The sequence below is a fragment of the Nyctereutes procyonoides genome, unplaced genomic scaffold (assembly GCF_905146905.1).
Source record: "Nyctereutes procyonoides isolate TBG_1078 unplaced genomic scaffold, NYPRO_anot_genome, whole genome shotgun sequence".
NCBI classification, from domain to species: domain Eukaryota; kingdom Metazoa; phylum Chordata; class Mammalia; order Carnivora; family Canidae; genus Nyctereutes; species Nyctereutes procyonoides.
Genome location: NW_026575122.1, coordinates 28,686,475 through 29,263,190, shown reverse-complemented (window position 1 = coordinate 29,263,190; position 576,716 = coordinate 28,686,475). Strand labels below are relative to the sequence as shown.

Sequence of the window (576,716 nt, the reverse complement as noted above, 5' to 3'; positions counted from 1 at the left end):
TCTATTGTAAGAATACACGACATAATACATATACAAAATAGCATTAATTATGTTATTGGCTAAGTTTTGGGGGAGTCAAAAGTTATTTGTAGATTTGCAAATGCATGGGGAGAGGGAATGTCAGCATCCCCTGCATTATTCAAGGGTTGGCTGTAAACAACTACTACAGCCATAAGTGTCTACTATGTGTCGGGCCCAAGGTTAGATTCCGGGAATACGAAAATAAGATGTGGTCCCTGTCCTCCAAGATGTGAGTCCACTGGGAAAGCCAGACTCACATTATTACAACAATGTGAGGAATTCTCAACGAAGCTGGGCACCATGAGAGCCCAGAAGAGGATCTGCTCGACTTAGAGCTAACACACCAACAAACACAAATATAGACACTAAAATCAATGGCAGAACTCGGTTACAAATCTGGATGACCCAAACATGTACATGTTAGTTTTGCTGGATTATCCTGAGCATGAACAGAAACCATAGGACACTCACATCCCCAAGAACATCTGCATGGAGCGCCTTCAGAATCCTTGGACTCTGGTTTGAGAAACAAGATCTAAACACAGGAGGGGCGGCAGTGGAAGGGAAAGACAAAGATTCACCTAACAATATTTAGGTTCTGATGAGAATTGAGGGAGAGAAAGTCAGAGATGATGTCAAAGGCGGAAGCCTCAACATCTGGAAGAATGGCAATGGGGCTCCCCAAAATAAGAAATTTAAGAGGAGGATCTGGTTTGAGTGAGAAAATAAGTTTCATTTTTGAGAGTTTGAGGAACTTTGGGGAGAAGAAAGGTAGAGGTATTCAAAATTTTGCTGGAAATTTATCTCTGGAGATTTGGAGCCAACAGGCAGAGACTCAGCAACCGAAGTCATCTTCTGGAGATCGCTGAAGATAGAAATGAACGTTGAACAACAGGTATGAACATATTCGACATTACTAAACGTAGAAGATATATCCCTTTTAGTCCCTCAAATATTTCATAAGCATTTACTTACTTTCAAAGTAGTATATCCATCAAATTAATAAAATTATGGAATAATAAGAGAAAAATAATTAATAAACTATGGAATTAAAGGGTCAGCTATACACACAGATTCAATACATCAACCTCGTATTTTTCCATGGAAAATATTCTCAGATGCGTGGGTGGCTCCCAGGGTCCTGGGATCAGGTCTCACATTGGGCTCCTTCCCCTCGGAACAGGGAGCTTTCTTCTCTTTCTTCCTCTGCCTGCCATTCCCCCTGCTTGTGCTTGCTATCTATCAAATAAATAAAAATCTTAAAAAAAATATTCTCCCTTTTTTTTAATTTTTTAAAGATTTTATTTATTTATTCATGAGAGACACAAAGAGAGAGAGGCAGAGACACAGACAGAGGGAGAAGCAGGCTCCATGCAGGGAGCCTGATGTGGGACTCGATCCCAGATCTCCAGGATCACGCCCTGGGCTGAAGGCAGATGCTTACCGCTAAGCCACCCAGGTATCCCTCTCTTTTATAATAAATGTAATTTTGAAACTCAGTGGGATTAATATAATTAACATGAAAGCTAACTTTTTCTGCAGTAATATATTCATGACCATCTTGCTACCAAGCCTGTGAACTTGAGATAAGAACTGTGAGGACTCTGTCTTATATAAATGTCTAATAAGGTATCTGGAAAAATAGCAAATATCTAATATTTGTAAAGGAATTTGGCAAATGGGGGAATACTTAAGCATTAGGAAATTGCAAAAGTACTCTATGAAAGCATTTGCATGTAAGTACATACTACCAAGTTCAACGGTTGGAAACGATCCAGGTTGCCAATGTGGAGGTAGATGCTTTCACTCATTTGAAACCTACAATTACTCATATGTAAATCAGTGGTAATGCAGAAAATGTGAGAAATTCAGAATCAATTTATCTTTTTACTACTACTGAGTTTCTTTTTGTGTTTGTGATCTGTATGTGCCAACATCACAATTGAGCTATTTCCATAAATAATTCAAAAAACATTTTCAATGATGAGTTTTGAGTAACAAAACTGGAAAGGATATTGTCAATCTGTCATACATTCATGGGGTGCCGAATCTCACGCTCTTCCTTTCGCAAACGTGCTTCAATGCACAGAAAAAAGTGAAAACTACACGTACATAAGAGGACTGCAAAGGGAGAGCTAAAAGGGGAGAAATACAATTTGGGTTCATACACTAGGTTGACATCAAAACACCTGTGTTCCTACTTCCACTTGCTGAAAAAGACATTCCCCAGGAGACAAAATGAAGATTAATTCTTGTTCTTTGTCATCTTCTCTCTTCTGATTTCCTTATTGTCTATGAAGACAAATCCCCTGGCATTTAAGGGAGAGAATTCAAGCTAGGATTAAGAGAGCAGTATGTAGGAGTACCTACTTCTGGGTGTGTACGGAAGGAGTACATACTTCTGGCCTGGGTGGCTCAGTCAATTAAACATCCAGCTCTTGGTTTCAGCTCAGGTCATGATCTCAGGGTCCTGAGATTGAGCCCAGGGTCAGGCTCCTCAGTGGGCAGTCTGCTTGAGATTCTCTCTCCATCTGCCCCCCCCACTTCTAAAATAAAAAAGAAATCATAAAAAAGAAAGGGAAGTATATGGTTTCCTTAAATCCATCAGCTAAACCTTATGAACAAAATAAAGCCACTCAAACACATAATTACCTAGGAGACCTATGAAAAATAAAGGTTTCTAGGTCCTCTCACAGAAATTCTGATTCAACAAGTCTGGGGTGAGACTGGAAATCTGTGTTTTCCCAAAGCTCCCCCACCCCCACCTACTCTCACCAACGATTCTAATAACCAGTCAGGTTTGTGAACCATCAACAAGAAACTACACTCAGACTTAGCACATGACTGTAATATGTCTTTCATAAGGACAGTATTTAGAGTTTACAAAAAGTGCCTTCACATCAACTGTTTTTTTTTAAAGATTTATTTATTTATTTGTTTTTGATAGAGAGAGAGAGAGAGAGAGAGAGAGAGAGAGAGAGGCAGAGACACACCAAGATCACGCCCTGGGCCAAAGGCAGGCGCTAAACCGCTGAGCCACCCACATCAACTGTTTTATCCCCATTTCACAAATGAGGAAAATGAGGTTTAAGGAGGTCCAAGGTTATACGCCTATATGTGTCAGACTTCACTTCAGATGCCACAGTGTAATGCTGTCCCAACCATACCATTATTCAAGCACCAAATTTCTGAGCACGAATCAACTCTTACCTGACCTCAGGTCTTACTTCACAGAGGAGCCATGCAACCAACCAACCAACCAACTGTGGTGCACCTGGACAATTTGTGCACCTGTCCACGGTTCAGAAAAACCATCTACATCCTCATTAACCACTTTTCATTATATAAGCACTAAAAAAAAAATCTATTCAAAGGGAGCTTCAACACATTTGCAGAATGCACAGCTTGTAATATTCTAAAGTAATTCCATTTTATCACTTGTAATGAGAAATTATTTGAAGATAAGGAAAATAAGTGTATCCACTTCTGCAAAGAGAAGCAATGTCCATACTCTACTAATTTCTGTAACATTCTGCTGAATGACAATTGCTTTTTTATTTCAATGCATAATTCTAAGTTTCTAGTTAATATAACTTACCAGGAACCTCAAAAGATAGGAACAAGGCTTCTTACAATTGGGAAAAGGACGCATGAACATAAAATTTTATTTTATTTTATTTTATTTTGTTTTTTAAAAATTGGTAAGGGTGTGTATGCGTCTATGAGGAGGCAGCAAGTGAGACAGGAAGGAGACTGAAATGCCTTGGTCTGGGATAGGTTTCTGGTTTTCTGTCCTCGTAGCTCTGTGTAACTTACTGAGCATGGGCTATAACAGAAAAGGCTGGTTCACATACTAGAAAACAAATTGCAGACACACCTGGAACACAGGGGAATCTCTATTTATAAATTATGGCTCACAGCCCAAATCCAGTGACTTCTTTTTTAATGGCCTACAAGTTAAGAATGGTTTTAACATTTTTAAATAATTGGAAAAATCAGAGAATATTTTATAACCTGTACAAGTTATATAATTCAGATTCGTGTCCTTAAATAAAGTTTCAATGGGACACAGCCAAACTTATTTTATGTATCATCTATGGCTGTCTTCACACGACAGTGGCAGTTAAGCAGTTGTGACAAGGGTCCATATGACCTATAAAACCTAAAATATTTACTATCAGCCCTTCAAAGAAAAAGTTTGCTAATCCCTGCTTTAAGGGGAGATGTTTGGTTGCTTCCTGAAAACTGATTTTGACCTAGCCTTTCTATGCTGAATATGAAAGAAAACACTGAACTTAGAATCATCTCAGATATATTTTCTTTGATACTGACCTAAAATGCATAGCACAGTCTAGATACTCTTCCTGGATGTCCCATCACTGAACTGACACCACTCCTGTGGTTTCCTAATCCAGAAGCAGGGGCAGGGTAGGGCTTCAGAACATACAGCTCCATTATTAGAATGACAGATGTCTAAAGAGAGGCAGCCAGGCATACTAATCCTGCACGGCCCTCTGCATGGGCCATGTCTGAGCCCTCCTTTCAGTACGGAATGGATAGCTTTACCCAGTCAACAAATACTGTGGCCATTTTCCCAGCACTCATATTCAAAAATAGGAAATGCAACATATAAAGTATAATTCAAATGAGAATGAATGACAGGAGCTGCTATTGCCCCCTTCCACTGATGGCAGGAGGGTAGCTTCTCAGTGTCCAGACAGTTCTGGTCCATTACCAGCAACCTAATTTCTGCCTAATTTCTGAAGCATGAATTAGGAAGCATTTGCTATTGTTGCACCAGTCAGCTAATTCAATTGTCAGAACATTTCAAACCTCGTAAATGAGACTGGAAAAAGTGGGAGTCTCACTCCTTTGAACTGCCTGTTAGACTATTCCATGTCACAGCTTGCTTGGCAGTAGGAATAAGAAAAATTCTCCATTAGGAAATTAATGTTTATAAATACCCTGGAATGCCAAAGAATAAGCATAATGATTTAGAATAAATGTAGCCAGAGTTGCTTATTATTAACTTTCCAAGTACATTTTTTAATTTGTGGCTTTATTACACACATTGATCATTGGTTCAACTTTTTTTTTTTTTTGAGCATTTGATATTAGGTTTTTGTCTTTCTTGTGTATACTGGCCCAAACCTTAAAGTACTTTGCTCACGTTTCAAGCATTTAATCCAGAAAAAAAAAAAAAAAAGATGGTTTTGAAGAGTCAATGAAGTATATGCAAAATACGTAGTATATGCAAAATACTTAGCACAGTGCCTTGCATGTAGCAAGCATTAAGCAAATGGTGGTTTTTATATTAACAAAACATGCCAACAACTATGCTAGAGAAAGAAGTCTATTTTGAAGTAACACTAGCCTACAAAATAAAGATGTTCAAATGCACACAGGACCTAATTTGAGGTGATACCCTGTCTTATTTCTAAAGGCTTAAGGGCCTAGTTATTGGCCAAATTTCAAAAGACCTCACATAACTATTTACATTTGTGATCAGAATCTTCCAAAGTTGGGGACACCTGGGTGGCTCTGTCAGTTAAGTGTCTGACTCTTGATCTCCACTCAAGTCTTGATCTCACAGTCGTAAGTTCAAGCCCAGCACTGGGCTCCATGCTGAACATGGAACCTACTTAAAAAAAAAAGAAAGGAAAGGAAAATAAACCTCCAAGGTCACAATTAGCAGCAATCTCACTCTCACTAAACCTTGTACTTGCAGACTGTGGCTATACTGGTTAGTTGTTGGGCTTGCTGAGGATCTGTTCTTTGAGGTTCTCTTCTGAATAAGAAGGGGCACAAGGCAACCAAGAGCAAAGGAGAACAGAGGCAAGAGATGGTGCTCCCAACAGTCTCCTCTTCTTCTCCCCAAGGGTAAAACACTGTCTAGTATGTCAGGGAACTGCAGGGTTACTTATTTAGCTAATACAAGATGAGATTCCTTTGATCATTCAGCAGGTACTGACTGAGCCCCCACCGAGGGCCTGCCATGGCTATACACACTAGATACATCGATGAATCAAAAAAACATACTCGAGCTCACCAAAGTGGAGTGACTGACTCCACCTATGTGACATTAGTACAAATAAGGAGTAACTAAGATCTTAAAAAAAAAAAAAGCGCACACACTTATACATATATGGAAACTTGACATTTGACAAAGGTGGCATCACACATGGGTGGGGAAAGGACAGATACTCGGTAAGCATTGATGGAGCAACTGGTTATCTATATGGGAAAAAACTGAGCCCCTATATCACTTAACATTAAATTTAATTCCAAGAGGATAAATGGTCTAAATAGTAAAGGCAAAATTTGAACTTTCAATAGAAAACACAGGTGGGGCGCCTTGCTGGTTCAGTCCAGTTGAGTGCCTGCCTTTGGCTCAGTTCATGATCCAGAGGTCATGGGATCGAGTCCTGCATCGGGCTCCCTGCTCAGTGGGGAGCCTATCTCTCCTTCTCCCTGCCGCTCTGCCTGCTTGTGCATGTTCTCGTTCTCTCTGCCCCCCACCCCCACCCCCCGTGTCAAATGGATGGGTAAAATCCAAGAAAGAGAAAGAGGGAAAGAAAGAAAGGAAGAAAAAGGAAGGAAGGAAGGAAGGAAGGAAGGAAGGAAGGAAGGAAGGAAGGAAGGAAGGAAGGAAGGAAGGAAGGAATGAATGAACACAGATCAATTTCCTTAGCAGGCATGGAAAGATTTCTTATGGAACAAAAAGCACAAACCATAAAAAAATGAACTGATTACTTCCAATATGTTAACATTCATCAAACTATTCCATTTAGAAAAAGACACAAACTGGAAAACTCTATTTGCAGCTCACCAAGAAAAAGTACAAAAGAAAAATGAGTAAAATATACTAACTAATAATTCACAGAAGTGAAAACTCAAATGGCCAATGGATACATAAAAATACATTGGACCACACTCGAATACATAAAAATATGTTCAGGGTGCCTAGGTGGCTTAGTTGATTAAGCACCCGACTCTCGATCTCAGCTCAGGTCTTGATCTCAGAGGTCATGAGTTCAAGCCGTACACTGGGCTCCAGTGCTGGGTATGGAGCCTACTTAAAAAAAAAAAAAAAAAAAAAAAAAAGTTCAATCATCAGAGAACCACAAATCAAAATCATGATGAGACATTTGACTTGTGTCAGATTGGCAAATAAATTTAATGTGTAACAGTACCACATGTTCGGTAAAAATATAGGCCATTCATAAACTGCTCATAAACCTCTTTGGAGGGAAGTATGGCAGTAGGTTACCTGACAGTATGCTTGCCCTACAGCCCCTCTACTCCACCCCTACGTGCCCTAGCACCCACAAACAAGTCCATACACAAGGGCCGAGCAGCACAGCTTTGAAATAACCTAAATATATGGCAAAAACAGAAAGGACAACTTAATTATGTAGTATTCCATTACATGAATATACTTAGTTCTAAAAATGCACAATGAGCTACTGATATCAGATGGATAAATCTCATATACGACGTTGAGCCAAAAATCATATGTGTGTGTATATATGTTGTGATATATATACATATAAAGTTTAAAGACATGCAAAATAATAGCACCGCTTAAGGATATATGCATATGTAATAAAAATATTAAAGTGCATAGATATGTTAAATTCAGGACAGAAGCTTCCTCTGCTTGGCAGGAAAGTACTGGGTGAGTGCCATCTCTACTGGGGTTTTTTTTTCCTTTGTATTAGGATCTTTCATTGAGGTATAATTTACATAGAGTGATATGGATCTTAAGTGTACAGTTCAAGGAGTCTGACACACACACCATGTAAACCACAAATCAAGAAGTGAAAATTTTCAGCACCCCAGGAAATTCCTTCATGCCCCTTTCTAATCAGTCCTCACCAGCAACCACTATTTTGATTCTTATCACCATGATTTGGTTTTTCCTGTTCTAGAACTTCACATATATGGAACCACAGAGTGTGTACTCTTTTGTGTCTAGTCTGAGATCCATCCATGTTCATGCATAAACAGAGTCTGTCCTTTTTTTTTAAGATTTTATTCATTCAGAGAGAGAGAAAACATGCAAGTGGGGAGAGAGGCAGAAGGAGCGAATCCCAAGCAAACTCCCTGCTGAACAGAGCTCCACGTGGGACTCAGTCCCACAACCCTGAGATCATGACCTGCGCAAAAACAAAGAGTCAGATGCTTAACTGACTGAGCCACCCAGGCACCCCTAGTCTGTTCCTTTTTATGGCTGAGTAGTATGTATTCTATTTTAAAAATGCACTACAGTTTATCTTCATAATTTTTTATTTTTAAATTGCGGTAGATACATAAATGTCGATGTATTATTCTTTATGCCTTTTTTGTATTAATTTAATATATTAAATATTTCCCCTTTAAAAAAGTATAAGCTGGGCAGCCCTGGTGGCTCAGCGGTTTAGCGCCACCTTCAGCCCAAGGCGTGATCCTGGAGACCGGGATCGAGTCCCATGTCAGGCTCTCTGCATGGAGCCTGCTTCTCCCTCTGCCTGTCTCTCTCTCCTCTCTCTCTCTCTCTCTCTCTCTCTCTCTAATAAATAAATAAAATCTAAAAAAAATTTTTCTTAAAAAGTATAAGTCACAGAGTGCTAGAGATTCTCTAGGACATAAACCTATGGGTAAAACAGCTGGGTTGTAGATTATGTATATTGTCAACTCTACTACACATTGCAGATTACAATTTATGACCACAGTCCTACTGAATCAGCAACTTAAAAGGTGTTGCCCAGAAAATTTTCATTTTTAACAAGCTCCCTAAGTGATTCTTTTGCACATGTTTTTGTTTTTTTTTTTTTTGGTATAACATGTTTTATAAACCACTGTTTATAAATACAATATGTATTCTCTGTGTTCTGTAACTCTAATGGCTTCAATCATTACTGCCTATATGCCAATAATTCACAAATTTTTATCTTTAAATAACACTTTATCCTGCACTGTAGACCTCAGGAATCGTCTCCTCTAACTCTCTCTACATGAGTGGCCCCCTGGTTGCTCCAACTCCAAGTGCACAAACAGAGGCAGTCTGCCCAGGGCCTACTCCTCAGCCTTCTCCAGAGGTTTAGGTCTCAGTTCGTAGCACCACCATGTTTTTACCAAACCAGAAACCTGAGAGTCTGTCATTCTGCAATCCTCTCCTCCTTTATCCTCCACATCCTATTTGTTACTAAGGGTTGTTCATCATTCTACTGCTAAAACAGCTCTTGAATAGAACAGGCGTCTCCGTTGCCTCTCCATCTCCCTAGTCCAGGTCATTCTGGGTCATTGCTGCAGCCTCCTAACTAGTCTCTCTACCTCTGATCTCACTCCTCCAGTCCGTTCCCTACCTTGTGGCCAAAGGAACCTTCTGAAACAAACACTCAAAAATGTGCTTAGGACCTCTCAATGGCTTTTCATTGTCTTTGGGACACTCAACATAACTTACAGAGCCTTTCATGGTCTGGCCTCCCCCTACCTTTCCAACCTCAGCTCTTGCCATAACTGCCTTGCTCTCCACCCTTTTAGCTACTCTGAATGTATCTCGCTCCCCTAAATGCACCATTCCTCCCTCTCCTTTTGCATATGTTGTTCATTCTACCTGGAATGCAATCCTGCTTCTCTTTCCCTGGCTGCCCCTGCTCATCCTTCAAGTCTCAGCTGAGCAGTCACTTCCTCTAGAAGGCTTTTATGAGCCCCCCAGACTAGGTAAGGAACTCCCGCTACAATACCCTAGCAACTTGTTTTCCCTTTGCAACAGATTATATCATAATTCACAAAACTGTTCATTTTCTCAGAAAGACTACAAATTCTGTGAGATCAGGGTCATGCTTACCCACAATGGATTCCTAGCACAAAGTACAAAGTCCATTTTAAATAAATAAAAAACAAATAAATAAAATCTTTTTTTAAAAAAAGAAAGCTGTATATTATATGCAACATTTATGTTTTACTCTTCCACTGCTGAGGCAATCCTCATTTGCCACCAGAGAAAAAGTCCATCAAAAGCAGCAAGAAGTACATGCAGAAGAATGAAACCAGACCACTTGCTTTCACCACACACTAAAATAAACTCAAAATCCAGTAAAGACCTAAATATGAGACCTGAAATCATAAAAATCCTTGAAGAAAAATAGGCAGTAATTTCTCTGACATCAGCTGTAGCAACACATTTCTAGATGTGTCTCCTGAGGCAAGGGAAACAAAAGCAAAAATAAACTACTGGGACTATACCAAAATAAAAAAGCTTCTGCACAGTGAAGGAAACAGTCAAAACTAAAAAGCAACCTACAGAATGGGAGAATATATTTGCAATCGACATATCCAACCGAGGGTTAACATCCAAAACATATAAAGAACTTATACAACAAAACACCAAGAAAACAAAAAATTGAATTAAAAAATGGGCAGAAGACATGAACAAGGATTCCTCCAAAGAAGACATCCAGATGGCCAGCAGACACATGAAAAGATGTTCAACATCTCTCATCAGGGAGGTGCGAATCAAAACTACAACCTCACACTGTCAGAATGGCTAAAATCAAAAACACAAGAAACAACAAGTGTTGGCGAGGATGTGGAGAAAAAGGACCATCTTGCGCTGTTGGTGGGAATGTAAACTGGTGCAGCCACTGTGGAAGACAGTGTGGAGGTTCCTCAAAAGATTAAAAGTAAAACTACCCTATGGTGCAGTAATCACACTACCAGGTATTTGCCCAAAGAATACAAAAATACTAATTCAAAGGGATAGATGCACCCCTATGTGTATAGCAGCATTATTTACAATAGCCAAATTATGGTAGCAATTCAAGTGTCCATTGATTGAGGAATGGATAAAGAAGATGTGGGGTGTGTGTATGTGTATGACAGAATATTATTCAGCTGTAAGAAAAATGAAATCTCACCATTTGCAACAACATGGACGGAACTACAGAGTTCTATGCTAAGTGAAATAAGTCAGTCAGTGAAAGACAAATGCCATATGATTTCATTCATACGTGGAATTTAAGAAACCAAACAAATGAGCAAAGGAAAGAAAAAGAAACATAAACCAAAAAAATGGACTCTACCGATGGAGAACAAACTGATACTCCAGAGGACAGTTGTGGGTGGGTGGGTGAACTAGGTGAAGGGGATTAGAAGCACACTTATGAGTACTGAGCAATGCACAGAATCGTTGAATCACTATATTATGCATCTGAAACTAATATAACACTGTATGTTAACTACACTGGAATTAAAATTAAAACCTTTAAGGGAGGGAGGACAAGAAATGGCGAGACTCAGAACTAGCCAGCGTGATTCTCAAACCTTAAAAAAAAAAAAAAAAGGAGCCCTATGTATTTTTCAACAGTGTCACACCTCAGTTACAAGAGAGGCACAACGCTTGAAATCTCGTTAGGATTACAATGATTGAATGGAAAGGCTTTTGGCAAAGGATCGAACGTTTATATTTTTTGTGGTGGGATTTTCAGTCTAAGGCACAGCTGGGTACACTCAGCTGCTGCCAAGGATGGAGGCTGTGTGTGAATTCACCAGCAGTTCACCTAGAGCAAAAGCTCTCAATTTTAAATCCCCAACCCTCCAACTCACTTTTTGGGGGACATAAATATTAAAAACACAAATTCTGATGCCAGAATGCCTGCTTTAAAATCCCTGCCACATGATTTATTAGCTGTGGTATGCTGAGCAAATTACTTAGCCATTCAGCGTCTAACTTCCTCATCTGAAAATGGGAATAACACAGCACTTATTTCACAGGTGTGTTGTGAGGATTAAATGAGTTAAATACACATAAGGCACTTAGAGTAAGGGCTCAGCGCGTGTTCAACATATCTGGGGGGATACAACTAGGTTTGGAGAGGGAAGGACGTGAGACAGAACAGAGAAAACAGAAGCAAAAGAAATGTGCTATGTAATGATAACTGAGCGACTTGAATTCACTATCTTTCAAACCCCGAAAAACCTTTAATGCAGGTTAACCAGTCCAAGTCGAGGGCCTTGTAAATAGCTGAGCTAGATTAGGATCCAAGTCTCCAGACACCAAGCCCTGAACCACTAAGAAATACGGTTTCCCATCTTGATATCTGGCCTTGGGGAATGGAATTCCATCCCCAAGGTTATAAAGGAGAAAGGGAAGCAAAAAGCTTTAACAAATGGAAAGGAAGAAAGAATAAATACGGCCAGGCTCATCTACTTTCCCCATGTAAAAAAAGGTTAAGTGATGTTTCCCTTCATCATTCCTTCAGAGACGAAACAGAGCCTGCCCACTACCTTTGTGGACACTTTGAACTCAGTAAGCCAGGTTGGTATCAAAATCACTATTAAACATGTAAACAGATTCACAGATCCTTCTCAACCTAAATCCAAGTGTGAAATGGGAATATGGGACATGAAATCCAAGAGTGGGCAGGAGAGCAGTGGATGGAAGCATTGGGGACACAGAAATCGTGCATCTGTCTAGAACGGCAAGACCACAAATTCTTGTTTGGCCTGGAACGTCAGAAAAACAACTTAACATCCCTGAGCATCACTTTTTTCATCCACATAAAGGGAAACAAGAACCGTCTCCATGGATAATAACTCTGATGCAGTGTTAGGAAGAAACAGACAGACACCCTCACGCATGGAGGTGTAAACTGAGGGTAATTTGGTAATCTCTCTCTTTCTTTTCAATTTAACAAACTTATAATGTGCCAGGCGCGATACAAGTCACTTTAAAAATATTAACTTATTCGGAGCACTTGGGTGGCTCAGTTGGTTAAGGGTCTGCCTTCAGCTCAGGTCATGATCCTGGGGTTCTGGGATCGAGTCCTGCCTCTCCGGCTCCCTACTAGGCAAGGAGTCTGCTTCTCCCTCTGACCCTCTCCCTTGTAAGTAAGTAAGTAAGTAAGTAAGTGAGTGAGTGAGTAAATAAATAAATAAATAAATAAAATCTTTTAAAAGATATACTAACTTAGGAGTACCTGGGTGGCTCAGAGGGTCATGATCCCAGGGTCTTGGGATTGAGCCCACGTTCGGCACCCTGCTCAATGGAGAGCCTGCTTCTCACTCTCTCTACCTCTCTCTATCAAATAAATAAATAAAATCTTAAAGGATGCCTGGGTGGCTCAGCAAATGAGCATCTGCCTTTGGCTCAGGTCGTGATCCCAGGGTCCTGGGATTGAGTCTCACATCCGGCTCCATGCAGGGAGCCTGCTTCTCCCTCTGCCTGTGTCTCTGCCTCTCTCTGTCTCTGCCTCTCATGAATAAAATTTTTTTTAAAAAATAAAATTAAAAATAAAAATAAATAAAATCTTTATTTTAAAGATATTTTAAAAAGATATAATAACTTATTCAATGTTTGTAGTAGACTGGTTTGCAAAAATGGTAGCAATAATCTCCTATACTATATCCCTGTCTTTGGAGAGTCCTCTCCCACACAGACTCTGAGCTTGGCCATGAGATTGACTTTGGTCAGTGGGACAATAGCAAATGTGACACAGTCAGATGTCTGAAAAATGTTTGTGCTCTGGGTTTGCCCTCACTAGCTGCTCTTTGGAACCCTCAGACTTGGGATCCCTGGGTGGCGCAGTGGTTTAGCGCCTGCCTTTGGCCCAGGGCACGATCCTGGAGACCCGGGATCGAATCCCACATCGGGCTGCCAGTGCATGGAGCCTGCTTCTCCCTCTGCCTGTGTCTCTGCCTCTCTCTCTCTCTCTGTGACTATCATAAATAAACTAAAAAAAATTAAAAAAAAAAAGGAACCCTCAGACTACCACATAAAGAAACCTGAGCTCACTGACTGCAGCATGAGATTCCATTTCATGAGGTCCCTGCCGGTCAACTCATCTGTCAACTACCAGACATGTGGGTGAGGCCAGCCTAGATCCTCCAGTTACCGGCTGACCTAGCAGGTGACCAGAGATGCATGAAAAAACCCAGCAGAGGGGATCCCTGGGTGGCGCAGCGGTTTGGCGCCTGCCTTTGGCCCGGGGCGCGATCCTGGAGATCCAGGATCGAATCCCACATCGGGCTGCCAGTGCATGGAGCCTGCTTCTCCCTCTGCCTGTGTCTCTGCCTCTCTCTCTCTCTCTCTCTGTGACTATCATAAATAAATAAAAATTAAAAAAAAAAAAAAACCAGCAGAGCTCAGCTGGGCTGGCCCAAACAAGAGGAGCCACCTAGGCAACCTACAGACTTACAAGCTAAGTAAAACAGATTTAAGCCAGTAAGTTTGGGGGTGATTTGTTATGCAACACAAACTAATACAATCCTCATAGCAATCCAATTAGGTAGATATTATTATTATTCCTATTTTATAAATCAGATGACTGAGGCAAACAGAAGTTGACTTGCACAGGTTGTAAACAGCAGATTTAAGATTCAACCCCAGGTAATCTGGCTCCAAGTCTATGCTATTACTTGGAGACATTACACATATTTAAATATATATTCTAAATATATATATTTCTCCTCTGTATATTCTCTATACTACTCTGCTTCACCTAACAAAAGTAGTTTTTTCTTATCTGTTGACTCAGAAATTTATCATACAGATACACTCACACACGTAAAATCACGTATGTATACGATTATTCCCTGTAGCACTGCTGATAATAGCAAAAGACTAGTACAAACAATCCTAGTGCATCCACACAAAGGTATCCCATATGCAGCCATAAAAGGAACCAAATAGATCTACAAATACTGATCTTAGGTACAAGGAAAAAAAGCAAAGGCACTTATATGCTACATTTACATTTGTGCGTAAAAGGGGGGGGAGTATGAATATGTAACTGCTTATACATGCACAGATTATTTCTGGAAGGAGACAAGAAATGGGTTTAACATCAATTACTTCTGGCTAAGCGGAACCAGCTGGCTGGGCAACAGAATATGAGGAACAATTTCCACTGTAAATATTTTCATGTATTTTGAATTTTTATACTGTATGGTTGTATCACCTATTAATTTTAACTTAAAAGGGTGTTCTGAACACGAAGGGAGATGATAAGTGCCTGGCATAGAAAAAGCAATCAATCGATAGTAGCTACCATTAAAATTACTTTTCTACAAATGATTTCTAATGCTAATACAAATAATTTTTTAAAGTAGCCGATCATCTGAAATTCCTGGCTCTGCACAGGAAAAGAGCTCATTTTGGATGCAAAAGTAAAGAAGGAAACATTAACCAGCTAAGAGAACAGGTGAAAGAAGAACCCAACATATGGCTTCCCCGATGGTCATGACATAAGGTTCAAAGCACTGGGCAGGGTGGGAAAGCCCCCCTTTCTGCCTCTCCCCAGAGAAACCCAATTATTGGGCATCCTCTGTGCTCCGACTCTGTGCATTCTCTATGCACCTTTTCTTTCATTCAGCAACATCAAATGGAAGTAATTACTTTCTATTCTAACAGTGTGTCTGCCCTCCCTCTGCAGTTACCGATCTACAACGGTTGAAACGCTGCCACACACATGTGCCAAACTGCTAAATTATCTGCTTCTCTGGAACCAGAAATGATCTGGGGCAGGAGCAGGCAATTTGCAGGCAGCAGAAAGTAATAGCAAAAGCCAGGGCTTTGGTACAAATCCCAACTCCAACACAGAGCTGAGCAGCTAGAGCAACAGACTCAACCTTCCAGAGTTTATCATCCCATCTGTAAAATGGTGACTGACAGTCACTATTTCACAGGAGTCTTGGGAACACATGTACCACGGTACCGAGTACAGAGTAAATGTTCACAAAATGTTACTTTCATTATCACTGGGGGTATTCCAACTGAGGTCCAACCACCTTTTCTCCATCTCCCTCCCCTTCCTCTCTCTCTCTCTCACACACCCCAACAATGAGCAACCTTTGGTGTACATTAAAGGACTCCCACCTCTCCCTTCCACATTAGCAAGTCCATGCTACCTCCAAAATCTATCCAGTCTCTCCACCTCTCTCTATCACACCTGCACACAAAGGTGGTCTCTCTACCATGACCATCTCCATTCTGTAATTCATTCTACACACAATAGCCAAGTAGATCTTCAAAACAAGTAAACCAGATCATATCACTGTTCCTCTGCTTAAAATTCTCTAAGTAACATTCCTCTGCATTTAGGCCAAAATCCACATTTCTTACCATGGCCATCAAGTTCCCATAGAAATTGGTCCCTATCTCTCCCTCCAACCTCACTTCATTCTACTCATTCCGTCTTGTGTACACTCCATCCCCCTTCAGCCCCAGGATCCTCTTTCTGTGTCTCACACAGGCCAAGTCTATTCCTGCCTCAGAGCCTTTGCACCTGATGTTCCTCAGTCTGGAGGACTCTTTCCCCAAACCTTCACACAGCTGACTTCTCATGTAATTCATAGTTCAAATATTAACTCCCTAGGAATGTCTTCCTTGACCACAGAAACTAAAATGGCTTCACTCCCTGATTTACTCCGTATTTCGTTATCCTGCTCTTATTTTCTTGATAGTACTAATCACTATCTAAAATTAATTGTGTATTTGTTTACTTCTTTACTGTCTAAGTTCTCAACTAGAATATAGCTTCCAAGAGTACAAGGCTCTTTGGCCATCATCTCCTCACTGCACTCCTAGAGCTTAGAAGGGTACCTACACACAGCAGGTGCTTAATCTATTTGCCTTATGGTGGTGGCAGTCGTGTTTAAAATGCAAACTGAGTGGGCAGCCTGGGTGGCTCAGTGGTTTAGTGCTGCCTTCTGCCCAGGGCCTGATCCTGGAGACCCAGGATCGAGTCCCCCATCAGGCTCCCTGCATGAAGCCTGCTTCTCCCTCTGCCTATGTCTCTGCCTCTCTCTCTACCTGTGTCTCTCATGAATAGATAAATAAAATGTTAAAAAATAAATAAAATAAAATGCAAACTGAGAGCTCCAGTCCCAATGACTCCATTTAATAGGTCTGAAGTACAGCTCAGGAATCCGCATTTCTAGCAAGCATCCATCTTTTTCATCTGTAAACGAACAAGATGCAAATCATATTTTAAAATACTCGGGTCAACACTCTCCATCACCAAATCTTGCTTCTCCCTCTAACACATCCCATCTAGCTTTCCTTAATTAACCTGGTGACGCTAAGGTAAAAGAAGGTTGCTGACCCCTGAATTTGGAGTTCAAAAAAGTAACCCCACCTGTTTCCATTTCTGCCACTCCACCAATGCCAGGAATGCCAAACCAGCTGGCCAGCCTGGCTGGAGTCCTGTCCTCCGCAGAAACACCTGAGCAGGTTTGGACTCACTCCAAAAGGTAAGGTGAATTTCCATGCCAGTTCACTAACAGACTTTCCAGAGGCAGCTGGGGCCAATTCACTCTTGCTCTACGCGCCCCCCAAACACCACTCCCACGCCCCCCATCAGCGTGCACAAGACTTGATTCTGGCACCGGCTGCAAAGCTGCAGGCCAGAGTTCCCTTTAAAGCAAGCTAGCAGCGGAGAGAGGTCTCTGGAAAAGCCGCTCGGTGACCAAACAGGCACGCACACGCCTTCCTGCAGGCAACCTCGCACTCCCACCCGAGAAATCCACAGGCTCTGGCGACAAAAAGTCTTACTCTGTTTTTCCCGTTTCTTCTCACCTTTGTCTCTTTAGAAAACACCGAGCGCCCTTGCCTCGCGCCCGAACTGTCCCTGGGCTCGGCCTGGAGGCCCGGGAAATGTCAAGGGTGCCCACTGGGACTCGCAGGCGTCCGCTAGGGCTAGAGCCGAGCGCACCCCGCGGCCGTCCCTGGGGAGCCCCCGCCGCCCCCGCCGCCCCCGCCGGCCCCCGCGCACCAGCTTCCCCCACAGGGGCTGCGCCCCGCGCTCCCCGCGGCCCGCACCCCCCAAGCGGGCGCCTCCCCGAAACTCACAGGCTCGCGCGCCCGTCGCCGCCCTCCCGGCTCGCAGGACGCACCCTCCGGGGGACGCGCCCCGGGAGCCCGACCGACTGCAGAGTTTACGCGGCTGCCCCGAAGGAGCGCGGCGCGGAGCAGCCCACGCGGCGGCGGGAGTGCCGGGCGGGAGAGCCCCGACGGCGCCGGGAGGGCGCCCCCCGGCTGCCAGCCCCACCCCCACCCCACCCCGCCCCCCGCCCCCGGCCCTCGCGCCTCCGGGCCACGCGCACTCACCCTCCGCATCCTGCCGGCCGGGCTGGTCGCCGCGAGGGCCGGAGCGCCGTCCCCTCCCCCCCCGCGCGCACACACACACACACACACACACACACACACACACGCGTGCGCCTCGGCCGGCGAGCGGGCGACGGCCTCCGCGGGGGCGGGGCGGGGGCGCGGGGTCCCCGGGCGCGCCCCGCGTGCCGAGCTCCAGGCCCTGCCGCCCGCCGGCCCCGCTCGTCCCCCCCCCCCCCCCGTCCCGCCCGGCCGGGGGGAGCCAGGTCCGCGGAGCCGGAGGGGACTGGCGGCCCGGGATGGGAGTTGTCAGCGCCTTAAAAGTACGTCCCTTCGCCCCGGCGGGTGGGAGGACGGCCCGCCCGTGTCCCGGCCTGCTCCCAACCCTGCCCTGGTTGTCCTGAGCATTCGGAGGAGGGATGGGTGGGAAACAGCACATCGGCCCCGGACAGGAGGAAAGACCTCAGGGAACAGAGACGGTCTAGGCTTCTCCAGGAGAATGGGTCTGCATCCCCATGACTGCCAGACTCAGGTCTTCCCGGCACAGCTCTGCGTGCAAAGCCTCCTCTTCACAAGGGGCCTCCGCACCCAGGCCCCAACCCCGCCAAACAACAGGGAAATCCTATCCCCAAATGCTAATGCCTCTTGAGAAAAAGAGGAGGGAAGCGGGATATCTTCCTCCTGATCATGAAAACACTGCACACTCCTGAGCCAGGGGAATGCAGGATTCAAATCTTCAAGAACGAGAGTAGGATGGAAGGATGTGAGTCTTCGGGGAAGAAACCTGGACTTTTCCCGATTTGCCTTCTGCTGAACAAAGTCAATCAAGTAGCACGAAATTCGAGGCAGCCTGAATTCAATGGGGGTGGTGGTGGTGGTGGTGGTGGAAATCCCTTGTTTACCAAGGGATCCTTTGAACAGCAGCATACAAAGACTCCTGCGTTTTCAAACCAGGCTGTAACAGGTAAGCAGCAGACAGCGGTGGGAATGCAAAGGCTTGTGCTGGATAAACACGACAAATGTTCTGGCTTTTACATCACGAGGATGCCAATTATTGTGGCAGATCACCACTTATCAGCGCTGTCAAAGGAATATGGTTATAATTTTCTAACATTGATAGAGTGTCAGCAGTACTATAGAGACCAAATGTTAAACAGACTAAGTAGCTTTATGATCTACTAATAAAACCATTTTCTCTTGATTTCTCTTTGTTGCCTACCTGCACAGATAAGAGATATCAGGGAGAAAAAAAATAAGGGAATTAATGAAGCCTGCTAACCGCCTTTTTACTTTAACTTACGCTTGACATACAGTAGAGTTTTTTTTTTCTCTTGATATGAATCTCTTCAGATTGGCCTTTGATGTTTTGCTTTCGGGGAAATAACAATTTCAGGAAGGCTCCGAGAGGGCAGGTGATTTGCCAAAGATCACACAGCTTGTTAATGGCACAGCTAGGATTGGAACTAAGGTCCACCCACTTAATCCCCACATTTGACTGCCCTCCTGTGCTCTGCCTCAGAGAAAAGCAGTGGGAAAATGTTAAAGTAAAAACACAAGCTCTTGAAATAAATCAGTCACTTCCTATCTCTGGGCTTTAGCTTTCTCATCTGTAAAATGAGAACTTAGATTAAATAGATCGAAGGACCGATCCAGAAGTAAAGCTCTAGAGGATGACTATGTGAATATTCTGTTCTTAGTATTGTAGGAAATCCTAACGTGCAGGTACCACGTTAGTCACTTTGGTTTGTGTGGTATCTTACCACAGCCGCTTCTCTTACACTGCTTGTGCTGCTTCCTGCAACACCACCTCTTCCTCCTGCTTCTAATGCATGTTCTTCCCTTTGTGGATGCACTAATCCAATTTACGTTAATTTTTTATTTAACTCCACTGAGACCCCTGGAGTGAGGGAGGTAGTGTCCGTTAAGGAATTGTTAGTTTGAACTTCCAGCATTAGTTAGCCTGCATAATTTTTAGACTCCCTTCAGAAACCAAAACTATTCAACTGTACAGAATAAATGACAACACATCAAACGCTAATGGAACACAGTTCTACTGCTCAGCTATGGAAATCCCCGGGTCTCCAATGCTATCATTAACTAACTTGAAGAACCAATGTCAAAGTGAAACCAGACTGAGTCAAGATTTTTCTTTTTTGAGGGTGAGGAGGAGGGTCTTATGTTTAAAGGATCTTCAGAATGCTTTAATGATCAGAGTTATGTCTCCAGTTGTTCCTGTCACAGCCTGATTGGGCTTCTAAAATGTGACATTATTGTTTCCTTGAAAACCACCTAATATTTGAGAATAGGATACATTTTTTTCCTTTTTATCCTTTTTCTTAATTGTGTTACAACATCTTTACCAGTCACAAATAGTGATACTCAGCCCTCTTGATCTCTAGGCTGAATTCATAAGTCTCTGTCTTAAATGCAGCAGGAAGTATACTAGGACAATCTAACTTATTTCATTCATTATTAACATAAATATAACAATTGAGGCATTGGATATAACAATCGAGCAAAAATGAACCAGTTTGCAATTTCACATAAAAAGTAAAAAAGCAGGGATCCCTGGGTGGCTCAGCGGTTTAGCGCCTGCTTTTGGCCCCGGGCACGATCCTGGAGTCCCGGGATCAAGTCCCACGTCAGGCTCCCTGCATGGAGCCTTTCTCCCCCCTCCTGTGTCTCTGCCTGTCTCTCTCTCTCTCTCTCTCTCTCTCTCTCTCTCATAAATAAATATTTTAAAAAAAGTAAAAAAGCAATGAAAAATTTGGTTGACTTTTTATAGATAAGAAATGTTACCAATTAGCATAACTTCTTTTTAGTCTGTCATCCTCCATTTGGAAATGTGTTAGTAATGAAATGTTGTTTTTCTTTGCCATATTCTAAGTTAGAACCCTTCAGAAGTCATTTATTAAATACTTACTACAGGGCACATATTAATGGTTGAATCAATTCATATTTCCCTAAAACAGATGAAGAATGATTTCAAGGGATCAAAATGATCACAACTACACGTATTGAGCACGTTCTATGTCCTAAGCACTGTGACAAGCCATTTCACATGGATCATTCTGTTTCATCTTCGCAGAACCCTACCAGATAAATATTATCTCCATGTGATAGATTAGGAAACCAAGATGTATTGAGATTAACGCTTTTCAAAGGTTGCATTGCTAATAAGTGCTGAAGATCTAACCCAAATCCGTCAGACTCCAGAGCCTATGAGATTAACCAGAGACAACTGCATGCTAATGGATCACCAACTCTTCTCTCTCTGGAATGTCTTCAACACAGTGAGCCAGGAATTTTATATCCAGTAAAACTGACTTTCAGGTATCTATACTAGAATAGAATGAAATTAAGTGAGAAAGGATTATTTTTTTAGCTATTTTTAAAAGATTTTTATTTATTTATTCGTTCATGAGAGACACAGGGAGAGAGAAAGAGAGAGAGGCAGAGAGAGAAGCAGGTTCCATGCAGGGAGCCTGACATGGGACTTGATCCCAGGTCTCCAGGATCAGGCCCTGGGCTGAAGGTGGTGCTAAACCACTGAGCCACCTGGGCTGCCTGAGAAAGGATTCTTAGAGAAAATGAGTCCTTTAAAAAAATGTATAAGATTTGAATTGGAAGAGTGAAGAATATTCTTGATAGAGGATAGCAGCATGACCAACAACCCGGAGGTCATGACAGTAAAAAAAGACTGGATCTCCTAGTGAATCCTAGGGCAGATGACTAGGGAGGCAAGTCTGGTGGCCAGTTAATGAGGGGCTGGGGATACTCAGCAAGGTATCATTATTCTATTCCAAAATTTTAAAAAAGATTTATGTATTTATTTGAGAGAGAGAGAGCACAAGCTGGAGGGTTAGAGGGAGAGAGATTCTCAAGCAGACTCCATGATGACTATGGAGTCTGACACAGGGCTCCATCCATTGACACTGACACCACCACCTGAGCCAAAACCAAGAGTCAGACACTCAACTGACTGTGTCACCCAGACACCCCTCCCTTCCAATTTTTTATTGCATATTCACAGTCACTCAAAACTATTCATTTATTTTACCATTGAAGGCCTGCATGGTTGCTATACCATTTCTTCTCCTATTGTCCTTGTCAAGGCCTTTTGGACTTCTCTGAGCACTCCACTGATCCGTGTGTGTGGCCTAAAGATGCAGGGGTGGGGTGGGAAGAGCTTCCCTGGAGCTATGTATAGTCTTTGTCAAAGGAATTTGATTCACCACTTCCCTCTGAGGTTTTGTGCCAGGATTCACTCCCTACCAGATACTTGGAAAGACAAAATTGACCCACACTCTCACCTCTAGTAGTATTTCCATATTCTTTTCTACTCTTTGTCCAAATGCGTGTGTTTACTTGGCTATCTCTCCTGCTAGACTCTGAGTTTCTTTAAAAAAGGGATGTAATAATTAATAATTCTTCTTAATAATTCTTACATAACTAGGGCCTATCACAAAATAGGTGCTCAATACATGTTTAATAAATGAATAAATGATGTTAAAAACATAATGTAGTCTGCTATTTCCCCTCAACAGTTTTCTATATTTTCTATATTGTTACAACAAATAGTTTTCTATATTTTCTTTAAAATTACCTTACTTTTACATGACTTTAATAATTACCCAATTGGCTGCTTAATTATGCACATCACTGATGTATTATCGTTTTAACCATGTTACCATTTGAGTTGTTTCTGCTGTTTCAAAATTCCTTGTGAGTTAGTAGGTAAAGTGTGACTTGGTATAAAGAAAATTTGGAAGAGGATAATGTGAACATAATCTGGATCAAATGGTCCAGAGGTAAGGAGACCCAGTTAGGAGGATGACCTCAGTCACAGAAGAAGAAGCTGATGAGGTGACCAGAGCCAGGATTAGGATGCTGGTTGTGGAAATGGGAAGGAAGAGACAGTTTCCACATACACAGCTAAAGCTGGAAAGATGTAGCCATGGATTTACTCCCAGTGGGACTAAATGTATGACAGATGGTAGAGACTGTCCTGTGATGAAGAGCATTATTTTAGCACCATGGACAGGTCCTGGATTGTCAGGGAGGGGCTCTGGGTGGTCTGGGACCATTATTGCTGTCAGAGCAATAGTAATAAAATAAGTAAATAATTTTTAAAAATTATTAAGCATGTGATAATGAAAACTTTACATGCATTAACTTATTTAATTCTCACAAGGAAACAGGCACAGAAAGGCTATATATACAATGTCCACCAAGGTCACACAGATAGCAAGTGGCAGAGGTATTTCTGAACCCAGATAGTTGGGCTTCAAAACCCACTATATCATACTCTAAAAGGCAATTATGATCAAGTATGATACATGTTATGAAACAGAAGTATCAAAAAAGGGATATTTGAAGTATTTGGAGGACAGGGAAGAGAAGAGTATTCTGGGAAAGTTTCTCAGAGAAGAGATCACTGGAACTATGGGATTCCACCAGAGCAGAGAGGACCAATAGACCACCTGGAGCCCTGTGTTGAAGGGTTCTGAAACCATACGCAGGCTCAAGAAAAGCCTCCTGGGTTATCAGTTAGCAAATGAGGTGGATGATGATGGGAGACCTAAGACTAGAAGGTAGGTGGGCCAAACAATGAAGGATCTTGTATGTAAATTAAGAAGTTTAGGCATTTCCCCTAAAAGCTATGAGAAACCACTAAAGAGATTTAAGCAAGATGTGGCAGATAACATCTGCACTTTAGAAAAATCATCCTAAGATTTTAGAGTAATGATAGCAGAGTAAAGCATGATCACAGACTCCCCTTTTCCTAATACCTAATGCAATGACCAGAGATGAGCATGGAGAGAGGGCAACAAACATTTCCTAGGTAAGTTGTTAAGACCAAGGAGACTTATCCATATAAGAGTGGAGCTACCCTTCTTAAACAAAAGTGAGGGGAAAGAAAATACACAGCGATCATGTAAATAGGGTTCAGTCAAAAAAGGGAGGGATAGGCAGGAAGGAAGATAATGAGTGAACTATGAAGAAACCAGTATGAAAGAAAACATAACCTCAAGATACAGGAGATTCCCAGGGAGTGCTTTGCACTATCAAGCTCTTAAAATATGAACCTGAGAAAATAAGATCTCAAAATTGAGCGGATGAAATGAGAGAGGCAGAGTAAAAAGGGGATTTCAGAACTAACAAAATGAATCAAGAACTGAAACAAAACCATTATATATCTAATATATAAATCAGATATGCCAAATACCAGGAAAGACGTGATTGAAAATTGAATTAATGGCATGGATAAAAGGCTTGAGATAATTATGGCAAATACAAAGGCAAAACACAGAGGGAATAAAGCAATTAGGAGGGAGATAATAAGAGAACCAGTAGATAATCAGACATAAAGATATGGGTGTCCCTAACTGATGTAAAGAATCCAATAAATGCAACAAAATATGCATTCAGAAACACAATAGAGGAACGTTTTTCTTAAAATGAAGGATGAACTAAATCTGCAGAGGAAAAGTTCTACTGTATGTCAGAAAAACACAACTTTGGACAAACATCAAGACATACCCTGGTTAAGTCCCTAATTTTTAAAGGAAAATAATTATTTAAACATCTGGGCAGAAAAGGTAAATCATCCATGAAGATGCATGTAAAATTTCCAAACAACGTCAGTGCCAGAAGACAATGAAGCAATGTCTACAGAGTTTGGAGAGAAAAAAGTATGGCCTAGGAATATGATGCCTAGCCAAAGGTAGATGTGTGTTTTTTTTTTAAAGATTTTGTTTATTTATTCATGAGAGACGCACGGAGAGAGAGAGGCAGAGACATAGGCAGAGGGAGAAGCAGGCTCCATGCAGGGAGCCCAACGTGGGATTCGATCCCGGTCCCCAGGATCAGGCACTGGGCTGAAGGTGGTGCTAAACCACTGAGGCACCCAGGCTGCCCGAAGGTAGATGTTTTAAGCATGAAAAAACTAAAGAGAGTAAAATGTCTACACGTCCTTCTTGAAAATATCTAGACAGGACCAGGAGATAAATTTTTTTAAAAAAATTCAGGAACAAAAGAAAATAAGAGGTAAAAGTGCTGTGGATAGGCAGGCAAGGTATTTAAATACAGAACTAAGACCCAACAGCTGGTGAAATTCTAGCTGTGACACAAAATGTCAATGTTATAAATCCTGACAAAGTAAAACTAATTAGAAAAATTTTTTAAATCAGGGGGTGGGAGATGGAGAAAGGGAGGAAGTAAGATGACCTTATTTTTTACCTGCAAGGAAACAATTGCAATCATCTAAAATTGAAACAGCCAACTATATACAAAAAGACAAAAGTTAAACAATATTTTTTTTTAATTTTAAGATTTTATGTATTTATTTGAGATGGAAAGCAAGTGAGAGAAAGAGATAAAGAACATGAGCGGGCAGGCGTGGTGGGAGAGGGAGAAGGAGAAGCAGGCTCTCCACTGAGCAGGGAGGCCAACATGGGGCTCCATCCCAGGACCTTGGGATCATGACCTGAGCCAAAGGAAGACACTTAACTGATGAAATGGAAATGAAATGGAAACACGAATCAGGAAAAATACAACTTCAATATCTTTTTTTAAAAAATATTTATTTATTTATTCATGAGAGACATAGGCAGAGAGAAAAGCAGGCTCCTCACAGAGATCACACCCTGACCCAAAGGCAGATGCTCAACTGCTGAACTACCCAGGCATCACTAACTTCAACATCTTAATGATTTCCTAATTATTTTTTTTTCTTAGCCTAGGGAATGTCTTGTAAAACACTTCTTCCATGGTGGAAAAAAAGTTACTTGAAACTGAATTACTTATATGATCATAAAATTCCTTCTGTCTCTCTCACATTTTACTTTTACATATGAGTAGAGACTCGGGCCCCTGAGATCAAGAGTCACAGGCTCTCCCAACCCAGCCAGCCAGGTGTCCCGAGAGATTTCTTGAATTATGTTAGCATTCATTATTTCTGGGTGGTGAGGTTCTTTCAGTTTTACTGAGATATGACATAACGCTATCTGGATTAAGGTGTATGACATACTGATTTGATATATGTAATGTATTGCAAAATGATTATCACAATAAGTTAACCTCCTTCACCTCACATAATTACAAAGGCAGGATTTCCTTCTTTGGGGATGATGAGATTTTGAGGAATATGCTACTCTTCTCTTTGTATTTTCCATATTGCTGAGATTTTTGTTAAGGAACAGATATTTTTATTTAAAAATAATTACTTTCTTATGTAAAGGAATTTGCTGCGCTATATGATTTGACATGGAAAGATTCTGTGATATATTGCTGAGTGAAAAGGCTGGTTTCAAAATTGCATCTGCAGTACAATCTCATTCCGCTAAAACCTACACTATCATACATGGGTTCTGTATGCATTAAAAAGTAAAATGCTAAAAAAAAAAAGTCAAATGGCAAAAATGTTAACAGTATTTATCTCTAAAGTTGGGGTAGAGAATTAAGGGGATGGTTAATCATTTCCCAGTATCATCTTCTAAAACTTTTTATTTGAAAATAAAACACAGATACACAAAAAAACAAGTGTGTTAGATCTATTAAGCTCTAAGGTGAACATCCTTGCCACCACACCCAAGTTAATAGATATAACCCTGTCAGAGAACCCAGAAACTATTCTTGTTCCCCATCTGCTTCTCTCCCCACAAAAGTAAACATTATCCTAACTTTTTAGGTACTCATTTCTTTATATTTCTTTATAGTTTTATCACTCAAGGATACGTGCATTTCTGGATGTTGTATTCATGTTTTACACTTTGATATGTTGTCTCTTTTTTTTAAGATTTTTTTAACTTTTTAAAGTAATGTCTATACCCAATGTGGGGCTTGAACTCACAACTCTCACACTTCACCAACTTTCATTCCTTTCTTTTCCTGTATCTGTTGAATAAACCCAAGGCATTTGTCTTGTCCAGTTCCCTACAGTCTGGATTTTGCTGCTTGTGTAGTTATAGTGCATTTCAATTTACTCCCTGGTCCTCTGTTATTTCCTACAAAATGGCAGCTGGATCCAGAGTCTCCTTGATAAGACCACAGGTGGTGCTGCTTTTTATCAAGAGGCATATCATGTATGGTTGTCTCTCTTTGGGTGATGTTAGCAGCTGTTGAATAATACCTCAATCCATTTTAAGGATTCCAAAATAAAGATTTCTAATTTTACATTTCTTTTTCATTCATTACTTGAATTGCTCTTATAAAGGGATAATCTTCCCCTATTGGTTACAGTTTATACAGAAAAGGCAGGATTCTATGCTTAATTCTGTTTCTTCCTTTGCGAGTTTTTAAGATAATAAATTGGTTCTCTATCCCTATTCCAATGAATTAGAACCCCATTGATTCCTCAGAAGGTAATCAGCTATTTTTTAAAACATTTGTATGAATTCAAGGATTTAAGCATATTTGATGCCTTCAATCAATAGTAATTATTATTCTTTCTGAAAGCTCAAATTGTTCCATCTTTGACCAGTGACAGCTTCTTCAATTTGGCTTCTGAGAGGTTTTTTTTTTTTTCTACGTCCCTAGAAGAGTTTGATACTTTCCTTGCCATCAGGTATGACAGAATGTTCTAGGCTGATCTTGCATACTCTCTCTCCCAGATAGAAATCAGCTACTTCTCTGAGAATGATCCATTTTTCCAAGATGACTCAATTTCATTTAGTGGTAAATGGTGTTTCAAGACCACAATATTGAACTAGGGATGCTCTATGCTGCTTAGTCACAAATTTTAGGTTTCTTCAGGGAACAGAGCTAAGACTACATACATACACACACACACACACACACATATATACAAATGCACACATATACGTACTATATATACTCTATATATATGTGAATACTATAGACTATATATGGATACATACTATACACTATCTGCATAGAGAGAGACAGAGTGTCCTATGCTACAGATAGCTGTAGTACAAATATGGATACAGATACAGATATTACACAAATACTTCCAGTTTACTTTTTGTGTTTACTTCTTTTGTATTATATTTATATCTCCTTTCTTCTAAATGAGCATCTGGTTCTTAGGATACAAGTGATGATAGAATATCTGTGTTCAAGGCACATGGGTGGCTCAGCAGTTGAGTGTCTGCCTTTGGCTCAGGTCATGGTCCCGGGGTCCTGGGCTTGAGTCTCACATCTGGCTCCCCACAGGGAGCCTGCTTCTCCTTCTGCCTATGTCTCTTCTCTTTCTGTGTGTCTCTCATGAATAAATAAAATCTTTTAAAAAAAAATCTGTGTTCATTTATATTATCCCACAACTATCTCAAAACAGCAATACTAATACTGTTCAATATTATTACTGAAAAAATTTGGGGACATTTTTGCATTTATTCTCTATTCTGCCCCTCATATTTAAACAATTGTGTTTTATCTACATTATTTGATCATCTAGGCACTAGAGACTACAGTCTTTTCCTTCCTCCCTCTTTTTTTTTAAGATTTTACTTATTTATTCATGGGGGGGGCAGAGACACAGGCAGAGGGAGAAGCAGGCTCCATGCAGGGAGCCCGACGTCGGACTAGATCCCCGGTCTCCAGGATCACACCCTGGGCTGAAGGCAGGCGCTAAACCACTGAGCCACCGGGGCTGCCCCCTCCCTCCTTTTTTATGTAAGCTTTACACCCACCACGGGGCTCCAACTCATGATCCAATATCAAGAATCACATGCCCTACTAACTGAGCCAGCCAGGCACACCTATATTCTCCCCCTTTTAACATCTGTTTCATCTTAATGAAAAACAACTACATTTTTAATTCTCACCACCAGTCTCTCTTATCTGAAGTTTGTTCTCAAGTAAAATCCTTAGGAAAGGAACAATATTCCCTGAGTTCTTAAATGTTGGGAACAGTTTGTCTATTTGTAACAGCTGTCAAGTAAAATATCTAAATACTTTTACTGTTTTTACTATATGTTAGTTTTATTGTATATAAAATTCTTGGTTCACATTTTCCTTCCTTCAATTAGGTTAATGTTATTCTATTTTCTTCTAGGGTAAATCATTGTTCTCAAAAAGTCTGATATTCTTTTTCCCTTGCTGTTTTACCTAAATGCTCAAAGGAATTTTATCTTTAAAAGGCAATCATTTTATCAGAATATGTCTAAGTGTTATTGCTTTAGTATTATATTCTCAATTATGCAGTATGTTCTTTTCACATGTAGTTTCAAATCTTTTTAACTTTGGGAAAATTTTCTTGAATTATCATTTTAGTAAGTATTCTATTCCCTTCCCCTAGTTTTTGTCTTCAGGAATTCATATTGTCTGTGTGTTGTATCTTCTTTTCCAATCTTCAGTATTTGTCATTTCCTCTTAAAATATTTTTATTTCTTTCTTAAAAAAAGATTTTATTTTTTAAAAGTAATCTCTACACCCGCCATGGGGCTCAAACTCAAAACCCCGAGATCAAGAGTCCCATGCTCTTACCCAGTGAGCCATCTAGGTGCCCCTCTTAATTTTTGTTTTTGTTTTTAAGATTTTATTTAATTAGTTGAGAGAGAAAGAGAGAGAGAGTATAAGCACAAGTGGGGAAAGGGGTGGAGGCAGAGGGATAAGCAGACTACCTGCTGAGCAGGGAGCCCCATGAAGGTCTCTATCTCAGGGCTCTGGGATTATGACCTGACCTGAAGGCAGACACTTAGCTGACCAAGTCACCCAGGCATGCTCCCCTCTTAATTTCTTTTTGACTTAAAAAAACAAAAATCCTTCTCTCACATTCTGTTTTTCTTAAGGGCATATCTATTGCATTCATTTGTTTTTAGTTTTTAATTTAATATTATTTTACTCCTAATTCTTTCCTAAGTTCTATCATCTCATTTAAAATTGTTCTAATGTATGTTATTCTTCCTTATCTTCTATCACTTTTGTATCTGTAAGCTGACTTTTATTTTAATTATTTATGTATTCATGAGAGACACAGAGACACAGGCAGAGGGAGAAGCAGGCTCCCTGTGGGAGCCCAGTGTGGGACTCGATCCCCGGACCCCAGGATCACGCCCCAGACCCTGGGATCACTGAGCGGAAGGCGGACACTCAGTCAATGAGCTGCCCAGGCGTCCCTTTGACTGACTTTTAAATGGAAAGTTATAGTCTTGTTCTGTTCTGTGGGCACATCCTTCTGATGTGATTTCATTGTCTAAATAGATATTCTGTTCCGCATACCTGTTTTCTTAAAACAACTTTGTATGGAATTCCATCTTGATACTTTTTACTGCTTATTTTTATGTAAAATTAGTTTTCCTAAAAATTTAGAAAGAAGTTTTTCTTTCTTCTTCTTTTTTTTTAAATCTTTGCAGAACTCCCTCTTCTGGGGTTTTCATGAGGATTTAATAAAGATGGCAGCTTGCTTTCTGACATTTACTGGCCCTCTTTCCTTCCTCCACTTATATCTGGGCTTTCCCCCCTTCACTACTGTTTACTTCCACAGTTTCTTCTCAAGGTAGAGTCCTATCCTGGAAAGGATCCCTGGCTGATTAGTTTTAAAAGTACATGGAGGCTAGACTATTCCAGCTCTTTCCACTTTTACTGTAAACCCGCTCCAATCTCCTGCTACTGGAGTTGGCAAAGCTCTTCCAGTTATGGCTGCTGTTCTCAAATTGGCCTGCCGTGCTTTGCAGTGAATGCCTATTGACTGTTTTAAGGTTCTTCTGTTTTCTGTCAGATGCCCCATTGCAACCTTCTGCTCTCTTGTGTATAGATATTGATATTATCCAGGTCATTGTAGATTTGGGGGCATGGATCTCTAGTTACCTGCTTTTGTTGTAAATATGTTTAGAGGTTTTTGTTTTACCCATCTAGTTGCTCTGTGTATATCTAGAGACTCAAAAATAATTCAGAAACTATGCTGCAGGGCAGCCCAGGTGGCTCAGTGGTTTAGCACCACCTTCGGCCCAGGGTCTGATCCTGTAGACCCAGGATCAAGTCCCACGTCAGGCTCCCTGCATGAAGCCTGTTTCTCCCTCTGCCTGTGTCTCTGCCTCTCTCTCTCTCTGTGTCTCTCATGAATAAATAAATAAAATCTTAAAAAAAAAGAAACTCTACTGCAGCTACCAACTTCCTAACTCACTTTATTTTATTTTTACAACAACCATGTTGATCTGGGGAGAAAAGCAATGATATTTCTGTTTGTGGGGTGGAAGGATGTCTGGCTGCATTGTATTGGATGGCTGTGGGAGAATTAAATAGGTATGATCAGCTAGTATGCACTAGTAAAGCTACACCATTGTTAAAATATTTAAATACAGGGGGCACATGGCTGGCCCAGTCCATAGAACACACCACTGGTTTTTTTTTTTTCTTTTTAAGATTTAATTATTTAGAGAGAGAAAGAGTGCACACAAGGAAAGGGGCAGACGGAGAAGGAGAGGGAGAGAAAGAGACTCCCTGCTGAGTGTGGAGCACAAGGCAAGGCTAAATCTCGTGACCCTGAGATCATGACCTGAACCAAAATCAAGTATTGGACCCTTACCCAACCGAGCCACCCAGGTGCCCCAGAACATGTGACTATTGATTTCAGGGTCATAAGTTTTAGCCCCATGTTGAGTGTGGAGCATACTTAAAAGGAAAAAAAAAGAAATATTCAAATGCTTCCATTTCAACTTACAAGTAGCCCTTGCCCTAACCCCTAGTGCCATTCCTTTGAGTGTCCCTTCTCTCTGGGCCCCTTGAGTGAAACAAGAACTAAAGAATTCATGTCTATAACAGGAGGGGTCCTTCAGGATCCTGTTCTAGCCCAAAGGCCGATTGGTCAGTGCCCATGCTGAACTGTGGGTTAAATTGATTAAATATTGTCTCTGACTAGACTCCACTGATTCAGAGGCTGATGGTACACAGGAAGTGAGAGAGATCACAGTAGTGTGTGCCCTCCAAATGGACCTTAGCCTAATAGTTCAACCGATGCTTCTTCAGCGCTCCCTGTGTGCTGGGCACTAGGCTAAGCTAAAGGGGAAGGAAGACAACAACGCTAAGTTCTTGCCACCGAGGAGCCTACAACGTAGTGCTCCGTCTCTGGGGCCACTTAGCCACTGGGAGGATGCCAATTTGCCAAATTAGGTTATAGAGCTCAGTCCCTGAGTGGAAATGAGAGGAGAGAGAAAAATGCCTACCTAATGACAAAGCTCTTACTTAAACCATCACCTTAACGAGCTCAAATCTCTCTACCTTTGGCACAGGGACTGCTGTACAAGGCCTGGCAGCTAATTAAAACATGTGGTAAATAAGCCAGGCAAGGAACACTCTGTCCTTGTACACAATGAACCAAGCAGTCTCCTTAGACACAAAAGGCTGTATCCTTATCTATAGAGTGAATCAATTATTTAACAATTCGAGTTCTGTGTCCTAATTGGACTGGCAGTAGTTTCTTGGAGTATGGAGGAAAAAGAGATCTGGAAGGAAAGCAGACTAGAAACATAGTGTTTGTCTAAATAATAACAACAGCATTTCTTAAAGACTTTTCTACACTCAGGAATGCAATGCAATTGAGGAGATGCTTGAATTTTTGTTTGCCCAGTTACTGGGAAGCACGAACCTCTTGGAGGAAAAAAAAAAAAATCAAATAGGACTAACTCTCAGGATCAGAGCCCAGAAAGCATCAGAAAGGAAAAGGAATCCTTTGACACCTTCATTCCCCACCCCCAAGTCAATAAATCCCAATTGATCACATGTACTATGCAAATAGGTATTAGCACCTACTACGTGTCCAGTGGAGTCGCTACTGTTACCAAATTCTACCTTACCCATCAGGGAAATCAATATGCAGAAATCTTTTGTGTGGCGCTCAGCTTTGCCTCTGTAGAAAAGTTAAAGAGATCCAACAGTTCCCAGAGCAGAGGTAATACTTAAACAGGAACCAAACATATATTGTAAGTAAGACATTATTGTTTATACTTTCAGATGGGACTTCTGAGAATGAACACAGTCATAGCGGCTTGATTATTTGTAGGACTTGATGATGCATTTGGGAACCCCCTACCTCAGAGCCTGTTTCTGAAGCAGAAGAATCAGTCCCTATAAATTATCACAGGACAAAATGAGAATGTTACATTGGCAGCTGCTACCATTAACTTCTAGTAGTATAGTGTTTTGCAACATGGTAAGCGGACACATAAAAAATCTTGGTGGGAAAAAAAAATCTTGGTGGGGAGGCGGGGGAAATAAAAGGAGGGAAATAAAATTTTCAAATTACATATCCCTTCTTCGTAAGAGATTTTTATTTGGAAGTGGTTTAAAGCATAGGCCTTGGAGTCAGACTGACTAAGTTCAAATTCCGGATAAATTATGTAGCTACTTTATGACTCACTTTGTGCATCTGTAAAATGGGAATGATGGCATTTGTGGTATCTATTCATTCATCTCTTTTGAAGATTAAATGAGTTAACATATTTAATCTTAGAAAGCACTCAGAAAAATGCCTCATTCCCAGGAACCATTCTATTGCTGCCTCTGTTGACCTAAGTCAACCATCCTAGAAAATGCCCCAAGCCTCAGATCATGATAGAATCAAGAGGGGAAAGGAATTTTGGAGGCTCTCTGGCCTTATCCACTTTGTAATCCTCTCTCTGAAATCTTGGTCAACTCATCTGGCCCCAACTTGAACATACCGTAATGACAGGGTTTCCACCCTACTGAAATACCTGTTCCATCTCTGGGCATTGTAATGGTCTCTCTTGCATTGAACAAGAAGGAGTCTATTACCCTGTTTCTTCTGGCTGTTGCTCTGTCTCCTGGAATCAGAGATAACAAGATTATTAGTATCTCTTTAAACAACAAAGGACAGCTAATGATATACAATTAAGCTTGTGGACTCTAGAGACAGACTACATGGGTTGAGCCTCAGTTTCCCTGTTTACTGGTTGTATGATCTTGGGTAACTCAATCTTTCCATGCTGCAGATTCCTTATTTGCAAAATGGGCATACCAGTGCTACCCGTCCCATAGGGTTGGTGTGAGGATTGAATGAGATGATCTCTTTAGCAAGCCCTGTACACAAGGCTCAATGAATGTCATCAAGAACTGATTCTGTTGATAACTGTCTTGGGAATTTACTTCTTCAGGCTAAACATCCCTATTTCCTTGGTTTGTTCCTGACACAATTCCCAGTATCCTTCAGCCCTGTCCCCTGGCTTAGCTCTGGTAGCTTCTATTCCTCTTTAACTACATCCCCAATATAGAATACAGGACTCTGGTGGGTTCTGGCTCAGAACCAGGCTAGACCATCCTCTCCCTTGATTGATCGTTTATTCATCCACTGATTCATTCACACATGATTTTAGGATCTTTATTTTTATAAATAGCTCTCAAGGGAGAACTGGCATTTTTTTTAGTGCACACATGACACTCTTACTCACTCTGAACTCAAACAGTAGACTAGACCAGGGGTCAGCAAACTTTCGTGTAAAAGAGCCAGATGGTAAATATTGTTGACTTTGTAATCTATACAATCTCTGTTGCAACTACTCAATTCTGCTGTTGTAGCATGAAAGCAGCCATAGACAATATGTAAAACTTTATTTACAGAAATAGGCAACTAGCTGAATTTGGATAATGAGCCATAGTTTGCCAACTTCTGAACTAAAACATGTAATATAAATAAGTCTTTTTCACCGTATGATCCAGCAGTTCCATTTTTGGTTATTCATCCAAAGAAAATAAAATCTCTATCTTGAACAGATATCTGCACCCCCATATTCATTGCAGCATTAGTTATAATACCCAAGACATAAAAACAACCTAAGTTCCATTAATGGATGAATATATAAAAGGAATGTGTTTTATTTGTATATAAAAAATGGAAAATTTTCAGCCATAAAAAAGAAAGACATCTTGCTATTTGTGACAACTTGGACAGACCTTGAGAGCATTACACTAAGTAAAATAAGCCAGAGAAAGACAAATACTGTGTGGTCTCATTTATATGTGGAATCAAAAACAAAACAAAACTTCACAGGTATAGATAACACACTGGTGGTTGCCAGAGGTGGGGGTAGGAAGTTGGAAAAATGGGTAAAAGAAGTCAAAAGGTACACATTCTAGTTATAGGCTAAATAAGTCCTGGGGAAAAAACATATAGTAAGATGACTATAGTTAACAATACTGTATTGTACATTTGAAAATTATTAAGGGTAGATCTTAAAAGTTCTCATCACAAGAAAAAAAATTTGTAACTGGTAACAGATGTTACCTAAACTTGCTATGTCTGTGTGTACATATATATACACACATAGCTCATTAAGTTGTACACCTAAAACCAATACAATGTTATATGTCAATAGCTCAATAAAAAAATAATTTAAAAAAATTTCCCCACCTCTCACCCTCTGCCCTGCTTGTTTTTGTTGTTTTGTTTTGTCTTTTAACACAAGTGTAAGGTTTTCCATTTACCTCTGTTCAGCTTTATTTTGCTGGACTTGGCCCATCCTGTACCCTGCCAAGATCTGTCTGAGCACTGATTTTGCCACTGTCCAAAGTAATCCCTATATTTTCTTAACTTTGTGCCATCTGCTGATAATAAATGAGCCCTTTATATATATCCATCCAAACAATTGATTAAAGGATTGAACTGGAAAGATCTGAGGACAGGGCTTTAAAGCATGCAATAAGCAATCTCCCTTCTTGTTAACTCTGCTATATTCTTCAGAATTTAGCCCAGTACCACCTTCAAGAAGCTATCCTGACAACTCCTCCATCTCTTCCCAAGCCTCCCTGCCCAGACTGGGGAGGATGCCTATATTAAATCTGGGTTCTCCAGAGAAAAAGAACTAATAGGATATCTATCTACCTACCTACCTACCTATCTATCTATCTACCTACCTACCTACCTAATTTATCTATCTACCTGTCTAAAGAGATTTACTATAGGAATTGGCTCACGTGATTATAGAGGCTCATAAGTCTAAGATCTGCAGCCAACAAGCTCCAGATGCAGGAAGTTAAACACACTCCAGTTTGAGTCCAAAGGCCTGACAATCAGGACAGCCGATGATGAAAGTTCCAGTCCAAGTCTAAGTCCAAAGGCAAGAGGGGACTGATGTTCCAGCTCAAAGACAATCAGGCACAGAGAGAATTCTCCTCAGCCTTTTCTTCTAGTCAGGCTTCAACAGATTGGATGAAGGCCTCATAGTGGGAGGGCCATCTGCTATACTCAGTCTACAGATTCAAATGGTAATCTTATCACTTGATACCCTCACAGACAACCTAGAATAATATTTAACCAAACATTTGGCACCCTGTGGCCCAGTCAAGTTGAGATATACAAGTAACCATCATGATGTCCTTTGAATCTGGCCTGTTAATACCCTACACATACCTCTACCACAGCACACTCACTGCTCTGTAATCATGTTTCCCCAACCAGACTACATGTTCCATCCCAGGGCCTGGCACGGATCAGAGCTCAATGAATGTTGGCAGGATGGATGGATGGATGTGTGGCTTTGAGCATAGATCTTCCTAGTTTTTTTCCCTTTATCAAAAAATCATTTCCCTCTTACGATCTTCTTTTGTAAACCAGCTAGATTACTAGAATTTGATAAATAAATGGAGAAAAATGATATAATTGAGAAATACAGCTCAATATACCATTACTTCTAGGAGTTCCTAGAAGGAGATATTTTAAGAAGGGGGTCTATGTCCTTATTGTAAAGGTCTGAGTAATATGGCAATTTCAGGCACAATGGAAAAGAGATTTTGGAAAAAGAATGCAAATATTTGTCATTCTCCTCAAACCATACCATGCTGTCTTCCTTATTATGCCTTTGTATATGTATAGGAAAAGTCTGAACACAGGTTCTTTGAAGAATATACCTTAATGTTTTAGCTTATAAATAATATTAATAAATACCATCTGTGGCCCACAGAGTTCTTTCAGGTTTGTCTCATGAGAGTCTCTAATTAAATGACTCACATCCTCACCTTTGAAACCATTATTACTTTGTTCAATTACCAGAAAAATGCTGTCTCAAAATCTAGTCTCATTCTGAATATAAATGACAATAAAGATAGAGTTGCTATTATGTTGTTGTCATCAATAATAAATTATTGAGAATTATTGACTATCTCATTCATACTAGTTTTAGGGTAAAGCAGTCCTTTACCCTGAAATATTCAGAGTGACGTGATTCCCCTTTGGTTAGAAATTTGATAGAGTTTCCTTTGTCACTAATAGTTGAGACCTGAGAAAATCCTAAGATAAATCCTAAAACCTGAAATCTATTTCCCCAACATAGCTCACTCAACTCCTTTAAATCAGAGAAGGGGGCACCTGGGTGACTCAGTGGTTGAGCATCTGCCTTTGGCTCAGGGCATGATCCCAAGGTCCTGGGACTGAGTCCCTCATGGGGCTCCCCACAGGGAGCCTGCTTCTCCCTCTGCTTGTGTCTCTGCCTCTCTCTGTCTCTCATGAATAAATAAAATCATTAAATCAATCAGTCAATCAGAGCAAGGGTTACAAATTGGTGGCTCCAGGGCCAAATCCAGCTAGCCGACATGTACTATGTTATCTTCTTTTCTCTCCCCCTTCCTCCTACCCTCCCTTCCTCCCCTTTCCTTTTCTTTTTGTTGTAAGATTTGACTTTCTTTTAGCAGATCACACACTTCTCCCATTTCACCATGGTTTCCTCCATTCCCATGGCCCCACACCAGTTAGCTTTATACATTTAAATTACCTTTCTAGCTTCTGCAGACATTTGAGTTTTACATCCTTGCATTTGGGACATTCAGCAATTTATAAAAGGGAGGTATAATTATAATGGTGATGAGACTTTAGAGCATTTACTCTGGACAGGCACTGTGCTATATGCACCTTCCATAAATCTACCACTCTATGAGGCTAAGAAAGATTAACCAGCTCAGAGCCCCAGGGCTGACAAACACCCTGGTACCCAGGCAGCCCTGGCCAGAGCAAGCCACCACGACACTCCATGAAAAGGGAAACCATTCTGAAGCAGTCATAGCCGGTCCGGTTTGTTCTTAAAATGTTAGGGAAATAATTACAGAGGCTTTATGGAAGCAGCAAATGGAAGTGCCTCACTTTGCCATATTGATTTGTAGACCTTAAAAAGTAAAATGGCTAGTTATTTTGCCAGCGAAATGGGTTTATTCAGGGTTAGCAAAGGAATTGCCCTTCAGGGCACGCAAGCTATAGCAAAAGCTGTAGGCAGGTGCAACAAGAAAAGGAGAGGAACATCCGCTTATAGACAAAAAGGAGGAAGCTGGGAGGGGTTCTTTTGAGTGAAAGTCCATTGGAGGTAGGCAAGGGTTTGGAGTGGTGGTAGTTTCTCACTGACTGAGTTGCTGGGCAAGGAAGGGATTCCGCACCCCCCTCAAACCCGCTGGGGTGTGAAAGTGTATCAGCTTGCAAGGTGAGTCACTTTCTGTTGAGCTCTGTATCAACAATGTTTCCTGCTGGGGTTTGGGATTGGTATCCAACTGGTAGTATGTAAAAGCTTTCCTTTTTTTAATCATCATATTATTTATTTTATTATTTTTTAAAAGATTTTATTTACTTATTCATAAGAGACACACAGAGAGAGGCAGAGACACAACACAGGCAGAGGGAGAAGCAGGCTTCATGCAGGGAGCCCGCTGTGGGACTCCATCCCCAGACCCAGGATTATGCCCTGAGCCAAAGGCAGACGCTCAACCACTGAGCCACCCAGGCGTACCAATTATCACATTATTTTGAATTAAAATTATTTGAGAGCCAGGGCGAGAAGAACATTCTGAACTTCCCGTGTCCCTATGAAAGCAGGAGATAGATCTCCCATGTGAAAGTTGTACCAGGAAGGTAAAAGGTAACCTTATCGCCAAAAATACGGAATTTAGGGCTGTAGAAGGCTATATAAGCAAAACTTGTTATTTCTTCACCAATTTACTATCCCAAGCCCAAGCCCCTTTGTCTTGCTAACTCTTTACAAATTTACTGTTTCTCTGTCTAAAAAGTATAAAAACTGCCTGCTTCGGTCACTTCTTCGAGTCTCATAATTTTATGGGGCTCTTTTATGTATAAAATTAAATTTGTTTTTCTCTTGTTAATTCATCTTATGTCAATTTAATTATTTGGCCAGCCAAAGAACCTAGAAGAGAAGGAAAAAAATTCCTGCACCTACAAAACTGTGACTGGATCTGAAATCCAAAACCCAGAAAAAAAGAATGAACAAGACAAGCCCCTGAACAAAACTATAAATTTCGCCCTAGATTTCAGGAAGAAAATCCTAAAACATGAAAATGCGAGTTATTCTGAAGCCACTTTTAAAGTAACTGATCGTGTGTGTGTGCTAGATTTTATTTTGTTAAATAATGCTTTTGTTACACCATATCCCGAGTGTAAAACTTAATTTCTTGGAGGACAGGGCGGACGGAACAGCAGATGATTATTAGCAGCAGTATCTTCAGAGGAAGGGCCAGCAGGAAACTGCCTCTTAAAAATTGAGGCTAATCAACCCTCTGTGCCACTCTCCCGTATGTTCCCAACAGGGATCAAAGGAAGCTCAGACAGGAATGGTCCTTCAAACCACTGGGCTTGCCGTGTCTCTAGGAGGGCCACCTTTCCTGGATTCTTGTGTTTCTCAGAGCCACGCAGAGATGCTGAAGCACTGTCCCTGCCCTCCTGGGGCTTAGAAGCTAGAGGCCATGTAACTTCTCTCCTTACCTAGCATTTCAAATATTTCTATCATTTGCAAGCAAGAAATGTTTTCCAGAACCCTGAAGTTTTCGTAAAACAGAGGTAAACTGTATCTTCTCAAATTATCTAGATCCCAGGATGCGATGGCCAGAATTGCGTGCCCTCCAAACGTATACGTTGAAGCCCAAACCCCCCACGTGACTGTATGAGGCCTATGAGGGGGATGCAATGAGGGCCTAAGGGTAGAGCCCTGATCCAATAGAAATGGTGCCCTTACAAGAAGAAGAGACTGCACGTGCTGAGGAAAGGCCCTGGGGTCACACAGCAAGAAGGCAGCCACCCCGGGGCCAGGAGGAGGGCTGTCACCAGAACTCAACCATGCTGCTCCCCGATCGCAGATGTCCAGCCTCCAGAACTCCCAGAGAGAAACTTCTGTTGTTTATAGGCTCCCTGGTCCATAGTGTTTTGTTATGGCAGTCCTAGCACATGTGGCCATATGTCATGTTGAGAGTAATTAGAGGCACGAAAGGATCAATACGAAGGTGGTATCCCTCAGATTCTCCCCGTCAGTTCAGGCCTGGTGGGCACCCGATATTTTGTGGGCTCTGCCTCCCTGACTTCCTTTGGGGAAGGAATTTTCTGTAGTTGAGCTGTATAGTTCATGCAGAATCATCAGTCACAATGTGCTGCCCTGCACTGACCACGGGCTTACCCACCATCATACGCTATCACCCCAACCAGGGTGACCATAACCGGTACCCCGGCAGGCACACTCCACCCACAGGACACATCAGAGCCCTTCTCTACAGGCATCTGCAGTGCATACCATGTATATTTAATATTCACTGAGAGAACTTGCTTTTTTCTGCTAGTCTTGCTGAGCTGGGATCGTAAAAGCCTGGCTGAGTGTAGGAAAGCCGCCTGTAAGAGAGAATGAAGCTCCTACACAGAGGAGAGCAAGGAAGAGAGCAAGTGAGTGTTATTTCAACGCCCGACTCCAGCCATGAGTCACGCCTATGCCAGCCTGCAGCTGGAGGAGCCAGTACATTTCTTCTCATTAAGCGTAAGCTAGCTTGAGTTTGATTTCTGTCACATGCACCCAAGAATCTTGACTTCTACAAGAGGCTCACAAGTCCCTCTGTGTCCTTTCTTGACTGGATTTGGCCGGAACGCAGCCTCAGGGCTGTTTTAATCCTCCAAAATGGACATGGCTAATCCTTTTCTCTTCAGACCACAGGAAGGGCAGGGCTTGTTACACCCAAACTTCCCATGACCCCTACATATGCTTTCCCTGCTCACTCCTCCAGATTTTCTCAGCTAACACACCCTCAGTTTTCTTATTTTCAAAATGGGAAGAATTGCTGTGAAATCATTTCATAAAGTACTAAGCGTGCCGTTTAGCAGTAGCAGGTGCTTGGCAATATTAGCTCCTATCATGGAAAATTCTCCACTTGGTGCCTGAAAAAGGCTTCCATGTAAAAATCTTTTCCTTTTTCTCAGGAAAAGCAGAAGCAATGAATAGATGGAGATCAACATCTATTGTTTTTGCAAGAAGCTCTTAGTCCCCTCCTAGAGAAAGGTCGCCTATCTGCAACAAGGGAGGAGAACATATGTTCATGAATCCTCTGCTTAAAACCACTCTGTTGAGAAATTATCCTTGCCTACCTTTCTTGTTTCAAGAACGGGAAGAAACAGTTTCTTCAGTGTCCAGTAAGGAGTGCTGAAATGGAGTGTCACCTTGGGAGCTCAGGTCCTGCTCCCAGGAAGCTAATAAAGACTGTTAGCAAGGCTTCCTTCCCTGGCACAGTCACTTGGCTGGGTCCTGAGCCACATCTCTGCTGTGTCCCCCCCCCCCCCCACACACACACCAAATAGGAGATCCTACCCCTGGAGTGAGGATGGCTCATAAAACTGAAGAAGCCAGCATTTGGGCTGAAGACAGGAGCAAGGGGGCTCTTACCTGGGCAGTGTGTCTGGTATGATAAGGGATAAGGGAGATGCAAACCCTTCCTGAAGGGTCTTTGCCTCCGGGGATCCTGCAATTTACATCATTTGGGATCAAAAAGAGTTGTGGTACTGCCGCAAAGAGGAGAAGCTTCTGTCATCCGCTTTGTCTTGCTGAGCAACCAACCCAAGCAAGGCAGTGCTCACCCCAGCTGGGCACACCACTCACTAAACCATTGCACAGACAGGTGAGTCTCAGACCTGGCTTTCTTTGGGGCCTTCCCTGCCATATGAGGGATCTAAGTCACACTGCGGCCCAGGGAAAACCTCTGTCACCCCTAAAGGTAACATCACCCCATGTCAGCCTGGCGTGGGGGACTTTCACTGCCCCTGCCTTCCAGCCCCACCAGCTATGGCAAACCAGCCCCGGATGTCTCACACCTTGTACACACATTTATCCCGTTCTGTCCCCACCCTGTGAAGTGGGTACCCATCCCCATTATAGAGTAGGAGAAACTGAGCCTCAGAGGTATGAAATAACCAGTTGACAAGTGGTAGAGCTTTTGCAGGTCTGTCTGACTATAACGCCCACATTCTTCTGCCCGCAGGACAAAGTTTCCACTTGTGCATGTATGTAGGTATTATTATATTTTTAAATTATTCTTTTTTTAAGTAGACTCCATGTCCAACATGGGGCCTGAACTCATCACCCCGAGATCCCGGGTCACATGTCCTGCCCACTGAACCAGCCAGGCGCCCTGAAAATTTCCACATATTTCAGATGCTTGTTCCTACGGACTGGGAAGAGGGGAAGGGGCCAACACTCTGACTCTCGGTATGGGCTTCATCTCTCTCACTCTTAGACAAAAAGGGGCCTATCAGTGTCATTCAGAATGTCTGCTCTCCCAGGAGAGGAGAGGCTGTCCGTTGCTCTGGTTTCCTCAGTTAATCTTATGAGTCCCTGGCACGTGATTCCTCAGGCACCGTAAGCTGCCGTCGTACTCGTCTGTGCACCCACTGAACGGCCGGACTTCCTTGTGCAAGACCCTGCTGTCTTCAGAAGGCCCTGCGGCCTTTACTATCCCCCTCGGATAGCCTGGCCAGGGCCCCAGCAAACGGTCCAGCTTCAGGGGTGGAGGCCTCCTCTGGTTTCCTTATGTGAAGACCAGTTAGAAACCTGCCATCCCCGGCTCTGCCTGCTGCTCCACGCAAAGGATACTCGAACACACATGTCCACGTCATGCTTCTCGAGCAACCCCTGGTTGACAAGTTTTAAAGTGTTTTCAAACAGTCATTACCTGACTTCCATCCTGCAACTGAAATATAAGCCTGGAAGGACAGAGAGTTGGGGTGAGGTGTGTTGTTCTGTGACAACTGTGCGGGTTTCGGTGATTTCAGGGATTGGTGGCAGGATGGGTATAAAGGCTTGAGTGTTTGCTTCTTATTGGTTGAAGGCCCCTGCTCACACCATGTCAAGTCTCATTAATCAGTAACTGGAGACAGCTGCCTATGAGGGATTTTTTTTTTTTTACAGTGTTTTAATGTCATTTTATTTTCCTAAAATGTCAGTAAACGGCCAAGGAAATTTCCCTCCAGAGTGCTTGGAGGTTGTTTTGAACTGAAATAACCATCACCATGGTCGGCTGAGCAGTAAATGAAAAATAGCGTTATATGTCAAATTAATATTTTAGGGAAGAAATTGTGCAGGTTCACTGGCAGGATCTCAAGCCTTGGCCACAAAGCCCCGCTGTGATGACCGAAAGGCCAGAGCCAGCTGTGGCCATCAGTTAGGGAGCTGAAGTCAGGTGGAGAGAAAGAATAATGGTGAAGGGGTTTCTATTTATCAACTGTGGCAGACTGGCAGGACAAGAGAAGGCAGGAGTGATGACATTTTTAAATGGATTCATTTTGAAAGGACTGCTGGGTGAAAAAGCAGCCCTTATTAGAAACCACAGCCAAAGCCTTAAGAAAAAAACCAAGATATTGTGGAAGAATGAAGAGAGATAAGGCAACTCGACAAAAGCAGTTTATAAAACCGAATGCACAATATTGTCCAATTTTTAAGAAGCTTATAAAGAAAAAGAGCACATGTATGAGTGAGAAGCAGGATTCTGTTGCCTGGTTTTGCAATAGAATGTTCTGGATTTTTTTTTTTTTAATACAGGGACCTTGCCCCTAATGGTTCTGATTAGATTTGGTTTGGGGCCCAGGTATCTGTATTTTTAAATCATCCCTGTTGGTTCTGATGCACTGTCAACATTGAGACCACTCATATATACAGAGAGAGAGAGAGAGAGAGAAGATCAGAGATAGCTTTATGAAGTATTTCTCATTTAATTCTTTCCCTGTGGTTTTTCTACACTTTTACATATTGTTCTATGACCATGCACTCCATCTACCACCAGAAAAGGTTATTAATAAAAACTATAACTGAACTGGTTAGGAAAAATTGTCCTAGGCAACAATAATACTAATGACTAACATTTATTAAGCTCTTCCTGGGAGCCAGACATGGTTTTATTAATGTCATTTAGTCCTGATAATAACTCCGTGACAGAGGCACTCATATTTCAGGCATTTTACAGGGGAAGAAGGCAGAGGTCCTAGAGGTTCTGTTTTTTTTTTTTTTTTAAGATGTTATTTATTTATTCATGAGAGACACAGAGAGATGGGGCAGACATAGGCAGACATAGGCAGAGGGAGAAGCAGGGTACCTGCAGCGAGCCCGATGTGGGACTCGATCCAGGACTCTGGGATCATGTCCTGAGTCACCCAAGCATCCCAGTCCTTAGAGGTTCTAACACAGACAACCAGAGGGTGACAGACACGGTACGAATCCAGAGACTGTTACTTGAGAGCCTGGGGCTTTCCCCCCACACGGGCTTCTTTGTTCCCGTGGGAAGAAGTCCTATGTGGTCCAGACGCTCACCTGCACCCAGGGCTCTCCTCCACCACGCCATTGCCAGCCGTCCAGATCCCAGGCCTCACCTGTGCCTGCCCAGGAGCCAGAGCTGCGGGGCATTTCCACTCTGCCTCCCTCCAGAGAGGCAGAGCTTGCTAGCGGTCTGAAAGGAAGAATTTTGTCACCATGCAAGCGAGAGAGATTGAACACCACGGGATACTGGCTAGCTATTAAGGCATGTTGCAAGAATCCCTTGAAACAATCCTTAATTGGTTTTTTACTGGAGAAGAGAATGGAGTTCTGTGAAGTGCTCCAGGCCATTACACATGAGGCAAAGGATATGAAATTCTCCGGCGTTTTCCCCTGAGGCGAGGATAGAATCAGATTACGTCCCCATTTCACAGATAGTGGTGGCAAGGGATTGCCTGAAAGAGAAAAGAATTAGGGATTTCCTGAAAGAGAAAATAATAAGTTGACCCCTCCAGCCAGAAACAAGTCTTTGCCCGTCCAAAAGTGGTCTGTGGATTTTTTTTTTTTTCAGATTTTTTAGTTATTTATTTGAGAGAGATCGGGAGAGCAAGAGAGAGAAGTAGTCTCCTCGCTGAGCAGGGAGCCTGGGGCTTGATCCCATGACCCCAAAGATCACAACCTGAGCTGAAGCAGACACTCAACCGACTGAGCCACCTAGGCACCCCTGGTTCATGAATTTCAAACCTCTTAAAAAATCGGCAGGTATATAAATTCATTGTCTTTATGGCAAGGCTGCCAGATAAAATACAGCATGCCCAGTTAGTTTTGAATTTCAGATAACAAATAATTTTTGGTGAAAGATGTCCCCGGTACTGCATAGAACATAATGATACTAAAAAATTATTCATTGTTTATCTGAAAGTCAAATTTAACTGGGAGGCCTGCATTTTCATTTGCTGAACATGGCAGCTCTATTTCATGGGAAACGATTTTATTTTCTCCTTGGAGATCACTTTCCCTTCTGAGTATCATCGGCTCAATGATTTGAAGAAGTATAAACCAGAAAATTAATCCCAGCCCCTCCTTTTGTGCCAAACACTCAGAGAGCCCCTCCTTTGGTAGCCAGTATTACATATTCCAAACACACACACACACACACACACACACACAAGCACACTGTATGCACCAGCATTGACATACACTCACACACCTTCAAATACCCCTGCGAACACACTCCTTCACGTATGTACGCAAATGCCTAACACTGGGTACAAGCGGACTTCTCCTACCACTCTAAAATGCAAATCCCTCACTCTCTGTTCAGATTTTCATAGCTTTCTGAAAACATAATCATCCTTTTTGGTCAGTTCTTGCCTATGCAAGAAGAAAGGTCTATCTCCAGCTTGTTTTGTATGCGTAGCCACACTGACCCGCTGCCCACAGGAAAGGTTGGCAGTAAGACCTTATTATCTCTTGTATTTCAGAAAATTCAAATTTCTCTTTTTCTGCCATTGCATTAAACTGCTTCTTTTAGTATGAAGGGGACGACAATCATCTTAGGGCCAGATAATGACTGCAATTTAATAACAAGGAAAAATACAAAACTGCAAATTGAAAACTTGAGCCATTTGATAAAAGAGAACACTTGCAAATAAGAGAAGAGAGAGGAAAGAAGAGAGAGGAAAATTTTAAAGTAGTCTCAAGAAGCAATATAGCATAATGGTCAAATGAATAAATTCCTAGAATCAGGCTGCTTGAGTTACTTAACCTTGTCTGTAAAGTGGGAATAAAAAGGGTATCCGCCTCATGGGGTTATTGTGATGATTAAGTAAATATATAAGAGATTTATGAAATAGTGCCTGGTACACAGTATTATTATAATTACCTCTTATTTGCTAGACACTGGGGTAACCTCTTTACACATAGAATTCCATTTGCATATCAAAACAAGCCTGTGAAATATGTGGACATGAGGAAACTGAGGCTCAGAGAGGTTAAGAGACTTGTATAAGGTCACACAGCTAACATGCAGCAAAACCAAGATTGAAGTACCAATCTCAGGATTAAGCCACTGTTCTCTCTCTCCCCCGTTCTCTTTTTTTAAGCCACTGTTCTCTTGATTGCCCGATGCTAAGATGACAACAGATGGAAAGTACACAGGCAGCAAGGCAGTAGCTCTTCAGGGAAGGGTCAGAATTCCCTGCAGGCCCATTGCTTGTGTAGTGTCAGGCTGGGAGGGTGTGAGGAGTCTGAACTGGTGTGTTCAGGAGAGAGGACAGTACCCTTTGTGTAGTTACAGACCTTACCAAACACTTGCCAACCAGACCAGGACCTCACTTGCTTGTGACCTCTGCAATCAGATTCCCAGGAGACGGAAAGCCCTGACCCTGCACCCCGGGGGCTCTCCATTATCAAGGCAATACAAGGCAGGGCTGATCCACTGGCCTTGGGTGTGTTCTAGCAGCAGCCCCAGGACTCTAGCCTCAACCTCCTGCTCTGTTTACACACTTGCCCTGGATAATTCAACTCAGTCCCATAATACCATCTATAGGCTGATGACCCCACCGACCTCTTCCTTGGACTCAGACTCACAGCTGCCCAATCAGCTTCTCCTTGGATACTTAATAAAGATCTCAGGGGTGCCTGGGTGACTCTTGATTTCAGCACAGGTCACCATCTAAGGGTCGTCGGATCGAGGCCCCAGTCCTCACCCCCTCAGCAAGGAGTCCACTTGAGGTCTTCCCCCTCTACCTTGCCCCACCTTAAATAGCTCAAATAACTCATTAAAATAAAAAAAATAATAAAATAAAATAAAATAAAAATGAAATCTCAGACAAGTCCCAAACAGAATTTTACCTAAAAAAAAGACTCCACCTCCAGTGCCCCGGGCTCAACATTGGAGAAGTCCATTCTTCTGGTTGCGCACACCTGAAGCTTTGGAGTGGTCCTCCTGCCCTACCCCCTTCCTCCTGCCTCTTTTTTTTTTTTAATAAATTAATTTTTTATTGGTGTTCAATTTACCAACATACAGAATAACACCCAGTGCTCATCCCGTCAAGTGTCCCCCTCAGTGCCCATCACCCATTCACCCCCACCCCCCGCCCTCCTCCCCTTCCACCACCCCTAGTTCATTTCCCAGAGTTAGGAGTCTTTATGTTCTGTCTTATATCCAAGCCATCAGCTCCTCCCTCCTCCAATCCCATTGGCTCCACCTTCAAAATCCACTTGAGATCTTCCCTCTCATCCTCACCCCACCTCGGATCAAAGCAGCTCCCACCATCCCATCTGTCCCAGCCCCAGCCTGCCAGCTGGCCTCCCTGCCCCCCTCTCACCAGCGGTGGTGTGTTCACACTGCAGTCGGAGCACCCTCCTTAACACACCATGCGATTGCCTCACTCCTTTCTCAGACTCCCCCACACCCTCCCATCTCTGGGAAAGTGAGGTCCTTCCACTGACCTGAGGAGCCCCTTCCCTCCCCCACTGGCCCTAGCTCCTTCTGCTCTGGCCGCGAGGCCACCAAGTCCATCTTTGCTACACCGGCTTCTGTGTTAGGGCCTTTGCACTTGCTCTGCCGTCTCCCCAACACCCCCACCACCGTGTCCCTGTGCCTCGCTCCCTAAAGTCCTTCGAGTCTCCCTACTGCTCAGTCTCACCCTATCAGAGGGGACTGCCCTGTCCACCTGCATCAAACAGCCAGGCGCCGCCCTTACCTGGGTACTTGCACCCCTTTAACCCCACTCGTATTTTTCCCTTCCGCAGTTTTGAGCACGGATCACTGTCAGGTGTGTTTATTCGTTGATTTGCTTATCATCTCCATCCTCCAGAAGGGAAGACCCATAGGGATAGAGATTTTTGTCTGTTTTATTGACCGCTATTTCCCTATCCTCGGGACCTAGAAGAATGCATCCACATAGTAGGTGCTCAATAAATATTTGGTGAACCAGTGAATGGAGTCTTCTGGACACTCTGGTGCCTGCTGAACAGAGGAGCACTCCTGCTGACTACTTCACCTCCCTACGCTAAAATCACGCTTTCAGAAGACTCCCCATTTTGCATTCCTTTCTACCTTGGGAATCGAAATTCCGGGATGATCCTGAACAAATCTTTTCTGGCTGGCTTACTTTTGTGCTTTGTATCTCTGTTTAGTTTGGTTTGGCAAAAGAGGCTTGTGGGCAAAGGCACGTGCAAGACTCCCCACGTGTCTCTGGCTCCCTGTGTGCTCTTGATGACAATGTGTCTGGGGACACTGTTCTAAAGGCTCAAGCAAAGAGGATAAAGGGATCCATCTACCCAGATGCCCACTTCCATGGTAACTCTGAATGAATTCGGAAGGCCATTGCTGGCAATACTTTCAGCTTTTATTATCCTCTCATAGTTCCAGAGATTGTGTTTGCAGGCCCACACGGGGAGGAGGGCTTCTGAGTTGAATGTACTGAAAAGGAAGCTTTCCAAAGCCCAAATTAATTATTTTCTGCAGCATCTAAACAATTATTATTATGTGATGAGTTTGCCAGTCAGACCCTTTGGCACATCCATTTGGAACCCTCAAACCACGACAAGTACTCAGCCTCTCAGCTGCAGAAATCCCTTCACCCTAAAATAAGCAAGGTTATTAGAAAAAGGCTTTGCTTATTCAGCTGGGAGACCTCATCCACTCCTCTGGCTTTGGCAGCATCTCCTAACAGCTAAAGCATGGCCTACAGAAGCCTAGGATGAACACTGAACATTCCAAGGGGTGAACTCACAACTAAACGTCCAAGGTATCTTCTCCTAAAAGGATCCAGGTATATTCAAGGGTGCCTGGGTGGCTCAGTTGGCTAAGTGTCTGCCTTTGGCTCACATCATGATCTCACGGTCCTGGGATCGAGTTCTGTATTGGGCTCCCTGCTCGGTGGGGAGCCTACTTCTCCCTCTCCTCCCCTCTCATGCTCTCTCACTCTCTCAAATAAATAAAATCTTTAAAAATAAAAAAAAGGATAGCCAATCACAGCTGATTAGTCATTTCTCCAGAATCATACTAGTAAGACTATCAGGCCAGACTGCCTATTAATGGGTCCCACTTCCAAGGATGTACATTCCATTCACATAAAGAGGATGGTGTCTCCGTTGAGTTGCTTGAACTCTGTGCATTTTCCTGACACTCAGATTGGCCATGACCTCTTTAATATTTCTGAACAACCAGCACAGATTCCTAGGTCATCTTTTAAATATATATATATATATATACTTTAGTTTGTCATCCATTTCAAGATGCACCATTATTTTATGTAAAGCTAAGAAAGAAAATGATACTGTCAATTAAATTAGAACAAGCCACTGATTATAAGATATATCCTGATCAGAGATGTTAAGTTGTAAAAAAAAAAAAAAAAAAATGTGAATTCCATGAGGGGGAGCGAGGAGAAAGATAGAAGAAAAAAAACCCTCATGTAAGTAGTTTGAAGCAATTTTAATAGAATTTTAGAATTATCACCTGTATGAAATTATTTCTATTTTAGACTCTAGTGAGCACACACTGGGTTCTCTGATGCAAAAATGAGTTATGCAATGGCTTTTCTGCTTACTCCTTTCGCGAAGGGCCACGCCAGTTACAGTGCCGCTGCACCGCTGCCTCAGCAGAGCACACACGGTTAAGTCATGTGGCAAAATGACTACCTTTCTGAGATCTGGAGTTCACTCATGTGCTCACTTGCTCTTTCATAACTTCCTTTGAACCACTGTTGTCAGTGGTAATTTCCTGGATTTACCACTGGTTTCTCACTTGCTGAATGAGAGGTTAGAACGAGATTGATGTGTAAGCCCTAACGTCTGGCTTTACACTAATTCCACTTTGACTTTAAAAATGTAAGAGTCAGGGACGCCTGGGTGGCTCAGGGGTTTAGCGCCTGCCTTTGGCCCAGGGCGCGATCCTGGAGACCCGGGATCGAATCCCACATCGGGCTCCCTGCAGGGAGCCTGCTTTTCCCTCTGCCTATGTCTCTGCCTTTCTCTCTGTGACTCTCGTGAATAAATAATTAAAAAAAAAAACGTAAGAGTCAGCTGGCCGACAATTCCTGGGTGCTGTCACAAGGGAGCCCAACTTTCCTGAGCACTCACTGTGTGCCAGGCGCCCTAGCAACTGTGTTCCCCTCTGTGTGTCATTCAACAGGCGGAGCAGCCCTGAGGTAGATGTTACTACGCCCATGTGACAGATGGAGAAGCTGCAAATACCTGCCAGGTGGGCTCTTTTTTCCGGTTTCAGATTTATTGAGATACCGCAGAGACCACACTTTAAACTTAATGTTTGATGGTTTTTTTCTTTCTGTTTTTTTGTTTTGTTTTGTTTTGTTATTCATGAGACACAGAGAAAGAGAGGGAGGCAGAGACACAGGCAGAGGGAGAAGCAGGCCCCATGCAGGGAGCCCCACGTGGGACTCGACCCCGGGTCTCCAGGATCATACCCCGGGGCAAAGGTGGCGCTAAACCGCTGAGCCCCCCCCCCCCCCCCCCCCCCGCTGCCCTCGATGGTTTTAATACATTCACAGACTGGTGAATATATTCTATGAATACAGAATTATAGTCCGTAATCCAATTCTAGAATGTCTTCACCACCCCAGAAGGAAGCCCCGGAGCCTTTCCAGCCGCCCCTCGCCCTGCCCCCTGCCCCAGGCCCTGGCGACCACTACCTTCTGTCTCTTGGGGACATTTCCTGTGAGGAGATCGTATGACATGTGGGGTCTCGGGCACCGGCCTGGTCCCGGGATTGGACCCCGCGCAGGTGCAGGACAGCTGCGGCGGGACCCTAATCCCCGCTCAGCTCTGGGGGAGCAGACACAGCTTCAAGCCGCCAGACCACACATGAGCCACGTGGTGCGGCTCAGGCCCCCGCCGCCCCTGCGCCCGCAAGCCCGAGACCAGAGCCCGGTCACTTTCCGCGCGGCCCGGCCCTCCCGCAGCCCGGCCGGAGGCTCGACGCTTCTCCACGGGCACGTGTCCACCCGCCGCAGAGTCTCCCACGCCCTTGCCCCGCTGTGTGGACAGACCGACGGCTCAGGGGCACCTGCACGGACGATCTCTGGGAGATTCCCCACTTGTCCCCCAGCGCCCCCTGCCCTCCTCTGCCGATCTCTAGGGCTGCAGTGCCCAGGCTCCCCTGTCCCCAGGGGGACCCAAAGGGCAAGGGGAGGGGGCAGAAGGAGACAGAGGCTGGGCTCCTCCATCTCTGGACCCTCTCTCTCCGTTTGGGGCGAGGGCTGGTGGCAGCTTCCTTCTGTTGCCAGCGTCTGGATGTCTCCTCGCCCCTTTATGGTTCCCTTTACAGTCCCCTTAATCTTTTCCAGACCTTTGAAAATAATCTCTCCATTAACTTTTCAGAGAAGTTCCTCTGAGAGTGCCATCTGTTTCTGCGAGGACTCCGGCAGCCTTCAAACATTGATGTAGAGCTTGCTCATCTGTCTGCCCCAAGATCTACTTTCCTTCTGCCTTAATAAAGTAACACTTTTATTCTTAGCTGGGCAGGTGGCTACCCCTAATGAAGATTTCTTGTCCAGCCTCCTCTGCAATTAGCTATGGCCATGTGACTTAGTTCTGGTAAGATATCAGCAGAGGTCAACTACAGCCGCCTCTGGGAGACCTTAAAAGAGACTAGATCGTGTTGTCTGGCCTTTTCTTCTGTGTTCCTTCCTCTGTCCTACTGCTTGGAACATGACTCTGATGGCTGGAGCACCAGCAGCTGTCTTAGACTGTGAGGATGAAGCTGCACGTTGGGGATGGTGGGATAGAAAGCCTGAAGGAGCTTGGGCCCCCACCTTTATAGAGCCCCCAAGCCAGCCTGGACTGCCTACTTCTGATCCTCTTTCTAAGACACTCTTGCTTAAGCCGCTATTGTTTTTGACTCACTGTAATATCCAGCTGAATTCAATCCTGACTACAACTGATGAGTTACACTGGAAGAAAAGTGTAGTTTTAGTTTTAAAAGTGTGCTTTAGGCCTCGGAGCAGAAGATGTTGGTTCAAGCTATGGCTCTTCCACTAAGAGCTGTGAAGCTTTGGCCTTCCTTAGACTCCATTCCCCATGTACTGTGCTGGAAAAATAGTATCCACCTCATATAATCATTGAGAAATAAAATAAAATAACATTTGTTTCAGTATCCAGCCCATAGCAAGGTTCTAAGGGCATGGCTCTGCAGTTAAAATGGGACTTGATATCCTGCCTCCACCACTTATTAGCTGTGTGTTTTTGGGAAAGTCATTTGACCTCTCTGAGCCTTAGCTCTTTGATCTTTTAAAGTGCATGATAAAGGGCACCTGGGTGGCTCAGTGGTTGAGCATCTGCCTTTGGCTCAGATGGTGATCCCGGGGTCCTGGGATTGAGTCCCACATCGGGTTCCCAGCAGGGAGCCTGCTTCTCCCTCTGCCTCTCTCCCTGTGTCTCTCATGAATAAATAAATAAATAATAAATAAAATCTTAAAAAAATAAATAAAATCTTAAAAAAAAAAAACAACAGAAATCATCTTGGATGATTCGGCTGAAGAGGCCCACTTCTGGAGCAGGGTGAGATTCCTGTTCTTAGACAAAGCTAGGTATACCAAAGACGAAGCATATGGGGGCGTGGTGGAAGAAGAGGTAGAGAAGCTGGTGAGAGATCAGAATTAGCAGGGTATTGTACATCTTAAAGTTCTCTGTTGTAGATAGCAGAATTCATTCCACCTGGTTTAACCAGAAATAAATACATGAAAGGAACGAGAAAGCTCACAGAATTTCTGGAATACCAGAGAACCAGGCTTGAATGCTACCCAGTAAGAAACAGTGCAGCCAGAAAAAAAGGTCCTACCTCAACACGGAACTATGTGAATCCACGCCCTGGAAGAACCAACCACTTCTGCTACAGAGCATAGCAGAGAATCTGCTCTCTCTTTCCTTCTGGGCTCAACTGGCACCTTGCATCTATGCCTCATAGGTGGACAGCAACTGTGTCCCAAACCTCAATCTAAATGGATGAGAGTCTAAGAATGTAGTTTTCTGCTTTCCTGACAGAAAAGAGAATATGTGTAGAGTGAGCCAATTTATAGTATCTGCTACATGGAGTTTAGAGCTTTCTGTTTGCCCTTGGCTTTATTAATATGACTTGCATCAGAAAGACTAGCCACCTGGGTGGATCAGTCAATTAAGCAACTGACTCTTGATCTCAACTCAGGTCTTGATCTCAGGGTCGTGAGTTTAAGCCCTGCATTGGGCTCCAAACTGGGCATGGAACCTACTTAAAAAAAAAAAAAATACCATGAGGTATAGTGAAAAGATCATGGGCTACAATGCCAGATAAAATGTAGGTTCTTTCTTTTCTTTGGACACACCAGATTTGTTCCTACCTCAGGTCACTGCATTTGTTCTCTGTTAATGGGGATACTCTCTGCCCCTCACGATTTATCCCTTCTGGTCATTCGTGTTCTGGCAATAAATGTCACCTCATCAGAAAAGCCTACTCTGACCATCCTACCTAGTATGTCCCATCTGACCCAGCCTCCCATCATGTCATCTTTTTAACACTTATCTGCTACTCTCTTGTCCTTTATTGTTGTCTTTGTTTATGGTATGTACTCCCCCTCACCTCTAAATAGAACAGAAATTTTGTAACAGCAGGGGCTGAGTCAATCTTGTTCACCGCTGTATCCCTTCAGTCTAGAAGAGCGACCAATATAGGATGATGATACCATTTATGTTATGATTACCATGGCCATATATTGTTTAGTCCTCATGAAGTGATTACTGTCATCACTGCCATTTTACAGATGAGAAAATAGAAGCCCAGAGAAGGTAATGAGCTCCCCAAGGTCAAACAGCAAGTAAATTGTGGGACTGTGATTCAAACCTCAGCAGCCTGGCTCCAGAGCCACATGTCTTTTTTTTTCTTTTTTGGAGCCACATGTCTTAATTGCTAAAGTATATGAAACATAGGGGTGCCCAGGTGGCTCAGTCAGCTAAGTGTCCAACTCTTGATTTTGGGTCGGGGCATGATGTCAGGGTTGTGGGATAGAGTGCTGCATCAGGCTCTGCTCTCAGCATGGAGTCTGCTTGGGATTCTCTCTCCCTCTCCCCTTCCCCCACTCCTATGTGCCAAATAAATAAGTAATCTTTAAAGCATGTTGAACATAGAAGCTGCTCCATAAATATGTTATGGAAAAATGAATGAATATACATCTTTTTAGTTATCTGACACTCTGTTATTCTTAACACTGCAAATTATCTCTCTGTCTCCTTCATGGATTTCTTCTCCAACTTTTCTTCTCCCTCCCTTTATTTTTAATGTGTCCTATTCTTTTAATATTTTATTTATTTGAGACAGTGAGCAAGAGAGAGAGAGAGAGCAGGGGAGGGGCAGTGGGAGAGGAAAAAACAGACTCCCTGCTGAGCAGGGAACTCCATCCCAGGACCCTAGGATCATAGGCAGACACTTAACCAATGAAGCCACCCTCCCTTTATTTTTAAAGATTTTATTTATTTATTCGTGAGAGACACAGAGAGGCAGAGACATAGGCAGAGGGAGAAGCAGGCTTCCTGTGGGGAGGCCGATGTGGGACTTGATCCCAGGACCCCAGGATCATGCCCTAAGCCAAAGGCAGATGCTCAACCACTGAGCCACCCAGGCTCCTTGGTTATATTACTCAGTATCATGATTGAATGACCATATTATGTGCTGACAAGTCCCAGATCTACCATAACTCTCTCAGGTTGACTCTCCCAGGGAGACAGAATTAAATGTTCATGGCTTCCTAGATGTTACCACTTGAGCATCCTTGAGGCATCCAAACCTCAACTCCCCCTCCTCCTAAGCCAATTTATGACCAAGTCCTGTGGATTTGACTTCTTAAACAGTTTTCCAATCCATCCCATCCTCTCTATTCCTGCTCCCAGCAGGATTTCTGAAAGAGGAGGCGCCTTTTGTGGAGACACCCAGGTGGCTCAGTGATTGAGCATCTGCCTTTGGCTCAGGGAGAGATCCCGGGGTCCTGGGATCAAGTCCCACATCGGGGTCCCTGCATGGAGCCTGCTTCTCCCTCTTCCTGTGACTCTGCCTCTCTCTCTCTCTCCCTCTCTCTCTCTCTCTGTCTCTCATGAATAAATAAATAAAATCTTAAAAAAAAAGTGACCAGCTCATTGCATTTCCCCAGCAAAGCCCCCACAGAGCCCCGTTTTTCTCCATGTGAAAGCCAGTCAAGCCAACAGGAGAAGAAGCATAACTTTTCAGTCTCCTATTTTATTTTGGAGACCCAGCTGCAGCCCCTGCCATTTCATTTCACCAGACACTCCGAGAGTTTTATAATTCAGTCCTTTCGGTTGGCTCCAGCCGCTGCCTGTTATTTGAAACCAAAAGAGTTACAACAAACGCATTGATGAACTGAAAGAAAAGACAGCTATTTCCATGAGATGATTTGCATGAGAGGAAGAAGAGTCCCCCTCACAGCTAGGGGGAGAGGATGGGGAGGACCCCTGGCCAGCCCCCGGGACTGGCATGTGAGCCGGACAGCAAGAGGGAGGGGCAAACAGATGAGGAGGCCTTTATTTTACAGTCTCCTTCCTGAAGCAGCACAGCTTTGGTGCCTCAGTGACAGAGTACCACACAGGGCAGGGCCCTGTCCCTCCTCTGCAAAGGATGCGGCCCAGCTTCAACACACTGATGGTTCATATGCAGGGCTCTCGGCACATGTGAGAAACAGGGGACACTCTGACAGCTCAAGGGCTGGCTGTCTGGGAGCTGCTAAAAGATGGCATTCATGGCACACCTCCAGCATTACCCCCATGGACATCAGGAGCATGGGGGGGTGCAGATGCACCATCCTCCAATGGCTCAGTGGGCAGCAGGTATCAGTGGGAAAGGTGGTCAGGGTGGGGGAAGAAGGCATCATGAACACCCCACGGTAACTAGTGGACAGACTTGTTTGCAGTACACCCCCAGAGGACCCTTGAAAAGAATGGAGTTAGACCCAAAAGAGGGCAGGGGACAAAGCTCTGAAACATAAAGGTGTAACACAAAGTCAGCAAAATTGGGGTTATCACCATTACCATGACACATTTCAACCCACCACCCAGGAAAATCTGAGAAAATTCAGGATTGTTGTATTAGATTTACTTTAAAAAGTTAAAAGGTGAAGGAATAAGATAACCTAGGAAAACTAAAACGGAATTCCCGATGGGACTTTCCTTCAAAGTCTTCCCTACAACAAGATATTTATGACATGTCATCTACTAAAAGAAATAGCTTAAAATTTAGCATGCTGAGATTTTCCTATTAACTCCACAAGTAGAACGGAGCAACAGAAAGCCTCCAGGGTTATAGGTCTGAAAGCTACCTTTATAAAATTGGTATCTTTGGGTAAATAGGCACAGAAATCTTGCCAATTTTCCTCAAGCTCATTTGGGAAAGAAGAGGACTGGCATTTTTAAAAGCTTACTTTTAGCTCTGCATTTCCCATGATGTGCTTGACCCAATTGTGAAATGACACACTTCCCCCACCTGGTTGGGATTAACACAACTGAACATAACAGCACATCAATATTCACCTATGGAATGTACATCAACCTAGTCAAGCTCTTTTACATTCTTATAAGTGATGAGATACTGAGGGTTTTTAAAAATTTCTTTAAAGATTTATTTATTTGAGAAAGAGAGAGCGCACACATGGGTGAGCAGGGGGAGGAGCAGAGGGAGAGGGAGAGAAATCTCCAGCAGACTCCCCACTGAGCACAGAGCCTGATGAGGGGCTCGATCTCACCACCCCGAGAGCACAACCTGAGCCAAAACCAAGAGTCAGATGCTTAACCAACTGAGCCACCCCAGGTTCCCCTCATAATGATACTTAATAGTGAAACAAGACAAAACAAACAATATAAAGCTAAGTATTTTATTTACCTGCACAAGAACTGGAATGTAATAGGTATTTGATAAGTGTCAAAGAATTTTAGAAAATACTGCCCCAGATATTTTCTTCATTGTTCTTTTTTTTTTTTTACATTTTATTTATTTATTCATGAGAGACAGAGAGAGAGAGATGGAGACAGAGACAGAGACACGGGCAGAGGGAGAAGCAGGCTCCATGCAGAGAGCCCGACGCGGGACTCGATCCCAGAACTCCAGGATCACATCCTGGGCCAAAGGAAGGCGCTGAACCACTGAGCCACCCAGGGATCCCCTCTTCATTGTTCTTTAAATTATAAATTCTCTTTTTCACAGATAGAAACAAAGACAAGACATTTCTCAAGATCCTTTGCTGCCAGGGTATATAGACATTTGACTACCTTCTAGCAAACCTCCAAACTAAGCAAGACTTGGGATATATGCAAAGGTTCCAAACACATTATTCTCCTAGTTGTATGGACATGGAGACACATGGTTTTCTGCAGGGATGGTAATGAGATCCTGGTCAGTGCTGGCTTTATAGATGTTGAGCACCATCAGGTAGCTGCAGCAGGATTTCTGCTAGGGAACCCTTATAATGTGTTTGGATATTTGTGGTGTATTTGGACAGTCTTCTGGCTGCTTTGCTTCTGGCTGCGTGATATCCAGGCTTTGTTTCTTGGCCTTCACAGAAATTCTAATTAATATCATGTAAGAAATTCCCACTGAAATTAGCTAGAGTAGATTCTGTCTCTGAAAGAGACCCCAAAGTACTGGGAATCTGGGACTGAGTAGGTGACCTGGTTGGATTTGAAAGCAGTAAGGATGAGAGACAGGAAAAAACACTGGTGGCAAAAAATTAAAAAAAAAAAAAAGTCACAAAAACTTTGTAATAGAAGGCAGGGTGGTACTATTCCTGCCTCACTGTGGATAGATGCAGCCACAGATATCTTGGAATGCCACAGTTACAGTGAGACCAGCCCCTGCTCCCTGGTCTTCTCGATGGTAACAGGATTTATGATGGAAATGAAGGAGAACCTGTTCCACATTTCTTGGAGTTCTGAGTGAAACCCAAGGATATAAGAGGGGTCAAAGAGAGGATTTGGAGAAGATAGTTGAGGAGATCTTTAAAAAAAAAAAAAAATTTAAGTAGGGTCCACACCCAGCATGGAGTCCCATACAGGGCCTGAACTCACAACCCTGAGCTGGAGACCTGAACTGAGCTCAAGAGCTGGGCATTTAACCAACGCCACCCAGGTGCCCCGAGATTTTTTTTTTAAGAGGCCTTTGCTCTGCTTTAACACCTTTCCTCTTTGCACCCCAGCCAAAAGAGGCTAAGCACACATGGCTGGATATCAGGGGCTGAGCAGAGTTGAAAGAGACCACCCAGCAAAGAGAGCCATCCACTAGCATCAAGGGAACTGCAGGAGAGGCGACTGCAGGGAACCTCCAAAATTCCTATGCAAGAGCCTTAACAAAAGATCCGCTCAAGCCATCTGAAAGGTCCCCTAGGACTCACCAGCTTGAATCATCGACAAGGTCTGGAGAACACGGAGCTGCCAGATCAAGCAAGAACTCACTTACCCCTCTCCCTAACACTGCTACCCTACCTTCAACCTTGGAGGAGAAAGAAGGGTTAGAGATGAAGGTAAGCAGAGAGAGAAAGAGGAGCCCTAGAAGCTGTCAGAAGTCCCATTCAGATGTAGAGGAGTATCCTCTTCTCCTCCTCCAGTCTCAGAATGAAGTTTAAAGAATTAACGGAAGGCAAATACAAAATTGCATTTTTTAAAGTAATCTCTACGCCCAACGTGGGGCTTGAACTCACAACCCAGAGATCAAGAATCACATGCTCTACTAGCTAAGCCAACCAGGTGCCCCCAGTATAAACTTGCATTCTGACTATATCATGAGTTGTGCTCAGAGCAGTCCATGGCGCCCGGTGGTGGAACGACAGAAATGCCCTCTGTAGTCACACAGAATGAAGAGCCTGGTAAAAGCAAGGCTCTGGCGGATTGCAGAAGGAAGAAGATAAAGGCTAGGAGGTGAAAAGTTTCATTCAACTGCACACTAACGTTTAAAGAAACAAAGAATCACAGGCTTAGGATTTAAATTCTCGGCTTCAAAGCATTATCAGTGAATGAAGAAGTTTCTGTGACTTCCCTAAAATAGTCTCCATTTCACTCAGGCAGAGGGCTAATGAAGCCGGAAATCAGAGGCAGAGATGGATCCTGAAGACTGACGAATCACAAAAACAGACTGAATTCAGTTTCACCAGGCCTTTCAGGATATTTGTTGGGAAAAAGTGGTTCTTCCCCTGTGTGCTGGGATGGAGATACTTTGTCTGAAACTCAACAGAGCTTCCTGCCTTTCCTCCCATTCCCATGAGGTTGGCCCCATCTTGTTCAAAAACAGTTAAGTTCATTGAGTGGTGGCCGTGCAAGGGGACGTCCTCTGTGGCCCACCCCACCTCTGCTCACTGACTCCAGACACACATGAGTGAGTCAGATTCCAGCACACCTGAGATCAAAATCAGACCTGGGAAGAGAAGGCTTACATAACCAAAAGCATCACAAAGTAATGGGAGAGAAGAATTCTGAGAGTGTTGGTAAGAAGGAAATAATTTTGCAGGATCCCTGAGTGGCGCAGCGGTTTAGCGCCTGCCTTTGGCCCAGGGTGCGATCCTGGAGACCCGTCGGGCTCCCGGTGCATGGAGCCTGCTTCTCCCTCTATGCCTATGCCTCTGCCTCTCTCTCTCTCTCTCTCTCTCTCTCTCTGTGTGTGTGTGTGTGTGACTATCATAAATAAATAAAAATTAAAAAAAGAAAATAATTTTGCATCAGATCAAAAATTTATATTATGTTTGTCTTCACCAGAACTCCGGGAATCAACGTGCTAGATGAAACAACTAGATCTGGTCTCAATGCCTTGCTTGCTTATCTGAAACTGCGCATCCATGGTGGCCCACGCACATGAAGTTCAGATGCCATGCATTCCTTAATGAGAAGGGAAACCAAAGACTTAAGGAGAAAGGAATAGTAGAGTGGATATATAATACCTGATCTATTCACCCAGCTTCAGAAAGAGGAAAACAACAAGACCAAAAAAAAAAAAAAAAAAAAAAAAAAAAGAAAAAGAAAGAAAGAAAGAAGAAAAAAAATCCCACATGGTGGGGAGAAGAGTATTAGCATTCTGAAAAAATAGTTGCCCTCTGTAGGCCAAGGATGATAGTGCGAGATGCTTCCAAGGACAATGGTTTGCTGAAGGGGTACATGAGAGCCTTAACCTTCCGAGGGAGTCAGGAAGGTTGTTGTTTGAAACAAACAAAAGGCTCAGCCATGACTGACGGTGCCGCATAGATCCTAGGGTCTTTAGGGCGAACATACACACACTAAAATGTTTGTACTTTTTTTTGGCATTAATTTGTATAAAAACAAAATCTAAGCCTGAGGAACAGAGGACTGACTTTAGTCACGATGATGGAGAATCACAGTCTTCAGCCAGTTCCCAGACCGGAGTCACCTTCCAGACCCAGAGCCCCTCAAGTAAAGGGAGGACCAGATGCTCTTGAGCATAACTCTGCAACAGCACAAGTGTACACCAATGACTTCCTCCTTTCCTTTAATAAAGGCACTTGGACGGGCACCTGGGCAACTCAGTGGTTGAGCATCTGCCTTTGGCTCAGGGTGTGATTCCGGGGTCCTCGGATTGAGTCCCACATTGGGCTCCCCGGAGGGAGCCTACTTTTCCCTCTGCCTGTGTCTCTGCCTCTCTCTCTGTGTCTCTCATGAATAAATAAATACATTTTAAAAAACAAAAAATAAAAAACAACAAACATTTATCATCTCACAGTTTTTGTGGGTCAGGAGTCCATGCAATGCTTTGTTGAGTTCTCTATGCCAGGGTCTCCCCTGAAAGCCGTAATCACACTCTTGGCCAGGGCTGCAGCCCTACCTCAAGGTTTGACTGAGAGACAATCCAATCCACACATAAGCTCACGTGACTGTTGGCAGAAATCTGCTCCTTGTGCTTTATAGCACTAAGGGCCCGTTTCTTGCTGGCTGCAGGTGGAGATTACCCTTGGTTCCTGCCAGGTGGCCCTCTCCCTAGGGCAGCTCACCATGTGGCAACTTCATCAAAGCTAGCAAGGAAGAGGGCCTGTCACTAAGAGGGACATTGCAATCTCATGTGACATACTAATGTATATGTCATCACATACATTCCATCACCTTGGTTAAAGGCAAGTCAGAGGACCCACCCATGCTCAAGGGCAGAGAATTATACAACAGCATGGATACTAAGAGGCAGGGATCATGGGCACCATCTTAGAGTCTGTCTGCTTCAATAATTCGCCAGTAAATACCCTCATCAAATGAGCAAAGCTGTGGCCATTCTCTAAAGAAGGCAGGATAGTTAATGCCTGAGAAAGGCCAGAGGGTCCTCATTAGCTCAGATTTCACTAAGTCCCTGCTGTTGTCAGGTTGCACAGGGAAGCAAAGGTCACTTTAAGATGAAAATATTCACTAATTTCAAATGAGTCCCCAGCCAAACAAACCTTTCTCCTCTTAATGCTAGTGTATGTCCTCATAGGTCTCATCTTGCCAGAGCTCCTCTTGCTGTGTGTGTCTTGCAATGCAAATAACAATCAAGTCAATTGCACAGGTGCCTCAAAACAAAATTATTTGAGTACCAGAGGCTTAGGAGAGGCTCTTGGGAAAACTGATGAAGCCCTCAAATAATTTTGCAAAATTGATTCTCGTTTTGATCACGCTGGGCAGTTTAAAGTATAAAAGACTATGTATCCTGCTATCATACCATTTCGGGATAAATATAATGAAAAAACATGAGCAAAAGATATCTTTTTTTCTTTCATTTTAAGAAAATTTCCTGGATGCAAAATTACCTAAATAACCTAACCTTAAATATAGGGAAAAATAACACTGTTCCATAATTTTATTTTTAGTATTTATTATAAATCTGGGTCTGTTGTGAGCAGTGCCTGGGCTCCAGTCCTAACCATGTCCATTACTAGCTATGCAATCTTAGACAAGTTATTTAACTTTTCTGTGCCTCCGTTTATACAAATGGAACACGGAGAGGCTAGTAATAATAGCACCCATATCACCTAGTAGGCCATTTGACCCTACTGACAACCCTGCGAGGCCAGTGTTGAGGCAGGTGTCTTTGATACAGTGAGTGACTTGCAGCTGGGGTGAGATGTCCAGATGTCCCATTTTCTTTTTTTGCCTCCAAAAGTCTGGGTCTTGGCCTCATAAACCAGAATGGCCAAGTAACTAAGGGCAGGGGTGTCTGCAAGTTTAGGATAACTTCCTTTCTAACTGGTTTTAGAAAAAGTCCATCGAGTGTGAATCCACCTACAACAAAGACCAAATAATATAGTACACCTCACAAGATACAAGAGCATATAAGTAACTTTCCAAAGGTCAGTAGATAGGAAGTGGTGGATTCAAAGCCAGGTCTAAGCAACTCTAAAGTCTAAAGCCCCCTCTGATGCTTTTTTCAAACATTTCTCTTTGCACAGCCCTGTGGATTGGAGGATGGGCAGGGAGGACAGGCCCAGCTGGGGGAAATGCAACAGCCCTTGGAAAATAAGTGGTCAGATCAATAGCCAACCCAAGAAAATCACTAGCCTTGCTTCTTCCTCTCCTCCTCAACTAACCCTTTGACCTCTTAGCTCTCCCTGCCTCTACCCCCCACCTGCTTAAGAAGATTTTTGAGGGGGATCCCTGGGTGGCTCAGCGGTTTAGCGCCTGCCTTTGGCCCAGGGCACGATCCTGGAGTCCCGGGATCGAGTCCCACGTCGGGCTCCCGGCATGGAGCCTGTTTCTCCCTCCTCCTGTGTCTCTGCCTCCCTCTCTCTCTCTCTCTCTATGTCTATAATAAATAAATAAATAAATAAATAAATAAATAAATAAATAAATAAATAAATCTTAAAAAAAAAGATTTTTGAACAGTACCCTTGAGATCTTAGGGGAAAAGAAACAATCTAAATCAAAGAATCAAATAAATCAATATTGAACCATCTTCCAGGTACTCTGAGTAGAGAGAGAGAAGCCCAAAACAAGCCCAGGAGTGTTAACATTCATTTTCTTTTTTTTTTTTTAAGATTTTATTTATTTATTCATGATAGACATAGAGAGAGAGAGAGACAGAGACAGAGACAGAGACAGAGACGCAGGCAGAGGGAGAAGCAGGCTCCATGCCGTGAGCCCGACGCAGGACTCGATCCCGGGACTCCAGGATTGCGCCCTGGGCCAAAGGCAGGCGCCAAAACACTGAGCCACCCAGGGGTCCCCATTAATGTTCATTTTCAAAACACAGCACATGCAGTGTTCATTCTTCATAAACCCATGGAGTGAGACAGAATCAAAAGGAACTGAGGGGAGGGTCACTGCTTGGCAGATCAAGGACACAGACACAAGTGGCTGAGTCCACACACAGGCAAACACAGCAGACTGAGGCGCACCTTTGGAATCTGGGACTCTGAACATGGAAATAGTCCTTCTTGTTTGCAAGTCACGGCATCTCTGCTTCTTCAGACGTGAACTAGAGAATACACAAAATCCTTGCAGGCCAAGCTTGGGATGGAAAAGAAAATGCGATGTTGGTATCCAAAGGGTATGGAAGGCCTTGGAAAAGAGCCACTGAGGGCAAAGGAAGTATTATTCTCTAGCCTGGGCAGTCTGGAGACTAAAATCAAGTTGTGCCACTGTAGACACAGTTTGACTCAGCTTTGACTGGAACTAACTGTAGGTAACCCACAGGCAGTATTTACTTTTGTCCCTTGGGCAAAAGCACACAGAGAATTCAAGATCCTGGATTTCTATTACTCTTCTCAGTAAAATGATGAAAGGGGATTAGAGAATATTTACACCCCAGAAACCTCAGAAAAACAAGGAACAATAAATACCATCTAGGTGGTCAAATATCTTAGGTTAAAAATCTAATCGCCCATAATCCTGATCATTACAGTTTCAATGTTTGAGGCTAAAAAATTCTCCAACATAGGGGCATCTGGGCAGCCCAGTCCATTAAATCTCAGACTGTGGATTTCAACTCAGGTCATGATCTCAGGGTCGTGGGATAGAGCCCCTTGTAGCAGTAGGTGGTGAAGCCTACTTGTCTGTCTCCCACTGCCCCTCCCCACACTCACACGCACACATTCTAAATAAACAAACAAACAAACGCCCGGGGGGCTCAGTGTTGAGTATCTGCGTCTGGCTCAGGTTGTGGTCCTGGGATTAAGTTCTGCATCAAGCTCTTTGCTGGGAGCCTGCTTCTCCCTCTGCCTTTCTCTGTGTCTGTCATGAATACATTTTTAAAAATCTTTTAAAAATAAATAAAATCTTAAAAAAAACCTCTCCAATACAGTTAACAATTTATCACACATGTTAAAACTTTCAAAAATATAACTTTTAGGGCCACCTGGCTGGCTCTTCGGGTTGTGAGTTCAAGCCTTACACTGGGTATAGAGATTACTTAAAAATCTTAAAAGTAAAATCTTAAAAAATATATACATATTACCTTTAACCTTGAGTCTATAACGTCTATGAAGTTTGTAAAACATGTTTGCTTGCTATATGTATTAGATTATAAATGATGTGTATCAGAATGTCAGAGAAAATTAGATTTTCTTACTGTCTCTGATCATATTCCCTAGAGGCAGAGCTTGAGACAAGGATTGGGATGTACACAGTTTACTAAAGGAGTAGCACTCAGGGGAAGGGAGCAAGGGAGGACAGGGCAGGAGAAGAAGCCTGGCAGAGGCAGTCTCAGCTGAAGAGGAGCTTCAGAAGGATCCCACATGCAGCTCTGCAGCATACACTGCATCTCAGCACAGGCCCAGGAGCATGGTAAGGGAGCCAGTCTCTTGTACCTCCGTGTCAGTTAGTCACCGGCTGCTGGTTACCCCAAGGAATGGGTGTAATTTCCTGGGTGCAGTGGCTGTCTTTGGGCTGAGGGCAATTCTTTGGAGAAGGGGGCAGCTGTGAAGGTTTAGCAGCCCCAACTCCCAGCACCTGGCGGGTGAGGGGCACAAGCCAGGAGAAGGCACGTGGCTAGTGCACCAGCAGCAGCTGGCGCACTCACTACAGCTGCAAAATAAACTCACTTGCCTTGGGATAAGTAACCCGCCCTCTAGAACCTCACTAGCTTTGTATGAAAGAATCTTACCACTGTCAGTGGGGGATCAATTTCCTGGAGGTCAGTCACTGGTATTAGCTTCCTCCATTTACGCCTGTTTGAAATAAATACTTTGGTGGATTCTGATCCAAATACTAAAGGAGTCTTCATTTTTTCCCCGCAGCTACAGACAAAAACAATTCAAAATGGATAAGAGTGATAGTAAAAAATCAAACAGTACAAGGCAATAAGAAAAGAACATTAAGTATTTATCATCATTCTCGAAGGGAGGTGATTTTTTAAGCCCAGAAGTGAGAGGGGGGAAAAATCATGAAGGAAGAGACCAGCAGTTTTTACTGCACAAAAATGTACAAACTTCAGGGGAAAAGAAACAATTCTGCATAGACAAAGTCAACTAGTAAACAACAATTAGGAAAGAATGTTTCTACAAATCTGAAAAAAATCTCTGACAAATAAAGATTGCTAATTTGCCAAGAGGAACATTTCACAGCACGCTCCTTGCCAGATTCTAGAATAAAATCCTCACGTAGGGAAAGGGATTGCAAAGGGATTAAAATATCCCTTTTCAAGCGCCCCCTGGGACTAATTTTGCACAAGTGACTTCATTGTTCTGTACCTCGGTTTCTTTATCTGTAATACGGGGATAATGACAACAATAATAATAACATGGGGATAACAACAATCATAATAATATCTACCTCTTTTTTTTAAAAAAGATTTTATTTTTTCATGAGAGACACACAGAGAAAGGCAGAGACAGGCAGAGGAAGAAGCAGGCCCCATGCAGGGAGCCGGATGTGGGACCCAACCCCATGACTCCGGGATCACACCCTGAGCTGAAGGCTCAACCACGAGCCAGGCAGGTGTCCACCTACCTCTTTTTTGTTATCACTTTTAGGGCTACAAGAACCAGGTGTTCTATGAAAAATTAATTGCCCACATTTATAAAAAGAGGCAATCAAGAGTTAGAGAAGAGGGAGCTATCTTGGGTGTTAGAGCACTAGCATCAGGTGGCATAATTGGAAGTGGGGTTATAGAGTGTGGGCGCATAACCTGCTAGGTGCTGCCAAGCCCTGGCAAGATGCTGTCTGTGGCAGAGCCAAAGCTCTAAACCTAAGGAGGGCGCGGCCAGAGGACCCTTGACACCCATAGAGAATTCCTCCTTACCTACTATGAGAGAGACAAAATCTATTTCTTCTCAGGTTCCCTTGCCAGGTGTGGTCATCCCACCCAAATCTAGCCCATAGAGTATGACAGGAAGTGACATGTACCATTTCTGGGAAGGCATATATATCATGTTCTTTCACATTCTCCTGTCCTTTTCAACAACTGGACATTGGATGTTGGAGACTCAACTTAGTTGAGTTGGGATAATGGGTCTTTTGATAGGGCAGAGCCACTAGGCGGGAAGAGCTCAAGTCCCAGAGCACTTTGCGGAACAGAGCCACCTACCAACTGGAAATACACACACCAGATGGTTTCACAAGCAAGAAACAAATGTCCATATTCATGCCACTAAATTATTGGGACTTATTACAATTTGGTCTGCTCTGAGACAGTGATGTGGAGCTAAACCTGTTCATAAATCATACTCAAAGCCTATAAGAGGGATCCCTGGGTGGCACAGTGGTTTAGCGCCTGCCTTTGGCCCAGGGCGCGATCCTGGAGACCCGGGATCGAATCCCACATCGGGCTCCCAGTGCATGGAGCCTGCTTCTCCCTCTGCCTGTGTCTCTGCCTCTCTCTCTCTCTGTGACTACATTAAAAAAAAAAAAAGCCTATAAGAAAATCCTAGGCACCACAGAGCAGTGACCCTACTGACATATAGTAAGAGACAACATATACATGTCAAAGGCTATGCAAACAATTCGAAGCCTGTTGCCAAAAGGGTTTGGGACCCAAATATATCCTCCCCATCTTGGCCTGCAAAAAAGATTGACAAACTTTTTCTGCAAATGGACAGGCAGTAGATATTGTAGAGGGTTTCGTGAACTACACAGTCTCCATTGAAACTGTTAATTTCTGCCACATTGTAGCACAAAGATTGCCCCAAGCAATACCTGAAAAATGGCCATGGCTGTATTCTCCAGTAAGTCCTTATTCACAAGCACAGGGTGCAGAGTGTATTTGCCTATAGGCCATAGTTCACTGACCTCTGGGCCTACAGGGATCCCTAGAAATCCCACTGTTAGAGAATCATTTGTTTGGCTTATACCTAGCAAAGTTATGATAATATACATAGGCAGTAAATTAAATTGTAAAAGGTTCCATTCTTTGCATTTTTTTTATTCTTTTATTTTTAATTTTTTAAAATTTATTTATTTATGATAGTCACAGAGAGAGAGAGAGAGAGAGAGAGGCAGAGACACAGGCAGAGGGAGAAGCAGGCTCCATGCACCGGGAGCCCGATATAGGATTCGATCCCGGGTCTCCAGGATCTCGCCATGGGCCAAAGGCAGGCGCCAAACCGCTGCGCCACTCAGGGATCCCCCATTCTTTGCATTTTTAAGGACAACCTTATGTTGCACCTGATTTTCTTGAGGGAGCTACATTATAACAGGTTGATATTCCTAAACAAGAGCCTAAAGCTAAACTTTTAAAAAATGACGGCATCATATTTAACCACTTTTTAACTCTTTAACTGCCTAAGTTAAAGCTTTCCAAAATATATAATCATCAATTTAACAGGAACACTGTTGGAAACACATCAAGTTTATTTAAGATATTTCTAGAGGAAGCCATGACTGATTGATTAATTGGCCACCATGGTCCAGATGCTGATCTAGGTACTTTAAATACATTATATCGAATCATCACAGAAATTCCCAAGGCACCTCACAGAGGTGGAAACTGAGACTTAGAGAGGTAAGCAATTTGTCTAAGACCACCTACCTGATAAATCATACAAGTAGATGTGTTTACATTCAAAGCCTCTATGGTCCTATCACAGCCTCCTGGTTCAAAAATTGAAGGGTGTGGGCAGAGATTTTGATGGAAAATAGAGGCTGGTCAGGAGAGGAGACTGCTTGGTTCTGGACCTTGAGGGATAGGTTTCTATGGTCGAGAAGCAGAAGTCTGGCCACTGCGTGTTATCAGAAAGTCGTACAATGAACCATGGGCTGAATGTTCCAAGCGTGAACTGTTTTAAATACCATGGGAGCCTATGAAGAACAGTTACGAAATGACTACATTTACTGAGCACCCACGACATGTCAGGCAACATTCCAAATACTTTACATGGATTTCCATGGATCCTACCCTGCAATCTGCATGAGACCCCTTGGAAGTAAGTACAATTATTATCTCCATTTGATAGTTCAGGAGTTGAGGCACAGAAAGACTAAGTAACTCATCTAAGGTTTAGAGGTGGCAGAGCTAATGTTAACTGTGTGAGGCCTCAAAGCTCACATCTTCACCCCTACACTATACTGCCCCCGAAACAGCAAATAATAAGATTCCATGTCACTGTAATTATCCTTTTAGGGAGGGGGCAGAGGGAGAAGGAGAGAGAATCTTAAGCAGACTCCACGTCCAGCATGGAGCCCGTCACAGGGCTCGATCCCATGACCCTGAAATCATGACCTAAGCTGAAATCCAGAGTCCAATACTTACCTGACTGAGCCACCCAAGCGCCCCATAATATAAGATAATTATTCTTATCACTGTCCTGCATAGCAGGTGCCCACTCCTACCTAGAGTTGACCAGGAATCATTGTCATGCTTGGGCAAATCTCTCTCTCATTTTTATGTCTCATTGATGCAGAGAACTAGCAAAATGTAGTGGTAAGAGGAAGGATGTTGGGACTTTGTAGCCAGTCTTAGAGATGAATGCTCCCTCATTAAATTACTCCTTAGGCATTACTTAACTTTCCTAAGAGTCCATTTTCTCTAGGAAGAAAGGTTCACATCAACCTAGGAAGACTAGGTTCATATCAACTTATCAAAGTAACACCACATTCTGTGTCACACTTACTTGGTTAGTATGCAGCTAATACCTAACAGATAATATCTATTTAGGTGATAGCCACTACTGTGCCTGGAACACAGCTACATGTTCCCCAGGTGTCCGTTTCCTTCCCTCATCCATGATTCTAGTCCTGCACTCTGACTACTCCCAAGTGAGCAGAAATTGCCGAGTTGCATTCATTCTGCTGTTTGGATTTGAGCTGTCTGAGGTCAGCACTCTCTTTGCCTTTGCTAGCACTGTTACAATTTGCATCCTTTATTTTTGTATGTCCCTCCTCTGAGAATCTCTGGGTTCTGGCAGCCTCCAGAGGGAAACATAAACCATTTTTTATTTTACTAAGAAGAAAGCTGCGACACAATGCAAGATCAAAGGTTTTTCCAGAAAAATTCAAGAGAAATTCCAAATTTTCTTCCTTTCCTACAGTTCTTCCAGTATCTGAACTGTTTCCCCTGGAAACCAGATGAAAGCAGCTGGCAATCAGGAACTGCTGCATGGTCCACAATTTTTAGCAGGAGCCAACTGGGGCAGATTTTCAGTTACCACATCTCCTGAAACCCTCTCAAACTGCCTCTCCTGAGGGATAGCAGTTTTAGAGCAAGAGTCCAGTTCATTCTGAAACAATACCCAGCCCGTGGTACTGGATAGGAGTGAGTGACATGCTGCCTCTGATTTATGTCCATCCATCCTTTTGAAAAAATGCTCATTGCTAGGTGATGTTAACCTCTGTATCATCCTCTATTTTTAGCCTCCAAGTGAATGATGAATCAGGCTGTGATCCGACAGTGTGCTTATGGACATATTAGAGGCAATTTAAATTATGGTGCCTCAGACATCACATACATTTCTAAAGGAGCCAGAAAGCATTATCCCTGCCCAGTTTCAATCTGCACCCATTATAACCTAAATTTTTTCTGAAGGATCCATTATACATCATAAGGTCAAATATGACTCTAAAGTTTCCTCCAATTTTATTTATTTTTATTTATTTATGTATTTATTTTTAGATTATTTATTTATGAGAGAGAGGTGGGGGAGGGGTAGAGGGAAAGAGAAAGAGAATCCCAAGCAGACTCTCCACCAAGCGAGGACCACAAGCAGGAGTTAATGGCAGGACCCGGAGATCATGACATGAGCTGAAATCAGGAGTTGGATGCTCAACTAACTGAGCCACCCAGGTGCCCCAAGTCTCCTCCAATTTGAATCAAATCTCACATGCCCATGCAACTTATTCCAAAAGCTGGAGATAGAAATGATTTCTCTTGGACATTATTATGCTGTGAGCTCAGACACTGCTGGTAGAAACAATATTCTCATTCAGACACATATGGACCACCTACTCTATGACAGGTACTGTCTTGGCACTGGTAAAGAGACAAGACAAACTGGGGAGACATTGGTAAACAAAAGCAGACATAATTCTTACTATTGCAGAGGTAGTTTAGTGAGGAGATAGATGTTAACCAAATAATCAAATAAATAAATATTAAGGGTTGAGTGCTGAAATTAGTTTTTAGGTCTCTGATTCAGTCTCTCTCTATCCATCTCTTAGCTCTGCTGTCTTCTATTTGGCTTCCTCTTCCAGCGTCATCTTCCTATGTAACTAAGATGGCCACTTGCAGCTCCTGACTACTGCGGTGCTAATAAATGATGGTTCCAGAGGAACGACTGTCCCTAAAACTCCAGCAAAGTCCCAAGAAGATGCTGATTGGCTTAGTAGAGGTCACATGCTCATTCCTATCAGAATAATCTGATTCAGGATCCCTGGTTGGCCAGCGGTTTGGTCCCTGCCTTTGGCCCAGGGCACGATCCTGGAGACCCGGGATCGAGTCCCACTTCGGGATCCCGGTGCCTGGAGCCTGCTTCTCCCTCTGCCTGTGTCTCTGCCTCTCTCTCTCTCTCTCTGTGACTATCATAAATAAAAAAAAATGTTTTTAAAAGAATAATCTGATTGGCCAGCCCAGATCATATGTGTACTCTCTAGGTGGGGAAGGAGGGGCAGTGTTAGTCTCCTTGGCATCATTTGGCTGAGCAGGACTCCTATGGTATGGAAGAAGATAGTTTCCCTGAGGAAAAGATGATGGGCTAATCGATGTTTATCCACCAAAATATCAGGGGAATGATGTTTAAAGTTAGTCAAGTAAAACAAGAAAAGAAGTAGCATTGTGAGGTATGCTTCTTCTGTGTTCCATCTGTCTCCCCTAAGGGCCAGAGACTGAGGCAAGCAGCAAGTTAGAGAGAAGCTTTCAGAACCACACAGACACAGACTCAAATCCTCCTCCCTTACATCTTAGTGACTTTGTGGCCTTGGACAAGTCATCTACATTCTCTAAGATAGTTTCTTCACCGGTACCATGGAAATAGTAATTCCACCTCCATGAGATTGTTGGGGAGATAAAATAATACCATGTAAACAAAGAAGTACAGTGCTGGGAGAATTGGAGAAGCTGGGTGGATATGAGCATTTAGAAATCTCCTTGAAGTATCACGTTGTATAACAAACATTGTAAATGGGCTCCTAACTTATGGGGTGGAAGGAGGGAGTGGTGTTTGGAGACAAAAGGAAGAAAAAATATATAAACAAATGAACAAGTATACATTTATATTCTGAAAAGTGCTCTGATGGAAGTAAGCAAGAAAACCAACAACAAAAAATCTGATAATGAGTGGGCGCCTCCTTTAAGATAGCATAAACCAAGAGGGCCTCCCTAAGAAGGTGACTTGTGAACTGAATCCTTCTGAAGGCAAAGAGAGATTACCAGAAAAAAGTTTGGGGAGGAGGTTCTAGGTAGAAGGAAGAGCAAGGGCAAAGGCCCTGAGGTAGGAAAGAGATGGGCATGTTCAAGGAACAGAGGGAAGACCAGTGGTTGGAATGGTGAAATTAAAGATGTAGGCAGGAAACAGATCTGAAAAGACCTTCTAAGCCTTAATAAGAATGTCAAGTTAAAAAAAAAAAAAAAGAATGTCAAGTTCCATGCTCAATGACATTCCTGGTTAAAATTCTAGTGAGATAATTAGAATTACTGGGTATAGAACAGAATGGATGTGAAGGGAGACCAACTAGGATATCATTACAATAGTCCATGATAGACAATGGGGATGTAGCCTGAGGCAGTGGTAGTAGAGATGGGGAGAGACGGATGGATCAGATATATGTTTTGGTGGTAGGACCAGGAAGCCCCTGGGATGAATTTAGATGTGGGAGAGGAGGGAAAGGGAAGAATTAAAAATAAATCTTGACTCTGGGGTTTGACCAACTATTTGGGCAAATGTGGGACCCTTTACTGAGATGGAGAAGCCTTGGAAAGAAATAGGTCTAAGACACTGAGTTGGAGGTGCCTATAGGGAACAGGTGGCAGTGGATTAAACTGTCAGATGAACAAGTGTGCGTCTCAAGGGAGAGGCCAGGGCTGGGATACAAATTGCAAATCATGGGACTAGATGAAATCATCAGGAAAGACAGGAAATAAGAGGAAAGAATGGGGAAAGCCCCAACCTTGAGGCTGTCCTGCATGAGCCTTGAAACTCACAAAGGAAGAGTCAGCCAAGAAGAGAAACCATGACCCTGGAGGGGAATGAGAAGAGTCAAGGTGAGAACAGCAAAGGAGAAAAATATTTCAAAAAGAAGAAAGCCATCAGCTCTGGTAAGAGCTGTGAGAGATTAGTAAAATGAGGACAAGGAAATGAGTTTACATTTAGAAGAAAAAAAAAATCTCTACCCTTTACAGCAGCAGGGTTCTCAGAATGATCTCTTTCTAAAACAGATCTGATAAGGTTGCTCCCTTGATTACAAAATCCAGTGGCTCACCACCAACTCCGTAGCAGGGCATATTGGCCTGCTTCTTCCCAGCGTGGTCTCCATCTGCTCTCATCCCCCACTTTTTTGCCTGAGCCACTTCTGAGCAGCAACCAGAGGCTGGGCCTGCCTCTCTTAGCAACGCTGCTCTTCAGATCTATGCAGTTTCTCAGACCTGGGCTGCCCTGCCCTTCTCCTGAGGGATGCTACACCCCTGACCCAGCCCTGATTCTCCCTCCAGACCATGTTGTTTGAGTCCTTGTCTAGGATCTCACAAATCCCCTGCTTGGATCTCTAATACAGCATTCCTCAGGTGGCATTAGAATTGTTTCCCCTGATTGCGGTACCTGGGTGGCTCAGTCTAGCCCCACCCCCCTGATTGGGCTCCTGCTCAGAGGGAAGTCTGCTTCTCCCTCTCCCTTTGCCCCTCCTCTCCCCTCCCCTCTCCCTGTGTGCATTCTCTCTCTCAAATAAATAAATATTTTTTTAAAATTTAAAAAAAGAATTGTTTCCCGATTGATCTCTCCCATTAGACTTATGAGTTTCTTTACAGTTGGGACTGTGTTTTGTGCATCCTTAATGCCTGGCCTAATACCTAATCTACAGTAGATGCCTACTAGGTACTTGTTGAACACATTTCCTAAAGACTTAGTATTTCAAATAGAAGTTCTAGCAATTCTTAAGGGAAAAACAAAGTTAAAATATATCTTTGGAACCCAAATACACATACAAGTCTCCTAGCTCAAAAATCGTCTTAAAAGGTAGAAACAATCCCAATTGTGGGCTGAATTGTGTCCCTCGCCCCTAAACCCCCCAATATGTTGAAGTCCTAACTCCCAATACCTCAGAACAGGACCTTATTTGGAAAGAGGGTCTTTATAGAGGTAATCAAGTTAAAATGAGGCCATTAGGGTGGCCAAGGACTCCAATATAACTGGAGTCCTTATAAATAGGAAAAATCTGGATGCAGAGACAGACATACACAAAGGAAAGCCATGTGAAGCCACAGGGAGAATGCCATGGGAAAATGGAATATTGAGCAAGTATCTATAAGCCTAGGACTGCCTGGGACTGCCAGAAGCTGGGGGAGGCCTGGAATGGTTTCTTCTCTAGCGCCTTCAGAGGGAGCGTGGCCCTGGTGACACCTTGATTTAGGACTGCTGGCCTCCAGAAGTGTGAGACAATGTTTCTATTGTTTTAAGCCACCCAGTTTTGGGTACTTTGTTATGCCATCCTGGAAATGAATACACCCCCTGATATGGAGAGAGCCCAAGTTTGCTTTGTCACTTTAGCACTCCATAAGCTTAACTCTTTATACTAAAAATGAGAAAATACAGGGTGGTGGTGGTGGGGGGAAACAAAGAGCACTTTCCTCAGTTTTGCCTAACAGGGAATTGAAAAGAATCTCCAAAGACTTCCTTTAATCAGGTTTAAATTAATCTACATTTTATATTTATAGTGATATTAAATTAACTGAGTGCATTTTTATAATAATGTATTCTGAAGGGTGGAAACTGATTATATTAATTTGAATGCTATATTTTTATTCAGTAAAAGAAACTTAAACATTTTCTTCTGCTCATTTTATAAACTTGGATGAGTCTCATTATTAAATAAAATAGTGTATTAATTAAAAAGTTATGGGGGTACCTGGCTGGTACAATTGGTACAGAATGCAATTCTTGATCTTGAGGTTATGAGCTCAAGCCCATGTTGGGTGTAGAGATTACTTAAAATTAAATCTTTAAATAAAAAATAAAAAGTTATTTATAAAAACTGTAAAGGTCTGGACTGAAACAGTGAGATGGTGTGATGGTTAAGTTTGTGTCAACTTGAGGCACTTGGGTGGCTCAGTCAGTTTAAGCAGATGACTCTTGATTTCTGCTCAGGTCATGATCTTAGGATTCTGGGATGGATCCCAACGTCAGGCTCCCCACTCAATGGAGAGTCCTTAAGATTCTCTCTTTTCCTTTACCTCTACCCTCCCCACTGCTTGCTCTCTCTCTTTCAAATAAATCTTAAAAAAAAAAAGAAAGAAAGAAAAGAAAAAGTTTGTGTCAACTTGACTGAGCTAGGGTATTCCCAGATAGCTGGCAAAACATTATTTCTGGATATGTCTTCTGGTGCTTCTGGAAGGGATTAGTACCTGAATCTGTAGAGTGAGTAAACCCATCACCAAAGCAGGCAGGCATCATCCAATCTGTTGAGGGCCTAAGTAAAACAAAAAGTCAGAGGAAGGGCAAATTTGCTCTTTACTTAAACTGGGACATCCATCTTCTCCGATCCTCAGACCTTGATGTTTCTGGCTCATGGGCCTTTGAACTCAGACCACTGGCTTTCTTGGTTCTCCAGTGCACAGACAGCAGATTGGGGGGGAATTCTCAGGCTCCATAATTGCATGAACCAATTCCAACAATAAATCTGTTATATATATCTTTACATATATATCCTATTTTTTCTGTTTCTCTGAAGAACTTTGACTAATACATATGGGGAGATGCAAATTTCCAGGCTCCATGGGAAGGTGGCAGAGAAATTATCATCGACTGATTTGAATAGGGAAGAAAAAAAGAAAAGAAGCTCATACTTTGGGGAGGCATTACTCAATTTAACCAAGAAAACAAGGCACTTTGGCTGTTTACATAGTGGGAATTCAATACAGGGAACTGATCACACATGACAGAATAGCTTAACACCAAATAGGACAACAACCAAAGGAGCCGCTACTATCTTAGGCAGGAGCAGGTTTCTCAGTCTGGGCACTAGTGACCTTTTGGGGTAGATAATCCTGTTGTGGAGAGCTGTCCTGTGCTTCATAGGATGTTTAGCCTTTCTCTCCAGCCGTTATATCCACTAGATGCTAGAAGCATCACCCACGCAAGTTGTAACCACCAAAAAGGTTTCCCAACATCGCTAAATGTCCCTTGAGTTGTGGGGAGGGAGGAACAGAGAGGAGGGATAGAGAGAAAGGTTCTTGGTGAGAAACACTGAGCTAAAGGGACAAAAGGAGGAGGTGGTATTACCAGAGCCCAGAGTCACCCAGGGTCACCCAGGAAAAGCTGGAACCATGAGGCACAGAGGTCTGCCAGTGAGAGTTAGAGGCAGAGAGAAGCCCCAGGCAGAAAGGAAAGGAAAGAATTATACTGGCTTTTCCCTCACCCCCTTGACCTCCTGCAGGCTGGTGCTGCCTTACGGACACAGAACAAATCAAAGGCATGGTTCTGAGAATGCATGCCCAGGATCACCATAGGGATTACCTTAAAACTTTGATTCCAAATGAGGACAAAAATTTAAATCTGTGGTTGAACTTTGAGATTGGTGCCCATTCAATGTGCCAGGTTGCCAGATGATTGCTGCACATTATCCGGAGGCAGCTTATTGTGACACTAAGGCAATCCCTCACTTGTACAGATACCTACCAAGGCCCTAGAAGAGTCCTAGGAATGTGTTTGATATACCCTTGTTTTTTAGTAAAATTTGTATCATGCTTCCTGTTTCAGGGTGGAACTGGAGAGGGTGTGGATATTTTGAAGATCTGGTTAAAGGAAAATTGAGGTGGGTATCAGCCCTACCCTTGGACCTGGGCAAAAGTGGCTCTTGTCCTGGGCCTCACACTTTAGAGGCTCTCCTCTTGCTGTACCCCTCCTCTAAAGAAGAGAAGTCTGCAAGGTCAAAAGGATATGCATACCCAGAATGTATGCCCTCCTGCTCTTGCCCATATTTTGAGTACCTAGGACCCTAGAATTCCCTCCCCAAATGACCCTGAGCCTGCTTCCAGGATCTACATGGGCCTCTCCCCTCAGTCCATCCTTCTGAGAGTGGACCATGCTGTAGGAATGCATACCTCTAGGCCCAAGAGATGGCCAGTCATGGCTGATTACTGGAGGTTATGGATAATCTTCAATATGTGGACCAGAACGTCCACAGATGTTTGTGAGAGGCTTCTCATGTTATAGAATGGGGTTAGGAATGGGAACGGAAGGGGCGTCACAAATAAGCAATAAAATCAAGAGAAACCATTCTGACATTGAGAAGCACATTGTAAATCAAAATAATACATTGTTTCAAATTATACCCAAAGTAAGAATTCATTAAGAGGAAGAAATACAGTTTGAATAGAAGTAAAGAGTAGGCTTTTATATTGTTTGGTAATCTATTGTTTATCTAATTTAAAATACTGACATCACATTCCACCAGCACAATAGGGTTTCCATTGACAAACTGGTTAATGAGAGTCATCAGTTCAAAAAGTATCTATGTTTAGTTCCTGTGCAAGAAAACTTTGAAATGTGCATGAAATCTTACAGCTCATATATGAAAGAAATTTGATATAGGGTTTCCCAAATTTGACAACTATTAAAAAAATCTACATAACTTACCAATAACCAGTTCTAAAGCTGAAAAACCTTTTCTGATATAACAATAATAAAAAATTATTCAATTATGCTAAGGAAAAACTGGTTTATTTTTCAATAGAAAATGCTATTACAAATTCATTATCAAATAAAGAAGTATAAACAGGGGCACCTGGATGGCTCAGTCAGTTGAGTGTCTGACTCTTGGTTTTGGCTTGGGTCATGATCTCATGAGTCATGGGGCTCCACGCTCAGTGGTAAGTCTGCTTGAAGATTCTCTCTCCCTTCCCCTCCCCACCCCTCAATCTCAAATAAATAAATAAATCTTAACAAAAAAAAGAAGTGCATACAGGTATGTCACCAAAAAATACAGAGATAAAGGTATTAAAGAGATCTATCAAGCTGTCAAATAATAAAGATATTATTTTTCTAGATTTTTAAAGCATTTGTGAGCTTTTCAAATTTTGTAATTTGCTATATATTTTTTTTTGCTATATAGTTTCTCTTCTCAGTTTAAATATTATTCTACTTCATATTTATTTATTTATTTATTTATTTATTTATTTATTTATTTATTTATTTATTTATATTTTTATTTTTTTAGAGAGAGAGTGATGCAGGGGTATGGTGAAAGGGAGATAATCTTAAGCAGGCTCCACTCCTAGTGTGGAGCCAGACATGGGGCTCAATCTCACAACCCGGAGATCATGACATGAACCAAAATCAAGGGTCAGATACTTGACTGACTGAGCCACAGAGGAGCCCCCAGACTTAATTTTATATTCATAATTTTCCCTTCTCTCTGCTAAGGAAGGAATCCACCTGTCTCCAAATTGTAAAAGCTTAGTTTCCACAGAATCCGGATCTTTCCTTGGCATCATAATTTATTATGAGGTATTTGGGTGGGGAGAGGTAAAGTGAGAGTGTGGTCAAGAAATGACCTCTGTGCTTCAGAGCCAAAGACAGAGTTTGGGATAAAGAGGTACCATAGCTTTATTGGTTTGCCGCACAAAGGAGGCTGCAGCAGGCTATGGCCTTTAAACATTGCAAGCCCGCCCAGAAGAAGGGGCTGGGGGGCAGAGTGGGATTTATTGATTTATTGATGCATTGATAAAAAATGTATTTATTTATTTGAGAGAGAGAGAGAGCACAGGGGAAGGGAGGAGGAGCAAAGGCTAAGAGAAGGGACAAGAATCCCAAGCAAACTCCCTGCTGAGCACCCAGCACCACCTCAATCTCACCACCCTGAGAACATGACCTGAGCCAAAAATCAAAAGTCAGATGCTCAAGGACTGAGCCACCCAAACCCCCAAGTGTGGGGGTGGGGGGAGGGGGTTAGTTTACAGGGAAATGCAGGATCTAGCTAGTGTATGTGCTGTCAGCCTCGGTTATTAGTTTTCAGGGTGGTACTGGTACCTGAAACAAAAGACTATGGGAGGAGGGGAGTTTTGCTTGTTCAATTTTATGCTTGTAAGTGATTTCCAGGGGGACTTGGTGTTATGTCTGGAGAAATGTACAAAAAATTATTTGAGTGGGCAGCTCATCCTGACCCCTACGATGTCAAGATGTACTACTGCAAGGTCTACCAGTCAGCAACTGGGACTTCCTGAATGGGCATTTTCAGATGACTGAATTTTGTCCTCCTGTCTCCTTGGTTTTGTTCTGTGGTCATGGTGGCAGTTGATACAGGAGGGAGAACTGGGCAAGAGGCAGATGACAGTTTAGCCTGACTCCACGGTTGATCACACAGGAGAGAGTGAAGAAAGACAATGGTTAAAAAACAAAGCCAAAAAATAAACCAAGACTCTATGGGAACAGGCCATCAATCCTGACAAAGAGCTGGCATCCATTTGGGAGCCTGAGGACAGTCCCTGCACCACACGGAGCAGGGAGGTAGAGGGTATAAAGCAAGGAGAGCCAAAGCAAACAGGTTTCGTTTGCAAGACTATAGGCTGCAGAGCCAAGATCCTTCTTGGGGAACAAAGCACAGGGATTAATTCTTACTCTGTGATTTATTATTTCTTTTTTTTTTTTTTATAAATTAATTTTTATTGGTGTTCAATTTACCAACATACAGAATAACACCCAGTGCTCATCCCGTCAAGTGTCCCCCTCCGTGCCCGTCACCCATTCACCCCCACCCCCCGCCCTCCTCCCCTTCCACCACCCCTAGTTCATTTCCCAGAGTTAGAAGTCTTTATGTTCTGTGTCCCTTTCTGATATCTCCCACACATTTCTTCTCCCTTCCCTTATATTCCCCTTCACTATTATTCATATTCCCCAAATGAGTGAGAACATACACTGTTTGTCCTTCTCCGATTGACTTACTTCACTCAGCATAATACCCTCCAGTTCCATCCACGTTGAAGCAAATGGTGGGTATTTGTTGTTTCTAATGGCTGAGTAATATTATTATTTCTTTTAAAGACAAGACATTTCACCCTGAAGTGTGAAGGTTTCTGAGCACTCACACTTCCTGAAAAAATAGTTATCGGGGATTTGTAGATGTAACTTCTACCTAAATTGGTGTAGTTCAGGGGCTTGTAAAAGATAGGCTGCCCTGGGTGAAGTTGCCTGTCCATTTTCCAGCAAAATTCTTTTAATTGCTCGCAAACTTTACAGTTAAGTAAAGGGGATCGAACGCTTCTCCCTTCTGAAACCCCAATAACATCACTGTGAAATAATAAAATTGGTAGACATCCACAAGGACAAAAAGAATGAGGGGGAAGATGACAGCAGGCTAAGGATTCAACATCTGGAAACTGTAGTGCTGAGGAGTGGAACTCATCAGGACAGACAGAGCTGGATCCGAAATGTCACTTTAGAGCAGAGCACACAGCTTTCACACATCAATCCTGAATTTATGTATTATGGAAGTGTTTTCTTTTATAAAGTGGATCAGTTAAATTATAAAATGAGCTTTGATTTACTTAGTAGGGGCAGTTAATCGGAAGCAAGTCAGTTGTTACCCCCGGAGAGATTGGGCTAGCCAATCCCGACTCAGGCAGGGCTCCGGTGCCAGACTGCAAGCAGAGGTCAAGGGGAAGCAGCTCTCTCTGAAACACAGAGGCTGAAGGCGGGGAAGAGAGGTTTCCAGAGGGGAAAACTGGGGGACTGATAATATCAGCTCATAAATAAACTCTGTGTCAAGCAGTGTTCCAAACACTTTATGCACATCATCTGATTATGTTAATTCCCATAACAATCATGTGCTGGAGGTACATGTATCACTTCACTTTACATATAAAAACGTGAGACACTGAGTTTAGGTACATTCCCCAAGGTCACTTCGTTAGTAAGTGGCAGAGTTAGAGATGTACCACAGTGAGAGGGAGGCATGGATCCCACGTGACAAAATCATAACCAGTGCACCACAGAGAGAGCCAGGATTTATGTTCCAAAATTTTCATTAAATTGTGTGGGCTGAAATAAATAAATAAATAAATAAATAAATAAATAAATAAATAAATAAATAAATAGTGTGGGCTGTATGCAGCATTGTTGTATTTCCAGCAGTTACAATATGGGACAAGAAAATGATGTAATACCAAACTTGTTCCTTTTGAGCAGCAGCGGGACCCCTATATTTTGTTTTTCCTTAAAGCTACTAGCATGTTTAATGATCTTATTCATTCCACAAATACTTATTGAAAACTGACCACATGGGTTCATCCCTGCAACTCCAGTTTAAAAGTCACTTCCTCCAGGAAGTCCCCTCCAACCTGCAAAGCTGGGATAGATCACTTACTTCTGTGTTCCAGCAACCCCTGACCTTACTCTTCCTTTAGCTCTTTTTTTTTTAATTTTAATTTTTAAAAAATTTTACTTAAATTCAATTAATTAACATATAATGTATTATTGGTTTCAGAGGTAGAGGTCAGTGATTCATCAGACTTATGTAACACCCAGTGCTCATGACATCACCTGCCCTCCTTAATGCCTATCACCCAGATACCCCATTCCCCCCACCCCTACCCCTCCAAAAACCCTCAGTTTGTTTCCTATGATTAAGAGTCTCTTATGATTTGTCTCCTCTGATTTTGTCTTGTTTTATTTTTTCCTCTCTTCCCCTATAATCCTCTGTTTTGTTTCTTAAATTCACATGAGTAAGATCATATGATAATTATCTTTCTCCAATTGACTCATTTCACTTTGTATAATATCCTCTATTAACAGGACCTCTATAGATACAGGTCTGTGATAGTCTGAATAATGGCCCCACCAGAAGATATTGTGTCTCAATTGCTGGAGCCTATTACCTTATATGGTAAAAGGGACTCTGCAGGTGAATCTTGAGATGGGGATTCTGTAATTCTCACAGAGGACTCGGCCCCTCATACTTTCACAGCACAGACCATAAGGTAAGGAGCCCACAGACTAGACACCCTTCTGCAAATGCTGCATCATTGTTCCAATCACTAGTAAGAACTTGGTGACAAGGGTGAGTGGGACCTCAGACAAATCCATCCCTAAGCTGTGATATGAACTGTAAGTTGGCACTGATTATACACTATACTGGATACTCATATAATAAATCGTTTATAATCACAAGACAGAAATCCCATTAAAAGCAGGATAAATAGGGGATCCCTGGGTGGCTCAGCAGTTTAGTGCCTGGCTTCAGCCCAGGGCATGATCCTGGAGTCCCGGGATCGAGTTCCACATCAGGCTCCCTACATGGAGCTTGCTTCTCCCTCTGCCTCTCTCTTTCTCTCTCTTTCTCTCTCTCTCTGTGTCTCTCATGAATAAATAAATAAAATCTTAAAAAAAGAAACAGGATAAATATGCTAAGGCATAGATAGGGCTCAAATGCCAATACAAATGGATTTTGTTCAGGGATCAGAATTTCTACAGCACCGAAGACTTTGCTGTGGTTTCAAGGAGAGAATCATGAATAAAGTTTGGCTTGGTGATGTCTATAAAAAGGATGAAATTTTATTTGTCATGGATGGGAGTTGCTGTGTGTTCAACAGTCCACATGTTCTCTTGGCAGAAATCATGTCTATTTGTGCTTAAGCTAGATTTATATTGTAAGTTTATAATTCTAGAATGGTCTTTATCATTGGGGAGGAGGGGAAGGAACCCCCACTGGGACACTTGAATGAGCCATCAGAGACTTGAGCAGATGGAAGGAGCAAATAATATAAACCAGGAAGAGTGCTGAGCGAATAGTTTGTCTTAGGGTAGGTCAACCACTTCAGGTCTGTAAGAGTACTGGGAACTTAATGTGTTCCTTAGACAAGGAGCAAAAGCATATTGGGTGTACCCGTAAGAGTTACAAACCAAAAAAGGACACATGTGTCACTGGAAGGTGGTGACTACCAGAGGAGCTAGGCTCAGACCCTGACTTAGAACAGGGATATCAGAAACATGAGGTACACAGTCACTCTCCACTCCATGCATATGGCAGACATTACTAAGTGATCATCATACACCTTCTTGCTTCTTGCTCTGGCTTCTTGCTGAAGCCAGAGGCAGCCTCAGAATCTTTCTCAGCACAGATCCCAGAGAATGAATACTTATGGATCAGAGCTGACCCACAAGATAAAAACCCTTTTACTATTCTTGGTTTAGAACGAGAGGTAAAGGAGCTAAACTTTCGTTAGAATAGAATCTGCTGGGGCAGCCCTGGTGGCTCAGCGGTTTAGCGCCGCCTTCAGTCCAGGGAGTGATCCTGGAGACCAGGGATCGAGTCCATGCATGGAGCCTGCTCCTCCCTCTGCCTGCGTCTCTGACTCTCTCTTTCTCTGTGTCTCTCATGAATAAATAAAATCTTAAAAAAAAAAAAGAATAGAATCTGCATTAATATCTAGCTTGAGAAAGCACTAGAGAGACCCACTAAGTAGGACAGAGATATCTGGACATGGAAACAAGGGAGGACTTCCAAGGGGCTGAAGCCAAGAAGGCATCCATGAAGTTGCAAGACATAGATAGAACTTTAGCAAATATTTCCTCATGTCTCTTTGGCAGGATGGGGTCGTGTGCCCATCCTGAACCAATCACCGTAGTCTGATGTGTGGGCTTTACTGATTCATTTAAGTTAATCAGAACCCACCTGTGGAGCTAAGGGCATTCCTGCCCAAACTACATGACTACATGAGGGAGAAGGTTCCTCCTGCAAGGTAACTGGGGTACTCTTACCATGAAGGAAGAGACTTCGTGTTAAGAAATAAACCATAGATAGGTGTCACTCATAGTAGGGTAGGATTTTCAAGGGCCAGAGTTGGAGAGCTCCCGTAGAAGGGCAGATGAGGTATCTATGAAGTAGGTGCAGAGTGGCCTGACAACCAAGGTAATTGTGTGTGTGGATGAAGTAGGAAGTGCTTTCTTCCTCTAAGGAGACCTAGAAATCCATACCTGCGGCAAAACCGAGGATACAAATTTAGGTTGCAACGTAAAATGTCCCCAGAACTAGCAAAGGCATAAACTTGAATTATCCTGAGCTGATCAGCTTAGGACAATGATCTAATGTCAAATGAGGGAGAAAGTCTGGAACCATCCAGGAACTAGGTCCTACAGCAAGTGCTTTCTGTACCCCATGCAAACACCCCGCACTTGCCATTTTGTTTCACGGAATGCTGTCCCCCAGTGGTTGGGCAATTACTCTTGGAAGTCAGAAATATCCCAAGTGACTGCCTTCTAAGAAAGGCAAGGAGAAGGAAACTGGGGAGGACTGCATCCCATTTCTTTGTTACTCCTAGACATGGGAGATCTCCCAGGGAGAAGAGGATGGTGGCTTTGAAACGAAGGGGAGACTGGCTGTTTGTTGGGACCTATGGAAAAGAGGAGAGTTGCACAAAAGGCAGCAATGAGAAGCAGCTGTGGATGCTTAGCAGGCAGGAACCCCATGGATGATAGAGGAGGAGGAATCTGTAAATAAGAAAGGTATCAAAGGGATGAAAGCTGGAAGAAAGTCTGCTATAGTTTCTTTACTAATGGCATCGGTTAGTTTAGGGATCTTTCAGCTTGTAAGCATCAGAAAACCTTTCCTCAACTGGCTTAGACAGGAAAAGAATTTATTGGATCACGTATTTGAAAGGAACAAATGTAAAATGGACTTGGGCAAGATTTGATCCAGCAACTCAAAGGATTCAGTTTCTTCTCATCTCTGCTCTCTTCATTTTTTTTGAAAAAGATTTTATTTATTTATTCATGAGAGACACAGAGAGAGGCAGACACAGGCAGAGAGAGGAGAAGCGGGCTCCATGAAGGGAGCCTGATGTGGGACTCTATCCCGGGACTCCAGGACCATGCCCTGAGCCGAAGGCAGACGCTCAACCACTGAGTCACCCAGGTGCCCCTACTCTCTTCGTCCTAAAGCTGGCTATCCTCATTGTTGCAAGATGTGTCCCAGTACCTCTGGGGGGCAGGGGGGACATGCTTCCTCATTACATAGTCCCCTCTTATCAGGAGAAGATATGTTTGGAGACCCTCAGTGGATGCCTAAAACTGCGGATAGTCCTACATGTTTTTCCCTCTAAATACACACCTGTGATAAAGTCTGACATAAATAGGCACCATAAGAGATTAACAACAATAACCAACAATAAAAATAGAACAATTACAACAACCTTCCATCCTAAGAGGTATGGGAATGTGGTCCCTCTCTCTTTCAAAATATCTTACTGTCCTGTACTCACCCTTCTTCTTGTGATGTTGTGAGATGACAAAATGCCTAGATAATGAGATGAAGTGAGGAGAATAATGCAGGCAATGTGACACAGCATGAGGCTACTACTGACTTTCTGACAATTTGTCAGAAGGAGGATCATCTACTCCTCTGGGGTAATGGAAGCCTCCGAATGTGTAAGGAGGACTAATGTACCATAAAATAGGAAAGAAAGAACTCTGTGTCCCAGAATCCCTGTCAAAGGACCTCTCTGATTGGACTAGCTTAGGTCTTGTGACTAACTTTGAGCCAATCACTGCCTCCGGGGGGAAGGGAAATCAGTGTCTAATCAGAAGTGGCTGAGAATGGTGGGAGTGATGGTTTCCACAGGTAAATAGAATATTATTACTATGAAGAAGGAGGAATAATGGCTGGGTGGCCAACAACAGATGACTGAGCATCAGATGTACAGGGGAAGGTGAAATGTATGTAATATACATTCTAAACTAAAGAGAAAGGCAACTAGTGAAAGTCTCTCTCCTGGAAGGACTTTTGCTTAAACAAAAAAGGAGGGGGCAGAGAGAGAGTGTGTATGGGAGAGGATGACTGGAAGAGAAGGCTCCTGTGGTATGATTGTGGCCATGCTCACCTGTCCAGCAGCTGTGCCAGCAAATGAAATGAGACACAGGAAAACAACTCACATGAATAATCTCTGAAGATGGATCTTGATACCCTCTTGGAAGGACTCATGGAGCACACCCCAAAGGATGAGTTAATGTTCTGTTAAGTTCTTGCTTTATTTATTATCAAGGATGGTTGCTTCCTGAAACCCTGCACTCTATTATAACATTCTGCATGTCACTTTGGTTCAAGTAAGCCATAGGGAAGATGGATCACTATTCATTCCCTGAAGAATTTCCCAAGTTAGAGACATAATTAATAATGTTAGAGCAGCCCAGTTCAAAACTCTAACAAGTTACATAACACAGAAGATAAAAAATAGTGAGAAGAGTCATTCTTTTGTGCTTAGAAGAGAATAGTAAATAGTTTTGGTACTATGATTGTTCAACAGATTTTTTTCTTACCTCCTGAGCTACTTCTCCTTGATTCATGCCAGGGGTCCAGCAGGCTGAGAGAGCCAAAATGTATTTATCTGAAATAAAAGTTTCCAACTGGTTGTTAGAATATAGCAATAGATTTCAAAGTCTTGCCTGGTAATGAGGTAATTGTTTAAGTAAATTATAATATATCTCTAGAATGTAATTCTATTCATTCATTGAAAATGATGCCATAGATGAAAATATATTTGTATAATGCTCACAATATATTGTTGATTACAATTTTAAAAAACAAGTTAAAAAACAACATGGAGGTTATAATCATATGTTTATAAAATACTAAAATATTTATATTTTTGCACAGAAAGAATGAGAAGCTATCCTATAAGGTGTTCCTGTGGTTTTCTCCAGGTGGTGGGATAATGAATATTTTTTTTCTTAATTTTTTAAATTAAAAATATTTAATGAATATTCTTTTTAATCTCTTTCTTCTTGTTTATATTGTCTAAATTTTCTACAATACCCTTTTATTACTTTTGTAATAAGAAAAATACAGCAGAGATATTTTTAATTAAAAAAATAGGGTATCCTGGGTGGCTCAGCAGTTTAGCGCCGCCTTCAGCCTGGGCCTTGATCCTGGGGACCTGGGGTCGAGTCCCACATCAGGCTCCCTGCATGGAGCTTGCTTCTCCCTCTGCCTCTCTCTGTGTCTCTCATGAATAAATAAATAAAATCTTTAAAAAATTAAAAAATTATACCCACTACATCTGTAAATCTCTAATTGTTCTTATATTTTATTCTTTAGAAATTTTGGTATTCTTCCTGTAAGCAGCCACAAATCCTCTGTGGAAAGAGGTCAGGGAAGAAATGCACACATGCATGTATAAATGAGTGAATGAATCAACACAGCACCAATTAGAGCAGTAAAGGAAACTCTGGGGAATCCCAAGGCTGACTGGCTATTCCCTTACTTGAATTTAGTTAACATCTAAATGAGATCCCATCGTAGGAGAATAGTCCCAGTCCAAGGCTTGTGGGGCATTTTAGTGTTTTTAGGTCTGGAGATGAAGTTTTCTTGCTCCCAGGAGTGACATCTCAAGAGTTTAAGATTCTCATACTCTAGTATGGAGTCAGTCATCTTTTCCTTCAGCCCCCTGTGGATTTTTTTTTTTTTTTTTGGTCTCATGATCCCTAGATCCTTCCAGTCTCCCATAAGTGGGGTTCATTTGGTATTGGAGGGAATGTTGTCAGTGCTGGACCTCAGGGGCTCCATGACCACTCATGCCAGGGTTTCAGGTGCTGTTCATTGCATCAACCACTTTCTCTAGCACTGCCACCCCTACGTAGCCCTCATTAGTGGTCACCATCACTGCCTTCACCATGCTCCAGGTAAGCTAGAGACCACTCCCCTCTTCTCGACTTCTGAGCCAAGAGACCAAGAAACTCCCTCTCATCAGACCCCTATACTCCAGAAATGCAAATGTCCCATCACAGGGTTTTTTCCTAAGTAGGAAAGGAGATGGGCACATTGACTTTCTATCTCAGTCCCCCCAATACCTCTCCTTTCTGCTCACCAAGCTGCTGGACTGGGGGACACACAGTGACGAAGCCTGTAAGTAACATAATTGAGTTATCCACTGGTTTTCGAGCTGTAGCGGGTTGTTGCCAAAGGTAATACAGTCTCAGTGTTGACAGGTTTACTTTTCAAGAGAGTGCAGGGGCAGCCCTGGTGGCCCAGTGGTTTAGCACTGTCTTTAGCCCAGGGCATGATCCTAGAGACCCTGGATCCAGTCCCATATCAGGCTCCCTGCATGGAGCCTGCTTCTTCCTCTCCTGTGTCTCTCTCTCTCTTTGTGTCTCTCATGAATAAATTAGTAAAATTAAAAAAAAAAAGAAGTGCAGAAATCTAGATTATGATGTATAATCACTCCATTTTTAAATATTGATTTTAAATATTGACAACTAGTTAAGTAGTTAACTTTTTAACCCCAGGATAGGTTAGGAATTCTGTTTGAGATTCCTGGTTAGGAATAGGTTACAAATTCTGTTCAGCTGCTGGTAAAAGAGATGAGAAATAATACAACTTAAGATAGATGGGATCCCTGGGTGGCTCAGTGGTTTAGCGCCTGCCTTCGGCCCAGGGCATGATCCTGGAGTCCCGGGATTGAGTCCTGCATCAGGCTCCCTGCGTGGAGCCTGCTTTTCGCTCTGCCTGTGTCTCTGCCTGCCTCTCTCTTTCTCTCTCTCTCTCTCTCTCTCTCTCATATGAATAAATAAAAATCCTAAAAAAGAAAAAGAAAAAAAAAAAGATAGAGACATGGTACTCTATTTTGGTGAGAACATGAAAGTAGTTCAAAGGTGGGCAGTCTACGGTTACATGCAGCTTCATGAGGCCATCATGTTCCAATCACCCGGCTTGGGTTTCTTTCTACTGGTTGCTAGACTAAGCTGGAACTTGAATTTAAAATCAGATAGCTTGAGTGTCCCTGGGCACAGCCATTTACCTTGCTATGCCTCTGCCTCTGCATTTGTGAGGTGAGCACTAACAGCACCTGCCTCCCAGGCGGGTTTTGAGAATTGAATGAGATATATACATGGAAAGCACTTAGCACAGTAAGCCCCCAAAATGTTGATGTGAAACAGAATGAACCCATGACACACTCTTTGATAACCTGGGCCCTCATACACTATCATGACAAAGCAAAATCCTTAGTTATGCAAAGACATTTGGGCATAGGATAGATGAAAACTGAATTGCTCTGTATTATGTAAATGAGAACTCATTTTCTTTCTTTCTTTTTTCTTTTTCTTTTTTACTTACAGTGCAGGAAATAATAGGAAAGAGAAGGGAAAAGAGGAGAAGCAAGCAACACAGCAGAGTGGAGGAGGACATTTAAAAATACTTGAGGGATCCCTGGGTGGCTGAGCGGTTTAGGGCTGCCTTCAGCCCAGGGCATGATCCTGGAGACCCAGGATCGAGTCCTACATCAGGCTCCCTGCATGGAGCCTGCTTCTCCCTCTGCCTGTGTCTCTGCCTCTCTATCTCTCTGTGTCTCCTATGAATAAATAAATAAAATGTTTAAAAAAATAAAAATAAAAATACTTGATAATGGGGCACCTGGGTGGCTCAGTGGTTGAGCATCTGCCTTTAGCTCAGGTCATGATCCCGGGGTCCTGGGATCAAGTCCCACATCGGCGGTCCCTGTAGGGAGCCTGCTTCTCCCTTTGCCTTGGACTCCAGGATCACGACCTGAGCTGGAGGCAGCGTAAACTGCTGAGCCACCTGGGCTGCCCCCAAATCCTCTTTTTAAAGTCTGGTAGGCCCAAAAATATCTATTGTGAGTAATTTTTGATGGTAAGTGTGAGAAGGGGCTGAGTTCCATATTTGTGTTGATGTAGAGTAGCGATGTATAGCACATATAGGGCTATATATTCTATCAAATGAACTATTTCTGAATATGTTAGTTCAACAGAAATGGGAATCTGGGGCCAGAGCTTAGTCTGCAAGAATGTAAACCATACCCTTCCCTGAACCTTTGGATAGACTGTTGGGCTTTCTTCAAATGTGAAAGGAGCAGAGAGAGTTTGAGTCCATTTTATCTAAATCTAAAGCAGCAGGAAGAACCTAAACAACATTTGAGTTACATAGAGAGCACCTACCCTCCCCGAGGCCTCAATAACATTCCTAGTGACCCTTCACAAAATGGAAAGGAAATCTTTCTGACATTGCCTCTGCTTTTGCAATACTGAGAAGTCAGGCAAAGCTCGGGTTGTCTGTAATTCTAAAGGATGAATGGATGCTGATGGCGTATCCTAGCAACGGCTGAAAAGAAATCAGCGTCACTTGATACAAGCTCCGTGAGTAGAACCAAAAGATCCACTGAAAGGCAGTCAGAAGTAACCTGGCCCAGGTGATAACTGCCGGACCCAAGCTGGCAGCTGTAAACTGACCTATTGTTAGGAAGCTGCACAGATAAAGCAAGAGCGAAAGACGGAGTTAGGCTAATGCGGGCCTCATAAAAATGACCCAACATAGCAATGTTCAATCAGAGTCCAGGTTCAGAGAGACAACCTTAGCCAGAGAAAGCCATTTCATCCGTAAAAAACGGAAGCTCAGTGAAGGCTGTCCAATGTTTATTTGGGGAGGTGGAGATTTCCCTTTAATCTAATTACAAACAACATTTCTTCCTTTAAAGAAAGCCACATAGTGTTATAAATGAGACACTAATAATCATATCTCACGAGAGTAAAAATGACTCTTCCATAACCCTCTTTATAAGTTTGGAAAGCACTGATTGTTAGCCAAGTAACATGGAAGACTACGAACATCCTATTGCATTTGTCAGGGCTGTTTTTACTGCCAATAAAAGAAATTCACCTTGAACTTCACTTGAGCAAAAAGAGGACTTGCAGGAAGGAGAAAGTCAGAATAAAGGAGGACATTCCAGGAATCGGGCAGCCCTCAGGCTCTCCAGAGCTAGGAACCACCTTAACACACCTAAGACTATTTTTTTTAATTTTTTATTTATTTATGATAGTCAGAGAGAGAGAGAGAGAGAGAGAGAGAGAGAGGCAGAGACACAGGCAGAGGGAGAAGCAGGCTCCATGCACCGGGAGCCCGACGCGGGACTCGATCCCGAGTCCCCAGGATCGCGCCCCGGGCCAAAGGCAGGCGCCAAACCGCTGCGCAACCCAGGGATCCCTAAGACTATTTTTTTTAAGTTAATTTTTAAAAATTGAAGTACTACAAAAATTGAGGTATAATTGACATGCAATATTCTGTTCAGGTGTATATCAGGGTTTCAGTATTTTTTTAAGATTTATTTATTTGTTAGAGAGAGAGAGAGAGAGAGAGAGAGAGAGAGAGAGTGAGTATGGGACAGAGGGAGAGGGAGAGAGAATCCCAAGCAGACTCTCCACTGGCCTGACTCGAGGCTCAATCCCACCAACTGTAAGATCATGACTTGAGTCAAAACCAAGAGTCAGACCCTCAATTGACTGAGCCACCCGGGTGCCCTGAGATTCAGTATTTTTATACATCATGAAGTGATGTATAAGTGATCCCTGGGTGGCTCAGTGGTTTAGCGCCTGCCTTTGGCCCAGGGCGTGAGTCATTACCACCTGTCACCACACAAAGTTATTACAAATTATTGACTATATTCCTTATGCTGCACATATCTCCAAGACTAATTTGTTTTATAAATGAGATTGTACCTCTTAACCCCCTTCACCTATTTCACCAGCCCCCTAGTCCATCCCCTTCTAGTAACCAACAGTTTATTTCCTGTATCTATGAGTCTCTTTCTGTTCTGTTTTTTAGATTCCACATATAAGTAAAATCGTATGATACTTGTCTCTTTCTGTCTGACTTATTTCACTTAGCAAAATACCCTCTCTGTCCATCCATGTTGTTGCAAATTGCAAGATTTTATCCATCTTTTTTTATAGCTGAGTAATATTCCATTATATATATAGTAAATATATTTTTCTCTGCTTTTCTAAGGGTGTTACATTTTCTATGGCTTTTTTCCTGTGTCTAAAGACATGGCCACCTACCGCCCTGTATATAGTTTTGTTGCCTTGATGATACAGAGCACTTTCTCTACTAATCTCACTTAGAAAAAAAATCGTAGGGAAGGATTTGGTTAGCCTGGTATGGGTCACATGCCTATCTGTGGGTCATAAATTGGGGCCAGGAAGATGGTGCTAGGCTTGGCCAGGACTCAGTCATGTGCTTACTTCTGGTATAAGGATAGGAGTGGGGTACTCTAGTTAGAAGGAGTGGGATGGGAAGGAAAAGTTCCTCAAAGGAAGAAGGGTGTGCTATTTTCAAAGAGAAAAAACTGGTGCTGAACAAAGAACAAATGCCCACTACATTTATTAAAATAGTGATGAAAGTCATTTTCATAATGTGCTACTATCCTTAGCTGGTCTAAGTTGTCTTGGCAAAGGCAAAACATTACAGAATCACAGCTGTTTGGAATGTACTATGGATTTGGTTTGATCTTTCCAAATCATTTAATAAGCCCCTATAGGAGGTGGGACATTAGCTCTACATTACTGAAAATACCAAATATAAATTTTCCATAAATTAAAGGAAGTTACTATAAAGATAAAAGCTAATATCATAGTTATATTTTAGCTTTGTTTCCAAATATGTTACATTTACTGAGGATTCTTTAATCAGTAAAATAATAATTCAAAGGGCCTGGTGGTTCATTTGGCAAAACGTGTGACTTCAACTCAGGTGATGATCTCACCATCCTGAAATTAAGCCCTGTATGGGACCCCAACCTCAGTGGGGAGTCTGCTTCTCTCTCTCCCTCTGCCCCTCCCCCCACTCATGCACTCTCTCAAATAAATAAAATCTTTTAAAAAATAATTCAAAATTAAGTTTTTATTAAAACTTAAAGGAATATTACAGAAAATTATTTTTTTTTATTTTTTTAAAGATTTATTTATTTAATCATGAGAAGAGAGAGAGAGAGACAGGCAGAGACACAGGCAGAGGGAGAAGCAGGCTCCATGCAGGGAGACCGACGTGGGACTCCATCTCAGATCTCCAGAATCACGTCCTGGGCCAAAGGTGGCGCTAAACTGCTGAGCCATCCGGGTTGCCCAATAACTTTATTTTTTAAAGATTTTATTTATTTTGAGACAGAGAGCTTGTGTGTGCATGTGTGCATACACCTGAGTAAGCAGAGGGGAGGAGGGGCAGAGGCTGAGGGAGAGAGAATCTCAAGCAGACTCCATCCTGAGAATAAAGCTCAATGCAGGGCTTGATCTCATAACCCTGAGATCATCACCTGAGCCAAAATCAAGAGCCAGATGCTAACCAACTGAGCCACCCAGGTGCCCCCCACAAAATAACTTTTAAAATAACTTTTAATAACTTTTAAAAATACCTCTAAATATTCTTGCATAGTGACCTATATTTTTTATTTTTTTAATTTTAATTCCAATATAGTTAACATAGTGTTACATTAATTTCATGTAGACAATAGAGTGATCCAATAATTCTATATATTACTTAGTGTTTATCATGGTAAACATACTATATAGTGACCTACATCGACATCTATTATAAGGTTTAGTTGAACTAGTATTTATATGATTTCTATTTATTTAAAATAAATAATAGTAAAAAGGCCTAAAATTAAGGACTGTAAATCAGTAAACTAAATGATCATTATTCTAAAATTTTTGTTAGGTTTTTGGATCTTTTGCCTATGAGACTATCAAAATAAATAAGGTATTTCCTCTGGAGATCCATTATATAGCATAGTGCCTGTAGCTAACAATGCTATATTGCATACTTAACATTTGTCATGAAAGTACATCTTATGTTAAGCATTGTTACCACAAAAAAATTATAATAATAATGAAGAGATGGGAGGCGATGGATATGTTTATGGCCTTGACGATAATGGTATCATGGGTTTATAATTATTGCCAAGTTCATCGAGTGGTATACTAAAAATATGTACAGCTTTTTTTCCTATATGTACAGCTTTTTAACATGCCATTCATACTTCAATAAAGTGGTTTAAAAACAAATAAAATTAAAACTACAAAAAAAATTGAAGTATGATAATAATAATGATGACTACCATATACCAGATGCTTTACCTGACAACTCTGTGAGGAGGGTTTTATTATCCATATGTTAGAGGTGAGGAAACTGAGTTCCTAGAAGTTGTCGATTGTTTGAAGCTACATGGCTAGTAACCTCTCTGGTAGTCTTAGGTCCACTTTAGAACCAATTACCTTTCTAATCTGTCATGCTGCTTCTCTGACTAAGCAATGCTAGAGAAAGAACAAAATTCTGCAGAGCATTTGTTAATAAGATAGGAGTCTAACAATCAAATGTTCTGAACTAATCACTGAATCGTAAATTACATAAATACACTATAAAGTTAGGCAAAGAAGTTAATTTCTTAGATTCCAAAATGTTCTCAAAACCAGAATAGACATGCTTGCAGCGTGCAAAACGAGTGGCTAATTCTAGGACCCTAAAAAAATTCTCGGCATCAAACTCAATGAGCAAACACACCAACAAGAAATGAAGGCAAGGCAGCCATTCCTTAGTCAAAAGTCAGGAAGAAACTATGCCCTAAGGGATGATGAGGGAAAGTATGAAGATCATAATTCTTCTTCAATAATGGAAAACTAGTTAAGGGTTTTAATTTACAGTGTGAGGACAAAAAGGGAGCTGGAGCAAACATAGTTATGTGACAAATATTAATGGCCATCTCAATTCTCAAACTGAAAAATCCAGGTCAGCCTGCAGGGCAGGCTATCTCCAATGGCTTTTTTGAGATTCTCTGGTAAAACCTACCTAAGTAAAGGAGGTCATCTGAGGTCACATAGAAGTATACAATTCAAAATAAAAAGGGGTTTGTCAAAAGAGCTTTACATTTTTGGCCAAAGCCTCGGATCTTATTTTTTCCAGTAGATAAGGCCACTTTTCTGCACTGGAGAATATTAATCATGACACCACTAAAGCCAGTTGGGCACCACCAAGCTCAGATTAGGATTCTGCATGACAGATATCATTAATGCTAATCAAGAGTTTTCCTCCAGCCTTTGCTAACAGAATCTTAATTTTGTTTGCCTTTCATGTCTTTCAACAAGAACTGAGTCCTCATCTGGCCTCTGGAGATGAATGTTGATTAATAAATCATTCTTGGTCATCTCATGATCCTTGTCAGGTGACTGGCTTTGGCACAGGCAAGAGATGCAATTCTGGCCAAGAGATTGCTGGAAGTTTCTGGGAAGATTTTTGTCTCTCAGAAAAGGGTTTAAGACAGGGGCATCCTCCCCCTTTTCCTGGCTCTGGATGTTGTCATCTGCATGTGATGACATGCATCTGGGCATGTGATGCCCAGCACTGTGGTAGCCATTTTAGGACTATGAAAGGAGCCAAACTAAGAAAATAAATCATCATATTGAGGATGTCTCAGAGAGTGGAGAGATGGGAAAAACCAGAGTCTTTGGTAATGGTATAGAAACTGAACTTAGAAACTACTGTTTAATAAAGTCTAACTACAGATTCTTTTTCTTTATTTAAGATTTTATTTATTTGTTCATGAGAGACACAGAAAGAGACACAGGCACAGGCGGAGGGATAAGCAGGCTCCATGCAGGGAGCCCAACATGGGACTCCATCCTAAGTCTCCAGGTTCACACCCTGGGCTGAAGGCAGCACTAAACTGCTGAGCCACCCAGGCTGTCCTGAAGACTCTTTAATGTGTATTATTATTATTTTTTAAAGATTTTATTTATTTATTCATGAGAGAGAGAGAGAGGCAGAGACAGAGGTAGAGGGAGAAGCAGGCTCCCCATTGGGAACCTGATGAGAGACTTGATCCCAGGACCCTGGGATCATGCCCTGAGCGGAAGGCAGATGCTAAACCATTGAGCCCTGGTACATGTATTATTAAATGTCTTATTACTGATGGCACTTTTGGATTGGTTTTCTCTTTAACCAAAGCTTCCTGAGATTCTCTCTGAGCCAGAGGTATCAACATCTAGTATCAGGACATCCTGAACAGATCAGCATCCAGTTCTCTCTAACAGCTTTCCAACTTTCGCGTGGTCTCCTAATGCTTAGGAATTTGGCATCCTCACCTACCTTCTCCTCCCTCCCTTCCTTTCCACTCCCCCTCCCAGACCTTTACTCCATACCTATCCACCCTCAAGCCACATTGCACTTGCCTTTCAGGTTATGGAATTTGCAGAAGACTCAATTCAAACTATGGTAAGCCCAATTGCCAAAAGATGGCATAATCATACAGTGCTTGCCCAGGAGGCAGAGTTGACTTTAAGAACTATAGGAGGGTAAATGCCACTTTTTTTGTGCGCTGAAGATACAGAATGCTTTCAATAATCTATTAGAACTAAGTTTCTTAAACTTTTTTTTTAAAAAGAATGAGATAAAAATCACACGGCAAAAATATACCATTTTAAAGTGTCTAACTCAGGAGTTCTTAGCATACTCAGTGTTTTGCAACCATAATCACTGTCTGATTCTAGAACATTTCCCATCACCTCAGAAAGAAACCCCGTACCTATTAGCAGTCGATCTCGATACTCAATCTTTTTTTTCTTCTTAAAGATTTTATTTATTTATTCATGAGAGACACAGAGAGGCTGAGACATAGGCAGAGGGAGAAGCAAGCTCCCTGTGGGGGCCTGACATGGTACTCGATCCTGGGACCCCAGGATGATGCCCTGAGCTGAAGCTCAACTGCTGAGCCACCCAGGTGCCCCTCTTTTTTTTTTTTAACTCACATATCTGAATAGCCAAGAATTTAACTGAGTTTTGTTTCTTATAGCTTGTGTCATGAAAATAATATGGTGGATTGTTTCATTCATTTTACCAATGCAAAATTGTATTTTAATGTTGTCTATTCTTTTTGAAAATATAGATGCCTCCCAGATTCTAATAACCAATACCCTTCCCAATGGGCATCCTCTCTTAGCCCTGGTTGAATATTGCTCTATTTGATTAGATGATACTTAGATATTTTGTGTGGATGGCCTTTCTATAGCCAACTGCTCCTTCTGGAAGTAATTTTTTAACATTAACATTATAAATTTATTAATCCTACCTGCAAACAGATAGCTTTTCCTAAATGAGAAAACAATTTTTCATGGAAACTTAATTTAAATTTCAAATTAGGATGCATATTTTCTGGCACATAATTTTTCATCCTCCTTCTAATGCTTTGAAAAGAGTATTATAAATCACCTAAAATTGTGGGGTTGATGCTTAGCCTTATTTAGTGACATAAAAATGATTGTCCATTTTTTAGCGATTTTATTGTGGCTCAAAGCTCCAACTCCAGGCTACATGCAGCTGAATCTGCAAATCCACAGATCTCTCCAACTGGAATCATCCATCACATACAGGAATTTTAAAGACCTGGACATATCCTCAAATGCATATGCAGAGGCCTCATGGAATATATGTATGCACCTCCGCACAAACTTAAGAATTTTTAAATGCAGCTATTTATTAATTGACAGCAATAAATCCTAACAAACACTACTGCTCCATCATCATATGCCCACATTTATGAATCAGAAAATTCGTAATCAGGGCTACATCTAATAAGAAAGATGGTGTGTACCAATAATAAATTTCATTACTATAGACAGAATAAAGTCATAAGGATGTTATATCAGTGAGGACATTCAGGTCCAAGTGAAAGAACTCTAAATCAATCTATATTTGGGAAAAAACATTGGGGAACTTTATTGACCCACATAACTGAAAAGTCTGAGAGCTAGCTTCAGGCACTTCCAGAGCCAGGTGCTGAACACTTGTCATCAGGAATCTGTCTTGTTCCTTCTCTCGGCTTCCCTGTCCTTTACACTGACTCTAGTTCAAGCTGCCTTCCTTAGTGGAGTGCCTCCCAGCGACACCAGGTACAGATCCTCCAAGCTTCAAATCTTACAGAATGAAGAATTCTATTTTGCATTATTTCCAACTCATGTCATGCTCTTGAGTTTCCTTGGCATGATTTGCGTCACTTAGTCTTTCCTGAATTAATCACTGAAGCCAGTGGGATACAATGTTCTGAGAATTAGAGAGTGATTAAAAATCCACTGATCCATATAGACTAAAAAAAGGGGAAGGATGGTCCCCAAGAGAAATCAGGATTCTATGAGAGAAGAAAGGAAAAGCAATGCTGGGAGAGACAAAAAAAACAGATGTCTAGAAATATGCTTTCCAGGAACTTAATTCTCTCTCTGACACTCCTGGTGAGTAACTCAGAACTAACGTATTGTGTGACGCAGGGGACACACTTTATACTGCATGCACGTAGATGAAATATGTAGCACGGTGATGCTTATGTATGCCCCTCCCTCCGGGGGATGGGGAGGCTGCATCTACACCAGACACTAGCCTGGGAAACAACTTTTCAGAGGCCAGTTCTATCCCCGTGGATTGGTTAAACCATCTATCACTACAAGCCCACTTCTATAATTCCATTATTTGCACCTTCCTAGAGCTAGAGCTGACAAATGTGGCTGGATTACTATGTACTCATGATACAGCTGCATTTCATACTCATGGACACCTGGCACCAGGGTATGAATTAACTTGCTTTGGAGAAGAATATTATAAATCAGGTTTCTCCATATGTAGGAGCATGATTTAAAGCAGTGAAGCAGGCCTGGAGGTCTTTGCAAGCTGATCACACAAGTGACTACATACCCTTAAAATAAAACCTGATCTTTTTGGACACACAGCACAATCATGGCAATTAGTGTACTCTTTTCTTTTTCTCATAAAAATTGGCCAATGAAACTTTTTCAGTTTCCTATTCATAACTATTTGCATTCTTTGATGTTATTCTCCACAGAGGCTTTTACCTCCTGAAATTTCAGAATTGGCTGTTTAAGGATGCTATTTAATTTCAGTTCCTATATCTCACCTGTTGCAAAATTCTGAACTCTGATCGGTACTGGTTTACTTCATTATGTTGACATGCATAGTGCCTTAGCAGGTGGACAGTAGGTGTTCAGGAAGTGCTGAACAATTATTTACTGGAATAATTTTATTCATGCTTTTTCTCAAGAAGGATAGTAAGTACTATGAAGAAAGTAAAGCAAGAGAGCTTATAGAAACAAAACTGTAAAATAATAGATGTTTCAAGGGAGCTACTTTAGATTAGGTGGAGACAGAACATCTTGTTGAGGTACATGGAGATATCAATGATACAAAGGGGGAAGCAGTACAAAGATGTTACTATCCCAGGCAGAAGGAATAGCAAGTGCAAAGGCCCTGAGACAAGAATGAATCTGGCTGTTTCAAGAATAGAAAGACTGGTGTGACTGACATACAGTGGGAGATAGAGGGAGAAATGAGAAAGAGGATGCCTAAGAAATAGATGAGGGCCCATCTCAAACATAAGCAGGGATTCCCACACACGCTGGTTCACTGCCTCTTCTGTTTTCTGTGAAGTGAGTTTCTCAGCCAGGGGCACTCTCCTGTGTATGACAAAACTGCTGGTCAAGGTATAACAGGCAAGGAAAGCAGATCCTCATTCAGAATAAGTGCCTCTTTCCTTGGAAACAAACGCCCTCCAAAATGGAAGAAGTCCAACAATATGAACTTGCCACCATGAGGCTGCTGGTCTTAGATGTATGTTTTGTGTTGGCTTTCCCCAGAAGCCGATGCTGAGATAAGGATTTGTGCTCAGGAGGTGATCCCTATAAGCACTAGCTGCTTTGCTCTAATCTTCTTGGATTCTAAGTCCAATTCTCAAGGTTCCATTGCAAAGCTTGTTCCCAAACCTTCCTATCAATTTTTTTTTAGATTTATTTATTTATTTGAAAGAGAGAGTAAGCACGAGGGAGGGGCAGGATGGAGAGGGAAAGAAAGAGACCAAATCTCAGGCAGACTCCCTGCTGAGTGGGGAGCCCAATGCTGGGCTTGATCTCATGGCCCTGAACCAAAACCAAGAGTCAGAGCTCAACTGACTTGAGCCACCCATGTGCCTCCCCTCTTTTTTTAGGATTCATTTATTTGAGACAGAGAGAGAGTGCCTGCACACGTGAGTGGGGGAAGGGGACAGAGCAGAGTGAGAGGGAGAGAATTCCAAGCACACTCCCTGCTGAGAGTGGAGCCTATCTGGGACTCCATCCCACAACCCCAAGATCATGACCTGAGCTGATACCAAGAGTCAGATGCTCAATCTACTGAGCTACCCACGTGCCCCTTCACTCCAGTTTTCAATGTTGCTTTTTTCAAGTCATTAGCCATATAACTAGTGATTGGTTACAGAGCCAGAGTCAGATCACGCTTCCTTCAAGTCAAAGTACATGATAAAAGGCATTGCTTGAAATCCTATCTACTGAGATTTGGCTTCTTCTGTCCTTCAAGATAGCTGCTGATAGGAGCTGTGGGATGCAAGAGTACACCTGCAGCCAGTCGTGAATATTGCTCAACAACTCCTATAAGTCAGGCTTGACTTTCTGCATTCTTAAGTAGCCAACAACTCTTCATAAGAGCAAAGAGACAGATTGGTAGCAGCAGGGTGTGGGAATAGGGTAGTTAAAGTCACAGAGTGGGGAAAAACCTGTACCCACAAACTAGAAGTGCCTTCATAACCTGCTCCCTTACCACCTATGAGGTGATACGGTGCTACTGGAAATGGTCAACTTTATGAGTAGGTGGATCAGATGGTGTCCCACTGTTTCCAACTTACAGAGCAAATGGAAGCTGTTTCTCAAAGGGAAAATAGTAATCCTCCTGAAGGGGGGTATGGGCTTGCTCTAAAATCCTGTGGGCTTCCCCCGTGACTCTGGTGGAGACACTTGTTTCTGACTTCAGTAGGTATCCCAATCATCTAGATGCCTTGAGAGCTAACAGAGCTGCCTGGACTAGAGCCTGGGCCACTGAGAGAGACCATTTTTGCACTGCTAGGTTTTCAGGTCATCTGGTACATAAGTACAAGACACCTGTGTGCTATATGTTGTCTCTAAAATCCAGGGCACCACAAAGTACTGTGCCTTTCTCAGTTGTAGCAATCTGTCCTTAATGGAGGAGCTATCTCAATATGTGCTAGACCACTGAATCCCTGAGAATTTCACTAAGGGGTCAAATCCCTATATTTCTGCAAGAATCAGATTCCTCTCTTGGCATATATGTCTTACCAAGGCATTAGGGTATCTGGTATTTCCTGCTCCGCATCAACACAGTAAAGTATTATAACATCCTATGGTTCAGTGACTCATTACATGTCCTTGTGTAACAAATGGCTGGAGCTGACATTCATGAGACAGATTTATAAAGATATTTCTGTCCCTGCCATGTTAAAGCAAACAGCTGCTGATGGACTCTACAAACCAAAATGGATAAAAATGCAGTGGTTAGAATAGTTACCTCTCAAATGCCAGAGGCTGTATTAAGCTGCTCCAATAAAAAGACCATTTTAGGAACAGCAGCTAGTTTGGATCACCTCAAGATTAGTTTTATTGTAGCATCCACTGTCATTCTCCAAGACCTATCAAACCTACTCACTGGTCAAATGGAGTACACTGTCCATTTGGGGATATGACAGAAATGATCTGTATCTTTCTACCTTTTGGTGGTTGTACTAACCTTGGTAATTACCCCAAAGAGATCCTGCTTTTTCATTTATTATTCTAGTAGGGAAGGAACACTACAATGGCTTCTCCTTGGACTTCTGCCACAGGAACACTTACTCCTCAGGGTAGAGACCTAATGTGGAGGTTCTGCAAAGGATGTCCATTCCATCTACACTTAGGAACTGAGGAAATAAACCATGAGATGGGCTGAAGGGAGAAAAGTTCATGGCCCAGTGAGTTGAGAGTCCCATCTGCCTATAATAGTCTCTATTCTGACCAGTGAGTGAGCCACAGTGTTCTCAGCTCTCCATAAAGTTGGTACTAATTTGGAGCAAGTGACCACTGATCCTGAAAACTGTAGATATTTCTGTATTCCAAGTATACATCACCTGAAGAAGTAGCTGGGTAGAAGGTTCATAGTACACCTATCTACTATTAGAGCACAGCCCTTAAGGCAAGCGCTCTGGTCCTGAGAATTGACTTACATCCAAGAGTTAAGAGAGAAACTGTGATGTTGGTAGCTTGATTCAAGTGCTTATTTCCTAGACCTGTACAGTTGTTTTTAAAAAAAAAAAAGGAGGGGGGCTACCTTGGTGGCTCAGTTGGTTAAACATCTGCCTTCAGCTCGGGTCATGATCTTGGGTCCTGGGATGGAGCTTGACATTAGACACCTCGCTTGGCAGGGAGTCTGCTTCTCCCTCTCCCTTTGCCCCTCTCCCATGCTCATGCTTTCTCTCTCTCTCTCAGATAAATACATTTAAAAAATCTTAAAAATCAGGCTAAGCTCTTAAGTAAACGCCTGGTGCTCTCACACCCAGAGACCCTAAGATTACTTAACCACAGCCAGAGATTGCTGCAGCTCGGATCATTTCCTAGTTATCACCTCTTTCTGCCTTCTCCCTCCCCATAAAGACAACATCCATTTTCACAGGTGAACCTCCAGCATATCTGACCCAAAAAGTCTAGCAGCCAGGATGGCAGAATTTCTAATTGCTCGCAAGTCTGATGTATTCCTAATGGCACTAGAAATTAATGTTTTGGGCTTCAAAGTTAGTGAAGTGGCGGGTGGACAGAGTATAGGAAATCCCAGTCTAGCACAGACCAGCTTTTAGTGCTTGGTTCTATTAATCAATCAGCAACTGCCCAACAGAGCACAATGTATAGTGTCTCCTGAGGGCACAACATTTAACCAGATCCAGCTAAGTAAGGAATACTTAGCAGTGAGACCATGAACAAACTTTAGCGTCTTATGAATCAAGAATGTTTCACAAGAAAAAAAAAAAAAAAGAATGTTTCACAAGAATGTTTGGTGTATTTCTTTAGCTCAGTAGTTCATAACCTTGGCTGCAAATGAATTCATCAGGTTGGGAACAAAGTGGGGAGCTTTGAAAAATACTGGTGCTGGGATCCTACCCTCAGAGATGATTTATTAACTTGGACCTCTTTATTAAAAACAAAGAAAGAAACAAAACACCCCAGGTAACCCTAATGTATAGTCAATGATATTCTAGCTTCTTCTCCATTCTCCATATCCCTTATACCAACAGTCAGTCAGCTCTATCCCTTAATACTCTTTTCTTTTTTTTTTTTAAGATTTTATTTATTTATTTATTCATGAGAGACACAGAGAGGCAGAGACAGAGGCAGAGAGAGAAGCAGGCTCCATGCAGGGAGCCCGATGTGGGACTCGATCCCAGGTCTCCAGCACCACACCCTGGGCTGAAGGCAACACTAAACCGCTGAGCCACAGAGGCTTCCTCTTTTTTTTTTTTTTTTCAAGATTTTATTTGTTTATTCATGAGAGGCACAGAGAGGCAGAGACATAGGCAGAGGGAGAAGGGACTTGATCCCAGGATCCTGACCTGAGCCAAAGGCAGATACTCAACCACTGAGCCACCCAGGTGCTCCACTATCCCTTAACTTTCATATAAGAAACCTGAGGAGGTTAGCAAAGTAGCAAAGTCCTGAGTTTTACTCAATGTCTTGAGTTGAGATTTGGGAATTGAGGTTCATTTTCTCCTGTAAATTATCCAGTGCTCTTAAAAGCAACCATGTGGTTCCATAATCCTGGCGTATTTACCCCAATACCATTAATTGTTCTAAGGTGGCTGCTAACCAGTACCCAAAGGCCGCCTGCTCAGGGGCTCATGGAAACTGGTTGACTAAAGGCAATAGAGCCTGAAAAGCTGATCACTGAAGCTGCTAGCTTTCCATCCAGAATACAGAGGGGCGTTGCACTGCCTTTCACCCCATCCAGATACAACCAATTCTGGAGAGCCCACCTCTCCCTGAAGGTCTTTTGCCTATAACCCATTCTCTGGAACCAATCTGGGTATTAAAATTCCTTTGTTTGTAAGCAACAACGACAACAAAATCAATGACCCTGGTTAGCTCAAGGAAGTAAGAATACATTGAGATGGATCCTGGAATAGTTCACAGGTCCAAATAAACTGTGAAAGAACCCAAATTCAGGAAATAGGAAATCTCTGCTGACCTCCTCCCTAGAGAGCTGCCATAAAAGCCATCCAGTTCTGGTGACTCTTAGCCTCTGTCGCCCTCCATTCACCTTTCAGATTCCCACAAGAAAATCTGTCAGCTCAGCTCAGCTTTAGGTCTTTCCCTGCGGATCAGCTATGTGAGGCGAGGTCATGAAGCACAGACATGGCACAGTGGCAAGGGGGTAAACCAGGCACCACCCAACAGAAGTGTACTTCAATCACTCACGTTTGGAAGCTTCTATTTTGCAGTTCATGAACGATAAAGGTATGGGCAAAAAAAGCACAAAAGACACTGCTTAATCAAACAATTTTAATCAAATTAATAGGAAGCAGTAAAAGTGCAATTGCCTGAAGATCCCATATTTCACATTTCAAACTGTTTTTCATTGTCTTTACTTGTAAGGTGTTGCAGGTGGGACCCACTCTTGAATCTTCTTTCTTGTGGTAGAATAAGGTACATATTGTTCTGGAGTGCCACTCACATTGAACTTATGGTTTGTCCAGATGAATTTACGAGCGACAGGTGGTTTTACTGTTGGAGGATCATCGGTCATACAGTGAAGCCAACGATGCCTTTAAGAGGAAGAAAAAGACAGTTACAAAGACGCAGGGTGGTGTGGTGGGAGGAGCACTGAGCAGGAAGCTCTGGGGCTATTCTGGTGGCTTGAGCTCAAATCTCAGCTCCCCTCACTTGCTAGCTGAACTGCTATATGCCTTAGCTTTTTCATTTGAGCATCCTGACTTCCCAAGGATGGTGTAAGGATTAAATGCCCCTAGAAAAATTCCTGTGTACAGTAGGTACACAAGAAAACATTAGCTATGCTTTTACTGTTACTGTATCTCATCATATGGAGGACACTAGCAATTTTAAGATACACATTAGTTTATGTATCTGTAAGGAAAAAATGCTACCAACTAACACTACTACTGATTATAATATGTACCCTAATTTTATTTTAATTTTTATTTATTTATGATAGTCACACAGAGAGAGAGAGAGAGAGAGAGAGAGAGAGAGAGAGAGAGGCAGAGACACAGGCAGAGGGAGAAGCAGGCTCCATGCACCGGGAGCCCGACGTGGGATTCGATCCGGGGTCTCCAGGATCGCGCCCTGGGCCAAAGGCAGGCGCCAAACCGCTGCGCCACCCAGGGATCCCTGTACCCTAATTTTAGATGTAAAAAAGTATTTCCAAACTGATGAATACACTATTGCTATTAGATGCTAGAGGCTGCTCTGGGATTTCAGTTTGCTCAGGCTGCTCTGGTGATGGAGCTTTAGCTTAAAATTCAACAAGGCTCCTCATGAAGAAAAGGTCTCTGCGTGCATCTTAAATTCAAGCTTAAGAGCGAGTGTTACAGGACATAAGATTTATTACGTTAAAAACATTAAATCACAGCCTAAAATTCACAAGTATTTCAGTTTTAAGTGTTTAACAATTTAATTTCAAAGGAAGCTGGATGCCTGGAGTAGAAAGGAAAGAGACCAGTGATGCTGCTACTAACGGCAGTGAAAGAAGGAATAAAGTCCAAGGGACAAAGAGTAGAACTGAGCAGGAAGCCACTCTGAGTTTATATGGCACAGGAAGTAGAGAACTCACACCAGATCTCCCAAGGCTGGGAGCTCAAAGACAGGATGATGTTAAGGGAAAAGGGAGTAATGGGTGGGAACAAGCAGAGAAATGTGGCTCCAAGGGAAAAAAAAGAGATTTTTCAGCTATACAGAAAAGGGCAAGTGGAGGAGGTTTCAGTAAAATAACTAAAACTAAAGCTAATGAGAAAAGGTTATGGGCAGCCCGGGTGGCTCAGCAGTTTAGCGCCGCCTTCAGCCCAGGCATGGTCCTGGAGACCTGGGATCGAGTTCCACATCAGGCTCCCTGCATGGAATGGAGCCTGCTTCTCCCTCTGCCTGTGTCTGTGCCTTTCTCTGTCTCCAATGAATAAATAAATAAAATCTTTAAAAAAAAAAAAAAGGTTGTGATGCTATTTAAGAATATTTGCTAGCAGTAACTGATAGGTATAGAGAGGTAATTGGCAAAACCAATTAGCCTCTCCTAAGAGAGGAGATAAATTACTATTACTGTTGCTCTATTTGTGTCTAAAGATATACCATGACCAGCTAACATAATAAAAAATGAAGATGTCTCTACACACTGGGCTGGTGTCTTTTTTTTTTTTTTTAATAGGTACTTCCTAAAGTAAACTCCTTTTTATTTATTTTTTTATTATTTTTTTAAGATTTTATTTATTTGAGAGTGAGAGAGAGAGTAAGCATGAGCAAGGGGGTGGGGGAGAGGGAGAGGGAGAAGCAGACTCCTCACTGAGTAGGGTGCCTCCTGCAGGGCTTGATCCCAGGACCCCAAGACCATGACCTGAGCAGAAGGCAGAAGCTTAATCGACTGAGCCACCCAGGCACCCCTGGGCTGGTGTTTTATATTCTCCAGCATTAATTGGGGACTAGTGAAAGTGATGTGGACCAATAAACTGTGACTATGAACACAAGCTCTGAACCTCTGAGATGCTGGCAGTGAGACAGGCTCCACTAGTCACTCAAAGGAGGGATTAGCTGTCAAAACGAAGGTTGTTACTTACGAAGGGGCTTTATGTAAGCAGAAATATTTAACTTTTACCTTGTCGAGGCAGCTTAAGTAATTAATTTATTCTATTAAAATAAGGAAAATGTATTAGAATAATCTGTCAAGACTCTTAAAATTTAAAATGATATTTAAGAAATCAAGAGTCCAAATCTTATATGTGCCTGTTCAGCTACTTAAGTGAGGGACTGAAGATCTTATGGAGAAGCAGAAAATGCTCAAGAAAACTAAAAATATTTTTTATCACAATACATAAAATCTGAAAATGTCTATCCAGCAAGACTACAGGCAAAAGTAAAGGAATGAGTAAGTGATAATTTATTCTCATGATGGCAGTATAAAGAGCTCTAAGAAACAAGAAAATGTTTATAATCTACTAGGGCTGATGTAACCCTCTCTTGTTATTAAATAAAGGCTAAATAAATCATACCTTATAGGTTTCCACACCAAAGAGTTTTGGCAAAAAAGATTTTCAGCTGGGTCATTAAAAAATACATATATTTAAAAAATTTTTAAAGTAATCTCTACACCCAAAGTGGGGCTTGAGCTAAAAACCCAGATCTGTTCCCCACAGGGAGCCTGCTTCTCCCTCTGCCTGTGTTTCTGCCTCTCTTTCTGTATCTCATGAATACATACATAAAATCTTTAAAAACAAATCAGTATTTGTAAAGAAAATATATTACATTTTAGGAAATAATGAAAACATATCACATTTTAGAAAAAACCTAGTACTCAAATATATTGAACTGTGTCTAAATAACTGGAAACAAAGACACTAAATCACAATTACAATATACATCAAATGGAAATAAATCTCAACAGTGGTTAATCCTATTTTCAGTTGTTTAAGAGGAAGAGTATGTCAACAAACAAGAAAGGAAGACATTCCCCTTCTTTGAAAATATATTTCACTTAAATAGTCCCTCAGTGGGAGATTGTCCACCATTCTAAGTGCAAAATGGAGGGATTTGTTTGTGAAGAATAGAATAACCTAATAGGAAATTTAGGAAGTTAAAATATATGCCATATAAAATAGATTTTTAAAAATCACTGCAAATGAAAACAGTTTTTTAAGATTGGTATTAATGTCCAAAATGTACAAAGATCTCATATAACTCAACACACAACAAACCAATTAAAAAAAAAAAACAACAGGAAGAAGGCCTGAATATAGACATATCTCCAAAGACAGATGGTCAACAGAAACATGCAAAGGTGCTCAACATCATTAATCATCAAAGAAATGCAAATCAAAACCACAATGAAATATCACTTCACATCTGTCAGAATGACTAGTATCAAAAAAGATAAGAAATAACAGGTGTTGGTGAGGATGTGGAGAAAAAAGAATCCTTGTACAACTGTTAATGGGAATGTAAATTGGTGAAGTCACTACGGAAAACAGTATGGAGGTCCCTCGAAAATTAAAAATAGAAATACCATATTATCCACCAATAACACTTCAGGGTATCTGTCCACTGAAAACAAAACCACTAACTGAAAAAGACATATACAACTCTATGTTCCTTGCCGCATTATTATTTATAATAGTCAAGATATGGAGGGAACTTAAGTGTCCATCAATAAATGAATGGATAAAAAAAAAATAAATAAATAAATAGATGGATAAAGATGTAGTGTATATAAACAATGGAATATTACTCAACCATAAAAAAAGGAATGACATCTTGCCATTTGTAACAAAATGGATGGAACCAGAATGTATTATGCTAAGGGAAGTAAGTCAGAGAAAGACAAATACCGTATAATTTCATTTATATGTGGGATCCAGAAACCAAAAAAACCCAGAAACAGACATATATGCAGAGAACAAACTTGTGTTTGGCAATGGGGAGGAATAGGGCAAATGGGTGAAACAGGTGAAGGGGATTAAGAGGTACAGACTTCCAGTTATAAAATAAGTAAATCACAGGGATGTAAAATACAGCTAGGAAATATATAATCAATAACACTGTAATAACCTTGTATGATCACAGATGGGTGTGCTGAGCATTTCATAATGTATATAAATCTCAAATCACTGTTACACACCTGAAACTAATATATTATATGTCAATTATACTCCAATCAAAAATAAACAAAAATAAAAATCTTTGGGGTACCTGGGTGGCTCAGTCAGGTAACCATCTGCCTTCAGCTCAGGTCATGACCTCAGGGCCCTGGCATTGGGCCCTGTGCCAGGCTCAATGCTCAGCGCATAGTATGCTTGAGATTCTTTCCCGTCCTCTTCCCTCCCCTTCTGTTTCTCCCTCTGCTTGTGCTCGTTCCTTAAGTAAATAAAATCTAAGGGAAAAAAAGACATCAGAGGATGAAGAACAGTATCAGAAGAAAATGGATGATTTGAATAAAAATACTCTTTTTCCAGAAAGCCAAGAACTGCTCCACCAAGAAACTGTGAGATGGAAGCAGAGTCCAGGAAAAGCAGCAGGAGAAAAAAAGGGCTGGAGCAGCTGAACTCATGAATAGAACAGGAACTGAGGGCATCCCCGGTGGCGCAGCGGTTTAGCGCCGCCTGCAGCCCAGGGCGTGATCCTGGAGACCCTGGATCGAGTCCCATGTCAGGCTCTCTGTATGATGCCTGCTTCTCCCTCTGCCTGTGTCTCTGCCTCTCTCTCTCTCTCTGTCTCTATGAAAAAATAAATAAAATCTTAAAAAAAAAAAAAGAACAGGAACTGAAAGATAAAGTTAGCCAATTAATATTAATGGCTGTAAACCAAGACCATGCCCTTCCCTTATCTCCTTAGAGGTCACACTTGTATCATGTGAACTGGGAAGCTGGGCAAAAGAGCGAAGCAGAAAATGGCAATGACCCTGTGTATCAGGCAGAAGTTGAAGTGTGTCACTGATGATGCAGACTTCAATGGATCCTTTCAAAGTCCTGAAGAGGAAAACCAATAAATAGCCAGAAAATCGTGGGAAGAAAAGCAAATGAATTAAGAGCTTACAGGACAAACAAATCTCCAAACTAAGGAAGCATCTTTGCAGCATGGAAATTCACAGCTTGAAAGTGAGATTAATAAGCAGCTGAAGCTTCAAATTACATTAAGAACATGTCATGCAACTTCAGGGAAAATTATCTTAGGAGGAAACATAATACTTAGAAATAAAGAAGAAACTTCCCAAAGTGTGCAAAAACATAAACTCCACATATCAGATTCACAACCTCTACAAGGTGGCAGAACACATGGCCAAAGAACTGGAGAGAAACACTTCCTACTATTGAAAGGAGATCCTCTTCCATGAGAAAAGAGCCCAAGAAAGCTATATAGCAGTTGTGTTGATTGGGAGAAAACTCAAGAAGCTAAGACAAGAAAAATGATCACAAGAGGCAAATGTTGGACAATATGAGGTCCAATTTCCAGACTTTCCCAAGTGGTCCTTTTACTCCTGTTGTCCATCTGCAGCCCAGAGACCCAGAAGTGTCAGGGGATCCATTAAAGCGCATCAGTTTTGTTTGTTTGTTTGTTTGTTTGTTTTTGGGCTCCAGGGGTAGGGACGGGGTCAGGGCGGAGGCAGGGGTCCTGCACTGAGGCTGTCAGGCTGCGGGGGGTCTCAAGCTGGGCTCCGGGGGTAGGGACGGGTCAGGGTGGCCTGGTGGGGCTGCAGCAAGGCTGTCAGGCTGCGGAGGCGGGTCTATTTTTGTTTTTTAAACATTAAATTTATCATTCCCGTCCTGGGGTTAGATGGATCTAGGGATTTTGGCAGATACTTAAATGCTATCATAATCCTAATCCAGTTTCATCTCTTGATTATAATTTAAGTTTCTTGGCTAAATGGTTCAACCATTGGGAAGTTTTGTTCACGCCTCAGCTTTGTGGCATATGTGCTGTGGGATCTTGGGAAAGTCATTTCAATTCTGTTTACTCAGTTTTAAAATTCAAAATACCTACATTAGTATTAAATAAGTGACTTGAATGGTATGTATGGGTATGTTTCATAAACTAAAGTGGGACAAATAATCATTTTAGTGTGATGTATATTTTTACCTCAAAAAGCAATCATGTTTTTCTTTAGTCTTTCATACGATTTTTAAAAATAATTTTTATTTATTTTTTTAAGTAAACTCTATACCCAACATGGGGCTTGAACTCAGAACTCTGAGATCAAGAGTTGTATACTCCACTGACTGAACCAGCCAGGCACCCCTCCTACCCATTTCTTGAAAAATTAAAAAAATTTTTTGGAATTTCTATGCCCAATGATGTTAACTAGAAACACTGCAACATGAACATTATGATCAGAAGCCAGCCTTGATTCCCAAAATCAATAATGTATATTATCCAAGAAGAAGAAAGATACAAAACTGCCTAGATTTTTGTTGTTAAATTTGCTGCTATCAGGATGCCTGGATGGCTCAGCAGTTGATTATCTGCCTTCAGCTCAGGGCATGATCCGAGGTCCAGGGATCGAGTCCCGCATTGGGCTCCCTGCGAGGAGTCTGCTTCTCCCTCTGTCTACGTCTCTGCCTCTCTCTCTCTCTCTCTCTCTCTCTCTGTGCCTCTCACGAATAAATAAGTAAAAAAAATTTTTTTTTTTAAGATTTTTACTTATTCGTGAGAAAGAGAGATCCAGGATCACACACACCTGGGCTGAAGGTGGTGCTAAACCGCTGAGCCACTTGGGCTGCCCTGAAGAATCCTTTCTAAGATTAATATTAAACCCAAAAAGCCATAAAGAAAAAAAGTGTAATTCTATTACATAAAAACAGAAATGTCTGTGTCTTAAAACTCTGCAAACAAGATTAAATGATGAGGTTTTGGCTCAGGTTATGAGCTCAGGGTTGTGAGACTGAGCTTGCTTAAGGTTCTCTTTCTCAGCAAAAAAATAAACAAAAAGTTAAAAACAACAACAACAACAACAACAAAACCCAGGATGCCTGGGTGGCTCATCCGTTGAGCGTCTGTGTTTGGCTCAGGGTGTGATCCTGGAGTCCTGGGATCAAGTCCCACACTGGGCTCCCTGCATGCAGCCTGCTTCTCCCTCTGCCTGTGTCTCTGCCTCTCTCTGTGTGTCTCTCATGAATAAATAAATAAAATCTTAAGAAAAAAAAAGTTTCATGAAAGAGAGAACTGTGACTTAGACAAGAATAATACTGACAAGAGGTCATGATCGATGTGGGACATATTTGGAAAGTAAGCACAAAAAAACCTGCTGATAGACTGGATATTAGAAAGACTTGTGAGGATGACTCTTCAGTTGCTGGCTTGGCTAAACATGAGTCATCTAAGGGCTTAGGAACATTCTGCTTGAGAGGTCTGTTTATCTGCATTGGACATTTGAAGACATCGAAAAAAAAATACACTACATTTATAAATGTGACCTAAAATGTTGAAAGGAATGTAATTACCTAAACTTGCAAATGGAGACAATTGTTTAGGAGATTTTAATCCTTTCCATTAGAGTTTATCAAACATTCATCAAACAAGAGAAAATAATTGTTCTTTATTTTAATGCAAAAATGTCCAATTTACTAATCTTGTTATCCTATTTATAAATTGGACCTCAAGGCTTAAGAACAACTAGGTCTTAAAAATTGCAGCTGTTAACTCTCAATAATAGAGAACAATCTGATGGTTACCAGAGAGGAGGTGTGGGGGATGGGTGAAATAGGCGATGAGGATTAAGGCGTGCACATGTGGTGAGGACTGGGTGATGTATGTAAGAGCTGAATCACTATATTGTATACCTGAAACTCATAACAAGGCATGTTAACTGGAATTAAAATGAAAACTAAAAAAATTTTGTGATAATAAAAATTGCAGCTGTAATAAACAGCCTATTAATTTTAAACCCAAACTCCCATTAATCCTTTATACATCAAATGCGTCTCAGACGCTAAAAATCTCAAACTGACAAGTAGAATATTTAGTGGACTAGGGAAAATGTCTGTGACTTATTGAGAAGAAGGAGATAGCAAACATAATATTATATATAATAATGATATATGTATATATATACACATACCTATATAGTTACTTATAATCATAAATCTTCTTCTAAAAAGGTTATGATTAATAAATTACAATCTATTCTCCATACTGTGACCCTTTCAAAATATTCCTTCTCTATTCAAAAGCAGATCCTCAAATATACATTCAATTAATGAATGAAATGTTAACAGTGCTTGTTTCTGGGCCAAGGAATTAGCGTTTTTGTTTTTACCTCACATATCTCTGGACTTTCCAGGTTCTCTGTAACACTTGTACATTTTTATAATCAGAAAAAAAATTAGGAGTGATTTTAATGATTCATTACATGGAAAACTGCATATAATACTAAGAGGGAAAAAAAACCCTGAATATGATTATGAACACAACTACTACCTAAAAAATTATTTAAAAGACTAAAGGAAATATGCCCAGTATTGACAGTGGTGGTCTCTTACAGGGCTATGCAGATTATCCTTCCCCATACCAGATTCTTTTTTTTTTAATTTATTTATTTATTATTTATGATAGTCACACACACACACACACAGAGAGAGAGAGAGAGAGAGGCAGAGACATAGGCAGAGGGAGAAGCAGGCTCCATGCACCAGGAGCCCGATGTGGGATTCGATCCCGGGTCTCCAGGATCGCGCCCTGGGCCAAAGGCAGGCGCTAAATCGCTGCGCCACCCAGGGATCCCCCCATACCAGATTCTTTAAACTTTTCTGATCTCTCACATTTTTTTTTTTTTAACTAGGCTGGGCACCCTGGATGGAGCCCTACATAAGGCTTGACCCATGACCCTGAGAACAAGACCAGATGAAGAGTCGGGCACTCAACCAAGCCACCCAGGTGCCCTTGATCTCTCACTGAGAAAAAAAAAAAAAGATTTATTTATTTGAGAGAAAGAGAGAGCAAATGAGCATCGAGCATGCAGGTGGTGGGATGGGCAGATGGACAAGGAGAGAATCCTCAAGCAGATATCTGCCCTGAAGAGCATGGAGTCACACCCTGAGATCATGACCTGAGCCAAAATCAAGAGTCAGAAGTTCAACCGATCCACCCAGGCGCCCCATGAACTCTCAAATTCTTAAGAACAGACTCCATTTAGATTCAATGAAGTTCATATTGCCAAATCACATGAACACTTTTCTGTCCTTATTCTATGAAATCTCTCAGCAATAATTAATACAGCTAGCCTTCTCATCTTGTTGAAATGCTTTTCTCTCTTCCTTTCCTTTTAACCTTGCTAGCTACTTTTCTTCTTTGCTAGCCTGATCTCTGTCCTAAGCTTCAGATTTACATACCAGCTGTTCACTTGACATATTTCTTCTCTGACAGTTATCTCAAACTGACTACTTCCAAAAAAGAGGCTTCTAACTGGAATTCTCCACTCCCTATCCTACCTTTCTCCCAGTCTTCCCATCTCAATGAATGGTAGAACCATCTATCTCCAACCTCTCAAGCCCCAAACCTATGAAGCATCCTTGATTCCTACTACCCCAAGCAATTCCCCCAACTTGCACCCTACTTTACTACAAGGCATTTAAAATATCATATACTAACTGAAAAAAAGCTGACCACAAGGAAAAGGAATTCTCACAAGAGCAAAACATTTAATTTCACCATGGCCCTGGAAAAATCTTTAAGAAAAAATTATTTTGTTAAAAAATGGAAATTTTCAACATATGCTATTATTTTTAAAAGAATGTTTTTACATATTATTTCAGTAACTTAATCATTAATCCTAATAAGAAAAATCATTATCAAGAAAATTAATAAGGAGATACGGACTCTACTACACTGAAGGAGAAAAGACATTACTTAGAAATGAAGATAAGGTGCCACCAAGTGGGAAAAAAGTATATACATGGTAGAGAAAAATCTAGGCAAGCCCTATTTGCTTGTTATAACTTGATTTAAAGGATTTTAGGGTCCCAACAATTCACAAAAAAGTATCTTTGTTTCGCCTGCTAAAAGCAGAAACAGTAATTTTATACTATTATGCATAGAAGAGCCCAAACTTTTCACCAATTTACTCTCAACATTTAATCTTGTCAAATTGCATGTAGATACTAATTACTCACCTGGTTTATCAGTCACTGATTCTATACAAAAGCTAACTAGCATAAATATGAAAAAAAAAGAAAGACTTTTATGCATTACTATCCAGACGGCAGCAATTAGTTTAAAAGAAAGATAAAATTAAAGACAATCAAAAGTGATATAAGACAGTATTTGTATATAGTTGCCCTGACACAGGTCTCCTAAAACCCTTATAAATTCCTAATAAGAGCAGTTAAGAGTAGCTCTTGTTCTAACAAGGTGACTGTGACTAGGCTCCTAGATGGTCCTGGATGAGGTTAGTCACCAGAAAGACCAAGCCATGATCAAAAGCTAGGAATTTTCTGCCTCACCCCTTCCGGATCAATCTATAGCTGGCTGATCAGAAGTGCAGGTGACAACCTGGGTTTATGAGGGGCATCTGGATAAGAGGTAGAGTAGCGCAGTGTTGTGGGGCTGAAACCTTACCTGTGGGATCTGATGCTATCTCCAGGAAGACAGTGTCAAGAATGAGTTAAACTGTAGGACATCCAGCTGGTGTTAGAGATTTACTTGTTGTGGGGGAAAATTTCTAAAGCTTGGTGACCAGAAGTGTCTGAGTGAAGAGTTTTGTATAAGTAGTAAAGGAGACTCACAAGAGAAACACATAGCAGGGAAGAACAGTTTTTCCCTAATGAGGAAGGAAAAGATTAAAGTTTTTATCCCCTTTCATCCTTTCTCCATGAGTGTGGGCTGTATTTACTGGCTCACTTCTAATAACTAAAATACAACATAAGTGTAGGATGTCACTTCTGAGATTAGGTTTTAGAAAGACTGGCCTAATATGTATTGTGCTAACTACACTTCAATTTAAAAAAAAAAAAAAAAGACAGGCACCTAGGCACCTTAGTTGGTTGAGGGTCTAGCTCTTGGTTTCACACAACCCATGGTGAATGTATGTTTCTGCACAGTGAAATAAAAATGGTAAATGCATTTAAAAAAAAAAAAGTGACATCTCAAGGTTCTGGGATCGCTCTGCATTGGGCTCCACACTCAGCACAGTCTGCTTGAGGATTCTCTCACTCTTACTCTGCTCCTCCTCTGTTGTCTCTCTTAAATGTTAAAACAAAACAAAACAAAAAAAAACAGAAAACTACTCACACACAAGGCTGTGTCTTCCATCTCAGGTGATCTCTTTACTTGCTCTCAGGAAGCCACATCCAGAGATGGCCTTGTGGAAAGGCCCACAGGAGAGAGTACAGAAGCAAATCTTGGAGGTCTGCCTACAGTTCATGTGAATGAATTTGGCCGTGGATCCTTCCCAGATTAGACCCTGAGATGACTGCACCACAAACAGTATATTGAGTGTAGCCTTGTGAAAGGTCCTAAACCAGAGGTATCTAGCTAAATTGCACCAATTCCTTATCCACAGAAATTGTGAGATACTGTTTATTGTCTTTTTTTTTCTGTTTATTGTCTTAAGCTAAATTTAGGATAATCTGTTATAGAATAATGGATAACTGAAACAGTCCTAAAACACAACCTGCATCACTAGCACCTTAGTCCAGCCTCCAACAGCTCAGACAACTACATACAATAGTTTTCTAAGTGATTAGCCTGTTTTCACACTGTCCCCTTCCTCATTCTTCACAGCAATGACAGAGATGCATGCATGCATGTATGTATTTATTTACTTATTTAAAGATTTTATTCATTTATTCATGAGAGACAGAGAGAGAGGCAGAGACACAGGCAGAGGGAGAAGCAGGCTCCATGCAGGGAGCCCGACATGGGACTTGATCCCGGGACTCCAGGACCAGGCCCTGGGCTGAAGGCGCTAAACCGCTGAGCCACCTTTGCTGCCTAACAGAGATGTTTTTAAAATGTAAATCACACGTGGTAATCTTTTGGACATTGCCCTTACCAACATATTTATGGATGTGTCCCTTCAGACAAGGGGAATAAAAGCAAAAAATAAACTATTGGGACTACACCAAAATGAAAAGCTTTTGCACAGCAAATGAAATCATCAAGAACACAAAAAGGCAACCTAGAGAATGGGAGAATATATTTGCAAATGATATATCCAATAAGGGATTAATATCCAAAATATATAAAGAATCTGTACAGCTCGACACCAAAAGACTGCAAACATTCTGATTAAAACATGGGCAGAGGACCTGAACTGATACTTTTCCAAAGACATAAGGATGATCAGCAAATACATGAGAAGATGCCCAGCATCACGAATCACCAGGGAATTGCAAATCATCACGAATCACCAGGGAATTGCAAATCAAAACCACAACGAGATATCACCTTATAGCTGTCAGAATGGCTAACAACAAAAAGATGAGAAATAACAAGTGCTGGTGAGGATGTAGAGAAAAAAGAATCCTTATGTTATTGGTGGGAATGAAATTGGTGCAACTGTGGTGGAAAACAGTATGGACGTTCCTCAAGAAATTAAAAATAGAGAGGCACCTGGGTGGTGGTGAAGTGGTGAAGCGTCTGCCTTCAGCTTAGGTCATGATCCCAGGACCTTGTAATGGAGCCCCACATCGGGCTTCTCCCGCTCCCTCTGCCTGCCAAGCCCCCTGCTTGTGTGCATGCATGCTGTCAAATAAATGAATAAGATCTTTAAAACAAAACAACAACAAAAGAAATTAAAAACAGAATTACTAAATGATGTAGCAATTCCACTACGGGGTATTTACCCAAAGAAAATGAAAACACTAATTCAAAAAGTACATGCACCCCTATGTTAACTGCAGCATTATTTGCAATAGCTAAGACATGAAAGCAATTCAAGTAACCCCCCCCACACACACACACAGATGAATGGATAAAGATGTGATATATATACAGTGGAGTATTAGTTATATAAGACTGGGATCTTACCATCTGTGACAATGACTGGACTAGAGGGTATTGTGCTAAGTGAACTAAGTCAGACTGAGAACAACAAATACCATAAGATTTCACAAACATACAAAACATAAAAAAAAAAAAAAGTAAAAAGCAGAAGCAGACTTATAAATACAGAGAATAAACTGATAGTTGCCAGTGAAGAGGGAGATAGGGTGATAAAGCAAAATAGGCAGACTGGGAAAATAAATAAACACACACACATTAACATACATACATGCATAAATGGAACAAGTGCAGTAATGAATTATAACCCATTATTAAAGCAGGAGTTCAGGGATCCCTGGGTGGCGCAGCGGTTTGGCGCCTGCCTTTGGCCCGGGGCATGATCCTGGAGACCCTGGATCGAATCCCACGTCGGGCTCCCGGTGCATGGAGCCTGCTTCTCCCTCTGCCTGTGTCTCTGCCTTTCTCTCTCTCTCTCTCTGTGTGTGACTATCATAAATAAAATAAAAATTAAAAAAAAATTAAAAAAAAATAAAGCAGGAGTTCATACTGACATAAAATGGGTAGACTGAAAGTCTGAGGAGTAATGGGATACTTACATAACCTCAAAGTACCTCCACACAAAATGCTAATTAACTGCAAAGGGAAACTTTAGAAAGGAAAAACCAGACAGAATCACCAAAACTTTAATTCAAAACTTGAATTATTCAAGTGAGAGAACTTATCATCAGTAATGGGACAAGTCAAAATAGGGTGCCACCTAACAGAATGCAACAAGAACATGACGTTGTTTCTGTGACATTCCTGCCAAAGATACATAGCCTGGATCTAGTCATAAGATGAGATCGATGGACTCCCACTGCAAGACTTTCTGTAACGGCCTGTAATTTTCAAAACTGTACAGGTCATGAAAATAAAGGAAAAGCTAAGGAACAAATCTAGAGGGAGACTAGACAGAATAAGATCCATCTGAAATGCACAATTAGATCTTCTGGCTATGAAAGATCTTGTTGGCACAACTGATGAAATGAAATGGGTCTGAAGATTAGACAGTAGTCGTATGCCATTGTGAATTTCCTGACTTTGATAGTTAAACTGTGGTTACACAGAATATCCTTGTTTGTAGGAATCACACACTTTTGAGTATTCAGGTCATCCCTTTGGCAACTTACTTTGAAATGACTCAAATACTTGTAACTTTTCAGAAAGTTTAGTAGGACTGTTCCCAATTTTTTTTAGATTTTTTTTAAAGATTTATTTATTTATTTATTCAGAGAGAGCGAAAGAGAGGCAGAGACACAGGCAGAGAGAGAAGCAGGCTCCATGCAGGGAGCCCGACGTGGGACTCGATCCCGGGTCTCCAGGATCACACCCCAGGCTGCAGGCGGCGCTAAACCACTGCGCCACCGGGGCCGCCCGACTGTTCCCAATTTTTGAAAAATTGTAAAACAGATCACATCCTGCTTTACCTTCCAGTGACTTTCGAAGAAATTTAGAAAAAAAGCCAAAAAAACATGGCTTACCACATCTGCATAATCTAGGCACTAGCTGTTTCTCCTACCTCATTACCTACAATCTTCCTTTCATTCGTTCCATTCCAGCCAAACTGGCCATGTTGCTGTTCTTTGAATGCAAGCAAATAAATCTCAACACACAGGGTTTTGCGCTGTGGTTCCTGCTGCCTGGAGCTCTTCCCACCACCTCCCCCTTCTCCGGCTTGCTCCCTCCCATTTCCAAACATCATTTCCTCAAGGAAGCATTTCCTCACCTCCAAATAAAACAGCCACCAGATCTTCCCATTACTCTTCATCCCTTTATGAATGCCAGCTTCGTGTTATCTCCCTTGCATTTATCACTGCCTAAAACATGGAATGCATTTGTTTTTCTGCCTTCCCCGCAAGCTGAGCAAGACCTTTGTTGTACAAGTGCCTACAACACTTCTTGGCACCTGGTAGGTATGCAATAAACAGTTATTTGAATGAGTAATGATGATAAATTGGGTTTGCTATTCACTACTTTATATGTAAGATATATAACTCTCTAATTAAAGATACATCAACCCAACTTCAAATTTATTCATGGATCAAAGGTAAGAATCCACAAAGTTAGAATTCCACAGTGCATTACACTCAACAAAGGGGGTTCTGAGAAACAAACAGCTGAACTTGTCCAACAGCACTTCTCCCTACATCATAAGCCTTTAAGCTTCCCTTACAAACAAGGGTCATGAAAAGTACGCAGCCCTTAGGAAGATTCTCTCCACAAAAAAATTCAGCTTTATATCCTCAACTGCCCTCAGGCTCCTGCTGGAGTGATGTTATTTTCTACAGCTTTCAACCTCTTTTCCAAGTGATCTCAGGTCATATAAAAGAACTTGCTTGGCTGAATAGTACTTTTATCTTTTCATAATGTTTACTACTTTATAATTTTAAATGTTTCATCACATAATTTAAATCAATTCCCTCCCGCCCCCATATCACAGTCACCCAAAATACAGACCATGAGCACCAATGTAAAGATGAGTCCTTTGAGACAGATCTCAATCCATCTGAGATCTGAACAAGACCGCCCACTGACCTTCTGTATCCTCCAAAGACCAATCTTGCCCCAAAACAATCAAATAAACAAATAACTAGGACACCTTGCCTCCTAAAGTCAAATCCCACACTAAGACCTGGGACTCAACAGTGCCCCTGACATATAAAATGCCCCTTCAGAGAAAATAGATAGCTCTTCATCTAAAATCAGTCTCTCAAACCTTAACAGAACCACAGACTGTTACTGCCCCTTGAAAAAAGCAGAGGCACGTGGATGGCTCAGTCAGTTAAGCATTTGACTCTTAATTTCGGCTGAGGTCATGATCTCAGAGTCATGGTATAGAGCCTCGAGTCAGGCTCCATGTTCAGCGTGAAGTCTGCTTCAATTTCTCTCTCTCCTTCTCCCTCTCCCCCTCCCCCCTGCTTGTGTGTGCACATTCTCTCAAATAAATAAATTTTAAAAAATAAAAAGAATACAAAATCCAGCCTCAAATGCAGAATCACTACTGCGTTCTCAGGTTAAGAGCCCATGAGTTTTATTACAAAGACATAATCCAAGGCAGGCATACCTCAGAGAAATCGTAGGTTTGGTTCCAGACCAATACAATAATGCAAATATTGCAATAAAGCAAGTCAAAGGAGTTTTTCAGTTTTCCAGTGTATGTAAAAGTTATGTTTATGCGGTAGTCTATTAAATGTGCAATAGCAGTATGTCTAAAAAAAATAAAACAAAACCAACATATGCCTTGATTTAAAAATACTTTATTGCTAAAAATACTAACCATCATCTGGGCTTTTAAGGAGGTTTGTTTTTTTTTTAGTTTTTAGGGAGTTTTAATTTTTTGCTGGTGGAGGGTCTTGCCTCAAAGTTGACGGCTGCTGATAGTGGGATGGCTGTGGCAATTTCTTAAAATAAGACAGCAATGAAGTCTGTCACACTGATTTGACTCTTCCTTTCACAAATGATTTCTCTATAGCATGTGATACTGTTTGACAGCATTTACCCAGAGTAAAACTACTTTCAAAATTAGAGTCAATCCTCTTAAACTTGCCACTGCTTTGTCAACCAAGTTTATGTAATATTCTAAATCCTTTGCTGTAATTTCAACATCTTCACAGCATCTCCACCAGAGTAGATTCCATATCAAGAAACTTCTTTGTTTGCTCATTCATAAGAAATAACTCCTCATCTGTTCAAGTTTAATCATGAGATTTCACTAATTCAGTCACATCTTCAGGCTCCACTTCTAATTCTAGTTCTGTTGCTATTTCTACATTTACTTCCATGGTTACTTTATCCACCGTCTTGAATCCTCAAAACCATCCATAATCAATAGGTTGGAATCAACTTCTTTCAAATTCCTGTCAATGTTGATATTTTGAACCTTTCCCATGAAATCACAAATGTTATTAATGGCATCCAGAAAGGTGAATCCTTTTGAGAAGGTTTTCAATCTACTCTGCCCAGATCCATCAGAGGAATCACTACCTATGGCAGCTACAGCCTTATGCAATGTATTTCTTTAAAAAGACCTGAAAATCAAAATCATGCCTGTCTGGAGAACAGATGCTGTGTTGGCAGGCATGAAACAACATGAATCTCATTGTCCATCTCCATCAGAGATCCTGGGTGACCAGGTGTATTCTAAGAAAGCAGTAATATTTTGAAAGGCATCTTTTTTTCTGAGGTGGGCTTTTTTTCTGAGGTGGGCTTAAATATTTAGTAACTATGTTGTAAACGGCTGTGCTATTACCCAGGCTTTGTTGTTCTACTAATAGAACACAGGTAGATTTATCATAATTCTTAAGGGCCATAGGATTTTCTGAACAGTGAATGAATACAGGCTTCAACTGAAAATCATCAGCTGCATTAGCCCCTAAGAGAGCCAGTCTATCCTTAGGAAACTTCAAAGCTAGGCACTGGGTTCTCTTTAGCTATGAAAGCCTATGGCATCTCTTCCAATAAAAGGCTATTTATTATACATTGAAAATCTGTTGTTTAGTGTAGCCATCTTTACTAATTATCTTAGTTAGGTCTTCCAGGTAACTTGCTGCAGCATCTAAATCAGCACTTGATGCTTCACCTTGCACTTTTATGTTATGGAGAGAGCTTCTTTACTTAAACTTCATGAGCCAAATTCTGCTAGCTTCACTTTTCTTCTGCAGCTTCCTCACCTCTCTCAGCCTTCATAGAATTGCAGAGAGTTAGGACCTTGGTCTGGGTTAAGGTTTGGCTTAGGGAATGTTGTGGTTGGTTTGATCTAGCCAGAACACTAAAACTTTCTCCATATCAGCAATAAAGCTGTTTCACTTTCTTATCATTCTTGTGTTCACTGAAGTAGCACTTTTAATTTCCTTCAAGAACTTTTCCTTTGCATTCACAACTTAGCTAATTGTTTGATACATGAGGCCTAGCTTTCAGCCTATCTTGGTTTCGATATGCCTACCTCACTAAGCTTTATCATTTTTAGCTTGTGATTTAAAGTGATAGATGCACAACTCTTCCTTTCACTTGAATACTTGGAGGCCTTTGGCGGGTTATTAATTGGCTTAATTTCAATATTGTGTCTCAGGGAATAGGGAGGCCTGAGGAGAGGAAGACAGGGGAGTGGCCAGTTGGTGGAGCAGTCAACACACCCAACATTTATTAAGTTTACTGTCTTATATGGGTACAGGTATGCCTGTATCATGGTCTTCAAACGACATCACTGACATGCATCAAAGTTAGTTACTCCAAATAGTACACGAGAGGTTCAAAACTGATTGTAGATGAAATCTGACAACTGTGTTTTTGCTTAGTTCACAATATATTTTTAAAAAACAATTCTGTCCAATCAAGTAGCCTATTTAAATTAAATTAAAAATTCACTTCCTTAGTCACAGTAGCCACATTTCACAGTGTCCTGGGCTACCTTTCTGGACAGCACAAACAATATTTCTATCATCAGAAAAAGTTCTACTGGATTGGGCTGTATTTAAATTGACAAATATTTTAAATTAACATTTAAAAAACAAGAAATCTCACAATGAAATATACATTTACACTTTCTCTTGAAAAATCCTATCTAGAGACTGTTGGCTGGGATTCTCAGCTGATGGAACTGGGGAGTGATAAATAGCACTGCTGCCCTCTTTGAGAGTGTGCTTTTCGGTCCTTTAGATCCCCACTACTCCCTACAGTCTCACACTGTACTTCACTCACTTATGTTACATGCCTGGACTTCCAAGGTATGTCTTGGAATGGAAGTGAATAGAGCCCGAAACTGTTTCTGATGATTAAGTTCAAGTAAAATAAAATGTCATAGTTAACCTAATACACTTATTTCTAGTTTTTGGTGAAATTTTCTAGACTGACTGTAACAGATTATCTAAAGTTTAATGGTGTATTAAACAAACGTCATTACCTTAGCAATCTATGATATAGATTATGAGTACTTGGCTTTGAAATATTTTATATAAAATTTGCTAATTCAAGTAAAAGCATTTAGAATTCTATGTCAAGATAGGTATATTATAAAATTATAGTTTTTGGAGACCTAAGGAATTTGAGGGCTCTCATTTTACAGATGAGAAAACTAAGATCCAGAAAGGTTAAAGAACTCACCCAAAGTCAAACTGCCAAATATTCAGAGTCACAATTCTTTTTGCTTTCCCTTCACCCACAGCCAGGTGATAATGTGGCATACTGTTTTTCCCCAAAGTCAGGCACACCATTACATATGCCACCATATAATGTGATGTTGACATGTCTCCATTAAGAGATAGGAATCAGGGCAGCCCAGGTGGCTCAGCGGTTTAGCGCTGCCTGCAGCCTAGGGTGTGATCGAGTCCCATGTCGGGCTCCCTGCAGGGAGCCTGCTTCTCCCTCTGCCTGTGTCTCTGCCTCTCTCTCTCTGGGTCTCTTATGAATAAATAAATAAAAAACTTAAAAAAAAAAAGAGGAATGTTCTCTTTCATTAAACTTGGGCAGAGTTTTCTAATTTCCTCCACCAACGGAATGCAGAAATGATACTGGATGATTTCCATGACTAAGTCAGTTAAGACAATAGGGCTCTGCCAAGTGCTTTCTCTTAGAGCACTTGCCTGAGGAAGCCCAGGTGACCTGAGGGTATTCCAACCCAATGCCTCAGCTATGTCCCCAGCTGACAGCCAGCACCAACTGCCAGATAATGAGTAAGTCTTCAGATGATTCTGGTATCCAGCCTTTGAGTCTTCTACCTGACATTGTGAAGCACAGATAAGCTATCCTGACTGTGTCTTGCCTGAACCCTTAAAAACTATGAGAGATAACTACTTATTGCTTTAAGACACAAAGTTTTAGGGTTGTTTATTACAGTCACCGTACCTGGGACAGATGCTTTCAGAACAACACTGACTTTTATAAATAGATATTCAATAAATATCTGTGTAATGAAATAAATACTGCCAAGACAAATAAAATAGAATGTTGACTTAGTTTACCATTCAGGGGGCACCATGCTTCCATCCACATCCCAAAATGTGTTTTTGCCATTCATTTCAGTAGTATATATAACCCATCGGTGACGACCTGGATGGAAAGATCAACATTTATAAAGATGTGAGGAAATAAAGACAACCTTAACAAAAACGAAAACAAAAAGCATAACTGCATATCAAAGAAGACAACTATTTTTTATTAATAAAAGACATTTTTGTGTTCTTACATAAGAGAAATGTTAGAATGAGAGACACCTAATTCTGGGAAATGAACAAGGGGTAGTGGAAGGGGAGGTGGGCTGGGGGTTGGGGTGCCTGGGTGATAAGCACTGAGGGGGGCACTTGGTGGGATGAGCACTGGGTGTTATGCTATATGTTGGCAAATTGAACTCCAATTTAAAAAATTAAAAAAAAGAGATAGAGAAATGTTAGAGGAATAGCACCCTGGATATATTAGTGGAGGCAAGTCTCAGGAAGTGTATGGTATACTTTTATCAATAGCCTGGCAGCTGCAAGAGCAAAATCCCTACACTAGGGCTGAGACTCACTCTGTGGGTGGAGAACTCTTGCTTCTCCCCTGTTCTTCTGTGAACGGAGTAGAGGAGAGTAGGGGAATGTGTTCCCAGCTGTTCAGGGTATGTAGGAGAGAAAAAGCTCTTCCTGAGACTGGGGCAGGAGAAATGTTTTCACAAGCAATCATACTCAAATTATATGCTTCCATATAAATATTTTAAAATGACCATCAGAGATCCTTTTGGAAATTGATGATCATATATAATAAACAAACATTATAAACAACGGTTATATAAGTAGGACAGCTCATGTCATCAAAATAGTATGGCAGTGTTCTTTACTTAACAAATTTCTGTGGAATAGTTAGGGGCCCAACTACAATTTACACGACTGTTTCTATTGGGTCCTTAAATTGAGGAGAGACCTGGATTCTAATCAAGACTGTTACTTATTATCAATGGACTTTAGGCAAATTTTATGAGCCTCAGTTTCTATGTCTATTAAAAGTGGGTGAATATAGGGATGCCTGGCTGGTTCAGCTGGTAGAGCATGAGACTTTTAATCTCAGGGTTGTAATCTCTACACCATGCTGTAGAGATTACTTAAAATCTTAAAAAAAAAAAAAGTGGAGGACTATACATACTACATATTCAGGTTGCCATGAAAATTTAATATCACACACATACATCTAGTTTAGCACCGGTCAAAAAAGTGCTTAATACATATTAATTCTTTCCACTCCTTCCTTACTGCCCCTACGACCCCCAATTAGAAAATACTGAATTCATCTCTATAATGGATTTTAAGCCAATAAACAAAAAGTAATCTGCATTTACTTTACAGAGTTGTTTTTTCTTTTTTTAAGATTTTATTTATTTATTCATGAGAGACACACAGAGAGAGGCAAAGACATAGGCAGAGGGAGAAGTAGGCTTCCTGTGGGGAGCCTGATACAGGGCTCTATCTCAGGATCCTGGGATCACAACTGGAGCCAAAGGCAGAAGCTTAACCACTGAGCCACCCAGGTGCCCTCAGAGGTTTCCTAAGTAAATATCAACTAATGCTAATTAAATATGGCCTTATCTAGTAAAGGAAATACAGATTTTCAAGCACAACTAGAATCTTCTGGAGCACAGGTGCCTTTGAGGACCCCCTCTGGGATCCCTCTGGTGTTAAGGCATTTGCCAGAGCCTCTCCCTGCAGCCCCTCAGCAGCTTCTAACCACCCTGAAGCCTTCTCCCAAGTCCTAGACCAAATGGAAACTATAAAGATTTTTGAAGGGAAAAAACAAAATCAAGATTTGGCTTCTTTTTTTTTTTTTTTTTTTTAATTTTTATGATAGTCACACACAGAGAGAGAGAGAGAGAGAGAGAGAGAGAGGCAGAGACACAGGCAGAGGGAGAAGCCGGCTCCATGCACCGGGAGCCCGACGTGGGATTCGATCCAGGGTCTCCAGGATCGCGCCCTGGGCCAAAGGCAGGCGCCAAACCGCTGCGCCACCCAGGGATCCCGATTTGGCTTCTTTTATTAGAGAAACCAATCTTAAGAATAAGCAACTACAAGTAAACTATAATCCAATTAGGCAGGGAAATGTGAAGGCAGAGGAGAAAACCTTGGAAAGAGTTTCACAGAATTAGGTCATGATGATAAAAATGGGCCTTAACAATCTCACAATAAACATTCATCAAAATTTTAAATGTACTTTTTGTTTTTTTAAGATTTAATTTATTTATTCATGAGAGACACACAGAGAGGCAGAGACACAAGCAGAGGGAGAAGCAGGCTCCCCAAAGGGAGCTCGATGTGGGACTCAATCCCAGGACCCCAGTATCACATCCTCAGCCAAAGGCAGACGCTCAACCACTGAGCCACCCAGGCACCCCTAAATGTACTTTTTACACTCAGGAATTCCACTTCCAGGAACTTATTCTTACAATACTTAAATGAATATAGATGTCGTTACAAGCAAGTCACTGCAGCATTGTTTTCTCTTTTTTTTCTTTTCTCTCTTTCTTTCTCTTTTTCTTTCTTCTTTCTTTCTTTTATTCTCTCTCTCTCTCTCTTCTTTCTTTCTTTCTCTCTTTCTTTCTTCTTGATTTTATTTATTTATTCGTGAGAAACACAAAGAGAGACACAGGCAGTGGAAGAAGCAGGCTTCCCGCGAGGAGCCAGGTGCGGGACTCAATCCCAGTTCCCGAGATCATGCCCTGAGCCAAAGGCAGACACTACACCTCCCAGCCACCCAGGCCTCCCTGCAACATTGTTTCTAATAGCATACGGCTGAAGGCAATCCAAATGTCTATAATAGTGAAGTACTTGAAAACGTAATGAGGGGATCCCTGGGTGGCGCAGCGGTTTAGCGCCTGCCTTTGGCCCAGGGCGCGATCCTGGAGACCCGGGATCGAATCCCACGTCGGGCTCCGGGTGCATGGAGCCTGCTTGTGTCTCTGCCTCTCTCTCTCTCTCTCTCTCTCTCTCTCTCTCTCTCTGTGTGACTATCATAAATAAATTAAAAAAAAAAAAAAAAAGAAAACGTAATGATTTCTTCCCTACAGTGGAATACTATGTTGTTATTAAAAAGAAACTAACTTTTTTTAAAAATAAAAAAAACACCAAAAAAAATCCAAAGAATGCTGTAGATACATCCAACTTACCATTACCATAAACTCATAATGGCCCATGAGTTTTAAGTAAAAATATTTCCATTTACAAATAATATACATAACATAATCCCATGAAATTAAAAAAAATGTATGTTGGTTATATAGTCACTGAAGAAGCTCCTTGTACATTATGGAACACAAGAGTTAAATCAAGGCTCAATCTCACTTTATTATTTACCAAAAAATACTGTACTCACCAAAAAACTGCTTGTTGTCTTCATAATATTTGTTTCCATATTTGTCTTCCCCCACTAAGGTACCAACCCTCACATCATTCGTCCTGTGAATATCCAAAGAGAGAGAGAGAGAGAATTTAGTATGATCCTTTGTCCAAAACACAAATTTATGAGCAGCCCGGGTGGCTCAGCGGTTTAGCGCCCCCTTCAGCCCGGGGCGTGACCATGGAGACCTCGGATTGAGTCCCGCGTCGGGCTCATAGCATGGAGCCTGCTTCTCCCTCTGCCTGTGTTTCTGCCTCTCTCTCTCTCTCTCTGTGTGTGTGTTTCTCATGAATAATTTTTTTTAAAAAACCCATAAATTTAATAGAGTTGAGTATAACAAAGGCTGCTGCATCGACTAGGAAAATGAGACCTGGGGCGAGTCAGCAGTTGTGCACGTCTAGCCTTCGTCTCCAGGATCAAGCCACCCACTGCTGAAGAGCCAGCTTTCAAGGAGGAGCTCTAGGATCCCCCGCTCAGGTCGCCCCCAGGACCACGCAGATACAGAGAAAGATAGAAAGGACAGATCGACTCAACTCACAGTCCTAAAATTACACTAAGTATAGAGATGCAATATCTTCAAATTACGAGACTACTTTTATCTATTACTCCAAGGCCAAGAGGCACTGCGGTTAGCAGAAACCCTCAAGGAATCAGGGGCCCGAAGTATTTCATCTTCAAAGGATCCGAACGTCTCCAGGCTTTCACTCGGCTCTGGGTCTCTGGAGGGGCGGCCGCTGCTGCTCCTCCACCTGAACCGATGTCAGGACTAGGCGGGACCCTGACCCTCATCTCGGCCAACTGTTTACCGGCCGGAGGAGGAGGAAGCTGGAGGCCACGAAGGCACACACTTTGCCAAGGTCAGAGGGTGGGGCCGCGCGCGCTGCGGTCCGGGAGGCCGGGCAGGGCTGCCGCACCCACACGCACTCGACTCTTCCAGTCTTCACAGCTGGCTCCGATCCTACCTCAGGGAGACTCCTGGACGGACGCCTCGGCCTGGGGAGGCAGCGCGGAGACTGACGGCCGACTGTCCTTGACAAGACCTGCGAGTTCTCCCAGGGGACCCGGCCCGGCCCTCCTTCCACGGACTCACGCACACTCCCGGGGGCAAGCGCGGGGCTCCGGCCGCCTACCTGAAGAAAACGCGTAGATAGCCGCGGAGGCCGCCGTGGCCGCTGACCTGCTGCAGCCCCCGTTTCAGGACCTGCAGGAACTCCATCTTGCCCCGTAGGCCCAGCCTCCCCCGCGCGACGCTCAAAACGCACCGGGGGGAAACCAACCCGCGGCAGCGCCGTGCCGGCCACAAAAGAAGTTCCCGCTCGCGCACGCGCGCCAGACACGCGGGGGATGGCTCTACGCATGCGCGGAGCTGGAGCGCCTCCGCGCCGCGGCTTTACGGTGGGCGGAGGGACGCTCGGCTGGTTTCCATGGGAAACGAAGGCGCGGGAAGCTAAACAGTTTTCAGGGGCTGGACTAAGGTGCCGGGCTGGTGCTGGAGAGCTCGCCTAGCCTAGGCTTTCGCCCGTGGAGGTTGCTCCTTTGGGAACCTCGGTTTCCTCGCCTAAAATGATCTGCTCAGACTACTTCAAAAATCCTTCCTAGCAAAGAAAAAAAAATCCTTCCTAGCGCCAAGAGTCTTTAGAAACGACTATTTCGACTTCCTTATAGAGCACGAATGACATTAAATACATTCGATACACTAGTGTAGGGATCGAGGAGCAGGTATCGACAGGCGTTAGGTTAATATCTGCTCTCAAGGATTTAGTTGCAAAATTAAAATTCAGAATTTGAAGACTTAAAATTTTCTTAGACAATTAAATCGTGCATATTTACTTAAAAATTTTAAATAATAGAGGATACTAAATAGTATTCTAATATTCCAGGAGGTATTTTATGATTATACATAATATGCGTTAAAACTTGGATTCCCCTTTTTTCCCTTCCTTACATTTTTTTTTTTGTCCTTCCAATTTATTTGATGAAAAAACAGGCAGTTTCTCCAGTAGAGTGTTCCATAGTCTGGGTTCTGTTGACTGTGTCCCTGTGTTCCTCTATCCCCCCATATCTGGCGTGTATCTGTGATTACACCTAGGTGCTGGACCAGATTTGTATTTATTTTTTATGTTGTTAGGTATATAGGTTATAGGTGATGGTATCTTTCCATCAGAAAGCATACACAGTGTCTGTTTCACTTTTTGTGATTTTTGGCAGACAGTGGTGAGCATTGCCTAATAATTTCATTTTTTCATTAGCCACAATTCTTTTGTAAAGAGATAGTTCCCCCCAACTATCTGGTTCCTGATACACAGTTCATATAGGAAAGGTGAGATAGGTGCTTGATTCTCTCTTTTAGGTGTTTAAAATTACAAATTGGTTTCCTGGCATCTTTTTTTTTTCTTTTGTGGCAAAAAACACAACATCCTAACCATTCAGGTGTATAGCACTGTTAACTATATGCACGTTGTTATACAGCAGATCTCCAGAGCCCTTTCATCTTGCAAAACTGAAACCCGATATACACTGAACAACTCCCCTTTCCCTCCATCTTACAACCTCCAGCAGCTACCATTCTGTTTTTTATTTCTAAAAGTTTGGTCACTTCAGATACCACCTGTAAGTGGAATTAAGCAGTACTTGTCTTTTTGCAACTAATTGTTCCTTATGTGGGTATAGTCCATACAGTCTTTTTTTTTTAAAGATTTTTATTTGTTTATTAATGAGAGACACACACACACAGAGAAAGGCTGAGACACAAGCAGAGGGAGAAGCAGGCTCCAGGCAGGGAGCCTGACATGGGACTTGATCCCAGGTCTCCAGGATCATGCCCTGGGCGGAAGGCAGCGCTAAACCACTGTGCCACCGGGGCTGCCCTATAGTCCATTCAGTCTTGGTAGATTTTATTTCCATATTTAAACATTATTATAGGGAAGCCCTGGTGGCTCAGCGCTTTAGTGCCTTCAGCACAGGGCCTGATCCTGGAGACCCTGGATCAAGACCCATGTCGGGCTCCCTGCCTGAAGCCTGCTTCTCCCTTTGCCTGTGCCTCTGCCTCTCTCTCTGTCTCTCATGAATAAATAAATAAAATCTTTAAAAAAACAAAACAAAACATTATTATATTTGGTTTCAAGGACTCTTTCTTGATCTCTTGTTGCTCTTTTGTCATAGTACCCTGTTCTGATGTTTGTCATTAACTTGATACTAGTATTATTATTATAGAGCCAAAGAAACCTAAAGGTATATGCAGAATCCATTCAGATAATATTGCGCTGCTCATGTGAACAAAAATATTGCACAAAACCTTAATTCTGCTCTAAGCAATCTAATTTGCTGTTTAGCTCACCCATTTTTTTTAAAAAAATTAATACATGGAACATATGTACCTGGTCAAAAGAATCATATTAGTTCTGCATCCTGATCTGATTTCCAACTCCCAAAATCAGGCAGGGAATTGTTTCAACCCTTTAGCTGCTTATCTTGGTATTCACTAACATATTGTTAAATTACATTATTTCTAGAATTTTAAAATTTTAGATATTATCTGACTTCCCAACATAGAAGATGAGGATTCAGCTCTTTGACAACACTGTACACACACACGCACACACACACATATATTCATGTTCCATTCTCTCAGTACAGTTTACTAAGTTTATTGGTACATATCTATTAAAGGGCCAGTTTGTCCTGACAACTTCTGAAGGACTTATTCTCCCTCTTCTAGATACAGGGAATTGTAGCAATCTGGCAGTCTAAGACCACCTAGCTTTTTTCCATTTAAGGATTATTTTCTATCAAATTTTGTGAAATACATATATAAAAGTGTCTATTTAATCTTAAGAGTCTACAACTGAGGGGATCCCTGGGTGGCGCAGCGGTTTGGCGCCTGCCTTTGGCCCAGGGCGCGATCCTGGAGACCCGGGATCGAATCCCACGTTGGGCTCCCGGTGCATGGAGCCTGCTTCTCCCTCTGCCTGTGTCTCTGCCTCTCTCTCTCTCCCTCTGTGACTATCATAAATAAAAAAAAAATTAAAAATAAAAAAAGTCTACAACTGAGTCACACAACAACCTGTGACAGATTGTTTTCCAGAAATGGTTGCAAAAAAAATTCTGGTTCTCTATACTGGTACAGAATTTTGCAACTCTCCTATCAAGAAGTATAGTTTAATAGCACCTGGGTGGTCAGTGGTTGAGCGTCTGCCTTCGGCTCAGGTCATGATACCGGGGTCCTGGGATCGAGTCCCTACATCGGGCTCAACTCAGGGAGCCTCCTTCTCCCTCTGCCTATGTCTCTGCCTGTTTCTCATGAATAAAACCTTAAAAAAAGTATAGTTTAGGGGTGCCTGGGTGGCTCAGTGGGTTAAACCTCTGACTCTTGGTTTCCGCTCATGGATCAAGGGATTGAGCCCCAGGTTGGGTTTTGTGCTCAGCATGGAATCTGCTTGAAGCTTCTCTCCCTCTGCCCTTCCCCCACTCTTGTGTGTACATACACACGGTGTACATACACACGTGCTTTCTCTCTCTCTCCAATATATCTTAAAAAATAAGTATATTTTCCTCTGAATTTGAGGCCTTAATAAAGTGACACAGAAGCAATGATTTTAAGATTTTAGACAGAGCGAGAGTGAGTGTGAGCAGGGGGAGGGGCAAAGGGAGAGGAAGAGAATCTCAAGCAGACTCCCCACTGAACATGGAGCTCAATGTGGGGCTCAGACAAGGACCCTGAGATCATGACTTGAGCCAAAATTGAGTTGGACGCTTAACCGACTGAGCCACCCGGATGTACCAATGATGCTTGGTTTCTGAGTGCTACAGTCTGTGTGTCCTCCCTCCCCAGATTCATGTAAATCTTAACCCTCAAAGGTGATAGTAGGTGAGGGCTTTAGGTGGTGTTTAAGTCATGAGGATGGTGCCCTCGTGAATGCAATTAGTGCCTCTAACAGGCTCTAGAGAAATCCTTAGCTCTTTCCATCATGTGAGGACCCTGCAGAAGTCAGCAGTCTGCAACCTTTGGTCAGGAAGTCAGTAGAACTTGACCACACTGGCACCCTGATCTCGGGCTTTTAGGCTCCAGAACTGTGAGAAACAAAAGTTTGTTGTTTATAAGCCACCTGTTTTCAAAAACCTGTCCTCCTGAGCCAAAACATAATACAAAGACAGACTTTGGAGACAAAGAGGAATGATAGTTTTATCATTTGCCCAAAAAGGACGGGCATATTTGTTGGGCAAAGGAGGTTGCAGCAGGCTAATACCTTCAAAATTGCAGACTCGCCCAAGGTAATAGGCTTAGAGATTTTATACGAAAATATAGGATCTAGTTGCTTTTTTTGATTTTTGTTCTAAAGATTTTATTTTTTATTTTATTTTTTGATTTTATTTATTTTTTATACAGGGAGCAAGGCAGCACAAGCAGGGACGAGAGGGAAGGGGCAGAGGGAGAGGGAGAAACAGGCCCCCTGCTGAGCAGGGAGCTGGTGGTTGGGCTCCATCCCAGGACCTGATCATGACCTGAGCCGAAGGCCGATGCTCAACCGACTGAGCTCCCCAGGCGCCCCCTGGGTGATTTTGAGAGGAATCTGGTACATGCTGCCAGCCAGGTTTGGTCATGTCTTCAGGGTGTGGTCTCATGACTAGCGCTTGTGCTGGCCATCGGAGTCTACATTGAGGTTGGCAAAGATGTCAAGATGGATACTGAATTCCTGGAACAGAGGGTTCTACAGAAAAACAGTGAAGGGGAGGAGGAGGCTTCAAGGAGGAAGAGAAAAATTTGTTCAGTTTAAAGTCAAGGCTTGCTGAAGCATTAGTGTGTTCATCTTAATTTCTATCCATCCTTATGTTTCTATAGTGGTTTCACATCCTGTATGTGGTATATTATTATAGTAGCCCAAACGGACAAGGACCCTGAGGCTAGGTTGGAAGACTATCTGGTTTCCACCTGTCTCTCTCTTAACACTTGCCCAATGGCCACATGGAAATTACCCTTTATTTTTCACAAAAAGGGGCCTATGTCTGTAGCTGAGTAGTTTTCTTTTTTTTTCTTTTTAAAGTTTGCCTTTGTTTTTAAAGATTTTATTTATTTATGAGAGAGAGAGACACAGGCAGAGGGAGAAACAGGCTCCATGCAGGGAGTCCGACATGGGACTCGATCCTGGGTCTCCAGGATCACACCCTGGACTGAAGGCGGCGCTAAACCGCTGAGCCACCCAGGCTGCCGCGCTGAGTAGTTTTCTTAGTCTTCCAGCCCATATAAGTTTGAAGGTCCAAAGGTCTATTTTGTACTGTCCTGTATCTTTTTAGTCCAAAATGCTACAATTATTTTAACTTCTCACAACTTCTTATGTGTCAATTTATAAGCAACTCCATTAGACAAAGACCCATCAGGAAACCTTGTTAAGATAACCTCTTCTCTACATTGGGATTCTCCTGAGGCTGCTGAGATACACACCCTTCCCAAGAGTGGCAGCAACATTTTTGGTTCTTCATGCTCTTCCAGATGATTGCCACTTCTGCAAAGCAAGCAGTCACTATCAGATAAATGTGTGTGAATGATTCCAAAAATCCCAATTCCTGCCCTTTGAGCTGTTGGGTACAGAAGAGCTGTCCATGCCAAACTCAAGTTTAGAATCATGAACTAACAAATGTTTTAAGCCACTAAGTTTGAGTGGTTTGTTACAAAGCAAGAGAATTTGTAATGAACAGAAGGCATTAATACTTTGAAAACCCTTGTATGTCCCTCCGTTTGTATCTTCTTCCTTCCTACTCTTCCAGAGGTAACTAGAATTCTAAATTACTTACTAATAATTCCCTTGTTTTTATTTTTTTAAAGTTTAATCTACTTAAGTAATCTCTACACTTGACATGAGGCTTGAACTCACGACCCCGATATCTAATCACATGCTATTCTGATGGAGCCAGCCAGGGACCTGTCCCTTGCTTTTTAACTTAATTTCACCACCTACCTAAGTACCTCTCAATGATGTATTTATGTTTTCAATAAACAGGTTAAATCATACTTTTGAATACTTTGGGGTCCGCTTTTTCACACATGACTTGAATCAACAAAACTAAAAGGCAACCAACAGAATGGGAGAAGATATTTGCGAATCTGATAATGGGCTAGTATCCGAAGTTATGAAGAACATATCAAACAACACCCCCAAAAAACCAAATAATCCAGTTAAGAAATGGGCAGAAGACATGCATAGACACTTTTCCAAAGAAAACATCCAGGCAGCTAATAGACCCATGAAAAGATGCTCAACATCACTCATCATCAGGGAAATACAAATCAAAACCATGATGAGACACCACCTCACACTTGTCAGAATGTCCAAAGCTAACAACACTGGGAACAACAGATGTTGGCAAGGATGTGGAGAAAGGGGAACCCTTTTGTACTGGTTGGTGGGAATGTGAATGGGTGCAGCCACTCTGGAAAACAGTATGGAGTTTTCTCAAAAAGTTTTGTAATGATGTGGATGGAACTACATGGTGTTATGCTAAAGTGAAAAAAGTCAGAGAAAGATAAATACCATGTGATTTCTTTCATATGTAGAACTTAAGAAACTAAACAGATGAACATATGGGAGGGGGAAAAGAGAGGGAAACATACCATAAAAGACTCTTAATGGGGAAAAAAAAAGGCTCTTAATGGTAGAGAAGAAACAGAGGTGATGGAGGGAGGTGGGTGGGGGATGTGCTAGATGGGAGATGGGGACTTTTCATGATGAGCACTGTTTTGTACATAAGTGATGAACCACTGAATTCTACTCCTGAAACCAATATTGTACTAGAATTTAAATAAAGCTTTGAAAACAACAACAACAAAAAAAAACAGACATCCCCAAAGCATCTTTTCTCATTTACTGGATACAACATCTACTTTCTTTCAAAATATTAATTACCTTTGGGGTGGATATTTTTCTGATCCCTGGATTGTATTTCTTTGCCTCCCCTCAGCCCTAACAGTGTCTGACCTCTTAATGTACTGGAGATTTTCTGCAATTATCTGTTGATTCTGGCTCTAAGTTCATATTTAATGGTAGGGAATAAAGTGTCTACTCCATGTATACATGTGACTCAAAATTAGTGGGCTTCACTGAAGAATGATGAAGTGGCAAGCAGGCTTTTCACCAAGATACAACCAAAAGTTGAGTATCTGCAATCTTTTCTCTAAGGCCAATTAATTTCTCTGAAGAAAACAACTCTGATAGAGGTTATACCCATGGCCAGCATTGTGGGAACATGATTAGGGAGCCCACATTCAGAATACGTATTTTCACTTAATCCATATTTTTAAGCCTATATATATTTAACCCAGGCTTTCTGTTATTCCTGGTACCCTGTTAAATCTGATCTTCCACTTGAGTGGCTCAAGAGAATTAACCTCTGGCCTCCTGCTCAAAAAGCTGGAAGGAAAAAAAGTGGTCATCTGATTTAAGTATTTAAGTAAGGGCAGAAAAAAGATAATTCAATGATTTTGAACACAGACTTGCAACCAATCTTTTTAATGTCCCAAGTATCATTTCTGAATATGAGCACCAATCTCTCTAGGTAAAGAGCATCTTTTCTGGATACCAGCCTATCTCATTGAACTGCCTTTTGCAGGCACTCAGATTAGAGCTTCCTTGGTTCTGGCTCTGCTAATAAGTCAGTCTTTCTCTACTTGCATTTTGCTTTCCAAGAATTTATTGAATTAAATAATAGTCTGCAGTTTTAGTGGAAAGTCTTCAAAGGGAATTGTAAATAATCCTGAAATATTTGATATGGAAATGTTTTCCATGCATTTCCCTTCCTAGAAGATTTTATTATTTTATTAGATTTTATTTATTTATTCATGAGAGACACAGAGGGGAGAGGCAGAGACATAGGCAGAGGGAGGAGCAGACTCCCTGTGGAGAGCCCCATGCAGGACTCGATCCCAGAACCCTGGGATCACATCCGGAGCCAAAGGCAGACACTCAACCACTGAGCCACCCAGGTGCCCCCCTAGAAGTATTAATAAATCCTGTTAGAGACTTCTTAACAAAACAAATGGATGACCAAACACTGAACAAATAGGACTCTGAAATCATATAAATGGACATTTTTAATGAAGGTCACATTTTAATATAGTTTTAAAACACTTCCAAATATAACTACAAATTTAATCAGGAAAAATACCTGAAAGGAACATGTATCTTAATTAACCACTGGTACATTATTTTAAAGAATTATTTTCCTGAATCCTTGGCTTACTTCATTGGGTTTATAAAGATATAAACCTCCTGATTTTTTTCATTTGAATTATTTTGTACTGAATGTAGTTTTTCCCATTTGATAATTATAAATAAACCTGTTGACAAAAAAATCACATTTTAAATAGGGAAAAAAGTTTCCCTTAATAAGTTGGTAAAGACTGTAAGTTGATACTTTTAAAATTCTGATTTACTATAAAGTAGCAATTAGTAAAATCCACACCCTCCCCCAAATTCAGCTTTCTATTGCAAAAATCTTTATTAAAAAATGTACTCTGAGTGCAATAAAATCTCCATTTTTTTTAAATCAACAAATAGACATACCAAAATAATTTATCATGACAGTCAGCAGATTTAACAGCATCAGGTTTGCTAAGGAAAACATTACTGTGGAAGGCATCTAAGGAGTCTAAAATGGTTTTGTCGTGGCAACAGGCTTCAAGCTGATGTTCATACTATTGTTAAAAAACAGCTTTCCCCCCTTTATGGTGAAACATCAGTGCATATTCCTTTACATATTAAAAAACTTAAATTTTTAAAATTATCAATTTGCTTTAAAATAGTTTAACTCACCTTGAAAACACAGATTGGCTATGATAAATCCATTATTTATTAAGTTGGGTATTTCTAATGACCTAAAAGAAAAGGACTAAAACTTATGGAAAAGTCAGGAAGTTCTAATGTAGGTCAGAAAAGAGGGAGAGGAGTCTGATGCTTTTTGTGGAATGGAAGAACAACAATTTTAATATTTTAAAATACTGAAACATTTTAGGGGTCAGTCTCTACCACTTTTAAAACACAGCAGTAAACCAAAAATATTAAAACATGAACCCTATCTCATTCTCAAAAACAATTTTCTGCTACATACATAAATAAAAAGTGCTTGTAACTAATAATATACAACACTAAAAAATAAGTCTTGAAATTTCACGTAGGCCTATGTCTCATTGCCAGCAATGAGTGTTATATGCTAATGGTGCCATAATATTCACAAAAGACAAAAAATATATATTCAATTATTATTTCCTATGGTTCTAATGTTACTATACCATTGAGCATAAAATAATCTTTTACATAGTAATTAAAACAAACAGATTATATTATGGAAAAGTAAAAATGCAAGGAAATCCTCCTTAGGGATTTCTGAAGATTAAGTGTTTATACTAGTTCATAATGAAAAACATGAATAGAACACAATTCTGGAAAAAAAAAACTAATTTATTTGTTTATAAGATAAAATGTAATGAGTGATCTTAGTTTAGATGCCAAGAAGTGATAGCTTAAGGTGTCATCTTAACCAAGAATAAATTCATAGTATTTCTTACTCACTTAAATAAGACAGGAAGTGAAATTCTAATTCCTACTACCTGCCCAGTCACTTAAAAAAATTCTTAAGAAGTTAAAATAAAAACACCTTGGGTTTTTGGTTACTCTTTAAAGTCAAAATTTCCTGATACCCTGGAAACAATGAGTTCAATTTGGTATCTTCTTGTGTTCTGGGGAACAACAGTAAGGTTTGTAGTGCTATTTCAGCCTTCAAATGCTGTGACCAATTATCTGTGAGTTATAATCTGCAGGCTCCATTTTTAAAATATGTGGGATGACACTGTCAATTCGTACGTTGCCAATGAGACCTTTGAAAAACAATTCTTCAGTGATGGTAGCATTCATCAGTCTCAATGCTGGCAATCTGAGTAGTAATCTGGATAACCTAAAAGTAAAAAAAGGGAAAGGAAAAAACAAGAGTGTAAATCAAAAAGAAACTTAGTAGAAAAATATGAATAATTTTTGTATGTATATTGGTTGTGGTCTAATTTAACAAAGATCTGTCAAGAGTTAAAATAAAAACTTAAGCATTTTCAAGCCTTAGAGGGTATGACAATCATCTGGATATAAATGCAGTTGACAGACTTTGTAGGAAAGCCTTGCTCTTAGCTGCTACACTGTTGCCTCTGCTTGGCCATATGGGCCATGGAACTAAGTTACTTATTTATTTTTAAAAATATTTATTTATTTGAGAGAGAGAGAGAAAATCTCAAGCAGACTCCCCAATGAGTGCAGAGCCTGACAGAGGGCTGATCTCATGACCCTGAGATCACGACCTGAGCTGAAATCAAGAGTTGGACACAATTGGCTGAGCCACCCAAGTGCCCCACCATGGAACTAAGTTATTAAAGCAGAGATCAAATTATATATTTAAGAATGGCTTAGAGACTCAGTTGAGGTTGTAAGAACAGCAATGTTTTGTGTTATCAAGACACATGGGGCCCAATGGTTATCAAAAAACAATGGAAATGGTATAAAATAGGCAGTAGTTATTACTGGGAAGAGCACAGAATACAAAATCAAGACCACTGGTTCAAATCTTGATTCAACGACCTCTCTACTTATGTGAATGAGTGTTAGCCACTTACTCCTGGTTTCTCTGTGTTGTGGTGGTAAAGATCAATGAAATGATTCCTACCAGTTTCTATGCTACTGAGGATTTTAAAGGCAAAACCATACATTACATAAGGTATAAGTTGAAAACTGCTATCCAAAGATAATTTATTACTTTTAAACAAATCAGAATATAAGAAACTGAGAGAATTCCAGAGATCAGTCGAAGTATGTGGATCCTAATGGAACTGAGGTCAGCAAACCAGCTGTATGTCAAGGAGGAAAAATTTAAATACTACATTTGTACATTGAGATATAAAACAACTTTCAAACTTTAAAAAACTGAGAACAATCATAACAAAACCAACAATAAAAAATCTAACTTTCCAAAAAGCTTGGGTATGTGTAACCCTCCTGTATTCTAAGGTCTTGCACTCTAACATCTGAGACCAACTGAAAAGAGGATTAAGTTACTTTCTTGTAGCCACTACTCTCCTCAAACTACCCAATTCTTGTCTGTTCTACCACCTGAGTTGCAGCAATAAGACTGGTAGGAAAACTGGTTAGGTAAACTAAGGATGGTTTTCATGATGGAACTGGCTTATAAACCTACTATGCAGTATCTGTAAAAAATTATTTTATGTAAAACATTCTTTTATTAATATGAAGCATGTTTTTTTTTATTTTTTTTATTTATTTATGATAGTTACAGAGAGAGAGAGAGAGAGAGAGAGAGGCGCAGAGACATAGGCAGAGGGAGAAGCAGGCTCCATTCACCGGGAGCCCGATGTGGGATTCGATCCTGGGTCTCCAGGATCACGCCCTGGGCCAAAGGCAGGCCCAAACCGCTGCGCCACCCAGGGATCCCTGAAGCATGTTAAATTAATAATAGTAAACACATTTATATAGCCCTTATTATATCATACATATATGTTACATGATATGCAATATAATACACTATACAATAGGCACTGTCCCAAGCTATTTACATACATTAACTGATTTAATCATTACACAAATTGTGGGTACTATTATCTACATTTTACAGATAAACTGAAACACAGAAGGTGAATAACTTGTCTAAGGTCATACATATAGTGAGTGAGTGGGTCAGGAGTCAAGCCCTGGTCTTCTGGCTGTGACAGCCATGTGCTTAACTACTCTCCAATACAATCCCTCTTCAAAAATTAAGTTTGATCTTATAAAAAAATTTCTTTTCAAGGGAATACCTTGGTATTCAAGAAATACCTTGGTAGAAATACCATAAACCAAATTCCTAAATTATTTATAAAATAGTCAAATGGTGTTTTTATTCTTTTAGTCATTCATTCCTGTTTTTTTCCCTTTCACTAACATCCTTTACTTCATCTGAAGAAAACAGAGTTTGGGCACTAGAGTCAGGCAACCTGAGTTCCCAGGCAGGCCTGCTATGGGTGTGCAACCTTGAGCAAGCTAGCCTTTCTCTGCTCAAGTCTCCTATAAATTGTAAGAAATGCCAAGAAATACTACCTGTAAATCACCTACAATAATGCACTTCTGCTTTTAGTAGCATTAACTATTTCAAAGATCTGCTGACTAAAAACACTGATTTACTCTTAGAATGGAAAATAATGAAGTAATAGATTCACAAAAAGTTTTAAGATGGATTTAATTAGATAGTATTTAACTTTTAGATACCTGTAGGTGTCATCAGGGTATGTTTTGGTTATATAATCTTGGAATTCCACATATGCCTTTTCTTGAAATTTCTCAATTTGTTCCATGTTCTCTAGACCTGGATGATCTGAAACATTAAAGAATGTATGTATGTTACCCTAGTTCTGAATCTCATTTAATTAGGAGAGGTGAGACAGAGGGGGTGGGAAGTACGGTTAAAAAAAAAAATAAAAGCAGCACTATCCTATGCATGGTTCTCTCACTCCACAAACATATTTAGTAATTCACCTACTAAATGCAAACACTGTATTTTAAACCCTTTTTTTTAAATTATTTATTTATTCATGAGAGACAGAGACAGAGAGAGAACGAGAGACAGAGAGAGAAAGAGGCAGAGGCAGAGACACAGGCAGAGGGAGAAGCAGGCTCCATGCAGGGAGCCTGACGCGGGACTCAATCCTGGGTCCCCAGGAAACCTGATCCTGGAGACCCGTGATCAGGCCCTGGGGTGAAGGTGGCACTAAATCGCTGAGCCACCCGCGCTGCCCTTTAAACCCTTTTTAAAAAAGTTATTTATTTTTAAAGATTTTATTTATTTGAGAGAGAGAGACAGAGAATAATCAAGGAGAGGGGCATAGGGAGAGGGTGAAGCAGACTCCCCACTGAGCAGGGAGCTCAGATATGGGGCTCTATCCCTGGAACTTGGGATCGTGACCTGAGCAGAAGGCAGAAGTTTGACTGAGCCACCCAGGTGCAGGGGCACCTTAAACCCTTAAAACTATTTTGTTTCATATACATATTCTAAAACATAAATAAATGATATCACTGGTTTCTACTAAAATAGTTTTCTCTATTCCAAAAGCCATGGAAGGGAGTTTGATCATTTTGCTTCAACAGGAACAAAAAAATAAAATGAACTTCATAGGATCTCTGGGTGGCGCAGCGGTTTGGTGCCTGTCTTTGGCCCAGGGCATGATCCTGGAGACCTGGGATCGAATCCCACATCGGGCTCCCGGTGCATGGAGCCTGCTTCTCCCTGGGCCTGTGTCTCTGCCTCTCTCTCTCTGTGACTATCATAAATAAATAAAAATTTAAAAAAATAATTAAAAAAAAATAAAATAAAATGAGCTTCGTTAAAGAAGCACTTTAATCCTATGAAATATTTGCAGATTATATTCTATGCTATTTTTTTTTCATAAGAACCCCCTCATCATTGTTAGGATCATTGCTAGGTAAAAAGATATGTCTGAAATTATCAAACAATGGACAGTATCTCTATCAGAAAAACTATAATGCAGAAAGAGGAAACTATAAACATTTCAATAGTCATAAAATTTCACAAAAATGGGAATAGTAAGAGAACTTAGGCAAAATTGAAAAACATGGGAAACTGCTCTAACAAGAATAAAAATTAAATAGAAAATATTGGTAATATCTAATAAAATAAAATTGCATTAAATCAAATTTATGTTCTTTCAATTTTAAAGAAAATGAAGATGGCAAATTGGCTGTGATTAAAATGGAAGTACATGGGATCCCTGGGTGGCGCAGCGGTTTGGCGCCTGCCTTTGGCCCAGGGCGCGGTCCTGGAGACCCGGGATCGAATCCCACATCGGGCTCCCGGTGCATGGAGCCTGCTTCTCCCTCTGCCTGTGTCTCTGCCTCTCTCTCTGTGTGTGTGTGTGTGACTATCATAAATAAATAAATAAATAATTAAAAAAAATAAAATGGAAGTACATGTTATTAATTTACATGAAATACTGTAAGAAACAGGAAAAAAAAAACTTTGTCATACTGGTGTCACTGAGTTTAAGATGCAAGTTTCCTTAGGTAATTTTATTATCATGTACAGAATAGAAACACATACCAAAATAAAAAATATAGGATCTGAAAGAATAAATTTTTCTTATTCATAAATTGATCATTGAACTGTCATTTTACTATGTGAATGCTAGAAACTGGCAGGAAAATAAGAGACATTTTTCTATCTGTTGGTAACTCTAATAAGAGGTTCTAAGTTTAACCCATTAACAAACCAATACTCACCTTTGCCTTCTAATGATGCCTACCAAAATATGCCTAAGAACTCAAATGTTGTTGTGGACATAATTATGTCATTTCAATGATTTCTTTCCTTTTCATACTTAAATGCCTACCATCCATAAAATCCACTGATTTAAAGTGTGTAATTCAATAGTTTTTAGTATATCCAGAGTTGTGCAGCAACTGTCATTATGACTGAATTTTATAAGATGTTTGTCACCCCAAGAGAAACTCTCTGTCCATTAGGAGTCACTTTCTATGCACCCCCACCCCTTAATCCCTGGTAGCTATGAATCTATTTTCTGTCTCTACAGATTTACCCATTCTAGACATTTCATATAAATGGAATCATATAAAATGTGTTTTTTTTGTGACTCACTTCTTCCACTTACTGCACTGTTTTCAACTATGGTGTAGCATGTATCAGAATTTCATTCCTTTTAATGGCTGACTGATTCTCCCTTGAATGTGGATATTATATCTGGTTTATTCATTTGTTGATGGACACTTGGGCTGTTTCCACTTTAACTGCATCATTTCACATCCCCACCAGCAATTTATGATATTTTGATTTCTCCACACCCTCAAATACTATGTGTTACAAGACTGTATTTATTTATTTAAGAGAGCAAGCGAGCATTAGAGGGCACAAGGAAGGGAAAGGGCAGAGGGAAAAGCAGATTCCCCACTAAGCAAGGAGCCCAATGTGGGGCTTGATCCCAGGACTTGAGATCATGACCTGAGCTGAGGGTAGACACTTAGCAACCTGAGCCACCCCGGTGCCCCACAAATACTGTATTTTAAAAAAGAAGTAAATACTTATGTACCTGGACTGAAGAGTACTATTGCCTTCAGGTAGGCATATTCATATCCATCAATGCAGAGTTTAACCATGCTGTTACAGAACTCCTGTAGCTTAAAGATGTGCTCCATCAATAATTTTCTTCTTTCTGTTGACATTTTATCTTTAAAAACAAATAAATGACAACTTCTAGTTTTTGGCTAAAATTTTTTTTTTTTGGCTAAAATTTTTTAACCAAGTTATTCCTTCTCATTAATTTCTAGCTTTGAATATAACCAATCTGTCAGTGTTTAAAATTAAATATCTCTGCAAGTAAAGATGAAACTAATTAGTGGTCTTCAGCCGTTGCTCATTCAAGCAAAAACAAACAAAAACAAACAAACAAAAAAAAAACCAAGCTGTTAGCAAAACAAAACAAAATCCCAACAAATTTAGTGTTTCAAGATACACCTTTGAGAAGATAAGCTGTAAAGATAACCTCCTGAAAAACTGGCCTACAAAAGACCCAAATTTCGGTTACAAGATTTTATTTAAATTTATAATTGGTTGAAAAAATGAGCAAAAGCACCTTGATGTTTTAAAGTTACTAATACTACTAAAATAAAAACAAATACTTAGTAAAAAACACTGCCAAGGCCAAAGAAAAGTTGATAAAGTTTCATAAAAATTTTATTGTGTTTATGTTTAAAATACATCTGATTAGCCAACTATAGCTTTAGTGAAGTAGGCTATTTATAATCCTTTACAAATTCATGATAAATGAATCACGACTAGGAGCCCATAAATAAGATGGAATAGTGTTACTTTTTAGCAGATCTACTGTTAATGATGTGGTTAATCAATCATCTTAATGACTTCTCTGCCCTCAAACAGGAAGTGGAAGCAGATGATTTAAAAATAATGTAAAACAATGAGAAATGCTAAGGAAATAAAACATAATTCCCAATTTGTAAATTATTCCTAAATTCAAAAAGCAGTTCTTCCCATTTGAGGATGGGGCATGCTCATGGTTAGTCACAAGCCAATTTAAAGTTAAACATTTATAAATCAATGATTCCCTGTTTCTTCAAATAAAGCTGTAATTACCATGGCATCAAGAAAAAAGAGTAGACTATTCTGTGACTCTTCAGTACTATTTACATGAAAGAATACTTCCCAATGAACTGATTTAAAAAAAAAAAATCAGCCTATGTTGGGATTCAAAGGACTATAGTAAAAAAAATTTTGAAAATTGGTGGGAAGTATGTATTTAAAAATATCTGATCACCTCTATGTAAGCTAACCCTGGATTCTTTGGTACCTATGTCCAAGTATGCAAAAAAAAAATCACAGGGCTTAGTCAGAAGCAGCCTGTCAGACTTAAAAATATAATTTTTTCAGTTTTGTTATGCTCTTTTGAAAATATTTTTAGGTGACTAATGGATGAATTCATCAAAATGTAAAAGTTACCTCTATTAAAAAGGCTGTTGGTATCTAAAACATTAATTAGCTATCTGATTTTAATGATAATATACTTTGTAGAACTGATGCCCCCCCCTCCTCTGATAGCCTGGAAAAAGAAAATATAAAATGTTCCTTACCCTGTTGAAGGCTACTGTGAAGACAATTGACAAATGTTGCTAATATAGTTGCCACATTCATCACTTGCCAGCACTGGGCAAGACCAAGAGTAAAAAGTTCATTCCAATAAGCTTTCACCAATGATATGCTATTTTCTTGCCTATTAGAACAAAACACAACAAACACGTATCAGATATTAACACGTATTTTATAAATTTTACAACTGACTCTTTTATTTAAAAATATTACTGAACTAAAATTATCCTAGAAAGATCAATGGACATGGACCTGATCGATTGTCTTTTGTATAACTGATAGCAATCGATGAAGAAGACTTAGAAATTTAATTGTTAGCTAGCTTATTATTTAATAAGCCAGTTTATAAGAACAGTTGCAGGTAGTTTTCAGGGGCACCTGATTGGCACAGTTTAGTGTCTGACTCTTGGTGTAAGCTCAGGTTGTGATCTCAGGGTTATAAGACTGAGCCCTTTGTTGGGCTCTGTGCTCAGCGTGGAGTCTGCTTGAGATTCTCTCCCTCTCCTCTGCCTCTCCCACTTGCGTGTACTCCCTAAAATAAATAAATAAACCTTCAAAAGCAAAACAAAAACAGTTGCAGGTAGAATTTGGAACTAAAAATTGGGGCTTTAATTCTACATTTCATGGAAACAGATGGAATAAAGATTTTAAACAATATTAAAAGCAAAAGCATACATTAAAAACTTTCCCAAGTTTTTTTCTGCTTTAAATGAAGGCTAATGTTTTTTAAAGAAAAGGTAATTAGAATGAATTGATGATAGGTAAGCAAATGATTTCCTGGGAGAAATGGTTTATTCTCTAAGTTATGTTTCAGATGCGATATTGGTATCCCTATACATGACATACTGAGGATTTTGCTAGGAGTAATGAAAATAAGAAAGGTCCCTCTCCTGAACTTCTGAATAAGAAATCTCAGGAGCACGAGAGAGTAGAAAAAATACTAGAATAGAAGTCAACCAGGGTTTTAAAGCCTAGATCATCCACTGATTATCCATTTGAAATCTGGCTAATAGGCTTCCCAGGTCTCAGCTGCTCAGCTGTATAAAATGAAGAGAAACTGTATGTCCTATACCTGCTCAGTTATTATGAGATGTAAATATAAGAATTATGTGAATAGAGGATGACATAAAGTATATGCCAGGCATTATTCAAAGCACTGGAGAAATAGCAATAAACAGGAAGGATTAAGTCTGCCTCCATGACACAGAAGGTAAACATAAAAAATACCATTTGAAATATTTTATATAAATATTATACACACATGCAAATGGTTATATATACATTAAGTTACTTTCAGGTACTAAAATTCTACATTACTATAAAGTAGGGCGATGTATTAAAAATGGGGGGGTAGTGTTCAGGTAAGGGGGCTAGAGAAAGCCTGTCTGAGGGGCTGACATCTGAGTAGAGAAAGATGGGAAAAACTTAAAAAGATCTAGGGTATTGCTAATTTCTTATGGCAATCAAAATCTATTTGAAAGTGAAGTTTTAAATGAAAAAAAAATCAGTATTTTCAAATCTCCAAATAAAAAAATGATGTAAAATTTAAATCTTAAAATCAAAGAGAACAAGATACTATTTTCATGTATCAGAAAAGACAGCTAAAATCAGAATTTTTTTTAAAAAAGATTTATTTATTTATGATAGACAGAGAGAGAGAGAGAGAGAGAGAGAGAGGGAGGCAGAGACACAGGAGGAGGGAGAAGCAGGCTCCATGCCGGGAGCCCGGCGTGGGACCCACGACTCCAGGATCACACCCTGGGCCAAAGGCAGGCGCCAAACTGCTGAGCCACCCAGGGATCCCCTAAAATCAGAATTGAGGAAATATGCATTCATTCTCATATAAGCATTGCTGATGTTAACTGACTCAACATCTTTTTGGAAGACAATAGTCCCTATCTATCAAAAAACTAGAACATACACTTTGTTAGACTCAGCAATTCCACTTATAAGAACCTATTTTATAGAGATACACAAAGTAGGTAAATTATATTTACAAATATATATTATATTTACAGTAAGCACTGTATCACTGGATAGAGTAACAAAGATAATTAACAAGAACCCAAATGTCTACTAATGAAGGATGAGTAAATTGATAGTAGATCCTGTAAAAGAGAATACTAGGTAACCGTTAAGAAGAATAAATTTACATGTGCTGACATAAGAAGAAATCCAACTGTAAAAAGAAAGACAAAGAATAGGATATGCAACTGTATACTGGATTGCTAAAATAGGGAACTGAAAAGGCCTGGTAGGAGGACACCAAATTGTTAATTAGTGGGGTTAGTTACCTCTGGAGGATGAAGTTTTACTTTATATTTTATACTACGACATTTATTTTTTAAAGTTTTTATTTATTTATTTATTTATTTATTTATTTATTTATTTGAGAGAGAGAGTAAGTGAGAGATTCTTAAGTTTTAAGGAGGAAACAGCTAACCAAGGTAATTAGTGGACACAGGACAAGAAAAGGAACAGAGCCAACTGATTAAAACAACAACAACAACAACAACAAAGCTCTTTCTGGTCTGTGCTTCTACTCCTCGTAGTAAAGAAAGTACTCTGACTTTGTTGTAGAAAGCTCAGAGAAAAGGTTAAGGAGTAACCGTGCAGAGGATGAGGAACACCAAAATTGTTGAGTACCCCAAAAGAAAAATGATGGAAAGTGGCAAATGAGGAATAAGCCATCATACTATTTTGTTTCCAAAGGAACACTGAAAGAAATATGGAGATTAATTAGAGAAAGATAACTATATTTACATCTTCATCCAAAACAAAACTTCAAATATCCTTGTAGTACAGCTAGCTATGCTGTTCAAATGTCTGAAAATTTGAAGAAAAGGAAAACAAGTCCTTTTTAAAAAGAAGATTCCTAAGAGAGTGAAGGAAAACAAGCACTAATAATCTAGTTTGTAGCAGCACTAGATAAGGGGATATACACTCATCATCTCAGCTATGTAGCCTCACCAGCAAGAAAGCATTTCTGCTCTTAATTCATAAACGTAGAAACAGAGCTTCTGTTGAATAAATGCTCACAGATGAATAAATCCGGAATTTGAATCCAGCTTTTCAAAATCTATGCTTTTGTATAAATCATTAAAATGTTAGCAAATAAAATGCTAAAGTCCAATTTCTTAGTAGAGAATCCCTATTTACAGCTAATATTCTGTGACAGTAAGAGCATGTTTGCTATCAACTTTTTTCTGTTAAAAACAAATAACTTGGACGCCTGGGTGGCTTAGTGGTTGAGCGGCTGCCTTTTGCTCCGGGCGTGATCCTGGGGTCCTGGGATCGAGTCCCACCCATATTGGGCTCCCTGTGAGGAGTCTGCTTCACCCTTTGCCTATGTCTCTGCCTCTCCCTGTGTCTTTCATGAATAAATAAATAAAATCTTTATAACAAAAACAAAACAAAATAACTATTGTAATCACATTATACTATCTAATTTCAAAACATCTTTCCTTTGAAAAGCAAAAGTTGCTAATAAATAGGGGTAATTCAAGTACCAGTTAGGTATGCTGAAAGGAATGCCAGTGTTATTTAATAAAGGCATTAGGTTGCATAACAGTAAATATGTCAACTTCTTTTACAAATAGCTATAGATATTCTTCTCTATTCTTCTATATTGTTAAGTTCTTTAAAATATGTACATAATACTCATAATTAGGGATCAGATAATTGTTTATACTATTTATCTTGATAAAGTAATGTGACTTTGGAAGTCACTTATACCTGGGGATACCCTAACCATTTGTCTTCTACGCAAATAAACCCAAGGCATTATACTTTACCTAGCAGCATCTGTTTGAAAAGAAGGCATTGGAAAAGTAGTCAGTGATAAAAAAAAAAAAAAAAAAAAAAAGTAGTGATAAGGCATTAGAGCTTGTTTTCAACCCATGTCTATAGTAAACATTATTTTGTCTCAGTGGGATTTTAAAAGATATATCCTTCAGGTTTAGTATTTATGGAAAGTTTCTTAAATTACTCAAGAAATAAAGTTTTCTGTAGCAAATAGTGCTGCTTTAGAACTTTTGGTTATATTACAAGAATCTAGGTAGAGAGGACTGCTGACAAATCATGCCAAATACCCATAACTGAACCTACTACTGTGCAGTCACATAAATTATGCAGGTAGAAGTGAAAAACAACTGAATTCCTGTAAGTATTGAAATGACAAATCTTAAAAAGTAATATACTTAAAAAGAAAAAGTAATATCCTTGTAGAACACAAAGGACTGTACAATACAAACAGTATTAACCATCCATTGTTTGAAAGGTTCTTAAAGGTACTGTTCCCCTCCATTCAAGTAAGTAATCAAACCAAACTTGACTTTTAGAAAATGGTTAATGTTGCTTATCTGTTTCTCTCTGTAACATTAGGGCTTTGTTCTCAAGTTTTGTGTCTAGGGACAAATATGCAACCAGTGTCAGTTTCTAGGAGATTCAGAATAGCTGTTATTACCACACAACAGAATTTCCCATCATCAATACTTAGTCCTCTTCCATCTGATTAATTCAAACTACAAATGATCTAGATGGGGACCATAAGAGTTTATGTATCGATTAATAGCCTCACATGCTACACCAATGGTTAATTCTAATTGCAAAGACTCCTGTAGCTGTTACATTAAAACCAATTTTCAGTACAGATCAGAGGGAAATGTGGCTGCCACTGTAAAACTGTATTATAACTATAAACCTCAGGCTTTATTTTTGGTTTCTTTAACATTTGGAGAATGTTTCCATATAATAATTACACTTAATTTAATAGAAGTACTTAAGATCAATAGTGTTATATAATAATTTAAAGAGTTCAAAGCACTCCCTTTTGGTTTTTTAAATAATAACTGATAGCCTGTTATAAAAAAACGGCACCTGGCTACATTTCAACACAAAAGTACTCCAGTTACAAGTATAGGGAACTAATTAAACCTAATCTTTTAGAATAAATTGTGAATATATAAATTTACATATTTTAATTTTTTTGTTAAAAAAAGCAGCCTGGAGAAATTCTGAAAACTAAATGTTATTTTGAGAGAAAAGGCTAACAATAGTTCTAAAGGTTAACCATTCTAAATCAGGCTTTCAATCTATGCAATTATATTAGTTAAGTATGTGATTTAATGCATAGTACACCCAACACCAAATTATAAACCAATGACAGTGGGGTTCTATGTGTGACTTTTTTTAAAAGTAGGCTAAAACCCAGCAAGAGCCCAACGTGGGGCTCGAACTCATGACCCTGAGGATCAAGACCTGTGCTGAGATCAAGTCAGATGCTTAACAGACTGAGCCACCCAGGTGCCCCTATGTAGGCTTTTTAAGGTCATGATTGAGATTTATTTCTTATTCCTATTATAAAATATTCTGTGAGAATAAAAGATGGGCAGTTATCACTCTTATCTGGCAAACGGGAGAACAGATGTACAGCATATGAAAGCATATTAAAATTTATGCTTATTTATGAAATCATATTGGTGAATAGGGCCCTCTGACTAGAAAAATACTTTTCTAACTATGGGCTTAACTTTTTCCATCATCTCTTTGCCTCTTCATACCAGTTACTTTAGCACAATCTAAATAAATTTGGCAACCTTCTGGTAATACAGATGTAATACAGATTACTCATGTACCCCTTAGTGGTAGATATTTCCAAATTATCACAGTGGTACTATGGGGTTGATAATTTTTCCCCCTTCTCCACTTTTTGTTACCATAGACTGGAAAACCATTGTTTCTGTTTTGAAACATTCACTGTATGCCAGTTTCAGCTCCTTTTATTAACCCCAGGACATACCTACAGCCTCCCTATCCTCAGATCAAAGATAGCCTACTACAAATGCTGGCCAGGACTTATCAGCTCCACTGCATATATTCCATTTGAATTATTAACTCAAATTATGTAACATGGATACTCTTCCTACATAAAGATAAGAAAATACTGCCATAATTTGTCAAATAAATAACAAAACTTAATAATGTCATACCATTTTTTCCTTTAATGCAAATCCATCCAAAATAAAAGTGCTTGCTTAGTGTACATTTGTGCTATAAAAAATCACATTTATACTCAAGGACTTCAAAACACTTACCCTAGAGCTTGGAAGGAAGGAATCGAAAGTGCCCAGTGCATTGATAAGAACAGCAGCCTGGAGGCAGACTCCCCAATGTAGTGCACATTCAGGTACTCAGGCATAGGAGAAGGCATGGTGAGCTAGTATGAACAGGGACTGAGGTAAATAATCTTATGACAGTTCTAAATTAGAATTTCTTTGAAAAAGTTAAATGTAAACATATCAAATATGAGTTTGATATATTCACCAAAAGGCAAGTCTTGAAATAATCCAAGTGACTGGATTTTACAGCTAAAAATAGGATTTAGAAAGAGTAGGTCATAATTGCTAACAAACCAATATTCAGACAAGCAGAATCCCATTTAATAAATACTAATCATGATACTCTCTGGTTGTGTTTTTATAAAGGTTATTTCTGTCTTGGTCTAACAAGTGCATTTTTTTTTCCCCTTTCTTCTCTTCCTTTATAAATAATGGTAAATAACAAATTGAGTTTAAGGAACAATCTTGTATGTTAAATGTTCCTTTCATGCAGGCTATGGGGAATAACAAATTCCAATTGTACAGAGTCAGAAGAACAACGAGTGAAGTGGGCCTGCTGGTGCCATCTAAGGAAGGACATATTCCCAGATAAAAAGCATAGCTATGGGGATCCCTGGGTGGCGCAGCGGTTTGGCGCCTGCCTTTGGCCCAGGGCGCAATCCTGGAGTCCGGGGATTGAGTCCCACATTGGGCTCCCGGCACGGAGCCTGGTTATCCCTCTGCCTGTGTTTCTGCCTCTCTCTCTCCCTATGTCTATCATTTAAAAAAAAAAAAAAAAGCATAGCTATGACTTGAATTCCATATATTGAAAACATGGTAATTTGGGCTCAGGACTGCCTACTCTATTTTTCAAAGAGCAGGTTCTGTGTGAAATCTACAGGTAAAACAAAATATGTCCATGGCTATTATACTCACAGGCTGTCAGTTTGTACTGCTGACTTTAGGCAGTTAAGTGTGTGTCAACTGTTGAAAATAAATATCCCACATCAAAACACTTCTAAAAGCATTTTTGAAAATCTTGTTAAATGAAATGTAATTTCAGCCATAAGAAACACTAACCTAAATTTCTATCACTAAGGAAAATAATGTATGCTATAAAGTACTTTGTAGGCATTAAAATTAGTGAGATATAATGGCTTAGAAAAAAAATACCTCACAGACATCTATGTGGAAAAACTATGAAACAATATATAGATGACCCAATTTATGTTAAAGAGAAAGGGACAGCGTGTGTGTGTGTGTGTGTGTGTGTGTGTGTATGTACACATAAATATATATAAAAAGACAGAAGATGTACCACAGAGTTAACAGTGGCTACCTCAGAGGTGGAGTAGGTGGATGTACCCATATGAATTTTTCTGGGGAATGGATAGCTTTAATCAGATTCTCAAAGGTGTCTATGATACCTAACAGATAAAAAGGTTTTCATCAAAATGATATAAAAGTTCTCCAGAAATGTTAGATAAAAATGTAAAAAATATTAACTGCCTTTGTTCATTATTAGCCAAAAATGGTTTATCTATTTATAAATGGTGCCAACTAATGAAACGACAGAGAAATTAACAGCTGAAATTCCACGTATGAGAAGAATATTTTTTATTAAAAGAAAAAAACTTTTTAAAAGACTTTATTTTTAAGTGACCTCTATACTCAATGTGGGGCTCGAACTCACAACCCTGAGATTAAAAGTCACCAACTGAGCCAGCCAGGCACCCAGAGAGTATTTTTTAAATGCCTGAGAAATGTTTTCTGGGGTAGTAAATTAAAATGCCATTATTTAAAGAGAATTCTTTTTTTTTAAAGAGAATTCTTAAGATAACTATAGGCAGGCAGATACTAAACATCTTAAATATAATTATCAGGATGCAACTGCTTCTATACATAAGTATATAAAAAAAACAAACTGGGAACTATTATACCTTTTCAGAACTGCCCAAGGTGAGGAGGGGAGACAAAGCCTGAAAAATCAGGGGAATTACCAGAGATGACTAATTTTGGGGGTAGACTAAGTAAGATGCAAAACAAGAGTTGTTTATACAAAACAAATAGTTTAAAATCACTTTTAAGAAAGTAAAATAGTGTTAAAAATTAGATATAAGGGCTAAAAGATAGATGTACCTTGACTGACACAACAGTGATGGTAATGTTGAAAACTTTGTGCTTCAATCAGAAAATTGAAATCATTTGCAATATATACTAGAGGAATTCATGATTTAAAAGACTGCCATGTTGTATTATAAAGAGAAGAAATATCTCATAATTTATGTTTTACATAATTTTCTTAAAGCAAGATACACTTCCCAGCATTATGAATTGGCCAGTACTGGCTGAAGAAAAAAGAATTTATTCAAGAACTCTTTTTGATTGCAAAACAAAGATTTCTTGCTCTATATAGAGAAGATAAGTTTCTAATAAAGGGGTTAAAAAGCTTCCCAAAAATGCCTGTAGACTTCCAGGTTTATGAATTGAATTACACACATTTTAAAAATTATACCCATTCAGTACATTGAGGTGATTTTTTTTTAAGTAGGCTTCAGAGCCAGCATGGAGCCCAATAGAGGGCCCAAACTCATGACTGTGTGTGATCAAGACCTGAGTGGAGATCAAGAGTTGAATATTCAACCCACTACCCACTGAGCCACCCTGGTGCCCCAATATATTGAGATGATTTTTAAGAGTGTTGACATGAACTAAAAGTGGCTACCCATTTTAGAAGTTACTTGTCTATCATTACCTTTCTAGTAGTTTCTATAATTCTGATAGTAAGCTAAATGATAGAACTTTAAAAAAATCATTTGACTTGAGTTAGATCTGAATTCTACTTCCAAAATGTCATTGTTATACATTATACATTATAATTCAGCAACGACTTACTGAAATTTCTTTCTTTTTTTTTAAAGTAAACTCAACCTTCAATGTGGTACTCAAACTCACAACCCAAAAATCAAGAGTCACATACTCTACCAACTAAGCCAGCCAGATGCCCTGAGATTTTACTGTCAGATACTATGCTAAGTGCTGAAGCCTCAATGGAAGAATAAAATGGAAATGGAAATGGAATGAGCTACAGAAAGGGCTAAGAAAGGGATGGCATGTCTGAGAAATGATGGGCAACTGAATCAGAATGTGGAAGGTGCTAAAAGGTCATGGACTTTATCTCACATGGGCAATGGAAGCTGATGAAGGCTTTTAGGTAGCAGAGTAACCTAAATGGACTGATTTTTAACAAACATCACTCTGTTACCAAGGCACAGGAGACACGATGAAGTGACTGGAAGCAAAGATAGTACTGTAAGTTTGAGTAAGAAATTTTAAAAGGCCTGGACATATGACAAAAATGAAGAAGAAGGGAGAAGTTCAAACAAAAGAATGAGAATGAGTAGGGTTTAATTAGGGAATGGAGGGGAGTGAGGCATGGAGAAATGATGACGACTCCCAAACATCCAACATGGTGACCAAAAGGATTGTGATTTGAATACTGAGATGATACATATGAAAGAACAGTTTTGGAAACCACCTACCTACCTTTGCAATATACACTTATTTCTAAATGGAAATTCTATCCACCTTGATTAACCATGTTATCAAATTATAAGAAACAAGAATAAAGTATATGAAATCACACCAGAAACTCTGAAATTTAAAAAAATGCTTAATATTTCTATTGTTCTACATCTCCAGAACCAAATTCCAAAATGCATTATTAGAATTACTTCTCCTGTTTGGTTGCTTTGAACAAGACACAGAAACCCTCCGAATCTTTTTCCATGTACAAAATGACAATAAAAATCCAAACTTTCACAACCAACTGTGATTAAAGCTCAAATATAAGAATGTACACATGAAGGCATGCTGTAAACTACACTGTATATAAATAGGGACAAAATGCTATTTATTAGCTCAGCTGCTAAGAGAGAAGTGAGTTTTTAATTACAAATGTCAGGTTTTGTAACTTATAACACATCAATGAGAAAGCCAACTACACGAAAGTACTGAGCTGGGAAATGAGGAAAACACACAACTCTTGATTTCACAAAGGCAGTAAGTAAGAATCAGAGGGAGAGAAGAAGCCGTCTTTGTCAGGAGACCAAGAAACTTCACAGTGTTGATTCTAAGGACACCCAGAGTACAGCAGGTCAAAGACTAAACAGAAAGGAAAAAACAAAAAACAAACAAACAAACAAAAAAAACCACAAAAAACAAAAAACCTCCAGAGAGAGGAAAAAAGTTCTCATCTGCCTAACTCATCTGTCCTTAACAAATATTTGAAAGAATCAAAATTTCAAGGACCAATATCAACAATAATAATACAAAAAAATTACTTCTACTTCCTGTAGAAGTACTCTATACTTTTTCCTTGCAATACATATCTTTTTCCTCTCCTTCCCATTTAAATCCAAAGGTAGAAAATAAAAGACAACAAAAGCAAGTCTTTTATTTAGAATAAGAAAGAGCAATGGGGAAAAATCAGTTTTGCTTTATTCCACCCTTGTCCATAGTTCCTACCATAATTTTTAAGAATGATATTATTCCCATTGTCTTTTCTTAGAGTCCCCATAAAAATTTTTCATGTACGGTACAAATAAAACATTTCTAATTTTTTCCATATAGGTTATCTGTGGTAAAATTTTACATGAAGACTGGTTTCACTTTTATGTTTTACTGACTATATCAAGTTACAGCAATTTATTATGTCACTGAGTTTTCTCTGTGGCTACATCTACCACGTCAAATTTTACAAATATAAATTTTATTGTATGCAGTTTTAGCCAGTGTTTGATTTGTGTTATTTGTACCAGTCACACAAATCTCTATTTGATAACTGTGTATATTTTCATTAGAAACCCATGGAAACTTATAATTTGCTGACAGTACTCAGTCAGCAGAGCAAAGATAAAGAATGGTTAAAATGGAGAGGTAAAAAAATCAGTCTTAATAATCAGTGTATCTGTAGCTATATAAAGCCTCAAAGATCAGTGTATCTGTAGCTATAGTCCAAACAGTATTTGAATGATAAAGTTATTTTCTAATATTCTACATGTATTCTTTCCATCATGTATTAATGCATTTAAGGGAGCAAAAAAGAAACTACAAATTATCTCCTCCAAAATGATTAAAGTGTAAAAAGTTAAAAGCCAAAAGTTAAAATGTATTAAGTAATTTTTACATTCTTAAAATAATACTGAGAGCTAGCTAATTAGGGCAATACATAATAAATGGAGTTCTTTAGAGTTACTACGCTAAGAGTATCTGGGTCTCACGTACTGGTATACACTAAAGTAGTAGAAGCTAGGCACTGAACAAAACTGATACAGCCAACACATCATGAATGTCAATACTCAGTTAACAACACCCAAAAGTGTAAATGTTCTAAAGGGTAGCTTTCATAGATTTAAAACCATTAATTGATATTATAACCATGATTGATAAGCAGGATGCTTTATTGAGCCATCACTTTATATAGCCAGGTATATGTTTCAGCTGCTATTTTGAATTTTATCAGGAATATTTCTGACTTTAAAAGCACAACAAATGTACTTTGATGTCTGAAGGGAAGACTGAAATCAAAATGAGTAACCCAATATAAAAAAATATTAAAATATATGGAAGTACCCTGAAAGCTACATGTGAATCGCTGAGAAGTGGCCCCTCTTTTTCGATGTAATTGATGCTTGAGTCTCCAGCAATTAGGTGTATGCTTCCTTCCATGCCCTCTACTGAGCTCTGACAGGCTGTGCTCTCTCCAGGATTCAGTGCTTTTGCAAGAGTGTCAAATGCCCTATAAGGAGACATCAGATGCTATGAGCTTGGGTCATTCTCCACAATAAAATAAAATTCTACATAAAATTCTGGAATTAAGATTTAGGCCTAAAAATATTACTTAGAAAACAGAACTTTGGTATATCACTGGTTATTCTATTTCAGTGATATCTGTTTCCCAAAGCAACAAATTTAACTTCAATATATATATAGTATGAAAAACTATTATATTAATGTATTATCAGAGAATAAAGTCTTTTTAAAAAAATCTATGTAATTACCAGAAAGAAAACCCCTTATACATTGGTCTAACAATATACTTTTACAATAAGTTATACATTTGATACTATAAGATTAATAACCCATTTACTTTACATACAGCAGCTATTTAGAAAGAACAAGGACAAGAACTTATGTCAACTCTACTGCATTCTACATAACAAAGTTAGATCCTATTTAAATATTCAGAAAATATTTTAAAACTTGTGTTAACACAGCTACCTCTAAAATATAAGAATTTGAGATTAGGATGGCAATTAATGAACTAATATAATCAAATTTTTATTTAAAATAGCTCCCCATATTTTTCAATGAGAGGTCTTTTAGAGTTCCTTAAAAGCCCATGTTCAACAAAGTACTTATTGAGACTCTTTAAATGCAGTTTCCTCAACATTTAAATGATGAACAGTGTGAAAAAAGCCTGAAGAAATTCAGTTTCTACACCTCATGTATTAATATTAAGAGAATGAAAAATAGAATTCTCATACAAGTTTCCTGAAGTGCAACTTAAAATTGTAGTTAATTCAATTACATTTTTAAAATCTATTTTCAAAAAAATAAAAAATAAAAAAAATAAATCTATTTTCATCACTAGAAATTAGTGGGGAAATGACATGGCTGCCTGGGATAAGACAAATGTTTAACTCCAAATACACAGAGATAAAATCTCTGAAATGTCAGACCTAAAGTATCACCTTTAGCAAGAAAAAAAAATTGCTAAATTTTATGACTACATTTCTAATCTTATAATATTCATTTATCATTATTTAGAATGTAACCTGCTGAATAACATTTTACATTGAATGTTAATAGTTCAGTTAAAACTTACTATGCTTTACATTTTCTAAGTCAAATACTTGTTTTCTGAAACTTCTATAAAGAGTATTCCACATAAAAATATTGTAAGAAATACTAATATTTGGGATGCCCGTGTGGCTCAGCAGTTGAGCGTCTGCCTTTGGCTCAGGTCATGATCCTGGGATCCGGGATCGAGTCCCACATCGGGCTCCTTGCAGGGAGCCTGCTTCTCTCTCTGCCTCTCTCTCTCTGTGCCTCTCATGGATAAATTAAAAAAAAAAAAAACAAAAACTAATACTTAAGATCAAAACAGACTTTACCTTGAAACATCACCACTGGTCTGCATTTCTTGATGAAATTCACACAAAGAGGTATCACCATTACTCAAGCTTTCAATCATTGACATTTCATTACTATTCTGAGAAAGAGCTTTAGTTTTTCCAAGATTTGCTAATGATGTAACCACACTGGCCAACGTACTTAAATCTCCCTGACATGATTCAGCCTTTAAAAAAAGAAAAAAAAAGTTAAAATCTGCAAATTGGTATCCAAGAACTTTTTGTCTGAGATATCCAATTCTAGATTGTGAAATGCCAAAAGTACTCTAATTAAGATAAATGAAACCTAGAAAATAAAATCAAAAGGCTCTGAGCTTTTAGAAACTTCTTGAGGGAAAAAAAAAAAAAAAGAAACTTCTTGAGGAAAATGTAATTTTAAAAACATCAGGTACTTTTCCAAGCAAATGTTTATACAATTAAACCAAAAATTGTACTTCATGATTAATCTATTCACATCAACAATCCCTTTCTCTGTAAACAGATATTAGATGATCTTAAGTTCTTTTTAGAATTAAAATTCTGACAATTTCCAAAACTTATTATATGAACTACTGTATAGTGTTAAAATTAATATTACTGAAAAGAGAAAAAAAGGTCAATGTATTTATTACTGAACAGTATTCCTAAAACGCCAACTTTTACCAGCCATTGTGTGAAATATGTTAAATGCCACAACTGTGTAGGTGAAAAATCTCTTTACATATTTAAAATAACAGGCTTTTGTTACACATTGCATATTTTCCCATTTGTCTTTAGCTTTTGTTAGTGATGTATATATTCTTTTATTCTTTATTCACTAATTAGCTATAATTATTTTGTGTAAAAGTACATTTTCCTTAACTCTTTGACTACCCAGAAATACAATTTCCATAGGAAAGGCAGATAGATACTTGATTTTTCTTTATCAGTTTTCAGAGCAATGAGTCAATGCCCTTAGCAACCTCTAATGGTGACAGGTGAGTTTTAAGTACCATTCTAAATTTACAGATTTTTATATATTTGATGTGTTTAAGTGAATCATTTTTTTTAAATACTCAAATTAGTCCATCCTAACCTAATTAATGAGAGACCCTTCACAATTGCTTCTATGGTCAACTGACAGTCCTTTAATGACATTCAATTCTTCCTTCATGGTTTTTATTTTTAGTGTTCTTAATCCTGAGAAAATGCACGTTTCCTTGCTATTTCATGTTATAGCAATTCTTTAGTTTATGTAAAACTGATTTTCATGAATAGAGTGAAACAATTTTTTTGTGCTCTCCAAATTAATGAGTGGTCCCAGAATCATTTACTAACCTACTCGTTGTGGAGTTCTTACATGGTTACTACTTATACCTATATTTTCTTTAATCCTCGTTAACAACTCTGTAAAATAGGAATCATTATCCCTTTATTACCGATAAGAAAAATTATCCATTAACACTCCAGCAGTAAGTACTGGAGGCAAGACGGGGCAGTCAGCTCTGATGGTAAAGCCCAGGCTCTAGCCACTGTTCCAGGCTTCCTATACATGAGTAAAAGGAGTCAACACTAAAGTGTTTTAATTTTCAATTAGAACTTTAACTTCTCTTCCATTTTGTAACATGCTCATCTAGCTATTTTCTTGTTTTTGTCAATGAAGACTCGTAGGCAATGTGAAAAGACCTCATCTTATTACTAGACAGTTTTGAAACTGTCAGGAACTTACCACACAAGATTGTTACTATAATTTACTACGAAGACACAGAGAAAAGTAGTGTCTGGGCAAATAGTAATTTCTCAACAAAACTTAGTTGTCCTCCTTTCCTAAAGGAGGTAATACGTCAGTGCAATTGTAACTACTGTCCTAACCTTGAATCATGTACACAAGGCTAAGTAAAATCTTCTAATTCCAAAATATATGGTAAAAGGTCAAATCCTCCCATGGAACAACAAAATGCTAATGCCCAACCTGTATGGTTTGCACTCTTATTTGCCCTATTTTACAGATGAGAAAGGAAACTAAGCATCAAGAGGTCAAAAAACTGGCTCAAGGTTATGCAGCTACTAAGTGGCAGATGAAATGTGATTCCAGACCTCATGTATTAAGAGTGTCTTAAGACTATTAAACAACAAATATATAATAAATCTGACTACAAATTGGATGAATAATCTTTATATGTCATATAAAACCAGATCATATCACAAGCTGAGGGAAAAACTAATCATAGGCTCCCTAAAATCTGTTTTCAGACATGAGTCTTTAGGAGAAATTTTTGTTCTCATAAGGGGTTTCTGAACACTGCAGAAACTCCACATGCTCTATCTAAATAAATAACTTTTCCCCTGAGACTCCTTGCTCTGTAAAGAAGCTCTCCAATCTTTAAGAGAACCCAGGTAACTTAGACACATAATGAGAGCTCTTGCAATCTTATTTCGACTCCTGACTCAAGTCAATGTTTTGAGTAAAAGGGGTGCTAGGATTTCTCTTCACCTGAAATATTTTAAGTATTTTGTTACTAAAAAATCTGTAGGGGAACATAAAAGAAATATTAAGAATTCTGCGCTTGGGCACCTGGGTGGCTCAGTCGGTTAAGCATCTGACTCTTGGTTTAGGCTCAGGTCGTGATCTCAGGGTCATGAGATCAAGCCCTGCTTCAGGTTCCATGCTCAGCACAAAGTCTGCTTGAGATTCTCTCTCCCTCTCTTTCTCCCTCTGCCCCTCCTGCTCATGCTCTTGCTCTCTAAAATAAATAAGTACATCTTAAAACATTTTTTTCCGCACTTACTGTAATCTCTATTTTTGAGTTGTATTTTGAGATGAAAGAAACCTAGAAGACTTTTGTCTGTCATTTTCATTTTGAAGCTATAATTGTCCTAATGGAATAATGAACATTTCTACTGATAGTTATTTATATATGAGGACATACAAAACAGAGGCTATCCTGGTCAAAATCTAAAACTCCAAGTCAGCATCCATTTACAAGAAACACCTGTCAATACACACCAATTATAATCCAGCAGTTTCACTTTAACTAGCTTACCTTATCCTAAAAAACAGGACCCACTAGCCTTACAAGGAAATCTTCAACCTCATAGCCATTGAGGCCATTTTCATATTACTTTCTCTAATATTCACTAAAACTTACTCCTGTCCCAAATTCTTCAGTAAGAGCACTCTCCTGATCTAGGGATTGTTTTCCCTTGCATAAAGGCATCAAATTTGTCACTAAGTTGTTTTAGCTGTCATTTAACACTTGAAATAATTGATCATTTATATTAAAAAAATGTAATTTATAATAGAGAATATTTAAAACCACATCAATTGACCAAAGTAATGGTGGAAATTAAAAAAATATCTTAAAAGCTGAAAAAATTTAAGCTTTAAATTAATTGCACCAAACACACCTTATCTGGTGTCATCAGCACAGTTGACTCAGTTTTTATTCCAGACTGGTGAATATTCACAAACATTCCTGAATCTAACAGTCCTGCTGACCTGTAATAAACAAGTACAAATTTTAGCCTTAGTTTCACTGGGAAGAAAAACAAATGACCTACTTAATGTATGTTTTGCTTGTTTTTACTATACCTTGCAGTTTCACTATCTGTTACAAAAGTTGGAGTTGCAGCTAATGGGCTTCGAAGGTCTTTTCGGATGTAGATTTTTTCTGTTGAAGCGGCACAGTTGGAAGATTTTTCCCGTGATACTTCAATTGGTTTTCTTTCACACTGAACAGCTACAGAAATGTGTTAAACTATTACATCACAATGAGGAACTTACAGGCAATTATAAATGTAACCTTTCTGTCAGCAATGCTGCTCTCCTGGGAGACAGTTACATAACTGAACTCTAAAGATAATCATTTATTTTTAGAAATTATTTTCAACTTCAACAAAGTTGCTTCAGAATAGTAATTTGCATCTCTCATTCTCTTTTCTCTCCGTGGCCTAGAAATGTAGAGAAATTCTTATTTTTTAAAAGCTCACTGTCAAGAAGGAAAAACTCAAGTTAGAAGTCTCTTACCTATCTATGAGTTAAAAAAATAATATTTGACCAACTGGAAACAATACTAATAGGGAGCTACAAAAAGACCAAAGTTAAAACTTTTTTCAGTTAAGGGCAGGGGGAGTTTTGAGAAATACTTCAATGGTATAATCTTCATTTATATAATATAGGTAGTATATTTTATAGGAATTTTATTCCATGATACTTAGGAGATAGTATAGTTTAGTTGTTAAATGTACATTTTCTGAGGGGAAAAAAAAACAACAACAAACGCCTGCCAAGATTCAGATCCAAGTTCTGCCACTTATTAGTTGTGTGACCTTGTGCAAGTTACTGTATCTGTTTACTCAAATGTAAAATGGGTAAGAGTACTACCTACTGCATGGGGTTTTGCTAGGAGAATAAATAAGTTAATTCATATGTTATATACAGAGTTAGGCATGGTGAGAGCTCAATCAATATTAGCTACCCTACTTATCACCTTACTAGTTTGACAGAAAACTAAACTGGTATCTAGTTAGTTATGTTTAAAAAAAAAAAGTTCAAACATACATACATGCAAAGTATATAGACACTCAATAAGTATTTTGTTGAATCAATAAAAAAAATACATGCATATGTATACATTTCTATAGTTGGAAAACTGTAAATTAAAATCATATATATTGACATATTGAGTAAATTTTGACATAATTCTAGACTTTGTCTGAATTCTTAAAATTATTTTCTCCTTTAAAGCTAATACATACAGTCTTGTCTCATTCCAAACGCAATACATCTCTGTAACCTGCAGTATTGACAGCGGTTTCGATGGTGTTTATTGATAATACAGTCCTTTGATCCTCGACACGAATAAACTAAATTTTTTCGTATGCTTCTTTTAAAAAATCCTTTGCAGCCTTCACAGGTTACTGCTCCATAATGACGACCTAGGGACAAGATGTTTAAGAAAACAGAAAAGTCACATATTTTGAAACAGAAATGGAAATAAGCCCATTTCTTCCCTTTAAATAACAATATATGTGATGAAATGGAGATTGTTGAGTTTGTGACATGAAAAAATCTTTTAGAAGTTACTAAACAGATAATGAAACAATACTCTTTGCTAAATATATTAAACAATATGAATTTTTAATTCGGTTAACAATATGGAAAATTTCAGAAAAAGAAAGAGCAAAACCATCCATAATACCATAATAAGTAAAAATTATTTTTACTTCTGAGATAACTTACAAATTGTAATTCTCTTAATAAAGGTATTTTATTCTGAAAGCTATGCTCCAAAATATATATCAATTAGTATTTGAGGGGATCCCTGGGTGGCGCAGCAGTTTGGCGCCTGCCTTTGGCCCAGGGCGCGATCCTGGAGACCCGGGATCGAATCCCACGTTGGGCTCCCGGTGCATGGAGCCTGCTTCTCCCTCTGCCTGTGTCTCTGCCTCTCTCTCTCTCTCTCTCTGTATGACTATCATAAAAAAAAAAAAAAAAATTAGTATTTGAACTATAATATTCTCTTTTTTGGTGGTGGGTGGATGAGTGCTGACAGACAGAGGGAAAGAATATCCACACTGGTTGTGGAGCCTCTATGGGGCTCGATCTCATGATCCTGAGAGATCATGACCTGAGCCGAAATCAAAGGTTGGATGCTTAACCAACTGAGGCACCCAGGTGCACCTATAGTAATCTCTCTTTTTTTCTTAAGAGATTTATTTATTCATGAGAGACAGAGAGAGAGAGAGAAAGAGAGAGAGAGAGGCAGAGACATAGGCAGAGGGAGAAGCAGGCTCCATGCAGGAAGCCCAATGTGGCGCTTGATCTCAGGACTCTGGGATCACGCCCTGAGCCAAAGGCAGGCGCTCAACTGCTGAGCCACCTAGGTGTCCCTATAGTAATCTCTTCTTATTGCGGGTGCCATTTTTTAAATTTCTGGAGCAATTCATCACATTTTGATTAACATAGCACTTGACAAGTCATTTCTCTGATACAACATCTATTAAATTGAACATACTCTTGGAAAAGTTGCAGTGGAGATTTTTGTAATGAAGCTATGGAAAAGATTTAAGATTTAAGATTATACTTTAGTGAACATGGGTGCTTTCCTGGCATAATGTAACAATGAATATAACTAACATGACATAACCCTGAGTACTAATAATAGTACTTGGAGAAATGCCTGCTCAGCTATACACAGCATTAAATAAAGAGTAACCAGAGCTTTTCCATCTCAATGATTCAAGTTACTCTATATTCCTGGACTAGTAACAGGGCTTAACAGGTAAGTTAACAACTTGATGTTATGTGTTAAGCACAATTCATTTTTAAGCAATTCCTTTGACAAAACTGAACTCACATTCAAGAAAAATTTCCACATATTCAGCTTACATTTGCAAAGAAAAACTCTTTGGGGCACCTGAGTGGTATAGTTGATTAAGCACCTGACTCTTGGTTTTGGCTCAGATTGTGATCTCAAGGTCTGAGATTGAGCACCATATGGAGCTCCAAGCTAGCGTGGAGTTTGTTTGAGTTCCTCTCCCTCTGCCTCCTCCCACAAAATAAATAAATCTCTCTTTTTTAAAGATTTTATTTATTTATTCATGAGAGAAAGAGAGAGAAGGCGAGACATAGGCAGAAGAAGAAGTAGGCTCCCTGTGGGGAGCCCGATGAGGGACTCCATCCCAGAACCCTGAGGATCATGCCCTGAGCCGAAGGCAAATACTAAACCACTGAGCCACTCAGGTGACCCTAAATAAAAAAAAATCTTTTTTTTTTTTAAAAAAAGCAAAATTTCATAATTCTTCAAAATATGCATTTTATGTCATTGCAAGATCAAATTAAATTGCATTCAAGTAAAAAAAAATCCTCAGGTGAATAAAAAGCTTTGGGGAAAACTCAGTTAAATTTTATAGGCTTCAAAATATGAACTATAATTAAATAAAATCTTTTTAAAAAAAAGGGACGCCTGGGTGGTTCAACAGTTAAGCATCTGCCTTTGGCTCAGGGCGTGATCCCATGGTCCCAGGATCAAGTCCCGCATCAGGCTCCCTGCATGGAGCCTGCTTCTCCCTCTGCCTCCATCTCTGCCTCTCTGTCTCTCTCATGAATAAATAAAATAAAAACAACTTGCTCTTTTCTTTTTTACTTTCAGAAGAAGAAACATGGTAGTATGGTAGTTATTCTAACAACACAATAACACAACATATAGAAAGTTATTTTTAAATGTTACCTGATGCTTTGTCTCCACATACTACGCAAAGATCAAAAACCTTATTTGGTCCTTGGTCTGGGGAAGAATTATCTGTTAAGAGCTGAAGAAAACCCCCCAAAACAAAAAACAAAAAACAAAAAAATAATTTGTTAATAATGCTCTTAAAATATAAAACAACAGTTAGTCTTAATTATTGCTTGCTTTCTCATAAGTTCTTCTGAAACTCTGAACTCTATTAAGAGTATATCAATTAAACTACTGTTAATTTTCTGTATATACAAGTAAAATCTTCAAAGTTATTAGAAGCAAAGGTAAGAAGAATATCTTTTAAATTTGTTCTATAAAATGTCAAACACTCAAATTCATGAATATTTAATGTATCTTACCTATTAAGCATTTATTATTCATTATTCATTCAACACATAAAATTACTGCAGCAGTCTATCAGCCCTATCATGACAGCTCAAAATTTTTCCACATGGAAAAACAAGCTATAACAGCATAAAAAGATAACTGAATTTTTTAAAACAGAAAAGTAGTTAAATTTTTTGAGGTATTTACTTGTAATTATGGAAATATGATTGATAAACCTTTCATCAATGAATATTCTAAGATTTGGATTAGGTGTAGTCATAGCATGGGATGTAGAGTCTGATAAATGGTAGCATGTTAGTCGGACTGGGTGGGGAGGCCTTGGACAAATTATAAACCCTCTTTATATAAAGGGTTAATCACTAGTTATAGCTAACATAATGCTGGCAAAAAAAATACTAGTTTCTTCTTTTAGGTTTAGTTTCTACCCTTTTTTATCATTTTCTTTCAATCTTTTGAAACATGAACAAATTAACTCAATCAAAAATCAAAATCATTTATCAAAAAATGTGATAGGGCATTCACCATATCACCTTCACCTGGCTTTAAGGCAACCTACAAAATAACCCTCTACTTTGACTCTTTCTTCTCTTAGGGGTGTGAATGCCTTCAGGAGTTAATTCTGATTTTAAAAACTTTATTATTTTATTTTTTTAAAGATTTTATTTATTCATGAGAGACAGAGACAGAGAGGGGGGGGTGCAGAGACACAGGCAGAGGGAGAAGTAGGGTCCATGCAGGGAGCCCGACATGGGATTCGATCCCAGGTCTCCAGGATCACGCCCTGAGCCAAAGGCAGTGCTAAACTGCTGAGACACCCAGGCTGCCCTGATTTTAAAATGTTTAAATACGGACACCTGGGTGGCTCAGTGGTTGAGTGTCTATCTGCCTTTGGCTCGGGTCGTGATCCTGTGGTCTTGGGATCGAGTCCCACATTAGGTTCCCCGCAGGAAGCCTGCTTCTTCCACTGCCTGTGTCTCTGCCTCTTTCTGTGTCTCTCATGAATAAATGAGTAAAATCTTAAAAAAAAAAATTCAAACTTTAAATAGTCCTTAAAATAGCTGTCCCTGCTATGTTACAATGGCATTATTTCTTTTTATGTTTATATCATAAAAATTAGTTTTTAACAGAACCTTAAAAAAAATAGTTGTCCTTTGAAAGCATCTATGAAAGGCATCACTCTTCCTTAATAGCACATCTATTGTGAATGATACTCATCTTTTATCTACTATTATTCTTAGGGGAAGAATAAATATTGAGAGATTAAGGGACTTGCTCACATTCTTTAGGTCACTAGATCAGATATCCAATTTTCTTGGTCCAGAAGAATTCTATCCTAAACCGGTTTCTCTTTCTTTGCCCTGAGAGGTGATCCATAAAGTAGGCAAAGTACCAATATTATCTTTTTCTCTTGAAACTGAGAAATTTTTTTTTAAAAAGTATAGCTTTACAGTGGAAAAATAATCTGATACACATTTCTTAAGCCAAGCGGTCAAGATCAATGTCACCAGTTATAAAACATGACAATAGTAAATTTGATTACTTGATTTAGATGTGATGAAAATGGCACTTTACCTCTGGGATCCTCCTTACCAAACCAACAACCCCAGTCTAATCATGAGAAAAACATTAGTCAAAGTCCCATAGTAGGGCCATCTATAATATACCTGACCAATATACCTCAAAACTGTCAAGGTCATCAAATACAAGGGAAGTCTGAGAAACTATCACTGCTAACAGGAATCTTTTTTTTTTTTTTTTTTTTGTTAACAGGAATCTAAAGAGAGATAATGACTAAATGTAATATGGTGTCCTGGAACCAAAAAGAACATTATGTAAAAATCAGGGAAAGCTAAAATCATCTATGGATTTTAGTTAATAATCTATCAAAATTAATTTGCTAATTATAATAAAAGTATATTAATATAAAATGTTAATAGGAAAAATTGTGTTTTGAGAGGTTATATGGAAACCCTATACTAACTGCTCAATATTCCTGTAACTATAAAACTTTTCTAAAAATATCAAATTTGTTGGTAAAAAGAAAACTTTTCTAAAAATATCAGATTTGTTGGTAAAAAGAAATTAAGGTATTCATGATGTTATAAATTTTTTTTAGTGACTTTCGTCTTGTTGATGAAGTAACTTCTTATAAATCCCACCCACTTTTTACTTCAGCTGTTTTTAAAAATAATACAAATGATGCAATTAGAAAGGTAATAGAATCTGTCAGGTTATACAGGCAAAATTTTGTATTTTATGCATTAGTTTTTCAATCCTAAAAGAAACTTTCTGTGATCAGGTTTTCATCACAAAAGAGAATTCAATTTTAAGTGGGCATTCTATGAAAGTTTCCAAAGGGTTTGTTGGATTTGTATTCAATCACAGCAACCAGCAGTGAAAATATCTACAAAAGCACAGGCATGCAGTGTATATAAGTCTTAACTGGCTCTTTGAAAAATATATAACTAGCAAAAATTAAAATGATGCAAAGTTAATCTGGACCACTGAGTAACTTCCAGTGTTAAAGCAGACTGGGGATAAAACTGCCAGCTACATCAAGGAATATGTAGATGACAACCAAGGAGCAAAGTGACAAAGACACAGCCATAATACTGACTTTTTGATTTGGCAGCTTCTTGCTTGAGGCCCAGGCAGGCAGTATGGTCTTAGGCAGTGCTGCTACCATAGGAGAGGCTCTTAATTTGGTACTTTCCTAATCGTGCAGAAGTGGCAGGTCTCTTAGAAGCCAGGTCTGCAGCATGTCTGAGTGGTTATTCTTGGAAACCTAACCTGGATCTGTAACTTCAACCTTTCCAACAATTCTGTGAATTCTCTACATCCTTTATTAAAAACCCCCTCCTGGACAAACTAGCCAGAGTGGATCTTACTATATGCAACTAAGAACCAACCCCTTCCTCCACCCCCCGCCAAATATATGGATGTGAGGGTGCACAAGGAAAAGTACAGTGGCATATGGTAGTCACCACAGATATTGTGCACAACACATAATTTTATGCAATTCTTTCCTTTCCTTCAGACCACGTAGGATGTAAAGTCTTAACATCAGGACTTATGACCTGCTTTTTAATTCTTTCAAGTATAAGATGAAAAGACACTCTAAAGTATTTACCTGGAGATGTTGTGCAGAGAGATCAGGAGTTGTAAAAAATAACTGATTAACACCTGCTGCATCTGGAGTAGTGAGGAAAACTTTCCCTGGAGTGGAATCTTGCCTGGACAAAATGACTTTGCTTGGGGTAGAGCCATCGTGATTTGTCAGAATGAACTGCTTGCCTTGTGTATTATGATCAAGTGCCGTCACAATCTGGATTTTCTGGCCAGTTTGCTGCTCGGTAACAATCTAACACAATCATGTCAAATTAGTAATCAATTCAACTTATCTTTTTTTTTCCCCTCTAAGGGCACAATTTTCTCCTACCTTCAGACAAAACTAGAAAAGGATACCTTTATATATATATTTGATATGATACACATACACAATACCTTTTAAACTAGCAATTCTACTCCCACAAAATCCCATCCTATAGAAAAACAAATGTGCAAGTAAAGATACAATAGAAAAAACACTTGGACCTATTTTGATTCCTTGCTTCCCATTCCCTCCCACCTTCCATTTAGACAAACGTTTATTGGGTGCATTCCATTTGTCAACCACTGTTTGTTCTGGGCTCTGGAATATGGCAATAAACAAAACCTTTGTTCTCATAACGCTTTTAGTGAGGAAAGGCAGATAAAAAACAAGAAAATAATATTGTCAGATGGTATTAAGTACTACAAAGAAAAAATAAAGCAAGGTAGAAATGGTGAGAGTCACTGTTGGAACAAAAGCCACGAGGAGATACTTTTGCATAGGCCTGAGAAACAGCCCAAAGCTTAGTGAGTCCCAGAAAGAGGAAATGAAACATTAAGGAAGGCCATGGGGCAGGAAGAGTGTGTTTCACACATATGAAGCAAGAGACACTGCAAGAGAGCTATGTGAGTGAAACAGCGTGGCAGAAGGGATGAAGGTAAAAGATGGGATCTGAGTGACAGCAGGAGCCAGATGGTATAGGGCTTTGTATGGACTAGTCTAGATTTCCACCTGTGTGAAAAGGAGATCCACTGGAAGGTCACAGAGCAGAGTAGCAAGATCTTTTTCAAAAAGAGTGATTTTAGATTTAGTGTGTAGACTGGCCTATGAATGTTCAATAGAAGAATTAAGGGAGACCAGAAAGGATGCTATTGCTCTGCTCCCACAACGGCAGTATCTGGGAATTCTATATGGGCAGAGATCCTGGCAGGGTACAGGGCAGTAGCAATGTTGGAGGAGAAAAATGATTGGATTTGGGATATTTTATGAAGGAAAATATGACAAGATATGCTGATAGACTACATGTGGAAAATAAAGAGAGAAGAGTCAAGGATGACTACCAAATTTTGCTCTGAGCAACTGGGAAGACAACTGCCATCTACTGAGTTGGAGGAGACTGGGGAAGAGCAGGTTCATGAATAAAGAGAATTAGCCGCGTTGAGGGCTTTTGTTGTTGTTGAGCAAATATTTTACAGAATAAACTCATTAAGCCAATTTAATACCTTCATTCAAATTTAAAATGCCAAAGTTGGTTTGTTTCCAACTTTTTTCCATTTCCCTGAAATTATTTTCAAGATTCTTTTCTATGCAAAATTTACAACAAAGTTCTGAATTACTAATCAGTTTTTATCTAGAACAGACTGTACTGATTATAGCTGCTGCCAATCTGAGTTTTCTTTATTGACCATTATTTCCAGCATGTCCTATTTTTCTGGGTGTACTTTTCATTGCTGTCAATTTTATTTTATTTTGTTTTTTTCAATTTTATTTTACATAGGTTATTTCCACAACCATCTTCCCTAACAACTTTCAATGATACCTGTAAGATGTGAATTTGAATCAGTTTATTCATAACAAATTTTACCATGTAAAGCCTAAGCTATTGTAGGCTTCACTGTATTATTTCTAGCAGTAACATTCATTGTGAAGTAAACAAAATTCTAATGGCTAACCAACTTATTTCTTAGAGAAGAGCTATGGGCGCAGGCAAGGTGTTGGTAGTTCTTCGACAACACATCCAAACTTGACAAGTGGTAGCCTTTTTAAGGCTAGTTGCAATGTTAAATCAGAAACTGTATTAAAATCCATTGGTTTATCCTGCAATTTGAATAGATCCTTTACTTGTCTGTGATTTTCTAACATCACACTGGCCCACTGAGTGATATACATCTTTTATATGTTGTTCTGTTTCATCATACCATATCATTACATGGCAGGTAGCTCCTGGGGGAAAAAAAAGGCAACTAACATTTCAGTATTATTATGAAAATAGTTCTGACCTTCCTGAGTCTCTCAAAAGAGTCCCTAGATGATACTTTGAAAACCTCTGGATTATGGTACTTCTTACTAAGGAATAGGGCATAATTATTCCAGGTCTCATCACCCCTCTGCTATTCTTCATTAGCTGTTTTTCTTTTGCACTCCCATAACTCTATATAGTCATCTGTTATAGCCCTTATCATTGTACTGTGACTGTTGGATGACTTGACTATCTGTCACTAGATTTAAAGCTACCTTAAAGTCAAGAGTATCTTTTATCTCTGTACTTCCAGAACCTAGCATATACAGTTGATGTAAGTAGGTTTGATGGATCTGAGAATGAACTGTAAATCAAACATACCTCTCCCATCTGTTGTTCAATAATTTGATGTGCAATTTCTTCTATAGTTGCCATGTTCTAATTGCCAAAATGTCCTGCCAAAATAAAAAGATGCCTTTTCACAATTATACTCATAAAACATATTTCCTGAAGAATTTATAAATAAAATGACATGTAGCTAAGATTTGTTTCAAAATAATCCAGTTGGAGTGGGTGGGGGAAGGAGGGAATAAACAAAACAAGATTGGCCATGCAATGACAATTATTGAAAACTAATGAAGTTTATACAGGAGTTAATAAAAACTATTCTCTCTGCTTTTATGTATTTTGAAAATATTAATTAAAAAAATGATTCAATAGCAAACAATTTTACTTTTCAAAGATACTGAAGCCTAACCAGGAGAACTTTGATGCAGATCAGGAGTAGTTTATTAATTTATTTTTTTTATTTTTTATTTTTTTAGTTTATTAATTTAAATAAGGGTAATCCTATCTGTTAACAAATATGTCACTATAGCCACTTGACACACTCTTTTACCAGTATACTGTAAAAATTAACAAAAGAATTGCATTCACTCTGAAGGAAAGATCTCTCCACAATTTTGTGACTGTTCTTTATTAGTGGCAGTTTCTTACATATTAAGGTTAATTAGAATTTAAGGTAAAACTTTCTCCAAATGGATTTGAGAGCCTGAAAGATTAATGTGCTGACTCTGACTTGCTTTTTCTCTGTATCAGCAAATAAGAATACAAAAATTATTTTTGACTTTGTCACATTATATAATGTCATAAAATTACTAATACCCTATAATTATAATTATTTGCCAAATTATAAGTTGTTTTCCTTTAGAGGACTTTAAAAATTTTAAATGCTTCAATTGTACTAAAGCAATGTTCAATATTTAGCTTTATTTAACTATTTCTCACTAGATAAAAAAGCAGTGTAACCTCTCTGGAACCAACCAAGGAAACAGAGCTGCTCCCCAGGCCTGTATCCTCTGACTCATCTTTGGATCTTTCTTCCTTTTTTTAAAGAATAACAAATGTTTGAAACTGAATAATTCAACTGGCCCACCTAGTAGTATCACACAAGTCCAACAGTTTTTCTTCAATTCATCCCATGAATGTCCCCTTCAGTCCAAGCTGGCAAGACTTCTGCTGATATAAAATAAATCTTACTGCCTTCCCTGCAATTCATGGCGGTGGAGGCCATCAGATATAAGAGCCCTCTACAGATCTCTCCTGGATAACCCCATCCAGGCCTCTATTGATGGCTGACTGGATCCACAAATCACACGTCCCTAATCTCTTTAGCAAATGCTTGTCCAGTCACACCCAAGATAGTCTCTTCAGTCCTGGTTCCTTCGTTCCTTCCTTCTATTTCCTTTCCCTTTCCCTTTTCCTTTCCTTTCCCTTCCTTCCTTTTCCTTCCTTCCTTCCTTCCTTCCTTCCTTCCTTCCTTCCTTCCTTCCTTCCTTTCTCTCTTTCTTTCTTAGATTTTATTTATTTGAGAGAGCACGAGCAGAGAGCCCAATGCAGGGCTTGATCCTAGGACCTCAGAATCATGACCTGGGCTGAAGGCAGATGCTTAACTGAGTCACCCAGGCACCCTTGGTTCCATTTTTCTTAATTCCTTTTTCAGTATCTCTCTCCTCTCACATTTTACTATAAGCAACGAGAAATGGCCAAGTCCCCAACAGTTTGCTTAGAAATCTCCACAAATAGCCAAGTTTATTGTTTAGAAGTTCTACTCTCCATGAAAGGCTAGAACACAAGGCCAAGTTCTTCGACACTATCCTAAGGTTCATTTTGCTCTAGTTACCAATACTGTAACATGTTTCTCATTTCTGAGACTTCACTAGAAGCACCTTTAATGTTTATTTTTTAAAAGATCGATTTGAGGGGGAGAGTGTGTGTGTGTATACACCTGTGAGCATATGTGCGTGGGGGTGGAAAGGTGGGGAATGGCATAGGGAGAGGGAGAATCCCAAGCAGACTCCCCACTGAGCTAGGAGCCCAAGGCAGGGTTTGAATTCATGACCCTGAGATCAGGACCTGAGCTGAAATCGAGAGTCAAATGCTTAGCCAACTAAGCCTCCCAGGTGCCCCTTTATTATTATTTTAAAGAGTTTTTTATTTATTATTTGAGAGACAGAGAGCACCCCCATCCCCATGTGTTAGGGGAGGGGCAGAGGGAGAGAATCTTCAGGCTGACTTCCTATTGAGCACAGAGCATGAAGCAGCGTGATCTCATGCAGGGCTGATCTTACAACCCATGAGATCATGGCCTGAGCTAAAACCGGTCTGACGCCCACCCACTGTGCCACCCAGGCACCCTTAATGTTTATTATTTCTATCAACATTCTGTTCATGAATCTATCTGTGTATCTCTAAGACAACAGCAACTTTTCTACAGTTCTCTTTTCTTTCTGAGATCTTACCAAAATTGCCTTTGATATTCTTTTTTTTTTAGATTTTATTTATTCATGAGAGTCACACAGAGAGGCCATATTATTTTTTAAAGATTTATTTATTCATGAGACACACAGAGAGAGAGGCAGAGACATAGGCAGAGGGAGAAGCAGGCTCCCTGTGAGGAGCCTGATGTCTTTTGACATCCATATTTCTACCAACAATCTCTTCAAGACAATCTAGGCTTTTGCTAGCATGCATCACAAAACTCTTTCCACCTCTATCCATCTCCCAGTTCCAATTTTTAGGCATTTGTTAAAGCAGCACCCCACTTCCCAGTACCAAAATCTGTACTGGTTTGCTAGGGCTGACATTAACAAAGGCTTAACAGGACTACTTTTGACTGTATGGATTCAAATAGCAAAAATTAATTTTCTCTTGGGGCATCTGGGTGGCTAAGATGGTTGAGCATCAGACTCTAGTTTCTGCTCAGGTCTTGATCTCAGGGTCATGAGATTGAGGGCTCGTGCTCAGCATGGAGCCTCCTTGAGATTCTCTCCCTCTGCTCAAGCTCACACACTCTCTAAAATAAATAAATAAATCTTAAAAAAATTAATTTTCTCACAATTCTGGAAACTAGAAGTCTGAGACAAGCTGTCAGTAGGGTTGGTTTCTAAGACCTTTCTCCTTGGCTTGTAGATGGCAGTCTTGTCTCTTTACTTGTCTTCCCTCTGTTGTGCCTGTGTTGTAATCTCTTTTAATAGGGACAACAGTCATACTGGATTAGGGCCCACCCTACTGACCTCATTTTAACTCAGTTACCTCTTTAAAGGCCTCATGGCAAAATATAGTCACATTCTGAGGTAATGATGGCCAGGACTTTAATTTGATCAGGGAGCGGATGACAATTCAGTTCATAACAGGCACAAATCTAGTAAGAAATGTGCACAATACATGTAAGGAAATCTTTACAATGCTACCTAGAAAGAAGAAAGACTGAAAGAACACACACACACACACAAAAAAAAGATTACAGTGACTATCTCCAGGGAGAACTGGAAGTTTGGGAAGAGGGGTAGAATGCAGACTGACTTTCTGCTGAATAAGTGTCTGTCTCTTTTAAATTTTACCTACAAGTATTACCACAAACAAAAAGTCGTAGAAAACAAAAAGCCAGTTTAAAGGAATCTTTTCCAGAAATCCCAAAATCTACACCAGTGTTATTAGCACATTAGCCTCAAAGAAGCTACTTCATAATGAAAACTTAGGTAAACTATTTGTATATATTATTGTTTGATTATTTTTAAGTGTATGAATAGAAAGAACTGAAGTCAAATCTCAGTACTATTATATGAGCAAAAAATTACACTAAATCAACTTCTAGCAAAGAAGGGTATAATGTGTAATGTACTTACGTGCATGGTATATACACATGTACAGGTTCATGTTTAACTGTATACTTTTTCATTAGCAATGCTAATGGTAATAAAAATGCTAAAGGATTTGAATCAAGAGTCTGACACCTAACCACCTGAGCCACCCAGGAACCCTCTTCGATTTCTTTCCTTATAAACTTTCTGCATTACTGCAGTAGTCTAGAGCCTTTGTTCATATTGTTTTACAGATCCAAATAATCCACTGGTTAGCAAAAGAATGCTTAGGCAAAGTTTTTGAAATACCTCAGTGATCGTATACCTCAATTTGTACTGAATGAAACAGAAATGAGAGGAATTTAGGGAACAGATTTGACCTGAAAGGCAGACTAAGAACTCTTCCCCTTTGGACCCCTCTCCAACCAAACATAGGTATGTATGGTACCTGCATTGCAATATCAAACTACTTACCTTATCCTACTTATAAAGCCTGTTATGTGTCTCTCAAGCCAGCTTATTAAAACTCAAGTCTAGAAAGGCACAGACACAATGATATAAAGTCAAATGTATGATCCTATTTTCATTATTACTTATTTTTCTCATTAAACTATCAAGGAATATAACATTTATATGTAAATAAATCCATAAAATAATTCAAATACATTATATAATCTTGTTCATTAAAAATTTTTCCCACCACTTGCAAAAAGGAGGTATACTATCTAAATTAATAACAAATTGTGGGGTGCCTGGGTGGCACAGTTGGTCAAGTGCCTGACTCTTGATTTTGGCTCAGATTCTCAGGATTGTGAGATAGAATGCTGTATCAGCTCCACACTGGGCATGGAGCCTGCTTAAGAGTCTCTCTCTCCCTCTGCCTGCTCCCCACCCCTCCTGTGCACGCTCTTTCTCTCTCCCTAATAATAAATAAGTTACAAATTATATCCAGATGTTTTAAGTTTTACTAAAATTCAGGAATTCCCAGAGGATAGTATTATTTATTCTGATAAACGAAAGTATTAGCAAGGAAGAAATGATAAAAACTGGTACAAAAGAAATAGGTATTTGGCATAAAAGCAGGTATTTATGATAATGTATTAGTCACTTTGGTTGTGATAAAGGCCCAACTATGGCTAGTTTAAGCAAAAAGGCAGGAGGTAGAGGAAAGCGGATTTACACTGATATGAGCTGACTTTGGGAAAAAAATGGAGCTAGGGTTTTTGGTGCTGTCAGGAATCTCCTTATCTCTATGTTGTGTTTTGTTTTGTTTTGTTTTGTCTCTACTCTTATTCTCCCTATATGGCTTCTTATTTTCTACTTTGTAGTAAAGCACCAGGAAAGGAAAAAAGAGTGTGCATCCCACACAAGAAAATACATTTTGCATCATGACTCAGCACACTTACACAGATTAAACTGAAATAAAGTCTTAATGGACTATTCTTACCCTCAGTATATCTGATGTACTCTTTTCCATTTCCTTTAAAAAAAGAAATATGACCCACTAAATTAATTTCTCCATCCATAAGTGGCTCACAACACAGTTTGCAAAATACTGCTTTGGATGCTTTGGATGCCAGCAGCCTACATTCAGTTAATGGTATTGGGGCTGGTGGGGGAAAAATGAACTGTTTCTGATGTAGTCAAAGAACACAGACTTAAAATTTTGAATCTGGGATCCCTGGGTGGCGCAGCAGTTTGGCGCCTGCCTTTGGCCCAGGGCGTGATCCTGGAGACCCCGGATCGAATCCCACGTCGGGCTCCCGGTGCATGGAGCCTGCTTCTCCCTCTGCCTATGTCTCTGCCTCTCTCTATGTGACTATCATAAATAAATAAAAAAAAATAAATAAATAAAATAAAATAAAATTTTGAATCTGAATGGAAGAAGGATGGCACCATTTATACTATGCTTTTTTTCTTTGGGAAGGTAAATAGAAATGAGATCATAGTAAATTGAAAAAAAAAAATCAGGAAAAAAAATCAGGGCCGAAAATGTGGGACCGTTTGTTTTTTGTATGTTAATCAGGTCTGGAATAGTAAAGACAGCATCTTCCTGCTTTTTACTTTGTCCCTCAGGCTGGTGAAAATACTTAACCCTCAACGCCTAACTCAGATGTCTCCATGAGGTTTCTCCAGAGCCACCCTCTAGTGTGGTGGTTCTGAGCTCCTCTTGTTCATGTATTGAGCGCTGTGTTCATTCAGCTTTCTGGAAATATTTCTAATTTATAAAGAAACTGTCAACCGGGACACCTGGGTGGCTTAGTGGTTGAACATTTGCCTTTGGCTCCAGGGTGTGATCCCAGAGTCCTGGGATCAAATCCCACATTGGGCTTCCTCCATGGGGCCTACTTCTCCCTCTGCTTGTGTCTCTGCCTCTCTCTCTCTCTGTCTTTCATGAATAAATAAAATCTTTAAATTAAAAAAACAAAAAAGAAACTGTTAACCATTGGTGTAGATATTCTCACTGACACTGAATTTTTACACCTTTTTGAAGTAGATTATGTTGAATCCACTTCTTTTGTGAGGAAACTGAGCCTCACAGTGAGTGACATGTGCTCATACATTTAATAAGTAATAAAAACGGGACTGGAACTCTGATTTACTGACTTGAGGTCTAGGACACTACTTCCTATATAAACTTATCCGATTTCTCTGTTTTTCTCTTCATCACTCCTACCTAATTTGCTTCATAACAATTAGCACATGGTGATTTTAAAAAATGTTTTCTCTAAAACACAAGCCCTGTGGAGCAGAGCTTTTCCACCTTGTTCACTGTCAAGTCCTAAAGTCTCACAATGCCTGGTAAATATGTTTCAGTAAATTCGTACTAAAGTTAAATGACTACTAGGTACTGTTAAATACTAGAGGTTCAGTGAAAACTACAGATCTTTTCCTTAGAAGTCTATTAGAGATGGGTCATCTATGCATAGGACGGGGTGCTGTAGGAGACAAATGGACATAATCTTATGTCCACACTGGGCCCACACCAGGCCCACACTGGGCTAAAAATGAGGGAATGCTTATTTTCTGATCACAACTGTAGATACCCGTTCAAAAAAAGAGAAAGAAGAAAATAAGTAGCCTATAAATCTCACCTAGAAGTCACTTAACATTTGAGAATGTTTATTTTTAGCCCTTGTGTGTTTTGCATAGTTAGAAACAGTTGTAGATAAAATTTTGTTTCTTGATCTTTGTATTTAGCTTGTCATTAGCATTTCTGTCATTAAGAATTTTCCTCATATGCTATTTTAATGAAAGAATTTTTTGTAGAAATCTTTGTTCTTTGTTTTTGCTAAGATGTCACCTTCTCAGAAGAGTCATCTCACCTCTTATTAAAAATTGCAATTCCTTCCCTCCAGCATTTTCTGTCACTAGCCCTGCTCTATTTTTTTTCCACTCCGCTTTTTGCCATTTATTGGTATTGTATATTTATTTGTTGCCTGTTTCATTTTACCAAAATAGAACCTTCATAAGGGGGAATTTGCTTTAATACTACCTGCTCTATCCCTAACACTTAGAAAAATACTTCACCCATAGTAAGCACTCAATAAGTATTTGTTGAGCAGAAGAATAGTGAATGAAGTATTGGGTCAATGAACATGAGCATTTTTAAGACTCTCGATATACATTGGGAAGTTACGTTTCTAAGAAGGTGATAGCAATTTAGGTTTCCAACAATATGTGAAGACTGCTTGTTTTGCCTCAATTGTTGGGAGTTAAATTTTGTCTTAGAAAACTAACTTATGTTGATCTAGTGATTCCACGGTCATGGTAGAAAAAGAAGCCATTAGCCAGAGACACGGAACCATGAGCAATATGGTAAATTCAAGGAATTAATTACTAGTGTGTATGGCTAGAATATAAGGTTTAAAAAATGACACCTTAAATCATATAAAGGGAAGACTTTGAAGAATATTAAAAGGTGAAATAATATTAAATACACGTTAGAGCAATCAGGCATAAAAATATTAAAAGTTTCAATTAAATGAGTATTATTGGACTTTTAAGTCAAGAGATTTGGAACTAGATTGGTTGTAGTTTGGGTTGTCCTCACGGTGACTGAAGTCATCCATGTTGATGGCAGGAAAGGGATTAACAGTGTCAATTTTCAATGAATAATGGTATTAGAGCAGAAGCTAATGAATGAGAATAATAAAGTCATTAGAAACTATGGTATAATGGATTTAAATGAATCTCGGAAGAAACATTTTTGGTGTGGGAGAAAAGTAGGCTCGTTCAGAAGCCTACCACGTTAGCACTGTCCTTGAGTTGTATATGTGTGTGTGTGTGTGTGTATATATATACATATATATATGAATACAAAATAAATAGTTTCAGTCTCATTGGCGTATTTTAAAATATTGTACTGTCTTCATTAAGAATAATGATTCCTGGGACGCCTGAGTGGCTCAGCAGTTGAGCATCTGTCTTCAGCTCAGGGCATGATCCCATGGTCCCTGGATCGAGTCTCACGTCGGGCTCCCTGCATGGAGCCTGCTTCTCCCTCTGCCTATGTCCCTGCCTGCCTCTCTCTCTCTGTCTCTCATGAATAAATAAATAAAATCTTAAAAAAAATAAAGAAAAAAGATATCTTTTAAATTAAATATTTTTAAAAAAATATTCAAGACTGGGCAGCCCGGGTGGCTCAGCAGCTTAGTGCCACCTTCAGCCCAGGGTGTGATCCTGGAGACCCTGGATCGAGGCCCATGTCTGGCTCCCTGTATGGAGCCTGCTTCTCCCTCTGCCTGTGTCTCTGCCTCTCTCTCTCTCTGTGTGTCTCTCATGAACAAATAAGTAAAATCTTAAAAAAGAAAACTGACGTAAGTAAGGTTTCTCTCACCAGAAAACACAAATTCATTCACTCACACTGCAAATGACAGTATGCTGCATTTCAAGGAGTTCATAAAACCTCCACTAGCCTTGAAGGCCTTCAAGTTAACCCTTCAGGTAAAATCTGAGCTACTGCAGTTTCCTGAACGACACATTCAATATATACATGAAAAGCCCCTATTAGGCAAGAACCACATTTGTGCATATTTAAAGTGCCAAGAAGACAAAAACCATTCTGGGGTCAGCTCCTTTGACAAGCAACAGTATCTCAGGGCGCTTACAGAACTGAACCATCCATATTCTCCTGCTTTAGAACCACTAATGTCTCTTTAATGGCCAAAGGATAAAGTTTCCATGCTTCTCTTTTTATTTTTCCAATATTTCCTGCCACTGTGGACACAGAGTTTCTTTCTAGTCTGACTTCCTCATCTTCCCATTTTATCTCCTATTGCTCCCAAGAGGGGCCCCTTTTCAGATCAAACTGGGATGTTCTTTAGGCCTCAATATACGGTTTCCAGGCTCCTCTCCCCTCTCTTAAATCCCACGAGACGTTCAAGACTCAGTTCAAATTTTTAAAAATCCAGTCCACTGAGGTGGGTCTAGCATTTACTGTGTACCCTAAAGCTGTTGACTTGAATTCAGACTTTTGTTAACTTCTAAAGACAAAACTTACGTAGAGATACATTTCCCACAGCCCTTTCACTAAAGATTTTAAGAGGTTGCAAGAGGGTTCTAAAAAAATAAAAAAAAGGTTAACTATATTTATACCATTAATTATGTATGTTGTTTTTTTTTGTCTTTTCTATTCCCGAAGGGCAGCAATTATACACTCTGTGTGACAGAAACACAAAGTGGACATACCTTGGAAATGTTTAATGCCTTTCATCTGTATCTCCCTCAAAACTCTTCCTAAAACACTGAAATGCTCCTAAAATGAATAATGAAATTAGTTACACGTAAGTGCCATGCGCTTAAAAAAAAAAAAAAAAAAAAAACAAGAACAGAAACATCCCTCTTCTAGATCTACGAACTGGACACGGAAGCAAAATTTTAAAACAGTCACCGTGCACCAGTCAACCATCCACACGACACTGCTCAAGAACGTCCGCATCGAAGGCTCATTTTACAACACCCAGAGGAACAAAACCCCGAAAGGCCGTAATTTCCAGTCCTTTTGGCTTTTCCTTTCCAAGCATTTATTTGTTTAATCAACAGGCCGACCCTACTACTTAGTGAAGGTTCCGAGACAACTTGGCAACATTTGTAACTCCTAAAATGGTGCTGTGCAGGGGCTGCGGGCAGAGTTTGTTAAACAAAAGGACTACTGGAAGTCAGGACATGCCCCGGGCAGGGAGCACCCCGGGCCGGGCCGTTTTTCTCCAAAGGGACGGGTCCCAAGACAAGGGCTGCCGTCGCCGGGTTTGCGCAGGCAAGTCAAGGGCGTCGCTCCGTCCGTCCCGAGCAGCCACGAGAATTAGGAAGCGGCGTCGGAGGGGACGGAGGCCCCGGGTCGCCGACGCTCGAGCCCACGGCGCGCCCCCGGAGCCCGGCCCTCCCAGGCGGGGGAAGCGGCGGCGGCGGCGGCGGCGGCGGCGCCGAGACGGAAGCTTTTCCTGTAGGTGAAAGGTCAGAGGCGCCGCAGGAGGCGCCGGGGGAGAGGCTGCGGAGCGCGCCGTGCAGCTCGCGGACTCGCCTCCCGCGCCCCGGCCCCGCTCCGAGCCGGCCCCGCTCCGAGCCGGCCCCGCTCCGAGCCGGCCCCGCCGCCGCCGCCGCCGCCTCAGCCTCAGCCTCCCTCGGAGCCCCGCACGTTCGGCGCCGCCACCTCAGCCACTCTGCGCGCTCCCAGCCCAAGCCGAGCAGCCTGCCGCCGCGCCGCCACACGGGCCGGCCCCGCCGGCCGCAGCCCGCAGGCTGTCGGGGGACCCGGGGGTGCGGCCGTCGGCAGGTGGGAGGGAGGGACACCCCGCCCCCGCCCCGGGCGCGGCCACGACGGCTCTGCTCCCTCCTCGGCACTTCTTACCGGCGCTTCCCCGACGAGCTACGTCCCGCGCCGGGCGTAGACCGGACAGTCCCGCTGTGGTGGCTGCTTGGGGTTCCGGGAAGAGACAGGTCGGAGAAAGCTCAAGGGGTTGGGGGTGAGGAAAAGGGGGGGGCAGGGAGCTTTCTGGGTTTGTGTATTTGGGGGGGTCAGAGTTCGTGACCCCTCCCTCGGCTCTGAGGTACGTGCTCCCCTCCGCGCCTGCGCATTACTGGTGGACCGGCGGTGAGGAGGTCGTGACGTTCCCGGGGTGGAGGAACGAGGAAAACCGAGCCAGAGTCCGCCGCCCCCTGTCGGCTGGGAGGGGAACCGCACCGCCGGCGCGGCCCTATCCAGGACTTGAGGAAGCCGCGGGCGCTTAGCATCCCATTTGCCCAAGGTGGTCGGTCGTTAAAGGAACCTTCAGGTTTGAGTAGCACTAGAGAACCTCAGCAGTTTTAGGCAGTTTGGTTTCTAACTTGTGGAAAATTGGGCTTTGTTTTAGGTTATCTCTTACAAGTTTATTAGAGGAGTTTATCAGTCTGGATAGATGCCAATAAAATATTTAAGATTTCCTAAAATAAGCGAAGGCAGAATCCTGCGCAGGAAGGCAAAGATTCACTTATTCGCTCTTGTGGGTAAATAGGTATAATGGCTAGATGGCGCAAGAATTACCACCTAGAATGTAAACTTCTTGAAGGCTGGCTTTTTTGTCAATTGGTGTATTCCCAAGCATACAGGACAATGCCTGGTGGTCCATGACAGGGGCGCCTGGGAGGCTCAGCGGTTGAGCCTCTGCCTTCAGCTCAGGGCCTGATCCTGGAGTCCTGGGATCGAGTCCCGCATCGGGCTCCCTGCAGGGAGCCTGCTTCTCCCTCTGCCTGTGTGTCTCTGACGAATAAATAAAATCTTTAAAAAAACAAAAAAAAGAGGCATATGACAGAACAAGAGCACTGACAGCAACCACCTGTGGCATAGAGGTGTGGCAGGAGGAGCTGTCTTCTGTGCAAAGAACTGTGTGATGTGGACTTTAAAGAGAAGGGGTCCTTGACATTTCTTTATAGTATTGATCAGCACTAGAAAAGCAGTCATGGATTCAGGCCAGAAGCCCAAGTCAGAAAAAAACATAGGTGCACTGGGAAGGAGAATATCTCTATCATTTCCCTCTGGAACTAGGCAGGAAGACACGGAAAAGGGGCATGCAACAATCTCTAAGAAGGGGAATATGCTTTATGCCTCATTCTCTGAAAACAGGGCTGTGTGGTTCATCTTTAAATATGTGACTCTAGAAAAATATATGGCTTAAAAGACATCATCACACCGAAAGTAGATACAGTAAATTTATTTTTTATAAATATAATACATATTTACATTATTTACAATACTTGTTTTATTTATAAAGAATCTATATATGGACAGTAAGATACAAAGTATTATCATTTTAGGTCAAAAGTGTTTCTAGAAATTCATGTCATTAAAAATATATATATATAGTATTTCAAGACTGGTTCTTAACATGCTATGACCAACTCATATAAAAGAGAGTTGCCCTTTTTCATCTCTCCCCACAACTAGGGGACTTGCTATTGAGGCTTTTTGGAAATTTCCTACTCATTTTTTCTTAAAATTAAATACTACTGGAAATTATCTTTGCTTAAAAAGGAACGTCATAGGTAAGATTTTCCTTTAGAGAATAGTAATGTGGCATAGGCTCCAGAATATTTGTACATGGAAGGCACTTAAAAAAATAAAAATCAGAAGGAATCCATTTGGAGTAATTTAATTTGCCAAATAGTGAGTGTCCATAGCATGCAAGGTACTCTGCCAGATGCTGAGGAGGAGGCTCAGATTCTCAAGGACAGAATGTGATAGGCACCAGAAGAAAGTGTGTTTTCCAGCTAACGATGATGGAGACACAGAGAAAGGAGGGACTAGATTTGGTCTACAGGAATAAGAGAGGAGGAATAGGGGAGAGAAAGACTAGGACCAACTGTCAAAGAAGTCTTAGATACACAGGCAGAAATGAGTTGGAAAGAAGGTGAGAACAAAGAAGAAAACCATGTGAACAGAGAAAAGTTGGGGTGGGCTTAGTTGGAGTGTGTGACACCTGAGGAAAAGTATTCCATACCAAGCCACTGGGAAGGCAGCGGAGGCTGCAAAGAGCAGGGATGAAACTAGATTAGCTAGTTTCATATAAGATAGCTCTGGCAGTGTTTAAAATAAGACTGTGAAAAAAATAAAAAATAAGACTAGGTTAGCTAGTTTCATATAAGATAGCTCTGGCAGTGTTTAAAATAAGACCGTGAAAAAAATAAAAAATAAGACTGCAAAGAAGGCATTGAAATTGGAAGAAAAGTTATTCTAATTATTGGGAAGAGGTAACAAGGACTTGAGCCAGGGGCTGTGCAGTAACAGGAATGAAGATGGAACACATACAAGAGCAATAGCAGAGGGTCTTGTTGAGACTTGGAGGAAGATTCTGGAGCCTAGACTGCTGTTTTTCCAACACAGAAGAAAATAAACAGATCTGAATGAACAGAAAGTGGTCATGTAAAGTTTAAAATGCGTAAGGAGGACTCATGTAGATGTCCAACAGGTAGTTGCAAATATGGCCTTGCAGGAAAAGAGTAGGTCTAAGATCTGAGTTACAATGAGGGCATGTGGGGGGCTGTGTTTGAGTTGTAGATGACACGAATCCTGTCGACACCTTCTATGCATTTCAACAATGATTTTCTCTTAAAAGACACAGGCTAGGTATTTTGTGAGACACAGATACAAGTATTTGCCTTTAAGGCATGTACAGTATAACAAAGGAAAAAGAATTTACCTCTCTGGAAATCCTAGTGACTACATTTGACTACAGTGGATCTCAAACTTCAAAAATGAGAGTACAAATGGATGCATACTCCAAGACCGATCAACATATGCTGTGATAACATTTACATTTTAACTAAATTACTAAATACAGGCTTTCTCTATTTCTGGAGAAACAGAGCCAGCATCTGGCTAACAAAACTACACTTTAAAGTTATCTTCTTCACTTACTTGTTTCATTACTGCTTTATATTAAAGTTGCTCTGATCTCATTTTAAGGAATGTTACTACATACTCAAAAGCATCAAGCTTTTGGTTGAAGACAATTAAGGATCTTGGGCAAACGATAATAAGATCATACCGGATACATTAGAGAACAGGGGAAGAGGTTGGAGAGAGGTTTGGATATGTGGGATGATGCCTAAGATAACCTTTCTCATTTTTCTAGGACTCTGCTTGATCCTCTACATTTACTATGAGGAACCTAGATGGGGGGGGGGGGACACACAAAGAATGCCAGGCATCCCCTAGTTTAACTTGGCATCTCTTATCAAGGTTATTTTTAGTGCCTTTTGCTTAGCTTTACAACTGCTCTTTCTCCTCCTTATGAATACAAGGAGAAACCTGAAGTGTGATGGAAACAGATGCATCAGCATAATAATACAATAAATACAATATTCTTGGCATCCGGGTACTATGTTAAGTGTCTGACTCTTGATTTTGGCTCAGGTCATGATCTCAGGATCATGAGATTGAGTCCCATGTTGGGCTCTGCACTCAGTAGGGAATCTGCTTAAGATTCTTCCTCTCCCTCTGCTCATCCCCCTTCCTCTCCCAATGTACCCAATAATACCATTTCCCCCCTCTAAAATGTTACCTCTCAAGAGACTTACTTTTTAAAGTAACTTTACAATAAAAGTATATTATTAGGTTCTCAGTTGACATTAACTGAGAGGTTAAATAAATAATTGATCAGCTTTAGTAAGTTATGAAGGATTGGTAAGGGGGAAAAGGGAATATAACACTATTCCACATTTAAAACATTTTTTTTGGGGGGGGATGGTAATCTGATAGTTTCCTCAAACAACTGTATGTGTATTTTCAAAACACCCTCATGGAGTGAAGCCGGTAGCCAGTACAGTCATACAGGTGTTTCACATATAACTATATTAATAGAAGTTTGTGCAATGTTGTTTCTATTTAGATTTATAAATGGCTCTTGATTTAACCAGCTGTTGGAAGACAAAATAGCCTAGCTGATATTTTTTTAGATTCTGAGGTTTAAGCCAAACCTTACATTCAGAAGACTGAGAGCTCAAGAGGAAGGGGGCAAAACTCCAAATAACTTGTCATTGGCAAAATGCTAGACCCAAAGAAACAGAAGGAAACACTTTGTAAGGTATAATCTTGGTCTCCAGAAAGGATACACTAAAAACTACAAGGATTTTAACATGGAAGCCTTATTTATGCTTCTCTTGATTAAAATTAGTGAGCTGCAAAGACGTATTAGTTTGCCTATTATGGACAGAAAGAATGGGGAGAGAGCATGTGAGGACTGCATGTGAGGGTGCAACAGGGTTTAAAATGATCCCACAGCAAGAAAGAGCCAGAAAAAAACTATAGCAGACAACTCTCGATTTAGTAGAGGCTCTGGTGCTGCAACAGACAACATTCAAAAGGCTTCAGAAAGGCACTCAGTAATTCTTTTGGCAATGGTAAGTATCACAGTGAATTAGGAAATACTTTATATAAAAGCAGAAAGGAAAATCCTTGTGCCCTTTTGTGAAATATTCTATGGATGACCTTGCCTTTTAATATAATTTATATTTAGTTTAAGCTCAGTCAATATATGTATATTATGAGCATCAAGAATGACTTTAATCATACTGTGAATTTCATTTTTCTTCTACTCATCAATAATTTTGTGTACAAAGCAGTTCACATGTTAAATAGTAAGTGCACCAGAATTATGAATATAAATTTTTCCTAATGTGCATTTGGCAACTGGTTAATGAAATAAAGGATTTGTTTTATTTATCAGGGAGGACATAACACAAAGTAGTATTAAATAACCTTTAAAAAATGGATACAGTTTCAGTTAACACTGGCTTAGAATCTGTGCTTTTTTGGTATGGTAATTCCAGTTTATTTTTTAAAGCACAGTATTATAGGAAAGGAACATTCTTTCTAGATACAAACACCACACTGACTTGGGCTCAGAGAACTTAGAATAGCAAAGGGTATTGTGTAATATAATGCTTGTTATATTTTGTTTTAAGAATACATTTATGTTTGTGTTGAACTGGCAGCTTTAAAAAAAGGATTCGACTTTAATATAAAGACCATACAGTTGTGTTCCTCTGCAAATGAAAACATTCTCTTTCCTACTCATAGCTCAATGAAAATTTTCACATTCTATCCCTTTGCTGTGATGCCTTGATGTAACATTATCTCATGCCAAAAGAGGTACAACAGAAATACTCTAGACAATTTACTGGAATTTCATTTCACAGTTACTGAGGTAGGAGTTGGCCGTGTGTTTTTCCATTAAAAGATAAAAAAATTCATCTAAGTTTATTGATTCAAAAACATATATTTTTTGCATCAGCAGTTTTATAGTAATTTCTAAACCAAATACTGCATGGAAAGTTGCTCCTTGATGTGTTTTTTATTTACAAAGACTTACCTCAACTAGGAATGTTACAATGTAACATGATAAAGCACATTGAGAAAACACATTGAGAAATCTGTGTCACAAAGTTAATACAGTATCCAATATTAAGTTTTCTGATTTCTAAAGAAAAGGTACTTTAGAGTTCAGTGTGAGTCTCAGAAATAATTCTGACCATTAAGTAAACATCAAAATTTTAATAAATAACATACATGAAAAAACAAACATTAAAAAATTATCTTATACCTAACAAAATAATTACTAATATTTGATGAAGATTTTGGCTGGATTTATCTTGGCAGTGTTTATTTATATAAAATTTCTGTCCTGCATTTACTCCATCCTGATGAAATTCCACCCATTTGGAATCACAGAAGGGATAAAACCAACATCACTACAATATTGTGCCTTCCTGAAATGCTTCTATCCACCTATTAGTAAGAGAAATTTGTTAGATTTGTAAAATGCAATCATCCAGTAGATGTTAAAACAATACAAATCATAGTTATGCCTGTGGATTCAATCACCCTAGCAGTATATTTAAGATGTTTCCTACACCAAATATATGGAATTGTCCTTTATTTAGTAATATGGTGCAAAATTTGGACCCAAAAGTACATCTTGTATGTCCATGAGGCGTGAAGAAGGGGCCATTTCATGTAAAAGCTCTATGAAATCCTGATGATCCCATATAATTGGTTTGGGAAATGAATACATTTGCAAAGACTTTTATTTCCACCTCCTTTCTGCTTTTAGGAACACCACCTTGTGTCTGTTTCCTTCTCTCTTAACTCCCTGGGCATCCATAGTCCAGAACTGTTCTAACATTCTCAATGAAAGAGAATCTACATCTGATCTACTTCAGTTGATCAAAATTTTGCATACAATATAAAGTATCTAAAAAAAAAAAGTGTTTCAGAGTTTCGTAGAAGTCTTTCCAAAATTCATTAGTCTCAAAGTTTTATCTGACAATACCCACAGCTGCAATTACTCAGAAGACACTTGGAGGTAGTCTTTTTGTACCTACCTAGTACTGTAATGGCTTCTGAACTTATTATGAATATTTGAAATCACTCAATTAGTAAAAGTAGCCTGTAACAGGTTTAGCTCGTTTCAACGACAGAATTTTCAAAAATTTAAATGCAAATGGCACAAGGTATAATAAAATCTTTTAAACAGCTAAAAATTTTCCATTAAAATTAAGACATCTTAATATTCTATAATGTGCAAAAATACTTCCATGATATTAGTGACTCCAAAGAGAAACTTATAATTTAGCCTGTATTAATTTTAAATTCTAGGTAAGCAGATTCCCTTCACTCAACTACATTCAATTGTCTTGAAGGTAGCCTGTAACTTATAATTTAGCCTGTATTAATTTTAAATTCTAGGTAAGCAGATTCCCTTCACTCAACTACATTCAATTGTCTTGAACAATTAGTCTTTCATCCAAGTAGTTTTTGCAGAAAGAATAGTTAAGTAACATAATTTTAAATATTCTTCAGTTCAGTTGAAAAAGAATTATTTGGAGTAACAGATACACACTAGATGTCCTAACATAGACTGAAAAAAAAAAAAAAAGTCTTACAGAGTATCTGTCACATTGTACCTGATTAATATTCAACACATATATAATTCTGGAACATTAGTTCTAATTGCCTTAAGAAAAGACAAGCTTTGTTTACTTAAGGCATTCTGCATGCATGTTTTAAGCCTATTGAGAAAACATGAGCACTAAGCTCTTAGCGGAAACAAAACCGTATAACTTGTGAGGCAAAAAAAAAAAAAAAAAAAATCAAATGAAAGATCTGGTGAAAGGTAACTACACTGTGTTGTTTACAAAGAACCTGGATTTCACAGAGATATGCTTCTCTATGTTAAACAACCTCATGACATCAAAATAAATATTCTTGTTGGAATTTTGAAGAGACTGTTTAGAAGTCTTTACCATCTAAAATGATATCCATTTCCTTCTACTCAGTTATTGGGAACAGCATGGGAGCCTCTTAATGTGTTTGACCCTTTTCCCAAAGAAGTAAGTTAGCAAGCAGCTGTTTAAACTCCCACTGTTCCATGGCACAATTGAATCACTGGATTGCCAAAGTCCTGGAATGTTTTAAGAGATGATCCTTACCCTTACTGAAGGAGAGGTCAAATGCCTCAGCTTCCTTTCCTTTCAGCAGAGCAGCTTCATGCTGGTTCCTCAGAGGTCATGTATAGACAAAATATTTTGGACAGAACTACCTATTTTCTTTTCCCCTCTACCTCCTGAAAATATTCCAGATCTCTTGCCTGTCCTTAAAACAATTCTAAAGACTTTGAAAAATATGTTAAATCTAACTAATTTGGATCTCTGATTTAAATTCTTAGTTGTCCTCATGCATGAAAGTAGGTTATTTTAAAATCAATCATGTAACAACTTGAAATTCATGTATAAAAGAAAAATGTCTATATTACTTACTTCTGAGCTGAGTGAGCATCATCTGCTTTGAACACATAAAATAACATGTTTTTGTGTAGTAACTGAAACACTCTAGACTCTGAATTTTCATCTTTGACTTCAGTGACAGTGAATCCTAGTAAAGGCTGACTCTCCAAAGCTGCCACGTCCTAATTTAAAGACACAAAAGGAAGATGAGACTTTAAATTGATACAAAATTGATTTGCAAACTCTTGAACTATATAGCTATAATTTAATTTCATATACACACACATATATAAAACAATGATAATTTTAGCAACTTACTTACTTTTCATTTATTCAACAATATTAAGCTGTCCCCTCCCCACCTACCTCATGAGCCAAACATGGTGCTAGTTTTCAATGTGTTCATATGCACTGAATTTCACATATTTCCCTACAACCATGTGAGGTAGGTAATTCTATTACTTTCATTTTATGGATGCAGAAAACAAGCTCAGGAAGGTAGGTGATTGGGCAGCCCAGGTGGCTCAGTGGTTTAGCGCCACCTTTGGCCCAGGGCGTGATTGAGTCCCAGGATCAAGTCCCATGTCCGGCTCCCTGCATGGAGCCTGCTTCTCCCTCTGCCTGTGTCTCTGCCTCTCTCTTTCTCTGTGTCTCTCATGAATAAATAAAATATTAAAAAAAAGAAAAAGAAAGGTAGGTGATTTACCCTATCCCACTAAGGAAAAGCTTGGATGCTAGGGCATTGGTTTTTATAGGATGTTGTTGGAACACAGGATGATCAGATAGTAGAAAAGGGCAATATTAGAGCAAATAGCCAGGAATTGTTTATAAACCAAAGTCTATCTTATCTAAGCTGAAGCCTGATCAGTACAATCCCGGGATAGTCAAGGGAGTGTCAACCAAGAGAGCTTGGCAGAAGGGATTAGAACCTTTGCCTTTAGTGAGGGTGTCAGTAGTCACAAGACAGCAAAAAAAGTTACATTTTAATACTTTGGAAAATTCCTAACATTTTTGAATAAGAGCACGAGGACATTGTTGACAGTAAAAAAAAAAAAAAAAAAAAAATCACAGCAACGACATCTCCCCCTCCAAAAGCAAAGCAAAACAAAAAATATGCACAAAACAAATAGTTTAAACAGATACTGTAATAATTTCCAATTGGCATTATAAAACCAGACCCCACAATTATTCATCTTTAGATTTCAGATCTTACCTCACTTGCAGCATATGTATATAGCACTTTATTTTTTATGACAAACCACAAGTGTTTCCAAGGTTTTTTATTGCCTTTTGATCTGTACAAGTAGCCACTCATGGAAGAATCTTCTGTGTTTGCTGATACCTACATAAGCAAACCCCATATATAGTTTAATGGTTTTTAGACAAACAAAAAGTTAAACAAAATTGCTTTTGATCATTGGTACTGAAAGCAATTACCATAATAATATAATGTGTCAGAAAGAAGCTGTTTATTTTCAAAGTCGGCTACGATACAAATATACCACCATTACTAGAGGCATGAAACACCCTTCTGTTTAAATGCAATTCCAGCACTGGGACACCTGGGTGGCTCAGTCCCTTAAGCATCCAACTCTTGATTTTGGCTCAGCTCATGACCTCATAGTTATGAGATCAAGCCGCATGTTGGGCTCTGCACTGGGCATGGAGCCTGCTTAAGATTCTCTTCCTTCCCCACCGCTTCGCTTAAAAAAAAAAAAAAAAAAAGCAATTCCAGCATTCTGCCTGGTTTCATTGTGCTTGCATGTATTTCTTTGCGGCGTCACCTGTGTTTTCTGGGTTGCCAGAAGAAAAATAATTCTAAAGATCAGAAATGTTTTTTGAAAGTTGCATTTTTGGGACCATATATGCTGTTTACTGTTCTTTGTATTTTGCAATGTTAGGCGAAATTACTCAAACCTTTAACTCTGTTCAATAATTTTTTAGACTTATAAAAACTATTAACAGAGAGGTAAATGGAAAATTATATTATTCATGGTGATTTAAAGGATTAGTTTCTGATCCCCAAATTTTGGTCTGAGAGAAGCTTATTTTTGCTTCATAAAAAAGGATGAAAATGTTTTATTCTCTAGGCCAAAAGACAGTAAGCTCTCAATAATTATAATCTGGCAGTTGAAACTTTTCTCTTTTTTTCAGAATAACAGAAATAAAAAGCCAAGTTTATGAATTGTGTTATTAGTAGAATGGTGAACAGACTTTTTTAAAAAGATTTATTTTAGAGATAGAGTGTGCAAGTGAGTGAATACACTTGGTGGGGGTATGAGGGGAGAGGCAGAGGGAGAGAGAGAATCCTCAAGCAGACTCTCAGCTGAGCAGGAAGGCCCACGCGGGGCTTGATCCCAGGACCCTGAGATCATGACCTGAGCCAAAACCAGAGTCAGCCACTTAACGAAATGAGCCAACCAGGCTCCCCTAGAATTGTGAACAGACTTTTAGGATGGTTCCACATGATCCTTGCCTCTGATAATCACACTACAGTACAGTCTCCTCCCCCTTGAGTGTGAGGAGGACCTGTGACTTGCTCCTAACCAACAGAATATCGGGAAGATGATGGTATGCCACTCCCATGATTATGTTATATTCTATAAAACTCCATATTGCTAGTAGATGGGCTCTAGAGACTCTTCCATGCTGGCTTTGAAGAAGTAAGTAGTTGTCTTGGGAAGCTTATGTGGCATGGAAATTAATTCTGCCAACAACCTGAGTGAGCTTGGAAGTAGACCCTTCCTAGCCTTGCAATGAGAACTCAGCGTTGGCCAACACCTTGATTCTGGCCCTGCAGAGATCCCAGCTAAGGTATGCCTGGACTCCTGAGATAATAAATGTATGTTATTTTAAGCTACTACTTTTGTGGTAATTTGTTATGCAGCAACAGAAAACATACAGGTGGATTCCATGAATTTTAAAGGTCTATATTTAATTATGTATTGTATTAATTTCTTATAAATTTTATGAGGAGGATATTGTCTAGTGGAAAATTTAAATCTAATGTTAAGTTAGAAATATCTGTTGAGTGCAAATAAATTTGTACAAAGAAGTAATACCCTTGTAGAATACAACCGAATAGTCTTTTTTTTTCCGAATAGTCTTTTTTAAATTAGAGTGTTGATATTCAAATGAGATTATGCTTAAAATGTAGTTACATTGGGATACTATTATGTACTTATGTTAGGTGTTACTATAATTGATCAAAACATTTTGTATGCCCCTCTTTTGGAATATTCTTAAATTAGTTTATTAACTATAAAAGAATATCAGTCACAATACTGAATAGTCATGCACAGTCCTCTATTATCTTCTTTTTTTTTTTTTTTTTTTTTTTAAGATTTTGCTCACTTATTTATAGAGAGTGCGAGCAGGGGGAGGACCACAGAGAGAGGGAAGGAGAATCTTAGCGTGGAGCCCAACGTGGGGCTTGATCCCACCACCCTGAGATCATGACCTGGGCTGAAATCAAGAGTTGGATGTTTAACCAATTGAACCACCCTGGTGCCCCTTACCCTCTATATTCTTTTTTACAAATAAAATTGTTCTTAACCAGCTTAATCACATGAATCACAAAACTTTCCTTTGAATGATTTGGTTATTTAAAATACAAATCAAATCTAACTCAAGTGACATAGCCTGCCATTACTGAGGGTACTGTGGCTCTGAATGTCATTCTACAAATAAGGAGTTTCTTAAAATGTATTGAACATTACTGGAATAAAAAAAATTCCCAATTCCTCAAAAAGTTCAACATAAACTGCCATATTATGAAGACAAATAACATATATCCACATGGCAATATGTCCACACAATGTTTATAGCACCATTATTCATAATAACTCAAAGGTAGAAACAACTCGGATGTCCATCAACAGATGAATGGATAAACTGTGGTATATACATATGATGGAGTATTATTCATATATAAAAAGAAACAAAGTACTGATATATGCTATAACTTAGGTAAACCTCTAATATATTATGCTAAGTGAAAACAGCCAGACACAATAGGTCATGTAGTATATTATTCCTTTTATACAAGATATCCAGAATAGTTATATACATCAAGGTAGAAAGCAGATTAGGGGTTACCAGAGAGGATGGAAGGCAAGGACAAGGGGGACTGATTATTTAATGGGTACAGGGTGTTTTTATGGGGTAATAAAAAAGTTTTAAAACTAGAGCAATGTGGCATTTGCAGAGTATGGTGATTACACTAAATATCAATGAATTGTATATATTTTTTTAAAGAAAACTCTACACCCAATGCAAGGCTTGAACTTAGGACCCTGAGATCATGAGTCATATGCTCCACCCACTGAGCTGGCCAGGCACCCCTGAATTGTATACTTTAAATGGCTAATTTAAAGTTATGTGAATTTCACCATAGTTACAAATAAAGATAAAAAACATAGCTTCCCAAGTAGGAAACTTTCATAGCACCTAACTGGATAAATTAATTTTCCTTGTCTGATTGCAAAGGTGCAAAGTGGTGGTTCTCAAAATTTAGTATACAGATCTGAATTACAGAGAATGCCTGTTAAAGTTTCTGATTCTGCAGACCTTGGGTGGGGCCTAAGAATTTCCATTTCTAGTAAGTTCCCAGGTGCTGCTGTTGTGCTGCTTTGGAGGATTCTGAGAACCAATAGAGAAAAGAAATAGCTACAGTCAGGAAGCAGAGTTTTGACAGGGAAGGCCTGTTTGTGTAGTTGAGTGGAAAGATACAAAATGGGATTGGAGTTAGGCTGAGTCTAGTCTAGATTAGAAACAGTTTTGTAACCAGCACTGTGGAGTCTAGACTGACAAGAAGAGCAAATGTAAGAATTATATTTATAAACTGTGACATTAGAATGGAGAGGCAAAAAATTATAGAAAACTGAAAACTATTTCAGTTGGTTAAGAACCTTAAGTTCTGAAAGTCAATTTAGAGTCAGGAACTGAGTGATGGAAGATACAGTTCAGAGTACTACACTGGCTTAACCAGTTTAAGAAACTTGGCAATTAGAACTCTAAGTCTTCTTCTCACTATTTCATGAGACTGGCTATGAATCATTTCCTAGTGTTTTAACTGCCATGATGGAATACACTGAACTTTACATAAAGAACACAATCTTGGGGCAGCCCCAGTGGCTCAGCAGTTTAGTGCCGCCTTCGGCCCAGGGCATGACCCTGGAAACCCAGGATCAAGTCCCACATCGGGCTCCCTGCATGGAACCTCCTTTTCCCTCTGCCTGTGTCTCTGCCTCTCTTTGTCTCTCATGAATAAATAAAATCTTAAAAAAAAAAAAAAAAAAAGAACACGATCTTGGTCAAATTTTTAGTTGTTTGCTTCCACTTTCCATAGTAGAACACCTCCAGAGAAAAAAATTTAAAACTCTCCTCTGCTGGCCACAAAACTGGTCACGGGAGAAAACAATTAATAAACTAATAAAAAATGGAGGTGGTTAGATAAGCAGTGCTGACATTAGCTGACTGAACACTTGAGTTCGAGAAGATGGGATAGGATACTGGTGATGCCTGTGGATTACACCACTGACAGGTCCAACTCTTCAGCCTATCCTAACCTTTAAAATTTTTCTTTTAAGTTGAAAGACAATTTATTATCAGTGCAGCTGTATATAGCCAATGCTTACAAATAACAAACTGCGCAGATCAGTAGATGCTAATAAAGTGCCCAAAATATTCTGTAGACTTCTCTCTGGCATGAGGTCTCCTCAAGGTAATATTAAAAATTCACATGTGTCTAAATTATCTTTACTTGTTATCATTGCTATAAAATCTCAAACCTTTCAACTGCCATTTTCTGAATGACTCAGATCATATGGTGGACCAAGCAAGAGAGTGAGGCATCAACCACATCCATCACCAGTATTAAAATGCTTGTCTTAATAGTAGTGGGAAATGACATCTTCCTTTATGGAAGAAAAACAGTATATTATATGCATATGAATAATTCAGCCTACATCAGGTTGCAAGTTTAATGGAAACACTTACTTCTTTGAGAGCAGCTGGGATTTTTTTCTGTTTCCTCCCTGATGGAATACTGTGTAAAACTGATGACAAAGTACTTGAAGGAGATTTGTGATTTCCAGGAGATCCAATCTTAGGTGAATGCTGGTGATCTAAAACAAATCAGGTGCATTTATGTAGCCAGTGGTAAGCATTTTGTAATTCAATTGAATTCAGATCAATAAATACTGTTACATAAGGCATCTATGGAAGGATACTTAAGAAACTGATGATTCTGAGACCCCCGGGGAAAAAAGATGGATGGCCAGAAGTTGAGTGGGAGGAAGATTTTCCACGGTCTCTGATTTTATGCTCTTTCAGCTGTAAACTACGAGAAAGGATTACCCTCTTGTGCCTTCAGAATAATGACACATGTTACTATACTACCAACTTTAAATAAATTATATAAACTTCCCTCCTGATTTAAAAAAAGAAAACAGAATCACTTAGTACTTAGATATACGACCAAATAAGAATATTATAATGAATGAAGTGCTAGAAAAGGGGCTATAAGACAAGATAAGGAAGCCATTAATTTTGAGGCAGAGGTTCAGGGAAAGGTGGGGAGGGAGTAAGATAGATATTTGAGTTGGCCATTAAGGTATAATAGGAGTTTGGCAAGCTAAAAAGAGTACGAAGAAGACTCCATGAAGAGAGGTCAGAATAAGCAAAAGCAGAGAGGTATGAAATTAGATCATCTATTTGGAGAATAATAAGGCTGAGGGGAAAAAAAGGCTAGTTCTAAGGAATGTGGACTGTTGTTAAAACCGTGGGAAATCAAAGGTCTTTTAGGCTGGGAAGTGACATGAACAGATTGAATTTAGGAAAAAAAAATCTGGCAGTAGGAAGGAGGAAGGATGTGCAGCGGAAAACCTATTGGGAAACTATTAACAGTGGTCCAGATGAAAGAAAGGGCTGAGATGAAGAAATCAAGAGAAAGACAGGTCTTCAAAGATAAATTAATCAAGATTTACTGACTAAAATGTGTGTGGGTGATTAGGGAAGAAGATTTTAAAAACTGAATGTTGAATGTTTGCAGCCTATATTATACACCCAGAGAACAAAGGGAGGAACAAAAAGGCCAGTGAAGGATTAGATAAATGTGTCTTTTTGGAAAATGTAAACACATGGTTACTAACTATTATACTGTAAATAAATGGATTCTGAAGTGGCATGCCATCTAGCTTTATTCATTGAGACATTCTCATTTGCTGATGGAAAGCTATCCTTCATGGAAATGAATGACAACTTTTTTGAAATTTAGATCCTATAGGTTTTAGGAATTTAACTAGAATTCTCTTTCTAAAATACAGACCCGAGCAATCCTGCTAGCTGCATTGATCTTAACTGTGGGGATGCATATCTGCAATAATGAGTAGGAAGATATGATTTATCATTTTTGTATTTAGTGAAAAGCTCAACTTTTATATATACCATAAAATCTCACCAAATCAGTCCAAGTGATTAGAAATAGGCTAACAAAGGGCCACCCAGTATATTTCCACAGAGAATTACTTTACAGATAGGTAAAAATGAGTTGTTAAGAGCATGCAGTTATGAAACTGGAAATTTCAAAATTACTTGAAAACTAAAGTTCCCTTGTAACTGTTTTAAAAGCATTTCATCCTGTAATTACATTTCTACAATTGGTACTCTAGGAGTTAAGAAAACAACTAAATTATGAAAGCAAAATTCTGAATATTTTGAGATGAGCATCACCAATCATACTGCTAATATACCTAAGATGATTCTTTCAGAAGGTTGTTTGAAAGCACCTGGAAATAAAGGAATTTGTTAAACTTTACTTATGTATTACCTAGTTTCTGTAGTTCTTGGAAACAATGTTCACATACTCTTGCTGGTTGATTTTTCAGGTAATCTAAACCATACTTATTTGATGAACAAGCTTGGCATACAATCTGAAAACACATTGGAATTATTTCATTTAGAATAACCTCAGTATCAAACCATCTAATATGCTACAATAGATAATGCTGTCTACCTAGAGTGCTTTCAAAACCTTTTCTTAGTCAGTGACTTGAAATAACACCTTTGTGGAGTTCAGGCCTGCAGTGAATTCACACACAACACCACACTGCAAGATAAAGAGGCCACAAACTATGACTGAGTGAGTGCTAACTCCATAAAATAAAATGCTAATAGCATTAACATGTGGGAAATGTTTAGAACCATGTGTGGTGTGCATAAAGTCCTCTGTTAGCTGTATTTATCATCATCATCCTTACTGTAACCATGTCTGGTGCGCTTCTACCAATTGTCTGGCCATGCTCTTTAAACAGACTCCGTTTAATCTTTGCGGTAACTCTCATTGTTACTCTACTCATTTGACTAACGAGGTCATGAAGGCTTAGATGCGTCACTGGTGATAACTTTAACACTGAAAATTCCTCTGTTAAATACTTAGTATCTAGATAAATGTAGTTTCAATAATTAACAGTAAATGTGGGAGTCCAGTTAATTTTGAACTTTTTTTAAATGAAAATTCTCTATTATTGACATTCTATAATAACTTTGGTAGGTGAGGGTGAGTTCCCTAATAAGATTACCCTCTGCCTAAATATTTAGAGAAAATACCATCCATGATTCAGTATCTTTTTCTCCCCTGCCATGGTTTACAGGAGGAAATATGCTTCCTCACTATGTACAGCCTGGAGCTATTAAAAACCATAATGGAGATGGATGTCAACATCTCCAACCTTCCCGCAGGCCCGGCAGTGGTGTCGTCTCCACGTCAGAGTGAATTCACTGGTGCAGATCATACACATTGTGGCTCGGGTATCAGGGATCCAGATGGGAGCCTTTGATCCAAGAGGACTAACTTCCTCTTTATTTTCTGAGTCAGCCTGTGGAAGAACGAGTTTTCATTACCTCCATGCACATAGAATGCTACAGAACTGAGCCCCCCCCCTTTTTGGGGGGGCAGTGGCGGCCCACAATGCTGATGGTGTCATTAAAGATGTGGGATGGATGGGCTACTGTAGTTGTCATTTTCTCAGGATATTAAGATTAGCTGTATCCTAATAATCCTTTGTTGCAAAATTAACTTAAAAAAATGCCTGTGGTAGTACCATGATGGCTGGTTAGTTTCTTCCTTAAATTATATTGTATTTCCCCAATTTTTTACAATGAAGTTTTACAACCAGAACAAATATGAATGTGCTATATATGTTATCACAGACTTGCACTTAGACATTTATAGGATATTTAGCTCTGAAATTATACCCACACATGTATCTTTCTCTGAAACACATGTTGCTTTTCTAAACCTCTGGGAAAAATTTCTTTAGCGTAAAAACGGATTGAAACGAACTGAAAAAGAATAAGAAGGAAAAGACAATACCTCATCAAGACTCCTACTAGGACAGAATGTGATTCTTTTTTTGGCATACTCTTCTATTGACCTGGAAATCGCTTCTAGCCATTCATCCCTTTCAGTGGCAGAACTGTTGGGGGCAAAAGAAGGTTCCATCAACCAGATGTCAGCTTTTATTCTTTGCCTTTTTCCTACTTCTTTTCTTCCTGCCATGGCAACAGATTCCACCACCCTCCCCAACAATGCTAGTCCCAGGCAGCAGGTCTGAGGTTTGTGCGCACAAATAATCAGAGTGGGCATTAAAGAACACATGGCATTTTAGCAAATACAATGCTTTTTTTTCTTCCCAAAAGTACTGCTTTATACTTTTGAAGTCTCTTAAATTTGGAGTTTTTTTTTTTTTGCTTGGTTTAAGAGCTAGTCATATAATTAATAATTATGGCTATTTACATAACCAAGGAGTTTCCTGAGACATAATCCTAGAATTTAAAAATATTCCAAGGAATCAAGTTTGTTTTTTTTTCTTTTAAGGATTTTATTTATTTATTCATGAGAGACAGAGAGAGAGGCAGAGACACAGGCAGAGGGAGAAGCAGGCTCCTCACAGGGAGCCCAATGTGGGACTCGATCCTGGAACCCTGGGATCACACCCTGAGCCAAAGACAGATGCTCAACCACTGAGCCACCCAGGCGTCCCAAATCTTGGTAAATTTTGAGTCTGGGTGACTGAATATGCAGCTTCATTGTATTATTCACTCTAATTTTAAGAATATTTGAACTTTAAATAATGTTTTTATAATTAAAAAACCACTTGCCTTCCCCACAAAAATTATAGTCAGAAATGTACCTTCCTACTGAATGGCTTTAAGTGCCATTTAGAATATGCACTCATATGGATATTAAAAAGTTGAAATCCACTTTACCAATAAAAATTTTAAAACTAGTATATTTCTCAAATGTTCATTATATACCAAGAATAAAATAAAATAGAATAGGGCAGCCTCGGTGGTGCAGTGGTTTTGCGCCGCCTGTAGCCCAGGGCGTGATCCTGGAGACCCTGGATGGAGTCCCACATCAGGCTCTCTGTATGGTGCCTGCTCCTCCCTCTGCCTGTGTCTCTGCCTCTCTCTCTCTCTATGAATAAATAAATAAGATCTTTAAAAAAAATAAATAGATAAAATAAAATACAATAGCTCTTATTTCTCTAAGCCAAACAAAACCTGCCTCAATTACCTCTATTACTCTACCATTTCTGTCCCAACTAGCTGTCATTTATTCAACAGTTACTACATGTCAGCCAACTGTGCTAAATGCTTTGCAAATGTCATCACATCTCATCCCTCAGAGCTACCTCATGGAATATATATTGGATCCTACACCCCCTTTCCCCAATACTATCATTATCACCAACCAGCACCATTTACAGATAAGCAATCTGAGGATTTGAAAAGTTAGACAGTTTGCTTCAGACAACAGGCTACATGACTTGACTTGGCATTAGACCCACGTGTAGCTATAGACTGAACCCTTCACCACCGTGTCATTCATCTCTGTTCTCTGAACTACGCTATGAGAACATATGCTCAAGCTTCCAAGTAAACATTCATAAAATAATACTGTCCCTCTCTCTCACTCTCTCCCCTTCCTCTACTTTTTCAGTAGAAGAGGTAAAAGAAAGCAGAGAGGCAGATGGTTAATTTGAGAACTGCCGTCTGATTTTTCTGGAGCCCTGGGAGCATGTGGAATGTGATTTGACTGTGCAAATCATGTCACATATGCTGTTCTTTCATTTAATCATTCCTGGCTCTCTTGTGTGGGGATCTTCCAAAACAATGTTTACCAGCTCTTGATAACACATTTCTCACAGACCACACATATTTGCCTGCAGTTTCGAGTGGAGACATTCTAGGTTGTCTTTTGTAACATGGTTAGCAGAAGACTCAGCACCTTCCTCAGTTAAAATGCAGTTAAACCAAGTATTTTTTTCTTTATGGAATGTGCGCATTACCCACAAAGCAAAATTTGTATTAAATAAGCACCATTCTCCCATTGATTGGGATGAATTTCCAAAGGGAAAAACCTACCAAAGAAGGGGTTTTTGGTATGTTAGATCTTACCACACTATTTTCTCCTTGACTAACTGTGGAATGCTATTCTAAGGTCTAAAGGCCATATCACTGCATTTCATTTTTTTTAAAAGACTTATTTATTTATTCATAGAGACACACACAGAGAGAGAGAGAGAGGGGCAGAGACACAAGCAGAGGGAGAAGCAGGCTCCATGCAGGGAGCCCGACATGGGACTCGATCCCGGGTCTCCAGGATCACACCCCAGGCTGCAGGCGGCACTAAACCGCTGTGCCACAGGGGCTGCCCTCACTTCATTTCAATTCATCGCCAGCAGAAGCCTACTGAGGGCCACAGTACTAAGCCATTAACTGCACATACAAAACACATGACTTTGTAAAGGCTCACATCTAATGAGGTGAAGCACAAAAACAAGTAATTACTGTATGATATAATAAAGATATTAGACCAGGAACAAAGAAGCAGTAAATTACCTTATTTAGGTAGTGGGGAAAGCTCGGGAAAGGTGAGGACTAGTGTCTCTATACACCTACATTTGGCCTCCTAGCTTTGGTTATATTCTCTAAGCTGATGACTCTCAAATATATGCCAAGTCTGGGCTCCCTTCTGACCCCTCAATCCTTATAGGCACTGCCTCACTGATGGCTGTTTCTGTTTTTGTTTTTAAGTAGGCTTCACGCACAGTGTGGAGCCCAGTGGGGCTTGCAACACAGTGTGGAGCCCAGTGGGGCTTCATGCACAGTGTGCAGCCCAGTGGGGCTTGCAACTCACAACCCTGAGATCAAGACCTGAGCTGAAATCAAGAGCTGGAAGCTCAACCAACTGAGCCCTCCAGGTACCCTGATGACTCCATGACTGATAGGCATGTCATATTCAATACGCATATCTGAAACTAAATTCCTGATTCTTCTCCCAAAGCTGTTTCTCCCCCAGTGTTCCCTATCCCAGGGATAGTAATGGCATTACTACCTGGCACAGTGTACAAGCCCGAGACTAGCTCTTCTCCCCCTCTGTCTCTCAACCCCATGTCCAATTAATCATCTCCTTTACTTCCCCTTCTAAACCATTTTCACTTAGCATCCAACTTTTTTTTTCAATATCTTATTTATTTATTTATTTATTTGAGAGAGAGAAAGGGAGAGGGAGAGAGAGAGCACGCATGAGTGGAGAGAGGGAGAAGCAGACTCCCCACTGAGCAGGGAGCCCAATGCAGAGCTTGATCCCAGGACCCTGAAATCATCTCTTGAGCCAAAGGCAGAGAGTTAGCCAACTGAGCCACCCAGGCACCCAGCAACCAATTTTTAAAAAGGTCAATATGGTCACATTCCCTTGTGCAAACCTTTCAGTGGTTTCCTATGGATTTTTGGCTCAAGACCCAAATCCACAAGTTCTGCATCAGTTTCCCAGGTCCCTCCAGGCTTGAGAAGGATCACTCCCCTTCTCATTCTCTATTCATGCCACTCTGGTTTTTCAGTTCTTTGAATCCACAATGCCCTTTCCAGCTCAGGGCCTTCATATACATTATTCCTAATGATCAGGAGCCTCTTCCTTTCCTTCTTGCCTTGCTATCCAACTCCTATTTATCCTTCATAACTCAACTGACACAGCAGGTCTTTCGGGAAGCTATCCCTGACTGCCCTTTCTCCACCAAAGTTAGTTCAAGGTTCCTTGTTTTGCAGCCTCAGGGCACCTGGTAGTTTTCCTTAATCACAATAATTGATTTTGTTGATATTTTGCTAAGCATTAAGTCTTCCCTAACAGACTGAAAGGTCAGAGAAGGAAGGGTCCTTTTAATTCTCCACTGTCTCATGATGCCTGGCCCAAGGTAGAGAATCCATATTACTTACTGACCAAAGGAACCAATTTCAGGCAGCTGCTTGTGCAAAAGGCAGGAGGATGTGAGGTAGGCTGGCACGCATGGAGAGTATGCAGATCCATGCTGGTGAAACATGCAGTGTTGTTTAGAACATGGTGGGGGCAGGGAGAATGGACAGAAATCAGGCTGGTGAGGTCCATAGGAACCAGATCACAGGAGGCCTTCTCATCTCCTTCCTACATGTTATACTGTACCCACTCACTGCGGCTGGGGTGGGTGGGTGGGGGCTCAGAAAAAGAGCATGGTATACTGGCGGCATTCAGTATGTGTCTACTCCCATCTTCCCAGGCCACCTTAGTCCTCCCTTTGAAATTTGCTTTCCCTTTATCAAGAACTTTCCAGTTTTATAGCTTTTCCTGCATAACCCACATTTAATCCATCAATAATCCTATTAACTCTACCTGGTTCTGATCATTTCTTACCATTCTAGTTGAAAAGTGCATCATCTAGCCTCCTACCTGGACTTCCAATTTCTACTCTAGTCTCTAGATGGTCTATCATCTATAAAAAAAGCCAGTGTCCTCATTTAAAAATATACATTATACCACACAAATTCTTAGCTTATTAAGACCATCAGAGGGTTTCCCATCACTCTTAAAATTCCAGTAACCTTACTAAGGTCTAAGAGGCCTATATGGACATCCACATATTTACCTGAATGGCAACCAAAGAAGGATTTATTATCATGTCCTGAATTTTTTTTTAAAGATTTTATTTATTTGAGGTAGAGAGCACAACCAAGGGGGTGGGAGGCAGAGGGAGAGGAAGAAGCAGAATCCCCACTGAACAGAGGGAACCGGACTAATATGGAGCTCAATCCCAGGACCCTGGGGTCATGACCTGAGTCACAGGCAGATGCTTAACTGACTGATTCACCCAGGTGCCCCTGAATTATTTAATTTTTAATAAAATGGAATTTTGTTTTTGCCAAAGCATATTTTTAGTTAGGATATTTACGTGCAACTGAAAACTTGACTTTACTGTAGGTACTTTCTGGATATTTGAAAATCACTTTCTTGATTTTAAGAACCATCCTTAAGTATTTGTCAGGAGCCTGCTGCATAAAGGCTTGATGTTCCTTGCACTTTTATTCAAATTAAAAAAAAAAAGTCTCAGTTCCAGGTAATCAAGAGTTTACCATCTTTCTCCAAATATTAACCTGTAGGATGCATCAGGTACCTCCCAGGAACTGCTTGCTTTGGCTGGAGGTTGGGAAACATTTGACAAACCTTGAACAAACCCTATTTGTCTTCTCTTATCCCGAAATCTGGTGTCAGGCAGCAGTGGCCATTCCATTTCAGAAAAGTGACAGTGACCCAAGGGGCTGCTCTTGTTCCCATTATGGGAAGTCAGACTGAGTCCTTGGTTTGAGTCCTTGACATCCATGGACATAGGCACTATTATAATGGTTGAAAGCATGACTTCCAGTGCCAGATACACGAGGTTAAAATTTCAGCTCCACTGCTTACTAGTTGAATAATCTTATAGTGTTACGAATCTGCATTTTTCTTATCTGGAAGGTCAAGACAACACCTACTCTACTAGTTATTGTGGAAATTAAAAGAGAAAATAAATGACAAGTTCAACATCGTGCAAGATGCCAGGTAATACATGGCTCCAGTTAGGACACTAGCTGCTAGTGAGAATTCTAGTAGATTTTACTGGTATAGACATAGCTGGAAGCAGGCTGCCTGGGTTCAAATCTTGGCCCTGATACTTATAGCTGGGTGGCTTTTTTCACCAAAAAATGGATATAAAATTAGTAACTTATAAGGTGCTTGTGAAGATTTAATGAAGGAAAATACAGAAAGTGCTTAGGAAGAGTGCCTGGCACAAAGTAAATGCTACGTTAAGTGTTTGCTACTATTTTTATTAGAGGTTAGGTCTGAGAGCTGGCCAGACTTGCTATCCATATCCAGCAGCGGAGCATGCTATGGCTGTTGGTGTCTCTATCTACACCAGCCAAATCCTGCCAAACATCCCCTTCTGCCATGTGGCCAGTAACTCAGTAATGTACACGTATGAGACATACAGCTTCTGGTTTCCTTGGTACTTGATCTAAGTAATGGTAATATATTTTGGTTTACACATAAGTCACTGCAGGTTCCACTTTGAGGCAATGTGGTATCATAAATAACAACAGCTTGAGAAGTAAAAAAATTTCTATTTGTATCCTGATTTTGCCAGCTATGTATCATTAAGAGAGCAATTCACAAAAAAAAAAAAAAAAAAAAAGAGAGAGCAATTCACTTTTTCTCTTAGTCTTCCTCATTTCTAATGAGATGATGACATCTACCTTGTAGATTTGTCATGACCTTTCCAGGCTATGCAAGTTTCCTAGTGAATTATAAAGTACTAGGTGTCTTTAAGAACATTAGTTGCCATTGTAAAAGGTTTGAAGAATTCACACAGACACACACACACACACACACACACACACACACAGAGAGATCAGCAAGGCACTTTTCAGCATCATTATTCTTTTCACAGGAACATTTTTATCTTCGTGCTTCAAACACATTACTAAATCAGCAATCAGACTTTTTACTTACACAGTAAACCAAGAGTAAACTGCATGGTTTTAAGACCGAAAAGGAAAAAAAATGTAAGTCTAGTAAATCTAAATGTAAAAAATGCTGTAATACTGGTAAATGTTCACATATACATATTTTTAAATTTTACCTGGCTGAGAGGATAAAGGAACGTTCTACACTTTCAATCTTTAGTTCATTCTGATATGCTTCTTGGGTAGGTTTTCTGACCTTAAAGAAAGCAAAACAATTTGAGCAAATTCATCCTATTGCAAATCTCATCTCTGAAGCATAGCTAAACCTGCCCAATACCCTAGCTGCTATCATCCACCAACCCTCATATTCACCTTTATCTACCACGACTCTCCCTCATTGACTCTGTGTGCCAGAGTTAAATACCTACATATACATAGGACCAACTTTCCCACTACTACTTTGCTCACACTACTGCCTCTACCTGGAATGCCTCCCCCACCTATCAGCATGGCCAAATGGTGACCTATTCTTTAAGGCTTGTGGCTTTTTAGCCAAAGACTTCCTCACTTCTCCCAGTTTCCTAGTTGCTACCAATTTCTCCACCAGATCCCACTGAAAGCTGCATGTTATTTTCTGAACTCCCCAAAACTTTTCTTTTTTTTAAAAAAAGATTTTATTTATTTATTTGAGGGGGAGGGGCAGAGAGAGACAGGGAGAGAGAATCTCAAGCAGATTTTACACTGAGTGCAGAGCCCAACATGGGGCTTGATCTCACAATCCTGATACTGTGACTTGAGTCCAAGCCAAGAGTTGGACACTTAACTGACTAAGCCACCCAGGTGCCCCAGAACTCCCCCCGAATTTAATTGTATCTTTACAGTTTGAATTGTACCTTCAGTGATATCTACTACTGTCTATCTACTGGTATTTATGTGTAATGTACTATCTTCCCAAACAGTTGATAAGCTCCTGGGGGGGCAGGGTCCTGGGGGACAGTCAAAAAACAATCATAATTCAATTCATCTTGTATTTTTCACCAAATCTACTGCCATGTTTTGCTTATAGTTCTCAATAAATACCTCATGAATAAATGAATGTATGAGTGAGCAAATGACTAGTGAATGAATAAATGAACACATAAACAGTAACACAAGGAGAGAGGAAAGTCAAGGATATGAGAAAGATGATTATCTTAAGGCTTCTTTAAATTTATTTGGGTTAAGAAATATCTTCTAACAGATGTACAGACCTTCATTCCAGCCAATGAGAGCATGTTGTTCAGTTTATACATCCCGGACTGCACCGGTGTTGTATACAATAGGGCATCGTTAAACTGAAAGTAGAAATATTTCATAGGATAAACTAAAGCAACAAATATCAACCTACAAATATCAACCAACAAGTATCAACCTACATTGATAAGACATTGAAATAGAGGATAAATGCTACTTTTTCGTTAAAAGTTCTCTGAACAAAAACACTTTTGTCCACTTATATAAACTATGACCACCCAGAGTGACTTATTAGAATTACTTTAAAAAGGCAATTTCTAGAAAATGTGCTTTCTTTCTAAGTTCTGTAATAGATATGTTTTCTGAATTCTAAATCCCACTGAAGCATTACAACCTGACTAATTGATTGAATCATTTTTTCTAAGTTAGAAATGACATAAACTGAATTCAAAAAGGAAATAATTTTCTGGTGATGCATCATAAAAGACTTTGCTTCCTATAACTGAAATGCAAGTAACCAAGTCAGCCAGTCAAAGATCCCACTAAAACTCTCTGAATGTGTTAAGCTTATCTGTCATATACAAATGTCTCTGTCCATTAGGCAATTATCCCCTCCTCCGGCTCATAAGAAACACACATGGCCACTTACCAGGAAAAACACTCGGGGCTGCATGACTTTCCGTGACAGCTTCATCAGAGTTCCCTCTTTAAGAAAAACCTGATTCATCCAAACAAATGCCCATTTAGTCCCACCATAACACAACTATAATATGCATATAATTTGTTTTTTAGCTTTCTTTCCCCAGAATTTTTTTGGAGACGGGGCTGGGTGGACATAATTTCCATGTGACTTTTTAGTCATGGTTTCTTTTTAAACACTTTAAGGAGTTGGACAAGCTGGCAGAGTTTCATAAATCCAGTATTGGTCCCAGGGGTACTATGTGGTCTGAAATGTAATTCACTGAGCATGTACTTAATCATGGGGCATAGCCAACATCCTGACAATTACATTTTGTAATTTTCCTGAATTCGTTCTCTAGGCCACTTTTGTGTTCTATGAAGAGCATCAAAATACCAATTTTTTCCCTCTCCTCATCATCCCCTCTTACTTTAAAGATTTTAAATGAAATTCTCTTTAAAGCTGAGTGAGGTCAGTTAGTATTACACAATAAAATGATTCTATTTAATCAGATACTCTGTGGGGTCCCCTGCCATTCTCCTAATTGAATTGGACTTCTTGTCACAGTGACTTAAATCACGAAAGTTTTGAGTGGATAGAATGAACTGAGTTGATCCAGATTGAGTCAGTGAAGAGTAAAAACAACAAATAACTTGTTTTCAGAACTGAAATGCAAAATAGCTATAAAAGTTGTCTAAATGCATTGTACTAAATTTGCCAAAGGCAGCCTAGAACACTTACCCGTCCAGGCTGCACTATTTCATGGTGTCCATTTAAGCTGTACTGAATCTGCATAAGCTTCTGAAAGTTGTCCTACAGAAAGAGAATATATAGCATATGAAGGCCTAGGCCCCCAGGTTCAAAAGTATGCCAGCCACTGAAATCGAGATACTTACTCCTTGCTTCATAGTGTCATTGGCATGGTTGGCTACCTCTATAACAACAGCAAGGGCATCTAAAATGTGTAGGAACAGAAGGGACATCAGTTATTCCAGTGAACTGCAACATTAAACAATTCCTGATGGCAAGATGGCAAATTTGTAGCAGCAACCTCTGGAGGGGCCCAAAGTTAACTCAGGCAGAAATATGGATGATGAGGTCTGATGGGGGCAACAGCAAGGAAAAACAGTACTCATGTAAAAAAATGAGCCCAAGAAAGACTCTAAAGAAGACATTATAGGTGATAGGTATCAACAGTATGAATGTTAGGGTTGCTTTGTGCTGAGCTTTGATTATACTGAAGTTTACAAGGACAAGGAGAGGATTTCACCTGGAAGTTAAGAACCATTCCACTATGAACTGCCTTGAGAGAGAAGTACCCTAGGATAGGAAACCAGAAAACTATGAGAAGTGGCAATCTAGAGGGTCAGGACTCAGCTGCCTCTTGTTAGTCTGATCCCAAGAGGGAGGAAGTGCCACACAGAAGCAAACTAGGCCTTAGAAAATGACATGCATTACTTTGTGAGCTGAGTAATTTAGCTTCGTTTGTGTTTATTCTTTTTATTAACCCCTTGCCTTTAGCAAAGTGTTTCTGAATCCTCCAGTCTTATCATCTTGACTTCATAATTAGATACAAAGGGAAAAGTCTGTACTTTGTCTCCTTTTGGGTTCTTAAGATAGTAATGCTTCTCTAGAGACATGGGTAAAGACAATTTTTGGTTGTCGAAATGACAGGGAAGGTTTACTGGCCTTTAGTGGGTAGGAACCAGTGATGCTAAACATCATTGCAATTGCAATGAATTAGAAGTTCATACAAAGAAGGTTATCCTCTAGGACAGTAGCATTTCCATTGAGAAAAAATAATACAGTGTTAGAGGGAAGTATATCCCCTGAGGCTGGTGTGGCAGTGGCAGTAATCAGCAAGGAAAGGACTATTAAAAAAAAAATCAATTTCTGGAAAGAGGTTGAGGTTTTGTTTTTTTGTTGTTGTTGTTGTTTTTTGTTTTTTTGTCTACATACTATAACCCACCAAGAGTTTCTCTTTCTGATATTAACCTGAGAGGTTTCTACATTCTTTAAACATGTATTATTATCAGCATTATCAAGGAAAAGCAGTACTTCCTTATAGATACTCCATGCATGGATCAGAATGTACTGCACCTGACACTTGGCACACCAGATATTCAAAAGATGATCCTGGACACATTCCCTTCTTTCTGGCCCATGTGAATTCCCAGTGGGTGGAGAGAAAAGCTTTAGGATTTAAAGAGTGAATGGATAAAATGATAAAGCTGCTGTTATTTGGTGACCAGGTCTCCACACTACCTTCTTCCATCCATCCTGCAATTCTACTTTCCCCATGTCATCCCCCTAAGGATCCCTGGGGACTTTGTTCTTCTCACTCTTCTGCCTAACTTCTAGAGGTGTGTTTGTCTCATTTTCTCCCCTCCCTGGGCACTCTTGTCTACAACTGCTCACCATTTTACTGCCACACTTCTGGCCATACAGTACACTTCACTGTTCACCACTTATTCAAACCTATCTCTTTGCTGAAGTGTATAATTTCCTTTAAACAAGCTCCTTCATCTCTGGTCCTTTTTTTGCTCTATCTGTAAAATGGGGCTAATAACTCACTTTCCTTAAAGGCAGAAACTCTGGGATAGATGCTGTCTTGAGGCCCTATTCACTAAGATCTGCTAAAATGAAGCAGACACTGACCTGGAATGCCCACTCTTCATCTTGTCCACCCTTCATTTCGCATTTCCGGTTCCACTTCTTTCTAAGCAAAGCCCTGCCTCTTCAATCTTCACACTACCCCCCCCCCTTCAAAATGATTCTGCACTGCTCAGTGCATCTTGACTTATTTATTTATTTATTTATTTATTTATTTATCTATTTATTTATTTATTTTTAATTTTTATTTATTTATGATAGTCACACAGAGAGAGAGGCAGAGACACAGGCAGAGGGAGAAGCAGGCTCCATGCACCGGGAGCCCGACATGGGACTCGATCCCGGGTCTCCAGGATCGCGCCCTGGGCCAAAGGCAGGCGCTAAACCGCTGCGCCACCCAGGGATCCCCACATCTTGACTTTAAAGCTATGTGTTTTGTTCTTTATCTGATGGGTATTACAACTAGATTACATGTTCACCTAAGAAGCACACTACATCCTCTACTCTAAACTCTGCCTTTAAAAAAACAAAAAAACAAAAAAAACCACTTTTATTCTATTTAAGATTGTATTTATTTATTTGATAGTGCAAGTACACACACACACACACACACACACACACACGGGGGAGGTGCAGGGGCAGAGGGTGAGGGAGAAACTCCAGCAGACTCCCTGCTGAATGGGGAGCCCCATGCTCCATCTCACGACCCAGATATCATGACCTGAGCCAAAATCAAGAGTTGGAGGCTCAACTGACTAAGCCACCCAAGCACTCGAAAAAAAGCACTTTTAAAAGCATAACAATCTTCAGGTGCTTTTTTAGAGTGCCTGGGTGGCTCAGTTGGTTAAGCTTTTAACTCTTGGTTTTGTCTTAGGTCATGATCCTGGGGTCATGGGATCAAGCCCTGAGTTGGGCTCCATGCTCAGCATAGAGTCTGCTTGACCCTCTCCCTCTGATCCTCCCCCCACTCTATGCTCTCTCTCTCTAAAACAATAATAATAATAATAATAATAATAATAATAATTAAAAAACATGAAACACTTGTAAATAGATGTTACAGAAGTAGAAGTAAAATGATTAAGAGATTGAATAAGAATCTCTACAAAATGAGTTAAAAACCTGTTTAGTTTGTACTCTAAAAGTGTAAAGGATGTGCAAGAATTGTGATGAAAACTCACGAAATTAATGAGGTGGACATGTACTTCAGATTAGAGCCAGGGATATACCTATAGCATTTGAAATAAGTGTGTGGGGATAAATAGAAACACTACTATCCTGAAGAGAATTAATCCCTGTGTGTATATGTGTGTGAGAGAGAGAAAGACAGACACACAGTGGATTAACCTGTGAATATCAATGAGTCCCTTGCATTGTAATGGAAGTTTTCCTTTAAGTGCTACTAGGAGTGAGGGTTAAAAGGATAATAAAGCAACTGTCTAGCATCAAAGAGTCCCAGAATATGCTATTTTAGACTGTATCCCTGATCTATATAGTTCAATCACTTCATGGACTCATGATTTTAAAGCTGGAAATGATCTTGCAGATCAACTGCTTTAATCCCTGCTTTTCAAAGCAACAGACATCTAGAGAAGGTGAATTTACCACTGGCACAGAGTGACTGAGCATAGAAGGAACCTTCCTCACACCAGATAATGCTGGGTCCCGTGACCGGCTACAACATAAGAACTTCTGCAACATATATAATACCATAAAAATTATTTACCTTGAGTGTCTCTGTAATCTCCAGAGTCCTCTAGAAGATTTTTCAAATAATCTAGAAAAGGAAAAGGATTATAATATTTAGTAAAATAAAACACTAGGGAAAAATCACTTCATCTTTCTTATTCAATACTGGTTGGTTAATATATATGTGCTAGTTCAATGTGTGCTAACTTTATAAAAATGTGAGAGATTAAAGCCCTGAGATGCATCTGAATCTCAGGTTCAGAGCTAGAAAGAGCATCAGGGGTCAGTCACACTGGTCATTTTCAAGAGGAATCAGGTTACTGAGCACAGGGTCTCACCGAAGCCACAATCTCTTTGTGGCATAGCCAGGACTAGAATGCAGGTCTCCTGATGCCCAGTTCAGCACTTTTAGTCTAATACACATGAATTGCCTTAATTTCAAATCAGATGTATGTCCAGTACAAAATTCTAAGTATTGATAGACTGAATGCCTACGGGATTTGTCACTCTAAGAGTTTAACAATGCAGAGAACAGCAGAGGAATATAAAAAATATGTCTAGAGCAGCAGTTCTCAAATGGGGCAAATTTGCCCACCAGGAGACATCTGGAAACATCTGGAGACATTTCTGATTGTCATAACTGGGGAAAAGGGGGTGCTACTGGCATCTAATGGCTACAGGCCAGGGATGCTGCTAAATATCCTACAAATGCACAGGACAACCCCACAACAAAGAATTATCTGACCCAAAAGAATTATCTGCAATTGAGAAACTCTGTTCTAGATGAAGATGATCTTCAAATAAGCTATGTGGTATATAGTAGTTTTTATTATACAGAAAAAATTTAAGGCAATAGGTTACTTTTTAAATTTTTTTTAAAGATTTTATTTATTCATGAGAGACACAGAGAGAGAGAGAGGCAGAGACACAGGCAGAGGAAGAAGCAGGCTCCATGCAGGGAGCCTGACATGGGACTTGATCCCGGGACCCCAGGATCACACCCTGGGCCAAAGTCAGGCACTAAACCACTGAGCCACCCAGGCTGCCCCAATAGGTTATATTTTATAACTCTTTAACACTAAGGAATGCCATAGGGTCTCAAGGTACTTCATTCTCTGTTGAGAAATGTTGGATGGTTTCCCATTACCTCTCAAAACAAATTCTGAAAAAAAAAAAATCCTAAAAAACAAAAAACACACATACACACCCCAAAACAAATTCTGTTCCCTGGAATTTAAATTCCCCCTACTACAGGATCACTTCTGTTTTTTTTTCTCTTGCTACTTCTTAACACAGGCCCTTTGTTCTTACCAAAGTCTGATTCTGTGTAATGTGTTAAACAATTCCCATGTGGTCCCTGGCTCTATACTTTTTGTCCCTAATGTTCCCTTCTACTGAATCCTTTTCTCTGTCTCTGCATATAAAAATTCTACTCCTATTTTTCAAGGTTCATCTCAAATTCCTATTCTCTTGCCAAACTTTCCATTTGAAAGAAATATTCTCTCCCTTTGAATAATACATTACACAGTAGTTACTTTATGCCTTCTATCATTTTCTTATTAGACTCAAAGCTCCTTGCGGGCAGGACCCATGTTGGATTCATCTTTCTATTCCTTGAAGCACTTAGCCAGGGCCTTTGCATACAGAGGACAAGAAATGCTTCATATATAAAAATATAAATAGTTTTTTTAGACAGAATTATGTTTAGGTAAAGGGCAATAAAGGCTGAAACCAATCCTAAGCCAGTGGGAGTTGAGAAAGTAAAAAGAGGAAAGACATAGGAAGAGACTGAATGCATTTCTCTCAGAATCAATCACCACTCAGCAATAGTTATGCAACAGTATAATTTCATCCCATGGATTTATGAAGTCATGCTCAAAGACACAAAGGGAAACTTGGATGTTAGTGTGAGCTTTTTAAACTCAATAGATGACATACACACAATACACCCAACTGCTGAAACTCTGTATACCTTTGAGACAGTGACCCAAGAACCTATGAGTCTAGACATGCTCATTGTAAATATCCAGCACTGGCAACAAGCTCTGGTGAGATGCCGTGTGTGACAACAGTAAGCTTCTGCACACACCACAGCATAGGTCCGATCTTACCGGAGACCATCACTTAGCTATTCAGCTCTTCAAGTAATCTGAACACACAAGTTGGAGAGTTTGCTACCAGTCAAATAGATAAGAAAACCACAAAAATTAACAAAATACATATATTATACATTAGACTTAGCCTCACCTGGAGATGAAAAATTAACTTAATCTTACTCTGACCCCACCCAGAATGCACTCGATTTATAAGCCATGTTCGGTAAGTCCAAATATTTAACTTTTCTATAAGAGTGAGGAGAGGAGAGGAGAAAAATCCACTCTCCTTCTTACATCTTTTCCATATCCAGGCTGTCTCATGAATCGAAAGTGATGTTCCTTAAAGGTTCTAGTGAGGTGAAGAGTGTGGAAAGGAAAGTAGATTTACCTAAGTATCAGATGCATGGAAGTTCCTACTTTGTCTTCAACTTTTGTTCTTTAATAGAGAAGTATACACAAGCAAATGGACACATTTCTCTAAACCAAGAGAGCTCACTGGAAGGTGTCTATATTAGGAAATACTGACCTCAGGATCACGGGGCTGAACCTGATAAGCTTCTGAGTTTCATTTTTTCCCCCCTGAGCTCAGCCTGCCATCCTGAACTTTCAGAAAAAGAGTAGAAATACACAAATGGGGACGCCTGAGTGGCTCAGCAGTTGAACCCCTGCCTTTGGCTTAGGGCGTGACCCCGGATTCCTGGGTTCGAGTCCCATGTCAGGCTCTTTGCATGGAGCCTGCTTCTCCCTCTGCCTGTGTCCTTGCCTCTCTGTGTGTCTCTCATGAACAAATAAATAAAAATTTAAAAAAAAAAAAAGAAATACACAAATGGGCTAAGTGGAAAACCCACCACTAAGATGTTGCAAAATCATGCTTCTAACCACAGAAGTAATGGCCTTAAGTTTACTTTCCTTGCCAATTTAAATTTCAACTTTCAAAATCCAATTTTCTAAAATTGAATTTTCGAAATTCAACTTTCCAGTGAATCCATCCTATCCATACATCTATATTTTCAGGGACCTTGTTGCAGTACATCATTTTGAGAACTTTTACCGTTTCAAAGACAAGACCATGAACCCTCAGTTAAGAATCACTCAGTGCTTTAACGGCAGAATGAGAAGAATGTGACCGATCAGCCTCTGAGTCAGATGGGAGGAGCACTGAAACCACTAGCTGCCCCAGTGACTGTTATAACCCAGGTGAAACCCAGGAACAGAGACCAGACAGACACGCTTGTGTGAGTCATAGGGAGTTCTTACTTGTACCATTTAGAACGGAGTATCCTGCCTGAGTTTCATTAGAAACAATGACAACAGAGTAGAGTAGTTATTTCAATGTGCCACGTTAGACTGATAGTATTCCATGACTTTCCTGCTTTTGCCAAACCAAGCTAGGCATTTTTAAAAACTTTGCTAATAAAAATGCTTCGAATGCCGCGTAGGTTACTTATACCAAAGAAAAAAAGTTGATTGCAGTGTGCGTGGGCACCATAAAATGTACTTTCTGGCCACCAGGTGGCATCGTTGATTAATAAAAGTTAATTATCCCTATTAGCACCATTAGAAGCACAAAATTAAGCAAACACTCCATGTACCTCAAGAGATAATACAAGTTAATTTTGTTCTCATATACGAGGCCCAGAGTGAAAGAATAAGGACACAACAAATATCATATCTTGTGAGAGGTCTAAGCCATATTTTATATATAGATAGATAGATAGATATAGATATAAATATATAGATATATATATATCTATATATAGGCTGCTAGTAACTTTAACACCCTGATTACCTAATCAAAAAATAATCAACTTAAAGCAGAAAACTGTTCAGAAGTACACTTAACCTTCCTAAAACTGAGTCATCTGTGGAATTCTTGGACATTTTAATTCAATGACACCCCGTCGGATTCCTAGACTGTGTGCTGAGAAAACTGTTTGTGGCATAGCACAGAGGAAATGAAAGTACTGGACAGTAACGTTCCAAAGTCAAGTGTTTTGAATTGGAGGACATGTTTTGCTTTGTATCACCCACATTTCTTATTTCCTCCTTACATATCTAATGAAATCAGCTACACATCCTGAATTATGGGATCTGAAAATAAGCTGCTTTGCCAAAGCAACTAAGAACTAGTCTGACTTCTGAAACAAAGTGCAGATTCTGTTAAATACCACAAAAAAGAGTCAAATGTTAAGCTGAAAGACATACTGCTTCCATCTTCAAGGCAGCTTGGTGAAGTGGTCAAGAGCCCTCAGTGGTAGTGAGAAGACAGATTTTCAATTGTCCAGCTACCTCTAGCTGAGGCATGTGACTTAGCCATGATCTGTAGCATTTATGCATCAGTATCCTCATACATAAAATAAGTTGGGCAGACCAAATTGAAAACCTGTAATGATTATCATTCTAATGTATTATGAAGCATATTTTTTTAAAAAAATTCTAAAATGCATTATAGGAAATTTGGTAAATTAAATAATGGAGAAAACTCCCAAAACTGAAACTATGCCATCTCTCTAAAATAACTGTTATTTAAAAGTATTTCCTTCTGTTTTTATAAAATGCTTGGTTTTACTTAATTTAAATTTTAATAATATACAGGATTGTATAACCCAGTTACATTTAACATATTTAGATATTTTTTTCCGTAAGAGTAGTAGAATAATATCCCATGACAGGAATATATTATTCAGTACTTAGGTGCTCTATTAGACTTTTAGGTCATTTTAAAGTTACCTTGTTTTGGCTGCTATAAATAGGATGGCCACATACCCTAATTTGCCCATAATGATTCTGCTGTATACCGAATGGGCACATATAGATATGCCCATGCATAACTACAAACAGTACCCTTAGACAAAGGGTACTGTTTCTCTTATGAAAGTTAATGAGCTTGAATAGTAACTGTGTAATCGTTTTAATTATAAGTAACGATCAGTATCCCTTGATATATATGTCTTTTTCCATAGTTCAAACTATTTTCTGATCAGTGAGAATGAAGGGTTTTTTTTTTAAGTACTGATAAATATATCATGAGAAACCTTCCCTAAAGGGATGTACTAATTTAAAATGACATGAGAATATCAATTTCACTAAAATGATTCAATTATGTGTATTGTGGGTTTTTATTGCTGATGTGGTAGGAGGAACTGAAAACTTGTTTTAATTGATATTTATGATTCAGAAGATATTAGATATGCCACTGTGTATTTATTATGCATTTTCTGAGTGAACTCTTTGTTCCTAAGTTTAGTCCATATATCTATGGGAGTCTTATTCTTAGCAAGAAAGCAATTTTTTTCATGTTTGCTACTAATATATTTTTCTGATTTATATCTTTTAATTTTGACTATATTTTAAGCCTTTATGTTTTTATTATACTAGATATACTAGAATACTAGAAAGGCATCAGTATTTTCCTTTAGAACTTCTTTATTTAAAAAAAAAAAGAACTTCTTTATTTTTCTGGGCTTAGAAAACGATGTTTCCTCCTTTCTCTATCCTTAAGAGTTTTAATAAATAACACATTTCATTTTTTCCTGTTTTTACTATAGTTTACTGCTTTACATTTAGTTTTTAGTTTAATTAAGGCTTTTTTTTTAAGAGCAGTTTTAAATTTACAGTAAAACTGTGGGGAAGGAACAGTGATTTTCCATATACTTCCTGCTCCCAAACATGCATAGTCTCTCCTATTATCAACATCCTCCATCAGAGGATTTACTACAACTGATAAACCTGTACTGACACATCATTATCCCCCAGTGTCCATGGTCCACTCTTGGTGTTGGACATTCTGTAGGTTTGGACAAATATAAAATGACATGTATCCATCATGATAGTATTGTACAGAGTATTTTCCCTGCCCTAAAAAGCTTCTGTGTTCTGCTTGTTTATGTTTAATTTTGATTTTTAGTGTATTCACTGACATGAATCTTAGTTTTTCAAATTTTAACAGGTTATTCAATTAACAATCCTTTTTTTCTACTGTCTTACACTTCCTACTATCATACGTTAGATTCTTATAAACAGGGTGTTTTTAAGTTACTTCCCTATTATAATAACAGAATAATAATTATTATTTTTCAATCAGTAAGTCTATTCTTGCAATGGCATTATGTATTTTTAATTGCTGATGTTTTAGAATGAGTACTGTTTCCCTCCTAGAATATTCTTTAATGATGTACTCTATTTCTTCCTATATACAAAGTCATTTTGATGTGTACTGATAAAATCCCAAAATTTCAAGTTAACCTTAATGAGAAGACGGAGCATTGGCAATTTGTCAGAAACTTCATTAATGACTGTACGGCGTCAAGTACCATTTTAGCATAAGTGCTAAACTGAAGGCTTCATGAGAAGAAGGAGCCTAAATTAAATCCTTATATCCCAGCATCTAGAATAAGGACCAGTACATATTCAACAAATATTTCCTAAATTTATGATGGACTAAAATGATAGTCCATTTAGGGTTACTACTTCTTGCTTCTAATCTCAACTAAGCCGTTGAGAATTGATACTTTAAGGATCAGATTAATTAAAAAATTCTCAGGCCTCTGCTCTCATTCTCCTGCCTCTCAAATATTAATTCAATTCTGGTCTCTGCAGCTCTTGACTGCCTCTTGTACATATGTGTTTGTCTAAGTTAGAAAATGTGACCTTTCTGGGCTCTCAGGCTCACAGATTCATGGCTAGGAAAGTAAGCAATGCCTTTCTGTGAACTAGAAAAGGCTACCTTTCCTAAGCTGATGCAGCTCCTCACCAGGACACATGATGGTGAGCAAACTACAAGCTGAAGCTGGACGTCAGTTGAAGCCCTTACACAGCACATAACCATAGGAGGTGGACTACCCTAGACTTTGGTAAGTCTGGTCCTGAGGGGGTATGTCCAAAGGACTCATGAACCAAACCCAACTCTGGGCTCATCCTAACACAAAACTGTGTAGCAGAATCTCCTCTTGATCCTTTTTTTAGTGGGAAAGACTAGCTAGGCACATCCAGGATGCCCTCAGAGGAGTCAAAACCATAGAAGTCTCCCAACAAAGTAAATATCCATTGGTTGAGACTGCTTTCTGTTGTGGATACATTTTCTGGCCGTTAAGACTGCCGGTTTATCAAGTGAGCATCTCAAAAGTATTGAAATGGTGTTGGCACACTCAAGCCCCACTTAAAGCAGTTCTTATCCATATTTGGTCCTTACCACTCGGATTATGAACAAAGAGCAAATTTAGGTTTAGGGAAGTAAGTATATTTTATTTTACTCCCCAAATAATGGCCAAGAGTGAAATAAAGCAAACATAAGCACCAAAGTGAATTCAAAGTTTGACTGAATCTCAGTTTTCTTCAAGTGGAACAGTTCCTGACATAAGCCCATAACTCTGACAAACACATAAGAGGAAAACTCTTTAGCAACACAGCTTGCTTTAGCAAGGCAAGTCCCAGCAATAGAGGCATTTGGCCATCTACAGGGAATCTGAGTTAAATATACACTAAGAATTGGAAAAAGAATGGCTTTGTAGTAATGTCTATGGGTACGATTCTGGGGATCTGCAGCCTTAGATGGGTAAAACACACAAAGAAACAAATAATATTTTCACTACCCTTTAAGTGAAATACAGAATTTCCTTCCATTATGAATGTAGGCAACAAACCACAGTATCATCAATGATACCAGTGACTTTATCACCAGAGAAGTCATACATTTTTTTATATCACATTACAGCTGTTATAGATATCTCAAAATATTGTTTATTGTCACCACTACATCAAAATCACAGTAATTCTTAGATCTGCCACCAGATCTTCTTATTTAATGCATTACTAAAGCGGCACATGTATTAACATGTAACACTTTAAAACTATTTTAATAACTGTATTTCAGGTCAATTGGTTTCCTCTTAGTCTTATGTATTTTACTCTGTAACTTTAAAAAAATTATTCTAAGAGATCCATAGGCTTTATCAGATTGCCATAGGGATCCAGGCACAAAAAAGGTTAAGAACTTCTGTTCTATAGAGAAACTGAGATTACATTTTAAAGCTATAATTTAATAGAACAGGCAGATATGCCTGTATCTTAAAGTCTCTCCATAGTACTAAATGTTTATTTCCACAATACTATTTCATGGATATAATTTATTAAGCATCATCTGTCAAAATACCTTGTCCACAACTATAAATAAAAATAAAATGCAACAGGGACACCTGGGTGGCTCAGTGGTTTGAGCATCTGCCTTCAGCTCAGGGTGTGATCTGTGATCCTGGAATCCCAGGATCAAGTTCCACATCGGGCTCCCCTAAGGGAGCCTGCTTCTCCCTCTGCCTATGTGTCTGCCTCTCTGTGTGTCTCTCATGAATAAATAAATAAATAAAATCTTTTAAAAAAATTAATTGCAACAGAGTGAGAGCTGAGCTAATAACAGGAATTCTGAATATCATCACCCTCCCGTGTCACATGGATAGAATTGCCTTACATCAGGGTCTTTGGATTCTTTAGGAATGAAATTCCTTGGCCGGTGCCCGGGACAGCCCCACCTTTCATCAAATTCTGCCCTAGACAAAGTGTTAGAATGACTTCTGATGTAGACAATTAGTCCTGGGTTATAAAACAAATAGTTGTTAAGCAGAATTTTGTTTTTCAGTAAGGATTTTTTAAAAGTCATGCATTAATATGATCCTGACCTTTTCTTGAATCTGCTTATTAGTCTGTTCATAACTCAAATTAATAGCTTCAGAACACTGTAACAGATGTTTTTAATATCCCATTTTCTACCGACATGGGAAATCCTGGATTTCTAAAACCTAGAGGGAGTTAATGCCATCCCAGACTAAAGGCAAAGATTACCGGAAAAGTAATATAATATGTCGTTAGTCACTTATAACATAAATATTTTGAACAAGATCAAAGAAAACTACCTGATCCAAATTTAATCAAAGTTCAAAGGACTGTTTTTCCCCTAAATATAGAAATGGAAAAGATATTTCAGAGGAATTTTTAAATTATGCTTTTCATTTTATTTTCTCGACATGATCCTCACTGATTCAACTTTTTTCAAAACCAGTGTAGTAACTTTCCACAAAAAAAGGTTTTTTTTGTTGAAAAAATTTATACTGCCTATAACACAGAGACAAAAAAATCTAAAAGAGTCTATGATAATCATCTCTGGATGGCAGAAGATAAAGAAGGACTTTGTTTTATAATGCTTGTATTTTTTTAATACACACAAAAGATCCCTTCAAAGAAAAAAAGTGGCCTTTAAGAAAAATAAATCCTCAAATATACTCAAACAAGTGAGATCAGTTTAATTTTCAGGACATGAGGAGAGGAAGAGCTTGGTGGAAGGCTGAGTGGTTGGGCATGGCTCTAAAGAGGACTACAGGCTCCATCAGCACAAAGACCACCTTGGTGTTTGCCAGTCTATACAGGTGTCCAGCTCAAGGTCAGCCCATATAAATAGTGATTAATGAAAGAGACAAGCTGGCCTTGAGGGCAGGTTTCAGGAGAGAATAAGAAAACTACTACAGCTAGAACAAAGGAAAACAAGGTTTGGAAAATTCTGGGTTATAACCTATGGCCTTTATATTGTAAATAATAAGGGTTTTCTTCCTCCCTAAATTAAGACTTTATTTTTTTAGAGCAATTTTATGTTCATAGCAGAACTGACAGGAAGGCATAGAGATTTCCCATAAACCCCTACCCTAGATGTACACAGCCTAACTCACTATCAATATCCCCCACCAGAGTGCTAGGTTTGTTAGAATGGATGGAACCTACACTGACACATCACAACCCCCTCAAACCCCAGAGTTTACATTAGAGTTTACTCTCAGTGTCGTATATTCTATGGGTTTGGACAAATGACCAGTATATTACATTACGATAGGATAAGTCAGTTTTCATATATATACATATGCCTCTGTTCCCAGTTCCCAGCACAGAGCTCCTAAAACCCTTGTAATTTTTTAAGTGATAAGGGCACTAGGGAGCATCTTTTGTTCTAATGTTTGGCCTTTGACCCTAATTCTGACAGAACTCCTAAATCTCTTGGAACTTTTTAGGTGATAGGTATGCCTTTTGTTCTAATGTGGTGACTCTGGGTGGGTTCCTGAATAGCTCCTAGATAAGGGCTGGTTCCCAGAAAGATCAAGCCATGATTATAAACTTGGAACTTTTAGTCTCCATTCTCCATCCTACAGGAAAGGGAGAGAGGGCTAAAGAAGAGTTAATAATGGATCATGACCACATGATGAAGCATCCATAAACGTCTCCAAGTACAGGGTTTAGAGCTTCTAGTAGCTGAGCACTTGGAGGTGCTGGGAGAGTGTGCCTGGAGATGGCATGGAAACTCCAAGATCCTTTCCACATAGCTTGCTCTATGCTTCTCTTCCATCTAGATTTTCACCTGTATCTTTCATCCTATCCTTTTGTGATAAATGAGCAAATGAAAATAAGTGGTACTCTGACTTCTAGGAGCCATTCTAGCAAATTATCAAACCCAAGGAGGGGATCACAGGAACCCAGATTTATAGCTGGTTGATCAGAAATACAGGTGACAGCTTGGGACTTGCGAATGCATGTGAAGTTTGCAAAGGGCCAGTCTTATGGGACTGAGCCCTTACTCTGTAGAATTGGACACTATTGCCAGGTAGATAATGTCAGAATTGAATCAATGTATAGGACACTTAGCTCGTGTCAAAGAGAACTGCCTGGTTTAGGACAAAACCACACATCTGGTGCCAGTATTGTGAGTGTGATGGTGGCATGTGAATAAAGGGGAGACACAGGAGGAGTGTGTTTTTCTTTTTGGTGTCCCTGAAAAGAGATTGTGACAATGTGCCAGGCTACCTGGAGGTGGTGGCAGTGATAAGAGGTAGCACGACCAGAAGGAAGATACTGCCACAATTTGGCATGAGTTTAGAAAGGCCTGGTCTAGAACATAACAAGGGAAATGGAAAGAGCAGGAAGCAGAGGCAGAGGAAAACTGATTGGCAGATACTACAACAGAGGAAAAAAGGAGAAAAGGGAAGCATTTCAGAGTCCTTCCCACAATTTTGTGCTTGGATAACTGGAAGAGTAATTTTAACTCTTAACAATTTATTGGCCCATTCAGTCATCAAACATTCAGGGGATTCTCAACCTTATGAAAAGGAACAACATTTAATTCCCTAAGCCTTTCAGCTCCTTACAGTCCCTGTTATGTACCAGAATCTAGGCCAGACCCAGGGTTAGGATAATAAAGACGGTCTCAACACTGAAGAGATAAAGATAAAAATAAGCAGAGATTAAGAATTAATGCTGTTCCTACAATGCCACCTGTTTCCTTCCTTCACTTCCTCACTGTGGCCTCGAGACTCATGCTCCTAACTCGAAATAGGTTGTGGGCCCCATGCAGATTTCAAGATCTGGCTAGATCCATTTGCCTTGAGTGCCTAATATAAAGGTAAAATTTACAAGTTTTTCTACTTAAATTAAGGAAATCATTTACTTTATTTTACCTTTTTTTAAAAAAAAAATCTAATCTTAAGCATTCATTATACAACACAGCATTTTCTTTAATCCTATTTTGGGTTGAGCTTAAAAAAATACTCCCTGGAATTTAGTTGGAAGTGCTTTTACTGTGAAGAATGAAGACAAAGCCCAAGTAGAATATCCAGGTGAAATCCAAATTATGTCCAGGAAGAAGATATTGCAAGACAATAGGATGGTTGTCGACTAGTAGGGGCAGGTTGCTGTATCTGGGGATTTCCATTTACCTTTCCCTAAAAGGATTCCAAAAGAAACTAGCCTACCTTATCTGTACTTCATCACCACATTTTTCAATCTTCCCCTCTTAAGAAGCCAAGGTAGGCACAAATAAATCTACACTGAGTCAGGCAGGGATCTTTCTCCTTGTCTGCCTGAAACTTATTAATAAATCAAAGTTGTCAAAAGTTGTCCCAAATAGTCTCATTGTTCCTCTCTGTTCCTATATATTCTGTGCACTTGAAATTACTCCAAATTCTAAAATGAAAAGTTAAAAAAGAAAGAAAATGAAAAAAAAAAAGTATTTACCCCACAAGGTGGTTCACAGGATTAAAACACTGAGCTTGTTTATCCAAAGATGAGGACCCAGTTAACTAACACATTTGAACAGATGCAAACTTAAAGACTTAAAATCCAACTTCTGAAAATTTAAGTGCATAGACAAGGAGCACTTTGATAGCAACCACAGAAATAGCTTTCAAAGTAGGGAGAAATCAGAACATCATGAAAACGAGTCCTGGAAAGTCAGAATTTTAAATAAAATATAAAACAAACTGTAGTATCACAACCTCCATAGGTCCTTAGGATTACATGACCATATGTACACTTCAACCAATACCATTTGTGTAGTCTTGGGAAGGTCATTTCAACCTCTCTGAACAGGTCTTCCCTTTAGAAGAAGACATCACCTCTGAAATTCTCTACCTCAATGTTGTCCTTTAGGCTAAAGATGTTTTGGTTAACAGGATGTTTTAAACTAAGCTTAAAAACAGCCAATTTATTTCCTGGATGGCTTCCAAGGTAACCAACTGACCTAGATAAGTTGGAGTGCACTAAATTATTGGTAAAAGACTCATTCCTTGACCTCACGGAGTTTATAATCAAATTAAGGAACCACTATTCAAATTAGAAAAATATTAGCAAATTCACAAGGCACTAAATACAGTAGTGCCCCCTTATTCACAGTTTCACTTTCTATGGTTACAGTTACACAAAGTCAACTGCTTTGAGAATAGAGGCAGATCTTCCTAACATGTGACAGAAGGTTGATGGCAGCCTAAGGATACATAGTGCCTAATGTCACTCACCTCCCTTCATATCATCACACGCATAACTATCGTACAATAAGATATTTAGAGAGAGAGAGAAAGAGAGAGCACATTCACTTAACTTTTGTCACAGTATATGGTTATAATGATTTTATTTGATTATTATTGTTATTAATCTCTTACTGTGACTAATTTATAAATTAAACTTTATAATAGGTATGTAGCTAGAGGAAAAGCAAGAGTATGCATAGCGTGTGGTACCATCCATGGTTTCAGGTATCTACTGGAGGTCTTGGGACATATCCCCACTGAGTAAGGAAGGAATACTGTACATATTTGCTAGGACACAGGACACTAATATTAAGGGTCAGGGAGGACTGTACTAATCAGAGATGGCCTCAAAAGCAAGGAGGGATTTAAGGTCAGGCTTAGAGGAAAGGAAGAATTTGAATCAATGGATGAAAAGGCATAGGATGAAGAATATGAGGTCTATGTTGTTTCTTTGCAAAGTTTATGTTCTTTCTTAAACTTTAGTCCTGATTTTGTGACCTTGAACAATCCATTCATCACTATTACTCTTCAGCAAATCCACGATTACTGAGGGTCTACCATATATAAATAAATAATGGAGACTTATCAACTTAAAGAAGGGATGGCAGGCTTTAAGATTAGAGAAGAGGCAGCTCAAAACCAAAACAACCCCAAGCTTATATTATGCTGCTAGCATAAAACAAAATAAAATCTGTTCTCTTAAAAAACAATTCTTAAAAATTGCTTTTGCTATTTCATCATTTCTTAGTTAAAACCAAATGCTGCATGAATCCTAAACTAAATGTATGTGTAGCTTTTTTTACTTTGATCTGTCATAGTGTGTGTGTGGGGGGGGAATTTTTACATTAAAATTTGAGAGTCCTGCTCCATTCTTCTCTCATTTGAAACCACAGTTCTTCTGCCACTAAAAACAGTATTTCATTCCACAGCTGTAGAAAGAGCCTAAGCCATTTGATAGCTTCATTTGTGATACAGCATTGAACTTATCTAGCAAAAACACAACACATGCATCTGTACTTCCTTTTGTTCTGTGTATTCTAAATCTCTGCCAAAAGTAAAGGAAAGAAAGTACAAATGGACAGGATATCCTCAAATTATTTGGTTCGCCTTATGTCATTCCAGAAAAAATCTAGTGCCTGATTCACAGTTAGAAATTCAAAGTAAACACTTGAAACACCTAGGGTAGCCAGGTCCTGATGCTGTAGGGGGTATTCCTCAACAGCACTTTGTTTTTTAAAAGCAACCCCGGAAGGCTTTGCCTAAAGGACTATCAGGAAATCCTGGTTTTCCAGGATTTGCCTACTCTATCCAACATAGTTCTTGGCTTACGAGAAAGGATTAAGGAAAGGAGAATGCACACCACTTTTTAAGAATACCAATAGGAACCAAGTACCTCAAAATCTATTCACATAAAATTACTGCAGATGGAATTTACAGTTGTGGTGGCTTTTTTTTTTTTTTTAATTTCATGAGAGACATAGAGAGGCAGAGACACAGGCAGAGGGAGAAGGAGGCTGTTTGCGGGGAGCTCAATGCAGGACTCGATCTCAGTATCCTGGGATCACAACCTGAGCTGAAGGTAGATGCTCAACCACTGAGCCACCCAGGTGCCCCTAGTTGTGGTGGCATTTTGATATTCTTATCCATTTTGACACAATTCTTAATGTACATGACATAGGTATATTAATTCGCTGTATATCCACTGTATTTCAGCAAATACTCCAGAGGACCTAGTAGCATATATCAGATACTAGACTTGGTGTGAGACTGTACCAGCTTTTCTGTGATGACAAACTACTTATCTTTATAGGCCTGTGATTACATCTATGTAAATAATATTCTGATATATGCACAGCTATCGTGAAGACTTGGGAGAGCCAATGAATATAAAGCCCTGAGAGCAGTATGTGCCTTCACTCAAATCATAGGCTCCGCCCTTCTTCTTTTTGTTTTTTTTCACTATTATAGTATCCTGTAATGCTGTAATCTTGAAGTTTACAGTCTAGTAAAAGATACAGGCAATGAACATAACAACATAATAATAATGATGATGATAAGGGTATTACTACTATTAATAGCAGCTGATATTAATTTAGAACTTACTATGACCAAAGCCCTTATACCTTCTGAGGTAAGTGAGGGCAAGAGTAGTTGCTATACAGATATGTAGGAGTGACTCCCTTAAACTCATTCTTGAGTGGTTGGGAAAGGACATTCTTGGGATTAATAATATTAATCAGGTAAAACAGTGCAGGGATGTGGGGTTGGGATGGTATGATGTACATTTATGAAAGCCCAGAGCAGAGAATACACGCGGGGATGATCAAAGAACAAGAGAAGTTCAGTTCTGGTGATATATTATGTGAGGTTATAATCAATAAATCTATAAATCAGGTAAAGGGGTTACTGGAGTGTTAGAAAGAAAGCTGTTCTTAGAAGAGGGAGAGTTTCATAAAAGCAGCATTGGTTGGTTGGCAAACCGCCAAAGCCCACCTGTCAGCAGCAGCCGGTACTGGGGGATCCTCTGAACTGGCTTTAGCAGGTAGTGCTTGAGGGCCAGATTAGCACAGCGTGGGCTCATCTGAAACAAAATGGTATCCAAAATAAACACAAGCCTTCACTTTAAGAAGCAAAAGATCCAGATTCAAGTGCCCAGGAAGCCAAACTTTAGAAAGCCAACAACTCTGGAAGGAGACTCATGGAGAAGCTCTCTTTATTTAAGGCACAGCTTTTACATTGAGAGTGAAACCACAGCCAACTCACCACTTAGCCCGCCCTCTCCCACAGGTAGGTCTCTAAAGTCATGGGCTCACTGGAAAAATTTGTTCACAACCCTCTCACAGACAAGGGTGGCTGCAGCCTGTGCTCTAGGTCAATTAGAGCCCACCATACCCAGCAGCTGCCACTTAGGAAAGTATCTGCCAATGTATTCGCAAGGTCAAACAAACCCCAAAGAACTGCATGGCCCTAAAGATACGGTAGAAGAAATAAAGCTACTGGGAACCAGATTCAAATAATAAGCAGGGCCTAAGGTCAGTATACTCACGATAACTGGGGAGCACTGCAGAAATTAAAGATAACCCGAAAAGCAGTCTTGCTAAGCATACCTTTTCTTTTCTTAAAAGATTTTATTTATTCATTCCTGAGGGACACAGAGAGAGAGGCAGAGACACAGGCAGAGGGAGAAGCAAGCTCCCTGCAAGGGAGCCCGACGTGGGACTCGATCCCAAGACCCCAGGATCACGCCCAGGGCTGAAGGCAGATGCCAAACCGCTGAGCCACCCAGGGATCCCCAAGCATACCTTTTCTAATAAGCCTGATGGACGTCTTTCTCAGATGAATGGCTATAAAAGACAACTTCCAAATCAGTGTATATAGAAATGTTTGACTCCAGAGCCATTCTGACTTGACCAAAAAAGGCATTTGATTCTGCCTTTAAAGCTCTTTTCCTTAGTATGTACAACAGACACTTCTAACCAATCCTGGGCCTTGCAGCCATTCTCCAAAACAGGGAATTTACTGTGAGATGGCATCAAAATGGCTGAGTGAAATATCCCTGCATCCTAAGATGTCCTGCACTTCTTCCACAGCTCAGGTGGGTGGGGAAGGGTTTCTTTAGATTTGCTCCGATCATTTCATCTCTTTCTAAATATGCACCTCTAGGGTCTGGTACACAGAATAATTTTTAAAATTATAATGATACTGCATTTAAGAAAGCATCTACCATGCAGCATCATTAACCAAGACAGCTAATTTTCCTGTCTTTTTTTTTTTTTTTTTTTTTTGCTGCCAAGGCAACAAAACAATTCACTGGACACTGATGAAAACCTGGGTCAATTATCAGTTGCCATAGCTATATAAATCACATTTCCTTTCTTAACATCATGAAGACATCAGAGGAGAGGAAAAGAAAAAAAAAAAAGGAAAAAAGACAACAAATTATTTCAAGTTTAATTATGTGTTTCATTTACAAATAAGAAATCAGAAATATTACTTGCACAACTTTTCTAAATTTGCATGACTAGTACTCGCTGATTTTTTTTAGTTTCAAAAAAGAAATATATATTAAAACACATAATAATTCACATTTTATCCAAGATTGGGGGAAGGCCTTAAATAAAATTTTAGTTAAAACTAATTTTCAAGAGATGTATTATATCATTTATCTCTAATCAAATCCGGCTGTACTCTCCTAGCTTGAGTCAAAACACAGTGCTTTGGTTATAAACATGTCATTAATTTTTCTTAACTTTGACACTGAACCTGTGTTATTTATCTAAAGGGAAACAAATTATATTTCCCATCCTTCACTGCAGATCAGTTGTTAGAACAATAAAAGGAAAAAAATGAGTTAAAAATAAGAAATGTTCCTAGAGTAGTCAAATTCAGAGACAGAAGGTAGAATGATGGTCACCATGCTAGGAAGGGGAGACTAGGGAATTGTTTTAGGCATAGTTTCAGTGTTGCAATGTAAGATAAAAAGAGTACTAGAGATTGGTTGCAAAACAATGTGAATGTACTTAATGCTATGAACTATACACTTAAAAACGGCTAAGATGATTAAGTTTTATTTTATGTGTACTTCCCCACAACAACAACAACAACAACAAAAAAAAAGGAGACCCATCAAAATATTCTAGCATGCAATAAGAGATCTTCTAAATTAAATCTTGTACAGTGGGCAGCCCGGGTGGCTCATCAGTTTAGTGCCACCTTCAGTTCCGGGACTGATCCTGCAGACCCGGGATCGAGTCCCATGTCAGGTTCCCTGCCCAGAGCCTGCTTCTTCCTCTGCCTGTGTCTCTGCCTCTCTCTCTGTCTGTGTCTCTCATGAATAAATAAATAAAATCTTTAAAAAATAAAAAATAAATCTTGTACACACGTTCTCACCTTTTAATTTGTTCAATCCCCTCTTTGACTTTGAAGGGTTTATATTTTAATACCTTTTGTTTTCAATGACTGCAAATTATTAGAGCTTTAAAAACAAAAAATGTAAAAGGGGTTCAATATTATATGGTAGCAAAATACCTCAAAATCTCTAACGACAGCAGCAAAAGCTGGGTTCTTCTTGCACTGCTCATCCAACAAAGCTATATTTTTATCAAATTCTTTGATGTATGTGGAATACATTTTTAGATATGGTCCCTTCTTTACAAAGATATCAGCAATTCTATGTTGTTCAGTCCTAAGATAGAGAAGAGATAGACAAAAACATAAAGAGTCATTAATGTATCTAAAACATCCAACGAAGACCAGAGTCCCAAGTCTAAGCCATTAGCTCTTCCTCTTTTCTCTTCTTGTATGACATCTCCTATCCCCAAATGCCTACTTTTCACCATCACATCTTGCCTGGATTTTCCCAGCCCTCTGACTCTCCCTGCTTCTACTGTCTCATCCTTCTGCACAGCCTTGGAGTCTAAAAACATGCATTACATCAATGTGACTTTCGATGGCCTCCCATGAGCAGGAAAACCAACAACCCCTTACCTTGGCTTACAAAGCCCCATTGGTCCTGCTGCTACCTACTTTTCTGACCTGTGTCACGCTTCTCTCCTTTCTCAGTACTCTCCAACCACACTAGCCTTCTTTATATTACTTTGACATAGAGTCATTCCCACTTTGCAAACTTTTACTAACGGCTCCGCATGCCTGGAAATATGGAACCCTGGCCAGCTTCTCCTTTACGTTCAGATGTCACTTTAAAGTGCTTTGCCTCTTCAAAGGGCCTTCCTTAGCCACCCAATCTTCACTTGCCTGTGCATTATCTTATTTTACGTCTTTCCAGATCAGAAATTGCTTTCATCTAATGCTTCTTGTCTATTTTTCTGGTTCTCCCCTCACTAAAATGAGAGCAAGAGCCTTATCTGTTTTGTGCAATGTGATATTCCTGCCATGCTTAGAGCCCTCATGAGTATACCATAGAAAACTCAAAACCTTGCTGAATGCAGAAATGAAGTATCTCAACAGTTACTAAAAGCCAATGTAAAAATTAGTGTTATTTTAGAAAGCATACAAACCAAAAAGTATGCCTTAACTTGAAGGCCCCTGAGAGAAAAAGATTTTATTTAATAAGTATCTTATCCAAGGATTAGAAGAGTTTTATGTCAGTAATAAGTGCAGCTTTTCCCATAATTATCGTTTTAGCTGTCCCTTTAATCAATTTAGTCTGTTTCTTATGAATGCTTAATACTTTAACGCAGAACATCTATCAATCTAAACTCGAGAAAACTTTTAGCACAAGCAAAAAATATATTTAAGCCTCTTTTACCATCTACTTGCATAAATATGTATATCTTTTAAAGGCAATTAAAAAAACAAAGCTAATTGAGTAATTTTAAAGATAATTATTATAAGAAGAATGACAGACTGTGTATAAGAAAACTGGTTTTTTTTTTTTTTTTAAGATTTTATTTATTTACTCAAGAGAGACACAGAGAGAGCAGAGAGAGAGGCAGAGACATAGGCAAAGGGAGGAGAAGCAGGCTCCATACAAGGAGTCTTATGTGGGATTCAATCCCAAGACTCCGGAATCACACCCTGAGCCAAAGGCATACACTCAACCACTGAGCCACACAGGCGTCCCGGGAAAACTCTTTGTAATCACATTTTATTTCTAGTATGACTTTTAAAAATACTCTTAGTCATCCTCAGTCCTTAACTCTGTGTTATTTTACACTTAGGCTGCATCTAAGAATTAATCACTTATCTAACACATTTTCCCAACATGCAGAGAGGCATGATATTTCCAAATCAGGCAAGAGGTATTTTTCTGGAAAAGAAAACTTACAAGGAATTTTTTTTTTTTTTACAAGGAAATTTTGATCATGAAAGTATGTGACACTATTTTGTAATTCTAACCATTTGGGGTTCCCCAGGGACAATAAATCTGATCCCCCTAGAACGAATTTCCTACATGTTTCCAAAAATGTTACTGAAGTTTCTGCTTACTTTCTACAACCCACTGAAGTAGTTAACCTTTTTGGTATTCTTTTCCAGTTTGGAAATCTATAGCCTACAATGGTATCATACACATGTAAATTTTCTAAACCAAACAAACCCATTATATCTCAGAGAATGGCCTGTTCTAAAATATAAAGAAAGATTCATGAAACTTCCGAAAAGATAATAAAGCATTTAAAGACATTTTGATGTGAATATGTCAAGTAAACTCCTTCAATCTTAAAAAGTTAAATTGGCTAAATATGAACCCTTTTGCTTTTGGGCAATATTACCAAAGAATTTAAACAAGTCTAAAATTGAGCTCAGTGCATCAAGGTTGTGAATTTCGGCCATCTAAAATGACCAATCTTGGGGCACCTGGGTGGCTCAGAAATGTCTGCCTTTGGCTCAGGTCATGATCTTGAGGTCTTGGGATGGCCTGTTAGGCTCCCTGATCTGCAGGGAGTCTGCTTTTCCCTTTGCACACATTTCCCCCACCCTGCTCGTATGCAAGCTCTCTCTCTTTCTCTCTCCCACACACACTTGCCCTCTCTCAAATAAATAAAAGCTTTAAGAAAATAAAATAAAAAGACCAATCTACAGGTAACTTCCAAGAAGATTCAATCCATTGAAACAACTCAATGTAAGGAACACCACCTCTCTGTCACAAGCAGGGCCCCCATGGCTTCATCTGAAATTGGACTTTGGGAAAGCCGCTCAGTCCATTTTTACCAGTTTGACATCCTTTCCTCCAGTTCCTTCAGGAGATCCCGGTTAAGCTCATACAGCTGAGGCAAGTAGTACAGGATCTGATTTAGGATCCGGTCCTCAATAACTGGTTTCCCAAGTTGCCTGGAAGCATGAGCCACTGCGTCTCGGAAATCCTATTACAGTTCAGAGAAGGAAAAATAACATATATAGACATATATTTTGATATAAAGCTTTCCCCCCTAGTGATTCTCTCCTCTAAAACAATATAAATCACAAACTGTACTTTCTATGTAGAATTACAAATTGAAAGTGCCCACTTCCTTCTATCCTACTTAGTTGGACAGAAAAAAATCCAACACAACCAAGTACCTATGGTAGAAATTTGGTTTTAAAACAGTCTGTATGACATTTCTCTTAAATCTTTTGGTTTGATCTCCAAACTTAGTAATTATATTAAAGGGTATCTGGAAATTATACTGCAACTCTAAGTAGCCTTTAAACTTATTCCAATAATGCTATATGAACAAAAATCATTTATTTTAGAAGTCCCTAAGAGATCTCAATTTTTTTCTGGAAAGTCCCTTTGCTCACTTTCAGTAATGATTTCCCAACAAGAGCATTCTAGGTAAGGCATGTGGAGGAGACTGGCACATTCCTGATGATCAGAGAATACTGGATCCAGTATTACTGTGCTTCCTTGGGCTAGCCTCATTTTCCTCATCTGTTAAGTGGATTATGAGACGTTCATATTCCACATCATCAGATAACACACTTAAAGTGTTTAACAATGTGTCTGGCACACAGAATACATCAAATATTTTCACTGGGGACCTTAAAACTCCCTCTCCAAGTGACCTCTCAATAAATTCACTGGGATTTATACTTTACACAAAATAAAAAAAATTTTTCCATCAACTTTTCCCTAGAAAATGATTTATATACCATGTTTTATGACAAGTCCACACCATCCCACCCTGTCACCCCAGAGGACTTGGAAAGGATGGTGGTGTCTGAGATCCTGTTTGGTTTCACCCTATCTTGAGGCCACCCTCAGGGAATAAGTAAAAACAATAGTGGAATCTGTTCCACAGTCCTAAGGACTCAAAAATAGAGACAGTTCCTTCTTAGAAACAGCAGGTTTAATTAAAACCTTAAAGCAAAGTTGGGTCAAAAAGACTCTTTACTAGGCTTCATCTTCCTCAATCTTTATTTCTAACTACTTTCCCTTCAGGGATTCACTGGGCAAATCAAATAGACCAAACAAAACAAAACAAAACAAAAAACAAAACAAAAAACTGGTTTCTCCTCTGACCCCTTCAACCACTTGCCTCCAATATACAGACATTAACCATACACATTCCTTATGCTTCTTGTGAAAGATAAAAACTTATGTGAAATTTAAAAGTACATGTGAAAGGATTCCTTTCCTAAAGGACAGTTATTTCAGACAATTCAAATCCTCTTGTGCTGAACAAGTGCTAATAAACACTTCACCTTAGGCCTCAATACTTGGGACTAATTTTATTGGTATAACAGTCACATGGGCCCAAAGGAACCAAGCAAGTACTTAGACCAGTAACTAAAGAATTACTTTTACAGCTAATTACTGTAATATAAAATAGGAATTTATAACTTGCATAAACTCCAATCCAGAAAACCACACAAAACATCTCCAGAAACCAAATGGATATTGGCCAAATTCCACCTCCTAGCAGCTTGTTTCTATCAGCATTCACATTTACTAGAGAAAATAGAGCTACTTAATGCTTTTGAAAGTCATTAGATTTTTCCAACAGGCACAAGAACTGCAGAATATATTTACATGTCACAAATAATTTCCCCAACCCCAACAGTAACGAAAGCACAGTAAACATCCTCGATAGTGCTTTTTCTTTTTCTTTCTCCTTTTTTCTTATTTACCGATTTAATGATTAATATAACTTAAATGCAAGAATTCCTTGTTCAGCAAAGCAATCATAACTGCCCTTTATTCTGGTAGAATAAATGATGAATATGTTTGTCCCCTGGCAGCAAGTTGACTTTTATTTTCCAATTGGAAGATATTTCCTCAGTCACAGCAGTGACAGTAGCCATTAGCAGCTAAGTAGCTTAAGGACCCTATTTGACATAGCTTTTGCCAGACTCTTGCATTCCGTATGTCTGACACCGTTGCCAAAAGGGAAACTTGTTTATTTAAGAAACATTCAACAGAAGCCAGCCAAATTCACACTGGGCTGACCAGTGAGATGGTTGCCTCTAACTGGAGGTGTCTGTCACATACCAGGCAAAGTGTCACTTTTTCCAGTACTACTGGATGATTGCAGGTAGCTCTGGATGAACTAGTGGCCTATACTGTCCTTGTTAAAACTATGAGGAGCACAATAAAATATAATAGAAATTTAATAATTAAGAGAACAAAAGAACAATTACTAGAGATGATAGGAATTTAGAGTTTCTATCTATTACAAATTATTCCTAGGACCCAGAAAGTTACATTAAAAAAAAAAAAAGATTTCATTTATTTATTTAGATAAAGAGAGCGTGCGTGTGTGGGAAGTGGGGTAGGAACAGAGGGGAGGGACAGGAAAGGAAAAGAATCTCTAGCAGACTCTGTGCTGAGCCTTGAGCCTAAAGTGGGCTTGATCTCACAACCCCAGATCATGACCTGAGCTGAAACTAAGAGTTGGACACTTACTGACTGAGCCATCCAGGTGCTCAGGAAGTTATCTATTCTAAGCAGGCACTACCAGGGTCATCAACTAGTCTTCATTGTACCTTTTTGAAAACAGAAACGGGTAACCTTTATACTAGGCCAATGCAACCCACACCAAGAACCCCACTTGCTACTCCTGGCCTTCACAATTACACACGGCTCTGGCCAAAAGTTCATCCCCTGAAAGCAATGTGCTATGGCCCCAGTGCCAGATGTAACTAATGCACACAAGAACTACATGCAGAATCTTTAGCTTTTCAGCTCTTCATGAACCTCAACCATTTCTAGAACTGGTGCCACTAGAAGGAAGAAAACATTCTTTTTTTTTTTTTTTAATAAAAAGGATGATTATAACATATGTCTGGTTATTTTTCTAAATGCTAACAGCCAGGATAATTTGGGAAAGTGTGATGACACTTAAGAGCCAGAGGCAAAACTATTCTGGGGCAGAAGAATTTAAATTCTCCAACACCTTCTTGACTAAATCAGTAAGGACTTAAGACCACATGACTGTCACTTCAAAAATTAGATCCAGAGTATACTTTTCCACACTGGAAAGGCTGGGTAATTAGAATGGAAGGGGTGTGGGAACTAGAGTGTGAAAATGTTAGGCAAGCAATAGAGTTTACTTATATCAACCACCTATAGTGCAGTCTATGCTTCCAACATAAAACCCACCAAAAAAAAAAAAAAAAAAAAAAAAACCACCAAAGATTCTTATGTAAAACTGAACCACCTACACTCAGGTTTCTGATCACAGCAACCAAATGTGTGGTTCAGCTCGGCACTTTTAGCAATAGAAATAGGCTCCTGAATTATAAAGCATATCATAATATTATTCTTAATAATTCCCAGAAAACCTACAAATGAGAACCAGATCAACTTTTCAAACATATTCAGTTCCTCAGATATTAACAAACTAGCCTTACAAGCTCTGATCACTTGGGCAAGACCTAAGCAAAAATCAATGCAAATAAAGTCAAGTATGAACATCTAAAACAGTGAAGCACAAAACAGATGGTCTTACTTGTCGGGTCAGGCTTTACAGCTCTGATGCCAAAGAGAAGTAAGTGACTTAATTAAGCTGTGCGGACTAGGCTTCCTGACCTCAGGCCATTACTTAACCAGTATGATGACACTGGATTATAAAGACTGAATGGACATATGGATGCACGGGGAACTCTGCAGGGCTCCTTGCCTTCATAAACGGCATTAAGAAACACTTCATGTTACGCAAAAGCAAAGCAGCTGCAAAAGTCAAAGAGCTTTGATAAATATGCAGAAAGGGGTGTAAAACTATGAAGTAAATGTAGAGGGGAGAGAATGTCCCAACACTAACATTTTGATTTTGTTTTTAAATTAAAATATCTGATCAATGAAATGATGCCTCCCTCTATATATATTCAGACCTGATGACATTGTGCATAATCATCAATGCATGCAAACTGTATAAAACATGACTAAAACCAATCTTTTATCTCCAGTCTCTAACTCCCTTAACAACATTAACAAGCAATCTACATAGTATTTCCTAAGTGACCAATATTTAGCTTCATTTTCCTCTTTAGAAGATGTAAAACTAGAATTTCTCTGGGTTTTTTTTTTTTTGGCCAACTGAACAAACTAATATACCCAACAAACTATATACCCAATATACCCAGTATATACTAATATACCCAAAGATATACTACTATCCCCCATATAGCATACTAGAGATTTCCAGTAATAATTTTTAATCAATTTCTGAACAATCACTAAGTGCAACATCTCAGAGAGACTAGAGTTAAGTCTGGCTTTGCCATTTAGTTAGTAGTGGGTTACTTCTGGCAATTAGTGTTCTTCATTGAAGATACAGAAATAACACCTATTTGATAGGGTTGTTATGAGGATTAAAATAGGCAATTTCTATTAACATGTTTAGAATGTTTCATGGCACACAGAGTGCTCAGTAGAAGACCATCTATTTAAGTAAAGAAGATTTGGTTAATTTAAGTGATCACATGAATATCATTAAAGATCCACAAGTCCCTTAAAGTTTGGAAAGAGAACTCTGAAGTAGAGGCATATTACAAGAAGGAAATACCAAACCAAAGTAGGGAAAACAAACACCTCAGCAGTGAGAGAAGGGAGCTCTTAACAATGAACTTCATTCAGTGAAGGACAGTCACATGAAGGAAGCTGCTCAAAAAGTAAAGGTTTGGCAGCCTTGTGAAGATACACTAAAAGAACATTCTTTACAACTAAAGAAATAAATCATAATGAATGGTTAACAAGATTCAAAAGACAGGGTGCATTTAGCAGAAAAGGATGAAGTTATTTTAAGATGGGAAAAACTGAAGAGTTCTAGGAGAAAGTCTTCTATGCTTTTCATAGTGCATTAAAAAATAATAAAAGATATGTCTAGTTACCAACATACACATAGATGTCTCAGTAACATTGCTTCTAACTCTATGGATTTCACTGAGAGTCTTTCAAATTTTTAAGGTAAGTGTGTTTCAACCTAAAGAAACGATGGAGCAAACATGCTTCATTACTAGGATCACTTTACTACTTAATCAGTCCATCTTTGTCAAAAAAGACCTCTCAAAGACCTCTCAGTCTCTGATCATTCTCTTGCAAAAAAATTAAGTCATGCTATTTGGACATTCGTAAAATAAGTTTACAAAGCTGTGTGTTAAACTAGTCTCCCATCAAAGAGAAAATAAGACAACAAAAACAACAACAAAAGTATGTCACTTGTACTTAATTATATTAAGGTATCTAAGGTGTTTTACCTTTAAAATATGCATTTATATGTAATACAATAGCAAGCTCTGGATTGGACAACCCTGCTACATTAGGGAAAAACAAATATAAATAACAAGTTTTACCAAGTATTATTTTATTCATTAGTTGTCTATCATTCATTCAACACATATGAATTTACTGGGATAAGAATCAATGAAATGTAAAAATCCCTGTCTTCATGGAACTTACCTCCTAGCAGAGGAAGAACCTTAGTAGGGTCTATTTCAGAAACAAGCTATTTTGACTGATTTGATTAAAAGCTTATTTGAAAACATCATAATTAAGTAGTATGCATTTTAATTTATATAAATAAGGTCTGAATAAAAAAGCAGTTTATCTTGAAGGCCCTCTACTTAACCTGCAGCTAAAACTACTTAAGTGCTTAACATTTATTTTGCATGATCTCATTTAATTATCACACCCACTTTATTATTTTTTTTAAAGATTTTATTTTTTTAAGGTAACCTCTACACCCAATCGGGGTACTTGAACTCACAACCTGAGATCATAAGTCATACTCTACTGACTGAGCCAGCCAGGTGCCCCATCATCACATTAACTTAATGCAATTATTTTTATTATTCCCATTTTCCAGAAGAAACCAAGGAAGAGCACATAGTGGTGAAGGCAGAATTCTTAACCACTGATCAATTAGTCACACTCATTCATTCAACAAATGTTTACTGAAAGCCTTCCAAAGAACATGAATGATGGTAGGTGCTGAAGATATGATCCCTGCCCTCACCTAGCTTACATTTTAGTAGAGTAGACCAGAATAAACTAGTAAACCAATATGCAATTATATTAAATGCCAAGAAGAATACAAAGGGAAAATGAAAGAGAAAAGGATAGTCAAGGAACCCCTCTCTGAGGAGGTGGCATTAAGCCCAAATTGGAAGGATAAAGAAAAAACTAGCTAGGAATGAAATGAAGAACAAAGATTCTAGGAAACTAAATTAGCAAAAGCTGTGAGCCAGAATAACATTAGCAACCAAACTCAAAGCCAGAAGGAGGCCTGTATGGCCAGAACATGGTCAGTGAATAAGAGAAAACCTCTCTTTCCCCTGCATCTCATCTTAGTGAGAGACCAGATTACAAAGCACTTTCTAGCCAGGGAGAACCATAATTTAATGACTCAAGAGAAAAGGGACTGTGATAATAATCATGCCAAGACAATAACCAAGACTATCAAAAGCAGACTGGGACATACAGTCATTCTATTTACTAGCCTTGGTGAGTAATGTGGACTTTATTTATTAATTTTAAAGATTTTATTTATTTATTCATGAGAGACACAGAGATGTAGGAAGAGGGAGAAGCAGGCTCCCGACGGGGAGCCTGATACGAGACTCAATCCCAGGACCTTGGGATCATGCCCTGAATTGAAGGCAGACACTCAACCACTGAACTACCCAGGCGTAACTATCTATCTATCTATTTAGATTTTTATTTGACAGAGAGAGAATACAAGCAGGGGGAGCAGGAGAGGGAGAAGACTCCCTGCTAAGCAGGCCCGACTCAGCACACAGCCTGATCCCAGGACCCTGGGATCATGACCTGAGCCATGGGCAAGATGCTTAACCAACTGAGCCCTCCAAGTGCCCCATGTGGACTTTATTCTTAATGGAATGAAAGTCATTTAAAGGGTTTTAAGCAGGGGAGTGACATACTCTAATACATATTTTAAGAAAATCGCTCAAAATTTATTTTTAAAAAATCGTATAAGAAACAGATTGGAAGAAGGGTGAGAATGGAAACAGGAGGCTGGAATGGTTGTCCAAATAAGAGATACGTTGGACTAGGTTGGTGGCAGTAAAGTGGAAACAGAATCAGGAGGTTTGCTGATAGGTTGGCTGGAGAAGTGAGTGAGAGGGAGAAATAAAGAACAAATCCTAGTTTTCTGAATTTGGCAGCCACAGGGATGGCACTACCATTTGAAAAAACAAACACTAGTATTGGATATTGACTTAGAAGCATTGTGTATCCCTGAACCTTTTTTTAAAAATCTAGTTCAGGGGTGCCTAGCTGGCTCAGTCAGTGGAACATGTGACTCTTGATCTTAGGGTTGAAACTTCGAGCCCCAAGTTGGGAATAGAAATTACTTAAAATTAAGATCTTATTAAAAAAAAAAAAAAAGAAAGAAAAGAAAAGAAAAAAGAACCAACCTATAGTTCCAAGTCCAGAAGCTCATGGCAAATACTGCAGAGCATGTTATCACAAAAAACCTTAATTGTAAAGTCTTGGACTTTGCTGCTATAGGCCCAATTTTCCCTCACAAATATCAGGCAGATGAATCAAAGGCCTCAACTACATATATTGGCTCATAGAATCTTGAGTAGATTTTAAACTGCATGCCTCCATCCATGCCTATTTTCTTCCAATGTCATAACAGCTTAAATGATGAAATTCTTTAGTTTAGGTTTTTAGTTTTTCTTCTATGAGCTATGTCACCTAGTTCAGCAAATTCTAAACAAAGAAATGTCCACGAGCTACAGTGATATATTAAAGTAATATATAATGTGTTAGTGAACTATAGTGGCATATTTAAAATTTAAAAATATTGGATAGTGCAAATACTGAGCATTTCTATCATCACAGAAAGATCTATTAATGCTATTCTAGAATCTCTAATATAGTAAACTATTCACAGGAAATCGTGTATAACAGAAACAATAGTTTCTCCCAAGCCACTTGGATACCTAGTTGATATCCAAAAAAATATCCACTGGATTATCTAAAGCCTGTTATTGAGATATTTTAGAGTAGTCATATTCTAGGATATAATACAGACATTAACTCATTTATATGAAGTCAGATAGCAGTAGTGCTCAGGATTACTACCATCCATGGGCACTACCTTTGTGAACTACTTTTAATAGAAAAGTAAATATGTACTTTAACAGTGTGGTGGGGGTGGTGAAATGAAATGAGATTCTTTTGACTTCATCCATATTATGCTGGTAACAAGTCTCTTCTAGTAATGGCTCTCCCCTGGCTAATGTTCTGTTGTTAAAGTTCCCATTAGAGCTGGGCTCTGCTGAGTTAACATTTGCACATACCAGACAGGATGCTAACATGAGGTTGGCAGATGATCTACTCTCACTCCTAGATTAAAGTCTTAAGAGGTTCTGAAAATGTACCAGTCAAGATGGGTTTTGAATGATTCACAGTTCAACACCATCTAGGAAGAGGCCAAGGCCATCCAAGAGATCTATCAGATCTGAAATGACATGGGAAATACTTGGGTCTGACTGTCCCAAGTGTTTATGATTTCTTCTAAAAATACAGAGGTAAGAATAAGATACATAGTTTTAAGTAATCAATAAATAAACTAATGAAGCTTTTTTTTTTTTTCTCAAAGAGAGGGAGCATGCATGAGTGTACGCAGGTGAACAGGGAGTGGGGGAAGCTGGGGGAGTAGAGGGAGAGAGAGAATCTTAGGCAGGATCTATGCCTAGCACAGGGCCTGAGTCTCCACCTCACAACCCTGAGATTATGATCTGAGCCGAAATCAAGAGTCAGATGCTTAACCCACTGAGCTACTCAGGTGCCCCATTAAAGTAATGAAGCTCCGAATGGCTTCTCTACGTATCGGAATCAGAACTTCTCCATTAAAATTTTAGTACAGGGGAAAAAGGGGATAGAATTATCAAAAGGCCACTGTTTGATAACAGTGAATTCTTCCCATTAATTGATGTTCTACAAGGGAAGATGAAGAGGGTAATGAAAGGCAATTTGAGTACCTACTGTATACTGTGCACAATATCAGGCTGTTTCACATACTTTATTCCACTAATTCCTCACAACCAGAGAGATCAGTATTTGTATCCCCATCTTACAAATGAGGAAAGCTAGACCAAAGGGTTAGACTAACTTCACATAGCTACTGAGAAACAGAATTGGGTCCCTGCATGGCTCAGTTAAGCCTCTGATTCTTGGTTTTGGCTCAGGTCATGATCTCATGGGTCAGGAGACTGAGCCCTGCATCTGGCTTCCCCACTCAATGGGGAGTTTACTTGGGGATTCTTTCCCTCTGCCTCTTCCCCCATGCATGCTTGTGCTCGCTCTCTCTCTAAAAAATAAATATATAAATCTTAAAACAACAACAACAACAACATCAGAATCTACTTAGGCAGAAAGGCACTGATATTTTTGCCAACATTCTCAAAGTGTGGTCCTTAAATTGTTATTGGTCCACAAAGATATTAATTAGAAGGGTGAATAAAGGATTGGAAACGTTTATGTCAATTTGACATGGCCATGACATTTCTATTGTATTTTACAAACATTCTGGTCCAACATGGATTTTGGAAATTTTAAAATCCAGCCTCTCATCATATTATAAGAAGCACTAAACTCACCTATTGGCACTATGAGGGCTAGGACTCTGTTGTTCATCTTGTTCATCTTGGAACGAATATTCAACATGTATGTGTACCATGCAAGATTTGCTGAAATACTGCACTGAAGTTCTAACCAAGCTTTTCTGACTCCATAGCATTATTGCCTCCATGAGCTTATCAATCAAATGCTTAAAATGGGATCCCTGGGTGGCGTAGCAGTTTGGCGCCTGCCTTTGGCCCAGGGCGCGATCCTGGAGACCCGGGATCGAATCCCACATCAGGTTCCCGGTGCATGGAGTCTGCTTCTCCTTCTGCCTGTGTCTCTGCCTCTCTCTCTCTCTGTGTGACTATCATAAATAAAAAAAAACAAAAAAAAAAAAAAACAAAAAAAAATGCTTAAAATATCCTTAAAGAGGTCCAATTTCTATTTAAACATGTCTACGAGAAAATGTACAATTTGTCCTACATATATGTTGAGCTTTAAAGAAAAAGGAAGTTTTGCTTTTTCCTTGTCCAATACAATTGTTTAAAACAATAGAGGTTCAGTAAAAAAATGGAATTTATTCAGTTCAAAATGGAGTTTATTTTGAAAAGTTATTTATTCATCATGCTGTTATGTATTTGAAATGACAATATACTTCAAACTCAACAAATAAGTTTGGGTGACCAAATATTATGCTATAATTTTTAAAAATGAATTATAAAGAGAACTAAGCAACACGGTCAAGAGTTATGTAAGAAACTATTCACAGGATAGTAATTTCTCAAAACAACAATGTTAAGAATTGTTTTAGAAAAGTTTCCAAAACTAGAGGTTTTTCACACAGGAATTAGAGCTCCTGGTTTCTCTTGTACTAAGTACAGAACACAGGGAATCATTTAGTGAATATGAACCACCCTTAAGTGTACCCTACTTTTCATATTCACATGTATCTTTCAAAAGGAAAACTGAAAATAATGATACTCTTAAAGATATTAATGGGTGTGAACCTACCAAGTCTCAGTAATTAAGTTTAAGATGTTAGTAATTATACCATCTAAGTAAATTTCCACCTCAATTTCTTTCTTCATTGTTTCCTCTAACTTACCCTTCTTTTGTTAAGTCTTAATAACTTGCCAAAATATAACTGGAATAAAGTGCTTTAACTTCCAATTCGTAATGAAACTTGTAAAAACTTGCAGGTATAAAAAAGTGCATGAGAAAAATGAATATGCTGTCAGATATATCATAACTGTTTCCCAACAGGTTCGTTCAAGTTGACAACTATAAAAATTGGATAGAGAACTTTAAAAAGTTAGTCGTAAAAATGTCTATTTTAAGTGTCTATTTCTGGGAGCTGATTCAGATAGAAGGAGAATCATTTTGAATACCAATCATGACATTCTTTTTATATTGTTTTTATACTGTCTAAAATTCTACTGATAGACATCTTCTATAACTACCCAACAAGAAATATTATCACTTTAAAAACTCTTTATTATGAACATAGAAAATTTGAAGACTTTGGAGACATGGATATAAAGGCCCTATTTTTCGAGAATCATCTGGTAATACTACACAGACATTAGATACATACATTTTAGAAAATATAGTTAGTCACACATATATGAATTTAAAGATGTAACCATAATTTTCTAACATATATACATATATATACATATACACACACACACACGTTAAGTATATTTAAGTTATGCTGAAAATTTTTTAACATAGGGAAAGATGCAAAGGAGGACAGACTCAGATTTTAAGAAAATATTTGCAGATACTTACAATGTGCAAAAGTTTTAACACATCCACAAACCTGTAAAAAAAAAAATGTTTTAAATGAGCCATTGGGGAAATAAATGGTCTTCTGAATTATAAACTGAATACCTACACTTTCTCTGAGCTCATGATCTCCTTGGCAATATGATGGACTTTACTTTTCATTCCAGTATCTTCATCCTGTGGATAAGAGTGCATAAAGAAAGCATTAACTCATAAAAGGATAATGAAGATCAGCTTTGATGTAAATTCTAACTCTGATACTTCTAGGTTTCTGATTTCATACTATATAACATCTCCTCCAATGGCAAACATGAAGAATTAGATACTGTTATTGAAGCATATTACAGGAGGAGCTGAGAGCAATAGGTGATTCTCACCACTATCAGCACTGGACTGATGGATTGTCTTGAGGAGCCTGAGCCTTGGTGGAGCACAACTGTCAATGGTTCAAAACTAAAAAGTCATATTCTACAGGAGAAATGACTCCTACAGGTATCACATAAACATGAGTTCTTCCCATTATCTAACCTAGGAATTCTTCCACTACCCTAAATTTCTCTTAACTGCTGGTAATCATGGCATCTCCTCACAAAGATTCACTGCTAGATATATATACCCATATATATCTCCCCTCTGCTTCCTTTAAGATTTAACAAATCCCAAACATTCTGCAATACTGATTTAAAACATTTTATGAAACAAATTGTTATATATAACATTCAAGTTTCCCTCCTCCTCCAAGAATAAATACTAATCTTGCAGTGTGTATTTATTCCTTCCATGTTTTCATATTTAAGTTCTTATGTACTTAAGTACATAAGAACTTAAATACGATATAAAAAAATCCTAACTTCCATCAGAATATAAATATTATTATGCAAAAAATATTCAAGGTAGGCTATGAAACCAACTATTTACAAAAAGTCTTTAAAGAGTTATTCATTCAGAATGCATTAATACTGCAGTCTAGTTAGCCTTAGATATTTTGCCTTGCTATTTGATCTTAGCCCCCAAATTCTTCTTTTAAAAGATTTTATTTATTTATTTGAGAGACACACAGAGAGAGAGAGAGAGCGCGCGCACACATGTGTACATGAGAGCATGAGCAGTGGGGAGGAGCAGAGGGAGAAGCAGACTTCCTGCTGAGCAGGGAACCAGATGTGGGGCTCCATCCCAGAATCCTGGGATCATGACCTGAGCTGAAGGCAGATACTTAACTGAGCCACCCAGATGTCCCTCAGATTGAGCCACCCATGTGCCTCTCAAACTCTATCTTTTAAGGAACAGTTAGATAGATGAATTTGACTTCCATCCACATTATTACTCCTCTTTTCTAAAACAGCTTGTTGGATGATCATGACCAACAGACTGAATAAGTTTTGCTCAACTGAGCAAGATGCAGCATAAGATACTCAGCTCCATTGACCAGCTACATTCCTCAGGAAGCAGTCTTAAGCACAGCCTTATCTTGCAGACCATGTATCAGTCATGTGCTAATAACCATGACTGTACACAACACTCTTACACAGACACACACACACAGGGATAATTGTTACTTTGAAAAATTTAGCAAGTCACTGCTTTCCTATTATAATGAGTTTCTTTGTATCATCTGTAGCTAGAAAGTTTAATATTTGTAAAATACAGTATATCTTTTTTAAATTGAGAGCCAGAAGAAATGCATTAAAAATGAAAAATGAGGATGCCTGGCTGGCTCAGTTGGCAGAGCATGAGACTCATGATTTCAGGGTTGTGGGTTTGAGCCCCATATTGGGTGTAGAGATTACTCAAAAAAAAAAAATTAAATAAATCTATTTTTTAAAAAAGACCTGAAAGAAATAAAGCCATAACTCAGCACTTTTCAAATGATGTGAGGTCCCTTAAAGGTCAAGAGGTGCTAGCAATAGCTTTAAAGAAACCGAGGTATACTATAGACGGTGAAGCATTTGACTAGCAGAGCCACCTAAAATGTATGCCACTTTTATACCATCTCTTCAAGTAGGTGTACTTTATTTTCAGTATTTCCCCTTTATTTACGCTCCTCTTTCTAAGATTTGTTTATTCTTTGAGAGAGTGAGTGCAAAGGAGCAAGTGTGGTGGGGGTTGGGGGATAAAGGGAGCACAGAGCGAGAGAGAGAATCTCAAGCAGACTCCCTGCTGAGCACAGAGCTGGATGAGGGGTTCAATTCTGGCACCCTGAGATCATGACCTGAGCCAAAATCAAGAGTCAGATGCTTAGCTGACTAAGCCACCCAGGCGCTCTTCCTTTCCTCTTTTTATAACTTTGCCTTTGTTAAGTTTCTACTCCAAACAATTTTTTCCCTCTTCAGGATCTTGCTCTGCCAGGTCTCATTTAGAGAGAACTGTGTGATGACTCCATAATAAATGTTATCCCCAGGCAGATATCATGCTTCTGTTCCAGCAGGGGACAAAAAATACTTTAACTTATAAAAACAATTACAGTGTGCCTGACATTCCTTATCTGTAAAATGAAAGTGCTGAATTTGCAACTTTACAATCTTAAGATTTAAACATTAAACAATCTCAGGTGTGGCATGGCAAGTCCCTGAGACATAAAGTGGCATCGATTCAGAGGCACTGGAGCTGGTGAGTATGAAGGATGTGTTTCCCTTCTAGAAGCTGAGATTGTAAACTATGGGGGGGGGGTTCTAAATGGTGAGTATTGGCATAAAGACAGACATGTAGGTCAAAGGGAAAAAATTGAGAGAAGCAAGCCCTTAATTTTGTCAATGGATTCTTAACAAAGTTGTCAAGACACTTCAATGGAAGAAAGAATTGTCTGGTTGGTTTTTGTTCAATAAATGGTTCAAAATTGCTAGACCAATTAGATATCCATAAGTGAAAAGATGAATTTATAAGCTGACACCACATAACAAAAATTAATTAAAAATGTACCCTAGACTTTAAGAGCTAAAACTATAAAACTTCTAGAAGAAAACCTTTGTGACCCTGTATAGGATAATAGTTTTTAGATATGACATCAAAGGCATGATCCATAAAAGAAGAAAATATCGATAAACTAAACTTCATAAATTTAAAACTTATGCTTAAAAAGACATGATAAAATAAAAGTCCCAGGTTGTAAAAAAAAAAAAATATAAACATGGTTCTGTGTCCAGTATATGTAAGTTTGTGAACTGACATTTCATTAAATATTTAAGAATAGCCAATAACTTTATGAAAAGATGCTCAATATAATCAGTCACCAGGGAAATGCACATTAAAACCACAGTGGGATTCCAATTCATATCCATAGAATGGTAATAAAAAAAAATCAGAAAATAGTGGGGCACCTGGCTGACTCAGAAGAGCATGCAACTTTTGATCTTGGGGTTGTGACTTTGAGATTACTAAATTACTAAAGTACCAGATTATTTTAAAAAATAAATAAGCTAAAAAAATCAGAAAGTAGCAGGTGTTGGTGAGGATGTGGAGGAAACTTTATTACTGCTGGAAATGGGAGCCTTTATTCATATATTGTGATTGGAGGTTTTAGCCATCTTCTAATATCCTCAAAGACAGAATTTGTATTTCTTATCCTCCTTGTTATTCTGAGATCATTCCAAGAGGAAGGAGTGACTACCATCCTTACACTACCATTTAAAAATCTATAGTAACTGACCATCCATCATTTGATCGCAAGGTTAGTAGGAGAAAACAGCTCTACCCTCAGCCGATTCATTGCTCTACAGCTAAATTTGAAAACATTCATCATTAGAACCCCAGGCCGCTCTTAAATTTCAGGTTCCCATTGAACTGTTGGAAATTCTGATCTGTAGGTCTGAGATGGGGCAGGAAAGTGGTTGTTAGAAGAGGAAATTAAGGATAAATTTTGGAAGAGCCCCAGCCTTCAAGAAGTGAATAAAGAGAACAGACCAAATACACAAATAACTATGAAATGTGCTGACCTCTTGAAGGAGGAAAAGATTTTAACAGGCAGCAGGGTGTAATTCAGGAAAAGATTCACAAAGAATAAAGCATCTGATGACCTTTGGTCATTCCTTAAGTCATCAAGTATCTGCATACTAGATACTACAGATAGCCACTCATCAAAGCCAGAAATCTGGACTCCTTTCTTCTCCGCCTTCTTTGATCACAACTGAGTCCTGTCTATTAATCCTTACGAATATTTCCTTAAAGTTTCATTGATTCATACCTCTCTCCTTTAATATTGCCTCCTTATTTCCTGTTTACCCTACGGCAGGAACCTAAGTAGTTTCCTTGGCTCTAGTTTTTTTATTTTTTTAAATTCCACTGCAACCCAGTCTCTATACTGTCACAGAGTAACAGTCCTAAAATGTAAAGATAATCACTTTAATTCTCAGGTTGAAACACATTAGCAACTCCCTATCATCTATGGGCAACAAAGACTCAAGTTTCCTTTGCCATGTATCTGAGATACTTCTCAGGGTGTCTAGTTATCTTCTGCTCCCAGACACAATATACTCTCTACTCCAGCCATAATGGCACCACCTTGCCAACTCCAAGTGTGCTCTGCCCTTGCATGTCTGTCCCTATATGCTTTTCTGCTTTGACTTCCCTCCTCACTTCTCCCCTCCCCAAAAGTTTCTGCCTGTCAAATTCCAACTTATTCTTTAAGAGGGTGCTCAAGGGTTTTCTCCTTTCTCCTTGCCTTCATATTCTCTCCCCACCACTGCCACAGGACATGTTATTCTTATTCATGTATGTACAGAACTTAATCCAGTGGATTGTTTATTTACTGACATGTTTAATTCCCCCTAGTTTAGGACCTTGTATCCTTCTGCACATAGCACAATACCTGGTCCACTGTGCAACTGATATGCATGAATGAGCAAATGTATACAAGGGTGGCTGTCATCTCAGAATCTAAGGACAGAGCACAGTGCTTTTGAATATGTATTGAGTTAGAACTGGAGGGTATTCTGCTGAGTGAAGTAAGTCAATCAGAGAAAGACAAACATATGGTTTCAATCATTCGGGGAATATAAAAACTACTGAAAGGAATTAAAGGGGAAAGGAGAGAAAACGAGTGGGAAAAATCAGAGAGGGTGACAGAACATGAGAGACTCCTGACTCTGGGAAATGAACAAGGGGTAGTAGAAAGGGAGGTGGGTGGGAGGATGGAGTGACTGGGTGACAGGCACTGAGGGGGGCACTTGACAGGATGACCACTGAGTGTTACACCATATGTTGGCAAATAGAACTCCAATAAAAAAATATACCAAAAAAACATTAAAGAGATTTATTAGAAATATTTTAAAAATAATATGTATTGAGTAACATGAAAATATACTCTGAAACAAATTATTAGGTCATTATAGATATTTCATCATGTAAAAAAAGGGTAAGGGGTTGGCCTTTTTACAATTCTAAAATTCTAGGCATCTGTGTATTCTTTTGTCTACTTTTTAAACTAGGAAAACTCTAGAGCTAAAGAGGGATAGTAACTATTAGAAAATGATCCAATGGATTACAACCATTTTCAAAGTAGAAAGTCAAAGATAACTAAAAAACAGAACAAAGTAAAAAGTTCTGTATTATCTTCAACTTGTAAGAAGAATGACTTATTCTGACCCAAGTCAAACAATGATGGAAAAATACATCCCACTGTAAAACCTCGAGAGGCCATATTTGGCATCTAAACTTTCCAGTTAATGACAGTCCTCACTTGAATTACTTCGCATTTCAAAGCAGATTGCCTGTTAAATAACTGCATCTCCCAGAAGTACCCTGCTGTGGAAGCTGAAACATTAGCCACAATGAAATTACTTTGTGAAGATCATAAGTCAAACAAATTCCAAAACAGAACCTTTGATGTGAAACCCAGTTTTATGTTCTGATCTCTTGATAATAGCTCAGCTTTGTAAATTCTTAACGGTGTTCTCCTCTATTCATATTTGTTCACTACAAATAAAATCCAGTGAAATTTATCCATTATTTTTTAATATAGAATTTTTTTTCAAGATTTTATTTATTCATGAGAGACACAGAGAGAGGCAGAGACATTGGCAGAGGGAGAAGCAGGCTCCCTGTTGGGAGACCAATGTGGAACTTGATCCTGGGACACCCCCCACCCCCTTCATGACCTGAGCCAAAGGCAGATACTCACTGAGCCACCCAGATGGCACTAAATAGAATTCTTAAAAGGCCTCTGTTATGCTACTCAAGGGCTCTACTAAAAAAGCAAAAAAACTGAACAACCAGATCTGCCTTCCTCAGGCATCTTTATCATTAAATTATCCCCCAAATGAGGTAACACCATGATTAACCTAGAAAGGACAAAGTTTTCTTGGGTTTTCATCCCTTTCTTCATGGGGTATATATCATATTAGCTATTTTACAAAGAAAATTTGGAAAAGAGGGAGGTATAGAAGTCAATATACAGGAAAGTTGAACAGTGGTGAATATTCTAACTACAATGAAGGGGAATGAACAGATCTCATTTTCAAATAACCATTCATTAAGCACTGAAAGTAAAGACCCCAAAACATAAAACTAAAAACTTAGAACAGGAAAAAAATAGAGATTACCATGGCTATCTCTACTAATAACTTGGGATAAGCCACAGAAACTGAATGATGTCGATGGAACATGTTTGGGATGGTAGTGAATGGCATGTTTTTAAAGATTAAGTGTAATATCTGCACCCACAGTACAAAGACAAGTGCAGGCACACAGATGTGGTATACAATGTTAACATTCTTCCCCTTCCTGGTAGCACTTTTACCTTTGCAAGACTATCTTTTTGAGCATCTGTTTGCTCTCCTTTCACGAAGGCAAAACAAGGGCCCAGTGGCACATATCCATTATTTTCTCCTACTGAGTCTGGATATACTTCATAAGGAAAACATTTCATACTATCAGTTTTGTGTTCATTATTATGTCCATGAAATCTGGCACACCTGTTTTGGATTGAATCATGGCCTCCGGAAGAAATTTTGGAGTCCTAATCCCTAGGGATCTCAGAATGTGATCTCTTTTGGAAATGGGATTGTTGAGATAAAATTAGTAAATTAAGATGAAGTCATATTGGACTAGGATGGGTCCCTAATCTTAATGGTGTCCTTACAGGAAGAGAAGAAGTACACACGCACGAAGGGGGCACACTGTGAAGATGGAGGCAGAGACTTATGTGCTGCAGCTATATGCCCAGGAACAGTGAGGATCGTAAGCAAGCCGTTAGGAAGAAGATTCTCTCTTGTAGGTTTCAGACGGAGTATGGCCTTGCCCACAACTTGATTTTGGATATCTGGGTTCCAGAACTTGAGACAATAAAATTCTGTTGTTTTAAACCACCCAGTTAGTGATATTTTGTAACAGTAGCCCTAGGAAACTAATACAACCTATCACAAACACAATCCTAAAAGAATATTACAAATGCCTAAAGTGTGCATAAACTTTCTTGACCTCAGAAGTGTTTTTACTGTAATTATTTGGTATGTTACAACTATATATCCTGTATGATCCTTGGAATGACTCAGGAGATTACTGTCCCATTGTGTCACCTGAGAAACTAAGGGTCAAAGAAGTTATATAAAAGAAGGTCTCTTTCTATGTTTCTACTCCAAAGACCTTCTGGCTGATAGAACTACACCACAGGCATTACTCTGTACAATATTCCACTTAGCTTTACTGTTTTCCCTTTAGCACAATTTTTAATTTTAATAGTTTTGTTAGAATATTCACATTCCATAAAATGTATTTTTGCTCTTCTAAAACATAAAGTCAATAAAAATAAATACATACATACATACATACATACATACGTACATACATACATACATACATAAAGTCAGTGTTTTAGGGGGTTTTTTGGTAAAGAGTTTATTTATTTGAGAGAGAGACTACAAATGGTGGGCAGGGGCAGAGGGAGAACCAGAACCCCCCACTGAGGGGATAGCATGATGTGGGGCTTGATCCCAGGACCCTGAGATCATGACCACCTGAGCCAAAGGCAGACACTTAATAGCCTGAGCCACCCAGGCAGCCCAAGTCAATGGTTTTTAATATATTCAAGGTATGTAATTATCACTACAATCTAACTTTAGAACATTTTCATCACCCCAAAAGAAACTCCATGCCTGTTAGAAGTCACTCCCCAACCTCCCTTCTGTCTACCCCCTTGCAACCAATAATCTACTTTCTATCTCTATGGATGTGCTTATGCTGAACATTTCATATAAATGGAATCATGTATTATTTGGTCTTTTGTGACTGACTTCTTCCACTTAGCCTATTTTTAAGGTTCATACAGCCTGTAGCATATACCAGCACATTTTCTAATTGCTAAGTAAGATTCCATTGTGTGGATCACTACATTTATTTATACATTCATCTGTTGATAGATCCATTTATCAGTTGATGGATATTTGATGGATCAGTTGATGGATCTGATAAATCTATCATTTATCAGTTGATGGGTATTTGAGTTCCTGACATTTTTTACTATAATGAATGCTGTGAACATTCTGCACAAAGATTTTGTCTGGACATATGTTTTTATTTCATGTGGGTGTACACCAAGGAGTGGAATTGCTGGGTTATAGGATAACTCTAAATATAACCTTCTGAGGAACTGCCAGACTATTTTCCAATAAAGGCTATATGTACCATTTCACCTTCTCACCAGCAATATATATAGATTCTAATTTCTCCATATTCCTGGACATTTGTATACCTTCTTTGAAAAAAAGGCTATTCAGATAGCCCATTTTAAAATTTCTTTTTTTTAATCAAGTTGTAAGAGTTCCTTATATACTCAGGATACAAGCCCTTTATCAGAGATGTTTGCCAATATTTTCTCCTCCTCTGTGGATTAACTTTTCATTTTCTTGATGACACTATGCAGTATAAAATTTTTTAATTTCGTTTTCCTCCCATCACTTATACTTTTGTTGCTGCATCAATGAAGCCTTTGCCTACCCAAAGTCATGAAGAGTTATTCCTATATTTTGTTCTAAAGGCTTTATAGTTTCAGCTCCTACATTTAGGTCTATGATCCATTTGAGTTAATTTTCGTGTATGGTAAAAGGAAGAGGTCTATTTTTTTCTTTGGCATATGGATGTCCAGTAGTTCCAGCACGATTTATTAACCCCTTTATTTAACTACATATTTTGGCATACATTTTTTTTGCTATTACTTGAAATCCATTGTGAAATGAGATTGGTATAAATAAACTAGTTGACTTAAAATTATTATTTGACCAAGGTCATATGTCTAGTAAGTAGCAGAGCTGTGACTGAACCACAGGTCTTAGGATGCCAAATTTCATGTTTTTGTGAGAATACAATATTACCTTTTATGTGAACATGTTTCAGATTTATTCATCAAAGATAGGAAAAGATACTTGAAACTATATTTCATTATACAAGGAATTACTGAACATACTTAAGATTTTGCTTGCTTCTTTTTATATATGTCAATAAGAACAGTTAAAATCTGCTGAGCACTCAATTTGTGCCAGAAATGTTTTAAGTCATCAGTGTGATCTTAATCATCATAACAATCTTAAAAAACAAAAACAAGTGTCAAAAAAAAAAAAAAGAAAGAAAGAAAAACAAGCATCTATCCTATTCCCTCCTGTTTTTACAGATGGAGAAACTAAGACACAAAGATAATAAGCACATTGCTGAAGACCACAGAGTTGGTAAATGGTAAGAATCAGGCAATTTGGCCCCAAAGATCATGATCTTCTTCTTTTATTTTTTGATGATTTTGTTTATTTGGGGGGGCGGGGCATGCATAAGTGGGACGGAGGGAGAAGAGAGGGAGAAGCAGACTCCCCACTGAGCAGGGAGCCTGACGTAGAGTCTGACACAGGGCTGGACCCCAGGACTCTGAGACCATGACCTGGGCAAAAGGCAGATGCTTAACTGACTGGGCCACCCAGGTATCCCAAGACCATGTTCTTCTTAACACTTTGAAAGCAAATTATTTTAAGAGAAAAGCATTTACCACTTTATGCTTAAACAGATCAGCAACCATCTAGAAAGGAACACTTAGCTCTTTTAATTATTGCCACTGCTGTCACAGCTAAAGAGGCAGTGAATTAGGTCGTCGGGATGGCCAAAAACTCTAAAAGAGGGAAATTATCAATACACTAGATTCAGGTATAAAAATACTAGATGTCCATGACTAACTGAAGAAGTAATCTCATTTTAAAAACAGAAAAATATTTAACAGTGATAATGCAGTGAGTGGCACAACTAAAGACAAAGCCCAACAATATAAATACCAAAAGGGAAAGGCCCGTACAAACACAGAGGAAGGAACTCTGGAAGTCTCCAATGGCCACAAAACGAAGAGTCAACCAGGCAGTGTTGTGACAGGAAGTGTTGAGAAGATGTGTAACACCAAAGGGCTAGAGAGAAATCGTTCCTTTATACCATCAGTGAGACCCCTAGTAGAATGTGGACATCACTTTTGGTCACTATACTTAAAGAAGCATTGGGAGAAATCAGAGAGTTTGAACAAGAGAAACAAACAAACCCAAACAACGGGAAACAGTACTTATTAGGAAAAGAACTTGCAGTTTAGCCAAGACAGTAAAGGTTCATTTAATTGCTGCCTTTAGAGCGGAAGACCACTGGAAGCCTATACCCCAAACTCTGAAGGCTTAGGCTTTTTCTGGTCATTTATTTCTGTCAGATATCACTTTCTTAGAGGCTTTTATCCTAAGTAGATTCCTCAGTTTCCAGCACATTGCTGTTTTATTAACTCCATAGCATGTAATAATCTGGAGTTCTCACTAGTCCCGTGAATGTATGACCCCTCTTGTCCCATTAGGATGTAAGTTGTTCATAAGCAAAAACCTTGAGCACTGCTTTATACCTACTTCATACTTTTTTACATCTGGTATATATCTGGGAAATAGAATTTTACAAATACTTGTATAATCTGTATCCGTGAAGAAGCAACAAGGAAAATAAGCTTTCAAATCAGAGAAGATAGAGAGTAGTAAAACACCAGACGAATTACTTAACGGTCAAAGTAAAACCCACACACCACTGAGGGATGCTGTGGGCCTTTAAGAATGGTCCCTCCTCTGTCTTAGGCATCTTACAAACTCATCTGACTTAAGACTAAACAACTTCTAGTGGTTACTCCCAACAATATGATTCAATACTTTATGGCATTAAGTCTTACAAGAAATAAGCAAATAATCATTGAGTTCTTACAATGTACTGAATGGTGTTCTAAGGCTTTACGCATATCAAATCATTTAGTCCTCAACTAAGAGATAAATTCTCTTCTTTTCTTCATAAAATGGGGGCTCTTTAGCTTCAAGAGATTAAATAATTTGCCCACTCACCTAGCTCTTAGGTGGTAGAGCTGGGATTTAAATTCAAACAATTACACAATTTATACCATTCATTTAAGGCTGAAATAAATGTAAACAGAGCAAAAATACATTAAAGAGGAAACAATTGATGTTATGGCATAGAAGTTAGGTAATGTGGGTTTCCTCCTCTACAGTTTTATAGGCTTGCTGTATGGATCCTTTCAAATTCTGTTTTGCTGTAAGATGTTCAAACACATCTTGGGGTTATTTTTTCCCTTGTAATGATGTCTTTATTTAAAAAAAATTATTTATAATGAAGCATTCATGTCAAACTAGAGAAAATAAAATGAACTTCCAAGTACTAAAGTATCTTTAATAATTATCAACATGTAGCCAATCTTATTGCAATGTATACTGAAATTACAAATACTGAATCGCCTCAAAGGGAATCCTACTTGTTATTAATAGCAGTCTTTATTCTATCTCTAAAAAGATTTCATTAAGTCTGAAATGTATGTAATTCCTTTTTTTCAAGTAGAACTGTTAGCAATACAAGGAACAATCCTGAGAGGGTATTTTTGTTATCCAAAAGAAAACCAATGGACAGTGCCAAAAATAATTTCTCAAAATATTACTAAATATCTCTAAGTGATGTGCCTTTAGAAATGTGACATCTTAGGTACTACATTATAGCAGGAACTAAATTTAAATTAGAAAATATTTTATAGGGATCCCTGGGTGGCACAGCGGTTTGGCGTCTGCCTTTGGCTCAGGGCGCGATCCTGGAGACCCGGGATTGAATCCCATATCGGGCTCCCGGTGCATGGAGCCTGCTTCTCCCTCTGCCTGTGTCTCTGCCTCTCTCTCTCTCTCTCTCTCTCTGTGACTATCATAAATAAATAAATTAAAAAAAAATTTAAAAAAAAAAGCTTTAAAAAAAAAGAAAATATTTTATAAATCTTTTTTTTATTTTTTAATATTTTATAAATCTTAAGAAAAAACTAACTAGGAATTTTGTGCCTATCGTGCTAATAAATATTATTTCCAAATGTCACGAGAGACCAACAAACACACAAGTAGAAACAAATTAAATACCAACACATACCTGTTTGTCTCCTAGGTCAGGGTCCCCTTTACTAGAGTCAGAGCTGACATCGTCTTCATCAGAACTGTTGATGTCTTCTTCCTCATCTGAAGGAAGTTCACCAAGACCAAGATCAAGATCATTGTGTCCTTCCTGGGATGCTCCAGAACTGCTTCAGTGAAAGTTATCCACATTAGTCACCTTAAATAACAAGAACACTACCAAAAAACCACACAGGACAAACCATGTTATTCCTGTGATGTAAGTAAGATATACCTAATGGATATAAACACAGGGATGGGAATATCCAGACCAACCAAACTTCCCCTTTTCTTTCACTATCTCAGGTGTTAAAAATTCAAATTCATTTTTGGTTTAAAATAAACATCTTGGGGGCAGCCCAGGTGGCTCAGCGGTTTAGTGCCACCTTCAGCCCAGAGCATGATCCTGGAATACTGGCTTTTTTGTCAATTGGTGTATTCCCAAGCATACAGGACAATGCCTGGTGGTCCATGACAGGGGCGCCTGGGAGGCTCAGCGGTTGAGCCTCTGCCTTCAGCTCAGGGCCTGATCCTGGAGTCCTGGGATCGAGTCCCGCATCAGGCTCCCTGCATGGAGCCTGCTTCTCCCTCTGCCTGTGTCTCTGCCTCTCTCTCTCTGTCTGTCTCTCATGGATAGATAAATAAAATGTTTTAAAAATAATAATAATAATAAATAAATAATAAATAAATAAATAAATAAATAAATAAATAAACAAACATCTTGGAAAGCATGTATTTTCATAATAGGAAGGTGGGTGTGAGAAGCAAGTTTCCCAGCTGCCCTAATCCTATACTTACAAATCTACTTGAAAAGAACAGGTCTCTGCTCATATAAATCAAGGAGCCTCACAGGATTTGGCTGGGTTACCACAAAAGGGGCACTCACTAGCTACACAGGAACATTAGAAGCAGTGACGTTTCCCTGGGTTTCAGTGTTTCTTTTTTTTTAAAGCAATTAACCAATCTATCAGAATTGGGAGGTAATGATGGTGAACACAATAAACAATGCATGTGCTACTGTAAACATGTGCCCAACCACCCTGATTGTCACCAATTCCTTTTATGTAACCACCTCATAAGACATGGGAAAGGACAAGGATGTTAAACATTCTTGGGCTCTGATCCAGACCTGTTGAATCAAAAAGTCTAGGGGTGCAGGGCCCTGAGAGGATACATGTTGGAAGTCTGAAAATCACTGTACCAGGTCATTTACCAACTCTGCCTCGCCAGCCTGACACTGTCAACATTTCCCACTTTCTACTGAAACAGAGCTCTTGAATCTAACAGTCATTGTTACAATCCCAGTTTGGGGTAGGGGGAATTCCACAGCAAAGTTCCCCAGGAAGACAAGAGAAATAATTCTTTCTAACTTTGATTGTAAAGACTCAGGAACAAATTATCTGTAGCAACTGCTTTCCTGCCTGCAGTCTACAAGAATATCGCAGAATAGAAGAGTCAGTAAAAGATGCACAGAAAAGAAAATCATCAGGGGAAACACTCAGAATAAAGAGATAGTTGTATTTCACCCTCACAGGTCCCTTTACAGGTCAGGGGCAGGTCCACTAAACTGCCAAGGCTCCCACCAATTATGAAAATTTCTAACAGGAACTTTAAAAGCTAAAGATGAATTTTCTGCCAGTTCCTGATTACACATTATAGGATACAGACTAGCCTCACATGCCATTCCTGGAACTCATCTCTTACAGAAATCGGTTGGATGAAGGCAGAATGCCAAAAGGAACACCTCCCTCTGCCAAAGACAGGGGTTCCTTATTATTCAGTAGCTGGAGGGCCTGGGGAATCATATTGCAGCCTCAATTAAGTGGGTGCACACCTTATCATAGCTCCATGACACGGAGGAGACTCACTCCCCAGGGAGGAGTTGGGGGTGGAAAGCGGAAGCTTCCTAGTCAGATCGCTGGCAAGATTCACTGTCGCTGGGTACACAGACAGGAGCCCAACCCAGTTGGGTAATTAGTTGATTTAAGTTAAGTTAGCAAGAGTAAATAAAGCTAACAGGATGTAGAGACTGCAGGATACACTCATATAAATAAAAGAAAACATACCTTAACACTTGTTTTTATCTTCTTTATCTCTTTACATCCTCTAAAACCCTGCTACTCAAGACACATTCAATCTATGAGCTGCTTCAGCAGCACCAGGAAGCTTTTTAGAAAAACAGAACTTCAGGCCTCACCCTGATGCACTGAATCACAACCTGGTTATAAACAAAAATCCAAGTAATTTTGTTTTTTTCACTCAGTGCACTCTTTTAGACTCAACAGTATAACAATTTTGAATAATCAGCAACAAAGCTTGTAGCACCTGCGAAGAAATTAGGTTTATTTTGTCTGAGAGAGAGCTGAGAGGTGTTTCTTGGTCCAACATTTAGAAAGCCATTATTAAGGAGATGGTAAGCAGCTAGCTGCCACAACCATTAGGGGTACAATTATTTACAAAAGTTAACATTTAATAACAAGAAGAAAAAAAGCTTTAAATATTAAAAGGACAAGGATCAAAACATAACAGCCACAGAATACTGGGAGATATTAGGTCTGAAAATTGCCTTCCTACAGAAAACCTCCCCTGGTCACCCCCTCCCTATCCCACATTAATATACTTACCTCTTCTAAATCCCACACCATCTCACTCAACCGCACATGGTGATATATTTATTTCCCTCACTAAAACATAAACTCCTAAGAACAAGTAAATGGTCTTTTTCAGTTGAATTGGAAGCATACTGCTTAACATTTAATAGGCCCTCAGTAAATTTTTACTGAATAAACAAAAATTATATTAGAAAGCAAAGGCTGTTAAATCTCAGAGGTTCAGATGCTAAGTATTATTGGTGGTGGTGATCACAAAGATTTGAAGAGGGGGAATACTGCAACAGTATATGGTTTAAAAGGGAAACACCATCCTAGGCATCATAATCAATGGTGTGGAAGTGGGAATGTTTGTATTTAGGAAATAAAAAGAACATTTTGGAGACACTAGGGTAGCTCAGCAGCTGAGCATCTGCCTTCGGCTCAGGACGTGATCCTGGAGTTTCAGGATCGAGTCCCACATCGGGCTCCTACATGAAGCCTGCCTCTCCATCTGCCTATATCTCTGTCTCTCTCTGTGTCTCTCATGAATAAATAAATAAAATATTTTTAAAAAATAAAATAAAAAGAACATTTTGGCTGCAGCACAATTTCCTATACATAATTAATTGGGGGGGGCGGGGAGCTTGGAGAGGATGACAGGTACCAAACAACAGAAGAGTCCATATTCATCTTGTAGGCCTTCAATAAGAACTCTCAAATCTTCCAGTAAACCTCAAAGATTTCCTCATTAGAATTCGAACTGGAGGGGTATCTGGGTGACTCAGTGGCTCAGCATCTGCCTTTGGCTCAGGTCATGGGCCAGGGTCCTGGGACTTGATCCCAGTCTTCCAGATGCAGAACTGGATCCCAGGACCCTGGGATCATGACCTGAGCCAAAGGCAGATACTCAACCACTGAGCCACCAGGTGCCCAAATAAATAAAACCTTAAAAAAAATAAAAACATGGGCAGCCCGGGTGGCTCAGCGGTTTAGCGCCGCCTTCAGCCCAGCGTGTGATCCTGGAGAACAGGGACCGAGTCCCACGTCGGGCTCCCTGCATGGAGTCTGCTTCCCCCTCTGCCTGTGTCTCTTTCTCCCTCTCTCTCTGTGTGTGTCTCTCATGAAAAAATAAAAATAAAATCTTTAAAAATAAATAAATAATTAAAACAAAAACAAAAAAACCTCCAACTCAAATATCATTACCATATTTCTCTCATACCAATTCAAGAAGAAAACAATACCTCTTCCATCAATCCAGCCCTTGTAGGCACTGCCTCTGCCCCACTCCCCCCACCCAACCAGATGCTCACTAATTAGCATCAGTGAGCTCCTCTTAACGATCTCAAAAGATTGAACTGGAATGAAAGGAGCTCCCCAAACATCTGGATGGTAAATACTGGAGACCACTTATGATTTCTGAAACATAAAAGGGAGGAAAATGAGCAAACTGGATTCTAAGGAGGCTAATCTTGTAACCCAAGTCATGAACTACTGTGGGCCAAACGGAGCTGGACACAGTGAAAGAAGTGGAAGGGGGTCTAAGAAGTAATTTCAACAGTGCAGACAGCCTAAATGAGGTTGGCTACATGAGGAATTAAGAAGAAGGGTTGGATCTAAGAGTTAAAAAAAAAAAAATCAACAGGGCTATGGTAAAGAGGGAGGGGAAAAACTTGAGTCTTCCTTCAAGAGTTCATGAACAGTCACTAGCAAAATGAGGGAAACATCACAATTGAAATAGAAACATATTAACAAGGGATATGATTTTATTTTTTTAAGGAATATGATTTTAAAGGAAAGATAATGAATGGGTTTAGCAGCAAAATCAGGAAAGATGGCAGCCAGTATCCACATTTACATGTTCATTTCTACGTGATCAAACAGAAAAATTATTGATTAATCTATTTTCCCATGTAATCTTAACAGCTTTTAAATCTATAGATCTTTCATAATGAAATATTCCTTACCAACTCCTTACCAATGCCAGCCATTAAATTGGGGGCTCTTCTATTCTTTACATTTCCTTCTCAAGTGTCAAAAGATAATGTGAACACTGTCAGCTTTCTGGGCTAAAGGAACAGAACATAGTGTTCCCTCCATACTTTCCTGCCTGGCTATTTCATAATTTGATAATCAAGGTAAAAGGAAAGTAAGCTGCAACCACAACCAAGACAAAGTCAGGTCTGGGCTCTACCTCCCCAGGCCATCCTTTTCAAGTGAGAGTTGTTTCTGGATGGAGTAAGGACAGAGAAGAGTAACACCAGAAGCAAATTCCCACTGATTAGGCAGCTGTTCTTCGGTTCCACATGTCAAGGATCTACACATTTGGACTGATTATTTAATACCATCATTTTTTTTAAATTACTTATTTTTTGTTTATGTTATTTACAATATAGGGACAGTACATCCTCCACTGGGAGTATGTCAAATTTCTCATTCAGAAGGAATTGTCTTTTTAAAAATACTAATTTAATTGATTACCTGAATTTTCAGGAACGTGAAATCTGTACAACATTGAACCAGACATTACTACCAAAATACTCTTGTGAACCTCCATTAAGCTGAAAATGCCAGCAAAGGGAGGGGAGAAGGACAAGGATAGCAGAGGAAGGAAAATGAGAAGCAGAGTTAGCTGAAGAACACTTTGAAAGCACTAAATTCTGTCCTCTGTTGTTTATGAATCCAGTTATCTTTCTCCTCTCTTGCCTGCAATTTTATTCTGAGCCCCTTAAACAAAGAATGTTCCACATAATTCCTCTCAAACTTGAAGAAAAAAAGTTTATTCCAACATCCTCAGCTTCAAAGTTTCTTTCTCACTTTTAAGTCACAACGTGTAAATCTGAACTGTCATGCTTCTCTTCCTCTTCCTTTTACGCCTGGATCAAACTGAACAGAACCTGCTAGTCCTTAGGATGTTGTTATAGTTCTTTTACAAATGCTGTCTCATTATGACTTGGTGATTAGGTGTTTTTTTTGGCTGCTTTCATATTTATTGCAGAATGAATGGAAAAAACTACTGGTGAGCACTTAAGGATGAACATTATATAGAAATGTCAGCAAAAATTTTTTTCATAAGTTATGTATTATATGCCAACTACATAATATTGGTTCACGATTTTCACTAGAAAAGTGTTTCTATTTAGTGTATATACCTTTATAGGTATATACATTTATAGGGTATAGGTATATACATTAGTTTTTAAATATACATTTAGTTTTACTCTGGTACTTCAGCTTCTTTATTGAATTTCAGGTTGAGAATCATGAATCAAATCCATTAAAGAAGGAATTTTTTTAAAGATTTTATTTATTTATTTATTTATTTATTTATTTATTTATTTATTTATTTATTCATGAGAGACACACAGAGAGAGGCAGAGACATAGGCAGAGGGAGAAGCGGGCTCCCTGTGGGGAGCCTGACACGGGACTGATCCCAGGGCCCCAGGATCATGCCCTGAGTCAAAGGCAGACATTCAACCACTGAGCCACCCGGGCGTCCCCATAAAAAAAGGATTTAAAAACCATTCTTATTCTTGTTTCCAGGTCCTCTTTTTAATTACAGTTTTTGGATAATTTTCCACCCAGATGACTTTGCTGGGAACTACCCCTAAAATAAGTAAGTAATCTCTCTACTACTTTTAGGAAACATGGCATGACTGTGAAATAGGTACATGTGCCCACTTTCATCCTCAAATAAAGCCAGATTCATGTACTTGTGGCATGTTTTTAGGTTTTCCAAACATATGATCTTGAACAATTATTTTAAGTACGTGCAGAGCCAGGCTGACAGAACATAAAAGCCAAAAGATAACAGAGCCTAGAGCAAACTTATCTGACCTGAACAAAAATCAGGTTCTTCAAGTGTGACCCCTATGTGCTATCATGTGATAGGTATTTTCTATTACTAACTGCTTTGACTAAAAAGAAACTTCAGTGACTGAATAACATGTAAGGCTGTGGATGGATGGTATTCTTATTACCGTAAAAGTAATAATAGTGAAAATCCTTCCCCTTAAAGAAAGGTATATACATTAGTTTATTTTTTAAATATACATTAATTTTTAATCTCTTGAGAAGTTATGAGAAACTTTAATTTTAAAATTAATGATATTATTGTCTTGATTTTAGTAAAAATATATATAATATATAGCATATTAACTTCTTTGAGTTAAACACTTTCATTAATAAAACACAAAATACAAATGAATAAAATCACTGCAATAACGGATAGGATAGCAGGAGTTTGTTACCAAAAAAAGAAAAGGAAGTGAAAAGAAACTTGCAACATAAAATATACACAATTAAGTGTTTCATTCTTTGGTTCCTGAATTTTAGAGGTGTCAACAACCAAACCTTTTAAAAATAGCAAGCTGGGATTCTATAGCTTCAGGAAAAGGAACCACAGAGAAATACTCAGCTTCCCTGAAATATAAACTGGGTGTTTAAAAGTTTAAAAGTGAAAACAAAAAAAAGTTTAAAAGTGGAGACACTGTCAGGATGGAATACCAGGCTTCAGTGATGGACTTTGAAAAACACACCCACTTCAATTTCTAGGGTCATCCTTAACTTTTAAAATACCATTCTCATTCTCTTCCCCCAGAAATGCATTTGTTACTAGGATTACCTAAATGATTAAAAACAAAATCAAAGGATGGTACCCTGAGGCTGTTGTTTAAAATAGTCATTGCAGGATGACAGTTTAAAAAACAAATGCAAAATGGGGCACCTGGGTGGCTCAGTGGTTGAGCGTCTGCCTTTGGGTCAGGGCATGATCCTGGGGTCCTGGAATGGAGTCCAGCATCAGGTTCCTCACAGGGAGCCCGCTTCTCCCTCTGAATGTCTCTGCTTCTTTCTGTGTGTGTCTCTCATGAATAAATAAATAAATAAAAATCTTTTAAAAATATATTTTAAAAAATGCAAAAAAAAAAAAAAAGATAAACCTGACACATAATGTTGAAAGGGAGGCAAAAAGCCTTTGTATTATTTATATGAATTATTAAAACACAAAACTATACCCTAAAAAAGAAAAAAAAGGAATTCAAAATTCTTAAAGTCAAGAGAACCTACTCAGATGTTCACACCTGTTTTACTTAAGTAGCTTTTTAGAGTCAGGAAGGTTTAACTACAAAGAAACAGTACTAAAAAGAGTTTGCATCAAAGGCCATTAATATGGAGACTGGTTAAATAAGCTGGGACATATCCATACAATGAATTTCTAATTTTTTTTTTTTTTTTACGATAGTCATACAGAGAGAGAGAGAGAGGCAGAGACACAGGCAGAGGGAGAAGCAGGCTCCATGCACCGGGAGCCTGACGTGGGACTCGATCCCGGGTCTGCAGGATCGCACCCTGGACCAAAGGCAGGCGCCAAACCGCTGCGCCACCCAGGGATCCCCATACAATGAATTTCTAAACAGCTGTTTAAAAAATGAGGTAGATCTATGCACAATGATATAGACTGTTCTCCAAGAATATGGCTGGGTTTAAAAGAAATCAAGGCATGGAACAGTGTGCATCTATTTGCGTAAAAAAGCAAAAGAACACATATACACAGAAAAACATATACATATATACAAAACAAAAAACACGTTTTTGCATATACAGAAACACACATTTTTATGTGTGTATGTATATATTGTTTGTATATAATTGTACACACACACCCAGAAATACAAATATACCAGTAGATATCTCTGTAAAGATTCAAAAGAAACTGATAACAATGTTTGCTTCTGGGACTAAGGTAAGGTCTGAGTTAAGAGAGACTTCACAATTTACCTTTTGGTGTTTTTTAAAAAACATTTTTAATATGTACATTATTACTTTTTCAAAGACAACACAACAAACCCAGAGGCTTTGGAAAGTTTTAGAAAAATGATTCAAAGCACCAACTCTTTAGGTACTGCTTAGTTCTTCCCAGAGTGATAAGTAAAAAAAAAAAAAAAACAAGAACTACTTTTTACATGGGAAAGGTATACAGTCTGCTTTCCTTTACAACCTGTAGGGGTTTATTCGGGGAAAATTATTAGCAAGCCTCCTGATAATAGATTGGAGGAATGAGCTTCTGGCCAGCCAGCTGATGGCTTTAAAAAGAGAAAAAGAGGGGCACCTGAGTGGCTCAATTGGTTGGGCATCTGACTCTTGATTTCAGCTCAGGTTATGGTCTCAGGGTCCTGGGATTGAGCCCCACACTGGGCTCTGCACTCAGCAGGGAGTCTGCTTGGGTAGGATTCTCTCTCTCTCTCTCTCTCCCCCTCTCCCTCTCTCTGCCCCTCTCCCTACTTCTCCACAACCCCCCCCACACACACACGTGCATGCTCTCTCTCAAATAAATAAATCTTTTAAAAATTAAAAAAAAAAAAAGAGGTTGTAAAGGGATTCTTCAACATTCTACAGGGGCCAGAGTAACCACACAACTTGCTGCCTATGTCACAGTGAACAGTACCATACTATTAGACATCTCCCACAGCATTCTGGGGTGTGGAGAATTCCTGGCCTCTAAGTAAGGACAATCATGTCATGCAGTGTTCCAGGTACAATCCCAGTGAGACAAGAGGAGCCTAAGGCTGATCACAGTCCAGCAGACACTCTTGTCCCTCTGGCTTAGCTAGAAGGCATTTGATTCAAGCATGAGCTGCTCCCAGCTCGAGAGGAATAGATTGTTATAAAAATATCTCCTGAAACAAGCACTAGCTAAAATAAATACCAAACACTGAATTACCAGCAATTTTGCTTTCTTAGAATTTGGAGGGGTTTGAAATGATTCCTTGAACTACTCTTCAAGAAGAAATGTGCACAGAAATCTTTTTCTTAATACAAATAAAAAAGCATTCTATTGAGCTTAGAATTGCCTGTAATAAAATATAGCAGGATGCCAATCCAGTTTTGTCATTACAGCAAGATGGTGTTTATTTGTGGAAAAATAAAAATTTTTAAGTCAATTTAGAGTTGACCCAATATCCTCTCTTCCCTTTACCTACTCATTATGTAATATGTAACTCATTAGTATCACACCAAATAAAGGACACTAGAAATAATGAGGTTGGGATGGCTACACGAGGGTGCTTCACATTTAGACACATACAGGCACACACACATACAGATGCTGCATATTTATATATTTACACACATAAATTTATACACATATTTTCATATATATATTATAATATTTAAAAAACATAAAACGGCTATGCCATTTATCTCAATAAATATTGAGGACTTATATATCATATTATTTTAGGGGCTGAAGATAATCTAATACAATTAATGTTCAAACTGTAAATTTTATCGGTTGCTCCCCTTTTTACCTGCTGAGTGGAACCTTCCTAAACAGATAGAGGCAGAAGGAACTGGAATATCCACAAATAATTAGCATAAAGGCATGGAGTATTTTCTAAAATGAATACAACCAGAAGTTAGTGCATGCTAAGTGTTATTAAAGGCAGTGCACAGACACTAAGGCTACAGAATCAGAAAAATAAACACTCCATGCAGGCTGGGGCAGTCAGAGGTTTGAGGTACAGGCACTTGAAAGAAGACTCCAGTGAATGAAGAGGAGTACAGGCATCCTAAGTGGAAGAGGACTGAAGGGAAATGGTATGAGCAAAGGCTTGGAGGTAGGAATGGAAGTGTTGTGGAGGGCTATGGGGGCAAGGCGGTGGCGAGGATTTCTGCGTGATGAGAAGTTAGAGGTCTACCAAGTTAGAGAGAGACCCCCTTCTCTTGGCAGGCAGCCCTAGCAGAAAAGGCAATCATCCATCCACGATGGGAACTGGGGATCCAAACTCAACACCTTTCCTTGGCCTTGCCAGGTTCTAACACCAGAGTCGGGAACCTAGTGGGGGAGCGGGGTCAGGGGAGTAAGACTGGTTGATGAGCACGTAAAGATAACACCTCATTTTCTATCTTATTAAACAGGGTGACCTTGTATTTTTGTGTCAATTGTACATGCCACATTGCTTACGCTAATTTCTTTTCCTCATAATCTGAGCAGCCACTGAAAAGGTGGTGAGACTTTTGGAAAATATGATCATTCCCTCTGCCCATGGTATGCTCTTGACTGTGAGTTGGTACGAAACTACTATTGTATAACACCTATTGTGTTCTGCCTTTCCATCTGTGGAAAACCAAGAGAACACCAAATGGTCTAACGACCAGCTGCCCTTCCTGCTCTGTTCCCTCAGGTAGGGTGCCCTAGCCAAATAACTTTCTGTATTATAGGGACAGTTCCGGCTACATTTGGGTAGAGAATTTTAGTTCCTTGCCAACACATGCAATTATTCAAACCAGCCAATCACATCCTCCCATGGGAACCAAAGGTCACCCCCAACCCTGATACTGGCTTCCATAGCCCCTGGTGACTCACTGTTCCCAATGCAATCTCAGTGTGGCCCTGTGTTATGTCCTCCTCCCCTAGGCTGTATATGTGACCAATAAACTGCTGTTAATCTAATCTGTCTAGTATCACGCACTTGGCAATCCCTATAACCCAAGGGCAGAAATCCCTTGCTCGCCAACAGGGTGAATAGGAAATAATAAGAACATCATTAATTAAATCATTTATTATATTGCAAACTAATTTAAATATTAAACTATATATTTATTTTTAAATTACATACAAATTGTAAGTTAATTAAATATTATTATTTTAAATAATTATTAATTTAAAATAATTAAAACCACCAAAGAGGGTGCCATTTTCCAGGATTTTTAAGTACAAAGCAGGTACACTAGTAGTTTCTAAGAGAATTATCCCGATGAATCCCCTTGAATGGTGTATCAAGTTAGTTTCCTATACACCTAATTATATTTTGCAGATACATCCAAAGTCTGCTGTAATAAACTTATGCTATTTTCAAGTTATAGAAATATGATATATTCCATGTTACAGAATATTAAGTGTTACATTAAGGACAGACCCTAGTAAATAAAATAGTAGAGAATTACAAGGAAACCAGTAGTTAAACTCAAAGGACATCTGCCTTCCATCCCAGATCTTATTTTAGCCAGGCCTATTCGAATGTCCCCTTTTTCTAACAGGAACTACAACGTGTAATTGGGATTTCCCACTGCCATGGGGAAAAGGATAGTAGGCTTCTTGTGAGTCCATTAGTAGCTGAGATGGGGAGGTTAAATTGTCACTCATAAATACATCAGTTCACTTTCTTATTTAAAACTATACATGAACAATTCTACTTATCATCTGTCTTCCTCAGATTATCCACAAAAGAACTGTCCTAAAAGTCTACTCCAGGCTATCTATGAATCATCAGTAATCCCAGAGACCTACGTGGAAACCATTTCTTTCTCAGAGCATGCTGGGGACACAGGTCTATTGTTTCAAGATTGAGAGGCTGTGGAGGACAAAAGGACATGGGTTTTCTTCCTCCACCCTTATTCCCATGCATCCTTGAATCTTTTCACTGGTTACATTATTAACTAGTTCTGTGTTTATTTTTAGCTTTCTTGAGTGGGAAACCAAGAAACAACTTAACATTCTAACAAACTTGTGTAGCATCTTTGAAAGCTAGAGCCAGGTCAAATGGAAGAGAAGTAAAAATAAACATGTATTTAAGAAGTGAGATACAAAGATTCACTTTAGACAGCACCAGAAGCATTTCATAACACTTTCATACATCTCTAGGAGCAGAGAGAAAGAAGGCAGTAGCAAAGAGAAGAAAAAACACCTAAACCTAAGACAGACTTGCATTTGAATCTAAACTCTACTTCTTACCTGGCTGTGTGTAATGGCTGGCTCTTCAGGCTCTTTAATTTTATATTTCTCTAAACTATAAAATTGAGATAATGCCACCAGCTATGAAGATTAAATGAGATAATGTACACTTGTCTGGTACATGCAATAGGCAGGAAATAAAGACAAATTTTTAAAAAGCAGACATGAGAACAACAACAACTTAGTCCATTAAATAAGTGGAATGAATGGCAAGAGGAACTGGAAGGTTTTGTTCTTGTTCGCCAGTGATCACCCCAGAATTTAGTATGATACCTGATCTATTTCCTGCATGCATGAATTAATAAATTAGTGGCCTTTATCCTAATATCTCACACAACAATAGTATAGTATGTGTAGACAAGTCTAGTCTGCCTCTTCTTTTTATAAGGCCCAAGAGCCAAGAATGGCTTTTACATTTTAAATGGTGGTAAAAAATCAAGAATAATATTTTGTGACATGTGGAAATTACATAAAACTCAAATTTCAGTGTCTACAAATAAAGTTTTATTGGATCACAGCCACACATTTGTTTTTGGACTATGGCTGCTTTCACACTATATGCACAGAACTGAATAGTTGCAACAGAGATCACATGGTCTGTAAAGTCTAAAATATTTACCATTTGACCATTTAGGGAAAAAGTTTATGACCCTTACTTTATTAGCTTACCCAGAGCACAGTATATCTGCTTTGGAGCAAAAAACTGCCTCTGTTTTAATCTGAACTCTGCCATTTACTAGCTAAGTGAAACTGAATTATAAGCTCTTAACCTCAATTTGCCTCAGTTTCCTCATCCATAAAATAGGGATAATAATACTGTCTACCTGAAAGAGCTTTATGAAGATTAAATGAATTTATATGAATAATGTATTAACAACAGTGCCTCATCATAGAAAGCTCATTTGCTTGCATGCATGTTCTCTGTCCTCATACATTTAGTGTCATCTGTAATATTAAAAAAAAATTAAACATTTAAAAGTCTAGACTTGTATAAAAAATGACTTCAGAGAGAAGCTTCTGCATTATCAGTCATGTGAAACAGCTCATCATCAGTGTACACAGCTGAGTAAAGAACTCCTGCAATGAAATCATATGAGCCATGGTTTCACAGCAGGTCACCCTTGGTCTGTTCTAAACGTTTAATTTCACTATGTCTTTTTGGGAGCTTACTACCTGTACAGTAATATCCTGCAGCTCAGAATAATCACAGTTTTACCCACATTACAGCACTGTCTCCTAATTCTGAAAGAATTTCGGTCACCAACTAATTTAGAGGTGTCTCATTAGATCTCAAAATACTTTTAAAAGCACTTTTCTAAACACTAGCTTTAACCCTCTTTGGTAAATAAAAATTACAATGAACATACAGACTGAAAAGACAGCTCTGAAAGATACAAAAAGCATGTGTCATGCAATGAAGGTGCTAATTCTTTTGGTTATGTGAATTCTAGTCTGCCATGTAAAGCAAAGTACCTGTATTTCTTTTCTAATTACAGATTTTCATCCTAAAGTTAAGGGAGTCTAGTGAACAGCACGTCACAACTCTGATCCCCTACTTTGAGCCGCTAGCTAGCTAGCTAAAGGCACCAAAAAAGGAGAAGGAAGGAAGGAAGGAAGGAAGGAAGGAAGGAAGGAAGGAAGGGAGGGAGGGAGGGAGGGAGGGAGGGAGGGAGGGAGGGAGGGAGGAAGAAGTTAAGATACCATAGAAGAAAAGAAGCAAGGAGCAGGTAGTAAGACCAAGCGTGATGTGCTCCTCCATCTGTGATGTGTGTCCGCATTACCCTAGGGTTAGCAGTGCACTGAGCTCCCGGTGTGTTAAGGGTTTGTGTAAGGCATGGAGGTGACACAAGAAGGAAGGCTTCCTGTCTAGGAGGAAACAGTGCTGACAGCCTCTGCCTTTCTCAAGTACCTCCAAGATAACAAAGGCCTCCTGGGAACAGAGATTAACTACTCGTAAACTTTCCATTTATTCTAAAACTTTCCATATTAAAAAGCAAAACAAACAAACAAAACCCCCAGAAAAACTCTTCCCTCAACTGGAATGGAGGGGGATAATGAAAGGGAAAGGAAGGAGGATTTTAGTTTTCACCTTCATGCACATTTAACTTTAAAAGAAAAAAAAAGAATTCTATGTAACTTTTATAATTAAGAAAATACATAAAAAACTGAAAATCCCCATTCTCCCTCTCCCAAGTTTAATAACCTCAATTTTTTCAAGCATCCCTCATAAACATTTTTTTTTTAATACTTAGGAAGAAAAGATCAAAGGTAAGGGGGAGGATGGGCTGGAGACAGTCCTCTCCATCTAAGCCTCCCACGAAATGCAAAAAAAAAAAAAAAAATCAGACCATGTTGACATGTAGATTATGGCAATAATTTTCAGTATACTTCCTGTACAGACTATAGGTGAACACACTTCTAACCCTCCAGACTGTGTACCACTGTCAAGGAAAATGATAAATTCCCTATATGATAAACCCAAGTAAGAAAGAATGTTTTCACCTTAACCTCAGGTGAGTATGGCAAAATAGAAGCTACTGTGAACTCCAACACCTCTATACACAGTCACAGATTTTAACTCATGGAATCCACCCACAGGGCATTAGCAAAAAGGACAAGAAATATTTACTGGGGCCAAGATTTCAATGAGCACTAATCTACATAGTACAGAAGAACATCTGAAAATACTTTGCTCCTTAACAGTGGGAAGAGCTCAATTAAAATTAAAGATGTTTAGAATTAGTACTATGGAGAATAGATCTAACAAGGCTACATTCAAAGAACTGGCTAGGATCTCCACTTAGTCTACTACACAAAAGCATCAACAATCAAGAGTTAATCAAATAACCACTGGATATAAAAACATACGTAAACTAATTTTACCAACAAATAAATTCCTGAACCTATTAGAGCTAATATATTTGCTTATTTTCAGTGATTAAATTTTGCTCTATAGTTTATATATTTTAATGAGACCAAAATTCATTTAATAATCACAGAAAACTTTTACCCTTCACATCTTTATTTTATATTCTTTGCTAAAGCCTTAGTACCAATTTTCATTTTAAAAGTTCCCTTTATCCTTCTCCAAATATGGTACTCAGCATATACTTGATATGTAGTTAAGAATCTGTGATCTAGTTTATAGTAGCAATGTCCACAATAGCCAAACTGTGGAAGGAGCCTTGGTGTCCATCGAAAGATGAATGGATAAAGAAGATGTGGGGATCCCTGGGTGGTGCAGCGGTTTAGCGCCTGCCTTTGGCCCAGGGCGCGATCCTGGAGATCCGGGATCAAATCCCACATCGGGCTCCCGGTGCATGGAGCCTGCTTCTCCCTCTGCCTATGTCTCTGCCTCTCTCTCTCTCTCTCTCTCTCTCTCTGTGTGTGACTATCATGAATAAATAAAAATTTAAAAAAAAAAAGAAGATGTGGTTTATGTATACAATGGAATATTACTCAGCCATTAGAAATGACAAATACCCACCATTTGCTTCAACGTGGATGGAACTGGAGGGCATTATGCTGAGTGAAATAAGTCAATCGGAGAAGGACAAACATTATATGGTCTCATTCATTTGGGGAATATAAATAATAGTGAAAGGGAATAGAAGGGAAGGGAGAAGAAATGGGTAGGAAATATCAGAAAGGGAGACAGAACATGAAGACTCCTAACTCTGGGAAATGAACTAGGGGTGGTGGAAGGGGAGGAGGGCGGGGGTGGGGGTGAATGGGCAATGAGGGGGGCACTTGACGGGATGAGCACTGGGTGTTATTCTGTATGTTGACAAATTGAACACCAATAAAAAATAAATTTATTATTAAAAAAAAGAATCTGTGATCTAGAAATAGTATTTAATACATGAAAAGGAAACATGTAATCTATTAAATAGTTTTCACGGGTTATCTGTGCAAATTCACAAGCATATTCTATATTTTACTTGTCTTCTTAACAGCTACAACATGGGATTTTATCTGTTGTATAGTGAGAATACTAAAAGATAAAGGAAAGAAGTTTTTTTAAGTGAACATTGTTCTAGAAGACCTCATAACTTTTTAGTTAAGGTAAGACACTTTTTCCATCTAGATACTAAACTCCTCTAGATTGCCGTTCCTAATACACTTTATTTGCAGACAACAAAGAGTCTAATATATTTCGGCAGACTATATATCCAAATCTTAAAATAATTATATAGATAATTCACCCTATAAAAGTACATTTTCAGTAACTAAATCATTGCAATCATTTCCATATATATATATAAAAACTGCACAAAGGCCTTCACCAGATTCTTGACTTTGGGGCATCTTAGTAAATTCTGGCTAACTCCAAAGGTACCTACAAACTGCTCAGAATTTTGTTTTAATTTGTTTTCTTACTACATGTAAGGTTACAGAGACAGGTCTTTCATTTAAGAAGAGTTTTATAAAATTATTTATTTATTTTTTTAGTAATATAATTGTATTTTCTGAATAACATATCAAATAGGTACCTTAAGATCTGTACTACTTTGAGAAACTGTCAAAAATTGCTTTTGATTGGCAGGGAATTTAGACCTATGGCTTCTTTCTGTGGGTTTGGTAAGAAGACCAATAGAATGAGGAGAATGGAATGTTTCTTACTTAACAATTCCATAACATGGCAGGATGCTCACTATCTAATAAAGATACTCATACGAAGTCTTTTAGCTCAATTTCTCTTCTTCAAGAGAGCTCTGTTTAAGCAAATAGCACTAATTCTCCAAGTCAGTGTAATTGCTTTCCAAAATTAACAGATGTTTCCGGTGCATTCTGGAAGCCTGGTCAGTGGGACACTGGTTTACTCAAAATGCAGCTGGATTCTGACCTCATACAAGTAAAAGCAACATATAACCTGATAACTATTTACTCAGATGTGACCACCTATTTTGTGCCAGGTATTTGCTGAGGCCAGGGACACAAAGATGCTTATACTCTCATAAAATTTATCCTTATATTTCTTATGTCTTATGTTCCTCTTTTTGGAAGAAGTGGTGGGGAAAGCTAACAAAGTGCTATGATAGAAAGGTGAAGTAGTGCTGTGCAAAAGCAGACCAAGAAAAGGGGTGACTAGTACTACTTGGCATAACAATCAATACAGTAGATAGCAGCTATTAATCTTATTACACCATAAACAGGAAATAATGCTAGGCAATATGCTGTGGAATGGAGTAGCAACACAAGTATCCATAAACTTACCTCCTCATTTAGTCTTCCAATGAATATTTACTAAGTGCCTACTATGTGTCAGGCACTATTCTAGGCACAGGGGAGAAAGTACTGTTAACAAAATTAAATGCCTCTCATTCATGCTGATTATATTTTAGTAGGAGAAACAGATGGGCAAATAAAAAACAGATACTATACCAATGAGAATAGAAAGTGTTAGAAAGGACAACAGAACTGCGTAAGTAGGACAAGTGGATGGGTTGAAGAGGTAGGAATATTTTCTTACCTTTTTTTTAATAAATATTTTATGTATTTAATCATGAGAGACACAAGAGAGAGAGAGGCAGAGACATAGGCAGAGGGAGAAGCAAGCTCTATGCAGGGAGCCCCAGCAGGATTCGATCTCAGGACTCCAGGATCACGCCCCAGGCCGAAGGCAGGCACTTAACCCCTGAGACACCCAGGTGTCCCTTTCTTACCTTTCCTACACTGGAAGGGGGGATTTTTACAAAAGGTAACATCTGAGTTAGGTCTAGAAGGATGACGGATAACCTGTCTGGCGGGAAGGGTGTGTCAGGTTGTAAAACAAAGCTATAAGCAAAGTGCTTAGGAATGTTGGTGGGTCTCATACAGGTGGGCAAACTGATGAGATTAGAAAGGCCAACTGGGACCAGACCACAAAAAGTCTTAATATTATAAGGCAAAGAGTTTGAATTTTAGTCTCTGGGGCATAGGGCATCAAATGATGCTGAATTACAAGATAATTCTTTAAAAACAATAAACCAAAGATTCTCATTTGAAAATAGGCCAAAGAAACAGAGATTTCACCTTAGAGGATACATAGATGGCAAATATGCACATGAAAAAGATATTTAACATCATCAGCCATCAAGGAAATGAAAAATCACCACACTGGATGTCACTGCACACCTATCAGGATGACTAAAAAAAAAAAAAAAAAATCACAAACACCAAGTGCTGAAGAGGATGTGGAGACACCCAACTATTTACATTGCTGGTGGGAAAGTTAAATGGTACAGCTACTCTGGAAAACAGTTTGGCAATATCTCCTAAAACTAAACATGCAATTACTACATAACCCATAATTGTACTTTTGGGTATTTATGCCAGAGAAATGAAAACATATGTTCACACAAAAACCTATACATGAATGTTCATTATAGCTTTATTTTTTAAAAAGATTGATTATTTATTTATTTATTTATTTATTTATTTATTTATTTATTTATTCATGAGAGACACAGAGAGAGAGAGAGGCAGAGACACAGGCAGAGGGAGAAGCAGGCTCCATGCAGGGAGCCCGATGTGGGACTCGATGCGGGACTGGATCCTGGGTCTTCCGGACCACGCCCTGGATTGAAGGTGGCGCTACATCACTTGAGCCACCCAGGCTGCCCTTCATTATAGCTTTATTTGTTAAAAGCCAAACAATAGAAATGGCCCTTTAACTGGTTGTCCTTTAACTGTAATCTTACTCAGTAATAAATGGAAAGAATTACAGATGCATGCAACAACTCAGATGGATCTCCAGGAATGAATAGAATGATGATTCCATGATATGTAACATTTTTGAAATGACAAATTTGAAATGGATTACTGGTTGCCAAGGACTGGGGAGTGAGATGGGTGGGATGCTGGTATGGTTATGAAAAGATAACAAGAGGGATCTTTGCAATGATGGAATTACTCAACATCTTTACTATGATGGTAGATACCCAAACCAACTCATGATAAAATTATACAGAACTACATATACACTGAGTACAAGTACAACCAGGGAAATCTAAATAAGATCAGCAGATTTTATCATTGTTAATATTCTGATTGTGCTATTTTACTATCGTTTTACGAAATATTATCACAAGGAGAAACTAGCTACAGGATACTACTTTTTCTCTGTACTATTTCTCACAACTACACATGAATCCAGTTATATCAGTAACAATTTCAACTTAGAAATAATTAACCAGATTGTAAATTCCTTATGACTAGGAACTGTCTTTGGTCTCTCTGACTTCTTGTCTGATTCCCCCACCCCTCATTTCTAAAAGTTGAGACCAGTGTGAGAGAAAGACATAATAAGAGGTAATTATTTGGTTTCTGGTTTATCCAAGGGGAATTAAGTTTATTAATTTCTATAAAAGTAAAATCTATATTTTATCAAAATTTTCTATAAATTCTATAAAATAAGGTCTAAAACAACTGTCTTTGATGTTGTTGGCTTACTAGTGAATAAAATCACTTGAAAATATCCCCAGTAGCAGCTAAAATGTCACTACGTTTACATAGGAACCAGACGCCTTTGAAATCAACTGTCATTAGGTAGGAGTCTTTGGGCATGAGAGTCACAGAAAACTGGCAGATTGAGGCCATGAGATTTCAGCAGGCTCCTCTAACAAAAGCCGTAGCACTTCGGCTACGTAGCACTCTGCTATCCCCTTTCTATCCTGTTTTAGGATAAAACATTAGAAGAGGAAAGGCAGGAAACAAGTGATATACAGGGCAGTGAAACATATGTCTACACCTGTAGACTAAAAAATGCAAGCATATATTTATACACTTTTTTTATAATGAAACATCCTCACAATGAAGCACATTGTGTACTTATTTCTAGATAGATTTTAATTTGGATTGAGAAAAAAACCCTAAAAATTAGAAGTCTGAATTATAGAATATTTCAAATGAAATATAACTTGGGTTCTTTCCTTTACATGTATCTCCTTTAATACCCAAGTAGAGGTCTTATCAGGATTGCTTTAGAGAAACCTATAATCAGCACTGAAATAATTTTATGAAGCACACATTATTAAAATACCCAGCAGAGTATGCAGAGAAGGAATTTAAGTATGTTTTCTATAAGATGATTTTCAGCCTTTATTTACTTAAAACTAGCCAAATTCAGCTGAACCAAGGCAGGATAACTACAAATGCCAAATTAAAAAGTCACAAAGAGGCATCATGATCAGTGTCACCTTGGAGATAGAATCCATAAACCTCTTGGTTGTCAGCTGCCCCAGAAATGATGCAAACAGTGCTCATCTAAGAATTTCTTGCAACCCACAGCCCAAATCTATGCATTCCCTCACCCAGTTTCAGGTCTTGCCCTCTTGTAATTTACAAGATCGCAGAAATCCTACCTCCTCTAATATTCAACTAGAGAGTGTATCACCTGCCTCTTTGGGGGAAAAAAACCCTGCCATTCACCTAAATCTCTTTTTTTTTTTTCATTAAGATAATAAGGACAGGGCAGCCTGGTGGCTCAGCAGTTTAGTGCCGCTTTCTGCCCAGGGCGTGATCCTGGAGACCAGGGATCGAGTCCCACATCGGGCTCTCTGCATGGAGCCTACTTCTCCCTCTGCCTGTGTCTCTGTGTGTGTCTCTCTCTCTCTCATGAATAAATAAATAAAATCTTAAAAAAAAAATGATAATAAGGATAGGATGGTATCATAAAGGGTATTTCAGCCTTACAAAATTATTTACTTTGGGGATCCATAAGTAGTGATTAACTATTAAACTACAGTGCTTCAGAGGTCAGAAAGTATTTGACAGAATGACATGACAAATAGTGATAACAGCTAAAAAAGTAACTTTCCTGTAAATCAGCAGGAAAATATGAGACATGCATAGTTCTTTCTGTGTCACCGATGTGAAATGGTCACCCAAGAAATGGTGGTAAATGAAAGGAACCATTTTAACTTGCTTTGAATAGAGCCATCATTAACTTGACTAAATGCAAACATGGTATGATTAGTTCAGTTTCCAAACACTGAAATATCAATTTCCTAACCATATAAATTTTCTAATCAATGAGCTCTCTTGCATGAAAAATGTGGGGCCTCTGAAAATGCTCAGTGATGTCTATATATATCACTGCAGATGTCCTTGTGTTTTCTGTCTAAATTTTGTACAGAAATATTTTGTCCCCTGGGTAAAAAATTCATAGACCTCTACCAATATCAAACATAAAAGAAACAAAAAATGGCAAAACCAATGCCTTGTAACACAGAACATTATGAACATGTTCTAATTTAAAATCAGTCATGTCTCAGGATCAGAAAACTGGGTTCCACACCAAGTTTACCTACATAAACCTGTGTGCCCTTGGGAAAGTTACTTAATTTCATTAAGTCTTAGTTTCCTCATCTGTAAAAGAAGATAATATCTGTCTTATAACAGGGACTAAATTAAACACATGCAAGAGCTCCTAGCATGATGGTGGCATAGCACAAACATTGAGTAAATAGCAGCTATTACTATTTAGCATGGAATCTGTGTTACGTGATGTTAACAGCATTTCTTTGATATTATCTGGTTGATAAACTTTTGATGAAGTGGGGGAAAAATTGGATTGATTGAGAGTCAGATAATGGAGGGAAGAAAGTTTGTTAACATATGTGAGAACCATCAGGTATTCATTGGCTGAAAAGTTTCTGCTTAATTTGAATCCTCATCTCTCTGAAACCACCTTAAAAACAGAGCCATATAATCTTGCATTCATAAGCTGTATGCAGCTGTCCTTCCTGTCCATCTCTTGTAACAGAAGAAAAAAGGCAGTGTCACAATCAAATCTGAACCTTTTATAACTACTAAGATCACCTGAGTTTTCCTAATCTTGCCGACTTTCTCTGCAAAGGTTCCACAACACCATTAGCAGGGACAATGTGGTATTTTAAAGCAGAAGGTTGAAAAAAAAAGATAAAAAATAAAGCAGAAGGTTGGAGTCTTGGTTTTGTAATTTCCCATCTCTGTGGTATGGGGAAAGTCAACAAGTCTTGCTGGGCTTGGCTTCATCAGTAAATGAAGAGGCTGCACTGGTCAATTGTAATGACTCATTTAGTTCTAAAATTTAACAGTTTCATAACTACATTTGACCTAAAACCACTAAAGGCATACCTGACTTTCCAAATTCCTCAAACTACCCAAAAGACACCCCATGTACGTTTCCTCACCCAAACCTGATACCAAATAAGTCATATCTGACACATGAACAATCTCATTACTCATCTCTCCCTCCCCTGTCCTGAGTCCTTCCCACAACCTAGCAAGGCATAGGCAGGAACTGTGCTTTCATTTCCCCTCATGTAACAGTGGAACCATGCAATAAAAATTTGAGTGAAACTACTACTCATCTAAATTGAAATTTCTGTTGACTTGTGACTGGATACATGTAAAGACCAATAGAAAGACAGAAAAAAAAGTCACTAATTATTCCTTCTTTATATTATACCAACTTTCCTGGACTTGAAATTACAATTGACAAACAGTTCAAATCAGAACTGCTTTTCAGATGAAGAAAACAAAGTATAAGCTATTCCAAATTTATTAAAAGCCAAAACTATTCTTTATTTCCTAACGTTTCAGATGATACTAACATATGCCAAAGTATATCAATTATCATAAATGTTACCAAGAAACTGACTTCAAAGAAAAATATGACCTAAGTAAAACAAAGTTTTCAATGGAATCCACAAGAGCTAAAGACTAAGCAGTAGTACCTTTTAAACAGAAAAAGGCTAACTGTGTTTGTTTTCCTTTTTATTTTTATCTAAACATTCAGGGGAAACTAACTTTCTTTGTTCAGTGTTTATTATTTCACCTTTCCTGAAGCAGAAACCAAAACACTTTGATAATGGGAGAGCCTGGTAAACAGATCCTTGGACATTAGGGCTCAGAACGACTAAGCCAGTTGCATTTTAGAGGTCCATTTTTCCTGAAGTTAATATCACCATGATTTGATTTCTTCTCATATAAAAAGGTATGATAATACCATATACAACCTTACTCAAGTCCACACTTACATAGAACCAAAATGGATCTATAATGCATGCAAACAAAGGCTGAGAAATCTAAAAGAAAACTGCAGAAGACAGCTGTTCTTCCTGGAAATGCTATTATCACACTTCTATTCCATTGATATAGTCTATTTGGTCAACCCAAGTTTTATTAACTCCAAGGATAGATTATCTCTGCCGGATGTCAAAACTACTTGCAAATACTTTTTTCTTTCTCTTCAGAGATCCACTAACACACTTACTAGATTCAGATCAATCCAAAGCAGTTTTTCTATACCACTCAGAAGAAACTAGGCAGTTCAGTTCTTAAACTTAATTTTTAAACTCAATATTTAATAAAAAAGATCAGTAAGTACTTTATAGCTTACCATACCTAAATGTGTTACAACTGAAACTGCTCTTTGAGTTGTAACACATTTTGCTACACTTTGCTACTAACAAAGTTACAAAAAAGTATTAAAATAAATAGGCTCTTGTAAAAAATAAATAAATAAATAAATAAATAAATAAATAAATAAATAGGCTCATATAAACATGTCTACTTTTTAAATAAAGGGCTTTCCCTAAAAAACAAATTAATCTATGCAATTCCAGGAAAAGATGATGCATTTAAAAGAAATGTCTGGAAGAACAAATTAAGCTTACAAAAGTAATATACAAAGCACTGGCATTATTATGAATGTCTGAAATATGAACATACTCATCCCCCTACATAAGAACATGAGCCTAGATTTGGAATTCCCCTGAACCACCTGGAGGAATGGTGAGCCAGATTTTACCTTCTCCTCCTCTTCATCCTGTTCCTTCCCCCTTAATATTTTCCTCAACACACTGCCCTCTACCTTCTTGAATGTACCAGTACTTAAAAGTTATAAAAATTTTATTTGATTGCTCTGCTTTAGTATTATCATAGTTTCATCTGCTATTAATTCCACTGCATTCTTCATATATTAGAAGCTAAATAAGTTCCCATGTGCTGGCTAGGAACCCAAGACCTACTCACAATTATTTCTACTGCAAAAATGCACTAAATTCCAAACATCCTACTAATAGGTTTAATCCATTTACTACTGATTGATGGATTATCAGATTATCTTTACCTATTAGGTCCTTACAGGAATTAAAAATGCTTAGGAAAAGAATGAGGGACTTCTTGTCCCCTCCCCACATGTGCCATTTCCCAAAAGGTTCACATTGAGAACATTTTTCCAGGAAACAGGTCAGAAACTCATTTTGCAAAGCAATTTCTGTCTCACTGATATAACTAATTATAATTTTTAAAAAGTAAAATCATGATATGATTGGCTAAATAGAGAATTTTTAGATTTTTACTATTCAAAAAGTTAATAAGCACAGCAATAGAAAACCAATTAGGTCTAAAAATAATGCTACCTTTCCCCTCCCCCCAGAAATGTGTAAATATCAGCTATCTCAAAACAGTATATTTTTTACGAAGACAGGATGTGTGTGTACATGTGTGCATGTACACACAATCACAATGTAGGATACTTGTTCTTCTATCTCTTTACTAAAAATATACCTCTAAAAGCATAATGTGACATTCTACCACAGAAAAGCATATATTTGATAAAATGTCACTTATCTGTTTTGGCAGGAAATGAGACCAAAGTGATAGAGCTGGACAAAATAATGCAATTTCACTAATTGCTAATAATTAATTTGAAAGAAAAAAAAAGAAAAGCCTTATTGCCAAGAATTAAAATCCAATGCATCTAGCTGCAGTTTCAAATGTAGGGTAAGTATGTAAACAAACAGATTTGCCAAAATTGTGTGTTATGATTCCAACACAAGAAAGATAAATTAAAGAGCCATGCAAATTTTTTATATTTCCTGAGCTGATGCTGAAAATAACTCAGAGGAAAGGGCTTCTTTTGAGGTACAGGAGTCCTAACCCTTACCCTTTGTGCATAATCTTATCAGTGCTGTGACAAGATGAAAATGCTTATTAGGGCTATTAATTTATACTTTAGTCATTACATTAAAATCCAACAATACCACCAGATGGTAAATGCAACCCAAGAGAGATATCTTCTAGCACAGGTCTGACGATTTATAACACAAAGGCCATAACAGGATTTAAGAGGATTTGTAATTTGGCAGCTCATTAAGCCCAATTTTGTGTTTAAAATGGGGAGAAGACAAAAAACTTAAGATTTCCTTTTATCAGAAATGAAGGTATACTAATTAATTAAGAAAAAATTATTTTTTTTAAGATTTTATTTATTTATTCATGAGGGACACAGAGAGAGAGGCAGAGACATAGGCAGAGGAAGAAGCAGGCTTTCTGCAGGGAGCCTGATGCAGGACTCAATCCCAGGACCCTGAGATAACAGCCTGAGCTAAAGGCAGATGCTCAACTGCTGAGCCACCCAGGCATCCCAAGAAGAAATTATTTTGAAGTTTTATTTTATTTTGAATCCTGGTACTTGAGGAAAACCGAAAGATAAATCCAAAACTGTCAAGTGATAGGGACTTACAGGCAAAGTTTCAAGAAAACAGCCATCCACATTGGCTGATTCTATTTCCTCTCTTTGAAATCCTCAGTCTGCAATCTGGCTTTTTCCCAGAATACCAATGACACTGCTCTTATCAAGATTAGAAAATGACCTCCTACATGCTAAATTCAATCACATCCATTTTATAAGCCTTGGGTCAAGTGTTAACAAATCCGTGAAGTCAACTTTAATACCTTAATTGGGGTATAACTCAAACGAAGCTTGGGTCAATAACAACAACAACAAAAAAAAATGTTGCCCTCTAATTGTCTGCTACCTCACTGGACAGAAGTTCCTGGGAACACGCACCCCTCTTTCACCTTTGAAGGCACAGTGCTTTACACACGGTCAATATCATAGAATAAATAAACTGAGGACTTGCCAAGTTACCCAGGAAAACCCAATAATTGTTCTTTTTTTTTTTTTTTTTGAAGCGCTTATAATAACTAAAACGACAGAGGAAAGACCTAGAAAGGTTGCTAGGAAAATTTTTCTTGGTTAGACAATTAAGACATCTGCTACAATTTTAAGAGAAAAATTCCCATATTTGCACACTATTATTTTGATTTGTCTATAACTCTTTAATATTAAAGGCCTGATTTTACTAACTTCCCTATGAAAATCAAACTTCTTAATAATACTAATAAATGAGCCTTCACTAACTGGACAAGTCAGTGAGAAAAAAAGAAAGGCCTATTGGCCAGTGAGGTATTTTAGGATAATTATGTTTGAAACATTTTGGGGAAGAGAACTCATAACTATACCCAAAAGGTACCAAAATGCCTGAGTTTCTCACAATCTTGCTCCCCAAAAACCTGCTTTTGAGAACCCAGAGCAGTAAGCAAAGGACGACCTATCTGGGACCATGTAAAACAACTGTTTCTCTGGCCACAGGAATTCCCTCTTTTACCTTCAGATTTGACTATTCACCCTTCCCTGTTGTAGGGATTCCCAGGACCACTCCTTGCCCCATCAAACGCCCTTCCTCCAGTTTGTCCTCTTCACTCTTGCCTGAGGTCAGAAATTCAATCAGCAGAATTATGCAGAGAATGGGGAGGGAAGGGGGCAGGGGATAGGAATAGTGAGGAGAAAAGAGGGAAAAACATCCACTGCACACTAAATCCCAACTACCCAGCCCCTCCCTGCTCCTTATCACTGCCAATGCTACAGTCTTTCTCAGAGCAAACACAGCCCCCAGTTTCCTCATTCTTCTTTAGTCACCTCACCCTTTCCACAAACACTGCTGTCTCAGACCCAGGGGATGTGCTCCTCTGACAGAACGGTGCTCAACCCCACCCTGGCTGACCAAAGCTCCTGTCTGAGACAAAGAAGCAATGGGAGGAAGAATTCACCTAGGAAAGGGGAAGGAAAAGCCAGTTCAGTAATGGTTAATATAATGTAGGTATTAACCCAGGTCCTCTACCAACATTTCCAAATCTCTTTCTTTGGGCAATACACTCGAATTTCCAAATTATCGTGAACTTTTTAGAACACAATCCAATTTGTAACTGGGGAATCGCACACAATTTCTTACTGAGAAATTACAAACATGCTATGAATTAGTAAATTCATACCAGCTGTTGGATTCATGAAACATCTGTACTCTAAAGAAGGTGACTGTATGGGCCACCCCAGGTTTGGCAATGTCTGTTTACTAATCCAGAATCCGGTTGGTTATATCTGTGGACTCTGCAAACCCAGTAAGTCTCTGTTAACCAGTCCCTATGAAAGATCCAGAATCTCTTCCCTGAGGATCAAGGAACTGTTAAAGACACTTCTTTATTCACTCCAGCAGCACCATCTTAAATAGGATTCGTTTGCGTTTTTTCTATCATTTTAGAATTCTATTGTATTGGATTTTAAATTAATTACTCCCAAGCAGAGGCCTATGTATTTTCAACAGTCAGACTGCCAAACAGGATTTCCATTTGGATCCACTCAGCTCACGTGAAATGTATGTCCCACTTCTCATTTACCTTGTGTCAGGCTGTCCAGGTGTCCTCCACATGAAGGCTTGGATTTTGCTTTCTCTGTCTATTCAATGTTTTACAAAAGATACAATCTCCTAGGAAAAGCTGTTACTCCGACCCTACGACTGAAGGCTTTTGATTCAGCTGGCACATTTCAAGAGTCTCAAGCCTGGCTCTCTGCTCCAGGCCTAAACAAAAATCTCTGTGGAAAGCTAATTCAAAAGCAGAGCTCACTCACTCTTTACCAAGCTGCTCTACTTGACAGCCTGTAACCTGTCCAAAGCCGCCCTCAGTATCCTGTGGCCTTGAGAAAGAACACTCCTTAAGAATGCCATCCAGCTGCACTGGCTGGCTGTGTACATTAACCCCTTCCAAACTGGTTTCCCAACACCACCAGAGCAGCATAAGAAACATACCAGAAAAAGGACAAGTTCCAAAAGTTTACAGCTAGTGTTAACAATAATCACAAATTCTTGGGATTTAAGCCTAAGGGCCAATAGGACAGCCAAATCTCCAATTTTAGGAAAAAAACTTCGCCTTAGCTAAGGATTGTAGTATACCATAAAGAAGCCAAATCAATTCCTCTTTCACATACACACACACACATTATACAAAAGCATATTAAGAGGAAAGCACTACCAATAAAACTGTTCCATGGAGAGAAGAGCAAGCAAGAGTATGCACAATTTTTTTTTAGTTGGATATTTAATTTCAATTTTCTGTCCAAATATTTATGCCAAAGAAAAGGCTTTACCTTGGTATTAATGCTCAGTCAATTGTAAATAGAATAAAGTCAGCTATAGAAAAGTTAGGCAAGGAGGGTAAGTCTTTTAAGGCTCAAAGGAGGAAGGGCACAGATGATGAGTAGAGAAAAATGCTAAGATAGCATCTGAACACTAAAAGAAATTAGAACAATTTTACTTGATACGCTAAGATTTTGCTTGACATTTTTATTTATTCAGTTCACCTGATAATCTTCTGAGCCCCTACTGTGTCACCATATATGCTACTATTTCTACAAAAGTTCGACTGTAAGACCTGAGTACTTGAAGGGTTGGGGTGAGTGATCTAAGAACATCAAGACTTCAAAAAGGGCCTGTATGCTTTATGTTACACACATAACATCTTAAATACACTGCAAAGGTCTTCTTTGTGACTACAGAGAGAGAACAAAGCTTTCCCGGTGGTTGTTTACTTTGCCTCTTTTTCATTCATTCTCTCACCCAACCAACATCTACTCATCCTTCCAAACACCCTTGTCTGGCCTCATAAGGGATAAAAGATATGACTCAAACCCTTCATGGAACTTAAAACTGAATACAGAACATCCAACATACCAATGAATGACTATACCTTAAGACAAACTGAGATAAAGGCTGTAGGGATACCACAGCATAATGGGGAGATCAGAATAGGAAATAAACATTTCCTACTAGGTCTGTAAAAGCTTCATAACATAGCCAATGGTTGCTGAGCTGGACCACCAAGGATGGTCAAGGTTTCAATAAGGTGGGTACAGTAGGGATATCAGAGGTAGGAAATACACATACAAAGGTGAGAAAGAAAGGATAGTAGCTTTCCCTTTCCCACATTTTTCCTATGTCCGTATTTTGGCAGTAATTAGTCTTTGAGAAGCAAAATAATCCTCAGAATAGAAAATTTTGTAAATTTAGAAGTTTTACCTGACAAGGCAAATGCATGGATTTCAAATTCCACAGATTCCTTTTTCTTTCCCTCTTTTTTTAAGTAGGCTCCATGTCCAGCATAGAGCCCAACACAGGGTTTGAACTCAAGACCCTGAGATCAAGCCCTGAGCTGAGATTAAGAGTTGGATGCTCAATCAACTGAGCCACACAGGCACCCCCAAACTTCACACATTTCTTTTTTTTTTTTAACTTCACACATTTCTACACCTAACAAATGAACCTCACCAGACTGGACAATTTCCTCCCCTAGATTCCTGCTATAACCTCTATGTTGGTGCCTTAGAGGGCCTGCAACCTTGCTGTTCTAGGTCTCCCTTGTACTACCTACACTACCACTGGTTCAAACCCTTTGAATCAGCTATTAAGTCAGCTACTTGCAAGCTTGCACTGAAAATACCCATTAACTGACTATATGATAAAATAACACTGCAGTTTGGAATAATTTAATATATGCTTAACTAAACCACTCAAGTGATTTTCCCCCAACTCACAGGGTTGCTGAAGGTTAATTTCAGTGATCCAAGCAGAAGTAGTGACCGTCAGATACCTAAGTGTTACCTGGAATGCTGATGTCTGGGTCCAAGTTGCAGCTGGCCATCTGGAGCTTCATATGGCTCTTCTACCTCATACACATTTGCATCGTTGTCCTCCATGCTTCTGGAATTCTGCCTTTCTAACTCGGGAGTTTTCCCTATGGCCATAATAAATGGCAAGTTCTCATACTCTGGTATTTCCTCATAATGGCGTACATTTTCATACTCTGGTGCACAGCCACTTGTAGTAGATTTGCAAGGCCCCTGAGATGATGATTCCCTGGAGAGCATTTGATCATCCAAAGACTCAGCTCTTGGTCCATTAACTGCACTGGTGTGGCCCCGAGACTTCTTCCTCTTCTTTTGGGATTCGAGGCTGTAGTTATCTGCAGAATATGCCTTGATGGGCTTACTTCTCTTCTCTTCTACCAACATGCCATGCCAATCACTTTCAATTCCTTTCTTCTCCCCACCTGAGAGACTGCCTGCTGTTGTGTCTCCAAGCTGGCTATTCTTGAACCAAAATTTCTGGAAGTCACTCTTCATGAAACAGATGGACAGTTTCATGTTGAGCAACTTCTTTAAAGAGTTTTTCTTTTGAGTGTCTTTGCCAGGCTTAGTGCACCTTTCTGCATCCATAGCAGATAATGATTTTGCTCTAGGCTTAGTCATGGCAGTTGAAAGCTCACTATTTGATGATATTGTGACAGACTTTAAGGATTCTGGGTTCCCTGAAAAGGGTAAAATAGGATGAGGTAATTTCCACACTGGCTTTTCTGAAGCCCGTTTAGGCATATCAAAGGAGGACGACATATTGAGGTTTTGGGCACACAAATGCTGAAGGTGATTTCTTTCTAGACCCTTCTCTGAATTATTTTCTTCATTTGAGGGGTAAGAACTTTTCTCCACAAGCTCCTCTGAGGCAGCCTTTTTAAGAACTCCTGCAGCAGGCAAGCTGTGTCTCTGAGGTTTTTTGGGGACAATTCTTGAGGAACTTTCACCTTTTATTGTAGATTCCTTTTGCATTTGAGAGGCAGACACTCCCAGGTTACAGGTGGTAGGCAAATGTTCATTGCAGGTTAATTTGAGTTGCTTAGGCAGGCTCATAGATAAAGTACTGCATCTTATAAAATTGGTCCCTTTGTCCACAGCAAGTGACATACTAGAACCATCTACTGTCTTGCTGTCAGAACATAAATTAGAATCTGTTTCCATTTTTTCAAAGGAAGATGTTTCATGATGCATAGCTTTCTGTGGATTGACTAAATGCTGTCTGTCTCCATTGGAGTCCACATTCAATTCACTTTTATTTCCTGGCTTCACTTTGTCCACCCGTTCCTGGTTACCCAAAACATTCTGATGAAGAATACTAATTTTATTGTTTTTCAAAGCAGCATCTAAAAGACAAGAAGAGTTACTGTCTAAATTCTCTGGTTCTTCAGTACTTTCACTAGGAACATCTACATACTTTTGACGTAATAGACGAGCAGCCCGTGTCTTTCTGGGCTTGGGGGTTGGAAATTTGGGGGTATATGGTACTAAGTGAATTTCTAAAGGACCAAGGTCTTTGACTTCTGATTTCTTACTAACACCACCTGAAGATAGAAAAGTACTCCTTTTACCATCATTTTCCAGAGTTTCTTGTTCAGATGAATGAAAGCAGGTATTGCTTTTTTCAGTGGTATGCTGATAAGTTTCATCATTAGGTAGCTGTAGGTGGCAATGGTGATGATCAGGAACTTTTTCAAAGCTGGACGGGGAAGGTGACAAATCTGCAAACTCAATTCTGAATTGTCTGTTGGAATTATAGCCATCATTCATTTCTGGGTTGTCTGTGGATCTGTGCTTCTGTAGAGAAATAAAAGGTGATGTTCGTTGTGTTAAACCATCTTTGAGCTTCTCTTCTAGGATGTTTGCCTTTAAAACTACTCCAGTCTGGCTCTTGATGTTTTCAACGTTAGAATCACATTTACTCCTTGTTTTTATAGCTGAAGAGGACTCATCAATTTTACTATTTTCTAAATTTTCATGCATTTCCAGGGGCTCTAAGATAACTTGCTTTCCAAACAAATTCTCTCTATTCCCAAGTTTATGGATACACTGAGAATTGCAGGAACACACTGGTAGAATGTAATCACTGCTCTGATGCCCTACATTTTTACAATTAGAGTTGTCAGCATTTTCAGGTAATTCCTGTTTGTGCTCTTCCAGGTTCACAATGATTTTCCTTGATGGTGACTGCCCGATGTCTCTAACAGATGAGCCCTTCAGAACTTTTGGTTTTGGGGCTATTGCTGGTTTGGTTTTCTTTGTTGGCTGTGGAACACCAGAAATTACAATACCGGGTTTAGGTGCAACAGGAGGTGGAGCTGGCTTATTATTTGCTACCACAAACTTTGGCTTGGGGGCCACTGGTGGCTTCTTAATCTCTAGGAGAGAAAAAAATAATACTTTGATGACAAAGAATAAAAATCCAAATCAAAAGATGATAAATAATTAAGTTTGATAACATTTTTACTTTTTTTGACAATCATGGTAAACCTGCATTTTGCTAGGCAGATTATATTACTCTTGAAAATTCCTTAAATTGCCCTTCCATTCCAATAATATAAAGCTCTGGGCGGAGTGTACATTTCTCAGCAAGTCCAATACATTTTTCTTCTAAATCTGGAAGATTATTCTATCTTCAGTAGACACTAAATGAAATCCCTGGCTTCTGCTTGGGACCTTAGTTTGTCTGCCAAGTGCTAAGTGAGTGAATTTGCCTCAGTTATATAGAAAAGACACCCTTTATGCTTACATATCAATTATTCTTCTACCTCAATGATATACCACAGAGTTGTTTAAGTGCCATTTCTCAAGAATCTACCTCATTAGAACCCCAAAACAATCTTAAAAAGGAATACAGAAATCAGAAATTTTACAAACTTAAAAAACAAAACCAATTCTTCTATATTATTTGATTTATTACAAAGTTGGTATTTCTCTGTATGGGCACTGTCATTAGGAATTGTCATTATAATCCTTCAATGAGCTTTATTTTTTTAAAAAGTCATGTGTATAGGTTCTATGCCATGTCTAATCAATCAGAGTTTCTGGGAATACAGCCTGGACATGTGTATTTCTTTTAAGTTCCACAGGTGAATATTCAGTGTTCTCTTTATTAATAACTACTATTCTAGAACATTTAAAAGATGACCACAATCTCTACTGTAGCAATCCTTCCCCACATTATATAAAAAGCACTTAACAAACACCTATTCTTTTTTTTTTAATAAACACCTATTATACTACACTAGATTTGTAGAGACCTGGTCCTAGCCTAAAGGCACCTCACAAAAGACTCACATAAAAGACCTATAAAATGAAGATATACAGAGCCCAAACATCTTTGGGCTGTATCTATTTTCCTTAGGCTCTTTTTTCTCCCTATACTATCACTTATCACCTAGTCACATTTCCCCAAGGAGATCTGAGGTAAAAATAATTTATCTTATGTTTCTTACACTTCATGTATCTTCATCCAACAGGATCTAATGCTTAATAAAAACAATTTACTAAAAAAATTCTCAAATTTTTCAAAATATCTGTTGGACGTTAAGTACTTGAGTACAGAAGCTTTGATACTTCATTTAATGATGACTTTTTTTTCAACAAAGGAAATTAGTCACAACATTTGGGAAGATATATAAAAGGGGGGGGAGTGGGAGGAGAGGGAGAGAGAGTGTGCATGAGAGAGAGAGAGAGAAAGAACGGGCCATTCTACTTCCTTTTACCAATCATTTTCCCAAACCAAAGTCCCATGATGACATGTGCTTTCTCACTTAATTCCTGGGTGTAATGTCCTGATAAAGAAGGTAACAAAATACTTACAAAATAATTTAATAAAAATTCCCAAAGCTATACAATTTCAGTTAGCTATTCAATAAGCATGTTATTATTTTTGAGTAGAAAAAATTGCAAACCCATTCAAAGCCTAATGACGAACCCTGCTATAATAGTCTATTAAATTAAACTCTTGACCTATTAAGTCTTTTTTTTTTAAGTCTTTTTTTTTAAAAAAGATTTTATTTATTTATTCATGAGAGACACAGACAGAGAGACAGAGACACAGGCAGAGGGAGAAGCAGGCTCCATGCAGGGAGCCTGACATGGGACTCCATCCCGAGTCTCCAGGATCATGCCCTGGGCTGATGGCGGCGCTAAACCTCTGAGCCACCTGGGCTGCCCATTGACCTATAAAGTCTTAAGAGAAAAGTATGAATGCCCAGGGCCTCCTTCAAACCTCCTACCCTACCCCAGATAATGAAATCTGACAAACTGTCATGTTGATTTCTGTAACCATTCTTAAAACATCCTACCTCTGGGATTTTTGAAGGAATTAAAAAAAAAAAAGCTCAGTTTTGCAAGATGGAAAGAGTTCTGGAGATTGGTTTGCACAGTAACTTGCAGGTATTTAACACTACTGAGCTATACACTTATAAAGATGGTAAATTTATGTTAGGTGTATTTTCCACAACTAAAAAAAACCCAAAAAAACAAAACTTCAATCTCATCAAATTAATCTTTTACTTTCTGAATCTCAACAGCCTTGTCAAAAGCTTCAGGACCATTTATCCAATCAATTTTTGCTTTTTTAGTTAAATTGTTTTTTAATCTTTGGTACCAATTTTAGTCTTTTCTTTAAATGTGTTTTATACAAGTCAGCTTCCAAGAGCCACAAATCCCTGTTATCTCTCAGTGTTGTAGAAATTCAAGTAAGTACATAAGAGCTGTGGATGATTCCTAACATATAGCATAGTATTATGTACCAAACATGCTCAACACACTCACTGAATTAAATAAATAACTGCGTAATTTAGCTTGCCACTCTTAGTTAACTGTCTATTGGAGGAAGCAGATGACAAAACTCAGCTGGCTAACCTAATTCTGTGTCTTTGTGAAGCCCTTCTTGCCTCAGTTTCCTTACTTGTAGATGAGAGAGCCGAACAGATCTCTAAAGCCTATATGATTCTGAGATTATAACTTCTGTGATTCTTGCTTCAGGAGAATCCTTATATTCTCTAATCTCTTTTCCCTGTGTGATTTTTCTTCAGTATAATTTTGTCAGTCTTTACCACTAAAAGGCAAGCTCCAGGAAAGGAGGCATTTTAACACATTGCTTTATCCCCAATGCTGAAGTTAGGGCCTGGGAATAGTGAAAGCTACCACAAATATACATACCCTTTAATAAGCCTCAGTAACAGGATATTTCTTTAAAAAAAAATCAGTATCCATTTAAATGTAGAATAATATTTTGAAAAGTTAGCAGGAATCAACTTCAATAGGATTACTGAATAAGTTTTTAATTCTTAGCGAGAGCAAGTGTTTAAGTCACTGATACAGCAATATCCCGAATCCTTTCTTAGTAGTAGTATTTGGTGGCTCTATTTCGAAAGAAACACAAACTCAAAAAATAACAATCCGTTATATTACAGCCTGCTCCTATGTCACTCTTGAAATAAGTGCATGATGTTTGGAAATGCACCCACTACCTTTGGATCTTAATACTGTATCAACATTTAGATCCAAAAGCTGTAGAGCAAAGCAGCACATCTTTTATTTACACAGCTGTTTGGCTCCAGGGAAAAATAAGGTAAGAAAGTAAAGCACTGGTACCATTTTACCATTACAAACATACTCGTCATCTGTTACACACAAATGGCTGTGGTTCACGTGCACACTTTCTCAGCTATTGGACCAGCCAAAAGGCAAAGCACAGGCATTAATGAGGCTGTATGTGTTTTAAATATAAATATGAAAAATACACTGATAAATATCTTTTTCATATACTGACTAGAATAATTCTAAAATATTATTGACCTACTCATTCACAGATGCAGAAAACAAAACAAGCTCTTCTTCAGGATACACATAAGTGAGATGTTCTACAACACTTTATTTTAGGATTTATCTTATTTTTAAAAACTAAGCCAATCAAAAAAAACCTAAGCCAATCATCTCAAATACCACAGATTAGATTCAATATAAACAAACATCCTCTCCAATCACGAATAATATCCCTAAGGTTTTAATGAAATTCATTATTGTACCAAAAAAGCATCATAAAGAGCTTGTAAGAATGATAAGCATATAATAATATAAGAATGGAATGGAAATAAAGCCTCAATTCTCTTCCATCTTCTTCATTTAGAGATGAGAAAGAATTATAAAAAATCTTAACAGATGTGAACAAAAAGGTAGTTAATGCTTCTCAGCAAGTCAGGCTAGAAACCAACTAACTCAGCTAAACACAGGAAGTGTTCCTCTTTTAAACACCACAAAAATGTCTGTGGATTTCTTTAATTGTAAAGTTGATAAAATATAAAAATAGCCTGCATTATCCTAGGGTAATTCAAATGAAAGAATCATAAACTTCCAGTCTGACCCCTAGATCAGATTTACACATCTAAATGTCAATTTAAATGCTTCTGTACCTGTTCATTATAAACTATTAGGGCTAGAATTGAAAATAATACATTTAAGGTATGAACATTTTAAATGTGTTTGACATTCCAAAGGAGGGGAGAGTTAAAATGGCTGGAAAGATTTTTATTTTTTAACTTTTTTTTAAAGATTTTTTTTTTTTAATGTATATATTCATTAGAAAGAGAGAGAGAGATAGGCAGAGACACAGGCAGAGGGAGAAGCAGGCTCCATGCCAGAAGCCTGACAAGGGACTCGATCCCGGGTCTCCAGGATCAGGCCCTGGGCGGAAGGCAAGCGCTAAACCGCTGAGCCACCCAGGGATCCCCTGGAACGATTTTTAAATATCCAACGACTTTAAGTTTAAAGTACCTGGACTGGGTCAGTAATAAAGAAAAATTGAAAGGTGAGGCACAGAAACTTAAGACGAAAATAGTTCACCTTAAGTAGAAGGTCTCCCCTTAGTAAGAAAAAGGTAGTTTATAAATGACTCTCACAGTATATGATAACTCTTATACATACACACAGCATTAAAAAGGAAAGATCTGTAACATCTTCACGAATACTTCACTCCTTTCTTCTTATTTCTATCGGCTAACTTCTTGCCTTGTTGGTTGTAATCTGATTACGTCTAGCAATGCAACACTCCAATATATCTGTTTTAGGAATAATACATATCAGAACATTTAGAGTGCTGTTTGACAGCTTCGAGTTGCAGGAATTTAAAACAAATGCCAAGAAAAGCAAAGAAAATTTAATCATGCTGAAGTACTGATTCTAGAAGTAACTTTGAAGGAAAGCCTTACACCACTTTACTATAAAACTTCTAATAAAGATGTATTTCTTCCAACGTGGGCAAAAACGTAAAGGAGAAAAAAAAAACCCGCAATAGTTCATGTATTATTGAGTTCTGGTTTAAAAATCAACCTATGTTCTTATAAAGTGATTTTCATGCTAATTAGCAATGACTCTGCTAATTATATTTGGAGAATAAGAACTGTTCCTTAAGACCGTTTAGAAAAATACGTGGAGAATTGCTCAAAATCCACACAAAGGTAAATCACAGGCTTTGTCAATTGGGTGAAGAGAAAGGACTATGCAAGGCAGACAGAAAATGAGGCTTCGTTTACACTAACCAGGTAGACATAGGAAAAAAAAAATCCATAAAAACTGGGTGAAGATGAGAAGAAGAAAAAAATCGCCATCAACAACTCTACTTCTTGCTTCTCAGGTAACAGAGGAAAAACCCACCGGGACAGGAGGGAGTCCCAGGGTCTAAACTCCTCCGTCTACTAAGGAAGGGGCCAGGGCTTCCAGGGGATGGATACTGGGTTCACAGCGACCCAGCACAGGGGCCGAGTTCAATACTCGGGGAACACTGCCCTTTCCTAGAATAACTGATTGCTTAACACAGGAATCTAAACCCCTTTGACACGCAAAGCACCGTCCCCCAAACTCGAGGAGGGACGAGCCAGTGTTCCCCCGCTCCCAGGTCTTGATTCACCTGGCGCTGAGAGCTCCCAGCGCCGCGGGGCTCCGCGTTTAAAGGGCGGTCCCAGGAGGTACGCGATTGCCAAGCAGCCCCTCTCCGCAGGAAGGGACGAGAAAACCCGGCAGCACACGCCGTCCGCTCAGCACTCGCACGGCCCTCGGGAGAGGTAGGGCGGGGGCGACGCCGTTAACCCCCCGGGGAGGAGAAAGTTGCTCCAGAGCCACCACCAGCCGCGTTCGCTGCAAACTTTCCAGCCGCAGCGCGAGCGCCGTCACTTACCGGCGGCAGAAGTCATGATTCCCCCGTGCAGCTCGCTTCCCCGCTCGCCCCTTCAATCCCTGCTCCTCTTACAGTCCATTGTTTCAAGAGTTTGGGCAGAAGAGAAAAGCCTCCACGGCGCCCGCATTCCGTCCCGCGGCCCCGCGGCGCAGCTGGAGCGCCGCACAAAGGACGCGGCCGGCTCCCGGGACCCGGCGACGCTCCCGGGCGCGAGCCGCAGGCGGCGGGCGGGCACGAGCGCCAGTCAGCCGAGCTCCAGACGGACGGCCAGGCGCGGGCACGAGCAGGGCTCACCGCGGCTCCGCCGGCGCGTGCACCTCTCCAGCTCCAAAAAAAAAAAAAAAATCGGTGCTCCTGGCGCCCCCTGTGAGTCGCGGCCGTAAAAGGCGGACAAAAGCTCCAGCCTCCTCCAATCAGCGGGGGTGAGCTTCCTCCCGCTCACGCCCCTCCCGCCCACACGCTCAACCTCTGCTCCAATAAGCAGTCGTGAAAAGGGGGCGTGAGCTGCGCGGCCTGCTGGGAATTGTAGTTTTGTGGACAGACGCGACGGTCTGTTGCAGACGCCGGGGTGCCGCCTGTTCTCCCGCCTTCATTTCCCATCGTGCTGAGGCGGGTGGCATGGCGGAGAAGGATGACACCGGAGTTTGACGAAGAAGTGGTTTTTGAGGTAAGGGGAAAATGGCGGTGGGTATGGATCGCCTTTGTTTGAGAAGGACGAGGGGGAAGGCGAAGGGCCGATCCCAGGAGAAGGGATCGGGTGACGCTCCCACCCGCCTCGGGCATCGAATCTCGGCGATTTCTGGGCCTAGTGTGGGTCGCAGCCTGACAGGTGTAGCCCCAGGCACGGTCGCCGCGGCAATCTCCGCCTCAGGCCCGCCCAGAATTCCCAGCTGGGGCCCGGTTGCTAGGCCCGCGCACCGGAGCCCTGCCGGTTCCTTCCCGGGAGATGACTATGCCGCGGGGGTTCAGCGCCCGGGTGGGGCGGGGCCCGATCGTGCATTTTTTGGATACTCCCCAATACGACTTAGCCTCCCCCCTTTTTCGTCCCGGATTTTTTGGGTCTGTCTCCAGAAGTGTCGCAGGTCACGGTTCACAGTCGAGGCGTGGCCCTCGTAATGAAGGCAGCAGGTGCTAGTTTTCTAACACGTTTTAAAATCTGTGTGTGGGATCTACCGAGAATGATTAGGACCGAGGCATCTCAACATCTAGGTGCCATTCTTTTGTCCTTTGCTGTTGCGCTAGGTGTAGCCAGCTCTCCTGACGCGAGGCTCTGGGTGTGAGTGCTTTTGTGTGGGACTATTTTAAGACGTTCTCTGCCATCTTGAATGAAAAAAAAAAGAAAAAAAAAAAACACCACCAACAACAAACAGGCGAGTGTTTTTGTTGCCATTTGTCTATCAGATCCAGGTGAAAGCTTACATCCAGTGTAGATCTATTGCACGTATGTAGGCTTTAGGTTTCCTCATCCAACCAGATTTTTTTTTAATTAAAGAAAAAAAAAAAGGAATGACCCATTCCAAACAGTGGGAAAATCTAGGCATTAAACTGCAGAGTGATAAATGGTGAAATATGTATAAAACTGTCATTGGAGGATTGATGTGGAAACGGCAGTCTGTTCTTGTGAGAGGCTACACCCAGTACGTGATATCGGAGGTAAGCCTTGAACTACGAATCGGATTAGAATGAAAGGAGAAAATGCACTACCGGGAAAGAGAACTGAACATGCCAGGGTTAGGAGGTGTGAGAGGACCTGTATGGATATTTTCAGGGGCATGAGTGTGAAGGGTCGCTATCTAAAGGGGTTTGATGTGGCTAGAATGTAGAGGTAGTGGAAGATAAGGCCATTTTATTTACCAAAATGAAGAATCTGGATTTGAGGGGCACATTTGGGAAGGCAAGTGTCTGAATTTCGGAAAGGAGAGAAGAAATAATGGAATAATGGCTTGGATAGGGAATTCTTAGAATGAAAGGTAAAATCAAGGAAAACAGTTACAGATTGAATGTGGGAGATGAAGGAGACAAAAATCTAGGTTGCTCAGGGTAAAGAAAACTGGGCAGCTGTTATTTTTTTTTACCCTATATTTTCTTAGATTTATGAATATAATAGTAATGGATGCTCAAAATTATTTCGTTGTAGGGCAGCCCGGGTGGCTTAGCGGTTTAGCGCCGCCTTCGGTCCAGGGCTTGATCCTGGAGACATGGGATCGAGTCCCACGTCCGGCTCCCTGCATGGAGCCTGCTTCTCCCTCTGCCTGTATCTCTGCCGAGCTCTCTCTCTCCCTCTCTCTCCCTCTCCCCCTCCTCCTCTCCGTGTCTCTCATTGATAAACAAATAAAATCTTAAAAAAAATATTTCATTGTAGAAAATAAGCTATAGAATTAAAATCATCCTTTATCCTATCACCCAAAGATGGCCCCTACTAGTATTATAGTACTGTTACAGACTTTAAAAGCAAATGTATATTTAATGTGTGATATTTTTTAAAGCAAAAGGTATCATACCACATAGAATTTTGTATGTATTTTTAACTTAAATTCATCATGATTCTTTATTCATTACTGAAAACATTATTAATAATTTAATAATATTATGTATGTGTATTTTAATTTAACCATTTTCCCATTTTGGATAATTATATTGTTTTAAAATACATTGTAATAACACTGATATGATTACATCTTTAACTGCAACTCTGATTTTTCCTTAGAATAATTTCTAGAAGTGAAACTAATTGGTCAGTTTTTTAAAACTTATAGAGAAATAAGAGAAAGGTTATACTAATTTATATTTCCACTAGGAATAAGAATATTCATTTCACCAAATGCTCAGCAATGGTTTTTTTTTTGTTTGTTTCTTTTAAGCTTTGCTAATTTGATGTGGAAAAATAGCATTCCATTGTTCTAATTTATATTTTGTGCATTTATTGGAACCATTTAAATTTCTCTGCATGTTTCTCTTTATATTTTTTTTGTCTACTTTCCTATTGGATGCCAGCTTCTTTTTTTTATTTTTATTTTTTATTTTGGAGGAGGGAGAGACAGAGCATCTTCGACAGGGTCCACGCTCAGCATGGAGCCAGAAGCCTGAGGCAGAGCTCAGTCTCACAATCCTGAGATCATGACTGAACCCAAATTGGGAGTCCCATCACTTAACCAACTGAGCCACCCAGGCACCCTTGGTTGGTAGTTTCTTAAAAATTGGTTTGCAGGAGCTCTTGGTTGGCTTATTCAGTTAAGCACGTGACTCTTGGTTTCAGCTGGGATCATGATCTGGTGATGGTGGGATGGAGCCCCCAAGTTGTGCTCAGTGCAGTGTCCTCTTCAGGTCCAACTCCCCCTCTGCTCTGCTCCTCATGGTCATTGGCTTCTCTCTCTTCTTCTCTTCTCTCTGAATAAATAAAATATTTTTTCAAAAACAATGATTTGCAAAAAAAAAAAAAAAAACATAAGTTCTTCTTGTGTTAGTTAGCCTTATTGCACTTATAGAAAATTGTTTCTAGTTTGCTGTTTGTTTTTTGTCGTATAAGCTTTACTGAAGCATAATATGCGTAAGTGTACAAATCATAAATGTGCAGATTGACAAGTTTTGACGAGTTAAATACACCCATGTGACCAACAGCCAAATCAAGAAACAACACCACCAGCACACACCAGAAGCTACCTTTTATTTTCTGTGGGTTTTGCCCACCTCAGAGATAACCATTATTCAGACTTGTAATAACTTATTTTGTCTGTTTTTATACTTTATACACTGTGCAATTCCATTTGTATATGCTTTTTTAGACTATTTTTGCTCTATGGTCTTGTTAGATTCATCCATATTGTCATATGAGCATTTTTATTTCTCCATAGTATTCCATATGAGTGACAACTTTTTAATCCATTCTGCTGTTCTAGTTTGGGTAGTTTCCAATTTGGGACTGTTCTAGCTAGCATTGCTTAATATATATGTTTTGTTGAATGTATTTTATTTTATTTTATTTTATTTTATTTTATTTTATTTTATTCATTTGAGAGAGAGAGAACAAGTGGTGGGGAGGAGCAAAGGAAGAGAGAGAGATGAGGAAGCCCAATGTGGGGCTCAATCCCGGGACCCAGGGATCATGACCTGAGCTGAAGGCAGAGATGCTTAATTGAGCCACCCAGGCGCCCCTTGTTGAGCATATTTCTGTTGAGTATATACTTAGAAGTAGAATTACTGAGTCATGGGAAATGCACCTGTTCACCTTTTGTAGATATTGCTAAATATTATTCCAACCTAGTTGTACCAGTTTATACTCCTGCCAGCAGTATATAAGAGAGGTCTGGTCGCTCTACATCCTCACCAACACTTGGTAATGTCAGTCTTTCTTGTTACTATTCTGGTTGTGTCTTCTGGTGTATTCTTTTGCTTTCAATTTGCATTTTCCTGATAAGGAAATTGAGTCTTTTTATATGTTTATGAGCCCACCCTATGTATCTATCCACTTTTGAAAAGCCAGTTCAAATTGTGTAATTTTCAATTGTGTTATGTCTTTCACTGTTGAAGGGAGTTCTTTACATAATACTGGATATAGGGATGCCCAGGTGGCTCAATGGTTGAGCATCTGCCTTTGGCCCAGGGCGTGATCCTGGAGACCCGGGATTGAGTCCCACATCAGGCTTCCTGCATGGAGCCTGCTTTTCCCTCTGCCTGTGTCTCTGCCTCTCTCTCTCTCTCTCTCTCTCTCTCTCTCTCTCTCTCTCTCTCTCGCTGTGTCTCTCATGAATAAACGAATAAATTAAAAAATAATAATAATAATACTGGATATAAGTCTTTTGTTGGATATATGCACCTCAAATATCTCAGAATGTGTGTGGCACTCTCTTAATAGTGTCTTTTAATGAACAGAAGCTCTTAGCTTTATTATAATCTGATTAAACCTTTTTCTTTTGTGGTTAGTGCTTTTAAAGAAATATTTGCCTACTTTAAGGTTAGGTATTTTCTCTGAAAGTTTTATTTTACCTTTTGCATTTAGATCATCCATCTGGAACTGATTTTTACATGGTATGAAGTAAAGGTCAACATTTTTCTTCCCGGATGGATATCCAGTTAACCTGACATTTGTGCAGCAGACCATTCTTTCTCCCACTGAACTACCTACCATGTTGCCTTTGTAATAAATCAGGATACCTTGTATGTGTAGCTCTATTTCTGGATGTTCTCTTTTCCATTGGTCAATTTGACCATCCTTGTGCCATAACATGTTATTTTAATCAGTGTAACTTTATAGTAGGTCTTAGTGTCTGGTAGGATAAACCTTTCAGCTTTATTTTCCTCCAGGGTTGCTTTGGTTATTTCATATTTGGTCTTTTGCATTTCCAAATGAATTTTAGAATCAGCCTATCAATTTCAATTAAGAAAAAAACCTACTGAGATTCTGACTGGGATTGCTTTGAATCTGTATTTTGATTTGGAAAGACTCACTGTCTTTAAAATACTGGATCTTTCAATCCATGAACACTTACTTCACTGCATACTTTCTAAAAGAGGCAGGTTCCCATCTCTGTGCTCTTGAACTGATTTTGCAACAGGGAATATAAGAGAGGAAAATAATTTTCCCTCTATCCTTCTGAATTCTTGACTGAGACCCCTGGTAATAAAAGATAACATTAACAAGAAAAAACAAAGTTTATTAACATGTATACCTTGTACACTTGGGAGATTCTGTTAAAAACCAGAGCTGGACAGTATTTAAAGCAGTAAAAACATTTTAATTCCAACTATCACAGTAGGAGAAAAGAGACTGCAGTGCAGAACCAGGCTTAATTACAAATATAGCATGGGCAAGTAGGAATTTAATTACTAAGAGGAAACACTGAGGTGTGAGGGGTTTTTGGTTAAACTGATTAGGATTCTTCCTGAAGACAGGCCAGGGGGTGGGAGACATCAACCCGGGAGGGGCCAGGATGGTGATAAAAGATGAGGAACCCATTATCATATCAAGGTTGTTAATGCTCATGAAGCTGAAAACACATGATCACAATCATAAGCAACAACATAAGAATCAGGAAACCATCACAACTGCCTCTCAATAACCCACAAAGCTGGTACAGTGGTACTGGAACTCGAAATCTATCCACTGTCTCTACTATAACTGCCTCTGCATTACCAGAAAGCTGGTAACACGTATTAGAAGGAAAGACAGTGGAAAGGGAAGAAAGGAAAAAAAGAAGAGAGAAAGAAAAAGCCCAATTTATATCTAGCACCCTAGCTGCAAGGTAATTTGGGAAATTTTACTTACATTTAGCTTTCCTGTCTCTTTATTTCCTGTCTCTTTAATATAAGACTCACACTTATAAAGCAGGAAGATAGAATGGAGGTTGAACAAACTAGTCTATCATCATCATAGGACCTAACCTCTCCTCCCTGAAGAAAATCTGACTGGATATTTTTGGTGTATTTGTTTTAATAGTGTTATTTTAAAGACTTTCAGAGTCAGAAATCAGACTCATTTATATCTTAAGACATACTCAGAATGTCATACTACATTAACATTAAAATCTTAAATTTAAGTAAAGCAAAATTTTGGAAAGTATTCCAAATACATCCTTTCCCTACTTAAAATTCTTTAAGTATCTTGACTTTTTAAAATATTTTATTTATTTATTCATAAGAGACACAGAGAAAGAGAGGCAGAGACATAGGCAGAGGAGAAGCAGGCTTTCTGTGTGTGGGAAGCCTGATGCGGGACTTGATCCCAGGACCTGGGGATCATGTCCTGAGCTAAAGGCCGATGCTCAACCACTGAGCCACCTAGATGCCCCAAGTATCTTGATTTAATATCAATTTCCTGTAGTATTCATAAGCCTACTGTCTTTTCTTATAATTCTGGTCCAGAGGTCACCCTTGAGTCATGCTAGTCTGGGTGGTCTAGGAGTGCACTGAAAGATGGTGTAGTAGAGGAATTAAGAAAAGAAGAGTGAGATTCCCAGGTCCAGGTCCAGTCCTTGCCTGAGAATCTGACCACATTCATTTTATTAGTACTAGATTCCATATATATGTTCAAAGTTATTAATTCCAGTATCTTTGAGCCTGATTACCCCAAAGGCTCCAGTGGAAAGGACAGCATAACCTCAGACTCAGACCTCTCAGGCTGAACAAAGTTTAGAAAATGATGAGCAGCATATCTAACATGATACTGCTAAGCAAAATAAATACAGAAATACCAGTATCATCATTTTACTCTGTAATTGTTATCTCTAAGATGTTTTGAGAGTAGGAAGTCTGTTGACCTCAGGCAGGTGTTAAAAATTTCTGATGTTGCTTTTTTGTAGCTTTCATATTTTTTCATTATAAATTTATTGGAGAAACTTTGAATCAGTCATCCTCTTTTAAATCCTTCCACTCCCAGAGGCAAGAGTACCTGAAAATAAGAAAATTTTATCTGAAGGACAAATATTTCTTCCTCTTTGCATTATTTGTAGTGCATCTAAACCATTTCTTTGTAACTTCCCCTATAGGGACAAAGTTGTCCTCTGGGATCTTTATTCCATATTTCTTGTATGTAGTAACCTTATTTTCTGTAGTTAAACTCTTCTGTAGTGTTTGCTGAAATTCATTCTCTTTTCCTTTGTTAATTACTGAGAAAGCTAATTTTTGCCCCTTATATGGATTTCTTTCCCTCATTCATACTTCTCAGTAAATTACTGTTAACTCTGTTGGGAGTATGTTCAGGTTTATGTCCCCGCCCTCCATCCCCACACTAATCAATCAGATAAACGTGAAATGGGTCTCACAGTACCTTGCACATTTAAAAGTACTTTTAAAAATCCTCTCATAGGGTACCCGGGTGGCTTGGTTGGTTGAATGTCCAACTCTTGATTACGGCTCAGGGTCCTGTGATCAAACTTTGCCTTGGGCTCTTCGCGGAGCTTGCGTAGGGTTCTTTCTCTGCCTTCCCCTCATGCTTGCTCTGTCTCTGTCTCTGTCTCTCTCTCTCTTTCTATTTTTTAAAAAATCCTCTCTTACTCGATTCTCCTATCTTTATATTATTTTTATAATTTTATTTATTTTTTATATTTTAATTCCAATGTCCTTTATATTTTTATAGGTTGTTATACATCTCAAAAGAACATTAAGGCATTTTTTATAAGTATCATTTGTAGATTCTTTCCTTCTTGCATTATTGATTTGATTAATGGAAGTAAGTTGTTTTTGTGAATGTATACATTGACAGTATTTGCTATTTTGATAATGGAGTTACTGTCGGGAATAATAAAATTTAAGGTATTGTATTATTTTTATTTTCACTTAAAATGTATCTTCAGTTTTCTGTACTACATTAAGCTCCACAATTGTATTATATAAAATATTCTATTTCTGAATAGTAGCTGAGATTCAAAGCATAGCAAAATTCATGCTTTTGTCACTATCTGTAATAGAAAAAATACTTATTAACGGAGTTATTAAATTAGAATCTTATTGACATAAAGGATTAATACTAAGGCCAAAGCTAATTACCAGATGTACAATAATGTTTGTTTAACATGAATTATAAAAATTATTCTTGGAAAACAAGTCTTTGCTTTTTTCTGTATGGGTCCTGTTGTTTCTTTCATTTTGGCTTCACATATCCTCAGAGCTCTAATAAAGATTTTAACATTTAAAAAAATAAAACCAATGAAACAGAACAGATTTGGGGCAAAAAAAAAAAATACTTTAAAGTTTTTTTTTAAAATACAAGCATTCCGGGACACCTGGGTGGCTCAGCGTTTGAGCATCTGCCTTAGGCTCAAGTCGTAGGATCGAGCCCCGAGTCCCGAGTCCCACGTAGGGCTCCCTGCGGGGAGCCTGCTTCTCCCTCTGCCTGTATCTCTGCCTCTTTCTCTCTGTCTCTCATAATAAATAAATAAAATATAAAAAAACAATACAAGCATTCTAAAACATAGTAAGTAGGTCTCTCATTTGTTTTTTTGCATTTATTAAAAGTTTATTTTAATTTGCATTTATTAGAAGTTTATTTGCATTTATGCAAGTTTCTTTGTCTCAAGTTATGGTATAAAATGCTTAAATTATTTTTATGGTTGTCTTGGTATTTTACATAGTTCTATTAAAGGCTTTCATTTTTTTTTTAAGTTTTTTATTTAATCTCTACACCCAACATGGAGTTTGAACTCACAACCCTGAAATCAAGAGTTGTATGGTCTTCCTGCTGAGCCAGACAGGCACCCCAAAGGCTTTCATTTTTTAAAAGCATTATAGAGGGGCACCTGGGTGACTCAGTTGGTTAAGCATCTGCCTTCTGCTCAGGTCATGGTCCTGAGGTCCTGGGATTGTGTCCAGAGTCAGGTTCCTTGCTTAGCGGGGAGCTTGCTGCTTCTCCCTCTCTCCACCCCCCCCCCCGCCCCCGCCGCTCGTGCTTTCTCTCCCTATCTCTCTCTCTCAAATAAATAAAATCTTTAAAAAAATAAATAAAAAATAAAAGCATTGGAGAAAGGGGACTAGACTAGTAGTCAGGAGACTGACATTAATTAGCAATGATATCTTGAATGAATCACTTAATTTCTCTAAAATTTCCTTCCCATTTATTATAAAGGAGTTATACCAGATCATCCTTTAGTATTAACTTTTTCTCAAATCTCATAGGTTGAATAAATGAGAGTAAACCCTTAGAGTCTTCCACTAATTAGGAAATATAGGAAGAAATTCTGCTCATTTCCAGTCCTTTTTTAGATCAAAAACCTTTACTCAGTTTTAGTTTTCCTGGTTCTGTACCAGTGTTGCATAAGTTCCCAAAGTTGGGATTCTGTGGATTAATCTATACCATTAATCTCTTTGACCTTTATTAAAGCGGGTTTTCCACTTCTGTATGTATCTTGCCCAGTCCTTTTAGTTTTACTTTTCCTTACAGATTCTCTCTTTCGAATGAAAGGACTTAATGCATCATTTTGAGAGTTAAAATCTCTCCTTTATCTCTTAAGAGAACCACAAATTCTTTCTCCACTCTTTTTATTATCATTTGGGATAAGGAGAAAAAATAAGGTTGGATATGATCTAGTGATACCCAGATCTCATTTTAATGTTTATTGCATGCTCTTCTCACAGCGTGTTGCCAATGTGTCTGACCTCGTTCTAATTTTTGTCCTAAAGTAGTTAAATGAGTTTCACTTCCTTACTTTGCTTCTGCCGTGCTTTCAGTAACTGCCCATTATATGCCAGTTGATTAACAAGATATTGAATGATATTAAGGATGGTGTCAGAACTGAGAGCACTCAATCCACCATTGCTATCTTCCTTTCCCTTACTTAAGACCAAGTCACTGTCGCTATATTCAATCAAGTATATGAGCTGTGCAAGTCAATTTTCTCCTTTTGCATCTCTTCAGCTTTCTTTTGATGGATGTGTTTTGTTTTGGACTAGATACTACTGTTCTTAAGTACATTTCTGCTTTTATATAGAAAAAATTTAGTTACTCTCTTTAAAACTTTTTGTTCTGTGTAACATTTGATGTAAGATTAATTGGATAGGATGCATTTTGATTGGGAAATTTTAGAAGCCTGTAGCCAGGAGAATTTATATGTGTCTTACGTGCTGCTAGTTTTAAAAAAATGTTTAAATAAAGACAAGCTTTAAGTAATATCCTTTAAAGGCATTTAAAAAACCCTATTCTTTCTATTACTTCTGCACTTACTGAGTAATACTGAGTGGCAATGAAGAAATTATGTTGAGGTTTTTTCAGAGAGCTGCTTCTGATAGGAAAATGCTTAGTAATGATGAAGACACACCCTCCAGTTCAGTGGCCATTTTGTAGTATAGCTCTTCTGGAGAAACAAGTGGGAACCATCAAAGAAAGAAGTGTATGGATCAAAAGAATATGGGCAAAAGGCAATACATTTTTCATCTAGGTCCATTGGAGAAATTTTAACTATGCTGTCCGTGAGTAGTTTATTTAATTAGTAGGACCAATTTTTATGGATGCTTTTAGCTTACTTAATCTTTTTGATTTCTATGATTAGATTTTGCTTTGCTCATATTGAGGAACAATGAAATTATGCTTGGATTCAAGGTTTTGGGTATAGTAATTTAGAAGTTGTGTTGAAATGTGTAAACTCCAAAAAGTATTTCCTGCTATTTTATAATTAATCTTGCAAGGTACTTTTTTATGATATTACCTAGCTAAGGTTTAAGGTTGGGGGTGGGGGAGACAGTGAGCAGTTATGTTCAAATTATACTTTCTGGTTGTATACTGATTTAAAGGTAAGTGAAAAGTCTAGAAATTCAGTATATTGGCAATATAATTAATAGTAATGGGTAAATTTTTTTTGTAGGGTTTGTTAATTATGACAGTTTTAGTTCTTTATAACTAAAAGGGTCTTCATTAAAAATAGAGAAAATAGCTACCTTGTGTAATTTGGTAATGACAGTCTTCCTCATCAGCTTATTTTGTGGTGTTCTTCAGTTAGCCGGGAATAAATAAGGAAATCGTAACAATTGACAATAGGAGTTCCTCCTTTTCCATCATATTTTCCCAGAAAATTACTGTTCTATATGTGGTCATTACATTTAGACCTATAGCTTTAAACTATACTCAATGATAAAAGACTTTTAAAATATTTTTAATAGCTAGTAAACAATCATTTCCGGGCAGATATTCTCCATCAAATTAAAGTTTAGTATTTTCTTTTCTGAAGAAATTAAAAACGGATACAGATTTTTTAAAGAAAAGTTACCTTTAGGTAATTTGATGAATTCTGTTATCAAGGAAATGGAAACAAAGGCTTCTAGGTAACCCCAGGTTTATTGTAAGTTGAGGTCTTCATTAACAAAGTCTCTTCTCTGTTATAAAATTTCTTGTCTCTGTGCTCATGCCTCCTGTCTCTTACTGCCTTAGTAGCTAACTGCCTTTTCCTCTTGGTTCTTGTGTTTCATACAGATTTGTAGAGATCAAATGACGTCTGACAATAGTTAGCATTTTATCAGACCTAATAGTATGGCTTTGATACAGTACTAACATTTTAAATAATAAAACTGTGTGATAGTTGACTTGATCATTAATTTTGATGCAGAAAAGTGCACAGGATCATTCTATTCATTTGCTAAAATAACAGTTCAACACCTTTTATATCAGGCCTTATGCTGGGCACCTTTTTCCGAACAAATAACGCATGAGTATATTCTCATTATAAAAAAAGTCAACACAGGGAAAGCATCAGCCCTCCCTTACCCTTCCTTTCTCTTCCCCTGTTCCTCTTTTCTTCCCAGAAATAACCACTGTAACCAGTTACCTTCCAGATCATTTTCAGTGTGTTACATTCACTTATATATATGCAAATACGTATGCATAATACACATAGAAATGTTGTGTAATTTGACTTTTTTATAATGTAAGTGGATTCTTAAATGGCTGCAGTAGTCAGTGTTCTTCTATGTACATTTAAGCATTCTTTTATAACTATATCCATAAAATAGATAACTAGTTGAATTGCAAGGTCAATAGATGTATTTTATAGATGTACTCTCACTAATAGTGTATGAAGTATCTTTTCCTCATACCCTTGCCAACACTAAACACAATCAAACTTAACTGTTGCCAAGTACCAGATTAAAATTATATATTTGTTTGAGTAAAGTCTAACATGTTTTTATTTATATTCATCCATTTGTATTTTTTTCTTTGAACTGCCTCTTTATATCCTTTGCCCGTATTTTTAGTTTTTAATATTTTCTTATTGGATTATATGGTCTTACTGTAAATTAAGGAAATTAGTTTTATCATATGTTGGCCATATTATCTCTTCACTGTCATAAGACTTGTTTTAAAAACCCAGTGAGCTGGGACACCCAGATGCCTCAGCCTAAGGTTAAGCATCTACCTTTGGCTCAGGTCATGATCCGAGTCCCTGGATCGAAACCTGAACTCTGAACCCCACATTGGGCTTCCTGCTTGGTGGGGAGTCTGCTTCTCCCTCTCTCTCTGCTCCTCCCCCCTCTCGTGTTCTCTCTCCCTCACTCTCTCTAGTAAATAAATAAAATCTTAAAAAAAAAAATTACTCAATGAGCTGGACTTGAAAATAATTTGTAAAAATCAAGTACTATTGTTTTTATAGTCCCATGATTCTTTGCAGCTAGTTTTAAGGTATGTGTGATCTGAGGTAAATACATATGAATTATATAGCTCTTCGGAAGAGAAAAGATTGAAAATAAATGTAGATATTATCAGGGGAATTATGCTATATTAAATTATCTAAATCTGTTAGATCATTTTAAAATTTACAAGTCCAGTTTCTGGTTAAAAAAAACTATATAAAATACTGTATTAGACTGAGTTAATGAATTTATTACTCTAAATATTTGCAATGTAGTGAAGTAAATAACAGCTTTGGCTCTGTTGGCCTGTGTATGTTCAAATCCTGAGTCTATCATTTACTATTTCTGTGACCTTGGGCAGGTTACTTGGGTCCCTATATGCCTTAGTTGCATTTTATCTTAGAAGAGCTCTGTCTCATAAAGTCATTATAAAGATGAAATGAGTTAGTACATAAAAATGCTTAGAAATGTGCCTGGCACAATGTAGGTACTCAGTAAATGTTTGGTGTTGCTGTTGTTTAGGAGGAATTAATGGGAAGAAAATCAACCAAACAGATGTGAACTGACATTGATGATTCCTTTGAGGAAAAAAAGTGCATCTCAGTAGTATCAAACAGAATTAACATCCTCCTCTGACATCTCCATACCAGAGCTAAACACTGCTGTCACCTAAGAAATAGCCTGGCAGAGCAGGTCAGGGACCATTTCCAAACTCCCACTACTGAGGGCTCGCAAAGCCTGTGGGAAACTGCAGCACTGGAATACTTGTTTAATTGTGTTTGTGTGATCTTGATCATATCGGCTCTGTCACCTTTGGTAACTGGATTTCTAAATTGGTAATCTGTTGCCTATTGATTATTTTTCTTCCTTGTGTTTATACCTGAAATTTTCCCTTTGATTTCTGCCTAAATTATTCCCAATTGCTACTTTATTAACTCTAGACTAATAAATATAGAACTCGCTTAAGGACGAGTAAACAGAAAAATCATGGAGCCTGGAGATCATAAAAACAATTCTATAAAGATTTGGAGTTGCCACTCTCCAAAATATATTCACAGAAGGAAAAAAAAAAGAAAAACCAGATTTGTACATCCAGATTCAAGTGACCATAGTTCTTTGAAATTTCAAGCCACCAATGAAAGGGGAATAATTTGAGATGAGGACAACCTGAAGAAAAGAAAAAATATGACTAAGTTAAAAATTGTACCATGCAGAATCAGCATTTTGGACCTTACAGAATATAAAATCTGATATATAAGTATGTTAACCATGTCTTTTACTTTCTGTATTCTCATGCATTTATCATCTCAGGGCCTCTCTAACCTGGGAGGGACAGCTTCTCCCAGAGTTAACTGGTTCTTCCCAAGAGACAGCGAACTATTCTTCTAGATTACACATCTCTCACCTGGCCACAATGTACCTACCCTAATCATCCCAAGGGTCAGGTACCAGACAGGAACAGCCTCTATGCTTCAGAGCCTGTTGAAATTATTCAAACTAGCCAGTCTTAAGTCTGCTTGCCTTGCCTTCCCCTTCATTCCCAAAGAAACCACAATAAAGGCTCTGGTCCATAATTTCCTCCCCTCTCCTATCCTGACCAGTCCTGGTGCTGTCCACTGTGTCATCTTTTCCCTTCAAAAGATGGTCTGCCTCCATCTTTTGAGACCTGTGAATATAACTGGCTTTTCAGTGGCAGTCATGTCCTGATCTGTTGGCCTTACCATACCTGAGTGTTAAAACTTATATTTTAAAACAATAAGTTTTGGTTTAGTTTAGTTTAGTTTAAAACAGTAAGTGTCTAGCTGGCTCAGTTAATGGAGCATATATATGACTCTTGATTTCAGGGTGGTGAGTTCAAGCCCCATGTTAGGCGTGGAGCTTATAATTTAAAAAAAAAAAAAGGACAAATGATAGAAGACTTGGTTCCTCTTTCTAGATACCTTTTTCCTCAAAGAGAATTTTGTTATTAGGGGTGTAGGCTTTGAACTCAACACCAGCTACCTTTACATTCCTGCTGGGTGATCTTAGACAAATTATTTAATTTCCCTATGTCCTAATTTCCTTTTAAACTTGGAGGAGTAGTAAAAATTTGTCTTTAGAAGTTTGTTGTTAGGAGTAAATATAGTATTATAAAACATCCTTAACTTAATGCCTACCATATAAGCCACTCAAGAAATGCTAACTATTTTTACTATCATCACTCTTACTATTTTCCAGCTTTGGCCCTATTCTTTTCTAAAATATTGGCCTCTCTTAGGACCCTCTTATCTTCTCACTCTCTGTATTATCTCTAGCTGATCTCATCACCTCAATATGTTTCTGTATCTGTACATTACGATGGGGATTTGCCACCATACCTATTTGCTAAAAGTTCAGATCCATGCATTCAAATTATCTGATCTCCAGATATTTTAGACCTAAATTATTCATGATTAAGTATCTCACAGGCTCCCCCTTCAAACTTGTTCTGCCACTATTTTATATTCAAGTAAATGGCATCATCTAATTGTCCAAACAAGAAATCTAGGTAGGAGTCATCTTGGCACCCTCCATTGCCAGCCTTTCAAGCATAAATTGGTACTAGATCTGGAGAGAATGTATTCACAAAGAATGTTGATTACATTTAGGAGAGGAAGTAGAGATGAAGGGTAGGATAAAGGTATTTATCATTTTATATCTTTTTTGTGTTATTTGAATTTTTTATTTTAAAGATAGCAAAACGGGGGTGCCTGGGTATCTTAGTTGGGTAGGTGTCTGCCTTCAGCTCGGGTCATGATCCCAGGGTTCTGAAATTGAACCCCATGTCGGAGCTGTCTGCTCAGTGGGGAGCCAGCTTCTCCCTCTCCCTGCTGCTTGTGCGCTCGCTTGTTGTCTCTCTCTCTCTCTCTCAAATCTTTAAAAAAAATTAGCAAACACTTGATGGGATGAGCACTGGGTGTTATTCTATATGTTGGCAAATTGAACACCAATAAAAAATAAATTTATAAAAAAAATTTTTAAATAAAATAAATTAGCAAAACATTAAAAAAAAAAAACCTGAGTTGAGCAGTTGAACTTAATTTCCTTTTATAGCTAAAAAAAATGTTAACTTTTTCTTGAATATTCCCAGAAAGAAGTTAATGGCAGAAAATTTCTGTAATTTAGTGCCAGGTATATAGTAGGTGTTCATTAAATATTTGATTAGTATACATGAACAAATGATGATTGCCATTTGTTTCCCCTTTTCTAGCTAAATGATTATTCCAGTGGAATGCTGTTAGCACTCAGTCAGTGGCATCTAGAAGACAGAGCAGAAACCAGTGTCCGAATTTGGCCAATAGTTACTATAGGCTACATAAAGTACTTTTCTAAGAGTGTACAGCTCTGCAGACCGTCCTTCTGGGAAAGAGGAGAGAATCCATAGGGTACATCAGAGTTAGTGTGAAAAGAGCATCTAAGGTTCTATGGGCTATTTCTTAGCTTGACGTAGGTGATTAGCTTTGAGCCTCTAGCATTGACAGATACGTGCCAGTAACCCAAGGAAATCACTCTTGTCTTGATGGCTGGCTAAAATTTTAGTGCATAAACTTGGATGCAGTTATTTTGAGGATAACTCATTTCACTCTTAGAATGCCTGTTGAGTTTTAGACTGCAAGTCATGGAAAAATAACTAATTTTCCATTTTGGTTTCTGCTTTTTTAATCTATCATTCTCCCAAAATAAGTAAGGAAAAGAGCTGCTGGGTTCCTTTTTTTGTGTGAATTTTTTTCAATCTGATTCCTTATGCTCTAAAAACAGGTTTCTCAACCTCAGCACTATTGACAGTTTGAGCTGAAAAACTCTTTGTGGGCCTTCTCTTATTCATTGTAGGATATTACATGCCTACTATATGCCAGTAACGTTCTTTCCCTCCCCCGTTGTAACAGCCCAAAATGTCTCCAGACGTTGGAGTTGGAGGATGGGTGCAAAATCTATTTCGAGGACTACTGCTCTATAGGAACATAATCTTTGGTTTTTGGTTTTTGTTTTTAATTGTCTTGCTTAATGCTGTTTTTGAAACATGGCTCCAAAAATCCCATAATTGAGACTTGCTTATTCCAAAAACTTTCCATTAGCTTGTGGAAAGTAAATATGAATAGTTGACATTGACTATTAGTCAATTATTTGACTAATTGGTAATTAGTCATTTATTTTTACCTCCACTAAGACTGGTAACTTGAAAGCTTATTGCTAGAGAATACCTTTGACATTTGTTATCCTTGGTAGTAGTATGGAGTGACCTGAGCATTGTTGCAGAAAATGTGCAAATCCAAATATCTGCCAAACAGTATTCATAAATACATAAGGAATCATGTGTATACGTTACAGTATGTTAGTTGGTGCTGGTGTGATTAACTTACAAATTTATTTAAAGATAAAACTACTGCAGCCCGGGTAGCTCTGTGGTTTGGCGCCATCCTGGAGACCTGGGATCGAGTCCCGCGATGGGCTCCCTGCATGGAGCCTGCTTCTCCCTCTGCTTGTTTCTCTGCCTTTGTGTGTGTGTGTGTGTGTGTGTGTGTGTGTGTGTGTGTGTGTATCTCATGAATAAATAAATAAAGTCTTTAAAAAAAATAAAGATATAACTAAATTAACATTTGCTATTATATTCTCTTTCAGTAGATATTACAATTTCTTCTACAATTATGGAAGTTTGGAAAGATGTGAATGTTCTGTTCTAAAATTTAATAAGCTTATCTTTTCCCCAGATTAAAATAATAAGTTGAGTTTTCTCAGTTTTACATTTTTCTGCCATATTATTTTCTTAAATCTTTTATACCAGACTCTAGGAAAACCTGACATCTGATTATTTACATATTTTTATTTATTTTTTTTAAGATTTTATTTTTTTATTCATGAGAGACACACAGAGAGAGAGAGAGAGAGAGAGAGAGAGAGAGAGAGAGAGAGGCAGAGACACAGGCAGAAGGAGAAGCAGGCTCCCTGCAGGGACCCCGACATGGGACTCTATCCCAGGTCTCCGGGATCACACCCTGGGCTGCAGGCAGCGCTAAACCGCTGCACCACCAGGGGTGCCCCTATGTATTTTTTAAATTCAAGTTAGTTAACATATAGCATAGTATTGGTTTCATGAGTAAACTTTAGTGATTCATCACTTACATATAACATTATCCAGTGCTCATCACAAATGCCCTCCTTAATGCCTGTCACCCATTTAGCCCATCTACCTCTTCTCCAGCAACCTTCAGTTTGTTCTCTATAATTAAAAGTCACTTACGGTTTGCCTCCCTCCCTGTTTTTTTCTTATTTTATTTTTCCTTCCCTTCACCTGTGTTCATCTGTTTTGTTTCTTAAATTCCACATATGAGCAAAATCTTATGGTATTTGTCTTTCTCTGACTTATTCTTCTTAGCATTATACCTTCTAGTTCTACCCATGTTGTTGCAAATGACAAGATTTCATTCTTTTTGTTGACTAATACTCATACACACACACACACAAGATGTGGTTTATGCATTCACCAGTCAGTGAACATTTGGGTTCTTTCCATAATTTGGCTATGTTGATAGCACTGCTATAAACATTGGAGTTCATATGCCCCTTCAAATCAACATTTTTGTATCCTTTGGAGAAATACCTAGTAGTGCAATTGCTGAGTCATAGGGTAGTTACTATTAACTTTTTGAGAAACCTCCATGCTATGTTCCTGAGTGGCTGTAGAGTTTGCATTCCCACCAACAGTGCAAAAGCATTCCCCTTTCTCTGCATCCTTGCTAATATTTATTGTTTCCTGAGTTGTTATTTTAACCATTCTGACCTATGTGAGGTGATATTTCTTAGGTTTTGATTTGTATTTCCCTGATGATGAGTGATATTCAGCTTTTTTTCATTTGTCTGTTAGCCATTTGTGTCTTCTTTAGAGAAATATCTGTTCATGTCTTCTGCCTATTTCTTAACTGGATTATTTATTTTTGAGTGTTGACTTTGGTGAGTTCTTTATAGATTCTGGATACTAACCCTTTATCTGATATGTCATTTGCAAATATCTTCTTCCATTCTGTTGGTTGCCTTTTAGTTTTGTTGATTGTTTTCTTCACTATGCAGAACCTTTTTATCTTGTTGAGTCTCAATAGTTCATTTTTGCTTTTGTTTCCCTTGCCTCAGGAAGGGAAACAGTAAGAAGTTTCTATGTCCAAGGTCAAAGACATTACTGCCTGTGTTCTCCTCTAGGATTTTGATGGTGTCCTGTCTCACATTTAGGTCTTTCATCCATCTTGAACTTATATTTGTGTATGGTGTAAGAAAATGACCCCATTTCATTTTTCTGCATGTTGCTGTCCAGTTTTCCCAATACTGTGTGTTGAAGAGACTGCCTTTTTTCCATTGGCTATTCTTTTCCTGCTTTGTTGAAGATTAGTTGACCATAGAGTTGTGGGTCCATTTCTGAGTTCTCTGTTCTATTCCATTGATCTGTGTGTCTGTCTTTGTGCCAATACCTTACTGTCTGGATAATTACAGCTTTGTAATATAGCTTGAAGTCTGGGGTTGCGATGCCTCTCACTTTGCTTTTCTTTTTCATCATTACTTTGGCTCTTTGGGGTCTTTTCTGGTACCATACAAATTTTAGGACTGTTCTAGTTCTGTGAAAAATGCTGATTATTTTGATCAGAATTGTATTGAATGCATAGATTGCTTTGGGTAATATAGACATATTAATAATATTTGTTCTTCCAATCCATGAACTTGGACTGTTTTTCCATTTCTTTTTGTTTCTTCAATTTCTTTCATAAGTGTTGTATAGTTTTCAGCATGCAGATCTTTTAACTGGCATCTGATTTTTTAAAAATTTACAATGGACTTTTAAAATTATACATATGTATATATGCATATATTATATATTAAAAAGGAAAGAATAATATGGTAAAAGCTCCAAGTACTCATCACCTGGCTTTAGCTTGAGCAAGTCTAAACATTTCCCAAGCTATCTCATCTGTTCCTCTCCTATCCCCACCTTTTTTCTTGGAGTATTTCAAAGCAGACCCCAGACATTACCTAATTTCACCTGTAAGTGCTTTAGTATGCATCTCTTAGAGATAAATACACTCTGTCCTTTTTTTTTAATGCTAACTCCAGTGTAATTTAATAAAATTAATATTGATTCCCTTATATTGTCACCAGCTAGACCCTAAGACCTGACCTTTATTACTCACCTGCTTGTACCCACAGACTTTTGTCCCACATTCTTCCTTAAGTTCTTTTTTCCAGCTTATCTCTTAAGTCAGGCAAAAGACCTGAGGGGCATAGCATCCCATGATATAAACTGAAACTGCCGCTCAAGCAACAAGGTCTGCCTAGATAAACAATTCCAGCCAGCCCAGGACACCCAGACCAGTTTGAATTTAACCCCCAACTCATGTCTACACAGTTGGACCATGGATGAAGTGACCCATAGAGTAATGAACAGTTACCTTTTCCTCATTATAATATCAAAACCTCTATCCAAGAAGGAGCACAAGCCTCATTTACAGAACATATCATATACATAGGTATATTTCCTTAAGACACATATGCCACCCTATATGCTGATCTAGTGGTGACAAGGCACCCTTATGTAAATATTCCTTCTAATCCTTTTTTTAAAAAAAATAATTAAAAAAAAAGATTTTATTTATTCATGAGCAAAAGAGGCAGAGACATAGGCAGGGGGAGAAACAGGCACCCTGTGAGGAGCCCAATGCGGGACCCGATCCCAGGATTCCAGGATCACGACCTGAGCCCTGACCCAAAGGTGGACACTCAACCCGTTCACCCTTGCTCAGGGAGTCAGGCTTTGGAAGTTACTCCTCATGTTCTACTTATATGCTGCAAATAAAGTTTCTTTGTGTGACAACTCACCTGGTATAGTTTCTGTGACTCACCAAGGATCAGGTTAGTTTGATTATAGTATCACTTAATATCTAGTCTGCATTTGGATTTCCTTGAGTATCTAAAAAAATGTCTTACAATTGTTCAAACCAGGATCTAAACAAAACCCGTACATTACATTTGGATGATATGCCCCACTGGCCTTTATAGCAGTTTTCTCTACTTCTTCCACCTTTATTATATTGCTCATTTGTTGAGGAAACTGGGTAATTTGATATGTAGAATTTCTGTATTTTGGCACTGACTGATTGCGTAGGATAAGATGGCATTTGATTTAGCACAAAATTAGAATTTTTTAGCATATCACTTTTTTATTTTGTTTCTCAGGGAACATCATGAGTTTCGTTTCACCACTTGAACAAGTTTAAGAAACCCAAAGAATCCTTATTTTGTACTTAAGGAAACTGGGACCAAGAGAGGATTTTCCTGAAACATAGCAGCCTACCTGGAAAGTATCAGAATATTCACTATTGGGATCCCTGGGTGGCGCAGCGGTTTGGTGCCTGCCTTTGGCCCAGGGCGCGATCCTGGAGACCCGGGATCGAATCCCACGTCGGGCTCCCTGTGCATGGAGCCTGCTTCTCCCTCTGCCTCTCTCTCTCTCTCTCTCTCTCTCTCTCTCTCTCTCTCTCACTGTGTGCCTATCATAAATAAATAAAAATTAAAAAAAAAAGAAAACTCACTATTTTCCTTGATAGTTAAAAGCAATGATCCTATCAGAAGTATCATATAATGAAACTTTTTAGCAAGGACCTCACCTATTTTGTTCTGTTTTCTTCCTTGTGCCCGGCACATAGATGTTCAGTTAGTATTTATTATTGAACAAGTTGCCTAATGCTGCCATGTTGGTATGTTGCCTATTCCCTCTCTGGCCTAGAACCTGGAAGGTTACAATTTATTCTCTCTATAAGGGTTTAAAGCAGTTTAGAAGGGGGGCACCTGCGTGGCTCAGTTAGTTAAGTGTCCGACTCTTGATTTTGGCTTAGGTTATGATCTCAGAGTTCTGGATTCAGCCCCATGTTAGGCTCTGTGCTAACATGGAGTGTGTGTGGAGTCTGCTGAAGATTCTCTTTCCCCCCCACCCCTGCCACCAGCACTGTGCACCGCTCGCGCTCGCTAGCTCTCTCTCTCAAAAATAAATAAATACATAAATACATAAATACATAAATAAATTTACAAGAGAACATAATAATGAAAGTATTTACCCATCATCTCAATTTCAGCACCAATTTATCTTCCTTCTTAAATGCAAGCCAGCAATAATGGCACTGGCACTTCTATAGAATGCACCACAAATCAGGCTGAAAGCAAACTGCATTAAATGGGATCTGATATCTTTAATGGGTAGGTGGGCATGATATGCAGGTAGTCTCGGATTTAACTGAGTCATTTTCTTGAAGTGCTTGTTCAGCAAAAATGTTGGGGTTTCCTGTCTATTTTTGTTTATTTTTCTTACAAAAATATGTTTCAGCCATCAGAAAAATCTCAGCACAACCAAAGACTCTTGGCCGTCTTTCATTTAGCAAAATTCTTTCTGGTTCTGTGATGTGTGTTTTCTGTCAGCTAAAATTTACAGGAATAGTGAACCACAAGGATTTCCTGAGGAGAAGCTCCCACATGCTGTGTCTGAGGTTTCTCATATTTCTTTTGGCAACAATAACATTCTCCAATACTACAGAATTATAGTTTGAGTCCAGTGCTAATAATTTCTCTTCAAGAAAACAACTTAACTGAAACATTTGTGGTTCTATTTTGCTTGAACCAAGGAAAAAAGTTATAATAGAAAATTACCTATCATCACCTACTCTGCCTTACCCTCCAAAAAATATTCTCTTTCTGAGGCTAACCATCAGCCTAGAATAATATTCACTATATGAGACATAGAGATTTCAGTTTATTTGTTTATAAACCTAATAACCCCAAATCTGTAAATACAGTGGTTAGGGCTCTTGTAATGTTGAGCTTCATCTTGCTGAAAAGAAGAAATACATTATTTTATTTTGGGCAATCACGTTTTAATACAACACGTTTGTTTTTTTACTCTCATTCATGTACAGTGTATGAAAAGCTCATCAATATGGTTTCACGTTCCACATTAAAATTAACTTTTTCAAAACTATCACTTGAGTTTTGTTATAGCTATTTTTGTTAATTCAGTTATCAGAAAAGACTATTAAAATACTCCCTTTCCAACAATATTTATTTACTTGTTTGTTTTAAGTTGGCTCCATGCTGGGCTTAAAGCCCAATATGGGGCTAAAACTCACCACCCTGAGATCAAGACCTGAGCTGATATCAAGAGTCAGATGCTTAACCAACTGAGCTACCCAGGCTCCTTCAACTGCTTACCTGTTTAAGGCTTGATTTTCTTTATATACTTCATCCAGAACAATAAATTGCAACACATTGAATGAAGAAGCGTATAAGAATCCAGCTATCTCCTATTAAGCCAGATAATAAGATTTGCAAAAAAAGTAAAACAGTCCACTTTGGTCAATACATTTTTTTCATTTTGGATTTTTTTTCATTAAAATTGTATTACTTACATTAATATTGTAATGAGTTTATTGTTATTTTTACGTTAATAAACATTTTAATTTTAGTTTTCATTTCCAATATGATAAATGTTGTTAGACATCCACAAAAACTCTTTGGAGCTCTCAATTATTTTTAAGACCTTAAACAGGTTTTGAGACCAAAAAAATCTGCGAACCACTAGTCATGATGTGGTTTTCTGAGATCTGCCAAAGAGTACACAGGTTATTTGGCAATTTCAGAGAAAAAGTGTAATTTTAGCCCCCAAACATTTTTTTAGATTAATAAAATAATAATGTTACCAAAAATCCCTTTGCCTTCTTAAAAATTGCTCATGTGCTACAAGGTCTACTGTGGTCAGTTTCATCTTGGCTCCTGTTCAGTTCATTAACCACAGGATCTTTGTTTTTCATTTATGTGTTATTGTTATCATTGACTAAATTTTAAATTTTATTTTGGCGCAAAAGTGAATGAAGCATAAAAATAGAAATAAAACAGTAAAATAAATGCTACAACTCAGAATACTATCATAAATGTAATGAATAAGAGCTTTAGAGTTCATACAGTCTGAGTTTATATGTGTTAGAAAGTGGTATGATTTGTAGTAGCAGTCCAAAAGAGGAAAGTGCAAATATGAAATACACTAGTGATTGGAGTTACATTCTGTTGGACCTGCAATACTTTCTTTTTTTTTTTTTTTAAAGATTTTATTTATTTATTCATGAGAGACACAGAGAGAGAGAGAGAGAGAGGCAGAGGGAGAAGCAGGCTCCATGCAGGGAGCCCGACATGGGACTCAATCCCGGGTCTCCAGGATCAGGCCCTGGGCTGAAGGCAGCGCCAAACCGCCCAACCACCCGGGCTGCCCTGGACCTGCAATACTTTCATCCCTAGTCTCCAAAGATTATCTACTCTGAAATTTTGTCAAATACTTAGTTATATAAAGCCATGAAACAAGGCACAGTGATAGTCTTGGCAAGCCCGAATTTTCCACAAATGTAAAACAGTGCTTTCTAGGGTGAAAGTGATGAATTCTATCACTAGAGATGGGGAAGAAACCAGAACTACTAAAGCATCATTCATTGTTGCATAGGCTCAAATAGATGTATCTCACACCTTTGACAAGAACGTTGTAAAACCAACCAAAAAGGTAATGAAAAATTTCACATTTGTAGAAAAGGCAGAATAAGGTACTAACAGAATTATACAGTTGGACATTATTGGTATTAGTCAAGGTAAATGATTAATGCTGTTTTTGCAAAGTTGTTATAAGCAGGTGTTCAGTTTATGGTGTTCCCGACTGAATATGCATATGTATGCTTGTAGTGGATGTGCAGTATCTGTGTATACACACACACACACACACACACACACACACACACGGAACACAGTATTCATTGTTTCTCTTCTGTCTAATCTTGTAAAACTATGTTACAAGCAATCCAGTTTTGTTATTTTGTGAGCTGTGACATAAACTGGAAAAGGAAGGGACTTTGGGTTCAGTGCTGACACAGCATCAGCTAAGTGTGTAGCAAGAAAGGTATTAGAATTTGAATGAAAAGAAGTTTGGCCCCATCCCTACCCCCCAAGCCTCCTGCCAGAGAACAAGTGGCAATCAAGAGTATGCCTCAAGATAACTACTGAGCATTTAGTTAGAACAGAAGTCAGCAAACTAGCTGTTTGGATCAGATTTGTTCTCCGTTCCCCACCTATTTTTCTGCTACTGGTGAATAAAGAGTGGACTTTACATTTTTAAGTAGTTTGGGAAAATATCAAAAGAATGGTATTTTGTGACACATGGAAATTATAAGAAGTTCAGTATTTCCATAAATAAAGTTTTATTGGAGCATAATTACACTCATTGGTTTATGTATTGTTGTGGCTACTTTTACACTACAGCAGCAGGATTGGTTAGTTACAATAGAGACCATATAGCCTGTAAAGTGTGAAATATTTACTGTGTGGCCTTTTACAGAAAAACTTTGGCAACCCTAGAATTAGAGTAACTCCACTTTGATCCATCGTATTTATTGTTCTTCCCCATGGGAGTTCACTTGAAGAAAGGGTTCTACTGCCTTAAAAGCAAGTTTTTTTTTTTTTCTAAGTATGTAAACTTTTCAAAAGGTCAGCCCAACCGAACAAGCATTCTTGTGCTTTTGCCACTCTGGAGACAGCAGGGTGGAGTTCACAACTCATTTTAGAAATGCTTGAGTAATTCAAGGCAATATTTGAAGCTACATTATGGTTGATATAAAGATTAACCATTTATGCTACCAGAGATTTGTCTGGTAGAGAGATAAGAAACATAATCCTTCTTTTATTATCATTTTTTGCATATTTTTCTCAAAAGAGCATTAAACATCACTTTAAAAAGGAAGCGTTTTACTTGTCTTTTATTTTCTGGAATTGATACCCAGCAAATTGCTACCAGTACAAGCAAATTCCCACTATTCCTCATTTTCCCAAACTCAGGGATATAGTCCCTAGAAATATCACTCTAAATTTAACTGCCTCCCCTTTGTTTCCATAGCATCTGATATAATCCTGTAATTATTGATTTGCTTGATGTTTCTATACTAAACCATAAGGAAGTTTCCCTGTCTTCCTCTGTAGATGCAGGAGGAACTATTTGTTATTTTAGATGGTGTAGTATAATATTACAGAGTGTTGGCTTTGGAGTCAGACCTATCCTGCTTTCTGTATCTCAGTGAATCTGTTTCATCTTCTATGCAATGGAAATTAGCAATAGTAATGATAGTAATGATCATAATACTTTTTAGAATTTGTTGTGAACCTTAAATGAAATGATGCAAGTAGAATGCTTAGGTAAGCCTTTGCCATATGGTACTATGTTAGTTGTGTTGCTGTTTTGGTGGTGGTTGTTATTGTATCTCTATTACCTAACATAAGGTCTTTTTTAAAGTATTAAATATTTTTGTTGAATGGAGTCAAGGTTTATTTTTAAACATATCACCAACTTTGTGCTTTAGAGAAGACTGAAAGTTAAAATTAAACCTTGATTTTTATCCAGAAAATTGTCCCATAGATTTTTTTCATCCAACAGATGCTGATGTATCTGATGGAATTTAAGCTTTTTGTTTTTGTTTTTTTGTTTGGACTGGTCTGTTCCAAACCTGTGCCCTTTCCACCTGGCTTATATAAAGTTGAAGTATAAATTGAGTGATTACTATGGGCCAGGTACTGTTCTAAGTGCTTTGTATTTACTTAGTCCTTATAAGAACCATATGAACTAGGTATTATTATTATTATTCCTATTTTAGGGTGAGACAGCTGAAACACAGGATTATAAACTGTCATAAGATAGCCAGTAAGAAGCATAGTTAGGATTTGAATCTATAGTCTGGCTCCAGAGTTTTTGTTCTTAACCACCATGTTCTACTGCTTTTATTAGTCACAGAGTCTCTTGTTTGCCATATGGTTGTATTTAAGAAACAGCTTATTTTGGGTAACTTCTTGGAGTTTTAAGTTTGTTTACAGTGTTGAGCATGTGGTAGATAATACATATTTGTGCTTGAATGAATTAATGACTGATGGTATGATAAAATTATAATTAATGTAATATAATCATTGCTTAATTCTTGGCTTCAAGTAATCATGTCTTTTCACTGTAGGCCCTCTTAGGAGCTATCTATAACAAGGACTTGGCTATTTTGAAGCCATCTACTCTAATACTACAAATATTTGGGCAAAGAAATTGCTTAACAAATCTATTTATATTCCTAAATTCATTTTTTCTTGCTGGTACCCACTCAGAAAAATCTGTGTTTAGAGCTTTTCCTTTTTTGGGTCCCTCTGTTGAATTGTTTGTAAATTGTTTAAAAAATGTTAGATGGCATTGTGACAGACAATTCACTTTTTAACAGATGAAGCTTTAAAGAATTTGGGCATACTGGTCATGATAGTGAAGTCTGGTATTAAACTTGTCCTCTAAAACTTTTGACAGTAACCATCTTAAAGTTTGCTTTATTTTATATATCTCTTTCAGAATTCTCCACTTTACCAGTACTTACAGGATCTGGGACACACAGACTTTGAAATATGTTCTCCTCTGTCACCAAAACCAGAAAAAAGCACAGTGACAGAGGGACAACAAAAGCTTCCTGCAAGAGCCCTGCCAAAGGTAAGAAAGCACGTTCAATCTCTATGATTAATCTGGTTTTTTTTTTAAAGATTTTATTTATTTATTCATGAAAGACACAGAGAAAGAGGCAGAATCATAGGCAGAGGGAGAAGCAGGCTTCTCACAGGGAACCCAATGCTGGACTCAATCCCTGGACCCTGGGATCACGCCCTGAACAAAAGGCAGATGCTCAACCTCTGAGCCAAGCAACGTCCCGTCCCTATGATTAATCTTTTATTCTTCACCTCACTGATTATTTAAACTGCCTTTGCCCTTATTCTTGCAAAGAAACAAAACAAAAAAAAAAACAAAAAAAAAACATCTTAAAAGCACCTCCGTGTCTTCCCCAACACCGGTAAGACTTTATTTTTTATTTCATCAGTACAAAACTGTTTAGATAAATATAACTCCTTGCTGTTTTGGACTATCTCAATAATTTCTATAATGAAATTAAAGTGGTTGAGGATTAAAATATATCATTTCTTTAAAATACTGAAGTTGTTTGGAAGGAAACCAGAAAAATATACTAAAACCTTAAAGAGAACTCGACCTTTAGGACTTTTGTATTAATTGGAATTCTTTCTTTATGTATTATTTTTTAAAAGAGAGCACAAGTTGTAAGAAAGCAGATTGATAACATATTTCGTAAGCAAGGATATGTGATGGAGTGGGTATATTTACCTCAATTTGTGATGCCCTTTATAACTCCACAGAATCCTTTTATGTAATAAATATCTCAGTTGATGTATAAAATTGTAAGGCTGAGATACGGGAAGAATCTCCAATTATGTTCTATAAAATTCATTTACTAGATTCATTTATGTTCTATTAGCCATACTTAATAAAATTAAAAAATATTCTAGTACATTTCAGTTTTAACAAAAGGAATTCTAATTTAATAGAAAAAATAAACCAGATTACCTCATTTTTTTTTAATTTTTTATTTACAACAGTCACAGAGAGAGAGAGGCAGAGACATAGGCAGAGGGAGAAGCAGGCTCCATGCACCGGGAGCCCGACGTGGGATTCGATCCCGGGTCTCCAGGATCGCGCCCTGAGCCAAAGGCAGGCGCCAAACCGCTGCGCCACCCAGGGATCCCAGATTACCTCATTTCTTGAACATTCTAGTTTAATCAGTGTTTTATTATAAGATATCATTATTTTTGGGAGGAGGCTTTTTAAAGTTTTCAATTAGTTATTTACTCTGTGGTAATAGAGAAGGAAGTCTTTTTTTCTCCTGTTCTTAGAAAAACCTCTAAAATGTGAGGTAACCAGGCTGGGGGGCCATTTGCAAGAGTAGAAAAAATACCAGAGAAATGTTTTTTTGACTGATGCTTCCAGGATAGGATTTAGAGAGTTAGAGCTCACATGGATCAGAACCAATTTGCTAGTCCTCTGGACTTAAACTCTTTCTCTTTCTTCTCTCTGCCCCTTTCAAATGTGATTATTCCTGGGAAGTGTTTTGAAAGCAAAACCAAAGGATATAGCTAATAGGTTATTTATAGATTAAAACTTGGATTTGAGATTACTTGGCACCAGAAGACAAGAATGGACCATGGGATAGTCTTAGGCAGGATATAGGCATTGGCCTTTTTTGTTGTTGTTGTTCAAACTTGGACTTTACAGGTATTTAATCCTTTTCATTTATGATAGGTATTTTTACATATAGAAGTGTTATTAATTTATAAGTAACTAAAATGAGAGTTTAAAATTTGCTAGTCCTCAGAAATTAAAAAATACCCAGAGAATGCTTTCAAAATTACCACATCTAGAAAGTTCCTTTAGTTTTCATATTACATATTTCAACTGTATGAGCTATATTTTTCTAAAATGGAGTTTTTCTAAATCTGGGACAGCTAAATTTTAGAAAGATTTATTGCATTATTTAGTTCCTTCTCAAGGGATATATTTTTAGAATTGCCCCCAAAGTTCTGTTCAAGCAGTGAAGTACCAGTTATTTTCTTTGGAAAGCAAATTTTTTTGTATAATATGAGATCATGATAAAACTTGTTAGCCTTAATCACTCCTTTTTAACTTTTACTTTTTAATGTTATCATGATATACTCTTACTGGTATTCTCACTATGAATATTCATTCTCTGTATATTTTTTCTAGTTTTCCTGTGATTATTCATAAATGTTCTTTTCATAAAGTTTTAACATTAGGCCTCTTCTCTGCTTGGTCAGTTTTTCTGAGTGATCTCCTCTTCTTTCTTGCCCTCATTGACCACTTATGTGTGTTCTCTGTCTTCACTGAAAGCTAGATGTTTGTTAAACATTTTCACCTGGCCTGTGCCCCAGGAAACAGATTCATATATGTAAAACAAACAAAATATTCTTCCCATGTTCCCAAATTACCACTCTTTCAGTTAACTTAAGATTTCCTATTACTCCCAAATTAATTTGGTCTCTAAATGATATATCAAGTGAACTTCTTATGTCTTGAAAATCCAACCCTTATCCTTTACCATTTTTTTGCTATCCTACTTAAGGCCTTTGTCAGTATTTAGCTGGACTATTAAATATTCTCCTAATCATGCTTCTTGGCTACAGTCATTTCCTGCCAGTACTGCCTCTGCACTGTAGCCAGTTATTTTTCTGAAATGCTGATTTTTATTGTTTCATTTCCTTGCTAAAAATCTTTGATAGGGGATCCCTGGGTGGCTCAGTGGTTTGGCGCCTGCCTTCGGCCCAGGGCGTGATCCTGGGGTCCCGGGATCGAGTCCCACATCGGGCTCCCTGCATGGAGCCTGCTTCTCCCTCTGCCTGTGTCTGCCCCTCTCTCTGTGTGTGTATCTCATGAATAAATAAATAAAATATTTTTTAAAAAAATCTTTGATAGCTCCTCACAATCTACAGGATAAAGTCTATAAACTATTAGGGCATGTAAGACCAAAGCCCTTTATAACCCCTCTCAGTGATCATGACTATTCCCTTTTTCCTTTGGGTCTTAGCCTGTCCCAGTTTATGCCACCATACCCATGACATGTGCTTCCATGGCTGTCCCCTTTATTCATCCTGTTCTCTTACCCAGAATTTTCCTTCCTCCTTTGTTAAATTCCTGCTCATCTTTTAGGGCATAGCTTCAGTGTTAGCACCTCTTGACCTCTTTTCCTACATTTTCTCAGACCTTAAATTGGTTTGTAATTATTTATACCATGTCTTCTATACTAAGTTCTTAAAAACAGCAGTTAGGTATAGTCATCTTTGTTCCTATGACCCTTTTTCTGTACCAGGGATATAGTAATCACTCAACAAACATAAACTTCATTTACTAGCATATACAGGAAATGGCTATTAACATTAAGGTAAATTGAATTTTTGGCTGACTAAAAATATAACTTTTATTCAGTATGAGATACTTTTTCTAAAATTGATTAAAATATCTTTCTGCCATAGATAGCATTGTGGAATGAAATGTTCTTGGTATTTGAGAACTGGGTGCATCGTTTGGTTTTCATTTTGAAATACTTACTGTCATCATTTTGACATATTCAAGGTAAATGAGCTGCATCAGGATGACTTCTGAGTGTTCTTTAAAAAATCTACTTTCAGGTCTCATTTCAAACTTACTGAGTCTGAACCTTTAGTCTGGGGACCCAAGAGTTATATTTCTAACTGAAATCTCTAGGTGATTCTGATGTGCAAGTAAATGTAGGAACTATTAAGAAGCCTGAGACATAGTGACAAACGATATAACCTAGATGATTTCTTTTCTCCCTTTTTCTAATAAAAATTCTGATTGATTAGAAGTAAGTTATTTGAAGTATTTCTGCTGTTTGGATATGTTTAATAAATCCTATACTATGTCATTCATCTCCTTCAGCAAGGCATCCTGTTAAAAGTGGCTGAAACCATCAAAAGTTGGATTTTTTCTCAGTACAATAAGAAAGATGACTTACTTCACAAGTTGGTAAGTGTTTGCTCTACTTCTTTGTCAGTTTTCTGAGCTCCGGTTTATTAGTGACAGAATCTAATGAATCAGAATGTTTTGCTACTGATTTGGGCAGTGATTGATTCTAAATAGAAATTCTGAAAGGAGAATAAAATCTCTGAAGGAAGACTACCTGCCTTATTAAGTGTTAATAAAGTTTGTTGGTGTCACCTTAAAAAAAGAAAAAAGAAAAAAAAAACACCAAGAATTTCTTCAGTAGTTGTGGATTTTTGAATTTGGATTTATTAGTATTATTTCATAGTTCTTTCAAGAGGCTATTAGCTATTTAGAATAGAATATTCTGGTAGTTATTAATACCTTATTTGTTAGATTATTAATTTCCTGCTGCTATCTTTCTCCATTGACAAGTATTCCTCTCAATAGGGAAAGGAATATATCTATTAGTGAGATCTTCTCCCATTTCATTAGGAGCCTGTCTTTTCCTTATCCCACAGTCTGTGATTACAAAGTTTGGACAAAATCAAAGTGGTTCCCCCTCTAATTTATTTATCATTAATTTATCATTTTCTGACAACTTCATATGTAAAATTTAGTCTCCTGAGACTACTAATCACAGAATTTCCCAAAGACTTGGATTTGTGTCCATTGAGAGTCTTTGTTTTCCTGGGAGACTTGCTTTTTTTCCCTTTTTTCCTTACTCTCTACTGTAATAGATCTAGAGTTTGACCTCTGACCCTCAAGGGGGAGTGCTTCAACTTTGTACATCCTAAGCAATGCAAAATCCAAATAGTATAGCTAAAAAAATCAAAGTTAGGAAGTTCTCATGGCTCTCAGAAGGAATAATCAAGTTACAAGAAAGCATATTTCAGGATCCTTTGCTGGTCTGTGACCTTAAGATGATGATAATTATCATTCTTGTAAATTATCATTTGTAAAGAGATGTTTACAAAGTGCTTTCACATTTTGATTTGGTAATCTAAACACTGTAAGGTTTAGTGCAGTTTACCAGTTGGAAAACCTGAGATTCAGATAGTTTGGTTTAAGATTACTTATTAAGTGAATTGTTCAAGAACGGTTAGGTAGAAAGTGGTAGTTAGAATTTGAACTTAGGTCTCCTGTTTCAAAGCCCAGGCTCTCCATTATAACATACCACTCTCTAGCTTGAGTATTATTATGTATTGACTGACTAAAATTACTTTTTTAGCAATCCAAACGGGCAAGTTCTCTGTTCAGGGTTTCATCTTTGTAGGTATGTTGAGAAGGTCAATGAAGTGTCTTGTCACCTACGTAGAATATCATCTCTATCCAGGTGGAGCCATCCTCATCCTTCAGTGATACTAGGACTGTGGTAAGGTATATGGATCCATATACATTTTTCTATGGTTTAATCATAGTCTACATAGTCCTGATCTTTTCATTCTTGGTTCTTTGTCACTGGCTGTACATTTCACTGTAAAGCTCCAGCTTCTATATGCATTTCTTTTGTGCCTGTATTATAGAGAACTGTAAGAAGTACGTACCAAAGAAATCATTTACTAGTAATGGAACAAGGAATTACCCTGTTGGCTTCTGGCATGAGATGCTTGACTTTTCTCTCAGCCATGACATATTTAAATTTTTTTTGGCTATACAGATACTGAACCATTCCCTCTTTCCTTTTATAAAAATACTGGCAGTTGTTCCATGATAGCTGAACCTTTTGCCATTGTTCCTTTTTATTAAAGTAGTACTTCTTAAAGATTAAAAAAAAAAGTTCTTTTATAACAATTGTAATGGTAGTGGTATTTGCACTTTTTAAGCACTTTTTAGCCTGTAAAGTGCTTTCACACATGTTATCTCATTTGATCTTCATCAGCTTTATGAAACAGCACAATACTTTTAAAAATATACAAGATCGTTGAAATATATTGATGCATGAATAGTTCCCTTCTCTATCTCTAGGGGTAAAAACAAATCTCTCTCTTCTTTAGCTGTGCTTCTCATACCCTTTCATTCTATACAGGCAGAAATCTTTTGAGTTACCTTCTCATACCATTTTTCCATTTAGATCCTTAAAAGTTCCTGTTACCCATCAAATCGAGTCTAGTTCATCACTTCAGCATGAAAAAGTCTGCATAATTTGGCCCTGAACTACCTTTCCAGCCTTTATCCACCATGTTTTCATCAGCCAACCCAGTCTTCTTTTTCTTTTATTCCATACTTATTCTGTATGTCTGTTTTTGTGCCATTATATTGTGGTAGAATTCTTTCCATTTTTCCTCTTTTATTGCAGTCTTTTTCTAAGTAGTCCTAGCTCTTCCTCAAGGCCTTTCCTACAAACTTCAGCCTATTGGATCCTTATTTTCTTTAGAAATATAGTAATAATTATCCATGCCATGTTTTATAGGTTTTTGTATGGTGGGTGCTTTTCTTTATTGTATTTTAATTATTTTATGTGTACTACCAACATTAACAGCCAACACTTACATAGTACTGACTACATAAATGCTCACTGTGCACCACTTAATATTTTATGAATATTGACTTAATTCTCACAACAACCCTATGAAGTAGCTACTATTCTTAGGTTCATTTTGCAGATGAGGAAACGGAAGCAGAGAATTAAGATGTGGAACCAGGATATAAACCTAGGTACTAACTAGGTCTTGGTACTCATATGTTGAGGGTGAGCCAAAGTTCACGTGGTATGCCTCCCCACAGCATACAGCACCCAATCATACAGATGATACAAATATTTAGTCAATCAGAATTAGTACCTTTTAAAGGTCTTCATTTATTTGAGAATTGGACCTGAGTCCAAATAGGATTATTATGAGGTGTTTCTTTTTTTTTTTTTTTTTTAAGATTTTATTTATTTATTCATGAGAGACACAGAGAGAAAGAGAGGGAGAGGGAGAAGCAGGCTCCATGCACGGAGACTGATGTGGGACTCGATCCCAGGTCTCCAGGATCATTCCCTGGTCTGAAGGCAGTACTAACCCGCTGAGCCACCCAGACTACCCGGGAGATGTTTCTTAATATAACAGGTATCTATTTCCCCACTACTTTGATTGCAATATTGCAACAACCTCTCTCTTTAATGCAGTTCTCATTTTTATAATTAAGGAGTAACATACAGTTTTATAATTTATCCTTAAGAAAAAAATTATCAATTTAATCTGATTTCATTTTATGATCAGAATATAGTCCAAGTTCTTCCTTTGTAGAGGCAGTCTAGTACTAGATAACACTGCTTTAGTTATTTAGAGTGTCTTGGTCACTTTCAAGTTTATTTGTATGTTTAGGTGATTTTAGGTAGTGAGTCACATTCTAGAATCACATATTCCTAGAGCTATTAGTACTGCCTCAGAGCAGAATAGTTTTGAGGAAACAGCCCACTTTTGCAGACAGGTCTGATGCCAAGGATGATATTAAAGAAAATGTGTACCTCATTAAGCAACATATCTATACAAGGAACTATGAAGAGCGAAAGCTCCCCTTTATGTTAATAGCTTTCCCCCTATCTCTGAGCTATAGCCTTCCTTTAGTGAAGCTTCTTTAAACTTCCCATATATAGGTGCATAGAGGTCTCATAAAAGGTACAATTTAAAGCTTTTATAGCAAAAATTTAATTTTTAATACTTAATATTTTAATATCACTGTGGGGGGGATCCAAGTCAAATAATAAGGCCAATGTGTGGAAATTTATTTCAAAGATTACTTGAAAAGCTGCCGTGATCCTCCTTTCACCCCTTCTCCAACAGTGGTATAAAGTGAATTGTGCTATTCTGTTTATGAAAGTGGGGTAGAGGGTCAAATAATTGGTTCCTAATGTTAGAATCATGATTTTTTTAAGGTTTATTTATTTTGGAGAGAGAGTGAGAGTGAGCTGAAAGAGGAACAGAGCGGGAGGTAGAGAGAGAATCCCAAGCAGACTCCATGCTGAACATGGGACCCAATATTGGGCTCAGTCTCATGACCCTGAGATCATGACCTGAGTCAAAATCAAGAGTCGGATACTTAACTGACCAAGCCACCAGGTGACCCTAGAATCATGATTCTAAAAGAGAAAAGAGGCACATGAAAAGATGCTCAGCATCCTTAATCAGGGAAATGCAAGTCAATACTACAATGAGGTATCACCTTACACCTGTCAGAATGGCTAGTATCAAAAAGACAAAAAATAACAAATGTTCCAAGGATGTGGGGGAAAAGGAACCCTCATGTAATGTTGGAGAGAATGTAAATTGGTGTAGCCACCATGAAAAACAGTATGAAAGCTCCTCAAAAAATTAGAAATACACATGTAATCTAGTAATTCCACTATTTGACTATTTACTCAAAGAAAATAAAAACACTGATTCAGAAAGATAAATGTACCCCTATGTTTTTTGGAGCATTAGTTACAATAGCCAAGATAGGGAATCAACCTAAGTATCCAATAGATGAATGGATAAAGAAGAATGGTAGATATATTCAATGAATATTACTCAGCCTTAAAAAAAGAAAGAATGAATTCTTGCCATTTGCAACAATATGCATGGACTTAGAAGGTATTATACTAAATAAAATAAGTCAGACAAATACTGTATGATTTTACACATATGTAGAATCTAAAAACCAAAACAGACAAAAAAGCAGAAATAGACCCAAAAGTACAGAAAACAAACATGGTTGCCAGAGGGGTGAGGGATAGAAGGATGGGCAAAATGAGTGAAAGAGAGTGGGAGCTTCAGGCCTCCAATTATAAAATGAATAAGTCACAGGGATAAAAGGCATAACAGAGGGAATTTAGTCACTGGTACTATAATAGTGTTGTATGGTGACAGATGGTAGCTACACTTGTGGTGAGCTTAGCATAATGTATAGAGTTGTCAAATCACTGTGTTGTACACCTGAAATTAATATAACATTGTGCGATAACTACAAAAAAAAGAAAGAAAGAAAGGAAAGGGAAGGGAAAAAAGAAAGAAGAGAGAAGAGGCAGTGGTTTAAAGATGAAAGAAAAATGTTGCACAGGTGCATGCAGGGTGTGTCAGTAGATGGTAAAAAAAAAAAAGTCCTACCAGGAAGACCAGCATTCCAAGAAGATGTTCTTGTTTTAGATAATTGAAAATCAATAAAGGGATGCCTGGCAGACTCAGTCAGTAGATCATGTGACTCTTGATCTTGGGGTTGTGAGTTCAAGCCCCACTTTGGGCAGAGAGTTTTCTTTAAAAAAAAAAAAAAAGAAAGAAAATCAATAAATATGACCATATAGGACTAATATTAATTAAAAATATTCTCCTCAGGGCGCTGGATAGCTCTGTTCGGTTAAGCGTCTGCCTTCAGCTCAGGTCATGATCCAAAAGTCTTGGGATCAAGCCCTGCATCGGGCACCCTGCTCAGCAGGGAACCTGCCTCTCCTTCTGCCTGCCATTCTCTCTCTCTCTCTCTCTCAAAAAATAAATAAAATCTTTAAAAAAAAATTCTTTCTTCTCCTTCTCCAGAAGTGATGTATAACGCACAATTGAGAGGACGTGCACTCATAGTTAGGTATATGGATCACTGCGTTCTTATTAAGTCCCCATTATGGTCAACTTAGGCAGGATAGGTTGGCTCCTGTGTGGGAATGATTAACTGGCTAAGAAGAACAAATCCATTGCCTTCAAACCCTAGTTTTACTTTAATAGCTAAAGGCCTTGTCATTAAAAGATCTCTTTATTTTTATCTTATAATAGGACCATTCTATTCCTAAATTTAATACATAATAAAACTTCATATTTTTCATGCAGCAGACTCCATTTAGAGAACTATAACTGATTACCAAAGATTTAGGATCTGAAATTAGAATTCTGGAAAGTTACTTATTCTCTGTGGGCTTCAGTTTTCTCCTCTATAGAACATAGAGGAGGATGGAAATGTACATTGTGGAGTTTTTGTGAAAGTTCACCTGTGTAACATTGCTACTTTACCTCTCACCTTTTTTTTTGTTTGTTTGTTTAGCTATTTATTTAACCTCTACACTCAACATGTGGCTCAAACTTGTAACCCTAAGATCAAGAGTTGGATTCTCCTCCTCCCTAGCCAGCCAGGCACCCTTCATCTTTCACCTTTTTACCATGTACACTCTATGTAAAACTGAAAGGCATGACTTGGCTTTTGTTCTTCCCATCCCCCTCTTCCAACTCTTTGATCTGGTCAGTTCTTGTTCATGCTCTAAGACTGAGCTCAGGCATCACCTCTTTTCCTTTCTCCAACTTCATTGCAAGTTTTGGTTCCTCTGTGCCATTTTCATAATACCCCAGCATACATACACGTTATTGCACTCTTTGCTCATTATGTTGTAACTGTTTACTTTTTAGTCCTCTTCATTAAATTGTGAATTCTTTAAGAGTAGAGACTTGTATGTTATGCTCATTTTTTGTGCCCTTGATATCAAGTATGGTTCCTGGTATATATAATTTTTTTAATAGAAGCAAAAGAGGAAGGAATAAATGAGCTAGTGTATGTGAAAGCATTTTGTAAACTATAAAGTGCTATGCACATGTTAGTGTCGTTTTGCATTACATTCCTTAATGTTGTGTTTTTAATATCCAAAGTCTGTTTTTAGGTCTGGATCCTGCTGACCTACTTTATTGGCCATATTCTTAGAGTATCCAGGGACAGCATCTTATGTTACAGGATTATAGTTTCCATGCTCTGTTCCAGCAATTTAATTAATTAGGCTTAACTAGACAGGTTTATTAGTCTATAGTTACTTCACATTTTTTTATTAAAAGTTTATAATTCACATCTGGTGGCTCAGTAACATCCATCTCAATCTTTGCTTCACATTTACAGTGAAACTAAAATCCCATACATCATACTAAAGATAGATTGATTGGACTGTTGTATCTTCTTCTTGGAGGCTATACTGAAAATAAATTCTCTAAATTTTGTTAGCATATTAGGAGCTTAGCCTTTAATACAAAATTATGTATGTAATAATGCCTCTCTTCCGGTTTTTTAATGGCAAGGATATTGGATTCCGACTCGACTCACTACATACCATCCTGCAACAGGAAGTCCTGTTACAAGAGGATGTGGAACTGATTGAGCTACTTGATCCCAGTATCCTGTCTGCAGGGCAACCTCAACAACAGGAAAATGGACACCTTCCAACGCTTTGCTCCTTGGCAACCCCTAATATTTGGTACTGTCCAGAAATCATCTATCTTTTGCTTATGTATATGGTATTAGGAGAGGAAATCCATCATCATATTCTCTATTGTGAAGACATAAACATTCCATACATTTTAACATAGTAATTAATGTAATAATACCAAAGAGGCTTTTTTTTTTAAATACCTTTCCAAAATAAATACTATTTAAAGTGAAGCTGGAAAAAAATCCTATTGTTACATATTTTAATTCAATATAATTAGTTCTGTGTTTAATAACCCACGAGCAGGCATAACATTGCCCCAAGAATCTCTCTTACCCATATACCTGTACACATGTGTGCGTGCATTCCTAGCCAATTCTTCATATGTTTATATCATAAACACATTATAGAAATATCAAAAATAGGACGGGACATGAGGTAAACAGTCAATTCTTGATTTGTTGGCAAGAAGCTGTAGAGAATAGACTGACAATTCAGTCCTTAAAACTTTTTGACTACTTGAAGTATTTGGGTCTAATTGCAGAAATCCCAGGCCATAATTTTAGAAAGAATAGCAAAAAGGAGTTAAATATAAAGAACTGTTCATGTCTCTTCCTATTAAAGTATGGGTTTATTAAGTGAACAAAATCATTGCTTGAACTATTCAAGTTATCCAAGCAATGTTTATGTATCCAATACATAACATTGGCCTCAGTGTTCTGAATTTATGTCTTCCCTGTCATGCTGACAAATGTTTCATACTGTAATAGGTAGCAAGGTATGTCTTCTAAATCTGTAGCACTCAGCATCATGATGAAGTAAAGTATCTTATCCTTTACAAATATAAGAATGCAAGGGGCTGCTACAAGGAACCAGGGTTTTAAGAATTTTACAGCTTTAACTTTCAAGTTTCCTTTAGCCATGATGTGATTAAGCAACCTTCAGGCCTGTAAATACTTTTAGATTTTGCTGTTAATACATAAAAGTATATGATGAGATTTTGCTTTGATATTATCAGTACCATCTGAAAGTTAAAGGATTCCAAAAGAAATTAGGGCAGGTAAATATTTATTAAGAAGCATTCTTAAAAAAAAAAAAAAAAGAAGAAGAAGAAGAAGAAGAAGAAGCATTCTTACATGTGACTTTCTTTATAATGATTATTATAACTATCTTTAAGTGTTTTTTTAGATATCCTCAGATACATCTCCCTATATTCACCTCTTTCTTGTATACCTTTTTACCAAAGTCTTCATTGCCTAAAAGATGTATTTTAGTCTGTAGATTTCTAATTGACCTAGAGAAAAAAAATTCATATATATTTTTACTTAATTTAAAGCAATGTAGGGGATCCCTGGGTAGTAGCTCAGCAGTTTAGTGCCTGCCTTTGGCCCAGGGTATGATCCTGGAGTCGCAGAATTCAGTCCCACATCAGACTCCCTGCATGGAGCCTGCTTCTCCCTCTGCCTGTGTCTCTGCCTCTCACTCTGTCTCTCATGAATAAATACAAAAAATCTTTTAAATATCAATCAATAAATAAAGCAGTGTAAAAGTAAAAGTTTGTGCATATTATGGGCTGCAATAAGTATGTATATTCCAGATTTATGATAGTGATTATTTAAAATTAGATGACTTAAATGAAACAGTTACTTAAGTATATATTATTTCTATTGGAAAAATACTTATATTTTCTTGAGATATTTGTTTCTGTGCAAGTAATTAGTGTCTGATTTGGGAAAAGAACTCCTAATAATTACTTATTAAATAATGACTTATTAAAATGTATTTTAATATTAAAAATTAGTAAAAATTGTTTTTCTTTTAAATTTTAAAGTTGGATTTTAAACTCTATACTTTGTTTTTAGGTTAGAGGAGTCCATATCTTTAAAAAAAAAAAAAGTCATTTCAGAAGACATCTATTACCTAAACTTAGCTCAGAATTTAATACCTAAGCACCATTATTTAGTTGCTAGATTTTTTTTAACTATTTCACATTACTTGTTTAAATATCATAGTTTTTAAGTTTTACTTTACAAAGAAGCTAGCATTTTATCTATTTTAGTAAACCTAAATTGCTGATTAAAGTAATACATCTTTCTCTGGTCTGATGAATATCATTTTCTCGGTTTCTTTGTTGTAGGGATGTCTCAGTGTTGTTTGCCTTCATTAGTTTGCTCATTATGCTTCCCACTTGGTGGATTGTATCTTCCTGGCTGGTATGGGGAATGATTCTATTTATTTTTCTGATCATAAGAGCTTTGAGATTATGGAGGACAGCCAAACTACAAGTAACTCTAAAAAAATACCATGTCCATTTAGAAGATACAGCAACAAATAGCCGAGCTTTTACTAACCTTGTGAGAAAAGCTTTACGTCTCATTCAAGAAACTGAAGTCATTTCCCGAGGATTTACACTGTGAGTTCATTCTTCATTTTATTTTTAAAATAATCTTTTTCTATTCCCTAAATTAGAATTTTATTACCTATTTTCATTTCTGTGTTGCATTTTTTTAAAAAGTAGGTTCCTCTTAGGCACTTACTAAAGTCTATTAACTGTGAAGGAATAAATACATTATATGCTGGATTTAATATGTAGTATGATTCTGCTTATCTACTTTGAGAAACCAAAGAGCCTTGAGAATTATGATTATTTCTGTGTTATCATGTGATTATTTTATGAAATAATGTAGAGAGAGTGCCTCACATTGAACCTAGCATGCAAAATTACCCAACAAATCTTTGTTTCCTTTACTCTCTGCCAGATGCTCTCTTTCCTCAGTTTAAATAATAGATGTATCGGACTTGAATTCATTCTGAAAAATTTTGACATGCATTAAGGATATTCCTTAGTAAATGTTAGCAGATATTTTGGCACTAATACTCTCAGAATATCAGACAAATAATGATGTTTCACCTTCTCACAGGAGGTTAAATATTCTAGTCTAGTCATAATTAAATATTAAGCTACCAGATATATAGGGTATTTATTAAAAGGGTAGTTATATTTATTTATTGAGTACTATTTATGTTCCAAATACTGTGTTAGGTAATTTTACATATAACTAAAAGCATACAATTACATGTGGGAGAGCAAATGTTCAGATCTATTCCACCTGACTCTGGAGCTTGTTTCCAGTCCACTAGGCTACCTACTAACCACTAACAAATGACAGTTGTACTGTACTATATAATGATTTATTTAACTCCTATAACCTTTGCAATATGTAGGTGGGAGAAAGTAAGTATATGGTGAAGAATAATTATTACTCTTAATTTTACTAATACCTGGAAAATCACATAAAGGGAGCACAGAAGAACCGTGGGTAGTCAACTCGTTCTTCACTTTGCCATGCTCTAGAATAACACTTAAACAGTACTGACGGGAAAACTGTCTATGGAAAATCATGACCCAGGGAAGTAGAAGAATCTCCAGTAGTCATCTTCTTCACTCTGTTGCGTTCTAGAACAGTATTTAAACAATGCCAAGCCATGAGGGAGATTTTGTGATTTCCCTTTCTGCTTAATTCAAAATGTAATAGTTCTCTGTTAATTTTTGTCCTTCTATTGTAGTTAAAGTCTGTTTGTTGGTAGAGCATAGCAAATATTAAGTCGTTTGAGCATCTTGATTTTAAAAGTTAAAAATAGCTCCTTTTCATTCTTGATTTGCACAGTATTTCATTGAGAAGATTGGTTAAGCAGAGTGGCTAGGTGTCCAGTTAATGTTTAGGCATGTATAGGGGATTTTGTGCTTTTTGTCATTTTCCAACTTACATTAGAGAATTATGTATAGAATTGGCACAAAGAGCTAAAATAGGCCAGCTAGACAGGACTTACCACTAGATTACAACTTTGTTGACGTGCAGTCAGACAAAAGAAATGTTGGAAAAAATTGTTTCACTTATCTCCATCTAACTGGATAATGGATTGAGAAAAAATTATGAAGGATAATGAATCTTGAACCATAACGCTTTTAGAAATATTGTCATCTTTACAACTGATTTATTAGTAAAATGAAACTCAATAATAGTACCATATATTGAAAACATGTGTTTTGTTCTGCCTCGATTTGTCCTCTCTAGCAAGGAATTTAACCATTCTTTGTCTCATTTTGTTAATGTCTGAATGTATTTTAGTTTGGTTTAATATTTTAAGAGTTTTGAGTTAGATAATCTTGTTTTGAAAATTTGTGGTTATAGTATAAGAAATTTATAAATTTCAATATTTTGTTTTGCTACTAGGAGAGGTTACTGGTTAGGTGAAAAAACTATTATCTGATAGCTTTGTAATATGTAATTATTTTTTGTCTCATTAATAAAAGGATGATATTATATATCATTGTTGCAATAGGTACTCCCCTTTTATCTTTTGGAAAGTGCTATAAAAATGCATCTTCTTGAATAGCTTTGAGAGTAGCTCTGCTACTACCTAGTAACCCTTCCTTTGCCTTTCTACTTGCATTCCCCTGTTGGCCACTGGTCCTGTTATCTGCGTCCCCTACTTCATTTTGAGTAGGTAAGTGCCAGTGGCAGCAGGTGGGTAAGTCATTTTACCCTACTTTTATGAATGTACAGAATGTATTTCTATATAATATTTGATTGTTCTGTACAAGTGACCAAAAATATGGTTGATGAACATATTAAATGCATATTAAGAATGTAAAAGTTTTTATAATTAAGGCTTTCATACTTACTGTAGATACAGGTTTTGAAAACTGAATATAAAGTAGTACTACTCTAGTATATTTTAGCAAGTAGATTGTTTATATCAAAAAGTTGCAATGTCTTCCATAAGTATTCCTACATTTCTACTATATTTTGACTAAAATTTATTGTTTTCTCATATCAGAAGAAGCCTTTACTCTGTGAGATTTTAATTTTTCATTTGTCTTTTTTTTGGTGGCTATACATGTATCAGAGAAATGACTATTTGTGAGACCTGAATTGGGATATTTACAGTCATTTTCTAATAAAAATCACAAAAAAGGATTTTTTTTCTAAGTTTAATAGAATTGTGGATTGAGGAAACAAAAGCATTAGGACACCTGTACAGTTGTATCACATTTTACTTTTCAAGTTTGCTTGACAGGGTCAGTGCTGCTTGCTCATTTAATAAAGCTGGACAGCATCCCAGTCAGCATCTCATCGGTCTTCGGAAAGCTGTCTACAGAACTGTAAGAGCCAACTTTCAAGCAGCAAGGCTAGCTACCCTATATATGCTGAAAAAATATCCTTTTCTGTCTATATGTAAGAATAAATATGCCTCCAGAGTTGTAAATATAGATAGCATAGTTGCATCCTGTGTAAGTTGAGTGTAAACTGAGATTGCCTGTTTTAAAGCTATTTCCATTATCACTTCTATTTTAAAACTGGAAAAGCATTCTAGAGGGAATAACAATAACAGACAGGAAGAAAGTTTTTCTGTTCTTGTGTGGCTCAGTTTCAACAAGGAAAAAACTTGAAGGCCCTCCCTTCACTTGTCTAAAGAATAAAGTCAGGAGAATCTGGCCCTGCTAGGACTGACATTTTTAAGTTACTGGACCCAGCAAATATGCGTCATGACATGGGAATAAACTGGTAACAGGAAATCCTTCCCCTTTCATAAAAACAGAATCTCTCAAGTCAGATTGGTTAAGTTTAAATTTTGGCTGTATTGGTCACTGCCTAGCTGACCTCTAAGCAAGCTTCTTAACTTTCTGTACCTCACTTTATTCATTTTAAAAATGGCAATAACAGCATACTCTTCCTGACTCTTTTTTGTTGACATCAAATGAGTTAGTGCATGTAAAGTGCTTAGATATTGTCTGGTGTATAATAAACACTCAGAGACTGCATGACAGTAAGTCTGTCACTTAAATTTACTAAGTCAGGAAATTAGTTCTGTTTATCAGGAAATAAAGGTATATAGGATCTTTATTTCAGTTAAAATTCATAGGTAATTTAAATTATGAGTAAATGGAATGCAAAAACACTTGTACCTTCAGTATTTGGGGTAAACTCTGTAAATGTTAAGTTTACAGAGTGCTTTATTATATCTTTATATATACCTTTCCAGCTAGGTCTTTTTATCTCCATTTTAGGAGAAAAACTAAATAAAATCTCCATTTTGTGTGATTTGCTTGGTGTTACACAACTGGTAAGAGGTGAAGTTGTGTCTTGACTGTAGGACTTATGACTTAAAATCTTTTCTATATATTTTTTAACTGTACAGTACTATAATACTTTGGAAATTGAAAGCATTTTAATTTTAGTCATGAATTTGTCCATTCAATTCCCCACTACCTAAATACCTCTGCTCTGTGCTACAAAGACATAAAAACTTATATGCCCTACTTCTAAAGACTTGAGTATACTTAATAGATAAGCTGGTGTTCATAATACAGTATAAATGCTGAGGGTACCTTCCAACATAGCATGACATATACTTGGTCAGTAGGGTCAGAGAATGCTTTTAAGGAGTTGACCTTGAGGATAATAAGTGTCTGCATTCCAAGTAGAATGAAGCAAAGATATGAAAAGAGATAGAGATATGGTAGTGTGGCATGTGAACTTCAAGTAGTTACTCATTCAGTAAATGTTTTTTTAGAATAAACTCAGTGCCAAGCAATATGCCAGTCACTAGATTTATGGTGGTACACATAATAGACATGATCCCTGCCTCAAGTTTCTTAACAGTTTAGTGAGGGGTAGGGGAGTAAAAGGGATAGCCTAATAATGTAGATTGCAAATTTGTGTTTCCTGTGCCAGTCACTTTCCTAGATAATAGAAACCTAGCAGTGAACAAGAAAGATAAAATCCTTGTACTCATGGCTCTTACCTTCTAGTGGATTAGTGGATTAGATAATGAATAAAAAGTGAACAGATGAGATTTTCACATATCTATTATAGAGTAAAAAGCCCCAGCAGAGTAGGATAGAGAGTGATTGGTGGGTTACTGCTTTTGATTGGATCGTAGGGGAAGGCCTCACTAAGGAGTTGACATTTAAAAAGAGATTTGAATGAGGAGAAAGATCATGTTCCAATTTGATGGACCAGTGAGTATAAAGATCTTGTGACAGGAATTATTTTAGTGTGATTGAATATACCAAGAAGGCCATCCTGACTAGAGAGCACAGTAAGTTGGGAGTTGGGGTATGAGATGAGATTCAGAGTAGGCAGGGACCAGAACATATTTACCACACAAGAAACCTTAAAGAATTAAAATAAAAAAGAATCTACCTATTATTCCTTTAAAAAGACCAATATAAACCCTTGGATGCCTGATCAAAGAGTAGAAATATACAAAGTTAGTAATGGGAACAGAGGTGTAACCATAGATAGGGAAGAAATTAAAATAAGTATAAGGAGATAATATATACAACTTTGTGGCAGCAACTTTGAAAATGTAGGAGGAAATGGTTAATTTCTTATCAAAATACAGACCTTCAAAACTGACCTGGGAAGATTTCAAAAACTTAAAAGAGATTTGGTATGTGATAAAAAATAATCCATTTAAAAAAGAAAACACCTGGTTATATATAAACAATGGAAAACTTGCAGCTGTAAAAAAGTGATAAAGTTCTTGATGCACTACTGTGGAATGATACCCAAATTATGTTGTTGGGAAAAAAATGAAGTGTACAGAGCATTATTTATGCTATGCTTCCATTTGTGCATAACTGTGTGTGTGTGTGTGTGTGTAGCTTTTATATATATGTGGGAGATACATATATATTGTATATGATATATATCCCCACATACACATTTATTTATTTGGATTTGCTTTTATGTATGCATGTATACATAATTTCTTGAAAGATGCACGAGGATGTCTTGAGCAATACTAGTAAGAGTGATTGTTTTTGCCTTTGGCCAGGGGAATGAGGTGGCTAAGGGACAAGGGTAGAAGGCACTTTTTACTGTCCTCTTAATGCCTTATGAATTTTTTGTACCTTATTAATTTTAATCCTGTAGATATATTTACATGTTCAAAAACTAAATTGATAAAAGAGATTTTAACTATCAGATCCAGATGGTTTTAAAGTTTTTTAAAAAACTATTTCATCTTGTGCCGAAGCGGCCCGGGCTTCCTCTGGCTCTCTCCCCGGGGCGGCCGTGGGCCGGGAGGGCAGAGGCGCCTTGTCTTCCAGGCCTTTGCTGCCGTGGCTGCTCCTGGGCCCACCGTGTGGCTCCCGGACATCACTTCTGCTAAAATAAATCCTAGTTCTTGTCCTGCCGGGAAAAAAAACCAAACTATTTCAGACCATAGAAAAGGTTAGGAAGCCTCCCCTACATCATTTTATTTATGAAGATTCTATAACTGCGTACCAAAACACAAGTTACAAAGAATTAAAAATTAGACCAATCTCACAGATGGAGATACAAAATACTTAAATAGAATATTTATAGATTTACTATAGTACTATATTAAAATATTGTTATATGACCAGATAGGAGTATGCTAGAAATATAAAAATAGTTCAGTATCAGGAATTGTATGGATATAATTCTTTACAAAAACTGTTGAAGCGGAGCTGGTACCTGGGTGCCTCAGTCAGCTAAGCATCTGACTCTTGATTTCGGCTCAGGTCATGATCTCAGGGTTGTGAGATCAAGGCCCTATCAGGTTCCATGCTGGGAGCATCTAGCCCAGCATGGAGCCTTGGAGCCTTACTTAAGATTTTCTCTTTCCCTCTGTTCCATCCCCTACCACCACCACCCACAAAAACCTTAAATTAAAAACAGCAACAAAACAAAATCTCTTGAAGGGGGAAAAATCACATAGTAAATTTGATAGATGCCCATGAGGAAGAGGAAAGCAGAAACAGAACAGTGGTCTGTGTGGAACAACTTAAATACAACAGGCTTAGTTCTAATGATGTTCTGGGTGCACACTGCAAGGATGCACACTGCAAGGAACTGATGTTTCCTGTAGCATAGTCAGGGCCTCAGCCATGATTACAGTAAAGTACAGGATACAGTTTCTAAAGGTACTGGTCAGAAATAACGAAGTTAGCACTTTAGCACTTGTAAAGAGTTGAACTTTTAAATCTTTAGATAGATGTAAAGATACTTTATTCACAAGTATCCTGTAAGATACCAGAGGTATGTTAATATAGTAGATTTTGAGATTTAGTTGTTTTTGTTTTGTTTTTTTTTAATGGGCATTCATCACCTCAAGTCACAGTTCAGAATAAAGATTAGTAATCTTTGATGGTTTTACTGTACCCTTTATACTTTTAATGAAAAGGCTTTGTTGATTGCCTTAACCTAATTTAACCTACCCCCTGAACTCTGAGAGTGACAATGTAACCAACTACATCTGTGTGGTGCCTTTTAAGGAGCTGGGCCTGGGACTTAGTGAAGAGCAGATTTCAGAAGAGGAAGCCCATAATCTTACAGATGGCTTTAGCCTGCCTGCTTTGAAGGTAATCTGTCTGTGGAACAGAAGGGCTGACCAAAAGATAGTTTGTACCTGTGCTATATGAATGTAAATGGCTAAATACTATCATCATAATAGCCTTCTTGATGTTTGTGAAGCTGTCTTTAAGAGTTGAGAGCATCATGAAGATTGGATGAGGTGATCCTTATATTTTGATATCAAAATACCTAAAATTCTTATTAAAAGCATTTCTTGCCTTAAATCAGAGTTTATAGATAAATGATTTTACGTTAATAGAAAACCAATATGAATGATTTTATGACTATTTGTTGTAACAAACTTGGGTAAAGAACTCTGAAGATCAAAATCTTTCCTTGGAAAATCTGCATAAAATGATCTATTTGACTATATAAAAATTAACTTTTAAGTTAAAAAATTGCAGTAATTTTTAACAAGGGTAGATACAAATCTTTCTACATAAAGAGTACCATGGTATGTGAAGCCTAGACCAGTTATGACAGGTGCATAAACTGATTTCACAAAGGAACAAATAGAAATGGCCCATAAATACAAAACTTTAAATCTCATTAGTAATAGGTAGATATTTTGCCAAGGATCTTAAGTTGGTAATATTTGTTATCTATGAAGATCAGAGAGACCTAACACACTAGTTAATAAAAGTATAAATTGGTACACTTTAGCAGTTAGTATCAATCTTCAGAAAGATACATACTCTTCAGTAATCTTAATCTTAAAGATTTATCTAAGTAGTCAAAATATACTCTAGGTAGGTTCATGGTATTCCTACAACGACAAATATTGGAAACAAAAGTTCAGTAATATAAGATTAATGATGATTTATGGTACATTCTTTGAAATGAGTAGTAGAAAAATTTTAAGATGGAAAAAACAAAATAAATGCAAGTTACAAAAACCATGTGTTTGGTAAGATTCTAGTAGTGGTTTTAAATAGTCAGTCCCAGTGTCTTTAGATTCCTTCTCAGTATTTAGCAAACTCCACTTAGATATCTCTGTTTCTAATCTTAAGAACTTCACTTGATACCCATGAAAGCCAGTGCAAGTGTAGTTGACAGCATACATACCAAGATCCATTTTGTTTTGAGACTGCATTGATCTCTGTATCTTTAAAATTTTCAGATTCACATAAATATTCTAATTCTTTTGGTTTTCTTTTTTCCTTCACTATTACTTGAAATTTGCCTTGATTTATTCTTATCCCCTTTCCATCCCATTTCAATAAATGGCAGCACACAACTTATTAAGCTAGAAACCTGGATACCATCCTTCTTATCTTTTTATCCCTGTATCCAGTTTGTCAATAGATTCTTGTGTCTGTTTGACCTTGAAAATGTTTAAACCCATCCATTATATCCCTTCCTGCCATCTTCATTCTAGCCCTCATCATTTCTTACCTAGGTTACTGCAATAATTTTCTTATTGGTTTCCTTGATTCCCTAAAGTTGTTCATAATGCAGTTTAACATAGGGACACTTGAGTGGCTCAGTCAGTTAAGTATCTGCCTTCTGCTCAAGTCATGTTCTTGGGGTCCTGGGTCTGAGCCCTGTGTCAGGCTCCATGCTCTGTGAGGAGTCTGCTTCTGCCTTTCCCTCCCCCACTATGCCCTCTCATGCTCACAGTCTTTCTCAAATAAATAAAAATCTTTAAAAAAAAAAAAAGAATGCAATTTGATCTATAAAGAGCCTTAAAAATCATATGTGCTGGGATCCCTGGGTGGCGCAGTGGTTTAGCGCCGGTCTTTGGCCCAGGGCGCGATCCTGGAGACCCGGGATCGAATCCCACGTCGGGCTCCCGGTGCATGGAGCCTGCTTCTCCCTCTGCCTGTGTCTCTGCCTCTCTCTCTCTCTCTCTCTGTGTGACTATCATAAATAAATAAAAATTAAAAAAAAAAATCATATGTGCTTTGAACAGTAATTCCACTTCTGCAAAAGATGCTAGTTGTGGCTAAATCCTTTTTGTTCACCTAAGTTGTTTTACAAATTAGACTAACTTTACTACTTTGGCGTTTGCTTTTATCTTGACACGTAAGTAATCCATAATCAAACTCAATGATTGTGTTGCGTTATTACCAGGAATATCAGTCTCTGCAAGAAGCTTTATCTTGAGGTCCATAGAGTTTATAAACTACTGAAAACCTCTGTATAATGTTCAAAAACAGTGTTTTGCCACCTTGTATAGTTGTCATTGTACCCAGATAAAGAATTTAAAAACAGATTTTGTAAGTCAAATTTTAAAGGAAAATTCTCTCCCTAAAGGACAACATTAATTAAAGCTTTTTATTTTTTTTTTTTTTTTTATAAATTTTTTTTTTTATTTATTTATGATAGTCACACAGAGAGCGAGAGAGAGAGAGGCAGAGACACAGGCAGAGGGAGAAGCAGGCTCCATGCACTGGGAGCCCGACGTGGGATTCGATCCCGGCTCTCCAGGATCGCGCCCTGGGTCAAAGGCAGGCGCCAAACCGCTGCGCCACCCAGGGATCCCAATTAAAGCTTTTTAAAAAAAATATAGTGAAAGATGTTTTACAAATAAATCAGGGCCTTTTGTTTCCCTTTGTAATTTTTAGTGTGTCTATAAAGAAAATGCCTTTTGGATTTAGATTTTATTGTTCACATATCTTCTCTCAGAAAAACTTAGCAAGTGATATACCTTTGAACAAAAAAAAACTACTCTTTGTTGTGCCCAAGGTGATGTATATGGAATATTAAGTATGATAGAATCCTTATCTCTTTTTTCTTCAAATTTTTAACTAGGTTTTTCATCAGTTTAAAGTATTTTTCCTGCCATAAAAAAAAAAAATCCCCATTTTGTGAAAATGCTTTAAATCAAAATTTCCTATTTGCCCATAAGCAGTGGTTATGCTGTTATCCAGAGCCACTTCCCTATCCAAACAACAAATGGGAAAAAATGTATATTTCTTAGTTTTGTTTAACTGGAGAATGTGGTAGTGATTCAATAATGATTTAAGCTATGCCAACTTAATTCTTTCCATTGCTGTGGCCCAAACTCCATCATCCTTGATAACACTTTTTCTCTCATAAACAGTCTGTCAAGAGATTGTCTTGTTCTATTTTTATGGTATATCCAGAGTCTCGCTATCGCTCTCCTCTTAGCCACTAACCACTGTCGTACAAGCTACCTTTAACTCTCACCTAGATTACTGTAGTAACCTTCTGACTGTTCAGAACCCTTCAGTGGCTCCCCATTTTTCTTAGAATAAAAGCCAGTTATTTCAGGGACTTCATTGCTTACCATGCTTCCCTTACTTACTGTACCCAGCCATACTGACCTTACTGTTCTTCAGATATGCCACATACTGTATACTCCTACTACAGGACTTGGCACTTGAACCTCCTGCTTCCTGTAACTCTCTTCCCTGTTAATAGTCCCATGGCTCAGTTCCTTCAGATGACACTTATTTAGAGACCTTCTTGGCCACCCCATCTTTCCCTCCTTCTGCCTCTACCCCTTTCCCTCTCCCCATGTATGCACACATTCACTATTCCCCTTCTTTGCTGTGTTTTTTCCCATAGCTCATCAGCCAAGAAACTATCTTTTACTTGTTAGAGTCTTTTGCTCCCCCTGCCACCTGAATATAATTCCATCAAGAACGGGATTTTGGGGGCACCTGGATAGCTCATTGGTTGAGCATCTGCCTTTGGCTCAGGTCGTGATCCCAGGGTCCTGGGATCAAGTCCTGCATCAGGCTCCCTGCAGGGAGCCTGCTTCTCCCTCTGCCTATGTCTCTGTCTCTCTCTGTGTGTGTCTCTCATGAATAAATAAATAAAATCTTTAAAAAAAGAATTTTTTTCAGTTTGTACCCTGTCGTATTATCAACACCTAGAACATTATCAATATCTAGGTGCTCAAGATTTTGCTGAATGATCAAATAAAAGACTAAAGAAAATCATTGCGGTCACAAAATTATTAAATAAGAAGACTTGGGAGGTAAGCTGTTAATATAAATTCAAGAGTTCCTAGATAGTGTGTCTTTAGCAGTTTAGAAATTTGACTTTGCTCAGTTAAAAAAAGCAAGTTAATAGTAAAATAGGTTTATATTAAATACATTAATTGTATAACTTAAAGTTCATTTACTAAAGCAATCAAAGTAATATCTACTTCCACGGCTGTGAAAAATTAAAATCTGAATTATCCAAGTGTTCATTTATCTTTTTGTTGTCCACTCTTACTCATACTAGATTGCTTCCTCATGTATTTGTTTATTTGTGGGATATTGTCCACATCTTGAACAGGACTACATCTGGAGAAATCCTTTGTTGATTCAGGGTGTATCTCTCAAGAGTGGATTTTGCAGTTTCTCGTGCCAGACATTCAGAGTTATGAACACTTGGGACTGATTTTTATGTTATTTCTTAGCTATTCCCTAGACCAAAATGGTATAATTTTGAATCCAAAATTTTGGATGCATCACTGATTCATTTCTTTGGACTTCCATAGGTCCATTATTCCTACTGTCTTCTTTTCTACTTTGTGTAAAATTTTTAAGTAATTCATCAAGGAATATTCATTTTTAATAAGTATCTCGTTATCAACACTTCTTTTCTAGGATAGAACTATTCTAAAATACATACTGGTGTTACATACTATATTTGTATTAGAAGTTCTCACATGCTATGACTACATAATTCAATCTAACATTCTTGGCTACTCTTCAGGATTAGTTCAAACTCAGCTATACTCATTACTTAGGATAAAGTGGGAAATTTAACCAGAAGTTAAGATAAACAAATTTATAGTTTGTTTTGAATTTTGACAATTTTTTTATTGATCTAGTCCCTTTTTCTTTTTAGGTCTTGTTTCAACTCTGGGTGGCACAGAGTTCGGAGTTCTTCAGACGGTTAGCCCTACTACTTTCTACAACTAATTCACCTCCCAGGCCCTTACTTACTCCAGCACTTTTGCCTCATCGTATTTTATCTGATGTGACTCAAGGTCTACCTCATGCTCATTCTGCCTGCTTGGAAGAGCTTAAGCGCAGCTATGAGTTTTATCGGTACTTTGAAACTCAGCACCAGTCAGTACCCCAACGTTTATCCAAAACTCAACAGAAGTCAAGAGAACTAAATAACGTTCACACAGCAGTACGCAGCTTGCAGCTCCATCTCAAAGCATTACTGAATGAGTAAGTTTAGAAGCCAAATAAGAAAATGTCCCCATGATTAGCAAGCTTCATTCTGGCTGTTGGCTTGTGTCATAGCTAGAAAGAAGCAGCAAAATTGAGACATGCAGTATGGAGGATGGTTTATAGCTATTAATGTAGCAGAGAAAGAATGATTCTAAGTTCTATAATTTGGGGGAGTCATTTATAGTGTTAACTTTGTCTGATTTCAACAGAAAACCTAGAAACATAAGACAAAAGCAGGTGTTCATTCTGTTTGAGAGCTGAAATGGAGATGTTAACAAAGATTGAGCTTGTTTTAACTCTTTAATTAGGGCTCTTAACCTGAAGCCTACAATTTAAGGAACATAGCTGCCAGCCCTGGAACAGTAAGTTATAAAGGTATTGGTATATATATAGCTGAAGAATAATATATTACAATTTTTAAAAATAAATTATAGCAGGTTTGGATATTTTCTGAACCAGAGGACACATTTTTTGGCCCAAGTTGAATAGTAAGATGCAGGGTCCATAGTTTATATTTGTTTTTCTTCTGCTTGGCTTGGTATTATTGGTACCCTGCCTTGGTCAGATGTAGGATCCATTCAGTCCAGTGACATTTTTCTGTAACAGATACTTCTAATATATGACTGAATCAAATGATGGTTGGGGTCATGTTGTGTTGGTAATCAGGGAAAGGCATGGGAATTTAGTGACTTGATGAGATTATAGTTGATGTACTTGATCCTGGAAACCTCTACTTTAGGGGACAACAAATGTTGGGTATATGTCAGAGAAAAAAAATTCAGTGGAAGTGCGGTATTGGGCACAGCCAGAGTCTCTAAAGAATTGACTTTTGGCAATAGCATCAGAACTACATAGGACTTAGTAGAATGCATTAGAGTGAGGGAAGATGGCTCAGGGAAGAAAGAGGCTACACTGGATGGACATGGAAAAGAGGGGCTTTGTGCCTGGGGCAGATTGTGGATTATGCATGGGAAGGATGTCTCCTGTTTAAAAATGAAATATTCTATATATGGTACTATATGTTGCCTTTCAAACAGAGTATACCAGTCACAAACCAGATCTAATTTGCTCTGTGGCACTGCTGCACACAATTTTTAAAAGTGTTATCTAAAAAAAAAAAAAAAAAAAAAAAAGTGTTATCTAAACATTTGTTGTGTGTGTCACTCCTCATTCTCACTCATCCCCTCTGCTCTTCCTAGTATGGACACTAGGGCATTAACCCTTATACTGTTCTCTCTGCCTCTAGAGTGCTCACTACCAAATTAATGTTTCTGAGGCATACATTTGCTTTCTCAACCAGAAATCTTCACTGGTTTCAGAGGATAGCAGCATGGACCAAAGTCTGTATAAAATAGTCTGTTGAAAGGATTTGCTATAACCTGATTATAGTCTGCCTTTCTGTTTCTCACTCCTTCAGTCCAAATAAACTGCATAATGCCTCTTCCCCCTGTACCATTTAGAATGACCTTCTTCATTTTGGTACATGTTCAAATTTTATCCATCCTTCAGTGCTTCCTCAGAAGTACCTCTTCCTTAGCTGTTCCCTCTCTGTACCCGTAGCTGGTAACAACTTCCTCCTCTTCTGAATTCTTGTACCATGGTCTTTATCTTTCTGTGGTATTACACTTTTGTGCTTAGATTCAGTCCAGACTTACAGCTTCCCAGCTGCATAACTCTAGGCAAGTTGCTTCAACTCTCTGGACCTAATTCCTCATCTGTAAAATGCAAATAAAATGTTAGCTATAATTTTTATGTTATTATATTTATACATATATATGCCTAATCTCCCTGATTCTGTTATGTTTCCTATTAAATATGAAATGAGCTTAATTTATCCTCTCAGTTCATAAGTGGCCTCATATATGTAAAAGAAATTCTGTTTAATAAATAGGTGATACTCTTTATAAGCTTTTAAAAACATTGTGGCAAAATGCACATAACATTAAATTTACCATTTTTAGGCATACATTTCAGTGGCATTAGGTACATATACATTTTTGTGCAACCATTATCACCTTCCATCTCCAGAACTCTTTTCATCTTATAAGCTTATTACTTAAATAAGCTTTGTGAATTATAAATTATTACTTTAATATTTTAGAAATCCATTTCTGTTTTTATTACTCAGGGTAATAATTCTTGAAGATGAACTTGAAAAACTTGTTTGTACTAAAGAAACACAAGAACTAGTATCAGAATCTTATCAAATCCTAGAACAGAAGTTAAAGTTGATTCAGCCCCATGTTCAGGCAAGCAACAATTGCTGGGAAGAGGCCATTTCTCAAGTGGACCGACTGCTACGAAGAAACACAGATAGAAAAGGTACCAGTGAGAGCTTTCCTTCATGTACATCTATCATACATGGTTACTCTAGTCCAGTAAGATTTTGTTAGGTGGATTTCTTGTCTCTATGATGTAAGTGACTTGACAAAACTTAGCTTACTGAAAGAAATGTTGAACTTATACATACAAATTGACATTGAATATAGTCTGGCCTTATTTTGTAAACAAATGAATATGATTTGAAAGTTCTCTGAATCCTTAGCTCCTTTTTAAAAAACTTAATGAAAGGACAGATTTTAATAAGTGTTATTCCATTATTAGAACTTCTGGAAACTCTTTTCCAGTTAGTGTAGTAATGAGTTTGATAGTTAGGGGCCAGAAAAGGAGTCTTGCTTTTAAGGTAAAATACGTCAGAAATTCAGAAATAGTAAACCAATGCTATGATAAGCGGTACTGTGTATTTGTGCAAATACTGTGTATTTGTTATTAAGGGTCTGAAATATGTTAAGTGCCATTGTTTAATGGTGACATTGGAATGCCTTGTGTTGCTGGGCAAAAGGGCAATCTTGAAATCTTCTGCAAAATGGCTTTCATTTGACCCAGACTTTATATTAGTTTTTACTAATTTCACTAATTCACTGTAAATATTTGGCATATTAATTTTTAAATTTGTGCTATAAATAGTACCATGTTTATCCCTTGGGCCTTTATGATAATCAGATATATATGTGTAGAAATTGTATTGCTGCCAAAGATAATTAATGCTTTATCATCCTGTTAGTCATTGTTTTGTTTACAGCTAGATCTGTAATACTTTAATGTCATTAAGAAGCTGAATAAGTCTTTACATAGTGAAAGTTAACTTTTTTCAAAGGAAATGTTAACATGCTAATTACTGATGGATGCATCACTAATAGATTTCCTTTATATCTAAAATGTAAATGGCTTCCAAAAAATAAATAAATAAAATAAAATGTAAATGGCTAGTAAATTTTTTCTTCAGAGGGTAAATTTGCCAATGATCTTTAATATATGCAAATATTGATGCATGTTAAACTTTTTGATATGACAAGTCTAGAACTTTTGAGTGCATTTTCTTTTTTTTTCTCAAGTTTTTATTTAAATTCCAGTTAGTTTCTTGAGTGCGTTTTCTTTAAATGGAAACACTCGGAAATGACTGGGAATTAAGAGATACATCCCATTTATTCCTCCCCTTAGCATACTCTGAGATGGTAAATTGTAGCAGTCACTTGAACATGATTGTTAAAACTGTCTCCAAAACATTGGGCAAGTGATAAGCCATGATGTTCTGCATATGTGGCTTTTGCTTATAGGTGATAATGATACTAATTAAGATATAAGTCATTGGCAAACTTTTCTCACTAAAATGTTCATAGTAGCCATGGCTATGTGACTTTGAATAAAATATTTGTATGATTTTTTTAAGAAGCAGATGCTTTGGGCAGCCCAGGTGGCTCAGCGGTTTAGCGCCACCTTCAGCCCAGGGTGTAATCCTGGAGACCCGGGATCGAGTCCCACGTCAGTCTCCCTTGCATGGAGCCTGCTTCTCCCTCTGCCTGTGTCTCTGCTTGTGTCTCTGCCTCTCTCTCTCTCTGTGTGTCTCTCATTAATAAATAAATAAAAAAAATTTTAAAAAAAGAAGCAGGTGCTTTAGTTAGTTCTTAGCTCTTTTTAAGTTATTTCAAGACTGCAGAAATGACACAAGATAGTTCAAAGTAGCCTTCTTCACCCATATTCCTCAGTTGACATTCTACCACATTTGCCATACCTCTCTCAGTATCTGTCTATAAATTCTTTTGGTGGTATTATTCTGAACCATTTTGAGAGTGAGATGCAGACATGAGATCCCATTACCCCTAAATCTTCTGTTTGCACTTTTGAAAAAAGAGCATTCTCCTACCTACCTACAATATACCATCAAAATCAGGACATGAGCACTGATCTAATATTGCTCTCTAATCCACAGATCCCATTCTAATCTCACTAATTGATCCAATGGTAATTTTATATGACCAGATCCAGATCACACATGGCATTTAGCTTTTATGTTCTTTATTCTACTTTAGCCTTTTTTGTCTTTCATAATAAGTGTTTTATTTAAAAAAATATCCTGAGATTATATAAGTTTTTTCCCACTATTAAGTATATATGTCCCATATGCCCCACTAGGATCATTTCACATATTTATTTAAGAGATATAAAAAAGTAATGTTCAAAAAAAATGTAATGTTCACATGAAAACCTATAAACAAATGTTTATAGTGGCTTTATTCATAATCACTAGAAGCTAGAAGCAGTCCAAGTGTCCTTCAGCTGACGACTAGACAAACTGTTAAATCCATCCACACAATGGAATACTACTCAGCAATAAAAAACAAATGAGCTACTGATACATCATTAAGATGGAGGAATCTCTAATACACTGTGTTAATCAAAAGAAGCCAGACTCAAATCACTACATAGTCTATGATTCCATTTAAATGACATTCTTAAAACAGTATAATTTAATAGGAATGGCCGATATACCAGCAGTTACTAGGAGTTGGATATGGAGGGAGGAATGGGCAGCATAAGTAAATGTCTTGAGGTGATGGAGCTGTTTTGTATCTTAGTTGTATCTATATCTTGGTTATGGTGGTAGTGGTGATTATATGACTCTTAATTTGTCTAACTTCATAAAATTAGATACCAAAAAGAGTGAATTCTCGGAGTAAAATAAAATAAGGTTTTTTTACCCATCAGTTTCAGCATCTACTAGTTTAGTTCTTGCTCAAATTAGATATTATTGTGATTGTTGCCAAACGGCGATTTTCTAATTCCATTTTTCCTTTTATACGTATTAGCATTTTGTTGTGAGGCAAAGCAGCCCTTTTGCCACTTACTTTTTTAAAAAGATTTTATTTATTCATGAGAGACACACAGAGAGAGGGCCAGAGACACAGGCAGAGGGAGAAGCAGGCTCCATGCAGGGAGCCCGATGCGGGACTCGATCCCAGGACTCCAGGATCACACCCTGAGCTGAAGGCAGGTGCTTATGCACTGAGCCACCCAGGCATTCCCCGTTTTCCACTTATTTATATCAATATGGATGTATGGATTTTTATTTTATTCTGTAGATCATAATTTGTTAGTCAAACAGGATTATTAAATGTTAGTATTATATTACATGTTAGTATTATATTACGTTAGTATTATAGTACTATTTTGCTCAAATTGCCCAAAGTTTAACCAGAGGGAGCCTGTTCAGGGTGGTTTGTGCCATCATCATTCTTTGACCACTTCTTTACTTCTTCATACTTACTTTGCCCCCAGCCCTAATGCCCTAATAACAGCCATGTATCCAAGATGCCCTATTCCTTTAGTGGAAAAATGGTATTTAGAAACCAAGATGTGGGTGCTAAGTACTCCTGGCCACTGGGATTTTACCATTTCTAAGCACATAGGGTGGTGAGATATATCTGTGTAAATGTATATATCAATATCTCTCTCTCCATATATGTTGTGTACCATGGGTTCACACCAATACTCCAATTCAGTCCCAACACTACATAGTTCATTATGTCCTTCTCCTTATTTGTCCCTCTCTTTTCTGATTATAAGAAACTTGGCTCTCTTTATCTTCAATGTTTACTTACTTATTCAATCCTTTGTATGTAAGCAATCGCCTGACAATATGGGCTGTCCCCTGAGCCACATTGCTACTCACTCACACCTACTGAGAGTCCTTCCCATCCCATCTCATTCCAGTCCAGCTAGCTTTGTCCACACCAGCCCCTGAAGCCAGGAATCTCCCCCCAACCCTGGTGCCAACCAGTTACCTGTCATTACTCTTGAAAGGTAAAAATCTAGATTCTTGAACTCTACTTCTTTTTAAGTAGAGAGATAATGATGAAAGGTAGAGAGCTGGATATGAGGCTAAGTAACCCTGTGTTTAGAATCCAGACACTAATATTAAGTAATTAAAGTTAACACCTGGGTGATCTTTTCATGCTATTACTTTTAAAATTCATTTCCAATTCTAACTTCTGAGAGTAGAAGTAATATAAAGGAAGTGCAAAATTGAAGTTTATTTTTTGTTGGGAAAAGTGATGGTCTGTTTGGAGACTGTTCCTATGCCATGAACAAAAGTTGATTTGTTCAGTGAGTATTTATAGAGTACCTATTATATGCCAGATACTATGGTAAGGTGAAGAAGGGAGAATATGATTTAATTGTTAAGTCTGTTGCTGTTATAGTTAACTTTAACATCCTTAATTTTTTAATATAAATTAAAAGTTACAATGAGAACAAGTTGGGCTATGAAATTGGCAAAATATTAGTACTAATAATGTTTTTTAATTAGATGTTCACTCATTTCTGTGTGGCCTGTTGCTTTTTAAGGCAAGCCTGAAATAGTATGTGAAAATCCACGTTGTACTGTGGTACCTTTGATGCAGCCTACTCTACATATTGCAGACAAAGATCCAATCCCTGAGGAGCAGGTAATGGTGAAAATTGCTTTTTAATCTACATACAAAGATTACCTATCTTTCTCTTTAAGAGGCATGGATGATTATTGACTTAGTTGTTAAATTTATGTTTGTGATGAGCTTCAAAATTACAGCATAGTATATTGAACTGATATCAAATCATTTGTCTGTATGTCTCAATGCCTTAAATTTGAATCTACCAGTAAATTTTCATATTTTTTTATATTTTACTGTCTATTTTGTAGACACTTAAAAGTGATCAAACACATTACAAATGAGTGCATTGGCAAAGGTAACTTCTGGGGTGCTGGAAATGTGACTAGTGGTTACTGGTCAATATACATATGTAAAAATCCTGTACATTTGAGATTTGTGCATTTGGCAGCATGTATATAGCTCACTTTATTTTTTTTTTTTAATTTTTATTTATTTATGATAGTTGCACACACACACACAGAGAGAGAGAGAGGCAGAGACACAGGCAGAGGGAGAAGCAGGATCCATGCACCGGGAACCCGATGTGGGATTCGATCCTGGGTCTCCAGGATCGCGCCCTGGGCCAAAGGCAGGCGCCAAACCGCCGCGCCACCCAGGGATCCCTATAGCTCACTTTAAAGAAACAGTTTTTTAATGATTTAATTAGATATTGACAAAAATGTCTTTTGTTTATTCTAAGGAAAACTTCTTTTCTTTTGGTCATAATTGTCTACTCGGTATTCTTAATTGCAGAAGGAGACCAATTCTGTTTAGTTTAACAAACAAAAGTTTTTTTTTTTTTAAGATTTTATTTTATTAGAGAAGGAGAGAAAATCCCAAGCAGACTCTCCATTGAGTGTGGAGCCTGACACAGGGCTCCATCCCACTACCCCAAGACCATGACCCGAACTGAATTCAAGAGTTGGACGCTTAACTTACTGAGCCACCCAGGTGCCCCCACAAACAACAAAAATGTTTTAAAAAACAGTACCTGACTGACAATATTTCTGAGGGTTACATAGCCAGGTTTGAAACAGGTTGCTGTAAACAGCCGAAATCACTCAAAAGAACTGTTCCATTTCCTGCATTATCACTGCCCAGTCACTGGTTTCAGACATTGCCATTTGCTCCATCATTGCTGAATAACAAAAACTCCCTTTAGAACCTCTACCTCTAGAAACTTGATCTGCCACCACTCTTGCCAGAATGGATTCCTTAAGATGCCTGCTTCCCTTGTAACAAAACTTCTAGGTCAGATGTGATCCACATACAGATATAGCGGATCCCAAGTCATTTGCCTGAACCATAACTGCAAGGAGGCTGGGTAAGCAAGAATCCTAGTCTGTTCCTTAGTGAGACGAAGAACCATAAGATGAGGTTCCCCGGGGCAGCCCCGGTGGTACAGCAGTTTAGTGCCGCCTGCAGCCCAGGGCGTGATCCTGGAGACCCTGGATCAAGTCCCACGTCCGGCTCTCTGCATGGAGCCTGCTTCTCCCTCTGCCTCTGTCTCTGCCTCTCTCTCTCTCTCTGTGTCTATCATGAATAAATAAATAAAATATTTAAAAAAAAAAAAAGATGAGGTTCCCCAATCCTAGAATAATGTTCAAACATCCTGAGAAGTCCGAAAGAACTGCAGGTACCTACCACAAAAAGACAACATACCTGACCACCTCCACAAACCACCAGGCCTTCTAATTTGATTGGTTTTATAGAGCTAATAACTGTAATCTTAACTGGATCTATAGAATGGTATCAGAGCAGAAAAATAACGATTGAAGTTATTAAACTTTCTTATCTACAATCCCTTTTAGTATCAACTGTTAAGTTTAAGACTTCAGTTTATCTGTAATAATATATTTGCTCTGTTTGCCCACCTTTGCTTTAGTGACCTGTGCCAAGAGTCTTCATTTTTTAATCTTGGAGCTGGGTAGGTACAAGTTAATGAATGCTACTAGAAAATTGTGCTTGAAGTAAAGTGCTTTTTCTTTTATTCATTTTCAGGAATTAGAAGCTTATGTAGATGATATAGATATGGACAGTGATTTCAGAAAGGATGATTTTTATTACTTGTCTCAAGAAGACAGAGAGAGACAGAAGCGTGAGCATGAAGAATCCAAGAGGGTACTCCAAGAATTAAAATCTGTGCTGGGATTTAAAGCATCAGAGGCAGAAAGGCAGAAGTGGAAGCAACTTCTATTTAGTGATCACGGTAAGCACTAACTTCAGAGTAAACAATTATTTTATTATAGAGGATTCTTTTTTCTTGAACTATGAATCTTACTTTAGCTATATAATTCTTATAGCTTTAATTTTAGGGATCTGTCAAGTATAGTACTTTTTTCTTCTAGACACAAATCAGTATGATCAATAAAAGAGTAGGTATATAATCAAATTGGGAGTATGAAATCAGAGTTTTTCATCAGGTATTTGATATTTTACTAAATTTTATTTGGAATAGGCAGTGAGTTGAATAAATTACAGTGTTTTCAAATTTAGTGAATTTGAGATTCTAAACTCTGTTCTCTTTATGTTGATATTATAAATACCTCAATGGAGCACCAAATTAAAAACTCTTTGTTTACCATTGAAAGAAATGAATTAAAATCTAGGCCAATTAGCTACATCACTAAGGTTATGTAATTGATTTGAACGCTTTAGTAGATGGGAGAAGAGGAGGTGCTTTGGTGCGCACTGTCTCCATACTTGGATTGTCAATACTGATGATTAGTGTTAAACTCCTTTAAGTTTCCCACTCTTCTTTTTCTTTAGTTGGATTTCATGAGAAGTGAGGGAAGGAATGAGGAGAAGCTTAATACTTGACAGTATCAAACTAGCTAATTCCTAGTTGAGAAGAAACTTCTGGAGTTTTCTAAGTAGGGAGAGTGGGTTTCCCCTTTTATAGAGTACTTATGTGGAGCCTCAAAATCAACTGCCTTCTTTCCTGTTCTCTTTTTTTACTAGAAGTTTATAGATTACCTGTACTTCTGGAAAGTTCCTCAGGTTTCTCTTTTCTTCTCTTAAGAGCCCTACCATTCTCCCTTGTCCACATATACATTTCTTGGTTTTATCCTTCCTCATCCCAAGGCCCCCTTTAATAGCCTGGGTCCTTATTAGATTGTGCTTGTAAACTGTAATGGTGTCTTAACTGACTTCCATTTTCTTTTTTATTATGTAACCTCTAACTCCCAACGTGCTGCTCAAATTCATAACCCAAGATCAGGAGTTGCATGCTCTACTGACTCTGCCAGTGTGGTGCCCCAGCTGACTTCTATTTTCAATACCTTTTTCTTCTAAGCTATCCTTAGAAGATAGCTTCTGAGGTAGCTTCTATCTATACAGGCTCCCTCCTGATTTTTCTCAAACAGTAGTACATTGATAATGGCTCTCTATCTTTAAAACCTGGAGTGGTTCCCCCCTTTCCTACTATATTAAATCTAAACTCTTTTTCCTGGTTTCAAGCCTCTCTATCATATGAGTCCATCATTTCCAATTATATTTCCTACTCTTTCTAATATAGATGTCCTCCTCTGGTTATATTTATATAATGAGACTATGGTTCCACAAACTGATTGTTTTTACTCATGAAAAACATTCACGCTGGGGCGTTTGGCTGGCTCAGTCTATAGAGCATGCAACCTTTGATCTTGGGATAATGAGTTCAAGCCCCCATGTTGGGGGTAGAGATTACTTAAAAAAAAAGAAAAGAAAAAAAAAACATTCATGCTGATCTCTTTACCAAGAATTCTGTCTTCTCCACCAAACCAGCCTTTCTACTGGTTGCTTGTTGGCAAATCCTCCTCTCCCTGCTTCCTCTCCCACCACTGCAAAGCCTCACACCAGAGAGGCACTTGAGCCAGCAACATATGCAACAGATTAAAAAATACCCAGGGGCAGCAGTAAAGATAGAGTTCCTGCAACCTGTTTGTTCTTATGTTGGGCCTACATGAATCAGAGATTGAGAGTATTATGTTTTAGGCACTATTGTTTTCTATGCGTTCGGTGTTTTTGTCTGTATAATGAAATTACCATCTCTGTCAGTAGGGGCTTTATTATCCCCCACAGTGTTCATTCAGTAAATTACTCACTCAACAAGGAGTTACTGACGTACTGTTTCCTGCTGTATCCCGAGTGCATAATCAAGAGACAAATATCCCTGCACTCCTGGAGGCTTACCTTCCAGCAATGTTAACACTTGATCCTCCAGTTGCCCAGATTATATTGCCCTATTTAATTAGCCATAATCAGAGATATCAATCAACATCTGTTTCATTCTTTAAGAACTAAATTTATCGCCTCAAACTGTACATGAAGACTGAATATACCATTGTATATAAACCTGTATCCTTTCTATTGTGCAGTACTTTCTCCATCTAGTTTTTAAATATCCTATTGACAGTATGGGCAAGGATATAACAATGAAAGAAATGTTATCTTTTTTCAGGTATGTGCTTCTGGTAGTTTACATTTGAAAGGGTAGTAATGCTGATTTTGTTTGTGAAAATAAGTAAAAAGCTGCTGATACCATAAAATGCTTTTTCCGTGAAAAATTTCAGTACATCTTCCAGAGTTGTTTTCATCTCTGCCTACAGGGGTAAAGTCCGAATGGAATTAGAGAGGGATATTCTACACTGGAACCTGCTGTGGCCATATTTTTCTGTTGTTGCTGCTCTCTAGTGGAGTTACTGCAGCTTAGGGATCTGTTTCTTGGAAATGGACACCTTTTACAAATTATTTTTTAAATAAACGCCAGATCTTCAAGAAGCACTTTTTTTTTTTTCTTCCGTCATGCTTCCTAATATATTGTATTGTACTAACCCCTCATACTGGGAGGAGAGACTGCCTAGCAAGCAACCCACTGCCTACTAACATCAAGAGGGGCTAAATAAAACTTCATTTTCCTTGAAAGGACAACTTCTACCGTATGGATATAATATTTATGTATTATGCTTTGTACAATAGTTTATCTTGAATACAGATTTTATTTTGTTTATATTTTTCTGTGACATTACAAAATGTGTAGAAGTTATGGCTTTAGTTTCATCAGGGTCTTATTAGGTGGTTGGCAAGTAAGGTGAACTGTGTGCATTTTTTTCCGTGCTGTTTTAACTTGTAAATATATATGTGCATAAGATACGATTATTATCTGGATGACTTTAGGTCTTTTAACTCCCACATTATCAGTAAAAACCATGTTGCTTATTCTTTCATAAGAATGGTTCTCAAACATTAGTGTGCATCAGAGTTGAGCATAGGGCTTATCAGCACAGCTGGTCCCACTCAATGTCCCCTTCAGTAGGTCTGGGTGGGGCCCAAGAATTGTATTTCTGCCAGATAACCTGGTGGTTACAACTGATGTTGGTTTGGGGACCATACTCTGAGAACCACTGCTTTAATATTTTGAATAAGAGAATGTGTGATGTGTTTTAAAATCTTCATCAAAACCCCATCTCATTTCATTTCTTAGGCATTCTATCTCTTATAAAGTTCTCTGGATTTATAAATTTACATAGATTTTACTAGAAAGTTTTATTTAGCTTTTATTTATTGTTCTTTATAAGAAAAAACTACTGGAAATTTAAATTAAAGTTTAAATCATTGCTGGGTCCTTAGTTATTATTTTTCTTTCTTTTTTTTCTTTCTTTCTTTCTTTTTTTCCTTTGAAGCTGTGTTGAAATCCTTGTCTCCTGTAGACCCAGTGGAACCCATAAGTAATTCAGAACCATCAGTGGATTCAGATATGGGGACAGTTGGTAAAAATGATACTGAAGAGGAAAATAGTAAACCCTCCACAGCTGACAATGAAATAAGTAGTAGGACTGAGTATTTATGTGAAAACCCTCTAGATGATAAAAATAAAGACAATTCTGCAAATGAAGTCTTCCTCCAAGGAGCTGAAGAAAGAGTGTGTTACCAATGTGAGAGTGAAGAGGAATCTCAGCAGTCAGATGTAGGTAGCATATCCACTGCCCATCCAACTCCCAGGGACTTATTACAGCCCTCCATTAAGCAGAGGCTGGCACGGCTCCAGCTGTCATCGGATTTTAACTTCACTGCTGGTCTTGCTGCAGAAGTGGCTGCTAGATCTCTCTCCTTTACTACCATGCAGGAACAGACTTTTGGTGATGAGGAGGAAGAACAAATAATACAAGAAAATAAAAATGAGGTAGAAGAGAAGTAAGAACCAAGATGCCCATGAAGGATTTTAAATTGTTGCTTTTATGCAGGTGTTTTAGCTTCAACACTAGATAATCCACTGGAAAGGGAAAATGAGTGTTAAGTTTACTATATATAGAGATGTGAATTTACAGCAAGAACCCTGGTTTGAACAACTGCTCTGAAAATAGTAGCTAACCTGTAAATGGCAAATCTTTTAGGAAAAAAAGAGAAAGGTAAGGGCTCTTTTGAATAAATTGCTGTTTTATTTGCAGCACAACTGATCGATCTTGGAAATTCTTTAGGTACTTTTAATAAGAAACAAATTTATCATTTCTTGCCAGAATTTGCTACCATAAAATGACTGGGATAGTTCTGTTGCAAGAACATTAAGATTTAGTGTGGCTCCTTTTTACTATATTCTTGCAGTTAATAACTGCAGCTATTATGTTAATAACTTGTTGATATTTTATTTTTGTTTATACCAATCTTAAAGATGCAGGTTCTGAATTAAAAAAAATGGAATTTATATAATTAATGTGTATTGGGGTTTGGAACTAAAAAGTAGTGTCAAAAGTACTGGGATTGTGACCTGTTTCTTACACTTCTTGTTCATACCTGTATTCCGCAGTTAACTTTAAGATGTCCTAATAATCTTTAAAAGAAAAACATTGTACTGTTTTAAAAATTACCCTTTCAGTTATTTTTTGTGTTTATGTTCTGTTCTTGTTATATATAATCAGTAGGGATGATGTCAAACTGGGGTCCCTATCGTCCAAGGCCCCATTTCCAACTTTGCAGAAAGTTCTTTGTTTAGGTTTGCCTACAGATAATTGAGTGCCATTAATGCAAGCCGGTCCCTTAAGTTGCTGATTCCCAGCCTGAGGGTATACCCTTTCCACCTTATTGAGTCTGCTTCCTGGAAAGCATCCTTGTCTCCTTAGTACTTCATTTATAAACTACCTCTTAAAAGCGGTTGCTTTCCAAATTATCCAGTATTAAATCATTGCATTTTCAAAATGTGACATTTTCAGGAGTATATTGTTTCTTGAAACCAGTAGCTCTTATGCGCTGACATAGTTTATAGACCTTAGTTTGGGGAAAGTATAGGAATAATAATTTATGCTGCTGTCCTAGAGAGGAGATTACACGATGAATATAGATTGTCTTTAGAGTTAAGAAACATTCAGATTCCTGTAAATTTAGCACTTTGAGTTAGTAGATTTATATATACCAAGGGGATTTTAATTTTTTTTCCACCAACCTTAGGAAATTTATTTTTTAACATGAGGAGAAACTTGGTTCTGCTTTATATGAATAGTAGAGATCCTTCGTACAGTAAGTGCTTCTGCCTATTGCCAAAAGTTTCTGGGACTTATCCATAATTAAGCTCTTAGGATTATCTTAGGGTAGGCCCAGTTTACTACTTAGAAATAGTTAGCTAAATTTCAAGAAAAAACAAATCTTGTTTTGAGACTGACGATTGTATTCATAAATAATAATACTTTCTTTTTAAATTACTTAGTTTGCCAATTCCTTTTCTCCTTGAATTTAGAAGCAGCAATTACGGAAAAACTTAGTAATCTTTCTCTTAATCTGTAAACTTACACAGGAAGAATTAGAGTTTAATAACTTTTAATTCTTTTATTGTATTTTTATTATAGCAGTTTGGTAAAAATATCTTCAAAATATTTTATCAGTTTTATTCAATAGTCTCTGAGGTGATTCTTTCTAATTTTAAAAGACTGATTTTAATCAAGAATTCCTAAGCCTCCAGTCTGATTTGTTTTACTCACCAGTTAAATTAATTCCATAAAAATTCTACTTGTTGAAACCATGATATAAGGATCTTGGGCCTTAAAGCTTCTTTTTTGTGTAGTTTTCAAAATTTCTTTCATCTTTTAAAATGTTTCTAAGATAAAATATTACCTTCCCTGTGAATATTCCTAATTTTCTTTTATAATAGTCAGTGTTTCTCAGGTTTTGTTTTGTTTTGTTTGGGGTTTTTTGTTTGTTTGTTTTTTTATGGGGCAACTACCTTAGAATAAATTGGAGGTCTTACTTTTACATTTCAAATTTGGGGCCATACTCCCAATCATTCTCAGTTGGTCATTTGGGAATGAGGCCTAGATGACGTTTATGCCCAGTAAAATCTAAGAACCTCTGTCTAGGACTTTGTTTTTCTTACCATGAATACCTTAGGAAATAAAAACTAATAGGCCACTATAATATAAGTAAGTACTCGTTTGTTACTTTTCTAAGAATATTTCACTTTGTATTATCAGACTTTTGACTAGTTTTAATAGTTGCCATCCTTCTTCCAAAAGAAGCCCTCTGTGAAAAATATTTTGTGATGCAATCCTTATAATTGTGCTTTCCAAGTTTTACAATGATATTTTGAAAGGATAGTTCTTATGAGGAGTAATATCCTCACAGCTTTTAACATGAACATTTGCATAGTTTATTTTATCAAGACAAACCTGGTACTTAATGTAAGAATTCACGAAAGAAGCTATTTAGGGTACTCTTGAAGACAAGATTTTTACCTTTTGCCTACAGTAAGGAAAGTCATGGCAATAAATGACCTGGTAATAGTTATCATGCCTAAAATTCTTATTTTTTTCAGCTTTCATTAAAACCCTGCATATCTGGCATACCTTGGGCCAAACTCTTGCTGGTGTTTGATTTGTCGTCCTCTGCTTATTTTTTAAGTTGTCTGAATTATCTGACTTCATAAGTTAAGTCTTCTTTAAAATTGTGCTTCATTAAAAGTGTACGTTTTAATATATTTAATTAAGAACTGATGTATTGACTCAGGTTTGATTTCTCAAGTTATTAGACACAAATCAGGAGAAACACATTTAAGGCAAATTACTAAGGAAATTTAAGAATATGGGTTTAAGACTGTAATACAAAAGGATGTACTTGAGTTTAAATCTCAGATCCATCATTTAAAAGCTATGCATACAGCTGTCCTTATCATGTCTTGGGGAGTTTTTCCAACCCAAACCAAATTCTCTGGATTGCTAAGTGATGTTGGTAAATTCTGACTTCTCAAAAGTAATTAAAAGAGAGGTGAAACTTTTGAGGCTAAAAAAAAACAAGATCTGGTTATATTAGTAATATAATTCAAAAAATTAAAAACTCACTTTAAAAAAATAAATAGTAATATTCAAATTCACATAATAAAGGTGGAGAAGCTTTTGATGTTAAAGCATAGAAAGAATTAAGTTCTGAAACAATTCACAAAATTGTAAGCCAATGGGGTCTTAATTGGAAGGGATCATTTAACTCTTTTATTTATATACTCTAAGTAATATAAAATGCAAAAATATTTTAATAAATTATTAGAAATCATGTAGGAAGAGTTCAACTGATTTAGTTTAATCATAATACATTGTTTCCATATCCAGAGGAAACAAGAACTAAATGCCTAAGACTGTGCTGTAGCTCAGCTGACTCATTATTTGAACTAAAGTAGACAGCATGCCATGAATGAAAACCAGATAAAGCAAAGATTGATTTATTCTTCCACTTCTATGGATAAGAACATGTCTGTGTAATTCACACTTATATTAGAAAAGAAAGCTGCAAATCTACTGGCAGAGAAAAAATGGAAAATATACCCTAAGTACAGTAACAATTTACCTGTGACCACTGACAGGTAACTAGCTTTGCATGAGTTAATTTTTCATGTAACTGAGGCAAATCCATTTAATCATAACATTTTTATTTAATAGTGAATAGGAAAATTTCTAGAATGTACCATATTTTTTTTCTGGAATATTCAGGATCTTAATTTAACTTTGTCATGTTTAAGAATATCAGTTCCTATCACAGGGTGATAAGTAGAAATGCACCCGCAGGGGCTCCTGCAATAGATGAGGTTATAGGTCCTTTTTCTCCAAGGTCCTGCAATGCTGTGCTTTAGAGCCATGTCTAGTTTTCACAGCTTCTCTATCTTCCCTCAAAATCAGTTGTCACTTTTTGTTTTGCTGCTGTCTTGGGTGCCTGCCTCTTGCACTAAGCCCTTAATTTGCTGCTTCTAATCTGCCATGATCTGAGAAGCCAGGTTGTCAACCTTGCTAGAATTGTAAAGTAAGAGTAAGTAGACTGAGAGAAGGCTAAGGGGCTTTTCTGTCAGTTAAGTGCATGGACTTTGTGGTACCTGTTTGGCTGCTTAGCATACTTTTGTTTGCCTCTTCATTACTTACTAAGAACTTGCTAAAAATAGTTGGTTGAATATATATGATTGCCATATATTTAAAGTATTAATTCAGTTTTTATATGTTGATGTTTCTAGGACTCGCCATTAATGAATTCAGCTATAAAAGAAAATTCGACTATTATCTTTGTACAAATCATTGTGTATATTTTAGGAAAATGTTAATGTTTTGTTCTTGTTGATTGTTCCTAGTATAGGACACAGACTGAAAACTTAGAACATTATAAATGTGACTCTAACTCTGTTTTACCAAGATTTATATTCTAGAAGTATAGGCTTGAGACTAAATATGCATGGCTAATTTAGTAAGAACTGGCTTAGTATTTGGAGAATGATGCATTCTAGATATCCCAGTTTTCTATAGACCTTAACCCCTTTAAGCATTAAAAGTTTTTGGAATAATTTCTGAAGGTAATCCTTTTAAACCAGTATGCATTGCTGTCTTATTAAACAATATATGAAAATCATTTTAATCTTTTTGATGTCAGAATGATCATTATTAACAACAGTTATTATACTGTAATAGTCTAACTAGGCCCTGAGAGCTATATGCCCTTTTACTAAATGGCTCCATTCTGCTGTGCTTTTTTCATCTTGTCTTTGTTTTCTGTTAGTTCTGATTTCTCCAGTTCCTGCAATTTCTGCTTGCTTAAGTGTGCCTGTAGCAATGGCCTTTCTCTACCTTCTTAATGCTCCTTCAAGTCTGCTTTGGTTTTGGAAACCAGGTAACTAAGATAGCTAGAGTAATGTATAAAGGAGGAGTACATCGACTCAGTGAAGACCTAAAAAACTGAATTGTACCTAAACATGGATTCCGTGGATATCTGTTCCTCACTACCTATTTCATTGCTATCTTTAAAATAAGTAAAGTTACTAAATTTGAAACCGGCTCTCAAAATAGAAGAGCTGTTTTTGTACAAGGGGAACCATTTCATTTCCATACTTTACCTTCTTTATATTCTACTGTTTAATTTTTTGACTCTGATTAAAACCAGTCCACTCAAATGAGCATTTTCTATAGTACTCTCTAAATGAATTGGATGCCACAATGCTGCTAAGAATTTATTTGGTTAGTTTGGTTTTGTTGTTATTTTGGTTTTGTTTTTAGAGAGATGCATCTTCATTTCTGAAACACAAAGTAGGTTGAGTCCTGGGAAATAAGAAAACTTTCATCACTGATATCCCAGAGAGATGAGAAGTAATAAGGTTTTTAGGCTCTAGGCAGTTTCACCCCAAGTAAATTGTTCTTTGTGCAGAATTTCTAAGATGGTATCTTTATTTTCTTTCAATGAAATGTATCTTAAAAGTTTGCCAAAAGTTATCAGTGTTAGATCTAGTGATATTGACAGGTATTTGAATGACTAAATTCCCAGTGTCATTCTTTTTTGCGTGTTTAAATTATCATTTAATATGTTAAATAAGCATGATGATTTTTCTCTCTTGAATGAAAAATAAACATGAAATTTGCATGTTATAATGTTTGCAAGTAAAATTCAAATCTGTCTAGAAAGGGATATCCTGGCTTTGAATAACTTAAGTCAAAAGGCTGATTATGTTTTAGTCCATATGTTGATTCATCCACCCATCATATGCAGGGTAATTGGAAAATCAGTCTGTGGCCATGAGTCATCACCTAACATTATTCATATGCTACTGGAAGGGACTTATGATATAATATTCATTTAAAAATAGATGATCCAAACTTGTTTCTTGAGTTGAGACTGCCATTACAGAACAGTCATGATGCCAAACCTTGGTTAGTGCTACGACTTGAGTATGGTCACGAGAGGAAAGTGATTCTACTCAGTGTAATTGCTATAAATCAAAAAAAGGATGAGTTGATTCCAGGATTCACATATACATATACAAAAGCATAACATGAAGGAGGAGTTGATTTTATGGAAATCCTAAAATGTGTGATAAATTAAAATGCATATGGTATTTTTTAAATTCTGTACATTTTAACCTCAGCAATTAAGTTAATTTCTTTCATCTCTATTTACTGAAATTCACTCATCACATGGCAGTTCTTGAAATAGGACAATACTTAAGTTGTGTATGCTTCTGACACACTGTTTTTCAAAGTGAGTATATTCTATGAGTCATTGTTGTAGAAATATTTCCCCAATCTGTATCTTAAGAGTTTCTCAAGATAAGGGATAATTCTACTGTTTTGAACTTTACATTTTTCACTTTTACAGCATTTCGTAAAGGTTGGCTGTCTACAAATGAGTTTATTTCATCTTTGAACATCTTTTCTAAAACTGAAGCATGTCTTTTGCAAGTTTATTTTTTAGGATATACTAAGAAATGCAATATCTTCTTTTCTCCCTCCCAAGTAAATTTAAAAATTAATTCCATTTTTAAGTCAAACTTATTTTCTGCACAGTACTAGCACTTGGCAATGTACAGAAAACTCCAGAAATATCATTCCCTTTCCTTAAAGATTGCTGTATGGTCCTGATACAGCCCTGGAGGTCCATATGGGTGAAAAGCCCAGAAGTCAGCCCAGCTGAAAGCACTCCCAAGGAGTTTGGTTTTGTTTGGGTTTGTTCTAGGTATGGTCCCAGGGATCCCAGATCAAACCAGGCCCCTGGGCCTATCCTAGAACCAACCTAAACTCGCGCATCATTCCTGGAACATCAAGAGTGTGAAGACTGAAGAGAACCTGAGGCTGACTAGACATCCTGCGTTCACCAAAACTCACTTTTCTTTGTATGTGTGCCAACAGTTAGCAAAAATTGGTTGGTTAATCCTTCTAAAATTAGAGGAATAACAGTGGATAGCAAGATAAAGTCTACCAGACTTTGATATTATAGTAAAATTTATCACAGTAGAAATATGATATGTAATATGGTTATTATTGCTGGTAGGAGAATTGTTATTGTAACTTACCAGATCTTTATCTCTATTTTATGATTAGACAATTTAGCCATGAAAAAAATTTCTCCCCCAAATCCATGGTTCTGTTTTTCTCACTTTCTTCAACAGTCTCATTGAATTGTGCGTAGTTTCTGAAAGGCATTTGGTCTTTGCCCTGTAACTCCAATGCTAAATAATTTTAAACGTTTGTTTCTGGAGACCAATGCCTTTTTCTTATAATCTTCTTGAATCCACTATATCACTTCGAGCTTGCTTTTTTAGGTTCAGGTCTGGGAAGAACCTAAGCATCATTTGTAGACAGCAAGTCCTTTGTCAGATTTATTGTAAGCTACATTTCAGAATCGGCTCTGGTTGATGGAAACAGGCTAGAGTGGTAGAGTGGAAATGGATCAATACTTCACAGATTGCTAAAGTATTTTGCAGAATAAGGTTTTTTGGTAAATTTATTTTTGTACCCTGCTGCTCTGGGGTTTTAAAAGATTCTGACCTACTTGATTCATCATACGGTCTCACATCATAACTATGACGTTGCTAATTTATTTAATTTGAGGACAGGCTTTCTGAAGAGGCTTGAAAAGACCCCAAATCCACAGGTTATGCTAGACAATGGAAATGTATACTTTGGTAATACTGACATTTAATTGGATTTAGACTATGTTTGAAATAATTGCAGACAATCAGACAATTTCACTCCCAACTGTGAAAAGAGCCCCAAACTGTGCTATTCCTTCAGGCCTTGTCACCAGAAAAATTGCATCAATGAGTTATCCTTTAAAATAGGACTATGAGGTTGAGGCCCATTCTGAAGAATTCAACCCTGGGATTAATACTCTGCTACATTCATCACATAGATGATTCATCCCATCGATTCTATTATTTTTGCCTTTTAAAACATACTGTGTTTACCCTTCTCAATATTTTCCTGTTTGCATAAATCAAACACTATACATGTTAGTATATGTGTATTTTGTGGATATAACAATAGACTGGATCGAGAGATCTTTAGATTTTGATTCCTTTTAATGTCAGATGATTTAAATGCATTTACTGTCTTGTAAATTCACTCAATTTATGCCTCAATTTGTCAGATTCATTTTTTTTCTAATGAACTATATTGGAATAAGATAGGTGAGCCTTCTATCAATATCTTCCAAAACTTATGACATTTTGCATTCACTCAAGCATGAAAATGTTCTGACATCAGCAGTCTTGTATCTGTGTGGTAATCTGTGAGCATAGGTAACTATTTCTTGACATAGCCTGAAATGTATGAATCCATCTATGTTTATGTACAGTAAGTGTTCTCGGTATTTGGAGAGCATCTACATTCTCTCAACAAAGTTCAGGCTTGTTTACATAGTAAGTTTCTAAAGTCAGTCTTCATTCTTAATTTAAAACTGGGGTGTTAACCTGTATTTTTTTAAAATATCCTTTAAGAATATTCTCTCAGCGGTATTTTAATTTTTACCTTTTGACTACTTATATTTTATGTAGAACTGTACATTTCCTACCCACCTGAAGAGTTGAGGTTATAACCTTTCCCGTCAATACTTTCTTTGATCACTTGATGTATTTTATCATATCAAATTTCTAAAGGATTTTTACAAGAACAAACAGGTTTGTATATGTCTGTATTATTGTTCCTCCTAAGCTTAACAAGTCTCTAATAAAATCTGTACTGCTTAGTGTCTTCTATGTGTATGCTTTTTTTACTCTGGTGTTTGCAACATGAATTAACCAAAAGGTAAAAATTCCTTTTCTTTTTGTCTCCATTTTTCTTCTATTACAGTATTTTCCAGAATCTGTTAACATACTGACAAAAGATAGCAGTGTTTTTAGCAAAGCTGTGATTCATTAGTCTAAGTTTGGTCATAAAAGTGCCTCACATGATAATTTATCAGAGTGAAAACAGCAGATGAATTTTAAAAGCTCCATTTTCACCCTTCTCAGTGAATGTCAGCCATTGTATACATTCTAATCAGGTCATATTTGTTGACTTATATGACCTCCCTGACAGAAAAAACATACTGAATTCAGAAGACCATTAACATCCAATGGACCATATTTTGTCCTATGTAATTGAATGAATTACTGGTTTGAGTCATTCTAAGCTTGGCTAGAACATTCATGGTAACTCCAGAATGGCATTGCAGACTGAGTGCTAGTTAAAAAGAAAGTGGCCTTCCTTGAACTGAACTTTTATTTATTTATTCATTTGTTTTACTATTGCAAAAAATATTTAACAAAAAAGTTCTATATGAAAATGCACACGACCTGATTTTTATATTGTGGAAAAGCAGGCAGTACGGACAGGGGACATGTGGAAGCAGTTCATTTCTTCCAGTTGAACACCCCCATTGTTTATTTTCTTCATATTCCCACCATTCCAGTAACGTTTGTTGCCCACTACCTGCCACCTCCATACATTCATCTATCACAAGATTCATAAAGGGATTGAATCCCCACCCCCCACACACAATATTGGACCCGTCACTACCATTTAATTTCAGTGATAATTTATTGTTTGTAAATTTTCTCAACCCTTGAGGGTAAGCTTAGCTCATGGTGTCCTGTCAGCAAGCTCAAAGATGCCTCATATGGATGGGGGCTGAAATTTTAAATAGATTAGCTACCTCTTTCCAGAAAAGATTTGAAGCAAGACACAAGCATTCATAAAGGCAATTCTTGAAATGTGGTCCTTGCCTGGGATTTACTAATTGAAAGTGTGAGAAAGTTGAGTATGTATAGTTACTCTAGTGAATCCTGAAGTCCTTGGGTAGGAAATATCCTGTGTAATAATCACTCCTTGTCTTCACAATTTGCTTTTGAAGGTCTTCAGCCGATGTGCTATAACCATTGAAAATAAAGTTGGCAAATACTAATTTTCCCCGAATGTACATCTGTAAAAATTAATATAGAACATTTTCAGAATATTCATATGAAAATCAGTCCTACTTCTTTTTTCTCAGCTTGTTTTGTTTTTAATTTTAAGTAAGCTTTATGTCCCACATGGGGCTTGAGCTCATGACCCCAGATCAAGAATCATGCTCTACAAACAGCCAGGCACTTCTTTGAAGAAAGAGGTTAAATGTGTCCCTATGAGAAAATGTTTACATTTATATACAAAAAATATTGGGCATCAAACATGTTCCTAGAACTTGAATATATTGTTTGAAGGTAGGAAACAGGCTCAGTTTTTTTCACTCCAAGCTGTACACCTGGAATGTCAGGACCAGTATCCTCCCCAGCTGTGAAAGCTTTCACATCAGCTGCCGGCAGATTCATTTCATTTTACAGCCAAACTAGGACAGTACAGAGCGCTTGAGCAGACTTGGATTACGGACAAAACTACTATAAAACTCAGGCAAATCATTTAACCATATCAAGGTACAGTTTCCTCTGTTTAAAAACAAATTATGAATTGGACTCGACCTCTAAAATTCTCTTCTGGGGCTATAATTCTCAGATTCTCTATTTTTTAATGAAGAGTTACAACTCCGGGTGGCTTAGCGGTTTAGTGCCACCTTCAGCCCAGTGCCTGATCCAGGGGTCCTGAAATCGAGTCCCACGTCGGGCTCCCTGCATGGAGCCTGCTTCTCCCTCTGCCTGTGTCTCTGCCGAGCTCTGTGTGTCTCTCATGAATAAATAAATAAAATCTTAAAAAAAAACAGAGTTACAACTCTATGTAAAGCCAAGTTTGTCATTCTACTCCAGGATGAAAGGGACTGTTTATGGCACAGGTGAGCAGCCTAAGAAATAACCTTAAGATTAAGAGGATGAAAAGGCGGGGGGATGGGGGGGGCACCTCGTGGTTCAGTTGGCTAAGCAGCTGCCTTCAGCTCAGGACAGGATTTCAGGGTTCTGGGATCGAAAGCCTCATCAGGCTCCCTGCGCAGCACAGAGCTTGCTTCTCTCTCTCCCTCCGCCCGTCCCCAGCCCACTCCTGCATGTGCCTCTCAAATAAAATCTTAAGGGGGAAAAAAAAGGTGGTAGGGGTGGAAAATGGTAGTTAAGTATAGCTGGTTCCAGCTAAGAATTAAGTATTTTTTTACATCTTTTTTTAAAAAGATTTTTATTTATTTGATGGAAAGAGAGAAAAGCACAAGCAGGGGTAGTGGCAGGGAGAGGGAGAAGCAGGCTCCCCGCAGAGCAGGGAGCCGCATTTAGGGCTCCATCCCAGAAGTCTGGGATCATGACCCGAGCCAAAGCAGACTTTGCTTCATCATTTCTAATCAGTGATGAGACGCAAACACGAGTAAAGATTTTTGTGAAGAGGTAGGAGTTCCGGAATGGCAGCATGAGGACTAATGTAAATCTGCTCCTCCATAAAAGGAACAAAATGATGGCAAGAATCATCAAAATCAACTTTTTCAGAACTCTAGGCATTAGTAAAAGGCTCACAATGATTTGAAGATCACTTATTAAAATAAAAAAAACAACTGTTGAACCTCAGTAAGAACAGGGGCTTTGTGAATTTAGTAGATGACCTCTCAGTAGAGAGGCAGAGACACACCACCACGCTAACTGAGCTGACTTCAGTGATGTAACTATACAGGGAATAGAGACTTTGAAGACTTAGTCAAGGGATGTCACTAAACACAAACAAACAGCAATAACAACAAATAGCAACAAAAACAAAGTCCGGGGAGGAGAGTAGAGTCTGACATTCAGAGTTGTCACAATAGATTATGCCTACTTAACAGTCCTCATTGTATATTCTTGTCTTCTAGGTCTTAGATTAATTGACCACATAAATGTCGGTTTACTTCCAGGCTCTCTATGCTGTCCTACTGATCTATGTGTCTATTTTTGTGCCAGGGCCATACTGTTTTGATCACTACAGCTTTGCAGAATATCTTGAAATCTGTGACTCGTGATATCTTCAACTTTGTTTTTCCTTCTCAGGATTGCTTTAACTATTTGGGGCCTTCTGTGGTTCCATGCAAAATTTTAGTATTATTCTCTAGTTTTGTGTAACAACGGAGTATCACACAGCCATAAGAAGGGATAAGAATGTGCCATTTAAGAGGATATGGATGAACCTAGAGGGCATTATGCTAAGTGAGCTTAACCAACTGAGCTGCCCAGGCACCCCTCAGCAACAGAAGAATCTATGTCTTATTTCATATCTTGTTCCTTGATCTGAAACTCTTTATTCTTTAGTACATGCCTGGCTATTAGCCATGATGCCACTTACTTATCTTGCCTAAACTTAGAAGGTGAAGCTATGACACATTGGTCATGAGAGCTAATGACATAATTACTATACAAAATACATGGTACACTGAGATCTAAAGAATTAACAGTGGTAATCCCTTTAACTGGGACATAGGGTGACTTTTAGGTTTCTTTCACCTAAAATACTTGTATAATAGGAAATACTTGTATAATAGGGGAAAAGAGTATAATTTAAGAAATTGGTAAGTTGAAGGTGTGTAGGATTTCACAATTAGTTTGGACTTCTATTCATATATAAGAAGAAAGTTTATCATTCTGTGTTTATCCAAGCCATCTCCTCTTAGGCTAACCCTGGGGCCTAGAGAAAAGGAGACAAGGCTGCAGTGTTCAGTTCTTGCAAAAATAATGAGAATACAGAAGAATGTTGGATTGGAAAAAACAAAAACATTACATTTTTATGTACAGAGGCCAGGGTAGGATCAGACCCGGTACCAAAATTGAAATTTTTTTCTTTTCTTTTTTGTTTTTTAAATTTTTCTTACTGAAATTGTATTGAGTCAAAGTGCAGTTGAAACTCAAAACCTGGAATAATCTAATCCAGAGGTGCCCAGCATTTTATCAAATAAGGACTCCTGGTATTTTTCCCATGGGTACCACATTTTGAAGAATTTTTTAATCTATCACATAGTCTATATTAACTAAAACACTATAGGATGTACCCTCTCTCTTGTATTTTAACTCACCAAGGCTATAATGGCCATTCAGTTTGAGTGTGTGCCACATGCCAGGCACTGTTCTCAGTGCTAAGGAGAGAGCAGTGGACAAGGTTTCTGCCCTCAGTGAATCCTATAGGGGAGAGCCAGACGATGTATCAGGAGTTGGGGGGTGTTAAATACTATACAGAAAACAAAGCCAAGGAAGAGGGATATAGAGGATGACAAGTACTTCTTTGTACAGGGCAGTCATTTCCCCAGAGGCCCCAGTGTTTAGGATCCTTATTACTCATCAGAAGATTGGTATGAGAATCTTTTTGCAAAAGCCCTTTATAAACTGAGAAGATATTATTATCTTGTGGGATCCAGGCTGTCCCACTTAACCTGGTTGTGGTGACAGTTTAAGTGCTTTTTTTTTTTTTAAAGATTGTATATTCATGAAAGACAGAGAGAGAGAGAGAGAGAGAGAGACATAGACAGAGAAAGAAGGAGACTCCTCACAGGAAGCCCGATGTGGGACTCAATCCCAGGACCTCAGGATCACACCCTGAGCCGAAGGCAGACGCTCAACCACTGAGCCACCCAGAGGTCCCGAGCTTAAGTGTTTAAACCACATTGATTATACCATCGTTCCAGCAATTGAATGGAACAGAATGGAAAGACTTGTCCAAACAACTCAAATCAAGCAAACAGTCCGTGATTTGTTGTCTCAAACTAAATATACTAGCCTTGAGGTAACCAAATATTGACCTAATAACTAAAAGCAGAGATTCTAACTACCCTCTAACGTAGTCACCACTTATTCTTAATGAACCTGCCCAAGATGCCTCCAGATGGCAACTCTTTCATTTAAATAGAGACCAGATGAGGGATACGTGTTAGTGGAATAAGGCGACCTCCAAAACACTCTCTCCCAAGAAAAAGTCTCATTTATAGAAAAAACAAAGAGGAGGCCATTTCCTGTTCTACTTGCCCCGGCCCCTGTATTACATCCTAATGCTGCTAACAGACTCTGCATTTTTCCTATTTTGGACTCTGAGTCGGGATACCTGGGTTCAAATCTCAGCTCCACCTCTTAGCTGTGTAAACAACTTGAGGTCTCAGTTTCCTTATCTGTTCAATGGAAACATCTATTTTTTTTTAAAGATTGTATTCATGTATTTGAGAGAGAGAGAGCACGAGCGAGGGGAGGGGCCGAGGGAGAGGGAGAAGCAGACTCCCCCCTGAGCAGGGAGCTCAACGTAGGGCTCCATCCCAGGATCCCAGGATCATGACCTGAGCCGAAGGCAGATGCTTAACCGACTGAGCCACCCAGGGGCCCCAAATGGAAACATTTAACAGCGCATCATCACCTCATGGGATTGTTACCAGGATTCAGGGAATTAGTTATGTGAAAAGGTTACGATTCACAACTGGTATTCTTTACCCTTGGGTCTCCAGTATCTATCTATATCTCTCTCCCCCCCCCCACCCTCTTTCCCTCTTTCCTGGGAAATTCCTACCTTATAGAAATGCCTGGGCCTTGCCAAAGGCTGGGGCAAGACTTGACTGATAAATGAAAGGGGCAAAGCAAAGTAAAAATGGGTTTGGCATTCCTGATGGGAGGAATGGTGAGTGTTCATTCACTCAGTCAAATAGTATTTATTGAAAATCATTTTTTTCCTTTAGGTTTATTTAGGGATCCCTGGGTGGCTCAGTGGTTAAGCACCTGCCTTTGGCCCAGGGCGTGATCCTGGAGTCCCGGGATCAAGTCCCGCATCGGGGTCCCTGCATGGAGCCTGCTTCTCCCTCTGCCTGTGTCTCTGCCCCCCTCTCTCTTTCTGTCTCTCATGAATAAATAAATAAATCTTTTTTTTTTTTTTTTTTTAAGATCCGGGGACTGGGATCACAACCTGAGGGGAAGGCAGACACTCAACCGCTGAGCCACCCAGGCATCCCAGTATTTACTGAAAATCTACTTGGGGCTCCTGTTGATAGAACATGTGACTTGATCTCAGGGTTGTAAGTTTGAACCCCATGTTGGTTGTAGAGCTTCCTTAAAAATTAAACCTTGGAGCGCTTGGCCAGCTCAGTAGGTTGAGCATCCGACTCAGTTTCAGCTCAGGTCATGCTCTCAGGGTCGTGGGATTGAGCCCTGCAGCCAGCTCTGTGCTCAGCACGGAGTCTGCTTGTCCTTCTCCCTCTGCTGCTCCCCACTCCAATCTGCTTGCACACATGCTCTCTCAAATAAATAGATAAAATCTTTAAAATAAATAAATAAAATAGAACCTTAAAAAAGGAAGTATTTTTCTAGGCACTGGGATACAGGAATGAACAAGACAAAGTCCCTGCCCTCACGGGGGGGGGGGGGGGCAGGGGAGGATCACATAATAAACCAGTAGATGGATGAGACGCCACGTAAGTGATAAGTGCCAAATAAAGAAGTAAGGGATGGATAGTGTAAGGGGCTCTTTTAGACACAGTGGAAAGGGCAGGCCACGGAGGGTGTAGCCTTTGCCTATGATCTGATTATGTGAGAGAATAAACTGTGCAACTCTCTGGAGAACAACCAGCGAAGAGAGCATCACATGTAAAGGCTCAAGGGGTAGCAAGGAGACCAGGGTGGCTGAGCAGGTGGGAGGTGGAAAGAGGCGGGCCAGATGACATGAAGTGTGTGGCCCACAGAAAAGATCCGGGATTTTACCTCAAGTGTGATGAGTGCCCAGGAGAGGGTTCTCAGCAGACAAGTGCTGTAATCTGACCTAGGTTTTATAAAGATGACTCTAGTCGCTATGGAGGACAGACAGTAGAGGTGCAAGGGCAGACGCAGAGACAAGTCAGGAGCCCTCGTGAAAGAGGGTGCTGCCTGGCGCGGTGGGGTGGTGTGAATGGCGGGCGTGTTAGGAAGGTAGAGGCTTCAGGATCGGCAGGAGGATTTCCAGGAGGGTATGCAAAAAGAGAAGTCCAGAATTATTTCAGCATTTTTGGTCTCAGTACAGTGAGCAAGGGTCATTTCCTGAAATGAAGAAATGGGGAGGGACATGTTTTGGAGAAAAAAATGAAGAGTTCTGTTGGGGAAAGTTAAATCAAGATGCCTGTGAAGTGTTCCGGTGAGAGAGTGAAGTAGCACATTGGACCGGGGAGGCACGCGGAGTTCAGGGGAGACCCTGTCTGTGGGGATGCTCACGTCGGGGTCACTAGCAGATGGAAGGTTTCTAAAGCCACTGGGTAGTAGGACTGGGTGGGAGGTTCTAGAGCAGGTGCAAATGGAAAAGAAAGCAGACGTGAGATGAGCTACCCTCATCTCTTCCTAGAGGCCAAGAGAAATGCCTGCTCTTCACCCTGGTCGCATATAAAAATCACTCTAGGGTCTATTGAAAAATACTCAGGCTCCCCCTAGACCTACTGAATGAGGCTCTCGGCGGCACAAGGTCAATATTTCTGAAAGAGCTCCACAGCTGTATGGTCAGGTTTGGGGACTACTGCCCTAGTAAAAAGTAAGTAAGGTAACAAGGGAAGGAAAGGCTGTGGTTCAGGCAGTACTAAAAAAATAGAGAAGGAGAAGCACCTGGGTGCCTCATTTGGTTAAGTGTCATTTCAGCTCAGGTCATGATCTCAGGGTCCTGGGATGGAGCCCCCATTAGGCTCTGTGCTCAGCACAGTCTGCTAAAGTTTCTCCTTCTACCCCTCCCCACGTGCTGCTCATGTATTCTCTCTCTCTCTCTCAAATAGATAAATCTTAAAAAAAAAAAAATAGAGTAGGGGCTCAACATAGCTAAGGCACCCGTTAAACCCTTTACATCTACGCACACACACCACCATCACTAATCAAAAGCTTAAAAGTCAGCTCCATACCCATGTTTAAGTGTAACTCCCTCTCCTCAAAATAAGAACTTAATATTTTTTGGTTTAGCAATAGTTTTTAAATACTTTTCTAATTTAAACATACATTCTGGGACGTCTGGGTGGCTCACCAGTTGAGTGCCTGGCTTCGGCCCAGCACATGATCCTGGAGTCCTGGGATCGAGTCCCACATCGGGCTCCCTGCATGGGGTCTGCTTCTCCCTCTGCCTGTGTCTCTGCCTCTTTCTCTCTCTCTCTCTCTCTCTCTGTGTGTGTGTGTGTGTGTGTGTGTGTGTGTCTCATAAATAAATAAATTAAAAATCTTAAAAAAAACAAAACAACATACATTCTTATTTGAACATACCATTTCTCATTTGGACAATTAGTCTCACATCAACCCCATGAGCAACATGTAAAGATTGCATTTACTTAAATCTAGCCATTAAATCCAGGCCCTGTTGATATGCTAACTCATCCCACCCTCACAACATCCCAACAGTAGCTGTAGGTGATTTTTCTCCCCAGTTTGTGGATGAGGAAACTGAGGTAAGTCACAAAAATAAATCATAGACCTAGGATTCGAACTTAGGTTTCTGATCCCAAAGCTTATGTTCTCACTTCATCAAAAATTTGATCACTGCTCTGTCTCATTTTATTTATTTATTCATGAGAGACACACAGAGAGAGGCAGAGAGAGAAGCAGGCTCCATGCAGGGAGCCCAACGTGGGACTCTACCGAGGACTCCAGTATCATGCCCTGGGGCCCAAGGCAGGCACTAAACCGCTGAGCCACCCAGGGATCCCTGCAACATTTTTTTTAAACTAAACTCTACCCCCAACACGGGGCTCGAAATCACAATCCCAAGATCAGGAGTTGCCCACTCCAGGGGCACTTGGGTGGTACACTTAAGGGTCTAACTCTTGGTTTCAACTCGGTTCGTGATCTCAGGATCATGACCTCAGGGTCATGAGATCAAGCTCCACGTTGAGCTCCATGCTCAGTAGGGAGTCTGCTTAAGACTCTCCCTCTCCCTCTGCCCCTCCCCACCACTCTCTCTTTCTCTTTCAAATAAATAAGTAAATCTTTAAAAAAAAAAGTTGCCCATTCCACCAGCTGAGCCAGTGAGGCACCCTGTGCATGCAGCCTTATAGGATTAGCCTCCTAGCCAGAAGAGCCTACATTCTAAGTCCTCAGAGTCAAACCAGACATGCTTAAACCAACTGTTTCTATAGATTTTTCTTGGTTTTCACATACTTGAAGTTAACTTTAAAGGTTTCAAAGCCATGTCTTAATGAAGGAAGTGCTAGACTTGGAAAGAAAACAGAATGAAATTTTCAGTTCTTTCCAATTGCCTCATTAGTTGGTTTTCTTCAGGTTAATTCTTTTCTTAAACTTTACACAGTATTTTTTTTCCTTAGAGGAGAAATAGGAGCCTATAAAAATGGCTGTAAGTAGTTATGTCTCCATGGTCCATCTTTCATGGCTCCTCCTGGGTCAGGTGTTAAGACTGAGCTGTTTGTACACTTCTCCCCGTGTGAAGCTTCAGTTCCTCAATTCTCCTTGCCAGTCTTTATGTTAACCGGGCAGGGAAATGCAGTGACCGTGTAATTTACTTGGAAGCATAAAGAGCAATTTCATTCTCAATATTTTACCCAGGAAGAGCCCTGACGGAAGGTTACACAGCTTTCCCAACTAGAAGCACCATACAGAGGAAGCAAATTTTCAAGGTCATTCAACTCCCAACAGCTCTGCTTCTCTGTTCATATTACCCACTGGAATCTGGACATGCACATACGAAGACTTTTTGAAAACTGCAACTCATGGCTACACATGTGATCTCGGGGTGTATTTTGCATGTGGTTGGACAAGTGATTGAAGTTAGGCCAATCAGACTTTATCTCTCATGGACTGCAGGTGAAAGGCAGGCTGAGAGGGACCCCACTAAGAGCTGGTGCCATCCGGTGGTGGTGCATGTGACCCCGACTGCCCTGCTTCATAAGGCCACCAGCTGTGGTCTTACAAAGGGACTAATACATTCTTTTTTTAAGATTTTATTTATTTGTTAATGAGAGGCACAGAGAGAGAAAGAGAGGCAGAGACACAGGCAGAGGGAGAAGCAGGCTCCATGCAGGGAGCCTGACGTGGGACTCCATCCCAGGTCTCCAGGATCAGGCCCTGGGCGGAAGACGGCACTAAACCACTGAGCCACCCGGGCTGCCCTACAAAGGAGCTAATAGAGTCTGTCTTTGATTCTGTGGCTTACCCTAAATCCTTCCAAAACCACTCTCCTGCCCCCTTATATTAGTCAGAATGGGTGTCTGCTGCTTGTGACCAAAGATCCTTAATTGATTAAGAAACAAAATATATGTCTTCATGACCATAAATAGAGCGAAGGATAAAACTAGAAAAACATAAATCTCTTTAACTGTCACTACCTTTTGTTATTCACTGTATTTATGATTAGAAGGTACATTTAGAGGGACGCCTGGGTGACTCCGTGGTTGAGTGTCTGCCTTTGGCCCAGGGTGTGATCTCGGGGTCCTGGGATTAAGTCCCACATTGGGCTCCCCACTGGGAGCCTGCTTCTCTCTCTCCCTATGTCTCTGCCTCTCTCTCTGTGCTTCTCATGAATAAATAAATAAAATCTTAAATAAAAAAAAAAGAAGGTACATTTACAAATTCTGAAGGAAAGGAAGCCTTTGAAATTTGATACAAAATAATCAATGTAGGAACATTAGCTGGCTGAAACCAATAGTTTTCTAGTTTGTGTTCTTAGGATAGCTCTACATGAAACCCAATTCACAGCTTCTACAGCAAAAACAATTTTTATGACCTGTAACCTTGACCTCTTACTACATTCTTTCTTTCTTGGTATTTTTTTTAGGGTGGCAAGGGGGAAGAGGTCCTTTTAAAAAAACTGTATGAACATTATGTCTCCATTTTAAATGTACAATTCAATGGTTTTTAGTATATTTACAAGGTTGTACAACCCTTACCACTATCTAATTCCAGAACATTCTCATTCCCCTAAACGGAAGCCCACACCAACAGGGAGTCACCCCTCATTTCCTTTCCATCTATCTCTGGAAATTGCTAATCTAGTTTCTGTCTCAAGGATCTGGCTGTTCTGGACATTTCATATACACAAAACATGCAATATGAGAGGCCTCTCCTGTCTGGCTTCTTTCATTTAGCATGTTGTCATGGTTTATCCAAGAGGTCTTTTCAAACACTTAATCAGGACTTCATCAAATACAAAATACATCTCAACAAAAATACTCTTGTCATATGTAGGGACCCACTGGGATCCTTTTAGATCCTATGAGGGTTGTTTTTTTTTTTTTCCTGAGGGTTTAAAATCAATTTTGAACTCTAATGATTTGTTGGGGGGCGGGCTGGGAGTAGAAAAGGGAGGGAAGAAAGAGGAAAGGATGGGAAGGAACAAATGAATGAGTGAATTCATAGGAAACAGGCTCCCTAATTAAAACAAACCCAGGGCAGCCCCAGTGGCGCAGCGGTTTGGCGCTGCCTGCAGCCCAAGGCGTGATCCTGGAGACCTGGGATTGAGTCCCACGTTGGGCTCCCTGCATGGAGCCCGCTTTTCCCTCTGCCTGTGTCTCTGCCTCTGTCTGTGTGTGTGTCTCTGTGAATAAATAAATAAAATCTTAAAAAAAAAAAAAAAACAAAACCCAGAATCTTTTAAGCAGCATGAGGGGGGCATCCTTCGCTGCTGTCCCTCTGTCTTGCTATCACTCTTTTTCCTCGCTTACTATATAGTGTTGGACACATAGTAGGCACTCAGTATTTTGTGCCAAGAAGCAACGAAGGAGGTTTCGTGTGAGACGAGACTTTTTAGGTGGAGAGAAGGCAGGTGACTAAGCAGCCCGGGTTCTGTTCCCTAGAGTTTTCCTAGGATTATGGGCAACATCACTGGCATCACCTTGCCGGCCTCTGAGGCATGCCATTCCCCCTCCAGGATTCCAGCCCAAGCAGAGTCGCTGCTCTGGGTCCCCTGCCTCCTTCCTCTCCCACCCAGATTGCCCCAAAAGCTCCCTAAAAGTTCTCCCTGCCCACAGTTTTGTCTCCCTCCAATTCATTATCTTATCATATTGATATTATCATATCAGTATTGATATATTATCATTATATATCAGACTGACAGTGATCTTTCTAAACCATGGATATACACTCATGTCACTCACTATTTATAATACTTCAGTGCTCCTCATTCCTTACGATCAAGTTCATGTTTTTCCTCCTTCTGTACCCTTCCTCCCTTCCCCGCCTCTTTTTCCCCCATCCTCCTCACCCTCCACCTCTCTCTCCTCCTCTTCTTCTCCCTCCTCATCCTATCTCTCCTCTACTTTTCCTTCCTCACCCCCTCCATTCCCTCTTTTTCTCTCTCCCCCTCCTCTACATCTCCTCTTTCCCCTCATGACTCACAAGGCCTAGCATGATCTGGTCTAGTCTCATCTTTTGCAACTATCTTCATGCCTTCTCCACCATACATTTTATGATCCAGATGGATTTTGTCTTGGACATGTTGACTCTGAGCTACCTAAAACACCCCTAAGTGGGGCAGTCCAGGAGGCATATGTGTCTATGGGTCCAAGGCTCGGGTAGCTGGGACCCAGGCTGGAGATTTGTGTGTCACTAGTACACAGAGACAGTTGCTGAGTCTGTGGAAAAGAGTATGGGAGTTTGGAGAGGACTCACAGGAGAACACGGAGGAATGCCAGCATTCCCAGAGGGGACCTCAACCAGAAATGCTCTCTGAAATACCTTGACTCCTTCATGATCCAGATCAAAGGAACTGGTTTTCCTATTTGCAGTTCATCCTTCCCCATTCTGTTTCTTTGGTGAGGAGACAAAATTCTAAATCCTATGCCCTCTGATTCAACAACGGCTGCCTATTATTTTTGAAACAAGGCCCAGCAGTTCAATAACAAACCAGGGTATTTGACAGGACAGACCCTCGGCAAGCTAGTACCTCTTAGGTTTGAGAAATAAGATTAGGCCCCCTACTGGGACACCCAGGTGGCTCAGTGGTTGAGCATCTGCCTTTGGCTCAGGGTATGATCCCAGAATTCCGGATCCAGTCCCACATGGGGCTCCCTACAGGGAGCCTACTTCTCCCTCAGCCTATGTCTCTGCCTCTCTCTGTGTCTCTCATTAATAAATAAATAAAATCTTTAACAACAACAACAACAAAAAAAAAGATTAGGCACCCTAGTTACTCTGACCAGGTGGTGGCACAGATCCTCAAGTGATCCCCATCTCTGTCCCCCATCAAAGCCTCATCCCTGACAGATCACAACCCCCTGCCTGTTTGGCCCCAACTTATTCTAATCATTGCCTAGGGTGCTCTACTGCTGCCACTTTTTTCTTCTTTTATTGAAGTAGAGTTGACATAAAATGTTATATTAGGTGTACGGCAGTGATTGGACACATCTGTACATATGTGATACTCACTAAGGTGAATATAGTCCCCATACAATATTATCACAGTATGATTGACAATATTCCCTGTGCTGTACTTTTCTTTTTTTTTAAGATTTTATTTATTTATTCATGAGAGACACACAGAGAGAGAATGAGAGGCAGAGACACAGGCAGTAAGAGAAGCAGGCTCCATGCAGGACTTATGTGGGTCTCGATCTCAGGTCTCCAGGATCACACCCTGGGCTGAAGGCAGGCACTAAACCACAGAGCCACCCAGAGATCCCGCTTTAGGTGTTTTTAAGCATACAGTTCAGTGGCATTAAGGACATTCACATTGTTGTGTAGCCATCACCACCAGCCATCTCCAGAACCTTCCATCATCCTGAACAAACTCTGTACCCAGTAAGCAATAAATCCCCTTTCTCCTGTCTGCCAAGCCCCAGGAAACCACGGTTCTCCTTTCTGTCTCTATGTATTTGGCTATTTTAGGTACCTCATCAAATATCTGTCCTTTTGTGTCCCACTTATTTCACTTAGCGTCATGTCTTCAGGGTTCATCCAAGTCACAGCTTGTATCAGAATCATCACACAGGGCAGACAGTACACCACGTATTACGACATGGCACACATTATTCTTTTTTTTTTTTTTTTTAAGGTAGAACATTTCACTGCATGCGTATACCACATTTGCTTTATCTTTTCATCCGTCAATGGTTGTTTCGGATTTTTCACATTTTGGCTATTGTGAATAATGCTCCCCTGAAACAAATATCTGTTGAAGTCCCTGCTTCCAATTATTCTATGTTTAATTTTTTTGAGAAACCACCATACTGTTTCCCACAGCAGCTGCATCAATTTACACTTCCTCTCTTTACCTTTTCATGTGCAATAGAAAGATTATCGGATTGGAAGCTGCCAACCCAACCACAGGGTTGATGAGCTGTGTGATATTGGATAAGCCACTCCACCACTTAAACTCAGCTTCCCTAGTCAGGAAGAGATAAAATGACCTTTGGTATGCCAACTTCACAGAATTGTTATAAGAATTCAACCAAATGAGATATAGAGAACAATTTATAAATGAAAACATTACTCAATAAAAGTTACCATTAATCATTTGTACTAAATTTGAGTCCAATCCAATGTCTAAGGGGAATACCATAAACTATTAGGAAGGAAGGGGCTCATTAAAGAAATTTAATATCCAACAAAGACTTTGATCTGAAGGCCTTTTTTCCCTAAAAGCTAGGCGGTCTGCCCTAAACGGAGAGCCGGTGGCTGGGTGCAAGGAAGCAATCACAGCCAGCTTGGGAGAAGCTGAGGAAGGGGCAAATCAGCGTGTCACCACACAGCCATCGGTCTGTCAGCTGTTTCAGTTTGAAGCTCTGCCATTCAGTGTTTTATTAGAGGCATTTAGAATTGTGTTTATAATTTTCTATAAACACATCATTCCTCGGACAATGTGGCTTATTCCCTCTGATTGATAATAAGAGTTGCTGAAATACATCCAACAAATTTTTTTTTTGTCTGAAGTTAAATCACTGGCTTCACTTTACTTATACAGATTACACAGTGGGCTCCCAAACAGAAAATGAAAGCTATCTACTGCCTTTTGGAAACAGTTAGGGATGTCCTTTGGATTCTTGGATTCTAAATATTAAATGTACTCTTTCATCACAAATTGGCCTTACAAACACTGACTTTGTAACCTCTGTAAAGGATACAATAAAATTAAGAAGAGTGGGGTCCTACCCCTCATGTGATCAAAGTCAGAATCAAGATCTCAAGAGATGGATACAATGTTGCTAAACTTTATAACTAACGACAGAATTATTTTCACTCTTTATGTACACATACTGATGGTACTGTACATAGAGGGCATCCACTTGACAGATATATTTTCTTTTGCCAATTCTTTCTTGTGCCCATCTTAAATAATATCCCATTTTTAAAGAACATTAAAGGCCTAGTATATTTTTTTCTATGATGTGATGCCAAGCTCTTTGACTATTAAATAGACAAGGTGATTGGGTCTAGAGCATACTTGGTCATTTTGCCCAGGAAAGGGACTCTCCTCTTTGGCTCCAAAGTCCTATGGTAAGGACAGAGACACAAAATCAGTGATTCCTGATTCTGGTACTAAGGAGTGGGGAGGAGACAGCCAGGATCCTAAGACTAAGGCAAAACTGAAGCACAGTGAAAGAGGGTAAATCCTGGGCAGGAAAACAACTGCCAAGAGAAATGGGACCAGAGAATAGAAAGAAGGCACCCACTCAAGGTAGCTAATTTTTTCTGAGTTGTCCCTTCAAAAATTATACTCTAGCCTCTGAAAAGGTGAGCTCACTGCTTTGCAAAGGTCTGCCTTTCCACATTAGACAGCTCTAATGTCTCTCTCACTACTTTTCCCCCCTTTGCTCGTTTGTTTTGTTTCTTGAGTTCCATGTATGAGGGAGATCATATGGTATTTGTCTCTCTGACTGACTTATTTCACTGAGCATTATACTCTCTAGTTCCATCTATGTTGTTGTGAGACAGCTCTATTTTTTAAATGTTCTTCTTTAAAATAGTTTAGTATTCAGCAACAAGAGAGATATTAAATAATAAATCATGGTACAGGCTTATATTGGAATATTATTCAGCCAACATAAATGATGCTGCTGTAAAAGAATATAGAAATAATACTTAATGATTAGGGAAATTCTTATAATATATTGTTATATGTACCTTAAGACCCTAGTTTGGAGTGTGTGTGTGTGTGTGTGTGTGTGTGTGTAGACACTGGAAAGATATACATTGAACCATTAATGGTATTTATTTCTGGTTAGCAGAAGCATGGATGATTTTTATCTTCTACTTTAGGATTTTTACATTTTAAAAAAATTGGGTTTTGCTACTAGAACCCTCCTCTCAAACTATCGATGGTGCTGGCTTTTCACAGAGCAACCACATAAGCCTCCAAAAACCTTCATTAGAGAATGAAGAAGTAGAAGAAATTGGAGGAAGAATGCACCTTGTGCACATGTCTGCAGAGATAAACAGAGGAGGTGTTCCTGGAGCCTGCAGGTGCACACGCCTCTAACCCATTCTCTATTTCCATTGTGTCTTGCTGGTGAAGCAGAGAGACATGCTGGGACACCCTGCAGGTTGGCTTTGCTTCCCAAGAAAATCCATTCTGCTCTGGTGAGTCCCAGAAAGTCCTCAACTTCCCCTGCTGGGAGCCACCTCTCATAAATCCTTTTATTCTTTCTGCTGGATGAACCAGTAGGCCCCTGCTGGGTAGAGAATAGCAAAACACAGATAAAATGTCCTTAATATGCACATGAAGAGAATATCATAGTGCTTACAGCTTGCCCTAAGTAGGCCCATTGCTGTCTAGGTGTGATAGATAAGGCCCAGAAGGCCTCGAAATGTCCAAAGAGCAGAGACAAGGGAAGTCGCTTACAGCTCAAGAGCGTCACATTCTGGCTTCTATGGCCCTTTGTTCTGTGAGGCTCAATGTCGGTGTGAGCCCTAGAGAGTGAGAGCCCAATCTTCTTGCAGTCAGACAACCTGTTTGGATTTCTAACCCACACTTGAAGGTCTCAGAACTCCAGCAGAACTCCCTAAGAAAATATGACTGCAGTTTTAGAATATTTTTAAATATCAAAAAAAAAAAAACCCCAAAGCTTTTGTTAAGTGTAATGAAATATAAGTGCTAACTTATCAGCACAAATAGATCAGACCAAACAATATCAAATAAAGCAAAGGAGAAAACAACAACAACCCTTTAGTGCTAAAAAACTTCTGTGATATAATTTCTTTCTTTCTTTTTTTTTTTAAAGATTTTATTTATTTATTCATGACAGAGAGAGAGAGAGACAGAGACACAGGCAGAGGGAGGATCAGGCTCCATGCAGGGAGTCTGACATGGGACTCGATCCTGGGACTCCAGGATCACACCCTGGGCCGAAGGCAGGCACTTAAACCGCTGAGCCACCCAGGCTGCCCCTGTGGTATAATTTCTTAAATTGATAAATCTATTTTAGTTTTTCAAACTGATTTAAAAAGGGTTTGGAGCACAGTATCACATTAACATGACTTTTTTGCTCACTGAAGAGTCCCAATATTTTAAATCATCACCCTTTCCATCTCAGGGAGGGGGAAGAGGTAGAGAACAAAAAATTGCTGAAACCAACCCTCTTAGCATCTTGAAGCAAACACTCAACTCATTTTGTTTTGTCCTTTAAAGTGGGAATATGGGGATCCCTGGGTGGCGCAGCGGTTTGGCGCCTGCCTTTGGCCCAGGGCGCAATCCTGGAGACCCGGGATCGAATCCCACATTGGGCTCCCGGTGCATGGAGCCTGCTTCTCCCTCTGCCTGTGTCTCTGCCTCTCTCTCTTTCTCTCTCTGTGACTATCATAAATAAATAAAAATTTAAAAAAATTAAAAAAATAAAGTGGGAATATGGATGGTTCCATCCTTCCTTCCCATCCCCTTGCATTATCATAACTATCATTTCTCCTGATCACATCGAATTGTACTACAGTATTTGTTCTGCTTCTTTATTTCTCCTCCTGAAGACAGGGATCACGTCAGAACAGATGGAACCATGTAAAACTGTGCCCTGGCAAGTTGGAAATGATACTCCACGGACAGTCTTGTCCCTCTTCAGAGCCTGGGTAATGCACGTCCCATATGCTAGCACATTTGTGTAAGAGTGAGCACTTTGGGTAAAGAATCAATCCATCCCACGGCATCTGGATAAAGAGCTGAAATGAGTTTTCACAATGTTATTTGGAGGCTTTTTGCCTTCGTTACACTATGAAGAAAACACATGTTAACTTCTTATGGACAATCACATCCGCCCTCTATGCCACTTTGCCCACAGAAACCCAGCCTGACGTGGTAACAGGAACAATTCTACACCTCACATTTTCTCTTGAAAAATGAAGAGAGCAGACTGACTCTGCCACACTCTGAGAAGAAAGGCAGAGCTATTCTCCAAGGCCCTCAGAAAGCCATCTGGCTGCAATCTTTCCCGGAGTTTTCTGGCCCAGAGACAAAGCACATTTAAACCAGACGGATCAACACTGTCACCCAGTGGACAGACGGCTCAGCCGGCTGAGGCTATGCCTTGCTCTTGGCTGGGCAGCCAGCCTTAGGTGATCTCGCTGTTCTCTTACAAGGAACTGGGAGGATCTCATGACAAGACTTGGATTTGGGCGTCACGGATGAGGGCAACTTAAGGAAGACACACATTTTCATTGTGCCCATGCTTTTTTTGTTTTGTTTTGTTTTGTTGTTTTAACCACCAGTAAATTTATAGGAAGCATAGACTATAACCAACCAAGCAAGTCTGCCAAGACTCACAGGATCAAATGAACTTGCAGAAGCAGGGAGGTATCTGATCACCTGCCAGGTACTGTGAGAAGATTTCCCTACCAGAGAATAAGACTTATTGTTCATTGTTCATAGTGACAGTGGATGTGTATTTTGAAAACTAAAAATAGATTTTTTTGTGTGTGAGTATGTGGATTGAAACTTGAGGTTATTTACTAGAGTGATATCAGTAGATGAACTATTCTTGCTATCTCAGTTTTGTATATATCTCAAAAGACATGCAGGATGCAGCCTCTGCCCCATCTCATATCCCCTAAGTCTCTCTGGTCTTTTTAAGATTATTATTTTAGAGAGAGAGAGAGGGAAAAAGAGAGAGAGAGAGCATGCACTGCAAGTGTGCGAGTGGGGTGGGGGATTGGCAGAGGGAAAGAGACAGAGTCTCAAGCAGACTCTCTACTGAGCACGGACCCCAGAACCCAATGAGGGGCTCAAATTCATGATCCCAAGACCACAACCTGAGCCAAAACCACGACCTGAGCTGAAATCAAGAGTCAGCTGCTGGGCAGCCCTGGTGGCTCAGCAGTTTAGCGCCACCTTCGGCCTAGGGTGTGATCCTGGAGATCCAGGATCGAGTCCCATGTTGGGCTCCCTGCATGGAGCCTGTGTCTCTGCTGCTCTGTCTCTCATAAATAAATAAATCTTTAAAAAGAGTCAGATGCTTAACTGACTGTGCCACCCATGTGCCCTGAAGTCTCTTTAGTCTGAACTGTCATTTGACATTTGCAACAAATCGGCTTAGTTTTCATATTAAGGTGAGAGGCTCTTTGCCTGAAGCCTTTCTTGCTAAATGTACACTTAAATTAGTTTCTTCTCCCCAGCTGGAACTCATCAACAAACTGAAAGCATTCATCTGGTATCACTTTACACTCCTGAAGTAGTGGGGGCTCAGACTTCACCTCGTAGGAGCTTTTGTAGTATCTTTTTTTTTATTTTTATTTTTATTTATTTATGATAGTCACAGAGAGAGAGAGAGGCAGAGACATAGGCAGAGGGAGAAGCTGGCTCCATGCACTGGGAGCCCGACGTGGGATTCGATCCCGGGTCTCCAGGATCGCGCCCTGGGCCAAAGGCAGGCGCTAAACCGCTGCGCCACCCAGGGATCCCGCTTTTGTAGTATCTTGATTAAAAGTAAAGTCTCTTGTTTATTGGAGGGAAATCTGAGTTTGAATCCTCACCCCACCACTTGCTAGGTAGCTCTTTGGCCTTGGATGGGTTACTTAATTTCCCTAAGCTTTAGTTTCCATCTCTGTTGTCAGGGATAATATTAGCACCTACCCCCTCTGAGGTATTAAATAAATAAATAAATAAATAAATAAATAAATAAATAATAAATAAATAAATAAATAAATAAATAGCAGGCATGATCCCTGCTATGTGGATTTAGGTAGGAATATACAATGAATAACAGCAAAGTGCCTCGGCACATTGTAAAAGTTCAATTAGTGTTAGTATTATCATAATTATTACAATAACAAGTCACTCATTATTCCTAAAATGCAATGTCTATCTCTAGACTAGCAGATGAGACCATGATTTTTTTAGCTAGAAGGACCCTGAGAGATCATCCAGTCCATTGCTCCTCATTAAAATTATCCAGGGAAGCTTTTATTTATTTTTTATTTTAAAAAAGGTTTATTTATTTGAGAGAGAGAGAGAGAATGAGTGAGCGAGCATGGGGAGGGGCGGAGAGAAACTTTAGCAGACTCCATGCTAAGCTCAGAGCGGGATGTAGGGCTTGATCTCATAACTGAGATCATGACCTGAGCCAAAGCCAAGAGTTGGACACTCAGTGGACTGAGCCACCCAGGGGCCCTCCAGGGAAGTTTTTAAAAAACACTGAAATCGGGATCCCTGGGTGGCGCAGCGGTTTAGCGCCTGCCTTTGGCCCAGGGCGCGATCCTGGAGACCCAGGATTAAATCCCACGTCGGGCTCCCAGTGCATGGAGCCTGCTTCTCCCTCTGCCTGTGTCTCTGCCTCTCTCTCTCTCTGTGACTATCATAAATAAATAAAAATTTAAAAAAAAACACTGAAATCTAAAATATCCCAGATAAAAGAATACTTATTTTATGAATCCTTTTAGATGAATTCTAGAAAAGACAAACCTAATCTATAGTGGCAGAAAGCAAATCAGTGATTGCCTGGGGACGAAGCCTGAGGGAAAGAACTGAAGGGAACTTTCTGGGGGTGGTGACAACATTTGATTGCACAGGCAATTACAAGAGTATGCACATTTGTCAAAAGTTTTTGAAACTGTACAATAAAGTGAGTGTATTGTATGTAAAATGTTTCATAATGAAGTTGATGTAAAGCTAATGCTGAATCTCATCTGCAGGAATTACGATTTACCTGTTTTAGGATGAGGCTCAGAAATCATTTATTCATGAAGCTAAGGCAGGAGCCAGTGGTAAGAGCCCCTGACCTAATCCAGTCCTCTCCGCCTCCAGATGAGATCACCCCAAACGCATACAGTTGGTTATAAAGGAAGGGCCAGGACTAAAAATCAGGTTCCTAGGGGCACTTGGGTGGTGAGGTTAGTTAAGCATCAGACTCAGACTCTTGATTTTGGCTCAGGTCTTGATCTCAGAGTTGTAAGATCGAGCCCTGCCTCAGGCTCCACGCAGGGCATGACACCTGCTTGAGATTCTCTCTCTGCTCCTTCCTCTGCCCCCATTCCGCCTGCTGGTCCCCGGTCACCAAGCCTGCTCTCTCTCTCTCTCTCTCTCTCTCAAACTAATGAATAAACAGCAAAGCCAGGTCTCCAGATTCCTTGTGCTCCCAGCATTTACCTTTTTTTTTTTTTTTTTAAGCCTTTACCTTTTTTACCCATAATAATAACATCCCTTCTCCCTGGAACTTCCCTCTCCTTTTTACCTCTCTGTATGAAAACCATTCAGCTCACATCTCATACCTCTCAGGAAGCCACAGACTGCACCCCTCTACCCTTGAACTAGTTGTTCCATGGCAGAAGGGACTGTGGCTCTTTTTTTTTTTTTTTTGCATCCTCAGAACCAATATTGTACTTGGCACAGAGCAGACATTCGATATACATTTGCTGAATTGAAAAATTGGTGGAAGGGAATTAACATTCAATACTTATCCACCATGTGCCAGGAATTGAAATGAGCACTTCATGCCCATGATCTCACTGAATTTTTACAATTTTATAAATTGGTTATCAGTTTCCCTTTTTGCAAGGGAGCAAATAGGCTCAGAAAGGCTTAGTAATTTGCCCAAGGTCACACAGCAAGCAAATAGTAGAACCAAGGTCTGCCGATTTTCAAAGTTCATGCTTTCTCTACCATACCAGGCTGTCTCAATCACAGAGGTTATTCTATTGAGTCTTAAAATATGACTATTATGGGGCAGCCCTGGTGGCACAGTGGTTTAGCGCCGCCTGCAGCCCAGGGTATGATCCTGGAGACCTGGGAGTCCCATGTCGGGCTCCCTGCATGGAGCCTGCTTCTCCCTCTCCTGTGTCTCTGCCTCTCTCTCTCTCTCTATGAATAAATAAATAAATCTTTAAAAATATATATGGGTATTATGTATCCTATCTCCTCAATTATGTTTATAAGCTTTTTATTTTTTTTAATTTTTATTTATTTATGATAGTCACAGAGAGAGAGAGAGAGAGAGAGAGAGAGAGAGAGAGGCAGAGACATAGGCAGAGGGAGAAGCAGGCTCCATGCACCGGGAGCCCGACGTGGGATTCGATCCTGGGTCTCCAGGATCGCGCCCTGGGCCAAAGGCAGGTGCCAAACTGCTGCGCCACCCAGGGATCCCGGTTTATAAGCTTTTTAAATGCAAGAATTAAATTTTAGCATTTATAATCCCATATTAACTTATAAGGCCAAAGATTGATCACCTCAGTGTTAACAGTATTCAATTTTTAATTTCACTAGAGCCATTGTAATGATAATCCAACAGTTAGAAGAATATCCACAGCTATAACCTGCCCTTATAAAAAGACCCATTGTCAAGGGGGTACCACAGAAGGTTGTGATTCAAACTTACCTGTTTCTTCATTCTCTCCTTTCTCTTGTTCACCCTATGAATAATCTCTAAGTCATGCAAGCATCATCCACAACATCATTTACATATACAACATAGTAGGTTGATTAAAGCATTCATGTATCTCAAAGCACATACCAAAAATATTCCTGGAATGACATTGTGCCTTTGAACCAGAAGTGGACAACTGCCGCCAGTAAATTTACATGCAGAGGTGATGTTGTATTTGAGCATTCGAAAGGGATCTGAACAACTCTAAAAAAGCAAAAAGTTTTAAAGACATTAAATCCCGGGTAACAAATCCCTTGCTCCATTCAGCAGTGTTGCATCTTTGAACCAACAATTCTAGACTCTATTCCTACCACTCCATTAGGAACGCCTTCTTCATATACTTATCAAAGACCTCTGTGTTGCCAAAGCCAGCGGACATTTTCATGTTTCTTCTATTTCTTGACCTCTTTTTTTTTAAAGACTTTTTAAATTTATTTTAAAGATTTTATTTATTTATTCATGAGAGACACACAGAGAGAGAGACAGAGACACAGGCAGAGGGAGAAGCAGGTTCCATGCAGGGAGCCCAATGTAGGACTCAATCCCAGGTCTCCAGGATCAGGCCTTAGGCTGAAGCCGGCGCTAAATTGCTGAGCCACCTGGGCTGAGCCTATTTGCTCCCTTGCAAAAAGGGAAAATGATGTCTACCAAATGTCTACCAAATGTCTTCCAAAGCTGGTGCTCTCCTCTGAGTACCAGACTTGTGGCTTGAATTGCCTACTTTTCTATGTACATTTTTAAAAAGATTTTATTTATTCATGAGAGACAGAGAGAGAGGCAAAGACACAGGCAGAGGGAGAAGCAGGCTCCTCAGCAAGGAGCCTGAGCTGAAGGCAGACGATTAACCGCTGAGCCACCCAGGTGCCCCTCCATGTATCCATTTTGATGACTCTCAGGTACCTCCAACTCAACATGCCCAATATGAATTTTTCATCTTTCTCTTCTTCTTCTTTTTTTTTTTTGGTTGTTGTTGTTGTTGTTGTTAAGTAAGATCTCTGCCCAGAGATCTTAAACTCATGACCAGAGATCAAGAGTACTGACTGAGCCAGCCAGGCACCCTTCTTCAAAGATTCTTATGGTGGATTCAAGATGCCCATAAGCTCTTTGCCATTCTACCTATCGAGATGGAGGTCTACTGCCACAACCCTTGAATCTGGGCTGGCCCTGTGATAGGCTTTGACCAAGAGTATTATACTGCATAACTTTTGAGGCCAGGCCTTAGGAGGTCTCCAGATTCCATTTTCACCTCTTAGAACATTCCTCAAAACATGGACACCACATTGTGAAGAAACCTGAATAACCTTTAGAAAGGCCCTTATGAGGAACAGAGGCCCCTGGCTCCGAAATGTCAGCAATACTACCTGCCAGCCATATGAATGAAGCTATTCTTGAATCCTTCAGCTGTACTCAAACTACCCCAGCCAATGCTGTGTGAAGCACAGTCAGATCATCCCTGCTAAGTCCTGAGCAGGTCATAAGCAAATACATGATTGCTGTTCTAGGATTGTAAATTTGGGGTGGTATGTTATATGGTAATAGATAACGGACATTTCTTGTCCTCATCCTTCTGAATTCCTCATCTCAAAAAATAGTACTGCCCTTCTTCTCACTGTGCAAGCGAGAAGCTGGGATATATATTTTTTAAATATTTTATTTATTTATTTGACAGAGAGTGAATGAGAGAGAGCATCAGCAGGAGAAGGAGCAGAAGGAGAAGAAGGAGACTTCCCACTGAGCAGGGAACCCAATGCAGAGCTCAATCCCAGAACCCTAGTATCATGACCTGAGGCAAAGGCAACGCATAACTGACTGAGCCACCCAGGCACCAGGCTGGGAGACATCTTAAATTCTTCCCTCAACATATCATATCTTACAGAGTCTCGCTTCTAACTACTACTCAAACTCAGCATTCTTTTCTACTCCCATTGCCACTGCTGGACCAATTCTTACCTGGGTAAATGGGATACTAGGTCTCTCTGTCATTCTGATCTTTTCTGGAACATTCTGTCAAAACGATCCTTTTAAAAAACAAAATCTTTTCATGTCACTTATCTGCTTAAAGTCCTTTAATGACTCCTCTTCCTTTTTAAGGACAATTCAGATTCTTTATTGAACTTCATAGTTAGGCTTCTGCTAACTTTATTTTGCTTCTAGCTCCCTCAAAATGCACTGCACCCCCCCATACTGATGTATTTCCCATCTCCCAGATTCAGACTGCAATTTACTATCCTCTTGCCATCCAACACGCAGTTTCCAACATGCCTTCCAAAATGCAATTTGTGGGATATATTCACCCAGTTAATTCCTACTAGTCTTACAAGTATTACTAGTCCTGCAAGCCACTTCTTGCCTAAATGTTCTGTTGATACTTCTGGCCCAGCACTCATTTCACCATCTTGTGTGTCATGACAGTTCTCTGGATTGTCTTTTCCTTGAGGACAGGATCGGTGTCTAATTCATTTTTCTGTCTCAAGTTCCTAACACACTACCTAGCATGTTGTAGGAGCTCAGTGAATGTCTGTTATCTGAATGAATAAATTTACAGAAATTTGCTATCAAAAAGCTTCATCCTCAAGTAGATATTATTAATATTGGGGGCCTATTCCCTCAATGTTAAAAGGGTTCAGCCAGGCATGGCTCCTTTTCTGAGCTGTACTGGCCTGCCAATTCCTGCTGAGGATATACATGAAGCTCCTTCCATGCCTTCTGCCTCCACATGCCCAAGCACACATTTCTGAAGTGCTGGATATGAGCCGTTCCTCCCAATCCATTCATCTCATTTGATTCCACTCTTGTCCACCAACCCCTAAGCCCCCCATTTAGCCACTGCTTTTCCTCCTCCACAATGCTACATGGCATAGCATGGTGCTTAAAAGCTAGGGTCCTGGAGTGAGACTGCCTGGTGTGAATCTCAGCCCCACCACTTCCTGACTGGGTAACCTTGGACAAGTGACTTAACTGTCTTGTCTTAGTTATTGACCTGTGCTCAATGGACTCACATGCAGAGAGCCAGTCATTTATCGTCCTTTTGAGAATTAAATGATATTCCAGGTAAATAGCAGCTACAACACAGTAAGTACTCAATAAATATTTGCTCTCTTGATCTTATTCTGACTTTGCCATTTCAGATCAGTTCCACAAATATTTACTGAGTGTCTATTAGATGCCAGGCATGGTGGGGGGAAGGAAGAGGACAGGTACTGTCTGCACCAAGTATATCAGAGCTCTTGGGATTTGATGCCCATTATTGTCTTTCCAGTGAGGAGTTGAACTCTTCCAGACTATGGTCCTGTTCTCTCATCCATTCAGCTTGTCTGTCTCTTCAGGGGAGACTTAGTTCCATCCACAAGCCCACAGTCTCAGAGCACCTCCCATGAAACCAGGAAAGGATCAGCAGTGACCATATACCCTCATATCTGGCCTTCAAGCTAAAGAAACATTCATTCATTTGTTGGTTCATTTATTCACTTGACAAATAACATTTAAGATTTTTTTAAGATTTTATTTATTTATTCATAGACACACACAGAGAGAGAGGCAGAGACACAGGGAGAGGGGGAAGCAGGCTACATGCAGGGAGCCCGATGTGGGACTTGATCCTGAGTCTCCAGGATCACACCCAAGGCTGCAGGTGGCACCAAACCGCTGCGCCACCAGGGCTGCCCCAACATTTAAGAAGTTAACCATAAAATAAATAAATAAATAAATAAAAATAAATTTAAAAAAAAAAAAGGATGTTAACCATGTACGAGGCCCTGGGACGAGCACTGGGGTTCTAATGGTAAGCAAGACAGGGTCCTGCCATCAAGAAGTTTCCAGCAGTGGGGAGAGGAATCTAGGTTCAGAGCAAACTGAAAGGGTGGGGCTGCCAGTGCTCCAGAACCAGCACTTTCCATGCTCTCCGAACCCACCCCATATCTTCTGTGGCTCAGGCTACCTTCTAGGAGCTTTGTCTACACTCTTCATGCTTCCACCAGAGTATCTGGTGAATTCTCATTGCTATCTAGCTTCCAAGTGGCCCAAGCTTAACAATTTCAGCATCACACAGGCCTCACGGTTCCCTGGTTAGGTGGAATGAAAGAGAATGAAGAGGGAGCCAAGACCCTGGTCTGACCAGGCAACCCTTTTGATGAAAACTGGAGTTCTTCAGTAAATTTTACATGTTTTACAATCTTCTCCATTCTTATTTGTATTCCTTTTAGGGTCTCTCATATGAGAACATTCTCTTCATTTTTATAGTCTGAAAAAGAATCTTGGGTACCCTGGCGTACCCAGCCAATTATACCTGCAACCTCTCTCTTCACCCTTCAGAGTTACAAAACGACATGTCGCTTTGCTGCAAGCTCCCTATCAATTCTGCTAGACGAAATAATATTTCCTTCACCAAAACTTAAATTTTAAATTTGTTTATATTCTGCCTTTTTAGCAAAATATTGGAGGTGGTTTATAGGAAGTAAGAATAGTATGAGAGAAAATTACAAATTAAAAAAAATACAATGAGAAAATTTCAGCATCAACAGAAGCTCTGGATCTAAAAGAAGAAATGGATTTCAGATAAATGGTCCATAAGTTTTTACTCTATTGTCATAATTCAGTTTGAAACTTTGTACTTTCAGGCAAAGTGAAAAGAGAAACCCAGTTGGGCACCAAAAATCTCATTACTGGGGAAGAGGAAACATACTGGATCCTCATGGGAAGTAAAGCTTCTCATTCAGAAAGACAATTTTCACATCAGGCTTCATATAGGGGACAGTAGGCCTGGAGAATATAATGTAACATCCTTCAAAAGAAGCTCAGGGCTATTTAAGGCAAAACATCTTAAAAAGCCACTAAGTGGAAGCAGCTCTGCAAGGGGCAACATGGCCCAAGCCCTCAGCTTCCACCTAATGGGGAACAAAACCTGGACTCGGCAAAGGTTCTTTAATATATCCCCTGTGGCTATCACTGGGGTTGGGACAGGGAACTGAACAGTCAGGGTGGGAAGAGCCCCACTGGAAAGTGGTCCTCAGTGTCACACTAAGGAATGTGAACTTGGCCCGAAGCAAAGTCCTGAGAAGAGTCTCATGAGAATCTTTAGTAAGCAATCTCCCGTAAGCAGGAGAATGATGCAGTCGTGTCCACATGTTAAAAAGAACACCCAGCAATGTATAGCAAATATCAGAGGTGCCAAGACCAGAAGCAGGAAAACTCGTCAGAGAAGCCACTGGAGAGAATCAGACGGGAGGTGATGAAGGCCTGAAATAAGCAGAAGCAGTGGGATCGGAAAAAAGGCACGAATAGGAAAAAATGTCACAGTGATGGATAGAATACACAAGACTCAGAGAATACTCATTAGATGTATTGAGGGTAAAGGCTATCATGTGGAAAAGACTTTATGAGTTATGACTCATGGGACGCCTGGGTGGCTTAGCAGTTGAGCGCCTGCCTTTGGCCCAGGTGTGATCCTGGATTCCCAGGATCGAGTCCCACATCAGGCTCCCTGTATGGAGCCTGCTTCTCCCTCTGCCTGTGTCTCTGGCTCTCTCTCTCTCTCTCATGAATAAATAAATAAAATCTTAAAAAAAAAAAAAAAGAATTACGACTCAGATCAGCTGGGTAGTGGCTGTGGGCTGTGCAGTTAGGGAAAAGAGTTTAGGGCCCACTCTAGGCTCGGTTGAAAAGAAGGCAGGATTAGCAATATCTGTCAGGGATGCAGGATAGGAGGATGCTGGCATGCCTGGTATTTACCATTCCTATTCTCTGGCAAAATAAGCATAAAAACATACTGTGTATTTCAAAATGCATACACTGTAATTCCATGCATATGAAAATCAAAATAGACAAAACTAATTTATGGTGAAGGAAGTCAGAAAAGTGGTTACCAGGGGTGGGAGGCAGGTGGTTTACTGGCTGAAGGTCATACCACAATTTAAAAAGCAGGGGAGAAATTCCTCCCTTTGTGTGGCTGAGGAAATGTATTAAGATGTAACATTATTCACGGTTTGGTTTGTCTTAATACACATGACACTCACCTGAATGCAAGGCATGCTTTTGAATCTGTTCAGTTTCCTATACACTTTGGCCATTTCTATTATAGTCTTGTCCGTTTCATTAGCTGAGAACACATGGACTATAATGACCTGATCCATGGAGGACAGCTGGTTGCTTATAAGGTGATCATACTCCAGGTCTGTCACTTCAGGGATGCTGTAAGTGCTACATTGGCATGTGCCCCCTTCCTTCCCACACAATGTCCTCCTGAGGACCACAGGACAAAGCAACTGGGAAGAAAACCGTCCATCCTTGCTCTCAATGGAAGGAGGAGGAAGCCTAGAAATATAATGGTTAGAAATCACATTTAAAAACTGTAAGGACAGGGGACCCTGGATGGCTCAGTCAATTAAGCATCCGACTCTTAATTTTGGCTCAGATCTTGGGGTCCTGGGATTGAGCTCCATATCAGGCTCTGCGCTCAGCCAGAAGTCTGCTTGTGCATGCATGCATGCATGTGCTCTCTTTCTCAAATAAATAAATAAATCTTAAAGAGAGAGAACTAAAAGGACAGACAAAATATCACCTTAAAAGGAACCAAAGTGGCTACTTTGGTAAAGCATTTAAATTTAATTCTGGACAGAACTTTATGTGCCAACATGCTAAAATACTTGTCAACACACTAAGGGAGTTAAATGTAAACCTTTTCAGTTACATGAGCACCTATGGCTCTGAAACAAACATAAGCTATGTGTTCAAAGGACTTAATTAAACCAAATGATTGCAAACAATTGGCCAGTAAGAATGAGGCTTAGCATGTTAATTGCAGTTTAACAAATGCAAGAAGAATGCATTGAGGCTGGTTTGTAAGATACTCTATTCTGTCTCAAAAATGGGAAAACCAAGGCTTGGGAAATTCAATAATTTGACTAAAGACACAGGTAGTAAATGACAGAGCTAGAATTTGAACCCATGTGTATCTTTTTCTATTACAATGCTGCTCTTTCACTGACTGGAGGTGAAACACCTGTAGCATACTTTTGAGCCGACTTATGTCTATTAATAAACTGGATAAACCATGTAACCCAATAGCCAGAATGGAAATCAGAAAGCTAAATTTGGATCTGTCTTCTATCCACTAACTCTCAACATGATGTAAATCTTCTGACTTCTTTATGCCTCAGTATTAACATCTGTAATGTAGGGATAAGTTCATGTTTCCACAAAACGTCTAGGGCAGTTATGAGGCTTATAAAACCAAACTTTGTGAATTTTAATTACTTAAAGAATATTTATATGATGCTGAAATTTGTTATATAGGATATTTTAATTAACTTAAAACTAGCATTACTGGATAGCCAGGAGAGTATTTTTTATTATCATTAGAATATTCATTATTGGCTTCATTTCCTTTATGCTGAACCTGAGGAACTTAGTGAATGTGATAAATGCCCACTTATGTTTGTTGAAGTTGTGCTTTTCAAAATGTCTTGGTGCCTCCCCTTCGTAGGAGCACATTTCTGAGAAATGATGATTATATATTTCCTTGTAATAAAACCCACATATGTAAATATGTTATTTCAGTTCTCACTTTCATGCTCTACTAGACCCATTTTCAACATCTTTTTTTCTCCCTTTCTTGTTATAATGTTTATTAGTGAATTTAGATACAGGCCAACTCAGTAATGGATCTCCTTTTTTGGAAAGAGAGGCAAATGATTTCAGTAGAATATTGTTGTTCTAAACCTTCAGATTCTGAGTAGTTCTGTATTCATTATAGTAAAAGTTTATATGTGTGTGTGTCAGTGTGTGCATGTGGTTTTTTATTAAAAAGAGAAGAATAAGAAGGAAAAATGCTTTGTACACACCACCCAGCTTTATCAAATTTTAGTATTTTACTACATTTGCTATATATATATTTTTTCATTAGTATAATTTCAGATACAACTTACAGCCCCAAGGACTCCTCCTGATTTCACACAACTTTTACCCTGATTTTGATGTATGCCATTCTCATGTATGTTACACAAAAATATGTCATAATTCATAATCTATCAGGGTTAAGGTTTTTAGCTGAGGGCAAGAGAAACAAACTGGCTAATTTAAGCAAACAAACAAAACCAAAGAAATGTATTAAAGAACTCAGAAAATCTTTGGAAAGGTGGAAGACTCAGGCTTGCAGGGTCCACTGACAGGGAAAGTCCACTGACAGGGAAAGTGTCCCAAATCGTGCTGTAAAACTTGTCCACCTGGGATGTCACAGCCACAGCTACTGGGCGGACTCTGGAGCTTGCCCTGCAGGCCCTGCTGACCTGGAACACTGCCTTGAGAACCACACCACCACGGCCTCTTGGAGCCACGTGGAACTGACAGCCCTCCCTGCGTACGGGGTTTGGGCAACCCCTGCAGCTGCATGAAAATCTGGGGCAGGCTCATAGGACTGGTGGCATGTGGGTCATGTGCCTGGGCCCTAGTTTCAGAGGGGACTGGGAAAGCAAGAATCTGACATTTTTGTCATCTATAGTGGCAGTGCATGCTGTCTTGGCAAGTAGAGGAGCCCCCAGACATGGAAAGTGGGTTCACATGCTGGATGGTCAAAAAAACAAATGGTAGTTGTCCACAACAAAAAAATTCCTACAAACTCTTGGTTATGGAAATTTAGGTAGTTTCCTTTTTCTTTTTCTTTTTTTTTTTTTTTTAAGATTTATTTACTTATTTTAGAAAGAAAGGGAGTGAGCATGAGTGGGGACAGGGGTAAGATGAGAGGGAGAGAGAGAATCCTAAGCAGACTCTCTGCTGAGTGCAGGGCCCAACGCAGGCCTCCATCCCACCACCCATGAGATCATGACCTGAGCCAAAACTGTGAGTTTTGCCACCCCCCTCCCAGGGCTCTGTTAGTTTCCTATTTTGAACTATTACAAACTGTTGCAATGAGATTTTTGTGTATTTCCTTCTTTTGTATATAAGATTTTTATTTTATTTTATTTTTTTAAAGATTTTATTTATTTATTCATAAGAGAGAGAGAGAGAGAGAGAGAGAGAGAGAGAGAGAGGCGCACACACAGGCAGAGGGAGAGGGAGAAGCAGGCTCCATGCAGGGATGCCCGACGTGGGACTCGATCCTGGGTCTCCAGGATCACACCCTGGGCTGAAGGCGGCGCCAAACCACTAAGCCACCGGGGCTGCCCAAGATTTTTATTTTAATGTAGTTAAACTTATCAACTCTCTCCCTTATCTTTGTTTTTTGTGTGTGTGTTTGATTTACGAATTTATTTTCTATCTCAAGACGATAAAAATATTCTCCTTATGTTTTCTTCTAAATATTATATTATTTGGAATTTTATATTCAGCTCTTTAATTTACTGGCAACTTATGATGGGAAGTAGAAATCTAAGATAGGTAGGTAGATAAATAACCAGTTGTCCCACCACCATTGATTTCCACACTGGTTTGTATTGCTATTTCTGTTGTGTATCAAATTTCCATATTGTCTGGGTCTGATTGGGGCTTTCTATTCTGTTCCATTGGTCTAACTAGCCTGTGCCAATACCACACTATCTTAGTTACTATTACTTCCTATAAGGTCTTGGGATGCCTGGGTGGCTCAGTGGTTAGGCATCTGCCTTTGGCTCAGGTCCCACATCAGGTTCATTAAAGGGAGCCTGCTTCTTCCTCTGCCTATGTCTCTGCCTCTCTCTGTGTCTCTCATGAATGAATAAATAAAAACTTTAAAAATAAATAAATAGGGATGCCTGGGTGGCTCAGCTGTTGAGCGTCTGCCATGGGCTCTGGGCGTGATCCCAGAGTTCCAGGATCAAGTCTCACATCAGGCTCCATGCAGGGAGCCTGCTTCTCCCTCTGCCTATGTCTTTGCCTCTCTATCTCTCATGAATAAATAAACAAAATCTTTTTGAAAATTTAAAAATAAATAAATAAAAGGTCTTAAAGTCTTGTAGAGCAAATCCTTCCACTTTTTTTTTAATTTTTTTTAAATTTTTATTTATTTATGATAGTCACAGAGAGAGAAAGAGAGAGAGGCAGAGACACAGGCAGAGGGAGAAGCAGGCTCCATGCACCGGGAGCCCGATGTGGGATTCGATCCCGGGTCTCCAGGATTGTGCCCTGGGCCAAAGGCAGGCGCCAAACCGCTGTGCCACCCAGGGATCCCCCTTCCACTTTATTTTTCCTCTTCAAATGCACTAATGCTATTTCTAGAGTTAGCAATCTTATACCCTAAAGAGCACATAATTTTAAAAAACTCCAACTTTTAGCACGTATGATCTGGTCCACAATACGAATGGTAAAGAGTAACAAGAGACCTAACAATACCACCTTTGCCAGTGGCAAGACAGTAGCAGAGAGCTCTGAGAGCAGGATGCAGGGAGTTACCATTGAATAAATCAGACGTGTTTGGAATTAAGGTACTGATCTCTATCCTGTAAAGAACAGGCTGCTAAAAGTCCCAGCCCCAGTAACACCTTCTTTTCCCATGGCCACTTACTCTTTCATCCCCACCCTTGTCTACAGAAACCTATCACAGGTAAATACAGAGCATACCAACATCAGGGCTTCTGAAGAGGCATTCTGAGCATCCCTGAGTAATTCCAGTCTATCAACTACTGTGCCTAACAACCAGGACTAAATTAAGCTGCTTGCCTGCCTGGAGACTTGGTCTGCAGTATTCCTAATATTCTTGGGGCAGGACACCAACCCCATCATTACTGGACGTGATTCTGAAAGTAAGCCTCAGGGTTCTGGGTGGTGGCAACTGAAAACCCACTAGGCAGGGAGAGGTAAACAGACACACACACTCAACATACACACTCAGTGCACACTCAATACACAGAGACACACTACAACACAGAAAGAGAGAGGAAAAACTTTCCATTCAAATGAGCCTATAATCCAAAATTCCAAAACATACCAAGAAAGGTAATTCTAACAAAGACAATCCACAAAATCAATAGTCAAAATATGGATTCCATCTAGACAAAATTAAAATAATAGGGCAAATCTAAAAAGGGAAAAGAGAGAATCCTAAGCAGACTGGGTGCTCAGCCTGGAGCCCTATGCAGGGCTCTTTCCCTTTCCTTCTCTCTTTCTCAAAAAAAAATCACACCCCAGGCTGCAGGCAGCTCCAAACCGCTGCGCCACTGGGGCTGCCCAAGTGCAACACTTCTTCATATGATTTCCATGCTTTAGTTCAATTTCCAGCTAAATCTTGTACATGAAGGACAGGCTGGCTGACACCTGACAGAGGGAAAACAGCATAACATCCTGATAACACACTAGCAAATTATATTAGCTATGATATTTCAGTAATTACGTCCCTCTCTAAGCCTCTGTTTCTCTATCCATAGAATGGGGATAATAATACCTACTTCACAAGACTATGAAAGAATTAAATAGGATGAAGCAGGGATCCCTGGGTGGTGCAGCGGTTTGGCGCCTGCCTTTGGCCCAGGGCGCGATCCTGGAGACCCGGGATGGAATCCCACATTGGGCTCCCGGTGCATGGAGCCTGCTTCTCCCTCTGCCTGTGTCTCTGCCTCTCTCTCTCTCTCTCTCTCTGGCTATCATAAATAAATAAATTTAAAAAAAATAGGATGAAGCATATCAAGTTTTTAGCACTGTCTACCACATCCCATAATGCCCCTAAGTAAGGCAGTTAGTATAAGCCAGCCTGTTAATGAGAGATATATGCTATTTTATTGTGTGCATAAGAAATTGAGATGGACTCTATATCCATCTATATATTAAGAGGTAATTCTTAGCAATTCCCTTTGCTTTTAAAAAAGTTTATTTCTGTTTTGCCTAGCCCACCGACCTAATTCTTAAAGGACTGAACAGATTTATTTCTAGCACATGGTCTACGGGCCCTCAATATGGTAACTTTGCTTTCCGTTCACTCCAGTAAGGCAGCACCTTCTATCATGATACACATTGGAAGTTAAAATGGCCAATGCAACCCTTAAAATGCAAGTGTATTGAATAAAGCTGAGAAGGGCAGTAAACATACAAAAAAATATATCCATCTAAATGTTTTGAATGCATGTATTTATACAGTTTAAGTTTTCAATGCAGAGGTTAATGCACAGGAAAATGCTGGTAGTGTAATAATGTTTGGATGTCCTAAAATGCTGAAAGAAATGAACAAGTGTACAAACACGCTAAGGTATAGCTGTAGGTCAGCCAATAAACCTATAAAGTCCCCATGTAGTCACATTTAGTTCCAATTTCTCCTATTAAGCACAAGCAAGGTGCCATATTCTGTGCAATGTTTCACAGTCATTATTGGTGGGGCTGAATTACAGGTGTAAGTTGAAATATCCCTTCGTCTACAGATCCATCCATCCTACCAGGAAGTATGCAACTTGCTTCAAAGAGTAATAGAATAGAATTTTAAGAGCCCAGGTTCATCTCAGAAAATGTGAGTGGAATAGTGTCTGTGCAGCATAATACAGTATTTTGTACAGAATGCTGCTAAAGCTATAGCAGTCTATAAATAAACGTGGTTTGCAGCTCCAGAACTTACTTCAAGCCCTGTCTATATAAGTGCCATTTGACAAAAGAAGTAAAATCAGTGTGAGGTCTATGGTGACAATTCATAAGTGTGCTAGTATTAATACATCCTTTCTCCCACCTTTTTTTTTTAATTTATGCTAGTCACACACAGAGAGAAAGAGAGAGAGGCAGAGACACAGGCAGAGGGAGAAGCAGGCTCCATGCACCGGGAACCCAACGTGGGATTCCATCCCGGGTCTCCAGGATCGCGCCCTGGGCCAAAGGCAGGCGCCAAACCACTGCACCACCCAGGGATCCCTGCTTCATCCTATTTAATTCTTTCATAGTCTTGTGAAGTAGGTATTATTATCCCCATTCTATGGATAGAGAAACAGAGGCTTAGAGAGGGACGTAATTACTGAAATATCATAGCTAATATAATTTGCTAGTGTGTTATCAGGATGTTATGCTGTTTTCCCTCTGTCAGGTGTCAGCCAGCCTGTCCTTCATGTACAAGATTTAGCTGGAAATTGAACTAAAGCATGGAAATCATATGAAGAAGTGTTGCACTTGGGCAGCCCCAGTGGTGCAGCGGTTTGGAGCTGCCTGCAGCCTGGGGTGTGATCCTGGAGACCCGGGATCAAGTCCCACATCCGGCTCCCTGCATGGAGCCTGCTTCTCCTTCTGCCTGTGTCTCTGCCTCTCTCTCTCTGTGTGTCTATGAATAAATAAATAAAATCTTTAAAAAAAAAAAAAGAAGTGTTGCACTTAGGATTTTCTCATGCGTGGTGCTTAAGCCTTTATGCTTATTTCAAGATTTAGAGTACAATTGCAGATTTAAAAGTTTCCATTAAAAATAAAATAAAATTTTCCATTAAGTTTTTATAGCAATAAATGGAGCCCTGATTGAATTAGTATCAATCTCTTCAGATGTCATTGCAACATATAACCAAGCCACAAAGATAATTCTACATTATTATTAGATAATTATACAAATGTGAAATGACTGGGTTTTCACTTCTCACAGGAAATTTGAAAGTCTGAATAAATGTCTTAGGCCTACCTTACACAGTGTTTGCTTGCTGCATCACTATGAATTTTAAAGGATTTGATTAATTTTGCTACTTGGACCCATGATCTGGCCCCAATCCTGCTTATCCTATCTTCCATAACCTAAGCACCAGCAAAACCCAACTGCTTAGCATTCCTCCAATTTGCCTGCACTGTCCCCTCTATATGCCTTTGCATAAATCCCTGCTCTGCTCACTAGCTGTGTCTTTGTGGGGTGGAGAGGGCAGCATGGGATTAATTATAATTGTACTCCTGAGGTGTGTCATGAGGATTAAATTAAATCCTGCAAGTACAGTGTTTTGCATTGTACTGAGTGTATAGGGAACATTCAGTAGATGTTAACTATCCTTTTTTTTTTTTTTGATGTTAACTATCCTTGACATTATTAGTACCATCACCATCCTTATTACGCATCTTGCCCCCTGGAGTATCATCTCTCCATACTTGCATATCCCAGTTCTCCCAGTCATTCCAGACCCTATTCAAAGGCTCCTGGAAAAAAAATTTTTCTAAAAAAAAATCTCTCCTTCCATAAAATTCCTTCAGCATTCTATCTCTCTGCTTTCTTTCTTAGTTTCCATTGATTAATGGTATACATGAATACTTTGAAGTCTTCAGAGGACAGGGACCAAGTCTTTGTATTGCTAATTGATTGCCCACCTGCCTGTAGGCAACAATGACAGTTTTTGGTTGAATGAATTCATTTTGTGACCAGGTATCTGATAGGACTGCTTGTTTAGTGGCATTTATAAAGTCTGCTGCCAATGCTTTATTCTTTTTTAAAAGATTTTGTTTATTTATTTGAGAGAGAGAGAGAGAGAGAAGAGCAGAGAGAGAGTGAGCATGAGCAGGGGAAGGGGCAGAGGGAGACAGAGAAAAGCAGGCTTCCTGCTCAGGATGTGAGGCTGGATCCCAGGACTATGACCTGAGCCAAAGGCAGACACTTAAACTAAACCACTCAGGCACTCCTGCCTATGCTTTAAATACAAGAAACATTTCCTTTATGACATTTGCCACTTTTGTTTAAATTTACTGTTTTCAATAATGTTACTGAAGCAATATTAGGATTGGGAGCTTTAGAGATTCTCTGTTCCTAGGGGTCTTAGCAGATGTCTGCCCAACTGGCTTGTAGTACTAGTGGTGAGAGGGGGCAAAGCTTCTTTTGTAGCTTCCAAATGCTGCCACCCTGTGTAAGATTCCAGTGTAGAGACAACCTACCCCTTGGATACCCACTACACTACCCCCTGCCACCCAGACCTGGATGGAGGTGACATCTGGGCCTTTTCCACCTGAGGTGGGAAGCATCTCTGTTTGGTAACTTGTCTCAGAGATACAAATGCATAGAGAACTTGGCTTTTTATGCTGGTAAAGAAAACAAGGGCACTTTTTTCTCAGGAGAACTGTGGGAGAAGGCAAGGGAAGCAATAACTCCTGGCCCTCACTTACTGTTACCAGAGTCAGGAGTACTTCAGCCCAAATATATGGTCAGGTTTCAAATATGTGCTCGCCAAAGAGATGAAAACAAACTAAATCTGATTCCTGATTCTTGATTCGAATTCCTCTTAGGAAGTAGAGTGGGGAGAATTCAAATGCTTGAATCTAGGCATATAAATTTGTCCCACTTTTAGGAAAAATATTTCATTGGTAGCACATAAGTGGCAACACCTTAGCCCACCCTACTTAGAAGTCTTGTGTGAAGCAACGTCACATGTCTTGCTCAGCATTTGGAGGAGAGCTGAATGAGACATCCATCTGAAGCTCTTTCAAATATAAACTGTACTAGGAATTATTAAGACAAAAGAGGCTGGTACCTGAAGGACTGATCTCTGACTGGGGTCTTCGGGATGTGAAAGAGAGGCACAGGATTAAAGACACCTTTCAGTTTTAGGAAGGTATTCCGGTATCGAAGATACTCCTTATTCTCATCTTTTCCCTCTGCACTTTGTTGCAGAGGAAATCTTGCTGATGAGACTTTTTGTTTTCTGATCACTTTTTTTGGAACGTTGGGCATTTTGCCAATGTGTAGGGATTCTATTCCTGAAATGTAAACAGAATATACATCACTGAAAACCTTTGGTGGACCATGGTATCTATAGATTGAGCCGTATGGGTTAAGTTGGCTGCACTAATCTGGATGCTCCTTCACCCATTTTCAGAAGTGCCTTTCTATTGGTTCTCTTATTTTAAGTGCAATTCTTGGTTGCCTGGGGGATACAGAGCATCTATATAGAAAATTTCTAGGTTATCAACGAATCTAATCCATGGGAGTTTGATTGTCTGTGCTTATCTTATGCCAAGTAATGTGCCAAACACTTTAAATGCGTTATCCAACTGAAGTAAGTGCCCTCCTGAGGTGAGTACTCTTATTTTCATGATATCACAGACAAGTCCATGATCACTCAACTAGAACGAGGCAGAACCAGGCTTTCAACCAGTCTGTTTAACTCTGAAGACTGTGCTTTGACCATGCAACAGATCAATGCTTCCTAGACTTTTTTTTCTTCAATCACATAGAAACTGTAAACTGTCAACCCCTATACATACAGATTCTTATCATAGAAAATCTGATATAAAAAAAGAAAACATGATGTATTGGTATGGCACACTAGGCTGCTTGCAGGTGGAATCAGCTATCCTGGGGATTCAATCACCCCTACTTAGCCACTGCCTGGAGGACTAAGGATTTCCATTTCTTAGTTCTTGTGTAAAAACATCTGTGGCAAATCCTTTGGAATACTCTACAGTATGCCATAATGAGTAGCAAATTACTTCCTCAAGTGGAGAAGCTTGCTTTTTTGGAGATTATTTGCAGATTCTGTTCTTGTGAATTTGCCTATTCACTACAGTTTATTTGTAACCCTAAGTCAATATCTGCAGCACTTCCATGGTCACTTGTAGATGTGTGGAGCTATGAAAAATTTAAGTTGCAACTTGCATTTTCCCAGTTGAGGTTGAACAAGGAGATGCTCTGCCTTCTTGCTTCCACTCTCATGCTATATGCAAGTGTCCTTAATGTGGTCTATTCAGTGCCAAAATGTTTGCATCTTTGTGCTGTTTGTTGGTGATTTTGCTGTTTAAAATGGACTTCAAGTGTAGTGCTGAAGTGCTGTCTAGCATCCCAAAGTGCAAGAAGGCTGTGAAGGTCCGTACAGAGAAAATATAGGTGTTAAATAGGCTTAGTTCAAGCATGAGTTATAGTGCTATTGGCCATCAGTTCAATGTTAATGTGTTAACAATATATATAAAAAAGATGTCTTCAGATAGAAACACATAAAATAAAGTTACATATTTATAGGCTGACAAAAATACTGTGACCAGAGGCTCAGAGGAACTTCACCCTGCATTTCTCCTAGGAGCACTGGTTCAATATTGACTAATTCAGTGTGTGTGGAGACTTTATAGAAACTGAATATGAGAATCAGCCATGACCTGAAACTGATGGGCTCTATAATCAAACATGAGCTGTGAGTTGACATTGCAATAGCACATTCTAATGGAGTACATAGGTTTCTTCTCAACACGGCAAATGAACAAAAGGCATTAGCAAGGACTGAGGTTTTGATGCAGAGACTGAACCATGGTGGTTGAGGGGTAAGAGTATTTTCTGATCTAAAATATGAATATGAAAGTACCTTCCCTTATGAAAACACGTAAGTGTTCCAACTGATTATCTTCTCCAAAAAGAGAAAGGAAATGAAATTAAAGTCATCTCCTTAGATATTTTTGCTATGGCTAATCACCTAGATTCATGATAAGAATCTATATGTATACTGCTTCTCAGTTTACAAACTCACTACCTTGGGAACTTTGGAAGGAAGAAGCATTCGAATGTTGATCTTCTGGAAGCCTGAATGATGGGAACAGGTTATATGGAGCAATAAAATGGATTCCATAACTGACCCAATGCAAATCTGTAGTAATCCAGCCAGTGAAATAGGATGTGCTTGACCTTCTTCTGTAGTCTTCTTAATTTAATACCTGTTGCGATGTCAGACATAGGGTTTATGTCCATTTTAGGATCAAATGTAGCCATTTTCATTGTGTCTGTTAAACTTGGCTTCAAAATAGGAAATTATATATATATATTAATTCATATAGACTATTTAATATATAGTTATAAAACATCAACTCATTCATTTATTTACTTACTCATTCAATCAGTAGCTTGTCCAACAAATGTTTATCAGGTTATCAGGCCCCTTTATGGGCCAGGTACTTTGCCAGAAACTGAGACTACCGATATATATAAAAGTCATGTCCCCCTTTTTAAAATTTTTTAAAAGATTATTTATTTATTTATTCATGAGAGACACAGAGACAGAGACAGATACAGAGACAGAGGCAGAGGGAGAAGCAGGATCCATGCAGGAGCTTGACATGGGACTCGATCCCAAGTCTCCAGAATCAGGCCCTGGGCTGAAGGCGGCGCTAAACCACTGAACCACCCAGGCTGCCCAAAAGTCACGTCCCCTTGTGAGTATACTTAATGCCACTGAATTATGCATTTAAAAATGGCTAAAATGGTCAATTTTGTATGATGTATATTTTACCACAACAAAAAATGAGAAAAAGCCATGCTCCCTATCCTCAAGGAGCTCACAGTCTGTGGAAAAACTAGATTACACTAGATTTAATTACAATTAAAATTAGAAATACCATATGATCCAATGATTCCACTATTGGGTATTTGCCCAAAGAAAATGAAGGGAGAGCAAGACCTCAGTGGGTAAAAGAAACAATAACAGGGATATGCCTAATGCAACAACTTTATGCATGTGGCAAAAGACAATTATCCCTGCCATCGGTCCATACTGAAAAGAGTACATGATGAAAACAGCAATGTTGGTGGATAGACAGGCTTGCTGAGGTCAGTTCTCCCATCCCCCGCTGGCCCTTAGTTAATGCTCCTTTGAGACCTGTGTGGACAGTCACTTAGGCAGGTCCCTGCTGCCCCTCATGTGATTGGTTTCTTGAGCTGTTTTTCCTTCCTTGCTTCCACTTATTTTACATTCTACAATAATAAACCCGAGAGCCAACTGGACTCGGGGCTTCCCCTCGGCACCTGTGCTTCTTGGCAGTGCCTGATGGTGAAGCCTCTTTGGGCCTCTCTTTGTTCCAAGATACTGGACTCTGAGTAATTGTTTCATCTCTTATCAGAATGCGCCACGTGGCAAACACTGATTCAAAAAGATATATGCAACCCTATGTTTATTGTAGCATTATTTACAATAGCCAAGATATGGATGCAGCCTAAGGATCCATCAACAGATGGATGGATAAGGAAGATACACTATTCATAATGGGATATTATGAAGCCATAAAAAAGGATGAGATCTTTCCATTTGCAAAACATGAATGGACCTAGGAGGTACTATGCTAAGTGAAATAAGTCAGACAGAGAAAGACAAATACCATATGATTTCACTTATATATGAAGTTTAAAAAGAAAACAAATGAATAAACAAACAAAAAGTAGAATCAGACCTATGTATCAGACAAACTAATGGTTGCCAGAGAGATGGGGGTGGAGAAAGGGGCAAAATGGGTGAAGAGAAATGGGAGATCTAGGCTTTCAGTTATGCAATGCATAAGTCATGAGAATAAAAGGTACAAAATAAGGAATATAGTCAATGAATTGTCATAGTGTTGTATGGTAACAGATGGTAGCTACACTTGTGGTGAGCATAGCATAAGGTATAGAGAAGTTCAATCACTATGCTGTACCCTGAAAATAATGTAACATTGTATGTCAACTATATTAAAACAAAACCAAAACAATTATAATATAGCACAATGGCTACTTAGATATAAGCACAGAGTGTTAAAAAAAGCTTAAGCAGCAAGTTTAACACTCATAATGTTGAGTTTCTACTTAGCAGAAGAAAGTTTCAAGGAAGTACATCATGAAGATATTAGACTTTAAAATACATGTACTGAGCAGTACACATGATCTTTTCATAATAATTGGGCATATAGAGTGGTTACTTAAGTTTGGATGAGCTTATGTGACTAGGAAAATTGTTGATAATTCAGTGTTATATACATTCATTAAGTATACATAATATATGGACATTTTCATATTTACATACAAAAGGTGCACATATATAAACTTGTTATCCAATTGGGTGTTATGACAGAGCCTGATGAAGATATAAGAGATGAGCAGAACCCAGGAACAATCTGAAGAAAGTACAGAATTGAATGACCCATGAAGACATTAATGAAGCGGATAGCAAGAATTTTAAGAAATTTGGTTTACAAAAATCAGACATAAAGTTGAAATTTTAATTTGAACCTGGGAAAATCAATCCTATCAGAAGGGCTTGGATTTTTTTCTTAAGGATTTTATTTATTTATTCATGAGAGACACACAGAGAGAGGCAGAGACAAAGGGAGAGGGAGAAGCAGGCTCCATGCAAGGAGCCCGACGTGGGACTTGATCCTGGGTACCCAGGATCACACCCTGGGCTGCAGGCGGCGCCAAACCACTGCACCACCAGGGCTGCCCAGAAGGGCTTGGATTTAAACTCTCTTGTTATAATGACTCTGAAAGGGACTGAGAACCCATCCAAGATGTTGATAAAAATTACCCAAAAATATATATCCTAGGCACTGAGTCTCAGACTCAAAAATCTGATAAAGAATCCCTAGAAAAATTTAGAATTCAAATAGAGAAATAAATTAATCTGACAATGTTATAACTTTAATGTGTATGAATGAATTTTGAATCATTGAGATAATCTTATGTATTTGTTATGTTTGAAATATTAAAGAGATTTTGGTAAATTAGAGAATCTGAGAGATTACACTTGGGCTTTCAATTTAAATTGAATCAACTGATTTTAGACTTCTGATTATTAAGCTTTAAGGTGTAAGATCATTTGACTAAGTTCAAAAAGTAACTGGAGTATTTAAGAGAACTTGAGATTTCTCCAATTTATTTGCTTTACAAAAATTAATAACTTGAGAATATTTTGCTAGGGTTGTAAATATGCATGTGAGGTACTTAAAGGGGAGCAAAACATATTAAAAATAAAAACACACTTTAATAAAAATATATGAGGTTGTTATTCATTAAGTTGTATGTGAGTCTGTTTATGGAGATACAGTCAGTTAAATTTGAGTTAATCAAACATTAATCAAGGAAAGGTAAAGGCAACTGTTACCTTATTAGAGTCTATAGATAAAATACATTTTTAGTGGACCTAAAAAAATCTGAACTGATCCCAGGACCCTGGGATCATGACCTGAGACGTGCCACCCAGGTGCCCCCAAACTGAGTTTTTAAATCGGTCACTTCAATAAAATAAATATTAATTTCGAAACCAAAGTGATTGCACTTTTCTACTCACAAAAATTTCTTAGATATCGAAACCCTCCACACTGGTTCCTTGCTTTTATTTTATTATTTTTTTAAAAGATTTTTATTTATTTATTCATGAGAGACACAGAGAGAGGCAGAGACACAGGCAGAGGGAGAAGCAGGCTCCATGCAGGGAGCCCAATGTGGGATTCCAGGATCACACCCTGGGCCAAAGGCAGACACCAAACTGCTGAGCCACCCAGGGATCCCCGGTTCCTTGCTTTTAAAAGCCTCTCTCCATCACGTGTTTACTGAGTTGGTTAATCAAAACCGAAGCAAATTTTTCTAGATACTTTCTTTTAATAGAATGAAATTGACAAAATTATCCAAGAGTTGCTAAAAAGCAGAATTTGCTAACAAGGAGACTGTATATGGAGTTGATGAAATGAGATAGTTCACAGGCATGACCAACATCTGTAAGAAGTTCTTGAGAATGTAAAAGCGAAAGGAGAAAGAAGTGTTTTTTCTTCAAATGAAAAGTAAATGTATTACCAAAGTGGTAATACATGAACCTAAAAATTTTTGAAACATCCTGTCTCTCCCGCAGGAACATAGACTCTGTAGGAATTATTTCTTTGAGTTTGTATAATTAACAGACTGAGCGAGAAGAACAAATAGGTGATAAAAATGAATAAAATAACATGAAAAAGCCCTTTGCATTTTCCCTTTCCATGCTGTTTCAAAGAGTAGGAGCTCATAATTGGATGATTTGGGAACATATCCCAGTCCTCTCAAATTCATGGCTCTTGTTATATCCATTTGATGCTCAAAGTATGACTCTTCTACAGATCTCTCCTTCTGACCTGTGCTGAACCTGCCTCTTTTTTGAAGTCTTTTTATTTTTTTTAGGTACAATTTACATATAATAAACAGCATCCATTAAAGTGTATTGTTTAATGAGTTTTGACAAATGTATGTATAGCCTTGTGAACACCACCAAAATAAAAATCTAGAGTATTTCCAACATCTTCCAAATTTCTCTCCTTGCCCTTGGCAAGCAACTCCCCCTGGACCCAAAGAGTCTTCGAGTTTCACATAGCTGGAATCAGATAGTGTATGCTCTTTCATTTCTGGCTTCTTTTGCTCAGCATAATGTGTGGGTTTTTTAAAAGATTTTATTTATTTATTCATAAGAGACACACACACACACACACACACACAGAGAGAGAGAGAGAGAGAGAGAGAGGCAGAGACACAGGCAGAGGGAGAAGCAGGCTCCACGCAGGGAGCCTGTCGTGGGACCCTATCCCGGGTCCCCAGGATCAGGCCCTGGGCTGAAGGTGGCACTAAACCGCTGAGCCACCTGGGCTGCCCTCACCATAATTTGTTTAAGATTCATCTGTTTTGTGTATCAGTTGCTCATTCCTTTTTATTAGTGATATTCCATTGTATTATATGGAATAACCATTAACCAGTTGACGCATGTTTGGGTTGTTCCCAGTTTTTTTAAATTATGCATAAAGATGCTACAAACATTCATGTAGAAGTCTTTATGTGAAAATAGGTGACTGTCTTTTTTTTTTTTTTTTTAAAGCTTCTTTGCCCTGGCTCATGAGGGCAAAGGTGCTTTACTCAGGTGACTGTCCTTGAGTAAATAAATACCTAGGAATGGAATTGTTGGGTCACACAGCAATTTAGGTATAATTTTGACTTTATAAAGTGCTAAAATTCTTCCATATTGGCTATACCATTTTACACTTCCTCCAGCAGTGTATGAAAGTTCTGGTTGTTTCATGCCCTTGCTAGCACATGGTATTATCAATCTTTTATTTATAGCCATTACTTTTTTTTTTAAGAGTTTATATATTTATTCATGAGAGATATAGAGAGAGAGGCAGAGACACAGGTAGAGGGAGAAGCGGGCTCCCCATGGGAAGCCCGAAGCGGGACCTGATCCTCGGACCCTGGTGTCATGACCTGAGCTGAAGGCAGACACTCAACCACTGAGCCACCCAGGTGCCCCTCATTTATAGCTATTCTAAGGGGCATGAGATATTAACTCATTATAGTTATAATTTGCATTTCCCTGAGGATTGGAGATGTTGAACGTCTTTCTGCGTGCTTTTTGGTCATTTATACCTTATTTCGCAACATGTTTGTTCAAATCTATTGCATATTTTTTATTGGATTGCCTTTTAATTGAGTTGTAGGAGTTCTTTATATACTCTGGATACAAGTCCTGTGTCAGATGTGTATATTATACATATTTTCTGCCTGTGGCTTGCCTTTTCATTTTCTTACCGGTATCTCTCAAACATTTTAATTCCGACAAAGTCAAATTGATCATATTCCCTGAAGCTTTTTTGGAAATGAGGTATAGCTGCTGCTTTGGGTCAAGTACTGATGAACTTCAAATTTCTAGTAAGTGATTTAAATTGACTGAATCCTGAATATAGGTATTTTACTGGATTTTTATTAAATTCACTCTATATTTTTACTTTTGATTTTTCTGTGCATTGGAATGTCATGTTTTCAAGGGTATATGTGTGTTTTAAAAATAAAATTTAGAGAATAATGTATAAAGAATGATAAAAGGAACTCTTGTGTACCTACTACCCAGCTAAATAAACAGAACATTGTCAATACAATTAAACTTTAGTTCTCTATGCACCCATCCTCCCTTGTATTCCCTTCCTCCCCACAAGGGAAAGTGTTTGCCCTATTTTTATTTTGGTATTTTTGTTCTCTTGCTTTCACTATAATTTTATTTCACATGTATGGAATTATTAAATAATAAGACAATATCCCTTACTTTCTTGTGAACTTGGTAACACATTAAAATTTGTGTTATTTAATATGTATTCAGTTCTAGGTGTTTTGCAGTAAAAAGCTTCTCAGAAAGTTTCTTCTGCTAAAGTTTCTTCTGCTATATAGATGGAAGTAAAGGTGTCCAGCCAGACTTTTAAAAAAACAGCCTTATTGAGATATAACTCATATCAGACAACCGCATCCATTACAAATGCAGAATTCAATGGTTTTTAGTATATTTGTAGAGATGCACAGAATTGTGCAATCACTTCCACAATTTTTTTAAAAGACTATTAATTTACTCATGAGAGACACAGAGAGGAGAGGGAGGCAGGCAGAGACACAGGCAGAGGGAGAAGCAGGCTCCACGGAGGGAGCCCAATGTGGGTGGGACTTGATTCTGGTACCCTAGGATCACACCCTGGGCTGAAGGCAGTGCTAAACCGCCGAGCCACCCAGGGATCCCTCACTTCTACAATATAATTTTAGAACACTTTTCTAAATTTTAGTACACTGTTCTCCCCACCCCCCAAAAATCCTCTGTCTCAATAAGCAGTCACCTCTATTTTTCCCTGCCCTTCAGCCTTAGGCTGACCTACTCTCTGTCTCTAAAGATTTTCCTGTTTTGGACATTTCATACAGATAGAATCATAGTATTTGTCATCATTTGTGACCTCCTTTTTCACTTAGCATAATGTTTTCAAGATTCACCCAGCATGTATCAATATTTCAATCCTTTTTATGGCTGAATACTATTCTATTATATGGATAGAACACATTTTCTTTTCTTTTCTTTTTTTTTTAGAACACATTTTCTTTATCCATTTACAAGCTGGTGAAAAATGCTGTTATATACAAATTTTTACATGGACGTGTTTTCATTTCTTTATGGAGTAAGAATTGGTGAGTCATATGATAACTCCATGTTTAACTTTTTGAATAACTATGAGGCTGTTTTCCAAAGCGGCTGCACCATTTTACATTCCCATCAGCAGTGAGGAATGAGAGTTCCAATTTTTCCATAAGTTCACCAACAATTGTTATTATCTGTCTTTTTAATTTTAGCCGTCCTAATAGGTGTGAAGTGGTATTTTATTCTGGTTTTAATGGCGCATTTCCCTGATGGCTAATTTTTTTGAATATCTTTTCATGGGCTAATTGACCATTTATATATCTTCTTTGGACACATGTCTATTCAGATCTTCTTCTCATTAAAAAAATGAGTTCTTTATCTTTTTATTATTGAGTTGTAAGAGTTCTTTATATATTCTGGATACAAGTTCCTTATCAGACATATGATTTACAAACATTTTCTTCCATTTGTGAGTTATTTTTTCACTTGCTGGTGGTATTGTTAGTAGCATAAATGTTTTAAATTTTGATCAAGTCCATTAATCTATTTTTCTTTTTTTCACTTTTGCTTTTGGTGTGGTATCTAGGAAAACCACTGTCAAAGCCAAGATCAGGAAGATTTACATTTATGTTTTCTTCTATGAGTTTTATAGTTTCAGCTCCAACATTTAGGTCTATAATTGAAGAACGAGATCCAATTCCATTATTTTGCATATGGATATCCAGTTTTCCCAGAATCATTTGTTGAAAAGACTATCTGTTCTTTAATGGTCTTGGAAACTCAGCCAGTCTATTTTATTAAGGGAAAACCTTCATTTCTTTTCTTCAAGATATCTTAGGAGGGCTGGCATGTTTGGTTTCTTCTTCTGTCCCTACATTTCTCTTCACAAGTAAAGACACAACGTAGCTTGTGGAAGAACAGATGATAGTTACTTAACCTGATCACATTTTCCAAGTGGCACCTTTTCAACAGTTTTTAAGATAATTTGTTGTTCAGGCAATTGTTATGACTAAAATGAAAAAGATTTTGTTGAAGCAATCTGACAGAAAGATTCTGAAACAAATGAGGAAGACATTAGAAAGCAGCGCCTTTTTTTCCTATGTGCCTCTCCCATAGCTAGGGAGGGGCAGGTGAAATTCCGCCACACTGGACCACTTTTCTTTACTGGGCCACACTGACTGCTCTCCCTGACCATTTCTTATGTAGTTTGCCTTGTATATCCAATCCCTGTGTGAGAAGTCTACCAACAAGCATGTCTCTCTCTCTTCAGGTTTTCCAGCTTACACTTAAATGGGTTTTCTTCAATTTAGGGGAAGGTTTAGGAGGTCTCAGGTCCAAACTACCTACAATCCAGCTTTTCCAATACAACTCTACTAGTGAGGCCTATCCCTGATTAATTAATGCCTTGATTTAGGTGAAGGTGATCAAGAGGTACAAGCTTCCAGTTATAAATAGATAAATCACAGAGATGAAAAGTACAGTATGGGAAATATAGTCAATAATACTGTAATAACTTTGTATGGTGACAGATGATAACTACACTTATGATGAGCATTTTGTAATATATATAATTGTCAAATCACTATGTTGTACACCTGAAACTAACATAATACTGTATGTCAACTATACTTCAATTAAAAAATTTTAAAATAGGGCAGCCCGGGCAGCTCAGTGGTTTAGCACTGCCTTCGGCCCGGGGTGTGATCCTGGAGACCGGAGATGGAGTCCCACTCCCCGCATGGAGCCTGCTTCTCCCTCTGCCTGTCTCTGCCTCTCTTTCTCTCTCTCTCTCTCTCTCTCCTTTCTGTGTTTCTCATGAATAAATAAATGAAGTCTTAAAAATTTTTTTTAAATAAATACCTTTATTTCTACTTGACTCCTTATCTCTATTTACAATCAGACTCAAAAAGGAAGACGAGGGAGCAATAGGCACTTTCAGATTATTATTATTATATTTTTGTTTCATTCAGCTAGACATTCTTTGGATAGGTTATGCATCACCCAAGGTAGCATTTCTTTTCTTTCCTTTTTTTTCTAAAATTTAAATTCAATTAATTAACATATAATGTATTACTAGTTTCAGAGGTAGAGTTTGGTGATTCACCAGTCTTACATAATACCCAATGCTCATTATATCATATGCCCTCCTTAATGTTTATCATGCAGTTCCTCTTCCTTCCTGCCCTCCCCTCCAGCAACCACAGTTTATTTCCTATGATTAACAATCTCTTATGGTTTGTCTCCCTCTCTGATTTTGTCTTGTTTTATTTTTTTTTATTTTTTAAATTTTTTTTTTTATTTATTTATGATAGTCACACACACAGAGAGAGAGAGAGAGGCAGAGACACAGGCAGAGGGAGAAGCAGGCTCCATGCACCGGGAGCCCGATGTGGGATTCGATCCGGGGTCTCCAGGATCGCGCCCTGGGCCAAAGGCAGGCGCCAAACCACTGTGCCACCCAGGGATCCCTTGTTTTATTTTTGACTCTTTTTGCCTGTGATCCTCTGCTTTGTTTACAAGGTAGCATTTCTATTTCATTCTTTACTAGGCTTTTTTGGTTGAATTGGATTCATATCACTCATTTTATCTTAAATACATTTTCCCAACTCATTTTCTAATTGTCAAGATTAGCTTAATTTGCAAACATATTGGGTAGGGTGAGGAGCCTGTGAAAGGTAAAGGACTGGAAAGCCACTTGCCTTTCATGTCAGGGCATAAAGAAAGTAGATTGCAAGAAATGTCTGACAGAAAAAAATAATTCCCCAAAGTGTCAGACATCTGCCTATGAACTATGTGTACAGCTTCAAAAATAGAAAACTCAATAGTATACTTGTTGACAATTGTTGGTGTTTTGGTATACTGAGTTAGCTTATCAACTATTCATGTGAAATTAAACAAAGAATTAGAACAACAAATTAATAGAAATTAAACAACAGAATCTCCTTTGAAAGTTCATGCCCTACCATTCTTCTTCAGAAATACGACTCAAAGAACATATGAAACATCTAAAAAACAAAAAGAACTCATCTTTCAGGAAGATTTGAAAAAGGAGTAAGTTGCCACAGTTGAGAAGATGATTCAATATTTTTGCTTGCACAACCTTGAACATTTATTTTGAAGGGAGGGAATGTCTGGGAAAATTGCTGATTGTAGGCGTTATTTAGAGAAGTTACAAAAAGGGACGCTCTTATTTTGTGCTATTTGTGAATGTGAGAGATAAACATATCAGTCTCTACTAAGAAAGTAACACAAGAAGGCTTTTTGTGCCCTGTGGAGAAAGTGTCCTCATTCTAAGTCTTTGGAAAGTGTAGATTTCATTACAGAAAGGAGTATAAATTATGGTGTAAAACCTTCAGAACTGCAATAATTTTTTTTCTGATTTCTTTTTGCTAATATTACTTGTACTATTTCATCTTTGTGGGGACTTTACATATTTCAAAAAAATTTTTATTTCAAAAATAATGTATTCAATATAAAAAAATTAGGCATACATCTTTCCAGTCTTTTAAAATACACATATAAGAATATATTTTTCTTTGATCAAAAGTGGAATCAAACAGCACATGTTATTTTATCATCTACTCTTTTCTCCTACACTTAACACACTCAGTGAACATCAAAGGGATTTTTTGACACTACCTTCCCTAGAAACTAAAGACCATGCGTATGAAAAAAGCAAGTTTTTATATTAGAAAACCAAGACTGTAAGCACACTTCAATCAACTTACAAATATTATAAAGAGCATCATTTCTAAATACTTTATATTAAATAACTAAAAAATGATCATCAATTTAATAGTATCAAGCACCCTTGACAACTTAAGAGTTGAAGATTACCCAACTTGAGGGGAGAGAAGCTATAGAGGCCTGGACCAGAGAGTGTGGATTTGCCTTCCTCTATCTGAGACAGAAACCAGCAAGGGCCTTCTCATATGCATTGAATAGGGGAGGTGTGGGAATTATGGTGAGGGAGGGGCACTCCAAAAGGATCTAGCAGAACAAATAGAGGGAGATAAGACTTGGGCTCCCCATACATGTGAGCCTCAATGCAAGCTTGCCAAATTGTTTCCTTCCAGAACAACCACAAACCCAAACCACAGGGATGCTACTAAGTCTGCCACAATGAGAAAGAAGAATCTACTGTCACTACCATCTGGGGGATAAGAAAACTGCTCCAGGGCAGACTGAGAAGTTAAGTGGTTTGACACATAAGAAGTTAACTGGTCTAGGAAAGCCTGAGAGCAGAGGCCTAAAACACAGGTTTGGGGCATCGACTCCTCTTTTTTCATACTACACAAATCCAAACCAGGAGCAAATGCCAACAATAATAGGACAAGAATTTCTACATTTCAGGTACCTGTTCCTCAGCTCACTATAAGTAGGTTTCCATTTCAACTTGTACCCTAAAATGGTTCCTGCTAAGATCACTGTTGATCCTCCTAAGACAAACCAAATGGATGATTGATTTTTATTTCTCATTCACTTGGCTTCTCTGAAAGGCTCATCTTACTACCACTCCCTCCATTTTGAAACTCACTTTCTTTGAATGTCATCAATTGTAAGAAACAGAACACTCTCTAGCCTTTACCTAAGGTCTCCAAAAGAGAAGAAGTGGCAATCTCCAGCTGTTCCCAGAACACCAACCCACCAGCTAGGGGAGCTGCTGCCTCTGCCAGATCAGGAAGGTGTGGCCTACAATCACCCCTGGAGCTGTGGGGCTCAGGAACAGTGCACTAAAGCTGTGAGATTAGAGCCTGAAGCTGCCAGGATTGTGTCTGTGTCTGTGATGCTTGCGGCTGGAAAATGCAGTGCTGCTATGGGAAAACCCAACTTCTCCATGATCTTGCCTGCCAAAGCAAGAAAATGGTTTCCCTTTATTGTCATCTTCCAAATCTTTTATGAATACATCTAATGAACGGGGTTTACTATGCATTTAGAAATCGAATCGGCAAGGGTGTCTGGAAATACAGTTTTTAGCTTTCCGACCCCTGTAGTACAGAGGCATACAGGAGGAAGGGGAAAGAAATGGATCTCACCATGTCCACCACAGTGAGATGGTTCTCCTCCTCATCCTCTCAACCTGCCTCTAAAGTGTTGGTTTTCTTGGCCCTCTCCTGTTTTCATTCTATCTTTTTTAGTGATTGATTATCCATCTCAACACATAAGCCAAAAAACTATCCTATGAATTTTGCCTCCTAATTAACTTGGAGCTCTCATCTATGTTCTATTCTTGCCAGCTTAGTTCAGTTCATGATATCTTGGCTAGATCACTGCAATTATCTTATGGTTGATCTCCCTATCCCATATATCCAAATAGTCCCCCAGGAATAATCAATATAGAATAGTTCTCAACACAAGTGAGTACATCCTTTCCTGGGGGGTATCCACAGATGTGCATGGGCCTTTTGACTAATGGCACAATAGGCATTTAGTTTGTGGGGACCAGGGATGTATAATGCAATGGTCCTGAACAACTAAGAATTATCACCCCAAATGCCATTAATGCCTTCTTGAGAAACAAGAATTTCTAGAATCAGGATTTCATGAACCACTAAATAGAGTTGTTAAAACTCATCAAACTATACACTTAAAATGGATACATTTTATAAAACAATAAATATATCATACATCAATAAAGTTAATTTTTAAAAAGTTAAATACACCACCTCACACCCAATAGGATGGCTACTATTTAAAGAAAAACACAGAAAGTGACAAGTGTTGGGAAGGATATAGAGAATTGGAACACTTGTGCACTGTAAATGGGAATGTCACATGGTGCAGCTGCTATTGAAAACAGTATGGTGGCTCCTTGAAAAATTAAAAATGGAATTACCATATGATCCAGCTATTCCAATCTGGAAATATATCCAAAAGAATTGAAGGTAGGATCTCAAAGAGATATTTATTTATTTATTTAAAGGTTTTATTTATTTATTTATTTACTTACTTATTTATTTATTTATTCATGAGAGACACAGGCAGAGAGAGAGAGGAAGAGACACAGGCAGAGGGAGAAGCAGGCTCCATGCAGGGAGCCCGACGTGGGACTCGATCCCTGGTCTCCAGGATCATGACCTGGGCTGAATACGGCGCTAAACCACTGAGCTACCCAGGCTGCCCAAACTAAAGGTCTTTCATTGAAGATTCATACATGCTGTGTAATATGTGTTTCATTCACATAAATGCACTCAAAATTTTAAAACCTTCCAAAGTTTGATCAAAGTTAGTCAAATTAGCTCACTACTTAACTAGGTAAAATTAGAGATACTGACATTTGAGTGTCTCAACACTTGACAAACAAAAGTTTTAGCCTAAAATTCCTCAACAGAGATTTAGCACAAGTGTGAAATGCTTATTAAGAAACATTATTCTGAGCCATAATTGTGTTGCAATGCTCATCTCTAAGAGTCTTTAGAATGCTACTTTTGCTTAAAAATAGTGACTCTAGGGGCACCTGGGTGGCTCAATCAGTTAAGTCCTTCTCTTGATTTCACCTCAGGTCATGATCTTGGGGTCCTGGAATCAAGGACCCCCACCATGCCCAGTTGGGCTCCCCACTCAGCAGGGAGTCTGCTTCTCTTTCTCTACCTCTTCTCCCCTTGCCCCTCCTCCCCCAATATATAAACGAATCTTTAAAAAAAATAATGACTTTAAATCAATTGAATTTCACTTTAGTTAAAAACAGTACAAAACCTCACACCATTTATAGAAACCACAGATTATATAAATGCAAAAAATTCACCCAAATCGGAGACAGGAAATTAATTCTCTCCAAAGCTTAGGAATCATGACCTTAGAAGAAACTAGGTGTTCATTTTTCTCCCAAGTCTACCTTTTCTAACCTCCCATCATTCCAGTTACTTCACAGGTAACGTCCAGGAACAGCTCTGGCAGGATTTTTAAAAAATTAACTTAATTAATTCATTAAAGTAATCTCTACACCCAGTGTAGGGCTTGAACTCACAACCCTGAGGTCAAGAGTAGGATGTACCTCCTACTGAGCCAGCCAGGTGCCTCAACCTTAGCAAGATTTTTAATTAGCCAAGATTCCAACATCTTTACTATAGCAATTACCAGGAAATACTAAAAGTTAAGAATCTAAAATCAGTCAGCATTGCTCTTGCTCTGGTCTGCACTGAGGTGGTGGCATGAAGATGTTTTAAAAAACCTCTGGACCTACCTCCTCAGGTAAGGATGGAGGAAAAAACTTGCATTTTACAGGTGCCAGAGATAGCTTTAGACTTTGAAGATGCCATTGGTAAACCAAGGTGATAGCAAAGCGCCCAGAAATCTCCACTTGAATGAACTTGTTCACCTGGGGGCAACATAAAGGACTGTCATTTCCTACACAGAATTCTCATGCTCATAATTCAAGTGGAAATCTTAAGACATGTGCATGACGTGTGGAAGGAAATTTGAGATCGATGTTCACAGCTTCATTCTGGTTCTATTAAGTCAGGGATAGGTTTTAGGTTTTGTGTTGCAAATTATCTTTAATTTTGTTTTTTTAGATTTTAAATTTATTAATTCATGAGACACACACACACACACACACAGAGGTACAGAGACATAGGCAGAGAGAGAAGCAGGCTGCATGCAGGGAGCCAATGTAGGACTAGATCCTGGGACTCCAGGATCACGCCCTGCCCTGGGCTTAAGGCAGGCGCTCAACTGCTGAGCCACCCAGGCATCCCTTGTGTTGCAAATTTGCGTGTTGTTATGACTTCTTGAGAGAAGGAAGGCAATTAATGGGGTCATGTCTTATAAAGAAAGTCAGATTCACTTTAGATTGAGAAAATTCTGGGTCAGTTTGCAGGTACTTCTGAGTTGTAATTCTAGCTCTTGAGAGAGTCTCTCTTATAAAATAGAGTTGACAACATCTGATTCCCTTGATGATGAGGCAAGTCATTAATGGCTGCCAAGGGCTTAGAAGTTTTACAAGTTTTACTATTACTGGGAAGCTTATTGAAGCTGGAAAGATTTTATAAATGACAAGGATAGAAAAGTAATGATGAACAACTTTTAAAGGTCAAGTGAACACCTGCAGATTTGCAAAGCATATTTTTAAAAGGCTTGCTGTAGATAAAGCATCTTAGTTAACTGTTCTAAGAATGCATGGACTTTTGGTTGGTTACAAGCTACACTCCCTTGCTTCCTGAAGCTTCTGCCTGAGGTAATCTGAACTGAATAATCTATCCTATTAGGGCTCCTGGTTTTTTTTAGATGAGGAAGCTGACTCCTGAGTGTCAGGAAACTTGCATGTACAGGCTTGCTGGAGCAGTTTCTCTACTGACTCTTTACTTTCTTAACTTTCAGAGCTAAGCAGTACTTCTTTAAAAATAGCAATCCAGGGGATCCCTGGGTGGCGCAGCGGTTTGGCGCCTGCCTTTGGCCCAGGGCGCGGTCCTGGAGATCCGGGATCGAATCCCACGTCGGGCTCCCGGTGCATGGAGCCTGCTTCTCCCTCTGCCTGTGTCTCTGCCTCTCTCTCTCTCTGTGACTATCATAAATAAATAAAAATTTAAAAAAAAAAAATAGCAATCCAATCAGGATACATGGCCACTGTGGATGATTTTGTAAACTGTCTAGAACAGAGACCTGGAGGTACTTTCCACACAATAGTGTGTCCAGTATAAATATGATGTGAGCCATAAATGTGAGCTACATAAGTAATTCTAAATTTTCTGGTAACTACATTGAAAGGTAAAATGCAGATGAAATTACTTAAAAAAAAAAAGATGTTATTTATTTATTCATGAGAGGCACAGAGAGAGAAGCAGAGACATAGGCAGAGGGAGAAGTAGGCTCCCTGCAGGGACTCCAGTGTGGGACTCAATCCCAGGACCTTGGGATCACGACCTGAGCCAAAGGCAGACACTCAACCCTGAGCCACTTGGGTGCCCCTGTGGGTGAAATTACTTTAAAAAAACATTTCATAACTAAATATATCCAAATATTAATGTTTCCATGTGTAACTAATATAAAAATTATCAATAAGATACTTTATATACTTGTTTTTTATACTAAGTCTTTGACATCTGGTGTGTAGTTTACACCTACAGTGAAGTTTGAGGGACCACAGCCACGGTGTCTAGTGGCTGCCATATTGGGCAGCATAGCTCTTTATAACTGGTACCTCTAAGGTTGGTTGTACAGGACACCTGCACAGCCATATGCAGTGGCCCTGGACACAAAATACAGCACACACATAAAGTAACTATTTATGAACCAATAAATTCTTGCACAGAGGTTACAGACTGGCATCTCAGAAGTATTTGGTTTAGTCATGTTAGAGTTTGAATTAATTGCCAACTTTGAAATATCAGGATATTTCATCAAAAAAATCTGAATTCATGGCTTTTTTTTTAATTCATGGCTTTTAAAAAATCATAAAATATAGCAGGCCTAGGCCCACATTCCCATGTGGCAACAGTGTTTTGGCCCTCACTAAAGGCTGTCTCCTTTGGGGTAGGGGAGACACATACTTTCCAGCTCACCGAAGTTCCCATTGGTAAGCTCACTCTTACATTATCTGAATTTCTGACCCTGGATCTGACAAAAATACACATTAAGCTATTTACAAAGGTAATTCTGCAGAGTGAGACTCAGGAAACTTTCACTTTGAATATTATATATTGTCCTATTTTTAATATATTTTTATATTATACACAAAATGCTATCTAATGATAATTTTTAAAAATTACTGTTTAAAGTAACTGCGTGGGGTGCTGGGTGGTTCAGTCAGTCTGATGCTTGACCTCAGCTCAGGTCTTGATCTCAAGGTCATGAGTTCAAGCCCTGGATTGGCTTCCACGCTGGGTATGGAGCCTACTTTAAAAAAAAAAAAGGTAACTGCTGCTTAGTAAAGACAAATCCATAGGAAAGAACCTACTGAAGTAGGGGCACCTGGGTGGCTCAATCGGTTAAGTGTCTGACTCTTGGTTTCAGCTCAGGTAGTCACCTCATGGGTTGTATGATTGAGCCCTGAGTTGAGCCCTGTGTGGAGCCCCATGTGAGGCCCTGTGTCAAGCCCTGTGCTCAGGAGGGAGTCTGCTTCTCTCCTTCTCCCTCTCCCTATGTCCTTCCCCTCTACTCCCAAATGCATACACTTGCTCTCTCTCAAATAAATAAATAAATAAATAAATAAATAAATAAATAAATAAAAAAATCTTAAAAAAAAAAAAGAAGCAAGCGAACTAAAAAAACTGAAATAAAGATTTGTCAGATTAATTGGCTGGTATAGACACCCAAACTGAATAATTCAGTCCTCTCAATCCTATTTTCCCCGATAGTAAATTTTAGGAGCTTAAAGTAAATTATTGGTATGGCATAAGAAATAGATATAAGAAAGATAAATTGTAAAATAATACCCAAATGTCAACTGGATCATCAAGTTTTCCCTTTGAAGGCCACATCCATTCCCTTACGATTTTTCTTTTTTTGCTGATCACCAGGCCACCATCCTGATTAAACATCATTGATATTATTTGGCTACAAAAAAGACAGAAACATGACTTATTTAGAACCAGAAAAATTCATGGATTCATTGATTTGACTGAGGCAATGGAAGTCACCAGGTCGTAGCCTTTAAGGATTCCTTCCCATCATATTCTTGGAGGATGGTCATCTTGCCTCTACCTGAGTATTTTTCTTGAAGGGAAGGTTGATATATATCTGCTCAAATGATCAAGATTCCCCTTTCTGAGAAACACTGTTTTCTATTTTGGCAACTCCCCATTTATACAGTCATAGGAATGGGCTCTGCTGGCCGATTATTGTATCATGTGGTACCACCATCTTGGCTGTGGCTCACTGAATCAGGGGTGGACATTTGCCCATGAATGTGTTCTAAATGGTTGTGTGTATATATATATACACACAAGGCCATGAGAAAGGTGGTAGGCATAATGCATTTAGGGGACTGAAAGAAAGCCAGTGTAGCTAGAGTCTAGAGTGGTATGAATGAGACTAGAGTGACTGGCAGCCAGGGACCATGTGCAGGGCTTCCTACACTGTACCATGGATTTTATCTTAAGAGCAAAAAGTCACAGAAGGGTTTCATAACAGCAAAGAGGTGACATGATCAAACAGATTGGTAAGGAACCAAAGTAGGTGCTAGAGACCAATTCAGAGGTCGGAGAGAAGATAGTAGCTTGGACTGGGGCTGGGATGAGAGAGATGGAAAATACATGTATGGATTCAAGAACCATATAGATTTGGAAAGATGGGATTTGGGTGATGAAGAACAGGAGGTGTCAGTTTTATCTTCCCTATACTTTATATGTCTATCAGTGCAGCCTAGCATTTTATTAGCTTTCCTGGATCAGTAGCATCACACTATGTGTTCATTTCTAAGTTATCTTTGTATCTTCTTTCTTTTCAGCACAGCACCTGGCAGAGAAGGGGCTTAAAGTCTGACCTGCCCTGACAAAATGGATTCAATTTAACAAATACATATTGGGTAATTATTGGATGTAAGACACCACCTAGGCACTGTTAGGCATTGAGGGGTGCCTGGAATGAGGTGCTCAATGAGGTTCTCAGGGCATTTTCAGTCTTATGATATTAATTATTTTGATAAATAATATTTACTGGGAACCTACTATCTGCCAAGTCTTAAATATCTCCTTTTAATAGGCAGTGTTTCTGGGATGCCTAGGTGACTCATTTGGTTGGGTATCTACCTTCGGCTCAGGTCATGATCCCAGGGTCTTGGGAGGGAGCCGAGTCAGGCTCCCTACCCAGCAGGAAGTCTGCTTCTCCCTCTACCCCCCACCCCCAGATCTATCTCTCTCTCTCTCTCTCAAATAAATAAAATCTTTTTAAAAAATAGGCAGTATTGCTTAATGGTTTCAAAACAGTGTAGAGCCAGATGGTTAATGATGTTGAACTTGGCTCTCCTATTACCTAATTGTGTGAGCTTGGACAGATTTCTTAACCTTTCTGTGGCTTAGTTTCCTTGTCTTTTTTTTTTTTTTCCTAGATTTTATTTATTTATTCATGAGAGATGGAGAGGCAGAGACAGAAGCAGTCCCATGTCAGAGCCTGACATGGGACTCGATCCCAGGTCTCCAGGATCATGCCCTGGGCTGAAGGCGGCGCTAAACTGCTGAGCCACCCAGGCTGCCCAGTTTCCTTGTCTTAAAATTGGCAATAACAACAGCATCTACTTCACAGAGTTGTTGTAAGAATTAAATGAATTAATAATGTAAAGTGAGAGCAGAGCCAGGCACCTTGTAAGTTCTCAAGAAGCGTTGGCTTTTGTTATTAAGTCATCACAATTCCATCTATGGGTACTATGAGTCCATTTTCCAGATGAGGAAACAGAGGCTGAGGAATGTTGCTTAATAGAATACATGCAGCCTAATGTAAAGTTCAGGAAGGAAAAAAAAAAAAGTTCAGTAAGGGAGTTCACCATCTAATAAAAGATGCAGAGTAGGTGATAGTATAAAAGGGGTGCTTTTGACTTAAGGAAGAAGCCTGCAGTCTAACAGACGGACAGGAGGAACAAAGCAACCAACCCAGTACAAACATCAGGAATTAGAAGTTCCACTGCTTGGACACATGGAGGGTGTTCCTCTCTTGAACAGCCTTTCACTCACCCTGGGCAGTCCAGCCGTCAGCTGTTATCACTCCTTGGAGGAGCCTCAGGGGAGATCTGAACTGTCCACTGGTGCACTGCAATGGGAGTTATCTCCCTACAGGCCCAGTGTTTCTTTACACACTGGATCCTGGAAACAGGGGTCCCAGTCCACGCCCCCCTTTTATTCATCTTCCTGCTGGTACAGGCTGCTGAACCTTCTCATCAAGACACCCCTTTGGTAGGATGACAGATGTGCAAGAGGAGGATTGGTTTAAAAGATAATTAATGATTAAATAATGAAGTCTCTTTGAAGATAGCTTTTTTTGTTTTTGTTTTTGGCTTTTCTCTTTCAGAGGCTTTAGTTCTGAGGCAGACCGTATCCTTTCCCAAGGAATGGTGTATGATGCCCACGATGAAATTGCACAGGGGCATTACTCAGACGTGAGGCTTAGTGTTTGGGGCTTCTGTGACGTTCCCAAAATATCATCAGCAGATGGTGTTGTATTCATTTGCTAGTTACCATCAGCAAAGAAGACAGGAAGAGGATGAGGATGACAGTCACTCCACAGCAGCAACTGGGGGGAAATCCCCTCCTGTTTTATGAATATAATCCTCATCTTCGGGATCCCTGGGTGGCGCAGCGGTTTGGCGCCTGCCTTTGGCCCAGGGCGCGATCCTGAGACCCGGGATCGAATCCCACGTCAGGCTCCCGGTGCATGGAGCCTGCTTCTCCCTCTGCCTGTGTCTCTGCCTCTCTCTCTCTCTCTCTCTCTCTCTCTGTGACTATCATAAATAAATAAAAAAAAATTAAAAAAAAATCTTCATCTTGGACATTTAATTTTATGTAACAAATAGTCAAGGGGACAATTTCCCAGTATAAGCTTAACTCTTAAGCAATATTAAAGCCTGACCAAGGCACTAAACATTCCGGTTTCTACCCAGAAAGTGAAGATTTGAGATATACTTTTATTTCAATTTTAATATTGTTGACTTGGGATGCCTGGGTGGCTCAGTGGTTGAGTGCCGGCCTTCGGCCCAGGGCATGATCCTGGAGTTTCAGGATAGAGATAGAGTCCCACACCAGGCTCCCTGCATGGAGCCTGCTTCTCTCTCTGCCTATGTCTCTGCCTTGCTCTCTGTGTCTCTCACAAATAAATAAATAAAATCTTTAAAAAAAAAAAAAAAGAATATACAACAAACAGAACCAATGAAATCTTTAAAAAAAATATTGTTGACTTGTAATTCTGTAAAATTACCTGTAAATTAGTCCTAAAGGAAATCTCAGAAATCATGTGGCCCAATTTTTTGCATCACCCACTATTCTTTTTTCATTTATAGGTTTTATTTTAAATTTAACATGATTTAATGACAGGGGAATTTAAAAATATTCACACGATTTTTGCAAACAAAGAGTACAACATTTAGGTCCAATGTTGATGCAGGCAAAAGGGAAACAATGACATCTACATTAATGATGCAATATAGGACAGCAAATTACCTATTAATGTTTTGAGTTCTTTCTTTTTTTTTTTTAAGATTTTATTTATTTATCCATGAGAGACATACAGAGAGAGAGGCAGAGACACAGGCAGAGGGAGAAGCAGGCTCCATGCAGGGTCTCCAGGATCACACCCTGGGCTGAAGGCGGATCTAAACCACCCGGGCTGCCCATGTTCTTTCTTTTTTTAAGAGATTTTATTTATTTATTCATGAGAGACACAGAGAGAGGCAGAGACACAGGCAGAGGGAGAAGCAGGCTCCATGCAAGGAGCTCGATGTGGCACTCGAACCCGGGAATCCGGAATCACGCCCTGAGCTAAAGGCAGACGCTTAACCGCTGAGCCACCCGTGTCCCTTGAGTTCTTTCTTTTTCTTTCTTTCTTTCTTTCTTTCTTTCTTTCTTTCTTTCTTTCTTTCTTTCTTTCTTTCTTTCTTTCTTTCTTTCTTTCTTTCTTTCTTTCTTTCTTTCTTTCTTTCTTTCTTTCTTTCTTTCTCTTTCTTTCTTTCTTTTATTTCTAAAGGTTTTATTTTTTTATTTATTCATGAGAGACATACAGAGAGAGAGAGAGAGAGGCAGAGACACACGCAGAGGGAGAAGCAGGCTCCATGCAGGGAGCCTGATGTGGGACTCGATCCCAGGTCTCCAGGATCAGGCCCTGGGCTGAAGGAGGCGCTAAACCGCTGAGCCACCCAGGCTGCCCAAGTTCTTTCTTTTATATATATGACAGCTTTATTAAGATATAATTCACATGTCACACTATTTAAAATGTACAATTCAGCGATTTCTAGTGTATTTGCAGAATTGGACAGTTACCACCACAATAAATTTTAGAATATTTTTATCACTCTCAAAAGAAAACCACATGCCCATTAGCAGTAACTCCCCATTCTTCCCTCCCCTAGTCCCCCTGGCAACCACTAATCTCCTTTCTATCTATATAGATTTGCCTATACAGGACATTTCATGCAAATGAAATCATACAATATGTGGTCTTTGAGACTGGCTTCTTGCACTTAGCATAATGCATTCAAGGTTAATGCATGTTGTACCATGTATCAGTCCTCCATTTTGCTTTATGGCTGAATAGTATTCCATTGTATCAATAGACTACATTTTATTTATCATTTATTTTTCAATTGAGCTCTCTTTTTGGGGATGTGTTAAGGGTGTTGCAATGAATGATTATAGGACCTCCCAAATGGAGTCTCAAATTTTAGCTCAGACTTTAGGACATGAAATACTTTTTTTCACTAGGAGTTTAAAATGCCTGTCATAAAAAGAAAAAGAGAAAACTAAGCAAACGTGTGATTGGATGTATGTGTGGGGATGTAAATACACTATATTTTGAAGAATAAATAAAAATGTTATTTGCTGTAGATACACTGATAGAAGGGGTATGAGGTTGAGAAGAGAATTTTAATTTCTGTGCAATACAATTTTTTTATGATGTCCATGAATTACTTTTATGTACAAACAGTAATATACCATCCCTCCTACATCATAGTGCACTTTCTCATTGAGAAGCTGTAAATAGTTAATTCTCTGGTTAGAGTTGCAGAAAGCTTCAGCAACCCTTAGTCAGAACCAGTATTTTCTGTTTGTTGAAGGAAAATGAAGTCTCACACAGGAGTGAATTAATTAATTAATAAGGATTTAACATTAATAAACAGTACTTAAGCAAAGATTTTGACTCAATTATCAGAATATTCATGCAACAAATGGGCATCTCAGGATAGTCTGGTGCTCTAGAGTCTGGGGCAGTAGGGTCCAGCCTGCAACTCAGGCCTAGTCCTGCCAGTTAGATGTTTAGATGTTTTCACCTTCTTAGTTATGTAAAACCAAACACTAATCCCACATGCCTCTGAACAAATGTCCTTTGCAGTTTTCTTTATATCAGTATATTGTAGAGGATTATTTGGAGTTTATCACCATAGACTATAGGCTTAGACCTTTTTCTTTTTTAAAAGATTTTATTTATTTATTCATAGGGACAGAGAGAGAGAGAGAGAGAGAGAGAGAGAGAGAGAGAGAGGCAGAGACACAGGCAGAGGGGGAAGCAGGCTCCATGCAGAGCCTGACATGAGACTGACATGAGACTCGATCCCTGGATCACACCCCAGGCTGCAGGCGGTGCTAAACCGCTGTGCCACCGGGACTGCCCAGCTTAGACTTTTTTAAACAATTCTTTTTTATCTCCACAACTCTCCCGAGTGTCATTATATATTGATACCTAGATTAGGCTGACCCTATCAGACTATTAAGAAACAGATTCACGAGCCAGTACTAGGAAAATCTAGCTTCCATAAGGGAGTTATGCCTTAAAGGTTTTTTTTTTGTCTGGGTGAGTTACATATTATATCATAGGGATATTTGTAAAAGACAAAGTTAGACAAGATATACTTCTACAATCTGAAAGGGATCAGAATCCACAGTTGTTACAATATATTATCTAGAATAGCTTCAGTAAAAAATTATAAGACATGTAAAGAAATAGGAAAATGTGGCCCACACATAGGGAAAAAAGCAGGAAGTAGAAGCTATCTTTAAGAGGTGCAGATGTTGGACTTACCAAAGACTTTAAATCAGCTAATATAAATATGTTTAAAAAAACAAAAACTAAAGGGAATAATTTTTAGTTGAAGAAAAATAGGATTATAATGACTCATCATTAGGGAATAGCAACAAAAAGAAATTTTTAAAAAATGATGTGGATATTTTGGAATTAGAAAGTACAATAATGGAAATGAAAACTTCGCTACCCTGTTTGAGTTGGCAAAAGAATCGGTGAACTTGAAGATAGCTCAGTAGGGATTATCCAGTCTGCAGAACAGGAAGGAAAAAGAGTGAAGAGAAATAGAATTTCAGAGTCCTGGGGTGCCTGTGTGGCTCAGTTGGCTAAGCACCTGGGTCTTCATTTCGGTTCAGGTCATGATCTCAGGGTTGTAAGATTGAGCCCGTATTGGGCTCCACACTGGGCATGGAGCCTGCTTGGGGTTCTTTCTCTCTCCCCCGCCTCCCCTGCTCTCTCTCACTCCCTCTCAAAAAAAAAAGAATTTCAGGGTGATATGGGCTCTATTAAAAACACCAACATAAATGAAACAGGATTAAATATTTAAAGAAATAATGGCCCAAAGCTTCCCATGTTTGATAAAATACACTAATATATACATCCAAGAAACTGAACAATTCAAAGTTCAAAGAGATCCACACTTACATTGTAGTTAAACCATTAATAAGCCAATGACAAACAGAAAATCTTGAAAGCAGCAAGAGAGTAATTAGATAAACAATGAAATGCAGATGAGCCTGACACATAGTAAGTGCTCAATAAATATTATTAAGTATTTATGAATTAAATCTTCAAGTTTAGAGGAGAATCCTTGTCTAAGAGTACATACAAGAATGAAAATGCTGATCCAACTTTAGCAAAACATGACTTCTAAGCTGTTTTCTCAATAGCAAGGATAATTATGTGATATTATCCACGGTCTAGGTCAAGAATAGGCAAACTTTAACCTACAGACCAAATTTGGCCTGCTGCCTGTTTTTGTAAAAATATTATTAGAACACAACCATGCCCACATGTTTATGTGTTAGCTATGGCTGCTTTCATGCTACACTGGTAGAGTTGAGTAGCTGCCATAGAGACTGTATGGCATGCAAAACCCAAAAGATTTACTATCTAGCCCTTTATAGAAAAACTTCAAAAAAAAAAAAAAAAGAAAGAAAGAAAAACTTCGCCAGTCTCTGGTCCAGGTACTTTTCTCTCTTCCACTGACTATCACCACATCTTTGGAAATCCTCCTGCTGCCTTGCCCTTTCCCACTGGATCAGATCCTTACAGATTGCTGACCCAAATCAAGTTCTATCTACTTGACTGTTGATTGCCTACCTAGCGTCCATTCCCTATCCCTCCCTCCCTCCCTCCTACCCTCCCTCCCTTCCTTCTTCCCTCCCTTCCTTCCTTTCTTCCTTTTTTTTTTTTTTAAATTGCCCCTTGTTTGTTTAAGGCCTTCCTCCCTTTTGAACAAATTCCTATTCATTCAGCTCTTCACCCTTCACTGAGTCCATCCCCATTTACAGGGGTTAGATGCTGAGTATCCAAGCCCATAGGTGCATGGCATTCCCTTGACATTGGGCCGATGACTAAATTGGTCTAAAGAGACTGAAAGGAAAGACATATATATATATAGTTTATTCTGGAAAAAAAGTTTTTAACTGCTAGACATAAAAAAGAGCATGTAGCCACTGTCACTAGTCGCCACAAAGGAGAACCACCTTGAAGGAAAGGATGCCAAGGATGGCTGAGTGGAGAGATGAAAAGAATCTGGATCCTTCATGGGACTCCTGGGTAGCTCAGTGGTTGAGCTGAGCCTTAGGCTCAGGGTGTGATCCCGGATAGGGGGGATTGAGTCCTGCATCAGGCTCCCTGTGAGGAGCCTGCTTCTTCATCTTTTTGTGTCTCTGCCTCTCTCTGTGTGTCTCTCATGAATGAATGAATGAATGAATGAATGAATAAATAAATAAATAAATCTTAAAAAAAAGAATCTGGATCCTTCATGACATCACCAAATCACAAATTATACTGTATCTAGAGTCTATCCTCTCTATAATTTGGAGTAGAATTTTCTGTTATTTGCTATAGCAAAGGATCCTAACTCTACTTTCAGCAACAAAACAAAACAACCCTCTAACTGCTACAACCTTTTTGATTACAATTTCTATGACTGGTTTTTATAGAATTCCATCTATCCTAGCCTCCCCACTCCCCACCACCCATTCCCAATAGCTTGACACAAATATTTCTAAGAGTCTTACTCACTCACTATTCAATCATTCAACAAACATTTATTAAGCACTCACTATATACTAGGGACATAGTAAGTATTTGGGAACAACGGAGTGAACAAGATATAAGTGATCTCTCCCAACATGGAGCTCAGATGCTAGTCCATAGACCCAATAAATGAACATTTCATTTCAGATCATGATTAGTGTTAAGAAACAATAAAGTCATCACTAGAATAATGGAAAGGAGAGGCCTTCTTAAAATGGATGGTCAGAACAGACTTCTTTTGGAAAACAGTCTGGAAGTTCCTTAAAAGTTTAAAAATTGAGTTATCATATAACTAAGCAATTCCATTACTAGTTATCTATTGAGGAGCAGTGATAACATATGTCCACACAAAAACCTGTGAATGTTCACAGTAGCACCCAAAATGGAAGCAACACAAATATTTGCCAACTGATGAATGAAGAAATGAAATGTGGTATATCTATACAATGGAATATTATTTGGCTGTCAAAAGGAATGAGGTTTTGACACATGCTGCAACATAGATGAACCTTAAAAGCCTAATGGTAAGTGAAAAAAGCCAGTCACAAAAGACCACATATTATATGATTCCATTTATATGAAATATTCAGAACAGACCAATCTATAGAGGAAGAAGGTAGACTAATAGCTGCCTAGAGTTAGAGGTGAGAGTGTTGAAGAGTGAGTGGATGCTAATTAGTATAAGGTTTCTTTTCAGGGTAATGAAAATGTTCTAACATTAGATAATGGTAATGGTTGCAAAACCCTGTAAATATACCTCCAAAAACCTGTAAATTTACCTCCAAAAACCTGTAAACATATCTCCACAAAACCCATTGAATTGTGTGCTTTAAATGGGTGAGTTTTACAGAATGTAATTTTTCTCAATAAAGCTATCTAAACAAAAAGGAAAAAAAAAAGCTCTCTCCAGGGAGGTGACATTTAAACTGAGACCTGAAAGATAAGAAACCCGTCTTGCAAAGAGTTGGGATGAGAACTTTCAGTCCCAGGGAACAAAGGCTATGAAGGCCACAAAGAGAGACAGAAATTTAGTAAACAAGGGGGTGAGTGGTAGGAGATGAGGTTGGAAAGAGGCTAGTACAGGAAAAAGGTCTTCTGAAAGTTTCAAAGTCACCAAGTTCCATTTTGATACAAACTCTCATTGGACAACAAAATCCACATGGAAGTCTTTATGAAATAGTTAATAGTGAAACCCCCGGATGAGGCAGCAGGTTAATTCCAAATGCTAGAGCTGCAAAACACCTTGTCATGAAGAAAAGAAGCATCAAGTTTCAAAAGGGAAAAGTATTTAAAGCATCATTAACCTATACCTGGGGAATTCCATTAAATTACTTCCATCATTGTTTTAAATATCAATTTCTAGGAGATAGTCACAGATATTCTAGTGAGTCCAAGAAGAATTCACATCTCCAGACAGTTCAGAATGTAGGGATCCTATAGAATACCAAACAGGAAAAGAAATCATTAACACAATATAAATTTCATAGTATCTGAACTTTGTGAGCAGTTATAGATAACATACTTGAGACCTGAAATAAAAGGGCATGACCAACCCAGGTTGACTCGTCTACAGACTGTAGCAAGGAATCAGAGGATGACACAGAATTCCAAGTGAGAATATAGGAACATCTGGACCAAAATCAGGAGAAAGAAGATCATCAATCGTTGCAAATTTTCATGAACATTCTTGAGAGGAGGGATTGGATGTTAACATACTAATACTGTTAAGCGATCATTTTATGTATTCATGATTCTCAAATTCTACTACATGCAATTGATTAAAGTCGAATCAGGGATGGAAAGAGAGAAAGAGAGAAGTCATAATTTAGATTCAAGTGTTGCCCTTGTGATCAATTCCAACAACGGCCGCAATATTTTGCAGCTTCTTCCAAGAAAAGTATGTCTATTTCTTCACTCCTTGAATCTAGGTTTGGTCACATGACTTGGTTTAATCAAATGAGTCATTAGCAAACATGGTATTAGAGAAGACTTGAAAATTGTGTATGCACTGAGATTTATCTTTACTTTTACTGCTTTTGGAACATAGAAGCCTGAGCTTAGCCTGCTAGATACTGCTAGATACTTAGCCTGCTAGATACACATAGCCCAATTTCTCTGTTGCTCCAACCTATTGCTAGATACATCTAACCCATGCTCATTACCAAATGATTATGTTTAGGATTACTACTACTCTTTATTTTGTTTAAGAGAAGGATAGAGAGAAGGGGATTGGAGGAGCAGAGGGAGAGGGAGAGAGAAAATCTTAAGCAGACTCCACTCCCAGTACAGAGCCCAATGTAGGGCTCAATCTCACAGCCTTGAGATCACGACCTGAGCCAAAATCAGGAGTCAGAAGCTTAACCACTTGTACCACTAAGGTGCCCCTGATTATTACTACTCTTATTATTACTCATATGTTGTGTTCTCAGCTCTCAATGTATTAAAGGTTGGAAAGAGGAAAAATAGCATTGGGATTAGAGTCTGAAAACTGACTTCAATGTTTTTCTCTACCATGTAGCCTGGGAAACATTATCTACTTTCTCTGAGCTTCACTTTGCCTTATCTAGGAATTATACCTAATCATGATAGTTCCTGGGAAAATGAAAAAACATGAAAAAGTGCCCTCAACATAAAGTGATATATATTAGCAGTCAATAAGGGTGAGATGTTTTAATTGAGCTCTCCAGAAACAATTTCCAAAGAATCTAACTTTAATGATCCCTGGAAAAACTGAGTGAAAATACATTTGTACTTCATGAAAGCAATTGTTACTTTTCCACTCTGTGGTGTCACAGAATAAAATGTTCATTTAAAATGCCATAAAACTAGGTAGTATTTATTAATCTTTCTTTTGAAACCGTTGAGCTACTAGGGCTGGGAGAGGGAAAGAGTTTTTTGAAAGTATGCGCTTTCTCTGCCTTTGAAATGCTTCCAGATTCTGTCATCATCTTTTCATCTCAACATCAAAGTTGGGAAAGGCTCTGCACATGGAGGGCAGGTATTTACATGCCACTCACCAAGGCACTTTGCTGCCCCATCCATCTCTCTCTATTTGCATCTTGAGAATCAAGCATTAGTTTTTAAATTTAGTTTTAGTTTTTTGTGGACCTGTACTCTTTTTGCTGGTAAACTTCTGTCACATTCAACAGGTGATTTGGCTCATAACAGTTAGGAAAGGGGCTTCACTCAAAGCATGGTCATCATATGAAATGCTTAACATGCCAGAAATACATAAAAGCATATCTATGAAATGGTTTTAAAAAGGGACGAGGGGGATCTTGCTTTCTGGATGACCTAACCTTCAATTCCCATCACCTTGAAATCAAGAGAATTCAAAACAAAAAAGATGGGAAAATAAGAGATTAGGGCTCAAAAAATTCAAATTCAGCAAATCTGTAGGATGAGTTTACTGACATGGTGCCTTAGTTCACTGAAAAGCTGTCATATGAATAGGCTACAATGTCAATCTCTTCCTAAAGCTTTGAAGGCTAGAAAATGTTTGTTTGTTTGTTTTTAAAGATTTATTTATTTATGATAGACAGAGAGAGAGAGAGAGAGAGAGAGAGAGAGAGAGAGAGAGAAAGGCAGAGACACAGGAGGAGGGAGAAGCAGGCTCCATGCCAGGAGCCCAACGCGGGTTTCGATCCCGGGACTCCAGGATCGCGCCCTGGGCCAAAGGCAGGCGCTAAACCACTGAGCCACCCAGGGATCCCCTAGAAAAATAAAAGTGTCAAATTCTTGGCTTTTGGAGTAAAAAAGCTGAACTCTAGACACATGGCAAAAGGGATAGGGGAGACTGCAATCTTTCAGGAGCAGATTTTCCCTGAAGGAGTGGGCATGGAAAGGAATGTCAGAGGTAAGAGAGTTCAGCAATAGAAACCTTTAGAGAAAAAGCTCTGTGCCATCCTCCTGAAGCCAAGTTGAAGGATGGGGTGGGGGTGAGGGGAGCTCAGTAGAGGCCCCAGGTGAATTTGAGGGATCTGAAAATCTGGATAGGTGGTGAGCCTTGGAACTGACCTCAGGCTCAACATAATTCAAGAGTAAGAGAATAGATACTGCATGGGGCTCTACATGGCTGGGAGTAGAACAATCTCAATTTCCCCATGTTCAGCATAAGTCAGAGCCAGACAAATGTTTCCTGTGTGCTGAGAAGGATGTGAAAGCAGCTGAGAAAGAGTTTGGTCTTGAAAGACCTTATAGTTAGAGTCAGAGGGATGCACCCATGAGCTTCAGAGACCAATCACTGCAGACCATTTGGAATGAAGATGCTTAAGAACAAAACAGTTCCCCAACCACTAATGTCTTCTCATTTCATCAGCTCCTTGGAACTGAAATAAACTCTTAGGGCCTGGATACCAGCATTTTAAGTTTCTGCCTAGAAATATACCTAGAAATTAAATTGAGGGTTTAAAAAATGAAGTCGTATTTCCTGCTTATTTGAACATGTGGACTAAAATTTGTATCCATGATAAGAAGACCTTATTCCTCAGGCAGTAGATTTTTGGGTTGGACTCTCCACTCACAGGAAATTATGAAGATTCCATCTCCCTTCCCTTGGTTAGAATAAATTCATCTTTGTCTTCTCATCAGGTTGATACTTTGGTGACATTTTCTGGGAGCCAGCATTCCAGAGATCATGGTTTAATTTGGATTCGTTAAATATGCTCATACTTTTGGTTTTTCCCTCTGCCTAGACCATTTTCCCTATTGACAGCATGGTATGCCCCACATTACCATAGGTTTCTGCTCAAATGGCTCTTTACCAAAGAGTTCTTCTTTAGCCATCAGTACAAAATAGCAACTTCCTATTCCCACGAATCTACTTCCCCTTATCCAGCTTAATAATTTATTTTTTTAAAGTCCTCTTTATCACCTGATATGGTATATATTTGTTTATTTTTACTCTCTGCCTTCACTAAAATGTAAGCTATATAAGGACAGGACTTTGTTTTAGTCTATGCTACATCCCTTGTGCTTAAATAGTGCTCACACCAGTAGGTCCTCTGCAAATGTTTGTTGAATCAATGAATATAAATAGTTTCTACAGATACCTTTTTGTTTCAACTTTATGCATTTATTTCCCTTTCTAAATATTGCTTTTCAGTATTCCTGTAACACATCTCCTGACAAACAGGACCTTTGTATTACTCTCTGAGTGTCTGACATGTGATAGATGGTCAATAAATATTTACTAAAGGAATGAAGGATGGGACAACTGGGTGGCTCAGCAGTTTAGTGGCTGCCTTTAGCCCAGAGCATGATCCTGGAGTCCCGGATCGAGTCCCATGTCAGGCTCCCTGCATGGAGCCTGCTTCTCCCTCTGCCTATGTCTCTGCCTCTCTCAGTCTGTGTGTCTCATGAATAAATAAATAAAATCTTTTAAAAAAAAGGGAATGAAGGAAAGGAGAAATACACAAATAAATGAATGAGACGTATGGTAGCAATGGTGTGGCTGATAGCAATGTGAGGCAATAAAAATAACCTCACTCCTTCTTTGATCCCTCTTCTATCTCCTCATGCCTACTCCCAGGATGACTTATCCAGATTGTTAGCTAAGTGCCTGAATATACAAATGTTAATTGGTTGGGCATATAGCTATAAAGACCTGAACTTCTCTTTCATTAAGAAAATGGATGGATTTGGAGGGTGGGGAATGAAAGGGAAGAGGGGCTCCTAAAATAGAAAGGATAAGAAGAAAAGAGGATCTTGGAGAGGAAAATGAAGAATTGGACAACATGCTGGATAGATGAACCACTTTTAAGAACATATTCCTACAGGGCCTGTGGCTCAGTCAGTTAAGCATCAACTCTTGATTTCAGTTCAGGTCATGATTTCAGGATGGTGAGATGGAGCCCTGCATCAGGCTCTGCACTCAGTTCAGTACGGAGTCTGCTTGTTCCTCTCTCTCTGCTCCTCCACCCACTTGTATGCTCTCTCTCTCTCTCTCTAAAATAAATAAATGAAATCTTTATTTAAAAGGAACACATTCCTACATTTTACACTTCATTTGAGATGTTTGATGCACTAAGCAGTAAGCTACCTGTGACCCAAATTACCAACAAATTCAGCCATCCTCACAGAGGCCTCCAGTGAGTGGTATTTATGGAAAAAAAAAAGCGATTTTAAAAAATTGGTTAAAATCAAAAGAAAGTCAAAATAAACTCACAGTTATAAGAGAGTGGGGATAACAAGATTCAGAGGAGACAGAGTATCAAAGTCAGAGGAGACACCAGATCATAACCCTTAAGAATTCTGCAGCATCGTGCGGAGGATGTGACTTTTTTTTTTTTTTAAAGGTTCAGTGAGGGATCCCTGGGTGGCGCAGCGGTTTGGCGCCTGCCTTTGGCTCAGGGCGCAATCCTGGAGACCCGGGATCGAATCCCACATCGGGCTCCCGGTGCATGGAGCCTGCTTCTCCCTCTGCCTATGTCTCTGCCTCTCTCTCTCTCTCTCTCTGTGACTATCATAAATAAATAAATTAAAAAAAAAAAAAAAAGGTTCAGTGAGTCCTTCTTTTTTTTTTTTTTTTTTTTAAGATTTTATTTATTTACTCATAGAGACAGAGAGAGAATGAGAGGCGGAGACACAGGCAGAGGGAGAAGCAGGCTCCACCCAGAGAGCCCGTCGTGGGACTCAATCCAGGGTCTCCAGGATCATACCCTTGGCTGCAGGCAGCGCTAAACTGCTGAGCCACCTGGGCTGCCCAGGATGTGACTTTCTAAGGGCATGGGATGGTGTGCTGCCAGCGTGATCACATTCTTAAGGGGACAGAGAGGCCCAGCTGATACCTGGCTCACCTAAATAAATCTCCCTGTTTCACTTCCCAGCAGTTTGCATTCTTGGGGCCTTCCCTTCATTCAGGTCCCTCTGCTCTTGAGAGCCACAGCACCACTCCACGGATGGCACAATTGGACTCTTCCGGCCTGTTACAACTTGCCAGTCTGTATCTAGAGCTGCTGTGAACATATGCATATGTTTCATTTTCCTTATCTGTTTTCCCAGTGAGATCGATCATGTGAAAGATCACTTTCCTGTCCGTCCCCTCTGTTGGGATTTAGCTCTTGCTCCACCCCTCGGCCTGCCCACAGATTCTAGTTTGTCTGGCATCTCACATACCCATTAGGAAAAGAAATGCTACCACATCCAAAAGGCGTGAAGGTTCCAAGGATAACTTGATTTGGCAAGTCACTGAATATGTTGGTGTATGTGCCACCCCCAGGGAGGGCAGAGTAGCTTTGGCAGATAGCTAGACGGCCAGAAGGATAGATAAAATACAGGTTAAGGAACTCATACTGATAAAAAAACAACAATGATGGTAATATTTATTCTTATTTGGAATGTTAACTCACATCCAATTTAATTTTTAAAAAATATTTTATATATTAATTTGACATAGAGAGCGCTAGCAGGGGGAGGGGCAGAGAGAGAGAGAGAGAAGCAGGCTCCCCGCTGAGCAGGGAGCCTGAGGTGGGGCTCATTCCCAAGACCCTGGGATCATGACTTGAGCCAAAGGTAGACACTTAACCAACTGAGCCACCCAGGGGCCCCAATTTGATTTTTTAAATCAGCTCTTTACAGATAAGCTAACAAGAAGTCCAAAGAGGGTGACTCACTTTCCCATAGTCACTGAGGATAATAATAGTAGTGCCAGGTCAGCAGCCAGGTTCCCTGACTCCCACTTGCATGTTCTTCCCATTTGTCCACATTACTTGCACCCCCATTTTATTTATTTATTTACTTATTTATCTATTTGTTTCAGGCGTAGAATTTAGTAATTCAACATGTACATACAATACCCAGTGCTCATCAGAAGTGCCCTCTTTAATCCCCATCACCTATTTAGCCCACCCCACCCTCCTCCCCACACCCACCACCCCTCCAATAACCATCAGTTCTTGGCACCCTCATTTTAGCCCCCAATTCTTTGAAACTAGTTTTGTGAATACTAACAAGGAAGTCTGGTCAGACTGGTCCTGTTAGTGGAAGAGTGACTGGAAACCAAAGTTGCCCATCGATATCCACTATGGCCCTACAGCACACAGCAGGAGGATTGTGTCTCCCTGCCAACATCTAAGGATACATAAGAGCAAAGGAGGGCTGAGGGACCATTAGAGATATGTAAACAAGTTCACAAAACCTAGCTGTACCAACCTTTTGAGATCTTTTTCATTTTGGATTTGTAGGAAATCTCTTTTCTCTAGGGAAGAGAAAATCTCCTTTGTCTCTAGGGCAGATCCTCCTGATGCTAAATCCCCATGTGGTTCTCTGTACTAATCAGTAAAGTGAAGGAGAACTCATTTTCTCAGAACCATGTGAGTGAGCCCTTAGGTGCTTCACAGAAATACCAGCTACAACCAGAGGTTCCTTTAAATAGAACTAAGGCTTACAAACTGGAGAACTTGCCCCAGCCTCTTTCTTGATTTGACTTCTCTTGTCCCCAGCAGGAGAGAATGTGGACCCCTGGGAGAAAAAGACTGAATAAACCATAAGGCACCTGACTTCCTTTTCCAATGTGATTTTCTGCTGAGACAGAAATGCCCTACCCATCACTCCCTTCCATCATGCCTGGCTCACTCCCTCCATCCTCTTTTCCCCTTGGAATGTCAAAAGGATATTAGGTCAGAGAGGAGCCATCTACCAGTGCATAATGGAACTTCTTCATCTCTGGGTCAGCCTCTTTGACCGTTGGCATCTTAGGCTTTCTCTTCAGCAGCTCTAGCCAGAAACATTGAGAAACTCTGGAACTGTGGCTCACGTTTATCATATCTTTTGGATCATTATAGTGGCATAGGATGAGTTGTTTGTTGAATCCCTCTTTTTTAAGCTTTGCTTCCTCTGCTTTTCTGTTGAAGACAAAACAATTCAATGGGGCACCTGGGTGGCTCAGTTGGCTGAGCATCTGACTCTTGACTTTGATTCAGGTCATGATCTCAGGGTCCTGAGATAAAGCCCCATGGCAAGCTCCACACTCAGCAGGGAGTTTGCTTCTCTCTCTCTCTCTTTCTCTCTCTCTCTCTCTCTCCCTTCTATCTCTCTCTCCCCTTCTGCCCCTCCCCCTGCTCTCACACTCTTTCTCTCAAATAAATAATAAACCTAAAAAGAAAAGAAAAGAAAAATTCAAGAACTAGCTATTTCCTGATCTTATCAAGGGCTGGAGGGTGTGTAAATGGCTGTGACTTTACCACTGTCAATCTAGTAGGCTTCCTTAGATCTGGACAGCTGGATTTGGAAATCCTCAGTCAAATGTTTATTGAGTGCCTACCATTTTTATTTTATTTTTTATTTTTTAAAAGATTTTATTTAGTTATTCACGAGAGATACACACAGAGAGAGGCAGAGACATAGGCAGTGGGAGGAGAAGCAGGCTTCATGCAGAGAGCCCGATGCGGGACTCAATCCCGAGACTGCGGGATCACGCCTTTGACCAAAGGCAGATGCTAAACCGCTAAACGGTTGAGCCACTCAGGTGTCCCGTGTGCCTTCCATTTTTAAACAGTTCTTGAGGATCTGCTGTGTATGAAACACTGTACTAGAGGCTGCAGCAAATGCAGGACTAGTAAGTAGCCCCATAGGAACAGCACGATACAGGACAGGCTTTGGACAAGACCTGAGGTAAACACTGGTGCTACCTCTTGGAAGTATAAAAAGTATACAAAATACTAAATTCCTCTGAGTCGTGTTGTTTTTCTTCTGCAAAATGGGAATAACAATACCTCACAGAAATGTAGGCAATCTCTGGTTAATTGATGCACACAGACCTCTAGGCACAGATCCCAGTATTTAGCATGCCTTCTAAATATACTAGCTGTTTTTTTTTTTTTTACAATTTGGTAAAGAACATATACATATATGTTTATTAATAATAAGGTGGTAGAAAGAAAGGATAGGTGAATATGAAACTATCTATGTTCTACATTTCAGACAGAGACCCTGAAATTAAGGTAGCTCCCTTGGAACATTCATTAAACCATTCGTAAATATTCACTAGGTATCTTCCATGGGCAAAATTCATACATTCCTAGAGATAGGTGCTATCTATCCTCATTCTAAAGAGTGCTTGAGTTTTGTATCTACATGATAAAGCCAGGATGTGATGTCATTCATATCAACTCCAAACTCTCTACTCTCTTCACTTCATGAGACTGCTCCTCATATTCCTACTGTCAGGGGCTATAGGAGCTGTGGCCATAGTATAAAATGAAGATTCACATTTTCTGTATCTGAGGGTCAGCCAATGAAGCAGACCTTCCTACTTCTTACCCAGTTTCCTGCTCTCAACACATATGCACACACAGGTATGCACACACATATACACTCACATGCGTGCACACACACACACAGACACACATGTGTTCATACACTCGTGCATCCAAGCATGCCAAGTAGAAGCTGTTGGCAACATGGCATTAGAAGACTACTCCAGGGCAGCCCAAGTAGCTCAGCAGTTTAACGCCACCTTCGGCCCAGGGCGTGATCCTGGAGACCCAGGATCAAGTCCCACATCCGGCTCCTTGCATGGAGCCTGCTTCTCCCTCTGCCTCTGTCTCCTCTCTCTCTCCCTGTGTCTCTCATGAGTAAATAAATAAAATCTTAAAAAAGAAGAAGAAGAAGAAGAAGAAGAAGAAGAAGAAGAAGAAGACGACTCCAGAATCAGGATGGGAAAGCAGAGGTCATATACTAAAGACATTCTTGGCTGTCTTGGAGCTCAACATCACCTGAGGCTGGCTTTGCCTCTACTCTTTGGTCCCAGCTACTCAGGGCATGATTCTGGAGTCCCAGGATCGAGTCCCACATCAGACCCCTTGCATGGCCTGCTTTTCTCCCTCTGCCTATGTCTCTACCCCTCTCTGTGTCTCTCATGAATAAATAAATAAAATCTTTAAAAAAAGAAAAAATGTGGTGATGGAATTGGGCAGATCCATGACCAACACTTGAGAATAATCAGAAATGTCAGGACTCTAACTAGGAGAAGTGGGAGCTACTTTCTCAGAGAACAGTTAGCAGTTTGGGCATTTCTAACATGGATATAGAGTGGAATGCAAAACAAACCAACCTCAGAAACAGGATAAAAATAATATCTAAGGTGGCCCTCAGCAAGTCCCTTCAGATTCAGAGCATATTCAAACAGGAATCCTCAATGGTTTTCATTTTAAGGTGCACTTGAAAATTCCCAAAATTGAGCTGGCATCTCTCAATAAGGGTCTTGGAGTGTTTGGAAGAATTAGTCTGTGCATATGTGTGGGTGTATGTATGCATACATGTGCATTTATTGGTTGAGTGTAGAATTTGGGGTATGAGAAGAGCTATGCTAAAAGGAAAATTTTTATTTTATTTATTTATTTATTTATTTATTTATTTATTTATTTATTTATTTATTTTTAAAGATTTTATTTATTTATTCATGAGATACACAGAGAAAGGGAGAGAGAGGCAGGGACACAGGCAGAGGGAAAAGCAGGCTCCATGCGGGGAGCCGGATGTGGGACTCGATCCCGGGTCTCCAGGATCTCGTCCTAGGCTGAAGGCAGGCGCCAAACCACTGAGCCACCCAGGGATCCCCTAAAAGGAAAATTTTTAAGGGATTAAAAATAAGTAATTGGATGGGGCACCTAACTGTTCAGTCAGTAGAGCATGTGATTCTTGATCTCAGGTCATGAATTCAAGCCCCACTTTTTAAATTTTCTTTTTAAAAAAAAAGCAATTGAACAAAACTGGAGGTAATACAATTTCAGATTACAAGTTACATTACAAAATACCATTGACATTTTTTTTACAGTTAGAACAAATAATCCTAAAATATGTATGGAACCAGAAAAGACCCTGAGTAGCCAGAGAAATGTTGAAAAAGAAAACCAAAGCTGGTAGCATCACAATGCCAGACTTCAAGCTATATTACAAAGTTATAATATCACCATCAAGACAGTATGGTACTGGCACAAAAACAGACGCATAGATTAATGGTAGAGAAGAGAAAACCCAGATTCTATGGTCAACTAATCTTCACAAAGCAGGAAAGAATTTCCAAAGGAATAAAAAACAGTCTCATAAACAAATGGTGCTGGGAAAATTGGACAGCCATATGTAGAAGAATGTAGCTGGACCATTTTCTAATACCACGCACAAAAATAAACTCAAAATGGATGAAAGACCTAAATGTGAGACAGGAATCCACTAAAATCCTAGAAGAGACACAGGCAGCAATGCCTTTGACCTCAGCCACAGCAACTTCTTGCTAGACATATATCTAAAGGCAAGGGAAACAAAAGTAATAATGAACTACAAGGACTTCACCAAGATTAAAAGCTTCTGCACTTGGGATCCCTGGGTGGCGCAGCGGTTTGGCACCTGCCTTTGGCCCAGGGCGCGATCCTGGAGACCTGGGATCGAATCCCATGTCGGGCTCCCGGTGCATGGAGCCTGCTTCTCCCTCTGCCTGTATCTCTGCTTCTCTCTCTCTCTCTGTGTGTGACTATCATAAATAAATTTAAAAAAAAATAAAAAAGAACCTGGATATGGCATGACATATACTTTATAAAAATAAAAAAAAAAAAAAAAAAAGCTTCTGCACAGCAAAGGAAATAGTCCCCAAAACTAAAATGCAACCTACAGAATGGGAGAAGATATGCAAATGACATATCAGAGAAAGGGCTAGTATTCAAGATCTATAAAGAACTTATCAAACTCAACACCCAAAAAACAAATAATTCAGTCAAGAAATGGGCAGAAGACATGAACAGATGTTTCTCCAAAGAAGACATACAAATAAACGACACACAAAAAATGCTCAACATCACTCAGCATTAGGGAAATACATATCAAAACTACAATGAGATACCACCTCACATCAGTCAGAATGGCTGAAATTAATGCATCAGGAAGCAACAAATGTTGGTGAGGATGAAGAGAAAGGGGAAACCCTCTTACACTGTTGGTGGGAATGCAAGCTGATATAGCCACCCTGGAAAACAGCATGGAGATTCCTCAAGAAGTTAAAAATAGATCTACTGTACAATCCAGAAATTGTGCTATTGGGTTTGTTTGTTTTTTTTGCTATTGGGTATTTACCCCAAAGATATAAATATAATGATCCAAAAGGGCACATGCACCCCAATGTTCATAGCAGCAATGTCCACAATAGCCAAACTATGGAAAGAGCTGATATGCCCATCCACAGATGAATGGATAAAGAAGATGTGGGTATATATATATATTTATATTATAATGGAATATATATTTATATAAATATACATATATATATAATGGAATATTACTCAGCCATCAGAAAGAATGAACTTACCATTTATATCAATGTGGATGGAATTGAACAGTATTATGCTGAGCAAAATAAGTCAGAGAAATATGTTTCACTCATATGTGGAAAAGAAACAGTGCAGAGGATCATAGGGGAAGGGAGGGAAAACTGAATAGCAAGAAATCAGAGAGCAAGATGAACCATGAGAGACTCTTAACTATAGGAAACAAAGTGAAGGTTGCTGGAGGGAAGGTGGGTAAGGAGATGGGATAATTGGGTGATGGGCATGAAAAAGCGCACATGATAGGATGACCAGTTGCATCAGTTATATGCAACTGATGAATTACTGAACTCTACGTCTGAAATAAATGATGTACTATATGTTGGTTAATTGAATTTAAATAAACACAAAGCAATAAATAAATAAATAATAAAAAACAAACACAAAGCAGTACTAATTTAAACACTATGGTACTAGCATAAAAATAGACATAATATCAATGGAATAAAACAGAAAATCCAGAAATAAACCCACAATTATATGGTCAATTATTGTTTGACAAGGGAGGAATTAATATACAATGGAAAAAAGTCTCTTCAACAGTGTTGGGAAAACCGAACAGTAACATGCAAAAGAATGAAATTGGATCACTTTCATATACCATACACAAAAATAAACTCAAAATGTATTAAAGATCTAAATGTATTAAAGATCTGAAATCATAAACATCCTTGAAGAGAGCACAGGTAGTAATCTTTCTGACATCGGCTATAGCAACATTTTTCTAGCTATGTCTCCTGACGCAAGAGAAATAAAAGCAAAAATAAGCTATTGGGATTATGTCAAAATAAAAAGCTTCTGCACAGCAAAGGAAACAATCAACAAAACTAAAAGACCACCTATGGAATGGGAGAAGATATTTGCAAATTACATATCCAATAAAGGGTTAGTATCCAAAATCTATAAAGAAAGGATATAACTCAATATCCAAAACACAAATAATCCAATTAAGACATACAGATGGCACATGGAAAAGATGCTCAACATCACTCATCACCAGGAAAATGCAAATCAAAACTACCATGATTCTCATATGTGTCAGAATGGCTAAAATCAAAAACACAAAAAACAACATGTGTTGACAAGGATGTGGTGAAGAAGCAAGCCTCATGCACTGTTGGTGGGAATGCAAACTGGTGTAGCTATTGTGGAGAACAGTATGGTGGTTCCTCAAAAAATTTAAAAAATAGAATTACTCTATGATTCAGGAATCAATCACACTACCGGGTATTTACAAATACAAATTATAAATTGTAAATACAAAAACACTAATTCAAAGAAATACATGCATTCTGACGTTTATTGCAGCATTACCTACAATAGCCAAATTATTGAAGCAGCCCATTCATCAGTAGATGATAAAGAATATGTGGTATATACATAACAGAATATTATTCAGCCATAAAAAAGAATGAAATCTGCTTTGCAACAACATGGATAGAGCTAGAGAATATAATGGTAAGTAAAATAAATTAGAGAGACAGATGCCATATGATTTCATTTATATGCGGAATTTAAGAAGCAAAACAAACAATCAAAGGGAAAAGAGAAAGGCACACCAAAAAAAATAGACTCTTAATGCTAAAGAACAAACTGACGGTTACCAGAGAGGGGTGGGGTGAGGCGGGGTGGGTGAAATAGGAGATGGGAGGACTAAAGAGTACATTTATGATGATGAAAAAAGTAATTGGGAATAGCAGAGCTGAGTAATGGAGGGAGAGAGAGGTATAATAGCCATAGTGCTGTTGGCACAGGAGGTGCTGGGGATGGGAGACCCTAGCAACCAGCAAGGGTTGCTTGCCCCTCTCAGAAGGCGGGGGTGGGGGACTTCTCAGCAAGTCCTGTGAGAAAGGAACCAGAGCCAGGAGGTTGGGCAAAGGCCAGATCTACCACTCAAAAATGGAAATGCTTGATTAAAACAACTGGTTTCTCTTGCCATTTGTTTCTTGTTTTGCTTTCCTTCTCCTTCCTCTGTTTCTCACATTCTCATGAAAATGTATCCCACTGTCTTTTTTTTTTTTTTGTATCCCACTGTCAAAAACGAGGTGAGTGGGCAGAACTTTTGAACAATGTGACAAAAAAACAAAGAGCAATTATAAATTGCCACTCTTCTCCACACAGAACACACATATGCCACTCCATTTATGAGCATCAAACGCTGGCAGGATGTCAGCCTAACAACACACATTTATAAACCAATTGAAAACCTGAGTCTAATGACCATTAACCCGGCCCACATCTTGGCCCTTTCATTCAATGCGGAGACATGATTCCATTTTTCTGTGACTCTCTACAAATGGACCTTTCGGATTATTCTTAAGAAAGGTAAGTACGCCTCTAAAGTGTAAATAGTTATAAACATTGGGAGAAAACAAAGGCATGCTGCCCCTCCTTACCTGCAAGGCCAGAAATCAAGATACAAAAGTTGTAGTGCAAAAAACTCTCATGCAAAATCTCCTACCGTATATGAATGCCAGTGGGCAACCATTATTTGGGGAAGTTCCTCATAACTCCTTTAAAAGTAGTAAGTGTTTCCTTTTCTAATCCCTTTAACAAGACTCTAGACAAAGAGTATTGGTTATTGTGTAAAGACAAACCAGCCTCTCTCCCAACAAAAGGCTGCCCTTCTCTGCCTTTTCTCAAGAAACTAGCAGTGGGTGGTTTTGCTCTCCTCTTGCCTGAAGGGCAGAAATTGACCTCCGGATTCTCCAGCAGGTGATAATTATCACCAAATTGATTAGTTCAACAAAGGAGCCCTAATATTTGCATAAAAGGTTTTTTGGAAGTTTTGGGTGATTGGTCATTCCCAGGAAAAGTCATTGTTGGGGCTTACAAAAGAATCCTTCTCTAAGTCAGAAGTTACCCAATTATCCCAGCCCTCTGGCATCTGGACCATTTTAAGAGAGAGGCTGGAATAGAAAGGGAACTATATCTTGAATCATCTCAAATCAAAACTGCCTAGGAATCTAAGCTAAATTCAATATAGTGAGGGCATTCACTGACTCTAAGAACTGAAGGATGCTTGAACAATATCTCATTCCATTTTACAGATGGAGCCAAAGCACAGAAAAAGGAATTGATAAATCCTAAATAATGGTTACTGTTTATCAAACAGTCACTATATTCTACAGTTTGTGCTAAGTTACTTAACCCCATGATTTCATGTAATGCTTTCAATAACCCTATGAGGTACATTCTAGTAGGACCTCCATCTTCTATAAGGAAAGAAAGGCTTTGAGAAGCAGAATAAGTGCCCCAAGTCACACGGTTGGCAAATGGGAGCATGAGATTTTTGTGAACTACAAAGCTCGAGCTCTGTACCTTTACAGACATTGCCTCTTGTACCCCCAGGTCACACAAATAAGAAACGGCAGGGACAGGGCTAGGAGCAAGCATGGGATTCATAGCCTAATGCTTTTGTGCCACCATGCCATAATAGTAAATATGAATAAAATCAGAAGACTAGACCTTCACTAGTCACAGTCCAGAGATCTTATTCAGGCTCCACTGTGGAGGATATGCTCTGCTGTAAGGAGCACTTTGGGATCTGGTCTGGGATGGGAGGGTTCACTACATTTGTCAGACTAGTCTTCCAGTGATAAGAAAAGAGAGTCTATTTGGCACCTGCCAATGGAGTTACAGAAGATTCTTTCTTCTCTAATTTCCCTAGGTTTGACTTGATATTAAACTTCTACAATGTTCTGTGTTGAGCAAATGTGATAGAAATTTGGTAGGGTACAAAGGCCAGTAGTTCTGATTTGCCTAAAATTGCATTTCATCCAGCAATCATTTTTTAAATCTACATGCTCTATCACTTAGCCTGGGAACCAAGGGATGTTATAATTTGGCTGATTTTTCTTACAGAAATGCTTTGTAATGCACACATTGTAAAATTACACGAGTTCTTTTTAAAGCTTGGATTCTGTATATGATAAATGCCTTGGGAATGAATTTCTACCAACATTAGCAATACTCACTGTTAAAAAACCCCTCCTTTGACATAGTTTATTATTATGGGTGATGTATAACAGCACCATACTCATCCTTGGTGCTGTGTGCCAGCTAAATTCACCTCCTCCATCTACTCTGCCAAGCCATCTCTTCTTGGTTCTAGGCTTGTTTCAATAAACCACTTCTGACAGTACTGGGTTATTAAAAAATGGTTTTTGCTTGCTTAGTGCTTCAGTGTCTGCAAAGTACGCTTATATATACTGAGTCACAACTACCTGCTGTGGTAAGCAGAAGACATGTTATTATCCCTAAATGACTAAAAGAGCAGAGGTTCAGGGAGTTCAAGAGACTTACACAAGATCCCACACCATTGACTAATGAATCTAGATGTTCTGACTCCAAGTTTTTTTTTTTTTCTTTCAAGTTTTGCTTTGGTCTTTATTTATTTATTTATATATATTTTTAAAGATTTTTATTTATTTATTCATGAAAGACACACACACAGAGGCAGAGACACAGGAGAAAGGAGAAACAGGCTCCATGCAGGGAGCCCAACATGGGACTCGATCCTGGGACTCTAGGATCACACCCTGGGCCAAAGGCAGGTACTAAACTGCTGAGCCATTCAGGGATCCCCTGGTCTTTATTTTTTAGAGCAGTTTTAGGTTCACAGAAAATTGAGTGGAAAGTACAGGGAGTTCTTATACTACCTATAAGTTTTTCCCCCCCTTAAAATACAGTGCCTGCTCCTATCACTTGAGGTCTTTTTAAACTTGAAAAACTAATTCTAAGTTCACCTGGAAGAATAAATTGGTGAAATTATTTAAGCTGTTTTTTTTTTTATTATTATTATTCATGAGAGACACACAGAGAGAGAGGCAGAGACACAGGCAGAGGGAGAAGCAGGCTCCATGCAGGGAGCCCGACGTGGGACTCGATCCCTAGACTCCAGGATCACGCCCTGGGCTGCAGGCGGCGCTAAACCGCTGCGCCACCGGGGCTGCCCTTTAAGCTGTTTTTGATGTTGAAATAGTAACCAGAGGAAGTTCGTTGTATCAGATATTATTCAGATGGTGATAGCTAACAGTTATTGAATGCCTCTTCATTCCTATCCAAGCACATCCTCTTTGAATGTGCTAGGAAGCTTTACAACTACTCTAGAAGGTAGTTAGTTACTATCATTACCCTCATTTTACATATGAGGAAAATAAGGCAAAGAGAAAATTAGATGCCCATCCCAAGATCACATGCATGGATGGAGCTGGGATTGTAGACCAATAAATTTGGCTGGCTTCGAGCTCCCTTTCTTCACATTCTGCCTGTCTCTCTCATATTGTATAATCTGAATTCTTGAGATAGATGAAAACTCAATTAGGCAGATCAATGAAATAGAATAGACAGCTCAAAAGCAGACTTTAATGTATGTAAGACTGAAGGTATGATTAAGTTGAAAACTCAAATCAGGGGATAACACAGAATGTATTCAATATGTGGCTCCAGAGTGATGATAGTGCTCAGCCCTTGGTATCAGACAAATCTGAGAGTATATAGCAGCTCCGCCATTCACTAGCTTTCTGACTGTGGCATAAAAGCAGTGACTTATGGAGGCATGTAAATTGCTTTGTGTAGTGGCTTATACAAGACAAGCACTCGATAAACATTAGCTATTATTATTAGCACTCAATAAATACTAGCATGGAAGAAAGAAAGCTAGAATCTTCATACCACACACAACAAAATTTCCAACTAAATGCAGAAAAAAAGAAATTAAAAATAGAGTAGGTTTATCTAATTTTAGCATGAGGAAAGATTTTTCCAGTCATAGAAACTAGGGGGAGAAATCTTAAAACATTAACTGCACAATAAAAGTTAATTTAAATACTATGCATAGTTGAGGGAGGGAGAGAGAGGAAGTGCACAGGAGCCAGGAGAGGCAGAGAGTGACAAAGAATTTTAAGCAGGCTCCACGGTCAATGCAGAGCTCCATGTGAAGCTCAGTCTCACAAACCTGAGATCATGACCTGAACTGAAATCAAGAGTCAGATGCTCAACTGACTGAGCCACCCAGGCGCCCCTAAGCATAGATGTTTTAAAATAATAATTGTAATATGATGTAAATTTAGATACTAAATTTACCAATATAGTAAATTTACTAATTTATTTATTTTTTATTTATTTTTAAAGATTTTATTTATTTATTCATGAGAGACACACAAAGAGAGAGGCAGAGACACAGGCAGAGGGAGAAGCAGGCAGGCTCCATGCAGGGGAACCTGATGTGAGACTGGATCCCAGGACCGTGGGATCACGTCCTGAGCTGAAGGTAGATGCTCAACCACTGAGCCACCCAGGGGTCCCTAAATTTACTAATTTAAATGTAAAAATCCCTGGTGATTCAACCAATAAAGAATAATTTCTAGTGAAACAAAGTTTAAAAATTTAAATACTAATTTCAATATTAAATTTCACTAGAAATTATTCTTTGTTATTAAATCACCAGGAATTTTCAGCACAAGATCTAACATCTTAACCAAGGCCCGGGCTCTGGGCTTACTCTGTCTTTCCCATTCCTTAAAGGGGTTTAAAAAGAGAGACACCATCAAAGAGACTGAGTCAGATGATTGCAGTCCCTTCTTTCCTAGTCCTTGCACAAGCTGTTTGATTCCTGTCCAGAGCAGGAAAAGCCAGTATTTTAGAAAAATCTAATAAAGAATTTCACATTTCAAGATCTCTCTTAACAATTTAGATTTATCAACAGTATTAAAATATATTTGCTTCTGATCTAAACATTTCTCGTTTTGCAATTTACTCTTTGTATGTAATTTTATTTTATTTTATGTAAAGTTTATTATTACTATTTTTTTTTTAATGATTTCTACACCCAACATGGGGCTCCATCCCAGGACACCAGAATCACGACCTGAGCTGAAAGCAAATGCTCAACCACTTAACAGACTGAGCCACCCAGGTGTCCCTTAAACAAGTATTTTAAATACTAAGCATGTATCACATTTAAAAGACATTCCACAAAGCATAAGTGGTTATTTTCACACCAAAGGTCAGGTGGAAAACTGGAATGAAAATAAAGCATGGTTGATGAACGTGGGTGCACTTTGGAGTCAGATGGACCTGGGTTTCACTCCTGGCTCTGCCTTTTTCTAGCTCTATGACTCCCAACAAATAGCCACACTTCCTGGCACATTAGTTTCCTCATCTGTAAGATGGAGATGATAATCGCCTTTCTCTCATGGGGTTATTCTAAGTAGTATAGATAACAAATGAAAAGCATCAGTTCTATTGTCTAGTTCCAGAGTAGATATTTTGTCAATGCTTGCTCTGGTTCTTATCCTAATTGTTTGATTTATCCTCTGCTGATTGTTAGACAACTTGCTGAGATGGTTAGTTTCTCATTTTAGATGACATGTTTCTTCTTTTTTTAGGTGACATGTTTCTTGAACACAGGGACTAGTTTCATATTCCTTTAGAATAGCTTTTCCTATTGTGGGCACTTCTTTCCCTGACTTCTTTTGTTCTCTCTCTCCTCTCTACTGTTTTCACATAGGATTCTGTACTGGTCACTTGACAAGGCTGACTAATGGATAAAGTTGTATAATGCAGTGATTTATTTCTGTGAGTTACTAGGAAAAGAGGGGTTTATGTGTGCATGCAAGTATGCATTTTTTTCATATTACAGATACAAGGCAAATTGATAGAGTGACTTGCCCAGGGTCCCACAGGCTTTGCATCTCCTCTTGCCTATCTACCCATCATATACCTCATAAAAGTATACGATTCTAAAGATTGAAGGGGTACCTGGGTGGCTCAGTTGGTTAACCATCTGACCTTTGGTTTGGGCTCAGGTTGTGAGATCCAGCCCAGTGTGGGGCTCCTCGGTCAGCAGGGAGTCTACCTGAGATTCTCTCTCCTTCTCCTTCTGCCCTTTCCCTTCTGTATGTGTGTGTGTGTGTGTGTGTGTGTGTGCGTGCATGCACTCTCTCTCTCCTGTTCTATCTCTGAAATAAACAAATAAATCTTAAAAAAAAAAAAAAAGATTGCAGAGGGCTCCCTACATTTGAATGATGGCTTCTTGTAGTCTTTTCACAGCAGTACTGAGGATTGTCTTCCATTTCAGAATTTCCATTTTTGAATGAGGATGTTGAAAGATCCAACCTTGAAATAACAACACGACAAAACATATTAACTTAAAGGGGATATTTAAAAATTTACCCATTATATAAATCCTGCTCAGCCATCAGTCTACCCAAGCCTACTTAAAAAAGGAACTAAAATCTAGGGGCACCTGGGTAGCTCAGTCAGTTGAGTCACCAACTCTTGGTTTTGGCTCCGTTCATGATCTCAGGATCATGAAATTGAGCCCCTAGTTGGACTTCATGCTCAGTGGGGAGTCTGAGATTCTCTCCCTCTCCATCTGCCCCCCTCAGCTTGTGCTTGAATGCTTGAGCACTTGAGCGTGCACACACAATCTCTCTCTCTCTCTCTCTCTCTCTCTCTCTCTCTCTCTCAAATAAATAAAACCTTTAAAAAAAGAAAAAAGAACCCAAATCCATTCATATAAAATATAAGTAATTAGCTTAAGAATTACTCCTCCTCAGGAGATTTGCACTAAAATGGGACCAAATCTTCTACCCAAGGAATTAAATCCCTATGATGACTTCTGAAGTATTAGAGGACTTTTAAGAATCCTACACACTCTGCAGACCTACAGATGAGCATCGTCAGCATCCCCTAGTCTCGAGATCCCATCTCTTAAGAGAGAACATTTTATTGGTAGTCCGCAGACTTGGGTTCTGTTCCTGTCTCCTTTGTGGACACTAGAGGAAAAGAAGCACTTTCTTTCTAGACACAGAGCATGTGAATTTAGGGCTGGCAGTGACTATCCTCCTTCACTGTGTAAAGCAAGCCTAACTGTAGAATTTAGCCAAGCAGAGATGGACAGAGAAGAATCTCTGCAAGTGTTGCTTCCCACCATCCTGCCTTGGATCTTTGCTCTTGCAGTTCTCCCTTTAATCTTGTGAGCTGCCCCCAGTACACCAGCAAAGAATTCTCTTATTGCTTATGCTAGTGTGAGTTGGGCTCTTGTCACCTACAGCTTAAAGATTCCTGACTAACAAATCACATTCAGTTTCATCATCCGGATCATGAGAACCACCCTAACTCTAGACTAGAGAAGACTGAACAAACCCTATCCCAGTTTCCTAAGGGTTATATAATGTAATCCCAGACTCTCACTTTGGTATTTCAGTCTTGCCCCTTAATGACTAAGACTTTGCTCCTTTCTCACAGATTATCTGCTTGCCATTCAACTGCCTATCACTGACTCTACCCACCTATATGGATTCCTGGATATTTTCATGCTGAACCCTCTGGATACCTCACGACTTACTTCATTCCTATTTGCTGTTTTGCCATGCTTACTGAGCTTGTTCTTATCATATGCATATTTCCTCAATACCTATCCCAATCCAGTGAGACAGTTCTAATAATAAAATTTTATTCCTTAATTATAGGGCTTGGGGTGGTGTTGAAGGGATACTTGACTCCTAAAAGCACATTCTCTAAAAGTAGAAACTTTCAACAGTTTCTAAAGTTCTTAGATTATGACAAAAAGATTATGAAAACCAAATCTATTAGACCCAGGGCAGCCAGCCCAACTCTTACTCACTCCCTGAGCCACACAGCAGCTAGCTACATTATGTCTGTATTTCAAGGGATGACAAGGTTCCCTTTTCCCAACTACCCATATTCTATCCCTTTTACAACCTCATTTGGGGATAGACTGTATTCTTTCTAGATTTTTGTAACCATAATCTTCCTTGAGAAGTCTCCTGTATAACATTTAAACAGTTTAAGAAACAATATTTGTCTTTTAACACAGAAGCTTTAGTTTCTTTTTTTTTTTTAATTTTTTTTTTATGACAGTCACACAGAGAGAGAGAGAAAGAGAGAGGCAGAGACACAGGCAGAGGGAGAAGCAGGCTCCATGCACCAGGAGCCCGATGTGGGATTCGATCCCGGGCCTCCAGGATCGCACCCTGGGCCAAAGGCAGGCGCCAAACCGCCGCGCCACCCAGGGATCCCGAAGCTTTAGTTTCTTATCCAAGTTGTTATGTTTTTGTAATGGAAGACCATGCCTGACCCTAAGGGGACAGGCATGTCATTGTTACCAAAGGTGGTTTCTCAGAACCATGAAGAAGAAACTCCCAGGTATAAGAGTGGAGATACCGGGCAGAGTGGAGATATCCGGCAGCCCCTGTGGCTCAGCGGTTTGGCTCGGCCTTCAGCCCGGGGTGTGATCCTGGAGACCTGGGATAGAGTCCCATGTCAGGCTCCCTGCATGGAACCTGTTTCTCCCTCTGCCTGTGTCTCTGCCTCTCTGTGTCTCTCATGAATAAACAATTATATAACTTTTATATTTTATAAACAATTTATAAAGAATTTATAAAAAAAAAAGAGTGGAGATATCAAGGAAGACTGGGTTAGAGGAGATGCATTTGAAAACTTTGACTAGGCATTCATGAACTTAAAAGCCTGGCTTTGATTATGGTTATACTAAGAGGATGACTAGGAGAAAGTTTCCAAATTCAGGGAATGTAAGTGATTCTCACTGTGGTTGCTCATCAGAGTAGACCCTAATTTGGATGGGTAAAGGGATCTTACCATTTTTTAAGCAGATCTTGGATAACAGTGAGAAGTGGATGACAACAGGTAAATTGCTATCTTGGGGTACATGAGAATGTTGGTTTTGGTTGACATGAGCTAAAAAAAAAAAAAAGGAAGGAGGAGGAAGTTGAGGGGGGAGAGGGAAAAGAGAAGAGAAAGTGAGTATTTTTCTAGGTCATCACCAACACAAAAATCAGTTGTCAATATTTTAATATTCTTACCAGGGCATTAGCAAAGTTTTCCATAAGAACCCATAATGACCCATGACCCATTAAATATTTTTATTTGCTCTGGAAATGAAACAGCTTTTTAAATTGAAAATTCCTCTGCATAATTTCTTGATTTACTAAAAGATTGTTTTAATGTTTTTGTCCTAAGAACTGCCCTTCCACATGAGAACTACTGAGAAAACATTCATGTTTTATTTTCATTTATTCTTTTAGCAACTGGAGGATAGTAGCAGCCTGTTGCTGGTAAAGACATTTTAAAAAAAGGCTACCTGGACACAAGACTTCTTTGTATCTTTATTAGGTTTTATGCTAAATGTAAATCTAAAACAAGAAATCTCATTAGTCTATGAAGAAAATTTTCCTATAGAGAAAAACTAGATCTTAAAAGCTGTCTAAAAACAAAATACTAACGGGTATTTTGAAAAGATAGCAAAACTCATAGTAGCTTCAAACTTTATATATGAATTGAGAAGTCCACAAGTCCAGGATCCCATAGCAAATAGGCTACATCTAAGATTTTTAAAAATAAAAATAAAATTTAATTCAATTTAAAAGATGAGAAAATTATAATGATAAAAAGTAAAAGAAATAAGCAACAGATAAGAATGTACAAAATAACTATGACTGTTTATTGAACACTTACTATATCCCAGCCACTATGCAAACACATTATGTGCATTATATAATTTATTTCTTTCAACAAAGTTCTATCATTAATAATTCTCATTTTACAGATAAGGAATTCAAATAAGTCTAGATTAAGACCCAGAAAATTTGCTAGGACTTGTTCTAACAAGTTCCCAGTGATGTTGATACACTGGTTCAGGGACCGCACTCTGAGAACCATTGCTACAGAGTCTTTCAATCTCTTAATAAACAGCAATCACTTGATCTTAAAAAGTAAAAATTGTATTGCTAGAACTATCTTGTTAAAGCAAATGTATTGGGCTTCATGAACCATCAGGAACCTATAATAATATGAACATACTGAAGGGTTACTCTGAGGGTCATATGAGATAATGAAGATAATAATAATAATAAAATAACAAACATATAAGTAGTGTCTACCACTGGGTGATGGGTGGAAGTGTTGAATCACTATGTTGTACACCTGAAACTAATATGACATTGTATCTTAACTGGAATTTAAATAAAAACTTTAAAAAAATAAGTAGTGTAAAAAAAAAAAAGTAGCGTCTACCATACTTACTTTTCCAAGTGCTTTAGTGTTAACTTATTTAATATTCAGAACCACCCTGGAAGGAGATACAATTTGCAATACCATGTCACAGAAAACGAAACTGAGGCAAAGAGGGATTAGGAAATGTGTTCAGTTATACAAGTAGTAAGTGCGATAGTAAGGATTTGGACCCAGGAATCCTAAGAGCAAAGGTTACTCACTGGGTTACTTCTCTGTCACAGAGGGGTCTTGTAGAGACAGCTGCCACTACTATTTATTCTCCTTGTCAAAATCATTATCTTTAAATCATTATCTCTCATATGATAGCAGAATAAGAGTTAGGGATAAAGTAGCAGAAAGGACCCTATACTGGGAGTTAAAAGACCAGGGTTGAGATCATGGCTCTATCAGAAACTGTATGACTTTGGGCAAGTTGACCCTTTGGCATCTCAGTTTTCTCCTTAGTGAAACAGAAATCCTGGACAGGGGTGTCTGGACAACTAAAATAGATGATGGCTAGAAAGATCTCTATGATATGTAAAATATTATAGACTAATATGATTATAATATTTAAAATATCAGTTCTTTTGCTACATTGAATCTTGCTTGTATATATTCAACACAATAGAAGCCAAAGTGAAAAATCTTAAGTCCTGAAGATAAAGCTACACTCTGGGGATAAAAACGGGGTCTACCAGTACTCTTCACAATATAGTGCTAAGCTCTGGTGAGGTTCCTCATCCTTTTTTAATTGCATGTCTGTACCAGTGACTCATATTTCCCTATCAAGTTTTCTAAAATCATTATCAGGAAAAATTTCAGACCCCGAAGGCTTTATTATTATTTTTAACATTGTAAGGGTTGGTACTTGCAAATATTTTCCCCCTCTCCTGCCCTTTCTTTTGTAATGTGGTAAAATATACACAACAAAATTTACCACTTAACCATTAAAATATTTTTATTGTGGTTAAATTTGCATAACATAAAATTTACCATTTTAACCATTTTTAAGTGTATAATTGTGTAACATTAAGTTCATTCACATTGTTGTGCAACCATCACTACCATCTTTAGAAATTTTTCATTTTCCTCAACTGAAACTCTACCCATTTAGTTATAACTCCCTATCCTCCCTTCCCCTGAGCCCCTTGCTACCATCATTCTACTTTCTGTCTCTATGAATTGGGTTACTTTAGGTACCTCATATAAGTGGAATCATATTATATTTGTCCTTTTGTTTCTGGCTTATTTCACTTAGCATAATGTCTTCAGTGTTCATCCATATTTTAACCTGTATCAGAATATCATTCCTTTTTAAGGCTGAATAATATTCTACTGTGTGTGCATACTATAGTTTATTTATCCATACACACATCCATACACAATGGACATTTGGGTTGTTTCTACCTTTTGGCTATTGTGAATAATACTGCTATGATATTGGTATACAAACATCTGTTTGAGTCCCTGCTTCCAATCACCTCCAGTTGAAGATAATTTCATCTAGCCCTCAAATTATTTTTAAAAATAATTTTTCAAATACAATGTCTGACACAAAATTTAAAATAATCATATTCACAGGGAGTCAAGAGAACATGAATGAGAATGAACAGAAACAAAAGGAGAACCCAGAAATAGATACACATTAATATGCCCAACTGATTTTTGAGAAAAATGCAAAATCAATTCAATGGCAGAAAGAGCATTTTTCAACAAGTGATGCTGAAGCAATTGGACATCCATAGGCCAAAAAATGAACCTCAACCTAGGTCTCACATCTTACACAAAAGTTAACCCCAAATGGGTCACGGGCTTAAATGTAAAATTTGAAACTATAAAACTTTTAGAAAAAAAAATAAGGAGAAAATCTTCAGGATTTAAGGGTAGGCAGTGAATTCTTAGACTTGATACCAAAAGTACTATTCATAAAGAAAACTTTTGATAAATTGGATATCATCAAAATGTAAATATTTTTCTTTGCAAAAGACACTATTAAAAAGTTGAAAAGACCCTGGGAGAAATTTTTTACAAAGCACGTATACAACAAAGGACTAGTACCTAGAATATATAAAGAACTCTCAAAACTTAACAGTGCAAAAAGCAAATAATCCAATTAGAAAATGAACAAAAAAAAAAGATATTTCACTGAAGTGGATATATAGATGGCAAATATTCAATATTTTAGCCATGAAAGAAATGCAAATTAGGGGTGCCTAGTTGGCTCAATGGGTAGAGCATGAGACTGTTGGAGTTGTGAGTTCAAGCCCCTTGTTGGGTGTAGAGGTTGTTTGAAAATAAAATCTTAAAAAAAAAAAACGAATGCAAATGAAAACTACAAGGAGATACCACTACATACCTCTAAGAATGACTAAAATAAAACATGGTGATAATATCCAAACACAAGAGAGGATATGGAGAGATGGTATCATTCATGCATTGCTGGTGGGAATGTAAAACAGTATAAGCCTCTTTGGAAAACAGTTTGAAAGTTTCAGATAAAAGTAAACATGCAATTGCCACATAGCCCAGTAATTGTACTTTTGGACATTTATGAAAGAAAAATCAAAACTTGTATTTACAGAATTCCTATACATGAGTGTTTTAGCAGCTTTCAAAACAGCCAAAAAATGGGGGGAAAAAAACAAAATACCCAGATGTCCTTCAAGGAGCAAATGATTAAACAAACAGGTACATTCATGCCACGAACTGCTACTAAACAATAAAAAGAACAAACTACAAGTATGTACAACCTGGATGTACCTCCAGAGAATTAAGCTGATTGAAAAAAGGCAATCACCAAAAGTTATATATTGTATGATTCCATTTATATAATATCCTTGAAATGACAACACATTGGTGGTTGCCAGGATTAAAAAGGGGGTGGAGAAAAGAGGGAAGTGGGTGTGGCTGCAGAAGGACAGTATGAATGATCCTTACCTTGACGGAAATATTTTGAATCTGGACTGTATCAGTGTCAATATCCTGGTTGTGATACTGAACTACAATTTTACAAGATGTCATATGGAGAAAATGAGTAAAGGGCATATGGGATCTCTCTGTATGTGGGTCTATAATCACCTTAAGATAAAAAGTTAATTTAATGCAGTGCCTGGGTGGCACAGTTGGTTAGGCATCTGACTCTTGGTTTTGGCTCAGGTGGCAATCTCAGGGTTGTGATTTCAGGGATGTAAGATCAAATACTGTGTCGGGCTCTGTGCTCAGGCGGACTCTGCTTGGGTTTCTCTCTCCCTCTGCCCCTCCCCCACCTCTCTATCTAAAAAAAAAAAAATAAATACCTTAAATAAAATTAACTAAAAACATTATGTATGTGGATAGCATCATATTTCTGTTGGACCCTGCCACAGTAAAAGAATTTGTAGGATCCCCTGAGACAGAGTTCATATCACAAGAAGTATAATAGATAATTTCAATGAAAGCATTACAAATTTTTATATCTTTCTCCTGACTTTCACTAATACACATTAAAATTATTAACACAAACCAAGTATCACTAATATAATGTTTTGCTAATATCTCACTCACTTGCTGCTTTTATTCTTTTTTAAAAAAACCTGGATGATTATTTATAAAACTAACTAATAACTTCTACTTACCAGATGGAACATGGTGGTCTTTCTTTACTTTCACAAGATGATTTTCCTTATGATATTCCTCCCTTGAATAGCTGCTGATTTGGGTCATAGCTCTGGGATCTCCTTGCAAGGCACTGTTTTTGATTGAATTTTTGGTTGCACACTCATAAGCACCTTCGATAAGATCATGCCAACTGTAATTCATAAGATTTACAATTCCTGCAGGGTATATATGGTTACACTCTGCATATTTCTGCAATATCTCTCCAAGTTCATGCAGTATTTCAGAAGCAAGGAGCTTATATTCAAGTAGATTCTTTTTCAGGTATATTTTGGAGACTTGAAGTTTAGGAGAAAACTTGGCAACCCTAGGCGTTTGTGAGATGCTGAATGAATGGACCTCATCTTTCTCCTCAGCTTCAGCTATTGTAGGTAGTCTTGCATCCTTTAGTTTTTTAGATATTGGACTCTTTGTATGTCTGTAAAAAAACATATGTAAGCCTTAAAGATATTTTATCTTCTTTAACCTAGCAATTCAACTTCTAGAAATCCATCTTAAATTGTAATAGAAAAGGTATATAACATGTGTGAATAAAATTGCTAACTGTAACATTATCTTTTGATAATAGAATTGAAAGAAACCTAGTGACTATAAGGATATAGCTAAATAAGTAATGCCATTCTCATACAATGGGTAGCATGAAAAAGTGTTTGGAGGGCAGCCCGGGTGGCTCAGCAGTTTAGTGCCGCTTTTGACCCAAGGCATCGAGTCTCCGTCAGGCTCCCTGTGTGGAGCCTGCTTCTCCCTCTGCCTCTGTCTCTGCCTCTCTCCCTTTCTGTGTCCCTCATGAATAAATAAATCAAATTTTTAAAAAATTAAAAAATTAAAAAAATATATATTATGTTATAATATATAAAGATTATACATAACTGTATATGTGGGATGTCCTCAAAGTGTGTAATGTCTATATCACATATCTGGTAGTACAGAGACTACGCAAATATCCTCCAAAAAGTACATTGATTTTTTTGGATTGTGGAAGTCATTTTTTATTGGATATTTTCTAACTCTTCCTTTTTTTTCAAGTAGGCTCCCCACTTACTTAAACTCACAACCCTGAGAGACTCGCATGTGAGAATTGCATACTCTACTGACTGAGCCAGCCAGGCTCCCCTCTAACTTTTCACAATGAATATTTATTGTGTTTGTACACAGGAGATAAAAACATGCATGTGTGTTGCTTATTAATCACTTTAATTATAAGACAAGACAGAGGTCATTTCTTCCAGAAAGCCTTCCCTAAATTTCTTAGGTTAGTGGACAAACATGTTCTTTGTTCTCTTAGCCTGTCTTACACACCCCATCAGATGTTACTATATTATACTGAAACTCCAAAGCAGCAACATAAATAGATCTACAAAGAGAGTAAGTGTTTCAGATAATGGAATTTTTAGCTACAGTTTATGAAACAACTATGCATAGCATGTTTAAAACTTACAAGTGGTCTTCCCCATTTGCTAATAGCACCTAGGTAATTCAAAGTAACCCTCTCTTGAGGACAACTAGAAACGCTGGACAAAGTTTGAAAAAAATCTTAAAGACTACAGAGAGCTAACAAGAAAGTGACAAATTACTATCAGTATCTGGAAGAAGATGGAATCCAAAGAGAAAAACCCCATTATTTTCCCCCCTCGTGGAAGGTCAGGGGTGGGGAAAGATAATTTACTAATTCTATAAGAGGCATTTAAGAGACTGAAAGACTAGTAGGGCTTTTATAGCTTTGTGGAGGCTAAGGGTTAAAAATTTGGAATCTAGGGCCTTCCATGGCAAGGTTACTGGTTGAGTCTCAAAAGGCTGCATGCATACTAGAAGTAAGGGTTATCCAGAAGTACACCTAGTCCAGCTCATTATAACATAGCTTTAATTATCACATTCCCTGACATTTAATTAAGGTGACCCCAAAGTGTTGCTATCCCCAAGCTTCTGACAAAAACAAATGTAAATCTCCTCCAATGGAAGCTAACTCTGTCCTAGCCCTCAAATTATTTTTAAAAACAATTTTCAAGCACAATGTGTGATACAAAGTGTTTTATAAAACAAGATTCACAAGGCATCAAGAGAACATGAATGAGAGCCAGGAGAAACAGCAATTGATAAAATAGAACCACAGGGAGATACAGAGTTTAAAATAAATCTGCTTACTATGACCAAGGAAATTGAGAATTTCTGCAAAGAATCGAAAACTACACACACACCCCCACACATGTATAAATATTAGAGCATATCTGAAAAAGAACTATATAGAAACTATAAGCTGAAAAATACAATCACCAAAATTAAGAACTCAGTAGATGGATTTAACAACATATTATGGACGCCTGAGTGGCTCAGCAGTTGAGCATCTGCCTTTGGCTCAGGTCGTGATCCTGGAGTCCCGGGATCTAGTCCCGTGTCAGGCTTCCTGCATGGAGCCTGCTTCTCCTCTATCTGTGTCTCTGCCTCTTTCTATCTGTGTCTCTCATGAATAAATAAATAAAATCTTTAAAACAAAACAAACAAACATATAACAGACACAAAGCTGAAGAGAAAATTCGTTACATGAAAGATAAGAAAATCTTCACAATGAAGTATGGAAAGTTAAAATTGAGCAGAAGTAAGATTATAAAAAACCATCTGTTTATAGTCATTGAAATTTACTATTAATTTTAAAAAATAAAAGGAGATCAAGGCGCCTGGGTGGCTCACTCAGTTGAGTGTCTGACTCTTGATTTTAGCTCAGGTCATGATCTCATTGTTGCAGAATCGAACAGTACATGAGGCTTCATGCTCAGTGGGGAGCCTGCTTGGGGTTCTCTCTCTCACTCTGCTCCTCCTCCACTCGTGCTCTTTCCCTCTCTCTAAAATAAGTAAATAAGTAAAAAAATAAAACAAAAACAAAAGGATAAAATGAAGGAGGATCCTTTTGGTGATTTAAAAAGTGTATAATTTGACCTACCCCATGAATTTATATATATATTCACATGATCGTACACGCATACAGATGTTGTATATCTATATGTATGTATATATGTAATTTTATATACTCACTGGTTTTTAGAAGACAGAAATCTTATTTTAATAACCTTTGTTAACTATTGTAATAATGATACTATAAATGTATTCATCACTTTATAGTTATAAAGTACTTTCACATAGACAACTTTATTCAACTCTAAAAATAACTCTATTAAATAGGTGTTATTTCTATTTCATAGTATTCTATATATAATATGATAGTTTTATTATCATTTATTTATTAAATAATAACTCTTGTTGATCTAAAAATTTTAATTAATAGGCAGTTGATATTGGACTAGATATTTCAACAACCCTAGGAGGTGAATTTTTTATCTCTCTTATTACTGAAGGGGAAATGTTATATTTATTTCTAGGATAAAGACTTTTCACTTCAACAAAACTAAGTTTAAAAAAATATTTAATATTAAGGAGCACTCATCTGGGTTCTTCGATTTCTTTTGCATTTTCTGGAGTGTTGTTAGATATAAAGAAAGGACTATGATTGTCAGATGAGTCCAGAAAAATACCAGCCTAAGCAATATTTTATGTGACAGTGAACAAGTTTCTGAAAATCCTGTAAACTAGGTAGCTCTAGGCCAGAATTCAGTGGCAAATAGCCATGGGGCAGAATTCAGAGATATATTTTGTTTGGCTTATCCAGTGAAGTGTACATGGCATTTTATTTATTGATTTTTTAAATATTTTTAAATTTTTCTTCAATTTATTTATTTATGATAGTCACAGAGAGAGAGAGAGGCAGAGACATAGGCAGAGGGAGAAGCAGGATCCATGCACCGGGAGCCCGATGTGGGACTCGATCCCAGGTCTCCAGGATCGCGCCCTGGGCCAAAGGCAGGTGCCAAACCGCTGCGCCACCCAGGGATCCCATACATGGCATTTTAAAAATTGGATTGGTTGCCAGTATGAGAGGACCAGAAGTATTCTGTGAAAATCCACATTCCAAGTTTCTCTTAAAAATGGAAAGAAACGGGATCCCTGGGTGGCGCAGTGGTTTGGCACCTGCCTTTGGCCCAGGGGGCGATCCTGGAGACCCGGGATCGAATCCCACATCGGGCTCCCGGTGCATGGAGCCTGCTTCTCCCTCTGCCTATGTCTCTGCCTCTCTCTCTCTCTCTCTCTGTGACTATCATAAATAAAAAATAAAAAATAAAAATAAAAAAATGGAAAGAAACAGTCTACGCTGGGGCTATATTCCAATATAGAGATAAACTGCAGCTGAGTTACAGCTGGTCAAGAGCATTTAAGTTGGTTCTTCTGCTTGTTATTATGCTAAGCTGTGATTAGGCCAATCGTATTAAGATTTCTAAAGACTTAGAGCTATGTTGTATCTATACTAGCATTTCATACTAATATCTATATTAATGTGGAATTTCCATAACAGGGAACAGACATACAACTCTATGGTCATTGCTATCCTGAGTGAGAGTCTTTGGGTACTCTCTTGGGCCAAAGTGGTTTACCTTTGATAAGACCTTCTGAATTTTTAATGTTTAACTCTACCACCAAAGTGATTATGGTTAAGATTTGGCCTGCCATGTACCTAAACTACCTGGAGAGAGAATGTGCTGCTGATCAAGTGGATTTAAGTCTATCCTTTACTAAGGGAATTTTTCAAAAAACAATTAGAAATTAATGAATGACTTGGCACCCCAGGACTTTCCCAGTCCTGCCGACTTTCTTTAAAAAATGATTTTATTTATTTGTTGAGAGGGAAAGAGCACATGAACAAGTGAAGGAGGAGCAGAGGGGGAGGGAGAGGGACAAGCAGACACAGTCCTGAGCACAGAGCCCCATCCAGGGCTGATTCCATGATTCAGCCTGTAATTCAGGTTGTAATTCCCAGATTACAACCTGAGCCAAAACCAAGAGTCAGATGCCCTACTGACAGTGTCACCCAGGTGCCCCATCCCACAAATATTTTTGGTTGATGAGTCCATGTTCCACGTGCTGATTACCCTTGTTTTTGATCATATCCAACTTTGGGTCCTTAAAATGCACAAGGTTTGAATCTGGGATGTAGGGACTAAAGAAAACAAGGCTTCAGCTGACTCTCCTTTATTATTATTTTTTGAAGATTTTATTTATTTGTTCACGAGAGACCCAGAGAGAGAGAGAGAGAGAGAGGCAGAGACACAGGGAGACGGAGAAACAGGCTCCATGCAGGGAGCCTGATGTGGAACTCAATCCCAAGACTCCAGGATCACACCAAGGCAGGCGCTAAATCTGCTGAGCCACCCGGGCGTCCCAACTCTCCTTTATAAGGCATTACCAGCAGTCTCCTTTTACAAATTTCTTCAGTGTTTTTCTCCATAAACTTTTAAGAACTAATGTATAGGTGAAAATGTCCTGTCAACCACAATACCGTATTTTCCCTCTTTAAAAGCAAAACATTTTTTTATGTGATAAAATACTCATAACATAAAAATTACCATTTTAACCAATTCTAAATGTACAGTTCTATAGCACTAAGTATATGTACATGTCGTGCATCCATTACTACCATTCATCTCCAGAACTTTTTCATTTTCCCCCACTGAAACTCTGTACTCATTAAACACTAACTCTCCATTCTCCCTGTAGAGATTCAGAGCATGCCACCCCAAAATCTGCCACTTTGGCATAGTGATTATTTTGAGTTAAAGGCATCTGAAAGACAACAAATGCAAGGAGTGCATTCTGACCTTTTTTTTCTTCCTGAGAGCAGGAGCTAAAACTCTGATGTTAAGAAATATTCTTAACACCAGAGAGGAAGTTGAGGCCAGGAAAAATCTGTACAGATTTTTTTTTAAATATTTCTGTATTTATTTTTGATAGACCGAGAGAGAGAGAGAGTGGCAGAGACACAGGAGGAGAGAGAAGCAGGCTACATGCCCAGAGCCCGACGCAGGACCTGATCCCAGGACTCCAGGATCGGGCCCTGGGCCAAAGGCAGGCGCTAAACTGCTGAGCCACCCAGGGATCCCCTGTACAGATTTTTAAAAACTAACTTTTACCTTCCAAATCACTTCTCTAGGTTTAACTGCTCTATCCCAACCCCTCAGTTTTGTCACATTTTCATAGTTTATCACTTTGTCCAACGTAGTATATAAGCATTCAGGTCTAGTTGACTAGGTCTTCATTCTTGAGAGGGCTCCTATATATGATGTAAAAATTAATAGATAAAATTTGTATGTTTATTGGGGCGCCTGGGTGGCTCAGTGGTTGAGTGTCTGTCTTTGGCTCAGGTTGTGATCCCAGGGTTCTGGGATCAAGCCCCACATTGGGCTCCCTGCAGGGAGCCTGCTTCTCCCTCTGCCTATGTCTCTGCTTCTCTCTGTGTGTCTCTCATGAATAAATAAAAGCTCCAAAAAAATTGTATGTTTATCTCTTACTGATCTGTCTTATATCCATTTCAGCAGATGACCCTGAAAGGGTAGAGGAGAAATGATGCACCCTATATACCAATATACTCTATTCCCCTCACCCCCCAGTCCCTGGTAACCACCATCCTACTTTCTGTTTCTATGATTTTGACTACTATGAACTTCATGTAAGAGGAAGCATACAGTATTTGTTCATTTGCGACTCTCTTATTTCACTTAGCATAATGTCTTCAAGGTTCAACTATGTTGTAGCATGTGTCAGGATTTCCTTCCTTCTTAACGCTGGGTAACATTCCATTGTATGTGTGTACCCCACTTTGTTTATCCATTCATTTGTCAATGGACTTGGGTTGCTTCCACCTTTTGGCAATTATGAATAATGCTGCTATGAACATGGGTATACATTATCTGTTGAAGTCTCTTCATTCATTTCTAAAATTGGAATTGCTGGTCATGGCAATTCTATGTTTAATTTTTTGAGGAAATCCTATATTACTTTCCACAGCTACTGCACCATTTCACAGTCGCATCATCAGTGCACAGAGGTTCCAATTTCTCCACATCCTTGCCAACTCTTGCTACCTTCTGTTTTTTGTTTTGTTTTTTAAAGATTTATTTCTTTATTTTTAAAAGGGGGGATAGGTGGGAAAAGGGAGAGAGATAATCTCAAGCAGTCCCCACTGCACACAGAGCCTGACTGGGGGCTCAATTTCATGACCCTGAGATCATGGTTTGAGTCAGAATCAAGAGTTGGATGCTGGGATCCCTGGGTGGCGCAGCGGTTTGGCGCCTGCCTTTGGCCCAGGGCGCGATTCCTGGAGACCCGGGATCGGGTCCCACGTCGGGCTCCCGGTGCATGTGAGCCTGCTCCTGTCTCTGCCTCTCTCTCTCTCTGTGTGTGTGACTATCATAAATAAAAATTAAAAAAAAAAAAAAAAGAGTTGGATGCTTAACCGACTAAGCCACACAGGTGCGCCCATTTTTGCTTTTTTTGGTTTGTTTGTTTGTTTTGTTTTTTTTTCCAGACCAAAAAAAATCACATTTATTTCAATAGTTCAAAGTGCAAATACAGCAAGTCAGTTCACAATGTTTCAAGATACAGTTTTAAGAATAATGAAAACTTGGGATCCCTGGGTGGTGCAGTGGTTTGGCGCCTGTCTTTGGCCCGGGGCGCGATCCTGGTGACCCGGGATCGAATCCCACGTCGAGCTCCCGGTGCATGGAGCCTGCTTCTCCCTCTGACTGTGTCTCTGCCTCTCTTTCTCTCTGTGACTGTCATTAAAAAATAAAAATAAAAATAAAAATAAAATTTAAAAAAAGATACTTAAAATAAAAAAAAGAATAATGAAAACTTGATATATAAAGATGAAAGGGTAAATAGCAGAAATAAAGCTCAACTAAAAAAAAAATTCAAGTAACCCGAAAACCTTTAGACTAAAATATTCCATTTACGACAATTCGAAAACACCTTATAAATACCAGTAGCACACTGCCATCCAAAAGGGCTTCTCAAAGAAGGAGAATCACCCCAAACCAGTCAGCTCAGGATCAGATTGGAAGTTCTTGGGGCTGGCTATTCCTGATTTGGCAGCCTCACTCTCACTGTGGATCGATATGGTTTGACCCATGATACTTGGATGTTTAGGCAAATTCTAGAAAATGCTTAAAGTTCAATCTGAGGCCAACACCCTGATAAGAGACACTGAAATGGCCACTATATACTTACAAGATTTTAAAGACCAATCTTAGCTTCAGGCCTCTGGTGTTACCGGGGGAAAGAAACAGACTGATACTTCTTCCATTACTTAAAACCTTTCTGTAAGGTTAGCAACATGGCCTTTACAACCTCCTCACGAAAATCATACTTCGTTATATATTTACTTATTTCTACACATACAGAACTTCTATGTAAAGTAGAAAAAGTTCCCACTAGGAAGATAATTAAAGGTTGTTAATGTTCTTTGTATCACTTAGCAGCTAAGACACATGTTTATTTCTGCTCCGCAGAAGCAATGTTAGCTACTCGCTTTAATTCAGGAAAGGTGCGTGCTTTCAGGATAGTTGAGATGAGATATTTATTTCATCTTTTCCTCAATCTTCTTCATCTTTTCATTATAGACAGTAAATTGAGAGTCTGTCCCGAAAATTCTATCCCACCATGTAAATGTGGAAGAATAGTTTCCGATGAAGTTCATGTGATAGAAATCATGATGCCAAGAACCAGCATTGAAAGGGATCAGATTTAAAGGGCTCAGGGGAATGTCATAGCCACTATGGACATCAATAGTTTCTATCAAACGAATAGTCACCCATGCCCAAAGGAGAATGACATGATCACATAAAAGCATGATTCCAATGAAAAATCCAGTTCCAAGAATCAGAATTTCCAAAGGATGTGCATATTCAGCTTACATTCTAAATGGAGCCTGAAACTCATGATGAACTTTATGAATATATTTATATATTCTTTGTGATGTAAGGGCCTATGCAGGAAATAGTGCCAGGTATCCTCAATCACCACACAGCCAAAGCATCTTGCCAAAAGCATATACCATCTTGGCATCCTTTCCCAATCATAAGGTATATTAAAATATCTGTAAAATAATAAGTTCCACAGATCAAAGGAAGCTGGATACAAAAGAATTGTATGTATTTTATTTTGTAATTGTATGTATGTATTTTAAAGTACTTCTCTGATTAAAGAGAAGTACTTTAAAACAATTCCATTGGTTTTCCCATGTTTCTGGTTTATCCTTTTGAATTTTGTACTTTTTTCACGAAAGGTATAAATTGAAACAGAAATCCAGGTAAACAGAACAAGAAATAAAGAACTTCATGAACTATCAAGGATCCCCCTGTTGCAACCTGGAACTTTGTATAATTATTCAACATATAGTTCCAAGCATTTTAAAATGGTTCTTGTAGAGGGTTCTCAGGTAAAAGTGAATCTACATATTCCATAGCCAAGGATGCTGAACTAAAGATGCTGATACTTTCATTTGTTGCCATTTTTCAAATCTTTGCAGAAAGCCTTAGAATTCTGGCCAAGGGGCGGGAATGTTACATTTTTGTTTTTTAATAGCCATTCTATCAGGTGTGAAGTGGTATACAGTAAAAGTTGTTTTGCTTTGAAAAAGCAAAGCTTTGAAAGTTGTTTATACTTATTCTAATTTCAACCCTCTCTATGTGTCCCCACCTTTCCACAAATAGGCCTCTTTTTTTGGGTGGGGGGTAAGATTTTATTTATTTATTCGTGAGAGACAGAGAAAAAGAGAGAGAGGCAGAAACACAGGCAGAGGGAGAAACAGGCTCCATGCAGCGAGTCTGATGTGGGATTCAATCCCGGGTCTCCAGGATCAGGCCCTGGCTGAAGGCGGCGCTAAATCGCTGAGCCACCTGGGCTGCCCAAATAGGCCTCTTTTAAGGTCACCAAAATCCTTGATCATGCTGAATCCAATGGTCACTATTCAGTCTTCAACTCACACAACCCCAATGTAGCACTTGACATAACTGAACATTCTTAAAACATTTTCTTCATTTAGTTTTCTGAATAACACTTTCTCTTGGTTCTCCTCCCTCACTGGATATTCCTTCTCCAACTCTTTTGCTGGTTTCTCGTCAACTTCTCCCTCTCACACCCCTCTTCTTCTCTCTACCAATATTCCCCATGTAATCTTACCCAAGTAAAAGGTTTTAAAAGCCATTTAGACCTTGACAACTCACAAATATCTAGCTCTGACTTCCCACCTGACCTCCAGACTTGTATATCTAACTTCCTACATAACATATCTAATAGGCACCTCAAGCTCAGCTTATCCAACATGTCGGATTTTCCCACCAAACCTGTTCTTCCCTTAGTTTTTACTTCAATAAATAGCAATTCCATTCTTCCAACTGCTCGGGCCAAATGTTCTGGAGTTATCTTTGGATATCTTTATCTTCCTTCTCTCACATTCAATGTTCATTTCATAACAAACCCAGTCATCTCTGCCTTAAACTATATCCAGAATGCAACCTCATTGTCCCTCTTTCTAGTTACCATACTAGCTAACCTACAATCATCCCTTGCCTAGATTATTACTATAGATAGGCTCTTATCGAATCTTCTGCTTTTTCTCTAATCCTTAAAATTGAATTGCAACATGTAAGCCTGGTCATTTATTAAGGTCAAGTAACCCCTCTCCACTAAGATTCTGCAATGGCTTCCCATCTCACTCAGCGTAAAAGCCTGTATAACAATGGCATCTAAGGTCTTTCATGATCAGACCCTCTCCCTTTCCTCTTATTCTTGTGATCTTATCTCCTACTACTACTCTCTTCCAATTCATTCTGCTTCAGTTACACTGGCCCCCTTGCTGTCTTCCAACAGACAGGTATGATGCTTCTCACATTTATGTACCATACACCCTCACATCCACCTTCCACTCAAATATTACTGTAGAAATGGTGCCATTCTGAACACCTTATATAAAACAGCATCACTCTCCTCCCCTTGAATCAGTTTTATTTTCTCCAAAGCACATATCACTATTTGGTATTCTATATATTAACTTGTTTACTTGGCTTTTTTTGTTTCCTTTTGCTTCAATGACAGCTCCATGAAGCAGAGACTTTGTTTTGTTCACTACTGTTTCTCTAGCACATATTTGCTCAACAAATATTAGAATAAAGAAAAGAAGATTGATTTAGGTACAAGTAGCAACTTTAGTGGGTTCAAGCTTTGCCCAGATGTGATCCTTCTTCAAGATAGGAGCCATGAGTTAAATATAGAATATTTATATCCCAAGCACATATTTCACTGAGCAATATCAAAGGTATCTTCAAGCCTCTAGATAGTTGATTAATAAAATCTAGGAGGATAATCAAGCATACATTGTGTGGACACTGTGTTAGATAGAATACAGAGAGAAGAAGACTCGGTCCTTCCCTTTTCAGGACCTTAAAATCTGTAATCTGGCTACCATCTTTATTCATTCATTCAACAAATATCTATTGCATAAAAAAAAAAACTAATTTCACTATACCATCAGAGGCATGAAATACTTTAAGTGAACTGTCCTTTGAAATGTTCTCTAAACTAGTTGCTCAAAGATTTCTAAGACAGCTACCTAAGTCATAACAATTTCAAAGTGTTTTCTTTCACCAAGTCAATGTAGTAAAACATGTTGGCATTGGATGGAATTTCACCTAAATAAAGTTTTTATAAAATGGTAAACAGCACTACAGAGCCACTTGCATTTAACTTTTTTTTTGCATTTATCTTCTAAATAATAATTCCATTCACATAGTTTGAAATAATACTAGTTTCTCAACTAAGTATTTAATGTAAAATAAAAGGGATGTTTTTTAAGATCAAAAGGTATTTTAATTGGCATAAGAATTCTAAACATAGATCTTAAATCCTGATCTTCAAGTAATGTTTATCTTTTCACAGATATTTAAAAGATGGAAGACCCATTTTTGAAAACTTTAAATATATTACAATAATAACTCCTTAAATTTCTATATATCTCTATGGATTTCAAAGTTGCTTTCATAAACATCATTATACCAACTCTAATACTAACCCAATGAGCCAGCTATTGTGTTATCTTCATTTTAAAGTTATTTTCTAAAAAAAATAAAAATAATAACAAAAATAAAGTTATTTTCTTTGCAACATTCTATAAATATGCATTCATAATTGCCAGATTTGTCTATTGCTCAAATAAAATGATAAAAACTGTACATATTACAATAATATTAATACCTACCATTTATTAATTGCCTCCGTTTTATCATATATAAAATAAGGTCAATAATTTTACCTCCTTCAGAAGGTTAAGAAATTTAATGTACACTTAAAAAATATTTATATGTCTGGTTTATTTTTCAGACAGAAACTTTAATAATGGACTATCCATTTTAAAACCAGACTTAATAATCTTAACAAGCGATAAGCAACAATAAAGGTCTTAACACCTGGCCCAATCTTAAAGTAGCCCCATCTCTCTAAGCACCGCAGATGTGAAGAAATGATTCATTCATTTAAGAAATATTCATCAGGCATGGTTCTAGGCACTGGAGAGACAATGGTAAAGAGGGTATAACTCTGTCCCCATGGACCTTAGACTACAGTTGGGGAAAGACAAGAAGGAAAACATGAAGGGAGAAGAGGGAAAAGGGAAGGATATAACAAGCATGGGTAGTGTTAACTAGGATAATGAAAATAAAACAAGACACTATAATAGAGTGATGGGCAGGTGTATGATTGGCTTCTTTGGTTTGGGTAGTCAGGGATGGCCTTTGTGAGGAGGTGACATTTGCACTGAAACTAGAATAATGATGAGGAAGAGCCAAGCATAAAATAATATGGCTGAAAAGCATTTAAAGCAGATTGTACAGCAAATGCAAAGAACCAAAAGCAGGAATGAGTTATGCTGTTAAAAGAATAGATCAGCCATCATGGCTGGGGAACAAGTGACAAGGAGTGCTATCTGAGGAGGTTGGAGGGCCTGCAGGAGAGGAAATGACAGAAGGACATGACATTCATGGTTAAGAAGTGTGGATTTTATTCCTGCTGCAGTGGCAGCAGTAGGATAGCCAGTGGTTGAAACACGGTGTTTCCAAGTAGAATAAACAGAAGCAATGCTTAAGACATACATCAAATGAAAAAGCTGGGCAGCCAACAAAGCCCTGGAGCTTGATAATAAACAGACCTACTTATTGCCCATATGACAATCCGAACTCACTTACTGAATGCCAATTATAAGCCAAGCAATGTGAATACAAAATAACCAAGTTGTGTTGAAATCACTTTTCAAACAGAAAGAGTTGGAAATGAAAAACAATAGACTTCTGAAAAGAGCAGCAATTTGCAGTGGTCTTGAGAAAAGTTACAGCATGCTCAAAGCAAACAAACAAACTCTACCAGATTAGTATACACCAGAGTTTCTCAACCCTAGCCTTCTTGACATTTTGGACCAGATAATATCCTTTTGTGGGGAGCTGTCCTGTGCATTGCAGGATGTTTAGCAGTATCTCTGGTCTCTACCCACTAGATTAACAATAGCACCACATCCCTAGACATTACAACCAAAAATGCCTTCAGATATGGCTAAATGTCCCTTGTGAGGCAAAACTGCCCCTACTCAAGAACTCACTGGTATAAGTGACAGCTTTTAACCTTATATAACCTTGAGATATATGTTCTAAGACAGGTTGGGGTATTTTAATTTCCAAATTAATAAACTGTAGTAAAAAAAAAAAAAAGAAAGAAACTGTAGTAAGTAGTGGGTAAAAACACTGTGAAATGGCTAGTTCCATTGCTTCATTTATCTTTGATGGCTGACACAATCCCATGGTTGTCAAGTTACAGATCTCTCATAAGCCCACTCTATGTGCTCAAGCATTGCTTTTGGGACTGGGGATAAATAAATGAGCAAGTAGATTAAAAAAATCTTCCCTTGGGGCACCTGGGTGGCTCAGTCGGTTAAGTGACTGACTCTTGATTTTGGCTCTGGTCATGATCTCAGGGTGGTGACATCGAGTCCCCCAATGGGCTCCACATCCCACATGGAGTCGGCCTGAGATTCTTCCCTTTCTCTCTCCTCCCTCTGCCTTCTCTGCCCCTCGCACATGCTCTCTCTCCCTCTCTTATTTTAAAAGATTAATAAAATGATAAAAATGAAAATCTTTCCCTTATAGACTTGATACTCTCATGAGGAAAGGGAGGGCAAACAAAGAAATAAGAATGACATTTAGAATGTCAGAAAGTGACAAATACAAGAGGAAAGTTAGGAAGACAGATAGATAATGCCAAGGTGGGGATTGGGTAGAAATTTGAAATAGGATTATCAAGAAAATCTCAACAAAAAGGTGCTATTTAAGTAAAAACTTAAGAGGAATAGAAAGTAAACAATGAAGAAAGCAAAGGGAACAGCTACTACAAACTCCCTAAAGCAAGAGTGGGGGCTGGGTGTGTTGTGGAATAACCAAAAAAAAAAAACAAAAAAAAACAAAACAACAAAAACAACAACAACAAAAAACCAGGGTAGCTAGTCAGATATGACCAATTATGCTTTAATTAATCACTGATCTGGCTAAAATAAAGTTCTCTGATTGGCATCATGGTCAGTTTTGAAATGGAAAATTCCTTATTATGGTTTCTTGAAAGTTGGGGAATAGGGTAGGGAAGCACTGGTCCTGAACACCTTATAACTCTTTGAAAATGTAAAGTAGGGACGCCCAGGTGGCTCAGGGGTTGGGCACCTGCCTTCAGCTCAGGTCATGATCCCGGGATCCAGGATCGAGTCCTGTTTTGGGCTCCCTCTGAGGAGCCTGCTTTTCCCTCTGCCTAGGTCTCTGCCTCTCTCTCTCTCTTCTGTGTTTCTCATGAATAAATAAATAAATCTTAAAAAAAAAAAAAAAAAGAAAATGTAAAGTAACCCAGCAATTGAAGAATAATTCCAAATATTTTACTTATAATCAGCTCCTGAGGTGTATCTCAAATGGAGGAAATGGTCTTCATGTTCTCTCTTTTTCCATGTTTTCCTTTTTGGTTTCATCTACAATGAAAGGAAATTTTCTAATTAAGAAAACAGAGAAAAAAAAAAAAACAGAGAAAAATGCTGGCCCAAACTGAATTATTTTTAGAAGAGTAAACTACAATTTGATGAGACTGAGCTATATTATTACCTGATCAAAGAAATAGGTTGGCCCAATGTCCAAAGATTTAGCTTCAGTAAACAGTAAAGGCTTCCATTCTGCCATGAGACCTAAAAAGGAGAAATTAGTACTCTGAAGACAAGTTATCATGTTTGTAGCTGATATCCCAAAGCATTTCATAGTTTTAAAGTTTAGATGTTTTATTTTCAATGAAATATAAAAAATTGTGGGATGGGGGAATGGAACTGTTTCTTTGCCTGTATTTTCACTTTATGGGCTACCAACTCGGTATAGATACAATCAGAAGGATTGCATGCTGTGGGCAAACAAAGCAATAGCATGTCACTGCCAAGTTGCTCAACCTTGGCACTAATGACATTTTGGGCCAGATAATTCTTTGTGGTAAGAAGCTATCTTGTGCATTGTAGGATGTTTAGCAACATCTCTGGCCTCTACCTACCAAACATCAGGAGCATACCCTCTTTCCCAGTTATGACAAGTGTCTCCTGACATTGTCAAATATCTCTTGGGGATCAAAAGTGCCCCTGGTTGAGAATTATTATGCCAATGCAATGTCCTGGGTTTGATGTGGGAGGAACTGATGAAGATAGTGACACTGCTGATGACAGGGCCATTTATAGCAATGGCACTCAAAATGTGGTCCTTGGACGAGAGGCCTCAGCATCAGCTGGGACCTTGTTAGAAATGCAAATTCTCATTCAGACTTAATGTATACTGTGTCAGAATCTCTGGAGGTGGCATCCAAGGAACCTGTGGTTGAACAAGCCCTTCAGGTAATTCTGAAAAGTGCCCAAATTTGAGAAGCACTGACCAAGAGGACAGATTTTACCAAGCAGGTTGTGAAAACCACTCTCGTGACTGGAAGAGGAGAAAGTCTAGGACTGGCTAACTCAAAGCTAATGAGCCTACCGGATTTACAATGGAAAGATGGAACACACAGTGGAGAACGGGTAGCAGCCACAGCATCAATGGAATGGGAAATGTGAGGGACTGAGGATTGTTAGCTGTTACTATTATTAGTGAAGAAAATTTTCAGAGGCCCAGGTTGGACTAGCTCTTCCTTAAAAAGAAGTAGGAGAATTTCTTTAAAATGAAGATTTGAGGGACAGCAAAACTCCTATTTGCCTAAACATCTCCATCTAATTCCACTTTAAGTAAATCCAGTATCTCAAAAATCCTTGGTTAAAATGTAAAAATACAAGCATTTACATTGGAACATGTGACACACAGTAATGAAAAATCTCATGTCCTACAATATTGTGCACTAAAAATAATAGGGTTTATGGAAAAAATAGGGTTAGGGCACAACATTTAAAATCTATACTACTTTGGAACCAAAGCACAAAAAAACACATGTCAATAATTGGCACCTGAGGTGAAACTTAAATAGCCCAGGAAGGCACTTTAGCCAGAAATTACTTCAGGGGATATTAAACAACAACAACATAAAAATAAAAATGTAAACTTAGGGGTACTGAAATAATGTGGATAAAGTAGAGTTTCTTGCCAGTGGGGTTGCTTTAAGGTGGGCACAGAAAGAAGTGAAACCTGCCATAGTCTAAGAGCCATAAGTCTGAGAGAGTGCCTTTCTGGGGAGGGATCCTGAGAACTAGTACTCTTTTTTTTATGTTGTTATTGTTGTTGTTTTTAAGAGTTGAAAGAGTTCTTGCCTGTGCAGCAGCTGAGCTGAAGGCTTTTCTCCATCCTAATAAAGGTTATATAATTCTATTACCTCTACTGCTAGAAAAATCAACTATGAAAAGTTAAGGATAACTTCCATGGTATGCTGTATCATTCCCTTATTTAATTATTATCAGCTAATTTGCATTACAGAAACACAAATTGTGGCAAAACAGACTACAGTTGACCCTTGAACTATATGAGTTTGAGCTACATGGGTCTACTTATATGCACATTTTTTACAGTACTGTAAATGTATTTTCTCTTTTTTGTGATTTTCTTAATAATATTTCCTTTTCTCCAGCTTACTTTATTATAAGAATACAGGATATTATACATATTATAAGAATACAGGATGTTATAATAAGTGTTAATTGATTGTTATGTTATTGGTAAAGCTCAGATAAACAGTAGGCTATTAAATTTTGAGGAGTCAAAGGTTATTTGTGGATTTTCAGCTGTGTAGGGGGTCAGCACCCCAACCCCAGCATTGCTCAAGGGTAAACGAATATGTTTCCTTGAGAGGAGAAAAAACACCTTAAACAAGTAAATGTATACAGTGTTTCAAATCAGGTCATTATTATCTTGAAACATAGGGATTTCCTCCCTGAGGAAATCAGGGAGGTAGTATTGCAAGAAGAAGGAAATAAAAAGATGATCCTGAGAACATCAACAAACTGTAAACAGTTCTAGCCTAGATCCACAAGGAAAGGAAGGTTGGAAGTCTCAAAAATCAAGCATTAAGAGTACCCCAGACCCTTCAAAAAAGTAGAGGAGAAAAACCTCTACTCCATATATGAGGCCTGCATTACCCTGACACAAAAACCAATGGCATTATAAAAAGCAAACCACAGATATAGACTCTTATGAATATAGACTCAAAAATCCTCAATAAAAATACTAGCAAATCAAATCCAGCAGCATATAAAAAGGAATAGACACTATGCTCAAGTGGGATTTATCTCAGAATGAAAGGTAGCTTTAACATCCAAAACTCAATCAATGTAACAACCATATAAATAAAGGACAAAAAATAAATAAATAACAAGAAACCACATGGTCATATTTATAGACACACAAAAAGTATTTGGCTAAATCCAACACCCTTTTATGATAAAAATATTCAACAAACTAGAAATGGAAGGGAACTTCCTCAACCTCATAAAAGATATCTACAAAAAAAAACCCACAGTTAACATAATATTTAATTAATAATGAAAGACTGAATGCTTTCCCCTAAAATCTGGAACAAGACAAAAAAGGTATCCTCTCTTACCACTTCTATTCAATATTGTATTGGAAGTTCATGCAATGACAGGCAAAAAAGAAGGGAGGACCATCCCATTTGCAAAGGAAAATTATTTGCACATGACATGATCTTATATATAGAAAATCCTAAGGAATCCACAAAAAAAAAATCTATACAGATAATAGATTCATCAAGGCTGCAAGATTTAAGATCAATATAGAAAAATCAGTTATATTTCCATGTAATTGTAACAAAAAACCTGAAAGTAAAATTAGGAAAATCCCACTTACAATAGTATTAAAAAGAATAAAATACTTAAGAATAAATTAAGGAAGTTCAAGACTTGTACACTGATGGGACACCTGGGTGGCTCAGTGGTTGAGCATCTCCCTTTGGCTCAAGGCGTGATCCCAGATTCCCAGGATTGAGTCCCATGTCAGGCTCCTTGCATGAAGCCTGCTTCTCCCTCTGCCTGTGTCTCTGCTTCTCAGTGTCCCTCCCTCATGAATAAATAAATAAAATCTTAAAAAAAAAAAAAAGACTTGTATACTGAAAACTATAAAATATTGTTGGAAAAAACTGGAGACCTAACTAAATGAAAAGATATTCTGTATTGATGCATTGGAAGACTTAATACTGTTAATACGGCAATATTCCCCAGATGATCGATAGATTCAGTGCAATCTGTCAAGGTTCCAATGATCCTTTTCACAGAAATGAATATGCTAATGTTTCTTTCTCTCTTTTTTTAAAAAAGATTTATTTATTCAAGAAAGAGGGAGAGAGAGAGACCACAAGCAGGGTGGAGGAAAGTAAGAAGTAGGCTCCTTGCTGAGCAGGGAGCCTGATGCGGGACTCAATCCCAGGACCTTGAGATGATAACCTGAGCTGAAGGCAGACACTTAACCAATTGAGCCACTCAGGTACCACCTATGCTAACATTTCTTTTTTTTTTTTTATTTTTTTAAATTTTTTTTAAAATTTATTTATGATAGTCACACACACACACAGAGAGAGAGAGGCAGAGACATAGGCAGATGTAGAAGCAGGCTCCATGCACCGGGAGCCCGATGTGGGATTCGATCCCGGACCTCCAGGATCGCGCCCTGGGCCAAAGGCAGGCGCTAAACCGCTGCACCACCCAGGGATCCCTATGCTAACATTTCTAAAATTCATATAGGAATTCAAGAATATAGAATGGTCAAAATAATCTTTAAAAAAGAACAAAGTTGGAGGACTCACATCTCCTAATTTCAAAACTTACAAAAGCTACAGTAATCAAAAGTGGTACTTGCATGAGTATAGATATATAGATCAATGAATTAGAATTGAGTCTAGAAATGAACCCTTATGGGATGCCTGGATGGCTCAGTGGTTGAGCATCTACCTTCAGCTTGGGTTGTGATCCCAGGGTCCTGGGATTAAGTACTGCATCAGGCTCCCCCCGGGGAGCCTGCTTCTCCCTTTGCCGATGTCTCTGTCTCTCTGTATTTCTCATGAATAAATAAATAAAACTAAAGCAAAAAAATAGAAACGAACCCTTATATTTATGGTTATTTAATTTTTGACAAAGGTGCCACAACAATTCAATGAAAGAAAAAATAGTTTTTTCAATACATGGTAATGAGACGACTGGATATCTACATGCAAAAGAATGAAATCACCCCTATACCACACTGAATATAAAAAATCAATTCAAAACGGATCACAGAATGGGAAAAATATTCGCAAATCATATATGTAATAAGGGTCTAGTACCCAGAATATATAAAGAACTCAAATTCAACAATAAAAAAGATAAAAGGGATCCCTGGGTGGCGCAGTGGTTTGGCGCCTGCCTTTGGCCCAGGGCGCGATCCTGGAGACCCCAGATCGAATCCCATATCGGGCTCCCAGCGCATGGAGCCTGCTTCTCCCTCTGCCTGTGTCTCTGCCTCTCTCTCTCTCTCTCTCTCTCTCTCTGTGACTATCATAAGTAAATAAAAAAAAAATTTAAAAAAGATAAAAGATGACTGACTCAATTTACAAATGGATGAAAGTTTTGGATAGACAGTTCCTCAAAGAATATATGCAAATTACCAATAACACATGAAGAGATGCTCAACATTATAAGTAATTAACTGCCAATTGAAAACAAAATGCGATACCACTTTACACCTATTAGGATGGCTATAATTAAACAAAGACAATAATAAATGTTGGCAAGGATATGGAGAAATTAGAAATCTCATATACTGCAGGTAGGATTGTATAATGGCACAGGGTTTTTTTTTTTTTGTTTTTTTGTTCTTTGCGCAGCTGTTTTTGAAAACAGTCTGGTAGTTCTCATTAAACATAGAGATATCCCATAAGACTCAGCAATTGTATTCCTAGATATATATCCAAGAGAAATGAAAACACGTACATCCATATCAAAACTTGTAATGTTCATAGTAGTATTATTTATAATAGCAAAAAAATAGAAACAACCCAAAGGTCTATCAATTGATGTATGAAAAATATTCTATAATTAGATAGTGGTGATTATACAGTTGTAATATACTAAAAACCTCAAAATGGTGAATTTTATGATATTTAAATTTTCCATTTTTTAAAAAAGGAGTACCCAAGAGCCTCAGTCAGTTCCAGCTTCTACCCATAACCTAGAGATGTCAGATTCCAAAGATCAAAAATATTCAAATGCCTTTAAAAGTACCAACCTCTTGTCTCACAAGCTTCTGCAATTTTCAGACCCAAAGAATTCTAGAGATCTGTTGGTTCTGACTCCAAAATAACCTTATACAAGAGTTCCATCCAGAACTTCAAGACCAGCTGATTCCATTCATGTCTTTTATCTCAGTCATCCTCAGTCACTGGGAATGTCAGCTTGGAATTTCTAGATTAAGAAAGCCAACTGAACACCAATTCCTCTATATTTTGGAATACCCATGAGACATTTAAGGAAAATGTGCAACATGGAAGTGAAAGATTATAATAAAGAATTCTACTTTCAACTGACACAAGACTTCCCACCATAAACAATGATCAAACTGGACAAAATAAATAACTGTTTTTAGATATTGATCAATAGGGAACATATAACTGTTATTCCTAACCAAAGAAAAACAAATGAAGAAGCTTCATGATTACAATGGCTTTTTGCCTGGGGGTACTTTCCACTGGGCAAGGCCAAATAAAGCATGGTGGTCTATCTGAACTGAGGAGGTGGATGGAGATCAGATATCAATGAGAAGGAAGCTACACAGAGAGGTCTGCACAGGAAATGACTCCACAAGACAAAGAACAACTATTAGGAACAGAACAACTAAGGAGAAGCTATGGGCTGAACAATGATCAGAAGTTGGACAGGGGATGCCTGGGTAGCTCAGTGGTTGAGCATCTGCCCTTGGGCTCAGGATGTGATACTGGGTCCCAGGATATAGTCCCGCATAAGGCTCCCTGCAGGGAGCCCGCTTTTCCCTCTGCCTATGTCTGCCCCTCACTCTGTGTCTCTCATGAATAAATAAAATCTTTAAAAAAAAAGTTAAACAATAATGTGAGATGTTGGTATTCCAACCAACAACAGTGGAAAGATCTAATTAACTACCTCAGAAATTTAGTAGGTATCCCAGAAAGGCCAGGTTTTATGAACAGGGTTAATCTAGCAATACAGTGACACTATTCAATAGAAATATAATGATGGAAGTGTTATTTAAAATTTCCTAGTAACCTCTTAGAAAAAAAAGTAAAAATAGACAATATTAATAAAATATTTTATTTTACCCAATATATCCAAAAGGTTATCATTTCAACATGTAATCAACATGGGAGATTATTTTTTTTCAACAGAGATTTTTTTTTTAAAGATTTTATTTTTTAAGTAATCTCTATACCCAATGTGGGGCTTGAATGCACAACCTCAAGATCAAGAGTTACATTCTCTACCAATTGAGCCAGCCAGGCACCCCATGAACATGGAAGATTATTAATTAAAAAGAGATAGTTTACAGTCTCCTTTTCATAACTAAGTCTTTGAAATTCAGTGTTCATTTTACACTTAAAACACACTTTGATTTGGACTAGTCACATTTCAATTATTTAATAGCCATACATGATTAGTGGATTTCATATTAAAGAGTGGTACCCTAGAGTAAGTGTACTATAGCTCTATGTAAAAAACAAACAAAAAAAAAACCTTAAAAGAAACCTTGAAATCACATTGAGATGCAAGTAAATTTTTTAAAGATTTTATTTATTTACTCATGAGAGACAGAGAGAGAGAGAGAGAGAGAGAGAGAGAGAGGGAGAGAGGGAGAGAGGCAGAGACATAGGCAGAAGGAGAAGCAGGCTCCATGCAGGAAGCCTGATGCGGGATTCCATCCCCAGTCTCCAGGATCACAGCCTGGGTTGAAGGCGGCTAAACCACTGAGCCACCCGGGCTACCCATAAGGTTTTTTTTTTTTTTTTTAAGATTTTATTTATTTATTTGAGAGACAGCTAGAGAGAGAGCCACCCAGGCACTCTGAGATGTAAGTAAGTTAACCATTTTAACAATATTCAATTCTCTATTATGAAAGAGAACAAAGGTCACTCAAAGTACTATCTGTAGTATCCAGCATAACACATTATTAGACATGAGAATTAGTAAATGTGACTCTTAACCAGGAGAAAAAGTTGTAACCTCAGAAATGAGAGAGATGAGGGGCACCTAGATGGCTCAGTCAGTTAAACATTTGGCTTTGCCTCAGGTCATGAGCCCAAGGTCCTAGGATCGAACCCCACTTGGGCTCCCTGCTCAGTGGGGAGACTGCTTCTTCGTCTCCCTCTGCAGTTCCCCCCCGATTGTGTGTGCTTGCTCTCTCTCTATCAAATAAATAAATAAAATATTTTTAAAAATGAGAGAGAATGAAAATAGGGGATAAGAACTTTAAAGCAGCTATTATAAAAAAATAATAAAAAAATAAAGCAGCTATTATGTTTAAAAATTTAAAGGAAAACATAAATGTAATGAGACAACAAATCCTTTTTTAAGGATTTTATTTATTCATTCATGAGAGACACAGAGAGAGAGAGAGAGAGAGGCAGAGGGAGAAGCAGGCTCCATGCAAGGAGCCCCACATGGGACTCGAACCCGGGAATCCGGGATCATGCCCTGAGCCAAAGGCAGGTGCTAAACTGCTGAGCCACCCAGGCATCCCAGAAATAGAAAATCTTAATAGAGAAATGGACACTATAAAAAAAGCAAAACGGAAATTCTAGAACTGAAAAATATAGTGTCTGAAATGAAAAATTAACTGGATAGATTTGACAGGAATTAGACGCTATAAAACAAATGATAAGTGACCTTGAGAGCAAAGCAATTGAAGCCATCGAAACTGAAGCAAAAGAGAAAAAGATAAAAACAAAAAACAAAATCAAGTCAACCAAACTTCAATAATTGTAAGACAATATCAAGTTGTCTGATTCAGTGTCTGGTGAGGTCCAGCTGCCTGGTTCATAGATGCCTGTGTCCTCATATGTGGAAGGGGTAAAGGGTCTCTTTGAAGCTTGTTTTATAAGAACACTAATCCTAATCATAAAGGTTCTCTTCTGATGATCTAATCACCTCTCAGAAGCTCCACCTCCAAATACCATCACATTGGGCCTATTTTTCAACATATGAATTTTGGAGAGACACATTCAATCAATGGCATCATATAAACAAATATGTGGGGTCCTCCATAATTTTTCAAGTGTGAAAGTTTCCTGAGGAGACCAAAAGCACCTATCTTTCTCCATATTACAACCTCATTCATAATACATTACTAGTTCAACTCTGCACCACATTCACAGTATACTCCCAGTTCTACTCAGCCTACCCTGATCTTTAACACCAAAATAACCCTCATCTTTTTTTTTTTTTTTTTTTTTAAGTAGGCTCCATGAGGGGCTTGAATTCACGACCCCGAGATCAAGACCTGGGTTGAGATCAAGAATAGGATGCTTAACCAACTAAGCCAACCAGGAAAGATGGGAAGAGGGAACCTATGAATGGTACTGTTGTTTGTCCTCCAGTATTTCATGTAGTTCTTATCTTTCTTTTATGAACTCTTAATATTGATTCCTATGTGTATTTGACTAATAAACACTTGAAACTTCCATGCCAGTAATGATACTCCTGACATCTTGGCCATAGGAATATTGCTTGCAACCATATAAACCTTTCCCAAAGTCCAGCCTAAATACATGCATGCTACACAGAGATTATGGGGAAGATAAAGAAGTTCTATTATTAAGTATCTATTGTCCAGTTACAAAAAGAACAAAGTGTAAAATAAAAAGTAACTTAGGATATTGTTGGACAGAACTAAAATAGGGAAAGGTTTATAGAAAAGCATGTGGCAAAAGAGCCAATTTAGGGGTGCATGGGTAGCCCAGTTCATTAAGCATCTGACTCTTGATTTTGGCTCAGATAGTGCTCTCAGGGTTGTGAGATGGAGCCTCACACTGGGCTCTCTGCACTGGAGCCTACTTAAGATTCTCTCTTTCCCTCTCCTTCTGCCACTCCCCCTGCCTCTGTCTCCTTCTTTAGAAAAAAAACCAAAAACCAAAAAAAACCAGCCACACTTAATTTCAAGAAAGGTCCTGTTCAAGAGAACAAAAGAGGGGAGTACTGCAAGGGTCACTGATAAAATAGGTTTGGGATAAGGGATCCTTTGCTTCTTGAGCTGGTGTTCAAGACAGTGCATCCCAGCCTCTTGTGAGGATCCCTTTTTGGTGCTAACAAAATTTCTCTCACTAAAGTTACCAGTAGCCTCCTGAAGGCTAAAATCAATGGCCTAGTTTGAGGCTTCATACTACTCAATCTTTCTTCAGCAGCTAATAGAGCTGACCAAACTTTTGTTCTGTAAAACTTCTATCCCTCAGGCAGCCCAGGTGGCTCAGCGGTTTAGCACCGCCTTCAGCCCAGGGCCTGATCCTGGAGACCCAGGATTGAGTCCCATATCAGGCTCCCTATATGGAGCCTGCTTGTCCCCTCTGCCTGTGTCCCTGCCTCTCTCTCTCTCTCTCTCTAACGAATAAATTAATATTTTTAAAAAAACTTTTATCTCTCCATACTTCCATCTGATTATTCTCTAAAGCATTTTCTCTTTCTTGTCCTACTATCCTTTGCAGTTTTTTTTTTTTTTTATTCATAGAGATGCAGAGAGAGAGAGAGAGAGAGAGGCAGAGGGAGAAGCAGGCTCCATGCAGAGGGCCTGGCGTGGGACTCGATCCAGGGTCATCCAGATCACGCCCTGGGCTGCAGGCGGCGCTAAACCGCTGCGCCATCGGGGCTGCCCTCCTTTGCAGTTTTCTTAATGGAATTTCCTACTCCCGTTGTAAACAAACCCCCCAAACATTAGTGTCCTTTTCTCTCCTCTCTGAACTACTGCATTCACAGCCTTCTACCATACCCAAGCCCTAATAACTCACATGTCTATATCTCTGGATCCATATTTCTGACTACTAGATATCTTTGCCTGGATGCCCTGCAGGCATCTCAAACTTAAAATGCCCAAAGCTTATCTTCCTCTCCAACTCCTACAAAGCCTACTCCTCCTCCTTTATTCTTTATCTCAGGGAGTGGTACCATTAACCACCCTGGAACCCAAGCCAGAAACCTGGGTGTCATCCTCAGCTCCTACCTCTCCACATTTAATGGACCATCAAGTTCTCTTAATTCTGTTAAAAATGTTTCTGCAATTCAACCTCTCTCTGTAGCCTCCCAACAGCCTTAGTTTGCTAGAAAAAATATTCTAGTCTATGCTGGTATTGAATTATATTTTTTTACTTAGACTCTTAGTTCTCTTAAATTCTTAGGTTTTCAACATTTGTCATTCCTTTGTCCTATTCAACTTCCTCTTGTAGAGAAAACCAAATGAAGAAAAATGATGAAAACAAGGAGTGTCATGGGCTATTATTTTAAGTATTTATTTAGTTACCTCAAACTCTGGAGTATCCTGGAAAAACAGTCATCCAGTAAATATCCATTACCATACTGTTAAGATACGTATTGTTTTTATACTACTACCTTAAAGTTTTATCTTCTTGCCTCTTTTCAGTAAAGAAGGGATGGGCGCCTGGGTGGCTCAGCGGGTCATGCCTTCAGCTCAGGTCATGATCACAGGATCCTGGGATTGAGCCCCATATTGGGCTGGAGGGCCTGCTTCTGCCTCTCCCTCTGCCATTTCCTTTGCTTAAAGAAAAGGTAAGTAGAATACAACCCCTTGGGCAGCCCCGGTGGCTCAGCAGTTTAGCACCGCTTTCAGTCCAGGGCCTGTTTCTGGAGACCTGGGATCAAGTCCTGTGTTAGGCTCCCTGCATGGAGCCTGCTTCTCCCTCTGCCTGTGTCTCTGCCTCTCTCTGTGTCTCTCATGAATAAATAAAATCTTAAAAAAAAAAAAAATACAATCCCTTTCAACAAAGAAGTTGTATTTTATCATTGCATTTTAGTATTTTACTGAATAAATTTTATCTTGACACTGATAATTCTATAGATCAACTTATGCCTCCAGCACTCCTTTGTGAAAATTCATTTATCGATCCTACTGTTCTGTTTCTGTCCTCCAGGACCCTGTGTCTCCTGTACTGGGTTCGAGGTAGTAGTCATAGTCCAAGTGTTCCTAGAATTTAGGGAGGAACTGGGAAGATTTAAAACAAACTTTAAAGGCATTTTTGATGTGGCAGATCTTACTTATAAGGATGTTGAAAAGCTTCTGACATTAAGTTTGCACCTCAAAAGGGTGAAAGTTTTTGATTTCTCCTGAACTTAGTCAGTCACATTCTTGCCTCTAGTCTGAGGATCTTTTGGACTCTTAAATTTCTCAGCTTTGTGATACACTAGTTTGGAATAGAAAATAATAAATGGCTTAAGGAAAGTACTAGCACCTAGTTTTATTCATATTTATCTACATGTCTACCTCATTGAATGCTACTTTCTTGAGGGTATAGATCTGTGGCATTCACTTTTTTAAAAAAGATTTTATTTATCTATTCATGAAAGACACAGAGGGAGAGAGGCAGAGACACGGGCAGAGGGAGAAGCAGGCTCCATGCAGGGAGCCCGACGTGGGACTCAATCCCAAGACCCCGGGATCAGGACCTGGGCTGAAGGTGGCGCTAAACCGCCGAGCCACCCAGGAATCCCGGCATTCACTTTTTTAAATCTTCCATTATGAAAAATTACTTCTAGTCTACAATCAATAAATATTTACTGACTTGAAATTTCAATTGGGAAGGCAGAGTACAGGACTATTAAACTTTTGGTGCCTGATGGCCTGGGTTTAGAGGCTAACTCTCCCATTCACTTGCTGTATGATCTGATGCAAGTTCACAAAACTAATTCCCTCGAACTCGAAAGCGGATGAAATGGCATAATAAAGGGCTTGGAGCTCTTAAAGTGCTGTTTATACAATGATTATTTCCTGAGCTCAGAGTATGCTCTAGGGTGCTGGCGATAAGAGTACAAAACACGCAGGGTTCCCTTCTTTACGGAGCTCGAGGTAGTTGGGAAGATAGAAAACAACTTATCAAACAAATAGATTATAACAAACTGCCACGGAAAAGGGTTAAGAATTCAACAAGGGGTTGTAAAAGCAGAGCCTGATTTAGATTGTGGAGTGAGGGGTCTCGGAGGGAGTGGCATTTAAGCGGAAATCTGGAAGGATGCGGAGATGCCCTATTTCCTCACCTCTTTCTCCTTCCTCAACTCTCTGTGGAGTCCGGCGTCCATCTCTACCTGAGTAGCTTCGCTAAAGCCACCAACAATGGATGTTTTTCAGTCATCCGACTCGACCTCCGCCCCCCCCCCCGACCCCCGCAGCTCTCTGCAGTTAATCCATCGCTCCCCTCGCCTTCTCTAAGGATAAACCCGTCCATCTCTTCCTGCCTCTTCGAGGCTCCTTTGCAGGTTCATCTCCTTAAGGGCCCGGACAGCCTTGCCGCGAGCTCTAAGGAAAAAGCAGACGCAATCCTTTTGAGTCATAAAAAAGGAGTGTGTACAAGCGAACACATTCGGAGGCCCTCTCCTCGCTTCCGGGACGCTTCTCGATACCACGAACACAACTTTTTGGTTTCAGCAGAGACGCCCTTCTCTCTCCTGCGGGCTGGGCCTGTCCACAGGGCAAGAACAGTCACTCAACTTGCCCCAACGCGGGGCACATTTGCCCAAGGAACGCCCAACGCGCGGGGCGAAAGAGGAGTTCGGGGTAGCACCCACCGCGCCGCAGGCGCCACAGCGCTGCGCTCCACCCGAGAGGATCCCAGCGCCCTTTCGCGCGCGACCCGCGCGCTAGAGTCCTCCGACATCCCAGCATTCCCTGCGCCCCTCCCATCGAGAGCGGCTTCCGGTGTCGCTGGTGTAGGTGGGTGAAGAAGGAGCGGGCCCTAGCCGCTCGGTCTCACTCGCGCGCGCGCTCTCTCAGGCAACATGGCGGGCGTGGAGGAGGCAGCGTCCTCCGGGAGCCACCTGAATGGCGACCTGGATCCGGACGACAGAGAAGAGGGAGCTGCCTCTACGGCTGAGGAAGCAGCCAAGAAAAAAAGACGGAAGAAGAAGAAGAGTAAAGGGGCTGCCACAGGTAAAGGGAGTTGTACGTGTTCCCAGTCCCCGTCAGGGGTGGCCGAACGGCTCGGCCCAGGCCCTGCTGGAGTGACAGAAACAGGGGCCTCGGAACACCGCCTGGACTGAATCCCAGGACAGGGTGTGTGTCAGAACGGGCTACGGATCCCCAGGGTCGGGGAGAGGCGGCTTCTCTTCCTGTGGGACGGGGGAGCTGTTGAGGGTGGGGTGGGGTGGGGTGGGGTGAGAAGGGTGCCTCAGCCATGTCGTGAGGTAGTCGCGGGGCCGCCGGGCCTCAGCCCTTGGAAGTGCCAGAACTCAGGCCGCCGCACAGGTCGTGCAGCGGACTCGAAGCCGCGCACAGGACTCAGCCCCGCCACCCTCCCCGCCGTTCGCCCTCCTCAAAAACCTGGTTCTGACCCACACTGTCGCCTCTTGGCTGGAGGAACCTGGAGCGTATTTCCAAGGACGGGGATGGAGTGGGCGAGTCTTAGTGCCTTGACCGCACTCCCCTCCTCCTCCCCCTTCCCGGTTTACAGAGGGATTTTTGATGCCGGCTGCACTTTTGAGATGTGTGTCCATGTGTGTATGCCCACGCGGTCACGTCACTGAGTAGTAATGCAGAATGTGTGGTCGTGCTTCCAATCTTCACCTGCCTAAACCCATGGCATCGTCAAGCTTCAGGGCTTTTAGGCCTGAATTATGATGCCATTTGCAGGCAGTTCGGATAGAATATTCTGTAGATGGGAATGGAACTTCTCTAAAACCACTGGTAAGGCAAGGAAAACAGCTGAAAGTTTATACTTGGATTACATTATGAGTTAGGACCTTAAATATTTTGAGAAGTCAGTGTTCGTGGTCCTTCGTTTTAGGAAAAACAATGTTTGCACCTGTTTTTAAAATAAGCCACACAGAGATTGAGAGACAAATGGAGAGAGGCCATAAGTGATGAAGATGAAGTTGACAGGGGTTGGAAGTCTCTATCTTTCTGAAATTGTGATTAAGTGGGAATTGGAAAGGGAAAGTTGTGGGTGCTGGACTCTTGCAGAGACCGTTTAATCCCAGGACATAGTCTGGTGGCTGTTCTTGGCTTTCCGTGAAATCCAGGCACTTCCGTTTGTCCATTCAGGTCCCATGATATATTATTAAACAGTTGTAGCTCTCAATATGAATCCTCTACAGTAGCCAGAATGTCACTTCAGTATATGCTAACTGGTAATACTATCTCTTTCTACACACACCTATTGCTACTATAGCTAGATTGTATTCACTTTGGGGGGGGGGGCGGCAATGGGGGGGTTGGGTTGGTCTTGTGCTTAGCTGTTCAGTAATTTTGTTTTTTAGTAATGGAAATATCTTTTCCTACTTATTTTGATTTTACCCAGCTTAGCTTGACGACATATTTTTCATGAAGACTTGAAGTTCCCAGTGTCCATAGAAATCCCCATCTTCCTAAGAACTTCCCTATTTTAAGTACCTGTTTCTTTAGAAAACCATTTGTTATAGTAGTCTAATTGTTAAATACTTTAAAAAGTTAACAACTTACAGATAGGGACAAACTCACAGTTTTGTTTATCCTTTGGTTGCTAACACAGAGACAGTGTAATGGATATTTTGTTGAATGGACAATGCTACTTACAAGTGAAAGATTTTTCTTTGTCGTTACATAAATTCTATTATGTTCACAATAATGTTTCTGGTTTTGTTTCTCAAGTACTTATCAGGTAGGAAAGGACTTCTATGTTCTCCAAAATCCTTAAAACATATTCTAGTTGGAAAGTACCTTTATTAGATTTAATTTATGTTATATTTGATCAGCAGGGCAACAAGAACCTGATAAAGAATCAGGAGCCTCAGTTGATGAGGTAGCAAGACAATTGGAAAGACAAGCCTTGGAAGAGAAAGAGAGAGATGATGACGATGAAGGTAAATGGTAAATTTGATTTTTGTGGTTGGAAAAGCAAGAAGATATGACATTCTTTAAACAAAACTACTTAATTTGTGCGTAAAGTTTGTGATTATCTGATGTTTTACTTAATTGACATTAAAGCCTCAATAGCACAGATAAAAAGGAAAAGGTATTTACTAGCAGTTCTTAAAAAGTTGGATAGGTGGAATGGCTGTTCAAATAACACATCTTAAGTTTTTAAAAATGTACTTGGTAAAATGCCAAATAGGAGGTATTAAGATGAAATTGAAGGATTGTTGGGGGGGGGGGGGCTGGATGGCTTATTTGTCCAAGTGTCTGCCTTAGGCTCCAGTCATGAACCCAAAGTCCTGGGATCAAGCCCCATCTAGGGTTCCCTCCTCAGTGGGGAGCCTGCTTCTTTCTCTCTTCTTCCTGTTTCTGCTCTCTCACTCTTGCTCTCCCTAAAATAAATAAATAAAATCTTAAAAAAAAAAAAGAAATTAAAGGACTGTTTATTTAACTAACATTTATTGAACAACTACTACTTATTGTACTTGTGAAGACAATGATAGTCATTATGTCATTTGCTGAGAGTGACACAGCTGATATGTGTAGAGTGGAACCAAAGTTTCAAACCCAGAACCTGATTTCAAGTTTGGTTCCTTTTACTCTATATGAAAGCTCCCTCTCTTTATTCTCAAGGAGTATATTGGAGTGCTGCTAAACTCGATTATAAATTCCCTGACCCTAGCTTCTTGTGGTCTGTTGGTCCTGTAAGATTTCTTTAAAGATAGTAATTTTTGGAATTCTAGAAATTGGTGCTATCAGTAAGACAGTGGAGGGAATATTTGCAAATTATTCTATAGCCTCTTTCGGTAGAAGGGGAGATGGGGCTTTGTCATTATGAATTATCTACTATTACAGTTTACTGCTCTTCCTTAAGCACTGCCAGCTTGGGCTTGTGCCTTCCAATCCTTAGCAAAAAGAATACCTGCTATACTTTAACTGTCACTTTAGGATAATGCATAAGCTCTCTACCTTCAAGGAGCTTGTATAGTCAGACTTTGGTGGAAAAAGTGCTAAGGTTCAAGGGAATAGTTAGCTTTTCCTTAAGCAAACCTCTTGTCCATTTTATCTTGGTTTATGCTTCAAATTATGAACATATTTTGAACTCTTAGCAAGAAAGGGACTTGTAAATTCAAGGTTATATAATAGATTACTGTAGGCCTACTGTGTAGAGTATTACAGTGTTAATCTTGAAATGCATTCCTTGTTTCATTGCTCCACTACAAAGTTGTATGAATCTCTTGCCATTGAAGAGAAAATTTTGCCTGTCAGATTGGAAATCGTCAATGTTTTAAAGATGATTTTTACGGGATGCCTGGGTGGCTCAGTGGTTGAGGATCCGCCTCTGCTCGATGCATGATCCCAGGGTCCTGGGATTGAGTCCCGCATTAGGCTCCCCATAGGGAACCTGCTTCTCCCTCTGCATGTCTTTGCCTCTCTCTGTCTCTCTCATGAATAAATAAATAAAATCTTTAAAAAAAATTAAAGATGATTTTAGGACTATTGGTTTTCTCCAAGTGAATTTCTCTAATTCACTTTAATAATAAGTGTCAATCAATACTGTTAATCTGTTGTGAGAGTTCTTTGAAAGGATGGAAAGTTAGTATTTCAGAATCTTTGTTCTGAAGGAAAACTGATGGTGGAGGTGGAGAGACAAAGAGGGGAAAAGATATACCAGTATCTGCTATAAAGTTTTTTGAAATTTGGAGTTGGAAATCCGGGCTGAGTGCTGAAGGCAGGCTTCTTGGAAGGAATGGGACTTGAATAAAAGCAAACAGAAGAGACCACTTTGGGGCAGGACAATGCTGAGAATGTATGTATTCAGAGTGTAGGGAATAATGCAGATTGACCATATGATTTGTTGAAGGAGCCTTGGAGCATTTTTAAAAGAATGTTTTAGGGGTGCCTGGCTGGCTCAGTTGGTAGAGCATGTGATTCTTGATCTTGGAGTTGTGAGTTCAAGCCCTACGTTGGGCATAGAGTTTACTTATAAAATGATTAAAAAAGGGAGAAGAATGTTATAAAAAATTAATTTCGTCTTCATATATATGCAGGGTTGTTAGAAGGGGAGGAAACATCTAGGAAAAGGTTTGGAGATCATTTTGGAAGGCACTTAACAGCCCAGGCATATGGTAATGATTTAAATTAATGGGGTGGGGTGCCTGAGTGGTTCAGTCCGTTGATTTCAGCTAACTAAGGTCATGATCTCAGAGTCCTGAGATTGAGCCCTGAGTCAGGCTCCATGCTCAGTGTGGAGTCTCTTTGTTTCTCTCTACCCCCTCCCCCCCACCCCATATGTGTGCATGCGCTGTCTCTCAAATATCTTTAAATGGGTGAACATAAATGAGGATGGAAGGGAAGGGTTCAATGGAATAGTGATTGTGGAAGCAGAATTCAAAGGACTTAAATGACTTTCAGTAGGGGAAGAAGAAAAGAGAGGCATTAGACTCTAGAGGTTTTAGAGGTTTGAACTTGGGGGACAGAAAATTGGTGCTGGGGACGCCTGTGTGGCTCAGCGGTTGAGCATCTGTCTTTGGCTCAGGGCATGATCCTGGTCCAGGGTCGAGTCCCACTTCAGGCTTCCTGTGAGGAGTCTGCTTCTCCCTCTGTCTAGGTCTCTGCTTCTCTCTCTGTCTCTCATGAATAAATAAATAAAATCTTTTTTTTAAAGATTTATTTATTTATTATTTATGATAGAGAGAGAGAGGCAGAGACACAGGAGGAGGGAGAAGCAGGCTCCATGCTGGGAGCCTGACGCGGGACTCGATCCCGGGACTCCAGGATCGCGCCCTGGCCAAAGGCAGGCGCCAAACCGCTGAACCAAATCTTTAAAAAAAAAAAAAAAATTGGTGCTGTTTACTGAAATGGTGAAGTAGGGAGGGAGAGTGGGTTAAGAGATTTGGGGAGGTGGGTGTAGGCAAAGAAGAAGGTATTGAGTTAAATTTAGATGGGTTTAATTTGAAATTGGAGTATTGGTGTGAATAGTTAATCCTGTGGGCATTTGCCAGTGTGCTAGAAGTAATTCAATAAAGTTTTAAGTCACATTCATTTGTTAAGGCATAAATTCACCATTTTCAAAAAACAGACTTTATGTTTTGGAACAGTTTTACTTAGATTCACAGCAGAATTAAGCAGGAGGTACAGAGATTTCCCATATACCATACATGCCTAGCTTTTCTTATTATCAGTATCCCCCACTGGAGTGATACATTTGTGACAATAGATGAACCTACATAGATACCTCACTATTATGCAAAGTCCATACTTTTCATTAGGCTTACTTATGATATTGTACATTCTATATATTCACCGTTTATAAGTATATAGCTTGTTGAGTTGACAAATGTATGCATTTGGGTAACCACAACCAAGATATAGACCATTTTCATTTAACATTTCCATCTCCACCAAAAAGTTGCCTTTTACCATGTTGTAGTCCATTCTGTTGCTCCACATCCCAATCCCTCACAACTACTGATGCACTTTGTGTTACGTAGCTTTGTCTACAATATTGTATAAGTGGAATTATTATAGCGTGCAGCTTTTTTTGATTTGTTTCCCTTAGCATGATACTTTTGAGAGTCATCCATTTGTTGCATATATATCAGTAATTGATTACATTTTATTGCTGAGTAGTATTCCAGATGTGTTTAACCACTTAATAGTTGATGGATATTCCGGTTGTTTCTAGTTTTTGTATTATGAACAAAGACAACATTTGCATAAAAGTCTTTGGGCGTAAGTTTTCATTTCTCCTGTGTGAATACCTAGGAGTAGGGTTGCTGGTCATATGGCAAGTGTATATTTAATCTTACAAGAAACTATCAAACTATTTTCCAGAATAGCTGTATCATTTTGCTCTCTTGTCAGCACTGGTTGAGAGTTCCAAGTCCTTTGTATCTCTGAAGCACTTGATATTGTTAATTTTTAATTAGTCTTTCTAACCGGTATGTCGTGGTATGTTATTGTGGTTTTAATTTGTATTTCCCTAATGACTGGTAGATATTGAACATCTTTTCATGTTTTTGCCTTTCATATATCTTTGGTGAAATGTTCATATCTTTTGTCCACTTTTCAGTTTGGTTATTTATTCTCATATTGAGTTGTAGAAGTTCTTTATATATTCTTCATATGAGTTTTTTTTTGTTTTGTTTTGTTTTTAAGATTTTATTTATTTATTCATGAGAGACACAGGGATAGGCAGAGGGAGAAGCAGGCTTCCTGCAGGGAACCTGATGCAAGACTCCATCCCAGGACTCCAGGATCACAACCAGAACCAAAGGCAGATGCTCAACCACTGAGCCATCCAGGCTCCTCCTCTCTTCATACAAGTTCTTTGGGAAAAAAAAAAATTTATTTATTTGAGAGAGCAAGCTTGTGCACGTGAGCAGCAGAAGCGGGAGGAGAGGAAGATAGAAAGGGAAAGGCAAACTCCCCACTAAACAGGGGCTTGATCCCAGATCCTGGGGACTCAGGGATCAAGACCTGAGCCAAAGGCAGATGCTTAACCAGCTGAACCACTCAGGCACCCCTGTTTTTGATACAAGTTCTTTATCTGATATGTTTTACTAATATTTTCTTTCATGCTGGTATTATTTGCAGCAGAAAAGATTTTAATTTTTATAGTCTCATTTATTTTATTTCTTCCTGGATTATTTTTTTGTGTGTGTTTTATCCAAAAAGTTAAATAATTGTTGTCTGTAGGGTCATGATAATTTTTTTCTTATGTTCTCTTTAAGAAGTTTATATCCATTTAGAGTTAATTTTAAGAAGTTTTTTTTTTGAATTTTAAGAAGTTTATATCCATTTAGAGTATATAGTTCAAGGTAAGAGTTGAGATTCCTTTTTTTCCTTGCATATATAGATGCCCAATTTTCATTCAACAAACGTTAATTGATTGGAGCATAGGGCTAATACAGAAATAAATACGAACAGCCTCTGCCTGTTAAGAATATCCTGGGATGCTATGAAAGAAAGACATAAAAACATAAATTGTGGCATGGTATAATGGATGGGAGCATAAGCGTATATAGTTTGGTATTTGGATCCACACTGTTACTATCCTGATAAAAGAGTTTAATAAACAGTGACTATTATACTAAATACAGACCTTGATTGAGTATCAAAGGAAGAGCTTCATCATATCTCATTTTAAAGATGAAGAGACCGAGGTAGAGAGAGGCTAAATAATTTGCCCAAGATCACACAGCTTGCAGGATTTTTAGTATGTTTTTAAAACTGGTTATACGCCTTTTTTTTTTTTTTTTTTAAGATTTTGAGAGTGAGAGACCACGTTCATGTGCATAAGTGGAGGAGAAGAGGGAGTGGGAGAAATACATTCCCTGCTGAGCAGGGAGCCTGATGTGGGGCTCTCTCCCAGGACTCTGAGATAGTGACTTGAGCCAAGACAAATGCTTAACTGACTGAGCCACTCAGGCATCCCTAAAATTAGTTATACATCTTGAAGCATTTGTTTTAGGTTGAATCTAGTGTATGTAGCAGTATGCTAAGCATTGTGTGTTCTTCCAGAGTAAAGACTACCTTGTTTTTCTCTCCTTGTTACCTAGCACTTAAGAACTCAGGAAACATTTACTGAATGAATGAAGGTTACTATTAAAATTGTAGTACAAGTTATGTGAATTAGATTGTAAGACACATGAGGAAATTGAAAGTTGTGTTTTCTAAAAAAATTTTCATGTTATTTTTGTTGGACTTTTGAATCTAGAAGCCAATAATGAGTAAGTCAGCCATGTTTCCACGGTGTTCCCATGTTTCTTATACCCAATTTTATAAGATTGAACATAAGGAATTGCAATGTTGTGGGGTACCTGGCTGGCTCAGTTGATAGAATGTGCAACTCTGCGTATTGGGGTTGTGAGTTCAAGCCCCACATTGGGTTAGAGATTACTTAAAAATTAAAAAAAAAAAAAACTTAAAAGAGGGAATGCTTGTAGCAACAAGGGGTTTAGCGTCTGACTCTTGTTTTTTGGCTCTGGTCATGATCTCAGGGTCATGAGATTGAGTCCCATCTTGGGCTCTGCTGAGTGTGGAGCCTCCTTAGGATTCTCTCTCTCTCTCTCTCACAGAAGAAGAAAATAATAGAAATAAGTTGCAATTTTGTAAGTAAAAAATTATCATATTGGTAGTTTCCTATCACTCAGTCCATTAAAGTCCTATACCTTGTTATCTCCGTCTTTGCTAAACTACTGTTTCCTATTTCTCATTTAGGTGGAAAAAAAAACAGGATAAAATAAACTAAAAGAACATTCATTTGTTGAATAGAGTGAATATTTATCACACGCTTAGCCCTGTGCCTTAACTTAGGAAATGGTATATAATCTTTAAGGAGCTCACAGACAACTGAGGGTCATTGAAACCCCTAATCATTTTGCAAAAAAGAAAAAAAAAGGTTGCAATTTGGTGTGATAATTAGAAGAATATAGCAGTGAAAAATTTATGTTTCCTGCTTATTGGTCTGGGAGTAAAAAAGGAGCTCTTTGAGAAGAAAATGTAAGCAGTCATTTGACATTATTTTATGGGTGTGGATTTCATGATCTACAGTTATTGATACTAGCCATGAGTTACTGCCACTATGTGAAACATCTAAAAGAACACTATATGGTGAACATACTATTAAGCTGTCAACTTCCATTTGTCTGTCACAGCTTCCTATTCATCCTTATTTTATAGCAGTGTGATTTGTGGGTAGATGGGAGTACTTCATGAATGTTCTAATTATTGAGCAGTATTTTTAGAAATTCAGACACTTCAGTCTATTTTTGATACCTTTATTTAAAACATTTTAAGTTACTGTTTATTTAATTTTGGCCATAATAGCATTCTTTATTTTTTCTCCAAGTTCAAGAGTATAGTATGGGCTTCATAAGATTGTTATAAAAATTGACAGGGGCACTGGCGTGGCTCAGTTGGTTAAGTGTCTGACTTTGGTTCAGGACATGGTCTTGGGGTCCTGGAATCAAGCCACAAGTCTTGCTTCATGCTCAGAGGGGAGTCCATTTGTCCTTTGCCCTCTGCCCCTCCCCCTGCTTGTGCTCTCTCTGTCTCAAATAAAAGAATCTTAAAAAAAAAAATCTGGCAGGCAGATATTGTGTTTGTTTTTTGTTTTTAAGTAGGGTCCATTCCCAGCATGGAGCCCAACACAGGGCTTGAACACATGACCCTGAGATCAAGACCTGAGCTGAGATCAAGAGTTGAACACTTAACTGATTGAATCACCCAGGTGCCCCTTTCTTGAAATAGTTCTCAATCCCCATTTTTGGGCATCAGGTTCTTTTGAGAATCTGAGAACTGTGAACCTAGTAAAAGTATATGTACTTTCTGATTTTTGCATATAATTTGATCAGAAGGAGAACTCTTTTTCTTTAATAATAACTATGCAGGAAAAGATAATTTAAAATATGACACCGCAAATACTCCTACCTGGATTAGGAATTAGGTGACAAATTCTTGGTCTAGTTCTTTTTTTTTTTCTTTTTTTTTTTAATTTTTGGTCTAGTTCTGCTGTTTACTGGTTGGGATTATCTTGGGCATGTCCCTTAAACATTCCTTGTTTTATCTCATAAAATTGCTTTAAGGGTCACATGAAGTCATGAAATACAGGTCTTGAACCACAAAGCATATGTAAGCAAACTAGTATTATTTTAGGTGAAGTCACATGGTCATTATTATTAGTATTAAATTAACACTAGTTCTTCTTAGCTCTTGAAAAAGAGTGTTAATACAGTTTTTATTCTTAAGAATGTCTTATTCAACAATTCTTTTATTAGAGTAAATTGAAGTCAAGTTTCTTTAGTGCTTTTGATTACACAAATTCTGTTACATTAGCAATATTTAGAATTATTTTCTAAGAATATTGTGCCAGCTTCATTATGTGCTATTTAAGATGCTTTGTGTATGTGTACTTGTCTGCTTATCCTTGCCTTGTTCCTCTGCTTATGAAGTTTAAATAAATATATACTTTAAATGGTCTTTTCCTAGATGGAGATGGGGATGGAGATGGAGCAACTGGAAAGAAGAAGAAAAAGAAGAAGAAGAAGAGAGGACGTTAGTGTTTTAAGTTGATCTAACCTGACAAATTAAAATGTGTATTAACCAGCAGGTTTGAAGAGTAGGTTTAAAGTTCCTTAAGATCCCATTGTATGTCAAGGAAATACATTTAGGCTTTATAGAGCTAGAATTTAGTGAAGCTCACAACTATTTTTTCATTTAACAATCCTTTTGGTATTTTCTTTACCTATTATTGAGTTAAGGGACGTTAATAATAAGTTGATTGCATTTTACTGCAGTTTAGGAATAAGTTGATAATTTAAAACTTGAATAACACAAATAACAATTCTGTCAGGGATGAGTAAAGTGGTACCACTGTACAGTAATAGGATAAACATCGTTTGCCAGCTTTGAAGTTAAGAGATTCTTGATGAATATTTATTAAACTTTGTGCATGTGGTTAAATTTTATTAATAACATTGTACTGTTTTGTATTTACTTAAAATATGATCATGCTTGTGCTTTGTTTTTATAAATGGCAAACCAAACCTCTTCAGGGACCTGAAATTCTATTAAGGAGACAGGGAGACTGTAAAGTATTAGAGAATAAAGGTTGGATTGAGAATCAGAGCAAGTTCTAATTCTGGATGCCCTTTGGGTTATTAGGGACCACTGAGTATCTGGTTATACCTTCCTTTAAGTCTTTCAGGCTGAAATTTTATGAATCAGGATATTGGGGGCTTTACTCATTTTTATCTCTAGGTTGAGAGAAGTTCTTAAATATTTTTTAAGAAAACTTTTGGCTCTATCAGCAATATTCCTGATGTTTCTCCGGATGAGGATGGGGGATAGCCTTCCTTCTATTCAGGCAACTACTTTTAGATTTTTCTTGTCATAGGATGTCAGATATGTCTCTTACATAGTCCATTTTTTTTTTAAGACTTTATTTATTCATGAGAGACAGAGAGAGAGAGAGGCAGAGACACAGGCAGAGGGAGAAGCAGGCTCCATGCAAGGAGCCTGACGTGGGACTAGATCCCTGGTCTCCAGGATTACACCCTGGGCTGAAAGCGGGGCTGAACTGCTGGGCCACCGGGGCTGCCCGCATAGTCCATATTTAACGAACACAGGTAACCTGTGTTCTAGGAATCTTCCAGAGATTGTGATGTCCTATTCCTTCCATTCAAAAATTGTTAACAGTGTGCTTGTGAGACATGGTATTACCTGAGAATGGCTTCAGAGAACCATTTCTCCCAGTCTCTTAAATTACTCCCTGATGAAGATAGGTAAGCAGGGAGGAATGTTAAAGGGCTACTTCCTATTTGCCCTTGGTAGAATTCTTCCACTGACACATGTTTTAGTATGACGCCATCAGCTTTTATTGTGCCTCCTCTGAGGATGTTACTGAACCTGCTGTTCATTTTATTTCTTTATGAGTACTCTCGAGAGAATCTTTTGTCTGGTCTTGGTATCAAGAATAATTATATTTTTCCTGAGTACCTAATGTGTTTATCTCATAAACATGACCCATGCAAATAAACTAGTTTTTTTGTTTGTTTTTTGGCTATTAGAGGGCTTAGAGCCAAATCTGTGGTTTTGTATTAGCAGTATTTCAGGTTCTATTTTATGTTTTTTCCATGTTTTTATTTTTCTCTAATTTATTGTCTCTATTTGTGTATTTTAAATACCTCGTAGGCTATCATAAATCACTTCTGGAATAAACCAAATAATGTAATTATGGGCTATTTACTGCCCTCATTTTCCTCATCTATAAAGTGAGAGAGTTATAAATGATAGTTAATGATAGCTGCAGTACAGATTATTATAATTCTATATAGTTTTAGATAATAACTTGGACATAGTGCATTATAATTTTCAAAGGTTATCCAGGATTTCATCTGGTTCTTCATTTTGTAGATGAGGAAACTGAGGCTTGGCACATCAAGCCGTTTGTCCCAAGTCACAATTAATAAGTGGTTAAGGCTGGACTTCAACCCTCTTGTTTTGAGTACAAATTTTTTTGTCTAATGATCTTTTCGAGTCCTTAATAATTTATGGATAATATAAAAGGCATCTTTATCAGAATTGTAGATGAGATCAAGCTGAAGATAATGCGATACTACTTTGGTTGATAAAACTCAAGATTTCAAAAGATCAGGAAGACTGAAAAATAGGCTAGTATTAAGTTGAAATTTAATAGACATATATAAAGTTAGTACAGGTGATAGGATCTAAGGATTTTGAGTGCTAGTGTGATATAAGACAAAAAGGGAGTCTTAACTAACAGCTGTAGGATTTTTAGAATCATTATAGTTTTACACTAATTTATACCTTATTTGGACTATTAATAGAAGTCCATTCTAATACCAACCTAAAAGAAACATTGACAAATTCTGGGTTGGCAAATAGGGGTTGAGGGGGTTAAGAACCATATCCCTTCTTTTTTTTTTTTTTTTTTTTAAGATTTTATTTATTCATGAGAGACAGAGAGAGAGGCAGAGACATAGGCAGAGGGAGAAGCAGGCTCATAAGGATCCCAATGTGGGACTCGATTCCCGGACCTGGGATCATGCCCTGTGCTGAAGGCAGATGCTCAACCTGTGAGCTATCCAGGCGTCCCCATTAAAGTGGTTTCTTTTCTTTCCTTTCCCTTTCCTTTCCCTTTCCCTTTCCTTTCCTTTCTATTTATTCATGAGAGACACAGAAGAAGAGGCAGAGACACAGGCAGAGGGAGAAGCAAGCTCCCTACAGGGAGCTCGATGCGGGACTTGATCCCAAGACTCCAGGATCATGACCTGAGCCAAAGACAGACGCTCAACCACTGAGCCATCCAGGTGCCCCTTTAAAGTGGTTTCTTATAGAGAGAAAGGAGTCAGTAAATATGAGAAGTAAAATTCTTTCAACTGCAAAGAATGAAGCTAGAACTAACAGATGAAAGTAACAAGGAGGTATTGAATTAATGTAGGAAGAGTTTTCTAATAGTTACAGTTCTTTCAAAATGAGTGGATTTTCACTTGGGAGATAAAGACTGTCTCCATTCTTAGAAGCTCACTGCCATCTGTCAGGGGCATTATGGAATTCCTGGATTTAAGTGTAAAGCAAAATTAAGATGACCTCTAAGATCTTTTTTTTTTTTTTTTTAAGATGTCATTTATTCAGGAGAGACAGAGACACAGGCAGAGGGAGAAGCAGGCTCCATGCAGGGAGCCCAATGCGGGACTCGATCCCGGGACCCCAGGATCACACCCTGGGCCTTCGGCAGGCACTAAACCATTGAGCCACCCAGGTATCCCCCTCTGAGATCTTTTTTGATTTTAAATTCTAAAGTTCTCTCTTAGGAGGAACTGAAAACAGTGTTTTCTTAAGATTACTTGCCCATAGAACTCTTAAACATTATGTAAAGAGAAAAACATTTAGTGCTCATGAGATGCTGTGTGTTTGGGTTAAAAGAAGGAACCGAAATATGGTTCCATAGGTAAATGATTTGACTCAATGAACAGTTATACTTGTATTTATGTAGTTCTTTTTTCCCCTCGTTGCAGAACAAAGAGAGCAAAATGTGTTGAAATTTAAGATCCACAATCCATAAGACCAGTTATAATCAAATGGAAACCACATATTTCACTTCAGTAGTTGAAATGCTGCAGATACACATTGAATATTCTATATCACTGCATAAATTAATATACTCTGTTTCCTGGCATTTTTTGGAAACAACATTCATTACTAAAAGGCAGTTCCGGGCAGCCCCGGTGGCGCAGCGGTTTGGCGCCGCCTGCAGCCTGGGGTGTGATCCTGGGGACCTGGGATCGAGTCCCACATCGGGCTCCCTGTATGGAGCCTGCTTCTCCCTCTGCCTCTCTGTTTCAATAAATAAATAAAATCTTTAAAAAAAAAATTTTAAAAAAAATAAAAATAAAAGGCAGTTCCATATAATAAGAACTCTAGTTCTTAGGTACTTAAAAAGTTTTTTAGAAGACAAATCATTTGTTTTTAAAAATCATCTTGGAACACTGGTATCTTTTAGAATATAGTTTGGGAAATAATGTCCTTAAAACATATGCTAAGGACTTACTTTTTAAGTATCAGGAAATTTGTATATGGCTACCTATATTCTTTGGCACTGGGTATGTTTATCTTAACTTTTATACCTAATAGACCCTTGAAGTAAATTTTTCACTTATCTTTATATTTTACTTCATTGCTATAGAGTCTCTTTCATATTTTATTACTTCTTTGATTTTTATTTGTGAAAACCGGCCTCTATTTGCTATTCTTTTTCCATTATAGTAAATAAAGACAAAAACATTAGAAGTATGCTTTCTGCCAAGACATACACTATTTAAATACATATTGGAATTTTGAGAGTTGAATATTTCTATTCCTAAGCAATAGTAAATTGGAGAGGAGGTGGCCAGCATGGTGAAATATTTTCTGTTTTTAACTATAAGGCTGTGATAGCAAGGAGGTTCCTTAAAATTAGGACATAATCATTAGGAACCGAGAAAAACTGTAATGAAATGATAACTGCTTAATTTTACTTTTAACTACAGAAGTTAATACTTTATTTGTATCTCACAGCAAAAGTTCAAACAGACCCTCCCTCAGTTCCAATATGTGACCTGTATCCTAATGGTGTATTTCCCAAAGGACAAGAATGCGAGTACCCACCCACACAAGATGGGTAAGGATCATAAAATAACTTCCAGTTTGACTTTTGAAAGTTATAGCTTAGCAATAAAGCAGATTTGATTTTTCTCAGAATTTGCTCCACTGCCTTAATAAAATCTTATGAATTTGTTAACAAAAAATACAGTAGAAGCCCTCTTATCCAAAATGATTGGGACCAGTAATAATAGTTCAGTTAATCAAAAAAGTATGTTAAAATGGGGATCACAAAACATTAAAATTTTCATTGATAAAAGTTAACTTTAAACAAATACTTGTTTTTCATCATTCTCGATATTTGAAGATGGATTTTATATCGTACTCCACTTTTTTCTTCTCATAAGCCATAATGCATTGTCTATGAAATATTCCATTTTGAGTTTCTGTGAATAAAAACTAAGTAATCTGAACCTGGATGTTTACATTTTTTCCCTGAAACCATTTGCAGTTCTTACCTACACTTAATTTGACAGGAGTGTTTTTTGATGACTTGCCTTTATTGAGACTTTTCTGAGTGTTCAATTTAGTTTTCATAGAAACAATTCTTTGTACGTACTATATAACTAATTACATAATTATAGTTACAAGTAAAAAAGATTTACACTGGTTTGGAAACAAATTTCCTGATTGTTGGAAGTGTTCTTAAAGGATACTTTTGAGCTGGTCAGTAGGTATTCATCATGGCATTATGCTGACTGGTTAAGAACACAGAAGCTGGGATTCACTTCAGTCCCAGCTCTAACATTTATTAGCTTTGTGACTTGGGCAAGTAATTGATCATGTTTTCTTCATCTATAAAATGAGCACTTCATAGGGTTGTTGTGAGGAATAAACATATGTAAAGCACTTAGGAGAGTAACAGACACATAGTAAGCATTAAGTGTTAACTGCTGCTGTTATTCAGAACAGGAACCTGTCAGCCCCTTATATTCAGCATACAGTGGGCATTGGTCAGTATATTTTACAGAGGGATAAAGAGCATCAGTTAATCCAGTGGTTGCAATAGTTGGTTAAGAAAGCTTCTACTGTAGCCTTGTTTCATTGACCTGTAAAGACATCATTGTTTTCTTTAAATTTTAGGACTTTAGGAAAGAATGTGATATTGTTATATTTTAATCCCCCTCCTTCATTCCCAGTACTTAAGGGAATAAATGTAAAGTTCTGAAATATTATGTCAGGAGCATCTTTTCTTTGAATTTAAATTAATTACTATCCTTACCTTAAAGCATCTATTTTTGAAATGTCACAGACATGTAATTTCACATGAATTATAAATTTTCGGAGTACATATAATAATCACATTTATTTTTAAATACAATTTTTTAAATTTTTTTTGTGTGTGTGCTGTTCCTTCCTTCCAGACCTATGTAACCACCCAGCAGGTAGCCTTCCATATTTTAATATGCTCATACATGTGGTCATCTGTGTCTGTTTATATAAGGGGACTGTTTTGGTCTTGTTTGTTTTCTAGAATGGAATCACAGGCACACTTTCCTCACCTTTCTCCTTCAGGACTATTTCTTGAAAGGTCCTCCCAAGTCCATCAGAATAGCTATTATTCTTTTGAATGGCTTCATAATATGCTATACTTTAATCTACCATTTTCTAATTGATTTTGCCTCTAATATTTTAGCTGTATTACCATTCTGTAATAAAAACATTTCTGAGTATATACATGTATATGTATATATGTGTATGTATGTGTATTATTTCCTTATATTATGGAAGTTTTATTACGGGATAGTTTTTTAGGAGTGGAATTGCTGAATCAAATAATATGTAGTATTTTAATTTATGATTCCTGGACTGCTAATGATTTTGAGCATTTTTTGATTGTTGGCTTTATTCTTTTACTCTTCCAAAAGTTTTAAAATTTTGTATATAGTCTGTGTTTCTATTATATTTATAGGTTCCTAGCAGTCTCATAGCTTTTTTTTTTTTTTTTCAAATTCTTACTCTGTTTTATTACATCCTTTGGTTAGTGTGGAGCTTTTTTGTGTAAGGTTGAGAGTGCTAATTTTATTTTCTTTGAAATGGAAAGCCCATTGTGCTAGAATTGTTTATTAAATAATTCATTCTAGGGGCACCTAGGTGGCTCAGTTGGTTAAACATCTGCCTTTGGCTCCGGGCATGATCCCAGAGTTGTGGGTTTGAGCCCCTGCTTAGTGAGGAGCCTGCTTCTCCCTCTCCCTCTGACATTCCCCCACTTGTACTCTCTGACTCTCTTCATCTCTCTGCCAATTAAGAAAATAAAATCTTTTTTAAATAAATGAATCATTCTACTGAATTGAATGACAACCTTTGGCATATACTATATTCTCATATGATGGAACTATATTTTCTTTTTTTAAATTAAATTTTTTTTTTAAATTTTTATTTATTTACGATAGTCACACAGAGAGAGAGAGAGAGGCAGAGACACAGGCAGAGGGAGAAGCAGGCTCCATGCACCGGGAGCCCGATGTGGGATTAGATCCTGGGTCTCCAGGATCGCACCGTGGGCCAAAGGCAGGCACCAAACCGCTGCGCCACCCAGGGATCCCGGAACTATATTTTCATAATCAACCAATTTCTTTTATTCTACTGATCTGTTTGTATATTCTTAGCTAGTACTATTTGGATCTAATTATCAGCAACTTTAATTTTTTTTTAAAGATTTTATTTATTTGAGAGCAAGAGAGCACATGTGAGAAAGAGCATGAGGGGTGGAGTGGGGAGAAACAGAAAGAAGCAGACCCCCTCCACCCCCCACTGAGTGGGAAGCCCGATGTGGGATGATGTGGTACTAAGTCCCAGAACCTGGAGATCATGACCTGAACCAAAAGCAGACTCTTAACCCGTCTGAGCTACCCAGGCATCTCTGATTATCATCAACTTTAAAATATATAGTGATAATTTGTTAAGGCAAATCTCTTTCTGCCACACACATCTGAACACAGTTCTTTTTTATATTTAGCTATGCTCAGGCTTATATTCCTAACATACATATCGCACAGAAAATGCTTTTCATTACAAGTCTGATCAGAATTGCATTTATGCATTTATTTCAGAAAATTGACAGTTGTGTCATATTGTCTTACCTGTTGTCATAGTATGTTTTCCCACTGACTCTGGTTTTTTTCAGATAGGTCCTGTCCCTTTTTTGTTAAACTTATTAAGTGTTTGATGGTTTTGTTACTGATGTGAACAAGATGTTATCACACCTGTTTCCATTTCTATGTGTTTATTGCTAACGTGGAAGAAAGTCATTGATTTCCTATGCTTTTAATAGATTGTTAATATTTTTATTAACCATGTGAATGTGGTGGAACACTTGAAGTAATGTTTAATACAAGAAAAATTGAGCTTTTACAAACCTTTAAAACTATCTTTCCATCCTTACTATCATTTTTTATTGCAAATTAAATATTAACGGAGGTGGAATAACTTCTGTTTTTGAAACAATAGAGAAAGATGGTAATTATATGTTATAGTATTTCTTTGAGTAATGCTTAAATATTGAAAAGCAATGTTGTATGCTGTGGGGAAGTAAAAAAAATTATAGTGATTGTTTGGTCTTCAGTAATTTTTTGATATTTTGATATTTTTTGACATTCATATAACCAGTTTTGATTATTTGCAAATAGATCAGAATCAGTATTCTTACAGATTTGGTAAAGTATTACTGTTTTATACCTGCCTTCATTTAAAAATTTTTTTTTCATTTAAATTCCAGCTAGTTAACAGTTTCACGTGTACAGTTTCACGTGTACAACATAGTGACTCAGCACTTCCATACATCATCTGGTGCTCATCACAGCAAGTGCGGTGCTTAATCCCCATCACCTGTTTCACCCATCCCCTCCCCCCCACCTACCTCTCCTCTGGGAACCACCAGTTTGTTCTCTAGAGTTAAGAGTATGTTTCTTGGCTTATCTTTCTTTTTTTCCCTTTTCATTATTTTTTAATAAACTTAGTAAAAATTGCATGAATTATCACAAAGAACTCACCTGTGTAACTACCACCCATGTTGAGTGCAGTATTTAACTTTTTATTTTGAAATAATTCCATATTAAGAGAAAAGTACAAAGAACTCTTGCATACCTTTTATTCAGGTTCTCTTTAACATTTGTCTCATCTATTGTTCTCTCAATGGAGTATGACAATTATGCATATACTGTGTAATATACCAGTAACGTTAAATTTTCTCCTTGCAAGATAGATAGAAGGCAAATGTGGAACATGTTATTGGTGAATCTGTATTCATACTACTTTTTCTGAATTATTTGAGTATTTTGTGTATTTTTCTTTTAAGATTTTATTTATTTGAGAGAGAGAGAGAGAGAGAGCGCGGGCATGAACCAGGGGGAGGGGCAGAGGGAGAGGAAAAGGGAAAAGCAGATTCCCTGCTTATTGCAGAGCCACCTGAGGCTCAATCCAAGATCACGACCTGAGCCAAAGTCAGATGTTTGACTGAGCAACCCAGGCGCCCAGTAATTTGTATATTTTTGGATGGAATACTGGACAAGTAGATAACCTATCCTTTTCAGATAACATCTTCAGGCACGTAATGTCAGATTTCATCACTTGGATAAGGTATTATCCAGTTTCTCTAGTGTGATATTACTATTTTTTTCCTCTTATCATTAGTGATTTTCCCTTTTAAAAAACTGACATTCTGTGTGCATTTCCTGTGCCATTAAACATTTTTTAAACCAATTTTGAATGACTATAATGCTACTCTATTTTGTACCTAGCATAATTTTATTAGTGATTTCTCTATTTTTGAATATTTCCCTAGTTTCGAATTTTCATTTTTTACCATAGCAAAAATTTTATGATGAACATTTAGTATATTAATCGGATCTGATTTTTCTCTTATTCTAGATCTCTAGATGTAGAATGAAGAATTATTTTCAAATTCTTGATACCTATTTCTAAATTTAGTAGGCAGTTATTTGGGACAGTTCTATAAGCAATACACATCCATTATAGAAGAGGTAGGAAATACAAATAAGCAAAAAGAAAAAAATTAAAATATTCTTCTACATTCTACCAATGAATTTTAAAACCACTATTAACATGCTATTTCTTCCTCTATAGTCCCTATATAAATGTGTATTATAAATACCTGGGAATGTTCTTCAAGATAGATCTATACTGCAAACAGCTTTTTAATCCATTTTAATTTTTTAATATTTTTTTATTTATTTTTATTTTTTTTATTTTTTAATATTTTAATTTAATATTTTAAAAAGATTTTATTTATTTATTCATGAGAGATGCAGAGACATAGGCAAAGAGAGAAGCAGACTCCCTGTGGGGAGCCTGATAAGGACTTGATCCCAGGACCCCGGTATCACAACCTGAGCCAAAGGCAGATGCTCAACCACCCAGGTGCCACCCAGGTGCCTCTGTAACCCATTTTTAAATTTCTTTTCATGTTAGTAGAGAAATACAGTATTTTTATATGTCTATGTAGTTGTAGATGTATGTATTTGTTTCTTTCTTTTTTTTTTTTTTTTGGTTTTTGATAGATCATTTAAAAATGAGGTGGTTTTGTTTTTTTGTTTTTTGGGTTTTTGTTTTTTTTTTTTTTTAGTAATCTCCAACCCCAACATGGGGCTTGAACTCATGACCCTCAGATCAAGAGTCGCTTGTTCTACTGCCTGAGCCAGCCAGGTACCGCAAGTCTCCATTGAGTCTTCACTTCTAAAAACTTTAAGGATCAGGGCAGCCCGGGTGATTCAGTGGTTTAGTGCCGCCTTCGGCCCAGGGTGTGGTCCTGGAGTCCTAGAATCAAGTCCCACGTCGGGCTCCCTGTATAGAGTCTGCTTCTTCCTCTGCCTGTGTCTCTGCCTCTCTCTTTCTCTGTGTGTCTCTCATGAATAAATAAAGTCTTTTTTTAAAAATTAAAAAAAAAACTTTAAGGATCTCTCTGGGCTGGGTGGCTCAGTCAGGTGTCCAACTCTGATCTCAGCTCAGGTCTTTTTTTTTTTTTTTTAATTTATTTAATCATTTCAGAGGGATGGGATATGGACAGAGGGGGAGGGAGAAGGAAAGAAGCAGACTCCCCTCTGAGCACTGAACCTGTTGTGGATGAATCTTACAACCCTGAGAACATGACCTGAGCAGAAATCCAGAGTTGGAAGCTTAACCAACTGAGCTGCCCAGATGCCCCTCAGCTCAGGTCTTGAACTCAGGGTTGTAAGTTTGGGCCACATGATTGTTTTAGAAAAACAAACAAATTTAAAGCATCTCCCAAGAATTAGATATTCTCCAAATTATCACATTTATATAAATTAAGAGTAATTTTCCAGTATTATATACATACCTAGTTCATATTTAGAATTTTTTTTCCATTGTCCCTGAAATATCTCTTAAGCTATTTTTGCCCTCTCAACCAGGGTTCAGTCAAGGTTCATACAGTGCATATGGTTAGAATTCTCGCTTTCTTCTCTGTTGCACTGACTTTTTAAAGAGACTAGTTAGTTTAGAAAGACTCCTATTCTGCAGTTTTTCTTACTGTTTCCTTGTGGTGTCATTAAACTTTTTTCTCTATTCCTTTATTTTCTGTAAACCAGAATTAGTTGGAAAGGGTTAGATTAGATTTAGATTAAATGTTTTTGACAGGAAGAACATGTCATTTATGATATGTGCTTCATATTCTATCATAGTCTATTACATCAGTTGTAAAGTTATGTTTTTCTAGTACTGGTTTTACTGTTTGATCACTTGGTTAATTTGGTAACAGCCAGCTGTTTCTTTTTTAAAGATACTTTTTTCTTTTTGCAGGTTTCAAGTAATCTTTGGGGGTAGTTTGGTACCATTGGAATATTCTTTTGGAATATTCTTTGCTTCAGCAACATTCTACTTAATTATTTTAGTATCCATCCATGCTTACTCAGTTATTTCACTGGGGACTGCAAAATGGTGATTTTCTAATTTTGTTTCCTTCTACATTTATTAGCTGACTTCTGTAAGAAGGATTTTCCTTTATCAGCTGAGTATCAGTTAACTTTATTAGTTAACTATAGGCAGAGCTAAAACATGCTTTACTTTTTTCCCTTCTAAGTACCAGTTTTCAGAAGAAGAAATTGGTATCATGTCTGCATGCATTCTTAATTCTTCTGGGTTAAAAACATGCATTTTTTTAAAAAAAAATTTAGGGACATTTTCAAATGGTTTTTAATAAATATTCCATACAGTGCTTTAAAAATACAATTAGCTTTTAAGTTATCCATGTGTTTAGTTTACAAATGTTTATGAAATTTGAAATTACTAGTTGGGGACGCCTGGGTGGCTCAATGGTTGAGCATCTGCCTTTGGCTCAGGGCATGATTCTGGGGTCCCAGGATCAAGTCCCATGTTGGGCTCCCTGCAGGGAACCTGCTTCTCCCTCTGCCTATGTCTCTGCCTATCTCCCTGTGTCTCATGAATAAATGAATAAAATCTTTTTTAAAAAGTCTGCGATTAAAAAAAGAAATTATTATTATTTAAAAAATTTTTTAATTTATTTATTTATGATAGACCTAGAGAGAGAGAGAGGCAGAGACACAGGAGGAGGGAGAAGCAAGCTCCACGCCAGGAGCCCGACGTGGGACTCGATCCCGGGACTCCAGGATCACGCCCTGGGCCAAAGGCAGGCGCCAAACCACTGAGCCACCCAGGGATCCCAAAAAAAGAAATTATTAATTGTATTCCTTTGTATCTTTTGGTCTTACTTATATTTATGCCCTTAATCTAGTAAAAATGATGAAATACTGAAGACTCAGAAATATGAAAGAGGTATAATTTACATACTCTGTAAACACTTCTATAAGGATTCTCTTTTGAGCATTTATTATGATAGTTTTGTTGTGCAGACACAACATATTTCAAAAGCCTTTTTTTTTTTTTAAGATTTTATATATTTATTTGAGAGAGTGAGAGAGCAAGAACACATGCAGGGGGAGGGGTAGAGGGAGAAGCAGATTCCTCATAGAGCAGGGAGCGTGATGCAGGGCTGGATCCCAGGACCCTGGCAAACAGCCAACCGACTGAGCCACCCAGATGCCCCTTAAAAGCATTTCTAACCCACCTCTGTCAGTTGAATGAATTAATTGCTCTTTTAGATAATTATTATGAGCTCAGCATGTTTTTTTCATCTTAATTTCTCTATTTTTGCTAAGTAGACTGAACATCAAAATATTAGGTTTTGGAAAGGGGAGCAGCTCCTTCATATTTTTTGTAATTAGTACAAGTTTAGAATTGTAATTTTAGATGCTTGAATATTACTTTAATGACTTTCAATTTGAACTCAAGACTTAGAATTTCTTTAATCCATTTTCTTTTCCTTTTTTTTTTTTTTTTAAGATTTTATTTGGGCAGCCCCAGTGGCGCAGCGGTTTAGCGCCGCCTGCAGCCCAGGGTGTGATCCTGGAGACCCGGGATCAAGTCCCACGTCGGGATCCCTGTGTGGAGCCTGCTTCTCCCTCTGCCTGTGTCTCTGCCTATCTCTCTCTCTCTGAATGAATAAATAAATAAATCTTTAAAAAAAAAGATTTTATTTATATGAGAGAGAGCACAAGCAGGGGGAGGCACAGAGGGCAAAGCAGGCAATCAGCTAAACAGGGAGCCCCGTGTGGGGCTCAGTCCCAGGTCCCTGGGATCATGACCTGAGTTGAAGGCAGATGCTTAACTGAGTCACCCAGCACCCCCCTTTAATCCATTTTCTGATTGGTAGCTCTTTACCAATAATGCAGTACATTCCATAATCTTTTGAATTCACTGCTTCTGTGAATCAGCTATGTGGCTTCAGAAATAAAAGATCAAGGATGCCTGAGTGGCTCAGCGGTTGAGCACCTGCCTTTGGCCCAGCTGTGATCCTGGAGTCCTGGGGTCGAGTCCTGCATTGGGCCTCCTGCATGGAGCCTGTTTTTCTCTCTGCCTATGTCTCTCTCTCTATGTGTCTCTCATGAATAAATAAATAGAATCTTAAAAAAAAATAATAAAGTATAAGATCATGTGAGGCCTGTTGATTTCAGTATTGGGGATTTTTGTACTGTATTTTGATTCTAAAATGTAGTCAAATAGCATTTGTAATTTAATTATACTTAACATTTTAACCTGTAAGAATTGGGTTTGAAGAATTGGGAAGAAATGGGAATTGATAATGACCAATTTCATATTCGTGGCCCTACATGCATGATATCCATCAGTTCCCTGTGGATGGTCTGTCATCTTACCATCCTAGAGTAAACATTTGAGGATGTTTTTGCTTTTCACAAAATGTTTGGCTTTTGAGACAAGGGTGTGCATATAGGTATGGCTGTTCTGTCATTGTCAAGTATATGTGTCAGAGTTATGGCCTTGGCTGAGATGAAGAATTGTGATAAGTTTTGTTTAAAAATTGTTCTGAGACTTTAGCCACCCTCTTCTGCCAGAAAATGATTTGTTCTTAGAATATTCAGGTTCTTTGTTCCTGGGAAATATTTTTGGATTCATGGGAGAGCAGGAACTGAGGAATTACATCTTCAGGTTAGGATATTGTGGCTGGTCTGTCCCATCATTTTGAGAATATACTTGTTAATGGATCTTTTCCTGTTACCTTTCAGTCTGAGGATGTTCATTTGAATGCTTTTATTAGGAATTGCCTCTTGGATTGTCACTATTTATTCATACGCATTTAAGTATTTATGGAGATAAAACTGACCTTAAGAGATGGTGCTGCAATATTTCAGTTCTCCGATAATGTCAGTATACAGATCCAAAATACATTTCCAAACAAAATAAGCCAAAGAAGCCTCTGTGATGATTAAGTACCCTTAAATTGACATAGGACAGCCCTTTTGGGTCTATGTAGCAAGTTAGAGGTGCTAGATGTTGGCACACAGGTAGCTACTGCAGTAGGAAGTAATCATATGAACTTGACAGTGACAGAACAATTCACAGCATTTGGGGGCATTAACTTGGCATAGTGTAGAGCAGTTATATAAACTTTAAAGAGACATACAGTAAATATTTCAGGCCTTAAGTGTTACTCAGTTCTGCCTTTGTAGCATGCAGGTAGCTATAGACAGTCTAAACAAACGGACATAACTGTATTGCAGTAAAATTTTACTTACAAAACAGGCACCAGGCTGGATTTGCCTGCAAGCTATTCTTTAAGACAAATAGGAATTTCTTGAAGGCATCACTTTTTTTAAAAAAAAAGATTTTATTTATTCATGAGAAACCCAGAAAGAGGCAGAGACACACAGACAGAGGGAGGAGAAGCAGGCTTCATGCAAGGAGCCCGATGGGAATCTGGGATCATGCCCTAAGCCAAAGGCAGACGCTTCAACTGCTGAGCCACCTAGGCATCCCGAAGACATCACTTTTATTATGACTGAGTGTATTTATACATCAGTGATCACTGAGTTTGTGAACTGTATATTCAATATTGCTTAATGTGTGAAAGCTACAACTTTTTAAAAGATTTTCATTTGAAAACAGTTAACTGTTTTTGAAATGTGCGCTTAAAGGGAGTCCGTGGATCTCCTCATTCCCAGATACTGAATAGAAAATGTTTGTTGCTCTTGACAGTTTTAAAATATGAGCTATATCCTTCAAGGAAGGAAGATCACTTCTTATTTATATGCAATTAGAAAAATCCTACAAAAACACATAATATTTTGTGTTTTGTGGAAGGCATATGTAGATTTCCAGGGCAAGTTTTCACATTAGTACTTACCCTGTGTATAAAGTTAAATGCTAATTTTTGGTATAGTCTTTTGAAGTCTCCCTAGACTGTAACCTTGAGTGGAAGAAGGACTTTTTTTCTCCCACTGCTTGGTTTCTAGGACTCTCTTTTGAATTCTCTGTCGTTGTTTTTTTTCTTTTTATGTTTTTTTGTGTGCCAGAGTTTTAGTCTTAGTCTCTGTATGAATAAAATCTCACTTGAGGATTTTGAGTCTCTCAAAAGGTTTAACTTGATTTGGCTTGATTGCAATTATGTGACTAGTATTTCAGAAACTTTGCTGACTTTTAATAGAAGAAACTGAATATGTAACATTTTTATCTAAAATGTCTTAATATATTTTTATCTCTCAGTCTTAATACTTATCTGCTGTTTCTTAAATGACTAATACTATACTGTACATACTATAAAGGCGAACAGCTGCTTGGAGAACTACGAGTGAAGAAAAGAAAGCATTAGATCAAGCTAGTGAAGAGATTTGGAATGATTTTCGAGAAGCTGCGGAAGCACATCGACAAGTTAGAAAATATGTTATGAGCTGGATCAAGCCTGGGATGACAATGATAGAAATCTGGTAAAAGGAATATGTTTTTGTAAGAACATGATAATTTTTTTTTTTTTTTTTTTTTTTTTTTTTTTAGTGCTAACTCTGACTGTAATGTTTGGCTTTCATTACTACTTTGCTAAAACCTGAAGTTAAGCTCCTAGAAATATCTTCAGACATCTCGTACTGTAAATGTAATGAGAAAATTGTAAGAGGGGCGTTAGTACCTCAGCCACCCTATTTTGTATTCATGTACATTTACATGTGCAAATGCACACATTACCTTGATTCTTATGTTTTATTTGGAGATCTGTTATTTTGCTAGCTAACATTCATATTAAAATTATTGGTCATAAGTTATAATGCAGTGAAGAAACCAATAAAGTAATTATTTCTTTAGTTTTTCCCTTTTAGAAGTAATTAGCTATAACAAGCAACAGTTCTGTAATTCAGACGATTTTTTAAATGTGCAACATTGAGCAAATAAAATATAATCAGCATTTAAATTAGTCTAAGTCAAAAAAAATAAATTAGTCTAAGTCAGGAATCTCATTTCCTAGTAAACTAAGTTAAAAGTGGTTCATGTGGTTCTGTTTCTTTAGATTTCTAGTGGAATTAAATTCTTACATCTTTTAGAGATGAGCTACTATTTTCATAGCATCAGAGAACTCTTACTTATTCACATCCAGGAAGTGCTCAAATCACTTCAAGAAAGTAATTTAAGAATTTTTAGTAAACTCTCTGGAGCTGATGATGTGTAAGATATATAAGGATAAAAATGTAAAAGTAAATAATTTTTTTTAATAGTGAAAAATTGGAAGACTGTTCACGAAAGCTAATTAAAGAGAATGGATTAAATGCAGGCCTGGCATTTCCTACCGGGTGTTCTCTGAATAACTGTGCTGCCCATTATACTCCAAATGCTGGTGATACAACAGTATTACAGTATGATGACATCTGTAAGATAGACTTCGGAACACATATAAGTGGTGAGTTCTTGGAAATATGTAACCCCCTCCCCTCCCCTTAAAAACTAGTCTTTTCTCTGTTGGATGGGGATATAGTTACTTGAACTCGCTAGTTTTCTTCTTTATGCCACACTTTTCAGTAGAGCTGTGTTGAGGCAGGTTTTGAAATGTACTCTTAAGCATCCTACTAAATGGAGTATAATGCAAATCGTTGGGTAATTGAGGTTTATTACTCTTTCTATTAAAATGTGAAGAACTTAATCTTATATTTCTTCATGTTGTTTCAGACATTTATCCGTACAACAACAAACATTTACTGAGAACCTTTTAAGTTTACCAACCTTTATATACTTGCTGGCTTTTCTAAATTCTGTCCTAAACCTCATTAGGTTAGTATCTTCTTATCTCACTTTAGGTGAGAAAATAAAACTCAGGGGATCCCTGGATGGCTCAGCGGTTTAGTGCCTTCCTTCGGCCCAGGGCATGGTCCTTGAGTCATAGGATCAAGTCCCTTATCAAGCTTCCTGCATGGAGCTTGCTTCTCTCTCTCTGCCTGTGTCTCTGCCCCTCTCTCTGTGTCTGTCATGAATAAATAAATAAAATTTAAAAAAAAGAAAAAGAAAAGAAAACTCAGATTAAGTACTTACCTGAGGTTTTGATAAATTGGTGAAGCTGGACTGACGATTAGTGTCTGTGGACCTTGTACATTTTCTCTGCCCACATTGCTATTTCTTAGTCCCCTGGGTTTTTCTCTGATTAGTTTCTATTTTTGCTTATCCACCTGGGTTAGTACTAAATTGATACTATCTTGAAGTAATATACTAACACTGGAATTAGTTTTTTTAATCTGAAACCTTTATATAATTTATACTTTTTTCCACTTTGATTGTGAATGCTATCTGGGTACTTGGATTGCTGCCTTCGTTTGAACCCACGTTTTATTTTCCTTTTAACTAGCAAAGTTAATAGAGTAGATGCTATAAAGTAGGCAAATTGACTAGCTGCTAAATCAATTTAAATAATTTTCTCTTTCAGGTAGGATTATTGACTGTGCTTTTACTGTTACTTTTAATCCCAAATATGATACATTATTAAAAGCTGTAAAGGATGCCACTAACACTGGAATAAAGGTATGTGAACTAGAAGGAAATTTCATTGAACATATTTTGAACATTTTATAGCCCATTTAAGGTCTTTGGATTATGTAAGACCAGTCCACTGGCCTTAGGGTTTTAAGTGGGTAATTCTAGTACAGTGTACTTTTATAAAAGTTATAATGTGCAAAGCAGTTTATCTAGTTGTCCTTTATTTTAAAATACTAACAAATCGCTATAAAATTCTAATATACATCATTTTGTTTTTAGTGTGCTGGAATTGATGTCCGTCTATGTGATGTTGGTGAGGCCATCCAAGAAGTTATGGAATCCTATGAGGTTGAAATAGATGGGAAGACCTATCAAGGTATGTTTTTTTTTAATGTATCTTATTTTGAAATGCATATGACCTCTTGCAGAATTAATTTTACAGAATAGTGTTGAATGCTTTCTTTGGGTCAGCTGCTTTATCTTTATCTCCTGGGAATATAAAGAGGGAAAATGTCAGTGATCCTCGAATTAGGGAAACTGTGGTCACTAGGTGGGAACTATTGCCAAGCTACTGTGGTAACAAGGACACCCAGGGATTTATCCCATGCTGGCCAACATGCAGGCTTGGTTTTCTGTGACTAGTTAAATTGAGGCTGAGAGACAAGCCAGAGGCTCTTTCCATTGATGATCTCTCTCCCTTTTTAACTACATCCTCTCTCTTCTTTATGTTCCTCTTTGCAGAGACACTCATGCCTCCTTGCCCTCGGTAAATCCACATCACTTAGCATTCTTTGCATAATTTTGTTGATACTGATAGAGTATTATGTTTCTGCCAACTGCAGAAGGATTTCTTCCTCTGCAACCTGATGGTGTCTATCCTTGTTCCTCTCTCAGAGATCTTGTGAACATCAGTACAAATCAAAAAACTTTAAGGCTGCTCACACTTGGATGGGAGGTATTATGGGGTAATGAAGAAAACATACTATAGGGTCAGACAGGTTAATCTTTGAGCCTAGATGAACTTTGTAAAAACTCCAGAACCCAAGTTTCTTTGTATTGGGGCTTTGGGGCTTTTTTTTTTTTTTTTTTAAATGTATACTTGTCATTTCCTGCCCCCAGATTTGGGATTGGTGCCACAGCAAACAATGCTTATTCAAGTCCCTCTCATATTATCTTTCCCTTCTATTTTTTCCTAATTTTACAACTTCGGTTGGCTTGTGGTCTGCCTTTCAAGGTGTATTAAGCGAGTTTGATTTAATGTTGAGTCCCCACATAACTGCAAACCTGCAGGGGCACCTGGGCAGCTCAGTTGGTTAAGCATCTGCCTTTGGCTCAGTCATGATCGTAGGGTTCTGGGTTCGAGCCCCACGTCGCCCTCCCTACTTGGTGGAGAGCCTGCTCCCCTGACTCGTGCTGTCAAATAAATAAAATCTTTCAAAAAACAAAAAACAATGCCAACCTGCAATATTGGAATCAGTATCTGCCTTCTTATTCTTTCCATTAAGCTGGTGCAACACTTTAGGTTCTATTGTTTAACATAACCCCCACCCCTTTTTTTTAAGATTTTATTTATTTATTCGTGAGAGACACACAGAGAGAGGCAGACACACAGAGGAGAAGCAGGCTCCGTGCAGGAAGCCTGATGTGGGACTAGATCCTGGGACTCCAGCATCACGCCCTGGGCTGAAGGCAGGCACCAAACTGCCAAGCCACCTAGGGATCCCCCTCACACCCCTTTTTGATACCAGTTATTGTGTTAAGGTTCTTAGTGGAGGGTGGCATAGTTAATTTTTACTAGTTTGAACAGAAAGGGTATAGACAAATCATGACATTGGGAAGATGAAAAAAATGGACAAGCTGTACTCTGAGCAGCAGTTTCCAAAAACCACATAACTGAACCATCAAGGGAGTGATTCTACCTTCATCAGAAGCTGTAGAATTGAAAGTTACCTTTACAGTTAGTCCCAGAATTAGCCTGGTGTTGTCAAAACTTGTATAATACAAAAATGTATACTCCTGTGCCCTGCTTTTATGTAACTTGGTTGTATGTTAGGTTGGAATAGCTAAGAAATCTTTTATGTAAATGTGTTTTTGATTGGCCTGTGGGGTAAGTTTGCCACATCTTGGAGAAATGTAAAGCTTGCTGAATTTTTATTTTTATTTTAAGATTTTATTTAGTTATTCATGAGAATACACAGAGGAGAGAGAGGCAAGAGACACAGGCAGAGGGAGAAGCAGGCTCCATGCAGAGAGCCCAAAGTAGGACTCGATCCCCAGTCTCCAGGATCACACCCTGGGCTAAAGGCAGCGCTAAAGCGCTGAGCCACCTAGGCTGCCCACTAAGCCACCCGGGCTGCCCAAGCTTGCTGAATTTTAAAGCAAACTTAGCTTATTGTTTGTATAAGGAGAATTTTTTTGAAGAGCTAATTTTTATTTTTCTGTACCATTTTCTAAATATAATTGTCATCGTTTCATTGTTGTAGAGTTCAAAATCCTGCTACCTAATTATGCCCTGATAAAAAGCTTGTACTGAGAATTCTAGCACTGTAGAGCTAGATTTTTTAAAACCTTTTTTTAGGGCAGCCCTGGTGGCTTTAAGAGGTTTAGAGCCACCTTCAGCCCAGGGTGTGATCCTGGAGTCCCGGGATCAAGTCCCATGTTGGGCTGCCTGTGTGGAGCCTGCTTCTCCCTCTGCCTGTATCTCTGCCTGTCTCTCTCTCTCTCTCTCTCTCTCTCTCATAAATCTTTTTTAAAAAAATCTTTTTATTGTGAAATATACACTAGAGATACACAATATAAAAATTCAACTAAACTATGAAAGCTACATAATTTTATCCCTTACGGAATAGAATGTTGCCAGCACTCCAAAACCCCTTCAATTCTATATACCCCTTTGAATTAGTGCAGCCTTCCTTTAGCAGACCACTGTCTGGAGTACTAAAGTATTTGCATTTGCTTTGGTCTTTATCACCTAATTATGCATCCCTAAACAATAGCATGATTGTGCTTAATTTTGATATATAATAACAAAATGGTATATATGTAATTGTGCCTCCTTTTGTTCTTTTTTCTTTAGGTTTATTTCAGTTCAGTATCACCAACTTTTTGTTTTTATTGTTTCATTTTATTGTTGTGTAGTGTTCCATTGTGTGAATATACCACAATTTGCCATTGGTCTCTGGACCTTGGAATTAGTTAGATTTTCCTTTATTAACACTGGAATTGGGGACACCTGAGTGGCTCATTTGTTGAGCATCTGCCTTTGGCTCAGGTCGTGATCCCGGGGTTCTGGAATCAAATCCCGCATCAGGCTCCCTGCATGGAGCCTGCTTCTCCCTCTGCCTATGTCTCTGCCTCTCTGTGCGCCTCTTATGAATAAATAAATAAAATCTTTAAAAAAAAAATAACACTTGAACTATATGTGCTATAATTATAAAATTTAAGGTTTTATAATCCTGACATTTCAACACAAAATTCTCATTTTCACATTACCTTTTGGTCCTTAACCGTAGCATATTTTTTTATGTTTGTAATCCCTAATCACATGGCATTTTATAACTTTTTATTAACAATACCTCTTTAGATGACCCTGTTGTGTCATCACATAGTTTGTTCTTTTCCCACTATCTCCTCTTACTCCCTTCTAGTTTTTAATCAGTGTAACACTGTAGCAAACATCTTTTTATATTCCACTGGTTTTCTTTTTTTTTTTTTTTCCACTGGTTTTCCAGTTTGCATTTAACTATGTCAACATGGAGTTTAGTAGAGCCATGTCTTAATTTTTTTTTTTTTATGATAGTCACAAAGAGAGAGAGAGAGGCAGAGACACAGGCAGAGGGGGAAGCAGGCTCCATGCACCGGGAGCCCGATGTGGGATTCGATCCTGGGTCTCTAGGATCGTGCCCTGGGCCAAAGGCAGGCGCCAAACCACTGCGCCACCCAGGGATCCCGCCATGTCTTAATTTTAAGTCGATTCTTGAACTCTTTGCCAGAAAGCCAAGAGATTGGGGCAGCCTGGGTGGCTCAGCAGTTTAGCGCTGCCTTCAGCCCAGGGCCTGATCCTGGAGACCCAGGATCGAGTCCCACATCGGGCTCTGTGCATAGAGCCTGCTTCTCCCTCTGCCTGTGTCTCTGCCTCTCTCTCTCTCTCTGTCATAAATTAATTAATTAAAAAAAAATCCAAGAGATGTTTGTGTTTCTGTAGACCTTGAATAACTCTTTTTTCTATTATTCCAGTGAAACCAATCCGTAACCTAAATGGACATTCAATTGGGCCATATAGAATACATGCTGGGAAAACAGTGCCCATTGTGAAAGGAGGAGAGGCAACAAGAATGGAGGTATATATGCCATTAACAGTGTTTCTGTGTTCTTTAATTTTTTTTTCCAAACTAAAGTTGGTGATAGTTGAGTATATAGTATATTGAGTAAAATTAACTTGCCATCTGTACTCCAATACGAATTGGTCTCTGTGTGTGCAAATTGTGTCTGGTCAGAACAGGGCACAGTTAGCTGTGGATATTGGGTATGCCAAAAGATTGCTTATTCACCACTTTTTATTAAGCATCTCTTAGGTGCCAGACTCTAGTAGTCATTGAGGATGTAGTAGTGAACAAAATAAAATTCCCTGCCCATGTAAAGGCTACATTCTTTTTTAATTTAATTTTTTATTTTATTTTATTTTATTTTTTTATAAAGATTTTATTTATTCATGAGACACACACAGAGAGAGAGAGAGGCAGAGACACAGGCAGAGGGAGAAGCAGGCTCCAAGCAGGGAACCCGATGTGGGACTCGATCCCGGGACTCCAGGATCGTGCCCTGGGCCAAAGGCAGGCGCCAAACTGCTGAGCCACCCAGGGATCCCTGCATTCCTTTTTTTAAAGTAGGCTCCATGCCCAGCATGGAGCCCAATGTGGGGCTTGAACTCAGGACCCTGCGATCAAGACTTGAGCTGAGATCAAAAGTTGGATGCTTAACTGACTGAGCCACTCAGGTGCCCCATAAAGGTGACATTCTAATAGGAGGACACAGACCAAAAAGGGCTAAGGAGATAAAGCAGAGAAGGGTGGGTAATGACTATTAGAGTTTTTTTAATGTTGTTTCTTATGTGAAGAAAGTAATACCTCAGCCTGAAGTTAACAAATGACAATTTTAATTAGTTCTGTATTCTTCTTCTCTCCCTGTGACCTTTACATACTCTAGGAAGGAGAAGTGTATGCCATTGAAACCTTTGGAAGCACAGGAAAAGGCGTTGTTCATGATGACATGGAATGTTCACATTATATGAAAAATTTTGATGTTGGACACGTGCCAATCAGGTGAGAGACCATTGTTTTTAGGAGTATTAAGTTTCTTTTCCCAGTTAGCATTTTAAAAAATTTGACAAACATCCACAATTGTACATTCATAATGTAAAGTTCTGTGGCCTACCAATAAGTGTACAGTTCTATATCCTACCAATAAATTCTGTGGATTTTTGTAGTATGGCATAGAAATTGGCCTCTTAAAAATCTTAACTGAAATAAAAATGATATAAACAAGTATTCTGTTCAGATCCATTTTCAGTAATTTCACACGTAATTATTTTGCTGTCATTTCTAGGTTTTTGTTAATATTTTCCTTTTGGTAAACCTTGTATTTTTACCTTTTTTTCCCCCTTAAACTTCTTGGAGAAGATTGTTGAAGGATGGATTTATACCTCCTTTATGTGCAGGTCTTTCAGTTTGATGTACAAAAAAGGAAATTGCCACCATAATACTGTTGATGAGTCTCCACTGGGAATTTAACACACAGATGTATAGACACATCAACGTGATAAGATAGCTTTCAGCTGGTCTCCCATTCAGTTGCCATGTAGGATTAGGTATGGGTTGTTTACATTCTGACTTGAATATTCAAAGAGGCAACAAAATGTTTTTTGAGGGCAGCCCCAGTTGCGCAGCAGTTTAGCGCCGCCTGCAGCCCAGGGCATGATCCTGGAGACCCTGGCTCGAGTCCCACGTCAGGCTCCTTGCATGGCGCCTTCTTCTCCCTCTGCCTGTGTCTCTGCCTCTCACTCTCTCTGTCTCTATGAATAAATAAAATCTTTTTTTAAAAAATGTTTTTTGAATTACTGAATAAAGCCACGTGTACTATATAAATTTTCCTTAATGGGGAAAATGAGTTGGTAACTCATTTAACTACCTGTTAATTTTGGGTTTTCTCCTCTTAGGCTTCCAAGAACAAAACACTTGTTGAACGTCATCAATGAAAACTTTGGCACCCTAGCCTTCTGCCGCAGATGGCTGGATCGCTTGGGAGAAAGTAAATACTTGATGGCTCTGAAGAATCTGTGTGACTTGGGCATTGTAGATCCATATCCACCATTATGTGACATTAAAGGATCATATACAGCGCAGTTTGAACATACCATACTGTTGCGTCCAACGTGTAAAGAAGTTGTCAGCAGAGGAGATGACTATTAAACTTAGTCCAAAGCCGCCTCAACATCTTTTATTTTCTAAGCTTTGTTGGAATACATTATACCAGAAGTAATTTGCAACATGTTGTCTGTTTAACAGTGGACCTATGTAATGCTTTTATCCATGTTTAAAAAGGAAGGAATTTGATCAAAGGCAAACCATCTGATGTAATTAGTCAAGGAAAAAGCTTTCAGGACTTTCAAATGTTAACTGTTTTTCCCATCTAGGAAATGCTATAAAGCTCAAATTAGTTAGGAATGACTTATACATTTTTTTGTTTTGAACACTTAAGAGATGCTTTTCAGATATTTATATTGCCATATTCTTAATTGAATGCTTTGAATGACTACATCCAATTCTGCACCTATACCCTCTGGTATTGCTTTTTAACCTTCCTGGAATCCATTTTCTAAAAAATAAAGACATTTTCAGATCTGAGAGCTATATTTCAATGTCTGTGGTTATAATTCTGCACAGTAAATAGCTAAGCATGTAGGGAAATTGTAGAGCCTTTTATCTAGATTGTAAACCTCTACACTGAAACTTCTGGCATAGTGGCTAAAACAAGATTTATACATGCATAAAATTGGAGACTCTTCATAATATAGAGCTTTAGGAATAGTTTATTTTCTTTTCCAAACCATGTTATAGTCTTTGTCTTTCATTTTTTTTCCCTGACATTGGAAAGATTAATTGAAACATGACCTAGTAGGAACATTGTACCAGCTTGAAACCTTGACTTGGTTAAAATTTTAACATTTAGATCTATTGTCCAGTGGTGGTATTTATCAGGAAATGTGTTTACTCAGTAAACCAAAAGGGCATTTGAAACTACAAATACTAAAACAGGGTAACTTCCTGTACTTGGATCATTCTCTAGTTAGAAGAGTTTAATTGAATCATTAGGCTTTTTCATTAATGAACCAAATTCTTTTAACACTTGACTGGCTTGAATTCAAAACTATGGGTGGCATTTCAGGGAGTGAAGTTACAGTAACACTTATGGCAGCTAAGTGCATAAGTTGAATGTAAGATGCCTAATACTTTTGAACTGAGTCCCACTATAGGTTCTTAAACAAATTGCTTGAATTCTTTGTAACTGATTTGTTGGTAATGTTCCAACCTAATTTCAAAATTGTTTATGTACCAAGGTAAAGCCTTAATCTGTATATGCTTTAGCACAGTAAGATTCACTGCCTCTGGGATGCTGTTTAGTTTGTATTTTGTTTAACATTTTTCTCATAGGAATTAAAACCGGACTTCTGTACTTAGATCACTTATACATTAAAAAGCTGCTCTTTCAGCATTAGAGCTATAAATGAATGTTACCTGGTGGGATAAACAGTCTAGTTTTTAGCTATATGAGCCATGTTTATTATGGTGCTAATGTTCAATAGCTACTTTTGGATTATTTTCTCCATTTTCTGTGATGTGCTTAGTGGCAGAGCTCACCAATTCGTGCTTGGACATGTTACAGGGCTTGTGCCCTCCAGCTAGTTCTTTTGGGGTTCTGAATCCATATCTTTTTGATGTGTTTTGGTGGGAGACAGAAAGTATCTTGAAAAAAAAAAAAGAAAAAAAAGTATCTTGATTTCTAAGCTAAAGAGTTTTCAAATGACCTTATGAGTGAAGAATTTTGGAGCTTTATAAGACCTCTTTAGCAGTAGTCATCTCAAACCAGTTAGGAGCTCCAAGCTCCCCTCTCAGGTAACTGTCACAAGCAGTAGCATCACTTGCAAGCCCCTGGAATAGCTGGAAGGAATATGATCTTGTAAATAGGAAAGATGTCACTTAAAATTGTATTGTTTACCTACTAGCCATGTATCTCTCGAAATCATTTTGTCATGTTTACAATGATGTACCTTTTTGGTAACAAATTATTAGTTTGATGTTTAACAAATAGTGCCTTTAGTAAATTATTTTACAAACAAAACATGTTGTTTTTTGTTAGATCAACTTAGCTGAATGTAGAAGTCTACACTGAGATACACAATAAGAAATCTAAGTTTCTGTTCATTGGCTAGGTTTTAGTTTTGTCTTAAGTCTATTTAATTTTATATCAATTTTAGGTTTGTAGCAAAATTGAACAGCAAGTACAGAGTTCTCATATACCTTCTTGACCTCACACACACACACACACACACACACACACACACAGCCTCCTCCATAGGCTTTGGGTTTGAGGGATTAAAAAGTAAAAGCCTAAGGCACTTTCATATATTTTTATATTGAAATTAAGTACTGAAATAAGCAACTTATACTATTATAAACAGCAAAGCTTTCAGAGTGGTTTTAAAATTATGTCCCTAAAATTAGGTGCTAGAGTATACAGCAGTTAACCCACGTATAAAGTAATCCTTAAAGTTAAAAAAGGCTAGACTCTAGTATCTTGAACACATAAATCTTTAATGAGGTATAATTATGTTAACAGTTGAGGTAACTTTGCATAGGTATTTAAATGAACGATTTTTTAAACTTCAGCCATTTAATACTCAAGCTATATATTTGGCACAAATGATTTGTTCAAAGATAAACTCTCATTGCACTTCATGATCAGCTGCCCAATGACTTGCTCTCTGAAATTTAAGGAAAATTTGCTAACAAAGGTCCTTTTCAAGCTTATACTTAATAGATGATTACTAGCAGAGAATAACACTCTGTAGGATATGATCTTTCATTAAGATTTCAACCTGCGTGCAGCCTGGGTGGCTCAGCGGTTTAGCGCTGCCTTCAGCCCAGGGTGTGATCCTGGAAACCTGGAATCGAGTCCCACGTCAGGTTTCCTGCATGGAGCCTGCTTATCCCTCTGCCTGTGTCTCTGCCTCTCTCTCTCTCTCTCTCTCTCTCTCTCTGTCTGTCTCATGAATGAATAAAATCCTTAAAAAAAAAAAAAAAGATTTCAACCTGCAAGAAAACCCATTTAATAAAGGAAAAAATGATCTTCCAGTGGTTAACACTGAGCTAAGATGTTAAATAGCTGATCTATAGAGGTTAATGGATAATTAGCAGCAGTAGGATTTTAAAGAGATCTAGTGAGATTATTAGGGAAGAGCAAAGAGTGTGTCATGCTATATTTTAAAAAATTACCTAAACTTGCACTCTATTAAAGTAAGGGCCCAGTGCTTGACTATCTGAGGTTCCTAGTCTTCACATAATCAGAGCAAAAGTTGTCCAAGCCTTTAGTTATTTAGAAATAAGAGATGCTGAACATGTTGCCAGTTGCCAATTTTGAACAATTATTTTCTCTGTCCTATGCAATTTTTATCTCCAAGATTTCTTCCTTTAAAAATCTCAAGGTAGGATATGGTACAAAGCTTTTTTTAAGAGATTAATGTTAAACATATCAAATGAACTATTCAAGTTAAACAGTACTTATATATCATAATACGCTGCTGAATTCAGATTTTCGGTAAGACTTTATTAGATTCTGGACAAACCTGTTTGTTGCCAGACAAATCATCATTATAAATCCCAGCCATCGTTTTCATGTCCACAGTACTGAAGTAATTTAGACATACTATTTATAAAGCTGTCATTTTCATCTGTATAAAGTTGGACCATGCCAAATAAAGAACAATTATTAAAACTTAATAAATTTTTGGAAAAATAGAAGTTCCATTAGCCAAAGTAATGTCTATTCTGAGCCCTGTAACACACAAAGCGTCAGGAATATCAATTAGTGTAATTGATGAGTATTTAGGTGATACCTTGATAGTTCACAATGAATGTAGTAGTTTAACTCCCTTCAAGGGGCAAAAGTAACTTCAGGTATGCAAATGGCCTGAAAGAAATTTTTTTTGGTATGACTATCAGTGAAGAAAGTATCTAATTAAGAATTTGTATAGAAAATACCTACGAAAGATAAATAAATGTATAAAATGATGCCACCTGAACTTCGGTAAAAGATTACACAAATTCATGATCTGAGCCAATTTAGACATCAAAATATAAAAGAGGTAATGCCGTCTGAAGTAAACACTAAAAGTTTAAAACTCTGAAGTACTTGAAAAAAGTTGTGTTACTTGCTGTCATTGATAGTACATATTTATGCTAACCTTGTCTCTGTAAAAAGAGCTTTGTTGTAGATACAAAATGTATAAACAGTGCACTGATTCCTAGGTAAAAAAACAAGCTCAAAATTGTAAGCCCTTTTAAAAAGTATATATAAAATCACAAGAAGAAAGCCCCACTGTCTTTGGATCAGCTTAGGATTTCATTAGAAGAGGTATCAGCTTCTTCATTGGGATGTTGGCTACCAGACAGGAGTTCTGGAGGCAAGAGTTTAGAATGTCCATTCTCAGTAACTCGCTGGGTATAAAACAAGATATAAGCTTGGGCCTTGCATACTTCATCCATAGTGCACATGCTTAGCTTGGAATCATTGCAGTGTACCCAGAACCCTAGAGTGAAGCACAGAAATATACCTTAGGGTTTATAAAATAACTAAAAGTTTCAAGTATAAATTAAAATGGATTTAGGGGTATTAGTTTCAGTGCGAGTTAAGTTTCTTTGAGGAGAAAATAATTATCTAGCCAATTTACTTTTATTACTGAGAAATACAGCTTGGGCTGTATGTTATTCTGGAATTGTTTGCCTTTATTCTAGAAGTAAATCTGAAGTTTAAAAATCTGATTAGTTCATTTGACACAACCTTTAATTCTAGGTATAATCTTGCCAGTTAATGCTTCTACTGCTAATCATACTGTAAAACAAATAATGTACAACTCACTCTTGGTAGTTCATTGTTAAATTAATTGCCTTCATGGGTTATGTGGGCTTTCTGTCCACGCCCCTTTTTTGGTACAAACGGGGAGGCTCAGTTTTCGTTCAGCAGTAGTTAAGGAAAGGGGAGATAAAAAGTGAAACCTAAATCACTTGTGCTACCTATGAAGACTGTCCTTGAAGTTCCATGGAGGCAGTAAGGGGAAGTGAGTTTTGTTAAAACCTGAACCCAGAGTTTATTCTAAATATGTGATTCCCCAGTTCACTTAGATGCTCTGTTCTCTAACAAAGATAATTAGAGGAAATCAGTGAATAGAGGACTTGCCCTTAGAAATGTGCTTGTAAGATAGCACTGACTTAATTAATGTGACCACCCTTATTATCCTATCGCTATAGCCTTTGAAAGTCAAAACTACTATCCTGCAGAATATAGCCCATTTTCTGCACAAATCCTTGTTTTTTTATTAACTGCAGAAGTATTCTTGGAAAAAAACAAAAGGTCATGTGGCTTCACTAAGTGGCCAATATAGAAATCATAAAGTCTAAATTCTAGCTTCCAAGTCTGACCCAAGATAAAATACTTTTCCCCATCTATACCTCCTTCAGAATTATAGCAGTAGGCAGTGTAGTGTCCTGAGCCAAATCCTTTCCCATGGTGCATTACTACAGCAGATAAATCATAGATAAAACATTCTGGTCTGAGGGATTTCAGGGATTCCCTGCAGCAATAAGGTTCCATGTTTAAGATTTCTTCAAAGCCAACATGAACACCAATTTTCTCTCGGTTATTACGTCCTGACCACCTGTGAACAAACCAGGGTAAAATTATCAAAAAGTGTACTAGGTTCAGACAGTCACAATAATAGACTTAGGCCTCAGTATAGAATACAAAGTATCATATGTAAAATAATGTAATTATAAAATCCTTTTTATGCTGAAGTGGGCTATAAATGGAAGAATTTAGGTTTATTAAACAGGTCTGATTAGGTTTTAAAATATCTGCCTTCTGGGATCCCTGGGTGGTGCAGTGGTTTTCCGTCTGCCTTTGGCCCAGAGCGCAATCCTGGAGACCGGGGATCGAGTCCCACATCGGGCTCCCTGCAGGGCGCCTGCTTCTCCCTCTGCCTGTGTCTCTGCCTCTCTCTCCCTATGTCTATCACGAATAAATAAATAAAATCTTTAAAAAAAAAATCTGCCTTCTGTAGTTAGATGATAATATAGGAAGAAAATGAACTTTTCATCAAAGGAAATTATGGCCCTATAGCAGTTTCCCCCTTCTAATAGATTAATTCAAGGTACTAATGGGTTTTTAATTCTCTGTTGCCTTGTCACACCATGAGGAGGCTACCCAGAAGCTAGAATTTGTTCTTGTGAGACATAATCTGGACCTTCTTGGCCAGATTTGGGGAAAAAGCAGGACAAAACAAGGCACTTCTAATTTCAGAACGCTTGAGAGCTCTTCTAAGGGGGGAAAAAAAAAAGGAACTGGGACCCTGCACTGTACTCACTAGGGACAGACATAAATAATGCCTCTGTACTGTCATTTGCTCAGTCTGATGGTCACGCTTCCTGATACTGGACCAAAGCATAGCAAGCAATGTTTTCATCATACACATTGTATGAGCTGGTGCTACAGGGGAAAATAATGTGTTGTTCAAGAAATTGTAATGCAGCTTGGTATGTGGTGGTGAAGAGACTAAAGATATACATAGATGAAAATATGATAGCATTAAAGCATAAAACATGAAGCTATGATAAATAACAGTGGTAGAGAAGGAGAAAGGTTTTATGAAGCAAAATTATTGAAAATGCTATTATTAGTACAATATAAAATTGTATGGAACTAAAGGGGAGACTTGCAAATTAAATTATCTGTTGAAGTAGGAGTCATATCACAAAACTTACCCATGAAAGTTTTTTTTTTAAAGATTTTATTTATTTATTCATCAGACACACACACACATACACACACACACACACAGAGGCAGAGGGAGAAGCAGGCTCCCTGCGGGGAGCCCCACGTGGGACTCGATCCCGGGTCTCCAGGACCATGCCCTGGGCCAAAGGCAGGCGCTAAACCACTGAGCCACCCAGGCTGCCCTTCCCCATGAAATCTATAAAAGATCCTATATTCAATGTACCTTTAACTAGTCAACATGGAAAACCAAGCATGTAAAAACAAAAAAAAAAAGGGGGGGGGGACTTGTTTCACACACATTCCTATAATTCCTATCATTCAAAAGATTATTTCAGTTCACCATAAAATTCAAACCTGACATTATTTAATAATGCTAAATAAACACTTGTAAACCACCTAAATAGACAATACTCATTCCTATGGATTAAGCTGGGTGCCCAGGTTTTTTTCCCCGCTGATGGAAATACAGTAAAATGATAACAAGAAAACCCCATCCTCCTAGTTCATAGTGGTTTGCTTCAAAGAGAAGGGAGAATAAGGACTGGGAGGCACACGTGGGGAGTAGTACTAAGGTACTAGGAATGTTCCATTTTTTAATGCTTTTTCAGAGGTTCCTGTATGGCCCTCCCCAATCCTGTTCTCCCATTTATCTTTTATATATACTATACATTTTATGAACTGGCAAATACAATAAAGACAAATGTGGTAAATGCAGCATAAACAAAATCTCTGAATCAGTAACAAATACCGCATGAAGGGTCAAAAAGGTTTTGGGTAAAAGATGGAAAGAGAGTCAAATAGGTTTAACTCGAAGGAGAGCTTCAAATATCAGATTACAACAGCAATTACGAGAACAGGAACTCTTCAACAGATTACAGTAGCCAATTCAATGCAAATTTGAGTAACAAAATTTTAAATCCTTTCAGTTCTATCTTTACAGAATCTTATTTATGCTCTTACCTGTCCATGCTCCCTGGCCCTTCTTACGCCTTACCATGAAATACAAAATTAACCTCCTAACTAATCTTCCTGTTTCCATTCCACTTGATTTTATGCATAATGACAGGTCTCACCTGATTTCACTAAACCTTTTGTTGTGTACACTTCCCTGTTCCTTCCTCCATACTTTTGTTCATGTTGCTCCCTTGGGCTGAAGTGCTCCCCCTTCTGTATATGCCCCACTCATTCACTTAATTAACATTTGTTGGGCAACTACTATGCACAGAGCTCAGTTCTGGGCCTTGGGATACAGGTGAAATAGACAAGGTCCCTGTCATTACTAAGCTTCTGTTCCTCTGCCAGAGGGAGAAAAATAAGTAAATAAACTACTAATTGCAGATAGTGGGTTTTTGCCATTTAAACAAAAATAAGGGACACCTGGTTGGCTCAGCAGTTGACCATCTATCTGCCTTTGGCTCAGGGCAGATGTGATCCCAGATTGCTGGGATCAAGTCCTGCATCGGGCTTCTTGCATGGAGCCTGCTTCTCCTCCCTCTGCCTGTGTCTCTGCCTCTCTTTCTGTGTCTCATGAATAAATAAATAAAATCTTAAAAAATAATAAACAAAAATAGTTAGGTAATGTAATGAGGGTTAGGTGGTGCTACTTTTAAATAGGATAGTCTAGGGCAACCTGGGTGGCTCAGAGGTTTAGCGCCACCTTCAGCCCAGGGTGTAATACTGGAGACCCGGGATCAAGTCTCACGTTGGGCTCCCTGCATGGAGAGCCTGCTTCTCCCTCTGCCTGTGTCTCTGTCTCTGTCTCTCTCTCTCCCCCCGTGTCTCTCATGAATAAATAAATAAAATCTTAAAAAAAGAAACTTTAAACAAGCCAAAAACCAATGTGTGAAAAACATGATTTCAATAGTTTCAAATCACAGCACATAAAGTAACTTAAGAATAAGCTCTAAGGTTAATATAGTTATTGCAAGGTGTGAAAATCCATATGCCTTGCTTAACCAATAGTTATGCAAACTAATTCACCTGACTAAATGTTTCTGAACACTAGAGATTTTTTGTTTTTGTTAACTGCTCTGAATTGAACTATACAATACCTTAGATATTTTCCAAGAATGAAGCAGTTGGGCCAAACACTCTTAAGTTAAAACTTTTAAACTTTTATACCTAAAAGATGCTGAATATTAAACTCTATAAGAAGTTTGCAAGAATAATATTACTACGTAGAAAATGTGAAAGGTCTACTCATCATCAATCCAGGGAAGCTAACCAGAGTATTCTTATTGAATACGGATGGTGTCCATGGGTCAAGGCTAGAGATAATGACAGAATTTCTTTGTCTTTAAAAAAAAAAAAACCGGGATCCCTGGGTGGCGCAGTGGTTTAGCGCCTGCCTTTGGCCCGGGGCGTGGTCCTGGAGACCTGGGATCAGATCCCACGTCGGGCTCCCTGCATGGAGCCTGCTTCTCCCTCTGCCCGTGTCTCTGCCTCTCTCTCTCTCTCTCTCTGTGTGTGATTATCATGAATAAATAAATAAAATCTTTAAAAAAAATTAAAAAATAAAAAAAAAACAAAAGTAGATAGATGTTAAGTCATCTGCTAGCCGAATATATACTATTAAAATCTGCTTCATCATGTGTTAAGTTTTGAAGCACTATAAGCAAAAGGAATGACTAAATGAGAAGTGTATAGTTGGAAGAGAGACTGGCTGGCTCAGTAGAGCATGAGACTCTTGATCTTGGGATTATAACTTCAAGCCCCACATTGAGTACAGAGATTACTTTAAAAATAAAAAAATCTTTAAAACAAACAAAAGAAGTGTGTAGTTGGAATATTACTACTACTGACCTGAATCGTTTGAGATGTAGTCTGAGAACCTGAGGTAGGTGGCAAATCATAAGCTGTTTTTGTGCTTCTGTGAGTACAACTGATTTTGAAGAAAACCTTCTACGCTTTGCTGTGACATCAAAGACAGAATGAGAATCAAATTTAAAAATACAAAGAAATGCTGAGTAGACTTTAGATACTTTAGAAACATATTATACTGTGCTAGAGATAAAGACATGGCCTTGTTCTCAAAAAACTTGTAAGTACAAACACACACACAATTTAAGAGCTAGTTAGGCAGACAGACACATAAACAATTTAGTATCTGATTTAATATACTCCTACAAATAAGGCAACAGAATGATCTAGTGCTGTAATATTTAAAAATGAATTTGACTATTCCAATTAATAGAAAAAAGTTAAAACTTTCCCTAAACATACTTTAATATACCCTTCCCAAATTCTTTTAAATTACCACGGTCAGTTCATTTACTGAGGGAAATTGGAATCCCAGGGGGGTGGGCCCTTAATAGCTCAGAATACTCTTTCCTACTTCCTGATAAAGCAGTCCTCTTCCAGCTCAGAGCCTGAGGCCTCCCTCAGTGTCTTGCTTTTGCTATTTTCGTACCAGATCTTAAACAAGTGGCACTTGGGATTCTGTGTTGTTGTCTCTTCTGCTTCTCTAGAGGTCCACCTGAAGCTTCTGGCTGGGGCACTATTTACCAGAGCTTGCTCTGGACACCCAGGAGTGGTCCTTCAGCATATACAAGAGCTCTGATTCCAGCCACAGCAGCAGCTGCTTCTCCTAAGGTGGAATTAGTCTCCCAGGAGGCTGTCTTCTAAGCCATCTCCACCTGCCATAGGTATCCTGTCTTCCAGGTCTCTGTTCCTAAGATCCAGGTATCTCGTGCTGCTTAATGTCCTGGACCTACTTTTGGATCACCTCCCTGAATGTATGGCCTCAAATATGGCTATATACGTGATGTCAACTCCCTGACTTATAATTTTAAACATTTGCCTTTATGTATTAAATTATAACAGCTCTTATAGGACTTTAGTTGGTAAGCCCAGTAAACACATAAAACCATATTCTATATTCATTCATAATATCTTTCTATTCCCAGATTTGGTGATGAAGGCATCTAGAACCATTCACATTTATGTCCAAGAAAAAATTTACTTCATCATTCGAATTTGATAAAGGTTTTTTTCAAACATTATAAATCTTAGGCTACTTATCACAGAGTTCATATTAGACAGCACTCAGAAAATGTTAATAGAAGGCATTCTAAAAAAAAACCATCAATTGATGTGACATTTCTTCAGTGCTGCAACATCCAATATTTCTTTTATATTACCTTAGAAGTTTAGTATCTAAGACCCTAGGATCCTTTTTTTTCAAACATGGAAATTAGAGAACACCTGAATACCTGGTATACTAAGATACCACATGCATACTGATAGAGAAGATAAAGATACCAAAAAGACACAGCAGATCTGTCATAGTTTCATACACAATTTCTCTGGAGTTTGATGCTTTCCTTTAATTGAAATTACTATTTCAACCCCCCAGTGCTGGGTTCCTGGGTTCACCTCTAGTAGAAAATTTCTCATAATAGATCTTAATTGTCTGTTTCTTCCATTAGGTATGTGAGCACCTTGAAAGTGTTTTATTTCTATCCATAGCAATTAGAATAATAACGAATATAGAAGAGATAGCAGATGGTTTTTGACTAAATCTTTGTTTTTATGAAGCCAATCTCCATAGCAGCAGTCCAGCTATATATTTCCTTTAATATATATATATGCATATATATATATGCATATACACACTTATATACGTATATTATCTATATATCAAAAGGACTGTATAGATAGCAAAAGGACTCATAAAGCAAACATTTTATTTAGTACTAAATACCATGCTTTCCTTTTACTATTCCCTATTGCCTCTTTATTCTGCCTCACTTATTAAGTTCAAATTTCTTATTAATCTTTTCCATAATTGACTAGAGATCAAAAAAGTTTAAAGGTCATCAATAAGGGAAAACAAACACATAGTTCACCAGCGCCAATTATAAAGTAAAAATATCTACCCCAGTTTCTTTTCATGAACTAACAAAGTTTACTTCCATAACTGCTTTCAGGATATCTCTCAGCTTTCTCTCAATATAAAGTCTCTACTTACTGTTACAATGGTCACATACGTAGATTTTTCCTTCTAAAGCTTCAGTTTCTGTGAATTTGGCCAACATTTCTGTAACCAGACATGGCTGGGAAGCAATATCTTTTCCACTGCATTGGTATCTTTCTGGAAATTCCAGTGATAAGTCCCAGAAAGGTTCTATGGTATTTGATTTGTTGTCACATGCAAGACATGTAACCTGCAAATAAAAATATTAGTTCCTCAGATTACAATCCCATCAAAACATTTACTCCTTTCACTCTAGAGGTCACTCCCAGTAAATTAGCTTTTCTTCTGAAAATGCACCATCAAAATTCTGAGTAATCTGCTTTTTATATACTTACAGGAATTTTTTTCATTATTACAATTTTTCCTTTCGATGACTATCATTAAACTCATTATGTACTCCAAAGGCATTCATCAAATCTGAATGTAGGTAAACAAACACCTGTGGACTCATTTAATTAGGTATACATTGTGTGTGTGTGAAACTGATTTCCGGGCAGCCCTGGTGGTGCAATGATTTAGTGCTGCCTGCAGCCCAGGGTGTGTGATCCTGGAGACCCGGGATCGAGTCCCACGTATGGCTCCCTGCATGGAGCCTGCTTCTCCTTCTGCCTCTCTCTCTGTCTCTCATGAATAAATAAATTAAATCTTAAAAAAAAAAAAAAGAAACCGATTTACATGCATTTAATTTAATGTGTTTAAATTATTAGCCTTGTTTTTTGCCCTTTCTCCTTCCTCATCTTCCATTAATTTTCTCCCCCCAAATCCCTATAGCTTTTTAACCATGATACAAACAAAATACTATTTGTATATTTTTATATATACTGGATACCTACTAACTGATAATTTCAAAAGACAATACATTTAATGTAAATGATGTCATACTATCACTTAAAGCAAATGTCACTACATTAAAATCTTCATCAAATACAGGAACCACAAAGAACATGGGGCAGTTTTAACCAATGAAGCACTCAGCAGGATTTAATGCCAACAAACACTGCACAAAACTGAAGACAGACTCTATAGATCTAAGAATCCCTACATGATACGTTACTAAACTCTTTTATAAAAGCGAGGTTCCTGGAACAGGCAATGAAATAAAGAAGCCATGTCTAATGCAGATTCTAGATTTAACAAACTGACACAAAGAAAAGAATACTTTTGGTGTTTGGAGACTCACTGGGCGGGGATTTAACCTTTTGAGAACAGCTTCTTGAATAAAAAAAAAAAAAAAAAGAAGAAGCCATTCCAGGAACCAATCATCTGAATCTCCTTGGATGACTGGTTTCCAGTTTCCTAAGAGTTTATTATGTGTCTGAAAGGAAGAGAATAAAAATTATTATGCCAGTTTTTGGCTAATTTCAAGTCATCCGTAAAGGAAAAAATAAGCACACCAGCACCTTGCATTACTTGAAATAGAAAATAGTAACTTTCTGGAAAGAAATTTGTAGTCAAGTATCAAAAGTCTTAACTTCTGACACCAAGCAATTTTACTTCTAGGACTCTGTCTTAATGAAATTGCTAGAAAAAAATGTATTGTGACATTATAATAACAGAAAAAGTGGAAATAGTTTATAAGTCAACAATGCAGGAATGGGTAAATAAATTATGGTCTCTACATATAATAGACATTAACATGCTGTAAAAAGTGATCAAATATTTTAATGACCTTTACATTAATAATGAAAAAAAATCAGGTAAATTCATCATGACCACACAGAAGGAGAAAATATAAATGTACAGAAGATAGGGGCATGTGGGTGACTTGGTTAAAGTGCCTGACTCTCAGCTCAGGTCTTGATCTCGGGGTCTTGAGTTCAAGCCCCATGTTGGGCTCCACATGGAGTTTACTTAAAATAAATATAGAACTTTAAACAAAAAAATTTTAATCTACAGGAGAAGGAAAACCAGAGGATATATACCAAAATATTAATAGTTTTATGTGTGAGTTGTGGGGTTATGGGACAAGGGGATGATTTCTCTTTTACTGCATAGATTTAATGTATCATATAGGTTTTTTAGGAGTATAAATTACTTCTACTTATAATCGTTCATTTTAACTTTTTCAGTAGGCTCTGTGCCCAATGCAGGGCTTGAACTCATCACTCCAAGGATCAAGAGCCACGTGCTCTACTGACTAAGCCAGCCAGGCACTCCTATTAATAGTGCATTTTAAACTTCCGTATAAAAATGATGGAAAAATAAAATTGCATGCAACACAAGAAACAGCTCTTACTTGCTAAATGGCACAATGTAGAATATTTACATTGCTGAAACATTAAGTGGAATAAGTGTCACAGATAAACCCTAAGGAAAATTATATTTGAAATACTTAAACTACAGGGGCACCTGGCTGGCTCAGTCCAGAGCATGTGACTCTTGATTTCAGGTTTTGAGTTCAAGCCCCATGATGAGCTTTAAAAAAATTTTTTTAAAATATATTTAAGCTACATTCCAGAAAAGTATGCTATAGGTGGTATCATTACTGTGAAAGTTGAACTGAGGAGAAGAGGCAGGTGTGCAAGGGGAAAGAAATGACCTAACAGCCCAATTACCTAAAACAGAAAAAATTTTAAGCTCTATGCTATGGAAAAGTAGAGAGCCTTTTGCCTAGTAATAGTTTACCAATAAGTCCACTCATTACACAGAGCTATTAATTAGATATAAGTTTCTGGTTTCGTGATTCCTTTTCACAAGAAGGGGAACTTTTACAGCTGTAATTAAAATAAAGGAAAACCATTCAGGATTTTTCTCAATGAAATCGTTATTTATTTACTTTAAAATTTCCCTACCTATTTGTTAAAGTTTTCAGATCTTATACCCCTTTGGTTTTATAGAAAGTCCTCCAGGGCTACTTCTTGGATCCTGAGATTACTAAAATTCATTCCCAGTACAGCAGCATCTTCAAATCTATTCTCTGTGGAGTTAAACCCTCTCTTCTCAATCTCTCAGAAAATGAATTTAATATTAACCTAAGCGGCTGTTTCCTGATTCCCTCCCCCTGACACACACACACACAAAAACAAAAATAAAAAACATTGATATCATAGATGAAAAACTTTCAGTGATTCATGAAGGAAACCTGTAAATGAGTCAAACACTACGTGAGCCGACTTCTGAAAAAGCAATTTTTACCCAAAAAAAGTACTAGCTCTAACACTCTAGACATACAGAGAAAAGGTGTATTTTTAAGGCTTCATTTTACGAATTCCCCAAGATGAAAATGATATTTAAAAAAACCCATACCTGACTAAGAAGTTGTCCATGAAATATGTTATTCACAACATTCAGAACCTGTTTGATAAGTTTTCTTTGAGAAGTGGGGATAAGAGCTGGTAACCTAGTACCAGTTGTCTCTAGTTCATGTTGTATTTTATCCAAAAGTTCACAAAGAAATTCCTGAGCATCTTGTTGGGCATAACCACGAAAGGCTGGAATAAGTCTCCACACGGAGTGTAGCATAGCAAATGGTGAGACCAAGGCCCACTTTCCAGACCACATGACTTGGAACAAGGTATGCAATTCATGACAGAGAGAAATGTATTGTGAACTGGGCTCCCTTGGCTGAATAAGTTCCATATTTCTACTCTTGGATGCTCCACCACTTAGTCCTAAGGATAAACTTGGATGTCTGGAGAGAGAACTGCATGTATCTTTTTCCTGGCATTCATTCATTTGATATACTGCATCTGTGATTGGTGGATGCTTATAAGGTGATCTTGTCTTATCACCAGCTGTCACAGCCAGCCATCGGTTCAGATCAAGTTTTAAAAAACATTGCCGAAAAATAAGTAAATGACTCAACACTTGAAGAACAGAATTCATATAGCAAGTATTTCCCAAATTTCTCAATCCTGTTACACCAGGGGTTACTATTGGCCTTCGTTTACCTGAGGAGTCACTGGCTTTTTTTAATCTTACATCTTCTGAGGTAGATACTACTTTATCTTTTGCTGGTGATGCTGGGGTTTGTTGTGGAACTTGAACAGGAACTATTTCTACGGTAGTAGACTGAGCTAGACTTTGCAAACGTAAACTCTTTCTTGGATGTATATTTTCCAATTCTGCTTTAACTTGATACTCTAATTCTTGTTGTCTTTTCTTCACTTCTCTTTTTGCTATTTTTTCCTGAAATTGTTCCTCTTGCCGTTTTCTTCCAATGGGTGATTGTTCAAACCAAAATCGAAATATTTTACCCATCAATATCCTTCTCCTGTGCCACAGGGCAGTATACATTTGATCTTCATTTTGAAGGAGAGATTGGGTGCCATCAGGTAAGTAGTAAGTATCATCACTTGTACCCACAGACCGCAAAACCCTTCCACTACGAGTGGTGCACTGATAATTCTGACTTTTGATTGCACTTAACATACTTCGTAGCAACTTCAGGTCTCCAGTTGCATTATCATTTAGAACATAATCATCACAAAGATAACAAAAAACATACATCTCATTCACCTCCAATGCAACAGGATGACTGCTTTCTTGAAAGTGCTTGAGTGCATGTTCTTCAATATATCTTCCACAGGCAACATGAGAACAGCTAAGGCAAGCCCAAATTGACTCAGTTGTATTGCAGTCCACACAATGCCACTTCTGAGGGTTGAGGATGGAATGGTCTTGAGCAAGCTCCAACTGCCCAATGTGTTTGCACTTATCCATTGTTAACATTTATTTAGTCTAGCTGAGAAACACATAATCCAAACAAGTCTCTGTTCACGATACCTGAAGCATCTGAAAACTAAGCAGAACAATACCATTTTTAAATAAAAGAAACCAGTATCTTTCTTTTTTATAAGGTATTTTTCCAAGAATAATTTTATAAATTTGCTTCCTTTCCTCCCAATTTCTGGGCTGCCTGTCATAAACCACAGACAGTTCTCACTTTTCTCTTGCTCTGGAGGTCTCTAATCTCTCATCTGCCTTGCTCTGAGAGAACCACACACTTCACTTTATTTTCTCTAATGGGTTCCCTTTGAAAACCGTTTTTAATTTTCTGCCACCATCTACTGGTAAAGAATGGGTAGTGACCCCTTTTCAATGAACTAGAATAAGATCCATCCTCCTATGTAACAGTTGAGGGCAATTTATAAAACTACATTCCCTTTCTTAAAAATTGGAGCTGGCAGGACTCAAATAGATCTTACAAATATCCACATTTTGAGAGCCTTATCAACATAGTTATTAAAGCATAACCACAGTGTAAAAGCATGAGTTCTGAAATAAAAACTTAAGAGATAAGAATTCTACCTCTGCCACATACTGTCTGTCTGATTTGGGCAATTATTTTAACTTCTCTAAAATTCTTCTGTAAAACAGGGAAGAATCACATCAATTTCAATGAAGAATTGAGATAAAATATTTGTCTACCACATACTAAACACCCAATAAATTGTAGCTATAATGGCGGTTATAGGGCAGCCCGGGTGGCTCAGCAGTTTAGCGCTGCCTTCAGTGCCTTCAGCACAGTGTGATCCTGGAGACCCGGAATCAAGTCCCACGTCGGACTCCCTGCATGGAAGCCTGCTTCTCCCTCTGCCTGTGTCTCTGCCTCTCTCTCTGTGTTTCTCATGAATAAATAAATAAAATCTTAATATATTATATTAAGATAATATATAATATAATATAATATAATATATTATATTAAGATATTATATTATATAATATAATATATTATATTATTATATATATATAATGGCAGTTATAGTGAACAAAACTTAATATTCTATTTATTTAAATAAATCACAATATTCTACTTAATTACCATTTTAAATTTAGCTTTTTGCTAGTAAATCAATAATGACCTTCAATTTATGGCTTTATAACATACTTTTAATTTGACAGACTTTACAATTTGCCTTAGGGAGGGAGGAACACAAAAGAGGAGAATTGTGTTTGAATGGCCTCTTAGGAAAGTGCAAGGATACACAGGCAAAGAGAAAAAAGGAAGAATATGAAGTGGATGACAATATTATGAACTTTTACACTCTGGCAGGCCTACACACTATCTGAAATCATAAGCTCATTCTAAAAACAAAAACAAAACCCCCCCATCAAATAAAACAAATGAAACCTATATGGTTTTAACCCAGAAACATGTTCCTTTATCATAATAGAGTCAGGAATACTTACTTCTGCTACAAGTATCTAAAGATAGGGGCACCTGGCTGGCTCAGTTGGTGGACCACATGGCTCTTGACCTCTGGGTTTTGAGTTTGAGTCCTATGCTGGGTTAAGAGATTACTTAAAAATAAAATCTTTAAAAACAAAAATAAAACTAGTAAACTGAAATCTAGTTAAAAAGCAGGGATCACAAAATAGTTTCTTCACTGATTTAACGCAAATCAATCACAAATTTCAGGTCACAGGTGGAAACCTAGTTACAAAACACTCAGATCATTTTATGTAGCATGATCGATGCTTTAAATTTTTTAGGGCAGCAAGACAATATGAATTTCAGCAGTACTTGCAGATGCCACCTCCAGGGCTCTAAGAAAGCTACAGAGGTGAAGCTAATTTTGATTCCTTCCCACCTCTTTTTTTGTAAAATCTCCTAGCAAACAAAGAGCCCCTTTCCCTCCACTTAACTTTTTCAGATGCTGGGTGTATCCTGAATATGGACTTAAGGCTGACCAGTCCTAACCATTACATGTGCATACAAGAGCACATTTTAAGTTTATTTCTCTTTCTCCAAAATTTCCTAAAGTCCAAAAACTATTCAAATATAGCATCTTATTAGAACTGCTAGTATTCAACAATAATTGCTAATGGCAAAATTAAGACATCAGTGATTCTCCATTATCCTAAATCCTTCCAGGTACTGAAGCTAAATGCTCATTCTTGACTCTTCTTTCCCCACACCAATCCTTCAGGAAAAAATGGTTGGTTTTACCTTAAAAGTATATCTAGAACCTGACTACTTAGTACCTCCACTGCTCTCACCATGCCAAGCACAATCCAGTCTCACCTGGATTACTGCAATAAGGCTCCTTAAATGGTCTCCCCACTTTGATTCTTGCTGCCACCAAAAGTTTACACAGCTACAGCACACTCTGCCTTTGAACCCAAACCACCAGGGTCCAGACCTGACATTTTAGAGGGTCCCTGCTCTTTTAGGATGTGGTCACCAGCACACATCCCTAACTCCCCTTTTGGACTCATTCACCAGTACCTGGAACCTCAAAAATTCCCTGCCCCAATCATCCCCAAGCCTGCTTCCAGGGCCTGTGGGCAATAAAAAGCCACTGAAGAATTCTGAAGAATGACATGATCAGATACATAGGTTACAGATGGATCTGAAATGGCAGATCTAGAGACAGGGTGAGTGATTATAAGAAATTATTACTCCAGGGCAGCCCTGGTGGCGCAGCGGTTTGGCGCAGCCTGCAGCCTGGGGTGTGATACTGGAGACCTGGGATGGAGTCCCGTGTCGGGCTCCCTGCATAGAGCCTGCTTCTCTCCCTCTGCCTCTCTCTGTCTATGAATAAATAAATAAAATCTTAAAAAAAAAGGGAAATTATTACTCCAGCTTTATATGGAAATTAAAGCTGCAGCGGCATTGAAGCAAAGATGGGAGCAGAGGTAAATTAGTGTTACACACACATTGGCTGAAAGGACTTATCGAATATGGAGAGTAAGAGAAAAATCTAGGGCTCTCTTCTACTTTTATTTATCTTTTATTTTTTAAAAAGATTTTATTTATTTGAGAGAGAGTGAGAATGAAAGAGAGAGCACACAGGGAGAGGGAGAAGCAGATTCCCCCTCTGAGCAAAGAGTCTGACATGGGGCTCGATCCCAGGACCCTAGGATCATGACCTGAGATGAAGGCAGACACTTGACCAACTAAGCCACCCAGACACCCTTCTACTTTTATTTTTAAAAAGATCATATCGGGGGATCCCTGGGTGGCTCAGCAGTTTAGCGCCTGCCTTTGGCCCAGGGCGTGATCCTCAAGTCCTGGGATCGAGTCCTACATCAGGCTCCCTGCATGGAGCCTGCTTCTCCCTCTGCCTGTGTCTCTGCCTCTCTCTTTCTCTTTGTGTCTCTCATGAATAAATAAAATCTTTTAAAAAAATCATATAAAAATAAAATTAAAAGGATCATATAAAGAATACAGAGATAATTTAAACATTTATTTCTGGTAAGTTAGACAATAATTATTAGTTCAGCTTGAGATGAAGAGAGAAATGCCATTTATCTGCACTCAAGGGAAATTATTTCATTCCAAAAATGTTTTAAAGATTTGAGGGAGGGATCCCTGGGTGGCTCAGCGATTGGGCACCTGCCTTTGGCCCAGGGCGTGATCCTGGAGACCCTGGATCGAGTCCCACATCGGGCTCCCTGCATGGCTTCTCCCTCTGCCTGTGTCTCTGCCTTTCTCTCTCTCTCTCTCTGTCTCTCATGAATAAATAAAATCTTAAAAAATAAAATAAAATAAAGATTTGAGGGATGCCTAGGTGGCTCAGTGGTTGAGTGTCTGCCTTTGGCTCAGGGCATGATCCTGGAGTCCCCGGATTGAGTCTCATGTCAGTCTCGCTGCATGGAGCCTGCTTCTCCCTCTGCCTATGTCTCTGCCTCTCTCTCTTTGTGTCTCTCATGAATAAATAAATAAAATCTTTAAAAAAATTGTTTTCCTTTGAAAAAAAATTTTGAGAGAGAAGGAGCAAAAGAGAGAGCACAAGTGGGGGTGGGCAGAGGGATAAGTAGAAACAGACTCCCCGCTGAGCAGGATTTCCCAGACACAGGACACAGGGGTTCAATCCCAGACCCGGGCTGAAGGCAGAGGCTTAACTGACTAAGCCACCCAGGAGCCCCGCTTTCTAAATTTTAAAGGTGGTATGAGTTAACACTTTACACAAAATTCAGAGAAGACTCAAAAGAAAAAAAAACCCCTACAAAGTATATAGCCTCTTCTGGGGTTATTCATATTTTCAAATATCTAGAAATTATGAGCATATTACTTGTATAAATCTTAAGTAGGAATATATACATATTAGTGTATAATTTAGCCATATATATGTGCTAAATATAGCCTCTTTACTCCCTTTTCTATATTCTGCAAATACATGCCTAGATATTACTAAAAAAATCTATTTAGATGATAGTAAGACCTTCCGCACCCTTCAAATGATTCCATTCAATAAAAAGTCATGAAAAGGGTGAAATGATGATCAGATGCCATCTCTCTGGGAGGCAATATAGCAGTGGAGAGGTATCACAACAAAATGGTTAGAAAGCACACTCTGAAATCCAAAAGCCTCAATGTTAACATGTGGCTGTGTGCCTCAGACAAATTATTTATGCTCCACTCACCTCAGTTTTCTTATCTTTAAAATACAATAGTAAGAACACCAGCAGGGTTGTTGAGGGAATTTTATAAATGTATATGTATAAAGCTCCTAGAATAAACCCTGTCACTTAATTATGTGGCTCTCAGGACATGTTAGCTGACAATAGTACTGCTGCTGCTGCTGCTGCTACTGTAAATACACGTTTCCTTCTAGTTTTATCACTTTTAGCCAAGGGTTCATTCTTCTCACCCCAACTAAGGTGCTAGCTGGTAATTAAGATGTTTGCTGAGAACTAAGGTCTGATCTCTACCAGGGTATTTGCATTTTAAAAGAGGATCTCTTAAAGATAAAATCCTTTAAAAAATCCAAAAAAGTGAAAACCAGGGGTCCCTGGCTAGCTCAGCTGGTAGAGCCCAAGACACTCTTGATCTCAGGGTTGTGAGTTCAAAGTGCATGTTGGGTGTGGAGATTACTTCAAAATAATTTTTTTTTTAAAGATTTTATTTATTCATGAGAAACACCGAGAGAGGGCAGCCCCGGTGGCTCAGCGGTTTAGCGCCACCTTCAGCCCAGGGTCTGATCCTGGAGACCTGGGATCGAGTCCCACGTGGGGCTCCCTGCATGGAACCTGGTTCTCCCTCTGCCTGTGTCTCTGCCTCTCTCTGTGCGTCTCTCATGAATAAATAAATAAACTCTTAAAAAAAAAAAGAAACGAAACGAAACACAGAGAGAGGCAGACACATAGACAGATGGAGAAGCAGGCTTCTAGCAAGGAGCCTGATGCAGACCCGATCCCAGTACCCCAGGATCACGCCCTGATCCAAAGGCAGACACTCAACCACTGAGCCACCCAGGAATCCCCAAAATAAAATTTTAAAACCAAAACCAGGGCAGCCCCGGTGGCGCAGCGGTTTGGCGCCACCTGCAGCCTGGGGTGTGATCCTGGAGACCCGAAATCGAGTCCCACATCGGGCTCCCTGCAAGGAGCCTGCTTCTCCCTCTGCCTGTGTCTCTGCCTCTCTCTATGAATAAATAAATAAAATATTAAAAAATAAAAAATAAAAAAATAAAACCAAAACCAAAACAAACACACAAAGAAGTGAAACCAGATGCTGGAATGACAGATCAGGAGATTAATATTTTAGAGCAGGGGGCCCACCCTGTTTACTTATGAAAGAAACCAAGAGGGGGTATACAACCAAGAGAAGGGCAGGGAAGTAAGCAAGAGCTAGCAAACAAGATTGCTGCCTGAGATTTCCAGCTAGCACTGCTGCTTAGAGCCAAAGCTCAAAGACACTTACTAAGGTATCCCCAAAGGGGCCTCAACACACAAAGACCTAAGAGCTGGAAGGAAAGGAAAGGGGGATGGGAGTATTTTCTTGACGCTTCCTATTTTCCTCTACTGGTTCAGAGCACTTCTTTTCACTTGCTAATCCACTGTGGAGAAGCTATGTATTAACTGGTTAGTTTGGAGATTGGTTATGTAATTTTTAGCAATATATTCACTTTAAATAAAGATAACCAAATATTTCTGCATCCTCATGTAGAATCTGATAAAATATTACCTGTCCCTGTATATAATAGCAACACACACAAGTCATGATGTTTTGAACGAAATCTATAAAGATTAAAATAATATATATACTATCATTTTTGTGTATTTAAAAATGTTTCATACTTAAAATTCCAATGAATATCTACGAATGTGTTTTTTGAAACCAAGTATGCTATCTTTATTTTAAAGACAGATTTATAAATATTCTGAGGGCTTTGTCATTCTTCACTGCTTAAAGACAATAAAATTTTCAAATGGCTCAAAGAAAACCATTTAAATGATTTAAGCGTTTCATCCCCTATAACTAAGCATTTTTATTTTTAAAATTCCCTGCAGTAAATCTCTAAAGTTCAAGAAAATAATTGTATTTGACTTATTGAAAGCTGATTATTTTACAGAGGGTTAACATATAATTAAGGTAATTACAAAATAGAAAGCTAAAATGACTAGAAGAAAAATAAAACATTCAATCTTATTAAATATGGTATTTTTAATTAAAAATTTATATCACAAAAAAAATTTTATATCACAGAAAAAAATCAAATATCATGAGTAAAACATTTAAATTGTTACAGTTCAATAAAACAAAATTGCTCATGCTTACCACCCAGTGTAGTGTGTCTGAAATTAATTTTAATCTACTCAAATTATAGCCCTTTGCATCATACAATCCAGGTTTTAAGCATGTAGTAATACCTTTCTGACACCTATTTCAATAGCTCATCCTATTGGCAGTTCTAAATAGCTGACCACCAAAATCTTTCCGCATCAGTCTCAGGCACACTGCAAAACTTACCAATACATCTTATCTTCACAGAATTAGTTCCTTTTCCAATATTCTCTTATTAAAGATAGTATCTCATCACTGAAGTATCCAGACTAGGTTTTGTTGTTTTTACTCCTCCCTCCCATCTTTTCCACTCAAACATTCAATTTGTCACCTATGGATATAAGGTTTATCACTTCCCAAGTCTTTCTTTTTTTTTCCTTTTTTTTTCAATTGAAGCGTTATCATTCTCATTATGGACTTTTATTATATCATTCCTGAGGTACAGCAGTAACATCCAAACTGGTTTCCCAACATCCAGGCTCTCTCTGTACTATCTTGGCAAATTAATCTTCAAGTTTGCTTTGACGGTTTTACTCTTAAAATCCTGTTCCCCAGGGGCGCCTGGGTTAAGCATCTGCTTTGGGCCCAGGATCAAGCCCCATGTCAGGCTCCCTACTCCTCCTCTGCTCCCCCTCCACAGCTCTAATATATAAAATCTTAAAAGAAACCTCTGTTCCCCATAGTCCAATAAAACAGCAGATTTCTGAAGTTCCTAGCTAGCTCACTCTGTAGAGCCTGCAATTCTCCATCTCAGGGTCATGAGTGTGAGCCCCATGTTATGAGAAAGAGAGAGAGCATCAGAGACAGCACAAGCAGGGTCGAGGGGCAGAGGGAGAGGGAGAAGCAGACTCCCCACTGAGCAGTGAGCCTGATGAGGGGCTTAATCCCAGGACCCCGAGATTATGACCTGAACTGAAAGCCGACACTTAACCAACTGAACCACTCAGGTGCCCCACTTCCTGTATGCTCATGGTTTTAAACACCACTTAAATGATGACAATTACCAATCCTATAGGTTTTATAGCCATCTTGTTCCAGGTTACCCAATTCTTGGCACAATCAACCAACTTGTTTAAATGCAGGTTTTGCTTTAGTTCTCTTTATAACATTTGAGTAAGTGGTCAAGAATAGGAAGTCAATTATACTTCAAAAGAGAGAGAAAGGGAAAAAGATAGAATAGGAAGTCATGGATCACTAGTGACCAAAATTGCCCTCCATCCCCACCCAAGAGGCCATTTCCCCCCTCAGAGTCAGTCAAGGCAGTTTCCTGATATTTTGTGATGTCATTATCCTACTTTCTCCATTCTTAACCACAGCCTACCACATGTCTTGTTCCATTCTTTGTGCTTTCAGATACCCAAATAGATTTTAAACAAAAGTAAATGGAGATATACTTCCCCACCCCTAATTAAGATTGTTTTAGGCATCTGGCTAGCTCAGTCTGTACGCATTCAACTCTTAATAGAGCATTCAACTTTTTTTTTTGGCAGGGGGGGATGACACACACAGGGCTTGATCTCACAACTCTGAGATCATTACCTGACCTAAAATCAAGAGTCAGGAGGCTTAATGGACAGAACCGAGCCACTCAGGTGCCCCTAGAGCATTTAACTCTTGATCTTGGTGTTGTGAGTTTGAGCCCCATGTTAGGAAAAGAGATTACTTAAAAATAAAATCTTTAGGGCTCCTGGGTGGCTCAGTTGGTTAAGCATCTGCCTTGGCTCAGGTCATGATCTCAGGGTCCTGGGATTGAGCCCCAAGTTGGGGCTCCCTGATCAGTAGGGAGTCTGCTTGTCCCTCTCCCTCTGCCTGTACCCCTACTTGTGCTCACTTGCTCTCAAATAAATATTTTAAAAAATCTTTTAAAAATTTAAAAAATAAACAGGGGCACCTGGCTGGGTCAGTTGGTGGAGTGTGTGATTCTTAATCTTGGGGTTTTGAGTTCAAACTCTATGTTGGGTGTAGAAATTACTTAAAAATAAATTCTTTTTTTTCTTTTAAGTAGGCTCCAAGCTTGAACTCAGGACCTTGAGACCAAGATCTCAGCTGATATCAAGAGTCAGAGGCTTAACAGACTGAGCCACCCAAATGTCCACAAAATAAAATCTTTAAAAAAATAAAAAATAATAGATCAAAAAGTTTAAAAAGATTATTTTCAGTTTTGGTAAGATATGCAGTGACCCTTTAAATATATATTTATGCTCCAAATATAAATATTACTAAGAGCTACAAATATCACTGAAAAATTAGAAGGGTAGCTAATATTTTCTTCAAAAATAAACAATCCGGGGCACCTGGGTGGTTCAGTAGGTTAAGCAACATCTGCCTTCAACTCAGGTGATGATCCCAGGGTTCTGGGATGGAGCCCTGAATTGGGCTCCCTGTTCAGTGGGACGTCCGCTTAGTCCTCTCCCCTCCTCCCCCCAACTTCTTGGTCATGTGTGCGTGCTCTCTCTCAAATAAATACATAAAAGGTTTTTAAAAAATTAACATTCCACTATAAATTTTTTAACCTCAACAAAATGATCTTTTCAGCTGGCCACTCCCTTTACACCTTAAGACACTTAGAAAGAAACCATGGGGGGATCCCTGGGTGGCTCAGCAGTTTAGCACCTGCCTTTGGCCCAGGGTGTGATCCTGGAGTCCCTCCCAGGATTGAGTCCCACGTCGAGCTCCCGGCATGGAGCCTGCTTCTTCCTCTGCCTGTGTCTCTGCCTCTCTCTCTTTCTATGTCTATCATGAATAAATTTTTAAAAATCTTTAAAAAAACAGAAAAGACAAAAAGAAACCATGGAAAGGTACAATATTATTACAAGCTTTGGAAGTTCCTACAGGAGGTCAGTTACTAAGACCAGTCAGGTAAAAATAACCTCAATCTCCTAATGACTGCAATTAACAGCACAATTTTCAGATTCCTTGCTTTAAAAAATACGTTTTTATGAAAGACAGAAGTTACCAGAAAAAACAAACACACAAAAATAGCCAAACTAAATTACTATTTAAAAAAGTGACACACAGGGGCAGCCCTGGTGGCTCCGTGGTATGGCGCCTGCCTTCAGCCCAGGGTGTAATCCTGGAGACACGAGATTGAGTCCCACATTGGGCTCCTGCATGGAGCCTGCTTCTCCCTCTGCCTGTGTGTCTCTCTGTCTCTCATGAATAAATCAATTAAAAAAAAAAAGTGACACACAGAACTCAGCGGCTAAATGTTTGCCTTCCGCTCAGGGCCTGATCCCAGGGTCCTGGGATCTCCTGAGATCCATGGAGTACCACATTGGGCTCCCGGCACGGAGCCTGCTTCTCTCTCTGCCTAAGTCTCTGCCTCTTTCTCTGTGTCTCCCATGAATAAAGTATAAAATCTTTTAAAAAAAATTTTTTAAAGTGACACAGAATGAGGGATCTGGCTAATATACGCTCCTAAAAATAATCTGTATTTTAAAATCTGAATAAATACTAAAATATTTTGCTTTATTAAGAAGCTTCTCCCTTTCCATAGCTCATACTTTGTCAAATGATCATATAAGTTGCATTTTATATAATTCCTAGTGTGTCTCATAGCACTTTTGTACAATTTTAAAGATTTATTTATTTATTTATTTATTTAGTAAGGGGTTGAGTAAGGAGCTCTTGGTTTCTGCTCAGGTCATCTCAGAGTGATGACCTCAGGCTCTGTGCTCAGTGTGGAGTCTGCTTAGGACTCTTTTCTCTTTGCCCCTCTCCTTGTGGGTGTGTGGGCTCCATCTCTCTCTCTCTCTAAAATAAATAACTTTTTTAAAAAAGAATATTTAATAAAATCATGTTACAGTAATCATCTTTATCTTATTAGAGAACCTCCCAGAGGGACAGATATTAAAGAGTAGTCATATGTTGAATTTTAACAAAGCTAATTTTTATAACAAAACTTACTTTTTTAAGAAAGATTTATTTGAGGAGGGGAGGGGCAGAGGGAGAGGGAGAAACCCAAGCCAAATCTGTGCTGAGCGTGGAGCCCCACACAGGGCTGATTTCACCCGGAGATCACGACCCGAGTCAAAATCAAGAGTGGGCTGCTTCCGACAGAGCCACCCACAAAACTTAATTAATTTTCTTTTAAGGGTACCAAATAACCTAAACAGATCCTCTAAAAGCTATTAAAAGTAGGGAGACTTGTTATTTTCCATAATAAAAAATGGCAATTTCAACAGGAAGTAGGCCTTAAAAATTACTAGCCACCACAATCTTTGCATGCATTTGGATTAAGAATGAAAATAACTTTATCCATAGTAATTAGGGCAAACCCTACCCACTCCTTATGAGCAGTTTACAAATTTCCATTTATTTTATGGAACTACCATAGTACCCTGTTCTCTTAAGAAATGTTTACAAAATGCCAAGGGAGGGCAGCCCCGGTGGCGCAGCGGTTTAGCGCCGCCTACAGCCCAGGGCCTGATCCTGGAGACCCGAGATCGAGTCCCACGTTGGGCTCCCTGCGTGGAGCCTGCTTCTCCCTCTGCCTCTCTCTCGCTCGCTCTGTATCTCTCATGAGTAAATAAAATCAAATCTTAAAAAAAAATGCCAAGGGACATGCATAGTGCCTGGTACAAAAGGGTTCAAAATTCTGAAGGAAGAAATTATTGAATGAACGAACACAATGAACTCCCTTTTCCCTCTTAGGTATGCTATTATGCCTATTATGTGCTTTGCCACCTCTTCTTGTCAATCATGAAGTATTTCCTTTCCTTTATCCTAGAAAGGCTGTGGTTATTCTTTCTGCTTCTAGAGATCTAGAGTCTATAATTACCCTGATCTTGCTTGAAACTCCTCATTAGACAAAAAAAGATATCCTTTTACCCTGGATCTTCTTCACGTCTCTTAACATTGCCCCTCCCCCCCCCCCCAGAAGCACAGAAATTGAATCTAGTTGATAATGTTCTAAGAAAAAGCTTCTAGAAAGCAAGTTCTGCCACCAGGTTAATTGATTTCCTCACCCATCACTGCTTTTAAGTATTTCACTCATGGGCAATTTTGTTCCAAAATATTTATCATTAGTGTCACACCACCATACTTATACATCAATCTATTGCAGCTAACTTCATAACAATGAGGGAAATGTTCACAAAAAGATTGACCATTCTACTAAGTGTCTAGAAAAGGGATTTCAAATACTTTGCATAAAATGCCTAGACTATCATTCTAGCATATTCATGATTTGGCCTAACAAGTATATTCTTGGAACTATAAATAAATTAGCTTTTCCTATGTAGAACTCTACTAAAAAGGAATTTTTTATAATAAAGTTTTATGGTACCTGAAAGTGCTGCGAAAAACCAATGTACTTCAATACTCTTAATCTTTGCCAGAAAGCCAGTATTATTGAGTCCTACAGTTTAGTTACTTGTCACCTATTTAGGTTGGGCCTACTGGCAAAACTGTCCGCCATTACTGAATTCAAATTTCCTACCTTTATTAGACTCTTAAGCCTGTGCCCTAGTCTCTCTCTAATCTGCCATTAGAATCTGGCAACCATGTTTGTTCTGCCTAACATTACAGGAAGGAGAAAAACTCCAGAGCACCCTTTTTCTTCTGCTACCAAGAAGTCAAGATACTGCTTTTCTCTGTATCTCTATGCCATTTGAAAACACAATTCAACAAACATTTACAAGGGGTTTTCCAGCATGTTAAGCAGATAGGTGCTAGGGATACAAACAAAATACAACCAGACTCTGCCCTCAGACAACCCAATGAGCAGAAAATCCTCTTATGTACCACCGTAATACTCAATAAGATTCAAGTATGTAGAGGAAAAGTTTGGTAGAGGATATATATGATAACTTACTCCTTTCTTTTTGCAGTACAAAATGAAAAAAATCTGTGAAGGGGAGGTATACAGATAATTAAGTAGAAACAATATATTTTAAATATTTTAACCCAAATCAACATTTTCATTTTAAATATTCCAGTAAGTGTATCATTGTATAGTATACAACACAGATTCACTTATCACTTAAATGTTTTTAAACTGAAAAAATCTGAGACAATTGATATTTTAAAAGAAAAACAAGGGGATCCCTGGGTGGCTCAGTGGTTTAGCACGATTCCAGGGCATGATCCTGGAGTCCTGGGATCGAGTCCCACATCAGGCTCCTGGCAGGCAGCCTGCTTCTCCCTCTGCCTGTGTCTCTGCCTCTCTCTCTCTCTCTCTCTCTCTCTCTGTGTGTGTGTGTGTCTCTCACGAGTAAATAAATAAAATCTTTAAAAAAAAAACAAGATGTTCAATCAAAACAGACAAAAAATTTCAACTGTCTACAATGTATGCATTGAACTCTGTTCAATATTAGAATATTTCTAAATTTCAATACAGAAAATCTACTATGAAAAATCCTAGATTAAAAAATCTGCCATCCATTGCAAAATTAATGGTTAGTACACAAAATGTTAACAGAAATCAGAGCAGGGAAGACAGAAGCTCAACAAGCCAAAATGTTTAAAATCTCTTTAAAATCTGGGAGGGGGGGTGGTAATGGGGGGAAATTAAGTAAAAATCTCTTTCAAATCCCAAGATGCTAAATTAAAAATAAAAAGATTACGGTTCCAAGAATACAAAGTTTTCCTCTCTTTCAAGACAACTAAATATTGAATCTCACTGAGATTATGAAATATTCTATAAACATGTACTTAACTCATGTTTGGCTTTCTGAATTTGATCACAGTGAACAGCCAATTCTTTTTCCTTGTTTACACTGAATACTGGTTTTAAGGACGACTCAAAATGGAATTCCAGGCCCCAATGTTACCACCCCCCCTACTTTTTCCCCCACAGGCAGCTACTTCACAGATAATAAGGAATTCAAGTGCAGGGCCTGAAGGTCCTATTTCCATGCTAATTTCACAATCCCGTTACTTGCAAGATAAGACCATTAAAGCGCGGGGGGGGGGGGGGGGATCGGGAGGGCTTCAGAACAAAACGACTCTCCTGAGACTCGCTAAATTGTTTACTTCCAAAATTAAGACTGCAAGAAATTATCCAGTTACCGGTAGAATTTACAACAGCTCAAACTTGCAGTTGCAACAATTACCACGTTTCACTTTTTTTTTTTTTAAATTGGGGGTGAGGGTTAGGAGGACCGTGTCCTACTACCTCTTAAACTTGAGCATTTTCCCCCCCTAGTGCTGACCCATTTCTTATGCCTCAAAACGAGGTTAGCTTATTAGCAGTCCTTCCCCGAAGGCCAGCGGGGATGGTTTAGGAGGCTAGAATCCAAAAAATCCTAAGTGTCTCTAAGTGGCAGCAGGTGCTGGCAACGCTGGGACCCGATCGAGGCAGAGAGGGCAAACCGTTCCTCGCAAACGGAGGACCAGAAACGGCGCTTGCAAAGCCTCCCAGAGGGCGTGGAGCATCCCTCCGTGGCAGGCGGGGCAGAGGGAGGACGCGGCTTTATCTCGCCGCACCAGCTCCGCGGAGCGCCCGGTGCGCGCGGGATTCGCGATCCCGTCTCCTCAACGCTTCCGACCGCGGGTCTCGCACATCTGCACCCTCCCCCCGCCCCCGCGTCCCCGAGAGTCTCGCTCTTCCCCCCTTCCCCTCGCAACCCGTCCGCCTCCAGCCCCGCGCGGGGTGGCCGCACGCCGAGCCTGGCCGCCGAGGACGCGGCTCCTCGCAGCATCCCTGCGCACTCGGGAGGCGGCCCCACCAGGACGCCGGCCGCGGCATCGCACAACCCACCGGAACTTCCCACAGGCGCCAATTCTAAATTCGCCGGACCCGCCGCCGCTGCCAGCGCCGCCTCCGCGCGCCCGGGGGCTCGCTCCCCTCCGTCCGTCCGTCCGTCCGTCCGTCGCAGCCCCCCTCCCTCCCTCAGGAGCCCCCTGCGTCCAGCGCGGCGGGAAAACGCCGCCAGGTGCCTCCCGGCCCCGGGGGGCTCCCGTGGGACCTCCGCGCCCGCACAGCCCCCGCTCCCTTCGGCCAACGCCGAGGCAGCGCGCCCGTCGCCACACTCACCCGCCCGAGCCGGCGCGGCCATCTTTGCGCTCACCCCCGGCCCCCCGGCCCCCCGCCCCCCGGTTGGGCAGCGGCGGCGGCGGCGGCGGCGGCGGCCCGGCCGAGCGGCTACGTCAACGGTGACGCCGCGCCGCCCCGCCCCCCGCGCCTCGGGAGCCCCGGGGCTGCAGCCTCGCTCCACAGCCTCGCTCCACAGCCTCGCTCCACAGCCTCGCTCGGCGGCTGCCCCCGGGGGCGCTGGGAGCCGGGCTTCCCTCCCGAGGCCGGCTTGGCACCTGTCCTCAGCGCCGCGGCCGGGAGGGCGTCGCCAGCGTTCACCGCGAGTCCGCGAGACGCGGGACAGCCCACGGAGTCTCTGCGACTCAGGCCGCGACGGACTGTTTGGCAGAGACGCGCGCCAGTTCGGTTTTCTTAAAAAAAAAAAAAAAAAATCAGCACAGGTTAACTGGCGTAGAAATTCTTTGACAAAACGTTTCCTTTCTGAGGAGGAACCCAGGTGTGAGCTCAAGGGCATCCCCTTGGACTCAGCCTCCTCAGACAGCAGTTGGGCAAGGAAGGTTCCAGAATGGCACCCTCGGTGAGAAATAAACTTAAGGGGCCCGAAGGGACACCCCTGTCCAGAATTAGTTGACTCTGAAGTTGCCGACTGACCTGAAATTGCCAATTTAAGATAATGAGATAGACACCGAAAGGAAGCGCCGGGAGAGAAAAATCTGGAGAAGAGGAAAGCCCGACGTCCAGGTAGATGAAGATGAAGCTGAAAAGTCTGGACCAAAGTCAAACGTACAGGTACACGGAGACTGAGCCGTTAATATTTATCGAGCTTTTACTCTCTGCTCAGCTCTGAGCCGTTTCCGCCTCCGCTACCCTGAGGAGAGTAGTGCGAGTGGAAAGACCCTGTCTTTCTGAGGTGGGAGCAGCAAGACGGACGCGCGAAGTTAGTAGCACGTCCGTGGAGTGCATTACGTTGCAATATGTAAGGCGAGTTACAGAATTGTGCATGTCTTCTAGTCAACAGCTACTTTGGGGAATTGGGGAATATCTTTCCATAGTATGACCTGGAGAATAAAAACGAGCACACGAAGGTATTCGTAGTATATTATCGGAAACAGAAGTTTGAAGGGAAACGGCTAATTAACATCTGGCATACTAACCTCGAGAATTCTTATGTAGGTCACAAAGCGGCCACAGCGTAATCAATTTATATTTGAAGAAATACCGAACAGGGACGCCTGCGTGGCTCAGCGGTTAAGCGTCTGCCTTGAGCTCAGGGCGTGACCCTGGACACCGGGGAGCGAGTCCTGCATCGGGCTCCCCGCATGGAGCCTGCTTCTCCCTCTGCCTGTGTCTCTGCCTCACTCTGCGTCTCTCATGAATAAATAAAATCTTAAAAATAGGGGATCCCTGGGTGGCGCAGCGGTTTGGCGCCTGCCTTAGGCCCAGGGCGCGATCCTGGAGACCCGGGATCGAGTCCCACGTCGGGCTCCCGGTGCATGGAGCCTGCTTCTCCCTCTGCCTGTCTCTCTCTCTCTCTCTCTCTCTCTGTGTGTGTGTGTGTGTGACTATCATAAATAAAAATTAAAAAAAAATAATAAAATCTTAAAAATAAAATAAAAAAATACCAAACAATGTACATGATTCAACTGCATAAAATGTAGTTATGCACATAAAGATTATACATAAGGAATGCATTTATAGAGCTTAATATTTCCTTCATTTCCCCCCATACTTAAGTGCATAATAATTCTTTTAATTCAATTCTGTCCCCTGCACGTTCCTCCCACTCAACACACATCAACCGCTGTCTTGTAATCTTTCTCATCTCGTTAATTTCTAAAATGTACTAAATGCATTAGGACAGAGTATCTCTTAAGAGGGAGTTTTTCATTCTAAGTGTTTCCGACATAACTATATAGTTCTTCCTGCATTTCCTAGAAAGCAAAATAGGAGTTCAGTACCCTTGCTCTTCATTTTTAATATGATAAACCCCTTCTGGAAGGTCTTTGGCAAATATTAAAAGTCTGCCACTGCCAATCTAGGGATTTTACTTTTGGGAATACAAAGAATTTTTAACTGAGACTCCAGCAACTTAGAAAGCTATCCATCTCAGTGTTATTTAGGATAGTGAAAATCAGAAATAACCTAACTTGGGCAGCCCGGGTGACTCAGTAGTTTGGCGCCTGCCTTTGGCCCAGGGCGTGATCCTGGGGACTGGGGATCGAGTCCCACGTCAGGCTCCGTGTGTGGAACCTGCTTCTCCCTCTGCCTGTGTCTCTATGTCTCTCTCTGTCTGTGTCTCTCACGAATGGATAAATAAAAATCTAAAAAAAAAAAAAACACTAACTTTCAGCACTATGGGGAAGGTTAAGTATATCTTATAAGATTGACAGAATATTATATAGTCCTCAAAAATCTTATTTTCAGGGGTGCCTGAATGGGAAGACAGGGGCAACCAGGGTGGCTCAACGGTTTAGCGCCTTCTTCTGCCCAAGGCGTGATCCTGGATCAAACCCCACATTGGGAGCCTGCTTCTCCTTCTGCCTGTGTCTCTGTATCTCTCATGAATAAATAAATAAAATCTTAAAAAGAAAAAAAAGGGGGAGGGGAGATCCCTGGGTGGCTCAGCCCTTTAGCGCCACCTTGGGTCCAGGGTGTGATCCTGAAGTCCTGGGATCGAGTCCCACATCGGGCTCCCAGCATAGAGTCTGCTTCTCCCTCTGCCTGCGTCTCTGCCTATGTCTCCCATGAATAAATAAAAATTCTTTAAAAATTAAAAGAAATGGGAAGACAACAAAACAAGGGCAAGTTGAGTAAGGCATAGGACTGAATACAAAGATATAAGCTAGGGAGAGGTGCTGGATGGGAAGGATGAGCTGGAGATAAGAAATTTTCTGGAGATTATTGTGTTAATAATTGGAATCCCTGGGTGGCTCAGTGGTTTAGCACCTGCCTTCGGCCCAGGGCGTGATCCTAGAGTCCCAGGATCGAGTCCCACATCAGGCTGCCTGCATGGAGCCTGCTTCTCCCTCTGCCTGTGTCTCTGCCTCTCTCTGTGGATGTCTTTCATGAATAAATAAATAAAATCTTTTTAAAAATAATTGTGTTAATGATTAAAGATAAGCAATGACATTGTAGTTTGGCTTTATATGTATTGTTACTACTATTTATTCAGCTTTGAAAATTTCCTCAGCTATCATTTTATTCTAGGTCTTAAGAACCTAGGCCTAAATTTTGGTGTGTCCAGCTTGTTTCCTGACCCCCAGAACTCTCTACTCCAATCTCATTTTTACATAGCTGTCATACTCATTTTTTTCTCATGCAATTTTCCTACTTGTTTTACACCAATTTTCATGAAATCTAAGCTTACTATAAAGCAAAGGAAAAAAAACGTCTTCTTCCCTTCACATGTCATCAAGTCTTCCCCAAACTTACCTATTATCTCCTCAAAATCAGTCTTCCCCTTTATCGGCCTTTGCTAGGTCAGTCTCTTTACGTCTCACACACTTCAGGCACTTCCCACCTTTAAATCAGGGCAGATGTTTATCTCCTACATAGAAGGCCCTCCAACTTTCACTCCTGCAAATCATTACAATCAAACTCTTTCAGGGCTGGCCTAAACTCTCACCTCCTGGAAATTGCCTTCCTAGTAACTAGGCTCTCAGAGCCCCATCCCCCACACCCCAATACCTTATTATGCAGTCAGAACAGCTTTTGTTCTGAGTTCCGCGCCCGGTTCTCTCTTTGCATTGTAACCTCTTAGGGGACAAGGAATGTGCACTTGCTTTGCTTGTGTGTCTCTTTACAGCTTTTAAGAGTATACTGCTGGCCAAAAATATTCTCAAAATGCTTCATGAGTTAAAATTAGATGCTCCCTCACAAAATACTGGATCATGGAATGTTGTATGGCGGTTTCCCTTGTTTCCACAGTCCCCACATTGGGAGAAATGGCAATTTGCCCTTTTTCTAAGGTAAATGGACAGTTTTCTAACGATAAAATTTTAGTGACTCCGATACCTCAATTCTCTGGCCATATACAACTTCTGAAGTGGGTAGAACACAAACCTGTTCTTCCTTGGATCCTGAAAATGTGAATGAATTAAAGGAAGACAAAACACTGCAAATTTTGTATAATCTTAGAGCTGCTTTTTAATCTTTGTGCAGATTTTTAGAATTCTGTATTCCAGTCTTTCATGAAGATACGAAATATATTAAGAATCCTAAAGGTCAATTAAAGAATTTGGGAGCTTGTTAACTTTGAGGAAACTACTTACAAGAATTTTCAGAGTTTGGGTGCCTGGGTGGCTCAGCGGTTGAGCGTCTGCCTTTAGCTCTGGGCGTGATCCTGGAGACCAGGGGTCAAGTCCCACATCGGGCTCCTTGCATGGAGCCTGCTTCTCCCTCTGCCTGTGTCTCTGTGTCTCTCTTATGAATAAATGAAAATCTTTTAAAAAAAAGAATTCTCAGAGTTTGATAGATTATATGTTCCTATTAATAATTTTAAAGTTATGAAAGAGGGTGTCTGGGTGGCTCAGTCGGTTAAGCGTGGACCTTTGGCTCAGGTCATGATCCGAGGGTCCTGGGATCCAGTCCCATCTCATGTTGGGGAGCCTGCTTCTCCCTCTCCCTCTGCCCCTCGCCCTTGCTAGTAATATCTCTCCTCTCTCTCTCTCTCTCTCTCTCACACACACACACACACACATACACACTCACTCTCTCTCTCTCTCAAATAAGTAAAATCTTTAAAGAAAAAAAAAGTATGGGTGCCTGGGTCGCTCAGTGGTTGACTGTCTGCCTTTGGCTCAGGTGGTTATCCTGGGGTCCTGGGATTAAGTTGCAAGTCCTGCATAAGGCTCCCTATGGGGAGCCTGCCTCCCCCTCTGCCTATGTCTCTGCCTCTCTCTCTTTGTCTCTCATGAATAAATAAATAACATCTTTTAAAAAAAGTCATGAAGGATTCATTTAACAAATACTTTTTGAACACGTATATGCTTGGCATCATGCTAGGCACTGAGATGTCCATGACCTTCATTTCAACATTAGGAAGAGATAAAGTATTTAATGGAGAAAATAGGTAAAGAAAATACTAAAGGACTCAGACCTATAGTTTGATTAAGGTGTAGCAACACCCTGCAGTTATTTTTTTAAATAGAGTGACCCAAAGAATCTTAAATTTGAGGCAAATATATAGGAAAAGAGAGAGTAATATTGAAATAGAATGGCAGATGACAAAATATGGTCTTAGTGAATATAGATAGAAGAAAGTGAGGAGAAAGAAATGGCTTTAAAATTAGCCTTTTTAAATTCTTTTTTTTTAAAAGTAAGCTCCATGCCCAATGTGAGGTTTAAACTCACTACCTTGAGATGGAGAGTCGCATGCTCTATGGATAGAGCCAAACAGACACCATTTTTAATTCTAAGAAAGAATGAGCGTGGTGCCAGGTAAGGGAGGCAAATGTAAGTTAAGAAGTAGAAGATACCAAAACTGATTTCATTTTAAAGGGCTGTTAAGTGTTTATTTGGTGGCTTGTGAGGGAAACTTGTATATTGGCAGTGAATTTCCAACATACACCTACCAGAAACTGAAACTGAGCCCAGGGTTTTGTCATTAGCAGTAGCAAAATTGTGAGGCTAGTCATTTGGGGTCTCCTTTTAGTATCGACTCCATCTCCACCCTACTCAGTTTTCTCAGGGATCCACAGGCTGCTTTTGCCCAAGGCTTTATCTCAGATCTGTCAGGGCCTTTCTCTCTTTTCTCCCAGCAAAATGATTCCCATCTTGTTCTAGCACCCTTTATCCCAAACTTCCATTTTCTAAGGAGCCCAACTATCATGTAGTAAATTATTTGTGCTTGGAAATGTTTTTGCATTTTTCTCTAAGACTATTTGTAATGGACCTCCTGTACACACTGATTATGGGATTTCTTTCTTCTTCTTCTTCTTTTTTTTTGATTATGGGATTTCTAAAATAAGACTTTAGGGGTGCCTGGATGGCTCAGTCAATGGAGTGTTGACTTTTATTTTATTTTATTTTATTTTATTTTAAGTATATTTAGGTTTTTTTAAAGATTTTATTTATTTATTCATGAGAGACACAGAGAAAGAGGCAGAGACACAGGCAGAGGGAGAAGCAGGCTCCCTGTGAGGAGCCGGATGCAGGACTCAATCCCAGGACCCTGGGATCACCACCTGAGCCAAAGGCTGATGGTCAACCGCTGAGCCACCCAGGTACACCAACATTTTATTGCCCCAAGATTGTATTTTTTTATTTAAGAGAGAGACAGAGAGAGTATGAGTACAAGCAGAGGTTGGGGGGAAGGGCAGAGGGAGAGGGGGAAGCAGACTCCCTGCTGAGCAGGGAGCCCAAAACAGGGCTCAATCCCAGGACCCTGAGATTGTGACCTGAGCCAAAGGCAGATACTTAACCAACTGAGCCCCCAGATGCCCTGGAGTGTGTGACTTAATCTTTAAGTCGTGAGTTTGAGCCTCATGTAGAGATTACTTAAAAATCTTTTAATAGATAAAAATGAATAAAATGAGATTTTTAGGCATTGTGTCAAAAATGTGGGATATTTTTGTAAGCCTAGATACCTTTCTAAGGATAAGCTAAGGATGTATGTGTATAATGATATAACATGTTTAACTAGTTTTTTTTTTTTTAAGATTTTATATATTTATTCATGAGAGGCACAGAGAGAGAGGCAGAGATACAGGCAGAGGGAGAAGCAGGCTCCGTCCAGGATCATGCCTCCGGCCAAAGGCAGGCGCAGAACCGCTGAGCCATCCAGGCGTCCCTGTTTATCTGGTTATAATCACAATGTATGACAGTTTATCTACATATTTTTAGTTCTTTAAATGTGTTGCAAGTTTTACTTCTATCTCCTCTGTAAAATTAAGAAGATAGTTGCTGTCCTTTTTCCTTACAAGGATGTTTTAAATATCAAATCAACTTTTGCATGTGTAAACCCTTCATAAAGTGTAAAAAGAAAAGTAAAATATATTTATCATTATTATTTTTCTCAGGATTATTACTAACCTGTAAAATTTCTTAAGGTCAGGAACTGAGTTATGTTCATGTTTATAATCCCTTAAATTGTGTTTTCCTTCTATACTAAAGTAATTGTTAACTGGAGGATAAATACAATAGACGTTAAAAATTAGTATTCTGAGAAACATGTAGAACCAAGTTTTAGTCTCTGTTTCTCATAGCAAGCAAGGGAAGAATCTGGAAAAGCAGTGAGAGAAAGGATAAGGATTAGAGTTGGAAATTTTAATTTATAAAACTTTAGTAAACCATGCCAAAAAGATACTAAAAGTACCTTTCCTGAGGGAAAGTAATCTTTCTCTCTCTTTCTTTTTTTAAGAGTTTGTTTATTTATTTATTCATGAAAGACACAGGCAGAGGGAGAAGCAGGCTCCACGCAGGGAGCCTGATGTGGGACTTGATCCTGGACTCCAGGATCACACCCTGGGCCAAAGGCAGGCGCTAAACCACTGAGCCACCCAGAGATTCCCTCTTTTTTTTTTTTTTTTAAGTTTAAGTATTCTATACCCAATGTGGGGCTCAAATTCATGTCTCTGAGCTCCATAAATCCTTGTTCTTCCAACTGAGCCAGTCAGGCACCCCTCATTAGGGAAAGTAATCTTTCATGAGGAAAGATGATTGAGATACCTAAATTTTGTTTTATACTCTGTACATGTTTTTAAACCCATTTCTTAAAAAAAAAAAAATAAGGAAAGTATAGGTGGTTAACCATAATTGCTTGTATAATCATGTACATCTTCCCAAACAATTTGGAAATTGAAATCCTTTAGAGTTGCACAAAACCAGAAAGCTGAACATAAAGCAGCAATTAATGTAGTAAAGTACTACATCATATAAAAGAAACTTCATACTGTAGTTTCAGGATCTATGCATGCAATAAAAAGAGCTAACAATTCTGGCATACCTGGCTGGCTCAGTAGGTAGGACATGTGATTCTTAAATTTGGAATTGTAAATTTGAGCCGCCCCACGTTGGGTGTAGGGATTACTTAAAAATAAAATCTTAAAAAAAAAAAAAAAAGCTGACAATTCTTCATGTGCAAAGCCAGGATGACCACCCTGCTTTTCTCTGCCATCTTAAGGGTTTTTTTTTTTTTTTGAAGAATTTTATTTATTATTTTGAGAGAGAGGACAAGCAGAGGGAGGGGCAGAGGGAGAGGGAGAAGCAGACTCCCCACTGAGCAGGGAGCAGTATGAGGGGCTTGGTCTCAGGACCCTAAGATCATGACCTGAGCCAAAGGCAGACACTTAACCAACTGAGCCACCAGAGTGCCCCTCTTCTTAAGATCTTAAGGTGACTTTCTTTCAGGCCAGAGAGCCCCCTTGATGACAGTCATTGGTTCAGCCGTCTATTAGTATCAGTAAGCTTCTCCTTGCTCAGATAACCAGAGATGAATGAAGTTCTAGAAAACCATATTTCCACAGGAGAGTCTTAAAGGGAAAGGAGGTTGTATGTAAGACAGATAGCCTCCATCTATTTCATTTTGTCTTTGGTCCTGAAACAAGTGTTTACAGAACTAAGCAGAACAGATACTTGATAGAGGTTTCTTAATTTTTAAACTAGATATATGTGGCTCCTGATCTTTAGAAAAATAATGAAGGATGAGTCAATAAGTAGAAAACAAAAGGTGACATAAACGAGATCTTTTTAGCAACAATGAAGTTTTCTTTCATCTATTTGCATGAAAACTCTAAAATGTCTCAGGATTGATCACGAAAGGAAACTGGCCATATACACGAAAGGAAACTGTATAAATTCACCAGCAGTTATAAATTTTTTTTTCATGAAAATGAATAATAGTATTAAAGAGTAACTTAAACATTTTAACTTATTTGCTTATGCTTGTAACATTTTACTGAATTAAGATGAAACTGGTTTAATATTATCATCAATCACAAAATTAAGCTGGGCAAAAAGGATTATAATTTTGGCTAGTCTTATTATGAATAATTTTCTCCCTTTTTGTTTAATACTGCTGTACATGTAATGAAGGTTATGGTTATTCCTACAAAAAGTCCTATAAAGTTTGCCTCTGATGTGTTGATGTGATGGGATGCCAGGAAAAACCAAACTTCCTTGGCTCCATTATGAGGGTCAGAAACGCCATCTTCAATTTAAGGCCCCAGGTTAAAATGCAAATCTAGGAGAGGATAATTTGTTCAGCCTCTATCAGTTTTTCTTTTTCCAAGCAAGCTCCACACCCAACATGGGGCCTGAACCCACAACCCCAAGATCAATAGTCACATGCTCCCTGACAGAGTTAGCCAGGTACCCCAAGCTCTGATCAGTTTTAATATCTTAATGCAAACTAATGAATTAGATAAATTAATAGTGCTCTGAAGATAATGGAAAATTAGTTTTTAAATTTGGAGGATGATGGGGGAGGGGCGGGGAGAAATGAGAAACATGTATAGATATTATGTTACCTCTGAGAGGTCTGATCAAGAGTGGAATAGCATCAGAGCACTCACTGGGTCTTTGGGGAAATAGAATCTGAATGAACAAAAAACATTTTAAGATGAGTGCTAGTTAGGAAGTCTGACATTTTATCTCTTGAAAATTTGAGAGTTATATCTTCATAATCAACTCTGGGCTTAAGAAAAATAAAAAGAACCCTTTTCAAGTCATTTAACCTTCATGTATTTCAATTTCTGTATCTGAAAATGAGAATTACAAAACCGACTCAGCAGATTCACATTGTTGAAGATTATGTGAATGCTGTTGTAAAACATGCAGTATGACATGAATTCAAAGTGAAATTTAAGTCCAAAAGGTGAAGGGGTGCCTGGGTGGCTCAGTCAGTTAAGCATCATGGGATTGAGCCTCTGTTGCTGGGCTCCCTGCTCAGCAGGGAGTCTGCTTCTCCCTCTCCCTCTCTCTCATATAAATAAATAAAATCTTTAAAATAAAAAAGTAGGGCAGCCCGGGTGGCTCAGCGGTTTAGCGCCACCTTCAGCCCAGGGGGTGATCCTGGAGACCCAGGGTCGAGTCCCACGTCAGGCTCCCTGCATGGAGCCTGCTTCTCCCTCTGCCTCTCTCTTTCTCTCTCTGTGTCTCTCATAAATAAATAAAATCTAAAAAAATAAAAATAAATAAAAAATTAAATAAAAAGTATACCTTTTTTAAAAAGGTGGATAAATGATCTTTCTACATAATTTACAAATTTTTTGACAACAGTAAGAATCAGAATTGCACTATTCCTATTAAGCTGCTACTGTGTATAACACAGAGATGTAACAATTTTTAAATGATAATAGTTCCCAATAAATCTTAGGTTCCTATCATCATTATTGAATCATATCCTATCCTATGGGAAGTACTTGGTGGCTAAGCTTTCTTGCTTTCTTCTTCCATTTCTTTGTTCTCTTACTTTTCACTGGCTCCTGTAGACCTCTGCTTTCAAACATGCAGTTTTCCACATCTTGAAAGAAATTGCCTGACTTATGGTTTCTTGTCTCAACCACTATATTTCTCTTCTCCCTCATATCGTCAACAACAAGCTTGTATCCGTAGAAATAGTTGCCATGAAACCATTATTTCATCACAATCACTAAAAATTCATTTTCTATCAGTCTCCTATTTAGAGATATGACTTGCCTCCCCCTGCCCACTTTACTTACCATTTCTTAATGCATCATCAGTGTTCTCTGTACCATTATAACCTCAATGGTTTTATATATTGTCAACCACTAATAGGACATTTTGTGAGTTAGACCATGGTAACAAGACAGTCTCAATAATTGTTTTTCTCAATTCTAATATTTATTGTAAATGAGAACTATAATAAAAAGCCTAGAAATATAGGTCCTTCTCTGATTTAGAAAAATCATCATGACTCTGATAGTGACTGCTGGAGGCAAACTGTTAAAAAAAACCTCTGGCTTACACCTGCCATCTCCTTTTTTTAAAAAAGATTTTATTCATTTATTTATTTGAGAGAGACAGCGAGAGAGCATAAGCAAGGGAGCAGCAGAGGAGAATTAGGTTCCCCACTGAGCAGGAAGCCCAATGTGGGGCTTGATCCCAGACCCTAGCTAGGATCATGATCCATGCCTAACTGAGCCACCTTAGTCACTTAGAATCAGGCTTTTCACTTTACTGCTTTGAAAATGTTCTAAGGCAAACTTTGCAACAATTCCTTCCTGTCAAATTCAAAAGCCATTGATCTTCCTTCACCCTTTGCTAAAGTTGATCACCCTTTCCTTCTTAAAACACATTCCTACTTTTTATTCTAAGACCTGTACATGATCTCCTATGCATTAGGACAGAATGAGAACAGTGAGGGCTGCAGCTCTGGGTACTACTATTCCTGCTTTTGCTTAGTTAGCTTGTATTCACTACTTACTGTACTTACTGTAATTCTCCCAATTGTCCTAAGGAGGTCAGTGTTATTATCCTCATTTTACAGCTGAGGAGGAAACAGGCTCAACTTGTTCAATTTAGCAATAGAGAGGAAAACCCTTTCTTGACTGGATCACAGCATGCTCTGTTCCCTATATTTAGAGTACGTACTTCATTTGTGAAGGGGTACTGTACTTCATTTGTGAAGATGGCATTTTAAGTAGTTTTTTGTCAAGGCTATTCATCCACAATTTTATCAAGTGCCCTTTGAACTCAGTTTTGACCAAGATCAGGGAACTTGGGGAGATAGCAAGTTGTGATATGTTACTGATTTTATCCTCCTTTTCAGGTTAACTGGCTCCTGTAGGAATGGAAATGTACCTTTGGATTTATTTAATTTAGGCAATGGTCTAACCACATACACTAAATTGTAAAGTATGGTTATCAGACTTTGATGCATGACAACAAAGATTTTAAATTAAGCTATGTAGTATAATTTGTTCAACTTTTGACTGAGTGGATTTTATTGAAGGCCTTTACATTAGGATTTAGATACATTAGTTACTACATATTTTGTTTTTTCAAGTAAATGCATACTAGTATAAACTAGCTACAAAGGGTTTCCTTAATGTTTTTGTTGGCATGTCAGTGTTAACAATAGGGACTTGAGTGTTTTAGATTTCATCTGAAATTAGTGGTTCAAATACAACAATACGTGGTTTTCATGGTCATCAGCTTTGATTAATGTAATATTAAGCCTATGGAGTATATTACACCACTACTTTTGTTTTTCAATTGACAAATTTGAGAAATAATAAAGACTGAGTATTATAAATACATTAAATGTATATATAGTCTTTGATTTTTTCATTTAAGATATTCTTACCTTTTTCAGAGGCATTTGGCTTTCTTCTTTTAGCAGGGTTTGTCACTAAATCTTTTACCTATCTACCAAAATACTTTTAATCATTTGATTAATAAATCTGATGGAGGGAGGAGAGGATTATGAATTATCTCAAAGATATTAATTAAGGACCCCATTTCTGTATAAATAGATTGAGGAAGGGAGGAATTATGCAAGAGTTATAAAGCCTTTCATTGCAGAACAATTTATACCTCACAGGACTTTCATATACATTCTCTTTCTTCATACTTCTCATTACATAAGTTAGGAAATTAAGGTATTAACTGAATTGTTTGAAGCTACACAGCATTCATCAGACCTGGGATTAGAAAACAATTCTTCCTATGAACAGCCATTGTTCTTTACAGTGTGTATACATTATAGATACCATTTTTCTTTGCAGTGTACTTTATAGATACCATGGAAGTGATTTCTTTTGAGAAATAGTAATTAAAACACCCCCAACCCCTCAACTTGTCTACTTGTGAAAAAAAAAGTACTTAAGCCTGACTGTCTAAATCAGATAGAATATACTGTGTTAGAATCTCCAAGCAGAATTTGTATAAGTATAATGAGAAAAAATTGGCTTACAGAATTTTACCTACATTTTATCTCCTGTTAAATTCCTGCCTTGCCAAGCTAATTTGATATGTATTCAAGGTGTCCAAATTGATTGAGATGTTGTTCTACATAAGTTATAGAAGCTCTTCTACTATAATTTATTCACTCATAGGTAAGCTCATGACCTTGAAGAATGGACAGAAAAATAGGTAAGGAAAGATGGTCTCAAAGAAGAAAACAGAACTGTTTCTGTTAAAAAGTATCTGCTTTCTAAACTGCTTATATGGGGATCCCTGGGTGGCTCAGTGGTTGAGCATTGGCCTTTAGCTCGGGGAGTGATCCTGGAGTCCCAGGGATCAAGTCCCACATGGGGGTCCCTGCATGGAGCCTGCTTCTCTCTCTGCCTGTGTCTCTGCCTTTCCCTGTGTGTCTCTCATGAATAAATAAATAAAATCTTTTAAAAAAAAAAAAAACTACTCATTTTATGAATAGGTGTGGGGATCAACTGGTTCATAATTAAGGCTTTATTCATCTTCCTGATCTGAGTTGTAACCTTACTTACTCCATCTGCATTTTATGTGAAATCTGTTTCTTCTGTCACATTCAGTGATACAGGAAGTGTCCTAATAGGCACTTGCATACAAATGATAAGGATAATAGCTTTGGTATGAATTTTACAGATGGGACAGCTTGAGGGTGAAATGACTGATCCAAAATCATACAATGGGATACTTAGCTTCCAGAGTTTATGTTATCAGAAAATTCTCCCTTATGGCAAATAAAAAATTTATTTACTTGTAATATTTACGCCCTGGTCCTGTTTCTGCACTCTCTGAATGAACTGCTTTCTCCAAGCTCCTACATCCTGCTCGCCCTTTGTTTCCTGAAGAAATATCCCCAAACGAAGCATTTTTAGGATTTTAGATTCTTTTCTCTTTTTTTTTTTAAAAAAAGATTTTATTTATTTATTTATCTAATTTATTTGAGACACAGAGAGGCAGAGACAGGCAGAGAGAGAAGCAGGCTCCATGTAGGGAGCCTGACAAGGGACTCAATCTGAAGGTGGAGCTAAACCGCTGAGTCACCCAGGCCACCCTCTTTTCTCTTTTCATTGCCCACCTATGCCTACTTGCAAAATACTTAACATGTCCCTAATACTTTTTGTCCTTCCTTCTACCACCCCCAGTCTCCAATCTCTTCTTTTTATTTTACTCCTTATTTTAGATAATAGAATCATCTAGTCAACCATTTATTTTAGACACCTTAGTATCATCTTTTATCTCCACCCCCGCATTATCCATCACATTGAATCCGGGGCCAGATTTTGCTAGTTTCATTACTAAAGTGTCTCTAAGACCCATTTCACTTTCCACTGCCACTGCCTCAGTTCCTATTCTCATCATCCCTTGTCAGAGCTATGATAATTAGCCAGTGTGCTGGTTTCCCTGCTTCTGTTCTCTCTATGCTACCCTATTACATAGTCAAAAAGTTTATAATTCGATGAGAAAAATGAGATATGCACATAATAAAAAATTAGAGAATGGGACAAGATAGAATTTATAATCCAATGGGTCACTCAGTTTCATGTGAAGTCAAGAAAAGGTAGTTACCACACTGAAAATTTCTGGAGATGTCTGCCTGGAAATGGTTTAAAGGACAGGTGAGGTTTTTTTGTTTTGTTTTGTTTTTTTTTTTGACAGGTGAGGTTTTGATATGCAGAGAGGAGTTAAAAAAATGCCCCACTTTTTAATGAATGAATTAGCTAATTCATTAACAATAACAACAATAAAATAACTACCATTTAATTGAACACCTATAGCATGCTAGCTTGCAGGATAGGCATTAATACCTGTCTACCTGGCCTTTCTGATCTGGGCTGCAGATAAAGTAACTGAGCTCTGAAATTTTAAATTGTATGCCTAGTATCATAGTTAATTTCAGAACTGGGATTAAAACTCAAGATGTGGGGGATCCCTGGGTGGCGAAGCGGTTTGGCGCCTGCCTTTGGCCCAGGGCGTGATCCTGGACACCCAGGATCGAATCCCACATCGGGCTCCTGGTGCATGGAGCCTGCTTCTCTCTCTCTCTCTCTCTCTCTCTCTCTCTCTGTGACTATCATAAAATAAATAAAAATTAAAAAAATTAAAAAAAAAAAAACCTCAGGTGTGTTTGGCTTTAAAGCTCAGGGTTATTTCACTGTTTCACTAAAACTCATTCAGGTATCTCTGACAGTGTGGAAATTAGTACAGACATGTATTATTATTATTATAATTATTATTATTATTTATTTTTTATTTTTAGACAAGTGGTATTAAAGGGGATTGCAAGCCCCTCTATCTGATTTTGAGGTTATTTCTATGGCACCATGGGCTTGATTCATTACCTTCATCATCTTTAATCAAGGGATATATTATAGACAGATAAGACATTGTTACTGCCTTCCAGGAATTCTATGGGATGAGGAAGACTGGCAATACAATGTGATCAATGTTATTATAATAATGAGAAAAGATCAGGGACTTGGTTAAGGCTAAAAGACCTGTTGCTTTATAGCCCTGCTTCTGACAGTAACTAGTTGGGTTTTTTGTTGTTGTTACAGTAGGTTCCATGCCAAACATGGGGTTCAAACTCAGAACCCCAAGATCAAGAGTCATATGCTCTACCCACTGAGTCAGCCAGCTGCTCCCAATAGTAATTGTTTAGACAAATCATTAGACTAATACAAGTTTGGCTTTTTTTCTTCTGTAAAACGAAAGGGTATGACTAAATAAGGGAATTTTTTTCCTTTTTATTTTTATTTTTTTTTAAGATTTTATTTATTCATGAGAGAGACAGAGAGAGAGGCAGAGGGAGAAGCAGCCTCCCTGCGGGGAGCCTGATGTGAGGCTTGATTCCAGGACTCTGGGATCATGACCTGAGCCAAAGGCAGATGCTCAACTGACTGAGCCACCCAGGCACTGCTCAAATAAATAAATCTTAAAAAAAGAGAAAATGTTCTAAACTTGCTGTCTTTAATTCTCTTTCCATTATCTTTTAAATTTTTTTTAAAAATTTAAAAAGATTTATTTATTTTAGAGAGAAAGCATGCAAGTGGGGGGAGGCACAGAGGGAGAGAGAACCCACAAGCAGATTCCCTGCTGAGGGCAGAGCCCTACCCAGACTCCATCCTAGGACTGTGAAACAATGACCTGAGCCAAAACTGAGGTAGCCACTTGACTGACTGAGCCACCCAGGTACTCTGTCTTCCCATAATCTTTTTTTTTTTTTTAAGATTTTATTTATTTACTCATGAGAATACACAGAGAGAGAGAGAGAGAGAGAGAGAGGCAGAGACACAGGCAGAGGGAGAAGCAGGCTCCATGCAGGGAGCCTGACGTGGGACTCTATCCCATCTCTAGGATCACACCCCCAGCCAAAGGCAGCGCTAAACCACTGAGCTACCCCGGCTGCTGTCTTCCCATAATCTTTAAAACTTAATTCAGTTAGGCTTTCATCTCTATCATTCCATAAAAGCAGCTCTTGTGGAGCAACCTAGTAGTAGCAACTTCTAAATTGTTATAAACAGAGGTCAATTCTTGGTTTTCATCATTAGGAGTATTAACACAATTGGTCATTTTCTCTTCCTGGAAATATTTCCTTTCTTTTGTGTCCCAAGAATACCACACTTTCCTGGTTTTCTTCCTCTGTCTTTGGTTATTCCTTCTCAAGTTCCTTTGCTGAATCTTTCTTTTTTCTCCACTTTTTAATTATTTTATTAATTAATTTTTATTTTTTAAAGTAATTTATTTTTTAAAATTAATTAATTTTTAAAGTAATCTCTGTCCCCAACATGGGACTTGAACCCAAGACCCTGGGATCAAGAGTTGCATGCTCTGTCAACTGAGACAGCCAGCTGCCCTTCTTTTCTCCACTTTTTATGTTGGAAAGCAACCAGGGCTCAGTTTCTGGTCCTTATCTCTTTATTTTTCTCACTCTGTTAGTGGTTTCATCTATGCTGATGGTTTTAAATACCACCTAAATAATGATACTTCCCAAATTTTATCTTCAATCCAGACTTCTCCCCTTAGCTTCTGACTCATAATATCTGCCTATCTAACATCACTTGGATGTCTAATAGACATCTAAATTTAACA

General features: G+C 38.8%; 8 protein-coding genes, 1 non-coding gene and 1 pseudogene across 19 annotated transcripts; 3 read left to right on the top strand and 7 right to left on the bottom strand.

The window, feature by feature from the left end:
- Nucleotides 1-104,280: 104,280 nt before the first annotated feature.
- NDUFA12 (NADH:ubiquinone oxidoreductase subunit A12) lies at nucleotides 104,281-129,132 on the bottom strand. Of its 2 annotated transcripts, none has more exons than XM_055336620.1 (4): nucleotides 128,963-129,131; nucleotides 127,809-127,891; nucleotides 124,439-124,526; nucleotides 104,281-104,557 (listed from the first exon to the last, which is right to left on the bottom strand). In XM_055336620.1, exons 1-4 carry the CDS (start codon nucleotides 129,046-129,048, stop codon nucleotides 104,377-104,379), a joined length of 438 nt encoding a protein of 145 aa, XP_055192595.1. In that variant the 5' UTR covers nucleotides 129,049-129,131; the 3' UTR covers nucleotides 104,281-104,376. The 2 variants fall into 2 exon arrangements, with proteins under 2 accessions (XP_055192595.1, XP_055192594.1); XM_055336619.1 differs by lacking the exon at nucleotides 104,281-104,557 and adding an exon at nucleotides 117,055-117,182 and having other exon boundaries at nucleotides 128,963-129,132.
- Nucleotides 129,133-136,929: 7,797 nt separating this feature from the next.
- Nucleotides 136,930-182,834, bottom strand: NR2C1 (nuclear receptor subfamily 2 group C member 1). 4 transcript variants are annotated; one of them, XM_055336437.1, is made up of 14 exons: nucleotides 182,702-182,834; nucleotides 172,091-172,164; nucleotides 169,510-169,740; nucleotides 166,023-166,104; nucleotides 163,549-163,728; nucleotides 162,383-162,530; nucleotides 162,199-162,289; nucleotides 158,815-158,999; nucleotides 157,271-157,436; nucleotides 151,634-151,755; nucleotides 145,523-145,662; nucleotides 143,968-144,105; nucleotides 141,119-141,224; nucleotides 136,930-138,773 (listed from the first exon to the last, which is right to left on the bottom strand). In XM_055336437.1, the coding sequence occupies exons 2-14, from the start codon at nucleotides 172,142-172,144 to the stop codon at nucleotides 138,599-138,601; spliced, it is 1,818 nt and encodes a 605-aa protein (XP_055192412.1). In that variant the 5' UTR covers nucleotides 172,145-172,164; nucleotides 182,702-182,834; the 3' UTR covers nucleotides 136,930-138,598. The 4 variants fall into 4 exon arrangements, with proteins under 4 accessions (XP_055192412.1, XP_055192413.1, XP_055192414.1 ...); XM_055336438.1 differs by lacking the exon at nucleotides 182,702-182,834 and adding an exon at nucleotides 181,543-181,610; XM_055336439.1 differs by lacking the exon at nucleotides 182,702-182,834 and adding an exon at nucleotides 176,326-176,363.
- A 5,642-nt stretch (nucleotides 182,835-188,476) lies between these two features.
- On the bottom strand, nucleotides 188,477-295,777 carry FGD6 (FYVE, RhoGEF and PH domain containing 6). The gene is made up of 21 exons (XM_055336430.1): nucleotides 295,528-295,777; nucleotides 287,317-289,720; nucleotides 257,224-257,371; nucleotides 244,943-245,010; nucleotides 244,837-244,867; nucleotides 233,241-233,392; nucleotides 230,598-230,754; nucleotides 228,063-228,150; nucleotides 212,679-212,729; nucleotides 209,239-209,297; nucleotides 209,084-209,155; nucleotides 208,313-208,381; nucleotides 207,681-207,764; nucleotides 206,607-206,686; nucleotides 199,988-200,090; nucleotides 199,344-199,490; nucleotides 198,443-198,545; nucleotides 196,612-196,739; nucleotides 191,825-191,953; nucleotides 190,645-190,793; nucleotides 188,477-188,614 (listed from the first exon to the last, which is right to left on the bottom strand). Exons 1-21 carry the CDS (start codon nucleotides 295,541-295,543, stop codon nucleotides 188,578-188,580), a joined length of 4,275 nt encoding a protein of 1,424 aa, XP_055192405.1. The 5' UTR covers nucleotides 295,544-295,777; the 3' UTR covers nucleotides 188,477-188,577.
- Nucleotides 246,538-246,610, top strand: TRNAM-CAU (transfer RNA methionine (anticodon CAU)). Its single transcript has one exon. It is a non-coding gene; the product is annotated as a tRNA-Met (tRNA).
- Nucleotides 295,778-296,077: 300 nt separating the features above from the next.
- Nucleotides 296,078-370,388, top strand: VEZT (vezatin, adherens junctions transmembrane protein). 6 transcript variants are annotated; one of them, XM_055336432.1, is made up of 13 exons: nucleotides 296,078-296,194; nucleotides 323,021-323,155; nucleotides 326,981-327,067; nucleotides 328,359-328,397; nucleotides 334,027-334,202; nucleotides 336,292-336,567; nucleotides 339,237-339,374; nucleotides 343,407-343,554; nucleotides 348,359-348,690; nucleotides 350,822-351,015; nucleotides 355,378-355,478; nucleotides 357,444-357,651; nucleotides 361,106-370,388. In XM_055336432.1, the coding sequence occupies exons 1-13, from the start codon at nucleotides 296,159-296,161 to the stop codon at nucleotides 361,618-361,620; spliced, it is 2,385 nt and encodes a 794-aa protein (XP_055192407.1). In that variant the 5' UTR covers nucleotides 296,078-296,158; the 3' UTR covers nucleotides 361,621-370,388. The 6 variants fall into 6 exon arrangements, with proteins under 6 accessions (XP_055192407.1, XP_055192406.1, XP_055192410.1 ...); XM_055336431.1 differs by having other exon boundaries at nucleotides 339,225-339,374; XM_055336435.1 differs by lacking the exon at nucleotides 361,106-370,388 and adding an exon at nucleotides 360,032-360,432 and having other exon boundaries at nucleotides 339,225-339,374.
- A 729-nt stretch (nucleotides 370,389-371,117) lies between these two features.
- LOC129516852 (uncharacterized protein C3orf20 homolog) lies at nucleotides 371,118-438,148 on the bottom strand. Its single transcript, XM_055336349.1, has 8 exons — nucleotides 438,043-438,148; nucleotides 428,182-428,302; nucleotides 424,992-425,126; nucleotides 410,745-410,901; nucleotides 408,656-408,881; nucleotides 399,311-399,608; nucleotides 393,387-393,503; nucleotides 371,118-371,603 (listed from the first exon to the last, which is right to left on the bottom strand). The coding sequence occupies exons 1-8, from the start codon at nucleotides 438,054-438,056 to the stop codon at nucleotides 371,457-371,459; spliced, it is 1,215 nt and encodes a 404-aa protein (XP_055192324.1). The 5' UTR covers nucleotides 438,057-438,148; the 3' UTR covers nucleotides 371,118-371,456.
- LOC129516853 (uncharacterized) lies at nucleotides 438,114-494,051 on the bottom strand. Its single transcript, XM_055336350.1, has 7 exons — nucleotides 493,937-494,051; nucleotides 480,798-480,877; nucleotides 480,582-480,667; nucleotides 465,702-466,159; nucleotides 460,675-460,773; nucleotides 458,067-458,166; nucleotides 438,114-438,166 (listed from the first exon to the last, which is right to left on the bottom strand). Exons 1-7 carry the CDS (start codon nucleotides 494,049-494,051, stop codon nucleotides 438,151-438,153), a joined length of 954 nt encoding a protein of 317 aa, XP_055192325.1. The 3' UTR covers nucleotides 438,114-438,150.
- Nucleotides 473,446-474,684, bottom strand: LOC129516854 (methylsterol monooxygenase 1-like; annotated as a pseudogene).
- A 21-nt stretch (nucleotides 494,052-494,072) lies between the features above and the next one.
- On the top strand, nucleotides 494,073-529,126 carry METAP2 (methionyl aminopeptidase 2). Of its 2 annotated transcripts, none has more exons than XM_055336348.1 (11): nucleotides 494,073-494,297; nucleotides 496,100-496,204; nucleotides 504,252-504,317; nucleotides 508,842-508,944; nucleotides 520,040-520,201; nucleotides 520,979-521,160; nucleotides 522,175-522,269; nucleotides 522,504-522,600; nucleotides 526,461-526,564; nucleotides 527,430-527,545; nucleotides 528,439-529,126. In XM_055336348.1, exons 1-11 carry the CDS (start codon nucleotides 494,147-494,149, stop codon nucleotides 528,689-528,691), a joined length of 1,434 nt encoding a protein of 477 aa, XP_055192323.1. In that variant the 5' UTR covers nucleotides 494,073-494,146; the 3' UTR covers nucleotides 528,692-529,126. The 2 variants fall into 2 exon arrangements, with proteins under 2 accessions (XP_055192323.1, XP_055192322.1); XM_055336347.1 differs by having other exon boundaries at nucleotides 496,097-496,204.
- Nucleotides 529,127-532,816: 3,690 nt separating this feature from the next.
- USP44 (ubiquitin specific peptidase 44) lies at nucleotides 532,817-544,976 on the bottom strand. Its single transcript, XM_055336634.1, has 5 exons — nucleotides 543,550-544,976; nucleotides 540,298-540,493; nucleotides 538,131-538,239; nucleotides 534,008-534,213; nucleotides 532,817-533,088 (listed from the first exon to the last, which is right to left on the bottom strand). The coding sequence occupies exons 1-5, from the start codon at nucleotides 544,972-544,974 to the stop codon at nucleotides 532,889-532,891; spliced, it is 2,136 nt and encodes a 711-aa protein (XP_055192609.1). The 5' UTR covers nucleotides 544,975-544,976; the 3' UTR covers nucleotides 532,817-532,888.
- Between the last annotated feature and the right edge of the window lie 31,740 nt (nucleotides 544,977-576,716).

What these genes read in the sequence shown, in the direction of transcription:
- NDUFA12 (XM_055336620.1), bottom strand. Translation starts at nt 129,048, where the DNA reads ATGGAGTTCCTGCAGGTCCTGAAACGGGGGCTGCAGCAGGTCAGCGGC. An exon ending in TATCTACGCGTTTTCTTCAG is followed by an intron (nt 127,892 to 128,962) that starts GTAGGCGGCCGG and finishes GGATATTCACAG; the next exon opens with GACGAATGATGTGAGGGTTG. An exon ending in AGACAACAAGCAGTTTTTTG is followed by an intron (nt 124,527 to 127,808) that starts GTGAGTACAGTA and finishes CTTTCCATCCAG; the next exon opens with GTCGTCACCGATGGGTTATA.
- NR2C1 (XM_055336437.1), bottom strand. Translation starts at nt 172,144, where the DNA reads ATGGCAACTATAGAAGAAATTGCACATCAAATTATTGAACAACAGATG. An exon ending in ATGTGGAGACAAAGCATCAG is followed by an intron (nt 163,729 to 166,022) that starts GTAACATTTAAA and finishes TCTTGTCCCTAG; the next exon opens with GTCGTCATTATGGAGCAGTA. An exon ending in TGCTGATGACACCAGATAAG is followed by an intron (nt 159,000 to 162,198) that starts GTGTGTTTGGTG and finishes CTTTTTTTAAAG; the next exon opens with GCTGAATCATGTCAGGGAGA.
- FGD6 (XM_055336430.1), bottom strand. An exon ending in TGTTAAAACTTTTGCACATT is followed by an intron (nt 233,393 to 244,836) that starts GTAAGTATCTGC and finishes GAACTGTAATAG; the next exon opens with GATTTCCGAGACGCAGTGGC. An exon ending in GAGGAAAGGATGTCAAACTG is followed by an intron (nt 230,755 to 233,240) that starts GTAAAAATGGAC and finishes TCTCTATCTTAG; the next exon opens with GACTGAACAACATAGAATTG.
- VEZT (XM_055336431.1), top strand. Translation starts at nt 296,159, where the DNA reads ATGACACCGGAGTTTGACGAAGAAGTGGTTTTTGAG. An exon ending in TTGGCAACCCCTAATATTTG is followed by an intron (nt 334,203 to 336,291) that starts GTACTGTCCAGA and finishes TCTTTGTTGTAG; the next exon opens with GGATGTCTCAGTGTTGTTTG. An exon ending in ACCCTATATATGCTGAAAAA is followed by an intron (nt 339,375 to 343,406) that starts ATATCCTTTTCT and finishes ACCTAATTTAAC; the next exon opens with CTACCCCCTGAACTCTGAGA.
- LOC129516852 (XM_055336349.1), bottom strand. An exon ending in ATGATCCAGTTGACATTTGG is followed by an intron (nt 425,127 to 428,181) that starts GTATTATTTTAC and finishes TGTTGCCCCCAG; the next exon opens with GTGAACAAGTTCATTCAAGT. An exon ending in CTCCATCCTTACCTGAGGAG is followed by an intron (nt 410,902 to 424,991) that starts GTAGGTCCAGAG and finishes CCTATTTTGAAG; the next exon opens with CCAAGTTTAACAGACACAAT.
- LOC129516853 (XM_055336350.1), bottom strand. Translation starts at nt 494,051, where the DNA reads ATGGGAGGGGCGCAGGGAATGCTGGGATGTCGGAGGACTCTAGCGCGC. An exon ending in CAACCTATTTCTTTGATCAG is followed by an intron (nt 480,668 to 480,797) that starts GTAATAATATAG and finishes CTTTCATTGTAG; the next exon opens with ATGAAACCAAAAAGGAAAAC. An exon ending in CAAGATCTGCTTAAAAAATG is followed by an intron (nt 458,167 to 460,674) that starts GTAAGATCCCTT and finishes TGTTATTTCAAG; the next exon opens with GTTGGATCTTTCAACATCCT.
- METAP2 (XM_055336347.1), top strand. Translation starts at nt 494,147, where the DNA reads ATGGCGGGCGTGGAGGAGGCAGCGTCCTCCGGGAGCCACCTGAATGGC. An exon ending in GAGAGATGATGACGATGAAG is followed by an intron (nt 496,205 to 504,251) that starts GTAAATGGTAAA and finishes GTCTTTTCCTAG; the next exon opens with ATGGAGATGGGGATGGAGAT. An exon ending in CCACTAACACTGGAATAAAG is followed by an intron (nt 522,270 to 522,503) that starts GTATGTGAACTA and finishes TTTTGTTTTTAG; the next exon opens with TGTGCTGGAATTGATGTCCG.
- USP44 (XM_055336634.1), bottom strand. Translation starts at nt 544,974, where the DNA reads ATGTTAACAATGGATAAGTGCAAACACATTGGGCAGTTGGAGCTTGCT. An exon ending in ATGGACAACTTCTTAGTCAG is followed by an intron (nt 540,494 to 543,549) that starts GTATGGGTTTTT and finishes TTTTATTTGCAG; the next exon opens with GTTACATGTCTTGCATGTGA. An exon ending in CTACATCTCAAACGATTCAG is followed by an intron (nt 534,214 to 538,130) that starts GTCAGTAGTAGT and finishes GTTTGTTCACAG; the next exon opens with GTGGTCAGGACGTAATAACC.